The sequence below is a fragment of the Xyrauchen texanus genome, chromosome 5, assembly GCF_025860055.1.
Source record: "Xyrauchen texanus isolate HMW12.3.18 chromosome 5, RBS_HiC_50CHRs, whole genome shotgun sequence".
Classification (NCBI taxonomy): Eukaryota; Metazoa; Chordata; class Actinopteri; order Cypriniformes; family Catostomidae; genus Xyrauchen; species Xyrauchen texanus.
In genome coordinates, this window is record NC_068280.1 from 19,548,050 (window position 1) to 20,063,158 (window position 515,109).

At 40.1% G+C, this 515,109-nt stretch overlaps 4 protein-coding genes across 5 annotated transcripts; 1 reads left to right on the top strand and 3 right to left on the bottom strand.

The window, feature by feature from the left end:
* Positions 1 to 16,073: 16,073 nt before the first annotated feature.
* Positions 16,074 to 76,456, top strand: LOC127644395 (LIM domain only protein 7-like). Its single transcript, XM_052127540.1, has 31 exons — positions 16,074 to 16,211; positions 16,542 to 16,627; positions 18,936 to 19,006; positions 19,129 to 19,198; positions 25,534 to 25,640; positions 27,118 to 27,148; positions 28,082 to 28,195; positions 30,838 to 31,036; positions 32,147 to 32,303; positions 36,014 to 36,313; positions 38,912 to 38,941; positions 39,492 to 39,699; positions 40,816 to 40,952; positions 41,123 to 41,765; positions 46,503 to 46,772; positions 48,711 to 48,825; positions 52,210 to 52,371; positions 53,386 to 53,558; positions 53,742 to 53,805; positions 56,478 to 56,503; positions 56,642 to 56,749; positions 59,571 to 59,660; positions 62,528 to 62,742; positions 62,984 to 63,028; positions 64,019 to 64,074; positions 64,169 to 64,331; positions 64,703 to 64,972; positions 65,102 to 65,134; positions 67,071 to 67,179; positions 68,257 to 68,362; positions 73,959 to 76,456. The coding sequence occupies exons 2-31, from the start codon at positions 16,559 to 16,561 to the stop codon at positions 73,979 to 73,981; spliced, it is 4,164 nt and encodes a 1,387-aa protein (XP_051983500.1). The 5' UTR covers positions 16,074 to 16,211; positions 16,542 to 16,558; the 3' UTR covers positions 73,982 to 76,456.
* Positions 76,457 to 106,294: 29,838 nt separating this feature from the next.
* Positions 106,295 to 107,848, bottom strand: LOC127643726 (BTB/POZ domain-containing protein KCTD12-like). Its single transcript, XM_052126563.1, has one exon. The coding sequence runs from the start codon at positions 107,782 to 107,784 to the stop codon at positions 106,960 to 106,962; it is 825 nt and encodes a 274-aa protein (XP_051982523.1). The 5' UTR covers positions 107,785 to 107,848; the 3' UTR covers positions 106,295 to 106,959.
* Positions 107,849 to 145,453: 37,605 nt separating this feature from the next.
* Positions 145,454 to 150,579, bottom strand: LOC127643724 (high affinity choline transporter 1-like). The gene is made up of 8 exons (XM_052126562.1): positions 150,396 to 150,579; positions 149,788 to 149,901; positions 149,528 to 149,683; positions 149,214 to 149,362; positions 148,739 to 148,888; positions 148,263 to 148,416; positions 146,338 to 146,555; positions 145,454 to 146,107 (listed from the first exon to the last, which is right to left on the bottom strand). Exons 1-8 carry the CDS (start codon positions 150,577 to 150,579, stop codon positions 145,454 to 145,456), a joined length of 1,779 nt encoding a protein of 592 aa, XP_051982522.1.
* Positions 150,580 to 194,748: 44,169 nt separating this feature from the next.
* Positions 194,749 to 479,562, bottom strand: LOC127643722 (ephrin type-A receptor 6-like). 2 transcript variants are annotated; one of them, XM_052126560.1, is made up of 18 exons: positions 479,130 to 479,562; positions 450,432 to 450,496; positions 403,427 to 404,096; positions 306,438 to 306,593; positions 285,314 to 285,649; positions 228,645 to 228,769; positions 228,386 to 228,548; positions 227,799 to 227,907; positions 226,474 to 226,544; positions 226,150 to 226,275; positions 225,478 to 225,663; positions 224,576 to 224,637; positions 224,098 to 224,307; positions 207,795 to 207,944; positions 207,066 to 207,259; positions 205,601 to 205,750; positions 196,184 to 196,292; positions 194,749 to 195,887 (listed from the first exon to the last, which is right to left on the bottom strand). In XM_052126560.1, the coding sequence occupies exons 1-18, from the start codon at positions 479,203 to 479,205 to the stop codon at positions 195,852 to 195,854; spliced, it is 2,994 nt and encodes a 997-aa protein (XP_051982520.1). In that variant the 5' UTR covers positions 479,206 to 479,562; the 3' UTR covers positions 194,749 to 195,851. The 2 variants fall into 2 exon arrangements, with proteins under 2 accessions (XP_051982520.1, XP_051982521.1); XM_052126561.1 differs by lacking the exon at positions 285,314 to 285,649.
* Between the last annotated feature and the right edge of the window lie 35,547 nt (positions 479,563 to 515,109).

Consider the following 515,109-nt stretch of genomic DNA (forward strand, 5'->3'; position numbering starts at 1 on the left):
GGGGAAGACGTACAAGATGTAGAGTTTACATATACATTTACATTTATGCATTTGGCAGACACTTTTTATCCAAAGCGACTTACAGATCCCTTATTATGGGGACAATCCCACCGGAGCAACCTGGAGTTAAGTGCCTTGCTCAAGCACACAATTGTGATGGCTGTGGGGATCGAACCGACAATCTTCTGCTTAACAGTTTAGTGCTTTAGCCCACTACGCCACCACCACTCCTGCCACTTTACTGCTTCCTTCACTCCTGCAATGTTTTATTTCGTGCTGAATGTAGTAAATTACTTTTTGACAAATCATTACTGGATTAAAATAACATAATAACATATAGAGACAAAACATACAGATACATTTTAAAATGTACTCTTTATTTGATCAAACGTGTTTACACTTTATATTAACACACAGTATATATTAAAAATGACAAACAGAATGAAGATTTATTGTATTAATATATAATTTAATGAGAATAACAAATAAAGCCCAAGTATTTTAAAATGTCATATGTGACGTTTCTGTACCAGCCCCAGAGCTCCGACACTCGTCCGTTACTGCAGAGATATAGTGCACTAACTGCCATTCACTATATAGGAAATAGTTAATTAGTGAACGATTGCGGACACAGCCACTCTCGTCGCGACGATTGCCTCGTGCACATCACACGCGCAGAAATGCCAAATCAATCTCATTAATAATTCACGCACAAAAAACTATTCACACATGCGTAGACAATTTCACATGCATGAAACCTAACCTTAATGAGATTGATTTGGCTCCATACTGTTCACGCTCCAGTTGTCGAATGGCAGTAATTTACACTTAACTTGGATGTTTACATGGATTTATAGGCCTACAGTTAATCCGCCTGAAGTAGCTGCGATAGTTTCCAGAACCCCCGTGAGTGTGCGGAGTAAATACATAAATACTGCTTATGACATGCGTGAAAAAGCACACTGATATATTGCTGCACTGATTTAAAAATGTACACATAAAAACTGATGTTATAAGAGCCCAGTTACAGAATCACCCATAAAAATGACCATCTCATTACACAGAAAAGCCCGCGTTAGAATTAGAGACCAAATTTAACCCTGTTTGCTGCCTGAAGTTGGAGCTGTGACTTTAATCTTGAAATATCAGCTTGTCTTGGTGTTAAAGAAGGCATTGCATGACGAAACTATTCTTTTTTCACTGTGTGGAGCGAAAAAAGTGTTTCACTTTAAAGAGTTTGATGCTGCTGCACTGATGACTTGAGTGACAGTCTCATCACTCAAGTAGGAGCATCTCATAGCACACAGATGTGAACTTCCGCTCTAGTGAAAGTCCCATTCAATAATCTCTCAATAAATTACACATTCATTCAAATTAAACCCAGTAATGTAACGACAGTAACACCACACGTTGTAAAGAAGTAAAAGTAAAAAAAAAGAATTAGAAATGTACTTGAGTGAGAGTAAAAAGTACCCACTTTTAAACCTACTCTAAAAGAAATATTTTCCCCAAAATGTTACTCAAGTAAATGTAACAGAGTAAATGTCCCGAGTTACTACCCACCTCTGGAGAGCACTCAGAGGAAACCCACACAAACACTGGGAGAACATGCAAAGTCCACACAGAAAGGCCCTTGGTGAGCCAGGTTTTGATCATTAAGAGGCAACAGTGCTACCCACTGAGCCACCGTGCCGGCCAATAATAAATATTTTGTTAAAATTTTGGAAAATGTATAGTTGTCAAACTTTGTTGAACACGTCCATAGTTAATGTGATGATGAACTACACCTGTGATTACCTGTGGGGAGTAGACTTCATACATCCACTTAAAAATTACATTGAGACCAGTTGGTTAAAAGTAATTGAAAGCATGACTAAGAAAAATGAGCTTAGTTCTGAGTCGGTCATTATTTGTTTGCAGATGCCACTTGGTTTGATATTTTGTATCTAATGCAAAGAAATTCATAAATTTTTAACTTTGACTTAAAATGTCAAAAGTGTCCTAATACATTTTGGAGCCACTGTATGTTGTGTTTTGGATGATGGTGTCCCCAACAGGTTTATTAAGTAGCTTAACTAGCATGTTAACCAGCTTTACCAGAAACACCATGCTGGTGGACAATCTTTGCTGATCAAGTCAAGTCATTTTTATTTGTATAGTGCTTTCATAACTCACATTTTAACTCAGCTTTACAGAAAATTATGCTGTAATGTCTTTAATACCTCAAAGTCCTGTTGAGCAGTTCAAATGAAAACGTGGTTGAAAATCATGCTTTAAAAATGATTTGTCTTTAGACCCCAGTGAGCAAACCAAAGATGACTGTAGCAAGGACCCCAAAACAACATAAGATGTTAGTTAATGGAGAAAACCAGGCTCAGCTGGGGAGCCAGTTCCCCTATGGTTATTCATGAATGTTTAAATTTGAAATTTGTTGTTGATTGGTTGGTCTCTATGGCAATAAGTGTCTACCTTTTTTATGAGGCAAGTCGTACGATATTGTACAATAATGCCATCTAGTACAAATTAGAATTGAGCATGTTTACATGGTTACACCAATAAGCTGATTATTCCCAAAAATCAGTTTATTTAAAACATCTGACAAAGCAAGAAAACCGTGTTTACATGAGATTTGAAATAATCACATTATTCTCTGCTTTTGACATTCCACAGTGAAGAGATATATGCTCAATACGTGCACACATTGGATAAGCCAGTGAGAACACTGGTAAAGGTGTCTACAAGCCACACAAAATCGTGTAATGGGCAAAAATCTACCCGTGTCGACCGGTTTATTCTTCAGCTGTTTATGACCTTACACCAATAAAGGAATGTTGTTTATTGCATTTACATGACCACACACATTGTCGGTTATAGCATAATCGTTATAAGAACATGCATGTAAACGCACTCATTGAAACAAAACTATGTTCATCTTGACCATCACAAAATTTCATGCTGGTACAATCTGGTCTTTCAGCAGGGGATCTACAGTAGGCTAGAGCTTCACAACCATGCTGCATCTTATCTGCATTGGTACCTCAGTATATGCACTGTCTGTTCAGAAAATGAAGGCAACAAACTGGCACTGACATAGGCAGACTGACATAAAACATTTTTTTATTTTTTTTGGATAACTAAGCCACTAACACAACCTCAAAACCTTGAAGTTTCTCTCTGCCTTCAAAATGCCACAGTGAACAGACCGCAATTATTCCTTCTCTGCCTCACCATAATCTGCATTGTCTCACTACTCATAAGTCCTATCAAACGGTCAAAGTGCCCCGTTATGGCTGTATTGACTCATTGCCACTTTACTGCATCACTCCCAAGTGCAATTTCAAATGTTATTCCAAACTGTTCTAAAGTGTCTCTCTTATCACAGACAGTGGAAGTTAATGCATCCGTTGGTGTCTTTGTGAACTCTTTCCATCTGACACACCAGTTTTTCTCACCCCTCTCTGACACCACAAGGCATCACCATAGCAACCTCTCACTCCATCTCTCTCCATGAGTCCTTTTGAGAACACATGATAGTGACAAACACACACACACACACACACACACACACACACACACACACACACACACACACACACACACACACACACACAGACAAATTACCTCACCACAATCAATAATGAGATACCTCAAATTGTGCAGCGTTTTGAGGAAAGGTATACTTTTACTTTTTTAAGCAATTGAACTTGACTTAAAGCAATTTTCCACCATCATGAGCATGGTGAGTAATGGTTCTAGTAGTATTTCTTCTTGAGCATGGTTCGGTATGGTTTGAATTACAAATTTTCCCCACCTAGAGATAGCTAAAGCCAAGCGTACACTACCATGACTTACAGTCTGTAACCTGCGACTCACAGCCCTGTTTTTCATTGTTCTGGTATGAACACTACAGGACTGTAGTTTACCAACTACTTGACCATTGTACATGTATACACTCTTACTAAGATGCATTTTGAATAATCTGATCACAAGGGACACACATCAGTCATTACATCTGTGTTTTACTGAATGATAATAAAGCACAAAAAAATAAAAGATGGGAAAGAAAGTGCTAAAAACTGGTGCACAGTTTCTCTTAATTATTCGCAAAAATTATGTTTACAGCAGAATTCTGAGTTATTATATTGCAGTAACTGAGCATCTGATGTGCATGCTTCTCATATCTGTGTCCTTATTGTGTATGTTTATGCATTCACATTTTGAAAATTTACAATTTTATGCTTCTTTCCCTTTAAATCAACACGTAACTGGTAAACAAAAAAACTCCCATTACAGCTGCCTTTAGCATCGTCCCATTTCAAAAGGATCGCCCAAAATGCATCTTAAAATTAAGATCACGAAATTCATTCACAAACTCATGCAGTTTATTCTTGATACATTTCAACAAACATGAAAGAATAACTCTTGACCATTGTCTTGCTTATTGGCATCATTTTCAATGGAAAAAAATATAATAAAAACAGCTGATATAATAAAGCGATGTTAAAATATGATTAAAAAAAACAGCGAGTAGGGAGATGTGGGTGAGGTTTTATTTTATTCTATTATTATTTTTGTCTCCTGCTACCTAATACCTTGCTCTCCTTTTTCAACAAGCATGAAAGAACGGCTCGTGCCCATTTTGCGATTTGCAAAAGGAAACAGTTAAGAAAAACAGCTGAAAATAATAGACACAGGTAGGGATATGTGGGTGAAGTTTCGTTTTATTTAAAAAATTTTAAAAATTTCAGCTTTATATCTAGACATCTTGTCGTCAGGTGTGTACACCATTCTGATGATCATGAGACCCAAAATGAGCCACAGCCAATAAAATATAGGGAGAGCGCAAGTGAAGGACCAGTCTCAGCCTGTCGCAGGAGTGCACATACCAGACCATTCGTCCAGAGATTCGAAACTTCTCATCACAGACGAGTTGCCATTTTAATTAATGCAAAACTCTAGAAAATCCACCTCCTCTTAGCACATTAAATTAAGTGTTTTGGGAGTTTATTCGCATATCAAGAATTTCCATTCAGAAATTCATCAATTTAAAAATCCTGATTATATTGATATAGCGACTTGAGGTAATTTGCTCAGTCAGTCAGTCCATTCTAATTCTGGTTTTGTAGCACCACAGTGGAAAAAGGAACCGTAACCATGCCAACGAGGATTGTGCAGCCCGATGGTGGAAAGAATCTTTATATTGCAGGAGGGACCCGAGTCATATCTAGGGACCATTTGATGATTTTGGCAAGTAATTACTTAGAACACCCTAGCACTACCCTAGCAACCACTTAGCAATGCACAAGTTACTCTTGTTAGTAACAGTCCATTAATTCTAGATGCTAAAAAACACATTGTGCGTTGTGGTGGCGAGTTTTACCCAGACAAGCACCACTGATTTTATACTCATATATTTTATACTATGTTTTTCAGACAATGTAAAAATGTAGTTTTTCTTACATGATTGGATGCAACTGTTTATTACTACATTAAGGAGCAAAAGGGATGTAACCAATTTTGTTAGTTTTTAATTAAAAGGTTTTGCACTTGTCATCAAATATTTGATAAATGACCTTGCAATGGGTGGGTCTGGACAGTGGTTTTTAGATGTGTGCTAACATAAGTAAAATGTGCCTTTGGCTGGACTAACACATCTGGCTGCACCTTCCCTCCCTTATCCCTCCCTCTTTTCACATGTCTGCTGGCCAAAGCCAGATCAGGACAAAGCTACAGTGTTCGGAGCTCTCTGCTGCTATTCCAGTACTACTCTGAACAGCTGGATAGCTCCAGGTAAAACAGACCACCAGTTTGTGGGCAGGGACAAACGATACATACACAAACACGCACTCCCCGCGGCTCTACAGCAACTCTACGGGTTTGTACCAAAACCTAGTGAGCTGTCTCACCGCCTCCTGCCTACATCGGCAGCTGCCTTCTATGGCTGCATCCAAATCATTCAGTAGGAAGCAACTCTGTACACCACATAAATAGCACTCCTCATTTCAGAGGGAGGATTTAAACAATCTTAAACAATGTTTGCCAAAAAAACTGAAAGAAAATGTCACTGGTGCTTGCCTGTATTCAGGAAGCACCACTAATTACAGTAATATGCATATTTCTACAAGAGAATAATATTTTGATGCAGAGATTATGAGACAGAGAGAGGGGGAGAGAAACATGCTCAATCAAATCCATATAGGCAAACTATAGAAATTATCTCTGAAAGAAGAAAGGGTAAGATAAAAAGACATTCACAATCTGTGTTTATTTTTACCAAACTTCATTGTTTAACGAAAAATGTCCCTTGACACAAACTTGCTATGCCAAATCAACATTCCCTCATCTATTCATTTGTGTTGTTATTATGTATGCGTGTACCAGTGTATATCCATCCACCCATATAAAACCTTGTGCTCAAACAATAGAATAAGAATTTGAACTAGATAGCATCTCCTTTAATATGTGTGGTCAACCTCATAGCCACTCCAAAAATTAAAAATTTTTACTTTGCATTGTTCTCTGGTTATTTAGTTAATTCCATCCAGTGGCTTCACTATCCAACAATCACAATCAAAAACACACAATTTCAAGTTGAGGATTGAATTTAAATTAAGTTTTACAATGCTGTACCAATGGATGCATAAAACATGCAGTCTGTGTCACAAAAAACTCCCTATACTCCCTATAGCCTGTGCAAATTTTGGTTTGCCTGGCCCCTCCCTTTGCCGCATCTGCCGGCAGTCCTTTCTCTTATTTTAGCTTCTGTGCGCCGCTGTGTCTTCCTCCACAAAGGATACTGGGGCACCACGACAGGCACCTCCAAATCAAGCTCACCTGGTCTGGTTGTGACCCGGCAGATGAACAGAAATCATTGTTTGGTTTACATTTTGGTTTTCAATCTTTTGCTGGAATTGTGGTGTGCACCAGTTATCTCCACAGACAGAGACACCACATCCAGCCCAGATAGCACTCCGACACAGTCACACCGATTTCTGGTCATCTGCCGGGTCACAACCAGACCAGGTGAGCTTGATTTGGAGGTGCCTGTCGTGGTGCCCCAGTATCCTTTGTGGAGGAAGATACAGCGGCGCACAGAAGCTTAACCGCTGGTATGCGATTGCCGGCAGCGGGGGAGGAGGGGCCGGGGGGATTAGAGTTGGGGTTGGTGTCTGTGTCGGGCGGGTCTGTTGGATATGCTCGCCGGTGGTGGTGGAGCGGCTCCCAGACCTAGAGAGTTTCATATATCGGCAATTATTTTATTGACTAGTCTACAATTTCATAAAGCTGAGATTATATTATTATTGTCACTACTACTACTGCTATTATTGTTTTTATTATTATTACTGCTACCACTACTACTACTATTATTGTTATTATTATTACTAGTATTATACTAATACTACTACAACTATTAATGTTTTGTTCCATATCAAAGTTTAAATCTATATCTTTCTCTATCTCACCAACATCACCAGATTGTTTTTTTATTAATAATAATAATGAATACTATTATATGACATTAAATTAACCTAGACATTAAACTTATCACAACACATTTAGACACTACTATATCTATACACCTATAATTAAGTTAGTTTTTTTTGTTTTGGTTGTTTTTTTTTTGTTTTCTTCTTTTTTGTGGGTTTTGTTATATGTATATATTTCACTGGTCCCTTACTTTAATTTAATTTGTGTTTTGTTCAATAAAAAAATATATATATTCTGCATATCAGTGGCTCTCAAATGGTTTTGCTTCAGGTCCCAGATGTTTGGACATGAAGTGGCAATCCAACCTGGCCTGGGTTGCATCTTATTTTATATTGCGCAGTTTTATTCATGGTTTTCCAAGTGTAAGGGCTAGGGTTGCAGTGGTATTCTGGTTTCACATTTGCTTATCTATGGTACTGAGAATAAAATGCAACCGGACGGAGAATCTCACGTGCGGACTGGGTCGCAGACAGCAGGGAAAGAACAATGCCATGGTTCTCCCACTGAAGATATTTCAGCAGCCGCCCAAGTGATAGATTATTTAGGACGTCCGACGCATATTTAATGATAATCTTGCAAACAGCTAAAGCAGACATGGGCAACATACTGTCACGATTCCCTTGTTGTCTGCCCCGTGTTTCACCTGTCACCTGTCATGCACTATATTTCCCATAGTTCCCTGCCCTCATCTCTGCCAGCAATCACTCATTGTTTTCACCTGTTTGTCGTTTAGTTCAGTTACCTTGTGTATTTAAACCCTGTTTGTTTTCCATTCCCTTGTCATTCGTTGTTCCCACTGTTTTGATGTTTGTAGTTGTCTAGATCTTCATGTTTTGCCCTGCCCACTCTGTTTTTGCACTCTTGAATGTTTTCGTGTGTTTTGTTCAGTTTTCCCATCGTGGATATTTCATTTGTTCCTGTTCGCCTTGTTTTAAATAAAAGAACCGCTGCAAGTAGATCCTCGTCCCTCGTCTGCCTTCACCTACAGTCATAACAGAACGAACGACCCAAAATGGATCTAGCAGTGTTCCTCAAGGAGCTAACACAGGTGGACTTGTCTGTTCGGGAGTTCACCCACTTCTTCGCCAGCATGGCCAGTTATACCGGCTGGGATGACAATACCCTGAAGGAGGCGTACCGGTTCGGTGTACCCAAACACCGATGGTGGGAGTTACCTGAGACTACACCTGGCAAGAGTATGTGGGACTTGTCGTGGAGGAATTCGCTGCCGGGGAACCACCTCTCTTGATCCCGGCTCCTGCCTCTGGGCTTTCCGCGCCAGCCACGGTGAGTGAGCCAACCCCCACGCCTGCCGTGATCAACGAGCCAGTGCTGCCAACTTCAACGGGCGATTGTCCCTGTAATACGTGCACTGTAAGTCGCTTTGGATAAAAGCATCTTACAAATGCATAAATGTAATGTAAATGTAAAATGTCACCACCACTCCTGGGTCTGCTCCATGCCATGTCACGCCTCAGCTTGCTTCATGCAATGCCACAGCAATGCCTCAGCCTGCCCCATGCCATGTCACAGCAATGCTTCAGCCTGCCCCATGTCATGTCACAGCAACGCCTCAGCCTGCCCCATGTCATGTCACAGCAATGCCTCAGCCTGCCCCATGCCATGTCACAGCAATGCCTCAGCCTGCCCCATGCCATGTCACAGCAATGCCTCAGCCTGCCCCATGCCATGTCCGAGCAATGTCTCAGCCTGCTCCATGTCATGTCTCAGCCATGTCCCAGACTGCTCCATGCCATGTCACAAGCAAGCCTCTGCTCACCGGTCCAGGCCCATCTCTGCTCACCGGTCCAAATCCGCCTTTGCTCACCGGTCCAGGCCCGCCTCTGCTCCACTGTCTACGGTCCAGGCCTGCCCCTCGAGCCTCTCATGACTCCACCCCCAAGGACTCATCCCATGCTCCACGCCCTGTCATACCAGACCACACCCCACGCCTCAAGACCCCCAACCCCCACCAGCTCCCTACATAACGTTGGAATTTATGTCATGTTTAATGTGAGTGTTCATGTTTTGGGGCATCAGGAGCCACCCCTAGTGGGGGGATATTTCATGTCTAGATGTGTTTTTGTACATGTTTTGTGTTCATGTCTTTTATTTTGAAATTCTAGTTCCTGGTTCTTGTCATGTGGTTCCCTTGTCATGTGATGTCATGTTTCCCTCCATGTTAATTTGTCTTGTTTTCATTGGTTCATTGTTTGATACTTTGTTATTAGTTCTAGTTTGTCATTGGTTTTAGGTTATTAGTCTTCTATAGTTCTGTCTGTTCATTGGTTGTCTTGTTACCCATGTCTGTGTATATAAGACCTCATGTTTGCCATTGTCTCTTGTGAAGGATTGTGTGTGTGAGTGTAACCTTGTTGTTTTGTAGCCAAGCCTAGTTTATGTTAAGTTTTAGTCAAGTTCATGTTTATGGTTCAAATTTTTAGTTAGATTTTTGGATCTCACTTTTGTGTTATAAACTGCACTTGGGTTCGTCACACCATCACCACCATCACCACCATCACCATCATCATCATCTTTGTCACTGCCAGCAGCAACATCATTACAGAATACTTCACCGCCATAATTAACCCAGCAGTACAGCTCCTACACCTACGTCAGGGGAATCGTCCCCTGGAGGATTATGTGGAGGATTTCTGCAATCTGGCCTGCCAGGTGGATTTTAATGAGGTGGCTCTCAAGGACTGTTTCCGTTTTGGACTGAAAGAGCCAATCTCCACTTTGATGCGTGGGGACGCAGTTCCCTTAGCCTGGCTCAATATATAATCCTTACCCTGAAGATTACTGGTTCTACATTCACTGTGGGGGAGGCACAGTCCCACATAATGGCCGATGATTCGTCCACGCCTGCCATGGCCGACGACCCAATGCCCACGCCTGCCACGGCCAACGAGCTGGGAGCTTTGTCTATTCCAGGGCCAGCGTTGCAAGCCTCATCCGTTCCAGAGCCTGCACTACCAACTTCGGCCTCCCGGACGAGTTGGACTTGTTTCCAAGTCTCTGCCCATGTTCATGACCACGGATGTCGTTTCCAAGTCTCTGCCTATGTTCATGACTATAGAGGTCATTTCCAAGTCTCTGCCCATGTTCACGACCACGGAGATCATTTCCAAGTCTCCACCCATGTACATGACTAAAGAGGTCGTCTACAATGCTCCATGCCATGTCTCAGCAATGCCTCAGCCTGGTCCATGCCATGTCAAACCAATGTCTCAGCCTGCACCATGCCTTGTCATGGCAACGCCTCAGCCTGCTCCACACATGTACATGACTATAGAGGTCGTCTCCGATTCTCTGCCCTTGTTCACAACCACAGAGTTAGTTCCCAAGTCCCAGTCCATGCCCACGACCACAGAGGTCATTCCCGTGTCTCAGTCTACGCCCATGACCACAGAAGTCGTTCCCGAGTTTCAGCCCTTGCCCCCAACCACAGAAATCATTCCTGAGTCTCTGTCCATGCCCACGACCCCAGAGGTCATTCCCGAGACTCAGTCCATGCCCACGACCACAGAGGTCGCTCCTGAGACTCTGCTCATGTTCCTGACCACTGAAGTATTTTCCCAGTCATCCAGGAGTCTTAGTTTTAAGCCTCCCACAGCTCCACCTTCCACAACTTTGCCCCATGACATGTCTGCCAAGCCTGAGTTTCACGTCATGGCTGCCAAGCCTGAGTTTCACGTCATGGCTGCCAAGCCTGAGTTCCACGTCATGGCTGCCAAGCCTGAGTTCCACGTCATGGCTGCCAAGCCTGAGTTCCACGTCATGGCTGCCAAGCCTGAGTTCCACGTCATGGCCGCCACGCCTGAGTAAGCTCCAGGCCATGTCACAGCCACACCAGAGTAAGCTCCAGGCCATGTCACAGCCACGCCAGAGTCTGTTCCATGCCATGTCAAGCCTGAGTTTGCTCTGTACCATGTCACCACCACACCTGAGTCTGCTCCATGCCATGTCATGCCTCAGCCTGCTCCATGCAATGTCACAGCAATGCCTCAGCCTGCTCCATGACATGTCACAAGCAAGCCTCTGCTCACTGGTCCAGGCTTGTGTTCAAGTCTTTTATTTTGAAATTCTAGTTCCTGGTTCTTGTCATGTGGTTCCCTTGTCAAGTGATTTCATGTTTCCCTCCATGTTAATTTGTCTTGTTTTCATTGGTTCATTGTTTGATACTTTTTTATTAGTTCTAGTTTGTCATTGGTTTTAGGATATTAGTCTTCTATAGTTCTGTCTGTTCATTGGTTGTCTTGTTACCCATGTTTGTGTATATAAGCCCTCATGTTTGCCATTGTCTTTTGTGAAGTATTGTGTGCGAGTGTAACTTTGTTGTTTTGTAGCGAAGTGTAGATTATGTTAAGTTGTAGTCAAGTTCATGTTTATGGCTCACATTTCGATTGAGTCTTTTGGATCTCACTTTTGTTTAATAAACTGCACTTGGATTCGTCACACCATCATCGTCAGCATCGTCTTTGTTTTAGTCAGATTTTTCAGCATTGCAAAAGAAACCGCAAAAGAGATCTGCTATAGATCAACAGCAAAGGACAACTAAACCAACATCCTGTGCAGAGTTTCTAGCCTGATTTGAAACCTTTACTGCTGTCTTTGAGTTCATCAGACAACAGTCTGATAAAGTGTTGGTGTGTGTGTGTCTGACAGCAGACTAGTCACACAGGAAACCAGTGGGCAGACAGGCTTGAACATTGCTCCAGCTTTGGTTAACACTTCCTGTCACTGGAAGAAGCACTTCCTGTTTTAGTTCCAGCTGATGAAAGCACCTATCAATGTATATTATAGCTATGTTAACAGTTAGTTACAATTGCAGCTCGTCCTGTTTAACTGGTATACTTGTAAAATAATAATAAACTGCTAAAACCAGCTGAAACGGATTGGCTGGTGTCAGCTGGTCTCCAAGCCTGGTCAGTTTTAGGCACTTAAACCAGCTAAGACCATCTTTAACCAGCTAAGACCAACCAACGATCATAGCCTGGTTTTGTTTGTTTGTTTGTTTTTTTTTCTCAGCTGGTTTATCATGAGGTCTGACTTAAATCTTCCATAAATAAAAAAACATCAAACTTTAAACAAAAATTAAACAAAAAATGAAGATACAAATATATGTCAAAAGTATAGTTTAACAAACCATCTTCCTCTATTTAATAAGGATACAACGCGTCTTCGACATCTACAGCGTTCTTACAGCGATGTTGCAATGGTTCTCTGGCGACATCTGCTGGTCAACGGGCGAACGTGGCTGCATCCGAAATGCCTTGCTACCTAATCAGTTATTGGGTGGGTGCTTATGGGATCATCATCAAACTTATTTGAAAGTATTGCGGTCACGGAATAATCATAATAATCATGGTGCATCAAAAAATAATAAGTGCAGAAAAAAAAATAAAGAGTGCATAAATAAAAAGCGCAGATAAAAATAATTAGCGCAGATCAAAAAATAACAAGAATGAATAAAAAATAAATAAAAATAAAAAAAGAATTTTTTATATATTTTTTATATGCAGCAAATAACCTACAAACAAGGAAGTCTTAAATGCCTAAACTAAAACTCTGGACAACACATTGTTTCCAAGAGCTGTCAGAAAATACTCAAAACGGACACAAGCAGCGTATCTATCAAACACAAATAATATGCAGCAGCCATCAGAGCAGCATTGAAGTGACGTCACCTCCTCTCTTTGAATGATTGCCTAGAGGAGGAGCTGTCAATCAAGAACTAGTGGATGCAAATGCCCCCTGATTTACATGAAACTCTACTCACAAGTTTTTGAAAACCAAGCGCAGAACTTGTAAAGAAAAGCAAATAAAAATACAGCATAAGCGTTCATTTAAAACAAATCTGCGCTAATTATTTTGAGCTGCACTTTTTATTTATTTTTGCACTTATTATAATTTTTATCTGAACGCATTATTTTTATATTCACGCTTATTATTTTGATTCACGCTTAATACTTTGGATCCGTCACTGCAATTTACGGGATTTTGATCCCATATGTGCTTCTCAAACGGAAGACTGCAGCCTAGTAAACTGCTCCTCCTAGACAAGTCCTTCGGAGGCTGGAATCCTCCTCAGCATGCTAGAATGAGACGGTCTAGTAAGTGCAAATTACGAACCATAAGCTTAGAACCATGTGATATTTTACATTGTTTAGATAAACCATTTAATTCATAAAACGAGAAATATATCCTTAATCCCTTTATTATTTTAGCTGAATGTTATTCACAAAGCTATAGAGTCACTCAAAAAAAGCCTTTATATAATACATTTGCAACAGTGATCTTAGAATTTATATTTAACCCTTTCAAATATGCAAAAAAATGGAACACTAGACTTGTAAAAAATATAGAGGATTAAAGCTTTTCAAACTTATGTAATTGCACTCATATTAATTTTATTTATTTATTTGTGATTTATATCTTCTAATTTTTTGTATTGTCTAAACTACTTGCATTTTTTATTATTCTACATTTTGTCATTGCTGCAAATGTGAATAAAACTTGAAAAGAGAGGGGCAAATTAAGCTGTGTCGTAAATGTTCCGGGGTCACGTGACTCGCGACCTTTTTTAAATAAAAAAATAATTAGGACATGTGCAAAGGATTGTGGTGATTGAATGCCACGAAGGAGGCAACCGATGTATGCAAACGAAGGCTGCAAAACGCTGCAACACTTCCAAGTGTCCTCACAATTGAGACGGCCTTCGACGGAGCTTGATAACGTGGCAGCGGAGGCCCGAGATATCCAGCCTAACGAGGTTGCAGCCTTCTGATTGAGAAGCACCCATTGTTTTTGTATGAACAGACCTCTTAAAGGGTTAGTTAAAAATAAAAATTCTCTCATCATTTACTCACCCTAATGCCACCCTAGATGTGCGTGACTTTCTTTCTTCTGCTGAAAATTCAGCTCTGTTGTTCCATTCAATTCAAATGAATGGTGACCTGAACTTTCAAGCTCCAAAAAGCACATAAAGGCAGCATAAAAGTAATCCACATGACTTAAATTGACTGCTGCATCTGAAACCGCATACTGTCACATTATGTGCACATTGATGATAAACAGTACGTTCTTTTAGGTATGCATGCAAGTAGTAGTATGAATAGATTTCGGACATACTTCATTCTGGGACGTTGGCATTGTCTCATGACCTGAATATGTGATGTACGAAAAACAACTATGAAAATGATCTGCTCTAGCGGTTCTAGCATGTTTGGCACCCTGGGCGAAACCGGCTTCAACACGCACCCAAAGTTGTTGTCCGGGTGGGGGGGCCCCCACCTTGTGCTGCCCATACCCCACCCCCACCCCCCCCGCAAGATGCCACCCTTGGCGACTGACCATGTGGCCCATGCTTAAATCTGCCATTGCTTGATATATATAGCACTTATAGTTGAGAAGAGCCGTTGTGATTCATCACTGTTCCTTTAAATCCAGTGTTTTAAACGTGTCGTCTCCTCAGCTCCCGAGGGATTAAGGGACATTAAGTGTCAAATCGATCCGCAATTGCATCACTTTGGAAGACATATTAAACCTCTGCAGTCATATGGATTACATTTATGCTGTCTTTATGTGCCATATTTGATAGATAAAATGATGTGTGGTGGCGCAGAGGTTGAGGCCATGGGTTACTGATCAGAAGTTTGGGTGTTCAAGCCCTAGCACTGCCAAGATGCCACTGTTGGGCCCTTGAGCAAGGCCTTTGCTGCTCCAGGGGTGCTGTATCATGGCTGACCCTGCACTCTTATGTTTCACTGTATATATGCAAAAATGTATGTATAATGTGTGACCAAAAATAAAGGGTGATAATACTGTGAAGTGTTTGTGTTAAGGAAATGTCCACAAATGGTTGTAAAACTGTGTGTTTCTATATAAATGCCTTCTGATTGAGAAGCACCCATTGGCTGAAACAGCAGTGTTTTTGTATGAATAGACCTCTTAAAGTGTTATTTGAAAATGAAAATTCATTCATTGTTTACTCACCCTAATGTCACCCCAGATGTGCGTGACTTTCTTCTGCTGAACCCAAACGAACATTTTTAGAAAAACATTTCAGCTCTGTTGTTCCATTCAATGCAAATGAATGGTAACCTGATTTTCTATATAAATGTTCAATAAAATCAAACAACGTATGAACACAATCATAAAGACAAGTCACGTGAAGGAAAAAAATAAACAAATAAAATGTTTTAAACCATCCAAAATGTATACATAAATAAGACAAAGAAGACACATAATCGAAAACATTTAAATATATATATATATCTAAAACATGTATATGTCATTGGTCAGGAAAGTTCTAATTTTTAGTATGTAAGAAAGAATATACAATTATTTTAAAACTTCAAAAGTGTTCTGACCACCATTCACTTGCATTTTTGGGTTAACTAACCCTTTAAGGAAATTGATTTCAGAACAGAATTAACTGCACCTTTTTTTACATCGTACTTCCATATACAGCCTCTGAAGGCAGCATTTTCCAGCTTTCGGACGCAGCACTCTGTATAGCACCAGGGGGCGTGTCGTATATTTAAACAACTCATCATCGCCACACATCTTGCACTTGACAAGCTGCTTTTCACTTCGTCTACATTCTTTGCCTCATCACTGCACGGGGACGTTTCTCTTCCTGCCTACGATAACACGCAACAAGTTCGGTGGAAGGAGAGTTATTGGATCTGAATCCAGCAGCTTGCACTGCATTCAAGGTACGAATTTGTTAAAAAGAGTTTTTAAAGTGTGGTTGTGGTGCACGCGCACTGGTAGTTGGAAAAAAAACATTGCTCTTTCGAATCGAGTCTTCTGGGAAGTGAGAACCTAAGAGTTGTTACTGGAAATAAACGTAGCTGAAACAGGGCTTTGCAGGTAAGTTTTGGGTTTTAACAAATGGGGAAGCTTGTGCCTGTCAAAGTGCAACGAGTGTGAAATGTCATGAATCTGTGATATATTTTGAATATTTAATGGAAACATAGTGGTGATGGAAGTTTATATATTTAAAGTTCAAATTTGTTCTGTTTTGGGTGTGAAAATGCACACAGGTGTGAGTGTTGCAGTGATGGAGTGGCGTCAACAGTCTGCCGTCAGCTGTGAGCTCGCGTTCCATGAGGCGCAGAGATGGCTCGAGGTAATGACGTCACTATCAAAAGTTGTCCAACCCTGGCCACACAAATGCATGTCTATTACTTGCCTTTAAAAAAGTATTTAAATGTTGCATGATCACATGCTTGTCAGCAATGAACATGTACAGATTATTTAAGTGAATGTGTGTTCTTTATTAAACAATATAGGCTTCATCGTGTGGTTGCAATACCTGCATCATCCATTTTTAAAGGCTTGTTGTGTTTTCAAAGCAGCTTTAGATAAACCAACCAATTTGTGGCTGTTTTTCTTTATCAGTTCCGAACCATTTGCAAAGCAGCTAAGCTCCAACAGCTCCATAAAATCCTAAATGCCTTGTCTTTTTTTTTTATCTTGCCACCAATTGTTTTGAATAATGATGTAATGCTTTATTTGTTTTTCATTAGTGTGGCTTTTATTGCCATCATCTTGTGGTTCAGCACAAGACATTACTTTATGATCAATAAAATCTTTACCTTAATGCACTTACAATGAAGAACTGTGGCATTACCATGTTACAGTGATGGGATCAGATAGTAATACCATGGTTTTGATGAATGCCATAATCCTGAATGCACAGACATTACATTTATGTGGTATTTACATAGTATCAAGTTTTTATTTTTAACTTTTTGTTGGTGTAGCTCTGCTTGTTGGATTGTTTCACAGTTGAAGCATTTTTTTTATAGAGCTCACAGGCAGTCTAACCACTATTTCCTGAAGACCTGTCACCATCTCATCTGCCACTTAAAAAAAGCATTTCTCTTTTTTTGGCTGTTTGTAAATTGTAATATGCAGATTTAAAGCATATTCAGAAGTATGAATAAATCATTTGTTACACTTTGTCAAAATTGTGCAATGTACTTGCTATTTCCACACATTTCTGAACTCAGATTTGTAAATTATTTAACTCATTTCATGGAATGGTGAGCAGAGCCGTAGAAAGGATTTCTGGGACCCCTGACTGTATTGGTCTGGGCCCCTTTCATATTAAAACTCACACACAACACCATCATTAGTCATGGCCCTGATGGTGAGTTGATGTTAGTTCTTTTGAGTTTTAGGATTTTTAACTTTTAGGATTTAAGATGTTCTCCCGGGTCTCTTTTGAGGTAGACTGTACACAAGCAGTCATTGGTAGAGTAAATTCCCTGTGCCCAAACAAGCTGATGATCAGGATGCTGAATTGTGCAGGCACCAGCCATGGATGCTTCAGTGCCCCTTAATCTGAACACAAAGGACCACCAAGCTGTTTGCCACAATTTGCCTGCCAAATGCCCTCTCCACCACATGACTGGTACAGTCAGGTGCCTGCTTGGTCGGGCACCTCAGACTCCAAACATACCATCCTGTATGGCACAACGAGGAGGGGTGGGCTTGTATGTTCTAGTAATTTGAGGCCCTGTTTGTGATAGTTTGCTCAATTAAAATGCAAGTTTAAGAGCTAACCGTACATAACATTGCATCGCATGATCATTTGAACCATCAATCAAAAGATTACGTTTGTGATTTTATTAATTTGTGACATGTCATCTGAGGTTTTCAAAGGAGATTGTGGTGTACTTTTTTCTTGTGAATTGTGGAGCGATTGTTGATTTGCTCACAATCTCTTGTTCTGCATATTAAAGTAGTTCACCCAAAAATGAAAATTCTCTCATCACACTCGCCCTCTTGCCATTCCATAGGTGTATGACTTCTGCTGAAAACAATTTTGTTTTATTTTTTAGAATATCTAGGTTCTGCAGGTCCATACAATACAAGTGAATGGTGACCTGAAATTTGAAGGTCCAAAAAGCATATAAAGGGTTACTTAACTGTTGCATGTAGAACGAGACCGTGTTTTGAAATATTGTGGAAAGTATTGTAGCACACTATGGTTTTAAGAGGGATTCTCTTGTCTACAGACATCCATTTCATGTAATTACTTATTACTCAATCAACTGTGTGTTTCTGACTGGATGTGCCAGAGTTTGTTGATGTGTGGAGGAGGGGTGCTGTTGCTTTATTTGTTAGAGCTGTTCGGTGTTAAAGTACTTACATCCCTGCTTAATATGTAAAGACAACTACTGTTTAAGGAAAGCCATTTGTATGTTATTTCTCTCAAAACTGTGGCACTTTAAAAATGGCTGTTTGTTTGAGCGGCTTATCTAGCCCATGAGAAAATGATGAGAATTTTTAGGTGAGCAATCCCTTTAAACAAGGATATGGGGGAGAATAAAAAATGTCAGCTTTCAAATAGTGTTGTGACTGGTTTTTGCAATTATATCTCAGTTCCATGTCATGTATGTGATCTGTTGGATTTCTTTCCTGAACAGGAAGTGACCAAAAATCGTTTTGGAAGCAAAACCTTTCGAGTGGCCTTAGAGGATGGGATCCTTCTATGCGAGTAAGTGCTTTTGAAATAACTTTTATTTCTTGGAATATAACACTGGGGCCTCCTCAAAATGTAAAGGATAAATCAATTTTGTATATATATTATTAAAACCTATTTGTTCCATTTGTTTTCAGTCTAATCAACACACTTAAGCCAGGGATCATCAAGCGAGTAAACAGGCTCACCACTCCCATCGCTGGCTTGGTGAGCATATTTTAAATTGAATTAAAGCTAAAGTGTATTATTTCTGCAAAACTAGCTTCACCAATTAAATTGCAAAAGTAATAGTTGTAATACAGGATTCCAAACACTCCCAGGTTTTCCATTGTTTGAACAAACTGATAGCCCTCCCCAAACTTGTGCCATTGTGTCTGTGCTGGACTGGTTGGGATGTGTCCACTTTTCAGGGAAACCAATCTACATATGGATTACATATTGTTGGGATATGCCCAAAGCCGAATACCTTATTCGGAAAGCCATAAATAATGACTTCAAAATAAATAACAAATTCTACTGAATGATAGAAAAAATATTTTTTGGAGTGATTATACAAATGAGCACAGGGATGGAGTAATATATTAAAGAAACTATCTAAATTTACAATTTAATGATTAGTCTGTGAAGACAGTATGACTATAGTGTAAACTTTATGAATGAAAATACGCAGGGTGTGATTTCAAGTTTAAATCGGATGGCTGCGTTACAGTCTCTGCAGAAATCTGAGCTTGTCAAGAGAAATGTTAACTAAGGAACAATATCATATACATTTTCCACTTTTTGAAATGTGTTAATGTTTAAAGGGTCATGAAACCCCAAAACACTATTTTGAGAATTGTTAACAGATATGTACAGGTAGCACATCATTGAAAACAATTGGCTATTTGCCTATGATATCCATGTTTGATTTTTATTTTTTTTTCGTTCATATCCACTTCCAATTTCGCTAGGTGCCGGTCCAGTGACAGATGAAAATGGTATTTTATACAAGGTGTTTACAGAACTGGAATTTAAAATATATTGTAGCATCGCAACAAAGACGCATTAGGCCGATCTTGTAAGTAGAGCCTGACCGATATGGGTTGTTTGAGACTGATACTGGTTTTTAGTGGGGGGGACATTCACAGATTACAGATATGTTTGCCAATATATTTAATTTTGAGCTGGAATGAAAACAGACATTTTCTTTGTGGATTGTTCACCGATTTTGTACCGATATGACTATTCAAAGGTACTCTGATGGCTGCTTTCTTAAAGCATATATTTATCAAAAAATATTTGACATTATGATTATACATTGTCAACAAATTCTAGAAATGAACACAGAGAAAATAAAAATATAATAAATAGCTTAAAAAACAAAAATACAATAAATAGCTTAAACATCATATGTTTAGTATCAGTCAGTTGCTGACCATTAAAATAAAGAATAAATTCTAATAAAATAGCTAAAAAACATTAGTAATGTTTTGTATCAAATGCTGACTATTTTGATACTGCCAGTCAATAAGGGGCAGATTGTAAAACAAGAAGCATTTACACCTGCCGAGACAAGAGATAAACAGCGGCTTGTCTGCTATACAAGTTCAGGGGAAACTTTCAATGGTGAAAAAAAAAGACTTTTAAATATTATATTTTATGAATTCTATGACTAGAATTGTTCGTTGAAGGGGGTACCAAACTGTGAATTCTGAACAAAACGGTTTGGTGAATACATGTTTGCACATTAGCTTCCACTCAGCTGATAAGGAATTCAAGTAGCTACGTGGTTTGCTTTTTAGCTATAAGCTTGTTGTCACAGAGAGTAAAAGATGAACCAGCATTGCATCTCACCAACTAGGTAACAGCATAGCGTGAAATTAACACTTAACAGACACAATCCACCACCGCACTGTTGTCTACTGAGCTGCAAAAAGATGCTCTGATTTTACCTTTCAATCAGTTACATTACTTAATGCACTGACAAACTATAGCTGGCAAACAGACATGAGTGACATGGTTATCAGGGACAGGGTAAATGTTATATTAGTTATATTGAAAAAGGAAAACGATGGGGTCATTGTTTTACTTTCCAGTATATATTTCACAAACTAGTTAACAACTTACCGAGAAGACACCACTCAACTCCGCACTGCTTAACTTCGGCCTGTCTGCAGAACCACCATCAGAGTCAGCTCTGTAAACAATGGAGTCGGAGCGCGCTCTGCTGGACAAACTACATAATGACACTGTCGCACGGAGGAGGGCCGGGCTGAAATGATGCACTCCCGTACCCCAATCAGCCTTTATCCCTCGCTCGCCTCATCAGACTGATTGTGTCGAGGTGTGCGTCATTCCGGTCCAGCCCCACCCTCCTCCACGGTACAGACACCAATACAAAAGCATTATCTTCTGCATTGTATGTTATGAAAGTTTTCATACCTGAGCTTATCGGTATACGGCAATATATAGGTGAAAGGCTAATATCGGCCTATCTTTATATTGGTCAGGCACTACTCATAAGCAGTGTGTTTATTTAAGGCTGTTGTTTGTAAGTCAACTCTGTATCTGGTTGGAGAACAGCAACAAGCATTCAGCAACAGCTCTCAATGCAATATATTTTAACCCAATCAAATACTTAACACAACAGATTTCTTTGAAAATAAGCCATATAAATAAACATCGAAAACAACAGTAACTCAAAAGTTTTTGTGAAAATTTATAATAATGCTAGGCCTGGATACAGATTCAGTAAGATATTATATTTTAAGTTGGACATCAAGGGTCAATAATGTCATAGAAATCCTCTGCTGTACAACAGCCAACAAGTTTTATGAAGTTGCAATTTTTGAGTACGTATGCAACTTTAGATTTTAAGACTTTATAATAAGGTTCAATTCGTAAGTGTGAGTTAATGCATTTAGTATAATCTATTTTTACAGCAATAATGTAGATTAATGTTTCATGTATATATAGTATTGTTCATTGTCAATACATCCATTCGTTTATAATGTATTGCCTAATGTTAATGTATTCAACTTCAAATGTTAAATGTACTAGCAGAAATGAACTAATCAAGATAGTTCTTATTTCACTTTAGCTATTGCATTAACTAATGTTCACGTATAGAAACCTATTTTAAAGTGTTACCCACAATTTTAAAACTATTTACTTCATACTGTTGGCCAGCTCATCACTGCTCATGGTTGCTGATAGACCCCTCTCCTATCTCCTCTCTTTAATTGTAAACACGCTGGTGTTGCATGGTTTACTGGTATTTATGAAGTATCACAATGCCAAAAAAATAATTAAATGGTACGATATCATCTTGTTGCTAATTTCAGTACCCTATTACAGTACGCTATCATAAGCAAAATGATATGTGACCAATTTGAGATTAAATAAATGACAATTTGAAAATAAAAAACCAAGTGTGATTAATTAAACAGCCGAAGGATGTAATTTAATTAAAGAATATACAGTCACATGCACTGCACGCTACAGAATGAACAAGAGGTGCCGCTCTGCTCTGTCATATGATTCCCACACACACATACGTGGGCGCACACAAACGCAACACACACTGCTGGTGCTTAATTTTCATTAATGTTTTCATTTAATACTGTGAAGCTCTGTTGTGCAGTATTTTATTTGACCAAAAATACAATTGCAATTTTTTGTTAAGAATAATATATATATATATATATATATATGTAAAGAAACGCAAACCTCTAAATACACATTATTTCAATATAAATGTTTAGCTTATTAAGGAAGAATTTATTATTAACCAGTATACTGGATAATGTAAAGGCAAAATTAACAGTAATTCCAGTAAGTCATCAGTAGAATTATAATTGTTTTTATTTTTGTGCTAAATTTTGTACTTTCATCTGGACTTTAAAGGATTCAGATCTCTTTTTGTTCAATTTAGTTTTAAGACATAAGTCCAGTTTTCATTCACACAGTTATTTTTTGGAACCCATTCAACTAAAATTATAATATATTATAATAACTTTTTATTAGTAATATTGAGATATTACTAAGCACCTTTAACTTTTAAACCTTCACACTTTTTTGACATTCTGAACTCTCCAGGAAGTCCTGTAAGTGTCTGTTTGTTGGCTAGTTCACATTAGTAAAATGCTCCTCCGGTGCCATTCTAAATGCATATAAGTGAACCAAACTATTGAGCAGCTACATCTTAGATGTTGTTGGTGAGTAGTGCTCAAATATTGCGCACTGCTTGAACGCTAAAAATAGCCTTGAGTGTTTGTGTAAACAGAGCAGCGCCATTCAATAACGCGCTGGAGCTGCGCGTGCATTTGACATATTTACTTCTAAAACACAGCCTTTTGTGATTCACCGAGCTACTGCACATCTTCAAGTTGCTTTGAATACAATGCATGAGTAATATGATCTACTTTAATTGTGTTTTTATGATTCTTTTGTAATTTATTTTGAGCTTGACAGTAACTAATACTATGATTAACACACTGTATCGGATTTGGATTGGGCTTGTCTGACCGATACCCTATCCGTCAAACGCTTCAGCATCGGAGCCGGTACTGATCCAGGTATCGGATCGGCGCGTCCCTAATCAAATTGATTAAACACCATTTGATCATAACATTTAATTAAAACATTTAATATGGAATCCAGAATTATTTTTTTTTTAATGGGGAGCACTTAATTTGTAAGACTATATGCAGTTCTTTTTGTCATCATTTTCGGTGCAATTTCATAAAAATTCTGAGGATTTGTATTTGTTGATTATAGTATCGATACTGAGGTACCAGGGCTGAAAGTATCATAACGAAGCCAAAATTTTGGTATTGAAACAACCCTAAAACATGCTCATGTTGGTTTCAGCCAAGTATCTAACAAGTCTCCTTTGGAAGTCTCCCTTCACAGCAACAATAAAGTCACGATCACACCGTGTGATCTCACTCCGTTTTAATCAGCATTCATTTGACTGGAAGCAAGCACACCCTCGTGTTGTGAACAAAACTTGAAGCAACATCATAAAATATGAGGTAAACTCTAAATGTGATTAGTGGTAGGGCACATTAATATGTCATTTTATTCTGAGCGCTTCTCCACATTGTTCATGTGAAGGAAGGCTTCTATCCAATTGCTGTTCTGCCACATATATGAGCTTGCATTATAGTGGAGAATTCAAAATTACATGCGGATTTGACAGCGGTTCCTGGCCCAGATATGAGAGCACCGTTTTACACTAAACACTTTGGTGAGATCGGAATCACTTGTCAGAATGAGTAACCACAGTCGATAACCAGACTGGAGCGAAAATGTTTGTTAGCTGTGTGTTTACAGCTGCATACAGAGAAGAGACAATGGAATGAATGTCTGATCATAGAGAGGATAACATGGTGGCTTGTTTAAAGATGTCAAGTCTCTTTTTTGGGGTTATTTTACATTGTGTAAATTGCAAAAGTTATTTATTTAGGTCTCCAGGATTTTGGTCAACACGGTTTACCGCCGCTGCGTTGTTGTATCCTCTTCGTTCTTCATATTCAAACATTTTTCCCATGATTGATCCAGCAAAATTCCCCATAACACTCTTAGCTTTTGTTTAATTTTGCATCTTTTCATGATCCTTTTTTAAGTCTAAGGTGTGAACGACTGGTGCTGAATTAGGGGGATTTCATGACACTTTAATGTAAACCTTGTGAGTGAGATATGTTCCTGTGTGCTCGTCAAGCATACGGGCAGGCAGTGTGAGGTGAGGGTGAATTTCCTGATCAGTAAGAGTCACCTGCAGAGAATAAATGCATACTGTGTATAGCTGTCTGTGATATCATCGTAATATGATGTAGATAGGAAATATAAATATAGCAATTATTTTAATGTGCTTTTTATTTGGCTACATGATTTCCTAAAGGGTGAATCATTAGACTAATTTCACTATCCTTCAGAGCAGCATTAGTTAATTAATTAATCAAAATTGTGATATGGTCATATGTGATTTATTAAACTACAAATGGCTGCAATTACACAATCAATAGTCTACATGTTACTGTGCACTTCAGTGTAACCGGGTGATGCACTCTTCTGTGTTCGCATGAAGGCTGATATGCTGGCAGGGTTTAGAATGGCATACTACTCTTACTATTTCTTCCACATAAAGATATAATGTAGTAAGAGTGCATTAACGTACTTAAGATATGTATTAAATATATTGTGACAATCAATAAGCTGAAAAAGAGAGATATAATTTGAGTAAATGATGAAAATTATAATTTTGGGGTTATCTATTCCTTTAATATCAATTGGTTCAGGTATGCATGTATAAACAGTGTACTTATGGTGAAAATGTGAAGGAATGTACACTGAGGATTCCAGTTTAAGTGTTGAGAATTTTGTAAGACAGAATTTGACACCCGTCTTCCTCCGTTCCCACACCTTCTCAGTTCAACCAGCCCATCTGCTCGCCACACAAGCTCGTCTGCCTTGTACCTGTTGCATTATTTCACTGAGTGCTTGAACTTTGAGGATGATGGGGAATTCTGACAAATAAACATCTAACCTGTTATTCACAGGATAATGTGAATGTGTTTCTCAAGGCATGTGAGAAACTAGGTCTCAACGAATCTCAGCTCTTCCATCCTGGAGATCTGCAGGATGTGTCCAACCGCGTGACTGTCAGGTAAGCAGAGAGCAGTGAAAGCGTTGGACATTTTTATTGGTGGTTTGTTTCTGTGTTCATTGTAACATTGAAGTAAATGACTGTAAGACATACAGTATAGTACTATATCTCAGAGAGTGCAGTTTGCCAGCTGAATGTGTTGTCAGCATTTCCCTTTTTATTATTTTTGTGTTCTCCAATAAAGCTTGAATATATCTGATCACATACCCATGTGTTTATATTTATGCAGTATGATCACTGCATATCGTTGTTTGTGCAGGTTTAAAAAAAGTCCTACTTGTCACTACTGGAAGAGGGTTCATTTGAATGGTGTTTGTCATCAGATTTCATTTCTAGGCCGGATGGACCCATCATTGGGTCATGTCACACATTATCTGTCCAACAATAAACTCAAACTCAGAGACATGACCAACCAAGAGCCATGTTTCATTAAAGATGCCCTATGGAAATATTTTGAATGAAATCTGATGGCATTTAAATTGCAGAGCAGTCAGGCATGACACTTTAACTCGTGATCTGTCATCATGCAAATCAGGGCTGGCGAAAATGTGGCACATTCTTGGCATTAAAACATGTCAATGATTGCAACCAACTTCCTTCAGAACATCCAATTACTGAATGGTTTTCTGCTGGTGGATAATGGTTAAACTTGTTCAAAGAGATATATTAGAGACCTATTTCAGGGACAACATACTCAAACTGTGTAAATGTGAAATAGATTATTCATTTTAAATGACACAGGATGCTTAAAGCTGGATAAATGATACCTTGTTTTCTAGATTGTGTTTTAAAAACATTTGTTGTCATTTCATCACATTACCTGATTTGTAGGTTTCCTCGGGTCCTGACTCAACCCTTCTGAACATTAAATCATGTCCCCACCATTGGCCTTGTAGAGGGGCGAGAGGCCACGAGGGTGGAGCTGGGGCACCGTGACTCCTAAATTTAGCCCCATATGGTTGTTACTTTAAACCATATGGGAAAGCTATAGTGGATATGAGAGCTATGTCCTGTTGACATAGGGCTCAACTAGATTATATACACACTAACTTAATAACTTTAAGTGTTGTTTCTTATATCCTGTCTGACTTATTTTTAAGAACTTGATCCTTTGTTGTGTAATCCACTATGTATCATGGTGTTTAAATAGTGGCATTCCTCTGTAAAATTATGTCTGCTAGTCCATGGTTACAAACAGATGGCTCACATGTCCACTGTCAGCAGGCTTTGGGAACAAATCTTTTGTTCTCAGATAGGTTACGGTTTCCTTTTAGCTCTTGTTGATTTGTCTTTTATATGTTACATTAGTGTCTACAAAGTGTTCTTGATGAGTAGTCATCTGTAAAACTTGTATGATTGGTGAGATCCATTTATATCAATAACTAATGTTATTGAGATATAGATTTAGTTACTAGGACTGTTACTGTCTGTCAGTGAATGTTTGTCACATTTAACCAACCTCTCTCTTTTTGCTCAGGCGTGAAGAGACCAGCAGGAGACTGAAAAATGTACGTTTTTCTACTTTTAAAAGCTTTTAGACTTGTTAATGGTAAACCAACTACAAAAAGTTAAAGTTGTGTATGAATTCAGTCTATGCCACAGGGCTTGTCATTGCTTTGGACTGAATTTTGAATTTTACTTTTTAGTTTGCATACCAAACAGTTTAATATGTACTGTTATCTCATCAGTTTTCTTCTGAAGGCATCAATGCTGTGTCCATTTAAAAGTGGATATTTTAAAGCCTGCTTTGCATGCATTCTGTGGTTTAATTGCTGGCTGGAATTTCCAAATAAGAATGGTTTGTTTCATGTAGGAGTGTGTGTTTTGGTGTGGTACCCACAGATTGTTGCTCGATTGTCAAATGTTTCTCCATTGAGCTTGAGATCATCTCTGATGGTTCTCCATGGCACTCATTATTGTCTGCATTTGTATATGGTTATACAAAGAAAATGCATTGCATGTAAATGAGCAGTTTGGGGTACACTGCATCTTCAGGCACAATACATCTTCGTTATTTCTTGGTAATAAAAGCAAGCAAGCAAGCAAACCTGCTAAATGAAAGGAGAGTTATCTTGTTTACAAATACTGATGTCTCCTCTTTTTTTGATTCCTCATACATATTCACTAAAAACCCACTTTGGCATCACCAGACCGTTGTTGTCTTCAGTGTCTCTTGTGTGTAATGTCACAGTTCTGCTCTGCAGAGAGAGAGAGAGAGGAGAAAGAGATTCTAGATGAAAATATGGACAATGCTGGTACACAGCCATTCATAACCGACAGTAGTCGGGCTAGGCTTTGGGCTAATTTTAGAAATAAGATAATTTAATTTCAACTTTACATTTAAGAAAGCCTATTCAGGAAAAGTACAGTTTTACATCTGTTTTAAATAAGATATTGAACCCATTTGTATAAAAATATTTTTCTCATCCATTCATGTACAGGTTTTGATCACCATATACTGGTTGGGGAGGAAGGCCCAGGCTGACCCTTTTTACACTGGACCACAGCTAAACCTGAAAGCCTTTGAAGGTTTGCTGGGCATAGCATTATCCAAGGTATTTCTATTTTGTGTGTGTGTTAGTTGATATAAAGTTTTTAATTGTGATTTTAATCACATAATAATTTGTAGTTAATCGTGATTGATCACAGATTTTGAAAGTGCTAAAATTTGACTATATATATCTACATACATGCATACAAACATACAACCTTGTCAAATGCATCTTAGGAAAGAAAACAAAACAATATGTAGCAATATAATGCTTTATTGACATTTTTCAAACAAAGCCTTCCACAGTATAAATATTGCACAAATTCAAGCAACATTAAATATTTCCTAAAGTCTATGTTGATGTTTGTCTCCTCATAGGTTGTATATTCATTGAAATGAGCAGTTTAATCTCTTAAGCACTCATCCTTCACTAGGGTTGCAATGTATGAGATTTTCATGGTGCGATAACGTCTTGGAAAATATCACAGTTTCATGGTATATGTTATTACACAATTATTATTATTATCAGTTACAATTACCTTTAAAGGAGTGAAAACAGAATGTTTTTATTGTTTTGGTTGAACAAACACTTATTGAAACTTGAAACCATTTATTTTTGTTTTTTTTAAAATGTGTAAAAAAAAAAAAAATGGTTTCAAGTTTCAATAAGTGTTTGTTCAACCAAAACAATAAAAACATTCTGTTTTCACAAAAAAAAGTCTCCCTTTTGAAAATAAATAAGAAAGCTAATATATAATATTAATAAACCAAATTATAAACATGATAAAAAATAGCATGTAACTATAACATGTTATATAACTAAAGCATGTTAGTTTACATGTTAGCATAGCATGTTAAATGACTACTAAATAAAAAATAACATCAGCTGTGTGAGCTTTAATGTCCTATGATTAGTAATCATTAACATATACTGTAGGTGCACGACAGCACAGCCATACTTCTCCTGTCTGTACCTTTTAACTCCGTGGTTTCTCAACTGGTTCCCAATTCTTCAGGACCCAGATTTTACATTAGAAATCAAGTGGCGACCCACCATAATAAAAACGTAACCTGTATATAACGTATCCTGGGTCGCATTTCCTTTTATGTTGCATAGTTTTGTTCATGGTTTTCAAGTACAATTACATGCATCAAGTGACATTATTTTTGTTGTTGACGTCGAAAACAAAAGGAACAGGAAGTTTTCTCTCCCCCCTTTTAAAAAGTGAAGAGCATATTTACTTCTATGAGCCCATTATTATCCCACTTGTTTCCTAATTTCAAACAGAACATAAATATATTACCCAGGAGGAAAGGCTCCTCATTACCATGGTTGGGTCAGTGTAGCTAGTCTTAAATAATAGTAATAATAATAACAAATTATAATATTTATGAAAAAAATAAATACTAGCTAAAACACATCTTGAAACTTTAACTACAACTACCACTGCTGATATAAAATGTGGTCTAATAGTTTCTACCTGTTTATATTATTTAATATGAAACTATTGTCAAATATAACATTTACTCATGTAAAATTGTGAACATTTTTTGTAAAGGTGATGTGTAATGATTTTAGTGAATTGTTTTGGCGCATAAGAGTGTTGCTCTTTTCCTCCTCAGTGCTGTTTGGCATGTCAGAGCCTCCTATTGTTTGAGAGGTTTGTCTTGACTTCCTCCGTAACGCTTTAAACTAGAAAAGTCTCACTAGAATTGAAATTGGTCACATCAGTTTTGAGGTCTGCGCTCCGCAATATCGAGGGAAGCCCCGTTGTTGCATGCATGCATCAGAGAGAAGAGCAGATCATGATCGCGAGCTGGTTCCATTACACTCGTGCAAAAGTGCAGATGAGAAGCCTTTCAGCCATTTACGAGATTATCATTAAATCTGCCTCAGCAGTCCGAAGTAGGCTATCACTTGGGCGGCTGCCAAAATATCTTCAGTGTGAGAACCATACCATTGTTCATTCCCTGCTGTCCGCGGCCCAGTCCGAATAGACCTGCGACCCACTTCACCAGTTGAGAAACCCTGCTTTAATACACACTCACTTATGTCAGACCCCCTCACCTTGCTTCTTTCTGACCTTTTTCTCCGCTGCATGTGTGTGTGTGGCACAGGTTGACGAGTCGAGGAGAAAAAAAACGGACGTTTTGCCATTTTACTGATATTGTTGATCACCGTCTGTCAATGAGTGTCATTAGTCTGGCAATTGTGTGTTTGTTTAGTTTTATTTTTTTGTTTCGAGTTGTTGTATTTTGTTACTGAACTATATCTGAATTCATAGAATTTTGATATTCTTGGATGGCCCATTTAAACTGTTAAATCACCTGAATTAGGTGCTATTGTGTCTTGTAATAGATCCAAAAGATCAACGAGCCACTTTTCAGTCAAATTAAATAAATTATTCAAACTGTTGGCTGTTTAATTTGAGTCCCTTGAGATTTGGACACCCTCTGTGTGTTCTCAGTAAAGACGTTGTGCAAATCCGGAACTCCTCATTAATTTTGGCCGCTGACAAAATGGATCACTCGGGCATAACTTTGGTAATGGTCCTTGAATGGTAATTATCAATGCACTGATCAACATATCCCTCCGTGTGTATGTCAGTTCTAAGTTCAGTGAAATGAAAGACCACTGTAAGAGTCCACTGGAGCTTTTTATTCAATAAAACACGCTCTTTTGCCTCTTTGTTCATCATCTGTTAGGCTCTAGAGGAGTCTGTGCACTGTAAGTCGAGTGTAAGGGACAGTGGCTACGCAGAGGGCTGGTTCTCTGACAGGGAGGATCTGTTCAGTCTGAAGCAGCCAGGCTACAGGAGAGAAGACTCCGTTGAGAGCCTGGACTCAGTGGAGTCTCGCACACTCAGTTTGGCATCAGACAGCACCCTCAGAGCCGGCAGTGAAGGCAAGAGTATATATTTGATTATTTTTATTAATAATTAGTTCAGTGTTTTTTTTTTTTTTAATCTTTTTTTCTTTGGGGATATTTTATTAACAAAATTGTGTCCGGTCCATATTTTTGTACATGTCACATGCTCTACACTGGTAAGTTTTGTGTGAAGGCTGCTTTCTTGTGGCTGATCAATCTGTAGTGGTAATAATCATCAGGGACGTGGCTATATTGATATTTGGATCACCATACAATAATGTTTGTATATTATGTTTATTTTGATGTGTATTGATATAAAAAAAATATTGCTATATTGTGCTTTTTGTATTTTTTATGTTTTTATTATTATTCTCATTTTTATATTAATTTTAATTGGATTTGGTGCTTTACACAACAACTGAAATTCCTGCTTCATCATCGGGCCATAGAAGTAGTGTAAAGCAGTCAAAAGAAAAAGGAAACTATAATAACATGGGAGAATATCATTCCTTTTTGTTACACAACCTAGGTATTTTAGAAGGATCTGTATGGACATTCTAATGAAATGAGTCAGTGTACCTGTATATTTTTGGCTCATTCTAAGTTTGCATTTGGTCAAATAGAAAGTGTTTGTTGACCTAATGTCACATGTTTCATCGTCTTGCTAACTTGAGTTGTGGTCAATCTCTCTTTTTTTTTTTTTTTCCTCCTCTGAAAAATATTAATGGGAAATGTATATGTATAGATGTATATACCTTTATTTTCTTTGTTTCCATTTTATTTCCATACTGTCGCTTGGAAATCACAAAAAAAAAAAAAAAACGCAGTCTTGTTTACTTTCTGACTTCGATATTGCATCTCTCAAATACTTGGTAATGAAGTTCAGCACCCAGTCTTTGTCCCTTTACCCATTCCATACACGTAGGTGTGACATTCCCAATAGTTTCACACCCATTTATTAATGCGCAGAGCTGATGCCATGTGATGTAAGGCATGTACCTAAAGAGGGACTGAAATACTCCATGAAAGGCAAAGCATTTGTTCATAGTAATCAGTAGTTATATATAGTTTCTCTTTGTCTTTTTTTATTTTTTTATTATTTATCCAATTTTCTTCCTCATAACGCTCACATCTCCACACTCCTAGGTTGCTTTAGTGACGCAGAAGCAGAACATTGTTTCAGGATGGCTGATGGCAGTAAGGGTGATTTCCAAAACAGAGAGAGGATGCACATTCCGTCTGCTCTGAGAAAGAAGAGGGTGGAGCACCTGGAGGGCAGGGGTTATACAGGTCCCCTTATTAGGTATGAAACTCTCCCCTTTCTCACTTTGATTTAAAAAATGACTTTGCATAAAAATGTTGGATGATCAGTTTTGCTAAGCTTTTTAAATGGGTCATATCATAAATATCATTTTATAAATTTCCCTGAGGTCCTCCTAATGTTATAGAATTAAACAAGAAGGTTTTTGTGACTTAAACTTGAAAGTCTTCTCTGTAAACACACTTGTTGCGTGTGAACCTAGTAACAAAGGTTACATGTAGGTAGGGCTGCACAATTAATCGAAAAACTTATAGCGATTACGGCTGCCACGATTATGTAATCGTGAAAACCGACGATTACTGCGTTTGATTTTTAGTATGCTCCTGTTGCGTCAGTGGAGTCTATTTACAAATTTTTGCAGCTGTTAAATATTCTAAACAATCACTAACATGTCCGTTGAGCAATGAAACGGCAATGGCCAATCAGAGCCACATCAAATTAGTCCTCCGTACTGTCTGTAATGTTAATTGATCCTAATGCGCAGGTTTTATGTTCTTGCTCTGTTTGCGCAGCACACGTTAGTTAATAATGAAGAAACCTCACCTGACACTTTTTAAAAGTGAATTTATTGCGTATTGCACTGCTCTCTTTGAACGTAGATGTTAAATACACTGCAAATGAGCAACACAACTAAAATAAAATGCTCCCGTTCTAATCAAGGCACAGATGCGGCGGAAATAATTGATTTATTATGCTGATTACACCGCTTTGTTTTTAATGAGCGCATTCGCGAGAATGCAGAACAGTGTGCGGAGCGTCATTGAGCTCGCAACGAAATGCAGATCTCAAACATTGTAATCCTGCAATGAGTGACAGCAGTCATTGTAATGGGAGAGTTTGTCACGTTGCTCGATTTCTATGTTCAATTTATTAAAAATGTAATAACAGTTTTGTTTTATGTTAATAAGTAGGCCAATGTGAATTGGATTTGTACAAAAAAGCAATAGTCATTCAGATTAACTGTTCTAAGTGTGTTTTGGAGGTATAGCCAACATAAAGAATATGGCATGAATAGCATATTTCAGGAATCACCGTCATTGATATCGCGTCTGCTCCTATAAGACCCATTTGCCACGCAGCTGGTATTGGTAGATTTAAAATTATGAATCGCACAAGCTCTGATCGCAAATGACTTTTTAATTTCCAAAGTGCAACCACTGAGGCCAAAAATGATCTAACGATGATTTTACATGAACAAGATCACCATTGAAGATCTAATGGGATGAATGGTGCCCTGTCTAGCCACCAGAGGTCTTACTGATCAGAGTAACTTGGTCGATTTAAATCCGCTGTTAATAAGTTTGAATATTGAATATGCCATATTATTTACTGTATGTGGACTAATAATTTAAGCAGTAATTTAGCAATAATTAAATTGATTCTATAACATGGATATCAATTTACAATAATTTTAATTTGCCTTACCTTAAACATTATTACAATGCAATATCCACCATTGAAATACGCTTCTCTGAAGAACCACACAGTTAGTTACTTTGTGATGTCACGGTAATTAAAATGTATAATCAACATTTAATAATCGCGATTACAATATCAAGAGCAATAATTGACAATTAGGATTGTTGCTATAATCGTGCAGCCCTACTTCTAGGTATTGCTGTCAGGTCTAATGTATTTCTGCTGCTCCTTTCGCTGCCGCAACATCTTCGCAAAGTTTGTATTACATTTTGACATGTTCATTGCTGTAATTAAATGATCAGAAAAGTTTCTTAACTAATATTTTCTAATTTAAGAAAAACATTCAGAATAGTTTGTTTCGGGGACCTGGGTAGCTCAGCGAGAATTGATGCTGACTACCACCCCTGGAGTTGCGAGTTCGAATCCAGGGCGTGCTGAGTGACTCCAGCCAGGTCTCCTAAGCATCCAAATTGGCCCGGTTGCTAGGGAGTGTAGAGTCACAAGGGCTAACCTCCTCGTGGTTGCAATTAGTGATTTCTCACTTTCAATGGGGCACGTGGTAAGTTGTGCATGGATTGTGGAAACTAGCTTGAGCCTCCACATGCTGTGAGTCTCCACAGTGTCATACGCATTGAGCCACGTGATAAGATGCGCAGATTAGTTGTCTCAACTGTCAAGGCAACTGACTTGTCCTCCTCCACCCGGGTTGAGGTGAGTGACTGCGCAACCAAGAGTATCTACTAAGTAGTGATATTGGGCATTCCAAATTGGGAGAAAAGGGGATAAATGTTTCCTGAACATAAATCAAATTTTATATTTATGCATTCTTACGAACTACTTAGTTTATCATAAGAACTTGACCACTAGAAGATTAATGAATTTGTCCCCTGGTGTTTAGGAATACTAATAGTATTTATCTTCTAATCACTTTGCTGTGACTGGGTTGGCCAAGTTGGTAGACACTGAATATGCGTTGTTGATTTTATAGATTTGGGTGGTCAAGTTTTTTTATTCATCTGTGTGACATGACATCAAGACGTTTTGCATTTTAGTTTGTATTCAGGCTGTCAATAATATAAATTAGAAAAAATTACACCGCTAATAACTGCGTATTTATAAGGAATTTTTCTACCAATGTAGCAATTCAAGCTTGAAGTGCCACTTCTGTGTTTCTGTGATTCTCAGTCAGCAGGGGGAAGTAAGTGCCGCTCTAGCACTACAGGTACCGCACAGCTGTACAGACAACAAACCAACAGCTGTTTAAAGAAAACTTGAGTGGTCTCAAGATGCATTTTTTTTTTAAACTATATTTAACTTTACACAGCATCTTAAAAAAATGTGTCAATTATGGCTAGAGGTGATGAAAATCATATCGAAAGACCCCATAACCAGACATTTAGGTTGATGACAAAATGCTGACACATGACTGCTGATAGTAAATGTGATAAAATTAGCTTTATAATGTTTGTTTTCTGATATTTTAGAAATTATTGAAAGAGAAAAAATGTTTCCCTTACATGTTTGTGACACAACAATATCAAAATAGAGGTCCCTGGTGTTTTTATAGCTAGAAGACAAATGCTTTTTTTGTTGTTTTAAGCTTTTTTCTTCATTTTCTTTGTTTATTGTAAATGTTTTTTTTTCTAAAAAAAGTTTACTCTTTTGTTTATTCTGGCTGCCGTGATTCTTTTTTTTAAAAAATAGGCCTATCATTTAAAAATTATAGGCTTATGTTCAATGATTTGTAAATGAACCAAAAAGTGTATTGACTTCAAAAATAACTTTTTTTTGTGTTGTCTAATCAATGCTTTACTCATCTGCCACAATAATGTAATATCTCACATTATTATGTTTTTTATATATATATATATATATATATATATATAAAACAGTTATAATTATTTTTATTATATATTGAATTATCTTTATTTTGAGGACCTTTTTCAGCAATATGTGATAAATTTGATCAATCGGCATATTATGTCATTTAAAAATTTTGTAAAAATAAGTCTGACAGCCCTAGTTTGAAATATTTGTCTGTTTTGGCCTGAGGGTGGAGTTGAGTTGAAATTGGGAGTTTTTTTTATTTATTTTTTACATCAAACACTTATTTCAAAACGGAAAGGTTTTTTCTTTTTCATGATATGACCCTTTATAGGAATACATTATTGTCTTTTAGTCACTTCATTGTTACGATGTCATAGTTTAGTTAGAGCACATCTATAGTGCTATGTTTTTTATTTTAGTCTGTCCACCTCATCTTTTGACTGTAGTGAAACTGGGAGGGGCTTATGCCATGACATCCGTCCTGCTTCTGCCTTACTCCAATGGGCAAGCAGTTACCAGAGTGACAGTGACTCGGACCATCCTGAACCAGACCTCAAGCTGGACGACCTAGCCAGTCGCAGATTTCACTCTGTAAACTGCGTAGCACCCATGAACTTTGCAATCCCTTTAAAACCCAGACGTCCCAAGGAGACCCCAATAGGGATCCCAAGTACTGGGAAGTCATGGCTCACCTTGTCAGATGCCTCAAGGCTGGCTGCAATGCCACCCCAGAGATCAAACCAGAGGTCAGAGTTTAGAGTGTTTCTTGCAGTGAATGTGTCTGCAGTGGTGCCCTAATATTTTAGCTTTTTACAACCAACTGCTAATTAATTGTGTTTCTCAATGGCAACTTCTCTCTTTTGTGATTTAAACCAGCTTATTTATTTTGAAGCTGTGCTTTGGTTTTCCAAAACTGAAGTTCTACTCTGGTAGAACTTAATTGGAATAGTATGGAACTACTTGGATCGATCCTTCGGTTTCAGAATACTTGTCACCCAGTGAGCCTTATAACAGTGGTTGATGTTTCTGTGCATTCCACTAACTTCAACTAACTAAGACAGCGTTTCCTGCAGAATTCTGTTTATGCAGCAGGAGGTGCCCCCAGAATTGGTCTTAAATTCTTTACATGATAAACAATCATTCAGCAGCGGAGCAGTGCAGGAAACGCTAGTACAAGGAGTGCCTAACGGGTTAACACATTTTTGCATGCATGTGCTGCTTCAAGATATAGAGCACAACTGAGCTCATCCTGCTGTTTTGGATGCATTTATTCTCATACGTATGGCTCTCTCTTGGAAAGCAGTGTGTTGTCTTCCCTCTACTCTGAAAATGGACTGAGTTACACCGAAACGGGCACTTTGGAGGAAGAATTTCGTCATCAAGAACTGAATGAAGTTATGAGTGACTCCGATGAGGACAGAGGATATGCTGATCCTGTGCTGGACGACGTTTACGCACGACGGGTGCTTCTATCTGAACATCAGACCACCATCAATTCTTATTCGGGCAAGTTCCTGCCCAAATACTGGACCCCTGAGGAAGATCTACATGTGAGAAAGATCAGGCTAGGGTCCCAGCACAGACCATGGTACAAGAAGCTGCAGGGCTTCAGGTTTGTCTCATCGGGAGAAAGACTCATTTGTTTTACAGAGATTAAATCTATTCTAAAAAAGGAAACAATTGTGGATAATCAAATTTTTTAGTACAATGTTTTTAGTCCAGATCAAACTGTTATTGTTTTAGTGGATATTTCAAAATCTTAAAAATTGTCAAATTTATCTGTGCTTGTTGACCTCAGCATTATACATCAGTACTATAATCTTATATCATTCCTTATACATATTCTTATAAAATGTCCTTGTCTTTCCCTCCTTCTCTGCTTTTGCTTCCTTCTTACTTTATCTCTCCTGTATTTAGCCGAAAGACATCTGATTCGGCTGAGGATAACTCTGTTTTTGACATCACTCCTTGGCTAGTTTCACCTACTCGAACCTTCTCAACTGATCCCAGTTCCCGACACTCCTTTTGAGACTCAGTCCGATACACACTCCACACTAATTTTTGAAACCTTGAAATGTGTGTATATATATATATATATATATATTTATTTGTGATTTTTAAAAGAAGAAATATTTAATTTCCACATCAACCAACACCTTGTTGGGCTGTTCAAACTGTTTGCAATTTAGTTAGTGGCAGAGAAAGTACACTCTTGAAATGTATAGGTCTCATGTTAAAAAGTGAAGAAGGATATTGTATCACCAATAAATGCAGATAATGCTTGTATGAGAAGTTAAGACCATAAATAATCAGTGAAATGGTAAAAGCTCTGTTCTTTTTGTTAAAGCCTTGGTTTGGAACAAATTGATTCATCAGTATTTTAGCAAGTACAAGCAATTTATACAGCATATACTATGCATGTTTGTAATAAAAAAAAAGTTTTTCTTTTTAGTGGAGCTTGATTTAAGCCTAATCTAGCTGTTGTTGCCATCTGGAGGCTATAACATTTTCCTTATATGGGGAACACCCAACCAATCTCAGAGCCTGACCCATTAATTGCAATGTTTGACCCCCTACGGCCCCACCACATTTATGCACACGTTTGAAATGAATTGGCTCAAGCGGTGTATGATTCATGTGAAAATGACCTGAGTTGGTCAACTTCTTTAGTCATTACATTTTATTGTCTACAAGCAAAAGACCTCCATCAATATAACTGGGGTAAGGCCCTTTCTGTGTGCCTTACTGAAACTGATTTTCAGCGACAAAAGAGGATATGGTTTTGTTTCGCTCTTTTTATAAATGTGTAAAGTTTCAAATTCTGATCAAGTTTGCAGTTCCTCATGTTACATTTATTCGTTGTGCTTCTCTGGCATGTCACAGTCTGAAGTCTCTGAAGTTTCATCACTTAAATTTGAACTTGCATTAACTTCTGTGGGTCAATAAATATACCAGCTCAGAAACGCATCATTTGTGTGAATGACTCACCCACTTGCCAGGAGGACTTCTGTATGTCCTGTAAATATTATTACACATGGACATGAAAGTACACTCTGTCTAAAGAGCCATCTCAAACAAGTTTAAAACGTTCTTTTAAACCAGCAAGGGCAGTCCTGAAAAGTTTATTTATTTTTCATGCTGTGAGCATTCGATGTTCTTTTGTTCAAATGTCTATCCTATTTCATTCTTAAAGTAATGCTCTGGGGATATTATATGTATTTTCTTAAAACACTAGACAAAGTGATCTCTATTAGCTTAGTTAATGCTCTCTTCCCCTGTAGGAAATCTATACTTTACTATAAAGACTTTGAATTTTACAATGTAATATTTCTATGGTTTCCTAGATTGCCCATAAGAAGATCCCGTTACATTGGGTGAGTTGAGGGTTTTTGATGTTGCTTCACTGGTGGCCTAGTCATCGTGTGCTAGTGAAAAGCTGCTTCACTTTTGCATTTGCGATTTTCATGATGTGGGCTTAATATCTTAAATATTCCTCAAGATCATCCTAATGAAAATTACAGAATGGAATCTCTATAGACCATCATGTAACATTTTTCAAAGTGCTTGATGCTACATAGCATTGCCTCGTGTCACCTGCTGTGCATAAGCTTATCTATTGGTCTATTAGTCCTACAGCATTTTTCAAAAGGTATTTTCTTTGTGAGCAATGTGTAACCAAATTGGGATTGCTTATCGGACTTGTGTGTTTGAGTTTCTGCTGGTTCAGGCCTATCTCTGTTTGCTTTTTCGCTGCTGGTTGCGGTCTTGGCTTTGTTGCAGCTCAAGCAGAGACAGGTACAGTATCAGGCCTCATTTAACCTCTAGATGTCAGTCAAACACAATTATACACGCAACCGAAAATGGCAATGGTTCAAAGCTTTTGGTCTTTTATATAGTGATGTTCTCTGTTTCACCACTCAACAGGAGCAAATCAATGGGTGACATTACACTAGAGCCCATACCACAGGAATCTGACAACTGCTCCAACTTAGACCTACTGGGGTCACGGCATGTTCACCAGAGATCTGTTGGGGAGCTGACCCTTGAACCCTCAGCCATGCAGAGGGTTCAACAGGAGCAGTTACAGAGCATCCAAGTCAGAATGAGGGAAAGTGAAGCCAAGTGGCACGATGTGAGTTTCACTTGTTCAACACAATTTATCATGGTTGCAGAAATGCATGGTTTTACCCAACAAATTCTGTTTATCATTGGGTTAAAGTCAGCATGAAAAGGAAGTTGTGACCAATTTCCATATTGTGACGAGTTTCTGAGTACAACTGCTTGTCGAATGAGAAAAAACACATCCATGAATTTGCTGTTATTCTCCCTAAATTCAAGCCAGCTGGCCTGCAACCTTTTCATCTCTGCATTAATTGCTTTGACGGCTGGTTTGTTTATACTCTTGAAGGGGCGGGGTTAAAACTGACTACCACTTACATACGTTATCAGAGAGGAGTCAGCCATTGCAACGGGAAGAGTCAAGTTATGACATTTTGATTAAAGATTGATGTAAAAGCAAATTTGCATTGCTGAATAGTTCATAATAAGACCAGTAAAATGCATTAATAAAATAAATAGGGTTGATTTTGATTTCATACTGACTTTAAATGTAATGTGTATAATTTCTGCACCAATAGCAACTCCAAACAAAATTACAAATTTCAAAAACCCTCCCCTGTCTGCCATTTTTGTTTTGGACAAGTAGTCCAGTATGCCATTGGTTTAACCAATGTTGTTAAATCTGATCCAGTTGGCCCACTCAAACAAACTGATTGCAGTTCTGTTTGATGTTACTAATTGTCAGAAATTGCACACTTAAAATGCTCTGTAAGAGATGTTAACTATTTCACTGATTTTGCCAGACTTTTGGCCACTAATGTCAGCAAACCTGAATACTCTAAAATAACGAGTGCCTCAAAGTCTTCTGATTAGCCCAACAGTAGTGTCACACACTCATAGGGACTGTTTTTGTTATTTAGAGAGCCCAGGGCTGTCACCGATACAGTTGTGATTTCTCAGAACACCCATGTAATTTTAACATGTTCTGTGTGTTATTTTATAATACATTTCCCAAAATGTTTGAGTTTGTTGCTATTCCTGAATTGCCACTGTAGGGGGCTCTGAGTTAGAGAAATTATTATTATTTTTTTTTTCCATCTCACACATTACACAAATGCTATATTTTGGAAGATCCTTTTTTCCCCATTCCTGTATTTTATTATCTGTCTATTTTCACTTGTTACTTTAGGACCTGAGTAGGTGGAAGAACCGACGACGGAGCACAAACTCTGACCTCCACAGGAAGCAAGAGGAGGTCAGAGTTACCAGCTGGGGAGGGACCAGTGCCGTCAAAACTGCACCGCTGTTTGGAGTGCCAGAGGAGAGGTAATGTGTTTTCTACCTTGTTCAAATCTACTTTTTTTTTTTTTTTTTTTTGTATTAAGATTGTATAGTGTGTCTGGCACCATCAATACTTTAGTTCATACACTTTTGTGTGTAATAAAGTGACATTTGATCGTTGCACCTGTCTTCCACCCTTTTGTCTCTCGTTGTAGTGCACAGGAGACCACTGGCTGCCACATGCTTGCCACACAGGTGCAGCCTTACACCAGAGCAACAGATCCCTTCTACACCAAGTGCACCTCCAGAAGATCCCTGTCCAGTCTGCAGCCTGCAACCCTGGGAGAGAGAACCCACCTGGGCTCTCTCACATCGGATCAGGCATTCATACCGGTTGCTGGTTCTTCACACTCTTCCAGCTCCAGCATGCCTGGACCCATGAGCAATGCTGGGTACAGAATGACCAGCACAGGTCAAACAAGGTGGTCCACTACCTCTACTTCACCCCTCACAGACAGCATGTCCTCTGGTCTGACCAGTGGCACTCATGTAGAGATGCCTGACACAGCCCAAAGGAGCACCAGTGAATTCTTCATTCCACCAGCAGCTGCTGGGCCAGAGCAAAGTTCACCCACCAGTCTGACCTTCTTGGATCAAGAGCAGCAGGATCCAGACTTGAACCGTTGTGCCAACCAGCTGGAAAACTTTTACGCAGGGGGAACACAGAACAGGATGGCTGCTACTCTTCCTAGAGGTTTCAGAAGGTCAGAAGGTTGTTCACGGCTCTCAACAGGTGTCACACCCAGACCGTTTGGAGCCAAACCTTCCAAAGTGTCCTTATTACCTAGAGTATATGCTGTAAGTTCCATACTTCCTACATTAGTACTTGCTTTCTTCTTCAACTATGTCTGGATTTCCACTACTGCTCAAGTCTTCCTTATCACTTCCTTATCTCTTTTACAATGAGGACTTTTGATTCTGACTTGTGACTTTTTGCTGTTTGTGGCTGTTTCCCATAGTCTGCAGTCTGTCTGTCTGATTTAAAATGCAGTTTCAACTACACTCTTTCTGTGATCTGCTGCTTTGTGTCTTTGTTTTATATTTTGTTTTCTCTTACATCATACTTAAAGGAATAGTTCATACAAAAATGCTAATTCCCTCATTTACTCACCCTTATGCCATCTCAAACTTGTATGACTTTTATTCTTTTGCATAACACACAGATTTCTTTTACTTCACAGAAGTGGCCTTTTTAAAAACGTGTGTAAAAGAGAAACGCATCCTGCAATTTCACATGGTATCATGCGCAGTCAGGCAACGCAGGGGAGACATGATCAGTAGGGAGCAGTCGTGTCTCATTCACACGGAGTTCTTGTTGTTTGCAACCTGATAATGCGAGCTAGAGGTCTGCACATGTCAGTTTTATGTATAGGTTCAGGTTTTAAATTTATGAAAACTTAAATGATTGGGCAGGCAAAGTTCATATGTTTTAATATTGTTAAGGCATTTACTTTGAATTAGCCTTGATTTACTAAGAACTGTAAAGGTAAATATGCGCACAGAACAGTTGGACGTGATCCTGAATCAGTAATTTATCTAGAAATGTATTGTAATTTTTAATGAGAATTCCATAAGACTACAGCAGTGGCAAAACATACGTAACATACTCTATGATGCTTGGAGTGAAACGATACAAGAACCAAATTAATGCGGAAAAGGAAAACAATGTGACCCCTCACCCCATATACTACTAAAAGCTCTGTGCTCTGTGTTTGCCCCTGTGCAAAAAAATAATAATTATAATTTTCCCACCTCTACTTTAAAATGGAAGTGCTTAAGCAGAGTATAGAACCAGAGATACTAGTCTAGATACTGGTTGCTTTTTGTTCCCCCACCTATACAGTAACTATATTGGGTAAAGCAAACATATTTAGTATTACTTTACTTACTACTGCATGCTGGTTCAGTTGATCTTTTTCCTTCCATGTGCTGCCTGGTGGATATTGTGAGAAGTAGGTCTGCACAATTAATCTAAATATTATTGAAATATTGTATGACCTTGTGCGATTATTAAACCGCAAAGGGCTGCAATTTTAAAATAAATAAATAGATAGTGTGGGCACGCTGCTAGCTTTAAAGTTGGTGTTACACTGATCGATATGATTCACAATTTTAGTAACCGATGTACTTTGAGTTTGGTTCCGTTTGCTGACATGCGCTGAGCTTTAATAATCATTTATTATGATTATTAAATGAAATGATTATGCGCTGAGCTCCAGATTCACTGTACTTTCACTTCTGTTGCTCGAGTACTTGTTCAGCTTTAAATATTTGGCTAAGAAAAATCAAACAGCAATATTCGAGTAGTGATTTTACATGTGCCTTTTGCCTTTTGTGGGCAGCAATTAAAACTTCTTCTCTCATCTAAATCTTGCTGTTGCAACTCATTGCATTGGTTGGCACTGTGGATGCATGATGTTAAAGGAATAATTCACCCAAAAATAATATTCTGTCATTAAAGTGATTGTATCGCTTTAAAAGACTTGGAATGTATGTTTCTATGTGTGAGTGCAAATGCTTTGTCATTTTTTATTCTAGATGTTGTTTATGCATGGTACTTGTTGAAAAAGAGATTTGAAGGTTGAACTTGCATTCTAAATTTCATGTTATTGATTACTCATTTTCTTATGCGTTAGAGTACTCTTCTACAAAACTTATTGAAATAACCTTTCCTAATTCCAAATATCTTTGGGTGCTACAAGTTAATCTACAAATAAAAATAATTGCACCTCATGACACCAGGTATTTGTGGGCAAAGGAAGAGAAGATATTACAATTAAGAGCACATTATACCGCTATTGTGAGTGTAAAAATGTCTTCCTGCAGATTTTAGCCAAAATAAACCTTGATTTAACTTAACCCAGTACCACCGTTCCCTATAAGCAGACTGCGCAGTCCGTGTAGGGCTCCAACTCCCTAGTGGGGCACCATCTTACCCTAGGAGGGCACCAGAAAGTCCATCGTCTGCCCTTACTGGCACGTTATATGTTATTCAAGTACCCGAAAGCAGTCGCAGAACACAGATGATCACTTCACGCTCGTATCACCTGGAACTCTGCGTAGGGCATCAATTTGGCCAGCTCTGGCCCTGACTTGACCATATAGCAATGGCCTGTTCAAGTTAAGATTTTATTACAGAAATATATTACTAGTGTATAATTAATAATAATAATAATAATTATTATTATAATCATCATTTAATAAAATTTTCGTTTTATAATATAATCATCACGCAGTGGACCAAAACCTCCAGACCAGATCTGATTTTCCTAATTCAAAATCATATTGCTTATGAGGAGAGGGATTAAACCGCTCAAGATGTATGGATTACCTGCCTTTTTATGTCCTTTTTGGAGCTTGAAAGATTTGGACCCCATTGACTTGAATTGTATGGCCAAAACACCTCCATCAAAATATCTTTGTGTTCTGAAGAGGAAAGAAAATCAAATGAGTTTGAGATGGCATAAAGGTAATAAATTAATGAGAGAATTATCGTTTGGGGTGAACTATTCCTTTTAAAGGCCCAATTAAATTAAAATTGGACTTTTAGGAGTTCTTTTAGCATCTAGATGGCTTCAAAGTTTATAGACGAGGAGTAAAATCCATACTCCATGTCTTTTACACAAGTGGTCTAGCTGTTAGGGTACTCTTAAAAGTTGGAAAAACTGACTAAGCTTGATGTATGCATTTAAAATGTACAGTCTTTATGTACTTGGAAAACCAAAAATAGTGATGACCCACGGATACTACATGGATGTTTGTTCAGTCTGTTGCTCTCTATAATGAGAATGTCCCTCCCCCTACAACCATCTGCAATTGACTAGCAAGTAGCAAATCATGGTTCATGGTTGTGATGTAAATGAAAGCATATTGGATATTTAAAAACATTTAGTGGGGATACAATAGGAAATGCAGCACATCAACACAGGACAGCCATTTCATGGGGTCTCCATAAAGTTTTTTTTTTTAATTGGAACTTTTATAGAGGTTCACCTGAACTATGCTGTGGTTCTCAATGGCTCGTACACTTATCAACTCACCTGAAGACTATTGTGTGTCCTCTAAAGGTTTTAGTGTCTCACTGTCTATGAGGAAAAAGAGGGGCATGAGGAAGAGTGGCAGTTTGTGCAGTTTTCCTTGTGTGAAGTTTAATGTTACTCCTTGTTACCTGATCATCTTGTGGCTTGCTTATTAATAATAGAACAAACCCCTACTACTGCTCTGTACTTTGGTGTCTTGTGAAACCCTAGCTATAACTGTATTTTGGTGTCTGTGTGTGCTTTTCCATGACAAGATTCTGGCACACACAGACTCGCGCACACGCTTGTCCATTATTCTCTAACACAACACAGGTCAGCAATCAGATAAGAGCTTTCCAGATCAAGAAAGTGCTTCCCAGTTTTGTTGTGTAACATGCACCAGATGGTCTTTGAAACACTTCCCACATAACCAGAGTTTGTTCATTGCAATACTAGGGCTGGGTATTGATTTCAATTCACAAGCTCCTGATTCGATTTCAATTAAATATCAATTCATGCGAGTATATTTCAGTTATAATGTCCATTTTGCTTGCGTATGAATTAAATTCTGTTCTCTGCTAATGCGGTGAATTAATGCTGGAACTAGGTGCATAACCTTAATATAATTTGTAAATAAAATTTATATTTTTGTAATCTGTAATATTAGTTTTACATAACTTATCACATTTTAGTGTTTAAAAAAATTACAAATACATTTATTCCATCAATAAGATGCAATTGCATATTATATTTTGTTACATATTTATTGTTTTCATGCAGAATTTGTACTATTTACAAGTATTTATATTGCTTCGTTTAGAACTTATGCTAAAATCCAGTACTGTCTCTTCAAGTGTCTCCATGCTTTGGTTGAGCACATAGGCGAGAGATTATTGGAATTGCTTTTTACAGCATTTGTGATTTAGAATATGTTTATTTGTTGTTTTTGATGTTATTAGACTCATATTAAAAGAGGATAGGATATTAAGGGATATTATTCAGTAGCAAACAGTTTGCTTCGTTTAAGCATACTCTAACACAAAACGAGTCAAACCATAACTAAACTTTTTACACTCTCGACACGCAATGAAAGGATTCTCAATCACTAATGAGTGAAATCTGAACATTTACCAGCCAGTGGCTGATCCCAGGCATTATAGAAATTTGATCACATATACGAGTGATTTACTTGTGTTGTAGAGGGTTGTTGCATGGAGTAAAAGATTGATTTTTGGAATTGAAGATTTGATACAGAGAACATTCAAGTCAAGATCACGATGCATTGGGAAATAATAGTTTATACCCAGCCTTAAGCAATACTGAAATACTCCTAGGAAGGTCTGGTTCCTAGATGTGTAAATTTCTTTTAGGTTCTTTATTATATATTAAATTATAAAACATCAAACATCTGCCTTTTGAGTCCTGATATCTAACAGAGGTATCTCTGCATTGTCAGTGCTGAAGTGTTTGCAGAAGTTGTCTCAATATTTATCTGGTTTTGCCTTTTGGTTTCCAGATGGATGACTCTCATACAAGTCTGATGAGTGGGCAGAGAGACCAGTCCCTGATCCCCTCTTTCCTCAGTGGTCAAGGAAAGCTCACAGCCTCTGCAGACATGGACCACTCTCATTTAAGCAATCATCCAATCCATACTAGGAAAGAGGAGGTTGGGGAAGAAAGAGATGAAAGGTCATCAGGACCTCCCATTCAGTCTTTTGTCTCTAAAGTGACGGTTGCCGCTTCTCTTAAGCAATCTCCTGTTGCCTCAGAAAGCAAGGACGTTAAGGTAGGCTGCCTGGATCTCTGATCCAATCTGAGAATTGATTTCCTGTCTGAGTTTGAAAGTGTTCTTGATAAGTCAGGTATGATGTCCAAAATAGAGGTTGACCGATATTGGATCTTGCCAAGATGGATAACTGAGCTGGTGGATATGATCGTTTTCAAAATCAATGTATTAAAGGTTTTTCTTCCCTGTGATGGGTCAGGGTTTGGTTAGCCCAACTTTAACTTTAATCCCAGATGCATTTTATTGTGCAACAAATCCCAATAATAACTGTAAAAAAATAAATAAAAATAAATAAATAACATTTGGTGCACAACGTGGGACTTTTAAATTTAAAGAACCAGAAATACACTGAAGACTCTTATTTTGAAATGTCTGTGCTCCCAGCCCACACACTCTCACAAAGGAAGCAAAATATGCAGTCTTGAAAACATCTAATAATGTATTGCAATTTAAACCCTATAAAGTAAACATGTCATATAGTCTAAAAAAACTCCTAGAGTGTTAATTCATCAACAGTAGAGCATCATTAGTAGATCATCAATGATTGTTTATCATAATTGTCCAGTATTTTGGTCATCCAGTATCATATAAAAGACTTTCTTTTCTCTAGGGACATGGTCAATCATAATCAACACGTACATTAACGTTATATTTTAATTGTCATATATCTACTTAACCTCTTCTGAGCGCTCATTTTTAAAACCCTACTGTAACAAATCGGAGCCCCCAACCTTCCAAAAAAAAAAAAATTAAAAATGCATCATATCTGCACGAATCATTAGTATGCCAAATTTAGTTGAAAGTTGAGCAGTTTCCATCCTTGATTTTGCAACCTTGTTCTAGCAACCTTGTTCTAGCAATTCAAAAATCTAATGTTTGCATCCTCTCCACCTTGTCGTCAAACATGCAGTTCTCCAAAGCAGCAATTGCAGTAGTTATAAAACCACCTACTATTTAAATTTCTACAATAGCATCAGACCACTGGTGTCAGTGGTGTCAGACCGCTAGGTGTCAGTGTCCAAGATGACACAAAGACAAATGTTGAGTGCACCTTTTTAAATGATTGATTGTTGATTATTTTATATTTTTGTATCAGGACTGTATCTAACAATAAAGTGTACTGCATACATTGCATTGTCATATGGCACAACAAACTCCACATGGAGACAGAGGTTGTTTTTATTTCACCTCTAGATAGCTAGGCTGCTGTTAAACTGAAGAAGCCTTCAGTGCCAGCCACGGAGAAACCGAGGAACAAAAAAACAGACAAAAAAATAAAACCTATCTGCATTGACTTTTGCATATAACCGATAGTTCCAAAAAGCAACACACTGCACTGATTAATTAGTAAAACCGATATATCGGTTGACCTACTCTGATATGTTAGATTCAGTGAATGATAACTGTTAAACATGTATCACTTTTTATATTAGGGTCTGTCAAGAAAGTGTGAGAATCAGCAGGGGCCTGGTGAAATTATGTAACCTATTGATGTCTGGGTTGTGAAAAGATCATATTTTATATACTTTTAAGTAAAAAAAAAACGGTCAGTACTGGGTAGTAACAGATTACACGCAATCTGGATTATGTAATCAGATTACAAAATAAATTACTTGTAATTTGATTAAATTACATTTTAAAACTTGTAATTGGAATAGTTACTTTTTTATTGATTACATGATTACATGTTAATAAGGCAACTGCAATAAATCGTTGATAATTTATTGATTTAAAAAAAAAAATATAATTTTTGGAAATTTAAGAGTGTTCTACTGAGAGCCTTGGCCCTTTAGTGTGTTGATTTATACTTATGTAATAATCAGAATTAGTGGACTGTTTGTGTGGTACTGACTGGAGCCTTCGCCCTTAGATTTCCTGAGGAAACCATGGTGTCATGGGATCCTCAGGTGTCACATTCTTTCTCTCTCTCTCTTTCAGGTGGGTCAAAGTGAAATAAGAGTCTGCTTGAATCAGAAGCCCAATAGTAGGAGAGACTTTGGATTTCAGGCTCACTGGGACTCAACTGGTGCTCGTGTCAAATCTGTCCAAGCAGGTAAGACTCATAGGTTCAATTTAGAGGCATTTATGACTGACATTTCACTTTTAAATGGTTGAGATGAGAACCAATAAGGAGCGAGCGGTGTATCAATCAGATTAGATGTGATTGACTATTTTCACCATATATGGTAGTTAGAATCTTTTTTTTAGAGAAATGTGGTGGAATTATGGAGGTATTGGTATGAAACACCTTTTTATAAGTCTTTACAGAACTCGAGATTTTTATTCTCTTTGCTGCATTGTCATTTTAGATTTTACTTGCTTGAAGACTTTGTGGATATTAATTGTCACACCAGTGTGTCCCTCACAAAGTGTAGTTTGTTGTCTCTTTAGATTTTTGAGAATGAGATCCTTGTATTCTTTGGAAACAGTGTGTGATTCTCTGAAGTCTGCTAAGAGACCGAGATGAATGATTTATAGAGAACAGTGAAGGTGTTTCTTACTGTGCATTAGTCTGATTGTTTAAACTAAGGAAGACTTGGAACCAGTCCTGTTTGCACTTTTGTCGTGAGTGAAGGATTGTCCTTTGAATGAAGAGGAGCTGTTACGTTATATCAGCTTTCATGTATATCATTGTATAGAAGAGATGACTCCACTGATCATTTTTATCAGATGTGCCATGTTGAGTTATTGGAAAGGCTCAGGTTGCTCTCCTTCACCAGAATTTAATTAACTCAACACACTAAACTACATTAAGAACCTTCATTGTATCAATGGCCACATACACACTAGGGTTGTAAAAAAAAAAATTTTATTGTACGATACAACGCTCCCTATACAATACCATATGTATCGTACGATATATAAACGCATCATAGTGTAATTTAAAACCAAGCAGTGCAATATTGAGAGCTGCCGAACAGTCTCCTCCCCAGAGAGGCTGCACGGAGCACTCACAGGTAAACAGAGCAACACAGTACATGGGTGAGAATATCGATGGCAAACAGCAAGTAGATTGTACTGTAGTGGTACAACTTGTCGAATTTGCCAAACAAAGTGGTCATGTCCTGCTCAAACTTATTTCACCTGCTCCCGTTAGAGATTGGCACGGTGGACAATCTATGATCCACATATTTGATTTGGCACAGGTTTTATGCCGGATGCCCTTGCTGACGCAACCCCCAGTGGCTTGGGGACTCTCACTGACACCTATGGGCAATTTAGAGTCTCCAATTCACTTAACCTGCATGTTTTTGGACTTATGGGGGAAATTGGAGCACCCAGAGGAAACCCACGCGAACATGGGAGTTTTTCTCAACAATCAAACAAAATAAATGTGCTGTTATTTAAGTTGCTTAGTGCTCTGCTTTTTGTTTTTCAGTGTCAGACACGTTTGTGGCGTTTATGATTTAAAAGATTATGTTTAATATTTGAATAAGTTTGAGCGAAACTTTTGGCTATGTATCGCAGTTTGAAATGGTGTATCGTTACATGCCTAGTACACACTGCATCTAAATACGTTTATCGGTTCACCTTTTAGTGCTTAATCTTGTTCTGTACACACACAATGTTCAGCAATTTACAGGAGCATTCTACAGCCAAATAAACTCTTGAAAATGTTAAGGTAAACCTTATATCAGTGATTTTGAACAGGTCTGTTTTAATGGCATCACAGACAGCAGGGTAAAAAATGAAACTAACAATATAATGCATAGTTAGAATGGGAAAATAAATATAGGCTCATCAACTTTTAAAAGGGTGGAGAATACGCTTCTCATATCTATTGTTGTTGACTTCAAAGGCTACACTTTCAAAGTCTTCTGTATTTTGACTCCTAATTATCTTTCATTTGGTAATATGGTTAATACTAATATAATATCTGGCCCAGTGATTGTTCTACTGGGTTAGGCTGGTAAACCACACTCCTGTTGTTATTTATCCAGTAAATTGAAACGGTTCCTCAGCCTATGTTGTTAATAATGTTTCATGCTTTTGGGTCTATGGTGTTCATTGTAATACGAATTAAGTTCAATGGTTGACTTACTGACATTTTGGTTAACTTTTTGTATCATCAACAATTTTGGTACTGTATTAGGTCACCACTTGATGTCCAAAGTAAAATCTGAGTTCTGAAGCAAAACCAGTTGAGAACCACTGCCGTACATTACAGACCAGAGAGAGAGATAAACAAAACGCGGTGATTCTGTCAATGGCAGCTAGACTAACTAAACCATGCCAGATACAATACATCGCTGGTGGATCCTCTTTGCTCAAAAATAGCTAACAAAATGGGTTAAACTGATGGCATTGTTGTTTCTTGTTCACAGGTGTGAAGCACTGCCACGTTGCAATGGTTATCACTTGTCAATCATTGCAATTGCAGGAGTAACTCCTGTATTCCATACACACATGGAATAAAAAAATTAGGGGATTCAATTTAAGTGCGGCTGCCACTCTTGAACTTTGTAGTGTGTACATGGCCAATGAAACACGAGCAAATGCTGATTCTTTATTGTATTGTATTCTGTTCTAGAGCATTGTTGGCCACATCCACATTAATAGATGTTTGGTTGAAAACACATACATTTTGATATGTTTGCGCCTATCAACCACACAGGAAAGGCTATACCGAAAACTGAGACTTTAGTAAACATTCTCTAGTACCACATTCGTTTTGAAAATATAATTTCATACTGAAAACATATTACACGCTGTCTAGAAAAGATGTGATCAATGTCGCATCATGTTGCATTGGCTTGAGGCTGTCTACACTGGACGCGTCAACTAATGTTCTAAACCATTTTTTTTTTTCTTGTAGGAATAGCGGCAGCATATGTATGGCAAAATGGCCGCTCGCTGTCGGTGCAACGCGACATGCATCCAGTGTAGACAGCATTATTGATTTATTATGGGAGCGAATTGCTTTTGTCGTGCCGTATCACTTGCTTGTGGTGTAGACGGGGTGTTAGTGTGGAAGTGGCTCTTGAAAGTTGTAAAATGGAACATATTATAAAGGACATTCAATTTCAAAACCATCGGCATTAATAGGGAGTTGCTTCTCCCAATGCTGCTACAATAGCATTGACTCTTCTGGGTGTGGTGTGTGTCCACCTACCTTTGGGCATGTAGTGTACCTTGCTGGATATTGGTAGCATAAAGAACACTTCTGATCGACTCATTGAAATATAGTAATGACTTAAATTTTTCAGTAACCATAATGAGCAGAGGTCAAAAAGTGTATGTCTTTCATTGAGAGGCTTTGAGTGCTTCAGTTTACACCGCATGAGATCGTTATTCATCTAACTGACAACAAGAACTGGATTTGTGTTCAATAAATGTTGTATTGTTTGAGATGTAAACTTGACTTTTTTACAAATTCTCACAACCTCTCAGTCTGGCTTAAAGCACAGCCTTGACTGACTTCCACCCCAATACACAGGAAGCCCAGCAGAGCAGTGTGGTCTGCGGATGGGTGATGAGATCGTGGCGCTGGGCAGATGCAGGGTGGGTGATATGAATTATGAGCAGTTTAAAGACAGTATGGACACAGCCCAACAAAAGGGCTCTTTACTGATGGACATCCGACGCCACGGCCAGAATGGTGAGATTGTGGAGAAAACTGTTTTGTCAAATCAATCCTTTGTGCACAAAGCATAATTTCAGCCACAGCATAGTTTCACTTTTTTTTAATATTTAAAAAAAAAAAAAAAAAAATTATTTTAATGTTATTTGAAATAACTTTGTACTACAATCAAAGGAATAGCTTTAAGACTTTCACCACACATATCAGATATTAATATGATTGGAGTGGGTTTTTGCCTCCCTTTACTGTAAATATTTGGCACTCTTTCTGGCACCACATATTAAGAGATATTGAAAGACATAGAAATGTCTTGAAACCTAGTGGTGCTGTTTGGTTCTTTAGCTGGGTATTTTGCTGTATGAAGCCTTCTGCGTTTGCATGATTGTGGATCAGCTCATTGAAGATAAACGTGCTGAAAAATGTTACAAAATTTGTGCTATTCCAGAATTATGTGCTTTTCCTGTTGCTTTTCTTTCACTGTTGGAAGGTGGTCTGTCTGTCTGTCTGTCTGTCAGTATCACTGTGTGGTCTCAAATGTCTGAGAAAGGCCAGCGGGTTCACTAGTTCTCTCAACTCTACCAACCATCTTTGCTTCACTGTCATCAGAGGTTATAATTTGCGTGTTTTTTGAGCACGCTTTAATTTCATTAACTTCTCAAGCAAAGATTGCAGACTTGCATATATCAAACTGTATGATTTTGTCCGTTAGTTCACTTACGTGTGGGTAAAAAAACCTATTGAAGTGAAGATCGTGTAGAAAATAATTAAATGGTTTCCATTTTTAAGTATAGTTTGTCACGTTATGCAAAACGTCACCACTTGAGTACAATTACTTATCATTCATAGAAAAAAATGAAACCATTGTAACATAAATTTGTGCCTATTGCCCACCCCTAAGTTCACTTAAAATGACCCTGTATTTACAATTGACTTATCAAACTCCGATTGAATCCGCTAAACCACAGACAAGTCTACTAACATGTAACCTGGTGTCTCTGAATTGCTTATGTACTATGTTTTGGGTACTGACAGACTGGGGCATTGGCCACCCTTCCCTCCCATACAAGAGCCATAAGACCATCAATTTGACCAGTGACAATTCAACACTTGTAGGGCGACCAGAGCACTACATGTCTATCAGCACAAACTCAAACTCACCAGCGGAGACTGTGGCGAAGACACCGGTCAATGGACAGCCTGCTAATGTGAGTTTCTTGATAAACTTAGATGATGGGCAGGACAGAAATATGATGAATCTAGTGGATTGTTTGTCAGTCAGTTTTGTTTTTTTTCAATACATACCATTCAATGCTTTATTTGGTAATTAATTTACATAGTTTGTAATTGTTTTATGTAATGTTACACTAAATTCTTTTAAACTTTCACAGGGAGTGCCTTCTAAAATGGTGAATATAAGTTTCCGGGACAATCCTGTTGCTTTAAGAAACAAAGGTGAATGCTTTTAGACTCTTTTTGCAAACACACCTTTCTCCTTCCACATGGTTGAACTTCAGATGTCCTTTGTTACATTACAAAATTTAGAGATTTGACCAACATTGTGAGAATACTCAAAGTTTTGTTGAACTGTTGTTCTCTCCCCACCTATGTTTTAGACTATGAACTTATAGCTTTGAAAAATCATAGGAGGAAGTTAGAATTTTTCAAGAAAAGAGGTAACATCATTTAAAAATGCTCAGGCTGTAGCAATTTAAAGTGAAATGCCTAATTAAGGACTGTGGTTTATTAATTTAAATATGCGGTGGTTTAATTGCATCAAGCACACTCTTAATTTAGCGTATTGGTGAGGGACATGTTGACTGTCTGAATTCACAATGGTAGATGGGTTTTCTTGTTTTGCATTCTAAGGGCCTAAATGATTGAAGCATGTATTTAAATGTGACTTTCACCTGTAATGTTTGAGCATAAATTATTTTTTATTTTTGAAAAAAAAAAATTTTTTTTTTAACATTGATCCTCTCCATGCTGTGAAGTCTGTCTGATTTTGCTGCTACCCTATTTGTCTTTTTTTTTTTTTTAAAGCTTTTAAGCTGCACTAAAGCTAATGCTCTGTCCTTCAGGTGCCAGTGTTAGCTCCTGGGTCTATCTCTGTGGTAAATGAAGACTGTGTTTTCTGTGTGCTGTGATTTACTGTAATACCGCTGATATACACAGATGATTCAAAATATTATGACTACCTGCCTAATATGCTTTTGGTCCTTTTCGTACCACCAAAACAGCGGCGACCCGCTGATACATGGAATTTATAAGACCTTGTTGGTCCAGCCCATCCCACTGATGCTCAGTCGGATTGCAGCCCCATACGCAGCAGGCTGCGATACACAGTGTGTGACACATTCCTCTCCTTACCATAATTACAATTTTCTGTGACTTGGGCCACAGTAGACCTTCTGTCAGTTCAGACCAGACAGGATAGCCTTCATTGCTCTCGTGCATTGATGAGCCTTGTGCATTGACCGAGCCTGTTGCCGGTTTGTGCTTTGTCCCTGGTTTGTGCTTTGTCCCTCCTTGGACCACTGTCGGTAGGTACTCGCCACTGCTGACCTGGAGCGCCCCTCAGGCATTGCTGTTTCAGAGATGCTCGGACCCAGTTGTCTGGCTTTAATAATTTGGCCCTTGTCAAAGTTGCTCAGGTCTTAACTCCTGCACATTTCTCCTGCATTCAGCATGTTGACTACGAGAACTGATTGTTCTCTTGCCATCTAATCAACCCAGAACTTCACTTGTGGCCTTGTTAGGAGATGATCAATGTTATTCGGTGCACCTCTGATTGTTCATAATGTATTGGCTCATCAGTGTATATCTGAGGACTGTTGTTTCGATTAGTTTGTTTCTTATTAGTGCTGTCAGTCGATTTGAAAAATTTGAATCGCATGATTTTTCATAATTATTTTCCAATTTAATCGCATATTTTGAAAGTGCTGAAATTTCACGCTCTCTCTCTCTCTCAAAAGCACAAAAGAATATGTAATTATATTATGCTTTATCTTTTTCTAAACAAAACTTTCCACATTATAAAGATAGAAATGCACTAAAATATTACCAATTAAATTAATGTGAACGTTTCGCTGTCTAAGTGGGAGGTTAACCAATTGAAAGCTAGTCTCACCATAGGTTGTATATTCATTGCAGTGCACATTAAATCTCAAACTCTCATCCTTCACAATATTAATCAGCTGGCAGACTGTGGCTATCCGCTTTGTCACAGCAATAGTAAATCCATGATTCGGGTCAGTGACCGCATCTAGCGACACTTTGAACTCCACGTGAAAAGCGCTTGTAAACAACATCTCATTCTGTATTTTGTGATAGTTAAGACTTGACGTACTTCTGTGGTAATTAAATTGTGCAATACAGTGGCTGCAAAGTGTTTCTATCACAAGTTCCTTCTGGGCTTGCTTTGATCAAACAAAGGGGAAAGGACCTCTTAATCCTTGTTGTACACTGACAAGGCTGTTATGTGTGTTTGTGATGTGTGGGTCAGTGTAATAACTTCAGGCGGACACATCGCAAAGGTTCCACCCTACTCCGTCCAGTATTTATGCTGGTTAATGCTTTATGAACGTAAATGCGTTAATCGCGATTAAGAAAAATGTACATGTCAAACTTGTTAAAATTTATTCCGTGAGGTAAAGCGTTCATTTTGACAGCTCTATTTTATATGTATGTGTAAATGGTTAATTTGTGATCCATGCTAAAAAAAATTATTAAACATTCAGCTTTAATCAGCCTTAAGTGGTTATCTGATTATTCTTGTCTATTCAAACTATCACAGTATTAAAAACACACAGGTTTTTTCTAAATGCTACAGAATGCACTTCTTCTGAGAAGCTTTTTGCACTCTCAGCCTGTTTGTCTCTTGCATTTTGTTTAAAGCCTACATACTAGCATGCGAGTATGAATGTGTCGAGCGCTCACTTGGTCATGGTGGCTTTGGTTACAGTTTAATGTCATATGAGCAGGGAAGGGTGTGTGTGTGTGTGTGTGTGTGTGTGTGTGTGTGTGTCTCTACTGAAATGCATGAGCAGGTTACAGTCTTACAGAAATTTACTATGTGTGCATTATTCTAATGGATTATCTCTGTGTTCACCTCTTATGTTTGTTAGGAGGCTCGGAGTCTGACATCTCTGATGTAAGTATATTATTGCATAAAGTATTGGATGTTGTAATACAAAGGTTTCAAAACACTTATCAAAAATAATTAGTCTTTAACAATTGTTTTCATGATCATTCTTTCACATTATCTTATATTTTCTTTTACTGGTAACAGCTGCAGGTTCCTTCCATCAGTGCCTCCTCCTCTGGCTGGTCATGGGATCATGAAGAGGAGAGGAGGCGGCAGGAGAAATGGCAGATGGAGCAAGAGCTCCTCCTGCAGGTACCACCAAATCACAGTCTTTTCTTTACCATAACAGTGTTTATGTGAACAACATGCATGGAGCATTGAATCTACATTGGCAAGAAAAAGTATGAGAATCCTTTTGGATTTACCTGCATTTATGTATAGATTTATCTTTAAAATCTGGTTTGAACATCATCTAAGTTACAATAATGAACAAACACATTGTTTTAATAAAACAAATTATTTTATTGTTCTTGTACATATTGAATACATTTAAACATTCAAAGTGTAGGTTGGAAAAAGTATGTGAACCACTTGGCTAATGATGTCAACAAAAGCTCAAAGTCTGGAATTGACAAACCTGGCATCCAATTAATGATATTAGATTGGAGGTGTGGGTTAGAGCTACATAGACTTATAAAAAGCACTCAAAAATTTTGAGTTTGCTATTCACAAGCAGCATCTGCTGTCGTGGCCCATGCCTCCATAGAAAAAAAGATTTCACAAGACCTACAATCAAGAGTTGTTGCTTTTGTATAAAGCTGTAAAGGTTTACAGAGTTATCTCAATGAGCTTAGATATGCATCTGTCAACAATTAGATGATTTAACACAAGGAGATGATTTAGATCTGTGGCTACTCTCCCTAGAAGTGGCCGTCCAGCAAAGATGACTCAAAGGGCACGCTGCAAAATGCTCTAGCTGCCACTCTAGGGTTCTTTTTTTACCTTATAAAGAATTGAAGGTATCATTAAAACTGGTTAACATCTCTGTTCATGAGTCTACTATATGGAAAACATTAAACCGGCATGGTGTTCATTGTAGGACGTAATGAAGGAAGCTGCTGCTTTCCTACAAAAACATTTCTGCATGCCTGCAGTTTGACAAAGACCACCTTGACTCTCCACATCGCTACTGTGAAAATGTTTTGTGGACTGATGAATCTAAGGTTGAATTGTTTGGGGAAAAAACATGCAGCACTAAGTATAGCATAAAAAGGGCACAGCATACCAGTATGAAAAACACATCCCAACGGTGAAGTATGATGGAGAGAGCATCATGATTTAGGGCTGCTACAGGGACTGGATTGCTTGCCATCATCCGGGGAAAAATTAATTACCAAATTTATCAAGATTTCCTACAGGATAAAATCTGGTTGGCTGTGTGCCAGCTGAAGCTCAGTAGAAGTTAAGTGGTGCAGCAGGACAATGACCCTAAATATAAAAGTAAATCCACCACAGAATTGCTTCAAAATAAGAAAATCTACCTTTTGGAGTGGCCCAGTCAGAGACCACACCCAATAGAGATTTGATGGAATGACCTCAAGAGAGCCATTCACACCAGACATGCTAAGAATATGACTGAGCTGAAGCAGTCCTGTAAGGAAGAATGGTCCAAAATTCCTTGAGAACCGGAAACGCTTGGTTGAGATTATTGCTGCCAAAGGAGGATTGTGTGTGTGTGTGTGTGTGTGTGTGTGTGTGTGTGTGTGTGTATCAGGGTTCGTCATTAATGCTTGTCCTGGACATATCTATGTGAGGCTGATTAGGGGGAAATACCCTGAAACAAGTTTCACATATTAAAAGTTATTTCAGATAATAGAAACCATTGTATTGATCAAGTCACGGGGGTATGGCTCTATTTGTTGGTCATAACACTAGTGTGTGTGTGTGTGTGTGTGTGCGCGCGGCGTGCGCGTATGTATATATTTGTGTGTGCGGGGGAGACTAGGGAGCATTTCAACCAAAATTTAAATAAATGTAGGATATTATGGACATTGTTTGTTTGATGTTCTTAACCGATTTACTTTAACCAGTGTCTTTGTTTGTTTATTTTGCTGTGGTAGCATGTAGGATTCTTTTGAAATAATTTGGCGAAGTGATATGGAACCGTTATGCGGTCAAAACCTGGAACTACTTTATAGCCGTGTGTTTACTTGGAAGAATAATTGCACTCCTTAGAATGTGTCAACCAATCGGTATCAAGCAGAAAATCCCAGGGGATCAGCAGTTACAGAAATTCTCAAACCAGCCTGTCTGGCACCAACAATCATTCCATGCTCAAAATCACTGAGATCACATTTTTTTCCCCATTCTGATGGTTGATGTGAACATTAACTGAAGCACCTGACCCGTATCTGCATGATTTTATGCACTGCAGTGCTGCCACATGACTGGCTGATTTGATAATTGCATGGGTGCCAGATGGGCTGGTTTTGAGTATTTCTGTAATTGCTGATCTCCTGGGATTTTCACACACACAGGCTCTAGAATTTATACCGAACGGTGCCAAAAACAAGAAAACATCCAGTGAGTGGCAGTTCTGTGGATGGAAATGATTTGTTGATGAGTGGTCAACCGAGAATGGCCAGTCTGGTTTGAACTGACAAAGTCTACGGTAATTCAGCTAACTGCTCTGTACAGATGTGGAGAGAAGAATAGCATCTCTGAATGCTATTCTGAGATGCGGGTTGGCACTACACGATATTAGGCAGGTGGTTTTTAATGTCGTGGCTGATCGGTGTATGCTGGACCTTTTTTGGCTGCTTTTCCTTCTCTATTCAGTCCAACTCACCAATTGCAAATACTATATTTTTTTTTTTTTTTTATTAAGGCAAAAAAAAATATTTTTATATTTTCATAACAAGCATATAAGTAATAAGCCTGTAGATTAAAATTATGAGATAGAAACTTAATCAAGTGTCTAAACTTTTTATCGGCAATGGCACTGCTGGTTTTACGTTCTCTTGTCATTTTGCTGCAAGGTGAAATTAGCCAAAAAGGTGTCTGGATTGGCAATACTGTCAGGGCAAATCTGAGGTGTATGTGTATACTATATTTTTGCTTTGGTGTGTTTCAGGAGAAGTACCGTCGTGATCAGGAGAAGTTGGAGGAGGAGTGGAGGAGAGCTCAGCAGGAAGTCTATGAAGAGGAGCTCAGGGGTCCTGAGGTAAGAAGACTATTATAACTTAAAAGATTTTGGAGCTTTTGAAGCTTACAAATTTTAACATCTCTGGAAATGAGCAAGGAGATAATGTCAAAAGCAAGTGGCAATCAGAATGGTATTGATGTTTAACAAATAAGTTAGATAAAATCAACCCTCATGTTGGAAAAACATTTCTAAATAACCAACGTGACAAAGTCATCTACACTCAATGCTGTGTAGGCCATTCATGACTCACTCACAATTTGTTTTTTTATTATTTATTTAAATTCTTTATTTAACCAGGAAGGGTCCCATTGAGATAATAAAATCTCTTCTTGGTCAAGACGGCAGCGCATATACATTTCGTAATAAAATCCTGAAGATAACAATTACTACAAATACAAATGTTTTAGGCACTTGCAAAAAAAGTTGCATAGTGAGGGTGATTTAAAAAAATAATGCAATTTAATTGTTTATTTATCAACTAACATCATAGTCCAGTAAATGTAAAAAAGCTAAATCAATATTTATTGTGACCACATTTGCCATCAAAACAGCACCAATTCTCAGAGGTACAGCTGGACAGTTTTTCTTGGTTGTTTGCAGATAGGATGTTCAAAGCTTCTTGGATAATTTGCCACAGTTCTTCAATCTATTTATTCTGCCTCATTTGCGTTTGTCTCCATGTAATACCAGACTGACTTTATTTTCAGTTGGGGGCTTTGTGGGGGTCATGCCATCTGTTGCAGGGTGCCCGTTCTTCTATTCTATTTGCAAAAGGAATGTTTGAGTCTAAAATGTATATATCCTACTGATACACTAAAGCTGAAGATATAAATAACCTTCTTAAGACAAATGTTTTTGTGACCTATCTTAAGTACCTAAGTACTGTATTTTATTGGACTGTGTTATTTCTTGTCCATCTTGGCATGTAAATTAAACATTTAACATTTTACTAGGGCTGCCCCCTAATAGTAGACCAAACATCAGTCGATGAGAAGAGTCTTGGTCGACCAAGTTTTGATTGGTCAGTTGGTCACGTTCAAAACGACGAACCCCATTATTTCTGCTGGTTGAATGCTAGGTGGTACTATGGGGTAATTTTTGTTAAGCAGGGTTAGGGTTAAGCCTACACAACAAAGCGAGACGCCTTGATTTCAAACTTTGAACTTAATTTTTTATTTATTTTAACAAAAAATTCTAATGAAACTGGAAGTGAAGGGTAACATCTCTCTGGCAAAGAACCTACTTCATCTGTGCATTCTCTACTATTTATTTAGTTGTCATCATTATATGATAGCCATCATTCCTCAAAACAATGATGACTTTCTAGAGAAAGCGGTTTCTTTTTTTGCCTTTTTAAAAAAACATTTTTACATAATATTGACCTCAAGACTTGCCAGTCTATTGCATACTTTGGTAACTCAAAGACAATGTAAAGCTTTGTTTTAATGAATCAAATAGCTCTGCTGCATTTGACATGGTAAGTGATTTTTCTAGTAACAAATTAGCAATTTAGCATGATTACTCAAGAATAAGGTATTGGAGTAATGGCTGCTGGAAATGGGGTCTGTCTAGATTTGAACAAAAATTACTTTTCAAAAAGTTATGGTGCTGTTTTTTTACATCAGTAATATGCTTACTATACTTTGTGATCAGTTGAATGCAACTTTGGTGAGTACAGCAAAACCTGTACATTTTATTACAAACATTTGGCTGCTAGTGTACAGTATATTGCAATATCCAATTACATCAAGTCCTCGCTGTCTGCTGAGGGATCTGTGAATATTCTTGCTTTAGTGATTTTGCATTGAAAATTTTATTTATTTAAAAAAAAAAAACTTGTATAACAAACCACCTATCCATTTAAACATGCAAGTTGCTGAAAATTGCTTACAAAAACAAAGACAAAAACAATTATAAATGTAAAAATAATAATTATAATGATGATTATGATGATAATCACTGAAATATAAATCCTGGTTTGAGGTGAATGTGTTTTTGTATTTTATGTTTTAATCACATATGTATAGGCTGCAGAGTTGTAGTCACTGAACTGTTCTGTGGCAATAAAGAACTGAACTCAAAGCACCTCCTGAGCTGAGGTGTGAAGTAATTTGCAGCACTCATAGATGATGCTGTTCTTGCAAACAAAGAGTGAGAACCCTTTACATGTGCGTGTTCCACAATACTGCATCCCTTATAACCATTATTTGTAATGGTAATGTGATATTATTATTATTATTATTATTATTATTATTATTATTATTATTATTTAATACATTATTGGGAAAACGAGCCAAATATCGTCTTGATCAAAGGCATCAGCTATTGGCGAACACTCTGACCATCGTCGATCGCCGAGATCATCTTCTGTCGGCACAACCCTAATGTGCATTTCTTTCTATAAATTAACAACATTTTCAGACAGTCTCCTTGCTGGTTTTTCCGACACATTCAGAGTCATTACTGCTTTTGCCAGTGTCGCTGCTTCTCGCTTTGTGTGCGCTTGTAAAATTGATATTTTAAAGGCTCATTATTATGGTTTAGTATTTCTCTGTAATGTAAAACAGTGTTATCAATGTTACTTATTCATTCTTAGTCCTGGAACTCAAACCATTTTCTGAGGCCCCCCAAAAATATATAAGTAATTAAATTAATATAAAAAACATGCAACATCTAGTCAACTAATGCCTTACACTACACTAACGGCTATTAGTCGACTAGAAAAATCTTTGGTCGGGGGCAGACCTACATTTTACACAATATCTAAACTTGGCACGATACGGAAAGTTTCTAACGATGCATAACAGTGGTTCTGTTGCTTTAAATCTCAGCAACCATTATACATGATAAATAGAATAATAACACTTTCCTCCTATGGGCATTAGGAGCAGAAAACCCACAATGTTATGTCAAATGGAAATGCAGCGCCTTATATTCCACCTCCCTTCAACCAATCCACTGCTTCCAATTCAGTGGCACCTAGTCAGCATACAGAGAAGGTGGGGATAACACAGAACAGACAGACCACTCTGCAAATAGCAGCAGGACACCATTCACAGAAGGCAGAAACCGAGTGTGATTCAACAACAAAGAATCAGTGGTAAGAATTGAAATGCATTCAAGTTGAAAAATAAGCTGCAGCTATATGATGCTCTTAATGCAAAGAATACCATCATTATGTAATGTTTATTTCAGAATCTAGACTGAAATAGTATTGTCATTATGTGTGGAGTTGTACTCTATGTGGTCCAAGTACAGTATATGTAAATCTTGCTGCTGCTTTGCTTATTTCTCATATCTGTCTGTCTGCTGCTGCTGTTGCTTACCGTGTGCTGCTTCAGGCCAGAGGAGTCCTATGGGTTTGCCAAGCTTACAGTTTCTGACAGGTCAGTTTGCTTTGTGGGCTATATGTGCTTGTTTTAATTACTTTTTTGTCTTTCCAGTATCTTAAAGGTGAAGTGTTGATCATTTTTTTTATAAAACATTTTTTTTAATGCTAAAGTACTTCTATCCCATTTCAAGAGAAACATATAAGGCAGAATTATGGACACTGAAGCTCTGCTGCTTTCTGAATATTTCTGTTTTTTGTAGGGTGCACTGATATGAAAATTTGTTGCCGATACTGATTTTAACAAAAACTATAGACCGATTACTGATATTTTGCAATTTACCTTATTTTGTCATAAGATCACTGTTTTACTTAGGAATGACTAAAACAATTAGCATCACACAAAACCATATTGCAATTTCAATCTTTATTCAATAAATCATGCAACATTAATGGTTAGTCATACCGATATCTCAGAAGTGAAAGTCTGCTGGTTTCAAAGCAATTTGGATTGTTTTCCTTATGTAGTTTAAAGGTAAGTGCCATTTTCACAACTGTCACATCAAGTATTGGTGTTTTTCCTGCATTAGTGTGAGAACGAGACTGAATAAAAAATTAAATATAGCATGTTCTTAGGAGTGCTTGCCGTTCTACATATTGTGGCTGTTTCTGGATTGTGCATGTGAATTCAGAGTTTTTACAAAAGTGTGTTACATAATTTTTTTCGTATCTGTTTTTGTTCTTATTGCTGATTTGCAGATTGTTTTAATATGGTCAATAATTGGCAGATAAATATCAGCAGCCGAATCATCGGTGCATCCCTAGTTTTTTAACGTGTGAACATTTGGCTCAACCAGCAGCATGATTTTGGTGAGGGACAGCCTGTTTGTCCAAACGGTGGAAGATTGGGCAAGACTGAAGGGGTGGTGGAGTTTTTTGGAAGCATGCGTGCTGCCAGTTGTGGTGCAGAAATACACACTTCACCTTACCAGTGTGGCTTGGAGTGGTGCTAGTTTTTCATTGCTGTTTATTTGTTCATTGTGTATAGGACAAAGTCAAAGTCAACTCCTACACTTGAAAGCCTTCACAAACAAGATGCAAAAGGTCTGATTACTTTTTTTTGTTATTGTAAGTTGAACTCTACCAGGTACCACTATTTATAGTAATTTTTTCTGCCATTTTCCTTCATTGGCTGCAGGAAGCGGTAAGAAGGGGCAGCTGTCGCAGGCAGAAAACGAACGTCTGCAGATTCTGGAAGAGATGAGGAAGAAGACACCGCTCCTCACAGACAGCAGCTGGATCCGTCAGCGCAGTACCGGCATCAACAAAGAGCCCATCACATTGGGAACACCAATCAGAAGGTCCTTGCCTTTTTGGCTTTATCTTTTTTCCATTTATTATGTATTCAGATATTTTCTATGTCCTTCTACTGTTTAGATTCTCGAGTTGAAAGACCACAAAGTGCTATGAGAGATATGAAACTAGTATAGCCTAGGAGATTGATTGCAGGGGACAATTGTCAAATATGCATTTTAGAGGTCATTTTACTAAATTATTTGTCCACATAATGTTGCAGTTGGCCAATAAGAATCAAGTATCCTAGAGAATCACATAAGAACTATTTGACATTTTCCTTGACCGCTCTTTGAAATGACCTAGCAAAACAATTTCCTAGCACTATTTAATTGCAAAGTGAGTGTTTAATATCTGAATCTGTTCCTCCTCATCACAGATTTGAGTCTATGGACAACCTTCACTCAAGTAACTCTTGGTCCAGGCAGTCTTACTCTTCAGGTATCGCAAGCAGACCTCACTCTGCAAGGGGCAGCACTACGATCACTTACAGAAGTGGACGCAGCAGCCTGGGCCCTGGCTCAGCCATCTTTTCTACTGGTCTGAAACAGAGCTCCTTTTTTGCCTCCAATTCTCCCACTCCACCAATCACAGCTTCTACTGAGCCGTTGGTCCCAGAGTCATGCCCCAACTCTCAGCAGCGTGGCAGGTATGGAATGGTTATGGCCTAAACTTAGGGGTAGTTCATAATGATTTTGTGCTTTTTTTTTTTTTATTTTTTTTTATCAAAAACCACTGCCCAATTTAAGAAAACTATGTGCTGCTCTCTTTTCTGAAGAAGGATCTCACTCTACCTGATGTTTAACCCCAGGTATTTTAGCATTTACTGCTTGTGTTCAGAATGGAATAGCATACTGCTTACTGCACAATGCATAGTGTATACTGTAAAATAGTACATTAAATGGTACACATAAGTGTTCGACCGATATGGGTTTTTTAATATGGGATAGCAATATTCTGAGAGAATGGTGGCCGTTAGACAAATATAAAGCTGATATATCATGTAATTTAATATGGTAAATAGCATATACATAAAATTGCTTTAAAAACCCATTTAGCACTATACTTACTCAATTCCACACAAAACTTTAACTTTGTAAAAATAGAAATAAAAAAACTTTAAAAAAATTACTAGTACATTTTAGATAGCAGTTTCTGTATAGTTATACAATTTAAGTTATTTGTTTGCGCATAAAGAAATTGTTATATTAGAAGAAGGAAATAACAATAGTGCACGCAATATTTCAGCAAGCGGTTGGCAATCGCATATTCTCACAAAAATGTATCAATCTAATTGCAAAAAGCACATCGTGAATATTAAACTTTGAATGGTAAATGTTTAGATTTCGCTTGCCAATGTTTGTGTAGTATAGTGGTTGCAGCAGCAAGATCCTTTCACTGCGTGTTGAGAATAAAAGTTGTTACATGCAATGTGTGTTTTTGTCCAAAGACAAGATCCACGCTACCTATTTGTCATTTAATTATCTCCCTTTTAATGCCCTTTCTGTTTTTACATTCAGTAGTTGATCAAAAACAACAACATAGAAACCTTTAATTCTAATCACACATAGGACAGATGAGATGAAGCTGTTCGAGTCTCTCGCTAACATGCGCTCATTAACGGATGCTCTTTACAGAAATGCCAGCTTTATTAAAGAGGCAGTATTGTTTTTTTTTTTAACACATACCTGTAAATGGTACAAATTATGTAAAATATTATCAAATTTATTGATTGAGGACATAGATTTGTTCATTATTATACAGCCAAAATGATAAACTAATAAAATATAATTGGTGAAATTAATATTTTTGTAATGTACCTAGTTAAAAGGTCACCTGTATAATTAACAGCATTAGCTTGGAGGGCATTTCTTTCATATGTAAGCAAAATGGACATTATAACTGAAATATTCCCATATGAATCAGTGTCGAATCAGGAGCTTGTGAATCAGAATTAAATTGGGAAATCTGTATCAATATAATAATCTGTATCAATGACCTTAGTCATATTACGGAACAACAAAACAAACTACGTTTGGTCATTTTAAATTTCTGACAGCTTTTTCACTTGCTAGCAGGCGATTCTCTGTGCCCTCATGGCTTGAAAAACCAATCTGACAAATGTGGAAATGTATCTGCCGATAATGAAAAATTCTGACATCTCGCATTTATCGCATATTGGTCGACTACTGCACAATAGTCAACGGTAAATGTTCCAAACAGTAGTATGGTTCTTTGTTGTTGCATGTTTAATGCAGGAATTGTTGGAGTCCAGATATAATTTTGGAAATCATATGTTGTTTTTGTTTTGTAAAAAAACAAAATATATTCACCTTTTGCTCTCCAATTAAATTAAGTCAATTTAATGCTAAAACTTTTAACACCCTGTAATGTAAAAATTGTAATACTCCTTTTGACACTTTCACAATGTCATGTGGATTTATTATCACAATGCCGAGTGTGGATCCAGCATCCCACACAGTGTGCTCTGGTATGATTTGTATTTGTAAAAATGAATTGGGGCATCAGGGTATTCCCTGTACATAGAAATTTACTTATGCATATTGCAAAAAGTAGTGAAAGAAGTGTAGTATGCTATTCCAATTATTCCCTCTGTTAGGCCCTTAATGTACTGTCATGTCTGCCGCCTGCCTCTCTCGATACATGTAGTAAAATCATGGCAAGGGCAGAGTAATGCTGTCTTCTATCTGACTTTGAAATCTGACACTGGCATGTGGTGACTGTAGGCTTATCAGTGGCAGGCGAATGTGCTCGAGGTGTGAGCAGCCACTGGGGAAGGGAGCTGCCATGGTCATCGACTCCCTGGAGCTCTGTTTTCACATTGGTTGCTTCAAGGTGAGACTGGAGGTCACCTGAAATGGAGCGAGCTGGCCCTCCTGGTTCTGTTGCACCTAGCCTGGGTTTCTAACCTTCATCATTTGGGGACAAAGGAATTATTAACCACCTAATATTAATGAATTCCTTCTATTTTGGTGTAGGCAATCAGAATACAAGTAAATCAAATATGCAGGTCAAATTAGTCTTAAAGAATTAAAACAGGACAATTCCTTTTTGAATTTTTCTTTCTTCCTTGGAACACAAAAGTTGCGGCCTGATAGCCTTTGTTCCCATTCACTTTCATTGTATGGCAAAAAAGAGCAGCGTCAACATTGTTCAGAATTTCTCTTGTGTTCCACAGAAGAAAAAGTAATATGGGTTTGGAAAGTCATGAGGGTGAATAATGTTTTGATTCAAGATTACAATATGCATGAATACACTCTGACTCTGATTTAGAAATGGATTAATTCTAAGTTTAGAACATAGTGTGTTGTTTGCTGTAGGAAATGGAAAATTGTAATGCAAAACAAAAGTCCAGCCTGTTTTCTGATTGCCTTATTGCAAATAAACTCTTATAACTCTACTCCATAAACACACCTTCTTGCTAACCTCAGCACAGCCAATGAAAGTCTTACCTGACCTGTCCATCACAGGGATCCTGCCAGTCACTGATCACACAGCCTCTTTCAATCACAAAACACTTAATTTCTTTGGTCTCTTGCTTTCCTTCCAGTTATTTTTGTCCCTTTAAGACTTCTACCAGGATGGCTACTTTGTGCAGGGGTGGTTTGTTTACTGTAGCTGCTTGTTTCTTAACCGCAGCATAGGACAGTGACATCACTTTCACCAGCCTTCTCTAACAAAATCACATTTTCAAAAGAGCTATGGTGGAGGATCTGCTAATGCTGCACTTGAATCACTTGTCTTTTCTAATGAATTAACTTAATTTTGGCTGATCTTGGAGTTGCTATTTGCCACCCTGCTTGGAAGAATGGGAAGAAACTGTTTATATCCTCTGATATTGAATCCGTGTATTGAGGATTCCATGAGGTTATGACATGTTTGCATACACATTGTTTCTGATTGGTCTTGCAGTGTGTCAGCTGCAGGACTGACCTTGGGAGAGGAGCTGAGTCCGGAGCTCAGGTCAGAGTCCGACACAGACAGCTCCTCTGTAACAACTGCTACTGTAGACTCCGAGGTAAGCAACAACCAGCATCCCATAATTATGCAATATCATATTACCAATAGTGCTGTTGTTCTGAATATTAGCATGGCTGTAATTTGCTCCTTGATATTCATTAATGCAGCATGGATGTGAGTGATATTTTCCTTTTTTTTCAGTTCTGTAATCAAGAAGTTAATATCAAGTAAATCACGGTTTTAAAAAGGGCAGTTATTTTGTCAGTTTTTGCTCTGCACACAAAATAGTACCAAGCAAGACCAAATAATGATAAACCGTTTCATGTCGCCATGCAGCTGATTTGGGCCATGTCCAGACTAATATGGTTGCTTAAAAAATAATCCTTTTTCTCTACGTTTTGGCCTTCTGTCCACACGGAGATGGTGTATTTGACCGCGAAAACTGAGATTTTCAAAAACGCTCTACCAAGCGGATACATTTAAAATGTCATATTCACATTGTAGTGTGGACATGGGACATGGAGATATCTGAAAACGATGTATTTGTTGTCATTTGACAGTCATGTGATCTGTTCCATCCAAAACAATCAAGATGGTGGCCCATGTTTTAGCGGCATTGTTGTGCCTGATATTCATTGTGATAGCATTGGTAAAGGTCAATATTACCTTGTACAACTTTTTATATTGCATTCCTTCAAAGTCAATGGGTAATTTACTTGGAATTGCTGTCCAGTGACTGAACATGAGGACAGTTGTGTTTCAGCCCGTACATGTAACGTACATTTTTCACATGCGCAGTAAGGGGATTTAAGATTTTTCATACATTTCAGTGTGGATGAGAAACCTTTGGAAAACGCTTGAAAATGCCAGTGTCGACGGAGTGTTTCAAAAAACGAAAATGCCATTTTCAAAAGTATCCGGATTAATGCGGATGTAGTCTTAGTGATGTTACACTAAATATTGGCACTATTAAAATGCTATTTACTCTCAGATTAGTGGACTGGATTTAACTGTTGCTTGGTATGATGCAATTCAATACATGTATATTTCTATAGGATTATGGTTAGTACTAGTTGTAGTAGTCTCCAGACTAACCATATGCTTTCATTTCCATATGAAACTTTACCAATAATGATGCTGGTTCCTGATTAAATATAAACATTGGCTCAACCAATAGTTTGAGTTTGGGATGGCGCTATCATATTGCCACACTAGTGGTGGAACTAGTGGCTCAGAAATGATATGCTTCACCTGTAAACCCATCTCAAAGTTCAGTCAAGGGTTAAGCCTCAAAGTATGTCCTAAACACCAGTCTGAAATGTTGAATGTTGCTAAATTATTCTTCCTTTTTAGAAAGTTACAGAGCCGTGCTTTATTCTGTCCTATAGCTCCAAAATCACTTGAGGGACTTGTTTATGAAGTTTGATTTTCTTTAAACTTAGTTTTTTTTTTTATCATGAATACATTGCTCTTGCTTTAAAGGGGTCATTACATACTCTCATATATATATATATATATATATATATATATCTCTATATCTATATATATATATATATATATATATATATATATATATATATAATTTGTTTTCTCTGAGGTCCACCTTATAATGTTAGTTAAAATTCTTTCACAAAAACATATTCCATCATTTTTCACCCCATCGGCCCTTTGTCTGAAATGCTTGGTTTTAGCTTCAGCATCTCCTTTAAACTTCAATGTAATTGGCTAACATCGTGCAGCCCCTCAAATACAGCCATGTACACAGATGAGCCAAAACAGTTTGACCACAAGTGATGCGAGTTGATAATCTCCTAACAAGGCCACATGTTCAGGTCTAGGTAGATTAGAGGGTAAGCGAACAGTCAGTTCTTGTAGTCAACGAGAATGGGCAGGAGTAAAGACCAGAGCAACTTTGACAAAAGAAAATATTTCTGAAACGGCAGGGTTTGTGAGGTGCTCCCATTCAGCAGTGGTGAGTACCTACAGACAGTGGTCCGAGGAGGGACATACCGCTTACCGGCGACAGGGTGTTGGGTGCCCAAGGCTCATTTATGTGCGAGGGTAACAAAGGTTGTCCTGTCTGGTCCAAAACGACAGAAGATCAACTTGGCAAAAGTCACAGAACATTTTAATTATGGTTATGAGAGGAATGTGTCACAATACATAGTGCATCGCACCATGTTGCATATGTGGCTGTCACTGCAGACTGGTCAGAGTGCCCATGATGACTCCGGTCCACAGTCGAAAGCAGCTACAACGAGCACATGAGTGTCGTAACTGGTCCTTTGAGCAGTAGAAGAGGGTCGCCTGGTCCGATGAGTCCTGTTTTCTTTTACATCATGTGGACGGCCGTGTACGTGTGCACTGTTTACCTGGGGAAGGAATGGCACTAGGATGCTCAGTTTTAAGCTGGTGGAGGGAGTGTGATGCTCTGGGCAATGTTCTGCTGGGAAACTCTGGGTCCGTCCATTCATGTGGATGTCAATTTGATGCATGCCATCTACCTAAACATCATTGCAGAAATGGTACAAAGGTATTCCCCGATGGCAGTGGCATCTTTCAGCAGGATAATATGCCCTGCCACACTGCACTTATTGTTTGGGAATGGTTTGACGAACATGTTGAAGAGTTCAAAGTGTTGCCCTGGCCTCCAAATTCCCCAGACCAACAAGTCCGATCTACAGCAGCTCCACCTTGCATCTTACTGGACTTGAAGGATCTGCTGCTAATGTCTTAGGCCAGTTTCACATATCCTCTGTGAGTGGGGCTTGAGCAGTGCATTTTTGTTTCAGCACCCATGTTAACACGCCTTTCACATTGCAAGCATGAGTAGCAAGGTGATGTGTCCCAGAAGCATCCCAGACGTGGCAATGAGTGGATAGTTTCAGCGCTGAGCCTTTTTTCGCCACTCATGCTGAGCTCAGCAGCTCTGGGTGCATTGGAAAACAAAAAAAATCTGGAGATTATAGAAAACACGCAAAAGCAAATAAACATTATTTAAACCTAACCACAATACACTACAATTTATAGATCTGCACACAAACACAAAATAACTAAATAAAGAAAATAATTAATAAATTACATGTCATTGCTTTTGCCTTTTATAGAGAGAGAGAGAGAGACCGTTTAGAAGAGACTGGCCACTGGTATTACACTGACGTAGAAAGCAAGTCCCGCTAGATACAGACTTCACCTTTCAATCAGCTCGAGAATGTGTGTGTGCATTAGCTGAACCAGCCTGAGGTAAAAAGCTAAAGAAGCACAATTGGTGATACTATTGCTGTCAGATTTTACTGCTGATTTTAAATGCGTCTTTGATCGTAATCTACACCAACCATTTTGGAAATGTCAGTCTTTCCCCATTCAATTAGATGGGAACTGTATTTTAATACCGCTTGTTTACAAAGAGAAAGCTGCCAAGCCTGCACGAGAACATTCCAGAAATGACTGCAGAGTGGACTGACTTGCCTTGAAAGAGGCTTTGATATATTAACCTATCACGACCAAGTGCACGTGACTGCCCACCATTGCTGTAGGAACCTTGAAAAGAGACGCAGCCAATGTGAAAGCCCAAACACAATGTGAGATGATTTATGAGGTTACATTTCTGCCTCACTGGGTCACGTAACACAACAGCATGAAGTTAATTTCCTTGAAGTGCTTCTATGGGCGCAGAGCCAACAAAAGGGCTTCTGGTAAGACTTCTAAGTTATGTTGTAAATGGAGTCATTAGTTTCATTTGATATGCTGCTTTTAAAAAAATCCATTAATTTTTCGTGAGTCAGCGTGCTGATAAACGTGAATAACTTTCAACATTAACACATCTGTGGGTCATTTTGCTTTATTTTAAAATAGATTTAAAAAAAAAAAATTATTTTTTTTATCACTGTACAATACGTTCCTATTCGTTAACATTATTAAATGCATTCCTATATCCACTGTGTATTTTCACATTTGAGAATTAATGTGTTCATACACAAGCTGTAAAATGTTGCGTTCAGATGCTTTATATGGAGTTAGGATGAAAATAATGTGCATTTCAAACTGTTCTGAGAAACAGTGCTGACAGATATTACACTGGATGTTAAGTCATTCACTAAATGGGGAGCAAGGGAGCATCCTATAGCTCTCTGTGCTGCCAAGTGCATTCTGTCCTAAAATCTGACCATAAATTCAGTTTCCGGCTGGAGATTATATTTGGAGCATTCAACTTGTTTGGCAGACATGGGACAATGGTAATCAGTATTTGAATTCAGAATTCATAATCTATATTTTTATTTTAACATGGTTGGCAGTGATTGGATGATGCAGGCCATTGAATCAGAATTAATTATGATAATTTCTGATATAATGTCTAACTTTTCATATAGCCAACTCCTGGAAACAAAGAATTAGATTTTTTGCCCTCTATAGCTTTGTATTATTTTACAAATGTGGTCCTAATTTTTTAAGAAAATTATTGACTCTAGAAAAATAAACATATTATTTGCTTATTTATTAAGATCTAATAGTTACAAATTAAAAAGGGAAATGGAAAAAGCACATAGCAGTCACGCTCTGGTCTCTGGAGGATAAATATTAAACAGTCATGGCATATGCAACATATGAAATTGGTTAAGATTTTTCGGTTTGGTCCGATAGTGTTTTATGCTGCCTCATCTTTCAATTTCAACAGTTCTTTCGCAATGCTTGAATCATATTGTGACTGGTTCACAAGCAATCCATGCTGATATGAGCAGAAAACACAACATAATTCATGCTAAAATGTGCTGGACTCACTTAATACAATCCACGGTGAAACATAACGTACTCGCATATCATCTTGCACTTATGCAATCAGTAACTTTGTTTAACTTCAGTCAAAGGCCAAAGCAGAGACTCTGGACATCTCTCATCTTCCATAGTGTTTTTTTTTCTGGAAGAGAGATGGTTCTCCCAGCTTGCGGCAGCAATAGAAAAAGGCAGAACAGATGTGTTTTTAAATGTTGAGCTTTTACAACGCAGTGCACATCTGCAGAAACGCATCTAGAGCATGTTTACGTAGACTCATAATTAAATATAGTGCAGATGGGTGCAAAAATGCATCCAGGAGGTGTTTATGCTCAAAACAGCAAGAGAAAGAATGGGGTCTCCTTTTAAGAGTTATAACTTGACATTGCCTCTTCATGGCATCGGGAGATACACTGTCAAAGCGGGTAGTCTATTGCATGTTTATGTAGATATTTTTTTTTTTAAATAAATAAATAGTCCAGGCACAAATTGTCTTGTGTTAGTCCCCTTTGGAATAGTTGAGTAGAGGGCTGATCTTGTTCACCTTTCTGACTGATCGTCAGTGGGCAGATCAAGGGTGCGATGATTTAAAAGTAGGTGTTGATGTCTTGCTATAGAGGCAGTCATGCGCTGATGCATTCATCTGTTTGACATCACAAAGTAAATCTTAAAATGTAAACGAGCTGACTTTGCAGCCTTGTTTAAATAAATGCTCTTTTGTATTGAGTTGTAAAATGTTTTTTTATAATGATCTCTTACACATCAAAAGATCAAGGGAAATTGTATTCCTCCTGACACAACCCCTATAAAATCTGCTTTAGTTTACAAGAATGACACCTTTCTAACAGAGACATTTCAAATGTGTTTTTATTTTTTTCTCTTAGTCTGTTCCACCATCTCCAAATGACCAAAATGGATTGCATCAAATTGAAGAGGAGTATACCACAGAAAGGCCTGCAGGAATTGCAACTATTACCACAACCTAACCACCGCAACATGCCTTATCCACTGCTTCACTCTCAGCTAGACTTTTCACAATCAATAAATCGAGACTCCTATAGCTGTAATTGTTCTAATACCATGACTTCTACATAGTGAAAAGTTAGAACATGTTATTTTGGCCACCACATCATTGCTGCAACCCCTGAGGTTGTTTCTGTACTGGCTAACACCCATATTGAGATGTAATGTAGAAGAGTTGTGCATTCCATGTGGCATTAGTGGCAAGTAATGGCATGTCTAATGTGTCTCAAGATTCCTAAGATCTGTTTTATATGTTCTTTCTTTCTTAAGTGATTCTATTCTCAGAAATCATTTAAATTTAGCACAAATTATGTTCTCTTATTTCTATAATGCTTTATAAGCTTTGCGCTCTCAGATTTATCATATTTAATAAATGCCTAGCACACTTTGTTTTTCCTCGAACTCTTATTGGTGGTGGGGATGGGAACTACTTTAAAGGTTGAGTCATTGTTTTTATGTAGATTAAGAGGATTTGTAAGTGCTACCTGCTATGGTAGTAATGTGTATTTGATTTAATTGTTGTTCTGTCATGCTCTTAAGGGTGATGAAATGGTCTGTCCAGTAGGTGGTGCTCTGGGTGTAAACTGTGTACAGTTCTGTTTTTCTGTTTTGAAGATACTGGGCTCTGCCAATCAGATGACCTGTACATGGGTACAGCATATCATCATAAAACAAAAATAAGATCAAATTGCCTGAAAAGTTACCACCCAAGCCCCTATGTTAGACATTTGTGTTTGAAGTTGACATGGAATTTAGATCTGCAGACTGCACTGCATGTCATATTGCAGTAAAACTAAATCAAATCATGTTGCTATTTTATTAACCCAGGTTCTCAGTTTAAGCATATGTGAGTGAAATGTCATAATTTACTAATTTCTTTTTTAATCTGTACAACTTTCTAGTTTGACTTGTACATCATGTTCCAAGTCTTCTGTAGGTGTACAAAGCATTTTGATTGGAATCAATGGGGAATTTAAAGGAAGAGGAAACTCAAATAAAAACTATCTTTAATAATTTACTCACATTTATGCTGTCTCAAACGCTCTCATTTTTTAACGTATTTTGATCGAGATGTGATGTGAATGTAGTCATAAAATGGAAGTCAATGGGGGCCAACACTTTAAAGCTCCAACAAGGATATAAAGGCAGCATAAAGGTAATATATATGATTTATGTGGTTTAATCCATGTCTTCTGAAGTGATGCAATCTGTTTTGTGTGAGAACAGACTAAAAATGTAACTCCTGCTGTCTCCCAGGCATGATCATGATTTGAAACTGTATTATGCTTCCTAGCACTTGACACATGCCCAGAGCCAGTGCTTAACATGGGCAAATGGCAAGATTCTTTTTAAAAAGGAGTCTTATTTTGGTCGTATGGATTATCTTTATGCTGGCTTTTATATCCTTTTTGGAGCTTGAAAGTGTTTGACCCCATTGACTTGCATCATATCTAGAGATGGGAATCATAAGGAATTTAACTGTTCTGATTCCTCCTAATTGATTCCTGTTCCTTATGGTTCCAGTAACAATTCCAGTTATGTACATTTGAGGAAGAATTATTTGAAAATGAGAAATGCAATTCTCACAGTTCTCATTTAATTTTGAGTTGGACATTCATAACTTGCACAACAGTGTACTATACCAGACTAGACTGGAAGGGCCTTATGTTTCATGCTGTAGATTCAAAGGAACCAGCTCATAGGAGTCATTCTTTTGGTAGTCGGACTATACCGAAGCGCTGTATGTTTCGCGCTTTAGATTCAACAGATCGCATGGATTGCCTTTGAGTATTTCGCCTGCGGAATTTCAGCATGCAAAGTATACGTGACCATGCCTTAAGGGTCAGTAAATGAGAGATTATACATCTTTTGGGTGAACTATTCCTTTAGGTAATTTTTGTAATTTTTATTTTAAGTAAAAATCTTGCTGAAGCGCTATGATAATTAGGTCCAAAGTGGCAACTTGAGTTCTTTTTAGCACATTTTAGGGTGAGCTGTTCCTTTAAAAATGTTTTACTGCAGCCTGTTTTTTACCTTTGCATGTCATTTTTCTCTTTCTCCTCTGAAATGGAAACATTCCCCAGGCCTAATAGTGGAAATTTAAGAGTGGCTGAAAGGCATGACCAGACATTTCAACTTACTGTCATGTATTTGCTTCACCCGTCTGAAGCACTCATCTCCATTTCCATCATTGTAGCCTCATTCTGAATGTCTGTACATGACATACTTTTACTCATACTCGCCGTTTGGTGTCCATGCTCATGAGTGTTGGTGTAATAACGGTTACCTGCATGCCTTTTTTTCTTCTACTATACTTTCATAACCAAATGACCAAGCAGCTTCCATTTCCCCAATTCTACTTAATTTGCAAATTCAACTGTACAAGTGGGATACTGCTTTATACAAACCACTTAAAGGCTGTTCACTCAAAAATAAAAATTCTGTCGTTATTTACTAAACCTCATGTCATTCCAAGTATGTATGACTTTTCTTGAAACACAAAAGATGTTAGGCAGAATGTTAACCTCAGTCCTTTTATTCACTTTCAGTTTGCAGTATGGAAAGTATATGAATTGAACTTGAATGGTCATGTCTGCTTTCCACAACTAAAAGAACAGTAATTAAGAAGATAGTTCTCTTCCATCCCTTTTCTGTTCATGCAGATACCTCCTCCCTCAGCAGCATATTCTTCCCAGAACTGTACTGAAAGTTGTGACCTTAGTGCACTAAGAGTTCACCCATATCAATCATAAAGCATTCAGTTCATGCCTGCTGCAATGTTTCAGATGTGTCGTCTTGCTTGTGATGTTCAATCATGCAATCTGAGATCTGTATCTGCTGGCTGAGGTCAACAGATCCTCTCTGAGAGACAAAGGGGCAATTGCTATCATTGTTGAACTAATTTAAATATACCCAAATAACCCTGCAGTTGAATTTTGTATGTGGTGCTAAAAAACTCAGCTTGAGTCAGATGATACTGAACACAAGAAGGCCAGTCAAATTTAATAAAGATCAGTCTATGCATGTAGTGGGTGCCTGACACGGTTTGTTTTTGTCTTTGTATAGTGTCAACAAAAGTAGCCCTATTTATATGGAAGTAAATGAAACGCAACCTATTTCAGTCCTTACTTGTTTATCTTATTTATGTTGACATTTAATCGCTCTCTCTGTTGCACTTAAAACCTGAATATTTTTACTGTTCCCTTCAAGGCACATGCTCTTTTAAGGGCATGGTAGCACTTCTCCCTTTATATGGCAATGCAAAGAGTTTATTTTGCTTATTCTTTACCATTATGACAGAACTACTCTAACCCGCAAAAGCAGCATATGGGTTCCCAGCCAAATGTAGGATGTTTTGGTTTCCCTTACAAAGCATATCCACAAACAAGCAGCTCGGCGTAGCTTGGGAAGGGCTTTTGAGAGAATACAGGCTGGTTAGGAAAATACCAGCCGACCCCAGTCATTGCATATTGTGGTTTTTCTGCATTTCCCTCAGATATGCAGAAATCTCTCAGATTGTCTATTACAGGAAAGTGATGTTGTGCTGGACAGTGAAATTGGTCATTGGTCTTGGGGATCACTCTTCCTGTTACTGTTCATGTGACTTACTAATAGTATTCCTGGAAATTCATGTGAACAACAAGTAGCCTAAACTGCATTGTCAATATGTAAAAATACACATAATTAAATTTCCCATGGGTAATGAACGGAAACCCAGAACATTCAATGCTTAAAATAAACAGTGTACAGTTACACAATAATGAACAAAGAAAGGGGTTGGAGTCAAACACCATTTAACAAAATGTAAGGATTTTCTCCATTTCTTATTGCAACTACAGTATGTCAAAATATTTAGAAGTGGAAAGGATTTATGCCATCATACCAGCTTTCCTGTCAGTAAACTGCACAAAGGGTTATTCCTCAAATTTCCCAAATCACTCTCTTTCAGTTTATATGCTAAATGTATTTCTGGAGAGTATGGTTTAGGGATAGACCTGTCATTTTGTGTGTATATTGTGGTTTGGTTCTTAAAAAACAGTCATGACTGGCTTTTAGCCTTGGAGAATTTTTGTGGTCACACTGGAATTTTTGTGGTTCTGTGGTCACCCCAAAGGCCAAGTTTTGATAAAGCTTTGACCACTAACAATCTCTTGCAATACTGCAGTTTTAGATATTTTCTATACTGAATATTGAATTATTTAAAGTTTCGAACAGTTAAAGCTGCACTACCTACGATTTCTTTTTTGTGTATTTCTTTTGTTACAATTAATTAACAAAAGTATATTTATTGAGTACATAAAAAAACCCTGTTTTTTCTTACCCCTATTCACTAATCTAAGCCTTCAATTATAATTTTTATTTAGAGCTGTCAGGTCGAATTTGGCTAAAAATCACTCCATGTCATTCCTCCATGTGTGTTTACGTCATGTCCGTAATCTATGAAAAGAAGGACCATATGTGTCCCGCTCGTGTCTGCTGGGGAAGCTATGGCGGTTCAGTCACTCCCAGTACAGGACGGCAGCGAGAGGACATCAGTCTCGGGATGGGTGTTTAACTGGTATCTTGTTTACAAAGTTGATTACTTGCTATAATATGTGGATATATTTTCTGGTAGGGTTGTTGAATCATAGTTCATTAATATACATATGAATGAAACTGTTATAATATCACTGTTATATTGCATATTTCAGCATTTTATTTTCATATTTACTATAAAGTATACTACATTTACCACACAACCTCAACCCCACCACCGCTCAACAACTTTTGGGCAAACACACCACACCACACAACCTCTACACCCCTCAAACCTCTAACCTGTTTTATTCAGGAGTGTGCTGAATGGGGTGCCAAACATTGACAAGACCCACATCATGACCCATGAGCATATAAACAGGTTGATAATGTTCTGAGAGTAAATCAAATAAAAGGGTCCACTTTGTGGTTTTTTTTACTTTTAAACCAGACTCCTGATATAGAGTGTTAAATTGAATACTAAATTACCATTGTATTGAAGTATGGTGAAATAATCAATTAATAATTTTATTCAGCCTTAATTCAGTTTTATTACCATATGATAGAAAGCAATCGCAGAATGGTCCCATCAGTATTCATCTAAGAAAATTGTGCATCATTCATTGAGTGCATGTCTGGGCTTAAAAATACAGCTATGCAGAAATGTTTATCTTCTCTGTTGCATGTTCTACTTAACAGCTGATGTGGCCCCAGTACCAAAATAATTGCACACCCCTGCTCAATTGAACATGTAAGACTATTACTGTAAATTGGCATTCAGATTTTCTTGAATACCAGCAAACACACAAATGCATCAAAACTTATAAACGTGTATGATTTTGCAAATCAGCATGTTCTAACCTGCAGGCACATAATTTATTTTGTCATTTTCAGCAACAGATCATGGGGGGAAAACCCCCGAAGCAATAAATGTTTTATACATAAAAAATTAAAAAAACGTTTCTTTACGTTAAGTAGCATTTAAACATGATTTCATCAATTTAAAAATGTGTTAATATGATACATCTCCACTTTATACAGAGCACCCCCACTATTTTCAGAAGCACCCTTAGTGATTTTAATCTAGAACTGAGCCTGCAGGTAACTTTTACCTTGATATTCTTCCATGCAGAAGAGCTGTGCTGAAACACAACTCACGTTCCTCTGTAAGTTGCTTGCAATTTGAGATGTCAACCACAGATATTGCGAGTTCCATAGTGCAGCTTTAAAACACTGGTCTTTGTTTGGACCAGTTTGTACACTAAAAACAGACTCAGAGCTTGTTTTTGAGAGGCCTTCTGAAGTAGGCCAGGTTGTGTCTACAAGTAGCCTATTGTCAAATCTGAAATCACTTGTTGTGAGAACCAGCCAGCAGTCCCCACAAGGAAAGTGGCTTAATAAACACTAAATGTCTTTCTGAAAACCTAAAAATACAGAGAGGTTTATGTGAGGGTTAGTTTTAAGCATATAGGGGAAATACATATTCTTAGCTCAGTATAAAAACAATAGAAGTCAATGGAAAGTCCCCACCATGACATGGTGAAATACCATAATGTGTCTTTATGTGAGCATGTGCATATTAAACCATATTTTCTGAGTCTGATCTTAGAGTTTTTAACAGGCTTGTGTTCACTTGTACACAGTGAACAGATGCTTTATTGTACTTTCCACAAGAGACTCATTTTTCTCAATCTGTTTTCAAGGCAATAGTATTGAAACTGCAGAAAGAAAATTCTGACGAAAGTATTGAAATGTGTTATTACATTTAAGAATTTAACAATGCATTTTCAGTATCCAACATGCATGTGCACACACATACATACTATACATACTATTTCATACTTGAGGTGGGGCTGTTTCATTGATTGACTTGATTTACATTTGACTGCTATTTAATGAGTAAGCAACATGGAAGTAAACTATAGCAAGTACACATGAACAGTATGATATGACTTGTCATTTGGGTGTACTACTTAAACTATTTAAAATGTGCATCTATTTAGACTCAATAAGTGCCTGTGTAGTTTATGTATAGATAATGTGTCATTTGTAGCTCAATATGTGTTTGACAGCCAGTTGCGTCTCATGAAATTTCAGTGGGAAAATAATTTATCCTGTTCTAGATTTGTCCTGATTTGTTACATTTTCTCTTTGATATATGAAAAATAAAACATCAAAATATATAAAAATATATTTTGTATTTGTCCTTAAAATATTTATAAAATGTGTGAAATTCCCATGCATTGAAAAGTTCAAGCGAATAATAATGCTCTGCTTAATGTTAAAACTAGATTGAGCCAGGTTATCAGTTGCTTTTAGGACAAACTCTCAATTTTAGAGATCTCAAGTGGACAAGAGGAAAAGCCAGAAACAAAATGAGAAAGTATTGAGAGAGAGAGCGTATGAGCTTGTTCATGAAAACTATTTGCATTCTCAGATTCTGTGGTCTGAACTTAGCATTTAAATTCCCATTAGCATCCAGTAACCTTTTTCCCACAATCCATCTGCTGAATCCTTTTGAATATTTTCCTTTAGAGGATTAATTTAGTGCTTTTGAATCCTTTCATTAAATAATCATGTCTGGACCTTTTCATTTAATGAGAATGCAACTGATTTTAAAATCCATTTCAGAACATGGACTAGTTCATATTTCTGTTCTATGGTACTTAAATATTAATTCTTTACTATGGTTAAACTTAGCATGCCTAAACTTGTATGTTTATTTATGTTTCGATAAACCAATACCATTCTCATCTCAGAGGCTGAAGTTTCACATTCCATTGGTTATCCTAAGTTAAATTGTGAGAGAATTTCAAAAACACTTTCGAGCACACATAATGAAGTGTAGTGCTATTCTGTCTCAAAATATACTGTATTGTGAAATGGCAGTATAATAATAATAGAATGTCAAGAAATTGCAGCTGAACTGCTTTCTGACAGGTGTGTGCTACAGTACAGAACAAATATAGAAAAGATCATGCAAAAGTCTTGGAAATATAAGCTATCAGTCAAAAAGAGTGGGAACCCTGAAGACAAAGAGACTGTTGGCCTTTTTTTCTGTGTGTTTGTGGGTTGGAGTGGTGCAGTGAATAAAAGACACAAAGGCAAATTGCACAAATTGAATGTAAAACATTACAAGGAAAATGCAGTGTGAGCTAGTTTATCTTCTAGTCATTTGAAATGAGGTATGTATTGTACGGTACACACAAAGAAGTGGAGAAAGAGAGTGTGTGGTGGCATGTCCATGTGTTTTAAAATGTAAGTGTGTGTGTGTGTGCATTCAAATTTCTTTGTTAAGCAGGTCAAGTGCACTGCCATTTTCTAAATGTCACAAGGCAGCATTGTGGATCAGTGTTTTCTGTTGACCTGAAATTGTTTTTCTCTCAGGATCACTGATTTTTAGAATAAGAGTGCCACAGCTGTAGCCACAATTGCCTTTCTCATTTACCCAACAATGTATGTGTTCGATTGTTCTGTATCAATCCACACTGAACGCATTTCTCATGATCTTTGAATAAGAAAGGTGCGCAGTGCAGTGGAGGCGCCTTCAGTAGCAGGCAGACATTCAAGCCCTCTCTCTGGTATCTTTAATTGCTCATTTATTTTCTCTCATTGCTCAAAAATGTCTGTGCTATCTTTTGATTGTAGAGGTGACTTTTAATAGAGCTACACTAGGAACCCCATTAATACTTCTCTGCTTATCCATTTCGTGAGAGAAACTAAGAAGGGGAATGCCATGGCTGCAAAAAGAGATAACACTTTTTTTCATTGGCCTCAATTAGAAGGATAATTACGTGGGCCCAGTTCAAGACATTGCAATGGCTTGGGTTGGCTTTATTGACATGAAAAGCAAGAAGTTAGAGACTCACAGCATACAATGCCACACATCCTGAGGTTATGCAATGCACAAGTATGAACTTAACTATTTAGCTTGCACTTTTTTGGACTTATTTACTTTTGCATGGCTTCCACTTGCTGCAATATCAGAATTCCTTTAGATTTAGCCTTTCCCAAACTGACGAAAGTAATTATTTTGGTAACATTACATGAATGGTCCCTTTGTTAAGGATTTATAAATGGGATAATTAATGACTAATATGTAATTTTCAAATGCATTTTCAATAACTGATATGCAGTTATAATAACATGAATACAAAGGTCTTCCTTGCAATAGACTTTCATGCAATACTTGCCAAAAAGCATTTTGACTTACATGTAATGAATGCTTAAATACACTTCTTACTCCTATTTCTCAAAAACATATAATGCCCTAATTCATGATTTGTGTCACTATGCAGTAAAAAAACATTGAAAGTATGTAAAATGATGTGAGAAGAAGATAATTGCTGAACAGCTGAATTCCACCTTCGGTTTGTGTCAGAGTTCTGTTGGTTTATCTTGTAAATAGTGACTGTCTGACTACTCATCATCCAGCTTTATACAAGAATACTTGGCAAATAAATGGACATGAAAAATTGATTTGAGTTGGAATTATTTGATTAGCTTATTTGTAGGATCACACAGTGATCTGCGAAGTAGGACAGATAACTCACAATACAGGATGACCTGTCCGATATGTCTTAATCCCCAGATGTGCGGTTGTTACTCAGAAATATCAGACAGCTAGATCGTGCCATTAAGAATCTGGTGTTCCAGAGACCAGTGTAATAAATGTTTATACTAATTACTGTAATGTCTTGACTCACTTGTGTTGTAATTTTGCTTGTAACATTAATGTCAAAAGAATTGTGCTACTCTGAGTGTTGTCCCAACTTATGCTGCATTCTATTTAACTCAGAAAGTCAGATTTTCAAACTTCCTTCTAGGAAATGTGAAATGGAAAACCACTTGAGGTCGGAATTCCACTTGGAAACTCGTGTGGAAATGTTCAACTCTGATTTCGCCAAGATGAAGGTTTGCGACATCACACAATCATGTTGGCACCCAGGGAGATGAACAAAGTAAGTGATAAACATTTTACTTAAAAAAATAATATAAATAAATGGGTCAAAGTCCATACAGTACAATACACGCTATTAAAGCTTGTTTAACAAATGTTAGCAAAGACAGGTGTTCAAAACATGGTAAATTATACTCTCATTTGACAATCGTACACATGTAGCACAAATTCATCTGGCAATAGAATACCTTTATGGTCAAAGATTGTAGATATCAAGTAGGAATATCCCACATCCGACTTGAATGGAATGCAGAATTAGTCCTATTTCTTGCTCTTCCTGAATTAGCGCATTATACATTTATTCTCCAGTTTGATGTTCGGTTTTCATTAAGCAGTAGTTTTGCTCCCAATTGCTCATTGCTTTCTGTGAATGAAACTGCATGGGGATGTCCTATTGCAGTAAGTCCTCACACTGGTTAACTATTCAGTGCATATATATTAGAGAGGCAGTAATTGTAGAAGCCACATTGTCCTTTTGGACAAATGCAAGGTAGTCTGTCAGGCAGTCTATTGAAGATTGGCTAGAACAAAGTGCTCATTATGTAAGGGATAATGTACATTCAGCTGGTCATTACTGCAAATTCAACCCTGATTTGAAGAGCTAATAATAAATGGCTGACTCATCCCATGGCTACTGTTGGAAACTTGCAGAGAATACCATTTTTTGGTAAACATTTTTACAGTTGAAATTTTTTTTGATTTTACATATCAAAATGTGTAAAATGGATGATGACAGACTTCCAATATTTATCAGTCATTGTAATCTAATAAAAACCAATGCACCAACAACACAACACCTTAAAGCAATGGCATACAATTAATTGAAATGATGAACAGTGCACTTTAACTAATCCAACCAGCAGCACATTAGAAAACATTTCCTTTTAAAACTTACCAATGAAGTTCACTACACAGATTCTTCTGCATCCTGTAACTTCCGATGTTCATGTCAACAGCTTGACAAATATGATCAGCTTTTGATTGGCTAAGGGGAAAAGTCAAACTAACCCCTCAGTCCATGGTTAAACGCTCATTTAACAAATTTCTCCATGAATTTCTCCAGATCTCCGTTGATTGACATTGAGGATGAAGGGCTAGCCCCACTCATAGCAAATGAGAAAGCTTAAATGGCTTTTATGCAACATACCTTAATAATAATAGAATTTCTCAAAAGAATATATACTTTTTCTAGTTTAATGGACATAAAACATGTTTAAGTTGCAAAAATATCTTATTTCTTAAAATAAATGTATGATGATGCCATGCAATTTGCACAACAATGCCACCTCTAGCAGGGCTTAGCCCCACTTGCCCCTAATGTAGAGATCATATTTGTCTCATATAGTGATTGAATCATAAACAATTGAGCCATCAAGAACAATTACACACAAAATGGGATAGACTAGTAAGCATGAGCGATATATTTGTATTCATTTGGGTCATGTGGACAAACAGGATGCAGCCATTGTTGGAGGATCACACAGAATCATGATACCAAAGTTTTTTATGGTGATGTTAAGGGAAAGTCAGTGGATCAACTGATCTTATAGTGACCCTTAACTTTGCAATCCCACACTACATACAAACATGTTGATGTTACACAGGCAAGCCTAATTATTATTTTTTGTCATCTTTTGTTTACAATCCTTCAATAAACCAACCTCTGCCAAAGAAACCCTATACAAGGTCTGCTTATTTTACCATTATTTATATTTTGGACCACTTCTTGATCTCACATCCAGACTTTATTTTCCTTTCTCTCTCCAAATCCCCTGCAACTTGCAAGGCAGAAGAACAACTTGCAATATCAGCCTGTTACAGTCAGACCCTTCTTGTTGTGTCTTGTCCACATGAATAGCTCACTTGCCTGGCCAGGTTCAGAAACTTCTACATCTGATCTTCATGAAAACGTAGTTGGATCATCTTCCTCATCTCATTTGGCCACTTCTTAACAGTTTAAGGTATTTGGTATGAATTAAACAAACTGGAAATTAAAATCACAAAGACCAAGTTGTTTGGGCCACTTCAGATGAAGGATGATCCAATGTACCCATGTTTGTGTATATGACAGTGACATGGACATAGTGGGTTCATACAATTATCTAGCCATTCTACTGTACATCTATAAAATCCAGCAGACCCTGCAACTTCTTGAGGTGGATCATTTCCTGTACTAATTACAAAATAATAAGTTATAGTATTCTAATTACATTGTTTGTCAAAAAGCAGCATAACACCTCTGATTTTGTCTCTGGTTTAAATTATTGTAATCAGATTACAGTTACAGTGACTTTCAATTAATACTATTTATGTAAAACACAAAATTATCTCCCCAGTCCAGTCAGCTCTGTTGACTGAATCCAATAAAAGTGAAGTCACTGCAATTTTGTTTTACAGCCAACAGTTTAACAAGACATTTAATTTAGCTTAACCAGACAATTTAAAGGTAACAACTAGATTTTTAGGTACTGTTAAAAACAGCTAAATACAGGTTTGTTTTACTATTCATGCCAGTGCGACACCAGTCTTTTTGCCACCAATTCCGACTGTGTTGTAGGCAGTGACATTGCCAAAGTATTGGTCTAATGTTGAGCAGAATTGTTTTTCTGTGTAATGTGTTTTAGAAAGTAACCTAAACGTAAAGTAATTAGTAATCTTATTACAACTGTTGAGAAGTAACTGGCCCTGTAGTGTATTATAATGTTTCAAATGCACACATAATGTACGTCTCGAAGATGTGTTCAAAATAGCATATCATCTGTAAAGCATTGTGTTCTACTTCCACATATTCATTTTCTAAAGTAAATACACTTACTGAGCACTATATTAGGAACACTATGGTCGTAATAAAGCACCCTACGTGGTCTTCTGCTGTTGAAGCTCATCCGCCTCAAGGTTGGACGTGTTGTGCCTTCTGAGATGCTATTCTGCTCACTATATTTGTACAGAGTGATTAACTGAGTTTCTGAAGCCTTTCTGTCAGCTAGAACCAGTCTGGCCATTCTCCGTTGACCTCTTTCATCAACAAGGCATTTCCGTCTGCAGAACTGCAACTCACTGGATGTTTTTTCTTTTTGACACCATTCTGAATAAACTCTAGAGACTGTTGTGCATGAAAATCCCAGGAGATCAGCTGTTACAGAAAAACTCAAATCAGCCCGCCTGGCACCAAAAATCATGCCGCAGTCGATGGTTGTGAACATCAACTGAAGCTCCTGACCCATATCTGCATGATTATATGCACTGCTGATTAGATAATCACATGAATAAGTAGGTGTGCAGGTGTTCCTAATAAAGTGCTCAGTGAGTCTATATTCAGATTTTAAAAAGTTAACATGAATACAACTGTTGGAATTCATTCTAACATTTGACAAGGATATCTTGGAAATGTATTGCAGATGAGCAAGTGCTAAAAAAAATTACATTGTCCAGAAAAAAATGTATGCATCCCATAGATTTCTCAGAGATATATGCATGCTATCTGGAGCATACAGAATTTTGTCATTGGGCCTGACCTTCAACCTCTGGAAGTCTTTGCAAGTTTGCCAAGAGGAAATGGTTTCCAAATGAATGAGCAATAATGTGCAGTGAACATCTGTCAAAAGTGTCTGTCACAGTTCTAATCTATCCTTTGTGATGTTTGAGAAATATTAACCCTAATACGTTGCTCTTAGTGGCATTTTCTCAACACAGAAAAACTGTAGCCTTAAACAAAATGGTAATGTCAATTCTTATCATCCACTGAAAATAATATAAAATAAATAGTTAATATTTGACCAAGACACTAGATCTTATTTATCTTATAGATACCATTGAAGAATTATGGGAGCTTGCCTGACAGTATCTTTGATAAAAACCAAAACACATGATTTATTTTCAATTCATATTAAGTCATGATGTCATTTTCTATCTTAAAATAAGAAGTATTTATCAAAATTATATGTTACATTTGATTGGCAAATTAAAGACACAGACTCAACTTTTTGGGAAAAGAACTGGAACAGTCCTCCCATAAGAATGTGAGGGAGTGACACAGTGCTGAACAGACAACTCCAGTACATGGCCTGATCATGGTATGTAACTTCAGTAGTTTAGTGTGTGGTTGGGTGGACTCTGTTGACTTGGGGTTAGTGACAAACCAACCACAGTTTTGGGCAGTTGTCATAGAAACATAAGCACAATAAGGCAGACAGCTGAGGGGAGTCTGGAAAGGTATGTAGATGACTCACCTCTCTGCTTGTGCATATGTGTGGGAGTATTCTTCTGAGATTTTCTATTGACTTTCTCCACTGAAGATTCAGCCTAGTTTCCCCTTGTTTGGTCAAACAAGATGCTTTGTTCAAAGACTGCATACTGCTGATTTACAACAAAATACATGTACAAAAGGAGTTATGTATCAAATACTCACAATTTAGATTTTCATAAGGTCAGTTCTCTGCCTATACCTTGATTAACATCATCATATGACCCTGTACGGTCCGCATGAGGTAAATAATAGCTAGCAAAAATAGAGTTCTTTTGTTCATAAACAGAATGAATTGCTTGTCTCAATGTATTCCAATGCTTTATACAGAAGGAAATAGCTGAGCTTGATTTCATTAGTGTGTAAATTCTGATTAAATCTAATGCCATTCTCTCGTGTCTGTCCATTGCACTGTAATGTTTGTCCCTGGTGTCTCCTGAACAGACAATGGCCTCAGACAATGGTCAACTGAAATTATTATTGTTATAATTTGGCTCAGCTAGGTCCCTTTTTGACACTAGATGCCTTCAGATTTGTTTCCTCACTCTCCGCCATCTAATTGCGGAGAAACTCTCCATGTCTAATTTGGGTTTTTGTGAGTACTTACCAGTGGAACCCAATTTCATCGCAGTCTTACAGGAAATTCACTCATCTGCATAGAGAGTGTGGTTTTCAGGTTCATTATTAAAAGGGTGGCTGGTACTTGGCAAGTATTTGTTAGTGCTTGTTTGTTTTTTTTCTTCAAAATGAGGCCAAAAATATCTCTCTCTCATTATAATGTTATTTCCCCTGCCCTTGCTTAGAGAGAGTGACTGAGAGAGAGAGAGAGAGAGAGAGAGAGAGAGAGAGTTTTTAATTTTTAAATACACATTTTATTCTTTTAACAACCAGAATAAAACGTAATAAAATATTACCATAAATATAATAATACCCAAGGCAATATCTTAACAGATATATATACTAAAAACATTACACCAACAAAAAAGAAAGCATTAACTCCTTTTCTATCACAGAACATACTGTATATGTGTTCATAATCCTTCATCATTCATTTTTTTTTACAAGTAGATGGAAAATTTAGCTTGCCCAAATAATCATTTCAAAAAGTGGCTTTTTGATCTATGAAGTAACTCTCACACACTCTAAAAAACAATGACAACGGTTTTCTCTTATACCACAAAAGTGGCACACATTGCGTACATTTGGATTTATTACATTATCAAAAGAATTATCAGCAACACCATATAAAATTCTCCATTAAAGGTCACCTGCTAATTTCTATAATGGTGGTTTGTGTAAGATTCTTTTTATTTCATCATTTACATCCAATTTTACCTTTCCAATCTATATCGATTCTTCCCTTTAATAATTATTTATTTAACACTTTTACACAACATTTGTACAATAACTTGCTCTTTACTTTTTACAAAAACTAAAATTCTCTAGTCCCTTTAAATAAAATAAAAAAGAACATGATCTGGGGTAAGACATGTTTCTGGAAAAGCGTCTTAGAACATATTTTCCAATACATTAGTATTTCAACAAAGTTTTTTTTTTTTTAAATGAAAAGCGTCTTCAATATTAAGAACATATTTTCCAATACATTAGTATTTCAACAAAGTTTTTTCTTGAAATGTAATTCTGTGTTAGAAAATATTAATTACCTTGCTTACTTAACAAACCTAATTTTAGGTTAGATTTTAAACCTAATTGCTAAGTCACTTTTAAAGTGTTATTAAAATCGGGACCACCAATATCTACCAGTTGCTGGAACTTTAAAGTTTTATTTGTACATAATCATAGGTGAGACCATATGTGACATAACAAGAAACATCAACATCAAATCGAGCCCCACTGACAAGAGGATCTTCCAATAACCTGTACAGTGAAGATGCACCCTCCAACCTTCATTTTTTAAATAGATCCCAAATCTTAAAAATTCCTTTTTAAAAAAGTTGCTGTCCTGCTGGCCAGATGAATTAATACTTTTACTCCTTCTCAAGAGAGAAACAATACACTCTGAGACACCCAGGGAATCCGGTCCCAGAAATAGTTCACCAAATTTGCTTGGATTTTTCCAAAAGTCCATTAGGAGGGTTCAGGCAGGCCAGTCGGTGCCACAGGACTGATGCCACTAAATTATTAAGAGAGAGAAAGAAACTGCAATCCAGACACAGTATTCATCTTAGAAAATACACCAAATGCATAGCCGAGTATAACCCTCCAGTTAAATATATATGAAAAAAAAAAACAGGTATTTATTTCAAACAACTCAGGCTGAACAGAATGTAGTCACTGCTCTTCTTAGTTAACCTTTTTCATTATTGTAGCACTAGGACCTTTTCCAAGCATAGCTAAGCTTTGAAGTTGTAATTATATATTGGTAACACTTTACAATATGTTTCCATTTGTTAACATCAGTTAACAACATTAGTTAGCATGAACTAACAATTAAGTACATTTATTTATTAATCTTTGTTAATGTTAGTTTCAACATATACTAATAAAATATTAAAATCAAAAGTTGTATATGTTTACATGAGTTAATCTTGTATCATATATAATCAATAGTATCTTTATTAATTAACATTAAAACATATGAATTAATGATGTAAAAAATATATTAATTGTTTGTTCATGATACCTTATGCATTAACTAATGTTAATGAATCAAACATTACTGTAAAGTGTTACCAGTTTAAGAAAGCTCTGTCTTGTTGGGGTTTTGGGCTGATCAGCCTGGTATTTATCTTGCCCTGTTTGTCTGTGTGCATTGTGTTTCCTCACATGTCTGTGTTTGTTTACAGTTGCCATGTGGTGAGCCCCAACTGTATCCTCCTGCATCCTATTCCATGGATCTCAAGTCTTGCTTCTCCTGGGCCTGTCTCTTCCTCACCGATGCTGTATCTCTTGAACCGGTGCTGGACAGTGAACCCATTCAAATTTGCCTTGCCGACTGTCCCGGGAAGAGTGCCAACGATGTCTTCTGCGGGGGCTCTCCTTGTATTTTGGCAAGCAGGGACATTTCTCAGTTGTGTGCCTAGTAATAAACCAATGCTCATCAGTAGAAAGGGGCGTACTGGTGAGTGTTACCCACTTGAAAAGCGCCCTTGCACTCCGCACTCTCCTTCTGGCTATCTTGCAATGGCCCATCATGTTTTAGCCCTGGTTGACTCTGGAGCGGAAGGTAACTTCCAGGACCAAGAACTTTCTGGTCCTTCCCTTGGACCCACCTTTCGTGTTCCAAAAACACTCTGATTTGGGCTCCTCTAGCCAAAATCTCCCAGACTACAGTCACGGGGAGTCTCCAGGTGTCAGGCAACCATGTGGAAGAGATTGTGTTTGAATTACTAAGGGTTCCTTTTACGCCTTAGGTTTTAGGTCACCCTTGGCTGATAAAGCACAATCCACACATTGGCTGGGCAGGTAATACTGTTCTGTCTTGGAGCTCATTTTGTCATGCACATTGTCTGGGGTCTGCCTTGTCTCACGCTGTTTCTCTTTCTGTCTTGCAGGTGAAGCCAGTTGATCTGTCTGAGGTATACCATGACCTCAGAATGGTCTTCAGTAAGTCCCGGGTTGCATCTCTACTTCCTCACTGCCCTTATGACCGTGGCATTGAGCTACTGACTGACACATCTCTGCTGAGGGGTGAGTTCAATTCCCTGTCCGTTCCAGACCGGGAGGCCATGGAGAAGTACATTAGGGAGTCTCTGACTGCCAGCCTCATCCACACATCCTCCTCACCAGCCGGGCGGGGTTCTTCTTTGTGGAGAAAAAGGGTATGCTGCATCCCTGCATCGATTATCGGGACTGAATGACAACACTGTTAAGAACAGGTATCTTTTACCGCTGATGTCTTCAGCCTCTGAGTTGTTGCAGGGGGCGACCATCTTTGAGAAGTAGGACCTCCGCAACACCTACTACCTGGTACGTATCAAGGAGGTGGATGAGTTGAAGATGGATTTCAACACCCCTACATGGCATTTTGAGTACTTGGAGATGCCCTTCGTGTTGTCTAATGCCCTAGCCATCTTCCAGGCACTCATCAATGACGTGCTTTGTGACATGGTAAACAGTTTTTTGTTTGTGTACCTGGATGATATACTGATCTTCTCCCAGTCTCTCCAAGAAAATGTCCAGCGTGTCAGGCGAGAGTTCCAGCGGACGCTGGTAAATTGGCTCTTTGTTAACGCAGAGAAGTGTGCCTTTCATGCCAGGTCATTTCTGTTCCTGGGGTTCATCGTCTCACTCGAGGGGGGTCAATCCCAGATTCTCGCAAGGCCCTGCAGAGATTTCTGGGATTTGGCCATTTCTACAAACAATTTGATAAAGACTATAGACTTGCTGCTCTTCTGACTGATCTCACCTCGGTGAGATCAGTTTTCTCTGGTCTAACCAGGCTCAGTTGGCATTTGAATCCCTCAAGACCCATTTTACTCCTGCCCGGTCATTGAGTTTCTGGACCCTACACATCGGTTTGTGGTGGAGGAGGATGCATCAGAGGTGGGTGTGTGTCTGTGTTCCTTGTGTGTCTGTGCTTGTTTACAGGTGCCATGTGGTGGCTGTGAACTGGGGTTTCCTCGCAGGGGCGATTGTTAACGGCTGCTCCCCAATCAGCGCCACCTGATCCCTGATATATATATATATATATATATATATATATATATATATATATATATATATATACACACACCTCATTATTTCTTAAGTTCAGTGCCAGATTGTCCTACGTGTATGATCAGTGCTGTCTCTCTCTTGAGAGTTTCCTCCACTATGAAAAAATGTCATTAAAATGTCAAAAAAATAATAATGTGTTAATAATGGCATTCATTCAATTTTTTACTTCAGCTATAGAGAGCTATATGAGATGGCAGATGTTGGTCACTGAGCATTACATAGTACAAATATACTGCCACATGTGGAGCCAATGACAGATGGGTGGACACAGCTGTTATTCACAAATGCCAGAGGGTCTTCCCATCTCAGACCCAAACATGTCAGATTTCATATCCCTATGCTTATTTAGATAATCCTGTTTTAACCCTGCCAAAGAGCTGATATAGAAAATGTTATTTTTTTTCAAGGCAATGAGTCTTTTTAAACAAAGAATTTTGTTCATTATTTGTCCCTAGCTCTCCCAAAGATAATTTTGTTTTTTACATACACATTTAATATAGTTCTCAAATAGACGTGAAATGGAGCATTGCAAAGGCTAGATGACAGTCGCAATGACTTCACTTTGTGCGCGCGAACCCTTGTGAACAACCGGCTGCATCAAGTATAAACCAGGCTTAAAGGTATAGTTCACTGTGGCAGGGCGGAGGGCGGGGCCGGGTTGTGATCATACACACCCGGTCCCGTATTAGGCTAATCAAGCCTCTGAGGTTTAAAGGTTGACAGCGGAGGATCGTGCAGGAGAGAGAGATCGTTTACGGACATGTCCGTCATGTGTGTGTTTTTGTCTTCTTTTAAGTTTATCATTAAACTATTATTTATATTGAAAAGCTGGTTCTCGCCTCCTCCTTTCCATTGATTCCGTTACACTGGTGCCGAAACCCGGTAAGGAGGAGGGATACGCCGTAGTAGAGTTCTCGCCACTACCATCCACCACAATGGAGCAGCCTTGGCCATCTGCCGGGGGACGAGGAGCCCAGCTGCCTGAAAGAGGACGATGGCCGCCAACCGCGAGGGGAGAAGGGGCTCCTAACCGACCACCTGGAGCGGTCAGGGCCGCTGCCAGGGGCGCAGGAGTTGCCTACCGGCCACTGAAACGCAACAGGGTTTAGGACCGCCGACCGCGAGCGGAGAGGGGCTCACTGGCGACCGCCTGGAGCGAGAGAACCACTGCCAGGGGCGAGGAAGACCCCTTCTGTTCCCCGAGAACGCGGCAGGGCGTTCCGTCCGCCAGGGGCTGGAGGACTGCCTCTGATCCGCCCGGAGAGGCGCGGCTGTATTCCAATAGAGGGTGGAGGAGTGGCCGAGGAACAAGTTGCGGCGTATCGGAGAACTGGTGAGTAAGAGTTTTTTTTTTTCATCTCTCTCTCCTCTCTCTCTCTCTCTCACAGTCGCTCTGCGTTGGCCTTTTCCCTCTTTTAAATTTTACAGTTTTTTGGGGGGGGTACTACACTGTTACAGGAAGTACCCCCCATTTTAATTATTTCTGTTTCCCTCCCCTTGTCCCCTCCCTCATCTAGGTAGATGGGGATGACCTGCCAGCAGACAGCGCAGAAGGCGCGCCCTCCCACAGGGAAAGAGAACGAGGGAGGAATGTGGCAGGGCGGAGGTCAGGGCCGGGTCGTGATCATACACACCTGGTCCCGTATTAAACTAATCAAGCCTCTGAGGTTTCGTGCAGGATCGTGCAGGAGAGAGAGATCGTTTACGGACATGTCCGTCATGTGTGTGTTTGTGTCTTCTTTTAAGTTTATCATTAAACTATTATTTATATTGAAAAGCCTGTTCTCGCCTCCTCCTTTCCATTGATTCCGTTAAATTCACCCAAAGATTTTAATTCTCTCTTCATTTACTCACCCTCATGCCATCCCAGATGTATATGACTTTCTTTCTTCTGCAGAACACAAACGAAGATTTTTGAAGTGGCACAACATGGATCTTATGGGCCCTAGTGCAAAAACCTGTCATTTTTTATTGCCGTTGGGCCCACAGTTGCTTTTATCGTTCTTTTTGGTCAACCTTCGCAGGCCCCCTCTCACCCCGGGCCCTAGGGAGGCTGCCCACCCTGCCCTCCCTAGTTATGCCCTGGTCCATTTTTACCATAAATCTCCACTTACCTCATTCACATTCTTCTTCTTTTGTTTTTTGGCAATATGCATTCTTCATGCATATCGTCAGGGCTGGTCAATGGTGGACATTTATAGAAAACAAAAATACTTAAACATTGATTGGTTTCTCACTCACACATATTGCTGCTGAAGATATAGATTTAACCACTGGAGTCTTATGGATTACTTTAATTCTGGCTTTATGTAATTTCTGAAGATTCAATGTTTTGGTCACCATTCACTTGCATTGCATTGACAGACAGAGCTGAGATATTCTGCTAAAAATCTTTATTTGAGTTATGCAGAAGAAAGAAAGTCATATATGTACATCTGGGATGGCATGAGGTGAGTAAATGAAGAGAGACTTTTCATTACGGGTGAACTCTCCCTTTAATGCATTTTCCTGGTTGTGTAAAAGTTTCATCTGTGCATGTTATTCCAAAGATATTTATTTGTTTCTGTATCTAATCTAATCAAAATGTAATTTCTTTCTCTTAAATGTCTTTCATTTTCTACTGACATTACTTATGCTGCGTGGGCTAATGTTAACCAATATACATTTTTCAGGTCTGGCTCTATTCTGGTATGTAATTTCCTCCTTTCAAAATTCAGTCAATTCCCAATTAATCAAAAATCAATTCCTGCCCAACATTTTTTCTTGTTGAATATCCTGTCTCACTCAGAAACAATACATTACAGGAGTAAAATTGGTTGCAAATGGTAATTAATGTCAATTTTAAACTTAAAAGTTCAAATTTAGATAATGAATGTTGCCTTTTGTTCTGATTAATCTTTTGTAGCACTGTAATATTCGAGACGAGCAAGTGTGGAGATACCACTGAACTGACTGCATTAATTTTAGCCGACATTGAGCTCCAGGAATAAATAATAGAGGCCTTTGTAAGCAGACTGTGATCACATAATGACTTTAAAAGTGAGATTGGGCTATCTCTGATTATCTGCCGCAAAATATGATTTCACACACAAGAACGGCCCTATTCACAGACAAGCAACTAATATAAGCAGCATGGCATGCTAATTAACGTTGACATGAATAGTTTCTGTAATTATGTGGGCAGCCATCATTTTCATCTGAAAATCTTGTGTGTCACAAATCTCGTCGGCACAGCCTCCATGAGAACATCCATATCTCATATGATCAGAATTCTTGAGCTAACCCTACAGCTGAGAAATAAGAAAGCTCTTATAGAGCCGGATATAAACTCCAAGCAGATGTGAGCATCTGCAGAATGTCTTGTGCAGTATTTCCCCCCAGCTAACACTATCCAGACACAGGAACATTTGACATGCTTCTCATGATGGGTAACTGGCTTTGAATGTCTCCATGCTGTATCTCTGCTGTACCACTATGTGACAAGCAGTGTACTTTGGGGATTAATAAATCTTAAACATACTTTGTTTAACTGCTCAAAATCCCTAACTGTTTTTAATATTATTAAAGAACTCCTGTTGAAGCTATATTTTAGTCCAGTACATAAAGACTTGTGAAAATAGACATTAGCCAGGGGTTTCAGCATGGCGTGATACACTAGTTTTTTTGCATTAGAAAGAATGAAGGGAATACATGATTTGATATAACTAGTCTCTGAAGTGTAATTGTTTTCTTTCTCTTTCAAAAAGTATTTCATGGTACAGCAATGGTATTAGATGGTAATACCATGTTTTTTTTTACTGGATAATTAACATTTTCTCATACCATGGTATTTACATTGTACTTTAATAATCTTAACGTATGGTATAACCATGGTATATGTCCAAAAACAAAACAAACCAACAGAAAATATGACTTAAAATATGATTAAAATGGTTCAATGTCAAGAAAACATGGTAATACCATGGTACACTTTATTAATAATTTTTTTCACTATAATATCCAGTATACTTGTGTAAACATCATGATCTAAGTTCTGATTAATTATGCCAATTATGCCTTGTCTCCTATCAAACATTTTTTCATCGCTCCAGTGTTTTTATTTTCAGTGTATTGCGAATGGAAGCATGTTGCGTCAACAGTGTGAGAGATCGGGGTTCGGATCCCATTGAAACTAGCAAGTAATCACAATCGCATAATCAGTAACGAGTGTTATTCGGAGGTTTTCATTTTTCCCCTCTAACTTAACATTTTTACTAAGATTGTTAGGTTTAGGTTAAGGTTTGGGTCGGGGGAGTACAGAGTACAAATATTTCTCTTCACTGTATTACAACCTATGCAGCTCAAAACAACTTGCTTCACACCTCGCTTTTGTTGCCCCACTATGGACATTTCAACCAGAAAATGGAGCTCACAAGTGCTCTTACGCCTAACAACACTTACTGCTTTGGCCACTGGGGGCAGTGTTTCGCTTTTCGGTAAGCACAGGCCGATTTTAGCTAAAGAAAAGTCAACCTTAATTTTCCGATTTCATAGTGAAAGGAGTCTGATGCAAACTAAATTATTACACGTTCACATTTACACCTCTATAAATAAATAGGGTTGACCGAGTACAGTAGTAACACTGAATGATTTCCTTCTCATGCAAGTTCGAACTGTCATTATCAGTGTGTACATCCACATTATCATCCTGTCTCTGTGTGGGAAATGTTAAGGACGTAGTCCACACTGATGCAAAGTTATTGAAGAACATCTGTTTTGTTTTATTTTCACTTAAGTTGATAAGCAGTGGGCAAATGGGATCTAACAATGGTTTTCATGAATGCAATATAAACAAACAGTTTCTGAGTTCACCTTTAACATTTTAGCTGAAGGTGCATCTAAATAAGATCCCTAGATCAGAAGTAGCAATGGTCAGGGAGTCAGCATTTTCTAGGGCTGTCCCAATCTCATAATCGCTCCAGTGCACTGAAATGTTTGCTTCCTAAAAATTCCCAGATTGCACTGTAAAAACCAGGGAGCATCCTTGCTCACCATGTTCCCTTACCGGAAATGTTGTCTTGTCTTCTAAAATCTATCAATTCATTAGAAGATGAGCACAACTGTAAAACTATTCAAAGCCTTATTTTCTCTTTAAAAAAGATGTTGTAGGTAATGTCTCTAATCCTATATTGACCATGAAATGGAAACAATCTTTTAAATATTAGATTTGTTACACTTCTTTATATTTTTATTTCTTTATGTCACTTAGCATGTTATATAGCATGTTATAAATATATACACCAAAAATGCACGTTGATTGATTAATCAATCAGTGTTGTTGAATACCAGATTTTTTTTAATACACAAACTCGTAATCATGTCGCAGGTGATTGAGTCATAAGTGTCCAAATGTTTAGTGGATGAAAATAGTACAATAATACTCAAACCATACTTTGTTGCACCAACAATCATGCCACAGTTCAAATCACTTGAGATCAATTTATTCCCCATTCTGATGGTTGATCTGAACATTAACTGAAGCTCCTGACCAGTATCTGCATTATTTTATGCACTGCACTGCTGTGACACGATTGGCTGATTACATAATCGCATGAATAAGTAGGTTTGCATGTGTATCTAATAAAGTTTTCAGTGAGTGTATTTCTTAATTGTGATCCTAACTCTTGTAAAGTACCTGTGACAGTTAGGGAAAGTGTGCTCTGTTTTAAAATGTTTTTTTTTTTTCATTCTCTAGACAGGCATCTTAGACCACTGTGACATGTCTCACTGCTTTTTTGGCATCTCTTTCCATGTTTCGTTTTTTAAATGCTCTGTAAAATTGAAATAACTTAAACTGAACGGCCCCTTAGGCATGCATATTTTGTCAGTGTATTTCTTGACTGTGTCTATAAGTTGCTAATCATTACTCCCTCAGTTTCTCTGTCAGCTCCCTCTGTGTATTTGAATCATATGTTTTTTTATTTTTATTTTATTTTTTGTCAAAACTCTTGAGTGCTGGGACAGTAGATTTCCTGGCCTTTTTGCCATCGGTAGGGGTTCCTTTTTCTGCAAAAGAACCTTGTTTCAGAGCCAGCGGGGGTGCAGGATGCTGGGAGGTGTGCACTTGAGCTCCTGCTTTTGTTCCCTGCCGTTGATTGATGCTGGCGGCCTTTACCGCACTCAGAAATAGCAGCATGAGACTAACCGGACCTCCACAGAGCGGAAGCCTGACTTGGTAGAAGACACAGTGAGAGGGAAAGTAGCGGCAACATTTACAGAGGACCCCAGCACACACCAGCTAAAAATTCCCATTCAGGACAGGTTTAGAATCAGATAATTTGTCAAAAATTCCAGGGTTAACTAAAAAATGTGCACACCTGGTATAAAACGAGTGGAAACGACTACAACTTGTTTCCATCTTACCTGATACTCTCTGCCTTATTAGGTTTACCCTGAGAGGTGATTTGATACCTGATATTGCTCTTTTACAGCTGATCCTATGTCAGATTTCTTCCACATAATGAATGCCATCTACATACTAAAGAAAAAAGCAAATCTGGTCTCATGTCAGCTTAGAAGACCACCACCTGTCTGTACCGTAAGGAAGAATGTGAAGGAAGAGATCAAATCTGCCCTTTATTAAACCCACAGGGCTATGGAGGATAACAGTGGCTTTATCTGGTATAGATTTTCATTGATGTGCTCAGTCTCATGTAGAGAGATTTTATATCAACATATGCTATTGAACTGTTCCCACCGAATGCGGAATGGTGCATTCATCCACCTCATTTTAACAGTTTGGAATGACAAATTACTCATGTGGATTTAAATGTAGCCTCTGACTATAATTACAAAAAATATTATTAGAATTTATTAGGACATAGAACCATGTACTATGGTAGAACTGTGGTATTCTTGAAAGTACCATGAAAATACCATAGTACAGTACAAGAATTTCATCACATTGGCATAGTATATACCAAAGTACTTTGGTATTACAATCTGATACGATCACTATGCAATAGTACCAGCACAGTACTGTTATGAACAGAGCTAACAGTAGACAGAACTGGTAAACATAATTTCATTCCACCCACCTGCATATAGTTTGCCTAGGGATTATTACACTGGGTTATGAGTATATGGGTTATTATTATGAGTTCCATTCATAAACTAAATGTGTGCATTTAACGTGGTCATCAGTGTATTCTTCTTTGTGTTTGTGGGTGTGACACTGAGGAACAGTGAGCTTACCTTGCTCTAGGATACCTGGTCAGCTCTCTCGTGTAGCTGTCAGGCTGAGTTTTCCTCAGTTTTTGATTGAAAGGGTAAACCAAATCCAACAGGAAATCAATGGCTTAATGTACTGTACGTTGAAAAGTCTGAATGCTGTTCTCTGCTGCAGAACATGTCCAACGTTTCTGTGTCTCTTCATAACTTGCACGCTCTTCCTTTTTTATATGTATTTGGACAGGTAAAATCCACCCTTCCCCTATGTGTAAATGGAAGTGTGGTGTCTAAACTAAAGTGCACCTCATCAGTAATAGTACTTTTTTTTTTAAGGGTATTGCCTTAATTTACTTTGATATTTGTGTTTTAGAATGTGCGGTATAATAAGACAAAATTATCACACAGGAACTTGACATGTTGGTACCTCACATCAACCCCATCCTGCTAAATTTCTGCAGACATTTCCCCATCAGATATAGTTTTGCATCATTTTGTAACATTTCCCTTTAGCATCGCTGATAGCACTCTTTGGAAGCAGCCACTGAGACATGGGTTCTGGTCTCATAGGAGCCAGGAAATAACAATGTAGAGTGTGAATCGGAGGTTGCATTTTCACTCTTCAATTATGGCTAGGTTGAGAGTTGGGGGTTATGGTAAATAAAATGTGCATTCCTGTTGATTGTATTACATCATTTTCAACTAACAATACAACAAATTTTTTGTGACACTCTGTGCACTGTGAAATCAAATTAGTTGACCTTTGATTTTTTAAGGCAATCTGTTAGCATTCTTTTTTAAGTAAATGTACTTATTTGCCTTAAGTACACTGAACTTACTTACCACAATTTTGTACTCGATAATTTTGAGTTAGTTATAGTCAAAGCCAAAGTTTAAAGAACATATATTTGCGTGATCATTCCAAAATGTAACATTCCAAGTAGGCTACTGTTTGATTAGGACCACTCAAACATTTTTATTAATGACAACTTAAGGATTTAGAGAGTAATGTAACTTCATTAAAACTAGTAAGAATAGTAAAAATGTAAGCTTAAATGTGCATTCAGTAATTTTTTCCTCATTATAAAATGTAACTCCTAAAACATGAATTGTAATTTTACAAAATATGTAGGAAAACATGACCACTCACATTAAAATGAAGACTCTAGTCATATCAGTAACTTTTAAAAAGCTGTTTTATTCTACATGGAGAGCATATGCATATGGGGGCTGCCATTTTAGAATCACATTACCAGCCGAATACAATTCGCTTAATCTCAGTAACTGTCCTCACTTTCACTCATTGATTTAAAATAATCATGGCTGACTGTGAATAGTGAATTTCTACAATGGCATCTGAAACAGAAAACTATTCCATTTGAATGATGCTGCATCAGTGCCACTAGATGTTACTGCAAGACCAAGACAACACAAAGACAAAAGTTACTGAGTGCACATTTAAGTTGAGTGAACAAATTTTTTATTTCTTTTTTATTTCTTTTTTAAGATGTTTTCCTACGGAAGCCCTGAACCGCAAGGTGAAAAAACAAACAAACAAAAAAAAATGTTTTCTCTCTTCAAATTTTTTTTTCTCTCTTCAAAGAATTTGTTTTCTACGGAGCCCCTGATGTGACCTGTGCAAACAAAAAAACTCACAGAGACTTTCGCGTGAGCACGAGAAACGTTTCTCATGCGTACGCTTTACAGTTTCCGGTGTGTGTATAGCTCTTTTCCGATTGCGTCATTGCCATCATTAATTTACTCAAAGCTACTGAGCATGGATGCGCATGAATTTATAGAGATATATTTTAAACTTGGCCTTCAATACAAAGACATTACTGTCTATGACATTTGTAATACTGTCATGGCTGAGACATGCTTTGATCTTCCAAAGGACACTAATCAAGCAATAGACTTGTACTTGCATTTTAGAATGCCATTTACTCACCCTCACGTTGTTCCTAAATCACATGAATTTCTTTATTGTGTAGGGCACAAAAGGATATGAAAGGCAGAATGTTATGGACTGAGAGTCTCAGTAACCATTCACATTCATTGTAAAGAATATTGATGCAGTGAATATGAATGGTGACTGGGGGCAGTGATTCGAATTTTGGTAAACAGACCAATTTCAGCAGAAGAATTTTCAATCTACTGTTTCTGAATTCACAGGCCGAGTTCAGATTTGCATGCAACCATACTACTCTTACTTTTTCTGCCATAGACATACGAACATACAGGCAGAAGTAGTAAGAGAAGTATGGGTAGTATGTAATTCAAAAACTCAGCAACATTGTGATCTGAATGAGTCTGAATAACACAAATTGCCGTATTTTAAAGCAAATCTGCTATTTGAAAAAATTACTGACCAATTTTAGCAAAAGGCAATTATCAGTCAGAGGTAAGAGCAAGACAAAAACTCTTCTTCATCGGACTGGTGGATTTAGTGGATTTGTGCACTTTTTCTTATTGTGTTCTCTTTATAAATGAAATTCCTCCAGTGTAAAGACCCCGAGCTATGTTTCTTTCCCAAAGCTCTGGGTTTCCCCCCACACCCACACCAAGTTTCCTTGTGACCACTGTGCTATAGAAATGCTGCCAACAAAATGTTCTTTTAGCTTGCACGCTATCAGGCAATGGGCCTCTAGAGCTGAAAGCCTTATTTTACAGACTTAAAATCAGCTGTTTGAGAGCCTTGGTGGACTTGGGCCGGTCATGTTGTGGTGAAGATCTCCACACATGCACATAATGCAAGTAAAAACAAAATGTAGTTTTAATAATGACAACAATTTATGTCTGATACATAGGCATTTACAGATCCAATTGCTTACTGCACCTGCAGTCATAAAGCGACTTTGTAAACACACTAAAAAGGGTTGTCATGGTGATGATGTGAAGTCTGCCATCCTTCTTATTCTTCTCTGTGTCAGCCTGGAGAGCAGCATTAAAATTACACATATTAAACCTACCAGTCCTTTAGGAATATCTAATGCCTTGTATTTGACAACCCAACCCCACATGCCTCTTTTAGCCACTGACCTATGATAATTAGCAAACAAGCAGTATGAAGGTACGGACCTCTTGTGCATTCACCAGGACATTCGATTGTATTGATCAAGGCTGGTTGCTATGGAGTTGGCTAACATAGAGCCAAAGACTCTCTACAGTTTATGACTAAGGCACACAGAGGGATAATTCTGAGACCATTTAGTGCTGGAAATGTCCTCTCGACCATTCATAACTGTGCACTCAGCTCACTCTCTAAAATGACAGTATGTGCAAATATTTTATATGCAGGAACTTAATAAAAATTGCAATAAAAATTCAAGCTTCTCCACGTTTGGTGAAGCCCTGTATGGTTCAGGTTTTGTCTGTTTGTCTGTCTGTTTGTCCATCAATCTATCTATTTATCTATATCTATATATCTCTATCTGCAGTACAACAACATTGGATTAAACGTTAGTGTGTTTAATTTGGGTAGACAGAATGAATGAATGAATATGTCAAAAAGGATTGAAGAGAACAAAAAGAGTGTCTTCCTCCTAAAGAAAAGACTAACCAGGACATATGCTGTCTCCTCCATAGTTTACATCTCCGGTCTGGCAGAGAGAAACAGTTTTCCACTGAATTATTGTAAGCCAAGAAAGACATCCTCAGACATTTGAAAACTCTGGAAATGAGTTTGGAAGCATCCCTTGATTCATTTTTCTTTTCATTGTCTGCTGACAGGGGAACAAAGGAAATTCTACTTAAGTGTAGCCTTATATGGGTAGCACCTTGTGCATATGAGAGGAAACGTTTGTTGAAACTGAAAGATACAGTGCAAGGTTCTTCCAAAATGTATAGCATGGTAAAATGTGTATGCTTTTACTTGCAGTGCACCACTTGAACTCTGCGGACTCGCCAGCGGGTCCAAAAGGGGGCACTATATCATGAAAAAAGTTTACGATTAAAATTTTCAAGTCTCCAAATACTTAAGTCAGGCATATGTGGTATTGTCTGAAAGCTTAGAATATGAACTTTTCACAAATAACCAGCACTTTTTCCATTTATTACATAAAATAACAAAATAAGATTTGAAAACATTTGCATCGCAAATCAGTGCCACATAGAGGTCATGTGGAAGAACATTAATATGAATGCCCTAATGCCATATTTTGAAAGATTTTAAAAAGAATCACACAGTGAAATATAATTTCATTGCTGCTTATTTCCAGAACAAACTATGCAGTCCAGCAGGTAAAAGCATGATAAACAAATCATTGGAAATATATTTCTATCAGGAAGACTTGCAGACTTGAGTGAGATTTAAGATTACATTTATTTGATGAATATAAAACAGAAAAGTAATGTCTCTCTCTTTGGCGTAGGCATCTGGTGGTCCGAAGAACTTGTACTCGGAAACGTCATATCCTGCTGGAGATAGGAGGCAGGGGCGAGGAGCCTACCCCATGCAGGATGGGACTCAATTGGTGGTGGAGTTTGCCTTGTTAGCACACTGAAACAGCAATGTGATAGATTGTGAGCAGACTTATTAAGCAATGGCTTAAATGTGATTGGCTGGGAATTACCTAGCTAATGGTGCAATGATGTACAGCTGCTAGTCTTCCCGCTAGAACTACGCTGCGCTTACATGTAATACGTTTATTGATGATTAAATGTTGCACATAATCTCTGCTTTCTTATGACACCTAGATTGAGTTTTAGTCCACTCAGATGCCGAGATATTCAATTAAACATTGGGGGTGGTGCATGAACTGAACATTTTACTAAATTTCTATGGACGAGCAATTGTGTGAGCGCCACCTTTCTACATTCATTTTGTGATGGAAAGTGACAGAGGTAAAAAAATAAAAATTATATTACTTGCTGGCATCTAGCGGAATAAAATAAGACTTTTTGGAGGGAGATGGCGTGAACTGTACCAGAATTACATGATTACAAATATAGGACAAAAAAAGTTTTTATTTTTATTGTTCATCATAAGATTGTAAACATATGCAATATTATTTTTAACAATTGGAGTCTTTTTTATTATTATTTATTTGGTGGGGTATCTGAAAAAACGTGACCATTTTTTGTCAGTTAGTCCACAGTATGTGTAAATGGTGAGCTTTTAAATTTGAGTGTGAAAAATCGCAGGCACCAGCCCCAAAATGCCCTAGAATTGAAGAGGTTAATCAACAACCTAAGCATGCTAATCTTTTCTCTGAACACATAAATCTAGGAGCACCAAATATATTGTTAGACCATTATACCAAAACAGACTTCTTTTACTTCTGCGTTTTGAAGGGTAAGATCTATTTTCACTGTAATATAAATTAGTAGGAAGGACTTTTGTGTGTTTTAAGGAACAGATAAAATGTCATGATGGTTTGTCAGTTGCAGCAAGAAGGAACCAATGAAAACAATAAACAGCATCTAAAACAGTTCCATTGTTTAGTAGTACATTGTATGCATTGTCTTGAGTGACAGTTAAAATTTTGCTATACAATGTTATAGTATAAAACTGCAGTGTCTCTTCATACAAACAAACATACAGGTCTAATCTATGCGTAGATCCAAATGATATAATACTGAAAAATATATCAAATGTTTGTTAATTGGTCTAAATAATTTAACAACTGCTGCTGTTCTTTTGTTTACATGATAGCTGAACGTTAAATATGAACAGTATTGCACAAGTGACAATGTAACATTGTATTGTACAATTAACATTGTATTTTAAATGTTAACATTATTGTACAAGTACCGTTGCTGTACTACTCTACATTAATGTACTATTCTCTGATTTTCCATTGTTTTCTCTCTGTATCTGCATTGCCACATATAGGCTATTGTGAAGGCCCTCTGTGTTTTGTCTTTTTTTGCTGGTTATCTGCTTTCTCTCTTCCTCTTGATAAAACTTTCATTTGGGGACTATTTGTTCCTGTCCCTTTGCTAGTGACACTCTCCAGGTGGTCTAGCATTATCAGTAATAGTCAGTACATAATACCTCACATATGTTTAATAAATGCATGGTTACGTGTTCTGTTTCGTATGATATACTGTATATACTTCTAATGGTTGAATATTTTTCTGTTATCTACCTAAAGTTATTAATTGAAATCATCTTTTACAGTAATCGCCTATCTATGGGCTGTCTATGTGTGTGTACAGCAGGCATAGTCACATGACTGCTGGCAGAGACAGGCCTAGTTCCTGTTCTCTGTCTCCTAGTCCTCCATCTGTTTCCTCAGGCCAGACAGAGTTTCTTCTTTCAGAGCCCCCATCCACTAACTCAACTGTTGAATTGCCATCAGAAAGGTGCTCTGTACACATTGCAGTTTCTTGTGCTTATCTTATCTTATCTTAGTTTCTTTATTTCACAATCTGTAACAGAACATCATGTGTGGTTTAGAGGAAGTGTGCCTTAACCTTTCACGCTATAATGTCTCTGCACACAGCTTCTTTGTCCATTTCACATGGCAGGCTTCTACTCAGAAAACTCATAATCTAATGTACCAGCAGTATGTGTGTAATGTGTGTAATTTAGTACAGTGTGCCAGTCAAATAATCTGTTTCACATCAAAATATTATGTGATACAGCTACTGCATTCAGAGTCTCCATTCAAGCATGTATGTCTTTAATGATAAATTTATTCTGTGTGTGAAGCTGACAGACATCATGGCAAAGAGTAAAAGGGTTGATACATAGAAGTGCAAACATATTAAAACACAAATACAGACTCAGTGAAAAGCATATGGTGTTTTTAGTTATTATGAAACAGGTTTATATCTGACTTTGCTGTTGATGATATTGCTACTGGGATTATACATTTAATAAGATGACATATTTTATTATTGTGCATGTGCTCTCAAAAAATGAACTGAATACCATTAAATCTGAGTGAAATTTTAATATCAAAAAGTGATAAGAATTTTAGTTTTATAAAGATTGATTTGTTTCACAAAATGATGTGCTTAATCTTTTCACAATGTAATATATCTCACAATACGTTTTGTGCCTCCAGCCTGTTAGCAGAACACTGATAATTGGCTAAGACGTTTGCATCCTTGTTATTAAATTATTACTCACACACACACCTATGCATAAAACGTCTGCCTGCTTTTAAAGGGTCCCTTATTTGAGTTTACATGTAGGCATTGTGGCACAAATCTAGACATTCATGGTGCGTAACGAATGGATGAGAGGTGTTTAAGAAATATAAAGCAACAGTCTGACATAACAGTTCCAAAAAGAGTCATAGGCTCCACTTCAATCCCTGCAAAACACATATTCGGTGTAACTCGTCCAGATTTTGTCCTCGTTGGGGTCGTTACTCGAGTACGCGCAGGTGCCCGTGGAGCTACACGCAACCATGTGGAAACCCACCTCAGCCAGCCTGTCGAAGGCTTGCTCCAGGAAATTATACTTCAGGTAATAGCGAGACGTGTATCTCTCAGGGGGCCGGTCGGGGTCTCTGCTTTCGTTTAGCGTCTCCCCGAAAACTTCTTTGGCCAGAGACGTTTTGCCACACACGGTGATCCTCGCCACCCTCCGAAATTTGGCATCCTGTTGGATGTCTCGTCCTATGGTGTAGGACCCCCTGTAACCGATTGTTATGTAGCCGATTTTCCTCGCGTCCAGGGATGGTGAGCGAGGGCCAGCGCAGGCGATGCTGGTACCGGCGAGCGCGCCGGAGAACGCAGCCTCCTCCGGGTCGCTCTGGCACACCTCCTCGCTGATAGAGTTCTCCTTACTAACAGCCGGTCTCAGGAGTCTCGCCAGCTCTTGGAGTTGGAAATATTCTGCCTCTTTAAGAAGGCTCGCCTTCTCTTTGAAGTAATTGGGCAAAACCAGAGTCTGGTCCCGCAAGTAATCCAAAATATATCTGAACAGAAAGCCATCCCTGTCCAAAAAGAAGCGTCCTTTGCTGTCTGTGGTAAGTTCCGTGGGTTTTTTCTGACTGAACATGGTCCAAAGTAAAGAATTTGGCACGGAGAGTAAAGTTGAGTGCCGCGTAACGTAAACTTGCCCTCCGACATTGAGCTCAATAATTTCGGTAAAATGGTCTGAAGCGTCGCCGCAACCCTTGTCCATCTCTGCACAGATGGGCAAAACCTCCAGCACAATCACGGAACGGGAGAATAGCGGAAATAAATATTTCACGTTTGTTTTTGTAGACTAAAAAGAGTTGCGTAGGAGGAGGAATCTGACGAACATTAACTCTTTACAACCTCCATGTTACAGAATGAATCTCAGACATTGATTTGGTAATGAAAATGCCTGCATTTGAAAGGGTAGTTTACCCCCCAAATGTAAATTTCTCACAATTTACCACTCCAGTGGAGTGGTAATGTAATAATTGTCTTCATAGGCAATGTAATAATTGTGGGTGAGAAACAGATACATATTTAAGTCCCTTTTTTAACCATAAATCTCCACTTTCACTTTCACATTCTAAAAGTGAAAGTGGAGATTTATAGTAAAAAAGGATTGATCTGTTTCTCACCCAAAGTGATTGTATCGATTCAGAAGACATATATTTAACCACTGGAGTCATTTGGAGAAGAAATACATACACATCTGGGATGGCATGAAAGTGAGTAAATAATGAGATAGTTTTCATTTTTGTGTGAACTAAGTTATCACCTATGTAGTGGAAATGTTCTTTCTTTCTTTTTTTCTTTTTATGTGTCATTGTTTGTGTTCGCTATGTGATAAGACACATACAGTATAATACTATTGGATATACTTCACAACTACACATTAACTGTATTCTATTATTATTTTAGTGTACAACAGCATAGGTTAAATATAGGTTTGACTTATGTACATTTCTGAATTAGTTTGTTGCCTTGCTACCCATAATTGTGGGGGAAAAAAAACATTTTTTTTTTTCTTCCAGAAATGATTAGACATTTGAAGTTGGATTTCCAATGAAGTCTCACTGCGCCCAAAATACAGTTACAAATTGCCAAATTGTGCAACATAACACAAGCCCTTTCTTCCTGTATACATTTTCTCAATACACTTCTAAAGTTGCTTCTCTTTTTAAACAAATCATTAGCAATCCAGAGGCTTTTTAAAAACCTATGATTCAAGACCAGTTGTGCAATCCACTGTACCAAAAACAAACTGAGGGTACAGGTAAATATTAACTTTTTATTCATCATTAACTTTGGTTAATATTATGGTTAATATGGTAAAACTAAGGCACACCTTAAGGAAATGTCTAGATATAATTTGTTATTTTTTTAGGGTGACTTTTTAACGTTCTGTCAAGGGTCTACAGATGCCATTTGGCTAATTCTGGCACATTTACAGTCATGTTCATTAACACCCCCAAACAGGTGTTGGAAAGCACTGTGGTAGATTTTGCTGCTGTTTAGTGCTTTGGGAGAAAATACAATTAAAAGTGCCCTTTAGCCCCGTTATACCCTATAGCTGCTTTTCCTACTGCAACCATTATGCAAAACTTGTGGTCAGTGGAACCGAACAAGCCAGCAGCTCTATTTTTATGACAGGAGTGCATCTAGTGACATCTAGCGGGCAAAAAATTCAAGGTTCTCAATTAAAATGTAAATGAATTGTGGACTAAATGTGGTTATTGCATGCTTGGCAAATAATAAACTTGTTTTAGTAATATTTCAGAATAATCCAAAATTAGTCTAGGGATTAAAGGAATGGTTCTCCCAACGCTATAAATTCTGTCAGAATTTAGACTATTCACCCTTATGTCGTTCCAAATCTGTATGACTTTCTTTCTTAAGGGAATAACAAAAGGGGATGTTTTAATGACTATCAAAACTCGTCTTTTCAATACAATGGCAAAACCTTGAAGTCTGTTGGCATTCACAAATGTGAGATAGCTTGTTTACAGTGACTCACATATTCACACAACAACTTGCACTGTTTGCCTTAAAACAACCCAATTATCAGTTATCTTGTGAACATGCGTGCCACTGTGAATGAGCTTCTCTCATAGTGCTCATGAGGAATGTCCATTTTTACAAAAAAAAAAAAAAAAAAAAAAAAAAGATATATATATTTCAATTTCAAGTTTCTCACCAAAACACATCGTAAACTGTGTGAAAACTATGCAGCATGACTAACATGAGACTGTAATATATATATATATATTCAGCAGACTTACTGGTCAGCCATGGTCTTATTTAAGCAAAACATTTTATAAACAAAATTCATAATGCTGTCTAGAGGATGGTCCACACATCATTGACTCCTAAAGAACCTCTTTGCAGATTTTCCAGTAGGCCCATTTAGTGTGCTGGAGTGTGTGAATAGTCCTCCATCATAAGACCACTGAGACACAGTTATGACTGTGAGCAGATGGGAAACTGCTTTCATTTTGTTTACGAAGCATTTTCTTAATTTCTGTTTGTTACAGTGTATACCTTCAAGCAAAACGAAAATAAATTAAATAAAACAAAAAATTAAAGCATTTTTGTAGTGTTTATAAACAATTCAGTTGGAAACTGATATGTTTAACTATCAATAGTGCAAGTGAGCAATCAAAGAGGAATGTTCTCAAAAATCAAGTAGGAATGTTTGAAAAAAAAAATTATAATAATAAAAATAAAAAGCAAAACTGGGCAAAGTTTTGGAGGGTTTAAAGGCAGAAATATGAAAATATGAAATAATAAAATAATTTTATAAAAGCACATACATTAATTATTCTGTTAAAGCTCTTGTATTATTCGAGCTGTAAAGTTGTTAAATTGTAATTTTTCCTTCATTACATCATCATGGTTACGAAGTTGTAAAATTGGCTATAACTTTATACAGAAAAGGTTATTAAGTGATTTTATCACACCAAAACCACATTTACATGCATATTGTTTATGTCTTGTGGCTATACTTTTGAAACAGTGATTATTTTAATGTTTATGGATTGGCCCCATTCACTTCCATTGTAAGTGCCTCACTGGAACCCAGATTTAAAAATAAATTATAATAATTAAAAGAAAGGAGGAGCAAGTCAAAATATTTTTTTTAAAGTAGTAAACATACAAGTGCTGTCGATTAAGAGTAACTTCAGGATATATCTTTAAGTACTGTGTGGATGTAGATGTGGTGAAAGTCCACCTCCTTGTGGATATTATGGTAAATTACAATGCACATATCAATTATGATGCCCGCTTTTACTGTAGTTACTTTTAGGTTTTTTCAAAAATTGCCACATTTTGCTCATTTGAACGCTTTTGATTCAGCTCAATTCTGAGACACCACACTGTGTCAAAATGTAACCATTGAAGGCTTTTAATAGGGGGCATGACCCTGAGATGTCTGAAGAAAGCACACCTCATTAGACAACTGCCTTTGTCTCAGAAGTGCATGACATCATTCTAGTGAGACTGACACATGAGTGGTGTCATTTTATGCAGCGTGTTACCAGGGCATCTGTGTGAGAGTTGCAGTATTGATCCCATGTCTTTCTGTCTATTAGGAAAGGTCAGGCACTGTTAGGAGAATCAGATAATTGGGCATCAGCGTAGATGAGGACGGTTATCTTTTTGTTCACTTGATGGTGTCCTATAAGGTGGATAGATTGTGCTGGTAGCACTTAAACATGTTACATTTTCTCCTGATCGGCCTCCACATCAGTTCCTGTATTGGAATGGAGAAAAAAAATAAATGAATCTGCCCAGTGAGGTGGAAATAATGAATCTGCTGATTAGTAGTGTGCTGTAGTAGTACATTACTCATCTGATTAAATAAATTTGAGCTTGATGGCTACATTAGTTTTTTTAAACTGCCATAGTCATATAAAATGAAATCTTAACTGATGGTCAGATCTTTTGACACATGTATTATAATGCAATTCCAATGTAATATCGACATGTTGCTGACGTTTAAATTTTTTTTTAAATATATTTTTTGAGAAAATGTGTCTCCTGAGATTTTGACATACAAACATAATTAGGGCAATTTGTCAAATATGCTGCAAGACTCCTGCACTGTTTGCTAATTGATTTAATTTCTCATCAGATGGTTTATTCTGTACAGGCTGACAGTCTCGTTTGCAAGCATAAAATACTTTTTCACACTCCGGGATTTGGAGCGCAGAAGTAAAAGTTTGCAGAGGACATTTCGACAGTGATGAATGTGAGTGAATGGGAGCTCACAGCAAATATTATTTTCACTTACCCATTTGCTGCAGTGACTCGCTGCCATCCAGCGGGGGAGGAGCGAGCAGGCATCCACCAGAGGGCGGAGGAGCCGTTGAGGACCGGGCAACAGCGTGTCCGGGAGCCGGCAAGCAAGCCTCTCTCTCTCTCCTCTCTCTTTCTTGGCTGACAGAATGGCCATAAGGGCAGTGTCTCCCCTCCAGAGATGGAGGGTGGGGGGTTGTTAGTTAGACCGGTGGTGCCCTGGCCTTAATTGGGCGGGGGTGGAGTGTGACGAGGAGGAGGGCATGGCCGGGGCATGATGGATCATGGCTGTGCTGAATCGGGGGATCAGCCAGAGAGCGAGATAAAGGGCAGCCGGAGCACTAAAGCTTAAACACCAGATTGATCTGGTAGACAGTTTTACAGTCCCACTACCTTCTTGAGGAGACTGTAAAGATCTCTGGAATATAACTGTCTATGTAGCCATATTAATTTTGTTAGTCATCAATCACCAGATGTCCTGTGATCTTTATTATATCTTTCTTCCATAGAACACAAGAGAAAAATTATTGAAGTATGTTTACACCGCTCTTTTGTGCACACAACAGAAGTAAATTGTGACTGAGGCAGTCAGACCCTAACATTCTGCCTAACATCTCTTTTTATGTTCCTCAGAAGAAAGACAGACAGATGGTTTTGAGTGAGAGTGAATAAATGATGGCAGTATATTCATATTTGGGTTAACAATTACACATTAAACAATGCTCATTAAAATGTTTATTCTTCATATTTACATTATTTTAGATTTGCCCCGAGAATCAGCTTTTGAGTATATCAGACGCAAGTTATATACAGAATGCTCACTGGTCATCGGCAGCATTGATGAGCAACAATGTAGCCTTTTAAAACTCCCAGAATGCCCTCTCTTTCTAAACTGTCCATCAAACCCTTTTGTCAGGTGACACATTGGACTGTGGGCTGCATTTTAATGTAAATTTTATGCCCTGATATATCAACATGCCAGTCTTTTTTTCTCTGCACGTCACTGTTTGTTTTTCCCAGTCAACCCCTTGTCATTTCATAAATTTGTTTACGGTTTTCCTGTCTAGCCTTGACATGCATAAACAATCATTTCATGGTGTGATTGTGTGCTGATGTTTGCATGTTGTAAGGCTTGAGAATTTACCGATTGTGGCATGTGCATTTTTATATTCATTCAAATATTCTATTTTGTCTTTATCTGCAAGAATTGTTTTTGTATTCAAATGAATTTAAAGAAATTCTATTCTATTCTATTCTATTGTTGCTGCCATAAAATGCTTAGAAGGTCTCAGCTGGATTTTATAGGAAATATTTGAATGTATTCACCATGCCTCTGCTTGTATAAAATATAATCCTTAGATTCTGTCCCCATAAACCAGAGGGCAGCATTGATCAGCTGTACATCCTTTATCAAATACGTCAAATCAAACCTCACTTGAAGCAAGCTCTCAAATGGACTCTGTGCAATGTAGAGAAAACGGAAGTTCTGTAAACCCCTTTGAATTACGACTACCTTGGTTTGCAAATATCATCATACTATTTCACCCTGACAATATATTCAGCCTTTAAATAATATTGACCTCTGCCCTTTGAGAAAATAGCTTTTTCCCCTGATGTCTGCCATTTTGAGGTGCCTTTTAATTTTAGCACAGAGTGTCTCAATCCGAATGGGGCAGTGTGCTGTCCTGCAAAGTGTTACTGCAGACATATGAAAATCTAATCAGTCTTGACATTTTCAGTTCTTTATCTGTCTTTCCTCTTCTGCATCTCCTGCTGCTGCGGCATGGAGGTAAATGAGTCCTCATTAAATCAATAGAGAGAGAGAGAGTGTGTGTATGTTTGTATGTTTGTCAATTGGGTAACTTTATATCTGTTTTGGAGCTTAGAGGTCATGTGCTCTATATGGTTCTATATACCATTTAGTTTTGTTTCTTCTTGTTTAAAGCACAATATAATTGCTTCAAGAGATTAAAAACAGAATTAATGTATAGTCTTATAATTAACAAGCAGGTGTACTCTGCGGTAGGATCGCAGACATCCACACCACATTAAAGGTATAGCTCACAGAAAAATGAAAATCATCTTTACTCATCCTCATACTGGTGTGTCAATACACACCAGTATGACTTTTTCTTCTGTGGAACACAAAAGGAGATGTCAGCGTCAGTCCCCATTTCAATGTATCAAAAAAAAAAAAAAGCAGCATCAACATTCTTTAAAATGTCTTCTCTTGTGTTTTACAGAAGAAGGAAATTATATTCGAATTTTCATTTTTGAGAGCACATGAAATTTGATTATTGATGACATCTCCAAAAATTTGGGGAAAAATGTATTAGTCGTAGAACACAAAAGCAGAAATGTCGAATACTGTGCTGGTTGCTCTTTTCCTTTACAACGCATGAGGACTGGAGTCTTTCATGGCACATTCATGACAGTTTATGTAGTAGTGATGTCCGATTCATGAACGAATCATTTGAGTCAGATGTTTTCAATGAATTTGACTGATCAAGTTTCCATTAACTCTGATCATATCTGGGGAATATTATGAATGAATAACAACTTAATATGTTCCTCTCACAAATTTATTGTATGACTTCAGAAGAACTGGAATATAGCAAGTCATTTGGACAACTTTCATAATACTTTTATGGTTCTTCAACATCCTTGTGGATTATAAGATATTAAGCTCCAATAGGGCTGGGCGATATGGCCAAAAATAATTTCACAAATGTTTTTTGGGGGAGGAAATGCATTCCACATGTTTGTTAGACCTCAAGAATGAATGTAAAAATAACTTGTTTGTTTACAAGTAAACTCCAGTGGGTAAAATACCTTTAAAATCTACCCAGTTTACAATTTAATCCAATGTAAGGTGTGTTTGAATTTTGCCAATTTCATCATCTTTAACTGACATTGGACTCCACTAAAAGGCTTTCTTGTGATGCTCCACACTTCAGCTCAGTAGGTGGCAGTAATGCACCATAAGCTTGCCAAATGCAAATAAACATCACAAGAAGTAGAAACTCTTTTTTTTTTTTTTTTTGCCCGTGATAGCACTATGGATTATTTTAAATTTTTTTAAACTAAATATTAAATAAATAAACAGAAATGTGTTTGATGTCTGATTTGCTGTTGTGTTCTGTCAGTACCTGTATTGCATTGTCAGCGCTGTCCTCTTTGGTATACAATGATATTATATTAGCCGGATAGCTAGCAAGCAGCTACTGAGCCTCATTACCAGGTTGCATGACAGCAGGGCTATGTAGCCCCACCAGCTAATACTTCCTTAAAAACTGATTTCACGACTGTAATTAAGTTAGCTAGTTGTGTGTATAACTTTGCCAAACTGCTTGCGTTTTTAGTGAGATGTACCTTATTTTAACATCTAGATGCAGTGTTGGGGAGTGGCTAACTACATGTAGCGACACTACTAACTTAACTAAATTTTTCAGTAGCTTGTCAGTAGCTCAGCTGCTTTTAAAACAGAGTAGCTTTTCCAGTAGCAAACGACTTTTTCCTGCAAGTAGCGGTATAGTGCGACCAAATGCTACATGTTAGTCAGATTATAACTAATATCCTTCCTTATTGCGAAGGAGCCAAACTTTTACAGGCAAACGTCTGACAATCTGGCAGCATATGTCTGTCTGCTGAACAGAATCAGGCAGCGTTGCCTTCTTTTTTTTTAATGGCAGATCACAAACCAAAATAGTGAATTACTGCCATCTACTGAGAGATTATTACAGCTTACTTGGATAAGAAGAGATTGTCTGATGGTTATGTAAAAACGAGTGTAACCACTGTATGTCCATCACCGATCGTGCATTCTTTTTGTTTGATCATTTGGAAGGGGAAGATCGGGAAGAAATTCGGTATCACCCGAGGATAGAATGGGAGGACCCAGAGAAAGTAATTATTGCACTGCAGGAATTGTACAGATGTTCCTAGTCCTGTGTGGTTTTACAAGAAGCGTTTTTCTCTAGGAGACAGCATGAGGGAGAAAATGTATTGGAATTTTCTCTGGCACTCATGGGTCTGCTGGAGGAGGTTAAACAGTGGTTGCCAAGGGGTCTGTAAAATGCTGATTGTTTATTGCGGGATCAATTCGTAGAACATGTGCATGAGAGCAGTCTTCATCATGAATTGAAGCAGCTGGTTTGTCATCACCCAAACTCCACCTTGCTGGAAGTACAAAGCGAAGCAATGCGATTGGATCAAGAAGGGACTCCAGGAGGCACTAGGGGGCATAGCCATTCTGTCCCGTCAGTTCAGGGCTTCCAGTATAGGGTAGGGGAGGCACGGACACTGCAGTTGGCAGTTTACTTCCACATTCTGAGTTGAGCGAGTTAAGGGAGATGTTTAAGGCACAGCAGGAACAGTTGGAACAGCTCACCCAAAGCTTCGTACTATTGCAAGGCTCTTTGTCACGCACTCCACCTGCTCGTAGCAGCCTGATAAAATGTAGGCGGTGCCATAAACCTGGACATATTGCTAGGGAGTGTGTTGGGGAGCGAGTGGCCCCTTATTCTAGGGACCTGTCCCCTCATGTGGATGGTTTGTCGGCTGAGGGTAGACCACCTCGTTTGGGTCAACAGTCAGAAAAGTAGACCGAGCCACAGTCCGGTTGGGGAGAAATGCGGCTCAGAGGTAGGTTATAGTTTAAGTTCTTTACCACAACTGGTGTTTTCATGTCCACACTTAGACATCCGTATTGGTGGGGTGGCTGTGTCTTGTTTAATAGACACTGGTTCAATGGTGTCTACGATTAAGGAAACCTGTTTTCGTAGACATTTCGAACCTTGGGGGCACGATCATTTGAAGTCCTGCCAGTGGTTGTTTTTGTATGCTGCCAATGGGCTTTCTATTCCATATATTGGTTACTTGAAATTAGATGTTGAATTATGTGGGCACGTGGTCCTGAACTGTGGGATATTGGTGGTTAAGGATCCAACTGGTGGCATGAGTGTTCAAGCTCCCGGTGTAGTGCTGGGGCGGTGCTACCAGGAGTTGTTTGGGCAGCATGGTAGGCACACCTTCTTTTGTTATGCAGGCACTGCAACAGTGCCATCGAGTGAACATTCATCCTCGTTCTGGTTGCTCAGGTTGGGCCAGGGTGCGGTGTCCTCGGGCGCAGCGAGAGGCAGGCGGTACTATTACATTGGTTGCGGTAATCTGTACTGAGCAGTTTGCAGATGGAGTGGTACTCCTCAGAGCCAGAGAGAGAGTTGCGACAACTCCATTGACTCCAATGAAAAATTTTTTTTACAGCAATGGCGGCTCATGGAGCCTCTCAATAGTTCCCGGAAGTAGCAGCAAACACATGCCGCGCCGTAGAGATGCAGCAGAACAAACCGTTTGCGACGCACTTTTAAAAGGTGAGACGTTTAAAGAATAATATTATCTTATTCTGTATATTATCAGTACATCTAAATAAAAATAACTTGTAAATTAAAACCTTATAGTTGAGTATTACTCATTAAATTAGGAGATAAGGGATGTTATCGGATAACTAACAGATTAGGCAAGGATTGGAGCTGGATAAAGTATTGTATTTTAAAATGTAATTTACTCCTGTGATGCCAAGCTGAATTTTCAGCCTCATTAATTTTGAAAGGCAGTTTATATACGAGTATGCTTAAGTTGTTTTAAAGCTGAATATATTGTGTATATGAATAAGTATTGTAAGAATTATACATTAGATATATAATATTTATAATACATAAATAATTATATTACTATATATAGAATTGTAAGAATTGTAAACAATAAGCTTCATTTCACAAAATTTTACATTTACGTAACTGCTGCTAATAGTTAATAGTTCATTGACCCATTGTGCGGTGCGAGCTGGAAATCACCTGTCACCAGCCTGTCTCTGTACTATCTGAAAAGTCATAAATATGACATTAGTTACCATGAGATTAGTGAAAACAATGAACATGAGGTAACATAAAAAGGCAACAGAAACCCTAGCCTGAAATAAGTTGAGGCAAATAACGGTAAGCAAACACTAATCCTCAAATATTAGCTGATTTGATCTTTAAAAAAACAACATCGCTGTAACAACATACTCATGCTACATACATATGTCGGTGTGTTACATAAATATATAAAATAAATGCATTTATTGACTACTAATTACCAGAAATCGCAGTTCTGTAACAGTTTGAAATGCCCGCCAAAGCACATCCTGGAACTATCTAAAGTCTACGTGAATCACATGACGATCAAGCATTTAGAACTTCCGTTGTCGCAACTCTCTCTCTATATGGCTCTGGTACTCCTTGAACCCCCTGAATCTGGGCTACTGGAAAATTTGTTAGTGTCGCCCGCATTGGTTCGTGTCGTTAAGGGCACTGTCTACGTACCAGTAGTTAACGTGGGTACTCTAGACACCTTACTTTTTCCACGTCGGGTTTTGAGCACTTTGAGTAGCGCATACGTGGTTAGCTTACCTGTAGGCGTTACAGAGGTTCGGTCTAACACCATTACAGCAGATTCGCTGGTTGCCCAGGCTGCTTTCCCCGTGGCACGAGTGCAGAACTGTTTCCTGAAGAAGAGTAGAGTAAGATTAGGGTTTTTAATTAGGGAAGTGGAAATTGAGCAAGTTGTTATTTCTCTCCCTGCCATTGACTGTGTGCTCCTATGTGAACTGTATTTGAATATGTGTTATTTCTTTGATTAAGTTACCAGACCCGGTTCTTATGTCAATTACTTGTGTGGGGTTGGTATGTGTGGAGCGGAAGGGGGCGGGGCCGGGCTAGAATGACGCACGGCCGGTCCCCAATCGGCCTGATGGGGCACGCGAGTGAAAAAGGCAGCCGGTGACGACGGTTCGAGAGAGAGAGAAAGAGAATCACGGGCATGTCCGTCATGTGTGTTTATGTTTGTGCTTTTGGTTTAAGTTCTCATTAAATTATTATTTATATTGACAAGCCGGTTCTCGCCTCCTCCTTGCCCATCTTAACCCCCTTACATTGGTGCTGAAACCTGGGAAGGAGGACGGATGCCCGTCGCAGAGTCCTCAACATTGCCGTCCACCCAGGGGAGCGCCGCTGCCATCTGCCGGGTGACGGAGTAGCCTACCGCCCGGATGCGGGGAACGGCCGCTGTCCGCGGGGCGAGTGTGTACTGGATTCCCCAACCTCCTGGAGCGATGGAGCCGCTGCCTGGGGCAGAGGAGTTCTCTGCTGTCCCCCAGAAACACGGAGGGGTTGAGGGAAGACCGCCGTCCGCGAGGGGAGGTGGGAAGTAACTCCCCGATCGCCTGGAGTGGTAGGGCCGCTGCCAGGGGCGGAGGATTGTCCTCAGGTGCCGCCAGAAAAGCGGAGGTGCGTTCTGTCCGCTGGGGGTCGGAGGTTTGACTCCGGTTCACCCAGAGAGGAGCGGCTGTCGTCCGCCGGAGAGTGTGGTGGAGTGTTTGAGGACCACGCGACGGTACATCAGAGAACCGGTGAGTGAGCTTCTACTCTCTCTCCTCTCTCTCTCCTCTCTCTCTCTCTGTCGCACCGTGTTGGCCTTTTCCCTCGCCTATTTTTTTTTTTGTTTTCCCCTCCTGTCTCCTCCCAGGTCGAGGAAGGCGGGGATGACCTGAAAGCACAAGCACGCCCCTCCCTAGGGAAAGGGGGTGTAGGTCATGCCGGTGGCACCCCGGCCTGAGGTAATGCTGGGAGGAGTGTGGAGCGGAGGGGGGCTGGGCCGGGCTAGAATGTTGCACGCCCGGTCCCCAGTCGGCCTGATGGGGCGCGCGGGGGATAAAGGCGGCCGATGATGAAGGTTCGAGAGAGAGAGAGAATTACGGGCATGTCCGTCATGTGTGTGTGTTTATGTTTGTGCTTTTGGTTTAATTCTCATTAAATTATTATTTATATTGACAAGCCTGTTCTCGCCTCCTCTTTGCCCATATTAACCCCCTTACAGTATGTTTTAGATATGGTTAAATCTTAAAAATAAATTATTTTTGTATATTCACGTCTCTGCTCTATCCCTGTGGGAACGGAACTGGGTTGTTATTTCCTTGGGTGAAACTCCCAAGATGGTGTAGTCTGTGTTTAACAAGGTTTTTTGTCTTTATTAATTACTGGGTTATTTGGGTTGGGCCCAGGTCTCCTGACAGTGCTGGGAGACTTTGGCCCTTAACCCTTGTAGCTTTTACTCTCTTTATCATTAATAATATCCCCTCCCCCACTCTGTGGCGCCACATGAGCAACCACAGTTTTTTTACCTTTACAAGATGTACAGGGGCAGGTAAATCTGAAAATGATAAAATAACACCATTTTATTATTCTATGTAACAAATAATGTTTCAGACACTTTGTCCTTTACTATTTTAATTAAAATAATTCAAAAAGTTATTGCCTTTTGAGGGATTTTTTTTCTGTTCAAAATATGTTTATTTTGCTTCAATATAATGAGCATGAACCCAGGTGAGGGGAGAAACAAGCCCAGAGTCTTCATTCACATATTATCCACACTAAATATTATGTGTTAAGAACAAGAAAATGCCAGCCCATGTTGAGTTTATCATATTATTGGTTTGATAGTAACATAAAAAAATGGTGCTTCATTAATTAGCTTCAATGTAGCTAGCTACTTTTTGATAGTAACTTGTAGTGTAGCAAACTACTTTTTCAAAAGAGTAGCTTGATGGTAGCTTAACTAGTTACATTTATGAGTAGCTTGTAGCTTGTCAAACTACAGTTTCAAAGTAGCTTCCCTGACACTGTCTAGATGTAGAACATAGGCTAAATGTTGAAAATTACTCAAAAGTTTATCATCAATATTGAAATAAAAATAAATTGTTTTCCCTCCGATAAATATCTAAATAATTTTATCACCCAACCCTAAGCTTCAGTCCCAATTAATTGTAATTGCATGGAATTGAGCTACCAGCATAGCTTTCAAAATGTCTCCCTTTGTGTACCAGAGAAGCAAGAATGTCAAAGGGGTTTGGAACAATATAAGGATGTGTTAAATGATGATAGAATTTTAGTTTTTAAGTATTCCTTTTAATAAAATGCCCAAATCAATATGTTGTTTTCAGTTATGCAAACTCACAGATTTCAAGACTTCAAAGTGACAACAAATTCCCCCAAGATGCTTCAAATATTTCTTTAAGGTTTTTGTTTGCTTTCCGGCAGTACATGATGGGTGGTATTTTCATAGCTTACCTCCTCTGTCTCTCTCTCTGTGAGATTTAGTCACAGAACATTAGCTCCCATCACTTCTCCTGAGCATCTTGGCATTTTAGAGCCTAAAAAGCTAAAGCAACACATTGATTAAAACATCAACACATGCACCAGCTTATAGTTCCTTCAATGCCCCATCGATAGGTGATATAGCTGCATGGTTTCAAGGTTATTCTGAAATCAACATCAAAATGGGAAGTGCATGGTTAAAGTATGTGTTGAGCCTTGTTTAATTGCACTGTATTTGGAGAATCTAAATATTTGACTCATCCCTCATATCCAAGGAACTTGATCTTGTTGGGTGATGCATATCATTATTTACAATAGATAAAAAGAAAGCTAGAAAAGGCACTTGTATGTGATTGGTCAAAATGTTTGATGTAAAATGTTCAGTAATATTGACCAACAAACATCTGTTCATAAGCCTGCATCTGCTTAGATTATTCCATAGTCCTAAATAGATTCCATAAAGATCAATACTTATCTTATTTAACCTTTCAATTGGTCTTGACCTTTAGCATATTTGAACCCTCGCCTCTCTCTTCCCTGCTTCCTAGAGCTTTTTCCAGGCCCACTGTCTTCATTCTCTTGGTCACTGTTAACGGTCGGGCTGTTCACCTTCTCTCAGGGTTACAGCTTAACCCTTTTGCTTTTTAATCAGTGCTAATGGGTTTGCTGGCCTGCTCACAGCTCAGTAAAAACTTCTCTACACACATACACATTCATACACACACACCAAGACACTTCCTCTGGTCCAAGAGAGTGGGCTAGCATGCCAATGAAGGGAAATAACCCTAAAGATGTTCTCCTTATGTGTTGTATCTGAATGCATCATTTACACTGCAGCTGAAAAAGCTTAAAGGTTTGTTGCCATTTTAGAAATACAGTGCAGTTCAAATTGTCCACATTGCAAATCTGAATAATATTAACTTGGCAATAAAGGTAAGTTAAAGTTTTAGGATCTTGCCAAATTTAAAACAAACAAATGTTATCATGCCAAATTAATAAGAAACATTAAGAGTCTGCATTATTTCTTCACTAATCAAATATAAGCACAATTGTGACATTGTCAAAGTAAACTCCTTGCTTCTAAGCACACTAGATACTCTTTGAAACATTCATGGATCATCAGGTTTTGTGCAAACTTGGTGAGTCCATGCCAGCTTGAGTCAATGCCGTCATTACAATAACAGACTGATCACATCAAAATTCGGCATCAGGAGGTTGAATGTTTTGTATGCTGGTATATTGCTATATGCTTTTCGAATAGGCGAACTGCCCCTTACAGTGACAACAGTTGTGACACACTGCACAAGCACAAGAACTTGATTCTTTGAATAGATGAAAGGTAGAGAGCATTAGATTTTCACAAGCATTTGAGTAGTAATTTCATTAATATACAGAACTACATTCATCCTTTCGCTTACTTCTTTGGAAATTTTGTATCTGGGATGTGACATCAAAGGAGGATTTTTGGGGCATGAACATTTGCTGCATGGAAGCACTTGTCTGAAATTTAGCATGTCAGGTTCAATTATGGGTGGCATATTCAAAACTAAAAGGATGAATTCCCATGTGATAATGTTGAAAAAATAAAGGGGACATACAAAGAAATTCTGAAGTATATGTGTATTTTTAATTGTAACTTTTTACTCAAATTGTTATGATCATAATATAATTTGAGGCAACACTTTACATAATTGTTCCCTATGTTGGTGGTTTAAAAGGGTTTATTAATGAGTAATAAGTAATTTACAAATGCTTTATAAATCATTGATATGTGAGTTATAACAAGCATGAATGAAAAGGATGACTTTCATGCAATTCCTGCCAGATATAAAGCATCACATGTTATAAATGCTTAATGACACTTATATAACATTAGTAAGCTTTTAAAATGTACCTTAATGTAAAGTGGACACATATGAAGAGTGGCCAAAGCTGGCACTACAGTTGTGACACACTGCACAAGAGCATGCTTCCTTGAATGAAAGGCAGAGAGTGTCAGGTTTTGACAAATATTTGAGTAGTAATTACAATAACATACTACATTCACATTTCTACTGCATTAATGTAAATTGATATGCTTTACAGCTTTCCTTCACTTACTTTTTTTCAAATGTAGTAACTGCGATGTAGAGTCAAAGGAGGATTTTTGTGGTATGAACATTCACTGCATGGAAGTGCTTGTCCGGAATTCAACAAGTCGAGTTCAAATATGGGTGGCATATTCAAAATTTAAATATTGTTATTTTTTCAATTAAATGTTTCAGTCATATTCATAATATAATTTGTGGCAACACTTTACATTGCTTCCTTTGATAAGGGTTTATAATAGGGTTCATTAATGACTTATAAATTATCTATGAATGCTTTATAAATAATTTATATGTGGTTTATAAAAGGGTGACTGTAGCCAAATGACAATCTTACAATAATGACATTTTTTTCCTGCATTGTGATCATAATTTTGATTAATAAAAGTATGAATATGTGTATGTATTAAGCATTTATAACATGTCCCTTAAAGTTAAAATGCTCACTATTTGGCAAGTACTGCATGTAAGTCATCCTTTTTATTCATGTTGTTAGAACCACAAATCAATTACTTATAATGCATAAACCCTTAACAAAGGGAACATTAATGTTAAGTGTTACCTAATTTCTATTATGAATAAATTGTTTTGTGAATAAAAAATCTCTGGTAGAACTCTTGATAAGAGCTAGAAACCTTTAACACTGAGCGTTGTACAGAATCAGTAGTATTCAGACAGCACAAAAGCTTTTTAATCATGTTTGACTGGAATATGCTCAAACGCCCAACCCCCTTTCTTTTGAGTGATATGCTACAGTGTGTTGAATAGCAGCACATGGACATTGCTTGTTGCTTTAGGGGCTTTTTCTGTGTTCCCAGATCAGGAATCTCACAAGAGGAGGGCAAGAGCTCCACTAATATTGGATTAAGATATGTGCATGTGTGTGAGTGTGTGTGGGCAGGTTTGGGTGGTTTACGAGGAATTTTGTTTAGGTTACAAACTGATAATTACAAGGGTATTATGCTATAAATGTTGTTTTTTGAGGACATGTCTAATGTCCCCATAATTCAAATACTAACAAAACTAAATTTCTCTATAACTGACTCTATTAGACTCTATTAAAGTGGAAAGCTTGATCTGTTTTTACCAGTCGAGACCTGCACAATTTTAACCTATAATGGACATGTTTTTATTCATTTATTCCTCGATTACAAGGTTGTTACTGAGATAAAGTAAATAATATTAAAAACATTTTGACCCAGGCAGACCATGTGTATCAAAAAGAATGGGACCAATCCTATTGTTTACAAAAATTCAGCGCATGCGCTGTACGTGGTGGCAGAAAGCCGATAGGCTGTTGTGTTCGATTTAACAGATTAGACAATTAAATGGAAGTATGACACAAAAACATCATAAATAAACAAATATTCTTTGCTATACAATTATTATAATGTTATGAGTTAATCTAATGTTGCCTTTATATGTTTGCTGCTAAGCAGTAAGTTGCAATGATCTCCTCATTCCTGTCAGCGCTGTTGATGGCTTGAAACCACAGCCATCTAAGAGAACCCTCGAGAAAAAAAAAAAAGAGATATCACAATAGTCTTGTGGAACGTAAAGAGGCTCGACCATGTGACAAAGAGGGAGAACATTGTTAGACATCTTAAATCACTATTTGCAGACATAATTTTTCTGCAGGAAACCCATATCAAAGTAATATAGCAATGCAGACTGAGATGTAGTTGGATGTTGCAGGTCTACCAGTCACCATTCACTTCTCATACCCATGGCATGGCCATTCTCTTTAGGAAAAACCTTTCATTTCAACTCACCTCTATGATCACTGACCCTCATGGACAGCGGTGACACGCGCCGCATGTGGCAGGGCATCCAGGCCATCACCAACTACAGGACAACATCAGTTTCCTGTGACAAAGATGCCTCCCTTCCAGATGCACTGAATGACTTCTATGCTCGGTTTGAAGTGCAGAATGACATAGTGGGGAGGAAGACCACCCCTCCTCCCAATGACAAGGTGCTCTGTCTTACCACGGCTGATGTGAGGAAAACTCTACGTAGAGTCAACCCACGGAAGGCTGCTGGACCAGACAACATTCCTGGCAGAGTGCTCAGAGGATGTGTAGACCAGCTGGCAGATGTTCTTACCGACATCTTCAACATCTCTCTGAGCAGCGCCGTCGTTCCAACGTGCTTCAAGGCCACCACCATCGTCCCCATGCCAAAGAAGTCTTCAGTGTCCTGCCTCAATGACTAACATCCCGTCGCACTCACACCCAAGTGCTTTGAGAGGCTCATCATGAGGCATATTAAGACCCAGCTGCCCCCCTCACTAGACCCACAGCAGTTTGCGTATCGTTCTAACCGTTCAACAGACGATGCCATCGCCACAACCCTCCATCTGGCCATCACACACCTAAAAGGACTCATACGTTCGAATGCTGTTCATAGACTTCAGCTCAGCATTCAACACAATCATTCCTCAGCACCTGATTGGAAAGCTGAACCTGCTGGGCCTGCACACCTCCCTCTGCAACTGGATCCTGGACTTCCTGACTGGGAGACCTCAGTCAGTCCGGATCAGCAACAGCATCTCCACCACACTGAGCACTGGGGCCCCCTAGGGCTGTGTGCTGAGTCCACTGCTGTTCACTCTGCTGACTCACGACTGTGCAGCAATGCACAGCTCGAATCACATAATCAAGTTTGCCGATGACACGACCGTGGTGGTTCTCATCAGCAAGATCAACGAGTCAGTATACAGAGAGGAGGTGCAGCGGCTAACGGACTGGTGTAGAGCCAACAACCTGTCTCGGAATGTCGACAATACAAAAGAGATGGTTGTTGACTTTAGGAGAGCACAGAGTGACCACTCTGCTGAACATTGACGGCTTCTCTGTGGAGATCGTCAAGAGCACCACATTTCTTGGTGTTCACCTGGCGGAGAACCTCACCTGGTCCCTCAACACCAGCTCTATTACCAAGAAAGCCCAGCAGCATCTCTACTTTCTTCGAAGGCTGAGGAAAGCACATCTCCCACCCCCCATCCTCACTACATTCTATAGAGGGACTATTTAGAGCATCCTGAGCAGCTGCATTACTGCCTGGTTTGGGGCTTGCACCGTTTTGGACCGCAAAGCCCTGCAGAGGATAGTGAGGACAGCTGAGTAGATCATCGGGGTCTCTCTTCCCTCCATCAAAGACATTTACAAAAAACACTGCATCTGTAAAGCAACCAGCATTGTGGACGACCCAACACACCCCTCACACAAACACTTCACCCTCCTGCCGTCTGGCAAGAGTTACCGAAGCATTCGGGCCCTCACGGCCAGACTGTGTAACAGCTTCTTCCCCCAAGCCATCAGACTCCTCAATACTCAGAGACTGGTTTGACACACACACACACACATGTCCTGAGTTGCACTTTAATTTTGTCACTTTATTACTGGCTGCTACCTCAAAAACTGCTATGTGCATAGAACACTATCTCTTATTATGTTATGTTTACATTTGGCATTTTTAGAAACTGTCATCTTTTTGCACTACTGTGTACTGGTCGGCGCTGCACTGTCCCTTGCTGTGTCTATTGTCCTGTTCATTGTTAGTAATTTATTGTACTGTCCCGTACTTTTTGCACACATTTGCACTTTATATAGGTATGTTATTTAGTCTGTGTAGTCTCATGTGGTTCTGGGTTTGTCCTATGTTGTTTTATGTAGCACCATGGTCCTGGAGTAACGATGTCTCGTTTCGCTGTGTACTGTACTAACTGTATATGGCTGAAACGACAATAAAAACCACTTGACTTGACTTGATTCATGGCAGATATATTATCGCCTCTGGAACCATAAATTTGTTTACATTAACCTTCCTCAACATTTGCATCCAAATATTTATGATCCTAATTTTTTTAAGTTTTTGATTTACTTCCAGATGCCAATAATACAAACATAATAATTGGCAGTGATTTTATTTGCTATCTAGACTCCTACTTAAAGATACAGAACATTCTCCCCACCCTTAAAGTGGTATACCAGGCATCAAAATCCCATGAAGGCTATAACAAAATAATGAAGCTCAAATATGAGTACAACTGTTTCTTAAGTGGTCAAATAAACAACCTCCTTCTAAAATTTAGACAACATCATTTTGAAATAGGAGACAAGCCTGATAGGCTTTTGGCGCCGCAGCTTTGGGATGCCCAGGCTTCCAGGTCAGTTCACAGCATTAGGTCGAGGGCAGGCACCCTGTTAACTAACCCCAAGAAAATTAATGACTGCTTTAAAGATTTTTATAGTAAACGCTACACTTCCAAAAGTAGCGCCACCCATTTTGACCTGAATTACTTCTTTGATCCTCTTGTAATGCCTAAACTTAGCGACACTGCCAGGGAGGACCTAGATGCTGACTGCACCATTGAAGAAATAGCCTCTGCCTTTAAATAATTTCCACCTGGCAAGGCAGTGGGGCCAGATGGATTCGGCTGCAATTTTATGAGAGATTCTGTAACATCCTCGCCCTGCTCCTCCTCAGAATGATGATTAGCTCTAAGAGGGATAAAGCTTTGCCTAAAACACTGTACGATGCCAATATCTCCCTCATCCTAAAGAAAGGTAAGGAGGAAAAGATCCGGCCAGCTATAGGCCTGTTGCACTTCAAAACTTTGATTGAAAGTGAAACTAAAGTGTTGGCTATCCATCTAAACAAGCTTTTATCATCTATCATTCATCCTGATCAGACTGGGTTCATCCCGGGCAGACTCTCTTTCTCTTATAATGTAATACACCTCCTTAATAGCATGCAAGCTGATCATATGAAAGCCATGGAGCTGCGATCCTATCCCTGGATACACAGAAAGCCTTCAACCAGGTCGAGTGGCCCTATATGTTTAAGTAACTACATATCATTGGGTTTGGCAAGTCATTTATATCCTTGGTTAGATTGATATATGCTAGCCCAATGTGTTCTATTTTAACCAATGGTGATAATTCAATTAAATTAAATTGTATTTGTATAGCACCTTTCACAACACACATCTTTTCAAAGCAGCTTTACAGAAGATCAGCATTAACAGACGATAAAACTGTAATGTCTATAAAGTCGATGAATCATCATTGTGTAATTTAGATCAAATACGATTCTTAATCGTGTTTAAAAATAATTAAATAAGAATTGTATTAATAACCCCAGTGAGCAAGCTGTAGGCGACTGTGGCAAGGAACACAAAACTCCATAAGATGTAGATTAATGGAGAAAAATAACCTTGGGAGAAACCAGATGCAACGTGGGGGCCAGTTCCCCTCTGGCTAACATCATGAATATAATGTAAATATCACTTATGTATAGTTAAAATCATGGTTTAAAATTATTAAACTAAGTAAGTGTTAAGGGTCAGTGTTTAAACATCGATTGTGTTTGAACTGTAAGATTAATGACCACAGTCTTTGAAGTCCATCTTGATTAATTGCAGAAGTTCACATAGATGCAATTGTCCTTGTTAATTGGCTGATGAAGGCTTTTGTTGGCAATAGTTAGTCTATGTATTCCATTTCAAGATCGTAGTCCATCAATAGACCGAGGTGATGCAGGTTGGAGTTGGCATCAGTAGTCCATCATAATAGACTGAAGTGATATATGGCTGGCAATGGCTGCATTTAGTCATCATCATTCAGCGACATGTAGCAGTGGAGTCCAACATGAAGCAGGAATGGTGCTGGATCCAGCCGGTTCTGGTGACCTCAGGATAGGAGTCCCGAGGTTGAGACAGGGAAACAAATAAAAAGTAAGCATAGATGCCATTACATTTATTGCAGAGTTAGAGATCATGATCACTGTTTCTGGTTTCCAGTTCCGGGAGACCCAACTAAAGCAGCCTAACTGTGGGTTGGAGGATAAATTAGGTGTATGCCTGGCTAAATAGATGAGTATTTAGTCTAGACTTAAACTGAGAGAGTGTGTCTGCATCTCGAACAGTGTTAGGGAGACTATTCCATAGTTTAGGAGCCAAATATGAAAAGGATCTTCCTCCTTTTGTGGATTTTGATATTCTAGGAACTATGAACAGGCCAGAATTTTGCGATCTTAATGAACGTGATGGAATATAGCATGGTAGAAGATCACTTAAGTACTGCGGAGCTAGACCATTCAAAGCTTTGTACGTAGTTTACAGAATTGTAAAATTAATATGGAATTTAACAGGTAGCCAATGTAACGATGATAAAATGGGGCTAATATGATCATATTTCATGGTTCTTGTTAGCAATCTGGCTGCTGCATTTTGAACCAATTGAAGTTTATTTATTGATCTTGCTGGACATCCTCCCAGTAATGCATTACAATAATCTAGTCTCGAGGTCATGAACGCATGACTTAGTTTTTCGGCATCAGCAACAGAGAGCATGTGCCTTAATTTAGCAATATTTCTGAGGTGGAAGAATGCTGTTCTACAAACATTTGTAATTTGATTTTCAAAGGACAGATTGGTATCAAATATAACATCGAAGTTCTTTGCTGTTGAAGATGATGTAACAGTACATCCATCGAGAGTCAAATTATATTTTAGCGGTTTATTTTTAGAGGTTTCAGGTCCAATAATTAGTACCTCTGTTTTGTCAGAATTGAGTAGAAGGAAATTTCTGGCCATCCAATCTTTTATTTCATTGATACACTCTGTTAATTTTAAGAATTGTGAAATCTCATCAGGTTTTGAAGAAATATAAAGTTGTGTATCGTCAGCATAGCAGTGGAAACTTATTCCACGATTCCTGATAATATCTCCCAGGGGAAGCATATGCATGGAGAAAAGCAGAGGCCCTAAAACTGATCCCTGTGGCACTCCATATTTGACTTTTGTTTGGTTTGACAATTCTTCATTTACATAGACAAAATGGTAGCGGTCTGCTAAATATGACCTAAACAATGCTAATGTAACTCCACAAATTCCAACATAATTCTCCCGCCTATTCAAGAGAATGTCCTGATCTATCATGTTGAATGCAGCACTTATATCTAAAAGCACTAGAAGAGAAATGCAGCTGCGATCAGATGATAAGAGCAAGTCATTTGTAACTCTGATAAGTGCAGTCTCTGTACTGTGATGAGGCCTAAATCCTGATTGAAATTCTTCAATAAATCAGTTATGTTCAGAATGGCTTCAGGTGACCTGGCTTCAGAGACCCCCTGTGGTCACGCGTGGAGGCTAACTTGTTCGCCAACTCTTCCCTACCAGCCATGCTGTTCTCTAAGTTAGAGAAACCTGTCTATGATACAGGCCTGCTCTGTTAACAGCCTTAAAGATACTGTGTTTTGTCTTGAAAAACTGTTAGAATTCTAAACCAGGTTAATAGAGTATTTAACCTACCTGAGACCTCTGTCCAAACACCAATCATTCCGTTTTACCCCATGGTCCAACAAAACCTATCATGCCTGGAGGGAGAAGGGTTTAGTTTCCATTGAAGATCTGTATATCGAGGGAAGGTTTGAATCAATTAGTCAGTTGAGAGAGAAATGTGAACTGCCTCACATGCATTTTTTCAGGGTGGCAAAAATTTTTTGGTTATTCTAAAGAACCCTCCTGACTCCTGGCATCTTGTTTCAAAGCTTGTATGTCTGTTTGACGGTTATGTTACAACCGCCACTGTGAGGCTCAAGGAGCACTGGGGAGGGGAACTGGGCACTGAACTATCTGAAGCTGTGTGGTACAAGAGTCTGTCTATGATACAGGCCTGCTTTGTTAACAGCAGACATCAACTGTTCCAGTTCAAATTTGTCCACCTCCTACACTATTCCAAATCCAGATTTTCCCTTCTCTCACCAATGTGTGACAGGTGTCAAATGATGGAGGGCACTGTGTCCCAGGCCTTTTGGTTCTGCCGTTCATTGTCTGGATTCTGGTAAAAATATTTGACTGGTATTCAAAGGTTTATAACAGGTCCCTTCCCTTGGAAGCTGAACTCGCCATCTTTGGCTGCTCGCAGAGCATCCTCTGCTTTTCGGTAGTCATACAACAATCTTTAATGCTGGATATGGTTGTTGCTAAAATACTCATTCTGAAGGAATGGAAATCACCCTCTCCCACCTCCTTCCGAAGATGGATCGCTGGCATGATTAAATGATACAGATGGAAAGACTAAGGTTCTTGAGGACTAATTCAATCAAAAGGTGCTTTGCTATTTGGGACCCATTTCTTGCATATCTAGACAAGGTTGGGGGAGGATGACGAACCCACATAGTTGAACTCTCATAGCCCTTCTGAGGCCTAATGCACAGCACTTTTATGCACTTTATTTGTCTTGCAGTTTTCCAATGCTATGTTATTGTATTCAGATATTAGATGAGGGATTATTTATTTTGTCTGAGCCTATGTTCTTTCATGTTGTTGATTTATGGAAAACCTAAAAATAAAGTATTGAACAAAAACTAAACAACCTAATCAGATAAAAGTTTATTGCTTGCGGATGGTTCTTGCCACCACTTATGTGTGTGACGTAAGTGTGACATTGCCAAAGGATAGGTCTATATGGAACACCCAATATGGCGGGTGCAGACAAGGAAGTCCCGCCTTACAGATAAGACAATCACCTTTCAAATGCAGACATCACCTGTAAGCTAATTCGAGAATGTGAATAAGCATTAGCTGGACCAGCCTGGTAAATAGCATTTTTTAGAGCGATCTGAGCTAAAGAAGCACAATGAATATTACCATTGTTGTCAGATTTTACTGCTGATTTAAAATATGTTATTTGATTGTAATCTTGACCAACCATTTTGGATATATCGGTGAATCCCCATTCAAGTAGATGCCTCTTTTATTCAGAGAAAATAGAAGCCTGGGAGTTTTCCAAGATGCCCGCTGAGTGGACTGACTTGACTTGAAAGGGGCTTTAAATAATATTCAGCTGGTCATTTGATCTCAATATAACGGTGCTCATAAATGTACACCCAGCACTATATGTAAAATAAAGCAGCTTTTCACACCACAGAGGAAAAAGTGAGCAGAGCATATTTTATAATTAAGAGGTTTCAGCATTCACACTGGACATGTGAACCACACTGTGCAGCGTAGCAGGAGCATCCCAGATGCAACATTGAGATGAGCCTATATTTCTGTGTGATGGAATATTGTGAAAATCCATACAAACCTATTTAACCATATAATCCTTTACAATATAGATTTTATGAAGCAATGTGAAATACTGGAGCAAACTACCCACACTTTCTTTGAAACAAGACATCTGTTGGGCTTGATGCATGTTATTATGGCTGTAATTATGGTTAAATTAAGTTATCATGATTAAATTATGGCTCCTATTAAAGGAAATAGTCAATATAGTAACCAAGAAATCACTTTTGTTTTGTATAGAGGTGCAGCTCTGTCATGCAGCAAAATCACAAGCTTGCTTCTATAGTTACGCTGCTGCTTCACTTACACACTGCTTTGCTGTGTTGTGTGAAACAGTTGTATAACTGATATGACTACAATGTAAAAAGTGTTTTTTCAGGTAACCCAAAAATGTTCTTCATGTAGTTACATCTAAATTGACTGGTTTTATTAAATTCAAAAATGTTATATAATCTGACTAAATAAACCAGACAAAGTAGTAGACATGCTCCCGAATCTAATACCTTATTCGATATGAATTGTACCGAACAATAGAAATAAATATTAGTTTAAATGATTATCCAATGAGCACAGGGATAGAGCGATATTTTAAATAAACATATCTAAAATTCCAACTCAGCTGAGAGTCTGTGAAGACAATGTAATAAAAGTGTAAACTTAATGAATGAAAATGTGCAGTGTGATTTCAAGTTCAAATCGGATGGCCGAGTTGCAGTCTCCATTTACTGTGCTCGTCTCAGATATCTGAGCTTGTAAATAGTAACATTAACCAAGATATTATATCATATATATGTTCCACTTTTTGAAGTGTTAATGCTTAAAAGCCTTCTAAGACAAAGTGAAAGAAGTGCAAAGAACTGGCACATACTCTTGTATAGGGCTGTAGAAGGCTGGGATATCACCGCACATATTTTGGTGTAAAAATAGCAATATTGTGAATATCACAATGATTTTAATGCACTTTTTATTTTGCCACTTGATTTTCTAAATGTTTCCTTATTAGTCTAATTTATCTAGTCTTAAATTAGTCTAAAAATTGTGATGTGGTCATATGTGATTATGAAATAACAAAAGGCTGTGAGTACACAAAAAATAAACAGCCTATATGATTTATGTGCACTTCAGAGGGAACGTGTGATGAGCTCTTCTGTGTTAACATGCGTGGCTCGTGAGCAGTTCAAGTGAAATTCCAAACATCTGTTACCACTACAAGTTATTATACAAATCAAAAAGTGACACAGTACCACAGAAAATGAGATGACAGGGCTTCAACAGATTTGTATTGAGGAAAGAATAAATAAATTGAAAAACATAAATAAAAAAAAATTAAAATACTACCGCCTAGGCTAAAACATTTACATTTATGCATTTGGCAGACGCTTTTATCCAAAACAACTTACAGAGCCCTTATTACAGGGACAATCCCCCCTGAGCAACCTGGAGTTAAGTGCCTTGCTCAAGGCCACAATGGTGGTGGTTGTGGGGCTTGAACCAGCATCCTTCTGATTACCAGATTACCAGTTATGTGCTTTAGACCACTACACCACAACCACTCCACAAAACAAATCTAATACTTAAAATAGTACAATAATCTACAGTAATAACAATTTTAAAAAAAATCATTATTTAATATGTCTAATTATAAATATAGTAATAATAATAATAATATTAATAATAATGATATATATATATATATATATATAAAATAGTATTATTATAAAAATAAATAATAATTGTAATAATTTATACAACTCCTGTTTGCTAAATAGAGACTGTATATATGGAATAGAGTTACATTTAAAATTGTCCTTTCATTTAGTTTTGATTCACATTCGGTTATATCCGTATACAGATAATTTTGCCATAGCAACAGATACAGACACAGATACCAATGATGCTTCACTGCACACCCTTACAAATATTTAAAATATTTTTAAATTAAGTAGAAATAGATCCTTGTGTTAACAATTGCAATTTAGCACTTTTTTGTATGTTTGTAAACTCTTCATCTAATGTGAGTGTACATAATTTTAAACACATTTTTCAAAAATAATGTTCTATTATTACTAATTCTTTCTGTTTAAAAGTTTAGCAATTAGCAAAACAATTCTGAGTGCACCTTTCATTTATTCAGTGAGTAAAAGTGTCTATTAACTTTGAGGTTCTTACTGTGCAATAAGGGCTGTGATTGGCTGACATTTAATCAAATATGCCACTTCAATGTCATGTATAAAGAGTTTAAAGAGTACAGAGGACTTTGATATATAAGCCTCATTCAGCTACTAAATAGCTCTTATAGATCTGGTGTCAGATTTTGTTGCTCGGAGGCCACAGCTGAGTATTGTGGAATTGGCCCTGTCTCATTCCTCTGCCATGTACTGCTGGAACTGTATTGTGCTACATGTCTTACGCACTGCAATTATTGGCTTTGCTAAAGGGGATGAGATAAAGGCCCACTCATCTAATCTAGAGCCACTGAGACTTATTGAGAGAAATAGAGCTAGTGCAGTTGTGTGTGTGTATGCGCCTTTATGTTAGTCTCTAACATACTCTCTCTATTTTTCTACATTAGCCTGTCTCTCCCGTATCCCTCCATCTCTGTATCCCTCTTTCTTTTTTTGTTTTCCCTCCCTTCCCCCCATCCTCTTCTCTCTCTTTGGCTGCCTCAATTTTTCAATTAGATGTCCAGCAATTACATTATGGAGGCCATCACTTAAGGAACACATAAATAGTCCTGAGTCACCCTGCTGGCTGAGAGTAAAAGAAAGAAATGAGATAATACACTTTTACGTCAGAGAGAACGAGAGAGAGAGAGTTAGAAAGAACATAAAAAATTATAGCATCACTCTTTGCATTTAAATGACACTTAAAGATTATTATACCTTATAGAGAACTATAAAAATACATGTTCATTTATATACATGTTCAGTGTGTTTGACTTTAATAAATTGCACATCATTATGATGGCTGAGCAAGGTACACACCAGTAAACCCATTGATTAGACTCTACGTCTACTCCTCACAGCCTTATTTTCATTCACATAAAATTAAATATAGTGTCTGAAGTCTGTATAGTTTATACAGCACACAGAAATATCCTGCATGATTTATTTACTGTAAGAATGTTGCTGACAGTGGAAATATATTTATTTGTTTTTTTGGTGCTTCAGGGTATGTGGTTTGTGAAAGAGTGGCTTTTATTGTTGGTGTTTTATACAACACAAGTCATGTGTGACAAATGAATGTGATTGTCAGCTGGCAGGATTGTGGAGAACACTGGAAATACAAAAATTCCTTAAGATCATATTGCTTTACCTTGTTTTAGAAGATAACACTACTTAGATATTATTCTTTTTTTAAATAATGTATTTTTAACAAGTGTATTTTTATTTTACTGTACTGGCAGATTCTTTATAGTCAAAACAAGTGACAAAATCTACCAGTGCTGAGGAAGTAATCCATAGTATTTAGATTACGTTACTGTCATGGTTTGTTGAGGCAGGACTCAAACACAGAGTGCAAAGAAAGGGTTTTATTAATACAAAAAATGTAATAAAATCAAACACATACTACCCCATAGGGGAAAAGCACAGTCCAGGGTGGCAAGCACTAAACATAACAGGCACTAACAAAGAACAGAAAGAACAAAGGAAAGGGAGGAGAAGGAGGGAAACCAGGTAGAAACTGGCAGGGCAGTCCAAGGTGGAACTGGTGGGAGGGACCAGGGAGGAGGTTTAAGGAAGGTAGCAGACCTTCCAGAACCCCAGCACAACGTGAAGATGGATCACGAACCGGATGCGCAGCGCAAAGCGAGCGCTACACAAAGCGTGCCCGAGGTCATGAGAGACAGACACAAACAATTGACGTGCATGCCGCTAAGATGACATAAGAGCAATGCACTCATTGAAAAGACAAGACATGGAGCATGAGTGTCCAGATCTCGACAGCAGACTAGACAGGAGTGTCAGGATCCAGACACTGTGCTCTGAAGATGAAACACAAGACTGACCAAAGAGCACAAGGCAGGGAAACCACAATCTGAAGCCGTACGCTCACACAGAAACAAAAAACAAAACACAACATAGACACAGAACAAGCATGTCAGGATCCAGTCACCACTGACTAAGGCTAATCTGATTTTTTCTCAAATCATATCTTCTCAGGCAGACTGTCCACACTATTAATTGCAAGTGATCAAATCAGATTTGTGCATTCAGACATAACCAACCTATCTGCATTGGTTGCTTTGGTAATGACGTAGGTGTACCCAGGTGACGATGCTTTCAAAACAGATGTGGGAAAAATGGAGTTGCATCATCTCGCTCTTCAAATAAGCGCCCTGTTCAGTTGCAGTGCAGAACTCCTCTGCTGCACAAGAAAAACTCAGCGACAGAGGAGACTGGTAAATATTGTGATGTTCCGTTTTTTGAAGTCATCATTGGGTGTTGCGTTAAGAGTGACGCAAAAGACCATTTGAAATCCGAATTGAGCATCCGGACTCATCTGTAAAAAATCTATTAAATTGTATTTGAAACTACCTCCTGATGTGGTTTGAATCAGATTGGGAATAAACAGATTTCATGTGTTTTTTTGCTGTGCAGACTGTCAATCAGGATATGCAAAAAATCAGTCTGAACAAGGACAAAGTGACAGGATCCTGAGAATTACTGATTACAGTACAGATTACAGAATACTGAATAATGTTATTTGTAACATTAAATATGTTAAAAACAAATATGTTACAAATAACATTATTCAGTATTCTGTAATCTGTACTGGAATACAATTTAAAAGTAACCTTCTCAACTCCGTGCATCGACATGCTTTACTTTTTCGGATTTCCTTTATTTTGGTAGGTATTTCTTTTTATTAAGCACAGGAAGAAATCAATTTTATATAATTTATGTTATTTTTAGTAATTTATGCAATACATTTACATAATTAAGTATTAATGAACCAATGTTTTTTCAAATAGTTGTTTTCATGCTTATAACAGATATGCCAAAGGCTTTGGTCAATAACTGACTGATAAATATCAGTGGCATCAGTGGTATCGGTGGCATTGATGTTGACTTGCTACATAAGAAGCCTATTGGGAAAACAAGCACACCAGCACCCCATGAAGAGGACCAGCATCCAAAACACCACATATTCTGATGACCACCTGTGCTGTGATCTTTTTTCCAGAATGGTTGGTTGGAAGAGATTGAAAGGAGCACATGGGATGGAGAGAGAGGAAGTGTAAGTCAATAAAGTGATCGCTAAGGGGAAATAGAGTTTAATGTCTTTATTCGTCCTCTGGGTCCTTTAAATTCAAAGCTGTTCTTTCAGATATTGATCATTCAAAACAATCCCATACTCTTAAGGACATCAACCTGTTTCAATTTATCTGAATGCAACAGACAACTGATTAATATCAGAATATCAAAATGCTAATTATTGAGACATTCTTTTTACAAGTGCTAACCTACTTGACAAATCAAGCCTCACATGTTGCATATCGATTTTTTGTGCAGTATATGGTAAGCAGGAACCCAGAGCAGATGTCTCTTTTGCTGACAGCCATGTCTGATACTGATGTACCCTTAGGGTAGGGTGTTCTAGTGACCCCATGTCAAAAAAAAGGGTTCCTTGTCACCACAGATAGCTTTGCTGTCAGAAACGAGAAAGAGCGACAGGGAATGTGTGAGAGAGTAGAATGTGATCTGTAGCCAGAATGCACCCATATAACATGTATTATAATGACTCCAGATATTTAGGCACTGAATACTGAGAGGTTATTCTGAAAAATAAATAAATGGTAACCTAAAAAATATAAATAACATGTTATTCAAGGCAATAGTAGCATTTAATCTCCTGAGAACCAAGTGCTACTGCTGTGTGCATTTTCTATTTCCAATTTTGATTCGTAACTAAGAGCACCTAATAAACATGGAAATAAAAAAAGGAAATAAAAATAGATTCTACAAAAATAAATAAATAATGGACATATACTGTATATGGACAGCAGGACTAATCTGTTTATTATGTTTAGTATGTTTCCAGGAGTGTTGGTTATTCATGTTTTTGAGAAGTTACAGACATTATAGCTGGTTTTCTGTAAAGCTGCTTTGGAACAAAGTGTATTGGAAAAAACCCAGCAAACATTATTTGACTAGATTTTACTTTTATGTTAAAATGGTTTTTTAACAAGGACTTTTCAACCTCTGCTGCCATATGCTTCACAGTAACCTGGCTGAGCGAAGCCATTCCGGACAGCGAATTACATCTGCCGGGCTTCCAGCTGTTCAGAGCGGATCGCATTGCGGATTAAATGGGGAAAATGAGAGATGGTGGAACATGCTTTTATATCATTGAAAGTTGGAGTGCAGATGTAATAATGTTAAAGAAGATGTGCTGTCCTAATTTGGAAGCCCCCTTAATAACTGTAAGCCTTTTTACGTGCCGCAGGTGTTTTCTTCGTTTATTCTGGTGAGTGTTTATGTTATGCCAAACGCGTGTGTGAATGAAGCACTGCAACAGCTGGCTGATCAGATCACAGACACGGAACAACAATATGCAGTTACTATTATTCTTGGGGATTTAAATGAAGAAAACCTCACACGTGAACTGCCCAAATACAAACAGCACATTACATGCCCCACCATAGACAGTTAGACTGGATCATTGCTACACAACAATTAAGGATGCATATTGCTCTGTCCCTAGAGCAGCTTTGGGACTCTCTGATCACCGTCTGGTTCATCTTCTTCCAACCTACAGACAGAAACTAAAATCGGCTAAGCCTGTAGTAAAGACTGGAAAGAGTTGTTCAATGAAGCAGAACTGGAACTACAAGCATGCTTTGGCTACACTGTCAAAGTGTAGTGTTTTTGAGGCTACAGCCACCGACCTGGATGAGCTCTCAGATAGTGTGACATCATATATCAGTTTCTGTGAGGATAAATGCATTCCGACTAGGACTTATTTAACGTTCAACAACGACAATCAATTGTTTTCAGCAGAACTCAGGCCAAAGAGGTTGCTTACGGAGTTGGGGATAAAGTATTGTAAAATCAGGCCAATAACTCACTGAATAAGGAAATCAGAGTGGCTAAAAAAAGATACACTGAGAAGCTGAAAAACAAGATTTCATCTAATGACCATGCATCAGTGTGGAGTAAAACAACTTACAAATTACAGCACTCCTGCCCCCAACCCTGTGATGGACAACTGGCTGACAATTTGAATATGTTCTACTGTAGATATGAAAGTCCCAATCTCACAGCCCACACCCTCTCTGACCTTCAATTCACAAAAACACCATCCTCCCCCTCCTGCTACTCAACCTGCACTTAAGATCTGTGAAGAGGAGGTGTGCCATGTCTTCCGAAAGACAAGGAAAAGACAAAGGTACAGGGCCAAGATGGAGTTTCACCCGTGTGTCTTAGATCCTGTGCTAACCACCTGGCCCCCATCTTCACACTGATTTTCAATAGATCACTGGAGCAGTGATCTATTCCCAAGTCCCATGCTGCTACAAATGCTCAATCATCATTCGTGTCCCAATGAAACCAAAATACACAAGACTTAATGAATACAGACCTGTTTCCCTGACGTCTGTGGTCATGAAACCAGAGACTGGCATTGGCCCACTTGAAGAACATCACTGGACCCTTTCTAGATCCCCTTCAATTTGCTTATCGGGCAAACAGGTCTGTGGAGAATGCAGTTAACATGGGATTGCATTATATCCTGCATCATCTGGACAGACCAGGGACATATGCAAGGATTCTTTTTGTGGACTTCAGTTCGGCTTTCAACATCATGATCCCGGCTATCCTCCAGACTAAACTGCACTAGCTGTCGGTTCCCACGTCTGTCTGTCAGTGGATTATCAGCTTTCTGACGGACAGGCAGCAGCTTGTGAGACAGGGGAAATTAACTTCCAGCACATGTACAATCAGCACTGGTGCTCCCCTGGGATGTGTGCTCTCCCCACTTCTCTTCTCCCTCTACACCAATGAATGCATCACCAAGGACACCTCTGTCAATCTCCTGAAGTTTAAAGATGACATAAGTGTCATTGGCCTCATCCGAGATGATGATGAGTCTGCATACAGAAGAGAGGTTGAACAGCTGGCCATCTCGTGCAGTCAAAACATCCTGGAGCTGAACATGCACACATCAGTGGAGATGATTGTGGATTTTAGTAGGAACACTCCAACACTGACCCCCTCACCATTCTGAACAGCACTGTGGCAGCAGTGGATTCATTCAGGTTCCTGGGCACTACCATCTCACAGGACCTGAAGTGGGAGACCTACATTGACTCCATTGTGAAAAAGGCCCAGCAGAGGTTGTACATCCTTCGCCAGTTGAGGAGGTTCAACATGCCACAGGTGCTGCTGATACAATTCTACTCAGTAGTCATTGAGTCTGTCCTCTGCACTTCGATATCTGTCTGGTTTGGTTAAGCTACGAAATCGGTTATTAGAAGACCACAAAGGACAGTTCGGACTGCTGAGTGGATTATTGGTTATCAACAGCCCTCCCTTCAAGAACTATATACTTCCAGATTGAACTGTTTTTTTTAACTGTTGCCTTCTGGCCAATGCTTCAGAGCTCTGAGCACCAGAACCGACAGGGACAGTTTTTTTTCTCATGCTATCCATCTCATGAACAGTTAAAACTGCCCCATTGAGCAATAATTATGTGCAATTCACTGTCTAGTCTTTTTATATTTATCCAACACATCCAACTTCTTCTGTCATTCCATTCCCTTGCACTGTATATAACAGATTTGTATTTAGTTTTCTCTACATATGTGTATGTGTGTATGAATGTATGTATGTATTTGTGTATCTGTGTGTGTATATGTGTATACATATGTATGTTTTTATGTATGCACGTATATGCGTATGTATGTGTACATATGTATATGTATATATATTGTCTTATTGTATATTCTATATATACTTTATTTTCTATTAAATTTCTATTTGTATTTTTTTTACTAAATTTGTTTTTATCATTATCTGTGTCTTGTTGCTATTTTGTATTGTTGTGTACTGGAAGCTCCTGTCACCAAGACAAATTCCATGTATGTGTAAGCATACATGTGTAAATTCTGATTTTGATTCTGATCTACAGCCTGAAACTGAACTATTGATAGAAAGTTTGGATTGAAAGCACTTGGCTTCATAGGAGAGCTATATGATGCTGCCTTGCTCTCTTGTTACCTATTTAGTGAATTACTTTACATCCAGAGTGCTGTCTGACTGCACTGGTTTCAGAACAGTTTGAAATGCACTTTATATTCTTCCTAACTCCATATAAAACCCCTTATATATTTTTTTTCTCAATGTAAAAATGCACAGTAAGTATAGGACTTCTAAAGAAAACCTAGTACTATTGTATTTAGCTGGGAGGTGTTTCACGATAATTGCTCACATTTTAAAAATGATACATTGGATGAAACTAGAGACTCAAACAGGTTTCAATGTAAAAACTTAATTAGGTTTCTTACCAGATTTGTTGGCATTTCTCCCAAAGACAAAGTCTGCTGTGATTGGCACCATGTTGCTTGGTCACATGCGTTGAAAGATGAACCCTTTACGGACAGCCCGGATTTCCCTGAACTGAAATCAGCCAGTTTAAATGAAATGAAATTATGTGTCGTCCATATAGCGAAACCAAAACACAACATCCATGCACGTGGACATGGGGTCACACAAGGTTATCATCACTGAATCAACCTGAATACATAACCAACACTAATTTTAAGGAGTTGGTTCCTTAAACCAAAGCTCCTCCATCACGGGTTATCACTTTTTACAGTGTAAAAATATACAATGCTGGAGTTCTGCAGGACAAGGATTGTGAAACACTGACTTAAATACAGAATCTTTTTCTTTTTCAGTTCTTGGCCTTCTCACTAGAGGTCTTCGTACCCGAACCCAAAGAGACCTGGGAATGTACTACCCAAACCCAAATTGGACCTGTCTATTATTTGAAAGCTTGGACCTGTACCCATGCAGAACCTAGAAATGCTGGACCCTTTGAACTGTAATAATGATTTCTCGTTCATTGACATGTCTGCCAACGTTAGCATTGCTAATTTGCTATTGTGTGCCTTAACTCCACTCTGCCTCTGATGTCACTCAGCTCATTTTGGCTCCGCTCCGTTTTTCACGTTACTTCCCCCCTCACATTCTCATCCTAATTTTACAATGTTGCAACTTTGTTACAACAACACACACAGTACCATCATTAGCAGCACTGATCACGGCCGGGTCTTCTTGGATTGAGTCGGGTATTATACATAATGTTAAACAGACCCTGGACCTGCAGCAATAGAATGCGATCAGACCCGGACCTGGCTGACCATATAAAACATGGATCCGAACCCGTACAGGTCCCGGGTCAGCTCTCGGGTCCTCGGGTTAGGGTGGACCCGTGAAGACCTCTACTTCTCACTGAAACATTTTTTCTTTCACTTTTTAGAAAAGTCATTCAATCTAAGCCATCCGGTTCCACTGCATCTGTAGTTTCTAATCTTTCTCATTACATTATACATACGGACTGCTGGTAAGGCATAAACCTACATTTCCCAGTATATCCAATTATTCACCAAGGTTTAATGAGAGCCAATCTAATTAAACCTGCCTCCTTCTATATAGAGATGATTTCTTGACAGATACATGAAGACTCTAGCCATTAAGAGAGGTACAGCTGAGGCTGCAGAGTAGGCATGTCTAAAGATTGCCTTCTACAACACTGGGGATTATGTAGCCACTTAACAGAATAGAGAAATGAAAGGAAATTGCCTAGTAAAGGAGCATTCCTATCATTCTCTCAAAAGAAATGCAATTAAAAGACAAGAAAACAAACAAACAATCAATCAAAAAATATCCTTTTAAAATTATCTGTATTTGTTGGTGAATTACAGTACACAAAAACAAAATTGTTAAAATCAGAAGGCTGCCACTGGCTAGCCTCCATCACAGGCTCCACTCCTAACTGTTGTTGTTGTGGGAGATTTGATCGTTTGAACTTTGAGAGAGTACAAATGTCCCTTGCGTTTCAATTAGATTAACCATTATTCATCTGAAATTCCTGAACCTCAAGTATTTCATTACTGATTCTTGAGTGGAAATTTGATCTACAAGAAAACCAGAGACCCACCACATATGAAATTAGTTAGCGATTTGAAAATGTACATCTCAGACATATAATGTTATCGGATTTTACCTTCTGAGGCAACCACAGAAAGATGTACATTTAGGTGTCCCAGTGGAACTTATTCCTAATCATTTAAGGTGTTACAACTATATTCTTTGGCGAGTAAATAGCCAATCAGTTGATTCCTGAGACTAGCTTTTAATGGCCGCAAACACCTCCTCATCTGGAAAGGTAAAAATGGCTTGACTTTTGGCAAAGCTAGAGTCCCACCCCCATTGCAGTGATTATTAATCATTGCAAGTGTTCTTTGCTGTTCTTTTGTGAATGGGATCTCTGGCATATCCAGCCTCGAAGATGTAATTGGATTAAATTTTGTACAGCAAGGACAAGATGGAGGACAAGCTTGGGACATGGTTGGGTGGGGCAAAAACAGCATCATCATCCACCCCAGGACACTGATGCAGTGGATGAAAAGACGCATAAAATGCCAAGCCCAACCCTCCCCATTTATTTCCCTCCTTCTTTATTCACTCCACCACACCTGCCCCGCCCCACTTAGCTCAGCAGTGCACTTAGAGTAATGCAAATAATGTACAGGCTATTTTTAGTGTTCCAGCTCTTAACAGTGACATTGAAGAGAGTCATAAATTGTCACATTTTCAGACACACGTTTTTTTTTCGTAACTACCTGCAGAGCCAACAGCAGTCCGCAGACCTGAATGAATGGGTTTTGCATTGCGAAATTACTTTAGACATAGAAAATGAGTTTGTCGTCATGAACGAGTTGAAGAGAGAGCATTTTGCAGAAGAATGCAATATTCAAATTCATTTTGCCAAGTTTTGGGAAGTTAACAATTGTATGTTAGCTAATGTGGGAAAATGAAACTTCTTTTTACTTGATAAATAGTAATAATGAATAACAACAAATAACTTTGAAACTCTTAAACAATAAAATTTATTATCTTTGAATAATCCTATGATTAATTTGTTTTAAGCTACAATTAATAAATAAATATAGATTTATGTTGCTGTTTCCAGCCAAATAAATATATATTAGCATGGTAAAGTGACATTTCACATTTCATTGGAATATAGGACAGTTATATTCATTAGAATATAAATACACATCACACAAAATTCTGTATCACTAAAGCCAACAAAACAACAGCAGCTGGCTCATCCTGGAGCCAGGTAGAATAACTTCTTTTGACATATTAATGACTTTGCAATAATAACACGACACATACCCCGGAGGTTACATCATGTAAATCATTTGCAGCTACATTCATTTTCAAGTACAACAAAATGACGAACCATGTTTGCATAATGTCCAGTCATTCCTATCTAGTCCATGTAGCTAGTTAAGGCGATTACAAGATTAAATATTTTTCATGTTCCTTGTTTACCTGTTCATCTTAATATTGCATTATAAATATGAACAAGAAATTGCCACATGTGCACTTATGTCACAGTTATTAAATATACTGTATTTTGTAGATGGGAAGCACATCAGTTGTTATATTTACGTATATATGGAACAGTTTAGCTTAATCTGACAATAGGACAATCTGTACTAATATCTAAAATGGGATTTGATGCAAGTAATGGCATTATACATGAACTTACACCTATAATCGTATATATTATAATCATTGTGATACATTTTTTAAAATCTGAACCACCCTGTATCCAGGTTCAGAGGAATAAATATTATTACATCAGCTCTTCTCACAGTATTTCAATGTTTTCTTTAGAAGGAAAAGGAAAGTCACTCAGGGCTCGTACATACCAACAGGACGTTGAAGAGCTTCTCAGGGTAATTAACACCAGCAAGTCCATTGTCAGTAGAGTTTAAATTACTGTAACTGTCCCATTATCTTCTGAAAGCAGTGAAGGAATTTCCAACATACAAATGAAGAGGCATGATATAAGAAGGTAGGGTTTTTGTCTGTTATATGTCATTAAAATCTGATGTTTTTTTTTTTACCTATTGGGTGAAGCACTGTCCTTCACACTAAAGAAGAAAGGGGACCTTTAGAAATTGTCTCCGTATTGACCATAAAGCAATGGCCTCTAATTGTTTTCATGACCTGGTGACTCTGGGCTGGAGTCCTCCTCTTCAGTCAGGGTTTCTTTCCTGGTAAAGGTAGCAGCTAAAGTAACACTAAGTCTTGGCTTGACTGTGGTCATTTCATTGAGCCCAATGATATTCCTGTTCACCAAAGTGGTCTTGTCCATTATCTCGGCACTGTGCTTGGACACCACAGCATCCAAGAAATCATATTTAGCCGACAAAGTGCTACTCTCAAACAGGTACTTGAACAGGTACGAGAACGCCACGTTACTTAAGAATGAAGCCAACATCGAAACCGTCTTGAAGGGAAACCTCTGCATCACTAGGTATTCCACCTCATTGGTAACATGATGTACCTTCTCCTCAATAGTCCATCCTGGGTAGTAGATGAATGGAGGAAGTTTGAGATAAGGCTCCCCTCCACCAATGCGCAGGATCATTCCAAAGAAGTATCCAGCAACCGAGCCGTAGGTGTTTGTGCCACGAACAAAGAGCACACTGATGAGTTGGGGGAAGATTATGACATAGACCAGGTCAGAGCTCAGGTACCATAAACCATAGACGGTCCCAGTCAAAAGAGCCATGGCTGTCGCAAGTGCCCCAAACACAAAAATTGAGATTCGCATGACCCACACAATTTCACGATCAGAAGCCTAAAACATAAACAGAGACATGACACTTCGGACACTTAATCATGTATAAAGTCTTCTTTGGAAGTTTATTCAAAGGCAGGTTTTTGCCTTATCATAAGTGTTATATGGTGTACTAAGACCTGTTTAATTAAATACAACAATATCTCCTGATACATCCATTAACTGCTTTATGTACACATCAGACAATTCAGACTGTCCATATACTTTTATTAAATTAGACATGCCCTCACCGTCTGGCGAAAAGCAAGCTGGTAGATGTTCCTAGCAAACATGGAGCTGGCCGATAGGATGGATGAGTCAGCAGATGACATCACTGCAGCAGAAACTGCCCCAAGACCAAAAAAGGAGATGTAGGCTGGACAGAGATGCTGTAACACGATTGGCAAAATCATGTCAGACTGGTCCCTCTGCATGGGAGGTACTGGCCCATAGGATGTCTGATTCCAATCTGTAGAGTAGAACATGTTTACTATATACTCTATGATGTAATTCCCATTTGCCGAAAATCTTTTTTTATTTTTATTTTTATAAAAAATGAAATACATTCATATTAGAAGAATAAATAAAACATCTCTCAAATAATCAGAAGTCTTATTCATCATTTGAAATATTTTTTTATTTGCAACCCAATAGTAACACATTTGTGGTTGATTACACTGTTATTCCCATTAAGTTGAGTAATAAGTGACTGGCTGTGTCTTTGATGCTGAAAGTCTGTTGATTAAATCCGGGTGCTGTGTGCCTCCCTCAGATGTAATATTTACAGGGTTCACATTGTTAAACGGATAATCCATCAATAATGTATGAGGAGACCAGCTGTTGTTATTTACTCATTTCTTTAGTGATCTGACGTGAACATGGTTTCCACCCTTGATATGGCCTGGGGAACACCTCCCTGAACACACCATAGCAAATCAAACAGTTCCCTTAATAAGGAGAAGGTTAGATCATTAGAATTACTGCAAGTATGTACAGTACATGATCAACTGGAATATCTGGGTTACACTTTTGGATGCACTATATAAAAAGGTTTAGACGGATTTACTAAAAATGTGCTTTATGTGGTAACATCTAAATATACTGGTTTAATTCAAATAAAAAATATTATAACATTACTGAATCAATCTGAATACAATAGGTTACACAAACAAAAGTAACTTCTAAGGGTTAGATCAAGTTGAAACAGATCCTTTAAGGGATAGTTCAACCAAGAATGAAAATGATCTCATCATTTACTCACTCTCATGCATCACAAATGTGTATGACTTTCTTTCTTCTGCTGAACACAAATTAAGATTTTTAGAAGAATATCTCAGCATTGTAGGTCCAAACAATGCAAGTGAATGGTACCAACATTTTGAAGGTCCAAAAAGTACATAAAGGCAGCGTGGAAGGAATCTATACGACTCCATTGGTTAAATCCATGTCTTCAGAAGCAATATGATAAGTGTGGGTGAGAAACAGATCAATATTTAACTTAATTTCCATTTTCTCCTGGGCAGGGAGGATAATTTATAGTAAAAAAGGACTTAAATATTGATCTGTTTCTCACCCACACATATCATGTTGCTTCTGAAGACAGATTTGACCACTAGAATCAAATGTTTAACTTTTATGCTGACTGTATTGCTTTTTGGAGCTTCAAAATATTGGTACCCATTCATTTTCATTTGCATTATAGGGACCTACAGAACTGAAATAGTCTTCTAAAAATCTTTGTTTGTGTTCAGCAGAAGAAAGAAAGTCATACACATCTTGGATGGCATGAGGGTGAGTAAATGATGAGATCATTTTAATTTTGGGGGGAACTATCCCTTAAAGTAATAGCTGCATGTTACCACAGTGTAGAGTTTTTTACAATAAGCAATATAAAGAAAAATGCTTACAGGTGCACATCTAAATTTGGCTGAGCTTTGAATAATTATTAGCAATGAGGGTGCATGTAATGTTCTAGAGGGACAGAAACAACATAATAATGTACAACTAAGAGCACTTTCATGTTATCTGTAGGCCAGATCAAAAACGTAGATAATCTGGGTGGCAATAGTGAACTCAGGGCGTAGTAGGGAATAGAGTGCTAAAATGTTAATAAATGGCCCTGCAGTTGTGTGAGGCAAAACAATCAATAGTTGAAAAAAAACATTTGTCACCTCACCTGTGGAAGCTCCTATGGCTCCGATCAGGACGGAAGGAATAGCCATGATAATGCATCCGAAAGCAGCCAGGAAGGAGAGGACTTGAGCATAGGTAGCTGAAGAGGCAGAAAGAACCCGTTGAAAATACACCTGCCAGGGAATCCCCCCCAACATCTAGAAACAGAAATGTTATTGTAAATAGAGACACCAGACAGCATGATACTTGAATAGAATATTTGAATAATGTTTTGTGCATTAGCTCTATAAGGTGCAGTACACTACAGGAGAAGAGTGACACGGTTGTACCAGTTCACTGGGTACACCTTGTTTACACCCAGATTGACTCTTTCCCTATTTTTATCTCTCTTATTTAGTTTTGCTCCCTGCGAATGATTGCATTTCCCAATAAAGTGGGAAATTGTTTTTGCCCCTGCAGAATGGACAAACCGGCATTCGTGTCTCCATCCTATCATGCTACAGTGAGTTGTCCACTCACCAAAAGACAGAAGTTGTCAGCCCACATCCATTTATCAGCGCTTTCTATCTTCCCAAGCCATGCAGTCTGATTAGCATGGAGCTGCTTCACTGCCGTCACTCCGATGTCAGACACAGCTGGGTTTGAGAGTGCAAAGGGTACACTCACCCACTGAGGAAAGAACACATCCCCCTCTATTACATGTAATAGACTATCTATAACATTTTTACACTTACTTGTTCACTTGATGTGTTGAAAGACAATTAGTGTTTTTAATTTGGTGAATGTTTTTATATCAATGTCATAATTAAGGGGATTAATTCAATAAACTTTAAATATTTGTACTTGTACATCTAAAGAAGGGTGGCTGATTTGTCATTGCTGTTCAAACTAGAGAGCAGGGTTGTGTGCTGCTGAAGACATGCAGGCATGAATTAGGTGAAAAGTGGCGTCACTGCATTGATAATTTTCACCATGTGGCACTGCAAAGCCTTACCAGTCCTAAAAAGATGCAGAAGAGCTGGACAACATCAGTGTAGGCCACTGAGTAGAGTCCTCCCACCAGTGTGTAGAAAATGGCAATGAGAGCCGAAATGACCACAGACATATTGATGTTGATGTCAACGATTACACTCAGTGTGGCCCCTGTGCAATACATTTGTATTTCATTAAATTTCAATAAGTTTCATTAAAAAGTGTTTGTATAATATGACCTACTACAATAATAGAACAGCTTACAATCAAAGGTAATGATTGTTTTAGAAAAGGTTGCACTGTCTAAAACATGAATTCCATCTTTGCTCTCCTTACCAAGGGCAGATAAGATGGCGGCAGACCAGAATATTTCCCCCATTAGTGCAGGGATGAACAGCAGTCCACCCATCCTTTTGCCATACAATTGCTGGAAGGGGTCAAGCATGGTGACGTAACCGCGGGAGCGCATTGGTTTGGCAAAGAAAAGGCCACCTTGACATGATAGATTAATAGAAACGAAGTGCATGTCAGCTCGAATATGGTACTTCATCTGAAACAACATTTTTTTATTAAAATTGCACATATATACAACGTACCCAAAACAAGGCTGAGAGCGTATCCAAAGGGAGCCTGTGCCCATGCCAAGCCATACCCAGGAAGATACACGTACTCTGCTGTGCCATTGATATAACCCCCTCCAACCCAAGTTGCTGGAATGAGAGAGGACATTGGAGCTGATGAAGCAGCCATCGTTACCATTAAAATATACATTCTTAAGCTGAGCCATCTATTTTTTTTTCCTCCTTCGGTCACTGACAATGCACAACTGAAAATGACTGGTGTATTTTAACAGCAAAAAACAATGTTTAATTGAGAAAAAAAGACATGCAAATATAGCCAAAGAAAGGCCTTCCACATTTATAATAAATGTTTTATGTCAAATAATATAATTTAAAGCTATATTTTATAATATAATATAATTTAGTGCCACAACCTTGATTTCAGAATGTGTCTAGTTCTAGTTATTGTCCAACGTTTACCACAAAGACATTAATATAGGTATATAAAGGTTTACTTTAATTTAGTCAATAAAGACCTCATTATGACTAAACTTTTTTGTTGTTAGATAGCTGGATCATGTACCATTTATGTTTTATCAAATGCGTATTGCTAATTTTCTTCTGAATTATCCATTGAAACTCACCGGTCATGGTAAATGCACCAACAAATAATCCAATATCCCTTCCGCCGACCATAATGATCTCACTGCGATCAGTTCCATCCAAAACGCCGGAATTCTTGTTCTTCCATGCTGCCCAAATTCCCACAACAAGGATCAGCATGTAGAAGATGATAATCGCCACCAATCCCTCCACATGGATGTTCATTTTCTCTCTGCTAAAGTTGCTGTATCTCTGAAGAACCGAAATTCATTGAGACGTAAAGAAAAGAGACCTAAAGAGGAGTGTAAGAATAGACGTAGATGCCAAATGACAACATTTCAAGTCTTTTATTGTATCTCAACACAAAGATATTTTGCATGTTTATCTTTTGCCTTTTTTATTTTTATTTCCAGCTCACTTCAGGGAGTTTCTTATTTAAAAATGTAACTTGACTACTTCATTATTCAGTATCTTAAGAAAAGTGTCTCACCTTTGTAAAGCAGCTTCGGACGCGCATCTGCCACCAACAGTGCAAAAAATGTTCAATAGTCGCCTCAGGAGTGAGCCAAAGTTACAGTGAATCTTATAAGAGCAGGTTTCGTCAGAGGGTCGGTGAACGTCAGAGAGATGTGAATGGGGGCTGTTTATGAATAAAGATCTCAAATCTGGCAAATGAGTCGCACGTCATTGGAGGATATCAAGCCCACTGAAAAGAGCGAGTCGGGGGACAAAACAGCTCTAAATCAAGAGCAGTCCAATATATCGAGTCCATTATTGCTTTTTTTTGAGTGGAGATTTATGCCAGTCCGTTTATTTTAGTTTAGTTTAGGTCAGGAACAGCAATTGCAGGCGCTGTCCAGAGTTCTGAACACCAAACCAGTTACAATAAAAGCTGTCCTAGACGCCATCAAAATGCCTCTAAGGGGGTTAGAAAACCGAATCCCGTTTTCATTAAAATTAACATGTGGTATCTATTTGGTCATCAGAGGTTTCTTAAAGACTGGACATTTCTTGCAGAGTCAGTTTCCAGCTAAACAGCCATATACAGAGAAGGGGTCTCCTGAACCCTTTTAATGTGTAATTGAGCCTCTAATTTGACAGTTCCGAGTAGCTATAATACGGAGATGTATAAACAGAACGTTTGTATTTCCTGATCAAATGTTACTATTTGTCTTGAGAAAAAAAGAATCTGTTAGATGTCTTATAAGAGAGGATGTAACTCCAAATGAATTTGCCAAAATGAGCCAATTTATTGTGGAAAAAACCCAGTTCTCCAGCCTACACTCAACTCAGAGAAGTCGACTAATTTAATTGGTAACATTTTGACAGCTTGCCAAGTGAGTCCCCAATTATAAACAGCCAGGATTGATTGAGCATACTTGCTATAGGCTACTACATATGTTGCAGTGCTTTGTAGTTTAGAAAAAGCTTGGATGAGATTGCTCTACAAGTTTCAACAGCAAACTTGTTATTTTCTCACTTACCTTTTTGAAAAAAGCAACATCCGTTAAAACTCAGTTTAAGAAAATGTGTGGGGTACAATGGGCCTAAAGGCACACTTGATGGAAAATTTGCTATTTTCTGGTCACAAAGTGTGTCAAGACTGTATTGATGGAGCAACATCATTTGTTTGAAAATAAATTATAATGGAAGTTTCTTTTGATTAATATTAGTTTTTTAGAAGGTGGCAAGTGTGCCTTTTACCCCACACTTGGGGGCCCCTAGTGGGTTAGAGTGATATCATGTATATATAGGGACAAAAGTTATAGGGCAAAATTTGTCAACTTATGCCAATTATTTTGAGACAACAATATGCTTTTTTGAGTAACTATTTAAGATAATGCTAATTCAAAATAACTACTTCAGAAAAGGGTGCACAATTTCATGTTAATGTCAATCACATTTGGCATTTTATGACATCTTAAGGATTCTATAAAAAAAATAATCTAAATTGTTATTGGATCAGTTAATGTGAACCCACTTTGAACATTCTTTACAAATCTATATGCCTAAAAAAAGAAAGTGATTTATGGGGGGTCTTTAGCCTGCAACAGGGCAGCATTTTACTCCAAATAATATCCTTTTACTTATTGGACAGTTATTAAATTTTTTTTGATTTAATCACCTTGAACAAAACTGAAAAAAATAAATACATATTTTGTCTCAAAATAAATTTTCAGGGATTCTCATTAGCTAGATACATGATTAAATAGGCTATTAGATCAAATTACATAAAAATCAAACTTTAGACATTGCACATGATAATCTCATCAGGAATATGTTGAAGTGCATATAGTGACAAACAGGTTTTAAGAAATGCACTGTGGTATTTATTTTTTATAATTTATTTATGTTTATTTTATTTATTTATTTTTGGATAGAGAAAATAATGTCAAAAGTGATTTAGCCCCGTTGTACCATACTTGCAAAAAATAACAAATAAACAAATAAATAAAGCTAGTCAGATAGGATGGTCTATCTGACAAGACGTTTGACCAGATACAGCTTATACATTTCTTAAAAACAATCTGGAATCACTTGAAATAAACCATCTCGCTCGGGTGTTTTCTTTCTTCTAAATCCATCCGGGAATGGTGCATGGAAACAGTCATGGTGCGAGGATTTGCTCAGCTAATGAGAGTGCGCCACATCTGTTTTGTGTTCTTTGAAGTGTGTCGCTGAGAGATGAACAAACAGTTTTTCATGGACAAATAAACAGCGGATTTGACAAAACTGCCACTAATAACAGTATGACAACCAACAGCAAAGCAAAATGTATTAAACGTACAAACGAACACAATGTAGTAGTAAATGTGACCAACATAGGTTACGCGACGCAACTCGTGCAATTCGTTTGTGAGAGGAACATGAAATACACTTTTAAAATCGAACGAAAGAAATAGAATATTGGAATATATAATCCATAATTCAGCTCATTCATATTTGAAATGTTTAGCAATATTAATCACCTGTTGAGGCTTTAAAAAGCGCTGAATTACAGAGTAGGCTCCTGCTACCATCTAGTGGCAGAAGGGGGAACTGACACTCTTAATCGCCATTCTACTTGTCCACAATAGCAGCAGTGTGATAATCTTATATCTTTTATTTCTGTTATAAGGCTCCGCTGCAAAGTTCGACGTAGGCTACAAAAAAGAAAAAAAAAAAACTTCTGGATAGGGGTTGTAGTTTGATCAGCCAAGAAAACAATACATTCTTTACCATGTATTCACAAGGAGAGATGACAAGTGGCAGGCAATGGGAACTTTGATGCTGCAGGGTCCCGCATCCAGCGTCACGTCTGTTACGCATGGCTAAACAAGACAATTCTGACACCTCACGCGATGCCTCGGGGTCAGACTAGAGTCTCCGTGGTGACACTTTGTTTTATAACTGCTGTAACATCTTCTCATGAATCTGCACAATCTGACTGGTGCGGTCCTAACACTTCAATAGCACTAGCACTTCAATAGCAATAGCACTTTCTTCATTTTGCTGTCAGATAAAAGGTTTTAAATTAAGTTAGATAGACTAACGTTAGGTGAACGTTCTTTATTTGTTGGGTGTGGACTCTTTTTGTTTGTGTATGGTTCCCCGTTTAGGCCTAATTATTTATTTGTGAACAAACAAGGAAAGTTAATTTTTAGGTTTTATTTTTTATAACCAATGAAAAGGTCATGCATCAGCAAACTATAACAAGTGATGAGTGCTTTAGAAACACATTACATAAAGCTTTGAAATCTTAATAAAAAATTTGTTCCAATTCCAAAGCATAGGCTTACGTTGGTTAAATTACCGAATCGTTTATCGAATAAATTGATTGGCTTGATTCAGAGCTTCAAAAAAATGTGTTAACCATCATTACATCAAACATTATCACATCTAACTCAAAGGAATCTCAATAATCTCACCCACCATAACCAAAAAACACCCATGTCATAATGTAAAACTACATCATTTACATTAAAAGGAACTTAAAACATAACTATATCCCCTAAGAACTTTTAAATGTTAATTAATAGCATCCCCAAACAGTCCCCAAAACCTGCACAGATGTACCTCATTAATTATGCAATGACAACAGTCAATAACAAGTCTTCAAGCATAACCAACAGCAGAAGTTAAAATCGGCATAACATGAAAATTCACCCTATTTTATTTTCTAAATGCATGTTATTGATCTTATCGATTAATTCCTGCATATTTTTTTTAATAAAAAAATTACAATTCTAGAGTAAAACTTTCTGTTCAGTTAGGGTGGACTAGTGTAATGTGGGACACTGACTAATGTAGGACACCTAAGCTCCAGTGCATTTATCTCTTCTTTTAGAACATTAAAGTGAACATGATTGGTGTTGAATCCAAGCATGGGTGTCAAGTGATTGCAATCACATGATGTCATAAATGTGGGCAATGCTGAACCCTTGTGAAGTCCACTTCAGTGACACAGGATTTAGATACAATTCATATTAAGGATATACATCTGTTATAAATAAAACAATGTTCTAAATTGTTATCAAATTATGTTTGTGATGTATTTGTACATCAAATGTTGCAATAATATTGTGAAAATGTGTTAAAGTATTTTCTATTTGAAGCAATCTTTGCCGTCCCACTTTAGAAAAGGTTGTTTCGAAAGTGAGGCAGCATGATAGGACTAATGTGGGACAGTCATATATACTACGTTATTCAATTGAGAAATTATGCATTAGGAAAGTTAAATGTCCTACATGTATTTTTGTTCCATTTTTGGGCTTATAATGCAGCAATATTATTTGTATTACGCTCAGGATTCAAAACCTTGTCATGATTTGCCAGTTAGCTAGCTTACGGTTTAGTCAAAGAAATAGCTTTTAGTCACACTGACATAAAATATAACATGGCACTTTTCTGTGCATAGAACAAATTCATGTTTTATCCATCTATAAATCGATTCCTAAATGCAATATACTACAGTTTACAATGGCAATGTGGAAAGAGCAGGCAGGAAGACAGTGACAAGGAGAGAGGAAGGAGAGAGGAAACAATAAAGTAAGCCAGGGCAGGAAGTTAAATCAGTGAAATGAGGATAGGATGAAGGGAGCAATATCTGAATACAGGGATATTGTTGATGCTGGTGGGGTCCCTAAGCTGAGGCTATTAGCCAGGGCCTGGACCATCCCTAAGTCGGCACTTCAGCGCAGGGTAAAAGGAACAGGCCATCACAAGCACACGATTGGGAGAAATCCAATCATTTCTTCCAGTAATGAGACAACAGCTGGCAGACATGATAATAGTCCTTAGGAGATAGGGGTTTCCCTTGCAGATGCAATACTTCCAAAAGTTAGCATTCCAGTTTGCACAATAAAAGGGGTTAAAGGGTTTCAGTACAGTGAGTGATATGGCTGGCTACGAATGGTTCCGGGGATTCATGCAGAGGAACACACATCTGGGATCAGGAAACCAGATGGCCTCTCAGCAACAAGGGCAGCAGGGTTCAACTCAACCATCGTAATGGACTGGTTTGACAAGTTCCAATATAAATACCCTGGGGTTAGAGGACACACCATTGCATACATGGAACTGTGATGAAACTGGGCTGCAGAACTATTTCCTCTCTACCAGGGTGCTGGCCGAGGTTGGATCCCCCTGTTTTGAGGTGATTTGCAGGGAGAAAGGGGAGGCAACCACTTGCCTGGCTAGCCTGATTGCTGCTGATGGGTATGGATCCACCATGATTATATTCAAGGGGAAACGTATGAAGACAGAGTGGCTCCTGTTGTCCCCACCCAACACAACAGTAAAGATGTCAGAAAATGGGTGGATCAACAGTGACCTGTTCCAGGAGTGGGGAAAACAGTTTTTGCTGCATCTCCCTAAAGGTGACCCACAAACCCATTTGCTGCTACTGGATGGGCACAGCTCACATGTTGGACTTTCTTAAGTTGATGAACATAACCAATGATCTACGAACACCCCTGTATGGAGTGAAAACAGTCTCGAAACCTCCCACAAATGCATGCAACAGTCCCACACATGCACACAGCAGTCTACAAATGCACGCATCAAATCCACACATGTACAAAGCGATCCACAAATGCATGTTACAGATCCACACACACAGCGATCCACAAATGCATGTTACAGATCCACACACAGCGATCCACAAATGCATGTAACAGATCCACACACAGCCATCCACAAATGCATGTAACAGATCCACACACAGCCATCCACAAATGCATGTAACAGATCCACACACAGCCAGCCACAAATGCATGTAACAGATCCACACACAGCCAGCCACAAATGCACGCAACAGATCCACAATCCAAAAATGCCATGACAATACTACTTTTCTCCATTTGTACAGCTTCATTAACATTTTTAGCTCTGGTTAAGAGGCACTAACACGTCTTGGCAGACGCTTTTATCCAAAGTGACTTACAGTGCACTTATTACAGGGACAATCCCCTCGGAGCAACCAGGAGTTAAGTGCCTTGCTCAAGGACACAATGGTGGTGGCTGTGGGGATCGAACCAGCGACCTTCTGATTACAAGTTATGTGCTTTAGCCCACTACCACCACTAATGCTCTATCATGGGCAAAACACCTGTTAATGGACCTTAATGCAATAATTCACCACGTGTTAAGTGGTGAATTATTGGCCAGAAATAATGTGATAAAAAAAAATACTAGCAGCATAGAATTTAACTTTTAATGACGCAAAACACCAACTGAACTAATCAACATGTTCATATTGTGTAGTCTGACTTTAATCGATTGCCATCTAAATTTATTTTAGTGCCGTAGGCTTATTTACGCATTATAAATTTGCAGATGAAGAAGATCAGTAAATTCAGATTGTTACGTTCCCATGTTGTCTGCCCCGTGTTTTCTGTTTCACATGTCACTTATCCCGTTCCATGTCACATTTTCCTTGTTGTCCGCTCCGTGTTTCACTTGTCTTTGTCTAAGAACTACAATTCCCACAATTCCCGGCCTCCCTCACTGCCTGCACTCATCATTGTTCTCACCCGTGTCTCGTTTAGTCTTCATTGTGTCTGTGTATTTAAACCCTGTTGTTTTCCTTTTCCTTTGTCGTTCGTTGTATGGTTCATGTCGTGCCTATGCCCCTGTTTCCTGCCCTTCGTTTATGTTTTTCCAGCTGTGTGTTCTTTTGTGTTAGAGTTAGTTTTTTCCCATCGTGGACTTTTCTTTGTGTTTACTTATTTGTTTATTGCCAAATAAAAGCTGCGTTTGGATCCAAACCACCCGTCTGCCTTCTCCTGCTTCCCACATACATTACACAGATAGAGGAAAAAAGTGTAGAACATTCTGAGAATGTATTTATTTTTCATTTATTAACTAATTATTAATTAATTATAATTCTAGGGCAAGGTTAATTAAAGAAGTGCAATCATAGAAAATATTAGGCAATAATTAGGCAATAATACATTTTAAGAAGATAATACTTTTTTTTTTTTTGTGCATCTAGCAATTTATTTAATTGATCAATCCCATAGAATGTTGCCGATATGTTTTAAAAGTAAGCTATAAAATTATTTAATTTAGTCTTGGGATAATGCTAGTGTTCTAATAAAGCACATTGTAGCTTTTCTTCAAGTATTGAGTTTTTTTTTTTCATTTAATGCACCTTCTGCATGGAACGTTGTGATATTAAAAAGCATACTGAAATAACTTTACAGTGGAGAGGTAGTTAGGTGGTAATTTTGCCATGTAGCAAGCATGGAGCGGGGTTTCTCTAACCCAGGAGCCAGGAGCGAGTGAGGAGCAGGAAATGGACAACCCGGAGTGGAGCTGGAGTGGAGTGATTAAACAATGCTTTAGTTTTTACCTGATAAATAAAGGTAATTTCTCTGCCATCTGTATCAGTCAGTTTTAAATAATAGTAGGCCATATGTAGCATTAATAATATACATATTAATAATATAAATGATGTAATACATGTATAATATTAAAAATAAAATGTTATTATCTTTTTATATACATATTATTATTCAATTAACATCATAACTTATTTAGCAGTAAGGTTCCCTCCTTTATTTAACATTTTCAGTGCATTTATTTTCTTTTTTTTTATTCTGTCTTAATAAACCCAAGACTTTCTTTTGTGGAACTCAAAAGGAAATGTTAGGCAAAATGTTAGTATCAGTATTCACTTTTATTGTCTGGAAAAAAAAAGATTCAGTGAAAGCAAGGCCATAACCTTGTTTTGAACATAATGGGGACCAAACCATTTTGGGGGTGGGGGGTCACAGGTGTTGAAGTCACAAATATAATGGTCTTTGGTCCTTTAAAGATGCTGAATGCAATAATTTTCTAAATAAAGGCATGTGACTAGGAGGAGGTGGCGGGAACCAGACGAAGCATCAAAGTAATGTTTTTAATAAACTTAAACACAAAGACACACAAACATGAGCGCATACAGGTCAGCTGCCTGTAGCTCTCTCTCTCCCGAACTGCTGCATCCCTTTGCACGTATCCCTCTCCTTGGCTGATTAGCCCAATTGGGGACTGGGCGTGCATAGTCACGGCTCGGCCCCGCCTTCCTCCTTGTCACAATACATGTATTTTCAAAGGTCACACAGTGCAAGACAAAACCTGTGTCTGCATTGCTTGCAATTTGACTGTTTCAGTCATCTTTTCTTTTGTTTTTGTGCTGTCTTAAAGAAAAGATTAATATATTTTGAATTTCTTTTCATCATTGATGTATGTCAGCTGACTAGCAAAAAGAAAATACATAAAATGATTTACTACACTCAAGTTGTCCCTCATTGTTTTTTCCTCCCATTATAATCTTGGACTACTGTTATGATGCCTTTATACTGAACCTTTAATAGTGCTTTATAGTATTTGTCCTTTTTGAAGTTTGACAGCTCCTGCTCACTATAAACTGTAATTCTGTGGAATAGAGCTGCTTAAAATATATATTTTTATTTTCAGAGAAAAAAGACAACAGGTTTTGAACAAAATAAGGGTGAGTAAATGAGTGAGTAAAAGTAATTTTTCCATTTTTAGGTGAACTGGTCCTTTAACTGTGGCAAATTTTTTTGACAGTCCTGAAATAGACATACTCAAAATACAAGTTTCTAATAAAAGAAGACTCTTAGGAGATGCTGTTTAAAATTTAGAATTATTTAAAGTCAAATAAATTATTTAGAAAATCTTAAATTTATTTAAAATTATTACCTAATATTGTTTACATTAAGAAGATATGGCACTGTCCTTGCCAAACCCTAAAAGCACAATACAAGTCGCAAGTCAGGACTTACCATGTTCTAGTTCTAGTTCATGTTTTCCCATTCACAATTATAAATGACATATGAATCACGTAGCACATGAAGAATTTTTAATTCAAAACGCCGAATTTCGCCAAGTGGTGAATAGTTTGCACCCTTAGAAATTAAAGTCTGTCGGTACAACATTTCAATCATAAAATAGTGGGAAAATATTGCATGTTTAGCTATATCTCACATGGTCTCACATTCATGACACGTAAGCCTGTTGATTTTATTAAATTAGTTCAGGAGCAGGCCATGCCTCAATCAATCAGCTACTTCCTGTAAATGCACTTATACTGAACCAACCTCTTCAGCTCTGTTTGTCTTCAGATCAACCCTTCTGACTCAGACAATGATTTATTTTGAATAAATTCTCCTTTACCCAGGTAATCATCTCAACAGTTCTCACACAGCAAAATTTCATTCCGGCTGCATTCTACCGTTCTTATTCCCCAACCTCACAGGCATTCTCATCCAAGCTCACTGTTGGAGAATTCTCCAACCCCGACTCGATAACTGGACCACTCTTCGACGCTCACGAGATCTACCATCTGAGATCGCCACAGTCACTGAAGCAAACGCAATCGATTTCCTCAAAAACAGCATCTCCCTCATGCATCCACCCACAGTCTTCCTCAGCACATTTACGTTCACGGCACATCTCCCAGACCAGAGACCAGCATCAAGGAGTGGACCGTAGCTCGCCTCCAGCAAGCCCTTAAGGATAAAGGCATCCACTGCAGCCACTCCGACAATAAATCAAGATTATTTCAACTTTACACAGCATCCAACAATACGTCAGCATCTATATACTCCAAGCCTTCAATACTTCTGGCATTCTCACACAATCCTAACACCATCATTCATGACATCACCATGCATCCTCAGCCAGCAGCATTTGCGCCACCTAGTGGAGTCCAAGCTCAAATTCCAGCAATATCTGCTCCTTCTACCTCAGATCTATCCCAGATCATTATATCCTTCTTTTCATACCTATGCTGACAAACAGCTCCAAATCCTCACGCACATACATCCTTTCACCCCACCATCCATTCCTCTACCCTTCCTTCAGCTGTTAACAGCAGCATGGCTCCTGTCATTCCCGAATTCCTCTCTATCAATCAACCCAAATCAAGTTCCCTTTGCAGTCAACCCAGGAATTCTACCTCTCAACGGATCATTTCAACCTCATTCTATTTCTTCTTTCTTTCCAACTAATATACCCCTTTTCCCCTCCCTCACCTATCATAACCCCTCCCCTTCCCAATACCATCACATCCTGCCAATAAACAGTAGCCTTTATATCCTGGCTACAGCAGCACCACCTCCTCACACAGTTTCATCAATTCATCGGCCCTCCCATGCTTCTTCATCCATGCTTCATGCAAATACTATCAGATAACTACACCTACTTAGCCCAACTTCTTCAGCCATCCCTCTAAAATTTCAGCCAGCCCAGAGAGCTGAAAACTATCCAAGGCCTAATGCAGGTCAGCCACACAATAAATTCCCACTATAAAGACCTAACCCCTACCAAATTCGCTTTAGCCTTCTAGATTCTCCGCAAAATAATTTGCTCTATCCAGATCGAAGGACCAAGCTAGATGGTTACCTATCAATCATTCTAGACATGGTAGGTTACAGCAGCTCAACCAAGGAACATACTGGGGCACCCTCGATCCTGAATTCGACTGCCATATTTTCGCAGCCTGTACTTCACTCTCCAGCAAGCTATGTGGAGCCCCTCACATCCAGCCTCAGTGTGCACTGTCATCACCCCTTTTCACACTCAACCCTCCTCCTCACTCAAAAACTCCTCGGCATACGTTAAAGTTCCCATACCCAGAAGCATCATCAAAAAAGGATGACAAAAGAGGAGGCCAGGGGAGAGGACGTTGTAAGCGGTGTGCGAGGAAGCAGAAGCACAGCAAGAGGGCGGGGGCTAGGCTAAAAACAAACCCTAGCCGGCCAGCTCTCCTGTCTATCCTGCTCTCAAATGTTTACTCCCTGGACAATAAACTGGACTACATCCGACTCCAGCAGACTACACAGTCTGAGTTTAGAGGCTGCTGCATCATTGTTTTCTCGGAGACGTGGCTCAGCGACAGAGTTCCGGATGCCGATCAGAGAGGCAAAATGCGTACACATCCAGAGAATCCATAGTCACTTCCAGGACAGCGGCGACACGCACATGTGGCATCAGTTGACTGTGACAAAGATGCCTCCCTTCCAGATGTTCTGAACCACTTCTACACTTGGTTTGAGGCGCAGAGCGACGTGGTGGCGAGGAAGACCACCCCTCCTCCCAATGGCCAGGTGCTCTGTCATACCACAGCTGATGTGAGGAAAACACTACGTAGAGTCAACCCTCGGAAAGCTGCTGGACCAGACAACATTCCTGGCAGAGTGCTCAGAGGATGTGCAGACCAGCTGGCAGATGTTCTTACCGACATCTTTAACATCTCTCTGAGCAGCGCCAACGTGCTTCAAGGCCACCACAATCATCCTAGTGCCAAAGAATTCTTCAGTATCCTGCCTCAGTGACTACCGTCCTGATCATCATGAAGTGCTTCGAGAGGCTCGTCATGAGGCACATTAAGACCCAGCTGCTCCCCTCACTAGACCCACTGCAGTTTGCGTATCGTCCAAACCATTCAACAGTTGACGCTATCGCCACCACCCTCCATCTGGCCCTCACCCACCTAGATAAAAAGGACTCATACGTTCAAATGCTGTTCATAGATTTCAGCTCAGCATTCAACATATTCATTCATCAGCACCTGATTGGAAAGCTGAACCTACTGGGCCTGGACACCTCCCTCTGCAACTGGATCCTTGACTTCCTGACTGGGAGACCTCAGTCAGTCCGGATTGGGAACATCATCTCCACCACCACCACCACCACACTGAGCACTGGGGCACCCCATGGCTGTGTACTCAGTCCACTGCTGTTCACTCTGCTGACTCACGACTGTGCAGAAATGCACAGCTCGAACCACATTATCAAGTTCGCTGACGACACGACCGTGGTGGGACTCATCAGCAAGAATGATGAGTCAGCATACAGAGAGGAGGTGCAGCGGCTAACGGACTGGTGTAGAGCAACAACCTGTCTCTAAATGTTTGCAAAACAATTGCCCATTGGCATAGCCACAAAGAAGTATTCCGGAAAAAACAGATAAATCATCGACCTCTCTTCCCCCATGACACTAATGTTCCTAGCATCAATAGCATAAGCCAGGCCCTGACTTCTCTATGCAATAATTAACCATCAACCATGCCATCACTCTCATCACACATATATATATATATAGATAGATAGATAGATAGATAGATAGATAGATAGATAGATAGATAGATAGATAGAAGAATGTTGGAATTTTAGTTAATTGGGTAGTTCACCTATAAAAGAAAATTCTCTCATCATTTACTAACCTTCATGCTATCACCACGTGTATAACTTTCTTCTGCTGAAGACAATTTTTGATTAAAAAAAAAAAAACAGCTATGTGGATGAGAGACAGATCAATATTTAAGTACAATGCTTTTTTTTTTACTATAAATCTCCTCTTTAAATTTAGACACTAAACAGACACAAAATGTGACTTACAGATGTGAAAGGGGTGACTTATAGTAAAAAAACACTTAATTATTTATCTGTTTCTCATCCACACCTATTATATTACTTCTGAAGACATAGATTTAGCCACTGGATATGTATTGATTAATTTGATGCTGCCTGTATGTGCTTTTTGGAGCTTCTAATTTCTGGCCACCATTCACTTGCATTGTATGGACCTACAGAGCTGAGATATTGATGATGAAATATCATCTCTCGTGTCTCCCATAGTGCCCCGCCAGTTTGTGCACATAAAACACGGCAGGAATTTAATGATCTATTTACTATAAATGCAGTTGTTAGAAAATCATCCTCTATTTAGATGCATATTCATATATTTTTTGGCTGTACATCCTATGCTTGTGTGATAGAAAATAACCCCACATCACTATATTCTGTGTTATTTTTCTTATAGTTATTTAATACCTTGAGCCAATTGCACGGGAACTTTCACAGGCAACCATGAAATATGATGGCTTGTTGCAAAATTAGGTGGATAGACCTTTATCATACGTCATCACTTTGCATCAAGTAAATGTAGAGGACGTTCCTCATATATTGGAGATCAGCTTGTTCAGTGTTGAATCCAGGCTTGCATATTTGTGAATCAAGTCTGCGGAAACAAAAGTCTCAAAAGGATCCACAAATGCAAAAGCACATTCACAGACACGTATTCACATCCTCGAGGCACAGCATCAGTAGAAAAAGGCTTGGCATTTAATTTGTGCAGTTGTGGATTATTTTGTGATCATAGGAAACTACCTGTTTTGGTTTTTCAGTTGTGTTTTATTTACTGAAGCACATATATTGTATATAAGTGTGTTAAATGTGTTACTTTACATATACATGTTATAGGCGCAGACAGTCATTAGTCTAGATTCAAGACTTCTAGACACTTTTTAATTTTTAATTTATTTAGTATCAACAAAAGCTTAAATTATGATGACTTTGAGAAAGGCATTTATATATTTTCTTCAGAATGTGTTCTAACATTCATGCAACTATTTACTACAATGCATTTCTATAATACTTGTTCACGGCACTTGAAGTTTCTCAATGTTAACTCTCAAAACATTTGCATCATTGTTGCCAACTTAGCGACTTTGTCGCTATTTTTAGCGACTTTTCAGACCCCTTTACCGACATTTTTTCAAAAAAGCGACTAGCGACAAATCTACCGACTTTTTGGACAAACCTTAGCAACTTTCCAAATTCCAAATATCGCCAGTACTGCAAGCGTGAGGTCTTACTTCCCCGCTGCGTCTGCTCTGTTCAGTGAGCGGCTGAGAGGAGCAGCACATTCCGTTGACTGCACGCCAGCGGACATAGACATGAATGAGCTGCGCATGTGCACGCTGTGTTAGCAGGAACCAATCAGTGATCACATAGCAGCTGCCTTCTCCTTTGTTTTAATTCAAACCATTTAATTTGACCGTTTTTTCTTGGCATGCGCTTATATTCACTACTAATCAGAATTTTAGTTCATTCCGGTTCGGTTTCTGAACTCTCCGACTTCAGATCGTATATTTACAGACTCTATACATTTTACTTATCAAAACACAACAATAAACCTTCTTCAAACTCATAAACATGTAACGTTAGCGAAGTTCTGTTCCGTTCCGTTGTCTAACAGAAAATATGTAATTGACAACCGTTTTACTGGACATTCGGCTATATACTTATATAAAAACAGTATGAGCACGGTTGAGGGGAGATAACCGTTATTATAAACTGAAGTAGGCTACAGTACCGACAAATTAGGCAGAATGCAAATACGACGCGATGACGTCATTAATATGCTAATGACGCATGACGTCATCTGGCGACATTTAGCTACTTTTCAAGCAGGCTTTAGCTACTTTCCATTGAAAATAGTTGGCAACACTGAGTTGCATTTTGTTTCAACTGATTGTTATCCACTTCATTCTGCACTCTCTTTCTTCTCTGATCTAAACTATACCAAAACTGTTGCTGCTTAAGAAACTTTTCTCAACTCTTACATTATTCAGATGGAATTATTTTTTTAAGTGTACAGCCTACATTATGGCTCTTGTCTTCAGTGACTTGTTTTGCATTAAGACCTAATGAAGTCATGTGCTGACTTGTATATTGTTGATCTTAGAAAATACCTTTAGCAAAAACTTAAACAGGTAATTAAAAAGTAGCTCACCCAAACATTTTATTTCTGTCATTCTACTCAACCTCATGCTTTCACTGAATCTTTTTTTCCATACAATAAAAGCGAATATTGATAAAATTTTTGCTAACAGTTCCTTTTGAGTTCCACAAAAGAAAGTCTTGGGTTTGCAAAAACATGAAAAAGTTATGACAGAATGACAGAATATGTTAACAAATGAAATAAAAGAGGGGACTTTACTGCTAAATCAATTATGATGTTTATTGAATAATATGTATATAAAAAAAATCATACACTATTTTGAATATTATTAATGCATACTATTAATATTACAGTATTTATATTATTAATATGTATATTATTAATGCTACATATGGCCTACGTTTATATTTAAAACTTCTTTCACTAAAATTCTCTTCCACTGGCAAACTAACAACTTGATTAATAAAGTTTATTTTATGTTGCCAATAAATAACAAAATACTTTTACTTATTCTCTAACAAAGATGGTTCTTCAAAGGTTCTTTACTGCCCTTAATAGTTATATTTAGAACCATATCTTCCTGAAGAACACTTTTGTGCTGAAAAGGCTCTTTGCGTTGGGAATTAGGGGTTCTGTATTCCCACCCTTTTTGTTTTTGAAGGTAACTGTGAATAACTTCTTTCAAATCCTCTGTGTCAGTGGTTCACTCACAGCACTGGATTCCTGGAAGCTCAGCCGACAAATTTCACATACTGTCAACACTTTCCACAGGTAAACTTAGCATATCCACCCTTTTCCTGACTTCTCCATGGGTGGTGCCATTACGGCGAGCTGGATCCTCTCGGATGCTCGCACTTCCGCTTAGTTGTTGTTATTGTATGCTATAGCTAGACAAACATTACTGGTGATGCCAATCATCGAAGAGGTTCTTGAGGGATATGTGCTGTTAGATGATGTTATAACAACTACAGATGGCTTAAAAATAATTGGAAAATTTATTTTACAACAATAAACCCACCCAAAAGCTGTCAATGCCTGAAACTTTGAGTCGCACAAAATGCAATAAGAGGTTGCATTAACATAATTCTTCGTCATTTGCCTATTTTTTTAAAACACTGACGGATAATTCCAAATGATACGTACCACACACGATTTTTAAATTAAACTTAGGATGACCATACATCCTCTTTTCACGTACGTGTCCTCTTTTTCGTCTTTAAAAAACATCCGGTTGGATTCAGTTTCCCAGATTTTCATATTTAAGTGCTTTTTATTATCATCATCATCATGCATTGTGTGTGCAACAAGAAACCCAGTGAAATCTAGCACATCATAAATGTGAATTCTCTCTGCACGCTGAATGTCTGTGTGTTTCCTCTCTTTACACACACACACACACACACACACACACACACACACACACACACACACACACAGTTTCCATGTTTTATGGGGACTTTCCATAGACATAATGGTTTTTATACTGTACAAACTTTATATTCTATCCCCTAAACCTAACCCTCACAGAAAACTTTCTGCATTTTCACATTTTCAAAAAAAACATAATTTAGTATGATTTATAAGCTGTTTTCCTCATGGGAACCAACAAAATGTCCCCACAAGGTCAAAAAGTTCGGGTTTTACTATCCTTATGGGGACATTTGGTCCCCACAAAGTGATAAATACACACACACACACACACACACACACACAGGGTGTGTGCAGAAAGCATGAGAGCTAGTGATTATTTAAATGTTTGTTAATGTGAATAAGTCGTGAACATAAGTCTTTAGCGTCCGTCTTGTGAAAACGTACTAAGCATAATAGGTAATTTCACCGCCTGTGAAAATAGTGTATATTTGTTAATATTTAACCATTAGTAGTTTTAGCAGGAATGTTATCAGATATACTGTAACAAATCCCATTAATAATCCTGATGAGAATTCATGGAGATAGAACCAAGAGCTCATGACATATGTTTTTCTCTCACTGTAGGGCATGAGACTGATGGACCAAATTTAGTGCTTATAATAACCTCTAAATAATAATCACAGAATGAACCAAACTACACCTGTCATCAGACAATTTTGTCACTGCGTAATAACGACAGCACATGGTTACGTTTTTGCTAAATGTTGAGCAAGTCCATATTAAGCGCTTTAAATTTTAACCTTTACAATGTAAAACTTTATTTTATAGATCTCTACCAGAACATTCAAGTGTGACCAACAGAAGAGGTGAGCTGTCATTTTGTTTCAAATACTGACATTATGTTCTGAAAAAGGAGGTAATTTTGGATTTAATGTATCCATCCCATAGGCTATATATGACTGACTTTAAGTAGTCATTTTTTAGCTTTTTCATTTTTATATCTATTTTCCCATTAATTTATACACATAACTATTTAATACAATGTAATTTCTTTGTCTCATGGTGTAACAAAGACTCAGGTAGGCTGGGATCCATAAGCAGTGTTTTATTGAAACTCACAGATATATGCAGGCAATGGTGAATCAGGGCAAACGTAGGCAGAGCAGGAGCGTTGTGAGGGAAGCAGGATGTCAGGGCAGGCAGCAATGGGCAATCACGAAGAGACAGGCAAGGTTCAGGTAGGCAGGCAGTAATCAATCGTAGTCAACAGGGAAAGCAAGGTCAGTAGGCAGATAATCAAACAGGAATGGTAGTAGAACGCTCAGTAGTGTAGCCAGAACAAACAAGACTTCGCAGTGAGTGTGTCACTGCGTGAAGCTTAAATAGAGGGAGCTGGGATAGGAATCAGCTGTGAATTAAATCAAGCCCGATGTGGGTGCATGGGTGATTAGTACTCAGGTGATTCAGATCTCCGGTGGCCGATCGCGGAGGTGCTTTCAAAAGCGTTTGTGACACATGGGTTTACAGTTAAAACAAAGCTCCACTATGTCTTCCAGCTGTGCTCGGTGAGGATACTTCTCTCCACTTCTCCACTAAGCACATGAGTGATCAAGACTGAATTTGTGAATGTTTCAATTATTTACTTGGGTTTATTCATAAACATTTTGACCAGTCACAAAATAAATAAATAAAAACTTATCACACTTTATTTCACTTTTTCTTTTTCACATTGTGAAGGGCTCACATATATTGTCCACATATACTGAAAGACTGACTCTGAACCATCAGAATAGGGAGCATGGCATGATTGTTGGTGCCAGATAGGCTGGTTTGACTATTTCTGTAACTGCTGATCTCCTGGGATTTTCACGCACAACAGACTCTAGAATTTACTCCGAATGGTGCCAAAAACAAAAAACATCCAGTGAGAGGCAGTTCTGCAGAAACGCCTTGTTGATGAGAGAGGTCAACAGAGAATGGCCACACTGGTTCGAACTGACAAATTCTACGGTAACTCAGATAACCACTTTGTACAATTGTGGTGAGAAGAATATCATCTCAGAATTCTATTCTGAGATGCAGGTTGGCATTCTTTTGGCAGCGCCAATATTAGGAGAACCTACACAATATTAGGCAGGTGGTTTAAATGTTGTAGCTGATCGGTGTATGTACAGTATATATATATATATATATATATATATATATATATATATATATATATATATATTATATTATATTTTATTAATGAGTGATTTATGTATTTGTAATTATTTACAGTTTTTTCTGAATGCTTAAGCGCTAATCGTGATTTTTGTAGCACAATTTCTAAAACTATTAATACGTATAGCAAAACCACTCACTGAGTATGCAAAACTAAAAGCACAAACACTGCTTTGCACTCAGTTTGCAATTTTGTAACACACACTTTGCAAAACTGTAGGGACAATTCACTGCACAACACTCTTTTTGCAGAACTTTAAACACAACTCACTGCTTACACTCAATTACCAAATTTCCAGCACACTCCTAGCAAAATTATACACATGTATGGCTATCATTAACACTATTTTGCCAACTGTCTGGCACACTTTCACATGTGAAAACTGTTTTAGATAATTAGTTCACTTTGCAATCAGCCTATAAGCACTATAAATAAGCCACAGGTAAGCTGTCTGTGTGGAGTACAATGGAAGGAGCAGTAAGAGTGAGAATCAGAGGAGGCTGAGGGAGAGGACGTGGAGGGGAAGGAGGAAGGTTAAGAAGAGTAAGAAATAGAATAACTGATGACATCAGAGCTACAATAGTGGACCATGTCATCAACCATGGGATGACCCTGAGGGAAGCTGGCCAAGGGTTCAGCCTAATTTGAGCCGCTACACTGTGGCAAGCATCATTAGGACATTTCGAAATAAGAATCGGTAAGTACTTTGTAGCACTGCCATACTCTAATGAGAAACACAACAGTACCATACATGCAAAAATACTGAAAAAGTTACTTTACAGAATTGCTAGACGTCCAGATGTTGGGGGCAGAGGAAGAATGTTCACTCCAGAGCAAGAGACCCATATAGTGAACATGGTGATTGCCAATAATGCAATAAGACTGCGTGAAATACAGCAGCGCATAATTGATAATGACACCATCTTTCAAAATATACACAGTGTAAGCATTTCTGCACTAAGTCGTGTACTTGCGCGCCACAGAATAAGAATGAAGCAAATTTACAGAGTTCCTTTCGAGAGAAACACAGAACGTGTAAAGCAACTGCGATATGACTGTGCAGGTAAGCTATAGTGTCATTGGTTCTGAATTTGGAAGTGCATACTGTAGTGCTGTGCATGGGCCTGATGTGTTGCATTGTTTTGTCTTGTCCAGAGAGTGAATGAACTAGAACCAGATGCCATGGGACATGAGCTACTTTTTGTAGATGAGGCCGGTTTTAACCTCAGTAAAACCAGAAGACGTGGCAGGAACATTATTGGACACCGTGCCATCATCAATGTCCCAGGACAACGTGGTGGTAACATAACCATGTGTGCAGCTATAAGCCAAAATGGTGTTGTTCACCATCATGCAACCATAGGCCTATACAACACTGCACACATTATTGCATTCCTGGACACCTTACATGACATGCTCACTGTTCCGAGACCAGAGCATACCCGATATGTCATCATATGGGACAATGTTCGTTTCCATAGGGCTGCTTTGGTCTGCAACTGGTTTACAGACCACCCATTCTTCATGGAACTCAACCTCCCTCCATACTCTCCATTCTTAAATCCCATCGAGGAGTTCTTCTCTGCCTGGCGCTGGAAAGTGTACGACCGTCATCCTCATCAACAGGTAGCCCTTTTACTGGCAATGGAGGAGGCATGTGGAGATATTGACCATGATCATGTCAGGCCTGGATACGGCATTCAAGGAGATATTTTCCCCGGTGCCTTGGACTGGAGGATATCGCATGCGATGTGGATGAAATTTTGTGGCCGGACCCAGAAAGACGACATGATATAGGCTGATTTTTTTTTTTTTTTTTTTTTTGTGAAATTACTATTTTGTGTTCTGACTTTGTCTTGGTTTTGATGAGTGTGAATAAACACCAATACTTGAAGTTTGGATCCTTGTATGTTTACATGACACTATGACAAAAGTATGACCTCAAATTGACATCTGTACACAGAGAAAGCAAAAGCCAGATGTGTTTTGTATTCATACCATCAGTGTGTAGTTGGCACATTGTGTGCTTAGTAGATGATGGCTTGTGTTTACTGTTTGATACGAAAACACCATTTTTACGAAGGTGTGAAGAGTTAATCTAGCTGTGTTCGCTTTTGCAAGAGAACTACAATGTTTTGATAATTGGGTGAAAGGTTTTCTTATTCGTGTGTAGAGTTTTGCAAAAATAGCCAATAGTTACAAAAAATGTGCTTAAGCAATCATAAAAAAACTGTAATCACAAACATTTATTCATGTATTCAGCTAATAATTGCTGTATAGGCATTATTTTGTCTACAATTTAAATAGAAAGTAAAAGTACTTACAGTTTTTACCAACTGCTTACACACAAAATCTTTTCATGTCACATGATTTTTGAAATCTCTCACTCAAAGTGCAAAACTACATGCCAAATCTTCAAAACCATAAGCTATTTCTCAGCCTTTGACTCAGTTTTCAATTGCATAAAACACTTTTTTCAAAACACTACACACAATTCTCTCCCTAAAACACAAAGATCTATCAGGAAGTGACTTGCTTTCCTTTTCCAAACACAACCAATCAAAATGCTACACTTATTCACCAGGTCACACAGACACACTCCTCACATGTGCAAACACTAATTGCTTAACTGATCACTAACCAATCACTGCTTTACTTTAGTATAGATAGGCCTATAAATAGGTCAAAGGTCAGATTACCTGTTTTGAACAATGGATGCTTACAATGAACAGAGAGCAAGAGGAGTAGGAGTAGGAGTAGGAGTAGGAGTAGGAGTAGGAGTAGGAGTAGGAGTAGGAGTAGGAGTAGGAGTAGGAGTAGGAGTAGGAGTAGGAGTAGGACAAATAAGAGAAGGAAGGAGAGCCATCTCTGATGAGATTAGGGCAACACTTATTGGTCATGTAATCAACCACGGTTTGACCATGAGAGAGGCTGGACTGAGAGTCCAGCCCAACTTGAGTCGATTTACAGTGGCGTCCATAATTCGAACCTTCAGAAATGAGAACAGGTATGCAACTATCTAATGACTATTTTAGCATTATAGTAATGTACTGTAAAATACGTATGACTGCATAGTATTACATAAACATTTGTAACTCTAAGCCATCCATTTACTGCATTGAATGAATGAGAGGTTTATTATCATGCTGTACTACCTTTTTTTTTTGTAAATGATTTACAGTTCCTTTGCTGAACGCATACTGTTTGAATTCTGTACAGAGTGGAAAGGCAAAGACATCATGGAGGATGAGGATGCTTGTTTACAGATGTACAAGAGACTGCAATTATAAATATGGTTTTGGCCAACAATGCAATTAGGATTCGAGAGATAAGAGAGCATATCTTGAATAATGACACCATATTCAACAACATCAATGCTGTAAGCCTGTCGACCATACAACGCATCCTCCAACGGCACCAAGTGACGATGAAACAACTTTACAAGGTGCCATTTGAGAGAAACTCTGACAGAGTCAAGAATCTGCGACATGACTTTGTAGAGGTATGTATGCAACACTACTTCCAGTTCTTCAGACACACCATATTTACTCATCTGTATATAATTTTGTCTGTTACAGAGAGTATTGGAGATGGATGCCCATGTAATTCGCCACAAATTTATTTGTGGATGAGGTTGGCTTCAACCTCACCAAAACCAGGCGCCGTGGACGAAATGTAATAGGACAGAGGGCAATTACCAATGTCCCTGGACAGCGTGGGGGTAATATAACCATGTGTGCTGCCATCACTCAAAACGGGGTCCTCCATCACAATGCCACACTGGGTCCATACAACACCAGCCATATACTCACTTTTCTGGATGCAATTCACACAATGCTTATCCCTGATCCAGATCAGGAGCCTGCTAGATTTGTGGTTGTGTGGGACAATGTTAGTTTTCACCGGGCTGTTCTGGTCCAAAACTGATTTGCCACCCTTCCACAATTTGTAGTTTTGTACCTACCTCCATATTCACCTTTTCTAAATCCCATAGAGGAATTCTTCTCAGCCTGGCGCTGGAAAGTGTATGATCGCCAACCCTATGCCCGCATGCCGCTTCTCCAGGCAATGGAGGACGCATGTGGGGACATAGAGGTTGCCTCTGTCCAAGGTTGGATACGCCATGCTAGGAGATACATCCCTCGATGTTTGGCAAGAGAAAACGTATCTTGTGATGTGGACGAAGTATTGTGGCCAGACCCAGCTCGGAGAAGAGATGAAGCTTAGCACTGGGGACTGCACCCCCCCTGCCAATTCCTGGACCGGGACCCCACACACAATTTACTGTATTCTACTGTAAAGAATATACTTTTGGTTTACGTAAATGTTTATATAGTTTATATAGTTTTGTTGTATGCTAATGTATACAACAGTAAAGTTTGGCCTAATAAATATTTTCTGTTTCTACATTGCATTGGCGTTTCCGGTGTACTTGTTACCGCTCTCAGCAGATTACTTTCACTGTAGAACATTTTATTGAAATGTAGATATAAGCCTATGAAAGACCAAAGAGCTTTAGATTTAGAACAGCAGTGTTTACATGGTATATCCAAAAATGTATTATTATGAAAGAAGTGTTTGCCATTTGATGCAAATGCTTCATTCTGACATGTGTTTATGGCATTTTGAATGCAGTGTTGCATTTTGAAGGAGATGTGAGGCATTTTGCATTTGTGTGTGCAGTTTTGAGAATTGTGTGTAGAGTTTTGAAAAAGGAGACTTAGTTTTGAAAATGTAAGCAGTTAGTAAAAACTGTAATTGACACATGCCTTACTTTTATTTATGTGTTTGTTTTTTTGTATAGCTTCAATTATGGTTTTTTATTAGATATAAAGTTTTATAGGAGTATAAATATAGAGCATCAAAAAGGTTCTTTAGAGCACTATTGAGGTTCTATACAGCACTTTCAAAGGAAGGTTTTGGAACCTTTAAAAAAGGGTTCAATTTAGCACCAAAAAGGGTTCTGCTTTGTTAAAAGCTGAATAACCCTTATTTGGTTCTATTTAGAACCATTTTTCTTAAGATTGTACACTACTAAATATAATAATTATAAATAATCATTGTAAGCATAGTTAAAGCAGATGCAACTCCAGCTGAAGCCTAAAATTGAAAGCATAATGCAGTTTTTGCAGCACTGAGGATTTCAGTCAGCGAAAAGACAAACTCACAGCTGTGTGTGTGTGATTTCATAAATGGCAGATGGCCCTGTGATTAGACAGGGCTCTGACATCCTTCATTCTTCAGTATCCTATATGACCATGCTGATATTGTGGTCTTAATGAGCAAGGACGTTTGATTTTTCCACAACTGGGTAATCACTGCCATGATTCAGCCTTCTCGCAGCAGCTGTTCCTGACACAGTTGAAACTAAACAAGCTCTGCACAGACTGAGTATTTAAAAAGAAAGAAATATATGTAGACTGACGTGTGCCACACTCTTCAGGACAACTGAGTATAATGTAGTGTGTATTAAGATAATCCAGTTATTTATGCTTTTATTTGTGTGACTTTAAATGGTTGTAGCATTGACTGGTTAGTTAACAAATGCAAAATGAAACTGATTTATGCAGGATATTCATAACTTAAACTCATTATTCATTCAACATCATATTACAATATCCCTTAAAGGGATAGTTTACCCAAAAATCTAAATTCTCTCTTCATTTACTCACCCTCATGTCATTCCAGTTGTGTATGACTTTCTTTCTTCTGTAGAACACAAATTAAGAATTATAGGAGAATATTTGCAGCTCTGTTTCTACTTACAATGCAAGTGAATGGTGCCCAAAACTTTGAAGCTAAAAACTAAAATCACATAAAGACCATATAAAAGTAATCTTTATGACTCCAGTGGTTTTATATGTTTTCTGAAGCGATGTGATATGTGTGGGTAAGAAAAGTTCAACATTTAAGTCCCTTTTTACTGTAAATCTCACACATTCAGATTGTTTATGGTAAAAAAATATTTTTATCACCCACTCCTATCACATCACATCTGAAGACATGGATTAATCCACTGTAGTCATATGTATTACTTTTGCTGCCTTTGTATGCTTTTGGAGCTTCATAGTTCAGGCCACCATTCACTTGCATTGTATGGACATACAGAGCTGAGATATTTTTTGAAAAATCTTCGTTTGTGTCAGAGGGACACCCCATAAGCACCACCACACTCACTAATGCCTACAGTATGCATCTACATGTAATTGAGATCATTCTGAAAGACTGCTTATGTGTTATCAACATGTCAATTTATTATAAGCAATACAAGACATTTACAGCTGGGGAGACTGGACTGATTTTCTACTGTTTAGTGTAAATCACCATCTAACTCAGCCAGTTAAGAGCTACATTTAGCCTTAGGTGTTATATGAATATGGTCCCTGGAGCACAGGTTTTATCAGCTGGCAATTTTCAATGCACATTTAAGAATGCAAGTTACAACTATTATTAACAATAATAGAAAGTTGAGGCTTACCAGTTAACAATGAACATTTGTGCAGTACAATCACCAAAACTCATTCATTACAGAATATTATTAACTGACTTTTGAGGACACAATAAGTGGTCCACATCTTCTCAAGCACACTTATCTTCCAAAACCATTGTCAAACTTAGGCTATATACTTTATCAGCTTAAATGCATGAGAAAGCATCCAGGAACTGCTACAAGACAAATAAGCTTAAAAAAAAAAAAAGAAAAAACAAACAAGGTTAATTAACAAATAAGCTTCACCCCAACAAATGAAGGCTGAAAAGGCACTTAACGTCGTCAAAGTATCCTTACTGGGTTCAGTGTGTTAGTCCACAGGCCCTGTAAAATGAATTGATCAATTACAGACAACCCAGCTCCTGTTCCAACAAGATTGCTGGCAGTGTCCTAGGGGAGGAATGGGGTCACTAAGTCACTACGGGGGGAGGGTGGGTAGCCTGGTAGTCTACAAAGCTTTCCAAATATGTTTGTACTCAGACATCTGAGGTGTGCATTGCCTCCTTGCTTTCATGGCAGAGCAATGGCTTCTCAACCATGTTGTAATGTACTTCCTTGGCTCAAAGTCTTACAGGGACACATTGATGCTGATCATCATCAAATTACTTAAATTGGACAACAACAGTGTAGATCCTTTGTCCATGCATACATTGTTCATGAGACTGAAGCCCCTTTCACACTCGGCAATGTGGCAAGGGATGGTCTGCATGCATCATATGAGCAGTTTTAGACTTTCTGGCTCACTGTCTCTCAGACTTTGTAGGAACTGCTTTGCAAGTCATTGGTGTGAGCTTTGCATTTGACTCCAGGGGAACCGATCCAAAATATACCAAAGCCTGTGCTGTCAGTGCCTCCTCTGATTTCTGTCCTGGGGTGTCTTTGAATGATGCCAGCACTCTGATGGTGCACTTCAGAAGCCGGTCTGCTCTCAAGAGTGTGATTGAATGGGCCTGAAGTTTGCAAGTTCGGACAGTACATGAGTCCAAGGTCATGCAGGAATTCCTTGCTTTACATACAATGTGCCAGGCTTCTGTAAATTTGTCTCTCTTTGCTGTTTCTTGTTTGGTCTCCCACAGCATTTTCAAAGTGTCTGTTGAGTGCTTCATACAACCTCCATACAGCCTTTACCGAACGGAATCTGCTGGCTACCCATCGTGTAAACTCTGCCAATTTTCAGGACTTCTTAGCCAACTTCTTGTGCTGCTTCCAGAAGCTCCCGTGAATTTTATTGGACTGTCTGTAGAGATTGTTGATCTTCTCTATGAACACTTTGATGTGGTTGAATGCCTGAACCTCATCCACAGCATCAGATACAGCCAGATCCAAATGGTGGTTCATGCAGTGCCATGTTAAGAGGTTAGGGTACCTTGCAGTCAGCCTTGTTGCCACACCAGAGTTCTTGCCTAACATGACACTTCATCATTAATAAATGAGACACAGTTCTTTGAAGCCACTCTTCACTAAAGCCTGCAGTGTCCAAACAGTTAAGTAGAGCTTCTTCTATATCCTCTGCCATTTGGCTCTCCAGCTCAACCAGCTCCACAAATTCAGGATTAGCTTCATCTACTGAGACTTTCACGTTGACAATCATGGCAGATTTGCAGCTGAGAGATGTAGCCTCGTCAATGAGAACAGACAACTTACTTGAAGACAACACAATACTGCAAACTATTTTTTTCTGGATCTCTTTTGCTATGTGTTCCAAAATTGTTGTGGAACTCTACCTTGAGTGCCCATGTTGAAACCATTTCTTTCCTGAATCTCAGTGAGATTGTCATGGTCAGTGAAAAGTCAGTTCATCTCGCAAGATAGTATGCTGTTCTGAATACAGCATCTGTCTCAGCCAACACGTTCTCTGTCACAGTTCTCACCTGTCCACCCTTTTCAGTGAGCTCCTGGGCTATTTTGTTTGCCCTGGATGTCTCATGTCATTGTATCTTGTTCCTCAAAGAGGCCTGAGATGTTGATCTGTTTGCATTTGAGGACTGGATCTTAAAGTACACCCATTCCTCAGATATGGACACTATTTTTTCTGTGAGGATGCCAGTTGATTTTGTTGAACTGCAAAGAGCACAACATAATTAGCATCAACATACAAGTTGAGTATCTATATTAGCAATAACATCTGCTGAACATGACCAAAATTTACTAAAAAGTAATTCATAAACTGTTTACAATCTTTACATCATGGCAACAAATTTTGTTTGCATGTTTTATGGGTACTTTCCTTAGACATAATGGTTTAATACTGTACAAACTATTTATTCTATCCCCTAACCATATCCCTACCCCTAAACCTAACCCTCACAGAAAACTTTCTACATTTTTACATTTTCAAAAAACATAATTTAGTATGATTTATAAGCTGTTTTCCACATGGAGACCGACAAAATGTCCCCACAAGGTCAAAAACGTCGGGTTTTACTATCCTTATGGGGTATTTGGTCCCCACAAAGTGATAAACACACACACGCACACACACACACACACAGTTGTGTTTCCATGTTTTATGGGGACTTTCCATAGACATAATGGTTTTTATACTGTACAAACTTTATATTCTATCCCCTAAACCTAACCCTACCCCTAAACCTAACCCTCACAGAAAACTTTCTGCATTTTTACATTTTCAAAAAACATAATTTAGTATGATTTATAAGCTGTTTTCCTCATGGGGACCGACAAAATGTCCCCACAAGGTCAAACATTTCGGGTTTTACTATCCTTATGGGGACATTTGGTCCCCACAAAGTGATAAATACACGCTCACACACACACACACACACACACACACACACACACACACACACACACACACACACACACACACTTGTTGTGTTTCCATGTTTTATGGGGACTTTCCATAGACATAATGGTTTTTATACTGTACAAACTTTATATTCTATCCCCTAAACCTAACCCTACCCCTAAACCTAACCCTCACAGAAAACTTTCTGCATTTTTATATTTTCAAAAAACATAATTTAGTATGATTTATAAGCTGTTTTCCTCATGGGGACCGAAAAAATGTCCCCACAAGGTCAAACATTTCGGGTTTTACTATCCTTATGGGGACATTTGGTCCCCACAAAGTGATAAATACACGCTCTCTCTCACACACACACACACACACACACACACACACACACACAGTATCTAAGTTATCTCTCCAATTCTCCCACATTCATTGATCCACCACACTAACATAAGTAAAGTTTGCAAGTTCTAGATACAATTCAATATACCAACAATCCTCTGCTGTTACAGTTACGTTAATGATATATGATAATGGGGCTTGGGTAAGTTGTGCATGGATCGTGGTATCATGAGCCTCATGAGTCTCCGCGGTTTCATGCACAATGAGCCATGTGATAAGATGCACAGATTGACTGTCTCAGAAGCAGAAGCAACTGAGACTTGTCCTCCACCACTCAGATTCAGGTGAGTACCCGCGTCACAAGTAGTGGGAAATGGGCATTCCAAATTTGGGAGAAAAGGGGATAAAAAAAATAAATAGCACTACAATTTTACATTTCAGAGTAATGAATGTAATGTTGCCTACCCATTCTCCATAAACAAACATAGCTTGTTATAAGATATGCAAGAATGAATACAGCCCAAAATTTTGTTCTAACAATCAAAGTTTAATGAAACTGTACAATTAAACTGGAGTCAAAACACATCTGGGAATTTCGACTTTAATACTTAGAGTGCAATTTGTTCTATGGATAAAATACAATACAAGAAAAGAAATGGCATTGAAAGTTTTAAATTATACAGTTCTTTTAATGCCCTTTTTAAACAGAATTTCAGCACACATCTGAGTTACAAACAATTCAAAGACAAAAATGGAAAGATGAGGCACAAAACATGGAATGTGTATTTACCATGCAGCCAGTCTACACCCTCCTTAAGACCTTAACTACATCACTAGCACTGAAAGATAATCATGGACAGCTTCTGTATATAATAGTAATGCAATTTAACTAAGTCACCTAAATCACCTTTACTAGTACCTACCAAAGGTTGTGCAAGAAAGGACAACCAGTGAACCGGCAACAGGGTCATGGGCTCCCAAAGCTCACTGATTTGTGTGGGGAGTGAAGGCAAGGCTGTCTGGTCCAATCCCAAAGAAGAGCTACTGTAGCACAAATTGTTGAAAAACTTAATGCTGGCCATGATAGAAAGGTGTCAGAACACACAGTGCATCGCAGCTTGCTGCATATGGGGCTGCATAGACGCAGACCGGTCAGAGTGCTGGGCCAACAATTTCAATCCATGGAGGCCCCACCCTGCAACTTACAGGACTTAAAGGATCTGCTGCTAACGTCTTGGTGCCAGATACCACTGGACACCTTCAGAAGTCTTGTGGAGTCCATGCCTCGATGGGTCAGAGCTGTTTTGGCGGTACGAGTGGGACCTACACAATTTTAAGCATGTGGTTTTAATGTTGTGGCTGATATACCAGCTAGCCACTTTATTAGGTACATCTACTTATTCATCTTTTACTTATTCTGCTGAGGAGCCGAGACAGGGTTCCGGCCTTTTCAGCGTGTAGCTCAGTGTTGTGGCAATAAGGACACAACATCTCTTTCCCTCCATCAGGGAACAGAGGTTACGAAAGTAACCAAGACGTTCCCTATCTATCACTCACTCAACGTTGTGTTGTGCTTCCCCCAATGCCCGATGGGTGTTGTACGGCCCCTCGCATCCTGGGGGCAAGATGAAGTCATAGTGGGGACAGGTTGTGCAAGCCGTGGCCTCTTCTCTTCTTTTCACAAAAAATGGAAAATCAAGGGGGGGGGGGGCTGGGCTTGGTATGCTATAGTGATGGCATCCACGATCTTGTGGGCAAGACCATGTGAGAGTACTCCGGACTGAACTCCAGGCAGGTGACGCTGACAGAGAACACCTGCAATTCACCAACCCTCTTGATGGACGTGAGCGCAGTCAGGAGGGCAGTTTTCAACGAGATAGTCGTTAGCTCAACTGACTCTAGGGGCTCAAACAGGGCTCTCTGCAGGCCCAGCAGGGCCACAGAGAGATCCCACAAGGGAATGAGGCACAGCTTAGGAAGATTCAGTCTCCTCACGCCTCTAAGGTAGTGCTTCCCTTAGGGACTTACCTTCCACCGCATCATGGTGCACCGCTATAGCGTCTGCATACAACTTCAAGGTGGAGGGGATAGGCCGCCCCTCCAAACTCTCCTGCAGGAAGGAATGTACCAACCAGACTGCATATCTCTGGGAGTCTTCCCCTCGGGATCATGTCTACCACTGCCGGTGGTTGGCCACTTAGGTTTTCCATGTCCCATCCAGGGGCTAAACATGGAGATTCCAGAGGTCTGGTCGTGGGTGCCAGATGGTGCCCCGTCCCTGAGAGAGGAGGTTCTCCCTCAGGGGAACTTTCCATGGAGGGGCTGTCATGAAAAGCGTGAGGTCCGAGAACCAAGTCTGGGTGGGACAGAGGGCACCAACAGGATGATCTGTCCCTCGTCCTCCCTGACCTTGCAAAAAATCTGTGCAAGCAGGCTCACTTGTGGAAAAGCATACTTGCGCAGCCCCCGGGGCCAGCTGTGTGCCAGCGCGTCTGTGTCAAGGGGAGCCTTTGTGTCGAGTGGGAGGAATCCTGGGAAGCAAACAGGTCTATGTGTGCTTCGCCAAATCCACTCCAATTGAGCTGGACAACATGGGGACCACTCCACTCTCCCCTGAGTGTAACCTGCCACGAAAGCACATCCACTGAGCTGTTGAGGTCGCCCACGATGTGAGTGGCCCACAACGTCTTCAGTCACTGCTGACTCCAGAGGAGGAGATGGCTGGCAAGTTGCGGCAAAAGTCTAAAAATGCAAGCGTAAGTCATGTTGGTGGTTTATATATGCTACCGTCACCATGTTATCCATCCGGACCAATGCGTGCTTGCCCTGGATCAACAACCAAAGCTTCCGCTGGACCAGTAAAACCACCAGCAACTCAAGGCAGTTGATATGCCAACACAGACTGTTCCATGTCCAGGAGCCTGTGAATGCGTGACCATTGCACACGGTGCCCCAGCATAACTTGGAGACGTCTGTCATAAAAATAACACATCTGGACACTTGCACTAAGGGAACCCCTGCCTGCAGAAAAAAGCCTCTGTGGCATCTTTAAAGACACAAGGTGACAGGGACTGACAGAAGGAGAGGACCTTGTACTGATACACCCAGCCCTCGAAAGCAATCACAGAAAGGGTCTGTACCAAGGTTAAACCGAGATGTGGAAATACACGTCCTTCAGGTCTACTGCCATGAACCAATCCTGATGCTGGGCGCATTTAAGAATACGCTTCTGCAGCGGGCGTGCATCAGGTAAACGGAATGGTATAGCCAAGTCAGATCGCCTGGCCAGCCAGCGAGATGGATTGGAGAGCGCTAGCCATGCCTCCAAGCTCCGAGCAAGGGGCAACAAGGGGACCATCGTTACTGACGTACTTGCGTGTTGGGCACCCCAGCTGGGAGGCGCAGGAGTTGCCACGTTGAGGAGCCTCACATCCCGAGCATGTGGCTGTGCTAAGAGAAAGGTCAAAGCATTAACCTCCCTCCGCGTTCCCACCATAGGACCTGTCAGCGACGGGGGAGGAGGGTGAACATCCTCGTGACTTGTCACAACCGCCTGAGTGTGGGTGTGTTTGTGCTGCAGCTGGGCTTTGGAAGGCTAGGAATATACTTCCATAGCACCGTGCCTAACGTGAATGTTTGGTGTCCAGCTCTCATGATAACAATGGCTGTAAACACCGGCTGTATGACCCAGGAAATGAGGAAACCGCTCTTTCGAAGGTGAAAAGGTGAAATCAAATTCAAAGTAAATTAAAGATTCTCCTCCCGGCACTTCTCCGGGGGATGGATTCGTCTGTCCACCACCTCCAAGCTTACAGCGGGTCTCCTCGTCCCTGGGTCGCACATCTCAGATGCACTACAAAGCCTTCCTAGGGTTCTTGCCGCCGGATCGTGGGACAGTGGCTCTACATCGGGGCCAGGCAGTCAGCCCGGGCTGCGGCGGAGCCGTTGTCGTCACTGCAGGTGGATGCCTTGTCCATCTTCGTCTTGACCGCTAAGAGCTGCTGGGCAAAGTCCTCGATGATGTCATCAAATAGGCCAGCCTGGGAGATGGGGGCATCGAGGAAATGTACCTTGTCAGCATCCTTCATCTCGACCAGGTTTAACCACAGGTGGCGCTCCTGGACAAACAAGGTGGACATTGCCTGCCCGAGAGCCTGCCATGACCTTCATCCTCCAGAGGGCGAGATTGTTCACTGAGTGCAGCTACTGCATCACTCCCGGGTTGGGACTACCCTTGTGCAGCTCTTTCAGCACCTTGGCCTGGTGCACTTGCATGACCTGTAGGGCGGAGGCGGCCTGTCCAGCAGCATTGTAAGCCTTGGTCACCAAGGATGACGTAGACTTACAGGCCTTGGATGGGTGTCTCGGTCAATTCCACCAGGTGGTGGAGTTTAGCGGAAACAGGTGCACCGCAATCGCCTTTTCCACCTGGGGAATCGCAGTGTTCCACCGGCCACCCCACCATCGAGGGTAGTGAGAGCGGAGAGGCTGAGAGGTCGGTTCCGGGCAGTAAAAGGTGTTACCGTGTCAAATTTGGGGTCTGTATGACCCCACCAGACACGATCTACTCTGTTTGACTGTTCTGGGTGTAAAACAAGGGTTTTGGTTGAGAAAAGTCTGTTAGTTAGCTCAGAAGCAATGTTTTTGCTGAGTCATATAGTAAGTGCCCACCTGTAACTTAATTGAAATGCTCCACGTAGGCTGCAAACAGATGTTTTTTTTATACAAAATATAAATGTTTGTGAATTTAAATTGCAAAAGGGTGTGTCCTGAGCATTGTACATGTGGTTTTGTCAATAAATATGAACAAGTTTATTAAATGTCTCTGTTAATGCATTGTCCACGGAATACCTAACTGAGTCCCATTGAATAAGTCACAGATGGGCACATCCTGTGTTATTGCTTAGTCATGCAGGAAGTGCCCTCCTGCAACTTAACGAATGGGCCAAAATAGGTGGCAAGTGGGATGTCTAAAATAAAGATGTTACAGGGCCTTGAAATTCAGAACGGTGGTAGTACAGGGCTCCATCGATCCTGCCACAGATTTCTGAAGCTGTGGTGGAGATTCTAGAATAAAATACTAAGAAATGTTTTTCTTTGTTCTAGAGACCTGTACTCTAGATATGACATTTGGAGGCATCCACACAACCAGCATGTGACGTCTGGGGTCTGTCGGACCTCAGGGTGCGAGACAGGAAGGAGTTACATGTGCAAACTTTTCCATTAATTTCCATAGGCTTTTCATGTACAGCACCTAGAAAGGTCTGCAGTCCTATGAAATTTTTTTAATGCTTAATTGGCCCAAAAAGGGACAGTTTCCACGGTCTTCTTATGGATTTTACATTGTTTAAGTTGCTAGTGGGATGTCTAGAAAAGGGGGTTCCAAAGGTCACAGGGGTCTCTAGAACCTTCCTGAATGTAAATCCCAACCCTGACCCTAGTTGTCTTTAATCTAATTCAAGAGGCTCTGTTAAGCTTTGATTGCAAGAGGCCTGTGTAGGAGAATCTTGCATATACTCTAAAAACATTTTTTACTCTTTTCTAGAGCCTCATGCTCTCGATATGTCTTTCGAGGGACATCAGGCTACCACTGTGTGACATTTGGAGTCCATAGGACCTCTGGGCACCCTGGCAGGGCGCATCCCACGAGCATCTTATCCCATTCATTTCCATAGACTATTCATGTACAGCACCTAGAAATGTCTGATCGTCCCAGAATTTACATATATTTCTCATCATGTTGCCCTGTTTCAGCGTCCATAGCTCTGCAGCTCTGCGACCTTTTTCAATACTTAATTGGCCCAAAATGGGAACGCGTCCACAGTCTACTTATGGACTTTGCATTGCAAGTGGGATGTCTAGAAATAAAGGGGTCGAAAGGTCACATGCACTTGAAATTTGGTACGGTGATAATCCAGGGCCCACTCCATCCTGCCATAGAGATCTGAAGCTCTAGATGCTTTCTAGATATTTTTTCTGCTCAAAACTCTTACCCTTGCCCTGTCTGACAAAGGCTCTGTCTGGCTATGTGAGCAAGCTGTGGGGGAGATTCTAGAATAAAATGCTGGGCAATATTTATTTTTTCTAGAGGACTGTGATCTAGATATGTTATTTGGGGGCATCCAGAAAACCAGCATGTGAAGTCTGGAGTCCGTCGGACCTCAAGTTGCGAGAAGGGAGGGAGTTACACGTGCGACTTATTCCATTCATTTCCATAGGCTTTTTGTGTACAGCACCTAGAAAGGTCCTATCGACCCAAAATTGACATATATGTCTCGACACGGTGCCCTGTGTCAGTGTCCAGGTTTCTGCAGCCCTGCGACATTTCTTAAGGGGCTCTGTTACGCTTGGTGTGCAAGAGGCCTGTGAAGGAGAATCTTGCATAAACTCTAAAAAAGCATTTCCTTTTTTCTAGAACCTCGTGCTCTCTATATATCTGAGATATATCTTTCGAGGGACATCGGGCACTGTGTGAAATTTGGGGTCTGTGGGACCTCTGGGCGCTCTGCCAGGGCGCATCCCACGAGCAACCTATTCCATTCATTTCTATAGGTATTTCATAGACACCCCTCAGAAAGCTCAAAATGACTCAAATTTGAAATCTATATCTTCTCAGGACAGTGTGCAAAGTTTGAAGTCTGAGAGAGTTTGTTAAGTGCTTAATTGGCTGACTTGAGAATGAAAAGTGAAAGTTATTTTTTTTAGAATATATTTCTTTATTTTTTTAAAGTACTTCCCAAACTCTGAGGGACATGGCTTTGAAATATGTTGTTTGTAAGGGACCCCATGATGAAGCATTCAATGCCCCCAGGTCTTAACACCAAAGTTAAGGTTATTCTCACCAGTTCACACAGGAAGTACTCACGGGCAATCTATTTCAAGGCTGCCAAGTAGGTGGTCTGTGGACAGTCATTTTTCATGCCAAATCAACGTTTTAAAGACTTGTGTGTTATATAAATGTGCTCAATGGGAAGCCCTGTGCACCTTGCATATGATACAATCCAAAAACTCATCCTAATAACTATAAATTATCTTAAATTATAAATGCACTGATGCATTTAGGCCTCTCAGGCAGTCTGTCTCATAGACTTCTAGGACAGGCAGAGAGATCTATTGAAAATAATAAAAAATGCTTTTTTGCATCCTAGGCATTAATCCTCTTAATATGTCAATAAGGGCTGCTCGACATGTCAGTATGTGAAATTTGGGTTGCGTGGGACCTCTGGGCGCTCTGCAAGGGTGTATCAATTAGCAACTTATTCAATTAATTTCTATATGTGTTTCGAAAATTTGAAATCTATAGCTTCTCAGGGGCCCCTTTGACAGTGAACAAAGTTTGAAGTCTGCATGAGTCTGTTAAGTGCTTAATTGGCTGACTTGTGCACCTAAAATCTTTCCAGAATATTTTTCCAGATTTTTTAAAGTACTTCCCAATCGATGAGAGACACACATTTTTAATACTTTGTTTATGGGAGCCCAAAGATTATGTAGTCTAAGCCCCTAGGTCTTAGCATCAAATTTAAGGTTATTTTCATCAGGTCATAGAGGAAGTGCCCACCTGCAACTTATTGAGTTGGGCAGATGTTTTATGGGCAGATGTTTTATGGAGAAATATGCATTTTACGAGTTTTAAATTGCATACATATGTTAAATGGTGTGTCCTGAGCATTATAAATGTGGTTTTGTCAATAAATATGAATAAATGAATGTTGTTAATGCATTGTCCATTGAATAAGTTACAGGTGGGCACTTCCTGTGTATTGCTTAGTCATGCCACATGCAATTTTTTTGACCGGCTCCTCATAGGCTGTTTATGGTCAGACGTTTTTCTGCAAAAAATTCATTTTTATGAGTTTTAAATTGCATACACATGTTAAATGGTGTGTCCAGAGTGTTATACAAATGGTTTTATTTAAAAATATGCACATAAATAATAAATATGTCTTGGAAATGGATTGTCCAGAGACCCCCATCTGAGGCCCATCAAATAAGATGACAGTAAAACTGTCCAAAACAGCATCCCACCTGCAACTTATTTGACAGGCTCCACATAGGCTGTCTGTGGACTGATGTTTTTATGCAAGTTGTAGGTGTTTTTGACATTAAAGTTATTGCAAAATGTTCTATGGTGTGTCCAGAGTGTTATACAAATGGTTTTATTTAAATATATGCACCTAAATAATTTATATATCTTTAAAATGGACTGTCCGGAGACCACCTATCTGAGGCCCATCAAATAAATTGCACTTGGGATACCATAGCTAAAAAACTGTCCAAAACAGCATCCCACCTGGAACTTATTTGACAGGCTCCACATGGGCTTTCTGTGGACAGACTTTTTATGCAAGTTGTAGGTGATTTTGACATTAAAGTTATTGCAAAATGTTCTATGGGTGTCATGAGTGTTATACAAATGGGTTTATATAAAAATATGAACATAAATAATACATATGTCTTGAAAATGTATTGTTGTACTTTGGAGACCATAGCTAAAAAAGTCCAAAACAGCATCCCACCTGCAACAGATTGTACAGGCTTCCACGTAGACCGTCCATGGACAGATGTTTTTTATGCTCCATAATCATTTAATCTAATTAAAAAAACTATTTAGGTGGCTCTGCATTTCATCCTGCTGCATGTTCATCTATCATAATTTCACAATTCCGCAAAATTCTTTAAAAGGATAGGTTGTACATGGGATGTCCAAATCTCAGCTTCTGCTTAACAGGAGGCTGTATTTATATGTTTGTCACATCATCCTCTATTCATGTTGCAAATATGAAGAAGATTAGAGAAAGTAAAAACATTTTGACCAAAATAACTCAAAGCTTTGAGTTTTTTTACCTGAATTTTCAAGTTTCTCCAAACTTTTGGAAATTCACACCATTGAATGGGGGCACCAAGACAAGGACCATGAGTTTCAGCTTCCAATGTCATCCAGAAACTGAGATCTGGACATCCTATGCACAACCTATCCCATTCAAATAATTAGGCTGTTCATGGACAGAGGAATTTGGAGGTTACAATGGTTGCATATTGTTCAGGGGGACTCAGGGGATTTTGTACTCACATTGATGACATAATCGGACCGCGTTTCCGACCCAAAAATATGGGCTGTGGACCGTTTCTAAGGCTGTGAGCTAGGTAGGACAAATCCTTTGAAGGCTGCAGTATACCGAGCATCCTCCTTTAAGCAATTCTCGTTTAAACTAGATGACCTTCGTAGGACAAACAGAAATGGAACGTATCATGGTTGCTATGACAGCATGGCACTCTTTAACAAGCGCGAGCCCTCTGAGTGAGACGGTAACAAAGCCCCTTTAGAAGAGAAGGTATGAGGTACATTTTAAAGGAGTTATAATGATGTATAGAGAAAATAAAATAGATTTTACAGGTGTACTTTTAGTCTAATACTTTATTTTAATTATATATTAATATAATTATACATATCATATACCCTGCACACATCTACTGAGGTTCTTCAACTTGGGAATTAACATTACTTGCATTTGAACATAATATTTACAGGCAAACTGGCATAATTGTTTTTAAACATTTCCATTGAAGCAAAGAATTGTGGGTTGTGAGTGCCCACGAAGGAGATATCTCATGCATCCTCAGAATTCCTGTGAAAGAAGGTCGCATTCGAAGGCTGCATTCAAAGTGTCCTACTCGTATTTCTGAAATGAGACAGCCTCGATGACGTATGCAGCCGACAAATGTGACCTCCGGAGGATGCAGCCTTCCAAACAAGACACAGCCATGATGTGAACAGAGACCAGTGGAGGCATGGGGAGGGGGGAGGAAACAAACTGGGGTTCGGTCCAAGCAATCCAACCAAGAGGGAAAGCACCCTTAGTTAAAACGCAAGTTTACTTTCAGAGGTTCCATTAATGTGATGCATGCGATTTATCGTGCAGATGAATAGACGAATCCACGCGTACCTGGCGTCCTGGAAACCGCAACACACACTCACATAACGCTGCTAGGAGACCGATGACGATTTTTGTCACATATTTTAGGTGCGACATCCAATGGACAATAACAAATGCAGCTTTTTGTAGAAGACTATTGAATTCTGATGGAGCAGTTTAATGAGAATTGTTTGAAAAGAAATGTCAAAATAAGTTTGCTTTGATTAAACATTTCAAATTACTAGAAAAGTCCAAAAGGCACCCAGGGTCTGTGTCACTATATGCAAATTTGATATTGTAAGATATTTTTTGTAACAAGTAAATCTAGTACTTAATCATTATTTAATTTTCTGCTAATTTTGGCATTTCATAACCACTCAAATATTCCTGTGTATAATTATGCATCAAAATGTATTGTTCATTGTTTGTTCATGTTAACTAATGTTAATTAATACAAACTTATAGTAAAATGTTTGTTAACAGTTTATTTCACAAATTTTTGGGGGGGGATTGGAAAAGTCAGTGGAAAACAATTTGTTTCACTTCAGGTATTCCACATCTTCATACTTTATCAACCTAACAGTATTTTTAGTTGAGTTTTTGGCCTCCACTTGTCATGGGTGGTCTTCAACCCCTTCAACAAGGGGATTTTTTTACCCGAAATTCTATATTTTCACTTATTTGACAGTTACTGAAAAACATCAAAAATAATAATTACCTTGAACAAAAATGAAACTTATAAACAAATATTTTTTCTCAAATGTAAGTTCAGGGATTTGTCATTAGGTACTCTCGACATTTAAAAAATTCATAATCAACCTAAATTACTCATACAGAAATCTGATAAATGGCAATGTTTGAGAAATACTGTACATACATACACATATATGCATATAAGTATTTCTATAACATATATTTCAAAATACTACATAAATGTCCGTTTTCATGCAACCCCAATTCTGAAAAGTTAGACACTGAAAAATGCTAATAAAAACCAAAAATTGTGATTTGTAAATTATAATCAACATTTGCTATATTGAAAGCTCTACAGCTACACATTATATGATGTTTTACTCTGTGAATTTAATTTTTTTTAACGTATAGTAATTCAAATCAGATGATTGCAACATGCTCAAAAAAGTTTGGACAGTCAAGTGTTGCATAGTTAAGTCTTAACTCTCATCTGTGGATGCAGCGGCGAATGATGTTTACTAACAAATGTTTACTAAAGTAATCCCAAGCTTGTGTTATTTTACTAATAGCTCAGTCATCAGTTTAGGGAGATATAATGTTTCCTAGAGATATAAAGTTTCTAATATCTTCATCAGTAGACGAAGACGTGGAACTATAAAGATTAAGATAGAATTCTTTAAACGCATTATTTATATCAATGGCTGAGGTAAAAATTTCACCACCAGCAGATTTCACTGAGGGAATGATAGAAAAAGACTCTCTGCTTTACATATCTAGCAAAAAGCGTCCCTACTAACTAATTATTAAAATGTATATTTTATTTAAGTCCTTTCATTGGACATAGTGGATATGGAATTTCTACCATTTTCTACCATTACTCTGTTCATTCTTTTAAATAAAAAAGGAAGTTTAGAAGTGTAAACACTTTCCATAAAAAAAATTGTATATCACAATATATGGTTAACCAAAAGTGTTAAGAATTTCACAGTACAATATTTGCTTATATCGCCCACCCTAAAAGTGACAATTACAGACATAAAACTTAACGAGTGCTGTAATGTAACATATGCTGGCAATAACAGGCAGACGATGATGATGTGAAGAACCCAAATGCAGTGTTTATTTACATAAAGAGTGAAATCCAAAAAAACGCAAATACAAAACAAACATAAATGACTTGACTTGACTTGACATAAACAACATTACACCAAACAATACCTGACAAAAGACAATGGCAAACACAAGGGCTTAAATACATGGACATGGGTAACAAGAAAACCAATCAACAGACAAAACTTTAAACAAGATAATCCAACAACGAACCAATGAAAACTAGTAACATGAACAGGGGAAACACATGACAGGATCACATGAGGGAACAGGAAATCACATGACAACAAAAAAGGAACTAAATTTCCAAAATAAAAGAAATGAACACAAAACATGAACAAAAAAACATTAAAACCTGACAAGCAAGTCCAAATGAGTAAGTGGTGTTTTTGCAAACAGACAGAAGCAAGAAGTAGACAGCTGGTGTCTCATCACCCAGCAGTGAGAGTTTGAACAGGTTAGTAAATAGTTTTGTAAGTTAGATGAAGTAAATGTTCAAAACAAGTAAGTTAAATGATGATTAGAATCATTAAACCTTAAAACAAAACACAGCAGACAGTGAAAAAATGTTCCCTTTTATGATCCCCTCAGAAAAAAAAACCAATTAGCCATTCAATTATCTATATTAATATATGACTTTATGTTACTTGCACAAAAAAAAGTTTAAAAATGTAAAAAAAAAAAAAACTTGCCATTAGTATGTGACATGTGATGGCACTCCTGTGTACTATGGCACAATTGCCTTAAAATCCCCTCAGAAAAAAAAAACAATTAGCCATTGAATTATCTATATTAATATATGACTTTATGTTACTTGCACAAAAAAAAGTTAAAAAATTTAAAAAAAAAAAAACTTGCCAATAGTATCTCGCATGTGATGGCACTCCTGAATACTATGACACAATTGCCTGTCTTGCTATTTCAACTCATTAAGTTGTTAATAGTCTTAAATTGCCCCGTCTCAACTCTTCTGTAGCATGTTGCAATCATCTGATCTGAAATTACTGAACATAAAAAAAACAAAAAAACAATACAATTCAGGTAAAACATCATATTATATGTAGTTGTGGTGCTTTCAATATAGCATAGGGTAAATATAATGTAAAAATCACTCCTTTTTGTTTTTATTAGCATTTTTCATAGTCACAATTTATTTGGGAAGCCGGCCTTCTACAAGGCAGCTGTATACCCTGAAGTGGCATGTGTTTGCTAAGTGATGTTCTTACTGATGCTAAGACCCCCAGAGATGCACATTCAGATCAGTGCTTTCCTTCCTGCAGGAGAGGCACCTTGAAGGTGTTTTCTGTGGACAGGAGTCCTCCTACAGCAGGTGTCCAGATGTGTCGTGGTCACCACAGATGCCTCTCAACTGGGTTGGGGCGCCGTGTGCTATGGGCACGCAGCCGCTGGCTCCTGGATGGGGCCCCGCCTGCATTGGCACATCAGATGCCTTGTTGTTGACTGTACTCCTTGCCCTACGGAGGTTTCTCCTGCTGATTTTGGGCAAGCACGTCTTGATCCTTTCAGACAGCACCGCCACAGTAGCTTTCATAAATTGCCAAGGCGGCGTACGCTCCTATCACATGTCACAACTCGCCTGCCATCTCCTCCTTCGGAGTCAGCCGCGACTCAGGTCGCTGCTCGCCACTCACATCCTGGGCAACTGGTACAAGACGGCAGATGTGCTGTCGTGACAGGTCTCGCTCAGCATAGAGTGGAGGCCCCACCCCTAAGTGGTCCAGCTGATCTGGGACCGCTTCGGCAGGGTACATACAGATCTCTTTGCCTCCCAAGACTCCCACTGCCCACTCTGGTACTCCCTAATGGAGGCCACTCTCAGCACAGACACACTGGCACACAGCTGGCCCCGGGGGCTGCGCAAGTACGCATTTCCCCCAGTGAGCCTTCTTGCACTGGTGCTGTGCAAGGTCAGGTAGGATGAGGAAAAGGTCACCTTTGTGGCTCCTTACTGGCCCACTCAGACGTGGTTCTCGGATCTCACGGTCCTTGTGACAGCACCTCCCCGGCAAATTCCCCTGAGGAAGTACCTCCTTTCTCAGGGACGGGACCCTCTGGCACCGCGCCTAGACTTATGGAACCTCCATGTCTAGCTCCTGGACGGGATGCGGAAGATATATGTGGTCTACCACCTGCAGTCATAGAAACAATCACCCATGCTAGAGCTCCCCCAGGCAGCTTTATGACCTCAAGTGGCATCTGTTCGCATATTGGTGCTCTTCCAGATCTGAAGACCCGCAGAGATGCGCAGTTCGGTCAGTGCTTTCATTCCTGCAGGAGAATCCTATCCCTACCACTGTAATGCGCCATAACCTTAGTCTCGGCTCCACAGTGAAAACCTGTCTGACAGACGCTCGCCCGCTCCCCTTTATACCCATATTTCTGGGGGCGGGACATGCACATTCTTTCTGCCAATTTGAAATTGGTCTTTTCTCAAGTTCAGATGTATGTGAGGCTCTCAAAGAGACCTCTTGTGTCACTACAATCGACACAATGGCTTGTTCCTTCCATTGGGGAATGGAGGTTACAACAGTAACCATGATGTTTTCCATGCTTGTTCAATGAACCATAAACAATTAATGAACATGCACCTGTGGAACGGTCGTTAAGATACTAAAAACAGTTATATCACAGTTATAAAAACTTAGGACACAAAAGAGACCTTTCTACTGACTCTGAAAAACATCAGAAGAAAGATGCCCAGGGTCCCTGCTTATCTGCATGAATGTTCCTTAGACAAGCTGCATGGAGGCATGAGGAATGCAGATGTGGCCAGGGCAATAAATTACAATGTCCGTACTATGCTGACAGCTCTACAGGGAGACAGGAAGGACAGCTAGGACAGCTGATCATTTCGCAGTGATCGGTACATCCAAATATCACACCTGCGAGACAGGTACAGGATGGCAACTGCCCGAGTTACACCAGGAATGCACAATCCCTCCATCAGTGCTCACACTATCTGCAATGGGCTGAGATAGGCTGGACTGAGGGCTTGTAGGCCTGTTGTAAGGCAGGCATCATACCAGACATCACCAGCAACAACGTGGCCTATGGGCACAAACCCACCTGGACCAGACAGGACTGGCAAAAAGTGCTCTTCACTGACAAGTCATGGTTTTGTCTCACAAGGGGTGATGGTCATACTCACGTTTATTGTCGAAGGAATAAGTGTTACACCGAGTCCTGTACTCTGGAGCAGGATTGATTTGGCGGTGGAGGGTCCTTCATGGTCTGGGAAGGTGTGTCACAGCATCATCGGACTGAGCTTGTTTACATTGTAGGCAATCTCAATGCTGTGCGTTACAGGGAAGACATCTTCCTCCCTCACGTGGTACCCTTCCTGCAGGCTCATCCTGACATGACCCTCCAGCATGAAAATGCCACCAGCCATACTGCTCATTTTGTGCGTGATTTCCTGCAAGACAGGAATGTCAGTGTTCTGCCATGGCCAGCGAAGAGCCTAAATCTCAATCCCACTGAGCATGTCTGGGACCTGTTGGATTGGAGGATGAGGGCTAGGGCCATTCCCCACAGAAATGTGCCTTGGTGGAAGAGTGGAGTAACATCTCACAGCAGGTACTGGAAAAGCTGGTGCAGTCCATGAGGAGGTGATACACACCAGATACTGACTGTTAATTATGACTCCCCTTTGTTCAGGTACACATTATTCCATTTCTGTTAGTCACATGTGTGTGAAACTTGTTCAGTTTATGTCTTAGTTGATTAAGCTTTTTATGTTCATAAAAATATTTGCATGTTATGTTTGCTGAAAATAAAAGCAGTTGAAAGTGAGAGGGCATTTCTTGTTTTGCTGAGTTTATTATGTTTATGTTTTTTTAAATAATTTTGCTATGGCTAAAGGGGGTAAATGAAAAGCAATTACATTTTACATAAAATACAACACTATCTACTGAAAATCTACATTTCGATTCTAAAATAAATAATTTATCATGAAGAGTCGATTTTGTGGATTTCTAAGATTTTATTTGTGAAGTGTGCTTTAAGAGACACGGGGGAGTGACTTGATTGCGTCAGATATGTGATTTTACTCACAGCTGATTGGATCAGCATCTGTTAGCCATCTGTAATCCATCCGGTGCAGGTTACCCGTGTTGTGTAAATTGCTATGCCGATGAATACCGCTAAAAGCAGACCAACTTTCATGGTGCCTAAAACCTGGGGTTGAGGCAAACTAAACTAAAACTTACCTTGCTAGCCACTGAAACCGCCTTCATGGTACAGGCCACAGGAAGGTTTTTTGCAGTGCATAGTGACAAACGTGTTTCGGAAATTGCTGTGGAGGTTTTTATTGCTATTTAATATTTTTGTGTGTATAATTAAATAGAACATTTACAACCACACTGTAGTCCATATAAAAATAAATCTGTGTTTTTGTTTGTAAAAGGCGCATTAAAAACACAAAGGTATCTATTATCTTTTATTTTTACAAACACTCAGTCTATATCACCTTTATCTCTCTTTACTCTTTATAAATTATAAAAAATAATGTACAATTAGATTACTGTGAACAATACATTATGACCTGATAAACCAGAGTTTTCCTTTTCCCTGCTTGAAGCAAGCACTCTGTTCTCTTTCAATTCTGACATTTGCACATTGCAACTTGAAGTTTGTAATGTGGACTAAATGTCCATGTGAACATGTGTGCAGATACAAAGAACCAATTGGTGGATGGGGCAGATTCTCAGCTAATGAGCATGTGGTAGAGAAGTATGCATTTGTAGGTCTGTGTGGAAGCCAAGGGGACTGCTAATGCATATGTTGACCAGCTACAGAAATCATGTGTGTGTATTAAGGCCCTGCTGTGTTGGAAAAAATACTTGCCAACATTCAGATTGCAATGTTTTCATATTTTCTATACGAGTAAATTTTACAGCAAACTGTTACCACAACAATTCTCCTCTACAGTAGTTTCACACAAGGCAATCTGATAAAATATCAGAGGTGTCTAAGATACTGTACACCATAGCAGACTGAACAAATGTGTGCAGATCTCAAATCTGGGTCTGAGTTGATTTTGATAAAAATTTGTTCAATTTCACTCTGGTGCACAGGAATAAGACAATGGCTTACAGTCTTCTGAAAGTTCAGACTTTTACCACCTAGCTGACAGCCTGAGGAAGTCTGTGGTTTTGTGGAATTTTGTAGTTGTGGTTCTCCCTGCCTTGACTCTTTTCTTGGTTTTCTAAAGACTGCACATATTGCTTAGAAAAACAAGCAAAACCATATGCAACCAAAATGAAACAAACTAACACATACATATAAATATCAGGATTAATATCAGATGTGATATACAATGTATAATAGCCATTTAAATCTGAAGACATTCAACAGATCCATAGTCTCTTGTTTTAGAGGCTCAGGAAGAAGCTCAATGAATAAACCAGAAAAATCTCTTAAGACACATAATCAATTTAATACATTAAAATAGCAAATATACTATTAAAAGTTCTTGGATTTCGAGTCCAGTCAATCACAGAAGTTGCAGGATGATTGACAGATGACATCATAACAATAGAGTGGTGCCATTGTTCCATAGTTCACTGTGGTTCCTCTGGGTAAATCATCCAATTTTCCTGTTACACACAGTTCATCAAGAAGACAAACAATGACATTTAGCATCTTTCTTCAAGGTCTTTGAGGTTGCTTTCTTGTGTTTGTGTTTCAACTGGAAGTCTTCATGGGATTCTGACAGAAACTGAGTCTGTGAAGCACCAATTATGTTAAGTTCATTCAGGCCAATGAACAGGCATTCAAGACCTCAAGGCTCTGTGTTGTGTGCATGTGTTTTTTATGTTTTTTTGGGGCAAGGGGAGGTACAAGAATATGCATTTGTGTGTGCATGTGTATGTGTATATGTGCATTTTCATACATGGAAGCCACTTTGCTGAGCATGGAGAAACTGCAAACGTAGTGCCTGTATGCTGCTCACTATCCTTCTCTGGTGGCCAATCAGAGACACTCCGATTCTTCTCACATCACTGTTGAGAGAAGAATGGCTGTGAGACATCTGAAACTGGTTTATAAAATTGGCCAATTCAAGAGATGAGTTTCATTCACAGAATAAATTCAATATATCACTAAACTTCCGGTTCGAAGCTTCCGGTTCGGAGAGGATGCCGGCGCACGTTAGCTGCCGCTTCTCCACTCTGGTTTTATTGTTTGTTTGTTTTTACTGTTAGTTTTCATTTTGATAAAAAAAAAATTGCAGCCGGGTTTTCTGCAGCTGGGTTGCTTTGTTATACTTTGATTTTATTGTTCAAACCTCACACTTTCTGAGTCGGGATCGGGCTTTCTATTTGGAACATCTGCATCTTCCTTCTATCAGGGACTTGTACAAAGCAGTGGATTAAACAAGTTGATCTCCTTCTCCGTTCGGAGAAGGTACTCCTTCTCCGAACTTCTCTCCCAGTTACATCATAACCGTCCTGACATCAGTGTTAAACAGATTTTGCACTCCATGAAACTATTCCATCAGCTTAGTTATGTACACAGAGGCTCTCGTCAGAAACGCTGCATTACTGGAGCCGACATCACCGTATCCTGGTCGAGTCGTAGGTGCTTGGTTCATCTTTACTCAATCTGCCGGGGCATTTGTCCAAGTAACTTCTGGGTTACTAGTGTAACACACGTTCCCTGATGGAGTGAATGAGATGTTGTGTCGATTGACACAACGGGCTTCTTTCAGGAGCCTCGTATACCTCTGAATATGAAAAAGGCCAATGCCAAATTGGCAAATAAAAGTATATAAAAGGTATAAAAGGCAGGGATCTTGCATCTGTTCAGTCTGGTTCTGCACAGAGGAGCCGAGAATAAGGTTCGGCCATTATAGCGGCTTGGTACAGTGTTGTGGCAAGGGGGACGCAACGTCTAGTTTCCTCCATCAGGGAACGGGGGTTACACTAGTAACATAGATGTTCCCCTTATGTCACTGACTCGACGTTGTGTCGATTGTAGTGACACAAGGGGTCCCTATTCAATAGCGCCAAAGGAGCATGGGCATCAGACTGCACGTAACCTTCCCCAACACCCCACTGAGATGTCATAATGTTTTTATTAGGTTCCCGACATCCGAGCAAGGTTTTCCCTTGATGGGTGGGAACAAGCAACGTGACAAGCATGGGAGCAGCCTTTTCTCTCTCTATGTTTCTCCTCATAGAGTGTTAGATGCGGCTGGGGCCATCTAGCTATAACACTCATCAGGGAAGGCGTTCTTTTCCAGTCCTATTCTTTCAGGGGGAAAAGACCCTGCGGAGACAACATCCTACCCAGCCTGGGGAGGAAGAACATCTAGGGAGCGCGAGTTTGAAGACTCACCTGGGAGTAAAAATGCATGTGTTCACCTCAGTGGAGGGGAAAGGTCCTAGCGCAAGCGGTATACCCAGTCAGTCAAAAACTGACTCAACCCGGAGACTGTAGAATCTCGCAAAGGTATTGGGTGTTACCCAGCCCGCTGCTATACAGATGTCTGCTAGAGAGGTGCCACTGGCTAGTGCCCACGAGGATGCCACACTCCTTGTAGATTGTGCTCGAACCCGCTAGGGGTTGGTCTGATAGGCCAATGCGATGGCTTCGACTACCCAGTGGGTGATCCTCTGTTTGGAGACAGCGTTCCAATTCCGCTGTCCGCCAAAGCAAACAAGGAGATGCTCAGAGAGCCTAAAGCTCTATGCATGGTCCAAAAATGTACGAAAAACACGTACCGGACACAGCAATGATAAGGCCGGGTCTGCCTCCTTCCGGGGCAGCACTTGCAGGTTCACTACCTGGTACCTGAAAGGGTCGTAGGAACCTTGGGCATATAGCCGGTAGAGGTGTTAGGACATGAGCATCTGCCAGACCGAACTCCAAGCAAGTGTCGCTGACAGAGATCGCTTGCAGGTCTCCAACCGTCTTGATGGAAGTGAGCACAATCAGGAGGACCGTCTTCTGGGAGAGGGTACTTAGCTCAACTGACTCTAGCAGATCGAAAGTGGTTCTCTGAAGGCCTGTAAGAACCCCCATCTATCCTGAGGGGACTTGCCTCCGACCTGAGGGAGTACCAGAGCCGGCAATGGGAGTTCTCTTGGGAAGCGAACAGGTCTACCTGTGCTTTGCCATAACGCTTCCAGATCAGCTGCACCACCTGGGGGTGGAGCCTCCACTCCCCGTTGAGCAGAGCCATTGCACGTCCACTGTCATGTTGAGGCTGCCTGGGATATGAGTGGTGTGCAGCAAGCTCAGTCAGTGTTGACTCCATAGGAGGAGGTGGTACGAAGGGGACAATCATTTTTGATATACCCGGTGGGGCTTCGCAGCGGTGGGGAGCAGGTAGTATTGCGTCAGGAGGCAAAGTTGTGTCCTGTGGCATGTGTGCCCTGAGAAAAAACTCAGAGCACTTACCTTGCTCCGCGTACCCAGTAGGGGGTGGTGTTAGTGACTGAGGAGGAAGTCCTAGTGAGGCACCCTCTGTACTTGTCAGAACCGGCTGGCCAGTGTTGTGAACGTTGTACAGTCGTGATTGTGGAGGTAAAGTTTCTATATCCAGAGTGCCAATTTGCCTGTAAGGGTTTATTGCCGGGGCGCCATGAGGACGGCGTTCGTGGTCACCAGCTAGGTTACCCAGGGGATGAGGACATCGCTCTTTTGTTATAAAAGTGGGTAGCGTGGCTTCGAGCGGCACCCTGACCCGAGGAACCAATCATCTAGCCGTGAGGGTTGAAGGGAGGATGGAGAGTTCCAGTCCAGCCCCACGCTCACGACAGCCCGGGCAAGCATATCGGACATCTGGGCGTCAGCCTCAATCTGGGCAGGCAAACCAGAAGGTGGCAGCCCAGCTGAGTCCTCCGCGTCAGACGCCGCGACGCTCTCCAATGCAGCGGTGATGTCATCATCCTGCTCCATGGCGCCCACGGAGACATCAGACTGGCCATGAGGTGAGCTGGTCTCACGTCAAGCCAGGCCGGAAGCAATTGAGTGTGCTGGGGGCGGGTGGTTTGTGGGGATTTACCCGGCGAAACCGCACTTGCTGAACACCATGAGCAATGCGGGGGCGGCTGGAGTACCATTCCCTTAGAGGAAGGAAAGCAGAGACCGCAACGATGCCATGGTCAAGTTCTTGCAATGAGTACATGAACCATCCACAAACACTGCCTCGGTGTGATCGCGACGCAGACACATAAGGCAGCGACTATGACCGTCAGAAGTGGAGAGATATCTGCCGCATCCAGGAACAACGAAAAGGCTGAAGGGCATCTTGACAAAGATGCGTCTTTTAAAAAGACATTTGATGCAAATGCGTTAACTCTTTTAGAAAAAATAATACTCTTTTAGAGGAGTTGTTTGCTCTTTTAGGAAGCTGTCGAATCGCCAAGGGGCGTAGACTGCTCTGTCGGGCAGAGGAGGGAGAAAGCCACTGAAAATGTGCCATAGATCCAACAGCAAAGCTCTCTTAGAGGTGAGTGGAACAGTAGTGAGTTTTTCAGCTCGCTGAACACACAACCGCTCAGCTCCGAAGAAAGAATCTGGTCGAACAGATGCACGATCCCCACCTTTTATACCTGTATGTCCGGGGGCGGGACATGCAAATTCTGTTGAACAATTTGGCATTGGCCTTTTTCATATTCAGAGGTATCCGAGGCTCCCGAAAGAAGCCCCTTGTGTCACTACAATCGACACAACTTTGAGTGAGTGACAGAAGCGGAACCTATGTTATCCTGAAATTCACTCTGACAAGCATGTTGGGATTACACGTCTCAGAACTGTAAGACTCGCACACTTAAATACAAGGTCAATGAATCATAAAACGGCTCTCCTCTCAACTTATTATTACAAACAGAAAATTTATGTTTTCTTTCTCAGTGAAACGTGGCATAAAGACAATGACTACCTCAATCTCAATATGTGTGCCCCATCTGGTTATATGTTTATTGATATGCCACGATTTACTGGTGGTGAACTCGCTGTTATTTATGGATCCAATGTATCAATCACTGAAATCGCTGCTCCCTCTGTTTCGTTATTTGAATGTTTGGTTTTTAAAATCAATGGTGTTTTGTCTTTTCTTGTACTATTCCTCCTAAACCTAGCCCACTCATCTTCTCTGAACTTACTGAACTGTTGACACCTACAAGTCCTATTTGTTCAGCTATGGTATTAACTGGAGGTATTAACATTCATGTTGACAATATGAATTACGTTAATGCTGTCAATTTTTTTTTAAATTATTGATGGTTTTCATTTTACCCAACATGTCAACATTCCTACTGATAGGTTAGGACACATGTTAGATTTGGTTCGCTCCGCTGGTATTTCTATTCAGATGATAGACAGCACTGAAATTAGTGTGACCATAAGCTCATTACTTTTGAACTCAACACTTCAACTTCAAAGTCTTTGATTATTTCTAAATTCACATTTAGAAATATCAAGCACATGGACTATGAATTTTTCTAATTCTGTTCTGTGCTTCCAATTTTTTATTCAGTCGAGGACTATCATTCTGTTTTGGCTACTATGTTGGAGGAGTTTGCACTTCTGAGAGAGCGTGGTCACCTTTAGGAAACCATGCCCCTGGTATACAACTGAGTTACGTTTACTGAAGGCCAGAGGTAGGAAACTAGAGTGGCAATATAATAAGTCTGGACTAACAGTTCATAGGCATATGTTCAACACCAAAATGATTATCATAACTCTCTCAATGCTGCACGTGTTGGATTACTGGTCTAAAATGATTAGTGATGGGGTAGATAATCTGTATGTCTTATTTAAGATAGCTAATAGACCAGCCAATGTTCCTACTTGTTCATCTGTTGACAATTGTAATATGTTTCTCAATTATTTCATTGGTAAGATTGAGAATATAAACAACTCAATAGCATTTGTCCCTCTGTCTGAGTTGCCTCAGATTCTACCAACAAATCATGTGACTCATGCATTTTAAAGTTTTGCAATGGTTGATATTGATTTAATTGTCAGAACCATTATGTCCATGAACTCAACTAACTGTATTCTTGATCCCCTTCCATCATCTGTTCTCAAGGGCTGTCTTCTATCTATTAGTCCTCATATCAAACTCAAAATATTAGCAATCACACCAGTCCCTAAAAAGCCTGTATGTGATGCCTCTCAGTTGTCAAATTATAGGCCCATATCCAATCTTCCTTTTTTGGCAAAGGTTCAGGAGCGTGCTGTTGCAGCACAATTGCATACTTATTTCAAAATCATTTATTGAACAATTTCATTCAGGTTTTAGAAATGAGCATAGCACTGAGGCAGCATTGGTGAGGGTCATGCATGACCTCCTTATTGTAGCTGACACAGGTGCATGCAGTATTTTGGTCTTTTTAGACCTCAGTACTGCATTTGACACTATAACCCACACCATTTTACTGGATAGGCTGCACAGCTGGCTTGGTCTCTCTAGGCAGTGCTGGACTTGTTTAGATCATATCTTTCAAATCGCTTTCAGTTGGTCATCTTGGGTAATCATAATTCTGAGACTGTATCAGTGCATCAGGGTTCCACAGGGGTCAGTGTTGGGCCCCACTCTATTTATATGCTTCCCCACGGGCAGATTATTGGGAAGTATGGCCTTGGCTATCACTGCTATGCTGATGATACACAAATCTACATCAGCACTGGCCCTGATATTAATTGCACTTTAACTGTGCTGACAGAGTATCTGCATGAAATTAGTACCTGGATGCAGCATAATTTTGCTGAACTGTTCCAAAACTGAGCTCATGCTCATTGGTACATTGGCTGCTACACGTAAAGTTGACCTAAATCTCAAATTGATGATTGACAACAACCTAGTGCAACAGCCAAGTGCGGAAACCGGGTGTCATATTTGACGCTCAGTTGAAATTTGATTCACATATTAAAAATATTTCCAAAACAGCCTTTTATCACCTTAGTAACATTGACAGGCTTAGGTCCTTCCTCTCTCTGGCTGATGCAGACAGGCTTATCCATGCCTTTGTCACCTCTAGGTTGGATTACTGCAATGCCCTCTTTTCTGGCCTACCAGCACAAACCATAAATAGGCTTCAGTATATTCAGAACTCTGCTACTCATGTTCTTACATATACCTCACCTTGTCTACACATTACCCCTGTACTCTCGCAGTTGCACTGGCTTCCCATTCATGCTCGTATTGATTTTAAATCTCTCATTTTAACGTACAAAGCAGTTGATGGTATTGCACCAGAGTATCTTTGCAGTCTTGTTGTGCCCTATACTCCCTCCCATTCTCTTCATTCTGCCAATTCATTTGCACTTCAGCAGCCCTCCTGCAAACTTAAATCTATTAGGGAAATACCTTTCGCTTTCAGAGGCCCTAAGCAATGGAATGCTCTCCCTTTTACTGTTAAAAACACCCCAACCTGTTACTGTTTTAAGAAGTTACTTAAGACTCTTTTATTTAAGGTAGTCTTTTAATATTTATTAATAATAGTTTTATGTGTGGTTGCTGCTGTATGTTAGTAATTTTGTATTTGGTCTTTTTAAATTGGTTGGTATGGTGGTTGATGTTGTATATTATGTGTTTATTCAATCTGGTATTGCTTTGAGTGTAAGAAAAGTGCATTATAAATAAAAGGTATTATTATAATTATTATAATTAATATATACTAAAAAATCAAAATTATTTCGGAGTTAAAACTAATATATATATATATATATATATATATATATATATATATATATATATATATATATATAAAGTTTAACTGAAAAGAACTGAAAAGAGTTTTAACCAATTCCTGAGGGTGACTTACAGTAGAACAGTGGTATTCAACTAATTTTGCTTCAGGACCCAAATATACTAGACATCAATTGGCGACCCCACATAGCGGAGACATTCCTTTGATTAATGATGTCCCAGTGAGACAGTACTATAGATGTATTAACCCTTCTGAATGAGGTAGTCAAAACCCACATTAACTCGCTGCTAGAGGCACAGGTCTTCAGGGAGAGTAACAGCCCCTATGCCTCCCCCATTGACTTAGTTAAGAAGAAAAATGTGTGTGGACTATTCAGTTGAACAGCATGAGAAAGGATGCATTCCATATGCCCTGCATTGAGGAGTCTTTAGATGTCCATTCCAATGCCCACCGGTTTTCTGTATTTTATTTGGCCAGTGAGTACAACCATGTCCTTGTCACTGGAAAAGATAAAGCCAAAACGCTGTTCTGTACTCCTTTTAGGTTTTTTGAATGGAATATGGTGACTTTCGTTTTAGCAATGCATCCAGTACCTTACAAATGCAAAGAAGATTTGGAGATCAATACTGTCATTCATTATTGCTTTATCTTGATGATGTTGTCGTTATTTCCTCCTCTCTAACCCTAGCACCTCGAATGGTTGAAGGTGGTTCTTTCTCAGCTTTAGAAGGAGGGACACATGGCCAAGCTGGAAAAGTGTGTCAGCCTGAGGTACATTACTTGGACCATATGATTTCCAGTAGGGGTGTTCCCATGGATCTACAAAAGATATAAGCTGTGGCCAACTGGCAGCACCTTAACAGTGTCTCTGAGCTTTATTCCTTCCTGGGGTTTTGAAGCTACTATTGGCACTTTGTACTGAGGCTTGCCAAGTTGGTGGCCACTCTGCACAAACTGTTGTAAGATCTGGGTGGCACAATGTGATAATGTTTTTGAAGGGTTTTCAGAACAAACTTGTTGCTGCCCCTGTCTTGGCTTTTGCAGATTTTAACATGCCCTTCATTTTAGAGGTGAACACAAGTCATAGTGGCCTAGGGGCTTTCTTGTCCCAGGAACAGGAGAATAAAGTCTGACCAATTGCCTATGCCAGTCATGGTCACAGGCCCACCGAGTGAAATATGGGGCACAAGTGTATTGTTTATACTGACAAAAACTTAGTCACCTCTCTTCTGTTAAGTTGGGAGCCATGGAACAAAGTTGGGGAGCCCAGTTTGGTGCCTTCAATTTTGAAATCAATTATCGGTCAAGTAAATTTATCCGTAACACGGACTTGCTCTCTCACCAATATTGTCTTCATCAGAGTATGCTCTAGGGCCAGGTACAGAAGGACAGTCTACTGGGACATAGCAGTGAGTTGAAGTAAGAGGGTGCTGTTTCATTGGCTGTCCTAAAGGCCAGAGTCGAGGCCTTGAAATAGATATGGGCAGCTACAGGTAGCCAATGGAGTGTAGTCAAAAGTGGGGTGATGTATAAGCCCTCTTTGGCTGATTGAAGATCAGACATGCTGCTGCATTCTGAACCATCTTCAGTGGCTTAATCGTGCTAGCTGGCAGACTGGCCAACAGAGAGTTACAGTAGTCTAGTCTTGAAATTACCAGATATTTGACCAGGAACAGTGCAACATATTCAGTCAAGAAAAGTCAGAATTTCTTGATATTATAAAGCTTGAACCTGCAAGACCAGGAGGTTGATGAGATGTGGGCAGTGAAGTTAAGCTCGTTATCTACCACCACTTCCTGGTTTTGGGCTGTCCTGGTTGGCCTGTTTTGGTTTCTGTTCTTGATTTGTTTTGTTGTCACTGACCAGTGTGTTTTAAACAGTTTGAATGCTGGAGTAAATGCCAGTGTTGCTGGGAATTGCTCTTCACTTCTTGAGTTTATCATATGGTATGTTTTGAATCCACATACATGCTGTATTGTGGTTGGCAACATTTTGTTATGATTTTTAGCATGGCTAGTTTCAACTGGTGGTCTCACTTGGCTCTAAAACCTCTGTTCCACCGTGTGGGTATGCAGTGCCTATATAACTACAATAAACAACACTTTGGGTGGGTTGCACCAATAAGGATTAAATTAAGCATAGTTTAGAGCTAATCAATGGTTTGTTGATTTAAGATTTATTTCAATTTGAGTTGTGATGCACAACTTAATTTTAAAAATGGTTTAACAAACCAGAGATTAAACATTTAACCTGTGATTAAACCATTCAACTGTGATTAATTTTATCCACCTTGATGGATTCTAAAACCTAGCTGTAGATCATTAGTACACGGGGACGACCAAGCATGTTAAGAAACTTAACAGAAGTTAACTTGTATGTAATGTATATTTTCTATTATATTGCATAGATTTGTTCAAAGTTTTTGATGATGAGATCATGTCACACAACCCGTCTGTGTTAGGGTTATGGGTTATGGGAATTTGTGCCAAAATATCATAGAGTTTGATTTGATGCACAGCCTTTGCCATCAACAAACTAAAGATATGAAAATTGCATTTCCTGTGACCAATTTCTGGGTCGCGACCCACCACTGACCTAGAAGATTAATGGTGTTGAAGAAAAAAAGCAGTCTTAACTCCACTCACTCAATACTCATAGTGGAGATGGAATCCAGGGTGGTGTATCCTGATGCTATGAAGTTGTTCTTGTATTGGCTCATTTGAATGGAATCCAGCCAATCACCGATGGATATGAAGAGAGGGTAGTCTGGCATATCCTCAGGGGATTCTGGGAAGCTGTTTAAACATGCAGCACATACTGTACATGAAATAACAAGACACAACAGTTTGGCACACAAGCCAACTGTGAGGTTTACATTCCATTTAATGGTTCTGTAAGAGATATTTTTATTAAATGACATGCATAAAACATGTGGAATATCACACCTGTCCTTGTAATGGGGGAAAGATGACCAGATCGTTTGTTTAACCAATCAGAAGACTTTCTACCTGTCAATTATTGTGTGCATTTACAGGGCAGCCCATATACTTTATGCTCGTATGAGTGCGGTGCGGTGGCCTGCTCCTGTAAAACACTTAGGGTCAGATGGCGAAGGGTTCAGAGGACACTCCCTCCTCCATCTACTCAAATAAAATGGTCTCTAGTGTGTGTGTTTGTGTGTGTGTTTGTGTGTGAGTGAGTGTGCATGTCTTTGGAGTGCGCGGTTTTGGAAAGCAGGGTCGTGGCTAATTGTACGGATAGTCTGGTGGAAGTTCCAGAACAGCTCAAATCGCTTACAGCACCTTTAACCCTTTTGTATGTGAGTTTTTCCTGTACTGATTAATCCCCCAGCGTGAGTTCTTTAATGTGTGCTGTAATTTTAAAAAAAAATGTCACCTTACTCTTCAGAGCAGATGCACTGGAGGACAGATGATATATTATCAAACATATAATGGTATTTTGTACTTTTATAATGATTGACTATGATAGATAAGATGTAATTGTGAATTGTGAATGTGATTACATTACAATTTCCTCTTTTGCAAGTCGCTTTGGATAAAAGTGTCTGCCAAATGAATAAATGTAAATGTAAATTAAATTGCAAGCTATGTGTGCCACTATATTGTTTACACTGCAATGCAGCATGGTATTATGAGTTTGTCAAGCATAGAAGGTTCTAAAAATCTAGCCTGTCCACTTTGTTGCACCGGAAGTGGTGAGAATGACTGATGGATGGAATGGGAGAAGACTTAAGTGGACTAACTAGTTTATACTTGATGTAAGAAAACAGCACCGCATCGCAGCAGAAATGTAGATCTCACCAGCTAGATTGTACACCTCTGAGCCTAGCCTATTGTAATCACACTGTTTTGATCATATGTGTGAAAGAGTTAATAATGTTTCCCACAAGGCAAGTGACAACAGTTCAGTGTTGTTATCTGCCTCGTAATGAACCAGGTTTGAAACCAGCAAGATAATACCAACAATTTCATTTTGAAAGTTTGTTAAATGAATGATGGTTTTGCTATTTAGACTTAGCTGTCAATAATGACATTCAGTTTGATTCCAGGAGTAAGCAACTAAAATGTGATTGTGATCATTCTACAGTACCTGTTTACATCCTCTACCAGCGTGTGCAGGCTGCTGGGATTGCGGATCAGCTTATCTAGAAAGCTGACCACGTCATTAAAATGTGGTCGCCGACTACGTTCCTTCTGCCAGCACAGTAGCATGAGCTGGTGCAGAGCCACGGGGCAGCCCATGGGCGCTGGGAGCCTATAGCCCTCCTCTATTGACAGGATTACCTGTGGGAGGACACACAGAACCTTATTGGCATATAGCTTCTACAAAACCATTTTATTAATGTTTGCATAAGGAATTTTAGGGATGCCATCAGTTGTAGTGGTTGTAGCATATGAAATATTTCAACAAATTACTGGATCTGTTACCCTTTTCAGCAATACAGTTACGCATAAACCCAATGTTTGGGTGTACTGATTAGTTGGTAAGAGCATAATTAATAAACTAAGTTCATAACAAGGGGTGCATGTTATAATGACAGAACCATTTGGCATTTTGCTATGATTTTGTTTTCTCTGACCTAAGTGCAACACTTTGGAGAGTTATTGTAGTAAGTAAAATAACTAATTCTAGGGAACACTGTTTCAGTTCCACATGTCATAAAGTGAACTATAATACCTGGAAGCAAAGCTCTCTAAATCTCTCTTGGGCATTAGAGCAAAGTCTAATTCTGGAAAACACACATTGACAACACAAATCCTGCCTTATAGGGCTTCATTATCCCGAATTTGTAGAATTAGAATAGACAAAGTTACTCACATCTTGATTAGACATCTCCCAGTAGGGCCGCTCCCCATATGACATCACCTCCCACATGACAATGCCATAGCTCCAAGCATCACTGGCTGAGGAGAACTTCCTATATGCAATTGCCTCTGGAGCTGTCCAGCGGATAGGTATCTTACCACCCTGGAGAGAAAAAAACAAACTTCAACAAAAAAAGTTATTGAATATTTCTACCATTATTGCTCAGGGGGGAAAAATAGTTAACTGAACACAGGTTTACTTTTTGTGGGATAGTAATGTATATGGGTTAAGTTGTCATATAGGAACTTGCAACTAAACAGCTAATAAAGCCTTTTAACTATTGGGGCAAGGTTTTACACTTTTATGTCTTTTAAATATTTTAAATGTATACAATTGATTAATTTACTAAATTAATAAATGTTTTATAAAATGTATTTATTACAGAATTTGTTGGCCTTTATCACAGATCATGTGCTGTCACATCCGGCTCCGAATAGTAGTGTAACCAAACATCCCCCCATCAAACTCTCTATGGATGATCACAGTATTTTGAAATAAATTATTCCAACTTGGATGCACTTGGCAGTAAACATCAGACGTTTAATTGTTTCTTTGGATTAACACAGCATTTCACCATGTGGTATCTAGCACTTTGATGTATAATAGTATCTAAGCGAGGCAATTATCAGCACAAAGTTTCCTAGTTCATGAGGAGCTGCACATGCTGTTCAGCTCACTCCCAAAGGGAGAGGTGGTAAAATCTTTCCACCGCTGCAGGCAGCTCTCACTCGACCTGCCACAGCCAATGGCAGCTTTCACTAAATCTGCCATGGCTCTCACCCGTTTCCTGTGCGTCCCTCTCGATCCATCAGCGTCACAGACAGCCCCAACTCGCACCGTCATTGTTACTCTATTGCACCTCTCTTGCAATCCTTAGTCCTGTTTTAAATATTTGTCAAGGGCTTATACATTTCTTAATCTTTAAATGTGTTATGTTTGTCTTTTAAAACTTCCATTCCAAAATGGTTAATCTGCCTAATAGCAGCATAGATCATCTGACAGAAGTCATCTATACAAGCTAAAAAGGACTATTTGCCAGCAAATTATACAATGCTCCTATTGGCTATCGATAGTTGGCATGTTCTCTTTTTACTTAAATTCAATATGTATATATATATATATATATATATATATATATATATATATATATATATATATTGTATACATTAGAGTATTTTTAAGGAGATTTATTAAAGCAAGTGTTGGTTACATACAGCAAAATTTCTAAGCATATTATTTTCTACATAATACTGCTTTTTGTGTTGTTGTTATTATTAGGGGAGATCAGCACAGCATCTTACAGACAAATAAAACAGGGGTGGAGTGGCACACAAACAAACACAAAAAACATGTCAGTGCTTTTGCAAACCACAAAGACTTTGCAAACAAACATATTTAATGTTTTATACGCTGTGATACACAATGACTGTGGTTTTAAAAAATATATGTTTTAAAAAGGAGTGAAAAACATTAGGTTACTGTCATAACAAAAGCTAAATATTTTCACTATACAACACTGTAGAGTTTGTCATATTGCACTGAGCCTCTGTAACTGAATATGAAAACACCATAATGGTTTTAATCCAAAACTTTTCTCAAAACTAGCCAATTGAATGTTAGATTTTGATGTTAAAATATTATATTATGTTATATTAATGAGGATTGTACCTGTTTATCTTCTAACTAGAAATATTTGCATATGGGATACATATAGCCATACCCAATAAGCCAAAAGCAAAAATACTTTTTCTAAACAAAATATTATTGGGAGTACAGATGGAAAAGGGGAAAAAAATCACACACCAGCCTATATAAACTACAACAATTTATAGGGGTTACTGTGGTTCATCGGCAACAGGGGTTGGTTGTCACATAGTAATTATCTGGTAATAAAAATGTTATGGAGAGTGTGTGATTGGGGTCGGTTGCCTTATTGATTTTGTGGTTGTTTGGCACATCAGTATTTTAGCTGAATTGGCTAGCACATCAGATAAAAAAATAATACATAATTCATTACATCATGCAGTATTTACACATAAACTTAATATATCTAAACAGACACACACATACTGTATACACACACACGTGCCTTGTACATATACAGTATATAATGTATGTACTTTATGTATATATTTAAGCCATTATTAATGTGTGTTATTTGGCGTATTGCACACATGATAAAAATTGAAAACACATCTTTTATTTATGGTTTTCATTTTATACATTTCAGTTTATAAATAATGGTTTACATAGTATTTATTCAAATAGATTAATTTTTATTCTTTTAGTGATATGGGGCTCTATTTTAAGAGTGCTAGCGATAAGCTCAGTGCAATGCCATTAGCCAATAATGCAAAGTCAGTGGGCACGGCCAGGATGTTTTGGCATTTTCGTGCAAGATGCGCAAAGTCTAGGCACAAGAGGGTTTGGCAAAATACATGATGGTAGCACTGTGCTGCTGCATGTAGCTCAAAACATCATGTTTGCTTATGTGATGAGCTCATTAAATTGATTTTCACTCTAAAAGAATTACATGCACTTCAATTTAAAAAATTAAGTTTAACAGCTGCCTTAAAGTTGTAAGTTATTGTTACTATTTTACAAATAATAATTTTTACAGAAAATAATTACATTTAGTCTTAAAAACAGTCTAAATGTAAAACAATTAATTGGTTGAAACTTATGAGTTGAAATAGCTTTTAAATCCACATTGATTTAACTTAAAACTTTAAGGCATCAGTTAAACTTAAGTTTTAAGTTAAATTAGATGTACAGTTTAGGAGCAACAGTGTCCTGAATATGTTGTGAGATTTTTGGATATACATTTTTGGGTCATGCACCTGGATTCAAACATTGTTTGGATGTGCATGCTTTCTACAATTTTTGATTCTGAATGAAAGCAGCACAATCATATGTCACTAGTGCCAACGTACTGTTATATTATGAACAAGATAAACAAGATATATGCACACACACATGAATGCACGCACGCACACACACACACACATATACATATATATATATATGTGTGTGTGTGTGTGTGTGTGTCTTAGGTATTGTTGCCCTTGAAATTCATCCTAGGCTGTCAGGGCAAGACATGCTTTTTATATGCGTGACTATATGATGTAACTTTTGAAGTTACACCACTGTTAGTACTAATTGGATATTCGCTATGTTAAATTATACAGAATATAAGTTCAATTAATCACATTTTATTAACTGAGTAAAAAAGTGATGGTATAGGCACGCACTTAATTTCTAATGGTCAATTTGGATTTTTTTAAATGAAATAACTTTTTTGAATACATAACTTTAATCTTTAATATGTGGTATTGCATTCATTTATCTTCTATGTAAAACTTTAGATTTAATTGCACCAGTGTTATTATAGTTCCCTATCTGTCACTCACTTGATGTTGTGTCGATGAAGTGACACTAGGGATCACACTTGGGAGCATTAGACACCTCTGATCTTTGAAAAAAGGCCAATGGGAATTGGCGAGTGGTATTTGCATGCCACTCCCCTGAACATACAGTGGGGAAAACTCAGCTGGCCTTCGCCCTTCGGGTGCGGTCGCTCAGTGGAAATGACGGACATGCTTTCCCAAGCAGCCACGAGCGTTGGGCTAGAGTGGAACCCTCCGCTCTCCCCTGAACCCTCAATGATTGGTCCCTTGGCCCGCGGTGCCGCTCACAGCCACGCCCCGTCCCAGTTCCTTTCTTCCTGGAAATGCATGAGGAGCTGACAAGATCAAGGATGGCGCCTTTTACTGCCCGGTCCCGATCTTTTGACTCCCCTGCCCTCACTACCCTTGATGATGGGGTGGCCAAGGAGTACTCGGTTATGCCCCCAGTGGATAAGGCACTCATGGTTCACCTATGCCCGTAGAGATCCGCCACCTGCCAGAGGTGCCCAAAGCTACCGTCTAGTGCCTTTAGGTTTACGTCGTCCCAGAAGGCCAAAGCCTATGGATACAATGGTTCTCCTGCAAGTCCACCAAGCCAATACGCTAAAAGAACTGCACAAGGGTGGTCCAGGAACGTCAACTGTGGCTGAACATGGCGCTCGGAGACCGAACTCACCCTCCGGGCGGCAAAGTTCACGGCGCAGTCTCTTGGGTGAGCGATGTCCACCTTGTTGGTCAAGGAGCACCACATTTGGCTCAACCTGGTCGAGATGAGAGAGGCCGTCAAGGCACGGTTACTTGACACCCCCATGTCATAGGCTGGCCAACGTCTCGTTCCCTCCATCAGGGAGTGGAGGTCAGGGAAGTAACCAGGATGTTAACAAAATCCAAAATGAAACCAGCTAAAACAATTCTCATGAAGTAAAATACCAATACAATTTAAATTTATCATAACCCCAAAACTAACTAAAATAAAGTAAAAATGAACTAAAATTTTTGTTTTTAATACTTCTGGGTGAATAGTAGAAACTTTTGGAAATGTTATATATTTTGATGCATTTAATTTAATCCAAACAAACATAACCGTCTAGGTTACGTATGAAACCTCCGTTCCCCGATGGAGGGAACGAGACGTTGTGTCAGAGAAGCGACACTAGGGGTCTCCCTTGAGCGCCGATATTCACCTCTGAACTATGAAAAAAGGCCAATGAGAGTTGGCAACCAGTATTTGCATGTCCCGCCCCCGGACATACGGGTATTTAAGCGGCGCAAATACGGGAGTTCATTCAGGATTTTTCTGAGGAGCCGGAAATGGTCCGGCCACAACAGTGGCTCGGCTCAGCGACGTGGCAGGGGAGACACAACGTCTCATTCCCTCCATCGGGGAACGGAGGTTACATACGCAACCTAGACGTTCCCCTTCTGTCGCTCTCTCCATGTTTGTGTAAGAGAAACGACACTAGGGGTCCACTTATAAAAGTGCCATGTGCTGAGCCGTGTACGTGAACTGCTGATACAGGAGCGAGCAGGTATTCTTACGTGCAGGACGACCAACTGTATCAGTCTGCACGTACCCTTCCCCAATGCCCCATTTAAGCCATCACGATTCCTTATCGTTACCCTGGGGGGGAACAAGGTGCTGGCTGCCAATCTGGGAACGGGCCAAGCCTGGCCGGGCCTCTTTTCTCTCTATGTTTCTCGCATAGAGCAACTAAGGCCGGGGCCCTTACACGCATTGAGGGAAGGGGGTCTTAGCCCTTATTCAGGGCGGAGAAGACCCTGCGGAGGCCACGCCTACCCGAGAGGGGAGGCAAGTTTAAGTGGCAAAACCATCAGAGGCCTGACTTAGGGCCTATGTGGAAAAGTTGGTGCGGTGGTGGATCCAGCCTCATAGAGGGGGAACATACAGCACGGCAACCGAGGCAGCCGTGACTGCCTAAGGGAAACACGGGAGTCCGCTCGCCAGAGGGGACAGAACCGTGGTGTTACACACAGGGGGAGTCCGAAGGAGGCCTTACCTGTGGAGCACCTATACCAGTACAGGGTAGCTTGCGGTACCCGCAGTGGCTTGGGTCGGCGAGTTCCTCCGCTGAACTGTGACCCACGAGGGCTAGGGAGGACTCAACCAGTGTCCCAAACCTGAGATCTCCTGGGAATGAAGGCGCACTGTTTCCCTTGGTTACGGGGAAGGGCGCTAGGTGCAAGCGATTCACCCGGTTAGATCGTGGGCGTGCTACTGAGTTCTACAGGCTCGGTACCTGAGAAAACACGGGACGATACTGACTCAACTCGGAGATTGTAGAATCTCGCAAAAGTGTTAGGTGTTGCCCAGCCCGCTGCTCTACAAATGTCTGCTAGGGCAGTGCCCCCTAGCCAGTGCCCATGAGGACGAACACTCCTAGTGGAGTGAGCTCGGACCCGCAAAGGGGGGGGGGGCACGGCCTGGGTGTGATAAGCCAGGGAAATGGCGTTGAAAACCCAGTGGGCGAGTCTCTGCTTGGAGACAGCGTTCCCTTTCTGCTGTCCCCCAAAGCAGACGAAGAGCTGCTCAGAGCGTCTGGTGCTCTGTGTGCGGTCCAGATAAATAAGTAAAGCATGTACTGGACACAGCAGTGAAAGGGCTGGGTCTGCCTCCTCCCGGGGCAGTGCTTGCAGGTTCACCACCTGATCCCTGAAGGGTGTGGTAGGAACCTTGGGCACATAGCCCGGTTGCGGTCTTAGGATCACGAAAGTGTCAGCCGGACCGAACTCCAGGCAAGCGTCACTAACAGAGAACGCATGCAGGTCCCGTCAAGCGGCTCGAAGGGGGGACTCTGGAGTCCCGTAAGGACGACCGAGAGATCCCAGGAGGGGAACAGGTTAGGCTGGGAGGGAGTTATCCTCCGGGCACCTTTTAGGAACCTGACGATTAAGTCTTGCTTACCAAGAGACTTGCCATCTACCGTGTCGTGGTGGGCCGTGACAGCGGCGACATACACCTTGAGGGTGGAGGGGGACGGCCTCCTCTCCAGCCTCTCCTGAAGAAACACGAGCACTGACCTAACTGCGCACTTCTGCGGGTCTTCGGCTCGGGAAGAACACCAGTCCACGAACAGACGCCACTTTAGAGCATAAAGATGCCTGGTAGAGGGGGCTCTGGCTTTATTGATTGTATCTGTGACGGTCGATGGTAGGCCAGCTAGATCTTCCGCATCCCATCCAAGGGCCAGACGTGGAGGTTCCAGAGGTCTGGGTGCGGGTGCCAGAGCGTGCCTCGTCCCTGAGAAAGAAGGTCCTTCCTCAGGGGAATTTGCCAGGGAGGGGCTGTCATGAGGAGCGTGAGGTCCGAAAACCAAGTCCGTGTGGGCCAGTAAGGGTCTACCAGAATGACTTGCTCCTCGTCCTCCCTGACCTTGCATAGCACCTGTGCAAGAAGGCTCACTGGGGGAAATGCGTACTTGCGCAGCCCCGCAGGCTAGCTGTGTGCCAACACGTCTGCCCCGAGGGGAGCCTCTGTCCGGGCATACCAGAGCGGGCTGTGGGAGGTTTCTTGGGAGACAAACAGGTCTACCTGAGCCTTGCCGAACCGGTCCCAAATCAGCTGGACCGACTGGGGGTGGAGCCTCCACTCGCCGCCAGGCAAGCTTTGTCTTGACAGCGTGTCCGCTATCACATTGAGGTTGCCGGGGATGTGAGTGGCGCGCAGTGACTTGAGTCGCTGCTGACTACAAAGGAGGAGACGACGGGCGAGCTGTGACATGTGGAGGGAGCGTACTCCGCCTTGGCGGTTTATGTAGGCGACGACCGTGGTGCTGTCTGTCCTGACTAGGACGTGTTTGTTCCGAATGGCTGTTTTTCTTCAGGGCCAGAAAAACAGCCAGCAGCTCTAGGCAGTTGATATGCCAGCGCAGCGGGCCTCGGTTCCACCGGCCTGCAGCTGCGTGCCCATTGCACACGCCGCCCCAACCCAATTTGGAGGCATCGGTTGTGACCAGAACGCGTCGGGACACCTGCTGCAAGGGTACTCCTGCCCTTAGAAAGCAGAGGTCTGTCCAGGGTTTGAAGGTTTGGCGGCAGGCAGAGGTAACTTTTACGCCGCGGAGGATGCCATATGCCCCAGGAGCTGTTGGGAACGTTTTAGCGAGACCACGGCGCCTGGCTTGAAGGAAGTGAGGCATTTCAGCACTGACTGAGCACGCTCGTTGGAGAGACGTGCTGTCATTGAGACTGAGTCTAACTCCAGACCGAGAAAAGAGATGCTCTGGACCGGGGAGAGCTTGCTCTTTTCCCAGTTGACCTGAAGCCCCAAACGGCTGAGGTGGCTGAGCACCTGGTCTCTGTGTGTGCATAGTAACTCTCGGGAGTGGGCCAGTATGAGCCAGTCGTCGAGGTAATTGAGTATGCGTATGCCGGCTTCTCGGAGCGGGGCAAGAGCTGCCTCTGCGACTTTCGTGAAGACACGAGGGGACAGAGACGGGCCGAAGGGGAGGACTTTGTACTGATACGCCTGGCCGTCGAACGTGAACCGTAGGAAGGGTCGATGTCGAGGGCGAATTGAGACGTGGAAGTATGCGTCCTTCAGGTCTACCGCTGCGAAACAATCTAGATGCCGGACGCCAGATAGAATTTGTTTCTGGGTGAGCATTTTGAAAGGGAGTTTGGACAAGGTCCGATTGAAAACTCGCAGGTCCAAGATCGATCGTAAGCCGCCGCCTTTCTTGGGTACAAGGAAGTAAGGGCTGTAGAAACCCTTCTTCGTTTCGGTTGGAGGGACAGGCTCTATCGCGTCCTTTAATAGAAGGGAGGCGATTTCTTCATGCAGGGAATGGGCATGTTGGCCGTGTACTGCGGAAAAATGTACGCCCATTAAGGGGGGCGGAGACCTGGCAAACTGAATTGCGGAACCGAGTCGAATGGTCCGGTGCAGTCAGCGTGACGGGTTGGGCAGTGAAAGCCACGCCTCTAAAATCCGTGCTAGGGGCACCAAGGCGACGAGTTTTTTGGACATACCCGGCGGGGCTTTGCAGTGGTGCGGAACAGGTAACGCGGCGTCGGGAGGCAACGTAGCGTCCCGAGGCTCTGGTGCTGAGAATAAACTCATAGCACTTACCTTGCTCCGCGCATCCGGCAGGGTGCGGGTTCTTGACTGAGGAGGAGGTCTGATGCTGGCGTCCTCTGGACTCGTCTGAACCAGCCGGCCGGGGAACAGTCGTGGGGCTGAAGGTGGGGACACCGCGTCCATGGAGCCGGGACTGTTGAGGCCTGAAAGCAGAGTGCCGTGAGAACGGCATTTGCGGGCCATGTGCCCCAGAGACAAAGGAAATAGCTCTTTTATTGCGAATTTGGGTACCGCAGCCCTTGTTAGGGGTGCGGCAAATGAAAAAAGGATTCTCCTCCCGGCCCTCCACCAGGGGACGGAGCGGTCTTACCACCTCCGGAGCTAACGTCTTGGGCTCTGGGTGCGTTGTCTCAGGAGCGCCTGGGAGCCTTCCGGGTCCTCGAGGGGGTCCGTGAGACAGGGGGCGTGTGCTTCCCGCGGTTTGCTCGACGCTGGGGCTGAGAGCTGGGTTGAGGCGGAGCAGGAGCTTGTCTTCTGGCCGCGGGAGGATGCCCTCGGCGAGCAGACGGGGCATGGGCCGTGGCGGCAGGCTTGCGGTGAGGCATGATGTGAGAGATGGCCTCCGTCTGCTTCTTTACCGTGGAGAACTGCTGGGCAAATTCCTCGACGGTGTCACCGAAGAGGCCGAACTGGGAGACAGGGGCGTTGAGGAAGCGAGTCTTGACGGCTTCACGCATCTCGACCATGTTCAGACACAGTTGACGTTCCTGGACCACTAGCGTGGCCATCGCCAGCCCGAGCGCTTGCGCTGTGACCTTCGTCGCTCTCAGGGCGAGGTCGGTCGCTGAGCGCAGTTCCTGCAGCGTGTCGGGATCAGGGTCACCCCCGTGCATGTCGCATAGTGCCTTGGCTTGGTGGACCTGCAGGAGAGCCATGGCATGCAGGGCGGAAGCGGCGCGTCCGGTGGCGCTGTAGGCCTTCGCTGTCAGCGAGGAGGTTGCTCTACAGGTCCGGGAAGGGAGTACGGTGCGACCTCGCCAGGTGGTAGGGGTTCCGGGGCATAGATGGATCGCAACCGCCCTATCCACCTGGGGAATCGCCTCGTACCCATGGCGCGCTCCGCCGTCGAGGGTGCCGAGGGCGGACGAGCCTGTGGCGGTGTGACGAGTGGAGAGGGGTGCTCTCCATGAAGACGTCAGCTCGTCATGCACTTGCGGGAAAAACGGAACCGGGGGGGAGGCTGTGAGCGGCGCCCAGACCCCAGGAACCAGTCGTCCAGCCGTGATGGTTGTGGGGAGGATGGAGGGTTCCAATCCAAGCCCACGCTGTTGGCTGCCCGGGAAAGCATGTCGGTCATCTGTGCGTCGGCCTCAGCCTGGGCGTACAGGCCCGAAATCAGCAGCCCAGGGGAGTCCTCAGCATCAGATACCACGCCCTCCGATGCCGCGGCGAGCTCATCTGCTTCCATCGCAAGAGGGTCGGCAGACTGGCTGTGAGACGAGTCGCCGCCGCCTCGAGCACTGACGGGAATCAACGAGCGTGCTGGGGTGCGGGTGCTCCGAGGGGGCATACCCGGCGGAGCTGCACCCGCTGCCATCCCCAAATCGCCTCCATCGCCAGCCGCATCGTCCTCAATCCCGTGGGAAGAAGGAGCAACACCGGGGCGGCTGGAGTGGCTTGCTCACGGTTGTAAGCAAGCCGCGACCGCCAACGTTGTCATGGTCATGTTCTCGCAGTGAGAACATGAACCATCCACAAACGCAGCCTCGGTGTGATCGCTACCCAGACACACGAGACAACGCCTGTGGCCGTCGGAAGCGGAGAGCACTCTACCGCATCCATAAACAACACAGGGGTGGAAAGGCATCTTTATAAAGACGCGTCCTTAAAAGGACGTTCAACGCCGCTGTGTTTTGCTCTTTTAGAGGAAATTACTCTTTTAAATAAAATCACTCTTTTATGAAAAAAACTCTTGAGAGTTCTTTAATCTGCGCTGTCGAAGCGCCCAGGGGCAGGAAGTGCACAGCCGTCCAACAGGAGAAAGCCGCTGTTGTGCGCCGTAGAATCCAACAGCATGCAGCAGAGGATAGCAGGAACTCGGTGTGTATACGCAGCAGTTGCAGACACGACCATCGGCTCCGAAGAAATTTTCTGAATTTTCTTCGGACATGCAAATACTGGTTGCCAACTCTCATTGGCCTTTTTTCATAGTTCAGAGGTGAATATCGGCGCTCAAAAGAGACCCCTAGTGTCGCTTCTCTGACACAACGTGGAGAGAGCGACAGAAGGGGAACTAACATAACACCTTTACAGAAAGCTAAGGATGCCTTCTACCTTAAGTAAAAGCAAAAATGTAGACATTATTAATACTAAATTCCAGAGGAACAATGATTCTCTAGAAAATATCTACAAAGTATCTGAAATACACTGTTACATCATAAATATTTATGTAACATTCAGAAACACCACCTCAAAGTTTAAATATTGCTTTTCCCACCGGTGTTCGTGAAACAAGCTCTGCCACACATCTCAGTGTAAAATTTAAAGAGATAATTTCCCTAAATATGAAAATTATCTACTCACCCTCATGCCATACCAAATGTTTTATTCTTTCCTCTTCTGAACACAAAGGTTTTAGAATAATATCTCAGCTCTGTAGCTTTATACAACACAAGTCAAAAGGGTCCAAAGCTTTGAAGTTTCAAAAAGCACATAAAGAAACCATAAGTAATCCATAAGTGGCTGAATTATTTATTTATATATATATATATATATATATATATATATATATATATATATATATATTTTGGGTGAGAACAGACAAAAATGTAACTCCTTTTTCACAAAAAAATCTTAAAATTGCAGTATACAAGAAAGACAAACAAAGAGACTGCTAATGTCAAGATAAAGGGTGCTGCCTTTATATGCTTTTTGGAGCTTAAAGGTTTTGTACTGTAATTTACAGTACAGTATGTGTTCAGCAGAACAAAGAAAGTCAGACACATCTGGGATGGCATTAGGGTGAGTAAATAATTAACTTTTTTTGTTTAATTTACATAGATTAGTTTAGTAAAAATTTACAATGAGTTCAAAAATATCATATGGATGCAATGGGGTTAAATGATTAGGATAGGGCTAGATTTTTAAATGATACCAGTATTAGTCCTGCTGTCACACACGAACAGTAAATGTCACATCCAGCTCTCATACATGATCCATCGCATCACAGGCCAGCTCTAACACATGATCCATTGCGTCACTGACCAGCTCTAACACATGTTCCGTTGCGTCACTGTCCAGCTCTCACACATGATCCGTCGTGTCACTGTCCAGCTCTCACACATGATCAGTAAATGTCACTGTCCAGCTCTAACACATGATCCGTTGTGTCTTAGTCCAGCTGTAACACATGATCCATCGCGTCTGTCCAGCTCTAACACATGTTCCATTGCGTCTTAGTCCAGCTCTAACACATGATCCGTCTCATCATAGTCCAGCTCTCACACATGATCAGTAAATGTCACTGTCCAGCTCTCACTTATGATCTGTCGCATCACAGTCCATCTCTCACACACGATCAGTACATTTCAAAGTCCAGCTCTAACACATGATCCATCACTTCACTGTCCAGCTCTAATATATGATCCATTGTGTCACAGTCCACCTGATCCGTCAAATCACAGCCAGTTCTCAGATGCGATCAGTAAATGTCACAGCCAGCTCTCACACCTGATCTGAGGCAAAATCAGGAGCTTATGTCTTGCACGTTTTTAAAATGTGTTCGTGACGCAGAGGCAGCTGAACTTTGAGTAATGGTTTCAGTGGAAGTTTGAATCACACTTGAAATGCAATGGACAGGACTTTGTCAAAAGGATATTAAGCCCCTATGAAATCCCCCCAACACCCACATATATTAGAAATATGATAAATATGATACCACATACAGTATCCTCCATATTTTTTAATTGACACAAAGCCTGGAGAACAGTGTATACAGTCTAACATTTTGAATTGATATAAATGGTGAGAGGTTAAGTAGCTGAATTCAGCCTTGTGTGATGGTGGGAGGTTGAGTGTTATCCAAGTGAGAGACGAGACTGGTCGAGTGAGAGCCGAGTCAGGTTGAGTGAGAGCCAAGGTAGGTTGAGTGAGAGCCAAGGTAGGTTGAGCGAGAGCTCTCCCTGCCATGGAAAGATTTTATCCCTACTGCCCAGAGGATTATTGTGCTAAACTCAAGTCCGAAGAGACAGTGTTTAACTGTTTTAATGTCATTGTTTTCACTATTGCAGCATGGTCATCTTCCGTTTGTGAATATAATACAGTTGTACTCAACTCAACTCAACTCAACTTTATTTATAGAGCACTTTCAAAACCACAAGTGGAACCAAAGTGCTGTACAGAAGGTATAAAAGTAAAAACAAAAACATAAAAACAATGCAAACATATGACAAAAAAACTTACAAAGCATTGTCAAAAGCTAAAGTGAACAAGTAAGTTTTAAGCGCACTCTGAAAAGCTCCCAATGAAGGACAAGTTTTTACAGACAGAGGAAGGTCATTCCAGAGCCTAGGAGCTGCAACAGAGAATGCCCGATCACCTTTACATCTTAAACATGATCGCGGAACCATGAGAAGCAATTGATCATTAGAGCACAGAGATCTACTTGATTGACAGCGGCTGATTAAATCAGTAACATACTCAGGTGCTAGGCCATGCAGAGACGTAAAAACATACAACAAAGCTTTGTATTGGATTCTGTATCGTATGGGTAACCAATGTAATTTAATTAAAACCGGAGTAATGTGCTCTCTCTTCTTAGTGCCCGTTAAAGACACTGGGACATTTTCATTTGTATGCTATTTTACATTGCATTCGGTTGCGACTCGCTTTAATCATCGTACTCAAGCCCACGAGGATATAACTCCATGTTTACATCGATTAAACCAGTTAATTTCAGTAATTGGTCTCTGGGATGGAAACGTTTCTTTATTTGAAAAGTTTTAAATGGATCTTCTATCATACATATAGATTATATAAAGTAATAATACACTACCAGTCAAATGTTTTGAAACACTTGAATGAAATGTTTCTCGTGATCTTAAAAATCTTTTGATCTGAAGGTGTATGCTTAAATTTTTGTATGCTTAAAGTTTTGTTGACAAAAATACAATTGTGCCACTATATACATTTATTTCATTATAAAATTATAAATAATTGATAACTTGGACCAAATAATAAAGAAAAGCAGCCAATAAGTGCCCAGCATAGATGGGAACTCCTTCAATACTGTTTAAAAAGCATTCCAGGGTGCATCACCCAAGAAGTTGGTTGAGAAAATTCCAAGAGCACATGTCTGCAAATTCTAGGCAAAGGGTGACTACTTCAAAGATGCAAAAATATTGCATTCCCATAGTTCCATTTATGTTATTCCATAGTTATGATGACTTTACTATTATTCTAAAATGTGAAGAAAAAAAATTATAATAAAGAATGTGTAAGTGTTTCAAAACTATTGACCGGTAATGTGTGTCAGTTGTCGATCACGCGAATGGCAGTAATTTAAACTTTCACTTGGATGTTTACATGGATTTATACAGTTACTACACCTGAAGTAGCTGCGATAGTTTCCAGTACCCCCGTGAGGGCGTGGAGTAAATGCATAATACTGCTTGTGACACACAGAACAAAGCACACTGATATATTGATGCACTGATTTAAAAATTTACACTTAAAACTGATGTCATAAGAGCCCAGTTACAGAATCACCCTGAAAGTGACCATCTCATTATACAGAAAAGACCGCATTACAATTAGAGACAATTCTAACACAGCGTGCTGCCTGAAGTTGGAGCTGTGACTTTAATCTTGAAATATCAGCTTGTCTTGGTGTTAAAAGAAGGCATTACATTACATTCTTTTTTCAATGTGTGGAGCGAAGTGTTTCACTTTGAAGAGTTTGATGCTGCTGCACTGATGACTTGAGTGACAGTCTCATCACTCAAGTGGGAGCGTCTCATCGTGCATAGCTGTGAAATTCCGCTCTTGTAAATGTCCCATTCAATAATCTCTCAATAAATTACACATTAATTCAAATTAAACCCAGTAATGTAACGACGGTAACGCCACACATTGTAAAGAAGTAAAAAAAAATTATTAGAAATTTACTTGAGTGATAGTAAAAAGTATTCACTTTTAAAGCTACTCTAAAAGTAAAATTTTCCCCAAAATGTTACTCAGGTAAATGTATCGGAGTAAATGTAACGAGTTACTAACCACCTCTGTGTATATATATATATATATATATATATATATATATATATATATATATATATATATATATATATATATATATATATATATATATACACACACACACCAATCAGCTACAACATTAAAACCACCTTCCTAATATTTTGTAGGTCCCCTTGTGCCGCCAAAAAAGTGCCAACCCGCATCTCAGAATAGTATTCTCAGATGCTATTCTTCTCCCCAAAATTGTACAGAGTGGCTAACTGAATTACAGTAGAATTTGTCAGTTCGAACCAGCCTGGCCATTCTCTGTTGAACACTCAATTATATATATATATATATATAATTTTTTATACTTAAAGATAACTATGTATAATTATATCCATCCATCCATCCATCCATCGATCCAACCGCTTATCCTGTGTACAGGGTCGCGGGGGGCTGGAGCCTATCCCAGCTAACATTGGGCGAAAGGCGGGGGACACCCTGGACAGGTCGCCAGTCCATCACAGTGTATAATTATATATTGATATAAATATGTATATATGTATATATCATTATATATTGAATTATTGTTATATAAGGGGCTTTCTGTATGTATCGCGATTAATTAATCGGGACACCATGTAATTAATTAGATAAAAAATGTTAATCGATTGACAGCACTAAATGAAAGAGCGAGCGGAGACATAGAGAGATAGAGGAGAGAGAGAGAAGAACTTGCTCGCTGGCTCCCGGACGCACTGTCACACGGTCCTCAACCATTATTTACAAAATAAATTAACTGTGTGGTAACTATGGTTTAACTAAATACCATGGTTAAAGTATAGTTACTGTAGTGAAACCGTGTTTCATTTTTGTACAGGTAAACAAAACAGAAGTCTAATCATTTTCTTTTTAAGCTCACAAATGTAGAAAACATTTCTTGAATTATGACCAAATCTAATATTTTAAATTTTCTTTTCTTTTTCAAAGAAATTGCAAAACAAATCATTTTAATAGAAGTATCAGTATTGGTATCGGTATGGACAATATTGGATTTGAAATTGTTGGTATCAGATCGAAAAGAAAATAAGTGGTATCACCCTTCCCTACAGTTTAGAATAAGTATTAGAGATGAATTGTACATAGAATTGGCTATAATAATTCTGCGCTGTGGGCACTGCCATTGACAAAGACTGCAGCGGTTGTTTAATGATCTTAAGCAAAGCTTCTGCTCTGCTAATGCATAAGAGTGATAAAGGCCTTTAGTTTGATCTTTTCATGAGTTTCATAAGACTCCTGAAAAAAAATTTCAGATTAAGAGTATACCTTCAGATACAGTGTGCATCTTATTATAAATCAAATTACACAATCACTCCTCAGAATAAACCCCTTAATCTCATGTTATACTGCTTGGTTACACTCAGCCAGATTCAATAGCCCACAATAAGCAGAGAAATTCTACACTCAAGAGACAGTGGATTAGACTACCTAAGTAGCCAGATTGTTATTAACTCCCTGAATGTATTATGCCCTGAATTTAAATGAACCAAAATTGCATTGTGTATATATGGCTTACGGTGGTGGTGTATGCTGCCTCTGGGTCTTCCTCCAGCACCCTGGACAAACCGAAGTCCGACACCTTACACACCAGGTTGTCATCCACCAAAATATTCCGGGCTGCTAGGTCCCGATGGACAAAGCCGATGTCAGACAGATACATCATACCTGAGGCAATACCACGCAGCATACCAACCAGCTGGATCACGGTGAAGTGCCCGTCATGCTTCTACAAAAGAAAAGAGAAGAGGAGAGGCAAGATGAAGAGCAAAAGGAAAGAAATGAAGAGGCGGAAAAGTTTTTCCATTTAAACACAATGACCAATAAGAATGTCCAGTTGTAAACTAGACACATCTAGACAACTAGACATCATTTACCATAAAAGTAATTTTCTTTTTGTGTGCATTACAAAATAAGATAGCTGTTTAGATAGGTGCTCTTAGAATGTGTTTATCAGGAATGGAGGGTCACACTAATGTTGAATGGTGTTTTTGTACCCTCAGAAAAGAGTCCAAAGAGCCGTTCTCCATGTATTCCACCACTATCATCACAGGCCGACCTACAAAGAGAAAAACAGGGCACCTGTTAGTGATGAAAAATTATTCCGGGAGAAAAACGAGAGAGAAATGGGACAGAGACTGACATATTACTCATAGTGTCTTTTAATGTGTTTCATAATTAAGAAAGCATATTAAGAAAAAGGCCAGTTGACCCTAAAGGCCGGACAGCTGTCTGGTTTAATAGGGGATTTTTGTACTTTTTTAGCTGGTTAATCAGTGAGACCAAATTAAACCAGCTTAAATTAGCGTAAACCAGCAACAAACAACAAAACAACAAAACAGCTTAGGCTGCTTTAAGCTGTTCTTTTCAGTAGGGTAATGCTGCTTCATTAAAAAAATAAATTCTCTCCACTGCCCCCCCCCCAACAACTCGAAACAGCCTGAATGATTAGTTAATCCCTAATGTAATGTGGATGGTGGGTAGGATGAAAGAAATTGGATAAAAGTATAAACAACCACAGAGAGAGTTCTTTGCTGGGGTTATAATGGAGACTGGATGCGGTCTGTTGTGTAGCATGAAATCAGAGATTGTTCTCGTGTCAGACCGAAGCTGTGGGTGCATCAAACCTATCAAAGAAACATGTTTGTTTCGTGCAGAGAGAAAACATCTTTTTGATGAGGGTGATCCAAGTTACTTGGGAATCAATTTCTTATTTGTATCCTCCAAGGTAAATATAAATATTCTATAATTTCATTCTCTGTTTCATTGATGAATTTATTTATTTATTGCCTGCCATGCTATTCAGACCCAGTAATGTAGTGGGCTTTCTGTAGTTGCATAATACTTCAAACAGCTGTTTGCACATTCAAAATGACAATCAAGGCAAAAAGTTTCTTACTTTTTGTGACCACCCCTTCCAGCCTGATGATGTTAGGGTTATCAAACTGTCCCATGATGCTCGCCTCTCGCAGGAAGTCCCGTCTCTGACGTTCTGTGTATCCTCCCTTCAGAGTCTTTATCGCCACAGGAATTTCTTTTTTTCCCAGTATACGGAGACGCCCACTGCAAACCTCCCCAAACTCACCTTCAGAACACATTCAAGTCCATGTTTATTGTCATTGACTTTAGGGTCACTGTTTGCACTTGCATATATTAAACAGTAGGTGGCAGTCAAGCTATATAAAAATGTTTTATCACAAGGCACTTTACAAGGGTTCTCCATGTGACAATTATTTCTGAATTATGTCCTACTTATGCCACTGATCATTTTGTCTTCTATGAATTACAAAGCAATTTTTCAGTGAGACAGATAAGAACTTAACTGTGGAAATTATCTGAAATATATTTTAATTAGACACACAAGAGAAACCAAAACTTGAGATTAAAGAGTTTAAGACTAAAGGTGACAGAGAGATAAATGAAGAAATCTTAAGCATTTTTATATATATATATATTACATTTTATCTTCTAACTACTAACTCATGAAACTTTCAAACTTTATATCAGACAGGCTTGAGAGGATTTTGAATACTGAAACACTGACTGGAGTAAGCTGTTAGAAAGCTCTGACCTGCTCCAATGACCCTTTCAATTCGAATACGAGAAGGATCGATTTCCTTGGCAAACTCATGTATGGCCTGTGAGGGGTCCTCGTAAGTATCCGGGTCAATGTAAGTTTTTATTCCTGGGAACGGCACTGGAATAAAAGATGTCAAGGGTTAAAACTTTCAGTCAACTTTGCTAATGTAATCAGTAAATGTTATGTCTGAACAGTAATGATAAGTATACTGCTGCAGATACTTCATCATTATCAATGTTAAGTAAATTGGCATTGACACACTGAATTATGCAGTAAGTGAATATAGGTGTGTGAGTGTGTAATTGGTTCCCATACCATGTCCGTTTTGATAATGTGTTCTTTTTTTGTCTTCTGACTTTATCTTAGATTTGATGTACCACTGACACCTGTGGAATCAAAGAGAAATATAATTTATCAGCACTACCAGTTAAATGTTTGGACACCCTTGACTATGTTTCTCATGATCCTAAAAACCTTTACATCTAAAGGTTTATGCTAAAATGACCATAATTCGTTTTGTGGACAAATATAAATTGTGCTTATGTAATTAAAATTGTAATAAAAAAAATTAAATAAATAACAATAATATATATATATTATTAGATAATGAAGGAAAATCAGCCAACAAGTGCCCAGCATATATGGAAATTACTTTCTTGCAATACTGTTTAAAAAGCATTACAGGTCATTCCACCTTAATTCCATTTCAGGAATTCCACCATTCTACCTTGGTTGAGAGAATGCTGACAGCTAGCCGTCATTTAGACAAAGGGAGGCTACTTTGAAGAAGCTAAAATATAATACAGTTTTGATTTGTTTAACATTTTTGTCACTGCATAATTATCATCCTTCCAATTTCATATTATTATATTATATATGGTAGTGTATAAGCATACGGCCTAACATTAAAATAATTCAGCCACGTCCAAGGTTCTGGACATAGAGTTTTTCTCTGTGGTCTGAAAATACAGCAATCAGGATCAGTACCCAGATCTGTGGCTGAAAGGCTCCTCAGAAACTTCAGATGGTAAAAGTTTTTTTCTGACAAATGTGGACACTGATTCTGTCCTTCATCAAGAGCTCTTGATTTATTTGTGAGTTGCTTACAACAACCTCACTGCCAATATGCAAAAGCAGCCGAACAAAGTCTCATCAACCCCTGCGGCTGTGTGCGGATGCGATGGCACAGGGGCTGCTGACTGAGGTTTCACACAGTGCACTCCACATGCTGATACTGCGAAACACAGGACTGTGTGGCATGTTTAAGCTTGCTGTCAGTCTCACAGCAGGCAATTTCATGGCAGCAGACACGGCCACTGCTGGGAAGCTGCAGCATTCCAACTAATTAGGCAGCGACATGGCTCAGCCAATCGGAAAATAGGAAGATGCTCCGTGGCCAACTGGCCTATTAGGAGATGGCTGGATAAGCAAGGAGCTAAATTAAGGGTAAATGAGATAATAATAAGAAAAGACAAAAACATAGACATATATAAATTTAGTCAGACAGATAGACAGACGATGGATGGATGGATGGATGAATGGATGGATAGATAGATAGAAAAAGGAAAATCTAGAAAGACAGTATCTGTCTTATCCTGAAGTGTATTTACCTGCCCTCTCATTATTTGCTCCCTCATTACCTGCCAGTGATGAGAAGGAAAAGGGTGAGAATGATGAGAAGAGAGAAGCCCCCCACTGTGGCTGTAACAATCACCAACACCTGGCCCTGATCAGCTGCTTCTTCAGAGTCTGACCGTGAAAGAGAGAAGCACAAAACAATCAGTCACTCACACAATATAATGAGTTTTGTTGTTTGTGGTGATTGGTTGGTGACCGGGCCTGTCTAACAGTTGTACATTGGCGTTCATGTGAGGGTCACAAGCTCAGATCCATCAGGCTCATCTTAATGTCTCTCAGACTTCTATAGAGAAATACACTTAATGCCATGAGACAGGTGGGTGGAGAAAAGGTGGGTGTTTTACATACTGTGCACTGAAATAACCTTAACGGCAGCTGAATTATATGACAACTGAAATGGAAGAACATAGGTCATTCACATTAAACAGAAAGAAAAGCTGATCACAAAATGTTCCCACTGAACATTTGTTTAAAACTCTGCTCACACAGCAGACATGATATGACCACAATCTCAAGATAATTGGACTTAACTACATCATTTTAGGTTAAGGGCTGTTGAAATGAGGAAATTGTATAGAGAAAAGCTTACTCTCATCTCCTGTGGCAAACTCAAACTTTGGACTGTAACTGCTGTAGCCAGCGAGAGTGCGGGCACGCACGTTGAACATGTAAACTGTGGAGGGCTTTAGTCCTGTGACTATCACACTTGGAGACTTAGTGCGTGTAGAGGAGTAACTTAACTGTTCCTGTTCCTAAACAGAAAGAAATAAAACATATTTTTAATTTAACATACTGTTTACTGTTTAACTGAGATTTTTAGTCTTAGAGTAAGAAAGGTGGTGAGATACCTTTTCATAATATTTGATCTCATAGTCCATGATGGCTGCATGTGGTTGTTCGGTTTCCTGCCAAGAGAGGGCGATACTAGTTTGAGATACCCAGTCTTTTCTCACCACACCTACTAGAGATGGACCTGAAATGTGAAGAACAGTTAGTTAGTGATGCTGAAATTAAGCTTTCTTAAGCAATGAGGCGTTAAATACAAATGTGTTGAAAATGGGTTCATTACTTGAAGCTTTTATACATGATTTACTTCAGCCGCTGTGTCCCATTACAGTTACTGGGTTTTAACCCTATAAGGCTTGCTGTATCATATTTGACACATGATTTACAAAAGCCTCTAAATAATTAACATGATCAATCATTTGCTGCAAAAGTTCTTGCAAGAATAAAAGTTACACTGTAACCAATATTAAAAATAAACATTTACTGGATGCAAGCAACTTATGCTTGATATTTTGCATATTATTTTATAGAAAAAAATAATGTTGCAAAAGTATCAATAATGATGCACTACCGCAGGTATCAATCATCATTGTATTGTACTGTATTTCATGATTTATTATGTCCACAATACAACAAATACAGAGATTTTATGAATTAAACAACTAAAAAATAAAATAAAAAAGATGTATATGTACATGATATGTATATATATATATATATATATATATATATATATATATATATATATATATATGATCAATACATTTCCATTAAAGCTGGTGTTTGAAATGTGGCATTTACAATTAGTGCAATTTGTGAAATCTATAAGCCTCTCTACTTAAGATGAAGGTATGTGCAATCCAAACACAAACAAACAATGATATGCACCCCTCACTAATACTGTATACTATAAATAAAGCCATTTTGTATCTATTTTCCCCTCTCACCTGAATGGCTGAAGTGTCACCCACAGGTAGGTGGGGCAGATCTCTAATTGAATCCTGGAGCAGATTAAAGTAGTGGGTAAATGGCATTAGCTAGCCTGATTGAATTTCTCCCAGGTAAATATTCACTCTGGAAGCCCACAGAGGCTGCCTGCACGGTAATCACTACCTATGTCAAAGTAATCAATCTCTGCTGTTAAAAAAACATCTGACTACTTTAGACTTGTGTGAGGAGACTTGTAGGTTTGCACAGAAATATTGAAGACAGAGTGGCAGTGCAGAATAGGCAGCACCTTAATAAATAATGAAGTCTCATCATGTCCCTATTTACAGAGCTAGAGATTGATTTCAGAAAGGAAGCGTATACAAGAGCGCTGAGGGTGTAAAAGTCTTATTCTGATTCTGCCTGACCTTAGTTAGAGCTGTCAGAAAGTTAAAGGGCAGATGGTATGAACCTGGCTAGAACAAAAAAATTACACTATAACTCAAGGAAGAGCTAGTTGACACTTAATCAGCAATTCAATTTCAATAATTTTTACTTTATCAATGGCCCTTGAATATTAAATGTGCAATACAATTTTTGTTTATGTTGGACTGACCGATATGACAGTTTTCTTTAACTTATACTGGCACCTAGAGCCATGGATGCAAAATAAATGTATTTTTTTGGTTACTGATTGCTATTGTAGAAAAGCGCTATTCACTGACAGCCATCATTCATTTATAGTACTAAGTTAATAGGGGGTTATTAAGATCAAATGAGTAGTATTTGATTAGTCATATGATCTCAACACAGTGGCCTCCATGAGGCAGCCCAGCATCCCAAAGCCAAAAATAAATTAGCTTTAATTAGCTTTTATTATGACCAGTCTTCACATTTCAAATGAGTGTACATGATTTTTTTAAAAAACTAATCAAAAGTAAGCTGCTATTAACTAGCCATATGGCAACAATTTATTTTATTTCACTTTATTTCCTTGCAGAAAAAAAAAAATGCATTGTTGGATAATGCATTAAAGGGCAGCCTTTAAAGTGACCAATGATATGCTGTTTTGACGTGATGGCGAGGAAGTCCACCCCTCCTCCCAACGACCAGGTGCTCTGTCTTACCACGGCACATGTGAGGAAAACTCTACGTAGAGTCAACCCACGGAAGGCTGCTGGACCAGACAACATTCCTGGCAGAGTGCTCAGAGGATGTGCAGACCAGCTAGCAGATGTTCTTACCGACATCTTCAACATCTCTCTGAGCAGCGCCGTCGTTCCAACGTGCTTCAAGGCCACCACCATCATCCCCATGCCAAAGAAGTCTTCAGTGTCCTGCCTCAACGACTACCGTCCCGTCGCACTTACACCCATCATCATGAAGTGCTTCGAGAGGCTCGTCATGAGGCAGATTAAGACCCAGCTGCCCCCTCACTAGACCCACTGCAGTTTGCGTATCGTTCAAACCGTTCAATGGACGATGCCATCACCACAACCCTCCATCTGGCCCTCACCCACCTAGACAATAAGGACTCATACGTTCGAATGCTGTTCATAGATTTCAGCTCAGCATTCAACACAATCATTCCCCAGCACCTGATTGGAAAGCTGAACCTGCTGGGCCTGGACACCTCCCTCTGCAACTGGATCCTGGACTTCCTGACTGGGAGACCTCAGTCAGTCCGGATCGGGAACAGCATCTCCACCACCACCACACTGAGCACTGGGGCCCCCAGGGCTGTGTGCTCAGTCCACTGCTGTTCACTCTGCTGACTCACGACTGTGCAGCAATGCACAGCTCGAATCACATCATCAAGTTCGCCGATGACACGACCGTGGTGGGTCTCATCAGCAAGAACAACGAGTCAGCATACAGAGAGGAGGTGCAGCGGCTGATGAACTGGTGTAGAGCCAACAACCTGTCCCTGAATGTCGACAAAACAAAAGAGATGGTTGTTGACTTTAGGAGAGCACAAGGTGAACACACTCCGCTGAACATCGACGGCTCCTCTGTGGAGATCGTCAAAAGCACCAAATTCCTTGGTGTTCACTTGGCAGAGAACCTCACCTGGTCCCTCAACACCAGCTCTATCACCAAGAAAGCCCAGCAGCATCTCTACTTTCTTCGAAGGCTGAGGAAAGCACATCTCCCAACCCCCATCCTCACTACATTCTATAGAGGGACTATTGAGAGCATCCTGAGCAGCTGCATCACTGCCTGGTTTGGGACTTGCACCGTTTCGGACTGCAAAGCCCTGCAGAGGATAGTGAGGACAGCTGAGAAGATCATTGGGGTCTCTCTTCCCTCCATCAAAGACATTTACAAAAAACACTGTATCCGCAAAGCAACCAGCATTGTGGACGACCCCACACACCCCTCACACAAACTCTTTACCCTCCTCCTGTCTGGCAAGAGGTACCGAAGCATTCGGGCCCTCACGGCCAGACTGTGTAACAGCTTCTTCCCCCAAGCCATCAGACTCCTCAATACTCAGAGACTGGTTTGACACACACACACACACACGTGTCCTGAGTTGTACTTTAATTACTGTCACTTTATAACTGTCTGCTACCTCAATAACTGCTATGTGCATAGAACATTATCTCATAGTATGTTATGTTTACATTTTTAGAAACTGTTATCTTTTTGCACTACTGAGTACTGGTCGGCGCTGCACTGTCTATTGTCCTGTTCATTGTCAGTAATTTGTTGTACTGTCCTGTACTTTTTGCACATGTTTGCACGTGCACTTTATATAGGTATATATAGGTAGTTTATATAGGTATTTTATTTCGTTGTGTTGTCTCATGTGGTCCTATGTTGGTCCTTTGTTGTTTTTATGTAGCACCATGGTCCTGGAGGAACGTTGTCTCGTTTTGCTGTGTACTGTACTAACTGTATATGGTTGAAATGACAATAAAAACCACTTGACTTGACTTGACTTTTAAGTCACATGACATTGAATTTTGTCTCCCAGCCTGTTTCTTGTGGGGTTGCCCTTTGATGAACCTGCTGAAGTGCTCCACAAATTGCTCTTTAAACACATTTTGTATGTTTCTTCTACATCATTATTTTTTAATTTGATACATTAATTAGATGCTGTTGCTAAATTATCAGCTTTATCTAACAGTTTTATAGAACATTTTGAAAATATGCACCACAATGGAAAAATTGCTATGTTGCCATATGGAAACTATGCATTTTCTCACTGAGAAATGTTATAGCTAGTGGCATCTATTATATTACTGCCCTTATTCATTTATTTTGAAATGTTAATCATCATATAATTGCTTTTATGCATTAATAACACAATCATGATTTGTATTTCTTCTTTTCAGATAAAAATGAACGCAACAATGTTTTATGAAAAAGGGCAAGAGGAGTGCACAGTGCTCGCTTCTGGTTGACAACAGTGAGGATGAGCTACTGTAGGCTTTAGTGACAGTAAAAAAAATTAAAAAAAGACAAAATTAACCTGTTGATATGCAAACGCCTGCACGCGGTAGTGACGTCACTGCCTATATTTAATATATAATTTTCGTCTATAAATGTAATGAATGTTAACAAATTACACATCTTTTCTAAGGTCTAAGGGTTCAACATTGATATCCGATCTCTGTTTCACCATAGCAATACTCCATAAACAGCAATTTAGTTATTAGTGCCAGGAGTACAAATGAAAACAGGCAATATCAAAACGGGACTTCATACCTTTGTTATGAAAATGTGATCGCCAGATGAATCCAGTTCAACACACTTGTGTCAATTGTCCATGACAAGCGTCCATTGAAAAACATCCAATAGCACTTTTTGTCCATAAAAGTGATAAATCTGGGAAATATTGATATATTCTCCATTATTTACATGAGATCTCACCTAAAAGAATTACCCTTCATCATCGTTCTTCAACAAACTATGCAATCTGACCAGCATTCATGTTGTAAATCTATATTATATTATATATTAGAGTCTCATAAACAAAATGAGCCTATCACCAAAGTCTATTTTTAAAAATGCGGCATAGTTTTGTTTTGTAATAGACAAGCAGTGCAGTCAGATTTTGTGTCGTCTTGAAAGGCGGAGCCTTAATTTTACTCTGTACACCACCAGCGATTTTACAGAGAAAAAAACTCATTTTTTGTTAGACCATCTTCAAATTTGAAACATAACTTCTTTAGACTTGTGGCTTTGAGGACATTGTATTTCTGGGTTGTCTTGGTACTTATATTATTGTTTTTTTAGATTATAAAAACATGTTTAGCACAAAAAATGTCCAATACTATAAACTTCAGCTTCTCAAACTTAACAACATATATTAATTCTGAAACTTGGGTAATAAATCCCAAAGTGTCTTCTTTCAAAATATACTACAACTGTGTCCATACTCCAAAGGGTCCAGTAAATACAACCATTTAAGTTCAGGTATGTCATTTTCATGGTATGTGCTCAAAAAGGGGGTGCATATCAACAGGTTAAAGAATGAATGATTCACAAAATTCCAAGTGTATAAATACATAAATTCATTAATGCTGAAGTATGTAACTTTTCCTGTATTAAAATATTTTCTCCTATCCCAGCTTTATATGCAGAGACAACTATTTGTAAGCCATTCATAAGTTAACTTTCTCAAAAACCATAAGCACTGTACTCGCACTATGATAATTACTTTAGTTTGTTTTGAGCGACCCGCTTAGACCCACCCTAGCAACGTTACTCAATCAAAGGCACAAGTTAGCGATGGGACAATCTCTTTGGTTGACCAACAGCAGAATTCAGAAAGCTGTTTTGAAAACAAAATTTATTTTTGCAATTCAGTTTGGTGTTGCTGAAATTATATACTTCAGCTATAAATAAATATTTAAATAAATAACTTAATTCAAGAAGAAATGTATCACTTTTTAGAATATTTTGTTTTTGCCATCAGAGCTATTTGATATAAATAAAAATTCTAATGGAAAAACAAGTATTTCATTATTAGAACATAATGTGTTCCATACTTTCTTTAGTGGTTAAAGCTTTTTAATGAGGAACACATTAACCCTTTAAGTGGGCCTGTAGATAAAAAAAAAGAATTATCAAAATATGAATAACTACAGTCTTGACTAACACAAAGAGGTGTTGTTTTAAAGCTTAGAAGCTTTACTTTACAATGTATGTAGGCATTTTAAACAAAACTAGTGCTTTGACATTTGCAGACAAATCAGAAGTTTTCTGTTTCGATAATTTACTAATAATTTTGCATTGTACAAATTACTGTAATCGGTAAACCGAATTGTTGGAAAGCTCTCAAAGAGTAGAATAAATCCAGCCTATTTATTTTACTCAAAGTCAACAATTTAGTGATTAATAGATAAGTATATGTCATTGATAAACATGTTACATGTAAACAGGTGTTAGGTCTAAAACAAGATAAATCAAATTAAACTTGTTTTAAGGATTTTTTTTTAATTTGTCGATATTAAAACAATACAAAAAATATGATCAAGAATACGATTTTTGCCCTAATTTTAAAGGTCTTACTAGAAGAAAAAAAAAATTATGATCTAACGTGAATTTTCTTGATAAACAAAATATGATCGTGCCTGGTAACGTGCATGTAAAATGGCTAGAAATAGCATTTTAGCTTAGCTTAAAGCTCACAATTTACACAAGGTTTATTTCTATTTCTTCTGCTCCAAACTTACTTCAAACGTACTTCTCTGTCTGCTCGTATGAATATAACACAACATAATAAAATGTTTCATCACTGTTCAAATGCACTTTGGATTGAATCATTATATGTATAAATGTTTTCAATCTGAAAGGACTAAATATTAATTGAAACAAATGACAATAAAATGCAAAGTAATCTCTTCAGTAATCAAAATACTTTTTGAATGTAACTATTCTAATTACCAGTGATTTAAATTGTAACTGTAGTGGAATACAGTTACTTATATTTTGTATTTTAAATACGTAATCCCATTACATTTATTCCGTTACTCGCCAACCCTGTTTATAAGCCACATTTTTGCTTATAACTTCATGAAAAATAAACAGAACATAAAATGTCAAATACCATTACTTAAAGGAGTTGATTTCTGTAAAAATGAGCCCCCACACAATGTAATCAGATGAATACAGTAGATTATAAAATAATCCACACAAAGCTCAATGTGCACACAGCACATAATGTGATATCTGTCTAAAAACATGTTAGCTTTCCTGGATCAGATGACTTCATTGGAAATTATGTAGTATATTGCCCAGCATCGTGGAACACTGAATTAAACGTATAAGGATTCAGATTGTTGCAACAAGAGGAGGAAGTCATGCAAATATGGGCAGAGAGGTTTCATCACTCTAACTACAAATGGCCAACAGGAGATGATGGCTCAAATGACACAGAATGGAACTGAATGTGATCTCGTTACTCATGGCTGCATGCTTTGAGAGAGAGTATAACTTTAGTCATTGTACTGTATTTGCATGTGTAATAAGTTTGTATGTTAAAATAATTTTGTTTTATTTGTTTGTAGATGTTTTTGGACACTAAGATAAATTATTTTTGTAATGCTATAACTTTTGATAGCTTTGTTGTATCAACACATATTTTACTCAGTTACAGGCAGGGCTGGACTGGTAATATGGCCATTTTCCCAGTGGGCCGACACACTTTGGGGCGGACTTGCCATTGGGAGAACGGAGCAGGCTGGTAGGTCGGCAGCGAAACGGGACGAATGGGCCACGATGAGCTAAAATGAGCCTCCGTATTAAGTGCAGGATGGACCACAAAACGGCGCAGCGATATGAAGAAAAGCCCCATGCTCAACAACTTTTGGGGCAGTTGCTATGTAAAATCCTGGGCTGATTTCTCTTCCCAGTCCAGCCCTGGTTACATGACATGATTGAGAACAAAACAAAACAAAAAAAGGTTTTCAGAGCTGCTGTACCTTATTTTACCCTGAGATATATAATGTCTTATCAGAAGATTAAGATAAAAAGTACATTTTTGGTTGAGTCACATAATTCATCATAATACACTGTATATCATAAAAAAAATTGAAACATTTTCATTATTATTGTGTGTCAAGTGGGCTCTTAATACTCAGAAAAAACAAAACAAAAAACATCATACATATTTTTGGGCTACTTGTCAATTTGTATTGAGTGAGTGAATTATTTAGAAGAAAGGGTGATTGGGATCCAGACATGATGTAGACCGAGTTGAAATCTTGGTGTCCCACTTGTGCACCACAGCTTAATATGTATGAAGTATGTGTGCTAAACCCTAGGCCATGGTTCCGATGAGCTTGATTTTTTGGATGACATCTAAATGTAACTCTTTCTGACAAAAACATAATTAATTCATTTGTTTCAACACAAATTAATTACAAGATGTTTCTCCATTTGCTTGTTAGCAGTTGCACGACTACTTATGACTAGTCAAGCCCACTATTAAAGCTTAATTGTACTTGTTGAGACATCATTCCAGTTCATTATGAATTGTTCATAACATGTGTATTCTGCATTAGTTGGTAATTAGCATGTGCTTAGATATAATGAACACAAAATACCAATGATCTCAACCAGCATCACACTTCAGCCGAACCTAATGAGAGCTGAAAGGAGAAACGTTTGGTTACGTTTGTAACCTCCGTTCCCCGAAGGAGGGAACGACACGTTGTGTCAGAGAAGCGACACTAGGGGTCTCTCTTGAGCGCCGATATTCACCTCTGACCTATTGAAAAGGGCCAATGAGAGTTGGCAGTCAGTATTTGCATACCCCGCCCCTGCATACGGGTATTTAAGCGGGGCAAATACGGAAGTTTAGTCAGGATTTTTCTGAGGAGCCGGAAATGGTCCGGCCACAACTGTGGCTCGGTTCAGCGACATGGCGGAGGAAAGACACAACATGTCATTCCCTCCCTCGGGGAACGGAGGTTACATACCTAACCAAACGTTCCCCTTCTGTCGCTCTCTCCATGTTGTGTCGGAGAAGCGACACTAGGGGACCCATTCCAATCTTACCATGTGCTGAACCGTGTATGTGAACTGCCGATACAGAGGCGGGCAGGGATTCATCCAGTGCCGTGCATCGTCTGTACCTGGCTGCACGTACTCTTCCCCAATGCCCCATACGAACATCGGGATCCTTCTAGTTACCCTGAGAGGGGAACAAGGCGATGTTTGCCAACATGGGAACGGGCCAGCCTGGCTGGGCCTCTTTTCTCTCTATGTTTCTCGCATAGAGCAATCACGGCCGGGGCCCTTACACGCATATAGGGATGGGGGTCTTACCCAGACCCTGCGGAGACCACACCTGCCCTTTTTCTTGGGGAGGAAAAGTGGTAGACACGTCACACGGCCGTCTTAGGGCTCGTGTGGAAAGTATGGTGCGGTGGTAGATCCAGCCTCGAAAGGGGGGAGTTGCTACAGCACGGCGACCGGGGCAGCTGTAACTGCCTAAGGGAGACAGGGGGTCCGCTCGTAAGGGGACAGAACCGTGGAAATACACACAGGGGGAGTCCGAGCAGGAGGCCTTACCTGTGGAGCACCTATACCAGAACAAGGTACCTGTACAGGGTAGCCATCAGGGTACCCGCAGTGGCTTGGGTCGGCGAAGTTCCTCCGCTGAACCGCGGACCCAGTCCGAGTCGGCTGTCTCAGTCCGAGTGGGCCAGTAGGGGGCCACTAGCGTGACTTGCTCCTCGTCCTCCCTGACCTTGCACAGCACCGGTGCAAGAAGGCTCACTGGGGGAAATGCGTACTTGCGCAGCCCCGAGGGCCAGCTGTGTGCCAGCGCGTCTGTCCCGAGGGGAGCCTCTGTTACGGCGTACCAGAGCGGGCAGTGGGAGGTTTCCTGGGAGGCAAGTAGGTCTACCTGGGCCTTGCCAAACCGTTCCCAAATCAGCTGGACCGACTGGGGGTGAAGCCTCCACTCCCCGCCGGGCAGGCGTTGTCGTGATAGTGCGTCCGCTACGACATTGAGCTTGCCGGGGATGTGAGTGGCACGCAGCGACTTGAGACGGTGGGCGAGTTGTGACATGTGGCGGAAGCGTACGCCGCCTTGGCGATTTATGTACGCCACCACCGTGGTGCTGTCCGATCTCACGAGGACGTGTTTGTCCCGAACTAACTGGAGGAACTTCCTGAGAGAAAGAAGGACGGTCAGCAACTCCAGGCAGTTGATGTTCCAACGCAGCGGGGCCCCTTTCCAACGGCCCGCTGCTGCGTGCCCGCTGCACACGGCACCCCACCCAGACCGGGAGGCGTTGGTTGTGACCAGAAGGCGTCGGGACACCTGCTGCAGGGGCACTCCTGCCTGTAAAAAGCAGAGGTCTGTCCAGGGTCGGAGTGTTTTGAGGCAGGCGGGGGTGATCCTTACCCGATGCGTGTCGTGGTGCCATGCTTGTCTCGGGACTCGAGTCTGGAGCCAGTGCTGGAGTGGTCTCATATGCATCAACCCCAGCGGCGCGACCACCGCGGAGGACGCCATATGCCCCAGGAGTCTCTGGAAAAGTTTTAGAGGGACCACTGTGCCTGGCTTGAAGGAAGCGAGGCAATCCAGCACCGACTGAGCATGCTCATTGAGACTGAGTCTAACTCCAGCCCGAGAAAAGAGATGCTCTGAACCGGAGTGAGCTTGCTCTTTTCCCAGTTGACCTGAAGCCCCAAGCGGCTGAGGTGCCGGAGCACCTGGTCTCTGTGTGTGCATAGTAACTCTCGAGAGTGTGCTAGGATGAGCCAGTCGTTGAGGTAGTTGAGAATGCGGATGCCGGCTACTCGTAGGGGGGCAAGGGCCGCCTCTGCGAACTTCGTGAAGGCGCGAGGGGACAGAGACAGGCTGAAGGGGAGGACTTTGTACTGAAACGCCTGGCCGTCAAACGCGAACCGTAAGAAGGGCCGGTGTCGTGGCAGAATTGAGACGTGGAAGTACGCGTCCTTCAGGTCTACCGCTGCGAACCAATCTAGATGCTGAACGCCAGCCAGAATATTTCTCTGCGTGAGCATTTTGAACGGGAGTTTTAACAAGGCCCGATTGAAAACTCGCAGGTACAGGATTGGTCGTAAGCCGCCGCCTTTCTTGGGTAAAATGAAGTAAGGGCTGTAGAAACCCTTCCTCATTTCGGTTGGTGGGACGGGCTCTACCGCGCCCTTGGCTAAGAGGGTCGCGATTTCTGTGCGCAGGGAACTGGCATGCTTGCCGTGTACTGCGGAAAAGCGGACGCCCCTGAAGGGGGTGGGAGCCGGGCAAACTGAATTGCGTAACCGAGTCAAATGGTCCGGTGCAGCCAGCGTGATGCATTGGGAAGCACAAGCCACGCTTCCCAGGACGAGTATTTAGGACGTACACGGCGGGGCCTCGCAGCGGGGCGGAACAGGTAATGCAGCGTCGGGCGGCTTCGTCGCGGCCTGAGGCTGAGGTGCTGAGAATAGACTCAAAGCACTTACCTTGCTCCGCACACCCGGCAGGGGGCGGGTTCATGACCGAGGAGGAGGTCTGATGCTGGCATCCTCTGGACTCGTCTGAACCGGCCGGCCGGGGGACAGTCGTGGGCAGGCGGAAGGCGGGATCGCAGCGTCCGGTGTACCGGGGCTGTCGTAATCTGAAAGCAGATTGCCGTGAGAACGGGATTTGTGGGCCAGGTGACCCAGAGGCAAAGGAAATAGCTCTTACTGAGAATGTGGGTACCACAGCCCCCGTCAGGGGGTGTGGCAATTGAAAAAACAAAGGATTCTCCTCCCGGCCCTCCACCGGGGGACGGAGCGGTCTTACCACCTCCGGAGCTAACGTCTTCGGCTCTGGGTCGGCTGTCTTAGGAACGCTTGGGAGCCTTCCGGGTCCTAGAGGGGGTTCGTGAGACAGGGGGCGTGCGCCGCCTGCGGGGTGCTCGACGCTGGGGCTGAGAGCTGGGCCCGGGTTGAGGCAGAGTAGGAGCTTGTTTTTTCACAGGGGGACGCCCTCGGCAGGCAGACGGGGCAGGGCCCGTAACGGCAGGTCTGCGGCGGGGCATTTACTTGAGAGATGGCCTCCGTCTGCTTCTTCACCGCGGAGAACTGTTGGGCAAAGTCCTCGACGGTGTCGCCGAAAAGGACAGTCTGAGAGACAGGTGCGTCCAGGAGGCGGTTCTTTTCGGCCTCACGCATCTCGACCAGACTGAGCCAAAGAAGGCGTTCCTGGACCACTAGGGTGGCCATCGCCTGTCCGAGTGCCTGCGCTGTGGCCTTCGTCGCTCTCGGGGTGAGGTCGGTCGCTGAGCGCAGTTCCTGCAGCACATCAGGATCAGGTCCACCCCCGTGCATGTTTCTGAGTGCTTTGGCCTGGTTGACTTGCAGGAGGGCCATCGCATGCAGGGCGGAGGCAGCGCGTCCAGCCACACTGTAGGCCTTCGCGTTGAGCGAGGATGTTGTCCTACAGGGCTTGGATGGGAGTACGGGGCGGCCACGCCAGGAGGTAGGGCTACCGGGGCATAGATGGTACGCAACTGCCCTATCGACCTGGGGAATCGCCCCGTATCCGTGGCGCTCTCCGCCGTCGAGGGTGGTGAGAGTGGAGCGGGTGGCACCTAGACGAGCGGAGAGAGGGGCTCTCCACGTAGACGTCAGCTCGGCATGCACCTCCGGGAAAAATAGGACCGGGGGGATGCGAGGCCGCGAACGGCGCGCCGCCCCCAGGAACCAGTCATCCAACTGTAAAGGCTGTGGGGATGATGGAGGGTTCCAATCCAACCCCACGCTTACGGCGGCCCGGGAAAGCATGTCAGACATCTGAGCGTCGGCCTCAGCCTGGGCTTGCTGGCCCGAAGGCGGCAGTCCAGGGGAGTCCTCGGCATCAGACATCACACTCTCCGATGGAGCAGCGAGCTCATCTGCTTCGGGCTCGGGAGGATAGACAGCCGGGCCGTGAGGCGAGCCGCTATCGCCGCGAGCGTGGACGGGGACCAGCGAGCGTGTCGGGGAACGGGAGGTTCGCGGGGGGCTACCTGGCGAAACTGCACCCGCTGCCGCCCCCAAATCGCCCTCAGCGCCAACCGCATCATCCTCAATCCCGTGGGAAGAAGGAGCAATGCGGGGTGCAGCTAGGGTGGCTTGCTTTCGGTTGAAAGCAAGCCGCGACCGCAATGTGGTCATGTTCTCGCAGTGAGAACATGAACCATCCACAAATGCCGTCTCGGTGTGATCGCGGCCCAAACAAACAAGACAGCGCCTGTGGCCGTCTGAAGCGGAGAGCACTCTACCGCATCCAGGAACAACACAGGGGCGGAAGGGCATCTTGAAAAAGACGCGTTCTGAAAAGAACGTTCAACGCCGCTGTGTTTTGCTCTTTCAGAGAAATTACTCTTTTAATAGGAATTTACTCTTTTAATACACAGTGTGTGTGTGTGTGTCTGCGCTGTCGAAGCGCTCAGTGGCAACAATGCATGCCGTGCAATGTAAAGGAGAAAGCCGCTGTTGTGCGCCGTCAAGATCCAACAGCATGCAGATCGACAGAGGAAACAGGAACGTTTTAATGTGGTGTGTAACTCGCAGCAAACTGCAGACAGACCATCGGCTCCGAAGAAATTTTCTGACTAAACTTCCGTATTTGCCCCGCTTAAATACCCGTATGCAGGGGCGGGGTATGCAAATACTGACTGCCAACTCTCATTGGCCCTTTTCAATAGGTCAGAGGTGAATATCGGCGCTCAAGAGAGACCCCTAGTGTCGCTTCTCCGACACAACGTGGAGAGAGCGACAGAAGGGGAACTACAAACACACATCCAAACATACTGTATACAGTCGTAAAGAATAAAATCAAGGCACTAATATAGAGTCATTACACTGAGCTGACCTGCATTTGAATTTGAAATAGCTGTCCTGCTCCGCTGAATAGGGTCTTCCATTGAATCTTCCACCCAAATCATTCCAGACTCTTTATATGGATGCTGCACAATGCCTAAATGATGAGTTTCCTCCATAATCAGCAATCATATCACACTGAGTGAAGTAATCACTAAAGCCAGATTAAGGATAATTGGATGTTGCTTGTTGTTTGAGGCTGCATTTTTACATGCCATTCACAGAGAGAGTTTACTGAAATGACTATCAAGTGGAACTCTGTGCACTTTAATAAAAGAGGCACATAAAAAATACACATGCAAACACTCGCAGGCACACACAGTGAACATGCAAGTGAAGTTCTTGTATTATCATCAAGTGTGTTTCATATAGTTCTGTTAGAATAAGTGGAAACACTTCCCTGAGAGTGCTAAATTTGAGTTCCCCACAGATAAGCATTAGACATGTTTGGAAAAGTGATTCTAGTTGGAGATGTGGCATAGCGGTTGGTGCATTTGTTTCAAACATGTTGTGGAGCTTATGCAGGGGACACAGGTTTGAATCTGAGCTGCTTCGTGTCCTGATCCCCCCAGCTGAATGACTGTCTCCTCTCTAATTTGTCTATTTTAAAAAGTGGTAAAAACATAAATAAATAAATGTGTGACTACCCAACAAACAGCTCAATCCTCATTATAGTGGTTTGCACATTCAGGCACCTTATTCGTGTATACTGGCTCAAAAAATGATTTGGAAATTTAAGCCACATTTTAATATGTTTGAATGTCAACACTTTAGAGATACAAGAATACTAAACCAAGTGGCATTTATATTAAATAGAGATAGCACAAACATTTTCAAAGATCTTAACCAACACAATTCTAGAACATTTTGTCACAACTTGATTTCATTGCATTCTATCTAATTACATTTGTACAATTTAAGTTTGCTAAATCCATTTTAATTTGAACTACATGATTATTTTTTATGGTTGTAGCATTGATGAAACTGGGCAGGGGAATGTCACTTCCCAGCATGCTTTGCATGGGACTGGATGAGGTGAATATTTAAATTTTTTTTAATTAAATTATATTTTTATGCATTTTTGAGCAAGATGAGAATAGGAGGAGATTTGTTTGTTTAATGTTCTGTTATATTAGTATTTAAAAAGAATGTCTGTTGAAGTTTTGGGGGTTACCATTGTGGTAAAGAATGGCGCTTGTGTTTATGTTGAGGATGGACTTTCATGTTCAATTTCTGTTTGAGTTTAGTGCTGCTTAGTTTCTATAAGCAGTTGCTATCACATTGGCAGCAAAACAATTTCACTGTATAACTGTTGGTTTAGAAAAGTGACATTAGTTCTGAAAAAAGGTCTGTTAACCCAAATATTTTTGGGGCCACTGCATGTCTTAGTATTAAGAGCTTGTATCTTGCTAGAAATATGGTAAAGAAGAACAAGTATGAAGTTTGCTGAAGTTCTCCAGTAAAGTTTTCCATTAAACTTCTGGGTTAACTTGAGTAATTAAGTGTTAAAGTATAAAGAAAATATTTAAACACATGGCATTTGAACATTATTGTGAATAAGTGTACCAGGTGCTCTGAGAGAGAATATCTGACACAGTCTGAGTTTGACGAGACCATGCTTGATTTGTTCTCAGAAATGAAAACAGCTCATATTCAGATGGAGAGATGAATGACGAGAGATGATAGAGTATTTGTCTAAACACACTCAAAAAAATCCACCCCCAGATACACACGCGGGGCTCTCAAAAGCACACAAACAGCAGTAATTAACTGGAGAATGAAGCAGCTGCAGTAAATATGCAGTCGATATGGCAGAATTTGAACAGCACAGATGAACCAATATGTGTAATTACAAATGTTTGTGAGAACTGCACACAATGTGTGCATTGAGGCATGGCTCGTTACATGTTTATGGAGTGTGTATGGCCAGTATATGAGCATGTGTGTGTATGTGTTTGAATAATTTAAGACCTTAAGGACCTTTGCGCCAGTCAGTACTTGTTTCAATTAAACTGGCTTTTTGGTAAACATAGTAGGGCATCACAGTATCGAACACAAGCAATTTGAGCAAAGGGGAGTCGAGTCATCATAATCAATACTAATTCTCCCTTTTGTAGTTCAGGTAATCAACAAGCTACAGTGATTTAGCTCCCTGCCTGTGTCTCAACAAGCTGCATCTCTAAACTGAGTTTGCTCTACACTGCGCTTTGGCACTAATAGGTTTTAGTGGAAATGCTTTATATGTTTCCAATAGTAGCATGGAGAAGACAAAATTGAGGCAGTCCTGCGTAAAACAATGTGCTTCATAACGGGAGAGCCGATCAAAATATCAGTTTAACTCATCTTCTAAGCCTGGTGTAACAAGCGAAAAAACAAGATGAAAACAGCGAGAGAGAGAGAGAGAGAGAGAGAAAGGTTGGAACTGAGTGAGAAAGCAATAAAAATATATAATAGATTGTCTCTATGACTAATTGTTACTTTTCTGTGGAGTGCAAAAAAAATAGATGGCATTCTTTTTGCCTTTCCCTGTCCAACCAGATCTTAATTACTGCACCTATATGGGCCATTATGTGCCAACACCTGGACTCACAGGAGCTATTTGTATATTCCATCATTTTTGTCTTTGGGCTGTTCTCACTGCCAGGAAAAATAAATAGATAAATAAATAAATAAAATCAGAGAGAGAGAGAGAGAGAGAGAGATGCATGAAGGAGGCGGTAAAAATAACAGACAAAGGCTCTCTAATCCCCCTTTTACTCTGCTCTGGGTAAAGACAAGACAACAAAGATTAGAAGAAAATTGCCAAATTTGAGTACACTCACAATGCTAGATGTCTAGAGAAGGGAGGAAAAATGCTTAGAACACCATCCTTAGTGAACTCAGAGCTGAAAACTGTGGCTTGAAAAAACATTTGCTCTCTATCACAAAAAAAGAAGTAGAGCTGTCTTAAACTACTGTGGAAGCAAAAAGAATGAAAGAAAGAAAGAAAATAATTCAAGGAGGTTGTTTAGGGAGTAATGCTCCTTTTGGCACATGGGGAAGATGTATTGTTGCAATTAAACGGAGGGGTTCACAATTTGCCAGAATTAAAAAAAAAAAAGCACCAAAACATCCAGTGAAAAGATCTTAGTGCAAGTCCGTATTACAAGCTATAAAACACAGAACCATATTCTGGTCTGCTGACAAGCTTAAAACCTCCATCTACTGAAAACAACTTACACAATGAAAACAAAAATATCGTATTCATTCAGTACAGTTCAAAGTTCAAATGCAAAGTTTAGAGTTAAAAAAAGGAACATCTAAATAGTCACTGAGCAGGTAGTTTTCTGAAAAGTCTCACATTTTGACAGAACTAAATCAGATTTATTTTTTATTGACTCATTAAGTTTATAAATGCATAAATGTGTCAAATTGACCTGTTAGGGTGTGATTTTTGGAACATTTTGTCAATAAAAACATTGAATTCCTTGATATCCCATGGTAGCATAATTTGTATATTTATTGGTCATAGGGTCAGAAATATTTTTATTTTTGTATCACTACCCAAAGTCTCCGTAAATGGGGTCAACATTAACCCTATCCATTTCCTATGGAATTCTGACTCAGCATGGTATTTATTTATTTTGTTATAAATTTTGTAAATAAGAATATTTTATTCCCTAATATTTTAAATCTGGTTTCTGACTATGCAAATGTAATATATATATATATATATATATATATATATATATATATATATATATATATATATATATATATATATATATATTTTTTTTGTCCTGTCAGTTACCATAGCAACAGTTCTGTGAACTGTCAGCTTACTGCTAACATAGACATATGTTTTGCAAATATCTTATTTTTTTTAACTTAAAAAAATTTATGTCAAACTTTGAAACACAAGGTGCATCCCAAACCGCACTATTCTATGTCATTTTATAGTGTAAGTAGTGCAAGTAGAATGTTCACTTCGTAAACTGTCAAACTGACCATGGAATGTCGGACACTCACAGCTTTATTTACGCAGCAGAATGTTGCTGATCTGAAAAAAAAAACAACAACTGCAAATAATGGAGAATGTAGTACACTAGTGAAACTTCAGTAAAGACAGCACCTTATAAATGTAAGTTGAATGCTTTACCATCACCACACTCTGGGTGAATATGTATGCTGTTAATATATAAGTGATGAACTGAGGTTGACTAACGAGCTAAAGCTAGCGGCACTGCATGGCATGCATTTGAAACGTCATTTCCGTCAGCTGTTAAATGGTGAATGCTTCCATGTAGTGAGAAGCTGTTTAGGAGTGTTCCATTTGGAAGAGTTCAACCTTTTGGAAAATCATAAACTACACTGTGGAGTGCATAGTGTATGTTGTAAGTGTACAGCAGTCAAGTCAAGTCAATTTTATTTGTATAGCGCCTTTCACAACACACATCGTTTCAAAGCAGCTTTACAGAATATCAGCATTAACAGACGATAAAACTGTAATGTCTATAAAGTCGATTAATCATCATTGTGTAATTTAGATAAAATACGATTTTTAATAGTGTTTAAAAATAATTAAATGATAATTGTATTAATAACCCCAGTGAGCAAGCTGTAGGCGACTGTGGCAAGGAACACAAAAATCCATAAGATGTAGATTAATGGAGAAAAATAACCTTGGGAGAAACCAGACTCACTGTGGGGGCCAGTTCCCCTCTGGCTAACATTATGAATGTAATGTAAATATTAATTATATATAGGTAAAATCATGGTTTAAAATTATTAAACTAAGTGTTAAGGGTCAGTGATTAAACATCGATTTTGTTTGAACTGTAAGATTAATGACCAAAATCTTTGAAGTCCATCTTGATTAATTGCAGAAGTTCACATAGATGCAATTGTCCTTGTTAATTGGCTGATGAAGGCTTTTGGTGGCAATAGTTAGTCTAAGCATTTCATTTCAAGATCGTAGTCCATAAATAGACCGAGGTGATGCAGGTTGGAGTTGGAATCATTTCATCCTCTGAAGTCCGTCATAATACATTGAAGTGATGTTTAGCTGGCACCGGCTGCATTTAGTCATCATCATTCTGCAGCAGTGCTCTTTAACTACTCTCTTTGCACAGAGAGCGCTCTGGTATTTCAGATGGCAAGACAATTTTATAAAAATCAGACGGAGGGCAAGAAAAAGATGATTGGCGGGCCGGATTTGGCCTGTGGGCTTCCAGTTGACAAGCCCTGGTGTATAGTGTATAGTATATAATTTGGCACACAGAGACGTTCAGTTATTCTAAATCAGTAGTTAGCAAACTACAAGTGCTAAAACTTAGGTGGCTAGCACATTTTAGCAAACTGGTGAGTTTTATGTGGAAATACTGAATTAAAAAAAAATATATAATAATATTCTAAATCAGCTAGCTAGCAAACTTTTAGAGTTAATACTTGCTAACATTTTAACAAGTTAGCTAGCCTTCTGAGGGTTGTCCTACACTATTACTATTATAAATGTTACAGTAACTGATTTATGCAATAAATAAATACAATTATGGTAAATCATGGTCTTGGCTCATGATGGAAAATATGAAGGCATATTCAGCAGAAGAGACTGTGGAAATGTTGGATGAGACACTCATAACAGCTTTGGAGTCAAAATCAGAGTACTCCGATGATAATGATTCAGGTTGTGCAGAACATGAACGTCATTGTCAAAATGTATTGTGCAGTTTTTTGTTGTTTTAATCCTAAACAGATGAGGTTGAAAACATCCAGTGGAAAAAAGCTGTCTGAACTAATGTTTTGAATGTGTTTGTGATGAAGGCTTAGAAAGAGATGGTTCAGGAAAAATATAAAATGTTATCTTTTAATTTTAAAACATTAAAAGTGAACACATCAACATGAATTAATCATTAAAAAGGTTGTGTATGACCTAATTCTTAAATTATTGAAGATAAAAATATAAACAGGATTCTTTTACTTAGAAGAAAATCACAATGATGAATGGAATACTTTTAGGAAGTTCAGTGTGAAATGCTATACTATACTATACTATACTATACTATACTATACTATACTATACTATACTATATTATACTATACTATACTATACTATACTATACTATATTATACTATACTATACTAATGTACAATACAACTCAATCTTAGACAGTATTTAGCTAATTATTTATTGTTATTATTGATTCAGATTTCATATCCATATTAATTGAGATAATACATGGAATATTTGTACTTTTAAATTAAAATTCTGTCATCATTTTCCTCATGTTGTTACAAACCCATATGGCATTGGTAATAATGCAGATCACAATGAATATCTCATCTTTAAGGATTATCTTGACTTGACTTTCCAATAAAATGGCAGTGGAAAGTGCCTAACTTTAAAGCATAAAAAAAGGAACAAAAAATATCATAAACACAGACAATGCGACTTGTGCATCATATTTAAAGTCTTCTCGAGGTTTTGTAAGAAAAATTTTTTTTCAAGCTCCAAATAGCACATCAAGGCAGCATTAAGGTAATCCATAAGACCCCAGTGGTTTAGTCCATGTCTTTTATTAACATGGTAAATGAACATGCTAAATTGACAGTCCTAAAATAAATAAAACTTTTATAGTTTTGCTATGCATAAACTACCTACATGCTGTGTGCCTGCTCATGCACACAAACACACACACACACACACACACACACACACACACACACACACACACACACACACACACACACACACACACACACACACACACACACACATACAGACAGCTCAACCCTCTTTCATTTATGTCTCTCCCCTGCCGCTGGTCTGAGGTGCTCCCAGCCTCCCAGCTCTGTCTAAAATTGACAGTGAAGGGCTCCACCAAGGCCACTGTGGCCAAAAGCCCCAACACACTCTGGGATGTAATATTAAATAAATGACACATGGTTAAAGGATGAGGGTCTTAGTTCAATACTCATGGACTATGTTGTCTCAGTGAGCACAGCATGAGGAAGTACTGTAAACATCACACATTTTAGGATATCTAAATGATTAAGCATTGAAATAACTTAAGTTACAAGGAATCGTTGTGAATTGCTGCAATGCAAAACACAACCATTTTCTGTTTGTTATGTATTTCCTTTTCTTTATTAAAACATGTATTACATTGTGTGATATGAATTACAGTATTATTGTGCATTATATGTCATTTGTTCATTCACAGTCACATTGGTAAATTAGATTCTGTCTGACTGAGTCATTATATAAAATGAGATTTGGCCAGCTAGTTTCATATCACAGATTGCCATTTTATTAGTGTGGGTCTTATTGGAAAACCTCAAAGCTTGAATTATTTAAGAATTTTTTAAAATGTCGTTATAAGAAAAGCCTTTCATTGAATAACCTCTATGTTTCAGTGCATTGGACGTTTTTATATCAAAGCGTCTGAGAGTAGGACTTTCATCAAAATAACAGACGCCGCTTGAAATTGATTTGCTCTGAAATTCTATGGATAAGTATAAAAATACAAAATTGAGGAGGCTATGAATGCGGATGAACAATCACACAAAAGAAAAAAATCTATTTGTAGATTCTACAGAACTGTCACAGCACATGTGAAATGAGATGTTCTCAACCAAACTATTGCTGTGCTTTAATTATCCATGGGAATCTAGCGCAGAGTTAGCACAGCTAGGCAATTCCCTTTACAAACATTTACCATGGTAAACATCCATACTGAAAAGACTAGAGCAGACCATCACTAATTTACATGCTGGTCTAGACAAGGGAGGAAAAAAAGGGCAAAAGATCCATCATGCATTATGACCAGCCATGCTAGTCTTTTCAGCAGGGATTTCCACCAAAATATCAAAGTTACTACAGTTATTTAACAGTAACTACTGTAAAGCAGTAAATTAAAATGGCATCTTCATGCAGTGTAATGTTTTTCATTTTCATTAACTTTTTTGATTACAGTGTTGGCTGGGTTAACAGTTAAACAGTTTTAATGCTGCCTTCAAGTGCACCAGGGAAGCTTTTACATCTGAGTTGGGCACTGGTTCATACGGCATATCAAACATTCTAGATGGAAACAAAATACGGAAGAAGCCAAATTAAAATAAATTCACAATGAACGTCGGCTAAAGCACTTTTATTCTGTTGTGCCAGTGAATACACATGCATCACTTTTACACAACTTACATTATTTATTAATGAATGGTATCAAACAATTTATCAATTAATTTGCATTCAACAAACTGTAAAGAATGAGCCATTAACGTTACATTAGTGGACTGCATGATCTTTAATACTGTACATAACAAATTAATATTACTGAAATAAAGTACTTTTTATCATCATGCATGTAGACATGCCCCTTCAAATGTCACACGTCAGTATCATCAAGAATTAAGAGTTTCCGACAAGTAAAAAATACTTTCCTAAATGTGTTCAGAACTTGTAATTATGATATTTCTAATTACGTAATTACAACTACAAAAGATATTGGGCAACGGCCACCCACGAGGATGCCACACTTCTTGTCGAGTGTGCTCGAACCCGCAAGGGGGCGGGCACGGCCTGGGTGTGATAGGCCAATGCGATGGCATCAAAAACCCAATGGGAAAGCCTCTGTTTGGAGACAGCGTTCCCATTCCAGACAAAGCAGACAAAGAGCTGGTCAGAACATCTAAAGCTCTGTGTGCGGTCCACATAGGTACGCAAAGCACTAAAGGGGCTCAGCAACGATAAGGCTGGGTCTGCCTCCTCCGTGGTTGCAGGTTCACTACTTGGTCCCTGAAGGGGGTCGTATGAACCTTGGGCACGTAGCCCGGTCGTGGTCTTAGGACGACATGGGTGTCTGCCGGACCGAACTCCAGGCAGGTGTCGCTGCTTACAGGTCCCCAACCCTCTTGATGGAAGCGAGCACGATCTGGAGGGCCGTCTTCAAGGAGAGGGCATTGAGCTCGACTGATTATGAGCTTGACACCAATTCGCATACAAATGCCATTTTAGGGCGTAAAGTTGCCTGGTAGAGGGAGCTCTGGCTTGGTTGATCGTGTCTACGACAGCAGGTGGTAGATGACTTAGTTCTTCCACATCCCATCCAGGGGCCAGACGTGGAGGTTACAGAGGTCTGGGCGCAGATGCCAGAGGGTGCCCCGTCCCTGAGAAAGGAGGTCCATCCTCAGGGGAATTTGCCAGAGAGGTGCTGTCGCGAGGTGCGTGAGATCTGAGAAACAAATCCGTTTGGAACAGTAGGGGCCATGTACCCGTGGTTGCCTGCGATCAACAGGGATGGGAATTTTCCAATAATTTTGTAATATTCTAACCCACAAAAACTCGATTAGTACTCGATTTCTGGTAAATTAAAAATAACACATATGATCCATACATGAATCTTACTATTTTGTTTTATTCACAAACATTTCCAAGAACGGTTTCAAAATAAGATAACTTAAAAAAATTGCTTTTCATTTGGGAAAAAAAATGAATTAACAAAATGCATTCCAAAAAATGGAAAATATATAACCGTAAAAAAATAACCGTAAAAAAAACATTGGCACTCACCTGGCGCTTACAGTTGAAGTCAGAAGTTTAAATACTCTTTAGCCAAATACATTTAAACTTAGGTTTTTTTTCATAATTCCTGACATTTGATCATATAAAACATTCTTAGGACAGTTAGTATCACTGCTTTATTTTAAGAATGTGAAATGACAGAATAGTAGAGAGAATGATTTATATCAGCTTTTATTTATTTCATCACATTCCCAGTAGGTCAGAAGTTTACAGTACATAGACTTTGTTAGCATTTAGTAGCATTGCCTTTAAATTGTTTAATTTGGGTCAAACGTTTTGGGTAGCCTTCCACAAGCTTCTCAAAATAAGTTGCTGGAATTCTGGCCCAATCCTAAAGACAGAACTGCTTAAACTGAACAAGGTTTGTAGGCCTCCTTGCTCGCACACACTGTTTCAGTTCTGCCCACAAATTTTCTATCGAATTGAGGTCAGGGCATTGTGATGGCCACTCCAATACCTTGACTTTGTTGTCCTTAAGCCATTTTGTCACAATTTTGGAGGTATGCTTGTGGTCATGTTCCATTTGGAAGACCCATTTCCTACCAAGCTTTAACTTCCTGGCTGATGTCTTGAGATGTTGCTTGAATATATCCACATAATTGTCCTTCTTCATAATGGCATCTATTGTGTTAAGTGCACCTGTGCCTCGTGCAGCAATGCACACCCACAACATGATGCTGCCACCCCCATGCTTCACGGTTGCTTCACGGTGTTCTTCAGCTGGCAAGCCTCACCCTTTAACCTTCAAACAACAATAGTCGTTATGGCCAAACAGTTAAATTTTTGTTTCAACAGACCAGAGGACATTTCTCCAAATAGATCTTTGTCCCCATGTGCACATGCAAACTGTAGTCTGGCTTTTATATGGTAGTTTTGGAGCATGGCTTCTTCCTTGCTGAGCAGCCTTTCAGGTTATGTCGATATAGGACTCATTTTACTGTAGATATATATATATATATATATATATATATATATATATATATATATATATACTTGTCTAGCTGTTTCCTCCAGCATCTTCACAAGGTCCTTTGATATTGTTCTGGGATTGATTTGCACATTTCGCACAAAAACTACATTCATCTCTAGGAGAAAGAATGTGTCTCCGTCCTGAGAAGTATGATGGCTATGTGGCCCCATGGTGTTTATACTTGCATACTATTGTTTGCACGGACGAACATGGTCCCTTCAGGAATTTGTAAATTGCTCCCAAAGATGAACCAGGCTTGTTGAGGTCCACAATTGTTTTTCTGAGGTCTTGGCTGATCTCTTTTGATTTTCCCATGATGTCAAGCAAAGAGGCACTGAGTTTGAAGGTAAGCCTTAAAATACATACACAGGTACACTTCAAGTTGACTCCAATTAGCCTATCAGAAGCTAAATTAGGCTTGACATAATTTTCTTGAATTTTCCAAGCTGCTTAAAGGCACAGTTAACTTAGTGTATGTAATATTCTGACCCAATGGAATTGTGAATACAGTCAATTAAAAGTGAAACAATCTATCTGTAAACAATTGTTGGAAAAGTTACTTGTGTCATGCACAAAGCAGATGTTCTAAACAACTTGCCAAAACTATAGTTTACTAATATGAAATCTGTGGAGTGGTTAATAAAACCTAGGTTACTGCTGTAACCCCCATTCCCTGATGGAGGGAATGAGATGTTGTGTCAATGTAGTGACACTAGGGGTCTCTCTTGAGAGCCTCGGTTGCCTCTGAACTTGAGAAATTGCCAATAAAAAATTGGTGAACAGAATTTGCATGCCCCTCTACCAGACATACAGGTATAAAGGAGGGCACAACATGGCTGTTCATTCGGGTTTTGCACTGCAGAACCGAGAATAAGGTTCTGCCATTACAGCGGTTGGTACAGTGTTGTGGCAAGAGGGACACAATGTCTTGTTCCCTCCATCAGGGAACGGGGGTTACAACAGTAACCTAGACGTTCCCCTTCTGTCACTCACTTGACGTTGTGTTGATGTAGTAACACTAGGAGTCCCTATCCAATAATGCCACGACACTGAACAGTGTTACATGAACTGCTGATGCAGGTGCAAGCAAGCTGTTGCGTTCCAAAGGAGCAGAACGCATCAAGCTGCAGGTAACCTTCCCCAACAACCCATAAGACATCATATACATTTTAGGTTTCCGGCATCCCTGAGGGGGGAAACAAGCGACTTGACAAGCATGGGAGTAGGCTGTGCCAGCCGTGGCCTTTCCACTCTCTATGATTTCTCTCCATAGTGTGTTAGATCGGCTGGGCCATCTAACGCTATAACAAGCATCGGGGAAGGTGTTCTTTTCCAAACCTAATTTTTCAGGGGGAAAGACCCTGCGGAGACCACATCCTGCCCAGGCTGGGGAGGTCATCATGTGGCAAATACGTCACATGGACTTACAAGCCACACATGGAAGTGACGCGGTGGTAGTTCATACCTGGTGAGGAAGGAGCTCTAAAACACAGCGACCAGGGGCAAACGGAACTGCCCAAGGGAGACGGGGGTCCGCCGACAGGGGCACAATACCATGGAAAATAAGACTCAGGGGGTTACTGTGATAACTGACACCTGTGGAGAACCTATTCCAGTACAGCGTAATTAGTACCCGTAGTGGGTCTGGTCGGGAATTCCTCCACCGAATTCGCGAACCAGAGGGCTAGCGAGGAAGGTCATCCAGGGAGTGTGAGTTTGTGGGCTCGCCTGGGAGTAGGAGCGCACTTGTTCACCTCTGTGGAGGGGAAAGGTGCTATGCGCAAGCTGTACACTCGGTCAGCTGTTCCGTGTTACCGAGTTCTACGTGCTAGGACCTGACAAAGCACGGGACCTGACAAAACATGGGACATGACCGACTCAACCCGGAGATTATAGAATCTCGCAAAGGTATTGGGTGTTGCCCAGCCCGCCGCTCTGCAGATGTCTGCTAGGGAGGTGCCATTGACCAGTGCCCACAAGGATGCCACACTCCTCGTAGAGTGTGCTCGAACCCGCCAAGGGGCGGGCATGGCCTGGGTCTGATAGGCCAATGCAATGGAGTCAATGACCCAGTGGGCAAACCTCTGTTTGGAGACAGCGTTCCCATTCTGCTGTCAACCAAAGCAAACATAGAGCTACTCGGAAAATCTAAAGCTCCATGTGCGGTCCAAATGGTGGGCAAAGCATGCACTGGACACAGCAATGATAAGGCTGGGTCTGCCTTCTCCTGGGGCAGCACTTGCAGGTTCACTACCTGGTCCCTGAAGGGGGTCGCAGGAACATTGGGCACATAGCCCGGTCGGAATCTTAGGATGATATGAGCATCTGCCGGACCGAACTCCAGGCAAGTGTCGCTGACAGAGAACACTTGCATGTCCCCAACCCTCTTGATGGATATGATCGCAATCAGGTGGGCCATCTTAAGGGAGAGGGCTTTTAGCTCAACTGAATCTAGCAGCTCAAAGGAGGTTCTCTGAAGGCCAGAAAGGACCGCTGAGAGATCCCATGAGGGGAACATACATGGACTGGGATGATTCAACCTCCTGGCACCTCTAAGGAACCTGATGATCAGGTCATGCTTCCCTAAGGACTTACCATCCAATGCATCGTGGTGGACTGATATAGCGGCTACATAAACCTTCAAGGGGGAGGGGGACAGCTCTGACTCAACTGCGCACCTCTGCGGGTCTTCAGATCGGGAAGAACACCAATTTGCGAATAGATGCCACTTTAGGGCGTAAAGCTGCCTGTTAGAGGGAGTTCTGGCTTGGGTGATCGTGTCTAAGACAGCTGATGGTAGGCCACTTAGATCTTCCGCATCCCAACCAAGGGCCAGACATGGAGGTTCCAGATGCCATAGGGTTCCCTGTCCCTAAGAGAGAAGGTCCTTCCTCAGAGGAATCTGCCAGAGAGGTACTGTCGTGATGAGCGTGAGATCCAAGCACTAAGTCTGAGTGGGCCAACAAGGGGCTACAAGAGTGACTTGCTCCTCGCCCTCCCTGGCCTTGCACAGGGCTTGTGCAAGTAGGCTCACTGGGGAAAAAGAGTACTCGCGCAGCCCCCGGTGTCAGCTGTGTGCCAGCGCGCCTGTTCCGAGGGGGGCTCCCATCAGGGAGTATCAGAGCGGACAGCGGGAGGATTCCCGAGAGGAAAACAGGTCTACCTGTGCTTCGCCCCATCGATTCTAAATCAGCTGGACCACCTGGTGGTGGAGACTCCACTCTCCACTGAGCGTGGCCTGTTGTGACAGCACATCCGCTATCGTGTTGAGGATGCCGGGGATGTGATTGACTCCGAAGAAGAAATCTGAATGAACAGCGGTATTGCGCCCTCCTTTATACCCGTATATCCGGGGGAGGGACATGCAAATTCTGTTTGCCAATTTTTCATTGGCCTTTTCTCAAGTTCAGAGGCAACCGAGGTTCTCAAGAGAGAGACCCCTAGTGTCACTACATCGACACAACGTTGAGTGAGTGACAGAAGGGGAATGAGTTTTAATGACTTCAACCTAAGTGTGTGTAAACTTCTGACTTCAACTGTACATGGAAACCAATATGGCATGAGGATAATGCACAGGTATAAACTACAGTAAACTACAGAGTCTACATTAAGGCTATCACATTTTTATCATTTCACATTAGGGCTGCACGATTTGGACAAAAATTAATATTGCCATTATTTTGAAAAATATTGCATTCGCGATTTGAAATGCGATTATGATTGACAAAAAATTATGGTAATGTTTTTCCACGTTTAACAGCTTAAAGGCTGCTGGGGTTTTCACAGTTGAGTCTTCTTAAATAGAACCAATCTGAGACCTTTTTTTCAATTCACCCGCAAATAAATACAGTATATATACAGTGAAACAAAGAAAAAACACTGTCTTCTTCATTTTCAAATTGTACCCATCCAAGTGTACCTGTTTTTGTCCATTTTGTGAGTCTCAGCCCACTGATTATAATCATTCATTTTTGAAACCCAGTCAACTTGAATATTAGGGATGCTCCGATCAGGATTTTACCATCATACCAATCTCTAATTTTCTTTTCATTTCATCCAATCCAATCTTTTAACTTTTTATCAGCAGCTCAGTCAAAACTGGTTATATGTAAGCTAGCTGCTCAATGATAACTGAATTTCCCTGTTGCTAATACCATAGTTGTTGCCTTTTTGCTGTCAATAATACTGTTGATTGGTTAAATAATTAAATAAACACAAAATATTAAATTTGACACTTTTCTTTAGGCCTTAAAAACAAGTTGGCTTTTACAAACTATTCTCTACTGTATATAAGATCAAACTGAAGTTGAACTGATAACCCAGTGGTGTAATTAAACTTAAAAACTAAAGTTTTGGTTAGATTGTCACCATTTCATTTAATAATTTGTATTTGTTATTTTATTATATATAATTTAACAATGCATTATATTATAGTATCTAAATATTTTATATCGATTTATTACATGTACAATACTTCCTTTTAATTTTGTTGTAAGTTGGTAAAATTAGTTCTACATCCACTTGTTGCTGCTAGGAGTGTCATAAGGGCGAAACGCTCTTCGAGAATGGAGAATACATGTGCTACTGTTAATGCTGTTCCCTTTACAAAAGGCTTCACTACGATGTTGCGCTGCTAAGCGCTACGGGGGAACAGCTTTTGCTGTGAGCCGAGCTGATTAATGTGTGGAACACGTCAATGGACATTGACCGGAATTTATAGCCTCGGCTGATGTAATCATTAGATGCACCTGAGGCCAGGCTATAAATGGATACGTCACCAGGTGTCGTCAGAAACTCTTTTTTTCAGCGCGATTCTGTTTCTGTGTGTTTCACACACCCTGTCAAAACTTTCTTTCCTCAGTTAGGAGTTAGAATCAGTTAAACAGTGTGCAGTGAACTTTGTTCTTTGTTCTCTTTTCTCTTCTGTTTAGAAAATATTATATATATATATTTCTAAAAAGAGAGAATGACTGAAAGCCGCAAACGGTGCGTGTTCCCCCCTTCTCGCTCTTTAGCTGAAGACGACACACATCAGTTTTTGCTGTTTGTTTGGGAGCACGCTGCTCTCGCGTTGCAGCAGGGCGGGTGCGAGCACTGCGATTTGCTTCAACAGGCAGAGTGCATCGTGCTCGCCTCGTTTGCTTCCGGGAGTCAGCACTCTCGAAAAGAAGATCGTTCGTGGGGCTCTTGCATGGTTTTGGCTGAGGAGCAAGAGACGGGTTGATCCCTTTCTCTCACTCTCTCCCCAAACCCAGCTGTTTCTTCACATGATCTCGACGCTTCTCGGATCATGAGGTGGATCGCTATTCTCTTCCCGCCTCCGAGCTTTCCGTCCGCGATAAAAAATCTACGGAGGAATTGCTCGATATTGTTACTCGTGCGGTTGCCAGATTGGTCTGGCCACGCGAAAAAGAGACCCCCAAATGCTCCAAATTAGGGGATAGATTTTATCTTCCAGTCTAAGAAAGAGAACGCCTCATGGGTTCCTTCCCTTCTTTGATAAACCTCCATTAAGAGCTTTTTCGCTCATGGAGAACCCCTAAAAAACAAACAAACAAAAAAAAAATATATGTATATATATATATATTTTCTTCCCGTGTTCACATACCCTCGACGTCATTATATTCGACTGTCGTGGGTGCTGAGGCACGGCGGTATTCAGTGATGCCGCCAGTCGAAGAGACGCTTGCGGGCTATCTCTCACCGGGCTCGGCATCGTCACTTAAGTAGCCCTCTCTCCCCTCAAAGCCTTGTAGGACAACCTCCACTTTAGTGGGAAGGGCTTATCAAGCAGCAGGTCAGGCTGGTGCTGCTCTGCACACTATGCTGTTTTACAGGCGTACCAGGCTGACCCCCTGGGAGACCTGAGTGTGAGTTCTATGCTTGACGAGCAAGCCGCAGACCCGCCTCGGTCCTGACTGAAGGGAGGCTCAAAAACAAAGCGTGGCGAGTCGTGCTCCTCCTCCCATGGATTGGGGACAGTCTCGCCGCCCTCGCCAGCCCCGAAGCAAGACCCAAGAGAAAACCCTGACGGTCTTGCACCTAGATTAGGGGGTAGCTCCCCTCGGGACGGGTCGCGTGTTTCACTTCACCCCTCCCGGTACCCCCTCGAAGCCCCCCATTCCCGCCACCTCTTGGTGTTTCGGGTTGCAGAGGCTTCCACCAAAATTGGGTGTTTTCGCTGTTCCTGCATCTTATTCAGGACGCGAAGCACCCGACAACCTCTCAACAGGAAGTGTTAAAATATAATACCCATCTCAGAGATCCTGGCAGCGTGGAAACTCCTGCCGGATATATTCTTTTTGTGGGTCTTATAAGGGCGTCAGGATTTAATTTTTCCGTGTTTCAACGGCGTGTTCTCACTACCGTAAACTGGATTTCTTTTTTTTTGTAAAAACAAAAACTCATTCTCCTGGTTAAAGGGGCCACGGTATGTGTTCCCCTTCTAGAGAGAGAGAGTTAGGTTATTACACTAAATACTTCCCATTACCCATGGAGGGTGAGGGGTGGCATCTGGCTTAGATCTTAAAGCTTGAACTACCCGTGGGTGTTCAAGTCCAAGATGATGCCTGTCAAGACGGTCGTGTCTCAAGCCCTACAACTCGTTTGGCTGGTCACCATCAATCTTATGACGCACTTCTATACTTCATTTAGAAGTTCTGCCACAACATGGAAAGTTCCTGAGGTTCACTTCCAGGGGCGAAGTCTTCCAGGGTCAGGTTCTTTCACTCAGCCTAGCCATTTCTACCCGCACATTCACAATGCATGATGTAGCGCTGGCTCCTTGCGACTCTGGGGCATCTGCATTCTGAATTATGTAGACGACTGGCTGATCCTAGCACAGTTCCAGGAACTGGCAGTTCAGCACAGGGACATCGTCTTAGCTCATCTGTTTCTCTGGGGTTGAGGCTCAACGCCAAGAAAAGCGTCCTCTCTCCCACTCAGAACACTGTCTATCGGGGCATCGTATGGAGTTCAATCTCAATGCGGGCACAACTGTCTCCCGCTAGGATTAAGTCCATTTAGATCACCCTGAGCAAAGTCAGGCTAGGTCAAGGTTGCACTGTTATCAGTATCAATGATTTCCAGGTCTCAGTGCGAATGCGTCCACAGTGATCCCTCTGGACCTTCTGCTCATGAGACCGTTTTTGTTGTGGCCAAAAGCCAGGGGATTCTTCCAAGGGCCAAAACCCCTAGGCTAAATAGGGTTACGCGCCTCAGGCTTCGTTCCCTTTCTATGTGGTTCAGACCCCAGTTTTCTGCCTTGGGTCCCACTCTAGGTGCGTCATGTTGTCGCAGGCTGCTAACGACAGACGCCTCCCTGATGGGCGGGGTAGCGGCCTTAAGTGGTCGTCCAGCTTAAGGGGATAGGAGGGTCGTCAGCTCGGTTGTCACAGTCACTGTCTCGGGTTGATGGCTGTATTTCTGGCCCTGAAATATCTCCTCCTGAGGCTGCCATGTCTTGGTGCGGGTGGACAATGCAGCGGTAGCCTCTTACATAAATCATCAAGGAGACCCACGTTCTTGTCAGCTGTATTTCTGACACGTTGGGTTCTCTTTTATGCGTCTGTATTCTTTCCCCGGTTTCTCTGCTCCCGGGAGTCTTGGCAATGTTCACCAGCAAGGGTCTTGCCTCCTATTAATGGCGCTGCGCTGGCTGAACAGGATATGGTTCTCGGAGTTAATATCTCTCCTCGACGGCTCGCCTTGGGCGATTCCGAACAGGTAGGACCTTCTTTCTCAGGCTCGGGGGACATATTCATCCCCGGCCCGAATTGTGAAACCTTTCATGCTTGGCCCCTGTAGGGTACCAACTGAGGTTCACAGGGCTTTCTCCTGAAGTTATCGAGACCATTTCAAGTGCTAGGGCTCCCTCCCTTGGAACTGATCTGGGTAGATTTTACAGGGCAGAAGAGGACCTCTTCGCCTCTGTTGATAGCGCAATGTCTCCCCTACTTCTCCCCGAGTCACCCAGTCCCCTCCCTCGGGGGTGCTGATCGTGGTGGCGCATACATGGCACAAATGCTCCTGCATGCGTTTCCTTCTAATAAGTTCAAATTACAGAACCAGCTAACTGCCAGTTTGCATCAGTTCTGGATTTTCTGTGGAAAGAACTGTCAGCGGGCACTTGCCTCGCCACTGCCAGGTGCTATGTGGCTCCCACTTCGGCTTGCCATGCCTTGGTGGGCGGGGTGCCCTCTAAGAGGCATCCTTGCTAGGACCTCTTCATAGGGTAAGACCCCCCTTTTTAAAACCTCTAGAGTCAGCGTTTGGTAGACTTCTGACTCTCAAGATGGTTTTTCATATGGCAATTACGTCTCTAAGGAGACTTGGGTACCTACAGGCTCTGTCTCTTTTGCCGGCCTGTTTTGAGTTGCCCCAGGTAGGACCAAGAGCATTCTTTGCACCCTCACCCTGACTACCTGCCCAAGGTGCCTTTCTCGACCCTTGGCCAGTCATTCTCTAAGCCTTCTGCTCCCTGCCGTTTGTAATGCCGGAGCAGCTAAAGACTACTCAGACTTTGTCCAGTCTGTGCCCTTCAGAATTATGTCCACCGCATTTGCTAGTGGTGTAAAGCCAGGGCAGCAGTTCCTCACTTTGAAGCCGTGACCGGGTTGTCACTTTGGGTGAGGGACCTTACTGCCTGGGCCTACGAGGCATGCGTTCAAGCTTCGCCAGTAGGTTTTAGGGCGCACTCTTCCAGAGGGCTCTCCTCCTCTAAAGCCTTGGCTAGAGGTCTCCCTCTGCAGCAAGTTTGTGGTGCGGCAGGTTGGTCCTCTCCGCGCACATTCATTAAACTTTTATAGTTTGGATGTTCTTGCCACTCTTGGCTCTTACGCCCTTGAGTTGACACCGAACAAGTTTGTGGTGCGGCAGGTTGGCACTCTCCGCACACACTAATCACATTTTATGGTTCAGATGCTTTGCTACTCCGGACTCTTATGTCCTTGAGTCGACATCTCAGCCCATGCCTAAACAAGTTTGTGATGCGGCAGGCTGGTCCTCTCCACTCACATTCATCAGTTTTTATGACAAGTTTGTGTTGCGATAGAGTTCTCTTCGCACACATTCATCGAACTTTATGGGTTAGATGCTTTGCTACTCTGGGCTCTTATGCCCTTGAGTCGACATCTCAGCTCATGCCTGAACAAGTTTGTGATGCGGCAGGCTGGTCCTCTCCGCTCACATTCATCAGTTTTTATGACAAGTTTGTGTTGCGATAGGGTTCTCTTCGCACACATTCATCGAACTTTGTGGGTTAGATGCTTTGCTACTCTGGGCTCTTATGCCCTTGAGTCGACATCTCAGCTCATGCCTGAACAAGTTTGTGATGCGGCAGGCTGGTCCTCTCCGCTCACATTCATCAGTTTTTATGACAAGTTTGTGTTGCGATAGGGTTCTCTTCGCACACATTCATCGAACTTTATGGGTTAGATGCTTTGCTACTCTGGGCTCTTATGCCCTTGAGTCGACATCTCAGCTCATGCCTGAACAAGTTTGTGATGCGGCAGGCTGGTCCTCTCACATTCATCAGTTTTTATGACAAGTTTGTGTTGCGATAGGGTTCTTTTCGCACACATTCATCGAACTTTGTGGGTTAGATGCTTTGCTACTCTGGGCTCTTATGCCCTTGAGTCGACATCTCAGCTCATGCCTGAACAGGTTTGTGATGCGGAAGACTGGTCCTCTCCGCACACATTCATCAAAAAATTAATGGTTTTGATGTTTATGCTACTCCGGGCTCTTATGCCCTTGAGTCGACATCTCAAGCTCATGTCTGAGACCTCTCGCGTTTTTGTGAGTACACTGCACAACCGTAGGGGTCCGGACAGCCCCAAGTGCAGCGGCGTGGGTATTGCGTTCCCCGTAGCGCTTAGCAGCGCAACATCGTAGTGAAGCCTTTTGTAAAGGGAACGTCTCGGGTTACATGTGTAACCCTTGTTCCCTGAAAAAGGCGGAACGAGATGTTGCGCTGCTTTGCCGCACTGGGACGTCCCAGGACTGCTCTTCAAAAAGAAGTATCTGACGACACCTGGTGACATATCCATTTATAGCCTGGCCTCAGGTGCATCTAATGATTACATCAGCCGAGGCTATAAATTCTGGTCAATGTCCATTGACGTGTTCCACACATTATTCAGCTCGGCTCACAGCGAAAGCTGTTCCCCCGTAGCGCTTAGCAGCGCAACATCTCGTTCCGCCTTTTTCAGGGAACAAGGGTTACACATGTAACCCGAGACGTTTTCTCTGCAATCATTTAGATGTTTGAATTATACCCTATCTGTATTCTGCGTTATTTTTATGAAACCTGTGTCTGGCAAAGACTGAGATGCTACTACTGCAGATGAAGATAAAAAATTATTCATGGAAGATGCGCCAGTTTAATGTAAATAAAGCGCTTAACGCATGTAAGCAAACAGAACCGAACTCTGAGCACTTCTGGTACTCATGAGATGGAGTTGTGGAGCACAAAATCGCACTGAAAACACTGTAATAATGCTCAACTTAATATAGACTGGACAGAGCAGAGTAAATAAACTTTGAAGCAAGCAGAATATTTATTTATTATATTAAATCACAGCCCTTTGCTATTTAAGGATTCCGTCATTAAATCATGTTATTTTGATTAATTGTGCAACCCTTTTTCACGTTATTATTCAGAAAAACAAGTTGTGAAAGTTAGCTTTTTATAAAATGCGCTGGAGGCCTGGGTCCGAATCCATGGTGTTCTGAGTAACTCCAGTCAAGCTTCCAAGCAACCAATTGGCCCGGTTGCAGGGTAGCTAGAGTCATGTAATCTACCTTCCTTGTGGTCACTATAAGGTGGTTCTTGCTCTCGGTGGGGGATGTGGCGAGTTGTGCGTGGATGCTGCGGTGAATAGCATGAGCTTCAACACACACTTGGTCTCTGTGGTAACGCGCTCAGCAAACCACATATTAAGATGCATGGGCTGTGTTACATATGCAGACGAGGAGTGAGGATCTAGGTGCAGCTCTTTATTAAATAAACAAGAAAACATGGAATAAATCAAAACACAGGGAACAAACAAAACATCCATGAGGGGATAACAAAAATGTAAACACTAAAAATAAACCACGGCAAATCAAAACACAGGGAACAAACAAAACATCCACAAGGGGATAACAAAATGTAAACACTAGAAATAACCACGGCAGGAACACAGTCAAAGACACCATAACATACATTTGACATTCAACAAAGCAGTGAAACCGTCTCAGGTTACGACTGTAACCCTAGTTCCCTGAGAAGGGAACGAGACGATGCGTCGATGATGCTTTGGGAACGCCTTTGCGTGAACGCCCCTGAAGCACGTATGTCAACTAGTCCAAATGGAATGAATGAACGCCACGGGCGGGTGACGTCATGACCAGGAAAGGATATAAGCACATCCGGTGCGTTACTCGCGTTAGCTTTTAGAGCCGAAGCAAAGTCGATCGCAGGGATGCAGGAAGTATGGCAGGGCGACGCATCGTCCCGTTCCCTTCTCAGGGAACTAGAGTTACAGTCGTAACCTGAGACGTTCCCTTACGAGGGAACTCGCGATGCGTCGATGACGCTTTGGGAACGATAATACTCAATACGCCATAATTACAAAATGCCAGATGATAAAAACTGTCGGCAAATCAGTAAAAAGCACCTGGGATCCTGGGGCAGCTTCCAGGTCCAGGCTATAAAACCTCACAAAAGTTAGCGGCGAGGACCAACCTGCCGCATCAGAAACCTCCTGAAGGGAAACTCCTGATACGAGGGCTTTAGAGGCCGCCATACTTCGAGTAGAGTGAGCTCTGACCACCGAAGGGCACGGCTGGCCAGAGGACTCATATGCAAGCGAAATAGCCTCAGCTATCCACTTACTGATTAGATCTTCTCCACGGGGCAGCCCTGTGGACATAAGTGTCCAGTGCTCGCACTGGACACAAGAGATTCAGTTTTTCCTGGTCTGAAGATGTAAACAGAGGAGGACAGAATGCCTGCAGTACAATAACCACAGGCCTCAGCCTCAAGGTGCCACGAAGGAAACAAATAATCAGGGGGTCTCGACCCAAAGATGTCCTACCCACAGGGGCATGGAAAGCCGCAATGGCCGCCACGTAAACCTTTAAGGTAGAAGGACATGAACCTGATGTAAAACGATACTGGAGAAACTCAAGTACTGTGTTGACTGAACAGTTAACTGGATCTCACTGATGCTGGTGACACCAAGACGTGAAAACTTTCCACTTAAGTGTATATAATTTCCTCGTGGCTGGAGCTCTGGAGCTAAGAATGGTCTCACCGACCTCAGTTGAGAGACCACTCTCTAAAAGTTGGGCCCCCTCAGAGGACAAACTCATAGGTTCCAAATCTCCAGTCGGGGGTGAAATGTTGTGCCCCCTGCCTGAGACAGAAGGTCTCTCCTGACGGGTACCTCGAAAAGAGGGCCGTCGAGGAGATGAATTAGGTCCGCAAACCAAATTCGACTCGGCCAGCGTGGAGCTATTAATAATAGACTTACTCCGTCCTGGCGGACTCTCTCCAGAACTCCTGGGAGCAGAGCAACAGGGGGAAATGCGTACAGACGTAGCCTCGGCCACGTCTGTGCCATAGCGTCCAACCCCAAGGGGGCTGGTTGCGTGAGGGAGAACCAAAGTTGACAGTGCGTCGTAAGCTGAGACGCAAACAGACGCTTGGCCGTAAAATTCCCAAATGAGCTCCACCGCCTTGGGGTGGAGTCTCCATTCCCCTGGCCTCAGCACCTGCCTCAACAGGGTGTCTGCTCCTATATTCTGGTACCCTGGGATATATACTGTCCTCAGGGAGAGTATTTTACCCAGGGACCACAAGAGGATCTGGTGCGCCAGTTTGCAGAGTGGACGTGAGCACAGACCCCCCTGTCGATTTAAATAAGAGACCACCGATGTGTTGTCTGTACGGACAAGCACATGATGGCCCCTCAGATCTGGGAGGAAATGTCTCAACGCATTGAAGACGGCCATCATCTCCAGGCAATTTATGTGCCAAGAGAGATGATGGTTCCTCCACAGACCATGAGCTGAGTGGCCTTCCATTACCGCTCCCCAGCCGGTGAGAGAAGCGTCTGTCGAGACAGCAACTCGATGGCAAAGAGCTCCCAGCACCGGCCCCTGGGACAGGAACCAATGTTTCCTCCATATAATCAGGGCGTGGATGCACCGCCACGTGATCTTGATCATACGAAGTGGGTTCCCCCTCGGGGAGAACCCTCTGGTCCTGAGCCACCACTGCAAAGGTCTCATGTACAGCAGGCCAAAGGGGATCACACTGGACGCTGCTGCCGTGAGGCCTAACAGTCTCTCGAACTGTTTCACAGTGCGTGACTGGCCTAGCTTCAACTCTTTTGTGGCTGTGATAGCAGCTACACGAACAGGTGATAGTGTGGCCCGCATCGTGACTGAATCCCATACCACACCAAGGAAAGTGGTTCTCTGTAATGGAGAAAGCACACTCTTCTTGGCATTGAGTCTCAACCCCAATTTCTTCTTATGAGCGAGAACGACATCTCAATGCTGAACCGCTGACTGCTCTGATTCTGCCAGAATCAGCCAGTCATTGATGTAGTTCAGAATGCGTATGCCCTGCAGCCTGAGCGGGGCCAGAGCTGCATCTACGCACTTCGTGAACGTGCGGGGTGACAGAGCTAGACTGTACTAAGGGTACCAGTCTCTCGAGACTGGCCTCTGGTGTTAAAGGAACAGCCACTCCGGCGACCTGAAGCATATTGGCAGGAAACAACCGAACTGACTGTTTTTGAACCCCCCTCAGAGGGCTCACGTCTGACGCAACGTTGAGTCGACATTGCGCCAAACTTCCGCTGGATACCACTGCGCCCCGAAGCACCAAGGGTGGCGGGGTTGGCAGACTGGTCCCATGAGGACCCTGAAGTGGAGCGGGCACCGTATTCTGAGGTGTACACCGCTCCACCCTGTTAAAGGAACAGCCACTTCGGTGACCTGAAGCATATTGGCAGGAAACAACCGAACTGACTGTTTTTGGACCCCCCTCAGAGGGCTCACGTCCGACGCAACATCGAGTCGACATTGCGCCGAACTTCCGCTGAATACCACTGCGCCCCGAAGCACCAAGGGTGGCGGGGTTGGGAGACTGGTCCCATGAGGACCCCGAAGTGGAGCGGGCACCGTATTCTGAGGTGTACACCGCTCCACCTCAGTTGGGCTGTCCTCGATGGTCTGACGTGCATAGCATCAGGACCCTTTTTTTTTTTTTTTTGAGCCGAAGCTTTCTTAGCCGTAAGTATAGTCCTCAGATCCGGCTTAGACTTAGCCGACTTCGGCTGAGAGTGTTGGCTCGGTCCCCAAGATTTCGGGGGAGCACGAGACGCAACACTTATTTTCTGTTGCACACGGTGCGAGGAGCTTGGCTGGGGATGCTCACGCCCAGCATCCCCAGGGGGATGGACTCGGCGAGGAAGGAATTTTTTAAAAGCCTCCCATAGACCGCCCAATAGCACGGGCGGTCTCCTTCGTAGCTCTGAGAGAAAGATCTGTAGCCCGACAAAGTTCTCGAATTTCGTCGGGACTAACTCCCTCCACTCCTATCGATATCCCCCAGCAGATCTGCTTGATAGGCTTGGAGCACTGCCATCGAGTGCAGACAGGCTCCAGCTTGACCTGCTGCCGTATAAGCCTTACCCACTAAATTGGATGTGGTTTTTAGTGGTTTATTCTGCAACACGGGATCCTTCAGGGATGATGCTGACCCAGGAGACAGATAGCTAGCGAGCGTCTATTCAGCTGGGGGCATCGACCCATAACCAAAATCTTTCAGCCCCTTAATATTTGAATATGTGTGAACATGGGGGTTAAAAAGACGAATATGGTTTATTCCATGATCTACATAGCTCACTATGTAGATCCGGAAAAATGAGATGAAACATTAGATGTGAGAAAACGCTCGTCTAAATTGCTTTTAGGATGAGTATCTCTTTTCTGCTGGCCAGTCAACATTTAATTTATTAACAGCATGAGTTATCACCTCAATAAGCTCCTCATATGCTGGGGAGAGGAAGGCGAATCCTCTCCCCCTTGTGTTAGTGTTTGTGTCACTCTCATAAACGCTCAGTAACTCCACCTCCTCAGAGCTAGAGCACCGAAGCATCGGGCTCTCTTCCTGGGCGGAAGAAGCCGCAGCGCAGGCTTCCGACACCGGCAAGAGAGCAATGGATCCCTCGACGAGATCCATTTGCGAACCCCCAGTGAGCCTTCTCCGAGCTGCCTCGACAGCCGCGGGTCCAGAACCCTGAGGTTCGCGAGCCTGTCCATCATCCTCAAATGCGGACAGACGGGAGCGGAGCATGCGGAGCGGCAGACACTCACAATGGTGACAGTCAGCCCCCCTCGAAAGCTGACATCGCATGCTCCACTCCCAAACAAACTACACAAAGCTCATGTGTATCTCCACCCATGATATAACGAGGGCAAGGAGAAGCACAGGCTTTAAATAGTTATTTCGCCATAATATCAATATAAAGAGAGACAGACAACAATAAATAAGACAGACAGTTTTGACACAGAGCGCTTTGCTGAGGCACAAAAGTCTAACGCGAGTAACGCACCGGATGTGCTTATATCCTTTCCTGGTCATGACGTCACCCGCCCGTGGTGTTCATTCATTCCATTTGGACTAGTTGACATACGTGCTTCAGGGGCATTCACGCAAAGGTGTTCCCAAAGCATCATCGACGCATCGCGAGTTCCCTCGTAAGGGAAATACAACGATCGACAGGGAGTGGTGATTAGGACCGGGAATTGTGGGAAGTGTAGTTTTAGACAAAAACTGGTGAAACACAGGGTAGACAACGAGGGAATCGTGACAGGCTTATTGTCTCAGAAGTGGATATAACTGAGATTTGTCCTCCGCCACCCGGATCGAGGTGAGTCATTGCACAACCACGAGGAATTAGAGCGTATTGGGAATAGGACATGCCATATTTGAGGAGAAATGGGATATAAAAAAAAAATCTAAAATAATGCACTCTGTCAGTGTTCAGAGATTTGACACATACACACATACTGGCCTGATTAGCTTTTGAGGTCGCTTCGCATTTTCTTTCAACCCATAAAAACTGATCCTCGTTGGTTGGTTTGCATGACTCCAACAAGAACCAAATACAAATAAGTACAATTAAATAACAATCAAAATATTACATGTATTGCCACACTTTGCTTTCAAAATTACACACGCCATCATATCTTCTTCTCTCATCCAAAACCTTGAATGCATGAGCGCCCCCCAGAGGACTCAATTGTAACTGTGAGATTTGGTGAGAGAACTAGAGGGAAAACAGTGTAATCCACCGCATCTCACAGCAGGCAAACGTGTAAAGGAAAATTAATTTCCCATATTCAAGTATTGTTTTTAATACTTGAGTAGCTGGTGAAGAACGAGTACTCAATTACACTTGCACATCCATGGTTATCACCATTTCAAAGCGAATCTGACTATCTACTTCATGTGTTGCTGACAGTTAAGGAATGTCCTACAAGAATACTCTGAAAAATATGTCGCCTTGAGCAAGTATGTAGCATTTGCCACTGTACTTTTTTATTTTGGTTACAGAAATCACATACACATGCAAAGATTAATGAAGGAAGCCTGAAATTTCTCACCACATCGCTTCAAAATCATTTAAAATCATTATTGTTGGCTTACCATAGTGATACAATTTTTTAACACAGATATTTTATGCGGTGGCTAAATAATAGTATTTTGTTAATCCTTAATGAAAAATTAAACGCAAAATCCTCTATAGTGTATATTTAAAGTTTCATTTATACAACAGCATATAAGCAGAAAAACCTTGACATCTTGAGTTACTTCTGAGTTAATATGGTGTTCCAATAACCAGATAAAGAGGTTTCAAATCAATTAAGCATGATTCAATCTTTCTGTGTGGAGCTAAGGGACTGTTTTGGCCTTTCTATATTTTTGATGAAATATGAATGTCTTGGAGAGGCAGTGAGGGTTCTTTAGATCTCTTCAATCACATTCGATTCCTTAGCTCAGTTCACTGCATGGCAACAACCTCTGCTCTAGCTTTCTCTCTGCTCATTAATGGAGCACTGATTCTGGTTAGATGGGTGGGGGAACTGGAGTGTTTGTGGCCCCTTGCCCCATCATAACCCTGTAGGGTTCTCTGGAGAACCCACCCTGTCCCAGGGTCACTCCCCTCAATCTGACTTCCATTAACATTTAATAAAGGGCTAAATGGTCACAAACACGTGCTGTGTAACACATCTGACTGTGGCTTTGCTTCACTGAGTAATATCGTAATGAGTTCTGCTTTTTAATATTGGCTTCAAAGAAGCAGTTTTCTCCAGTAAAGAATACTATATTTGTTTAAATGCAGGATAACTGTAGTACATACATTTATTTTGAGCATTGCCATTATTAATGCTATTTTAAACATGTAATTGAGAATTAAAATAAATAATTATGGGAGACTTTGTGTCTTGCTATCGATATGTATGTCGGGTACTGGTTACATATTACATGATAAAAATTGCAATCAGTAAATTAATTTAGCAGATTAAACGTTTTATGTAATCTAATTTGATTACTTTTGGATTATTTATGGATTACTTCTAACCTTACTCTTTTATTTACGTTTCTTATGGGAGTTTCTAGAAATAATGTCTGGTTTCGGGGTGCATTACACATAGTAGGCATCCATCAGGAATGGATTTTGACTTGCAAAGGCCCTGGGGCCAATTATCTCAAAGGGCCCCCCCTCCACCCAAATGTTGTTTTTGTTCATGCCCAAAAGAGTGTTCAAGTGGGGGGGATCACCAATTACAAGTATTTTGTTATGTAATATGGATTACATGTAATACATATCAGTATGGGGTATCATGACGGCAGCATGTTTATTGTGTTTATTTATCCCACAGACACACTACACCAACCCCTAAATCTAACAATAACCTTCCCTTACAGTTTTTTTTTACTTTTACTACAGTAACAATAGTATCACCATGGAATTGTTTTGTAAAATAATTGCAACCACAAAATGGTTACTATATTATTATATATTACTATAGTAACAACATTGGTAATTACATCAAATCTATGGTTCCCCTTCTGTCGCTCTCTCCACGTTGTGTCAGAGAAGCGACACTAGGGGTCTCTCTTGAGCGCCGATATTCACCTCTGACCTATTGAAAAGGGCCAATGAGAGTTGGCAGTCAGTATTTGCATACCCCGCCCCGCATACGGGTATTTAAGCGGGGCAAATACGGAAGTTTAGTCAGAAAATTTCTTCGGAGCCGATGGTCTATTTGCAGTCTGCTGCGAGAATACACACCCTGAACTCCTGTATCTCTGATGATCTGCTTGCTGTTGGATTTGACGGCGCACAACAGTGGCTTTCTCCTGCTTTGCACGGCGTGCATTGTTGCCCCTGAGCGCTTTGACAGCGCAGACACACACACACACACTGTGTATTAAAAGAGCAATTTCCTTTAAAAGAGTAAATTCCTCTAAAAGAGCAAACACAGCGGGTTGAACGTCCTTTTAAGGACGCGTCTTTTTCAAGATGCCCTTCCGCCCCTGTGTCGTTCCTGGATGCGGTAGAAGCCTCTCCGCTTCAGACAGCAACAGGCGCTGTCTCGTGTGTTTGGGCCGTGATCACACCGAGGCGGCGTTTGTGGATGGTTCATGTTCTCATTGCGAGAACATGACCATGACCACGTTGCGGTCGCGGCTTGCTTTCAACAGAAAGCAAGCCACCCCAGCTGCACCCCGCATTGCTCCTTCTTCCCACGGGATTGAGGATGATGCGGTTGGCGCTGGGGGCGATTTGGGGGCGGCAGCGGGTGCAGTTTCGCCGGGTAGCCCCCCGCGAACCTCCCATTCCCCAACACGCTCGATGGTCCCCGTCCACGCTCGCGGCGATAGCGGCTCACCTCACGGCCTGGCTGTCTATCCTCCCGAGCCCGAAGCAGATGAGCTCGCCGCTGCATCGGAGAGTGTGATGTCTGATGCCGAGGACTCCCCTGGACTGCCGCCTTCGGGCCAGCAGGCCCAGGCTGAGGCCGACGCTCAGATGTCTGACATGCTTTCCCGGGCCACCGTGAGCGTGGGGTTGGATTGGAACCCTCCATCCTCCCCACAGCCTTCACGGTTGGATGACTGGTTCCTGGGGGCAGCGCGCCCTTCGCGGCCTCGCATCCCCCCGGTCCCTCGCCTCGCACGGGGGTGGACCTGATCCTGATGTGCTGCAGGAACTGCGCTCAGCGACCGACCTCACCCTGAGAGCGACGAAGGCCACAGCGCAGGCACTCGAACAGGCGATGTCCAGCCTAGTGGTCCAGGAACGCCATCTCTGGCTCAATCTGGTCGAGATGCGTGAGGCCGACAAGAACTGCTTCCTGGACGCACCTGTCTCCCAGATTGGCCTCGCCCAACAGTTCTCCGTGGTGAAGAAGCAGACAGAGGCCATCTCTCACATAATGCCCCGCCGCACACCTGCCGCTACGGGCCCTGCCCCGTCTGCTCGCCGAAGGCGTCCCCCTGCGGCGAAGAAACCAGCTCCTGCTCCGCCCCAACCCAGCTCTCAGCCCCAGCGTCGAGCACCCCACAGGCGGCGTACGCCCCCTGTCTCACGAACCCCCTCTAGGACCCGGAAGGCTCCCAAGCGTTCCTGAGACAGTCGACCCAGAGCTGAAGACGTTAGCTCCGGAGGTAGTAAGACCGCTCTGTCCCCCGGTGGAGGGCCGGGTGGAGAATCCTTTGTTTTTTCATTTGCCACACCCCCTGATGGGGGCTGTGGTACCCACATTCTCAATAAAAGAGCTATTTCCTTTGCCTCTGGGTCACCTGGCCCGCAAATGCTGTTCTCACGGCAATGTGCTTTCAGATTACGACAGTCCCGGTACACCGGACGCGGCGAGCCTGCCTTCCGCCTGCCCTCGACTGTCCCTCGGCCGGCCGGTTCAGACGAGTCCAGAGGACGGCGACATCAGACCTCCTCCTCAGTCACGAACCCGCCCCCTGCCGGGCGTCCGCTTTTCCGCAGTACACGGCGAGCATGCCAGTTCCCTGCGCATGGAAATCGCGACCCTCTTAGTCAAGGGCGCGGTAGAGCCCGTCCCTCCAACCGAAATGAGGAAGGGTTTCTACAGCCCTTACGTCATTGTACCCAAGAAAGGCGGCAGCTTACGACCAATCCTGGACCTGCGAGTTTTCAATCGGGCCTTGTTAAAACTCCCGTTCAAAATGCTCACACAGAGAAATATTCTGGCTGGCATTCAGCATCTAGATTGGTTCGCAGCGGTAGACCTGAAGGACGCGTACTTCCACGTCTCAATTCTGCCATGACACTGACCCTTCTTACGGTTCGCGCTTGACGGCCAGGCGTTTCAATACAAAGTCCTCCCCTTCGGCCTGTCTCTGTCCCCTCGCGTCTTCACGAAGGTCGCAGGGGCGGCCCTTGCCCTGCTACGAGTAGCCGGCATCCGCATTCTCAACTACCTCGACGACTGGCTCATCCTAGCACACTCTCGAGAGTTACTATGCACACACAGAGACCAGGTGCTCCGGCACCTCAGCCGCTTGGGGCTTCAGGTCAACTGGGAAAAGAGCAAGCTCACTCCGGTTCAGAGCATCTCTTTTCTCGTGTTGGAGTTAGACTCAGTCTCAATGACAGCATGTCTCACGAGCGAGCGTGCTCAGTCGGTGCTGGACTGCCTCGCTTCCTTCAAGCCAGGCACAGTGGTACCTCTAAAACTTTTCCAGAGGCTCCTCGGGCATATGGCGTTGTCCGCGGCGGTCGCGCCGCTGGGGTTGATGCATATGAGACCACTCCAGCACTGGCTCCAGACTCGAGTCCCGAGACAAGCATGGCACCACGGCACGCATCGGGTAAGGATCATCCCCGCCTGCCTCAAAACACTCCGACCCTGGACAGACCTCTGCTTTTTACGGGCAGGTGTGCCCCTGCAGCAGGTGTCCTGACGCGTTCTGGTCACAACCGACGCCTCCCGGTCCAGGTGGGGTGCCGTGTGCAGCGGGCACGCAGCAGCGGGCCGTTGGAAAGGGGCCCCGCTGCGTTGGCACATCAATTGCCTGGAGTTGCTGCCGTCCTTCTTGCTCTCAGGAAGTTCCTCCCGTTAGTTCGGGACAAACATGTCCTCGTGAGATCGGACAGCACCACGGTGGTGGCGTACATAAATCGCCAAGGCGGTGTACGCTCCTGCCACATGTCACAACTCGCCCACCGTCTCAAGTCGCTGTGTGCAACTCACATCCCCGGCAAGCTCAATGTCGTAGCGGACGCGCTATCACGACAACGCCTGCCCGGCAGGGAGTGGAGGCTTCACCCCCAGTCGGTCCAGCTGATTTGGGAACGGTTTGGCAAGGCCCAGGTTGACCTGTTTGCCTCCCAGGAAACCTCCCACTGCCCGCTCTGGTACGCCCTAACAGAGGCTCCCCTCGGGACAGACGCACTGGCACACAGCTGGCCCTCGGGGCTGCGCAAGTACGCATTTCCCCCAGTGAGCCTTCTTGCACCGGTGCTGTGCAAGGTCAGGGAGGACGAGGAGCAAGTCACGTTAGTGGCCCCCTACTGGCCCACTCGGACTTGGAACTCAGGCTTCTCGCGACAGGTCCTCCCTGGCGAATTCCCCTGAGAAAGGACCTCCTCTCTCAGGGACGGGGCACGCTCTGGCACCCGCGCCCAGACCTCTGGAACCTCCACATCTGGTCCCTGGACGGGATGCGGAAGAGCTAGCCGACTTACCGGCGACCGTTGTGAATACAATCAACCAAGCCAGAGCCCCCTCTACCAGGCACCTTTACGCCCTAAAGTGGCGTTTGTTCGCAGATTGGTGTTCTTCCCGAACTGAAGACCCCCAGAGATGCGCGATCGAGTCAGTGCTCCTGTTCCTACAGGAGAGGCTGGACAGGAGGCTGTCCCCGTCCACCCTCAAGGTGTATGTTGCCGCCATTGCCGCCCACCACGATCCTGTAGACGGCAAGTCTTTGGGTAAGCACGACCTGATCCTCAGGTTCCTGAGAGGCGCCCGGAGGTTGAATCCCTCCTGGCCAGGCCTAGTTCCCTCCTGGGATCTCTCGGTAGTCTTGGCAGGACTCCAGAGAACTCCCTTCGAGCCGATTGAATCAATTGGACTCAGGGCCCTCTCTCTTAAGACGGCCCTGCTGATCGCGCTCGCCTCTATCAAGAGGGTGGGGACCTGCAAGCGTTCTCTGTCATCGACACTTGCCTGGAGTTCGGTCCGGCAGATACGTCTGTGATCCTAAGACCGCGACCAGGCTATGTGCCCAAGGTTCCTACCACACCCTTCCGAGATCAGGTAGTGAACCTGCAAGCGCTGCCCCGGGAGGAGACAGACCCAGCCCTTTCGTTGCTATGTCCAGTGCACGCCCTGCGCATTTACCTGGACCGCACACAGAGCACCAGACGCTCTGAGCAGCTCTTTGTCTGCTTTGGGGGACGGCAGAAAGGGAATGCCGTCTCCAAACAGAGGCTCGCCCACTGGGTTGTCGACGCCATCACACTGGCTTATCACACCCAGGCCGTGCCCCTACCCTTGCGGGTCCGAGCTCACTCAACAAGGGGTGTTGCATCCTCGTGGGCACTGGCCAAGGGCACCTCCCTAGCAGACATCTGTAGAGCCGCGGGTTGGGAAACACCCAACACCTTCGCGAGGTTTTACAACCTCCGCATTGAGTCGGTTGCGTCTCGTGTTTTGTCAGGTCCGAGCCTGTAGAACTCGGTAACACGTAGACCGACCGGCCGGGTGTATCGCTTGCGCCCAGCGCCCTTTTCCTGACGTCAAGGTAAAGTAGTGCGCCTTCTTCCCAGGGCTCCCCACTCCGAGTCGGGACCCTGGTCGATTCCTCCCCAGCCCTCCGGGTCCGCGGTTCAGCGGAGGAACTCGCCGACCCAAGCCACTGCGGGTACCCTGATGGCTACCCTGTACTGGTATAGGTGCTCCACAGGTAAGGCCTCCTGCTCGGACTCCCCCTGTGTGTAATTCCACGGTTCTGTCCCCTTACGAGCGGACCCCCGTGTCTCCCTTAGGCAGTTACAGCTGCCCCTGTCGCCGTGCTGTAGCAACTCAACCCTTTCGAGGCTGGATCTACCACTGCACCATACTTTCCACACGAGCCCTAAGACGGCCGTGTGACATGTCTACCACTTTTCCTCCCCAAGAAAAAGGGCAGGTGTGGTCTCTGCAGGGTCTGGGTAAGACCCCCTTCCCTATATGCGTGTAAGGGCCCCGGCCGTGATTGCTCTATGCGAGAAACATAGAGAGAAAAGAGGCCCAGCCAGGCTGGCCCATTCCCATGTTGGCAAACATCGCCTTGTTCCCCTCCCAGGGTAACTAGAAGGATTCCGATGTTCTTATGGGGCATTGGGGAAGGGTACGTGCAGCCAGGTACAGACGATGCGCGGCACTGGATGAAATCCCTGCCCGCCTCTGTATCGGCGGTTCACGTACACGGTTCAGGGCATGGCAAGATTGGAATGGGTCCCCCTAGTGTCGCTTCTCCGACACAACGTGGAGAGAGCGACAGAAGGGGAACGTTTGGTTATGTATGTAACCTCCGTTCCCCGAGGGAGGGAACGACACATTGTGTCGTAGAAGCATCACTGAACCGAGCCACTGTTGTGGCCGGACCATTCCGGCTCCTCAGAAAAATCCTGACTAAACTTCCGTATTTGCCCCGCTTAAATACCCGTATGCGGGGCGGTGTATGCAAATACTGACTGCCAACTCTCATTGGCCCTTTTCAATAGGTCAGAGGTGAATATCGGCGCTCAAGAGAGACCCCTAGTGTCGCTTCTCCGACACAACGTGTCGTTCCCTCCCTCGGGGAACGGAGGTTACATACGTAACCAAACGTTTCCTCCAAAAAAACAACAACACATAGTTACTATAATATTACTATAGTAAAACTACTTTTAGATTGATTTTGATGTGGTATTATAAGTAGTATTAAATTAACTACAAAGAGTGAAGTCAGGAAATATAATAGGAAGAAAAGTGTGACAAATGCGGAATCAAACCCATGTCGAAAAGGCACATTCACACTGGTGTTACGCCCCACGGTAACACCTAGGACGCAGTTTGTTGTATTTCTGTGTTTCAAAAAGATGATTGGGGTGCAAATAGCTGTGGCAGGTGGCAGGTTTTATTTACACTTGGGAGCAAAAAGTCAACCAAAATTTATTTTTACGTGTCTCGACATATGATTCGCTTCAGTTTTCTGATCAAATAAACACTAGAGGTGCTACAAAAATTATGACTTTTATCATCTTTCAAAGAAACCATGAGTAAAATGGCAGATGAACAGTTTATAAACACTTTTGTCCAGTCCCTTACACAATGCTATATTATGACATCAAAACACTTTTGCTATATGTCAATACATTTAATTTTGAATTACATAACCAGCTACATTTACAAGCTGCACACTGCTGACAAAACACACTTCCGGTCACACCACAGGAGAAGGCAATCACGCATGAACCAGCGCAAAGATGTAGGATGGGAGCTGCCACTTGTCAGTTAAAACAGCATAACTCGGAAGCAACTTTGTGTGTGATCATGTTAAATCGTCTGCCTATATGATTGCCTTGTTTTGGAAAGAAACTGTTCAGTCAGATGTAAAGCGCCTGTCCCTGAATTGCAAATATTTGTCTCAAAATAATATAATATAGCTTCTTAATATAGCCTATATTTACAACCCTGATTTCCAGAAATGTCAGGACAGTATGTAAAATGCTAAAAAAAAAAGAAATAATTGGTAAATATATTTTTTTTATATTTTATCTTATCAACTTTTTGCTTTTTGCAGATACTGTATGTGTTTAGATTAGGCAGATTAGGACTAATAACAATTGGATGAGTGGAAATAACATGGTGATGTGAAAAAGTTGAGGCAATCATGCTATAGTATACAAGCAGCCTCCCAAAAAAAGCCTAGTACTTTAAGAGCAAGAATGGGTCAAGACTTGCCAATTTGCTATCAGAAGCATCAGCAAATAATTCAGTGCCTTGAGACCAATGTTCCCCAAAGACAAACTGGAAGGATTTCAGTTATTTCACACTCTACAGTGCACAATATAATTAAAAGACTCAAATTTCGTTGCATAAAGGGCAAGACTGAAATTTATTTCTTAATGCGTGTGATCTCCTATCCTTCAGACGTCACTGTCTTAAAAACTATCATGCGTCTAGGGCTGGGTATCGAGTTCGATACATTTTAGGCACTGACCAAATTGCGTCTAAACAATCGAGTATCGAAAAATGTCGTTCGGTACCAAATTCCGATACCTAAGGGGTTAATCTTGTCAATGTCAGTGATAAGCACGTAGCATGCTAGATGTGCCCAAATCTAAAAGTGCCAATGATTGGCTGTGTTTAGGCTGTGTTTAGAAAAACAATAGTTTACGCTGGTTACGCCCAGAGACACGGCTCATACGTGAGGCTGTAGTGTGTATGCATACCAACCCCCATAGATGTAAAAGAAAAGATACAAAATGTGGCTACATTTCACCAGGCGTGATGCCAACAGTGCGCGATGCAATATTAATGATAAGATAATTGCTGTCAAGACCAGCAAACTGACAAATATGATGACGCACTTGACAGTGCACGGAATAAACTTAAGAGCAGAAAGTTGCTCCCTCTTCGACTGCAAGAAGACCGAGCCAGTGCAGTCATCCTCTCTGCGTCCTCCTGCCACAGAGTTTCATTTAACATGCCCACCACACGAGTCCTCCTTCAAAACTACTGATGAATGCAGCGGCGCTATGACTGGGACACCGACAGGTAAGGTTAACTTTTAGCAAACAAACCAACAAACAAAATTGTATAACTTGTAGTAGTACATGCTTGTGTACTTGTTAAATTAAAGTTTCTGTGCACGGTGACATAGTCTTATAAACTGGGACCTACGTAAAGTTAGATATTGTTTGGGTGTATGGCTATAGATAGCTTGCTAAATTGATGCTAAAAATGCTTTAAGGTTGACAGTAACTGATCAAGTTTAATGTACATTAAACTAGTTATTTGGCTTTCTTTTTTTTTTTTTTCTCCTCTTCACATTAATGTTACAACCGCTGCCCCTGCTGAGGAGACAAGAAGGCTCAGGAGATGAGTCTTTGAGTCTGAAAAAAAGTAAGCAAACTGAAAAAAGTTTTATTTAGGTAATGTGCAATGTTTGTAATCTTGTTAAAATGGATTACATAACATTGGTATTGAAAAAAATACAGTTTAGGAACCGGTATTGAAGTATCGATATCAAAAAAATTTTAACGATACCCAGCTCTACATGCTTCTATATGGATATCATGACATGGGCTTTACCTCTGTAAACATTTGTCAGTCAACACCATTCGCCGCTGCATCTACAGATGCAAGTTTAGGCTTTACTATGCAAAGCAGAAGCCATACATCAAGTCTGTCCAGAAGTGTTGCCAATTTCTCTGGGCTTAGTCTCATTTGAGATGGAATCATGTTTTGTTGTCCTAAGAGTCCACATTTCAAATAGCTTTTTGAAAAAACAGCCATCGTGTTCTCCGCCCCAAAAATGAAAAAGACCATCCAAGCTCCAAAAGTCAGTGTATGTCATGCTATTAGTACCCATGGCATGGGTAACTTGCACATCTGTGAGGGCATCTTTAAGAAAGATATGTAAAAACTTTGGAGCAACATATGCTATCATCCAGACACCGTCTTTTCCAGGGACATCCCTGCATTTTCCAGCTGGAAAATGCCAAACCAAATACTGCCTTGATTAGTATTTGGAAAAGACCTGCATAATGGATAAATGGGGGAAAATTCTGCTTGCTAAACTTAAACTTGTGTCTTCAGTGCCCAAACGCTTAATAAGTGTTATTAGAAGAAATGGTTATGTTACACAGTTGTAAACACTCGACTGTCTCAACTTTTTGGAGCATGTTGCAATCATCTGATTTGAAATAAGTGTTTTTAAAAATAAATAAATACAAATAATAATAATAAAATATTTAAATCACAAGGTAAAACTTCAAATAATGTGGTGTTGTTGTAGAGCTTTGAATATAACACAGGGTGAATGGAATTTACAAATAAATCCTTTTTGTTTTTATTTGCATTTTCCAAACTTTTTTGGAATAGGGGTTGTATTTCTTAAAAAAAAACATTTCTTAATCCTTCTAGTCCCTCTCTTGAAATCACAACAGGAAATATTGTTTAAATGTCAAATTAAGTAACTGCATTAACAACGTAAAAAAAACTTTGGAAGTCCTAATATAAAGCTTCGCTATTGGGTATGCATAATTCAAATCCACATTCTTTACATGTAGGCCTATGATAAGAAATGCTATATCTTCTTTATTGTCACAAAATATAACATTACTTGTCAGTATGGTATAGCATGCCATCTTAAGAAATAGCTTTACAGCTCTCAAAAGACAAAATCTACAAAACTGCTCAACCATGTCTTAACCAAATGTTATTTTTACATAAGGCAATATAATCAGAAAAATATTTGAAAATATTTGTCCATATGGTCATGCTGATGTGGTTGAGGATATAAGCTCCAAAAACCTAAACCTGCGCGTATCTAAACACCGCACATGTGTTGCAGCAGCAAGTACGTGATTGGCTGCTGCTGTAACCCATCATGCCATTGTCCACTTCTTTAACCTATCGTGGGATTGACCACTGATATACTTCCACATGATTGGCTGTCTGTGTAGTCATTTGTGCATCCGGTGAGAGTTGAGGCATTTCAACGTTAATAAACCCCTACTCAATGTCAGAATCTTACATTTATATTTTATACATTTGCACACTTATACTGGGGTGCAAATAGGGTGGCGATGCCTATTCTTAGCATGGCTTTTGCCACTGTTTGCCACCCTTGTAGTCCCTGGTTCTATGACTTTAAAATATGTATTTCTGATGGTCTCGTATTTTCTGCACTCAGTGAGGAAGTGAAGTTCATCCTCTATGACTCCTTGAGTGCAGTGTGAACACAGTCTGTTCTCTCTGGGTCTCCAGCTCTGTCTGTGCCAACCCATCTCTACAGCCAGACTGTGCTCATCCACATGATACTTCGTCAGAAGTTTCCTGTGATGGTGGTCTTTAAATTTTATCAGATATGATGCTAATTTATATTCTGTCTTAATTTTTGAAAATAGGTTAATTTGTTTATTTCTTTGAGTTTTCTTTTTATTTTATTTTATTTTGCCAGCTTGAATTGAATTTATACATTTAGCTAGTGCTTGTCCACTAAGTAATATAAATGGTCACTCTCTGGGTGTGCTGCTCTGTGAATAAATGCACAGTGATGGTGATTTTCTGGGGAAGAGTCTGATAGATGGAACCAGAATATACTGGCACTCTTTTGAATGTCAGTCAGGAGAGGACATCTGCCAGTTCTGCCATACAGCTCAGGTTAGAAGCACTTGTGTGAACTCCCAGAATGTTTTTACAAAATTCAAGGTGGAAAGTTTCAATTTAACTGTTTTGTCCCAGGATACATAATTTAGTTTATATTTGGGTCCCCAGAATTCACTGATTTACAGTAGGAATTGTTTGATGACACTGTCATATATTTTCAGCCACAGTTTGATTGGATGATTAAATTAGAGCCATATCAAATTGTTCAGAAGCTGAGATTGTTAGACCTAAATAATTTTAACATGGCTAAGAATTTCTCCCCCAAATGTCTTTAAGATGATTTTTCTTTTAAAAATGTATTACTTTAGACTTATCCATGTTTATTGATAAGTCCAAGTTACTGCAGTAATTTTTCTAGAATTGAGAGGCTTTCACGTAATGAGAGCAGCAGTAGGTCATCTGCGTATAGAAGACATTTGATTTTTCTGTCCTCTAGACTGAGTCCAGGGCTAGAAGAAATTGGTAGCAATGTGGCCAATTAATTTATATAAATATTAAATAAAGCTTAGGTTGCAGCCTTGACAAACTCCCTTTTTCTGGCTGAACTAATCAGTTCTTTTATTGTTTACTTTAATGCAACATTTGTTGTCTTTGTACATATCCCTAATTAAATAATAGGGCTGTAAATTTAACGCGTTAATTCAATGTGATTAATTTGACTAAAAATAACGCATTAAAAAAATTAATGCCATTAATCGCAATGCCCCCGGACCATAATATGGAAGATTCCTGAGAAATGCAAGATTGTAGTACCACCTGTTTACTCCAGAGTGCAGTAAGTGAAACTTCAGCTGCATGGTAAGGCGCAGTTTATACAGTGAAGAAAACATAGCAGAACAACATAGATATGTGTTACGTTCTTGCGTTCTAAATGCTTGATGGGGCGCAAATCCAAACTAAGGATCTCAATATGTGTTCTAAGTATTAAACTATATTTAACTTGACACAGTGACCTAAACATTTTATGTTTATGATGCAAAGCATCCAACACGCTACACAAGCATGTCTGATGCAGATGTTCATTGACGAGTCCTTAAACAAGCCCTCATAATAAATCTCCAACTGATTGACAAATTCACTTGTGTAATGGATTGCTGTGAACTGTATGCCAATGATTGACTTATGATCAATAATATGGTAGTAAACAGTACATTGTATTCTAAAGCCGATTTTGTATTGTCTTATTAATGATTAACTCTTCTGCCACAAGAATGTAATGCATTTTAATTATCTGAATATTTGTAATTTTATATATATATATAATTGTATATGTTTAAAGATTACTATGTACCATTATTTCATCATTATATATTGAATTATATTTATATGAGGGGCTTTCTTAGCAAATATTTGTATATGCGATTAGTCGCGATTAATTAATCGGGACACCGTGTAATTAATTAGATTAAACATTTTAATCGATTGACAGCCCTATTAAATAATAAACCTTTCCTCCTATTCCACTATGAATCAGTTTTAGGAAGAGTCTATTATGCCAAACTGAATCAAAGGTTTTTTTTTTTTAAATCAATGAAGCAACCAAATGTTTTTCCTTGTTTTGTTTGGTGGACATGTTTGTCTATAACAGTGTGCCTTGTGTATATATGATCAGTTGTTTTCTGATTTGGCATGAATCCAATTTGACAGTTGTTTAAAGTCTTGTGTTCTTGGAGATATTGGACTAATCTGTAATTCGTAATGCAGCAGAATAGTTTGCTGTTCACTGAAATGCCCCTGTAGTTCTTTGGGTAAAATCTGTCAACTTGTTTGAAGATTGGGGTGATTTGATTTTCTTTCCAATTCTTAGGAAAGTGTCTTGATTTTAAGAGCAAATTTAATATTTGAGAATGGCCTCATTCAGTTTGGGGATGACATGTTTCAACATCTCATTGCAAATTCCATCTGATTTGCAAGATTTTTTTAATTTTGAGGGATCTCTCTCTCTCTCTCTCTCTCTCTCTCTCTCTCTCTCTCTTTCTCTGCCTCTCATTCTCTCTTCTCAGGTGGTAGATTGAAGGCTTGGTCGAAGAGGGTGAAGATCTTCACTGTGATTACAGCTCATGAGGCAGACTGATCATATCAATCAATCTCTCTACCTCACTAACAGTGATGTTGAATAGCTTCCATCTTTACAAGGAAAAGAAAGATCGCACCAACAGAGTTTATGATCGCCTGGTCCAATTGTGACTTCTGACCTCACACTTCATAACATAAAAAAATATTTGTCACATTGCCTTACTTCATGTGAAAAATTGTACTTCACACTGTTTGTTTTTTAGGAGACAGTTAGATCAAGTAGTTCTAAAATACCCGGACAGATCTATCTGTTAGCATTCTCATTGATCTCAATGACAGTTACTTGGCTGGAAGTTCCAGATACAGGTTTTCAGCCAATCACCTGAGGCATCAATGTCATGTGTCTAATCACTCTGGAGTCGAGGGAAAATACCTCTCCGAAATGTTAATTTGCTGAGTCAATTTCCATTTCAAGTTAATTTCACTCTTTTACAAGCCTCCTCCTCCTCCACAACTAATAATAATCTTAACATTAGACAGACAGACAGACAGACAGACAGACAGATAGAGAGAGAGAGAGAGAGAGAGAGAGAGAGAGACAGACAGACAGACAGACAGATATATAGATTTTTGCCACCACAATTGTGTCGTTATGGAACCTACTAGTAGGGGCATGCTAAACAGCTAAATCTTGATATACCAAAAGATAATGAAACAGTTGACTATGATTTGTCAAAACACTAACCAATAAAGTTGAAGCAAATTCCAGCCAAGTAAGCAATGAATATCTGCAGATGCTGTCAGCAGTCAGAGCAGCCAGATAGAGAGAAAGCAGTCTTTTAGATAAAGCCGTGTCTATATTAGTGTGAAACTGAGCTTAGGACAGAAGACATCCAGAACACTTCTTAGGCCAGAAGACAGATGATGGCTAGCTGTGCATGCTAGTATGTCTATGGTTTAGAAGATCCACAGATTAAGGCGTGAATGAGAGACTGAGGCCCCATTTACACCTTGTATTAACATGCGTTTCATATCCGGATAGTATCTGGATATTCTTTAGCTGGATTGCATTTAAACCTTGCAGTCAAATACATGTCCACTGTGCAACTCTGATCAGAGTTAACTGCACAAAATGGAAAACACTACTTGCATAGTACATCAGAGGCTGTAGCAACTAAACTTTCTCTGTCTTTTAGCGAGTTTTAAAAAACACTGATGTATAATTCAAATGTTTTCTATTACTTTCACAGTCAGGATTTTTCATTCAATTAACATTTCTTGGTGGCCGTCAAAGCTACATTGCGGGTTGCCGAAGCAAATTGAATGATATTCAGCTTGCGTTCGGCACTTTGCATAAGCTTCTCATCTGAAATGTGCGAGTGATTTACTTTTGATACCAGTGGATGATATATTGTGTATATTCATCTTTCATATAGCCTGCACAATGTATTTTCAGTTACAAGTATGTCTTTTTGTGGTTCGACTGCTTGAATGAAACCTCTTCAAAGCTACATCCAGAGAAATTGCTTAATAATTTCTAATAGTTCAGTTTACACAGTTAAACCAGTTTCATACACTAACTTGCAAAGTCATCAATGTCACTTTAATTCTTGAAGAAGTAGAAAAACATTTGTAACTTTTGTATGTATGCATCCTGTGGAAGGAACTCTAAATACCTGTTCTATGTTGTGATACCTGTGCCTTGCAACCTGTAATAATGTTATATCACCCCCTTGTGGTCTCCCAACGCTATTACGCCAGACATTTAACAGTAGCACAACTCAATGAAAAGGAAAGCATGCAAATTCGGCTTCTAATTTAAATATTGGCTAATGTTAATATATTGATGCCTCAAAAATAAATTGCTAAATAGTGTGCCAAACAATAACTTATAAATCGATATTTTATGACATGCCTACTTTACACACATATTATCGACTGCAGTCACTACTCACCAGCCTGCTCCGTGCTGACGGTGATATTGGCCTGCTGTCTAATGGATCTGCCCATCCCAGACACTCCATTCAGAGCTTCGATCTGGAATGTGTAGTTGTCATGTGGCACAAAGTCTTGGACCACCACAGAGGTGCTAGTGAGGCCCAAAGGTCTTGGTATGAAGCGCATGTTACTGTTGCATGGTTCGCAGGGCTGCCCGTCAGCTCCGCATTGGAGACATAAGACATTATAGGTTATATCCTTCCGACCACCTGTGTCACTGGGCGGAGTCCACTCCAGAAAAAGGGCGGTCTCATTGATGTTAAAGACCAAGTTTCTAGGAGGGGAGGGCGGTCCTGAAAAAAGAGACACCTGATTCATTAGCAGCCATAATCATCATCCGGACAGAAAATAATTTGTGAGAGCAAAAAATGCTTATTTGTGAAAAATAGAATGCATATTAATAACTTTATTTTCTGCTAATGAATCCTACTAATGACTTAAATATCACATGAGAGCTCTTGCTGTCTCTTTCTCCCACCCTCCCTCTGGTTTAGCTGATATACAAATGTCTCTGCTCAAATACCTTAGTTTTGCTTCCTATATTATGCTAGCTACGAGGTAGATACAGGGAAGTATGCATTTATCTACTGTTTCCCAGACTCAGTTAATGATGATAATGAGAATATGTCCTAGACATGATTATCATAGTTAATGATAATTGCATCCACTCATGAATAACAAGGAACTAATTATTTCTCCTCTCCTGTTTTTAATGTAGATTGCTGCTAGTGTTGAAAAGATTGAGTTTGGTGAATCATTTGTGTAAGCACAATGGGGGTGGGGGTGGGGCTTGAAGGAGTGAAAGAGAAGAGGATGATGCAGCAGAAGACTGAAAACAGGAATTGTGACCGATAAGAATGGTAGAAGAAGGTACACTGGTGGCCAAAGGTTTGGAATAATGTACAAATGTTGCTGTTTCAGTGGGAAATTGGTACTTTTGTTTACAAAAGTGGCATTCAACTGATCACAAAGTATAGTCAGGACTTTACTTATGCAAAAAACATCACCATAACTATTTGAAAAAAATAAATATATATAATTTATCTAATCTAGACAGGCCCCATTTCCAGCAGCCATCACTCCAACACCTTATCCTTGAGTAATCATGCAAAATTGTTAATTTGTTACTAAAAAATAACTTATATCAAACAGAGTTAAAAGCTATTTATTTTGTTAAATTAAGCTTAACATTGTCTTTGTGTTTGTTTTTGAGTTTCCACAATATGCAATAGACTAGCATGTCTTAAGATCAATATTAGTTAAAAAATTGCAAAAAAGAAACCACTTTCTCTAGAAACTCATCAGTCAATCATTGTTTTGAGGAATGAAGGCTATAAAATGCTTGAAATTGCAAAAAAAAAAAAAAAAAGAAAAAGGCTCCAACAAGGACAGAAAGAGATGTGGAAGGCCAAATGTACAACACAAAAATAGGATAAGTACATCAGAGTCTATAGTTTGAGAAATAGATGCATCGATCAACACCAGTTTCATGTACAAAAGTAAAGAGAAGACTCAGGAGTGCAGGCTTTATGGGAAGAATTGCAAAGGAAAAGACACTTTTGAAACAGAAAAACAAAAAGAAAATGTTAGATTGGGCACAGAAACAGACACTGGGCAACAGATAATTGGAAAAGAGTGTTATAAATCTTAACCCCATTGAGCTTTTGTGGGATCAGCTAGACTGTAAGGTGCATGAAAAGTGGCGGACAAGACATTTCTGGCAAGTGCAAAAAGAAGCGTGAGGTGAAATGTCACCTGAGTATCTGGACAAACTGACAGCTGGAATGCCAAGGATCTGCAAAGCTGTCATTAATGCACGTGGACTGTTCTGAATTAAAAAAAAAATGTAATAGTAATTTTTCATATAATGTAAGTCCTGACTATACATCGTGATTACTTAAATGCCACTTTGGTGATTAAAAGTACCAATTTTATTCCATAACAGCAAAATCTGTACAATATTCCAAACTTTTGGCCACCAGTGTATACACTCAGGACCAGTCTGGCCTTTATCCTCTGACCTCTGTCATTAACAAGTCGTTTTTACCCACAGAACTGCAGCTTGCTAGATGTTTTTTGTTTTTCACACCATTCTCTTTACACTCTAGAGACTGTTGTGCATGAAAATCCCAGGATATCAGCAGTTACAGAAATACTCAACTAGCATGTCTGGCAACAACAATCATGCCACTGTCTAAATCACTGAGATAAAATTTTTCCACATTCTGATGGTCGATGTGAACATTAACTGAAGCTCCTGACCCATATCTGCATGATTGTATACATTACAAGGCTGCCACACCATTGGCTGATTAGATAATTGTACGAATAAGTAGATGTACAGGAGTACATAATAAACTGGTAAATGTTCTGCATTTATATAGTGCCTTTTTAACGATAGCGGTATTCAAAGCGCTTTACACTCAGTCTCATTCACCCATCCACACACACATTCACAAACCAATGATGGCAGAGAGGCCATGCAAGGCAATAGCCTGACATTGGGAGCAACTTGGTGTTCAGTGTCTTGCTAAAGGACACTTCGTCATGTGGAGTCATGTGGGCCGGGAATCGAACCGTCTACCCTTCGACTAGTAGACAACCCGCTCTAACACCTGAGCCATAGCCACTAACCCTACTACACAAAAAAAAAAAAAAAAGAAAAGATTCATTTTGTTTTTAGCTACAAATTTGATATAAATAAGAAAAATGTAACTTAATATCTAAAATAAAAGAGGTTAAGACTAAGTTTTCTTGTAAAACAATGCAAAAAAATACAAAGCAATATATACATAGTGTTAAAGCATACAACTTCTGATCTTTGAGCGTATCTAAAGCTGAGACAAAAGTTAGTGAGACTTTTTAGTTTCTTTCATATTTTAAGATTTACTCTATAAATTATACTCCAAAGATCTAGCATTAATTTTATTTATTTATTTTATCAAATGATTCCCCATATCCTCTTACACTCTGGCCCGTTTTTTTGGATTTCCACCTTAATCTAAACCCAATTTTAAACACTCACCTTACATACATACAATGGAGAAAATACAAAAGATTGGTCTCTTTGTAAAGACAACCCCTCAATTTAAAAAATGTATATGTGTAATAAAAATAAATGTTATTGTCAAAACAGGAAAAAATCAGTTCCTGATTGAGGGAACGAGACGTTGTGCCGATGTAGTGACAACAGAGGTCGCTCTTGGGAGCCCCAAAAACCTCTGATCTTTGAGAAAAGGCCAATGGGAGTTGGCGAGTGGAATTTGCATGCAACTCCCCGGACATATGGGTATAAAACGAGCTGGCTTGAAACCACTCATTCAGGTTTTGCGCTGAAGAGCCGAGACAGGGTCCCGGACATTTCAGCTGGTAGTACAGCGTTGTGGCAAGAGGGACCAGAGGTGGGTAGAGTAGCCAAAAACTGTACTCAAGTAAAAGTACGATTACTTCAAAAACAAACAAAGTACTAACATAAATAATTTCTTGAGTAAGAGAAAGAAAGTATCCAAATAAAAGAGTACTCAAATAGTAAATTGTTACTTTCACAAAATTACATAATATACTTTAACTCCCCTATATTCCATTACATAATACACATTGAAAATGTACTACAGAATTATGATTATTATTAATGGAAATTCTGTCATCATTCACAATCATGTTGTTTCAAACCTGTATGACTTTCTTCCATGCAACACAATAAGAAGATATTAGACAGAATGTTTGCCTGAGTCACTATTTACTTTCAGTGAATGTTTTTTTTATATATATATATATATATATATATATATATATATATATATATATATATATATATATATATATTGAAAGTGAATGGTGACCGAGACTGTCATTCCCTAACATTCTGTTTAACATATTTTGTGTTCCACATAATTCAAAGCATCACACTGGTTTAGAACAAAATGAGGGTAGAGAAATGATGACAGAATATTAAATTATGACTGAGCTTTCACTTTAAAGAGATTCTCTAATCATTTACTCACCCTCATGCCATCCCAGATGAGTATGAGTTCCTTTCTTCAGCAGAACACAAATTCAGATTTTTAAAAGATTATTTTAGCTCTGTAGGCAACATTTTTGATGTCCCAAAAAAGCACATAAAGGCAGTATAAAAGTAATACATAAGACTCCAGTAGTTAAATCCATGTCTTAAGAAGTGATTTGATAGATGTGGGTGAGAAACGTCTCGGGTTACTTAACTGTAACCCCTGTTCCCTGATAAAAGCAGAATGAGATGCTGCGCTGAGTTAGCGCTTTGGGAACAACTTTAGGTGTGAAAAGCTGTGAATATGTGTGAAACATGTCAATGAAAATTGACCGGAATTTATAGCCTCTGCTGGTGACATCATTGGATGCACCTGTAGCAGGGCTATAAATAGATGTGTCACAGGAGCAGTCCTGGGGCATCCCAGTGTGGCAATGAAGCACAGCATCTTGTTCCGCTTTTATCAGGGAACAGGGGTTACAGTTAAGTAACCCGAGACGTTCCCTGGCAAAAAGCTACACTTATGATGCAGCGCTGAGTTAGCGCTTTGGGAACGAGAATACCCACGCTGCCGCACTGTGGATGTCCGGACCCCTTACGGTTGTGTAGTGTTTTCACAAGAGCGTGAGAGCGTGAGGGGTCTCCGACATGAGCTTGTGATGTTGTCTCAAGGACATAAGAGCCCGGAGTGGCATGAACATCGAAACTATAAAATGTTATGAATGTGTGCGGAGAGGATCAGCCTGCCGCATCACAAATATGCTGCAGAGGGACACCTCTAGCCAAGGCTTTAGAGGAGGTGACCCCTCTGGTAGAGTGAGCCCTGATACCTACTAACGAAGCTTGGGCCAGGGTAATAGCATCCCTCACCCAATGCAACATAGTCTGTTTGGTGGCGGCCGCCCCACTGTTGCGGCTCCCATGGCAAACGAATAGTTTCCCTGACTTATGCCACTGCTAGTGTGGTGGACATAAGTCTGAAGGGAACGGACTGGACAAAGTCTGTGAAGTCTTTCCTGCTCCGGCGTCAAAATTGCTTTAGCCATTCCTGGGGCAAAATCTAAGCAGGCTTACAAGACAGAAAGACCCTGTAGATGCCCAATTCTTTTTAGAGAGATGATTGCCATAAGAAAAACCGTCTTGAGAGTCAGAAGTTTATCAGACGCTGACTCTAGTGGTTCAAAGGGGGTCTCAACCAGACCCTCAAGGACTATTGCTAAGTCCCATGAAGGGGTCCTCATCCTAGCAGGAGGCCTCAGTCACATAGCTCCACGAATGAAGCGAGCGAGTAGAGGATATCTCCCCAATGGCACCCCGTCAATCAAGGTGTGGCAAGCTGAAATGGCGGCCACGTAGACCCTGAGAGTGGCGGGGCATGTGCCTGATGACAATTTTTCCTGCAGAAAGTGCACTGCACCATCTTTCAAAGACACCCCATTTATTGGCATAACATCTTCTAGTAGAGGGAGCCCTAGCACTTAGAATGGTCTCGATAACTTCAGGTGAAAACCCAGTGTCCCTCACTTGGTACCCTTCAGGGGCCAAACATGAAAAATCCACAGCTCGGGGCGGGGATGAAATATTGTTCCCTGCGCCTGAGACAGAAGGTCCCTCCTGTCCAAAATCGCCCAAGGCGAGCTGTCGAGGAGAGACATTATCTCCGAGAACCATACCCTGTTCGGCCAGCGTGGCACTATCAGTAAGAGGAAGGAACCTTGCTGGTGAACTCTGGCCAAGACTCCCAGGAGCAGAGAAACTGGGGAAAATGCATACAGGCGCATTCTGGGCCATGTATGCGCCATCGCGTCCAGACCCAGGGCGGCTGAAGTAGAGGGGACATTGCGCTGTCTGTTGAGAGGCAAAGAGCTGCTCTTCTGCCATGTAAGCTCTCACCCAGATTTGTTCCACTACCTTGGGGTGGAGTTTCCACTCCCCCGTCTGTATTTTCTGTCTGGACAATAAATCTGTTCCCACATTCAGACATCCAGGGACAGGAGCTTGCCCTGGGCCCAAATGAGAATCTGACGTGCCAGAGTATTCAGCTGACGTGAACGTAGACCTCCTTGATGATTTATGTAAGAGACTGCTGCTGTGTTGTCCACCCGCACCAGGACATGGCAGCCTCTCAAATGCTGGAGGAAGTATTTCAGGGCCAGATATACCGCCATCAACTCGAGGTAGATCCTCTTGAGCTGGATGACCACTTAAGTCCGCTCCCCAGCCCGTCAGGAAGAAGTCCGTCGTTAGCAACCTGCGACGACAAGACGCACCTAGATTGGGACACAGAGTAAGAAACCGGGGTCTGAACCACATAGAAAGGGAACGAAGCACACGGCGCGTAACCCTTATTAGCCTTAGGGGACTGGCCCTTGGATGAAATCCCCTGGCTTTTAGCCACTACTGAAACGGTCCCATGTGCAGAAGGCCCAAAGGGATCACCGAGGATGCAGACACCATGAGACCTAGTATTCATTGATACTGACGAACAGTGCAACCTTGGCCTAGCCTGACTTTGCTCAGGGTGTTCTGAATGGACATTATTTGAGCGGGAGACAATTGTGCCCGAATCGTGATTGAATTCCATATAACTCCCAGATAGGTAATTCCCTGAGTGGGAGTGAGAACTCTCTTTTTGACGTTGAGTCTCTGACCCAGAGAAACCTGATGAGCTAAGATAATATACCTGTGCTGAACTACCAGTTCTTGAGACTGTGCTAGTATCAGCCAGTCGTCTATGTAATTCAGAATGCGGATGCCCCGGAGTCACAAAGGAGCCAGTGCTGCATCCATCCATTTCGTGAATGTGCGAGGTGATAGGCCTAGGCCGAATGGAAAAACCCGATATTGGAAGGCTTCGCCCCCGAAAGTGAACCTCAGGAACTTCCTGTGCTATGGTAAAATTTCTATATGAAAGTATGCGTCCATGAGATCGATCGTGACCAGCCAATTGTGATGTTGGATTTGTGACACGACCGTCTTGATAGTTAGCATCTTTAACTTGAACGCCCTGACTGAGGGATTCAAGCCTCAAAGATCTAAGATCGGATGCAACCGCCCACCCTTCTTGGGAACCAGGAAGTATTTGCTGTAATAACCTTACTCTTTCTCTGGAAGGGGAACACATGGCCCCTTTGACCAAGAGATTTTGCCGTTCTGTCCACAGTAGACATGCCTGCTCTGGTTTCACCGGTAGTGGAAACCATGCCGTTGAAACGCAGAGGGCGGCAAGCAAATTTAATTCTGTAGCCTTTTTCTACTGTTCTTAGGACCCACATAGAAATACCTGGCAGAGGTTTCCACGCTGCCAGGTTCTCTGAGATAGGTATTCATTTTGACAATTCCTGTTGAGGGGATGTCGAGTGTTCCGCGTCCTGGAATAAGGCAGAAAGAAACGGAACACACAAGATTTCACTGGAAGCCTCTAACAACCGAAACACCAGAGGCGGCGGGAACGGAGAGGTTTCGTGGGGGTACCGGGAGGGTCGAAGTGGATGATACATGCGCCCAGTCTCGAGGGGGCTACCCCACAAGGCTGGGTGCAAAACCGTCATGGTTTTTTCCTCTTAGAAATTATTCCCCTGAGGTCTTGCTTTGGGGGCTGCTGAGGGTGACAAGCCTGTCCCCAGTCTTTACGAGGGGGAGCACGACTCGCCATGCTTTGTTTCTGAGAGTCCCTTCTAGAAGAACCGCCCCCTGAGTGCGGCGAGGAAGGAACTGCTTGAATGCCTCTTGGTGATTTTTTGCCTCCTGGAACCTGGTGATAACTATATTCATAGCGTCACCAAATAAGCCAGAAGGCAAAACCGGGGCATCAAGAAGGAAAACTATGTCTTTATCTCTGATGCCCGACAGGTTGAGCCATAAGTGTCTCTCCGTGCTGACTAAAGCAGACATAGACCGGCCAATGGCATGGGCTGTCTGCTTGGTCGCACGGGGAGATAGATCCGTGGCTCGACGAAGCTCGGAGAAAGCCTCCTCATCGAGCGTGGTGCCCGCACTCAGGTCCTTCAGCAGATCAGCCTGGTATGCCTGTAACACTGCCATAGTGTGCAAGGCAGCACCAGCCTGACCCACTGCCTGATAAGCCTTCCCTACTAGCCTGCCGTCCTGCACGGCTTAGTGGGGAGAGAGGGTCTTTGTAACGATGATGCAGAACCCGGCGAGAGATAACCCGCAAGTGTCTATTCAACCGGCGGCATCACTGAATACCCCCCGTGTCTCAGCACCCATGATAGTCAAATATATGGACGTCGAGGGCACGTAGACACGGGAAGTATAGGGTTTCCGAGTAATCACCTCGAGTAATTCCTCCGATGATTTATTATCATGCCTGGAATGCTCAGCGGTGGGTCAATCAAAGTCCACAGACTCAAGAGATTCAAGGTCCCCCTCATGAACCGAAGAGGTGCCGGAGCGTGCTTCAGGATCACGGGAAGGACCAGCTGGATCTGGGGAGAGAGTGAGCGATAGGGATGGACCTGTCTCTTGCGTCTCAGCGAGAGCCCCACGATTGAAGTGTGGGCGCTGACTCTTGGAAGTAAACAAGACGAGCGCGAAGCATTTTGACTGAGAGCAGATCGCAATGCTCGCACCGCCCCAATGCGAGTGCAGCATGCTCTTCCCCCAAACAAACAAAGCAAATCTGATGTGTGTCCCTCTCAGCCATAGAGCGTAGACTAGGGAACACACACCGCTTAATCTGTCTTTCAGTCATTTTCTTTTTCTTTTTCTTTTTAGAGAAAGGCATCTGCGCACTGTCTAACAAAATCTAACTCCTAGCAGAGGAACGTAGAAAGTTTCTGACAGGCAAATGAAGCACACACAAACAGAGTGATCTGAAGACAAAAGATCTGACGATGCACCTGTGACGTGTCTATTTATAGCCCTGCAACAGGTGCATCCAATGATGTCACCGACAGAGGCTATAAATTCCGGTCAATTTTCATTGACGTGTTGCACACATATTCACAGCTGGTCACACCTAAATTTGTTCCCAAAGTGCTAACTCAGCACAGCATCATAAGTGTAGATTTTTGACAGGGAAAAGCTCAATATTTGTCATTTTTTGCTAGACTATAGGGGGTGATATGTAGAGAAGAATATGAATCACCAAAAACTCAAGAAGAATGTGAAAGTGATCTGTTTCTCTGTTTCTCATCCACACCTATCACATGACTTTTGAAGATACTGGTTTAACCACTAGAGTCTTTTGGATTATTTGTATGCTGACTTGTGTTTGTTTGTTTAGCTTTAAAATGCTGCCTTGCCACCCATTCACTTGCATTGTATGGACCTAAAGAGCTGAGAAATTCTTCTAAAAATCTTCATTTAAGTTCAGCAGAAAAAAGAAAGTCATACACATCTGGGGTTGCATGAGGGTGAGTAAATAATGTGAATTGTAATTCACATTATAAGGGCTCTTGTCAGATCTGGATGAATTTATCAATAAGAAGAGAGGTTTGGAAACATTTCTAATAATTATAACAGTGAAAATGTGAAAATGTCCAAGGATGTTTTATATAATGCTGAAATATAATGCCTTCTTTTGCTATTTTATAGCTTTTAATGTCCAGTGTAGATTCTTATTTCAGTGCAGTTACAGTTTTCAGTGTCGTAAGTATTTAGATTGTTAGTTCTGTACAGAGTACCGCCACTCTCTAAATGTAGAGCATGCAGCCTACGTAGGGCACCAACCCTGATCATGGAACACTCGCTGTGTCTGAAACAACCCACTATCCAGTGTCTGAATTCTGAGTGAGCCACTCAATCCCTACTTTTGTTCACTCATTTTACCCACAATGCACTCTAATTTCAAGCGTACATTTCAAGTACACTCAATGATGTTTAATTTCCCACAATCCAACACGGGGAAGACGTACGAGCTGGGAGTTTACTGCTTTCTTCACTCCTGCAATGTTTTATTTCATGCTGAATGTAGTAAATTACTTTTTGACAAATCATTACTGGATTAAAATAACATAATAACATATATAAAGACAAAACATACATCTTTATTTGATCAAATGTGTTTACTCTTTATATTAACACACAGTATATATAAAAAATTACAAACAGAATTAAGATTTATTGTATTAATATATTATTTAATAAGAATAACAAAAAAGGCCCAAGTTATTTAAAATGTAATATGTGACGTTTCTGCACCAGTTCCAGAGCTCCGACACTCTCATCCGAATTCACTCATTTCGTTCACTTACTTCTGAGATATAGTGCACTAACTGCCATTCACTATATAGGAAAAAGTGAATGAGTGAACGATTGTGGACACAGCCACTCTCGTTGTGACGATTGCCTCGTGCACATCACACACGTATGCCATGCGCACCTCGCTGTCCACACACTGAAATGCTGTCTATTCGCGCTCCAGTTGTCGATCAGGAAAATGGCAGTAATTTACACTTAACTTGGATGTTTACACAGATACAGTTAATCCACCTGAAGTAGCTGCGATAGTTTCTAGTACCCCGCAAGGGCGCGGAGTAAATGCATACTGCTCATGACATGCGGGACAAAGCATATATATATATATTGGTGCACTGATTTAAAAATGTATACTTAAAAACTGATGTCATAAGAGCCCAGTTACAGAATTACCCTGAAAATGACCATCTCATTACACAGCAAAGCCCACGTTAGAATTAGAGCCAAAATTTACCTCAGCGTGCTGCCTGAAGTTGGAGCTATGACTTTAATCTTGAAATATCAGCTTGTATTGGTGTTAAAAGAAGGCATTGCACGATGAAAGTATTCTTTTTGCACTGTTTGGAGTGAAAAAAGTGTTTAATTTTGAACAGTTTGATGCTGATGCACTGATGACTTAAGTGACAGTCTCATCACTCGAGTAGGAGAGTCTCATCGCGCGCAGCTGTGAACTTCCGCTCTCGTAAAAGTCCCATTCAATAATCTCTCAATAAATTACACATTAATTCAAATTAAAACCAGTAATGTAACAACAGAAACACCACACATTGTAAAGAAGTAAAAGTAAAAAAAAAGATTAGAAATATTCTTGAGTGAGTGTAAAAAGTACCCACTTTTATACCTACTCTAAAAGTAAATTTTATCCCAAAATGTTACTCAAGTAAATGTAATGGAGTAAATGTAACCTGTTACTAACCACCTCAGAGAGGGACATAACATTTCATTCCCTCCATCAGGGATCGGAGGTTACAACAGTAACCGAGACGCTTATCTACACCCTGGGCCTGGTATTCCAATGCAATGCCATCCACAGTCCAGTGGGCAAGCCTCTGTTTGGAGACAGCGTTTCGTTTCTGCTTTCCGCCAAAGCAGACAAAGAGCTGCTCAGAGCATCTAAAGTTCTGCGTGAGATCCAAGTAGATGCGCAAAGCACGCACAGGCTTGCAAGCTCACCACCTGATCCCTAAAAGGGGTCGTGGGACCCTTAGGCACATAGCCTGGTCGGGGTCTCAAGACCATGTGAGAGTAATCTGAACAGAACTCCAGGCAGTCACTGCCAAAGAACGCCTGTAGGTCCCCAAACCTCTTGATAGATGTGATCCTTCAATAAGACCACCTTTAGCTCAACTGACTCTAAGGGCCCAAACGGGTCCTGCCTCAGGGGAACTCGCCAGGGAGGGGCTGTCTCAAAGAGCGTGAGTTCCTAGAACCAAGTCTGGGCGGGCCAGAATGGCGCCACGAGGGTGACCTGTTCCTCATCCTCCCTGACCTTGCACAAAGTCTGTGCAAGCAGGCTCACTGGGGGAACGCATACTTGCACAGCCGGGCGGGTGACTGGCGAACTGAATCGCATAGCTGAGTTGGATGGTCCTGGCCAGCCATTGCGACGGGTTGTAGAGTGCTAGCAATGCCTCCAAGCTCCGGACGAGGGGCACTAAAGGGACAATCATGTCTGATGTACTTGTGGGTGGGGCATCGCAGCGGGGCGGAGCAGAAAATGCCACATCGAGGAGCCATGCATCCTGAACTTGTGGCTGTGCTGATGGGAACCTTGAAGCACTTACCTTATCAGCGACAGGAGAGGAGGGAGACCTTCCTCGTGAATCGTCACAACCACCTGGCCGTGGGTGTGAGTATGCCGCAGCCAGGTGCGTGAATGCGGGAGGCCCGTGTCCGAAGCACCCTTGCCGCGAGTGTTCGGTATCCTGCTGTCGAGATAATGACAGCCGTAAACACAAGCTGTGTGAACCAGGGAGTGACGAAACCACTCTTTTTTTATGAAGGTACCGCAGCCCCTTGGGCATGTGGTGCAAACAAAACAAAAAGAAACACAGGATTCTCCTCCTGGCCCTACACCGGGGGATGGAGTGGTCTAGATTCAGGGTTCCAGCGGACGTCTTCCTCCCTGGGTCGTCCATCTCAGGGGCGCTTGGGGGCTTCCTAGAGCTCTTAGTGCTGGATCGTGAATGAGGGATGTCAGCTTCCAGCAGGGGGCTCTACTGAGTAGCAGCCGCAGGGGGACGCCCTAGGCTGTGAGCAGATGGGGTGCGGTACCTTGAACCGCGCTGGGGCAGGATATGTTGTATGGCCTCCGTCTGCTTCAACACCACTGAGAACTGATGGGCAAAGTCCTCAACAGTGACACAGAGCATTGAAAAATCATCCTTCATCTTGATCAGATTCAGCCATAGGTGGCTACTCCGAGTGCAGCTCTTGCATCACTTCGGGATCAGGACTACACACTTGCAGCTCTTTCAATGCCTTTGCCTGGAGTATTTGCAGGAGGGTCATGGAATGCTGGGAGCAGCACTGAAAGATTTGGTCGCCAGAGATGACGTAGATCTACAGGCCCTGGACATGAGTCCCTGGCAATTCTGCCAGGTGGTGGCGTTTTGCGGGCACAACTGCACCAGAACCGCCTTACCACCTCCGCCCCGCCATCAAGGGTAGTGAGAGCAGATGTACCCAGAAGTCAGGTCCGGGCAGTAAAAGGTGTCCTCCATGATTTTGTGAGTTCTTCGTGCACCTCCAGGAAGAATGGGACCGGTGCAGGGTGCGGCCATGAGTGGCGCTCCGAACCGAGGAACCAATAATCAAGTCGCGAGGACTCAAGGCAGGGTGGAGGGTCCACTCCAGCTCGACACTCGCAGCAGCCCGGGCAAGCATGGCAGTCAGCTCTGTGTCAGCCTCAGACTGGGTGGCCACACCCGAAGGTGGAAGCTCAATCGAGTCCCCGACTACGCCAACCCGCTCTCCAATGCTGCGACCGAGAGCTCATCCTGCTCACTAGCTCTGAAAGAGACATTAAACTCGCCCTGAGGTGAGCTGCTTGTCTCATCCCAGAGCTCGACTGGGGCAAACGAGCATGTTTGGGAATGGGAGGTCCGTGGGGGATTGTCCGGCGGAACCACTCCCATAGGAGTCCCAAGTGCCCCCACCGCTAACCGACCCGGCCTTGTACCCGTAGGTAGAAGGCCTGGGGAGTGGCTGGAGTAGGGAAAGCCGCGACCGCAACGTTGCCATGGTCATGTTCTCGTGTTGAGAAAACAAACCATCCACAAACGCTGCCTCAATGTGACTATGGCCTAGACACGTGTGGTAGCGCTCGTGGCTGTCACAGGCGGAGAGATAGCGACCGCTTCCAGGAACTACACACAGACGGAAAGGCATCTTTAAAAAGATGCTGTCCATCAGTGACACTCTTTTAGAGGAAATATACTCTTTTTCTGCAAGAATATATATAGACTCTCGTAGCTGTCGAAGCACCCAGGGGCGTACTCTGCATCAATCGCGCTGATGGGGAGAAAGCTGCTGAAATGCGGCGTAAATCCAACAGCATACACTTCTCATCAGTGAAGTGAATAAAATGGCAGTGGAACATGCTGCTCAACACTACTCGGTTCCGAAGAAAAAAATCTAAAAGAGTGGTTGCGAGCCAGCTCCTTTTATATCCATATGTCCGTGGGAGTGGCATGCAAATTCCACTCGTCAACACCCATTGGCCTTTTCTCTTCAGAGGTGTTTGGGGTTCTCAAGAGCACCCCCTAGTGTCACTACATCGACACAACTTCGAGTGAGTGATAGATAGGGAACGCACAATAAATAGGGGCTTTTTTATTTTTTTTTGCTAAATGTAAATAAAAAGGGTGTTATTCAGGACCTACTTGGTGTAGCTCAGATCAAAAAGTTTTGTTTTATTCCATTAAGGGGCAGCAAATACTAGAAAAATTTATGTTTCCTCTATCACTTTCTAAACAGAAGCTATAGAACTGCAACTAAAGAGAGACAAAGGGTCCTTTTTTGTGTCTCCAAGTGACCTATTGGAGACTCCAAGTATCCAAATGCAAAAGCAGGTTAAAACTAAATACATCACCCCAAGATTTCAACTTTTATTGTAAGTTACACATGGCTGGAGCACTTTTCTGGATTTTCTTCTAGGTGTCATCACCTTTGTCTCTGTGACACACCCAAGTAATAGGCAAAATCGCAGAAAAGGAATGAGACAGAGCAGCAGTTTTTGTATAACAGCATAAGTTATGGTCTACTTGTACCACATCTTGCACTATGTACTGGTTAATACTTGAAGTGCAAATATAGACTGTAAAGAGCTAAATAGGAGAGAAACATGTGCAGAAATGCAAAATAAATAAATGACCAATCCCACCTGCTGACACAAGACATAAAAAAGAACTTGTAAATACATGGTCAGCATTAAAGAACATTTGGGAATTCTGAAAACAATGAGAATAAAACACCAAGAACTTTCAGTTCATTTTAAGTTCATTTATGTTTGTGTCCTTCATTGTGCCACTTACTGAAGCAGTTTCTCTTTGACACACAGCACAGAGGCACCTGGCATTTTGTGCAGTACATAGGAGTTTTCAATTTATTTCCTGAGAGCTTGCGCAGAGCACACACACTTCTGTCACTTGTGCCATCTGCTTCCAAAAATACTGGATAATATTCCTAATATTCTCGAGAAGAGGATGACTCTGTGGCACCAGATGTGCTGGGTGGTGTGGCAGCACTTACCAGCTGTGACACAAGCATCTCTCTGAATGTTTTTTGGCTGAGAAGGTTCTTGGTCTGAGCCTTTGCCAGGTGCTGGTGTAGAATAAAGCTGTTCACTACAGCTATGTCCAGGAAATGGAAGAAAAACATCTTGTACCCTCATTTTGTCTTGTGCAAGATGTTATAATAATCATTGAGAGCATCAGAAATATTGACGCCTCACATGTGTATTGGTTGTATTGGCTGGTTGTATTCCTTGATGGCTCGGGGAACTGGGACTCCTTGCACACTCCATTGACCATTGGTATTCTTCACACGCCTGGAGACAGTATCTCGCTATAGGCTTTGTGGATTGTTGAACACATTACAACCTCCCTTGTGTCAATCCACTTGATGAAGAGGAGCTCACCATCTCTGAGCCAACCTATAGTTCCCCTTTCAGCCTTCTTGCCGAGTTCATTTTCTTTGGTCTTTGGAAAGCCTTGACAGTTTGGACGTATTGTGACACTGTTTTTTCCCAACAAGTCTGCAAAAAGGCTTGGGTAGTGTAAAAGTTGTCAACAAAAACTTGGTAGCCTCTGCCTAACAATAGAGTGTTCAGCAGACTCATCGCTAAATCATAGCTAAGGCATTTGACTGCGGGAACTGAATTTTTACCCTCGTAAACAAAAATGTTCCAGTTGTACCCACAGGCAGAATATGCAAGAACAAAGAGTTTTTAGCACCACTTAGTGGGCTTGTCCTTCATGAACTGTTTGAGGTCTATGCATGCTTTTGAAGCCACCATCCTCTCATCCACTGAAACTTGTTGGCCTGGCTGGAAATATGTAGTACATGCTGCCAAGATGTCGTGGTACAGAGGCTTGATTTTGTTCAGCTTGTCGTATTCCTTTTTTACATGTGTTCTACCAGTCCTATTCCAGGTCGCAGAGATGGCGACTCCAGGAGATGGATGGTCCTGGATCTTGACAACACAGATTGTGGGTAGGGGAAGTTATAAAGGTCTTTCTTCACCCAGTAGTCTTCAGCACCTTTCGCATTCACAAGACCCATGTAGATAATCATGGCCAAATATGCATGAAAATCACACTCTGTCAGAGGAGTCCAGGAGAATTTCTTCCCAGCTTCAGCTCTCATATTTGCATAGTCAGTTGTGTTTTTAACAATGGAGTTTGTAAAAAAGAGCTGGATCAATTAAATTGGTGAATACACCCTGTCTATTGCAAGCTGTGGTCCTGGGTTTCTCCTTGGAAGGAAAGCTGGCAGCACAGGCTCCTTATCCTCATCCTCTATGTCATGCTATCATGTCTCAGCACATCCCATTATCCCCCATGTTGAATAAGACATTCCTTGCTTCTGCCTCCTTGCTGTGCTAGACTACTCTGTTTCAGCTGGAGGCTCATCATCAGCTGAATTTGTGCTGTAAAACAAAAAAACAGCAAAAAACAGTTTTATATATACAAACTTGGGTTAATTTGCACTGAAATATATATTACATACAATACAAAATATACTCATGATCAACAAAATATTCTTCATGTCTGAATACTTGCAGAATGTAAAACTTAAACTTGTTGTGGTTTTTCACAAACATTTATAAACGTACTCAAAATCAGGGTCTTCTACCACAAGAAATTAATTTATAGATCTCTTGGAACCCTGTGCAGAATAAGGTGGTCCTCAAATCTGCCTTTCAATGAAACATGGAGATTTTGCAGTGGGTGTGGATGTCCTAGAGGTTTGAGGTGCTATGTCTTGACCTGGAAAATAAAGCATACCCCTCATTATAAGCACACACTTGGTTATTGGCTGAAATACTGAAATAATATATATTACACAAAATCATAATGATATATTAAAAATCAACACATTATTCATGTCTGAATAATTGCAGCCTAGATGGGACAGATATCAGAATATAAAAGTGTAAAGGGATATAGAAGGGCAAGGAGGAGGCGAGAACCGGCTTGACAATATAAATAATAGTTTAAGTGAGAAACTTAAACAAACGACACAAAACACACATGACGGTCATGTCACGATTCCCTTGTTGTCTGCCCTGTGTTTCACTAGTCTTTGTCAAAAACTACACTTCCCACAATTCCCGGCCTCATCACTGCCAGCCCTGTGTCATTGCTCTAACCTGATCGTCGTTTGTTATCATCATGTCTCCTGTGTATTTAAACCCTGTTGTTTCTCCACTCCTTGTCGATCGTTGTATGTTTCACTGTTTTGAATGTTTCAGATGTTTTTATGTTACCTTTGCCCGTCGTGGATGTTTCCCCAGCCTGTTTATTCTTTTGATGTTTTTTTCGTGTTTTGGTTTTGTTTTCCCACCGTGGATGTTTAATTTGTTCCTGTTTGTTTGTCTTCACTCTGATTAATAATAAAGAACCCGCAATTAGATCCCCACTCCTCGTCTGCATACATAACAGGTCAGCTGACCGTAAACTATCTCTCTCTCGTCACACCACCTTCCACAGTTGGCCCTTATCCCTCTCGGAGGCTTAATTAGCCTGATAAGGGACCGGGTGTGTATAATCACGACCCGGCCTGCCCTCCGCACTGTCACAAAAAGTTATTAAAAATAAAACAACTACTTGGCCCTGCAAACATAAACAGTAATATGCTCAGTAAATATACATAATCTACAATAAAAAAAAGGATACATTCATTGCAGTAATATTCATGTATGAATATTCACAGCCCAGATGGGCTATGGCAGTAGCAAAGTAAACCTTATAAACGCCATCCTGCCATGCACATGTAAAAGAAGTTACTACGCACTCAAAAAATAATCTGTTTGCTAATTTGTTGCATTTTGTCCTTTGGAGAACACGCTGCATGGGGTTAGGGTGATCAAACTTATGAATGCTCATTACAAAATCACAATTTTCTCTATCTAAAAAAAAATTACGATTCAAGCACTATTATAAGTGTAAAAACGTATACTTACACATGAAAATCAGGGTCTTCTCCCTCAAGAAAAGTAGCTTCTCTCACCGAGTCGTAACTTCTGTCGCTGCATGAATCCTCCTCACTTTGGTGATCAAGTTATCCAAGACTGCTTGTACACCAAAGTAGAACTTTTGCAGTGCCTTTCTCTTCCCAGATGCCATTTTTTAAATAAAAACCATGCGCTCTTGGTGGTTTTCTCCCTCCACCTTTTGTCACATATCTCAGCCTATGTGTGGTCAAGAAGCTTGATTAACATGTCGCTGAAAACTTGGACACTCAGCTTTAAAGACTTGTACGATATACGATTTGTATATCATCATTAGAAGACGCCACCATAGTTTGCAGATAATGTGGAGATCATGTTTTTTCCTGTCGCACCACTTTTTTGCTCTGGACTTCAGCGACATAATGGTTGATTATTTACACATGTAAACTCACATAAAGCTGTAAATAGGATCATTTGAAAGAAAACAAACTATGGTAAGAATTGATTTCACGTTTTTGCCTAATTAGGGCAGTGATTGGAGCTGAAACGAGACGTTTTATTTTTTTTTCTGAATTTTCATGACTCTTTTGACAATTATTCACATTTTGAAAGTATAGCAACAAAAACATTTGTGAGAATGAGACATTTTATATATGATTTGCCTTTTTTTGTGCAATATTCATTTTCATGTTCATATTAATTCATATCACAGATGGGGAGGGGCTTGTTTGGGATAAGGATGTTTTATGCTTTATCCTCTTTCTTTGTATAATATAAAAGCAAAAGCGATTATGCTCTTTGGAAATTAGAAATTCTAAGCTTTCAAATGGTACCACACATCACTATTTATTTATCCAGGATGCTTTGAAATATTAACTGCACAACCATAATTCACTTCTGATACTCGCCAGCGGGTCCACTGAGTGTAAGAGGTTGTATCAACAGAGGTCTGGGCTAAGCCTCAAATTTCCACTGAGCCTAGGATGTTAGCCAGCTAGATGACATTACATTTGTTAAATATTTAACTTTACAACATCAATCTTCAAATATAGCCGCAAGCAGTGATAACAGACCCAAGCACCATGGGTCCATTTCCAGCCAGTGGCTTTTGAAAAACAATGCAAGGAGGACACATGCATTTGGCATTTGACATTATTCTAAACAATTTTGGTAATATAAGAGGACTATTTTACTATTTTTAAATGTATCCCCTTTAAAGAGCCACTCTTCCTGCTGCCAGGTGGTGGTGCTATGACCATGACCCGAAATAGTCTCATCCATGTGATTAGCCCCAAAGACTAAACATACATCTCAATTTTGATCTAAATCACACATTGCACACAGAAGATTTGAGACACTTCCTGTTTCCCATTGTTCGCCATTAATTGAATGCATCGCCATGGCAACACCGTTCGATATATCACAAATCTGTTCGCAATTTAGTACCTTCAATGTCTTGTCACAATGTTATCTAAATGTGGTGACAGTCTCATGAATCCCCTAGGAGGAGTATTTAAAAGTTCAGAGACTGCAATTTAAAAAAATGACTGACATACTGTTGGGCAGTGCTAATAACTATAATTATGAAAGTTGCCCAGCTTCATAATAACTATATATGTACCAAATTTGGCTGTTTTACAAGCCATTTTAAAGGGAGCAGTACAGAGCCCCCCTACATTCCCATGTGTGAACTTTTGCTGAGCCTTAATTGCTAACGAATCTGATGTGTGAGCCAAATTTTCTTGAAAATGTAAGCATGCCAAGTGCCTCAAAAATATAGGAAGAAATGAATACAAACAATGAATGCAATGCCATGGCAACAGTATTTAAGTTATCAAATATTTCTTTACAATTTTACATAAACAGAGTCTTGATATCATTCTAAAGAATTTTGAAGCAATTCATTTAAAAACAAGAGGGCTATTTCAAATTCTGTTAAAAGTGCTATCCTTCCTGCTGCCAGTTGGTGGTGTTATGACCACGAACCATAATAGCCATATCAATATGATCAGTCCCCATTACCAAACATACAGCTGAATTTTAATCAAAATCACACAATACACAAACAAGATAAGGCACTTCCTGTTCCCCATTTTTTGCCATAAATTCATTGCTTCCCCATAGCGACACCATTCAAAATATCAAAAATCAGTTCGCAATTTAGAATCTTAAATGTCTTGGCATGATGCTACACAAATTTGGTGCTGGTCAAAAAAAAAAATCCATTAGGAGGAGTATTTACAAGTTCAGAGCCTGCAAATTTCAGAAAATTCAAAATGGCTGTCTTCCTGTTGTGCGGAGCTATTAACTGTGAAAATGAAAGTTGTTCGGCATGATGAGAATTATGTATACCAATTTTAGTAACTGTATGTGTAAATGGGGGTGCAAAAGACACCCCTTACATGCCCATTTACATTTGCCCTGCACAACCCTCCCCCCACCCCGCAAATTTTCCCAGCCCTAGTTGACAATGACTCTGATGTGTGTAACAAATTTCAAGAGTTTCAAACATGCTTAGTACCCCAAAAGTACCGAAAACCTTGAAAAGAATAATCATAATAATAATAATAAATATAGCTGCAAGTAGCGATGACAAGCCAAAGCATCATGGGTCCATTTCCACCCAGTGGCTTTCGGAAAACAATGCTAGGTGGACATATTCATTTGGCATTTAACATTATTCTAAACAATTTTGAAGCAATTTGGGTAATATATAAGAGGACTATATATCAAGAGCTTTCATGCATGTTAAGTACCCTAAAAGTACCGAAATCCTTGAAAAGAATAATAATAATAATTCTTAGAAGAACAATATGGCCTCCGCACTTTCAATGCTTGGGCACTAATAATCCTTAGAAGAACAATAGGGTCTTCACACTTTCAGTGCTTGGGCCCTAATAATAATACTTAGAAGAACAATAGGGCCTCTGCACTTTCAGTGCTTGCACCCTAATAAATCACACAAGACTAAGTGTTTAACCTTACAAGACATAAAAAAACAGAATGTACATGATCAATGAAGTGACAACACAGCTTTGGTCCTATAGGGCAAAAGACAGCTGCGTCTGTTACTGGACCGAAACATTCACACTAGCATCAGGCCACCTTTATCGTTAAGCCCTGAGTATAAAAGAGAGTTTAGGAAAAGTGTGAATAAAGAAAGAAGAGGCTGACTAACGTGTACAAGCCATGGTAGAAGGGTCCTTGCTGGCTCTGTAGTAGCCTTTCTCGCAGTGACACAGTGCCGAACCCTCAGTGTGGCTGGAACTGTGAGGTGGACACTTTGAACATTTGATGTTTCCTGCAAAGGCTTTATAGAACCCGGATCTGCAGGCTGTGGAGAAAACAAAGGAGAATGTTTAAAGCTGTGACTTCCTGGAGTTAGTGAAAATACAAGCCGCTAATTACTATTTATGAATTAGCAATAGATCAGGATGGTTGATAATTCAATGAGTCGGCCACCAACTGACAATTTGATTTTGATTTTTTCAGAGTCGCTGCAGCTGCTCCACCCACCGCCTAGGTGGCTGGCAAACACCGGCATAGTACGTGCTGCTGATAAAAACAATAATTCTATACTTAAAAATAAATAGTTGCAGTTCATTAACACTTCCACTGCAAAAAATTACTGCTATTAAATATAGCAGTTAGGCTCTATAGATCATTTTGACTAAACTCGTAGTAAAATATCCCTTTAAAAGAGATTTACATGCAATATTTTACTGTAGACAAACGAATTGCAGAACCCCACTATTTTTTTAATGCAAGGATAATACAAAAAGTATTGCAATAATATTATTGCTTGGTGTGAATAGACATTCCATTGGAAGTTCGTCTTGCAAATTCATCACGGATTTGGTGTGAAAAGGCCTTTAGATGAGTTTGGGGTGGGATAATCTGCTTGTTGATTACCATTACAATTAATTGTTGATTGTATGTTGATTGATGGGGGAAGTAATCATAAACCTGTTTGAAAAAAAAAAAAAAGGAAATTTTTTAGTTCAATTTGGTGACGTTAGTGCCACAGAAATTATACAATTAAGTTTAAATCCAACTTGTCCATTAGTCATTCATAATCAGCATTAGCTGATTACGAAAATATATAATTTTGCTTATCCATATTATGAATATGGACAAATAAGTAGGGATGCACCGATGCATCGGCTGAACATCGGTAACGGGCGATATTTGTCTCGTTAACTGCCATCGGCCATCGGGAAATAAAAATGACATTCGCCGATGATTATATGTGTCATGAACGCTGTGCTCAGGAGAAACTTTTTTTCCCTCTTTTTATTTGGGCGGGGGGAGATACCGAGACGGGCGCCCTCTCCTCAGTAACTTAGATTAAACAAAGAAGATGGCGGTCGTGTGGCAATATTTTACAGTTTCAGAGAAAGATCAGCGTTTTGCAGTTTGCAATACGTGTTCCATTGAAATTTCAAGAGGGGGGGGCTGTTAGAAAGTCATTTAACACAACAAATCTCATTGGACATTTGAGAAGCAGGCACGAGGCGGTGTACGGCGATTACCTGCAAGCTGACCAAAAACGGAAAAATGAAGCCGCCAAGAAAGCGCAAACCCCCGGTAAGACTCAGACTTCAATTGATACGCCATTTGAGAAAGCCAAACAGCTGCCTCCAGACAGCGCCAAAGCGAAACAAATAACAAACAAGGTGATGGAGTTCATCGCTTTAGATGACCAGCCTTTCTCTGTAGTGGAGGACGTGGGTTTTCGGAGTCTGATGAAGTTTATGGAGCCACGCTACACGCTGCCGAGCCGGCGTCACTTTGCCGAGGTCTGTCTCCCCGAAATCCACAACATTGTGGCCACGCACATTCATGAGCTACTGGCTTGCGACATCGCTGCAATCAGTTTCACCACAGATATATGGAGTTCAGATGTAAGCCCTGTGAGCATGCTTAGCCTCACGGCACAGTGGATTGATAAGGAGTTCAACCTGGTGAAGGCAGTGTTGCACTCCCAGGAGTTCGCAGGTACCCACTCAGCATCTGCCATCTCGGAGGCATTTGAGAAAATGTTCCAGACGTGGAAAATCGACAAAACTAGAGTGCATGCTGTCGTGAGAGATAATGCTAGGAATATGACGAAAGCTATGATGGACAGTGGTCTGGCTAGTTTTGGCTGCATGGCGCACACACTGCAACTGGCAATTCATGACGGTGTTTTTAGCCAGCGCAGCCTCACGGATGTTGTGGCTATTTGCCGAAAAATCGTCGGCCACTTTAAACACTCACCCCTCGCCTATTCACGTCTCCAGGCTGTGCAGATCCAGTTGGGAATGAAACCAAAAAGGCTACAGCAAGATGTTTCCACTCGCTGGAATAGTACATTTTATATGATGGAGAGCTTGCTGGAACAAAAGCGCGCACTTGCTACATATGCCGCAGACTACGACCTCCCGGCCACTCTCAGTGCGCACCAGTGGCAATTAATTGAAAACTTTATAACACTCCTCTCCCCATTTGAACAATTGATGAGAGAAGTTAGCTCATCAGAAGCATCAGCTGCAGATGTCATCCCCTCTGTGACAGCCCTGAGACGTCTTCTGAGTAAGCAGGCTGACACAGACCACGGTGTTAAAACAACAAAGACCTCATTATTAGAGGCTGTAAATAGACGCTTCGATCAAATCCAGTACGATCCCATGTTCTGCATTGCCACCTATTTGGATCCCAGATACAAGGATCGTTACTTTGATGAGGATGTTAAACAACTCGCTCGAAAAATACTTGAGGCACACCTGTTGCCTGCTGCCGGTGCAGAGGATGGGACGCGCGATGGAGAGCGCGCACATCACATAGAGCGCAAGAGGCAACGATCCGACAGAGCAGGGCCCTGCCTGCATGATGTGTTTGAGGAGATTCTGGAAGAAAATGGACCAGAGAGGACAAGTACCTCTGTATCCCAACAACTGGGTATTTTCCTGGCAGAGACCACTATTCCCAGAGGTGAGAGTGCACTCTGCTATTGGAGAAATAACCACCTGCGTTTTCCAGAACTCGCACAAATGGCACGCAAATACCTTAGTGCGCCATGCACCAGCACCGAGAGTGAGCGGTTATTCAGCTCTGTGTCTCATGTCTTGGATGAAAAGCGAAATAGGCTTTGCTGTGACAAGGCAGAGATGCTTATCTTTGTAAAGAAAAACATGCATCTTATTAAGAAGTAGGCCAGAGATACAGCAGGTGACTTATGTCATTAATGATCAGAAGTGGAGGTACTGTTTTTGTTTTATAAGATGCCCCATGTTCCAGCCTGTGAGTTCTGAAACACTAATGTTTTATTCTGTATGAGAAATACACAAGGTGAAAGATAGCCCTATTTATGTTTGTATTTATTTTAATAACATAATTTATTTATTTCACTTGTTTTTGCATTTACACTTTTTATTTATCAGAAAAATATTTTTATTGGGCCATGAAAATAATCTCATTGAGTAAGTTTTTGTTTATCAGGCTAAAACCACTCAAATAATTATGTTGGGCAATGTACTGAAACAATCTTTTCATTGATTAGTTAGCAGTCAAAGGTTTTTGAAAGTTATTTTTCAGAAAATAACTTGTTATAACTAATGTCAACCAGAAAGTGACATTAAAGGTTGTTTTTGTTTCATAAATTGCTCTGATTGAATTTGTGCTCATTCTAGGATAGTGTGATCAAGAGCCGAAAGACTTGTATGTTTCCGTGGCACAAAAGAAGGAATAAATAACAAAAAGAAAAAACATCGGCATCGGCCATTGGCCAAGTTGTTATGTTAAACATCGGTATCGGTATCGGCCCAGAATTTCCCAATCGGTGCATCCCTACAAATAAGATAAGGCGATAAGGTGCGAGGTGTTTTCAATATTTTACAGTCCCTTTCTTCACCAGTGGAACTGACAGCTTAAGAGATACATTAAAAGCTTTACTTTCTGTCTCTCCCCCATTTTCATTCTCACTCTCCAGTGTGCAGCCTAGCTCATTTGATCTTCTGTATGCTTCAAACCATAGTAGCTCTTAAATTCTCCCTGTCTTGGGCTTCAACTCCACATTGAAAAACTTGCCAAGGCCCTGGAGAGCAGCCAGACGAGACTGAGTTAAGTGGTTCACACACACACACACACACACACACACACACACACACACACACACACACACACACACACACACATTTGTATCATATATAGCGGATCTCATCTCTGTAGTATCTCTCTCAGTATCTCTCTCAGTCTCTCTCTCTCTCTTTCTCTCTCTCACTAACACACACACACACACATTCATTTTACTCTTATTTAAATCTGCTCCTCGAGAGGTTGGTAATTCTCTACAGCCACAACATAACAGACATTGATCTGAATCCAGACATCTTCTCCTGTAACAGGGCTGTTTCCAGAGAGCTTCAGAACTTCAGCAGCCTTTTGTCCTTATTGTGATGCAGATAAATAACTTCTGTGTGCAGGACTTTAGCTAGTATCTTTTAGAGTCAGTATAGACATTAGGCAGCATTCCTAGCAGGGAAATGAACTTCAATGTAAATTATTAATGTGGGCTCTCATTTTATTTAGATCTGCTGTAAACAATGTTTTATGGAAATGTAAAGCATATATTATTGAAGCACAAATATGACAAGCAGTCAAATAAATTGGCTGCCATTCCAGGGCTTAGCACTTCTATGAGAGATTCATTCAGTTTTCTTTTATGATTTACATATTAATGTGTAAAAATGCTGTGTGAAATGCTGTTCACAACCCAATCTACTTCAAAAATATGTTGTATTTCTTAATTTTATCTATCAAGACATTTTTTTCATTGTGAAATGGGAGCATTATTATCAGAATAAAGTAAGCTGGTTGGATGGGAGGGGTTAAAAAGGAAAGGGATTTGAGACATCTAAAGGCCTGTGTATAGTTTGTTTTTCTGTATTCCGGATTGCATTGTGCCTGTTCGACCATGCTGCCTTTCAAAGTATACTCTATTGACCGTGAGTGAATAAGAACATTTTTAACGCATGCCCACTCCAACTGATTTTTGATACTCTTTTAGTAAAATCAGTGGTAGTCAACGTCTCGAGAAATTCTGGGCCGCATGCAAACAGACCGCGCATACTGTGCTGATGACAACATTTGCGTCATGCATACTTTGCACGTTAGGAGGTCTATAATACCTGAGGAGAGCTATCCGTTAGCATTCCCATTCATATCAGCGCAACCATTTTATTAAGTCAATCATCTGAATTGTAAATGCCATGTGACTAATCATCCTAAGGACACAGGAATGAGTTCATAACATGCTGACAACACTGATTCTCTGATGGCACCACAAGAACGCACACAGAGACTATCCTGCCAGTGCATGGGTTATGACAAAAAAGGCAGCAGACTGAAAAAATAAACAAAAAAACAAACATATAAATACTTTTAAGAACCCTCCAATAAATTTGTCAGTGCAAAACATTTAGGGGAGATTGGGGTAAGATGAGCCAATTTTTACATACTTTGTCTCATACAAGGAAAAGCTCGACAGAGGTAAAATGAATAGAGCTAACTTTATTCGAAGGTGTCTGCTATCACTTATATGATATTATAAAAATGAGTCTGTGATAGGCAGTTACAACTGGCCTTTTAAAAAAAATTTGATCCTTTGGTCAACTTGCCACAGGTTAGCGGTAAGCTGCTCCTGGTTTGTGGTTAAGATGAGCGATCTGGGAGTAAGTTGACCAATTGAATTTATACAACATAACATTGAATATAATTCCACAAATATTCATTTTATCTATATTTACTTATCTATAATCAATTTATTTATTAATTATAATCTCCTACTTTATTCTTGTTTCTTTTAATACTGAGGATTCTTATTGGATGTAAATGATGGACCGATTTTGATCAATGACTTAGCATATCCTACAGTAAATTTATTTCTTCGCACACACAAAAAAAATCTCACTCCTTTAGGTCTTCTTTTAACTTCAAACATTATAAACAGAAGAGATATTGGAGCAATATTTTTTATACAAACTTATAGCCAGACTAAAAATCTTTGGTGAAAATATAAAAATAAAAAAAAAAACCACTCCTTTAGGTAATCTTTTAATTGTAAACATTATAAACAGAACAGTTATTTATTAGAACAAATTTGTTTCAGTAAAAACCAGTGGCTCAGCTTTTCCAAGACTGCACCGTTTCACAGGTGGCGCGTCAAGAAAAGTCCCAGTTCTCCCAATGGTCAGTCCCTGCCCATAATAGTCTAGTAGTCTGACTTGGTGACATCTACCTCACATTTTGATTAAAAAAAATGACAAAGACAAAAATTATTTATTTGGAAAAACATGCACCAATTATACAATATGAACACGAACATGAATTGAGAAAGTATAAATATAAATACATTTTGATTTCATGTTGACTTAAAATGTTGTTCCCTTTACAAAAAGCTTCACTACGATGTTGCGCTGCTAAGCGCTACGGGGAACAGCTTTAGCTGTGAGCCGAGCTGAATAATGTGCGGAACACGTCAATGAACATTGACCGGAATTTATAGCCTCGGCTGATGTAATCATTAGATGCACCTGAGGCCAGGCTATAAATGGATACGTCACCAGGTGTAGTCAGAAACTCTTTTTTCAGAGCGATTCTGTTTCTGTGTGTTTCACACACCCTGTCAAAACTTTATTTCCTCTGTTAGGAGATAGAATCAGTTAGGCAGTGTGCAGTGAACGTTGTTCTATTTTTCTCTTCTGTTTAGAAAATATATATATATATATATATATATATATATATTTCTAAAAAAAAAAAAAAAAAAAAGAGAGAATGACTGAAAGCCGCAAACGGTGCGTGTTCCCCTCTTCTCGCTCTATAGCTGAAGATGGCACACATCAGTTTTTGCTGTTTGTTTGGGGGTAAGAGCACGCTGCTCTCGCGTTGCAGCAGGGTGGGTGCGAGCAGTGCGATTTGCTTTAACAGGCAGAGTGCGTCGTGCTTTCCTCGCTTGCTTCCGGGAGTCAGCACACACAAAAAGATCGTTTGTGGGGCTCGTGCATGGATTTGGCTGAGGAGCAAGAGACGGGTTGACCCCTTTCTCTCACTCTCTCCCCAAACCCAGCTGGTCCTTCACATGATCTCGAAGCGCGTTCCGACGCTTCTTCGGATCATGAGGTGGATCGCGATTCTCTTCCCGCCTCCGAGCTTTCCATCCGCGATAAAATCTACAGAGGAATTGCTCGATGTTGTTACTCGTGTGGTTGCCAGATTGGACTGGCCACGCGAAAAAGAGACCCCCAAACGCTCCAAATTAGGGGATAGATTTTATCTTCCAGTCTAAGAAAGGGAACGCCTCATGGGTCCCTGTAGTTGATAACTTCCATGAAGAGCTTTTTCTCTCATGGAGAACCCCTAAAAAAAAAAAAAAAAAAAAAAAATATATATATATATATATAAAAAATATATATGTATTTTCTTCCCGTGTTCACATGCCCTCGACGTCATTATATTCGACTATCGTGGGTGCTGAGGCACGGGGGTATTCAATGATGCCGCCAGTCGAAGAGACGCTTGCGGGCTATCTCTCGCCGGGCTCGGCATCGTCACTTAAGAAGCCCTCTCTCCCCTCAAAGCCTTGTAGGACAACCTCCACTTTAGTGGGAAGGGCTTATTAAGCAGCAGGTCAGGCTGGTGCTGCTCTGCACACTATGCTGTTTTTCAGGCGTACCAGGCTGACCTCCTGGACGACCTGAGTGTGGGTTCTGCGCTTGATGAGCAAGCCTCAGACCCACCTCGGTCCTGACTGAAGGGAGGCTCAAAAGCAAAGCGTGGCGAGTCGTGCTCCTCCTCCCAGGGATTGGGGACAGTCTCGCCGCCCTCGCCAGCCCCCGAAGCAAGACCTCAGGACTATAAATGCTATTAAGAGAAAACCCTGACGGTCTTGTGCCTAGATTAGGGGGTAGCTCCCCTCGGGACGGGGCGCGTGCTTCACTTCACCCCTCCCGGTACCCCCTTGAAGCCCCTCCATTCCCGCCACCTCTTGGTGTTTCGGGTTGCAGAGGCTTCCGTCAAAATTGGGTGTTTTCGCTGTTCCTGCATTTTATTCAGGACGCGAAACACCCGACAACCCCTCAACAGGAAGTGTTAAAATATAATACCCATCTCAGAGATCCTGGCAGCGTGGAAACTTCTGCCGGATATATTCTTTTCTGTGGGTCTTATAAGGGCATCAGGATTTAATTCTCTATTCCGTGTTTCAACGGCGTGTTCTCACTACCGTAAACCGGATTTCTTTTTTTGTAAAAAAAAAACAAAAAAAACTCAATCTCCTGGTTAAAGGGGCCATGGTATGTGTTCCCCTTCCAGAGAGAGAGTTAGGTTATTACACTAAATACTTCCCGTTTCCCATGGAGGGTGAGGGGTGGCGTCTGGCTTAGATCTTAAAGCTTGAACTACCCGTGGGTGTTCAAGTCCAAGATGATGCCTGTCAAGACGGTCGTGTCTCAAGCCCTACAACTCGTTTGGCTGGTCACATCGATCTTATGATGCACTTCTATACTTCATTTAGAAGTTCTGCCACAACATGGAAAGTTCCTGAGGTTCACTTCCGGGGGCGAAGTCTTCCAGGGTCAGGTTCTTTCACTCAGCCTAGCCCTTTTTACCCGCACATTCACAATGCATGATGTAGCGCTGGCTCCTTGCGACTCCGGGGCAACTGCATGCTGAATTACATAGATGACTGGCTGATCCTAGCGCAGTTCCAGGAACTGGCAGTTCAGCACAGGGACATCGTCTTAGCTCATCTGTTTCTCTGGGGTTGAGGCTCAACGCCAAGAAAAGCGTCCTCTCTCCCACTCAGAACACTGTCTATCGGGGCATCGTATGGAGTTCAATCACAATGCGGGCACAACTGTCTCCCGCTAGGATTGAGTCCATTCAGATCACCCTGAGCAAAGTCAGGCTAGGTCAAGGTTGCACTGTTATCAGTATCAACGATTTCCAGGTCTCAGGGCGAACGCCTCCACGGTGATCCCTCTGGACCTTCTGCTCATGAGACCGTTTTTGTTGTGGCCAAAAGCCAGCGGATTTCTTCCAAGGGCCAAAACCCCTGGGCTAAATAGGGTTACGCGCCTCAGGCTTCATTCCCTTTCTATGTGGTTCAGACCCCGGTTTTCTGCCTTGGGTCCCACTCTAGGTGCATCTTGTTGTCGCAGACTGCTAACAACAGACGCCTCCCTGACGGGCGGGGTAGCGGCCTTAAGTGGTCGTCCAGCTTAAGGGGATAGGAGGGTCGTCAGCTCGGTTGTCACAGTCACTGTCTCTGGTTGATGGCTGTATTTCTGGCCCTGAAATACCTCCTCCTGAGGCTGCCATGTCTTGGTGCGGGTGGACAATACAGCGGTAGCCTCTTACATAAATCTTCAAGGAGACCCACGTTCTTGTCAGCTGTATTTCTGACACGTCGGATTCTCCTTAGGGCCCAGGGTAAGCTCCTGTCACTCAGGTCAGTTATATCCCTGGATGCCCGTGATACGGGAGCAGATTTATGGTCCAGACAGGAAATACCAACGGGGGAGTTAAGAACTCCACCCTAAGGTAGTAGTTGCCCAGAGTTCGCCAGCAAGGGTTTTTGCCTCTTACTGATAGCACCGCGCTGGCCGAACAGGGCTTGGTTCTCAGAGCTAATCTCTTCCCTCGACGACTTGCCTTGGGCGATTCCGAACAGGAAGGATCTTCTATCTCAGGCACAGGGCAATATTTCATCCCTGCCCCGAACTGTGGAATCTTTCATGTTTGGCCCCTAAGGGTACCAACTGTGGGACACAGGGCTTTCTCCTGAGGTTATCGAGACCTTTTTAAATGCCAGGCTTTTTCCACTTGGAACAAGTTTGGGTGAGATCTTAGGGCAGAAGAGGACCTCTTCGCCTCTATGGATAGTGCAATGTCTCCTCTACTTCTCCCTGAAATCACCCAGCCCCCTTGGGTCTGGACGTTAAGACCCAGAATGCGTCTGTATGCATTTCTTTCCCCAGTTTCTCTGCTCCCGGGAGTCTTGGCGATGTTCACCAGCAAGGGTCTTGCCTCGTATTAATGGCGCTGCGCTGGCCGAACAGGATATGTTTCTCGGAGCTAATTCCTCTCCTCGACGGCTCGCCTTGGGCGATTCCGAACAGGGAGGACCTTGTCATCCTTGGCCCGAATTGTGAAACCTTTCATTCTGGCCCCTAAGGGTACCAAATGGGGTTCACTGGGTTTTCTCTTGGGGTTATCAAGACCATTTCTAGTGCTAGGGCTCCCTCCACTTGGAACTGATCTGGGTAGATTTTACAGGGCAGAAGAGGACCTCTTCGCCTCTGTTGATAGCGCAATGTCTCCTCTACTTCTCCCTGAGTCGCCCAGCCCCCCCCTCCCCCTCGGGAGGGCCTGAACGTAGTAACGCAAATGCGCCTGCATGCGTTTCCTTCTACTAAAGTTCTTATTACAGAACCAGCTAACTGTCAGTTTGCTTCAGTTCTGGATTTTCTGTGGAAAGACCTGTCAGCGGGCACTTGCCTTGCCACTGCCAGGTTCTATGTGGCCACTGCGGTTTGCCACGGCTTGGTGGGCGGGGTGCCCTCAAAGAGGCATCCTCATTATTGCCCGGGCCTACGAGGCGCGCGGTCAAGCTTCACCAGTAGGTTTCAGGGTGCACTCTACCAGAGGGCTCTCCTCCTCTAAAACCTTGTCTAGAGGTCTCGCTCTGCAGCAAGTTTGTGATGCGGCAGGTTGTCCTCTCCGCACACATTCATTAGATTTTTATAGTTTGGATGTTTTGCCACTCCGGGCTCTTATGCCCTTGAGTCGACATCTCAAGCTCATGTCTGGACAAGTTTGTGATGCGGCAGGCTGGTCCTCTCCGCTCACATTCATCAGTTTTTATGACAAGTTTGTGTTGCGATAGGGTTCTCTTCGCACACATTCATCGAACTTTATGGGCTAGATGCTTTGCTACTCCGGACTCTTATGTCCTTGAGTCGACATCTCAGCCCATGCCTAAACAAGTTTGTGATGCGGCAGGTTGTCCTCTCCGCACACATTCATTGGACTTTTTAGTTTGGATGTTCTGCACTCCGGGCTCTTATGCCCTTGAGTCGACATCTCAGCTCATACCTGAACAAGTTTGTGATGCGGCAGGCTGGTCCTCTCCGCTCACATTCATCAGTTTTTATGACAAGTTTGTGGTGCGATAGGGTTCTCTTCGCACACATTCATTGAACTTTATGGGTTAGATGCTTTGCTACTCTGGGCTCTTATGCCCTTGAGTCGACATCTCAGCTCATGCCTGAAGAAGTTTGTGATGCGGCAGGCTGGTCCTCTCCGCTCACATTCATCAGTTTTTATGACAAGTTTGTGGTGCGATAGGGTTCTCTTCACACACATTCATTGAACTTTATGGGTTAGATGCTTTGCTACTCCGGGCTCTTATGCCCTTGAGTCGACATCTCAGCTCATGCCTGAACAAGTTTGTGATGCGGCAGGCTGGTCCTCTCTGCACACATTCATCAAAATTGAATGGTTTAGATGTTTATGCTACTCCGGGCTCTTATGCCCTTGAGTCGACATCTGAAGCTCATGTCTGAGACCTCTCGCGTTTTTGTGAGTACACTGCACAACTGTAGGGGTCCGGACAGCCCCAAGTGCAGCGGCGTGGGTATTGCGTTCCCCGTAGCGCTTAGCAGCGCAACATCGTAGTGAAGCTTTTTGTAAAGGGAACGTCTCGGGTTACATGTGTAACCCTTGTTCCCTGAAAAAAGCAGAACAAGATGTTGCGCTGCTTTGCCGCACTGGGACGTCCCAGGACTGCTCTTCAAAAAGAAGTATCTGACGACACCTGGTGACGTATCCATTTATAGCCTGGCCTCAGGTGCATCTAATGATTACATCAGCCGAGGCTATAAATTCCGGTCAATGTTCATTGACGTGTTCCACACATTATTCAGCTCGGCTCACAGCTAAAGCTGTTCCCCGTAGCGCTTAGCAGCGCAACATCTCGTTCCGCTTTTTTCAGGGAACAAGGGTTACACATGTAACCCGAGACGTTTTACTATATTAATGAGCAAACACAGTCCATTAATAAAATCTATACACAGGATTTAACAAATATTGTACTGTCTCCATAATGTTGATACATATCCTACAACAATAGGGAATAAGACTACCAGCTAGTATAAATAAAATCATTTATTTAACTACCACTTTTACTGCTATTAATGTTCTAAGTGCTATTGCTTCTGATTTTACCACTAGTAATGTCAGTATTACTGCTATTAATTAAATCATCTAATGAAAATAAATAAATAAATAAATACAAATGGTAAAATAGAGAAAGATAGAGAAAGATCCGTTTTGCTCCTATGACATAGTTACGGTGTCTAACCCCTCGCTGACATCAATAGGAAAGTTATTCAGAAGTGAAGCAAGTGACTACATTTTGAAAAAAGATTACAGAGATAAAAAAAATTCACTTGGAATAACATTAACAATGGAGAAAAGAGGAACATGCAGTTATTTGTAATTAGTGTTGACTTTAAATGTTGTTTACTTCATTAATAGGCATTCACATTCCATTTACAAAATCCATACATATACTCTATACATAACTGTTGCTGCTATTATACCTTTTATTAGTGCTTTTGCTTCTGATATTACCACTATTAGCCTATTGTTACTAGTATTACTGCTATTGTGATTAACTTGAACCATAACTATTTGTTAAATTAGTAAGCCAATATCTGCTCTAATTCTCCCAACAGAAGAAGTAGTGGATGTGCCTCCATGAATTGAAGACCAGTGATATCAAGAACGGTACGATTCTGCAGCATTTACCTTTCCCCAGAGGATCCACAGGCAGCCATGCTGCAGAATGGTTCAGCTCTCAATATCAAAGGATGCAAAGCAGGATGAGGCAGCGCTGGAGGCTGGCATGATAACAAAGTGGTCGTTTGGATCTAGGAAATTAGTTCAATTTTAATTTGCTCACATTGCAAAATGACTCCCAGTATGGCTCTTTGCAAGGCTTGCAATTGCACCCAGGAAAAAAATGAAATAAATAAACATTGTGAGTGCATTGGGAAAATAAATGCAAAAAAGAAAAAGAAAAAACATAAAAACAATACTACATTCACCTTTAATTAAGCTATGTTTCCAGTTATGTTCATTGGCTTTGTTTTTTTTATGATTTTCTTTGTTTTTATGTGAGGCTACCTTTACATAGAGCCTGCAGCATGTTAAATGCTAAAACAGTACTTTCTGCTACTTTCACAGCAACACAGCTGCTAGACCCAACAATGGCCACCATTCATGCCTATACCTTCTAAAAAGCTAATTAAATACAACACTCAGTGATAGTTAATGGACTTCGTAATGGCTATGTCAATATGAATATATATATTTTTCCCCTCAGACAGACAATTATTGAGTATCAGTTGACATAATGTCTGAGCAGGGTGTTAGAACAGCAGGCAGATGATACAGGAGACAGTAATTTACAAAATCGATCCAATTCCCTGTAACAGTGCTTTGAACCTTTCAAGAAAATGCTTGCAGATTCTGCAACAGACCTCAAGAAAGTTGAGTCACGTCACCTTAAGTTCAGTTTTGGTTTAATGGTCATGGTAATGGATAATAATGGCAAAAAAAACATGTAATCAATTCTGAAGAAATTATAGGACTTTATTATTCTAAATGTGCTTGCATTGTTACACTGACAGACAGCATAGGCAGTATGTCTCTCTCTCTCTCCCTCCCTCTCTCACTTCTGGTGTGTTTGAGCATGAGCGGACAGAGAGGTGTGAGTGCGAATGGAGTGTTGTGAGTAAAACATTTTCTTTCCTTTTTTTCCTTACTGTTTCTATCCTTAGTTACCTTGTGTGCCTCTAGTTACTAGACTAGTAGGCTACTTTTTGTTTTTTGTCGTTTTCTTTTTTTAGGCCACGTGCTGTCCGCTTTTATGAGGAAGTATGACAGCTGCACACGCGCAAGGTTTGAGTGCACTTACGCGACGCCGCACTGTTAAGGTGGCGTCCGATGTGAGCGAGGAAAAATTTTGTTTGGCCATTGGAGAGGTTGTTGGTCATAGGAGTGGTTGTTGGTCATAGGAGTGTGTTATCCACCTCCAGAATGATTAGTGCCACTGTAGTGTTCCTGGACAGTGTAGATAAAGCTAACGAAGTAGTGCAGCATGGTATAGTTATTAATGGTGAACTTGTCCCTGTTCTTCCTCTGTCACTTCCAGCTAAGAAAGTTACGCTGTCACTTTTTGTGAGTGATGAAATTTTAACACAGAAACATATAGTTTCTTTCAGGCATTTCATTTACATGATTATTAAAGATGACATCGAGCTTGATATTTCACTCAATTTTTGGGTGGACGATTTTATTATGTTGTTTTCGTCACTTCTGTGAGGTTGAAATGTTTCGGCTGTGGTAAATTCGGCCATCTTATTCGCAAATGCCCAGATAAATACTCAGCAGGTGAGGCAAAAGTTGTGAATGTGGTCTCTGAGAGTGGCGATGCTGTTGACAGTGCGGCAGCAGTTTTTTTCAATTCACAGTTACTCCCAGTGAGATTGTGGCTAGGTCATCAGCGTCGCTCCAGCACCTGCGTTTGGCATACACCGAAACATTTTCTGTGGCTGGTGTAACGCAACAAATGTGTGTGGTGGATTGCGTTATTATGGAGGAAGCACAAACTGTTTTTAAACCGCCCCCAAAAAAGAAAGAAAAGCAATAAAGTACTTGATGCCAAAATAAGTAAAAATTGTGAAATGCAAGAGGATAAGGTTCTGGATACAGAGAGTGATGGTGAATCTTCTTACTCCAGTGTCACACTATCTCAGAGTGAGTTTTTTGTTCGGAGTTATGAGCTTGACGATATTAAGTTGTTTCTTAGATCGACTAAAAATAAAATAGGTGTGCACATGCAGGAGTATTTTCCTGACCAAAAACAATTTGTGGATAAAGCAAGAGGTCTAATGGCAGAGGGCTCCTTTACTAATAAAAAGTCTGTCGATTAAAGAAAATTGTGAGAACTCTCAGCAATGCAATGAATGATGAGTGAAGTGCATTTAGCTTCTTTAAATGTTAATGGTGCTAGAGATTCTGGTAAAACAGCAACAATATTTGAAGTAATTAAACAGAAGAATATTGATGTTGCTCTTTTACTGGAAACACACAGTGATTTGAAAAATGCTGTTGACTGGACAAGAGAGTTTGAGCATACCTGTGTTGAGTCATAACACTTCAGTCAGCGGGGGAGACTGCAAAGAATTGTAATACTGTCTCTAATGAGGTAGATGAAATGGTGAAAGGTAGACTTTTAAAAGTTAGAGCTGTTTTTGAAAACTATGTGTTCATTTTTATTTGTGTGTATGCCCCAACTGCACAAATTGAGAGATAATTTGTTTAGACACTCTTTGTTCAACTTTGCAGAATTGTTGCCCTGATAAGTTTTTGTTCTTAGATGTCGATTTCAATTGCACAGAGGCTAATCTAGATAGGAATTACATTGAGCCTCACTTAGCTTCACGTAGCCGACTCACTCATATCATTTAAAAATATGAATTGTGTGACATTTGGAGATCTTTAAATGGTAATAATAGACAGTACACTTGGGTTCACACACATGGTAATGTTATATCTTTATCAAGACTGGATAGATTTTATAGCTTATCATCTTAACATCTTTAAGAAGTGTTATATTATGCCAGTTAGCTTTTCACACCACAGTATGGTGCACTGTAATTTTTTTTTTAAAGTTTGGTAAAACCCAAGAGTGCATACTGGCACTTTAATACTAACTTGTTAAATGACAATTTTTTTAAAGATTCTTTTAAAAAGCATTGAAGGTTACTGTTCACTCATTAAAACAGTGGTGGGATTATGGTTCAAATTAGGCAGTTTACTCAACAGTACACTCACAATGTCACGAAAGAGTTAACTAGATCTCTAGAGCTTTTGGAAAAAGAGATAATTTAATCTCAACAATTGGCTCAATATACCATTGAATCTCGCCATTTGGAAGCCTGCTCTAAGAAGAAGGCTCAGTTAGCAGATCTACTGGGTTACAAGTTGCAGGGGGCCCTGATCCATTCACGCTTTCAGAATATTGATCAGATGGATGCACCGTCCAAATACTTTTTCAGTATGGAAAGAAAGGGCAGAAACGTTTTATTCATGCACTGAACTCCGAAGATGGAGTGTTGCTGACAGATCCTGCTGATGTTCGAAGGAGAGCAGTTATTTTGTACTAAGAGAAGTGAGATTAAGCCAGGGTGTTGTGTGGAAAGCATCTTTTTTAACAATTTATCAAAGGTTACTGAGGAGGTTAATAAGCTTCTTGCAGGAGCGTTGACCCTGGGAGAGCTTTATAAGGCCCTACAGAGCATGGAGTCTGGGAGGGCACCAGGAGTGGATGACCTACCAGTTGACTTCTTTAAAGCTTTTTGGTTGGATTTGGGAGCGGATCTGATGGAGGTACTCAATGACAGCTTGTCAGAGGGCAGGTTGCCGTTGAGCTGCTGTAGAGCGGTCATCACTCTTATTCCAAAGAAGGGGGACCTTATTGACATAAAGAACTGGCGTCCTGTCTCACTTCTTTGTAGCGACTACAAACTGCTCTCTAAGGTGTTGGATAAGGTCATCCATCCGGACCAGACTTTTTGTGTCCCTGGTAGATCTATTATTGACAATGTCTCTGTAATTCGGGATCTTTTTCTAGTTTTCAATAAAGTGACAATTAAAAATCAAATCTCCCTCCCTCTCTCCTTCTCCCCCAGCAATCATCCCATCTCAACAGCACTTTGCTTGCCCCTGAGGACAAGACCTCTATGACAGGAGGACAAGAGAGTGTCTGTGTGGAAAATATAGCTCTAGATATACTTTTTCTCCCCTTCTCTCTGTCTCTCCCCCCTCTCAATGACAGTTTTGGGCCATTTTTTCGGTGCTTGTATGTTTATGTGTATGAGGTGTAAGTATAGGGTTATGAATCCTGCAGAGGAGACAGCAACTAAGATAATTTTTTTAGAAAACTGAGAGGAAGAAAAAGAGGGAAAGAGATGTAAAGTCTCCCAGGTAAACATTTTCATAGTTAACATGGGAGAAAATGCAAATATGATTTTGTATGCGGTTTAAAATTCTCATTCGTCTTTAATTAATGAACTCCGAGCTAGTGACCCGACAGTGCAATGCAGTCCAGTCTTCATCATCACGCTTCTCTCTCTCCTTCTCTCGACCTCTTTATCTCTCTCCTTCATTCTCTCTCTTTGTCCCTCCATCCACTCCCCCCACTCTGTATCTCACTACTCTCTGTTGACAGTCTATCTGGGTATGGAAATAGGCAATGGAGATTGCCTCCAGCAGTATGTCAGTCCCCAGAGGAGGAAATAGACCCATGATAGCACAATTACTTAATACGCTAAAACGCTGGAAACAATAGCTTTGGCGTGCATTGGAAAACAAGTCAGGGAGCTTTGATATGCAAAAAACTGAAGACATTTTTTTGAGTAATCCAGGATCCTGCTAATTTAATTAATTTGCGGTATTTTTCACCCTCAGCATTTATATACAAATCCTGCTGAATGGTTTTCCTGAATGCTAGTCGTATATATATTTTATCAGTTAGCAAACAAAAGGTAGAACAGATTGCTGGAATCTACTTCATGCTTCCACACATTATTAACCATCATTGTTCAATTTGGAAGGGCAGTCTATACTGACATTTGTAACAGAGAGTTAAATGTGTTCAGGGTGCTTTGCATTCCTCTAATTCACTGCCCTGAAGCAAGTTTAGAAAAAAATATTATAAACATTTTTAGGATGAATGATTCATTTCTAATGGATTTAATACATTTTTCTCCAGTTGGTATTTAAAAGTTATGAATGTGGTTTTCTACCTCTGCACAATATGTTGCTTGGAATGGAGCTTGTGGATATTCAGCCTTATGCAGAACAATAGGCCCTCATTAAACATTAATTCATCTGTGCTATTCCGATGTGCATTTAACTGTTGCAAGGGAAATAAGGGGTAGTGTTGCTTTATAGTCTAATTGTCTGGGCTACTAATGCAAAGGTTGCAGTTCTAAGAAATGGTGACTCTGGAACTGTTTATAATAAATTTTAGCTCTATTACCATTGTACCAAGAGCAAGATACTGTACTTGACCCTAGGTTGCTCCAGTGGGGCTATGCCTGTTACTTGTACTCATAGTGTTCCAATATGGGCTTTGGACAAAAAAAGCACATCTAAAAACTAAAATAACCAAGTCATTAAGTCCCTAAAACTTGGATGCCTTGGACAGATGCTAATTGGTTGATTGATCATCATCTTAGGGGTCTAATACTTACTTTATGCTCTGTCCTTTTTACAATGCTATCTTATTACTTAAAAACACTTTTACTACAGCACATGACTTGTAAGGCGATACATTTTCATGTTTGCATTACATAACCAAATATGTCATCAAGCTGCACAATAGTTCAGCTGATAGAACGTTGTACTTGCCACGATACAAGTCCAGAAGAATATGTAAACTGACATGGTTGCTTCAGTTTCGTTTTTCATCTCACATTTGCCTTTATGACACTGTCAGTTGGGATTAGGTTTATGGTTTTGGGTAGGGATGTAGGTTTTGTTTTTCATTCAAACTGGACAGAGAATTAACCTTAAAAAAACTGCCACAATATGTGTAATAAACTATGTAATGTCATTTTGCCAAAAAATTGCACAGTCAAGTAATTTTCATGAGATCAAGCTGTCAATAACAGCTTGCTGATGTGTTATCCACCCAAAAGTTGAGAACCTTCAGTAACATCACCCTCAATTAACTAAATGGGACATAATCAACAGCTGCAGACAGGATGGCTACGGTGACCAGAAGTAAACTGATCAACTGCTGTAGCCAGGAAATGCAAAAATCACTAAGAAATAATATAGAGGATGGCGGCACAGAGCAATCATTCTTTCTAGTACAAAAAAACTTGAAAAAAGTACAAAAAGCGTGAGAAAGGTTGCTTTTAGTCTTAAATGACAACAGTGTCAGAAGAAGTTTTTGCATAATGTCAATAAGTCTAAAAATCTAGATATTATTATTAATGTGTATATATATATATATAATTTAATTCAGTCTATTCTAACTAACAAAGGGTAATATATTTAATACATGATGATGGTTACTTATTGTGTTTACTTTGTGCTGGGTAGATTATTTTAGGTACTGATTAAAAATTACACAATTTTAATTATATTCTAATGTTAGGTAATCTAATGATTATTTTTTGTAATTATTTTTGGATTACTCAATGCATATTTCGATGAAAATGTATTCATTCATTTTAAGTGTATTATGTCCTAATTAACACTACTTTCATGAAACATTAGTTCAAAATCTGAAAACTTGGTAATTGTCTGTTGCTGAGTCAAACAAAGGTGCTTAAAGGGTCATGAAAATAAAAAAAATAAAAAAAACATAAAAAATGCTGTTACACAAAATAGAATGCAACAAGAACATGCATGCAACATTAGTATTATTTTTCTGTTTATATTTGCAGCAGCACAAGCCAAACCTCTTTAAATGCATCTGTGACTGTCTAAATTAAGATAGGAATAATTGACAATGGACAGGGATGAAGTACATTATTCTGCTTATACCACAGTTACCACACCTTAAGATATCGTTCAGGATTTTATCTCGAGACATTTTAAAGTTTTTTGTCCATAAAACACTTGTATTGTTAGCAGAAACATTGCTTGAAATTGCCAAGTTGTAAGTTTAATTATACTACTTTTCAGTGTCACCATTCTTGTATATAGCTTTTCTGTTGCTACACAACTGTTTTATTAAGCCGCAGGGGTCCATTGACATGAAAGCGTCTCTGTGTCCAGCATGGAAATCAGGAATTAGTGAGTTCCAAGTCATGCTCAAGAGGAAACAGAAGATCATAGCTGTACTGTCTGATGCTGCTGCATAAAGTCCCTATGATAAAAACTATGCTACGCATAGTATAAACGCAAGCTTCGTTTGCCTAATGTGCTTGAAGTTCAGGAAAAAAACAATTGGCACAACTAATCTCTATTTTGTTTACTGTCATTCAATTATTTTCTATTTTCCTCCATCCCTCCTCCTTTCATCACTATTTTCCCTGGCTCTCCCTTTATATTCTCACCCACTCCCTACCCTCAACCATTTTTTTCTTTCATCCTCCTGCTCCCTCAATCATTAGACTTGAAGCGCTCAGTCTTTTTTTTTCTTTGGACCATAAGTCAATTTTTTTTGCTTGGTGAAATTAAAGAGAAGCAAAACAAAGTTAATGAATTCTTAATGAGGAGCGCCAAGGCTGGAGGTGACACAGGGAATCCCCCCCCCCTGATTGATGATCATCAGAGCACATTCAAATAAACCAAACAAAGTGATTTATTTCCCACTGCGCAAGACCTCAGCCAGTGGTGTACAGGAAACACATCTGACGGAAGCTGAGAGACAAAGTGTTTGACTGCAGCGATCAGTTAAGGCTTAACTGCAGGGTCCTTAGGTTGCTGTGCTTGGACATTTGCTTTTGACAGTTCAAGGAAGTGCGTCGGTGATATGGTAGATCTAAAACAGCTTCAGGGGTCTGAGAAGACGGATACATGCAAGTCAAGTTAATATAAGCGATCTAAATGTGCGTGTAAGTAGGCATGGCAGGGAAAACGCTGACCTGATGGAAACCCTAGGTAGTCTACATTGCCTGGTAGTCACCACCAATTAGTTTAATTATCTAAGTTACTAACCTCTGGTCTTGCTGTAAGAGTGCCACAGAAAACACACTACAGCACATAGTTCACCCATCTGACAAGCTTAATGAACATCTAACAGGCATAACGAGCTCTTCTACACATACTGGCATTCAATCGATTTGGATTCAATTATCGTTTATGGCGCAATCAAATCTTGGCCTTCTCACAGGGTGTAATAGGATTCTAATTGTGAATGATAATAATATGCTTTGGGCATGTGAACTTTGTGCTGTTAAGAAGTTTAAAAGCAACATTAGGCATGTAAAATTAGCAAAATACAAATTAGAATAGCATGAATGTGAATGTGTGTTATTAAAATTAGATGGTCATCACTGAATCTTTTTTTCTATTCTATCTCAGAAGTTTGTCCAGAAACCATATTGCAGCTTAATGTGAGCTTTTCTAGGGTCTGTGAATAATAACTTAAGGAAATAATAATTTAAGGATTTGAATATATCTGTTTTTATTTACATAAAAAGAAGTTGTTTTGTCAAATGTTATCATTGCTGTGATATATGTTGCTGTTCTCTCAACAGAATATGTACTCCCCAGTATATTGAACTCTGCATCAAAATGCATTTTTGGAGAGGTGAAACCTTACAGTGGATTGTAGAAATATTGTATCAGCCTTAACATTTCTGAAGCAAAAGATTACACTCCCTGAAGTGCAGAAACGTCTGAATGGTCCCAGTCTATTCAGGCCCTGAGCTCAGTGTCTTACTCAGTTTCTTTCTGCAGTGCTCAAGAGAAAGAGGAGAGAATCAAGATGAGTTTATGGTATAAAAGAAAAGAGGTTATATTTGGGAGATGCAATGTCTACAATGTGAATCCCATTGGAGAAAGAAGAAGAGAGATTGGAATATAGAGAGTCACAGAGACATACAAGATATGCATACAAAAATAAGCATGCACTCATAAACACACAAACATATCCATCTGTCACGATCCCCTGTTGTCTGCCCCGTGTTTCACTTGTGAATTGTCATGCACTACACTTCCCATGATTCCCGGCCCTCATCACTGTGTTATTGTGCTCACCTGATTGTCGTTTTGTCATCACCATGTCTTTGTATTTAAACCCTGCTGTTTCTCCATTCCTCTGTCGATCGTTGTTGGATGTAGATGTTGGTAAATGTTAAGGTATATGTTAGTTTTGATTTGTGTTCATATGTTAGTTTTGATTTGTGTTCATATGTTAGTTTTGATTTGTGTTCTCCTGCTCTCCGTGGATGTTTCTCGTGTTTATGTTTAGTTTTTTCCCCACGTGGATGTTTTGTTTGTTCCCCGTATTGTTTCATTCATTAAAGGGGTCATGACATGGTTTTTTTTATTGTATTATTATGTTCCCTTAGGTGCAATTATAGTATTAATATATTTTTTTTTAAGAAAAACTTTTAAAATCTAGTGATTTATGACCTTTTCACACCCTGTTTCTCATCCTCTGATTCAAACAGTCTGTTTTGGGGGCGTTTTCCATTTAAGACTTCAGTGTTAACGCCCACTGTTATGATTGGCTAACGTCAGTGCCTATGTATCAATTATTGACGCCCCAGCCAGAACAATATGCAAGTAAACTAAGTAAAAACACTGTGATTATTCATAATGAATGAAATTGCGCTTTAAAAAGTAGTTTAAAGTTTAAAATAGATTACTTACAGTTTGCGTCGTCGTTGTTCCCAGAATAGTCGACACGGACTTATCTTTGAGCAACAGTTTTCTGGCAAAGCCAGCATCATATTGAGATTTGTTCTCAAAACAGTCATCCTTAAAATGTACAGAACAAGCGCTTAAGTTAACACTGCCGTGACTGGGTCAGATCCGCAAAAAATAAACTGCATCCATTTTTCCCTGGCGTCTGGATCTTTCGGCAGCTTATTCAGAGGTTTTGTTTGACCACAGCCAGGAACAGCACATCTGTGTGGCATCGTAATTTTCCTGTGCACAAGTAGTCTCTGTCAGAGCTCGCTGTCCATCGACTGAACACTTGTGAGGCGACGGCGATACTGAAATGAGCGTAGTCTTGCGCTTAAAGCGTAGTTATCTTGTGCTGGAGGCGGTCATATGCAAACGCTGTTACGTCACTTCTAACCGACACGTCACTTCTAACCATGAATCCAGAGCGAGATGTATTTTGAGCTTGATTAAATAAATGATTCGTTTAGAATGGGGAGGCCGTCTTAAAATATTAAACTTGCAGGACGTTTTAATGATACAAAGACCTCTTATATACCAAAAGATCAAGGCAAATTTGGTTTCTCATGTCATGACCCCTTTAAAGAAGCTGCTCTTAGATCCCCACTCCTCATCTGGATCTAGCAGCTTTCTTCACGGAACTGGCCCAGGCGGATTTGTCAATCCGCGAGTACTCCTACTACTACTCCACTGTGGCCATCCACACCGTGTTCGATGACTCTTCCTTGAAAACCATCTACCGACTCGGACTACCAAAACGCCTGCATTGGGAATTGCCGGAGACCGGAGACTACACCTGGCAGGAGTATGTAAGTCTCGTCGTGAAGGAACTCGCTGCCGGGAACCACCTTTCTCGATCCCGGCTCTCGCCCCTGGGCTCTCCGCGCCTGCCACGGCCAGCGAGCCAACGCCCATGCCTGAGCCTTCCAAGGCTCCGCCCATTGAGCCTTCCTCGGCTCCACCCCTCGAGCCTCCCATGGCTTCAATTCCTGAGTCTTCCACGGCTCTGCCTTCCACAGCTCCGCCTCCTGAGCCTTCCATGGCTCCGCCTCCCTCAGCTCCGCCTCCTGAGCCTTCTACGACGTCGCCTCCTGAGCAGTCCACGGCTCCGCTACCAGAAACTTCCATGGCTCGCCTACCTCGGCTCTGCCCTCGGAGTTCCCCATGGCTGTGGTCCTGAGGCCAACTCCCAGACCTCCCAAACCTGTCCTGTGGCCGACTCCCAGGCCTCCTGACCCTGTCCTTGCCCTGTGGCCAGCTCCCAGGACTCCTGAACCTGTCCCTGTTCTGTGGCCGCCTCCCAGGCCTCCTGAACCTGTCCCTGTCCTGTGGCCGCCTCCCAGGCCTCCTGAACCTGTCCCTGACCTGTGGCCGCCTCCCAGGCCTCCTGAACCTGTCCCTGTCCTGTGGCTGCCTCCCAGGCCTCCTGAACCTTTTCCTGTCCTGTGGCCGCCTCCCAGGCCTCCTGAACCTGTCCCTGTCCGGTGGCCGCCTCCCTGAACCTGTCCCTGTCCGGTGGCCGCCTCCCAGGCCTCCTGAACCTGTCCCTGTCCTGTGGCCAGCTCCCAGGCCACCTGACCCAATCCCTGTCTTGTGCTCCCCTTGGACTGCCTTCTTGCCCTCTGTGCCCCCTTGGACTTCCTGTCTGCCCCCTGTGGCCCCTTGGACTGCCTTCTTGTCCCCTGTGCCCCCTTGGACTGACTTCTTGCCCTCTGTGCCCCCTTGGACTTCCTGTCTGCCCCCCATGCCCCCTTGGACTGCCTTCTTGCCCTCTGTGCCCCCTTGGACTGCCTGTCTGCCCCTTGTGCCCCCTTGGACTATCTGTTTGCCCCTTGTGCCCTCTTTGGTCTGCCTGCCCCCCCTCACTCCTTGGACGATTTATTTATTTTTTCTCGGGTATTCCTTTTTCTTGTTTTCTGAGGAGCGTCTGGAAGCCGCTCCTTTGAGGGGGGGTTATGTCACTATCCCCTGTTGTCTGCCCCATGTTTCACTTGTCAATTGTCATGCACTACACTTCCCATGATTCCCGGCCCTCATCACTGTGTTATTGTGCTCACCTGATTGTCGTTTTGTCATCACCATGTCTGTGTATTTAAACCCTGCTGTTTCTCCATTCCTCTGTCGATCGTTGTTGGATGTAGATGTTGGTATATGTTAGTTTTGATTTGTGTTCATATGTTAGTTTTGATTTGTGTTCTCCTGCTCTCTGTGGATGTTTCTCGTGTTTATGTTTTGTTTTTTCCCCCATTTCCCCACAAAAAAGAATATAAAGATGATTATAGACACACATAAATTAAAAGATATATATATATATATATATATATATGCAATATCACACGAGCAAGAATGCGATATGGTCCTACATCAGCACTGCTGTGATTTGGCCGCAGGCACGATTTAGGGCCATATAGCACGATTGTGAGTGTGATTTTGCTTATATACAATAGTTCAATGAACAAGTCAATTGTAAAAATTAGGAAAGTACGGTCATAAAAACGCATTTGTGCATGGAACTACTTGCTTACATGACGGATCATAAACTGCCGTTGCTGGTACAAAACAAATGATGCATCCAAGCCTCCATTAGTAATTAAAAAATGTCACTTAAGAAATCATGGATTGTGCTGTTTCTATCAAGTTATTGGATAAACAAGGATGTGTGTGTGTGTGTGTGTGTGTGTGTGTGTGTGAGAGAGAGAGAGAGAGAGAGAGATGGAGTGTGTGCAATTACCTGTTGCCACACCCAAGCAGAGATGCTATCAGCTTTCTGAAGATCAGCTTTCTCAGTAGAAAAATAGTGTCCAAGCTGGGGTATTTCTCCCTATTTCGCTGTAGCCTTGCACAAGTGTCACTAGAGAAACCGCAATGTCCCCTGCCATTTTAAACAGCACCCATTGTGTAATTAATCAGTATGTTGTGTCTCTCAGCTGTGATGAGCCGTATTGCTGAAGTTGTTCATTTAAAGCCATTTAAAGCTATAGACTAGCTTTAGTAGTAGTAATATAAGCGATCACGAAGAGCTGTTTTATGTAAACACTAGCTGATCTGGATTCACTTCACGTCACCTAACTGGCTCATATTACACCTGCTGGCAACATATATAATGTACAAAAAAAGACAAACATAAGCTCTTAACACATATGCACTGCTCTTACACTTAAGTTTAGAAAGGCACGAACACAATCAAGAGAGATAGACAGTGAAGCGTTGGAGTGCTGATGGTGTCAGACCATCAGTGCTCATGGAAAGTATCTCGTCCAATCAGATCCAAGGACCGGAACTAACTGTTGTATATATAATAATATTTACAAGTCAAGTAATGTCAGGTATCCACCCCAATTCTCAATAAACAAATCCAATATTCCTAGCCTTCTAAACAACCCTTCTTCAAAGGCCGCCACCCTCCCGCTCTCTGAGCACCACTCATGAAATGAGGGCGCTCCAGCCGACCTAAAACCCCTTAAACGTACCTGACTGGTGTTAGGACCCAACTCTTTTTGTGCCTATTCTCATCATCGATGACCGCCCCATCGCCAAAATACAGAGTCTGGGGCAAAATGAAAGCCAAATGCCCAATGCATCACATACAAGACTATGAGCCTGCAAAAAAAAACTCCTGGATCTTAACACTCCTCCATAAGACATGGGTTATGTCTTCATCATCTGACTGGCATCGCCAGCAGGTGGGTGTATCTTTAAGACTAAGCCTATACAGTCTAGAGGTGGTTCAATAAAATTGATGTAAAATCTTGAATTGCATAAGGCGTACCATTGCATCTCTAGATGCAGACTTGTTGTTTTTTAGAATCCTAGCCCACTCATCCTCCTCCAATACTAAGTTGAAATCTTTCTCCATAATCTCTTGAGAGAGGTTTAAGATCCGTCCCCCAGACTCTGAATTAGCAGGGAGTAATACACTGATGCCTCATGACCTTTTCCAAAAGCAGCAATCACAATATCTGCTGCTTTAGGGGGGTGTATGCTACTCCCAAAAATGGGGATCCCAAAATGTTGAACTAGATTTTCAAAGGATCTCAACACTCCACTCTCATATAGGTCACATAGTGTAGTAACCCTCCTCACAATCCACTCTGCTCAGCAAAAAGAGGATTTATTAATACATATTTGGGGTTAATCCATAAGCTCGAGGCAACATTTAAATAAATGTCTGAATTAAATACTCTGGACACTTTTGTCCATACCGAGTGTAAATGCGAGATAACGGGGTGTAACTTAACTTCACAGATTAGTTCGATAGAAAGACTTTGCAATGGCAAAATAGGGGCAAGAAATTCCTGTCCAATACAAAACCAGGGAGGTGCTCTCGCAGGTGGAAGCAACCAATGAGCCAGATGTCTGAGACCGAAAACAAATTAATAAAACAAAATCTTAGGTAGGCCTAACCCACATTTATCAGTCAGCCTATGCAGTTTACTGAAATGTAATCTGGGACATTTCTTATTCCAAATGGAGGGCTTTGATATGCTATCAAATTGCTTGAAATAAGAGAGGGGGGTATCTATAGGGAGTGACTGTAGCAGGTAGTTGAATTTTGGAATACAATTCAGATCATAATTAACATTAACCTTCCCAATCATCGATAAATGTAATGAAGCCCATCTGTCCACATCACTTGAAAACATTTTTATTAAGGGGTCAAAATTAACTAACTAAATCACATAGATTTGTTGAAAATAAAATACCCAAATATTCAATGCCCTCGTTGGGACACTTGAAGAAGCCTGGCTGAAAAGATATCAGGCAGTAGGCTGTCAGAGCGAAAGCTTCGGATTTAGACCAAATAACATAAAGCACCTAGAAAAGGAATTAAAAATACTGTGGAGACAATGCATAGATCTAGTAGGGTCAGAGACAAATAATAAATTATAATCTGCGTAAAGCTGAAGCTTTTGTGCCACACCTCCCGCCATCACCCCTGGAAAATCATCCTCCTTTCTTTTCGCAGCTGCTAATGGTACCAGGGCAAGACAGAACAATAATGGGAAAAGAGGGCAACCCTGCCGGGTGCCCCTATCAAGAATAAAATAATCTGAAATGAATCCATTTGTTTTGTACTGCCGCTAATGTGTGTCTATAAAGTAACTTAATCCATCCAATAAACATACTCCCAAACCCATACATTTCCAAAATCTTAAAAAGATAATCCCATTCTACCATATCAAACGCCTTTTTGGCATCAAGTGAGATGGCCGCGACTGGAGTCTGATCATTCGTCACTGACCACATGATATTGATGAAATGCCTAATGTTATCAGAAGAGCTGCAGCCCCAAATAAACCCCACCCGATTTGTATGTATAAGAGATGTCATAAATTTACTTAATCGGTTACGTCTAGCTTGTACAACACATTCCACAGATCAGAGAGATCCCCCACCGAGCCATTAGAGAGTCATAAAACTCATCCATTGTACCTAAACTGCTATTAAGACCATCTCTGCAAAAAGGCCCCTGGGGCAGAGGTCACATGCAATAAAAGACAGAGATCACACTCCCAGGAATTCCCAAGAAAGACTCAGAACACACTCTGTTTTGTTCTCCGATATAAACCAATTTGCTACACTTAGACTCATCAGATCATGAGACATCGTGATTAGTATCCTGCAAACAGCAGCTAAAAGGGAATCCATGGATCCAGTACTTGTGATTGAACCCTATAAAATATACACCAAACCTAGCCTTGATAGATAATTCTGAAAATGACTCTATGACCTGTGATCACTTGTAAAACTGACAAATTAATGATTATAGCCAATGTACCTTTTAAAATATGTGTAGTGATAGGTAATTACTTCTAACTAACAAATCAACGTTTCAAATTTTTAATTCTTACGCCAGGCAGCTTTTATGACCGTCGGAGGTGGGGAGAAATCAACCGCATCCAGAAACTACACAGAGGCGGAAACACGTCTTTAAAAAGACGCGTCCTGAAAAGGACTTTCAACGCCACTGTGTATTGCTCTTTTAAACAACTCTCTTAGAGTTTGGGTTTCTGCACTGTCGAAGTGCCCAGGGACAATTGCACTGCCGTGCAAGAAGGAGAAATCACCGCTGTAATTCGCCATCAATCCAACAGCATGCAGAGCGTCAGAGGAATACTGGAACTGGTCTCACGCGAACAGCATGCACAACCATCGGCTCCAAAGAAAATTTCTGAATGAACTCTAGTATTTGCCTCACCTTTGTACCCGTATGTCCGGGGCGGGGTATGCTCATTTGCCTTTTTTCATAGATCAGAGGTATATTCGGTGCTCAAGAGAGACCCCTAGTGTCGCTTCTCCGACACAACGTGGAGAGAGCGACAGAAGGGGAACTTAAGATTTCTAATTTTAAATAAAAAAATTCAAATTTAAAACAAATATTCTCCTGCAATGTAATCTGTATGAAACAAAGTGATGTGCAGTTTTTACTGGTTCATCTAATTATAGCTAATGTGATCCCACCCACCAGCAGAGCACGCCATTCATACGCTAATGTGCTGAGACGATCAAGGCAAATGGTAAACGCCCCTGACAGTGAGGTTTGATGTAAACACAATTCATTCACTTTAAAGCGCATTTGTAACGATACACAGGTGAGGAAACTCCTGGATAGTAAGGAAGAGAGACTTGATCCAGCCAAGGATACAATTTTAGTCATTTAGTTTTCTTTAGTTGACATGTTATTTTATATAAACATGTACATATTTTACTAGTGGGACAGTTTCCAGACTTGCCAGCCAGGATTCAGAGTGATGACATTTGAAATATTACTCCTAATAAGCAAGTTTTAGTTACATTTAAATGCTGTTTCGGCTAAAGCAGGTATTTAAATTGTATGCTGTATGATATAAATATGATATTTAATATGATATAAAATTATATGAATGTTTAGAATATTGTAAAGCAGTCAATGGAAAGGAGGAGGCGAGAACAGGCTTGATAATATAAACAATATTTTAATTCTAATCTTAAAAGACAACAACACACATATGCCCTCCGCCCTGCCAAAAATATATTTTATCTAGTGTTTATGCTGCATCATTATCATCAATGCTTGTGCTTGCAAATATCTGTTCAGGTCTAAATGAGTAAAATGCACTTTAAATATGCCCATATTAGAAAATCACCATCTTATAATGATTTCTGAAGGATCATGTGACACTGAAGACTGCAGTAATGATGCTGAAAATTCAGCTTTGATCACAAATTGCATTTTACAATATATTCAAATAGAAAACTCTTCTTTTCAATTGTAAAATTAGTTCACACAATGTTTTTACTGTATTTTGGATCAAATAAATGCAGTCTTGGTGAGCAGAAGAGACTTCATCTAAAACTTTTATACGGTAGTGTAGGTATACAATTAAGTAAGTCTTTATGTAAAGAAAACATATAGTCAGATTACTTCTTTTAACTTAAAACTTGATTTTGATCATTAAGTCTTCTCACATTCATTCTCTTTCTGTCACATTCCTCAGTGATAGGCCAAGGGAGGGTTCTTTTGTCTCCTCAGGTGTGAATTACCTCAGTATTCATGATCATTCATGCCTCCTCGCATATGACCTTTCTAACACTAAAATTGTCTTACAAAAGTTAAATTAGTATATTGTTTTGTATGAATGAGTGATCCGGATGGTTTTCACAACATTTTGTAGCAAAAACTCTAGGCTACAAGATCCAGTTCTCAAAAGTCTTGTGGACAAATGTTTAGTATGTGTTATATGGCCTTATTTCAATGACTTACAAATTTAGTTTTTTCCAAAAACCACGCATAAACGTTATTTTCTCAAAAATACAAACCTGTACAAACATGTTGCTCACATATTATTGTAGCCCAGTTTGTGCTAAATACAGTGTTATCAGACTTTAGCCATTAATAAGTTTTTAAGAAACTGAAAAAAAGCACAAATGTCAAGGCATGTCAAAACTTCTCCAGGGCCCAAAACTTAACTCTCCAGCTGGCCATTACGAGCATCAGGTGATGCCCTTTGGCCTGGTCTTTGCACCAGCTCTCTTCCAGCCATTCATTAATGATGTCCTGCAGGACATGCTAAACAGGTTCATATTTGTTTACCTCGATGATATTTTCATTTTCTCCGATGGTTACCAAGAGCATTTTTAGCACATTCGGCTTGTGTTATATCAATTACTGAAAATCAATCTCTTTGTGAAGCTGAAGAAGAGTGAATTCCTTGTATGTACTGTCTCTTTTCTTGGGGTTATTGTTTCCAGTGGCAGAGTTCAGATGGATCCTGTCAAGGTCCGTGCAGTCCTGGACTGGCCCCAGCCCTGCTCCGTCAAATAGTTCCAGCACTTCATGGGGTTTGCCAAATTTTACAGGAGGTTTATCAGGAACTTCAGTTCAATTGCATTAAATTTTCTTGCATAACTTATACCTTTGTTTCCAGTAGCAAGTGGACTGGGAGGGCTATGGACCAGAAGAGCGGTTCTGGGTGCCAGCATAGGACATCCTGTATCCAGGACTCATCTGAGATTTTGATCAGTGCAAAAGCGATCCTCCGTTGATGTAAGAGTTTCTTGCATTCCTTGAATCGATCATGTTTTTCTCTTGTCAAATTCACAAAGTCTAGGGATAAGATAATGCTGTGGTTTTTCCAAGAAAGCCTTCCTTTACTCCTCCCCACTTGTAACACAAGATCTTTATCGGATTATATCAGAAATTTGGCCAGTATTCATTGGGCCCTGTCGCCCTCAGCAGATCTTCGAGCCTGGACTCTGTGAGCTCGCTTGATTTCCAGAATATGGCCTCTTATGTCGAGCAGACTCAGGAAGAGCTCATCTAGGAACTTCACCAGATCTCTGCCTTTCTCAGAAATTCCATCAATTCGGACATTGTTTTGCCGATTACGATTCTCAAGTTCTTCCAGCTTTTCCCAAAGGCGTTCCAAATGTACTTTGGTCACTAGCAGATTAGTAGCTAATTCCCTCTCCCTATGGCACATTCCTCCTCCTTCCCGAGTTTTGGCACCAGTGTAACAAAGTTCAATGGAAAGGAGGAGGTAAGAACCAGCTTAACAATATAAATAATATTTTAATGATAAACTGAACCAAAAGGTCACACAAACACAGGTGTTGGACAGCTGCCCGTAACTCTTTCTCTGTCGCACTCCAATCTCTGGTCACCTTTATCCCTCTCAGGCTTCGTCGGCCTAATTAGGGGAAACACAACCCGGCCCCGCACTCCGCTCTGCCACACAGTATAAGCCACTTGCAGCCATTTTAATGATACAAAGATACTAAATTATGCTGATTTATATTACAGGCTGGCAATTAGGGCTGCCCCCTGATAGTCAACCAAACATTAGTGGATGAGAGGAGTTTTGGTTGACCAAGTTATGAATGGTTGGTTGGTCGCAAGAAAAAAAAAATCTCAGCCAAAAAACTATGCACACCGCTGGTTGGAGGCTAGGTGGTACTATGGGGTAATTTTCGTTAAGCAGATTTTGGGTTAAGCCTACACAATAAAGCAAGACAAGTTGATTTAAAACTTTGAAATTTATTTATTATTTATTTTAACTAAAAGTTTAAATGAAACTAGAAAAAAATAAGTGCATTTAAAATGTGTGTTGTTCTGTTTGAAAGATGGTTTTACAACAGTTGTCAACATCTCTCTTGCAAAGAATGTAACCACCTTTCCATTTACCGTCAAACAAGTCTCCGTCTAAACATGTAGGCGGTAAATTACTTACACAAATGAATACATAAATACAATAATAAATGTAAAAATATTAATTATAATAATGAAAATAATCACTGAAATATAAATCATGGTTCGAGGTGAAGGTGTTTTTGTATTATTTTATATATTCTGTATTAATTTACAGGCTGCAGATTTGTGGTCACAACGAACTGCTCTTTGGAAATTAAGTGAACTGAACACAAAACACCTTCTTAGCTGAGATGTCTGAGGTCATTTGAAGCACTCATAAATTATACTGTTCATGCAAAAAAAAGAAAAAAATTTAAGAAGACAGAAACAAAGAGTGAGCATGTTTCACGAGACTGCACGCCTCCGAACAAACATACATGCACATAGACCCTTTTCTTCATCTGTTCTTAATAATATATATAGAGAAAGAGTGTATTCAGTAATCAAACAGCTATTTCAGAAGGAACAAAAACAGTAATAAAAAGAAGAGTAAACACTAATGCGCATTGATTTTATTATTTCTCGTGGTTGGTTTATCTTCCACTTTCATTTTAGTTAGGGTACGTTGTCCTTAATTACGGAAATGTAAATGAAAAATTGTAAACAAATGTTTTCCATTCAAGTAGAAAACAGAGCTACTGTAGGCCTGTGCTGAGAGAGAGAAACCTCTCAACACCAAATTCATATCCACAGAATAGTTCACCTAGAATTTAAAATCCTAACATTATTTACTCACCCTAATATCGCTCCAAACCCCTGTGAAATGCTATCTTCAGTGGAACACAAAAGGAGACATTTTAAAAAGTCTTTACCATCTTTATTTTCATTATAACGAAAGTGAATAATGAATCTGGTCAGTTAAAGGTCTCTGATGCTTTCTGCCTGTCAATCAATTTTCACGTTCTCATAGTGTTATAGCTGCAGAGAATTATTGAGGCTTAATGCCATTTTTATTCCCTGATCCTCGTAAAAGTTGTCAGTTGAGGGCGCTATTTTGCTGCTGTTGATTTTGAAAATGGCTCCTACTCAATGTGGGTCACAATAAAGTTAATTTAGTATCTTTGGAGTGTGGGATTTTAGAAAAAAGAGGTGTGGTTATATACGCGTAGTGTCTTGTGAAATGCCGATAGCTGAAAATTGCCCATTTGTAGAGTCCTGATCATTAGCTTCATAGCTAACCTGGCTTAGTGTATGAGTTTGCTATTTTAATTTTAACCAAGTTTATTGACTGAAATGTGTCATCAAAATCTTTACTGTTAATGTTAGACGGCAGATCCAAACAGACACACTACTAGACACAGCAAAAGATCAGTAGTACAGATAGTGACTTTATAAAACATGAATCATATTAGATGATCTTAGGAGCACAAACCATAATTTAATACCCTATATTACACAGTCTACAAGATCTGCTATGACATTAATTTGGTTTCACATTATGTTAACATATTTAAAAAATAATAATAATTGAAGTATTATTTAAAATAATTCATATTAATATAACACTTAGTTTTATGGCAGACTAGTCCAATGTTACTCACAAGAAATTATAATGTTAACCCAGTAAAACAATAAGTTTCACTTCTTTACTCAGAAAGTATTTGGGCTGTGAGATACAGGAGGACAATATTATTATTATTATTATTAATAATAATAATAATAATAATAATAGTATTAAAAGAGTTGCAATGATACTGAATAACTGATGCTCTCTGCTCCACATCACAAAAAGATTGAAACAGTGCTACTGGTGGTAATACATCAAAAAGATCCATGGCCCAATCTTGTTTGTGCAACATGTTCTCTTCTATACAGTAATGGACTTGTTTATAACGTGTGATATTTCAATATTTTTTCCAATCATTGAATGCTACAAATATATTACCCAGACTAGGAGTATCCGTCCCAGACAACTGATACAACACCATGATGTAACAATGAGGATGCTCATGTACAACAAAATCAAGCAAAATGCAAGTACTACAATTGTAATGTTCAATTCAAGTGTTTGTGTGTGTAAATACATGTACTCAAATGTATTGTCTTCTGTAGTTACATGCATGACAACCTGTCATTTGTAACCAAAAAAATCATACCTTTTAGCCAACTGACTTGCTTTAAAGTGTTAAAAACAGATACTCTTTAAACCCCATTTACCTCAAAATGCCTGATAGAACTCAATAAATGATTTGTAAACTAAATGACAAAAATATTTAGTAAAATGAGATGAGTCAACATTTATACTCATATTCAAATAGTTCCAAACCCAAACGACAGACTTTCTTCTGTAGGAGGAACTCATTTCAGCCTCATTAGCAGCATCTACATTTTAAATATAATATCTAATATCTAAATAAAAATATGGTTTGTGCTCCTAAGATCATCTAATATGATTCATGTTTTATAAAGACACTATCCGTACTACCAAGGGCGAAAATTTCATCAAAATGTTGGGGGGGACAATAAACATAACAATTCTCAAGAGCAATTTTTGAAGGGGACACCAAGGGGTTTTTTGTTGTTGCCCCATTTGCATTTGTATTATTTTATTTCTTAAACAATTATTTAAGAATATATCATTATATTATTTACAATACACATATTTTAATGATATTTTAGGGGGGGGACAACCCTCAGATAGGGGGTCCTGACCCCCCGCCTAGGCGTACTACTGATCTTTTGCTGTGTATAGTAGTGTGTCTATTTGAATCTGCCATGTAACATTAAGAGTAAAGGATTTGATGACACATTTCAGTCAATAAACTTGGTTTAAATTAAAATAGTAGACTGATACAGTCAGCCAGTTAGCTATAAAGCTAATGATCAGGACACTCTACAAATGGGCAATTTTCACATTCGACATTTTAAAAAACACTACACATGTTTATAACCGGGAGAAAATTATACAAACCTTAATGCGTGTAGCAATCAACAAATGCACAGAAAGCAATCCACAAATGTGTGCAATTCACAAATGAATGCACACATTTCACAAATGATTGGTGGACAGATTTGTGCTTGTGAGTTAAAAAGTATATTTGTAAATATTTTTTTTTTATTTGCAAATCTCATTTTATTTATTTGTGAATTCACTTTATTTGTGTGTAACTCCTAACACATATTTATAAATCTCATTATTTTTATTTGTGAATTAATTTAATTTTTGTGAAAATACTTACATTTATTTTTGGACCTGATTCAATTTATTTGTGAACTAACTTTTTATTTGTAAATATCATTCCATTTGCATGTTAACCCCAAAGAGCTTGTTAGCCGAAGCAGCGCGTAAGTCTGAGCTCCACCCCCATAAGCCTTCAGAATTACCAATGAATCCCTCAACAGTGTGAATGAATGGGCATCTAATGTCAGAGTGTCAGATTCATCAGCCAATCTGATTGATTTATTTGTTCTTGGTGGGTGTGGCCTTTTAAATATGTCCTGGTCAAGGCATTCTAGCTGGCCTTGAGTGACGCCATCACACATTGAGTGATGGACGTAATTCGATGATGAGCGCGATACTAATAGAGTTCGCTGTCATTATTTCTGTTATCACCATTGGCAAAGAGATCCTTATGGATTTAAAAACCCAAGTTGTTCTGCATGATCGTGTGATTGATGATTTTAACTTCAAGTAAATTGCTAAGTGCTTTTTGCATTGATATATCAACATCAGGAGTTTTCTTAAGTTAGGCTGCTTGAGCTTTCAGTGTCTTTTCAAGTTTTGTAAAAAAAAAATAATCAAGTACCGTGACAAAAAATTGATTGCAAGCGACATTTAAATTTATACAAATTATTAGATTTTTCCAGGTATTGTAGAACTCCTTGTTACTAGAACTCCTTATTTAATCATGTATTTCACAAAACAATCATGCTACAGTTAAAATTAAACTGGCTTGAGCATTCAGCATATTTTCAACTTTTGGCTTTTGTGAATGGATGTGTCTTTAAAATGTCAATTGGTGATGTTAGGTGGCTGCGATATAATGTATTATGTCCATAGGGTGTATTGTTAATTGTGAAACTGTGTTTTATTAATGGCATAAATTGCACTGAAGGCCTAGACTTAAAATGCAAGGCTCGCCACTACACTATAGTAAAAATATTTTGATGTCGTAAGATGAAGTCACTATTCACTTTCATTATATGGCAAATAAAAATTCACTTTTGCATTCCAAGAAAGAAAGAACATTTAATGTGTTTGAAGCGACATTAAGGTGAGTAAATATTTTTTATAAATTAACATTTTGAGTGAACTATTCCTTTAACAGGCTTTTGTGAAAGGCCAGTCTTGTGGATGGACTTCATACAGTGGGGTAAAAACTGTTTCAATTAGGCAGCAGGTATTAATAATACAGTCTTCATATCAATTATGAATTGGAGTAAGGGAGAGAGACTGGAGGACTATTAAATTTGCCAATGCTGTGTGTGAGAGAGAGAACTGGAGTGATTCTGCCATTTCCAGCCTGTTTTAAGGTATATGAGAAAAGAAGCGAGAAATTGGTTGGATTAGACAGGGAGACGGGAAAGCTTCTAAATGTAATCTTTTCAAATTATGAATAGCCACTCAAAGGAGAGTAATTTGCTAAAGGTGTGAATTCAAACACATGCAGATTGTCTCATTAACAATTGTCAATAGAAGTGAAAAACCTATTGATTCAGCATTGTGTGTGTGTGTGTGTGTGTGTGTGTGTGTGTACAGGTTTAAGTGGTTTACTAGGACTTTTATTAGGTCAAAAACTGGTAATTATAAGGATAATATGCTATACATGTGGTTTGTGAGGACATTTTTAGTGTCCCCATAATTCAAATCGCTTAAAAAACATCCTATTTATTGAAAATTAAAAAATGCAGAACGTTTTTTGTGAGTGTAGAATCTACAGTTCGTACTATATAAAAATCACTATGTCTGTGGAGAGTCCTCATTATGATAGCTGCACCAACATGTGTGAGAGTGAATGTGTGTGCCTAAGTGAATGTTTTAGATATTATAAGCATGATCTAAGAGCCCCCAGCAATGCTAACGCTAAAGAAGTAATAAAGTGTTTTCTCACCTCAACTCCCTAAAGTGGCATGTACAGAATCCTTTTAATTATAAATGTCTCTTCAGGCAAAATGGCTCTCCATTTACCATGCGGTATGAGCGTGTAAAAAAATTTATGAATCAATGAATAAACTTAAAAAAAAAGATATATTAAAACTGACCAAGGTGGAATTATTCCTACTACATGTGTATCATTTCATATTTATTATATTTTTAGATACTGTCTTGATGTTTCCATTGTCAAATTCTAAATATGTAGGCACCACAAAGAAGTCTTTTAAATTCCATGTGCTGGTCCTTTCTTCATGGGTCCAGGCTGTTTATGTAAATAATGATGATCCCCCCCCCCCCACAACAACACATGGATGCATGCACAGGGCCTAATTTCAGCTTCCTTCTGCCTTTAGTGCTGCAATATGAATTCAAAATATTGGCTGGCCAGGAACAATAGGGGGTGTCATCCTTATTTACATAAACAGCCTGGACCCATCACATTTCACAACCCAGCTATATATTTTACAGAAAGCAATTGTATTTATTCTGAGAATGGCATTAAGGAAAAAACTCATACAAAACCCCACATTTTTAGAAAACACATTTTTTCACTTAACAATTTTGAGAGGAAGAGAGGTAACAGATATCACATGATAACCCCTGTGTATTGAAAGTTCTACATTTAGAAATCGCAGTTGTTCTTTTATTTTTTCCACCTGAAACTCACAATCATCAGTTTGAAATATGGGAAAGTGAGTGAGGGCTGAAGCAAAGCCAAGGCTTCCATCCAGAAAACAAAGAGAACATATGGGATTAGAGGGATCAAATCATTCATCAAGAAAACCTGATGTATTCTGAGGAATATCCATCACACCCTTAGGGCAACTGCTGGAAAGAAAGAAATTGTCATATTTTCCTATTTCGTAGAGGAGACCTCCCAAGGACATACATATGATGTCTCTTAATTTATAGATCTCTGAGTCTTATGACAGCTGGATGATAGGACAGAGAAAAAGGAAAAATCTACAATGCTGTTATGCTATGGAATGTGATTTTCAGCACATCATCCGTGATGAACCATTCTTCCTATCAAGAGTGTTGGGAGAACATTGATCTAATCATATGATCATTTGTGGGTGTCTTTGTCCGTATAGACATGAGTGAGTGCATTGCTCAAAAATCACAAAGAACAACAGGCAGACATAGTAACAAATCACAAATCCATTTCAGATAAACAGCTTAAGCTGCATAGCAGAAAATCCTTTGTTTCCATCTGGGGTTGAAGAACAAAAAAATTCTCAGGTACATTATCCACAATAAAAGTATTTCTTCACTTCCTAATGATGCCACTTTGTCATATCTAATTTGTCACTCTGTCATTAGAGCTTTGTGGATTAAAACTATGCTCAAGCATCACATCTATTCACAGGATACATGGATTCTGCTGCATAATCAAATGTTTTTAGTGAAAATGTGACAAAGTTACAGTTAATTATAAATATATAAAGTTAATTATCTTCTGATCTGAGGATGGTGAGAAGCTGTGAGAAAAAATTGTCAAAAGGATTATCTAAATGGGCCATCACCAAAATCAGGCTATAATACCCCTATAAACCATCTGGCAAGGGAGGTAATGAACAGCAAAACCGCGAATGTCAGTGATGTTTCTGGCTCTCCATCTTGAAAAACAACAAATCTCCCTACTGGTTTTTCTTCAACAGCTTGAAGGCAGTTGTGAGCCAATGTTCAGAAGCTTCAGGTTGATAGTGGATTTTGCAGATACCGCTAACTAAGGTGGTGGAAAAGGCTGATAACTTATTAATCAGCTGATAGATTATTTTAGATCAATTTATAGAATGATAAAAATAATACTATGAAGGGCACAGACATTGAGGATACAAGAGTCCAAAATTAATAAAATCCCAAAAGCAGTTTATTGTGCAACCAAGATCTCAATAATAAAATTATGATTTGATGCATTACGGGGGAATTTCAACTTTAAACAAGTCTGAAAAACACTGGGGACTCTTATTTTGGAATTACAATTACAGAATGCTCTATATAGAAGTATTTACAAGATTATGCCTTATATAGCCTGTATATGCACCAGATGAAGAATTTATACTGTGTGTATGTTTCATCAAGATTTTTATTTATTTTTGCATTGATTCATTTAACGGACACTTTTTGCACAAAGAACACAATTATGATGTTGGGGCATGACTCACAAGACATACAAGAACAAATGAGGTTTGAGGTTAACACGTTGCCACCACATTGATTCAGTGCAGTTTACATAGTTTATAAATTGTTTTATTTGAGAGTGAAAACTTAAGTCACGTTCTGTTGATAATACAAAATGATTGTATGCCTTAAGAAGACTCTGAATTTGGCAAACAGACTACTTTATGACACTTTTGGATGATCTCTTAAATGCGTTAAAGTGAGTCTACTTTTGTTTTATTGTTTTAAATTCAGCCACAGGGCTACATTAAATTTGCATTAAATTATCTCCTTTAGTGTTCCACAGAAGAAAGAAAGTCATACTTGGAACAACATTGGGGTGAGTAAATGATAACTTAATATTAAGTTAGGTGTGAACTATGCCTTTAAGGACATGGAGTTGTACATAATGGCCAGTGTATTTTCAAAATGGGACATTAAGTCCTCAGTGGTGATTAGCCTGTCCATGACTTTATGGTACACTACTTGCAAATTGCTGATCCTAAATAGGAACTCTTATTTGGAAAATGACTCCTATCAACTTTGCCAAAATGTTGGAATACTGCGACCTAAGCGCTATATACATTGCTCTTCAAGGCGCAGTTCTATTCACTCATGATCTGATGCCATCCTTGTTCCTATATTTCAGCATAAAGCTCATAGATTATGCTGTGCACAACCTTGTCCTTCACAGAACGTGCATTAAAAGCTGGCCATTTCACCAGATGTGATGGCACACACACAGAAAACTAAGGCATGTTGTTAAAATCAACACCTTCACAGAACTCTCCTTTAAGTTGTTTTTGTCCATCTGACCCTCAGGAGGACAACATTTCTCTGTTAAATACTGTTCTCTTGTCTGGCTTGGACTCTTGCTCCTACAGTATATGAAATCATGGTCTGTCTCCTTTGTACATTTGCTGGTATAATGATGAGTTGCGCTCTATGAAGGCAGCTTGTCGCAAAATGGACCGAAGGTAGTGTCTCTCTGGCCTGAACATACATCACCAAGCTTGGAAAGATCACTTGCATGAATATAAGGCAGACATTTTATCTGCCAGGTCCCATTATTCTTCTCAGATAATTGTAAATAATCAAAGAAATCCCAGACTGTTTCATGCCATTAACAAATTGCTCAAATGTAATATCTTGTGCCTGCTTCAACTGACCTTTGTAATAGATTTCTTGATTTTTTTTCAGCACCAAGATTGACAATGCTCTTAAATGCATTCTTAATACTCCTGTATCATCTGCTTCTCCTTTAAGTATTTCTTATTTCTCTGGCACCTCTTTCTGAAATCTCTCCTGACTTGACATGGTTTCTCTTGGTAATGAGTTATCATAAATGAAAGCTGCCACTTCCAAAGTTGATCCTATTCCAATTTTTTGCTTAAATCATGTTTCACCTCTTTGTGTCCTGTTGTCTTGAGTATAATACATGACTCATTGTGCACTAGTGTTGTGCCAGCAGCATTTAAAACTGCTGCTGTAACCCCTGTACCTAAAAAGACTAAATTGGACTTGGATAATCTTCACAACTTTCACCCCATTTCTAATCTACCCTTCCTTACAAATATTTTAGACTGAATTGTGGCTTCTCAATTATACACTCATCTCACTGTAAACAATCTTTTTGAGTTTCTTCAATCTGGCTTTCGCAGACTCCACAGCACTAAACAGCATTAGTTAAGGTCAGAAATGACTTGTTAATAGCTTCGGACTCTGGCTGTCTTTCAATTATGATCCTTCTTGATCTCAGTGCCAATTTTGACACTGTAGATCATTCTCATTTGCTCACTCGTTTTGAGATAGTTTTTGGTGTTACTGATACTGTATTAAACTGCTTCAAGTCTTATCTCTCTGATCATCGGCAGTTTGTTTCCTTGTGTGGATGTACGTCCAAAGTTGGTTTGGTTAAATGTGGTGTTCCTCAGGGATTGTTTTTGGGCTCCTTACTTTTTAGCATTTACATGTTTCCCCTTGGTTAACTCTTAAGATCTCTTGGTCTTAATTATAATTTGTATACAGATGACACCCAGATTTACATCAAAGCCTGGCGATTGTATGGCTGTCGCCTTTCTTGCACAATGTATTAATGATTAATGAGTCTCTAAATTTTCTTTGAGTTATGCTCATTGGTTCACCCCACCAGCTTCGTAAATCTGGTTCTTTAACCTTAAATGTGGATTACTCTGCTCTGGATTTTCAAACAAAATTGAAACATTTGGGGGTGATATTTGATGCAAATTTAACATTTGATCCTCATGTCAAGAATACTGTTAAAACATAATTCTTCCATCTTAGAAACATTGCAAGACTGCACCCCATGTTATCTTTCTCAGTGGTTGAAAAACTGATCAATACTTTTGAATTTCCTCATATTGTTTATTGCAATGCTTTACTTGTTGGGGTCTCTAAATCTACCTTAAATAAGTTGCAGTATGTGCAAAACTCAGCTGCTAGACTCTTGACTAGGACCACAACAAGTGATCACATCACTCCTAAGTTGGAGTCCTTGCACTAGCTCCCTGTCAAGTTTCGTGTAGATTTTAAAATTATCATGCTAACCTACAAGGCTTTGCATGGTTTGGCCCCTCAATAATTTTTAACCCCCTACACTCCAATGCGTAATCTCCGCTCATCCGTATCTGTTTTATTAACTGTTCCTCCTACTCGTCTACATTCTATGGGTAACAGGTTCTTACAGCTCTTCTTTTGCTCAAAACTCAGAGGGAACTCTCTTCCCTCTGAGGTTAGACATGCTGAATCTATTAGTATTTTAAAATCTCTTTTAATCTCTTAAAACTCACTATTTTAGTGTTGCTCTTCTGTGATTATTATGTGATTATTATTGTATTCTTTTTAAACTGTTCTGATTGCATGTTTTCTTTTTGTATTTCAATGTATTTTTATTTTTCTCTTGTAAAGCGCTTTAAGATGCAACATTTAATTGTGCTATAGAAAATAAAGTTTTATTATTTTATTTATATGTGGTGGAGAAAGTGGGGAGAAATAGATAAGAACTTGGAAAATATTGCAGAACAGAGTGTCTTAGAGAACCACAGTCTGCATAGTTTTGAGGCTTCAAGCTAAAGTATCAAGTTTTAATGTAGTTGTGGATTTCAGGGTTGATGCAACAGTATCAACTAGTAGTATCAACTAGTAGTATCAAAAAAAAACACGAAATTCGATGAAGAGAGAGGTAAGCAATGCAGAGGTGAAGAAGAGGTTGAGAGGGTCCAAATGTGCATCTTGAACATGAATATCAGAAGGTAAAGACGCTGACTACCACTTCTGGAGTCACAAGTTCGAATCCAGGGAGTGCTGAGTGACTTCAGCCAGGTCTCCTAAGCAAGCAAATTGGCCCGGTTGCCAAGGAGGGTAGTCACATGGGGTAACCTCCTCGTGGTCGCTATAATGTGGTTTGCTCTTGGTGGGGCGCGTGGTGAGTTGCGTGTGGATGCCGCGGAGAATAGCTTGAAGCCTTCATACGCGCTATGACTCCGCGGTAACGTGCTCAACAAGCCACATGATAAGATGTGTAGATTGACAGTCTCAGAAGCAGAGGCAACTGAGATTAATCCTCTGCGAGTCACTACGCCACCACAAAGACTTAGAGCGCATTGGGAATTGGGCATTCCAAATTGGGGAGAAAAAGGGGAGAATATAAAAAAATAAAAAGAATTGGTCAGACACATTAAGGGGGACTAATATTGAAGGCGTGAGGCATTTATTTATTTTTTTGTGATGAAAAGATTAGATTGCTGTCCTGTGAGTTGTGAGCAGGTGAGTTTAAGAGAGCAAGCTTGACAGACATGAGATGTGCTCAAGTACGAGCTAGGATGTAGAAGCTATGCCGAGAGTATTAAGTTAATATTTAGTGAAAACTGAGTTGCGCAGGGTATTCTAGGAAGATGCTGAGAAGAATATCGAGGTCATTGTGTCCAATGTGGTTTTGGATACAAGGTCACACATTCACACAATTTTACATTTCAATAGCAGTGACTATATATAAAAAAGAATGTTTGAAAGAATGCTAATGTGACATTTTTCAAATTTATAAAATATTTATTCTCAGTTACTGTGTCCAAATGTCAGTACTATATGTCACTCCAATATTTTATATTAAATGAATACTAAATTGTAACACAGTTAAGGATGGGCAAGGAGGAGGCGAGAACCGGCTTGTCAACATAAATCATAATTTAATGCAAACTTAAACCAAAACACACACATGACGGACATGCCCGTAATTCTCTCTCTCTCGAACCATCGTCACCGGCCGCCTTTATCTCTCGCGCACCTCATCAGGCCGATTGGGGACCGGGCGCGCGATATTCCGACCCGACCCAGCCCCGCCCCCCTCCGCTCCCCATAAATATATATTTTTTTAAACAGCTAACCATTTAGTTTCAAAAACTGTCATCAAACCTTTTATATTAAGCACCAAGCCAGTTTTGTGTGCTGTTCCAACATGATCACATGGGAAGTCGGCATGTTGTTTACAAGAGTTCCAGTACCCTAGAATCGGACACATTATGATAACTCACTGACAAATGGCATCTTCCATCAGACATTACAGCCAGTGTTGAAACCAGGAAGTAATCGCGTTTGCATTACCCGATGTGACCCGCAATTCAGAGGTTGCATTTTTCCCTCTAACATAATTTTTTCTCCACTGACAATTAGGTTTAGGTTTGGGGGGTTTAGTTTATAAAGTTTGCATTCCTCTTTACTGTAGTAACATCTGTCTTCTCAATTCGCTTTTGGCACCTGTCTGGGGACATTTCTCTCAGAAAAAGGAGCTAACACATGCTAATACACCCAACAACACTTATAGCTTCGGTCACTGGAGGGAGATTTTTGAATTTCGGTAAGCACAGATCAAATTTAAGACAAGTCAACCTACTGTTTCCAAATTCACTGTGAAATCAGTCTGGCTGTACATAGCTACATCTGGTACATTATTACAGACATGAAAAAAAATTGGTAACCAGCGCTGGGTGTAATTTGATTAAAAGTAATCTAATTAATTTTATTTCTATTTTTTTAGTTAAAAACTAGAGTTGTCGAAATTAACGCGTTAATATACATGATTCATTTATAACGTTTAACACGTTCATTTAGCTTATTCGTGATTATCGCATTTACCAATCTGACATTTCATTCAGCTCTGTGTAAGTACTGAACACTGGTTGGAATACTGGTTCATACTACAAGCGCTTTTCATGTGGAATTCAAAACAGCGCAATGTCAATGTGACTTCACGATTGCTGTAGCAAAGTGGACAGCCACAATTGATATTGTGGAGGATGAGCGTTAAAGAGATTAAATGCCCATTGCAATGAACACAAATTTTGTTCAATTAGTTAACCCTCTAGGATCTGAGGGTATTTTGGGCTCTGGAGAAGTTTTGACATGCCTTGACATTTGTGATTTTTTCAGTTGCTTAAAAAAATATTAAAGGCTAAAGTCTGATAACACTGTATTCAGCACAAACTGGGCTACAATAACATGTGAGCAACGTGTGTACAGGTTTGTATTTTTGAGAAAATAAGGTTTATGCATGGTTTTTGAAAAAACTACAATTTTAAGTCATTGAAATAAGGCCATATAACACATACTAAACATTTGTCCACAACACTTTTGAGAACTGGATCTTGTAGCCTAGAGTTTTTGCTACAAAATGATGTGAAAACCATCCGGATCACTCATGCACACAAAACAATATAGTAATTTAACTTTTGTAAGACATGCGAGGAGGCATGAATGATCGTGAATATTCATTGTAATTCACACATGAGAGACAAAGACCCTCCCCTGGGCCTATCAATGAGGGATAGAGAATGAATGTGAGGAGACTTAATGAGATCAAGTTTTTAGTTAAAAGAAGAAATCTGACTATATATTTTCTTTACATAAAGACTTTATTTTATTTTAGACCTACGCTACCATTAAAAGAATCTCTTCTGCTCACCAAGACTGGATTTATTTGATCCAAAATACAGAAACAACATTGATATTCTGAACTCTTTTTACAATTTAAAAGAACAGTTTTCTATTTAAATATATTGTAAAATGCAATTTGTGATCAAAGCTGAATTTTCAGCATCATTACTGCAGTCTTCAGTGTCACATGATCCTTCAGAAATCATTATAAGATGGTGATTTTCTAATATGGGCATATTTAAAGTGCATTTTACTCATTTAACCTAAACAGATATTTGCAAGCACAAGCTTTGTTGATGATAATGAGGCATTATAAACACTATATATTATAAAATATAATCTAAGCATTCATATAATTTTTATATCATATTACATACCATATTAATATTATACAGCGTACAATTTAAATCATGCTTTAGCCAAAACAGCATTTAAATGTAACTAAAACTTGCTTATTAGGACATATTTAAAATGTCAATACTCTGAATCCTGGTTGGCAAGTCTGGAAACAGTCCCACTAGTAAAATATGTACATGTTTATATAAAATAGCATGTCAGCTAATGAAAACTAATTGACTTACTCGTCCGAAATTGTATCCTCGGCTGGATCAAGTCTCTCTTCAAAATACAAACATTCAGCGGAGTCCCGATCTTCTTCTGAGGAAAATGTTAACTCTTCCATAATATCCTGGAGCTTTCTCGCCTGTGTATCATTGCAAACACGCAGTAAAATTAATAAATTGTTTACATCAATCCTCTGAACACAGTCGGGGGCGTTTACCATTTGCATTGATCGTCTCAGCACATTCGAGTATGAACCAGCTCTGCTGGTGGGTGGGATCACATTACAGATAATTAGATAGACCTATAAAAAATGTACAGCGCTTTGTTTCAAACAGATTGCATTGCAGGAGAATATTTGTTTTAAATTTGAATTGTTTTATTTTAAAGTAGAAATCTTAAGCTTTCTTTAGACATATGTTTCATGTTAGTGTGATAAGTATTCACAGAGTTTTAGTTCATTTTTGTGACGTGTTTCTGAAATATGTTCGTGAACACAGAGACTGCTGAAAGCTCACCCTTTTTATTTTCTTTATTTTACAAAAGCACAAGATTTTGTTAATATTGTGAGTGTACACAAATAAAAGTAGACCCTTTACAGTCTATAATGATGTCTTACACTTATCTGTATACCCAAAAATGACGGAGTATTTTAAGTTGTTTCTGCTGTAATGACGAAAATATCCAGAAGGACACGCCGGCACGTCCGTCGACCCCAGAGGGTTAACCTCCCACTTATACTTTGGAAAATGTTTAATGTTATTTAAACTTGTGCTATTTTAGTGCATTTCTGTCTTTATATTGTGAAATACTTTGTTTGGAAAATGCTAAAACATTATTGCTACATATTGTTTTCTTTTCAATGAAGGACTAAATGTATTTTGATAGGGGGAAAAGTACACAGTGCATTCAGAAAATATTCAGACCCCTTCATTTTTTTCACATTTTGCAATGTTGCAGCCTTGTGCTAAAATGCTTTCAATTGTTATTTTTTCACATCAATTTACACACCATACACCAAAATGACAAAGCAAAATAATAATTTTTGATAACTTTGCAAATGTATTCAAAAGAAAAATCTGAAATATCACATTGACATAGGTATTCAGACCCTTTGCTATGATACTTGAAATATGGCTCAGGTGAATCCCATTTCTCTGTTTCATATATGACATGTTTCTATACTTTGACTGGACTCCATCTGCGGCAAATTTTATTGATTGGACATTATTTGGAAAGACACACACCTCTCTATACAAGGTCTCACAGCTGAAAATGCATATCAGAGCAAAACCATATCCATAAGGTCAAAGGAACTGCCTGCAGAGCTCAGAGACATGATTGTATCGATCGAGGCACAGACCTGGGGAAGTCTACAAAATGTTTTGGCTGCATTGAAGGTTCCCAAGAGCACAGTGGCATCCATAATTCTTAAATGGAAGAAGTTTGGAACATCCAGGACACTTTCTAGAGCTATCCACCCAGCCAAACTGAGCAATCAGGGTAGAAGGGCCTTGGTAAGAGAGGTGACCAAGAACCAAATGGTCACTCTGGTTGAGCTCCAGAGATCATGTGTGAAGATGGGAGAAACTTGCAGAAAGACAACCATCACTGCAAAACTCCACCAACCTTTTCTTTATGGCGGAGTGGCCAGACGGAAGCCTCTCCTCATTGCAAGACAAATAATAAAGCACCTAAAATACTCTCAGATTCTCTGGTCTGATGAAATGTAGATTGATCTGTTTGGCCTTAATTCCAAGCGTTATGTCTGGAGGAAACCATGCACCGCTTATCACCTGTACAATACCATCCCAACGGTGAAGCATGGCAGTGCTGTGGGATGTTTATCAGTGGCACGGACTGGTCAAGGTTGAAGGAAAGCTGAATGCAGAAAAATACAGAGATATACTTAATGAAAACCTGATCGCTTAGAATCTCAGACTGGCCCAAAATTTCACCTTCCAACAGGACAATGATCCTAAGCACACAGCCAAGACAGTCCAGACTTGAACCCAATTGAACATCTCTGGAAAGACCTGAAAATGGCTATCCAAACAGCCCCATTCAACCTGACAGAACTTGAGAGGATCTGCAGAGAAGAATGGCAGAAAATCTCCAAATCCAGGTGTGCAAAGATTGTCGCATCATACCAAATACCCAGCTGTAATCGCTGCTGAAGGTGCTTCAACTAAGTACCGAGTTGAGGGTTTGAATACTTATGTCAATGTGATTTTAAATAATTGTTTTGCTTTGTCATTATGGGGTATGGAGTATAGATTGATGTGGAAAAAACCCCCAAATTTAAAGCATTTTAGAATAAGGCTGCAACATAGTAAAATATGAAAAAAAAAAAACAATCAAAAACACATGACACAAAAACATATTATTGTAATCAGATTAAAGTTACTGATTTAGACTCAAATTCAGTCTGATCTTACTGTAATTCAATGACAGTTCTTCAGCTGAAATTGGTCTGTGCCTACTAAAATTAAAATGTGCTTGTGTAAGCTCCAGTTTCTTGGTGAAATGTCCACAGAGTTGTGCCAATAAGTATTTGTTGTAGATAATGTAATACAGTTAACATGAATGCATATTTTTACACCCTCACCCAAACCACAACCCTAAACGTAACCATCAGTTGACTAAAATGCAGCCATGGAGAGAAAAATGCAACCTCCGAATTATGCTCATCATTGATTATGTAAATTAAGTTACTTCCTAGTTTTCACATGACCAGAACCCATGTCTCTGTTGCTACTTATGCAACATGATATCAGTACCAGTATGCTATTACATGACAAGGTAAGAATGCTTCAATCATTGCAAAAATGTCTAATGGGAGATGGCGCTTGTCAGTAACTCAGCATAATGGGGTCGATGGGTGGGGACTAGAACATTTGGTAGCAACATGTTGACTTTATGATGGTTAGATTAACAAAAATATAAACTACTGTAGCTGCACACTTGCCATAAATTTGCCACTTGTAATTTTCTCATGCAAATGAGCTTTTGATTCACCACAAATATTTGCCAGAAGTTTGCAGCGGCGGTAGTGGTGAATCTCCGGAAAACCTTTGTCAACAATGGACAATTTGCTGCAATTTTGCCACTAATGTAATTTGCATGTGAAAATTAACAGTGGCAAATTTGAGACAGGTTTGTGGCATACAGTATTTGCATGAACGCTCGATTTACGTAAGGGTACTTTTAAGTACATCACTTAAGGACACATATTTCTAAAATAATATTATTTGTGTAGAATACATGTAAAATATGAATTATGTTCATAGTTTACATTTCTGTGACAAGTGAAGGGCATGCAACCCCTAAAATATAATTTTAAGGAAGAAACAAGAGCTACAATGAACAAGGAGGAAATATAGACATTATTTTGAAATCTTTGAATGTAAAAAAAAAAAAAAAAAAAAATTACAGCTAAAGTAATTACTAATGTGATTACATTTTTTAATGACTTTTTTATATTTTAGAAACGGAATGTCTAATTTGTAGTGAATTACTTAACTTACCCAACAATGTTAGTAACACAGATAAGCAAACATTTCAATAACTGTGGGTTACAAAAGCATCATGTCACAAGTTATTCACCTTCATCTTAGATCTGGTACAGAGCTGACATAACACTCTGTTCATGACTTATAATGTCTCTAAACTTTGCCCTCTGGCACAAGATAATTTCAATGTGTAATTTATTCCAGATTCAACTTAATGTTCTAGTTGATCGAAGACTGAATTAAGAGTTGCTGTTAATGTTGTTTTTCATGATGCTGCTACTATGTTGGCATGGGGCATAGGTCTCACAGCCAGATAAGGGAGGGAAGGATGTGAAGAAAATGGGAGAGAACAGGTGTGCGTCAACACACCAGGAGTCTACATTTTCATCGCTGTCACCCCTTAGGGAAAGCTGATGATTGGGGGGCTTTCACCCACTTCTTATCTTTGACAGGTAATGAAGGAGCTACGGATGATTCTTTCTTTCTTTTTCTTACAGCTTGCAATGTGTAGCGTTTAATCCTAAGTCACCTCACAGCCAATTTCATTTTTTCCTACCTGCCTCAGCTGTTTTTACTTCACAATCACTCACAAGCTAATTCTGCTAAGGCTGCATGGGAGCAGAAAACAATCCACAAATATCAATTACTGGATATAGAGATGGAGAGGGAGAAAAAGAGAGAGATGGAAAAAGGGAAATGGAATCTATGTGTTCAGGGTTAAAAGGTCTCCAGTATTCTATGAGAATGATACAGATTTATTGGGTTTAATTGTCAGCTTTGAGTAAGGAGGCAATAGTGGAATTATTAGTGCATTAGTGTTAATGGAACAGGAGTCTGAAAGGAGCTGAACTTGAAAAGGTTGAAATAACCTCTACATCGAAAGAGGAGGCAGTTATCACCTGGTTATGGAGTCAGTGTATTTCTTGATTATACAGTCAGTGTCCCATTACATTCTTCAAGTGTATCACAATGTATCTTTGCTTTATAGTGGCTTTCCTTTTCATCTCTCTATATCCTTTATGTGTCAGTCTTATATATATATATATATATATATATATATATATATATATATATATAAGACTGACACATATATATATATATATATATAAGACTGTCATATATATATATATATATATATATCTCCTGCCTCACTCTATCTCTCTGACACTAGGGTAGAGGAAAAGCTAGCAGGGTAGAAAATTAAGAAATTGCACACAATCCCCATTCACACATGGTCTCATTTTTTTCTCTCTCTCCATCAAGTTTTCCAAAATAAATCCTTGTATAATAAAAATGGTCAAGTTGCCCCTTTTACTCTCCTCAAGGACAAAGAGAAAGAGAGAGACCCAAAACCACTGCATCTAGCGATCAATACCATAGCAAATGAGAAACACATGTTCCCAACAGGCTTATTGGTCAGGTTTGTGTGTGTGAGACCCATGTTTAGTTATTCTCCAATACAGAAACTCTCATTCTAGGCCTTGCTTTCCTCTCCAGGGGCCCGTAAGGCTTAATCAAAATCCCTGTAGACACAGATCTCTCTGTGTAGCTGACCCAGAGGGAAAATAAAAGCTGTGTTGGAGCTTTTTATTTTAGGCTTTCTATAGCTGTAGTCTTAGTTCCCCTTGTATCACTCACTCGACATTGTGTCGATTGTAGTGACACAAGGGGTCTCTTCTGAGAGCCTTGCGTACCTCTGAACTTGAGAAAAGGCCAATGTCAAGTTGGCAGACAGAATTTGCATGTCCCGCCCCAGGACATACGGGTATAAAGGGGCTCGGGCGAGAGAACGTCAAGCGGTTGTGCAACAGCAAAGCGGAGTTCACCACTGTTCCACTCACCTCTATGGGCGATACGCACTGCTGTTGGATCTACGGCGCATTCCAGCGGCTTTCTCCTATTTGAACGCTGTGCAGTCCACACCCCTGGGCGCTTCGACAGCACTTTCATTGCCTGAAAGAGTGTTTCTCCTCTTAAAAGTGTTTATGTCCTCTAAAAGAGTTTCCACTCATAAAAGAGCAATACACAGCAGGCGTTGAATGTCCTTTTCAGGACACGTATTTTTCAAGATGCCCTTCCGCCTCTGTGTAGTTTCTGGATGCGGTCCATTTCTCTCTACTTCTGATGGTCATAAAAGCTGCCTTGTGTGCCTGGGCTGCGAACACACACATGTATTCTCACAAGAGAAAGCCACTTCTGCTCAGTCTGAGCTCGGAATGAGTGCGGCTCTCCTCGCGGCCAGCTGGCATTCTCCTTCGACCCCCCGGAATTGGATGACGATTTCGCCGCTGCATCATAGAGCATCACAGCGGCATCTGATGCTGATAACTCGTCCGGGCTGGCAATTTCGGGTCTGCTCACCCATTCTGAGCCTGACACACGGATGTCTGCTATGCTTTCCCGGGCCGCCGTGAGCATGAGTGTAGGTGGTGTAAGACCTCCTTTGTCAGGGACGGGGCACCCTCTGGCACTGCACCAAGACCTCTGGATCCTCCATGTCTGGCCCCTGGATGGGACGTGGAAGACTTAAGTGGTCTACCACCTGCAGTCGTAGACACGATTAACCAAGCCAGAGCTCCCTCAGGCAGCTTTATGCCCTGAAGTTGCATCTGTTCGCAAATTGGTGCTCTTCCAGATACGAAGACCCGCAGAGATGAGCAGTTCAGTCAGTGCTTTCATTCCTGCAGAAGAGGTTGGTGGGGAGGCTGTCCCCCACCACCTAGAAGGTGTATGTTGCTGCTATCGCAGCCCGCCACAATGCATTGGACATCAAGTTCCTTGGTAAGCACGACTTTATTATCAGGTTCCTTAAGAGGCGACCGGAGGTTGAACCCTTCCCGCCCAAGCCTGTTCCCCTCCCGTGATCTCTTAGTGGTCCTCTCAGGCCTTCAGAGACCCCCCTTTGAGCCACTTGATTCAGTCAAGCTCAAAGCCCTCTCCTTGAAGACGGCCCTCCTGATCGCACTCACTTCCATCAAGAGGGTTGGGGATGCTTACCTCATCCTAAGACTGTGATCGGGCTAGGTGCCCTAGGTTCCTACGACCACCTTCAGGGTTTATGTCATGAACCTGCAAGCGAAGATGCCCCTGGAGGACACAGACCCAGCCTCTTCTTTGCTGTGTCCGGTATCCATGTGGACTGCATGCTGGGATCTAGATGGTCTGAGCAGCTCTGTGTCTGCTTTGGCAGAGAGTGGAAAGGGAATGCCGTCTCCAAACAGAGGTAGTTCATTGGCTTTTTGATGCTATCCCCTAGCCTATTACACCCAGGCCGTGCCCCACCCTTGTGGGTTTGAGCACACTCTATGAGAAGTGTGGCATCCTTGTGGGCACTGGCCCACGGCACCTCCCTAGCAAACATCTGCAGAGCAGGGGGCTGGACAACACCCAACACCTTTGCTAGATTCTCAGACCTCAGCGTTGAGTCGGTCTCGTTCCATGTTTTGTCAGGTCCAAGCCAGTAGAACTCAGTAATGCGGAACAGCCAACCAGGTGTCCCGCTTGCACCTTGCGCCCTTCACCAGGTTGATACAGTTTGCGTTCTTTTCCAGGTTAGCCACTAAGCTCTCGCTTCCTGGATGCACTTCATCCCTAGCCCTCTGGCCGGTGAATTCAGCAGAGGAATTCACCGCCAGACCCACCACGAGTCGAGTGCTCTGTGTTGGGCTTGGGCTCCACAGGCATAGTTCCCACTTCAGGCAACTCCCTGTGATGTATTTTCCGTGATACGGCCCCCCTGTTGGCAGGACCCGCGTCTCCCTTGGGCAGTCCTCGCTGCCCCCGGTTGCCGAGTCTGTAGCAACTCCTCCCTTGTCAGGCAGGATTTACCACCGCACTATGTCCATGGGTGGCTTGACAACACCCTGTGTGTTTTAGCCACAAGTTAGCTCCCCCCAGTCTGGGCAGGTTGTGGTCTCCACAGGGCCTTTTCCCCCTGAAAGAATAGGAACAGAAAAGGATGCCTTTCCCGACGCGTCTATAGCGTTAAGATAGCCCCAGCCGCTTTTTAACTCTATGACGAGTTGGCCGGCTGGCTCCCATTCAAGTCATGTTGCCTGTTCCCGTACTTGTGCTCCGAACCTAAGAGCGGTATATGAAAAATTTTATTGGCAGCGTTGGGGAGGGTTACATGCAGCCGACCCATCTGCTTCTAGCAGCAGCTTCACACAGCAGCCTGCTTGCACCTGGCTCGGCAGTCAAATACCCTTTGTGTCACTACAATCGACACAAAGTCGGGTGAGTGACAGAAGGGGAATGTCATGGTTACTGTTGTAACCTCCATTCCCCGATGGAAGGAACGAGACGTTGTGTTCCCCTTGCCACGTCACTATCCCTACCACTTTAATGCGCCGTAACCTGTCTGACATTTGCCTGCCCGCTCCCCTTAATACCCGTATTAAGTATTTCGGTCAGTTTGGGGAATGTATGACCGATATTACTGATAGTAATCAATGATCAATCATACGATGTGACCCGGACACCAATACATGTAAAAACGTCCCAAAAAGGGCTTATATAGTCCAAGAGTCTGCTTCAAAAATATATAGCTAATTAAACACAACGAATTATAATTAATTAGGAATATAGATTTTATGCAGACAGGCTATATTAATTTTAATAACCCCGTGATGGAATTGACCCGTAGGCTACCGCAACCAGTCAGTTCGTCCAGCGAACAGCTTTGCTAAATATTCCTGATCAGTTCCCTTGAAGGTTTATTCTTAGTTATAAGCTTACTCATCAAAGCACGTTAACTTACCTTGATAATATCAGCTCATACCTTAAAATCGCACATTAAAGAGGCTTTGTTTTATGATCAACAAACACAAACAATCAAGCATATAATTGGGTTTAATACAAGGAACTAGAATATATCGCTACACTTGACAAACAGACACTTAACATGTAACATAAAATAAACATAAAATAAACAGAGTAGAAGCAATAAGGAAAATAAAGATATTATTAAGGATAGCAACTTATTACAACAGTTAACCCTTAAGAGCCAGCAAATGGAATTACACACTTTAACGCGTTTGAATTTCAGATGAAATAATACTTGCGCAAGGGACTTTTGTGTGCAGCTGAGCAAGATTGAAGAGAGAGTTGAAGGGTTGTTCCGAGAAGTTCGAAGCGTCTTTGAGGGTGACTGTTGAATAGTTGACGAGGGTTCCGGAGGGTTGCAGAAGATCGGGAGGAGAAGTGAGAGATGTAAGATGGCTTGAAGAGGTCCGGGAGAAGTCCAAGGGAGGTCCAGAAGTGAAGTGGGGAAGTTGGGAGCAGCCAAGAAGACGAGAAGATAAGAGAGAAGAGAGGAAGAGAGGAAGAGATCGAAAGGACAGTGTTGATGCAAGTTATACCCTTCGAAAACGGGTCCCACCTCTCATTGGCTCGACCAATAAGAAGAGTGGAAGTTCCAGGCGGGAATTTGGTTTATTGCCCTTTGTCCTAAGAGTGTTCCTCTTAGAACTAGGAAATATTCTTGTAATACTAATATGATGTTTTTATCGACATATCATGTACACAGTCATTTCAATCTTCAAAATACCCAGTTATAGAGACCAAATATGACACACATATGATTTCGGTTAACCATAGTATGCAAAGTCTGAAACATTAACCCATTAGAGTTTGCAAGAAAACATAGATCAAACAACATTTAGGAAAATCCTGAGATGGAACATTAGATACACGTTAATATATTTATCACAGGGATATATATATATATAGGATATATAGGATTAAAAAGGGTTCATTTCTCCTTCTCAGTAAGGATTGAGTGAGCGTCAGCCCTCTCTAACATTCCTTTGGAGGTCGTAAAATTCTCCTTTCTTTGGGCAGGAGAATGATTCCTTTGTCCCGTCAAGGCTCATTTGCATGTTTATGACCGGGTTTATGATGGTAAGAGATTTTGGGCTGAATGACTCAAAAGATGGTAAACATATCCGAAATACCATTCTAAGGTGATCTTATATTTATATTCAGCTAGGACAAGTCGTAAGGTTTAATTTGATACCAAGAAAAGTATATTTGGTACCCTTAAAAGTGGATATACACTGTTAGGCTATTACATATAAGGCCTCTTATTAACTATAACAGGTTTTACTACACTACTAAACTAATTTCAACTAGTTTTGATCTATCATCAGACAAATAAACACCCAGGGATTAAAACATATTTCATTAGACATACATTTCTAAGTTTAAAACTGAAAGACACACATATTCTCTGTTGCCAACTTCTCACGTGCCCTTTTCTCATGTGGTGAAAAACAGGGTGTCACATGTGCGGGGGTTTTTAGAAAGCACCAAGAGGATCCTCTGTCAATAGCGGGAGTGTCTCTCTGTCAATCGTTCATTGTCCTATCACAGACCATTTATTGTGCTCGTGGAGACTAGTTGGCGCTATTGCAGTAATTAGGGGAGTTGGAACAGTAAGTTCTTGTTTTCATGAGCCTGCTGAGTTAATGATTATCCTTCATTGATTCCTCCAGACGCTACATCCCCTTTACACTGAAAAAATATTTGAGCCTATTTGCAAGATGTATCCATTTCAATTGAATAACAAATTTCCATCTAATTTAATTGCCTAATCTTTAACAAAATAAAACGTATAAATCTTACAAAATGCAAGTTTTATTAATTACATTTTCTTCAAGACTATTCAATTAAATTAGATGGAAATGTGTTATGCATGTAATCCAAAATGGATACATCTTAAAAATAGGCTAAAATATTTTTTTGAGTGTATACATTCACCGCTGCTGAATTATGTGCACCGCTGTTAAATTTCACAAGGTTCCTTTAATGTTCTTGACACAACATAAAAATTGCCAGCCAGAGTCAGCTGTGTACTTTCTACACAACAAAAGAGACCCAGCCGCATATAGTACACAAACACACGCATGCACTCACAGTGAGGTCACACCATAGGATTTTTCAAATTCACTGAAATGTACAGTAGGATGGCTTGGGAATGCAATGTTTCACTTACCAATTAGTAAGCGCTTTTCTCGTGAATATTATCTGTCATCCTAACCATTTGTTTTGGTGTGCATTTTGCTCACTTTAAAAAAGGTCAAGAATAACATGTCCAACCTGTTATTGGAAGATATATGGGAAACAATGTCATTTTAAAATTTCAAAACAACATAAGTTTACAAATATGTCTGCTAGATATTAATAACAGTCCATGAAGAGACTTAATTTATCCACTGAATTCCAACCCTGTTATCATCCACCCTGACAGTGCCCATTCAATTTTATGGACATCTGAATTTTTTCAGATGTCCAATTCATTTATCTTGACCAGCGTGACTACAATCTTTAACTTGTCCCTGTAATGATGAAACATGAAGTTGCTTGTAAAAGTATGTTTTATTTTTCAAAAATGTCTAAGTCGGAATGTCATCAAATTGTAGAAATGACCCCACAACAGCACTGACAAAGAAAACAGGAGAAAACTTAAATTACTGAAGAAGGCTTTTCAATTCTCAGATCACAATGCTTAAAAAAAACAACAACAAAAAACATGGATTTACTGTAGTAACACTAACTGTTTTTAACTATGGTAGTTAAAAGTTTCTAAGTGTATTTAGACTGCTCTTTTTCATTTAAAAAAATGCCATAGTTCTCTTGTAATTCTCTCTGATTGTAGGAAAATGTAAGTCGTTTTGTTTGCCTTTGGAATTTCCAAGAGATGACTGGAGTTTAATCAGCAGGAGTCTGATGAAAGGATTTTTTTCCCCCACACATTACTGTTGTTAATATTATAATTTACACCTGCATCCCAACCTCAAAGTCAGTGCTATACTATCAAATGTGCATCTCAATGCACAAAATATGTAATATTATTGGTAATTACATGGGTGCTACCAAAGCAAGTGCTGGCGCCACATTTTCAACCAGCCTTTTGAGGGTACAAATAAACCCTGATGAGGCCCATGCTAAAATTAAGTTTGACACCCCTGCTTTAAGCTATTTCTCGACTGACACATGTTAATACGGGTCCAGTGTTTCAGGTGTGTGGACGCTTGCATAACAGCACCACTGCTGAAAAAAATCCAAGGGGAAACACTGAATGTACATTATATTGCATGTCTACATTTAATTTTAGGGGGAATTCACTCAAAATTAATTGTGCTCACTAAAGAGGCTATTATTTCCACATGCTGTGTGCTCTCTTTTAGTGGCCTATTAACTTTAGAAATTATGAAAATTATGAAATGGCGCAAACACGCACAAAATCTATACTGAACGCAATTTGCAGGTTGCACTGTGCAACCCGATCTTGGTCGGTTATGAGTGCTATAGTTTCTAAAGGATGCTACAGACTACTGTAATTGGGCATACTCTGCTGTACTGTGCAGCATCACTCCACCACCATGATGCCATTACCAGAATCCGCTCTTTAAAATTATGAAAGTGTGCTTAAGTACACAGCACATCTGGATATAGGCCAGGGTATAGTGGTTTTTTTGATCTCTTCCATGATATAATAATCATTTGATATATTGCTGCTGCTATGATTACCCAGATTCCTTTTACCACCAACAGAAAATGTATAATAATAGTGCTTCATAAATTGCTGCAGGCAAATTGGGTTGAGTTTAGTAAATGAAGCACTATCTATAAGCCAAAGGTACATAGAATGTAAGCATGTTTGCACTGAAGAAAAATACTTATTGATTTAAATACACTGAATGTGCCTATTTAAACTGGATTGCAGGTCAGTTTCATAAATTAACTTTACAATGAATAGTTCATCCAAAATTTAAAATTATCCCATCTCACAGCATACAATTTATCCATAAGACTCCAGTGGTTTAATTAATGTCTTCTGAAGCGATCCAATCGGTTGTAGGTGGGAACAGACTAAAATGTAACTCCTGTAACACTGAGGGCATGTTTTTTTCAAACTAATGAAATAATAAATAAAAATTCTGAAGATTGAAAATGTAGTACTTACATCAACAGTAATTCATATTTTATGCCATAATATGCACCATTTGGAAGTTCCATTTTTCCTTACATTTTTACTCCACTGACGGTTGGGTTTAGGGTTTGGGAGTAGAGTTAATAAAATATGCATTCCACTATTACATCATTTACAGCTAATAACAACTCCCTTTACAACTCGCTTTTGGCACCCTTCTGTGGGCATTTCACCTGAAAACTTGAGCTAACATGTACGAATTCATTGTGTGATCAGTCTGATCAGATGGAGGCTGAAAGCTCGGTCCACCAGAGAGAAACAGAGAGAGTGAAGGTTCTAGAAAGCAACATTGTGCATCATTATGATGGGGCCACCAGGCACGTCTCACTCATTGACCACAGAGGAGGGGAGGGAAAATGTGTTTACTCACATGTAATACTTGCTTTTTTATTATTTTTCATCTTTGTAGAACACAATCTGAGGGGACAAGCTGTGTAAACAGAATTGAATAGATACTGTACAGGCAGTCCTTAATTTGTATATTATGAGTCCGTGGAAGGTTTGGGGAGGAGGGGGTCATTTTACATACATGGAAAAGAGTCGGTTTAACACCAAATCAACACTTCAAAAGAGCGCCAAAACACTTCAAAACCACATAGCTCATATCAAAATAAATTATATTGCACATTTGCTGTGTAGACAGAGACTGACTCTTGTGAGGAACACAAACAAAAGTTGTATATCCTGTAGTGTATGTGGACTGATAAGACATGACATTGACTACATATTAAGCTTGAGATCAATATCTTTTACATGCATTGATAATTGGAAGATTATTCCGATGATTATTAATACACTGTATATCAGGATTTAATTATTTGTATTTTTTTTTTTCAGATATATATAGGGCTGCTCATTGCACAATAAGCTTTGTATTTTCAAAAATCTCGACACAACTTTGGTAAAGTGTATACGGCAGGGTTATTAAAAATGGGTCGCACACTGGACGTGTCTGGTGGATGACATGGTGCATTCTAAAATTTAACCAAAATAATTATAAAAGGACAAAGATTGTTAACTTTATATATTGTGTATATGTATATTTAATATAGCCTACACAATGCATTATCAGTTAAAAGTATGTCATTTTGTGATTTGCCAGCTTGACTGAAAGACCTATTCAAGGCTACTGTTACGATCCCTGGTTGTCTGCCCCATGTTTTCCATGTCACCGTCACCATGTTCCAGTCTGTCATTGTTCGCACCTGTTTATCGTTTGTAATCATCCTGTCCTTGTGTATTTAAACCCGGCTGTTCCTCCATTCCCTTGTCGTTCGTTGTTCCCACTGTTTTGATGTTTCTGGAAGGTCTACTTTGTCTCAACTGTTGTGATGTCGCTGATGTTTCCCGTGTTCTGATGTTCGCTCCCGTGCCTGTCTTCCCGTGTTCATTCCTGCCGTGTTTTCCCAGTTCGTGTGCCCATGAATGTTTTCGTGTTTTAGTTTCTGTTTGCCCATCGTGGTAGTTTCATTTGTTCCTGTCTGTTTATTTTTCACTCTGTTCAATAAACCCGCACATAGATCCAAACTCCCTTGTCTGCCTCATCCTGCAATCATTACAGCTACATATGGAGAAATTGCATACTTTTTTGTTGCCAATTCTAATTGTTCAGTTTGCGCAGTTACACCAGTTTCATACACTAACCTGCAAACTCATCAAACTCATTTCACTTTACCATCGTAACTTTGGACTGCCATCTGCTCCGCCGGATCAGCTTTTCCTGTGTGTGTGTGTGATACCTGTCCCTTTACTGACCACGACCAGCTTCAGTAAATGTAAACCCTCTAAACCCTCTTGTGGTCTCCCAGCACTATTATGCCATACTGTAAAACAGAGGCCAACTGAGTAAATTGGAAAGCATGCAAATTATGCTTCTAATTTACATTTCGGCTCATTTTAATAAATCGATGCCTCAAAAATATATCAATATAATAATGTGCAGTTCAATAATTACTCAATCTCTTAAAATAAATAAATAATTTATGAAAACTGGATTGGTTTGCTGAGAAGTCGGCTCCAGATTAGTTTTGTTCCATCACAAATTAAGTCCTCAAAACTAGTTCAGAAAATAAGTTCAGAGCAGAGCAGACAATTCTGGATCAGTCAAATTTTAAGGAATTAGAAGGCTAATGCCAAATAGCTTTGCTATCCTTCAAATCCTATAGATGAAATTACTGTTTTCAAATAAACACTACATGCCCTGCCACTTTTGAGTTCTTTTGATAGCAGAGAAAACAATTGCGGTCAAAGGGAGCTTCACTCAAATTGAACTGAAACTCCCAAAAAAGTTGTGGGGTTGAAACACAAAGATTATTGTAGATTATGGCTTTTTAAAATTTCCACCAGATCACTGCATATGAAAAAAAAAACAGTAACTCAGGATTTTACATAAATTATGATATTTCATGGGTATCCATCATTGTTATCGCATCTGCTCTATTAAACAAAATTTAACTGCAGCAGCTGTTGTTGGATATTAATTTTTTTTACGAAGAAAAAACTCAGATCACAAACCACTTGTCTTATATGGTCAAGCACACCCTATCAGATATAACAAGAGGAACAGGACCTGTGTTCACTACTGCAGAGCATGGACTACTGTTTGTGAAACGATAAGTGAATAAAAATAATGTCATATTGCTAAAATGATGTCTTTGCATTTATATTGAATGCTGTAAATAATATTGTTGAATCGAAAATGGCTGTTAAGTTTGATTTGGAATATGATATACTGAAGTAAAACATTATTATTTATTTTATGTGGGTTCATAATTTCAGCAGTTAAGACACATATTGTATGCCTAATGGTAAGTAACATTTCTAAGTACCCAAATTCTTAGGTTTAGAAATGTGTTAAATGTGAGATGATGTGTATTCATCAACCTGTTACATGTCCGACATAATCAAACAGGCTCATTGAACTAAGTTTAAACTTGTTTTGCTGATATTTCTGAAAAGTACCCACATAATGTCTTGACTGTAAACCATAGATATTCCATTATAATAACTGAATTCTATAAAGCTTAAAAGATTATTAAAACATCTCGGTTACTGCCGTAACCTCCGTTCCCTGATGGAGGGAACGAGACATTGTGTCGATGAGTTGACACTAGGGGTCACTCCTGTGGAGCCCGGACATCTCTGATTTTGAGAAAAGGCCAATGAGAATTGGTGTGTGGAATTTGCATGCCACTCCCCCGGACATACGGGTATAAAAGGAGTGACGCTGCAAAGACACATCAGGTATCGCACTGAGGAGCCTAGCCAAAGACCCTGCACTTTCAGCGGATGGTTCAGTATTGTGGCTGGCGGGACACAACGTCTCTCCCTCCATCGGGAAGGCGGAGGGTTCCACTCCAGCCCGACACTCGCGGCTGCCCGGGCAAGCATGGCTGTCAGCTCCGCGTCAGCCTGCGACTGTGCCGCCGCACCTGAGGGTGGGAGTTCAGTCCTCAGCGCCAGACATGACGAACCCGCTCTCCGATGCCGCGATCGAGATCTCATCGTCGTCAGGCTTTCCGAACGAGATCACGGGTCCGCTGTGAAGCAAACTGGCAACCACGCCCCAGCGCTCAGTTGGAGCATACGAGCGTGGCGGGGAGTGGGATTGTACCTGGCGGAGAGGCTCTCACTGAGGTCCCCATATCGCCCACAGCGTTAGACACTGCCTCATACCCGTAGGTAGAAGGAGTCGGGGAGCAGCTGGGGTGGCTCTCTTACGAGTGCGAGCCGCGACCGCAACGTAGTCATGGCCATGCTCTCGCAGTGAAGGCATGAACCATAAACAAACGCTGGGTAGCACCCAGACACAAGAGGCAGCGATCATGGCCATCAGACAGGGAGAGAGAACGACCAGGAAACACACACAAACGGAAAGACATCTTGAAAAAGACGCTTCACCGTTTGCGCCACTCTTTTAGAGAAATGTACTCTTTTATTGGTGTTTATATATATATATATATATATATATATATATATATATATATATATGTGTGTGTAAATGGAAATATAAATAAATATATATATATAAACGAAGTTATTCACTCCGTGAGCTCTTTTTCAGCCGCTGAAGCTCCCAGGGGTGTGTGCTCAGCACAACATAGTATACAAGGGGGAGGACCGCTGGAAAGCGCCGTAAAACCAACAGCTTGTAGAGATGAATGGACAACAGAGGAATTCAGCTCTGTGACTGCTCTCTCGGCTCCTAAGAAGATATCTGATGTGTATTTGCAGCGTCACTCCTTTTATACCCGTATGTCCGGGGGAGTGGCATGCAAATTCCACACGCCAATTCTCATTGGCATTTTCTCAAAATCAGAGATGTCCGGGATCCGCAGGAGCGACCCCTAGTGTCAACTCATCGACACAACGTCGAGCGAGTGACAGACGGGGAACTGCAGCACTGCCTATATCCACCATTGAAATCTGCTGCTCAACAGAAACAGAAAGAATGGTTTATGTGACATCAGAGAAATTTCATCTATAGAATCTATAATCCTTTAGGTTAAAGAAAGTTCAAAAGAAACATCATGGTACAGTGTACAGACATACAAATTATCCAGGTGGCTTGCAGTTGTGGAATTGTTCAATTGCAATAATGACAAAGATGCAATCTTCCACCAACCGATTTGCCAGGATTCAGACCTGATGTTAGAAATATGTTTTGTTTAATAATTTTTTTATTATTATTATTTTTTATTTATTTTTTGCTGCAGTTTTGTCCATGGTGTCTGCATTCACACAAAAGCCTGAGGCGTTACAGTAGTAAGAGGAGTTAAGAAAAAATACAAAAACTTGATAAGATTCAAAAGATTATGGCAGGGTATAAGTCACCCTTTAGATTCAACAGAACACTCTTTTTTTTTTTTTTCAAGTTTACCTTGTTCCTCTCAATATTTAAACACGATAGAGCTCACAGCCAGATCCATATAAGAGTACACCAGTGTCTTGGTTTCCATGTTAATTGGCAGTAATTTAGTTCCTGCCATCTCACATGGCAATGCAATTGTCACACATTAGTATTCAAAGCTGTTGGCAGCCTTTCTCACCTTCTGAGAATGAAAATGAAAGACTTCATGACTGCTCACAACTTACTTTGTGTGTTCAAGAGGGCTGAAAATAACCAAGTGATTCTGTTTGCAAGCACCAACTGTCTTATTAGTTTAAAAAACAGAATTTACATTTAAATAAATCTGCACTTTTCTGTGCTGTTTCTGACTTGAAGAAACGAAAGCTCCCTAAATTTCTCATTTTTAAACATCACCATGTCAAGTTAAACTCTAATGCGTCACAGATGACATGATGTCTTATTTAGGTCATGATAGAGCTGCTATATTATGCACTCGAGCTTGGGGGTCTGAAATCGGAAAACGACAGGGAGAGAGAGCATCAATTGAGATGTTGAGTCTGTCTGACAGAAATTTTGCTCTGAAGAGAAAAAAGAATAAGGCAATTTGTGGTGTGCTGCTTTTGTTTGTGTAGACAGCCCTGTTTGCGCATTCTTCTATTCGTTTGGGAGTTTTCATTCGTTTTTTCTTTCCATGCAACTGCCTCCCTTCCTTTCTCTTGCTCAGACTGCTTTGATCACTCTGGCCTTTGAAGCGGCGCTTGGGAAAAAAGGGGGGAAAAAGAGGGGGAAGCAGAAGTCATCGTAAGTTCAGCCCTCAACTTGGTGCAACGCAACTACTGGCAAACTGTGAATCTGCATAACCTGAATATTTTTACATATTCTCACCTGTGTGAAAGAGAGAAAAACAATTAACTCTTAATAAACACCTTAAAATTAAACATATTACTCACAATTTTGTCACATCAATCAGGTGTGTCAAGATTTCGGTACCTCAATGATGCTGAGTGGCTCAGTTTAGTCTTGTTTTAGCATTTCTCTCTAGTGATAAAGGACATGGATTATTCTGCTCTCTTGCATATTCACCTGTCATAAGTTTTTAAGATCATTTGCAGAAAAGCACTGCAGGAATTTAACTGCTTGCTGAGTAATTCCTCCACTTTATATGCTAAAACCAGACTTAACAATCTACAACCTAGCTCAATTAGAGCTGTAGTGTTCTCTCATTCCTTTGAGTCTGCCTGACATGTTTACAAGGAAACTTGAATCATTGAATTATTCTCCATAGCTACAATAGAATAGAACATTCCTTAATGTAACATTTTCAATATTCCATTCCTAGACTGCACTAATGGCAAACCAGATGGTCTTTCTGTACATCCTATCCATTTTGTTGCTTCCTCCTGGTTCCAATAAGTGTAAACCATTATAGCATGAATCACCCTAAAACTTCCACAACATCCCCCTCCATTTATCCCTTCACCTCTGTCAATGTCATCTCCTTGGCAGAGCAATGCCTGCAGTGTGCAATTATCACATTGGAAAGTTCTCTAGCTCTGCATCTTTATTCACAGCTCTGAACAGTTTGGTTGAGCTTAACAAGTGAGTAAGATGAAGTGCGAGGATTCTTCCACCCCCATACTGCCTGAAGGAAACAGGTGCCTTGTAAACTGAGAGATTACTCAGTTAAAAAGGGTTTGGGTTCTGTCAGGCGGAGGGAGGATCTAGAGCTGGCACGGTGGTTTGAATACTATACGGAAGCTGAAGGGTCGAGTGGGGAGTGCAGATTCACTCGCAGGCATGAAAGCTCTGCAGGGGTAGGATGGAGCAGCACTCCAGCTTGTTTGAGCAATGCAGAGCTGTCTGTGATGGATGGCCATACAACAAAGAGTGCAGAACAGGTACAAATGGCATGAGAGGAGAGGAGAGGAGAGGAGAGGAGATGACTTACAGCCAGATGGTGCAAGGCAATCCAAGAAACATCTTTGATGCTGAATCGATCCATACAAGGTTAAATTCACTCCCACAGTTTTATTCAGTTACATTCTACTCCAAAGGAGTTAATTTAACAGTAGTACATTTTAGTATGTAGACTCAACTGATCTAAAGCCTTATGTTCCTCACTCAAAGGTACTCCACAGCCAGACTGATTAAATGCAGGATCACGTCAATTGGACATGTGGCTGAAGCCATGGTGCAGAGGTTAGTGCATGTTCTCCACACATAAGCCGTGTTGCTTCTGCAACTCAATCCTCCAGGTCTATGTCCAAACTCACTCTCTGTGGCCAATGAATGAGCAGCGCCTGGTGGTCCTGTCGCATAGAGGCACAGTCTATTACAAGATCGTTCACATTCTCTGTGCCTCTGTGGTGGAATGAGCTTGCAAACTCAACACAATCTGCTGATATCAAATCAGCATTTAAAACCCAACTGAAAACACATCTTTTCTGCAAGCACTTAAACAATCCACACTAATTACACTTATTATTTATAGGTGTACTAATTAAGTTTTTGCTTATTAAAAAAGTTTTACACATAATTACTTGAATAGCATTTTTTAGAAATATGTTGAAAATTATGTACATGAAGACTCCAGAAACCTAATAAAAGCTGTTTAATTTTACATGGAGAGAGTCGCCCCCACAGGTTGCGAACGAGTCGCAGCTGCACTTTCACAATCCAACATGCAACAACAAAAGTTTGTTTGGATTCAGTCTAAGAATGTCTATAATAGGGATTTGTGTAGTTTAAGATGGGGAAAAACACAGAAAAGTAACAACAGATGAAAAACACACATCTTCGGTGTGAAGCAGCAGCATGCAAACTTCCGGTATCCAGGACAATGGGTGTCAGTATAGAGTCCAAAACAACTGATGGGACAAGTAAGAGCCAGCTAAAATCTTACTGAGTGCACCTTTAATTAAAATTAAGAAAGAAAAAAATTATTGTCTGTCTCATTCTTCTGATTTTTGTCATTGTATGTTTCCCTGAGCTCCACGTATCATGTTAGTGTAATTTTGTTATTAATGACCATTTTCAAATTTCAAATTTTTTTTTAACTGCACAATAATGCACTACAATAATAGTCTCTTTACAAAGCCCAAATTACACTGTGACAAACAATACGAACTGAAAAGTGAAGCAAAACTCTGTAGGTCAGACTTAAATGTTCAGGCAACTAAAATTCTACTTTTCTAACATTGCAGGATCCTTCAAGAAGATATGCAGAGTTGCGGGTGCTACACACAGCCAGCACAAGGTTCAAAAGATTTTACCATATTTTACTCCTTTCATTAGTTTCTCAATGTAGTTTTTTACTGTATATCTGGCAAAATGTCTGATATCCAAGTTAAGAGATGTTAAAGTGTAAATATGGGCAGTCATGTGTTCAAATGTATTTTTCAGTCTGAAGTTGAATCCTCAAGTTGTAAAACAAGTTGTCAAACAAGCCATGTTTGCAGCATTTTATTAAATGATAATAAATAATCTGTTGAGAGAGATTTGAATTCTAAAAGTTGCAGTATGCTAATGTATTAATTAATAAATAAGTAAATAAAAATCAAGGACAATGCTATTCTAAAAAATATCCTCTCTTGCTTCTCAGAATGGAAAATCTGATTTCCCGAAATCAAATGAGCCTTGACAAACATTATATCAAGTGAACCATAATTCATCACCGGAACCAGAATCTGTAGTTCATTACTGAGTAGCTGCAACAGACAAACAAACAGATCACCAAGTTCAGCATCTCCTGACAGGTCAGAACACTTTGTTGCTTTGCATCTTGTGCTTGTCGTTCTTTGTGTTTCTCTCTCCCTCCTGATGTTACTCATCGCCACAGCTCCATCCCTAAACACTGCTGCTAATATTTACACCTCAGATCAGCATGATGAATGATGTGAGTCTGAAAGGGTAATAATGGATGGGGGAGTTATGATGGCCTATGGCCAGCAGTTTATCACTCTGAGGGCCCTGACTGGGTCTCTTGAATATCAACACGAGCAGCTTTGAAAGAGAACGGAACTGCTTCCAAATCTACACCAGGTGACTATATGGATTTATTCAGGCTAAATAAGTGTGACTTCACCAGGATTTGGTGAAACAATGTGTTGCAATCCAATAGAGGATGTGTCAAATTGGAGTGTACATGGTGAGGGTGTTTGTGTGTGTCGCATCAGTACATCTCTGATTTCCTGCTGAGGTGTTAGATACATTAGTTGAGAATAAAAAAACAAGTTATTCTGTAGCTACTCTGTCTGGTTAAATACAAATACACATGCATATAGAAATAAATGCTTGTGGGTAAATGATGTACTCACATTTCCTTTTATACTCATCACTACTTGCTGATAATTAAAGAGTCTGGGTATTAAACAGACAGACTACCTACGGCAATGATTTCACGGTTCCTGCATTCGTGCCAGCTCATACCGTTGTTTGTTATTTATTTTTTACTTATTCCATGTGTTTCCCCTCTTTCAATGTCATGTTTATCTGTTCTCTCTTGTGTAGTTGCAGCAAGCTTGTGTATCTGTTGGTTGCCTGTAGAGGTTCAGTTACCTGCCTATTTGCTGTCACTCTTACCAGTTTGTTGCCCAGTTCATGTGGAGGATTTCTCGGTATCTGCCCAAGTCTTGGAAGAATCGTCTGGGCTTTACTTAGCACCACACCAGCTTCAACTGACTTTCTACAGATTGCTCCAGACTGCCACAACCCACACACTCGTCTTACGAACACACTCCTCACTAGCCCGTAGCGGGTCGTTGGATCTGACATTAGCAGCCGGCACCAGGGGGGCCTTATATTGACTAATTCCTTTGTTAATTAATCCAACTGAACTGTCATCTCTGCTTTTGGGTCCTTTGTCTTCCCCCACCACCTCCCTAACAAATGGCTGTTCCATTAAAGGTAATCAACATATTTTTTTTTTAAACAATAGGCCAGAGTGTACATTTACTATCACCTATCAAACATGACAATATATCCTCTCCTCCCTGCTATGTGCTATGCAGTACAACATTGATAAAGTTCAGCCTTTATCAAAATGAATGATTATGTAATAAGCATTTCCATACATAATGGGTCTCATTACAGGAAATTAAAGCTGTGATTTCTGATATCTCTGTTTATATGGACACCCCATGAAATAACTGTCATTTATGTAAGTGGATTTTTATGCCACATTTTGCATTATTATGTAGTTTTATATTTGCAGATGGTTTTAAAGGCATCTTAATAGAACGAACGGGTGTAAAGTCTTTTGAACAAAATTTGTCCAAAAAGACTATTTACCGGCTGCCAAACACCTTATACAAAGACACTGTCATTGGTCCATGTCATCGGTAGGTGTTACCTGAAGCTCTACCCATCTTAAGGCCTGCAGATAATTCCCATTCACTGCATTTAGTCAGTTAAGATCAGTCAACATGAACACATCAGCGTGCAGAGTTATGAGCAAGCTGGAGCAAATTTACCTCTATCTGTACGATCGTTCACATTGTGACATTTTCCAAGAACATGTCGTGCATTTTTTGTTGTTTTGATTAATTAGTCTACAAAAGGAATCAAGGAATCTACTCAAATACTCTTAAGTGCCCATTCACTATTTTGTTGTATATGCTGCTTTACTCATGTGCCTTCAGCAGTGAAAGCCATTCATACATCTGCATATAACAAAGTATGCCTCTCAGTGCTGCATCTATGCACTTTGTGAATGTGTGGGGTGATAATGCCAAGCCGAATGGAAGAACCCAATATTGGAAAGCTTCGCCCCCGAAAACGAACCTCAGGAACTTCCTGAGCTGTGGCAGAATTTCTACATGAAAGTAAGCGTCCATGAGATTGATCGTGACCAACCAATCTTTATGTTGGATTTGAGACACTACCATCTTGACGGTTAGCATCTTGAACTTGAACGCCTTGACTGAACGATTCAAGCCTCGAAGGTCTAAAATCGGACAAAAACCCCCATCCTTCTTGGGAACCAAGAATTATCTGCTGTAGTAACCTGACTCTCTCTCTGGAAGGGGATCATGTTCTATTGCCCCTTTGACCAAGAGATTTTGCAGTTTTTTCCACAGTAGACATGCTTTTTCCATTTTTACGGTATTGGGAACAAGCCGTTGAAATGCGGAGGATGGTGAAATTATTTAATTCTGTAGCCTTTTCCTACTGTTCTTAGGACCCAAATAGATACACCTGGCAGTAGCTTCCATGCTGCCAGGTTCTCTGAGATGGGTATCAATTTTGACACTTCCTGTTGAGGGGATGTCGAGTGTTCTGCGTCCTGGACTACAGCAGGAGGCAACGGAACACCCAACATTTAGCTGTAAACCGCTAGCTCCCGCAACACCAGAGGAAGCGGGAATGGCAAGGTTTCATGGGGGTATCGGGAAGGTGCAGGTGAATGTCTCACGTGACCCGTCCACAAGACTGGGCACAAGACCATCAGGACTTTTTCTTCCTTGAGATAACGGGCCTGAGGTCTTGCTTTTGGGGCTGCTGAGGGTGACTAGCCGGTCCCCAGTTTCTACTAGGGGGAGCACGATTCGCCACGCTCTGTTTTGAGCCTCCCTTCTAGAAGGACTGGGGCAGGGCTGGGTGACCGGTGGCTCCTCCCCATGAGTGCGGCGAGGAAGGAATTTCCCAAAGGCTTACTCATGACTTTTTGCCTCCTGGAACCTGGTGATGACTGTGTTCATAGAGTCACCGAACAAGCCAGAAGGTGAAATCGAGGCATCAAGAAGGTAGACTTTGTCCTTGTCTCTGATGACTGAAAGGTTCAGCCATAAGTGCCTCTTCGTGCTGACCAAAGCAGCCATAGACCGGCCAATGGCGTGAGGCGTCTGTTTGGTCGCCCGGAGAGACAGATCTGTGCCTTGACTAAGCTCTGAAAATGCCTCCTCGTTGATCGTACTGCCCGCACTAAGGTCCTTCAACAGGCCAGCCTGACCTGCTGCCTGATAAGCTTTCCCCACAAGTGTAGAGGTGGTCTTGCATGGCTTTGTGGGGAGTTTGGGTCACTTTAGAGATGATTCCGAGCCAGGCGAGAGATAACCCGCAAGTGTTTCTTCTACCCGCGGCATCATCGATTACCGCCGTGTCTCAGCACCCACAATAGTCGAATATGATGACGCCGAAGGCACAAAGACACGGAAAGTATAAGGTTTCCTTCATGAACGAGAAAACTCATCATGGAGGTTATCAAAAAAGGAAGGGACTGATGTAGCATTCCCTTACCTTGGCCACCAGACAGAAATCTGTATTCCAGCTTGGAGTGTTTGGGGGTCTCTTGTTCGTGTGGCCATTCTAGCTGTAGTCTGGCCACCGCCCGAGTAACCACCTTGAGCAATTCCTCAGCCAATGTATTATCGTGCGAGGAACGCTCAGAGGTGGGTAGCTCAAAGTCCGCAGACTCAAGAGATTCAGCGTCCCCCTCATGAACCTAAGAGGTGCCGGAGCAAGCTTCAAGATCACGAGAAGGACCGGCTGGATCTGGGGAGAGAGCGAGCGATAGGGAAGAACCCGTCTCTCGCTCCTCGGCGAGATCCATACGAGAGCCCCACGATGGAAGAGTGGGTGCTGACTCTCGGAAGCGAGATGAGTGCGAAGCATTTTGACTGAAAGCAGATCACAGTGCTCGCACCCGCCCCGCCCCAATGCAAGAGCAGCATGCTCTTCCCCCAAACACACAAAACAAAACTGGTGTGTGTCTGTTTCAGCCATAGAGCATAAACACGGGAACACACACCATTTGCTTTGTTTCTCAGTCATTTTTTTTTTCTTTTTAAAGAGAATGGTTTCTGTGCACTGCTTAACAAATTCTAACTCCTAACAGAGGAAAATAGAAAGTTTTTGACAAGGTTGAGAAGCACAACACACACAGAATGGTATGAAGACAAAAGACCTGATGATGCACCTGTGGCGCATCTATTTATAGCCCCTGTACCTGATAATTTCGCCAGCGGAGGTTATAAATTCTAGTAAATTTCATTGACGTATTGCACAAATATTCACAGCTGGTCATTCCTAAAGACGTTCCCAAAGAGCTAAATCAGCACAGCATCAAAGTGTAGCTTGGGAACAACGTTTACTCTCAACATGCAGTGAAAGAACCTAGCTGCTGAATACTCCCCCAATATACTACACAATAACTGATATATGAAATATAAACCTTTTCCAGCCAGTTGCCAAAATACATTTTAGTCGCATAGCGTGAAATTTGGTCGCTAATGCAAGCAATTTCCTCTCAGTTTAGTGGAGAGTTAAGTATAGTGTAGAAGATCGATCTTGAGATTTAAGAATAGATATTGAGATAAAATGACTATAACTTGTAGCTATTAGCTTGAGAACACAGTGGGAACACAGCATGAAGCCTTACCTTGTCCAAGTTCAAATTTTATAACAATACCATAAAAAATGAATATTTTACACATGTTTTTCTAAGGGTACACCCAGGCGTTTTACAAAAGTGCCTTTTGGATACTCCAAAAGGACCCTTTGGTAACCATGGACATATATCTAGGACAAAAAGGCTACTACTTTTGAAAGCTTCAACGTACAGTCATAATTTTTGGCTCTAATGAAAGATGACACTTAGAGCTATCATATTCCATATCCAGATCCACTATTAGTTTTGCTGACACAGAGTAACTGATGCATAAACACATTAGAGTGCCTTTTCCCTTCTTGAAACTAAACGTTGTGTAAACATATAAAAGAGTCAAAACTAGTGCTATGGTGGAAAATTTGTTTATATAATAAATACACAACAAACTATTTACATGAATTTTTACACAAAGTATTTACAAACAATTATAAAATGTTACATGTTTCTAGCAACATGCCAGTCATTGTAGCAGTCACTTTGGGTACAAAGCACTAAGGCACATCACAGGAGTGTCTTTGCATGACACTGCCTGCACTTCAGACGACCAGCGGTGCAAGATTTGGTGATGTGCACCGGCCTGTGATGTGCTCTTCATGGAGCAGGAGATACAGGTCTGGCTGTGGAGTGAGCCAGCTCCTCAGCAAGGGTCTCTCTGAAAGCCTTCTTGTTCATAGGGACCTCTCCTTTACATGGGGCTCCCCTCTTGATGAGGTGCTGTCCTGCTGCTCCACCCCTTGTTGAGTGGGGTAGAAGTATCTACATTTACATTTACATTTATGCATTTGGCAGACGCTTTTATCCAAAGCGACTTACAGTGCAATTATTACAGGGACAATCCCCCCAGAGCAACCTGGAGTTAAGTGCCTTGCTCAAGGACACAATGGTGGTGGCCGTGGGGTTAGAACCAGCGACCATCTGATTAACAGCCCTGTGCTTTTCTTTTCGAGTGTGTAAATATGTATTATTGTATGTATATTTACTGTAAATACTGTATACTTTGCCAATGTACTATGGAACAAATTGATACACACCTCCCCCAAAAATTCAGCATTGTAACAAAGAGACTGTCAAACACAACATATATTCTTATTTTCAACTTATATTTATTGATTTATTTATATATATATATATATATATATATATATATATATATATATAAAATATTTACAGTAAATATACAAAACATCTATATAGCATGTCAATAGATCTGAAACAAACAATGAACTAAAACAAATACAAAAAAATCCCACAAACAGTTCAAACACTCACTGAGGAAACACACGACATAGGGTAATTACAAAATGTGTATTCATTATTCAAACTAAAACTTATTTATGCGGAAAAATACAGTAATATATGTTATAAAACACAAGAAAACACTTACTTGTCCAGAGCAATGTCTCATTCCTCCATAAACATTTCCTCTGCCTCTGAATCATCCGTATTGTTTTCAGAAATTTCATCTTCAGACTCATCGTTTTCACAACGAGTGCCTTCTTATATCACATCCTGGGGCGAAAATCCTCTTTTTCACGTCCATTTCACCATATTTAAATCTCCAAATGTGTAAACAGTTCCAAAACAACACTCTTCAGCTTTTACGCACAGACGCACAAAACCCTCGGTAATGGCAAGACAACTTTGCGCACCTATTACAGAACCATGCTCTAATCTTCCCACTAAAGCAGCATCACTGTTTTCAGAATTTCATTGGCTATACGATACGCCAGTCATCTGCAAACTAGGCTGTAATTGGCTTGATCTTTACACAAAGGAAAGGGGGGAGGCCCTTACATTCGACACAGACTGTGGTTGGCTATTGAAGGCTTTGGACAGGACATGGAAGCTCCTATTGGGTCAAATGAGGTGTCAATCAAATGTTCAGAGTGCAGCATCCATTTTGATACCGGATATAAGAAATGTTTACATCTGAACTGAAGTTATTACCGATAATATGTGAAAGATTAGGCACTGCAGCAGGGTACTTTGGAATGATGCAACAAGAGTCCGTGGGTATTTATTGATGTAATAATGTGATTTGGACTAAAAATCTCTGATTTGGTCGTTTGGACATTTGGCAATGTAACAACACCGTTTTTGTCGGGAAGTTATGGATCAGTGGACTACTATGAGGCTTCATAGGTGAGTTGCCTAAATTTTGTTATTGTTTGTTTATATGGTGGTGGTCTGACAAAGATATAGATTGTACATGCTGTTGTGATTGTATCTTAAAATGGTTTATATCAATAGAAAATCAAGAAATGGAGATTTCCAAAGATATGTGACATGTGTACCAATGTTGTTGTGCAGCGAAGGCAGACGAGGAGACTGGATCTAAGCGCAAGCTTACTTTATTTAACAAAATCAAACAAACACAAAGGAAAACACTCAATGGGGAAATAAACACAACACTGGGAAAACGGAGAGGGAAACCAGGCAGGGAAACCACACCGGGCTAACAACGTTCAACGAAAGACAAGGACTGAAACAAAAACCAGGATATAAATACATGAACACAGGAACAAGGGACCAATGAACAGACAGAACTCCAACAAGATGACGATGGAATAAACAGAGGCAAAGGGCAAGTTAACGAGGGACAGGTGAAAACAATGACAGAGAACACCAACGCTGACAAGGAGACTATGGAACAAAACAAGGGACAAAAGTGAAAACTATGGAATGAAAAAAGGGACAAAAAAGGTAAACAAAGGGGCAACGGTAAAACAAGACAAGGTATATGTAACAAATGTACACACAGCAGTTGTGTACATTGCATAGTTTTATTTTTTACATTTACAGGCCCGTCCGTGGGCTGTATGATTCCATTAAGTGAAGTCGCATTTTAAAGTCATATTATATTACATGTAATCTTGGTCCTCGTATTTAAATGTACCTCTAAACGTCTCTCACAGCAGTGTGGCAGGTGTTCACAAACAGTAAATCATTGCTCAGCTGTTTTGTACTTATTTTTGTCTCTAAGCGAAGAATGAAGAAGAACTTCTACGTGAGTGTGCTAGGGCCATAATGCAGTTTTCATGATGAAACAAACACCACTGTAAAATGGCTATATATCATTTGTCACAATCAAAGTTCTGTGGTGAGTTTTCTCATTGTATATTGGCAGATTGTGGTGGTAAAATTCTCAGAATATTTATGTCTATTTTTATTTAATTTTTTTATTGCTTTCTAACACAAAATGTCTTCTTCAGATCTTTGGAGTGATAATGCTAAGCGGTGAGCTTTTCCTCATTCCCCTTCACCTTGGCTGCACTGCTTAAAGAATAAAGTTTAGAAGAATATTTGAAAAGAAAGCATCCCACCTTCAGATTCAGAGCACTGTTTGAAGCTTTATGTGCCTGATATGACTAAGCAAAATGAGAGGAGTTGGAAGGAAAGGAGAGAAACACTCATATGGCATCTCCTGCTGTGCTGGTGTCCACTCAGCTGCTGTTTGAGTTACAGAGAATGTGAGAAAAAACCTCAGAGGGGGACAAAAAGAAGAAATATTGGAGGTCTGTGCACTCTAAGTTTCTCTCTGAGTGACATGAGTTGGGGGGATTTTGAGTTGTTTCTGTAATTGGGCTAAAACGGCAAGGGACATAGAGATTAGAGTTTCTGCTTTGTGTCTGTTCTGCTGCATAATGTTGGTACTGTCCATAATTCAGTAAGGGGGTATGACTGTTCAGAAACAAAGGAGAAAAAAGAGTGATGCAGTGAAAAGAACACGAAAACACGATTGTAAAAATTAAGCACGCACCAGATGACTGCGACTTAATTAGGCGTGCATTCCGATCTATTCATCATGTCTTTACCCTCAGCGACCTAACAGAGAGGGAAGAGACATACAGGTGAAACTCGAAAAATTAGAATATCGTGCAAAAGTTCATTAATTTCAGTAATTCAACTTAAAAGATGAAACTAATATATTATATAGACTCATTACAAGCAAAGTAAGATATTTCAAGCCTTTATTTGATATAATTTTGATGATTATGGCTTACAGCTTATGAAAACCCCAAATTCAGAATCTCAGAAAATTAGAATATTACATGAAATCAATAAAAAAAAGGATTTTAAATACAGAAATGTCGGCCCTCTGAAAAGTATAATCATGCATATGTACTCAGTACTTGGTTTGAGCCCCTTTTGCATTAATTACTGCCTCAATGCGGCGTGGCATGGATGCTATCAGCCTGTGGCACTGCTGAGGTGTTATGGAAGACCAAGATGCTTCAATAGCGGCCTTCAGCTCTTCTGCATTGTTTGGTCTCATGTCTCTCATCTTTCTCTTGGCAATGCCCCATAGATTCGCTATGGGGTTCAGGTCAGGCGAGTTTGCTGGCCAATCAAGCACAGTAATACCATGGTCATTGAACCAGGTTTTGGTACTTTTGGCAGTGTGGGCAGGTGCCAAGTCCTGCTGGAAAATGAAGTCAGCATCTCCATAAAGCTTGTCTGCTGAAGGAAGCATGTAGTGCTCTAAAATGTCCCGGTAGACGGCTGCGTTGACTCTGGACTTAATAAAGCACAGTGGACCAACACCAGCCGATGACATGGCTCCCCAAACCAACACAGACTGTGGAAACTTCACACTGGACTTCAAGCATCTTGGATTGTGTGCCTCTCCATTCTTCATCCAGACTCTGGGACCTTGGTTTCCAAATGAGATGCAAAATTTGCTCTCATCAGAAAAGAGGACTTTGGACCACTGAGCAACAGACCAGTTCTTTTTTTCTTTAGCCCAGGTAAGACGTTTGACATTTGAAGCCCATGTCCAGGACCCGTCTGTGTGTGGTGGCTCTTGATGCAGTAACTCCAGCCTCAGTCCACTCCTTGTGAAGCTCCCCCACACATTTGAATGGCCTTTTCCTGACAATCCTCTCCAGGCTACGGTCATCCCTGATGCTTGTGCACCTTTTCCTTCCACACTTTTCCCTTCCACTTAACTTTCTATTAATGTGCTTTGATACAGCACTTTGAGAACATCCAACTTCTTTTGCAATTACCTTTTGAGGCTTTCCCTCCTTGTGGAGGGTGTCAATGATGGTTTTCTGCACAACTGTCAGGTCAGCAGTCTTCCCCATAATTGTGAATTCAACTGAACCAGACTGAGAGACCATTTAAAGGCTCAGGAACCCTTTGCAGGTGTTTAGCTGATTAGAGTGTGACACTTTGAGCCTACAATACTGAACCTTTTCACAATATTCTAATTTTCTGAGATTCTGAATTTGGGGTTTTCATAAGCTGTAAGCCATAATCATCAAAATTATATCAAATAAAGGCTTGAAATATCTTACTTTGCTTGTAATGAGTCTATATAATATATTAGTTTCACCTTTTAAGTTGAATTACTGAAATTAATGAACTTTTGCATGATATTCTAATTTTTCGAGTTTCACCTGTACGTTTTTCATGCTGTGAAAACTGCACTAGAAAACAAACAGAAAAGTTTCGGAGATCAGCTCACTGCTGCAGAAACTATTCAGAGCAGAAAGGGTCAGACTAGTGTGCCTGATTGCCAGGAATGGCTTTATTTAGCAGATGGTTTAAATAAAATGCACAAAGAGGGGAAGAGAGGAGGAAAGAGAGAGAGGGATGGAGACAGACTGGCAGAGAAAGAAAGTTACAGGGAGAGAGAGAGAAAGAAAGAAGTAAATTAGCTGTGAATCTAACAAATGACTGTAATTAGAGAGGTAGCTACATGCAGAGATGTTGAAATGGGGCCAGTCACAACTGCAACTTCACAGGAACACAACGATTTTAAAGTCAATATTGAAAACAAACAGCTTAAACCTTTCTAAACAGTTGGATCTCTGAGTTATATAGTTCCATACATTACAGAATATATGAAACTATTTGTCCTATAGTTCAAATATTCAGCTGCCTGGCAAAATGTTCCTGGTAAAAAAAAGATCCAAAGCCATATTTTTTGCTATTGGCATTGGACATATTGTCTATTTAAAGGTGATTTGGTGAGACCAACTGTGCTGCATGTTGAAATAAGAGATGCTATGAAGCTAATGCAGGAGAAGAGTCCAGTGCTCTGCAGCAGCATTGAATAAGCTAACTTGAATTTACTGGATCTGCTCAAAGTCTCTTTTTCTTCTCCTTCAATCCTGGGGCTAAGTAAACTTAAAGTCAAAACACATTGATGCAACACAACGGAAACTCAGATAATGTCAAAAAAGAGAGGAAAAAAACAGATAGGTGTTGATATTACTGATAAATTACAGGTGTACATAGGCTAGAGATGGCAGAGGAAACAAAAATAAATATATGCTACATGAGCCTCTTGTCATTGTGATTAGAAGCATTGGTACAGAGACAGGACACCGTACTATTAATGCAATAGAGTTAAAACAATATTTGACTTGCTTACCGGTTTCAGTCAGCACTGATTAGGATCAAGACTGAAGAATATGGCAGTGAAAGCTGCTTTCAAGGCCCAAGTAAACAACAGTCGTTGAGGTGTGGGAGAGAAAGTACCTATTGCAGGCTTGACAATCAGCACAGCTTGTGCTTTCCATCACCCATCTCAAAATATATAAATACTAAAGCTCCCTATTATGTTTCCCAGACACATTTACAATCTTGTATAATCTTGAAAGGAGATTTATGTGAAAAATCTGATAACTACAGCTAAATAAGTATATCTGACAAATACAGCTAAATAAGAATTTGGCTTTCTTTTACAGGAAGAACAGACAATTCTTGGTTCACTGGTGCAAAACTATTAGTAGAACCTCAAATTATGATCAAGGTATATGTCACACACTCAAACCAGTGACTGAACTGTAATGATGTTAAAAAACTTTAGTAACTTTGTAAATGTGTTAATTTTGTGTTCTATTTGTGTGAATTACGTTTTTATTTATTTATTTTTATTAAAGGTAATGTATCCTCCTGAGACCAGAGCATGTCTGCTGCGTGTTTTTTCCATTTCACTTTTTGATTTGTAACAAGTAGCACCTAATAAACATGTAAAAAAAGAAAGAAAGAAAGAAAGAATAGAAAACATTCTGGCGCAAATAGTTTTCTTAAAAGTTGTAAAATGTTAAATAATACCAAGATATAGAAAGTAGATTTAAAAAAACATTATTGTTTATTATGTTTCCAGTATTGTTTGATATTCCTGTTTTTGAGACAGACATTACATCTGATTTTCTGTAAAGCTGCTTTGTAACAATGTGTATTGGGAAAAGCACAAATACAAAAAACTATTAAATAAAAATAATTTGACTTGATTTGACTTTTATTTTTCACAGTTTTATCTACTTTTGCAAAAAATCTCAATGTTTTCACTTCGCACTGTCAAACAAACTTGTGATAGCTAGGTAAACCATTTTACCCATTTAAAAATATGCATAATTAATTCTGATACAAGTAATGGCCAGCATCATCCAATCATTTCCAACCATGTTAAAATAAACATTATAAATATTGAATCTAAGCACTAATTACCATTGTCCCAAGTCTGCCAAATATGTTGAGGGGTTCAAACATAATCTGCAGCCTGAAACTGAACTTTTGAAAGGAAATTTGGATTAAATGCACTTGACTTCATAGGAAAGCTATACGATGTTCCCTTGCTCCATATTTAGTGAATTAATAAACCTTCAGTGTGTTATCTGTCTGCACTGGTCTCAGAACAGTTCAAAATGCACCGTATCTTTATCCTAACTCCATATGGAGCCTCTGAAAGCAATTTATTTTCTTAATGATAAAATGCACAATAAAGATAGGATTTCTAAAGAAAACCTAGTGCTATCATACACATTAGTGTGCATTGTGTATATTGGATATCAAACATATCTGATGAAACTACAGACTCTAATATTTTGACTCAAACAGGTTTCCATGTAAAAACTTTTACATTTTGTTGGCATTTCTCCCAAAGACCAACACTGTTGTGATCGGCACCATGTTGTTTGTCACATGACTCCATACGTCAAAAGTTTAACCCTTTACAAACATCCCAGAGTCTCCTGAACTGAGATCAGGTGGTTTAAATTAAATTAAATTATTATGTGTTGTGTCAAAGATGCCACAAAACAATGTTCACGCATGTGTACGTGGGGTCGCATGAGGGTATGTATGGTAATTCCTATCTATGATCTATGATTGACTATGTTTGGAAAAAAGATACTATTAATTTTTCTAATATGAAAATGTACATTTTCTGTATGCACAGAATACAGAATAAGGTCACGTCAAGTAGAACAATACTGTTTAAAACATGAATCATTAAATATTGCATAAAGTTTCACAAAACTTTTTTAATGTAAATATCATAAGCAGTATACAATATATACTGCACAGTATGCAGCAAGCAGTAAGCTAGCACTCTTTTCCAAATGTAGCCATTGTTTACAAAAAATGTCTGCCCCTTTCGCTCTGCCTCCCTCTTCTATTGTTCATAATACAGGTAGTCTCAGCCCGAACTCACACCATTGGTTGAGCTAGAAATTGACATGTCAGACTGCCCAATAAACAGAGCAATGTTTCAAAAGCACCACAGACTTTTGGGAAATTAACCCTCCAATGGCATACTTATAATTGACTTTGCACGTTAAACTGGGATAGGAGAAAGTCTTTTTTCATGTAAAAAAATGACACCACTCATCTTTAACCAATGTGCAGGTATGATTAAACCAGTGTGATCATTTGTCCAGGAGGCATGCAATCAAAGTGGTTTGTTCTGCATTCGCACCATTGCTTGCGCTGCATGCCATTGACCTGGAGAGAGACACTGAAGTGGTTGTCATAATAAAAAGCGCTGCTCAAACAGACTTTTCAACCACACAATATCCTTGTATTTTTGTTACCAACATTAAAATAATAACAGAGGTGATAAAAGTTTATAGTTAGTTTGAGCAGGCTGTTTTGATGCTGCAATGTTTTTTACCTAAAACTAAAAATATATTAGGCAGTGGCAAATTCTCAGGGCCAGCAAAGCCTTATCTTATGTGACATGCCTAAGAAATAACTAAATCATTATTTATCTTTTTGCCTATATATTTGCAATTGATTTCCATTCCTAATTCTGTCTATTAGCATACTTTTTCCATGTAGAAACAAATAGGGGCGGAAAGTTGATCTAATCATAATTTATTTCTTGACGCTTATAAGCAAAGCATGAGACAGAGTTTCACCCCTAAAAGGGATAGTTCACCCAAAATGTTTTATTCTCGCATCATTTATGCACCCTTATGCCATCACAGACATGTATGACTTTCTTACCTCTGCTAAACACAAATTCAATTTTAAGAATATCTCAGCTCTGTGGTCCTCACTAGTGTTGTCAAAAATACCGGTACCCCGGTACCAAGTCGGTACTCAAACAAAAAATTATTTACGATACCAGAATTTCTGAAGGTACCGTGTACCGGTCTACCCGGTACCCATGCAGAGGCGGGAACTTTCAAACGCTCACAACAAGCAAAAGATGACGACAAGCAAAGCTGATGCGGAGCCTCAACTGAATCATGTCGAAATGAAAAGTGGAAAAAGCCAGGTAATTTGAGGCTGATGAAAAGGGAAACATCACAGATCAGCAAAAACCTATTTGTAAACGCTGCTTTCGTAATTTTCTGACGATAGGAGGGAACACATCAAACTTAATAAAGACAGACACCCGGATTTATTCAAGCAAATAAAGCATGTGAGTTTAAAAGCATATTATCATTTGCATTAGGACTGAAACGTTTAGTCAACATTATCGACATCATCAAAAATACAAAATTCATGAGAAAATCTCAAATTGTTTGATCTCATTTAACGTAACATGAAATCACATTAAACTGTAACGATATCGCATGAGAGCAGCATTTCACGCCTAATGGAGGAAGAATTACACAGATCAGTCCAGATGCACTCGAAACTTTCACAGTTTATTTTATGTAGATCCCAAAGTATTAGGGAATTATTAAAAAAAAGTACATTCAAAAGCATGTACCTTTGTGGATTAAGTGGATGCGGAGCTCTTTAAAGGAAACATCCCGACGTAACAGCTTAAATGCAGTAAAATTGCTTTATTAAAGTTAATATTTATATAACTTTATTAAAGTTAATATTATTTAAATATGATATATTTAAATTAAAGTGTTGCTCAATGGCATATTTCTGTTCTTAGTTCTGCTGCTAAAGTTTTGTAGACTTAATAAAAGAGTGTTGTTTAGTAACCTGTTTTTGCTTTGGAACTGAAAATGGTATCGAGTAGGCTACCGTGAATTTCACTGGTATTGGTACCGACTACTGAAATTTTGGTACCGTGACAACACTCACAATGCAAGTGAATGGATACTTAACATTTTGAGCTCAAAATGGACATAAAGGCAGCATGAATGTTATTCATAAGACTCCAGTGGTTAAATCAATATCTTCAGAAGCAATATGATATGTGTGGGTAAGAAACAGATCAATATTTAAGTCCTTTTTTAATATCTATCTTCCTTTTCACTTGTTTTTGGCAATTCGCATTCTTTGTGCATATCACCACCTACTGGGCAGGGATGATAATTTAAAGTGAAAAAGGACTTAAACCACTGTAGTTGTATGGATTACTTTTATGCTGCCTTTAAGTTCTTAATGGAGCTTAAACATTCTGGTACCCATTCACTGGTATAGTGAAATATTATTCTAAAAATCTTTGTTTGTGTTCAGCAGAAGAAATAAAGTCATACATGTCTGGGATGTCATGAGGATGAGAAAATGATGAGAATTCATTTGTTTTGGTGAATTATCCCTTTACAAATGAATAGGCATGTAATGTCAGATTGTCATATTCTCCAGGCAATCAGATTATTTGTACTTAGTAGGTGTAGTCTTTTAGATATGTAATTGATGAGGCCTTCTAGCAGGCCTTGAGTGACACAATCATGCACTAAGTGGTGTACGTAATTAGAAAGTGAAGAGCATGAGAGTAAGCATTGATTGCCAAGCAAAAAGATAATTGCAAAACATTCATAATACAGTAAAAAAATTAAGGCAGAAGGAAACTTTCCTAACATAAGCTTCTCTGATTTACGAGAAAGCCACAGGCCACTCTTCACCATGCTGAAAACTGAACTTACCTTTATGTAAGCCATGGTTGATTTCCACTGAAAGAGCCCCTCTGACATTCTGAGTTTTCTTTAGTATGCATCAAATTTACAAACTGGTACAAACTGCTTCAGCAGAGAGATACTTTTTGTCTTGTTGTTCATATTGCAGTGTAGCCAGTAGCGGTTTTAACTACAATTGTGTGCTTGAAGTGACATGTTATTCTGGGTACATGCGCAAACACGCCATTGTCAGCACTCTCAGAGCGGTTCACGTTGGAAGCTGCCAGGTTCCGGTCAGTAGGACTTTGGGTTTGTAATTTATGAAAAAATATATAGGCCTTCCAAACTTGTTTCACTCACACGCACAGATACATGTGAACGGATGAATTAGGGGACGTTCACACCAAACTTATTATTGTGTGTGCCTGCTCTATTTTTTGTAGAGTGTAAACGTGCTGGACGAATGTCCTTGACCGCTGTTTATTCAGTATCTCACGTAGTGAACGGCACATTTTTAGACACTGTTTGAAGTTAATAAGAAATTCAGGTTTCAAAAACACATGTCATTTTATTTGTTATGCTGCATCTAGACACAAAGATTCAACGTTCAGATTGCAAAGAGGTGACCAGGGGCGGACTGGCCATCGGGAGCCAAATGGGCCACGATAAGCTGAAATGGGCCGCTGTGTTATGCAGAATGGGCCACAAAACTGCGGAGATATGTGGCCGATTTCTCTTCCCAGTCCGCCCCTGGAGGTGACTGTTGCAATGTTTAACATTATTCCAGATTGTTCTGCACACAACAAATTTTCAGCACTTGATAAATGGTAATGTTTTTTCCCCTTCTCTAGTGTCCTGAGGGGCCACCTTGCTTGTGTGTTTACTGTTGCTGTTATGAATGTTGCCTACGATGCTAACAAAAAATACAGCCTTTTGCAACATGGTGAAAAATACAAGGAAGCATCAGAATATAAGATCAAGGAGAAAGTAAATAAGACAGGAATATTCTACTAATGTATAAATCATCAAAGTAATGATAATAATACTGTATCATGTTAAAATGACAAACTGGACAACAACAAATACTGTAATTGATGGGTTATAATATTAATAAATACCAACTAAATTCCAAAATGTTACTGGGTGAAGTAGGTTTTTGCACGCCCTGTTCACCAAAAAAATAACAAAATAAACAAAAAATGTTTTGTAAAAATATATATAGGTAAACATTGCTTTCCCTATCTGTCACTCACTCGTCGTTGTGTCGATGTAGTGACACTAGGGGTCACTCTTGGGAACCTGAGACACCTTCTGATCTTTTAAAAAAGGCCAATGTGTAATTGATGATATTGCGCCTGTGAAAGTCAGGAAGAAGAGTGGCAGACAAAAAGCACCTTGGAGAAACTCAACAGCAGTGCAAAATATGAAAAGACAATGCAGAAAAGCAGAGCGCATGTGGCGGAAGACAAAACTTGTAGTCCATTATAACATCTACAAAGACAGCATCCATGCTTTTAATATGGAACTAGGCAAAGCTAGACAGACTTTCTTCTTGAATATTAAAAACAGCAACTTAAACAACACACGCACTCTTTTTGCGACTGTAGAGAGTCTGACAAACCCCCCAAGCCAGATTCCCAGTGAAATGCTCTCAGACAGCAAGTGCAATGAGTTTGTTTCTTTCTTCTCTGAAAAAATCAATAATATCAGAAAGGTGATCAGCACATCCTTGAGTTGTGCTGGGGTCAGACAAATCAAACCACAACCTGAGAAAGTAGTTACTATGTCTGATTTCAAAGAAATTGATGGCAAAATTTTGGAAGAAACCGTACAGCACCTTAAAACATCAACCTGCGCCCTTGATGCACTTCCCACATCTTTTTTCAAAAGTGTGTTCAACTGTTTAGAAGCAGATCTCCTAGAAGTGATAAACTCTTCACTTCTCTCTGGGAGTTTTCCAAACTCCCTGAAAACTGCAGTTGTCAAGCCCCTCTTGAAAAAGAGCAATCTGGATAAGACCATATTAAGCAACTACAGACCGATCTCAAATCTTCCTTTCATAGGCAAGATCATTGAAAAAGTTGTCTTCAATCAGCTGAACAAATTCTTGAACTCAAATGGATACATTGACAATTTTCAATCTGGTTTCCGATCGCATCACAGCACAGAGACAGCGTCATAAAGATAATAAACGATATTCAGCTTAAATACTGATACAGGCAAATTATCAGTACTGGTACTACTCGACCTCAGTGCTGCATTTGACACTGTTGATCACAACATACTTCTTGACAGGCTGGAAACTGGGTGGGGCTTTCTGGGATGGTCCTAAAATGGTTCAGGTCATACTTAGAAGGGAGAGGTTATTATGTGAGTATAGGAGACCATAAGTCTGAGTGGACGTCCATGACATGCGGAGTCCCTCAAGGCTCAATTCTTGCGCCACTCCTGTTCAACCTGTATATGCTCCCAATGAGCCAAATAATGAGAAAGAACCAAATTGCTTACCACAGCTATGCAGACGACACACAGATCTACTTAGCCCTATCACCTAATGATTACAGCCCCATTGACTCCCTGTGCCAATGCATTGATGAAGTTAACAGTTGGATGTGCCAAAACTTTCTTCAGTTAAACAAAGACAAAACTGAAGTCATTGTGTTTGGAAACAAAGATGACGTTCTCAAGGTGAATGCATACCTTGACGCTAGGGGTCAAACAACTAAAAATCAAGTCAGGAATCTTGGTGTGTCTCTACAGTCAGACCTTAGTTTCAGTAGTCATGTCAAAGCAATAACTAAATCAGCATACTATCATCTGAAAAATATTGCAAGAATTAGATGCTTTGTTTCCAGTCAAGACCTAGAGAAACTTGTGCATGCTTTCATCACCAGCAGGGTGGATTATTGTAATGGACTCCTCACTGGCCTTCCCAAAAAGACCATAAGACAGTTGCAGCTCATACAGAACGCTGCTGCCAGGATTCTGAGCAGAACCAGAAAATATGAACATATCACACCAGTCCTCAGGTCTTTACACTGGCTCCCAGTTACATTTAGGATTGATTTTAAAGTATTATTACTGGTATATAAATCACTCAATGGGCTAGGACCTCAATATATTGCAGATATGCTCACTGAATATAAACCCAATAGATCACTCAGATCATTAGGATCACATCAGCCAGAAATACCAAGGGTTCACTCTAAGCAAGGAGAGTCTGCTTTTAGCTTTTATGCCAGCCGCAGCTGGAACCAGCTTCCAGAAGAGATCAGATGTGCTCCTACAATAGTCACATTCAAATCCAGACTCAAAACACATCTGTTTAGCTGTGCATTTACTGAATGAGCACTGTGCCACTGTGTGTCCGACTGTTTGTACTGTATTTTATTTTATTTTATTCTAAACTGTTTCAATTATTCTTATTTTAATCTATTCTATGTACAGCACTTTGAATTACCATTGTGTATGAAATGTGCTATATAAATAAACTTGCCTTGCCTTGCCAATTAATTGGCGAGTGGTATTTGCATGCCACTCCCCGGACATATGGCTATAAAGGAGGGGGTGTGCATACCGCTCCTTTAGATTTTCTCTTCGGAGCCGAGCGGTCTATATTTTATTGAGAAATAAGTGAGCTGAATTCCCACAGTTTCCATTCAATGGAACCATTCAAGTTCCATTCATGTCCTCATTGCGAGGACATGACCATGGTAATGTAGTGGTTGCAGCTCGCTTTTGTAAGAAAACAAGCCCCCAGAATCCCCCCTCTACCTTGGAGGTGTACGTAGCTGCTAGAGCGGCATACCATGGCACAGTGGGCGGTAAGTCCTTAGGAAAACACAAATTGAGCATCAGGTTCCTGAGAGTTGGAGGAGGTTGAATCCCACCAGACTGCTCCTCGTTCCCTCGTGGGACCTCTCTGTAGGGGACCGCGCTGTCTCCAAGCAGGGGATCGCCCATTGGGTCATTGACGCCATAGCTATTACTTACCAAGCTCCGCATGTGCCGACCATGGAAGGGCTATGAGCCCATTCAACCAGGAGTGTGGCAGCCTCTCTAACAGACATTTGCAGAGCAGCGGGCTGGGCTACACCCAACATCTTTGCGAGGTTCTATAATCTCCGGGTCGAGCCGGTTTCGTCCTGTGTCTCGGCAGGAACGAACAGGTAAGTCTGGGTCATCTGGCCGGGTATATTGCTTGCACATAGCACCTTTCACCTTCCTCCGGAGAAACTCGCTGCTAGCCCAGTACTTGTGCTAACTAAGCCCCATACTGGGACAGGTGCTCCATATGTGCTGGTTCCACGTAGGTAACCCCTTGCGACGTATATTACGCTGAATAACGTTTCCCTGTTGGCAAACTGCATCTTCCTTGGGCAGAGGCCCCTCTGGGGGAAAAAAGAAAAAAAGAGAGAAAAGAGGCACAACTGGCTAGCCTCCATCAGGGAACGAGACGTTGTATCCCCTCTGCCACAATGCTGAACTACCCGCTGAAATGGCCAGGACCTTATTCTCGGCTCCTCAGCACAAAACCTGAATGAGCGGTATGCTCGCCCCCTCCTGTATTCCCATTGGCCTTTTATCAAAGATCAGAAGGTGTATTGGGCTCCCAAGAGTGACCCCTAATGTCACTACATTGACACAATGTCTTGTTCCCTCCATCAAGGAACAGAGGTTACGGAAATATCCAGGAGCTTCACTAGGATGCTGCGGTGAGAAAAGCTCTTTGGGAACAATCCTACATTGTGACCAGCTGTGAATATGTGTGTAACACATCAATGAATATTGACCGGAATTTATAGCCTCGGCTGGTGAGATCAATGGATGCACCTGTGGCCAGGCTATAAATAGACGTGTCACCAGCATGTTGTCAGATCCATTTTTTTCAGAGCCCATTCTGTGTGTGTGTGTCTCACAAGCCTGTCACAAATTTACTTTCCTCTGCTAGGAGTTAGAATTTGGTTAGGCAGTGCGCAGTGAACCTTTTCTCCTTTCTCTGCTTTCTATATATATATATATATATATATATATATATATATATATATATATATATATATATATAAATAGAGAGAGAATGACTGAGAATCAGAGCAAACAATGGGTGTTACCTTGTTTATGTTCTATTGCCGAGAGGGACACGCATCAATTTTGCTTTGTTTGTTTGGGGGAAGAGCATGCTGCCCTCGCGTTGGAGCGGGGCGGGTGCGAGCATTGCGATCTGCTTTATGGCGAAATGCTTCGCGCTCGCCTCGCTTACTTCCGGGAGTCAGCGCCCACTCTTTCATCGTGGGGCTCTCGCATATATCTGGCTGAGGAGCGAGAGACGGGTCCGTCCCTATCGCTCGCTCTCTCCCCAGCTCCAGCTGATCCTTCTCGTAAGCCTGAAGCGCGCCTCGGCGCCTCTTCGTTTGACGTGGGGGGGTGGCTAAAAAAAAAAAGGAAGGGAACGCTATATTAGTCCCTTCCTTTCTTTGATGACCTTCAATGATGCCGCCGGTCGAAGAGACACTTGCGGGCTATCTCTCACCGGGCTCAGCATCGTCATTTAAAAAGCCCTCTCTCCCCACAAAGCCTTGCAGGATGACCTCCACTTTAGTGGGGAGGGCTTATCAAGCAGCATGTCAGGCTGGTGCTGCTCTGCACACAATGGCTGTATTACAGGCTTACCAGGCTGACCTGCTGGATGACCTGAGTGTGGGTGCTGAGCTCGACGAGCAAGTTTTTTCTGAGCTTCGTCGAGCCACAGATCTTTCTCTCTACACGACCAAGCAAACAGCCCTTGCTATTGGCCAGTCTATGTCTGCCTTGGTCAGCGTGGAGAGGCACCTTTGGCTCAACCTTTCGGCCATCAGGGACAAGGATAAAGTTTTCCTCCCGGTTTCGTCTACTAGCCTATTCAGAGATGCCATGAGCACGGTTATCTCCAGGTTCCAAGAGGCGAAAAGCCACGAGGAGGCTTTCGGGCAGTTCCTCCCTCGCCGCACTTAGGGGGCGGGTCCGTCGGCCACCCAGACCCGCCTCGGTCCTGTTAGAAGGGAGGCTCAAAAGCAAAGCGTGGCGAGTCGTGTTCCCCCTCGCGGTGACTGGGGACAGTCTCGTCGCCCTCAACAGCCGCCCAAGCAGGACCTCAGGGTCGTGATTTCTAAAAGAAAGAAGCCCTGACGGTCTTATACCCAGCCTTGTGGGGGTAGTTCCCCTCGGGACAGGGCGCGTGTACCATCCACTTCGGCCCTCCCGATACCCTCACAAACCTCTTCACTCCCGCCGCCTTTGGTGCTTCGGGTGATAGTGGCTTCCAACAAAGAATCGGGTGTACCGTTTCTTCCTGCCTTAATCCAGGATGCAGAACACCCCCTCAATAGGAAGTCTTAAATTTATACCCATCTCAGAGTACCTGGCAGCATGGAAACTTCTGCCAGATATTTTTATGTTGGTCCTAAGAACAGAAGAGAAGGGCTACAAAATTCAATTCGCTCGCCTCCCACCGTGTTTCAATGGCGTGGTCCCCACTACCGTAAACCGGAGCAGGCATTTCTACTGTAAACAACTGCAAAATCTCTCGGTCTAAGGGGCCATAGAAAATGTCCCCTTCCAGAGAAAGAGTCAGGTTATTACAGCGAATACTTCCTGGTTTCCAAAAAGGGTGGGGGGTTGCGTCCGACCAGGGTGTTCAAGTCCAAGATGCTAACCATCAAGGCGATCGTGTCACAAGCCCAACAACACGTTTGGCTGGTCAACATCGATCTCATGGATGGTTATCTTCATATAGAAATTCTTCCACAGCACAGGAAGTTCCTGAGGTTCGCTTTCGGGGGCGAAGGTACAGGGATATCGTCTTAGCTCATCTGGTTTCTCTGGGTCTGAGACTTAACTTCAGAGAGCATTCTTTCTCCCACCCGGGGAATCACTCAGCTGGGGGTCATATGGAATTCTATCATGATGCAGGCACAATTGTCTCCCGCATGAATCATTTCCATTCAGAACACCCGTAGCAAGGTCAGGCTAGGTCAAGGTTGCACTACTCGTCAGTATCAACGAATACTAGGTCTCATGGCATCTGCGTCCGCGGTGATCCCTTCGGGCCTTCTGCACATGAGACCGTTCCAGCTGTGGCTAAAAACCAGGGGGTTTCATCCAAGGGCCGGTCCCCTAAGGCAACAAAGGGTTACCCGCCGCAGGCTTCGTTCCCTTTCTATGTGGTTCAGACCTTGGTTTCTTACCTTCGGTCCCACTCTAGGTGCGTCTCATCATCGCAGGTTGCTTACGACAGGGTAGCAGTCTTAAGTGGTCGTCCAGCTCAAGGGGAATGGGAGGGTCATCAGCTCGGTTGTCACAGTAACTGTCTCGAGTTGATGGCTGTATTTCTGGCCCTGAAATACTTCCTCCAGAGGCTGCCATGTCTTGGTGCGGGTGGGCAATACAGCGATAGTCTCTTACATAAACCATCAAGGAGGTCCAGGTTCACGTCAGCTAAATTTCTGGCACGTCAGATTTTCCTTGGGGCCCAAGGCAAGCCCCTGTTACTCAGGGCAGTTTATATCCCTGGATGCCCTTATGTGGGAGCAGAGTTACTGTCCAGACAGAAAATACCGACGGGGGAGTGGAAACTCCACCCCTAGGTAGTGGAACAAATCTGGGTGAGATTTTACAGGGCAGAAGAGGAACTCTTTGCCTCTATGAACAGCGCAATGTCTCCTCTACTTCTCCCTGAGCCCCCCTGGGTCTGGACGCGATGGCGCATACATGTCCCTGAATGCGTCTGTATGCGTTTTTTGCCGGTTTCTCTGCTTCCGGGAGTCTTGGCCAGAGTTCCCCAGCAAGGGTCTTGCCTCTTACTGATAGCGCCGCGCTGGCCGAACAGGGTATGGTTCTCGGGGTTAATATCTCTCCTCTACAGCTCGCCTTGGGCGATTCTGAACAGGAAGGACCTTCTTTCTCAGGCACACGGGACAACATTTCATCCCCGGCCCAAATTGTGGAACCTTTCACACTTGGCCCCTTGATGGACGAGGTGCCCTTTGAGAGGCATCCCCTGCTAGGACCAAGACCTCTTCATAGGACTTAGCAATAGTCCTTGAGGGTCTGGTTGAGACCCCTTTTGAACCTCTAGAGTCAGCGTCTGACAGACTTCTTACTCTCAAGATGTTTTTTCTTATGGTGATTACCTCTCTAAAGAGAATTGGGGACCTACAGGCTCTGTCTGTTTTGCCAGCCTGTTTAGAGTTTGCCCCAGGAATGACCAAAGAAATTTTGCACCCTCATCCTGACTACCTGCCTAAGGTGCCTTTCTCGACTCTAGATCAGGTCACTCTCTAAGCCTTCTTCTCACAGCCGTTTGCAATGCCGGAGCAACAAGGACTTCACAGACTGTGTCCAGTCTGTGCCCTTTAGACTTATGTCCACCGCACTAGCCAGTGGCATAAGTCAGGGCAACTATTTGTTTGCCATGGAAGCCGCAACCGGGGGTGGCCACCTCTAAGCAGACTATGTCGCATTGGGTGAGGGATGTTATTGCCCTGGCCTACGAGGCGCGTGGTCAAGCTTCGCCAGTAGGTATCAGGGCTCACTCCACCAGAGGGTTCGCCTCCTCTAAAGCCTTGGCTAGAGGGGTACTTTAACGTTAAGAATACCGTTAAAGTACCGGATCGATATGCAGTATCGGTAAGAGTAGTAATACCATTAAAACCTTAACGAAACCCATCCCTAGTTATGCCTGTGCTTCTCTTGGATGCTCTGAATATTGGATTACGTGTCTGGATTGCCCCTTAATTAAAGCTGCATTTGGATCTCAACCTTCGTGTCTCGGAGCAGTTCGTAACACCTGCTTTGTTTATTTAATATATTTGTTATACATTATTTATACAATATGTTTTTACATTATACATTTTTAATTTTAAGTGTACAAGTGCAGATTGGTCAAGTGTTCAATAAATGTATTTGTTGAGAAATGTTGACTACCTGCCTAAGGTGCCTTTCTCGACTCTAGATCAGGTCACTCTCTAAGCCTTCTTCTCACAGCCGTTTGCAATGCCGGAGCAACAAGGACTTCACAGACTGTGTCCAGTCTGTGCCCTTTAGACTTATGTCCACCGCACTAGCCAGTGGCATAAGTCAGGGCAACTATTTGTTTGCCATGGAAGCAGCAACCGGGGGTGGCCACCTCTAAGCAGACTATGTCGCATTGGGTGAGGGATGTTATTGCCCTGGCCTACGAGGCGCGTGGTCAAGCTTCGCCAGTAGGTATCAGGGCTCACTCCACCAGAGGGTTCGCCTCCTCTAAAGCCTTGGCTAGAGGGGTCCCTCTGCAACAATTTTGTGATGCGGCAGCTGGTCCTATCCGCACACATTCGTCAAATTTTATAGTTTGGATGTTCATGCTACTCCGGGCTCCTTGAGACGACATCTTAAGCTCACGTCTGAGACCTCATGCGTTCTTGTGAGCACACTTCACAACCGTAGGAGTCCAGACAGCCTCAGTGCGGCGGCGTTTGTATTCTCGTTCCCAAAGCGCTTTTCTCAGCGCAGCATCCTAGTGAAGCTTTTTGTAAAGGGAACGTCTCAGGTTACGTAGTGTAACCCTTGTTCCCTGAAAAAAAGCAGAACAAGATGCTGCGCTTCTTTGCCGCACTGGGATGTCCCAGGACTGCTCTTCAGAAAAAAATATATCTGACGACACGTTGGTGACACGTCTAATATAGCCTGGCCACAGGTGCATCCAATGATCTCACCAGCCGAGGCTATAAATTCCGGTCAATGTTCATTGACGTGTTACACACATATTCTCACAGCTCGTTCCACTTTTTTCAGGGAACAAGGGTTACACTATGTAACCCGAGATGTTTTTCCACTTCAGAAAATTGGAAAAAATGCATTTATTTTAGGTAACTCTTTATTTAATTAAACATTTTGAATGTACTTGGTTACAACGGCTGATAGCATGAATTTTAAATTATCATTTAAAATTAATTGTATGTAATTGTTTAAGCAAACATTTTCAAAATGGGGCCCCAGGTTGGTCGGTTGCTTGGGGCCTCAGAAATCGTAAAACCCTGAGTGTATTGGGTTCTCAGTTAGTCAAGTATAGAAGGATCTAACATCATTGCCCTTTCGGATGATGCATTGGAAGTAGTGAGAATATATGACGGATGGAATGGGAGAAGGCTCAAGTGGACTAACCAGTTTGTACATTCTTTGTTTGACATCAGAAAACATGGCCGCATCACTGAATCCAAAAAGGTCAGGTATGACTGTAAGAGCTTTAAACTTTTATTTTGTGATTATAAAGATCTTGTGACACTGAAAACTATTTGAGCAGCTACTTCATAATGACAACTGCTTCAGGCCCTATAAACAGCAGGTAAACAGCAGCACAAATGCAGATCACGCCGGTTTGATCATACACTTCTGAGTAGAGGTCAACCGATTAATCGGCCGGCCGATTAATCGGCCGTTTTTTTTGCATTTTTTACATAATCGGCATCGGCCAATATCCATGCATATCAAGCCGATTATTAGGCAGGCGCATCTGTGGGCAGTCTAGTGTTGTTGTGGAACACGTGTTCAACGCACGCTGCCCCTAGAGTCATTTTCCAGCAGAGTGAGCTGACCTCATCCAGTGCCTAAGGAAGGAGCTAAGTTCCTTGGAGAAAACAGTAAGGGTTAAATTTGCATAACTTCTTTACATTTAATTAAAAACTTTTGATATGTTACTGCCAACTTCAAGAAAAAACGTGACAAACGCGATAGTTGACATGACGTTCGGCTACTTTGGATATTGATAGCGTAGTTGAAGTTGCATTATCACAGCAGAAGGGTTGCTATCATGTCACAATAAGTAAGCAAGAATTTTGCAATTACAGACAGTGAATCTGAGACTTTTATTGTTCTGTTTGTGTGTCTTATATTTGAGAGGGTTGTCACTCAATGCAGATAAATAAGTAATACAAATATACCAACGCAGTATAGGCTATTGAAGGACTGGCTTTGGTAAGCTCGGACGTTATCGGTTCTGCTGTCGGTACTGGAGAAATTAAGAAAATACATTCTTTATTGCTATAAAGAGAAAGTTATTTTATCTCGCCAGCATTTCTATGTATAATAATAATATGAAACCATTTGTCTGTGATGCAATTTAGCTATTCGCAGTCAGAGAGAGAGAGAGAGAGAGAACTCGCTCACGCGGTGCCACAGCGAGCACAACACGAGCCCAGCTTAATGAGTGACAGAACTAAACATTCAAACGTAGCCTGGTTTAGATCTGTGATTATTAGTCTGATTTTATTTTAGATTTCGCCTTCCAAAGATTATAAAAAGAATATTTATACATAAGCCGCATTCTGTCTAGCACAACTTCCTTCCCTTCACAGCGGTGCACTGACATTTCTCCCTAAAACTCAAACTTAACGTCAGAATCAGCACGATCGGTGATTGTTGTAAAATGCTACTGTTGCTAAATTGCGGGACTCGTTTAATAATAAAAAGAGCGCAAGAGATAGCCTACCGTTCCCAAGGCGGCGCGCGCTCCGAAACACACCGCAAAGAGACAAGCAAAGTATAGGTTACTTTGGGTTTCATGCGTCTAAACGATCAACTATACACAAAATTATGTCAAAACGACCGGCTTGGAGATTCACTTAAACACAGTTTATGTCTAAAATGGACGTAGTTATGGAAATAGTTGGGAGAAAATATGCTGCATCAGGAGTCTATTAGATCTGAACTCGGTCTTAAAGGGGAAGCGGTCTAATGAAAATGTTGACGATTGAGCCATTACTGCGAATCAAACAACAAAAGGCAAAGAGAAAATCACTTACAGCTCTTGAATGAATAACTTCTGCATTAATCTATCTATGATAAACTATGCAGTGTTATTTTACAATTGATTACTTTATTAGATTTCTTTTTAGACCACACCTGAACAGTAATGTTAGTAGACCTTCCTGAAATTAAATCACTGTGCCTATATAACGTTTATATTTGTGTATATATATATATATATATATATATATATATATATATATATATATATATAAAACAAAAAGAACCGTTAAGAATACCGTTAAAGTACCGGATCGATAAGCAGTATCGGTAAGAGTAGTAATACCATTAAAACCTTAACGAAACCCATCCCTAGTTATGCCTGTGCTTCTCTTGGATGCTCTGAATATTGGATTACGTGTCTGGATTGCCCCTTAATTAAAGCTGCATTTGGATCTCAACCTTCGTGTCTCGGAGCAGTTCGTAACACCTGCTTTGTTTATTTAATATATTTGTTATACATTATTTATACAATATGTTTTTACATTATACATTTTTAATTTTAAGTGTACAAGTGCAGATTGGTCAAGTGTTCAATAAATGTATTTGTTGAGAAATGTTGTCTATCTTAAGTAATTATTTGTGTTACATTTTATCTTTCAAATAAAAGGTTCAAATAAGAGGTTAAAAACAAGCACATATCGGCCAAATATCGGCCAAAATAAATCGGCAGCATTAATCAGCCATCGGCCGACCCGGATTTCAAAAGATCGGCATCGGCATCGGCCTGAAAAAACCAATATCGGTCGACCTCTACTTCTGAGCCCAGCCTAATGTAATCACACTGGTTTGATCCTGAGTACAAAAGTAGTATGTGCTTTTTGCATTGTTGTCACATATTCCCTGTTATCCTTTGTTTTTGTGCTTTTATGTTGAAGTTCTTGTTTAGTTACTGTTTCCTTTTAGGTTTTTGTAGTCCTTTGTAGATTAATTTTATGATTGGTTTTCCCCTGATTGTTTCTCATTCCCTGATTGTTTCCCCATGTGTTCCTTGTTTTCCCTTGTGTATTTAAGCCCTTGTTTCCCCCAGTTAATTTGTCAGTTCTTGCATGTTTTGTTATGCTCTGTGCTAGGTTCCCTGTGTTTTTCTTTATTCTGAGTTTTTGTGTTTATTTTAATAAAGCTGCACGTAGATTCTCTTTATTTGCCTCCCTTGTCACAATTGTTACAGCAACATCAGGAGTTCTCATTTGTTGATCACTTACAATGGGTTTTTTGAAGTGTAAACTAGGCTGACTTCAGAATTTAGAGTCAAGTTTATGTTGGCAGTTTTGTGTGGGAATTTTTTAAAATGTCAATTGGTACTATTTGTTGGCTGCAACTTTATGCATCATTTCCAGAGGTTGTCTGAGAAACAGTGATTTCTGAATGGCAAGAATCACATTTAAAGCCAAGACTTAAAATGCATGTGCCACCACTGGTATTATTAAAAAGTTAGTACACTTGAGCCTTCTCCCAGTTCGTCTGTCACACATTTTCATGACAAACTCAGAATCTCATGCAGCACTGCAATGCAAACAACTGTGTTTATTAATTAACTGTGAAGTATAGGGTGACATTTGTAAGATAAAATGTGCATTAAATCATTCATTCTGGGGGGATAAGTCAGTACAGTTTGAACGTATTTGCAAACAAGGTTAGGAGGTAAGGACCATCCAAACTAGACTTAAGCTTTTAGGTTTAAAAACTTCAGAACATTCTCAGCAAAAAGAAAGACACAGAAAGAGAGCGTGCCAAACATTCTAAACCCTTAAGGCCAAAAATGTCCCCTAGAAGATCTGCGAATCACAGGGCGGCATTGGGTGGTGAGATTCCAAAGTGCCACAGAAGTAGGAGGCGCCCCAGAGCATTACCTCAGCAGCAGTAAAGATGTCTGTCTTCCTTTTACTCTAACTCTGTCCATGACACACACACAGAAAGAGGTTCAACCATGCTGAGCAACTGGCCTCTAATGGGCAGGGGAGAGCTTATTATGGATTCAGTTTTCAGCAATGCCACCCTAACGCTGGGAATTTGATTAGGGCTTTGACAGGTGCCAGTGCGATTACAGGCCTAATCTGAAGAGTGATCTGCTTAGAAAATGGGCAGAGAGAATAAAAGAGACAGATGTGGCAGGAAGTAGAGAGCACTGAAAGGCATCATGACAACATAGCTTTACATTTATGTACTCACTAAGTCTAAATTATATCACAGACAGTGTGCTATTGTAGGGGTGATACTTTAGCAAGTGCATTCAACAAATACTGAGAGAGACTGAGCATAGAAGAAGAGTGCCTCTCTCACTACAGAATCTTTAAAGACTTGGGGAATGATAGAAAGGCTCAGTTATGATAATGAAGGGAATGTAATGATGCCTCTGACTCCCAATGCCATCTCCTATTCTCTCACATGTAGAGAGAACCTCCCCACAGGCTGCTGCAGCCTGAACCAGGTCAGTCACTGATGTCTCTATCAGCATTGTCCCTTCTCCTTTCCAAACAGGAGATATACTTGGATCACAGGATCACCGCTTAATTCACTCATCTCCTTTCACCAGCTGCCAGAAATGGGGCTTTTCTCAGTCAATAAAAAGCACAAAAAATAGCAGAGAGAGAGAAAGAGATCGAGAATGAAGCAGGATTTCCTGAAATAACTCACCAAGACATAGGCCATCACTCTCTTCATAGCCTATGCTGCAGACACAACGCCCCAGTGGCACCAGCCAATCACCATCAGCTCCACAGTACAGCTTGGGTGTGTCCCGTTCCTCAGCGTTCTCAACACATGCCCCCCTGACCTCCACCAATGACGAGGAATCCACCCGTGGTACAGTGTCCGGGAAGGCGGCTAGATTTCTCAGGGTGGATGGGCACTTTTTGTAATAGACTCTCACGGACACAAGGGCTATACATGCACCCACATCCTGGAAGGCTAAGTAGAAACCCTTTCGAACTATTGGTCCCACTTCCCGCACCTCGGTATTGAGCCTTAGAACACGATCACCCAAGTCTGTCTGTGTGAAACTTTCATCGGCGGCAATTGTATCGATTTTGGCATAGTCGTTGGGATGAAAATGAGCTGTGGCACCATGCGGCTCATCTGTCTCAAAGTAGAGGAGGTTAAAAGTCTCCTTACAGGTGCCAGAGACCCAGGGGATACTGTTGCAGTCCCGCAGGGTGAAGCGAAGCTCCACGTAGACCTTCTGTGCAGCCTGACGGGATATCCAGTTGGTTCGGAGCCAGTTGTTCTGGTTGGGTTCCATTACGTGGCACACCTGGAAGGTGTGGATGGGCCGGTTCTGCTCATCCATCTCTGTGATGGCATCCCACTGTGGAGAACAAAGGAGTGTGCATATAAATGTCAGGAATCAAACTAAAGGTATCTTCATTAAATCAAGATAAAAAATACTCTCATTTCATTACAATAGGAAACACAATTTAGTATTATATGCAGAATAATAATAGTTCAATCAGTGGCAAAAGCCTTTTTAAATTCAGTTGAAAAAAAAAAAACTCCAATTGAGCTTGATACAAATAAAATTTCTGTCCAACTATTCATATATTTTATTTCTTGAAATTTACGGCAGTATGGGATTTTTTAATGCTTTCTTCATATTATGTCCTGTGTCCAATGCACCTGTCGGCAACCATTCAAGTCTGAAAGAGGTGTATATTTGTTGTTCTGTATGACAATTTCCTCACAAAACTGCCATATGTACTGCATATACTGTATGCAAAGGCCTATACAGCATGTCTGATTAATTAACACTCCCCCATAAATCTTTACTACATACTATTATTCAAAGTTGTTACTAGAGGAGGACATGGCATTTAAAACACTGTTTCTAATTCTAAAGTTTTTTTAAATCATGTTGGCAACATAAGTCTGCTTTTTTTGTATTATTATTTACAGTAAATCACTTTTTTCCCCTTTTCTTCCCAATTTGGCATGCCCAATTCCTAATATGTTCTAAATCCTTGTGGTCACGAAGTGCATGGATGCAGCATTGTTCAAACACAGTAGTTCCCTTTTCAAAAAGCTACACTTCTGATGCTGCGCTGGAAAGCGCTTTGGGAACAGCTTTAGGTGTGACCAGCTATGAATATGTGTGCAACACGTCAATGAACATTGACCGGAATTTATAGCCTCTGCCGGTGTAATCATTGGATGCACCTGCGGCAGGGCTATAAATAGATGCGTCACAGGCGCGTCGTCAGATATTTTGTCTTCAGATCACGAGCTTGTCAGAACTTTCTTTCCTCTGTTAGGAGTTAGAATTTTTTAGGCAGTGCGCATAAACCTTTCTCTTTCTCTTTTTTTTTTTTTTTTTTAAAAATAAGAAAAATAATGATTGATAAACAAAGCAAGCGGTGTGTGTTCCCATGTTTACGCTCTGGCTGAAATGGACACACACCAGTTTTTTTTTTGTGTGTTTGGGGGAAGAGCATGCTGCTCTTGCGTTGGGGCGGGGCAGGTGCGAGCATTGCAGTCTGTTTACAGTCAAAATGCTTTGCACTTGTCTCGCTTCCAAGAGCCAGCGCCCACTCTTTCATCTTGGGGCTCTCGCATATATCTGGCTGAGGAGCGAGAGACGGGTCCGTCCCTATTGCTCGCTCTCTCCCTTATCAAGCTGATCCTTCTCGTGAGCCTGAAACGCACAACGGCGCCTCTTCGTTTCACGAGGGGGTCGCTGATCCTCCGTACATTCCACGCATAATAATAAAGCGGCTGAGAAATTACTCAAGGTGGTCACTCGGGCTGTGGCCAGACTACAGCTAGACTACAGCTTTGAAAGACCAAAAATGTCAGGTGGTGTGACCGTCCAAACGTACAAGCAGAGAACAAAACTGAGATATAAATGTTCATTTCCTCAATAAAATTCTTAATCAAATATTTTTGCATGATTTTATGTTAAATTCCTTATAAATGAGGGGAAACAGTGTATCGGACCTATTTCAAAACCATTCTATTACTTAAAAAACTTTTGTCCGAAAAATTGACTTCTACTAATGTCAGGGAGGGCGACCGACATAAAAATGTAATTTTATGCAACGTTCCTTTAAGAAAACCATGTGATGGCATTTGACATCACACAGAAGACTCCAGAGGACCCCTTTGATGCAGTAACAAGATTAGTCACCCACCCATAAATATTAGATAATTTGACATTTTTGAGTAATGATGAGGTTGATTCAACTTATCATGTCAGGTGGTATGACCCCTGGAAAACTTTGAAAATGTGTTGTTATTATAAAAATGTGTATTTGATTTAAAAAATTGATGTATAACCTTGAGCACATGGTCAAACATTTGTATAGGCGTCCAAGTTAATGCCTGTTAGATTCTAATTGAGTTTGAAATGTCAGGTGGTGCGACCAATATGTCAGGTGTCGCGACCAGAGTTACAGTTAAACCAACTAAAAAAAGTCATGTTAATTCATGTTTTTGAATATATTAAATACATTTTAATAAATATATAAAGATTTTAAGTTGTTTAAAGGTGCAATCTACATATGTATATATATTTTTATTTTATTTTATTATGGTATGTGTGACAATTTAAAGAGCACATTGTCCATCTTAAAGTCCTATTCTTCAAGAATATAGGACTGTATAATCAACAATTGATACTAAAACAATTGCATCTTTAAATTAATCTATTTTAATTTGTTTTTGTAGATGCAAAACATTGAGAATGAAAATATACTTATGCTTTCTCTATGAAGAACGCTTTCTATTTTTTGTCTGTATATAGTTACAATAAGTGAAGGTAGTGAAATATAAAACTATGACATACTCTCTGCAGAAATGCAATGTACATCTGAGTTATAAATTCACAAAAACTGCAGAAAATACTGATATGGTCCTTTCAAGCCCTTTATAAACAGCTTGAAACACATCAGAATCAGAATCAGAAAAAGCTTTATTGCCAAGTACGTTTTTTACGCATACAAGGAATTTGTTGTGGTGTTGTAGGTGCGTTCACACAGTCTCTAAATATATGAACAAGAATAAAAATATAAGCAATATAAATATAAATATAAATATGTTTATACAGTCTGCCCTTGTCCTTGGCAGTAGTAGCAGCGTACCAGATAGTGATGGAGGAAGTGAGGATGGACTCGATGATGGCTATGTAGAAGTGCACCATCATTGGCTTTGGCAGGTTGAATTTCTTCAGCTGCCGCAGGAAGTACATCCTCTGTTGTGCTTTCTTGATGAGGGCGCTGATGTTCAGCTCCCACTTGAGATCCTGGGAGATGATAGTTCCCAGGAAGCAGAAAGAATCCACAGTGTCAATTGTGGAGTGGCAGAGGGTGATGGGGGCAGGTGCAGGTGAGGCTGAGTTCTTCCTGAAGTCCACAACCATCTCCACTGTCTTTAGAGCGTTGAGCTCTAGGTTGTTTTGGTTGCACCAGGTCACCAGGTGGTCGACCTCCCACCTGTAGACGGACTCGTCACTATCAGAGATGAGTCCGATGAGGGAGGTGTCGTCCGCAAATTTCAGAAGCTTGACGGACTGGTGACTGGAGGTGCAACTGTTAGTGTACAGGGAGAAGAGCAGAGGAGAAAGAACGCAGCCCTGAGGGGATCCAGTGCAAATGGACTGTGAGTCGGAGACGTGTTTCCCAGCCTCACATGCTTCTTCCTGTCAGACAGGAAGTCAGTGATCCACCTACAGGTGGAGTCAGGCACACTTAGCTGGGAGAGCTTCTCCTGGAGCAGAGCCAGGATGATGGTGTTAAAGGCAGAGCTGAAATCAACAAACAGAATCCTGGCGTAGGTTCCTGCGGAGTCCAGGTGCTGGAGGATGTAGTGGAGGGCCAAGTTGACTGCATCGTCTACAGACCTGTTGGCTCTGTATGCAAACTACAGGGGGTCCAGGAGGGGGTCGGTGATGACTTTGAGGTGAGAAAGCACAAGGCGCTCAAAGGACTTCATCACCACAGATCTCAGGACGACGGGTGAAACCTGAATAAAATTCATTGACATTTCTTTCTTTTTATTTTGTGAATATCAATCATTATTGATCACAATGTCAGGTGGTGCGACCGGTCATGGTCAGGTGGTGCAACCAGCAAATTTACATTTAAATGTATCATTTCCCACTGCAATTGCAAAATTAAGTAAGAAATATAACTGTAAACCTTCATATAATGTATACAAATAATTTTTACAGTTAAAAACAAAACATAAAAAGTCCTTATGGAAAAATGGGTGTTTGAACACACAGAAAAGCAGCCGTTTATATGATTTGGAATAAAAGGGCAATAAATAACACGACAATAAAGAAATAGAAATGGAATTTACCATGTAATATGCATTTTAGACACTACAATTATTCATATTTACAAGTCTCAGTAGTGCTAAGCATATTATTTTAAATTAATATATGGTCGCACCACCTGACATTTTCTGGGTGGTAAAATCAGAAATCTTGTTTAATAATGAATTAATGCTGCCTAAAATGCTGTAAAACCAATATGAATCAACACCATAATTTTTTTTTGGACATAAAAATGCTTTTTAAAACTGTTTTGCTTAAAATATTTATTTTTTTTCATCTTGAAAATCTTATTTGTCATTGACCCGCTTACATTTTTACATAAGCTTACACTTTCTATAAATAAAATGCAACTTGGTTAAATATTTGGTTTTATAATAAAAAGACGTTAATACATTTTTAATTGTACCACAAGTGGCCAACAACTTTTTAGAGACACTTTATTTTAGAAAGGCAAACACTGCAATTATACAATGGGGTGACTTGATGAAATCTTTTTTTTTTCTTTTTTGACATTTTAATCAGCTCGGTTGCTTTCTCTGACAGGATTACTTCTCACAATTACCTCACTGTTATTGTAATCACTGCTCAAGAAGTTTTTTTTGGGATGCATGTAATGCACAGGTAAATAGACTTTTTCTATTTCCATTGCATTGCAGAGTGTAGGGTACATGTATTGCCACTATATTCAAAATCTTGAAATCAATTGAATTGATTTGTATTGACAAAACTCGGTGTATGTCAATGACAACAACTTTAAGATCTCTAAACAGCAAAATATTGCCTAAATATCAAGCACATTTTTTTGAAATTATCTGTCAATATATGGTACTACCCCCTACAGTGAACCACTTATCTATTACATAAGTTGATTACACCATTCCCCCCAAAAAAGCAAAACGTCATGACAAATACAATATAGTATTAACAGTAGCTTTGAATAATACATTTTTCCTCACTACTGATAGCAAATATGACTGCCTATATATTTCATTGTCACATCTAGGTACTGCGAGACTCCTTACTACCATTTTTAAGAGTCTTAAATAATTTTTAGCTGTTACCTCTAGGCTCTGATGTGCCGTGCTTTTGCTAGGTAATGCCAAGTCTATGAACACAGCAGGGAATAACAGGCTAATAGATTTACCAAAGCCACTAGCTACAGCTGAAAAAAGCAGTAATGACATGATGTCTGGCCATGATATTGTTGCTTCCCTTTTGAGAGACTTTTTAAATCTTTCTCTCTTTTACACTCACTTTCCACACACGTTCTATTCCACATGATACGTTTTCGCACATTCCAGCCATCTTTTCCACATGCTTTCATTCGGCCTTCAACACAATCTCTTTCCCACATGTTCTCACTCACTTTCCCACACACTGTCACTATGCACCCTACCCATCTCTAGCTTTCTTATTATCAACCCATTCCCTCATTCTGTCTTCTACATGACCTTTTACTTCTTCCAACTTTTAACTTTTCTTATCACATCCTCTCTCTCTCTCTCTCTCTCTCTCTCTCGTACACACTTTTTTTACAAATCCTCTAAATATCTTTCCTCCCATCATCTCTCTTTCCTCTTCTTGTTCTTTTATTTCTTATCTCCCTAATCTCTCTCTGTCTGATAATTAATTAAGAAGGACGCACTCCATTAGCACTAAAGCCTCTACTTATTCACTTTCATAATTGCAGTGATAAGCACAGCCTTCCCTAATAGCCTCTCAATCAGAAACTTGCTGTATTATAGTCCTGATGTGTCTTGATAGCTCTTCACAACAGGCTGCTGTTTGCCTCCATAAGTTTCAAATTCCCAAACAATATATAGACATTTGATTAACTTTGAAACTATTGACTATTTGCCCTTATTTGTCATTCATTTCACTACAGTAGATTCTTAATGAGATCACTTCTAGTGTACAGTAAGATATTATCTAGGGAACTAAAACTCTTAATTTTTATGAAAACGAAGCAGCTTTCTCCACAGCAATGTAATTTCCCGCGACACTTGTCTAAATGACAAACATGGTATCTGAGGAAGACTTCACTGTTTTATTTCATGTTTCTTTGCTTTAATTTCAGATATTACAGAGTTGTTGCTGTGTTTGTTTCCTTAACTTTCTATCGTGACCTGCAGCGGAATTGCACAGCAATATTGGGGCTTCCCTAGTACCTTAAACTTGGTATTCTCCCAATGTACAAGTGCATTTATGTGAATGTGAGGGACCATTAATATTTTACATTGGTGTGCATAAATGGACATAGTGTACAGTGAATTTGCTTTTCCTACTGTACTCACAGAAATGTTGAATTCTTTCTGCTGTGTTGACTTGTTGTTGGGCTCCACCCTATTATGTTAGTTATCTGGTCTGTTAATGCACATGTACATGCGCACTCTTCAAAAACCTGTAACAATGATGCATATGCGTTTGCATGACCACATAAGCCACATTCACCAGGAGAAACCTGGGTGTATTTAACATCTTTCTCTTACAGTTTTTCTCAACTGCTTAAACACAAAAACTGCTTCCTGAAGCACAAGAAAAACACATACATATGACCATAGTTGTACACACTATTCACCTGTTTCCACACATTTCAATATTCAAAACTCTTTCTGCAAAAATGTACACAAAAGTGGCCAAATAAATCATTCATTGCATTATATGTTCATTCAGCATGCTCTCAATATAATTAACTAAATTCATTACAACCTAAACTCAAAGAGCACAACTTTCTCCCGGTGCAAACACAAAGACTCAAAATTGTTGACAGGCATGTCCATGTGCTGTGTAACAATGGATTCTAACAATGCCGAAGTTGCAAGATGTGGAAGTGGAATTGAACAAGGACAACAACAACTGCAAAGCTCTCAGTAACATCAGATGATATCCGTGCCACCCTAGTTCATCATGTGCTCATACATGGGAGAACTATGTGAGAAGCTGGACAGCTAGTCAATCCAAACTAAGCTGTTACACGGTTGCATCCATTGTCTGTATTTTCAGAAGGGAAAACAGGTAATTTGCCTTGTCACTGTGATACATGTAATGTTGTAGTGCATATAGACTGAGGGGCCGTTTACACGACAACATTTAAACTAAAAACGAAAAACTTTTTATGCGTTTTGCCTGTTCGTTTACACGACAGCAGTGTTTTGGGGCCTGAAAATGCAAACTTTTTAAAATAGGTTTCAAAGTGTACGTTTTTGAAAACTATGCCGTTATTATCTCTGTGTAAACATACAAAAACGTGAATTTGTGAAAACGATGATGTCATGTGCACGCGTATTACGTCTATAGTATACTATATGTGTATTTCAAAACAACACGCGAGACATTCAAAACTAAAATGGTGGACTACAGGACTGTGTTTGTGCTGCTCAAGATTTTGAATTTATTGATGCTTCTCCAGCAAAGTAATTGTAGTTAAACAACTTCGTTGTCCGTCCAGATAAAATTGCTCGACGCTTTCGCCATCTGCATAGTTTGTATCATCGCTCTGTAGAAGAATGCTTATTTGCGCTGGCGTGTAGTGTTTCTTTACAAAATGATATCTACCAACTACTGGCCTGGCATTCATAATACAGCGTGTTTAGTTGTTTTCGTGGATCAGTGTAAACAGGGATCGTTTTGACAAGGTTGTCTGTACGTGAAACTTTTCAAAAACGCAAAGGAAAACTTTTCTGTTTTTTGTACATCGTTGTCGTGTAAACGTACCCTGAATCTCCACTTTTATCTCAGTGTAGCACTTTTATCTCTCCAGCATATAAATACAGAACTGTATAGTAATTTTGCAGTAACTGCAGTACACAATCTTTCATTCCAGTACCGTAGTACACTACAGTACTGTAATTGTAGTACAGTAAAATGTGTTTTCTGTAGAGAATCTTTGAGCTGGATGCCATGGCTGACCCACATGAGTACATTTTTATTGAGGCAGGGTTGAACCTAACAAAAAGGTACAAAAGGGGGTGCAGCATCCTTGGACACTGTGCCATCATACAAGTTCTATCGGGAAGACACGCAGGCTTGAGTGAAGTTTAAGATGCCATTTATTTGATAAATGTAAGACAGAAAGTAATGTCTCTCTCTTTGGCGTAGGCCCCGTCCGGCGGTCCGAGGGAGTTGTGCCCGGAACCGTCATATCCTGCCGGAGATAGGAGGCAGGGGCGAGGAGCCTACCCCCGTGCGGGACAGGGCTCAGCTGGTGGTGGTGGGGTGGCGGAGGTTGCCTGTGTTTTAGCGCACTGAAACAGTAATGTGATAGATTGTGAGCAGACTAATAAAGCAATGGCTTACATGCGATTGGCTAGGAATTACCTCGCTAATGAGTGATGATGTACAGCTGCTAGTCTTCCCACTAGAACTACGCTGCACTATGTTGCACTTCCATTTCTATCGGGAAGACACGCAGGCTTGAGTGAAGTTTAAGATGCCATTTATTTGATAAATTTAAGACAGAAATTAATGAGTGCATTGGAAATTAGAAAATTAGAAAATGGGAGACATTCCAAAAAAAAAAGTTATTCAGAGGCTAAACATCTGTTTTTTATTTTTATTTTTTTTACCTGTACAGTATCCAAACTTTTTTATTTTTGCTGCAAACATTTGTTTGCATATGTTTCAGACTTTGTTCTTATATAGTTTGGGTGTGCCCAGGTCTTTATGCACACACAGTATATTCATTTATTGAGGTAGATTTATTAGCATCGCCTTTGCCTTTAAAAATGCACAGTATAAACCACCATGGAAGGTGTACCAACACCTGATTCTGTCCTTGTAAAAAATAATTATTCTGATGATATTGTTCAGCAAAAATGTCATTATCACCAGCCTGTTCATATCCAAGCATTTATTAAAGACATAAACTGACCCAACCTTAGACCAGCACAAAGACTCTGATAAGCTTAATACATGCACCAATCCTGCAATATCCTCACTCTGCCACTGCCTTTCACTTTAGTAATTTTCATCGGCTTTCTAATTAGTGGTAAAATTAGGATTTTAAAAGAATGGGGTGGCAGCAGCGGGCTTTCAATTTCCAGCTAGAAAGTGACCGGATATATCTATGAGCACTGCGGTGGGGATGAGATTTCAGCTTGCGGTTTAAGATGCTACACACACTGATAAAAGTGGCTGAGATGGATGAACCTAAAATCGGTGGCTACATATCACATTAAGTTGGCAGGGGTCCACGAGGACCATTCAAAACCAGCAGAAATTTGTGTGATAGAGACAACATAGTGGAAATGCATCTCAGGACTTGGGGAGAGGAAGTCATCGCTTTTAAAATGGTTTAAAAAAAAAAATCTATCAGCAGATGTCTAGATGCCTGACTCTCCTTTGATATCTGTCATCATTTCTCCACTTGGAAAGTGACTGTGAAAAAGGCAGATTGCTGGTACAGTTGGTGGCAAACACATGCTATAGGATATTTTAGATAATGGTGGTGCATTGCAATGCATATGAAAAGCAGTACACTTAAAAAACCAACCTGGTCTCATACTGAAAACGTGACTCTATATACATTTTTGCAAAACTTGTTATGCATGTTTCCAGGTACACTTCCCTGCAGTTTCCAGGAGAAATTAACACTAGAGGCGTTACAACAACTGTATGTTTTATTTACTTTCACTCAAATCTTAAATGGCTAATTATGACTTTAGAAATACTTATATTTCTCTCTATAATCAGAACCTGCTTTTTTATTATATCGACACACTTTTACTCAAACACATCTTATGAAAAACATTACATTTTAAAACGTATTACTTGCTCACCTAGAGTAGAGTCGTAGGGCCATGGTTCAAGTCCAGCCATGAACTCAAGCTGACACATGACATTACGGAGTCTTAGAAGTAGCACAAAATGAGGTGGTTAGTTCAGAAAATGTGCTTTTTCATTTTGCTTTTGCATTTTAAAACACTAATGGTTAAGTTTAGGCATTGGTTTGGTAAGGATGTCTTTTTTAAATTTCTCCTTTACATTTCAAAACACTATTGGTTAGGTTCAGGCAAATGTTCTAGTTTAGGCCAGTATGTTTTTAAACAATTATCTAAAATTCATCTTAAAACCCTGTCTGAAAACAACACCATTTTACTTGTATTTGGGGCCCCCAGCTGGACATTTCACTGGAAACCAGCAGCCAAACGTGATATACAGCACGTTAATTTTGAATTGCAAAAATATTGTCATGGTTACATACATTTCATGCGACCAGGCTGTACAAAATACACCCAAACACTCTTGAATCAGCCAGTCATTCTTTTCAGTTCCTCTGTTTGGAATACAGTCTTTTTCAGGTTGTATTTAGCCTCCCTGACTGTAAATGAGCCTTTTCGGCAAGCGTCTCTAAACCGACTAGCATGTAAATACACACGCTCAATACCCTAAAAGCATCTATAATCACCATTGATTTCTGTTTGTCAGATTCAGCTTAGGATTGATCTTTAAAACTTTGATTTTTTTCCCCCTTCTTTTTGCACTGAAAGTGCACACTTTTAAACTCCATAATAGAATTTACACAACCCAAACAAAGGTCTTCTACCAGGGGAGTTGAGGGGGTCTATCAATTGCAAATGAGCCCTAGGAAAATGGAAATACAATTAGGGTTGAGTGTGAGTTTAATTATCTTTTAATTATTAAATACACATTAACCTTGGGTAATGGAAGTGCTTTGTGAGTGAGATACTGGCACTACATTTGACTCGATAATTGATTGACTTCCACTTCAAATAGCATCAATAATAAAAAATTATTAAACAGTGAATCACAAACATGGCTACTCTTCAACTTTGTGGATGAATGCAGACATTTTATTTATTAATGTACTTGCTTGTATGTTTATTTTTGCAGAGGCAAATTTATGGCTCAGGCAAAATTCCAGAGAAAAACAAATCCCCTGTTGGCGATATTAAATCAATCAAATCTTCAATTTAGCTAATGGTAATAATTATAATCATAATACATTTAATTAATATAACATCAACAAACATAATTTATATAATGTTTACCATCTGTAGATTACATACATTTAATAAATAGAAAGGAGTGTCATAAATTGTTCTTTCAAATACTTTCATATATTGCACATGTAATACTAATCTTCACCTCGTTTCCCAGTAACAACTGATCTTAGTTGTTAAAAGTATTTTCATCAAGCAAGTTTACGAAAATATTTTTCACTTGTCTTTCCCAAAATGACACTTAACATGAATATGCGAGAACATGCTTTAAGTACTACTTAAGAGAGTAGCTATCCGTGTGTGACGTGCTGAAATGTGACTGTATGGTTTTGCTCATTGTTGTAACTTAACAATATTTGCATGTAACTTTATAAAGCCTTGTATTTTACCTTTTTGGAAATGTTTAAAGTTATTTTCTTACCTAATAAACTACATAAATACATATTGTTTTATAATAATTTTGTGCAAAACGATTTATAACTTTGCACAGTTCATCATGTGCATTTGGAATATTTTGTTTTTCAAATGTTTTTCTTCACTCTCTCTGATTTAGATTTATACAGTTATCAATTGCCATGCCACAACTTTACCGATAAAAATTATGTGGCTATTCACACAAATAAGTGTACTTTCATTTGTTTACTATTTATCTATGCATCCATTTAAAAAGACAAGACTTTAGAATTATGCATTTATTATTATTAATGCTGTCATTTGATTCAGATTTGTAATTGAGATGAATCACATAATTTCTTGTAGTTAATTGTGATTAATCAAAAATCAGAAATTTTACTCTGAATATACTAATTTTACTCTCAAAATGCATTTATTTCCTTCTTAGGAAAGAAAACAAAACAATATGTTAGAATATAATGCTTTATTATGTCTTCCAAACCAAGCATCCCACAGTATAAAAACAGAAATGCACTACATTTGAACCAATTCAAGTAACATTAAAAGTTTCCCAAAGCTGGGAGGTTGACTAATCGAAAGAACTAGGTTACATATTAATTGCAATAGACATTAAATATCTTAAACCTTCATCGTCCAAAATAATAATCAGCTGGAAGACTGTGGCTATCCACTTTGTAACAGCAGTCATGAAGCCGTATTCGTGATTTGTGTCAGGGCGTCAATGCAAGCGTCAAGCAGCACTTATGACTCCACATGAAAAGCGCTTGCAGACAAAAATGTCTCATTCTGAATTTTGGTGATATTTACTACTTACTGTGGTAATTAAAATGCACCTTACTTAGGCTGAAAACTACTTGATTACTGACACAAGTTCTATCTAGGCTTGTTTTGTTCAACAAATAGCATCAAGAGTTCCTTTCCCCATCATTTTATCTCTAGACACTCAATCACTATGTGAGTTTGTGGTGTGTCCGTCAGTGTAATGACTCTGGGTGGACACATTGCAAAGGTTCCAACCTTCTAACCACTGTTTATTCTGGTTTATGCTTTATTAACAGTGAATGCCTTAAATAGTGATTAAAAAATTAATGCGTTAACGTTTTTTAAATTAATCACATTTGTTGATGTGTTAAATTTGACAGTTCTAACTATTATTATTATCATTATTAGCCTTGTCTATAAAAAATAAAAATAGATAAAACATAAGTATACTGATATAAAATTATCAGCATAAAGTGTAGCTAAGAATAGGCATTTAGGCAAAATTGTTTTATGTGTAATTTTGTGATTTTACTGCAGGTGACTGCAAAAGTATGTCTCCTTTAAGACGCTCTTAGCGCTATGAGATTACTTTAAGAGCACTCATAAATTCGTGACCATTTTCAAGTACTACTTAAGATACGATGCTTTTGGGAAACAAGCCGCAAAACTTTTACAGTCTACTTAGGCATATAATGCTTTTGGGAAACGAAGCCTTGTTAAGAATTGAATAACATTTGTTAAATATTTATGATTGAAAGTTATTAAAAAGTTTTATAAATATGTAAGCTGAATCAAATATGCTTAAAACTGTTCACTTTTTCAGAGAGAAAAAATAAATAAATAGAAAAGAAAAATGAATAAATGGTGCATGGAAAATAGAATGAAGCAGCAACTCATAAATATATCTGAAATAAGAAATATCATAAAGGTCGATATCCCATGGTGTACTGTAATTTTAGAATCTCACCAACTCCCATAATAAGTTTTTTTTTTTCAATCTCAGTAATAATATTGATTATTTTGCAAGATATCTCAGGGTGTTGAAATCTAATTTTGATCATGCAGTCTAGATTACAAAAAAAGAACATGAATAATGTCTAATGTAGCTCTAGATAGAGTCAGACATACATTAATATCCTTTTAGGACATCTGCTTTATTTCTCTTTTGTCTAATTTTGCTTTCATTATCCCAGACTGTTTCACAACATAGACGCAGACACAATTTCTATTCTGAGTCTTTACTTCCACATGAGAAAAGAGAAAGAAAATTAAAACCTTGTTTCTTGTAAGAGAACCCAAGACAGAGAGAGAGAGAGAGAGAGAGAGAGAGAGAGAGAGAGAGAGAGAGAGAGAGAGAGAATGATACAGACAGAGATAAATGTCATCTATTCTCAACAAAGAAAGCAAGTAAAAGGGAGAGTGGATAAAGATGGAGAAAGATACAGCTCTAACAAATCTAACATCAGCAACATAAAAGGAGGATAGCGATGAAAGACTGCATTTACGGGCTGTGTCATTTCTTTCTATAATTCACCAGCAAAGGACAGAGGAACAAGAGCAGGAGAGGCAAATAGGACCTAAAGTATGACATTAGGGTCACTCTGTACAGTACTACGAACAACACTACATTGTAACCTAATTCCACACTGAACTTTTCTGCACCATGACATCTCTGCATTATTTTGTCATAATAACTCATGCTGGCAGTAAAAGATCTATCGCTCAAAAGAAAACAACAAAGGGACACTTTTGACATTCCATTTGGTCTCTTATCAAGGTTCTTGTCCCTATTGGCAACCTTATTGGTCACAGCAATAGCAGGGCCTAGAAGAGTCATAGCAGGGATTTAAGGGTGTGATTGCTTCCTTTGCTGATACACAACATAATATGTATCTAAAATAATTTTATTTGGGTAATTCATAATTTAGGGCAATTTTACACAGCACAAATCAAATGGATTAATCGTAAAATGTCCAGTGTGTTACCTGAAGAGCACAGCTGCTTTTCTGGAAAGCAAGAACAGGATACAGCATGTGTCAAGGTCGACCGAGCAAGTAAATGAGAATCAACAGCAATTTGTCACTACCTGTAAAGCAGAGGCTGATGTGATGTATTGGGCTCAGACCAGGTTCCCATGCTCACCTTCAATCGGGCAAGTTATGAAAACAAATCTTTCACAATCATAGGTTCCCATGCTCACCTTCAATCGGGCAAGTTATGAAAACAAATCTTTCACAATCATGAAAATAGATACAAGACAAAGAAATGGAGGGACAAAAAGTTAAATGGATACTTTGAGAGAATATATGTGGATGTTAGGGCTGTCGATTTAACGCTGTCATTAATCTCCAAATGATTGAAAAATTCACTTGTGAAATGGATTGCTGTGAACTCTATACCAATGATTGACTTATGATCAATAATATGGTAGTAAACAATACATTTTATTCTAAAGCCGCTTTTTGTATTGTCTTATCAATGATGAACTCTTCTGCCACAAGGATGTAATGCATTTACAACAGTTTGTATATGTGCCTCACACTTTTTAAGGGACCAAAAGTAATGGGACAGATTAACAATCATAAATCAAACTTTCACTTTTTAATACTTGGTTGCAAATCCTTTGCAGTCAATTACAGCCTGAAGTCTGGAACGCATAGACATCACCAGACGCTGTTTTTCATCTCTGGTGATGCTCTGCCAGGCCTCTACTGCAACTGTCTTCAGTTCCTGCTTGTTCTTGGGGCATTTTCCCTTCAGTTTTGTCTTCAGCAAGTGAAATGCATGCTCAATCAGATTCAGGTCAGGTGATTGACTTGGCCATTGCATAAAATTCCACTTCTTTCCCTTAAAAAACTCTTTGGTTGCTTTCGCAGTATGCTTCGGGTCATTGTCAATCTGTACTGTGAAGCACCGTCCAATGAGTTCTGAAGCGTTTGGCTGAATATGAGCAGATAATATTGCCCGAAACACTTAAGAATTCATCCTGCTGCTTTTGTCAGCATTCACATCATCAATAAATACAAGAGAACCAGTTCCATTGGCAGCCATACTTGCCCACGCCATGACACTACCACCACCATGCTTCACTGATGAGGTGGTATGCTTTGGATCATGAGCAGTTCCTTTCCTTCTCCATACTCTTCTCTTCCATCACTCTGGTACAAGTTGATCTATGTCTCATCTCTCCATAGGATGCTGTTCCAGAACTGTGAAGGCTTTTTTAGATGTTGTTTGGCAAACTCTAATCTGGCCTTCCTGTTTTTGAGGCTCACCAATGGTTTACATCTTGTGGTGAACCCTCTGTATTCACTCTGGTGAAGTCTTCTCTTGATTGTTGACTTTGACACACATACACCTACCTCCTGGAGAGTGTTCTTGATCTGACCAACTGTTGTGAAGGGTGTTTTCTTCACCAGGGAAATAATTCTTCGGTCATCCACCACAGTTGTTTTCCATGGTCTTCCGGGTCTTTTGGTGTTGCTGAGCTCACCGGTGCGTTCTTTCTTTTTAAGAATGTTCCAAACAGTTGATTTGGCCACACCTAATGTTTTTGCTATCTCTCTGATGGGTTTGTTTTGATTTTTCAGCTTAATGATGGCTTGCTTCACTGATAGTGACAGCTCTTTGGATCTCACATTGAGAGTTGACAGCAACAGATTCCAAATGCAAATAGCACACTTGAAATGAACTCTGGACCTTTTATCTGCTCCTTGTAAATGGGATAATGAGGGAATAACACACACCTGGCCATGGAACAGCTGAGCAGCCAATTGTCCCATTACTTTTGGTCCCTTAAAAAGTGGGAGGCACATATACAAACTGTTGTAATTCCTACACCGTTCACCTTTCATTTCAAATCCATTGTGGTGATGTATAGATCCAAAAAGATTAGAATTGTGTCAATGTCCCAATATTATGACTGTATATATATATATATATATATATATACAGTATCTCACAAAAGTGAGTACACCTCTCACATTTTTGTAAATATTTGATTATATCTTTTCATGTGACAACACTGAAGAAATGACACTTTGCTGCAATGTAAAGTAGTGAGTGTACAGCTTGTATAACTGTGTAAATTTGCTATCCCCCCAAAATAACTCAACACACAGCCATTAATGTCTAAACCGCTGGCAACAAAAGTGAGTAAACCCCTAAGTGAAAATGTCCAAATTGGGCCCAAAGTGTCAATATTTTGTGTGGCCACCATTATCCACCATTATTCACCATTCATTACACCATTCCAGCACTGTAGGCAAGACACACTTGTCTTTGTACTCCTCACCTGGTTGCTGCCACACACGCTTGACACCATCTGAACCAAATATGTTTATCTTGGTCTCATCAGACCACAGGACATGGTTCCATTAATCCATGTCCTTAGTCTGCTTGTCTTCAGCAAACTGTTTGCAGGCTTTCTTGCGCATCATCTTTAGAAGAGTCTTCCTTCTAGGACGAATTTTTGATGCAGTGTGCGGCGTATGGTCGGAGCACTGACAGGCTGACCCCCAACCCCTTCAACCTCTGCAGCAATGCTGGCAGCACTCATACGTCTATTTCCCAAAGATAACCTCTGGATATGAAGCCGAGCACGTGCACTCAACTTCTTTGGTCGACCATGGCGAGGTGTAGGCTTCACGCCATCCACCACGGCAACCATGCACAACTCACCACGCATCCCACCGAGAGCGAGAACCACATTATAGCAACCATGAGGACGTTACCCCCTATGACTATACCCTCCTTAGCAACCAGGCCAATTTGTTTGCTAAGGAAACCTGGCTGGAGTCACTCAGCACGCTGTGGCAGTGCAGAAAATCTGTGCCACATTCAGCGGTTACGTTTTACTTTCACTTTCTATTGCGGTGAATAGGTGGAGTAATTCAATTAAAGGCGGAGGAAAAAATTTATAAGGAAGTGTGACGCACCTGGAAGAGGGGTCATCGGTTGGTTTGGATGCAAGATTTGCCAGTAGAGAGAGGTTGGGTGTTTATGGAAAGACGGTAGCTTGTCAATCGGATGCTTCCTGTGTGTGATGTTTGGTGCAGCGCGAGGTTCGACCTCGCGTTGCACTTCCAGATCGACTGTTTTTCTAGGAGAGCTGTCCTGAAGACAAGTCAAGGCTACTTATCCACATATCTTGATGTCTGACGATGACCCTCTACACTCTCTTTAGCGGCCATCCTGACAGCAAATTGGTCAGTACCTCTACGCCGACATTACACTCGCACCCACACACTTAACTTCCACTTTCGCACATTCCGTGCGCTTAGGGTATTTTCATGGTTATTGCTGCTCTTTAAGATTGTTGTTGGATGGTGTTTTTTCTATTACAATTTTTTCCAATGAAGTGTTTATCCAATGTTTGATTTTGTTTCTCTTTTCCCTTTTTTGTTTGTTGTTTTGAGCAATTTATGAATGAAAGTGGACACGAATCTGCAAGCGTGGATTAACGGACATTATGGAATAATTTCCCCCTGTGAACTTTTTTGCTATCCTGGGTTAATCAAATTTTTAATGGAAATAATCCTGTCTGGTGCCCGAAGAGCTCTTTAAAATAATTTATTTATGTTAGGGCGGCCACCACCGTTACAACGCCCTGGGATTCGAACTCGCGAACTCCAGGTGTGGTAGTCAGCATCTTTACTCAAACTGTTACACAGTATTAAACACTTGTGTTATCTGTCAGTGTTGTTCAAAATGGTGTATCATTAAAATCATTGCGAGAATCTGCTACTGTAAACCTGCTACTTGGGCACTGTAAACATGTAAAACAGCTCTCCACGAATGCTCATATGTTCTCTTATCTAAATACCCCACCCGAAGTGGGCAACTGCTTGAAGCTACTTCCGCAAACTGGCTGCTTCAGCTCTGTACGCATCTGAAACAGCTCCCTATGACCGCTCGTATGTTCCACCAAGTGAGGTTCATTGCATAAACCTGCCTCCGTGAATGGGTGCTGCTCAGACTCATGCCATTCAAGTTCTATTACAGCTTCATTTGAATGCGAGGGAAACAAAAGATTAATTAAAGCTGCGAGCAGCGATGACGGGCCCAAGCCGGTGGCACCGCCACCCCTGGGCCTTTAGGGTCGCCGCGCACGACGGGCAATAACGTAAGCTCGCTTCGACCGTCGAGAAGATGTGTGCAAATTCCAAGAAATCCACATTCAAACCAAAATATCTGACTTTCTGTTGGTCTGTTTGTTCACTTGAGACATAAGGGGGTGATTTAAAAGCATTTTGAAAGTGACACACTTCCTTCTGCCAGTTGGTGGCGCTATAACTGACTCACAATAGCAACATCCATGCGATCGGCCTCTTACAGCTGAACACACTGCTGAAGTTTCGTCGAGATCAATTAATGTATGCAGAAGTTATAACAGACTTCCTGTTTCTCTTACTGCCTTCTGCCAGTTATTATAGGCTTTGTACTTTACTCACGCTCCAATACCGACGTAGAAAATCATCCTCTTTGCATGCGTAAAAATATGCTTGGAAACATCACAGTGGAGCGGTGCTTACTGTGAATGATACTGAATTGTACTACTGACTATTTAAACAGAGTAATTTTTATATGGTAGGTTTACTATTTTATTATTATATTTTATTGCGGCTATAATGAACAGGCTGCAATGTCAAGATTGCAATGATGGAGTGTGTGTGTGTGTGTGTATTTGTAACCTTAAAGGGGTCATATAAGCCATTTTTGTACAAGTTAATATGAATCTTTAGGGTCTAAATGAAAACTTTGTAATATACTTTTATTAAAAATTCTCATTAGTGTTTTAAGAAAACACAAATTTTAACTGCTCAAAAACAGCTCCGTTTTCAGCACGCCGTTTCAGTGCATATGACTTTAAATGATAATGAGGTTTGGTCACCCCGCCCCTCCCTCCGTTCTGGGGGAATTGTAGTCTTGAATCATATGCATTTGCAAGATGTAAACAGTATTTTGCCAGTATTGTGTTACCATTCATCTTCATGCAGTTATAACTGTTTTTTTTACATTACTTCTTAATCAGTAACATACAAGTAAACCAGGTGTAACTTAGTGTTACCATGTTAACTGTAACACCTGCGTACACAGTTTTTAATAACACAATAACCATAACGCGTTGTTCATTATAAACGTGTGATTATGAATTATATTGAGAACGTCGTAACGTTATGGAAAACATGCCGTAATGTACCCTGAGTGTAAACATTAGCCACATGCAGTTTAGCGTTGTTTTGGTTGAACTCACCTCTGAGTGCTGCTTTACCTGCAGTTGAGCGTTGTTAAACTCACCGATGAATGGTGTTGTACACCACAATGAGCGTTGTTAAACGCACCGATGAATGCGGTTGCCTATGAACGCGCTAAACCTTTGCTGAGAGGGCACTTTGATATCAGATTGTGAGGGTTTTTAAAAATAAAAAAACTGTTGGAGGGTCAGATAAAGATGATCTGGGGCCACCATTATACTAGCCCTGCCATAGATCATTCATTGTAGCCTATTCCTTTTTATTTTTATTTATTGCAGTCTCGACCCATTCGCAGCAGACGAAAAACGTACGTGCAGGTCCAGCTGTTTCGTTTTGGTGGTGCGATGAAGACTTTCGTCGAACATCAGCACGAACGGTCCCGTGATTTTGGAAATTAGTCATCATCCGCTATTCCAAAGCGCGTAATGGCTGATGGCTGTAGTTTGCTGGAGACCCTTGACAGCAGTTAGATATTTTTCACTTTTTGAATGAGACTCCAGCGCCCGTACACCCAACATTCCCAATTTAATAGCTTTCTTGCATAAGCAGTAGGCTTCAAATGCGTTATTTGCAACTGGCTTTAACCAAGCACGAAATTCAGATTTTTCAAGCCAAGTATCGCTAAACTTGCACTTCCTCATAGCTGAATAAAATCCGTTTAACGTCTTTCTGTTGTATCCGAGAGACTCGCGCCAATAACACGAAAGCTCAAAGCTGGCTGTTGCATGTTGGTCTATTTTGTAGTCATAATACAGCGAATTATATTTGGACTAGCGAAATAAGAAACTACAACACCACGGAAGTAAAAAAAGAAACATTCCAAAGCTGCGGGAGCATTTAAATGAGATTTACATGGACGTAGGAAAATTAAGACCTGTTAAAAATTATTTAAGACCTAGAACACAATACTTCAGCAAATTTAAGACTTTTAAGGCCTTAAATTGTGATTTTGAAATTTTAGACTTTTTAAGACTTTTTAAGACCCCGTGGAAACCCTGTTTTTTTTTTTTTTTTTTTTTTTTTTGTAGAGTATTTTTTTATTGTATCACCAAAGCAATGACGCTCACGACTCCCGTTGAAGTATCCAGCATCTCTAAGGTCTGCAAATAACTCCATCCAGAACTGAGACCTATATACATTTTGAAGAGTCCTCAAGCTGATGCTTACACCGTGTACAGCGTACGAGTGGCCCTCGTTAAAATATTGAACGCAATGATGCAGTATGTCTTGTTTTTCCGTCTGGTCCGCGTCTTTTAAAATCTCCAAACACCGTTCTCAACAGTCAACACGTACAAGTGTTCTTCTTACGTTAAAACAACGAGAATACAGAAAATGTGCTTAGACCTCCATCTAGTGGTTATATTATAGAATTAAAGGAGAAATTACATATGAGACAGCTTTATAACTGAAATAGACAAGTTTAATATAACTATACTGATAAGTGTATATTTCCAACGTCATGTTTGTGTTATCTGTTTCTGTAAGCTTTTGTGACGTGTTTCAGAAAGATAATCGCTTAGACAGAGTAATAGTTTATTTTCATCTTAACCGGACATCACAGTTGATCAGTGAAATAATTCATAATTCAATATATTGATACCGATTTCTTTATCAACTGTTTGTTCAATTGAGACATAAGGGGGTGAATTCAAAGCATTTTGAAAGTGACACACTTCCTTCTGCCAGTTGGTGGCGCTATAACTTTGACTCACAATAGTCACATCCACGCGACCGGCCTCTTCAAGTGAAGAAACTGCTTAAGTTTCATCGAGATCAAGTAATGTATGCAGAAGTTATAACACACTTCCTTGCTGTTTAAGCTTCATTTATGTGCTTTTTGAGCTTCAAAGTTCTTGTGCAATGTGTTCCACATTCAAACCAAAATATCTGACTGTAGGTCAAAGTATGAAACCAATACCCCACTTTTGTCTGAAGGTGGCGCTACTGAGCCCCTGCACCAGGCATCAAAAAGAAAATTCAAGTTTGAAGAGCTGCCGCGACAGCAGTATTTAAGATATCAATAATTCTTTCACACGTCTACATCTGCCGTGTGTTTACATTATACACCTAAAGTTTGAAGTAAATCGTGTAACAATAAGTGGGTGATTTTAAAGCATTTTGAAAGTGACACACTTCCTTCTGCCAGTTGGTGGCGCTATAACTTTGACTCACAATAGTCACATCCATGCGATCGGCCTCTTACAGCGAACACACCGCTGAAGTTTCATCGAGATCAATTAATGTATGTAGAAGTTATAACACTCTGACTGTTTCTCGTCTCGCCATCATTTCGTTTCCTTGCCACGGCCAAACCGTTGGAGATATCAATAATCTGCCGGCAATTTTTCATGGTCAATGTCTTGACATCATGCTGACCGAGTTTGGTGGCGATTGGTGGAGTTCTCTGGGAGGAGTATTCCAAATTCCATTGCGTGCGTTTTCAAACAACCCTAAATAGACGGTTTCCTGTTGGTCTGGGGTAAAAAGTGAAAGTATGAAGGATATATGAAATGATGAGATCTATATGTGTACCGAGTTTCATATTATTACATGCAAGCGTGTTTGAGTTATAGACCAAGTTTTCGGCCCCTGTTCCAGGGGGCGCTGTCGAGCCCCCCTGCCACGCCCGGGTACCAGCTTCAGGCCGGCCCTAATGACCGCAGGTTCTGACCCGTGTGCAAAGTTTCAAGAGTTTTTGAGCATGTTAAGAGCCCCAAAAGTGCCCCGTAAGTCGTAAAAATAATAATAATAATAATAATAATAATAATAATAATAATAATAATAATAATCCTAACGAAAACAATAGGGTCCTACGCACTTTGTGCTTGGGCCCTAACTATTTAATTAAATCATCATTCCAACGCTCCCCAGCATTTCAATCTGTTTCTCACACACAGGTGATTCAAGTCAGCCTCATTACCTCCCCGCACAGCTCGTTTAGAGCATGATCCATTCAGTGACTCCGTTAACTTTAATATCAAGATTGTTCTCCCTTCAAAGTGCCCTTCAGTGCACGATTTATTCCATCTGGAAAACAGGGGCAATCATGCAACAGCGAACTCCTTCCAATCAACCGATACTCTAATTACAACTTCTTTTCAAACCAACGTAGAAATTTTAATGTGAGCTCGCTGCCACGGAGAATTTGTTCTGACCAATACACAGCACACTGCAGTTATACACAGCATCTGTCCAAACAGACACAAGCTGAATTTGGCTCTGCAAGAGCTCTACATCACGCGCCGAGTCCTAACTCTTTCATAACACCGTGTAAAAAAAAAAATTGTTCCTGGTTAGTGTGTTTCTTCCTAATTGCTTATGCCTCAAAAGCATAACCCAGATAGCAAAAAATGTCAGCACGGCTTCTTTTTGCCGCCGACCCTAAGCTGTCGGCTATAGGTGCATCCCACTGGCGGGGATGAAACGTTTGCCGGCAAATTCGTCACTCCCATTTCTTGCGAGATGCCACCCGCGAAAAGCTGGCGGGCCGCCTGCTTCATTTTCTCTGGCGGTTGCCTCGGGCTAATCGACCGAGGCCGGCTGGTGGCAAGCCGCTTTGAAATACAAGGACAGCTTAGACTCTCAAAATCGACCAGCCATGTTGGCTATTATTATTTTTTGCTCCAAAGCTATTAGGGTTTATAACATAGTCTTGACTCTTGATTCCATGATAAGGAAAGGTTTAGGAGATGACATTTAAATTACTTTGAAACTCTGAAGCGATTATACAGTAATATATGTAAAATATATTGAATTATTTTATGCACTTAGGTGAAAATTGTTTACATTTCTTTGATTGATGCACATTTGAGACATGCACCAATAAACCAAAAATAATTCCTTTTGTAAAACTTACTTGGCAATAAATATCTTTCTGATTCTGATTAGGTTTCAAAATAGATATTTAATTCATGGTATGAACAATTTAGCAGAATAAATTGATGAAGTTCATGCAACCATGGTGATATCTATCATAAACATGAAAATCCCCATTTTGACGTGAAGGATAAACTCGATGAAAAAGCTAAATTATCCTCTGGTTTCACAGTTGCGCAGAAATTTCGTTTATGTCTTTACATTTTTTCCAACCTAGATTTTTTTTTGTTATTTTACCTTTTGTAGGTAAGGGATTCATTTGCAATTATGACCCGTACAAATGTTTAAGAAAGTGTTAAAGTCCCTGTAAAGGCAATAAAAAAAAAATCTTAAAAAGGGGATAAAAATTGCTAAAACACATTACAAAGACTGTGAACTGTGGAGTACTGAATAGCCTATGTGCACAAGCGTAGTGACGAACTTCCGCTGTCGCCAGAAGTCGGCATATCTTTTTACGGTTTACTTGCGCGTCGCCCAAAATGTCTGTTTTTACTCGATGTCTCCATGATCTTCCGAAAATTAGCGTCAGCGATGTTCATCGCATTGTTGATGCCTGGTCCCCTGCTCCGACAAGCAAGAGGGACAAGGGCTTTAAACTGTACATATCGAGTTATCTGCACAACTACAAGGGTAAGTATTTTAATCTAATGTGGTGTGCCGACAGATAGCGGCTAAGCTAGTTCGCCACGTGTTCATTTTTAATGTAACGTTAGTATAGAAGCATGTTTTTTCTTAGTTTTAAAGCAAACTGTTTGTTAATTTTTGTGATAATTGTAATATCAATTATATTAACTTGCTCTCCTCTCAGTTTCTAATAAAGATCAGGGCACAGGTGAAGTCACTGTCAGGGCATTGTGTTACAGGTCCATTAGGAAAACGGAGAAACCTCACAGTTTGAGTGTATGGTGAAGCTAGAATTGATAAGACCGCAGTTATAGGTTTGTTACTTTAATAGCCCGATGGCTAAGGTTATTCATGTTTAATGTAACTCAAATGAAAACAGTTATTGTAGGCAGGTAAGTTTCCCTAGCTGGTCCCCTCCGGGTAAAATTAGTTCTTATTCAAGTTTTCAACTCAGTCATTCGTTTAAGATGCAATCTTGTATTATAAGTATTAGGCTATCATGATTATACAGTGAGCAAGCTATATAAATAAGTATTTAATATAATAAAAGTGTAGAGAAACAACCTAGGGTGTAAGGTAAAGGCTGAATATTGTAGATGTATTACAATATGTTGCATGTTTGAATTAAAATACATGTGGATATGCAACTTCCCACTCATGAAAGTTTTATGTTATTCAAAGGAGCACACTCTACAAAGGCCTGACTGGAGATTTGCCTGATCTATCCGTCCTTCAGGTGAGTAGGGATATAACAATAGCAAATTTCACTGTACAGTATGATATATCAACCAAAATCTGTATACCACTATTTCATTATTTTCTTTTTCCTCCCCTTTTACAAACAAATATTCTGCTTCAAAGAAAAAAAATTAAATTGATGTTATCATAAGGGTTCTTCATTATGAACTTGTATGCCATGCATAACATACTGTGGATAGAAATTACAGGGAAAGTTACTGGTATGATAATCGTGGTTATATTATATTACTATTATATTTAGTGTATTGCTAATCAATATATTGTTACTTCCCAGGTGACAGCGGCTCACTTATAGAGCAGGTGAAGCAAGTTGGGACAATGTTGAAGACGTTTGCTCGCGACTGGGCAATCAGGTACAACTTGCAAACAACACCTGTGGTTGTTGGTTTAATTCCCACTGGGGCCACCTGTACATGTAGTAGACCTAGATATAAATGTCATAGTTTAGTAGTTGAAGGACCAGGACTGACTACTTTATTCTTTTATTCTGGGAACCCCTGTAGGTGCAGATCAGACCCTAATGCTGCGACGTCTTGGAGAGTTTGGCGATGTTGTGCGTAGCATGGACAACAAAATGGATGCTATGCTGCAACATTTCAGTGCCAATGTGTCTGTTGGAGAGTTATCTCTGCCAGGGGATCTGTTACTCCCCCCTAGACACCCAGGAAGATTTGGCGTTGCTTGACAACAGTTTGAGGCAGGATAAAGAGCTCCAGCAACGATTTGTAAGTGTGCCGATTTCGTTTATAACGCCATAGGGTAATCTAAAAAGTAAAATTAAGATTGTACACTGCATATTCTACAATCTGAATCCACAGCCTGTCACATTTTAAATTTATGAGAAGCTTCAGAGAAATGTAATTTGTAACACATTTTTTTTTTGTATTTTCTGCTTCGGTTTTTGGCAATCAAATGTGGGAGGGACCTAAAGACAACCGTGTGGCGAATGCTTCAGAGTATCTTCTCTAATCACCTTTCCATCAATACAACCTGGACTGGTGTAGGGGATAAAGCATGTTTTAGAGACATGTTCCTGAAGACCATTGTTCAAAGTAAGTTGGATATTTTTTTTTATATTTAAGTAGATGTGTATGACCTTATGCCATTCAAATGGAATGACAGATCTTTATTTTCTACAGGAGCCATCTGGAAGAACCCGGCAACCCAGGATGCCACTGATGAGGCGATCCAGGTTAATGTTACGCGTTACCTGAAAGGAGCATCTGAACGTGAAGGTGGAAAAAGGTGCCCCACAGCTTAGAGGGACCCACAGCCGACCCCTTAAACCTAGGCTGACTACTGACACCCCAGAATCACTGACAACTGGAACCCTTTCTTTATCCTGCAGTCAGTAACATCAAGACCCCTAAAAAAGCCTGCTAAAAGTGTCAGACTACACTCACCCAATCCACACTGTTCACTGTGGAAAGTGCTCTTTTATTTATTTATTTTTTTTTATTTTCTCTCGTGACCCTGCTTTGAGGGCAGCTCCTTGGATGAATATGGGATGGTTTGTCCTTTTATACCTGTTATACTGCACATTCTTTGATACCAAAGATCCCAATTATTTAATATACAATTTGCTGCTTATTTCATTGTTACAGTGCTTAACTATTCTATTTTTAAATATAGCTTGTACATCCTAGATTATACATCTAATACTTGATATCTGCACATTATCTGGTATCAAATATTCTACTTACCGTGACTTTAGTATTGGCTTATTTCATTCCGTCAGTGCTTAACAATTCTATTATAGTTTGTAAATCCTATTTCATACCTCTGATACTTGATATTGCACATTAACTAGTACCAAAAATTCTATTTTCATTCCGTCACAATGCTTAACTGTTATTCTATTGTTAAATATAGCTTGTAAATCCTTGTGCCACAGGTCAGCATTGCAGTTATAATGGTATATTCTACTCCAGAGCTTTACTCTAAATTATTACCACTTATCCTATTGTTAGAAATGACTTGTAAATATGATGTTATACCTCAATTTATTTGGTATCCTGCTGTTAGGGTTACCTTGTCTTGTTTTACCGTTGCCCCTTTGGTTTCCATTTTTGTCCCTTTTGTTTTCCGTAGTTTTCACTTTTGTCCCTTGTTTAGCTCCACTGTCTCATTAGTCTATTGTTTAATAGAACTACACTTCCCAGTTGCCAGCTTCGTCCGCCCGGCGGAGAGGAGAAGAGGAAAGGCTTCTGCTCCCCAGTCTCCGCCTGCCACGGCCAGCGAGCCAGAGCCCACGCCTGCCACGGCCAGCGAGCTAGAGCCCACGCCTGCCACGGCCAGCGAGCCAGTAGCCTCCGACGTCAGTGAGCCAGCGCCAGTAGCCTCCGACGTCAGTGAGCCAGTGCCTGTAGCCTTCGAAGTCAGTGAGCCAGCGCCTGTCGTCTCAGATGTCAGTGAGCCAGCGCCTGTAGCCTCCGACGTCAGTGAGCCAGCGCCTGTAGCCTCCGACGTCAGTGAGCCAACGCCTGTAGCCTCGACCGCTCCTGAGCCAGCGCCTGTAGCCTCGACCGTCCCTGAGTCAGCGCCTGTGGTTTGTCCGTCCCAGCTGCCAGTAGCCATGACCGTCCAAGAGCCAGCGCCAGTAGCCATGACCGTCCAAGAGCCAGCGCCAGTAGCCATGACCGTCCAAAAGCCAGCGCCAGTTGTCGTGCCCGTCCAAGAGTCAGCTCCTTCCGAGCCTCCCGAGCTTTCCAGAGCTCCGCCTTCCAAGCTTTCCAGAGCTCCGCCTCCCGAGCTTTCCAGAGCTCCGCCTCCCGAGCTCCGCCTCCCGAGCTCCGCCTCACGAGTTTTCCAGAGCTCCACCTCCCGAGCTTTCCAGAGCTCCGCCTTCCGAGCTTCCTACAGCAACACCTTCCGAGCCTCCCGAGCTTTCCAGAGCTCCGCCTTCCGAGCTTCCTAGAGCTCCGCCTTCCGAGCCTCCCGAGCTTTCCAGAGCTCCGCCTTCTGAGCCTCCTACGGCTCTGCTCCCAGAGACTCCCGAGCCTTCTAGGACTCCGCCTCTAGAGCGTCCTACGGCTCCGCCTCCTGAGCCTTCCTCGGCTCCGCCTCCTGAGCCTTCCTAGGCTCCGCCTCCTGAGCCTTCCTCAGTTCCGTCTCCTGAGCCTTCCTCAGCTCCGTCCTCAGAGCCATCCAGGCCTCCTGACCTGGCCCCTATCCTGTGGCCTCCTCCCAGGCCCCCTGACCCAGTTCCCTTCCTGTGGCCTCCTCCCAGGCCTCCTGACCCGGCCCCTGTCCTGTGGCCTCCTCCTGGGCCCCCTGACCCAGTCCCTGTCCTGTGGCCTCCTCCCAGGCCTCCTGACCTGGCCCCTGTCCTGTGGCCTCTTCCCAGGCCCCCTGACCCTGTTCCTGTGCAGTGGCCTCCTCCCCGGTCCCCCAAACCTATTCTTGCCCGGTGGCCAGCTCCCAGACCTCCTGAACCCATCCTTGCCCGGTGGCCAGCTCCCAGGCCTCCTGAACCTATCCTTGCCCTGTGCCCAGCTCCCAGGCCTCCTGAACCTATCCTTGCCCGGTGGCCAGCTCCCAGACCACCTGAACCTGTCCTTGCCCTTTGTGTCCCCCAGGACTTCCTGCTTGCCCTCTGTGCCCCTTGGACTTCCTGCCTGCCCTCTGTGCCCCCCTGGACTGCCTGTCTGCCCCTCGTTGCCCCCTGGACTGCCTGTCTGCCCCTTTGTGCCCCCTTGGACTTCCTGCCTGTCCTCTGTGCCCCTTGGACTTCCTGCCTGTCCTCTGTGCCCCCTAGGACTTCCTGCCTGCCCTCTGTGCCCCCTTGGACTTCCTGCCTGCCCTCTGTGCCCCCTTGGACTTCCTGCCTGCCCTCTGTGCCCACTTGGACTTCCTTCCTGCCTGCCCTCTGTGCCCCCGGTGCCATCATTTTGTTTTCTGTGGGTTCCTTTTTGTCTTTTGGTGTTTTTTCTTTTAGGATCGTCTGGGATCCGATCCTTGGGGGGGGCTATGTTAGGGTTACCTTGTCTTGTTTTACCGTTGCCCCTTTGTTTCCATTTTTGTCCCTTTTGTTTTCACTTTTGTCCCTTGTTTAGCTCCACTGTCTCACTAGTCTATTGTTTAATAGAACTACACTTCCCAGTATCCACCTGTCATCATCACTGCCATTTTGTTCATTGTTCTCACCTGTGTATCATTTGTAATCATCCTGTCCTTGTGTATTTATATCCTGGTTTTTGGTTCAGTCCTTGTCTTTCGTTGAATGTTGTTAGCCCGGTGTGTGTTCCCTGCCTGTGTTTTCTGTGTTATGTTTATTTCCCCATTGAGGGGAAATAGCTTGCACTTAGATCCGCTCTCCTCGTCTGCCTTCGCTGTCTGCATTCGTAACACCTGCACTTTATTTGGTACCAAATATCCTCATTGCTTATTTTTACTGGTAATTCTTCATCCCAGAGCTGACCTCTTTATTTTATTAACAATTATTGTAAGTGTTTTTTATTTATTTATTTTTTTACCAAAATTTAATTGGAAACGTGTGTGTGTGTGTGTGTGTGTGTGTGTGTGTGTGTGTGTGTGTGCGTGATGTTTGTTATTTTCTGTTATTTATATTTCAGTGATCTGACATCTTGTTTCAATGACAGTTACTGTACTTTGAAATGTGGAATTAAAATGCCAAATGGAAATTTGTCTGGTTTGATCAATCATTATTCTTGATAAACTGCATGCTATAAATATTTAAAAAAAAAAATATATATATATATATTTATACACACACACAATAAGCGGCGGCAGATCGCTCGGAAATAGCGTTTGCCTCCGACGCCCTGCGGAAGGTCCGCCTTCGATATAACGGCGGCAGAACGGCGGATGGCCAGGGGTCTGGCCGCGGAACGAAGGCGGTAGGAAGGCGGCTGCCACTTTTAAAAAGCGGCTGCCGCTGGCGGTGCGCCGTCAAATGTGTTTGCGATATCGCCATTCTGCTGCTTCTACTGCCTCCGGAGCACCGCCAGCAGCCCGCCGACTCACTGCTATCTGGGAAGATGTGTGAGGCTTACAAGGCATATTTTGGTATGCCTCCCAGGCTCAATACAAACCCTGGGCACCTTATTTCACCTGCGAACACTGCAAAAAAACTCTGGAAGGTAAGATGGACAATTGTTGTTCGGAATTTTATGTTATATTTATATTTTTAATTTTAAAATGTTTTGCAATTTTCAATGTTATTGAAAAAATATATCATATATTAAAAATGTTGCGAGAATCTCTTACATATTAGTCATGAGTAAAATAAATGTATTTTTGTAGGATGGTACAGAGGGTAAAAGAGAGCCATGAAGTTCACTATCCCAAGAATTTGGCAGGAACCTACTGACAACTCAAGTAACTGCTACTTCTGCATGGTGGACCCTTCCAAATGTCAGAATGGCAAGAATGCACCTGCTATCACATATCTGGATCTTCCTTCATCTATCGCCCCGGTGACACACTGCTATGAGCTCCCTGTACCCACTCCTCTGGAGAGAAAGCAGCCGTCTTTAGAAGAGAGCAGCAAGTCAGAGAGCGAGGAAGAGGTTGTAGATCCAGATGACAATTTCAGAGGTGAAGCTGAGGAGAGAAACCCATACTACCCCAACGCCGAGCTTTTGACATCTAGGCTCAAGCAGTGAAACTTGTTGAATGAAAATGTGCAAGTCGCAGATCAGAGGAAGCGTCACCAATCTTTTTCCAGCTTCTTCACCCATCAAGATGGGCTCTTTTTCTGCCACAATGTGACCAGTCTGTTCGAGGCAATCGGAATCACCTGTAACCAGAATGAGTGACACCTCTTCATTGACAGCTCATCCAGAAGCCTCAAAGCCGTTCTTCTCCATAATGGTAACAAGTACCCGTCTCTTCCCCTGACTCACTCAGTGCACCTCAAAGAGGTTTACATCTGCATCAAGACCTTGCTGGATGCCTTGAAGTATAATGAGTACATTTGGGGTCTGCTTCGTGAAAGTGATTTACAGTATAATCATAAATCTTGAAAAACGACTCGCTTATAAATCATTTGTAGGCATTTTTGTATTACTTTAGTATAAATGCATGTTAATTTGGATTCATATGTGGTTTTTTTCTTACTTTATGTGAACGAAAAGACACAAATTTGCCCGATGGAAATAGGTCTCATTGGAAATAGGTCATTTTCAAAATATCACTGTCCTGGTCACAAAAGCAAAGTTTGTGGAGAATAATAGCCATTTTCTATACTTTTGAGGCAAAAGCAATTAGGAAATAACACTTACTACCCAGGAAAAAAAATTGTTTTAAATAAGTGTAATCATTCCGCAAACTCGCCTCAACTCCTCTCAGCATTCGAGCTCGCCGCACAGCCCCGATAACATGAAGCAAGCGCTGCTACAAACTTCCACTCATCTCTACACTATAACATAACTTTCCCTCTTCCCATCAGAACAAACGCTTCATGCAAATATAATCAAAATATCATTTAATTATTTTTATTTTTTTAATTGCTGCATGATTTTAATCTGTCATAATTTTAAGCTCCACCCAAGTTTAATATAACCAGTTTAAATCGACGCAGAACATTTCAGCTTGGCACATTACTTTATATACAATATTTCAACAAGTCATCAATATAAACAAATCGTTTTATTCACCACACTGCAAACGGTGCCCTTATATTATCTATTAAATCCAACTCTCAGGCACAAACTCCTATGATTTCATACGTCATCGTAAAATGAGACGAGTCACCCCATGCCAATAACATAGAGTTATGAAATGACTCTCATTATGTTAGAAAATAATATACAAAGGTCCAAAACATTCGCATAAATTAATAAACATCAGACTATGGCATTCATCTGGGCACTCAGTTTCAGGTGCCTTCTAATTTCATGACAAACCAACTTTAAATTACGTTATTCATATGCTCAAACAAGTTTCCTGACATTGTCTTACACATGTTCCCGATATTTAATCTAGCAACAATTATGTTCAGGCATCCGCAGATGGTCTGTTTACCACATTACCATGTTTTCCTATTGGCTCAACACATTGGCTAAATCCTTAAGCAGCACAAATGTCCTTTCCAGGTGCCTCAACTGCGGCATCTTTCGAGCTGTGTGATTAAACCGCCCACTACACCACAAACAGTGCAATGTGTTGTCCAAGCGCCGCAACTGTGGCATCTTTAGGACCATACAATTAACTCCCACTACATGGCAAACGGTGCAAACGTACCATCCAAGCTCCACTGTTCACCTGCCACAACAGCAGCATGTCTTTCAGACCATGCATCTCAGCCTCCATGGCACCGTAACCCATATTATGCCACTCATACCAAATTAACCATCACCCACCAAACAACTGACAACAATCTGCCTGTTTCAGGTCTTCCCTAAACAGTTCACCATAAGCCTACATCTCTGCATCAATCAATTTAATTCTAACATAGCCTAGTAGACGCCCTCACATCAAATGCCATGCCGTAGAGTGCTTGCTCATTTGCAGTGTAAACTTTTCACATGAAAAAATTTGCTCTTCCTGTTAAACTCCATGTGAGTTTGTGCTCAAGGTTTCATCCCGATCATCCTACCATAGAATGCTGTGCAGGCCCATACCTGTGGATCCAGCCACTCGCAGCTTCGAGCGAGCTCGGTAAAATTCAGCATAAACCTTCTCACACGAATCATATGCTCTCCTATTGAACGCTGTGCAGTCCCGCACCCGAGGACTCAGCCGTTCATATCACAAATGCCCACACAAGCTTGTATCCTGACATTGCCTCAGATACATTCCAGGTGCCTATCCACGGGCCTCTGGAGTGGATACCCATGTGAGGCTGCCTCCACTGGAGAACCTATTCCAGACCTAATCACCTCATCACTTTATCCCCCTCCCTTCTACCATTTTAATCTCTCCTACGCTGCAATCATTCCCGGCACGAGCTGTCTCCGCAAGCCAACTTCGTCCCAAATCCCTCCTCAAAAACAAAACAGACTTCCACTACACTGCAAACAGTGCACACACTGTCCAAGTGGCGTAACTGCGGTATCTTTCAGGCTGTGCAAGCAAACCTACTACTACACAGTAAATAGCACAAATACGCTGTTCAAGCACCTCAATCGTGGCATCATTAGGGAAATGCGACAAACTCCAACAACACGGCAAACAGTACAAATGCACTGTCTAAGTGCCACAACTGTTCACGTGCCACAACCTCGGCACATCTTTCAGACCATGCGTCTCAGCCCCCATGGCTCCGTAATCCATAATATGCCACTCATACTAAACGAACCATCACCACCTAGTGATTGACAATCAGGCTGCTTTACGTCTTCCCTAAACAGTCTACCACAAGCCGGCATCTCCACATCAATCAATTTCAGTCAAATATCGCCTACTAATCACCCTCACGTAGAACGCATTTCAGTGCAACTGGTCTCATTCCCTTTCAGCAAAGTCAAATCACAAGTAAGATTAAAGAACTTAATAAAATACTGTATTCTATCAGGGACATGCCCATCCCAAATCTCTCACAGGGACCAGATGCTGTATGCAGATTAGGTGCATTCTTTGTAAACATCAAATTACCTACTCAATCACAAGTTTCAAAGGTCTACTTACAACTCCCTAAATTGTAAACCAAATCCTGGATAACATCAAACAAACACATCTGAAACAATAATAGAATTGTTGGTACTTAAGGAGAGATGGCAGAAGAGCTCAGTATGTCTGTTGTCATATGTCCCACACAATTACTGTGTGTAGTTTGCTCTAGCAGGTATGCAATTCTTATTTCTTATGTTTTGATAAATGTCTAATTGGAATTTATGAATGTATTATTTTAACTAAATGAATTGTTACATTTGAGTTTATTCTGAAATTATTGTCTTTAGGAAATTACATCCAAGTTTCTGCAAATCTATGACCAGGTTAGTAGCGGACTAAAGCTCAGTTCTGAGTGGAGCATGGGACACACTGACTGAGAATTTAGAGCTCCAACTAAAAAATTGCTATTAGTTCAAGTGTACATTAAAGTGTACATGCTGAATATAGAATTTCTGTTTAAGACAACATGAAGTTGTTGACGAAGCCTAAATAAGGTGAAGTCTAAACCTCTGGTTATTGTAATATTTTTGGGTATTGTTATTAAACTCAAGAGATTCGTCTTATTCCTTCCAAAGCATCACTTCCACACCTCATGAGGCTATGACACCAGCGACCAGGGAAATGCATCTGTTTCATTCAGAAATTTTCTTCGGAGCCGATCGGTTGTGTATGCAGCGAGCTGTGAGTCACAGTCTGTTTTCTTCCCATCTCTGAGCGATTGCTGTTGGATCTATGGCGCATATCAGCGGCTTTCTCCTTCTCTGCATAGCAGTGCAGCTTTGCCAATGGGCGCTTCGACAGCGCTAGTAAAAGAGACATTTTCACTAAAAGAGTATTTTCTCTAAAAGAGCAATACACAGTGGCGTTGAACGTCTTTTTCAGGAAGCGTCTTTATAAAGATGCCTTTCTGCCTCGGTGTAGTTCCTGGATGCGGTCGAGTGCTCTCTGCTCCTGACAGTCACAGGCGCTGCCTCGTGTGTCTGGGCCATGATCACACCGAGGAAGCATTTGTGGATGGTTCATGTTCTCACTGCGAGAATCTTACCAAGGCAATGTTGCAGTCGCGGCTTTCCTTCCTATGATGGAACACCACTCCAGCCACTCCAGCCACCCCCCGCGTCGCTCCTTCTTCCCACGGGATTGAGGACAACCCGACTGGAGATGGAGGCGATTTTGGGTTGGCAGCGGGCTCGGTTTCTCCAGGTATGTCCCCACAAACCACCTGCCCCCCTGACACGACTGTTGACTTCCGTCCGGGCTCGAGGCAACTGCGGCTCGCCTCACAGCCAGCCTGCCTATCCTCTTGAGCCCCCCGAGAAGGATGAGCTCGCCGCTGCATCGGAGAGTGGTCCGGCGTCTGACGTGGATGACTCGACTGGGCTGCCGCCGTCGGGACAGCACGCCCTGTCTAAGGCTGACGCCCAGATGCATGTGGAAATTGCGACTCTCTTAATCAAAGACACGATAGAGCCTGTCCCTCCAACCGAGATGAAGAAGGCCCTTACTTCATCGTACCCAAGAAAGGCGCCAGCTTAAGACCGATCTTGGACTTGCGATTTTCAACTGGGCCTTGTACAACAGCACCACCATGGTAGCGTACATAAATCGCCAAGGCAGCGTAATTTCTCAGGGATGGGGCACGCTAAGGCATCCGCACCCAGACCTCTGGAACCTCCACTTCTGACCCCTGGATGGGATGCGGAAGATCTAGCTAGATCAACCACCTGCTGTTGTAGACACGATCAATAAAGCCAGAGCTCCCTCTACCAGGCAACTTTACGCCCTGAAGTGGTGCTTGTTCACAAATTGGTGTTCTTCATGGGCTGAAGACCCAGAGAGGTACGCAGTTACGTCAGTGCTTTCATTGCTGCAGGAGAGGTTGGAGGGGAGGCTGTCCCCCTCCACCTTGAAGGTGTATGCAGGCCCAGCCCATTCGTTGCTGTGTCCGGTACGTGCTTTGCGTATCTACTTGGACTGCACGCAGATTTTTATACGTTCTGAGCAGCTCTTTGTCTGCTTTGGTGGACAGCGGAAAGGGAACGCTGTCTCCAAACAGAGGCTTTCCCACTGGGTAGTGGATGCCATTACGTTGGCCTATCACACCCAGGCCGCCCCCCCACCCCCCTTGCGAGTCCGAGCACATTCAACAAGAAGTGTTGCGTCCTCATGGGCAATGGCCAGGGGCACCTCCCTAGCATATGCAGTGCAGCGGGTTGGGCAACACCCAATAACTTTGCGAGATTTTACAATCTCAGGGTTGAGTCAGTTTCATCCCGTGTTTTCTCAGGTCTGAGCCGGTAGAACTCGGTACACACTGACAAACTGACCAGGTAGACCGCTTGCACCTAGCGCCCTTTCCCTCCATTGAGGTAATACCATGCGCTTTTACCCCAGGAGATCCCGAACTCGGCTCCCTTGATGACTCCTCCCTGGCCCTCTGGTCTGCGAATTCAGCGGAGGAATTCGCCGACCAAGACCAATGCGGGTACTCAATTAACCTTGTACTGGAATAGGTGCTCCACAGGACGGGCTCCCACATGGACTTTTCCCCCTGTGTGTATTTTCCGCAGCACGGGCCCCTTGCGAGTGGCCCCACGTCTCCCTTGGGCAGTCCTCACGGACACCCGGTCGCCATGTTTGTAGCAACTCAGGATCTACCACCGCGCCATTCTCCACATGTGACCTAAAAGCCCAAGTGATGTATTTCACCACTCTTTACCTCCCCCAGTCTGGGCAGGTGTGGTGTCCGCAGGGTCTTTCCCCCCTGAAAGAATAGGAAAACTGTGAAAGAACGCCTTCCCCGATGCATGTGATAGCGTTAAGATGGCCACAGCCGCTTTTACTCTATGCGAGAAACTTAGAGAGAGAAAAGGCGCGGCCTGCTCCCATGCTTGGCACGTCGCCTTGTTCCCCCCATCGGGGTGTAAAGAACCAGAAGGTTTTGCCGATTTTATGGGGCATTGGGGAAGGGTAAGTGCAGCCTGGCACAGCCTGTTGTTTTGGCACGCAAGCTACCTGCCCGTACCTGTGTCAGCGGTGCACGTACACGGTTCAGCGCATGGCGTGATTTAAATTGGACCCCTAGTGTCACTTCTTTGACACAACGTCGTAGTGAGCGACAGACAGGGAACATCTAGGTTACGGATATAACCTCTGTTCCCTGATAGAGGGAACAAGACTTTGTGTCCTCCCGGCCACGTCGCTGAACCGAGCCACTGTTGCGGCCGAACCTCACTGTCGGCTCCATCCTGAATGAAACAGATGCATTTCCCTCCGTTTATACCCGTATGTCTGGGGGCAGGACATGCAAATTCTGTCTGCCAACTTCTCTGGCCTTTTTTCATAAGTCAGAGGCATATTTCGGTGCTCAAGAGAGACCCCTAGTGTCGCTTCTTCGACACAACGTCTCGTTCCCTCCATCAGGGAATGGAGGTTACATCCTTAACCTACGTTTCTGGTCATCTTTTGGGGGGCATTCAAGCTCAGGTCAAGTCTCAAGCCCTCTGCCAGGGACACCAAGCCACATATGTTTATGTTATCCACACTGCAGGATTACATTAACTACTGAAATGGTGTTTCATTAACAAAGTTCGGGAGGAGCAAGTTAATTTAATCCAACCAATCACAGTGTATATAAACAGCTGCTTACCGCTACATAGCATTAAGAGTTTTCGGCTTCCCACCACCTCCCCATCTCTTCTTATCTATTCCATCAATAATAATCCAGTTTGCGAGGCATTCTAGCTCAGTTCAAGTCTCGAGCCACAAGCCCTCCACCAGAGACAGCAAGCCACATAGGTTTACGCTATCCTCACTGCAGCATTACATTAATTTGCAAACTACTGAAGTCCATTTAGTCTGGCTATAGTCCATAAATTTAACTTTGTAGTTTTCAGTCTCTTTACCCAAACACCAAAAGAGCAATACTTTGATGCCTCTCATTAACATCTATCCAAAAACCTAAATTGCTGTCATACTTGTTTGATAATGTGCTGTCCCAATATATATATATATATATATATATTGAAAAGATTAAACTGTTTCAAGATCTCTGTCAAAACTGCCCTATTCCACAGAGTTATGTACTTCTCCACTAAAAATAAACATCAATTAATCACATAATAAAAACTGAGATTTGTATAGAGAGCATCAGTCACTTTTAGAAAATGACTGTGAGTAAGAAATGAATGCTGCAGTTTTAAATAGTAAAGACTGAGTAAAACATGAGGAGAACTTCTCCCCAGTGATGAGCAGCATTAGGTGTTAAAATGAGCATCATGTTTAGTGTCAGTTGCAATGATAAAAAACTAAATCTGCAGCTGTTCTCTGTGAACTAGAAGCAATGCTCCCTGGAGTCAATCAATAAAAAACCACACATAAGCAACCTCATATATCTGAGAACACATACTGTATTTAGATTATCAGATTAATACTATGATGTTAACATGTGTCTTTCTCAATTCCAAGGAGTCAAATAATGCCACTTGTGCAAGAGCCCTGTGCCTCACTATGTAGACAACTCGGCTTCTTAATTGGGATGCAGCTGGTAAGCCTACTGCGCTCAATAAGAAACCTTTGGCGTCAATAACCCAAGGGTTTCAGAACATGATCATCATTAAATAATAGGTTGGGGTATAATCTTGTCATCATGACATGATATGTTTTGGGCAATATATTCGATATAAACTCAACAACATTTATTAGTTGCTGTGATTAATGTTTAATCAGCTATTGTTTGTACACATTCTGCTGTTACGGTTTTCTTTTTTAGTTGGCCATTTAAAACAGAACCCCAAGTTGTGCTTCCAGTTTAACAGTAACGACAGAAGTATCTTTGATGAAAGTTGATGCAGATGAGGTTCACAAACATTATGACACATAAACTTCTACAGAAAACAAAAGATTAAAACATGATTTGCTGTGAACTCAAAAAATTGTAATGATGAGTTCAAAATTAAAAATTAAACTCCAAAGTATCATCTCACCTTCTAATTTAATATATAGAATTAAATGTGCAATTAATAAAAAATTGCAGCTTTCTTCAAAAGTAAACATACAGAATTACAAATTGGACATATTTTAGCCAGCAAAATGATCAAGATATTTAGAAAAATCTATATCTATATGTTATATTGATGGCCTACAAGTAAGTCTATTCATGCTTTTCTCGTTGACAAAAGGAATGAAAACTATATAATGCTAAAAAGACACAGAGATGCGCAGGGCTCTTGCACAAGTGCAGTATTTGATACCTTGGGAGTGAGAACGGATTGGTAGTATTGACTGGATTCAAGTGTAGAATCTGACAAGCAGGAGACAGACCAGTATGCAGTGCATACCTACGATGATAAAGGGATTCAAAAACCTTTGTTTGATCATGTTAGCATTATATTGCATCAGCACCTTGCAGGGAGGTCATGACCCACATATTGAAAAAAGTGTTGTTAGGTTTGTTTCTATGAAAACTATAATAAATAAATAAATAAATGGATCTGCACTGTTGTTGTTTTTAGGGATGTGCAAAAACAAGTGAACAACCTGAAACAGAAGAGGTTGATTCAAAATATGCATTTTTATATAGCTACTGTATATGTGTTATGATTTGTGTGAAGCAGGACAAGGCAGACGGGTGTTTAGGATCCAAACGCAGTTTTATTTGAGACTACACAAAGTAAACAAACTCAGGAACAAAAGAAAGGGTCCACGATGGGAAAAAGAAACTAAAACATGAGATGACATACAAGGGTGAACAGGGAGCGAACATCCACGAAGGGCGGGGTAACCTCGAACGAACAAACAACAGGAAAACATAAACAGCAGGGTTATCCTGAACGAACCAGGGTTATCCTCGAGCGGACCAGCTAACTGCAGGGAACAAGAACGAAGAACACACAAGAGCTTTAATAACGTAAGAACGAACATGCAACGCCAACGAACGACAAAGGGAAGGGAAGAAAGCAGGGTTTAAATAAACAGACAAGGTAATGACAAAATAACAGACAGGTGCGGACAATAACACAGTGATCAGGGCTGGGAGTGTGATCCGGGAATTGTGGGAAGTGCAGTTTCACACACGGACAGTGAGACTCAGGGCGGACAACAGGGAAAACGTGACATGGAACGGGATCGGTGACGGGTGAAACGGAAAACACGGAGCAGACAACAAGGAAATGTGACATAAACGTGACTAGTGAGACAGAGAACACAGGGCAGACAACAGGGGATCGTAACAATATGATTGTATATTTTAGATATTTGACAATTTCACAGTACATAACATCAGCCAGCTAAGCTTTGGTGGTAAAAGTCCAGACTTTGTTGTGATCTCTCAGTAAATACCAGTCTGTTCTGCTGAAGGTTGTGTGACTTTCAGTCTCATCTTGACACAACCAATCCTAAAACAGCATGTATTAATCATTCACATCCAAGTGCTATTCTCCCTTTGAAAAAAGAAGGACAGGCCTTTTTTAGAAAAGGTCAACCTTTCAAATAGCCGACAGGGAATGAGAAAGTGTTAAGAGATCATTTATCACCCTTTGATTGGCACAAAAGTCTTAGTATCTTAACTATAGCAATGTTCTCAAACTGTGTGCAGTGTTTCCCCATATGCATTTTGCAGCCACTGCTGAATTATGAGCGCCACTGTTGGGTTTTCACGTGTTCATTTAATATTCTTGATGCAACATAATGCTTGCCAGCCCCAGTCAGCTGTGCATTTTGTACACTGTGAAAGAGACCCCATCACACACACACAAATACACACACTTACTCACAGTGACGTCACTGCATAACAAGTGTCAAACTTGCCTCATTTCAAGTGGCCCGCGAGCTCATTTCTGAAATGTAGGATGGCAGGGGATCACAATGTTTCACTGAACAATCAGCTAGTGCCTTGTGAATATAAATGAGCCTTCCACTGTCATCTGTATGTTTTGGAGTGCATTTTCTCTCTTCAAAAGCAGAATGAAACAGTGCTACACATGTCAATTATCAACACAGCTTAATCATAGCAGCACGAGGGTAGAGCAGGTGCGGTAATTCACGGACAGGTCTAAACTGCACAGACTATTTTAAATGTGCTTGTGAACCAGTGAGATTTGCGGCGGGGATTGTGAAACCCCTTTAAAATGTGGTAAAACATTTTGTAAAACATCCTAGGGGAAACACTGAGATGTTTTTAATTTGGCTGATTTACATTTATGCATTTGGTAGATGCTTTTACCAAAGCGACTTACAGTGCACTTATTACAGGGACAATCCCCCTGGAGCAACCTGGAGTTAAGTGCACAATGGTGGTGACCGTGGGGATCGAACCAGCAACCTTCTGATTAACAGTTATGTGCTTTAGCCCACTACGCCACCACCACTCCTATTCATTTGCAATCAATTGCAATGAATTGACCATCTATGAATAATTTTGTCACAGCCATTTCATCCTGGAAAGGACATGGATGCCAATTGCCAGCAGTTGTTTTTTTTTTTACATTTTTTTAAGCAGAGCATCTTAGAGCAAAACATTTTCCACCAGTAGAGATTTGTATTAAGGATGTGGATGGATAGTCATGAAAAAAATGACTTCTGTTATTCTACACGTGCAGTAGAGGTCTCCAACCTAGCAAATTGAAGGAGTTCAGGTCGGGTTCAGGTCAGTTTTTAAGCATAAGGTTATAGAGTTCAGTCATATGAACTCACTTAAAGATTTAGCATGTTAATGTGGGTATGAAATACTGATAGGATATTGATCTTAGTGGACTAGATCTGATACTCTCTGCTGCCTGTTCTGTACGGATACTTGGTACTGCTAGAACATACACAGACAGACTGAGTTAAGCAAATGGACATGCCACTGCGGCTGCACAATTAGACAAACTCAAGACACGCTGCATTGAGCATGTAGGACATGCTGCTGCACAAATAGACTTACATACTATTACACAAAAAAAGCAAGGAGGCTGCACAAACGTATACCACATAAACATGAAACATGGCACCCCAACCAAGTAGATCTATCACCAAGAATTGTGACTCTGAAGAGCCATGAGCACCAAGTGTATGCTAGCTACTGTACAGTATGTGTGCCATGGCCACTGGACAAATTTTGTAACACTAACAAACTACATTTCTGAGTGCCTTGGTCTGCTTGGCAGAAAGGCTTGAATGGCTAGTGACCTGACTCAATGTGTACCTGGACCTGGAAAGCCCAGAGCTTTTTAACTAATGACTTATTCTAGCTATAAGTTGATTTATTTAAACTAATAACCTACAAGAGCGATGGGTGCCAGATCAGATTTGGCTAAGGCTTAAGGTTTAATGTGTCATGTCATAAGCAGACCTTACTGTCCAAGCTGAAAGAAGAAAAAGCCCCAGCAACCACCTGAGCATTTTCAGTGAAAAATATCAAAGCACGTTGCAGTGAAACCGGCTTTAACTGTGTTAATTACATTTTCAACAATGAGAGAGACAAAAGTCGATTGGCTACCCGATTAGATTTCAAAGGACCAATCAGCTTACACCATGTGAGCTGATTGGATTAACATGTCACAAATGAGCGAGCTGATTCGCTAACAGATAACAAGTCCAAAGAACCTATCAGCATGCATAGAGTTACAAGGATGAACTTCAGTCATTTATGGCAGTGGTTCTCAACCCTGTTCCTGGAGGCCCCCCAACACTGCTAATTTTGTAAATCTCCTTTTTCTGACACACCCAATTCAGGTATTGGAGTCTCCACTAACAAGCTTATGAGTTGAATCAGAAGTGTTTGAGTAAGGACATTTCCAATGTGTTCATCCTCTCACCTTGCTGTCAGCTGGATCTACAGTGCATTACAGTGGTCACCCTCGCACGGACGAGTGTTGTACTTCCCCTGGGCACTTCGGCGACTGAGTACACAGGTGAAAAGAGAAAGAGTATATAAAAAAAAAAAAAATAGGCTGGCATCTTTTTAAAGATTTTCTTTCATCTTGGTGCTACTGAATGTGGCCATTATCTCTCCCCACCGGATGGCCACAAAATCTGCCTCGACTGTTTGGGTCATCAGCACACTGAGGGGCTTTTGTGGAGGGGCCATGTTCTCATTGCGAAAACATGCATGTTGCGGCTCTATTCATTCTGGGAACCCAAGCGGAAGGGTCAGTGAGCACCACGGGCGATTTGGATGTAGAGATGGGAGTGCTTCTGCCGGGTCAATCCTCTCGATCGTCCCACCCTCCAACACGCTTGTTCTGCCTGGTAGAGTTGAACCTGCAAGCACTCCCCTCAGAGGAGGAAGACCCGGCCTTGTCGTTGCTATGTCCAGTGCGCACCCATTTGCATATATCTGGATCGTATACAGAGCATTAGATGCTCTGAGCAGCTCTTTGTCTGCTTTTGAGGTCAGCAGAAGGGGAAAGCTGTCTCCAAACAGAGGCTGGCCCATTGAATTGTGGATGACATTTCCTTGGTTTACCAATCCCAAGACTTGATGTGCCCCTTGGGAGTCCAGGCACACTCCACAAGAGGTGTTGCGTCCTCCTCATATGCAGAGTTGCGGGTTGAGCTACACCCAAAACATTTGCAAGATTTTACAACCTCTGCATAGAACAGGTTAAGAGGTAACAGCAAGTAGGCCGGTCGGCCGTTCGGGTGTATCGCTTTTCCCCTATCCAGGTGATAATGTGCGCTATTTTGGATGCCTCTTTAATATCTTAAGCACTATTTGGTGGCGAACTTGGCGGAGGAGTGACACCGTCTGGTCCAGTACTCGTGGTATGCCCCTTTTCAGGTGTGCCCACATACTTCGGCTCAGTGCCCCATACATGGTGATTCCCCTTTGGTAATCCTGTATGATGCTTTTCCACTGTTCGGTTTCCTCGATAGAGTTCAGCTCGGCCTCGGCCACTGTTGCTGTGTACCCTCTCCGTAGATAGGGTCCTCCCAGTGGCTTCATTTCATATGTGAACTTCCCCATCGGTGAGTCCATGTGAGGTGTTCTCTACATGTTAACCTCCCTCCGGTAGGATGGGCCACCGCCTATATCCTCCTCGGGTAAGAGCCACCACCCACCCTTAACAGGATCAGAGAGATGCGTGGTCTAAATTCGTGTTCGAGCGCTCGCTGTGAGGCATGCAGCAGATTGCCTGTGTCCGCTCCTCTGTACTTCGTGACACGGCTCAGCGCCTGCGTCGTTTCGTAAAGGTATCCTCTAGTGTCACCTCATCAACACAATGCAGAGTGAGTGACAGACAGGGATTGTTTGGTTACAGATTTGGTTACAGATAATCCACGGTAACAGACTGAATTTGGAATTTACTTATATCGTAACTTTGCTCTGTGTATGTGTAGTTGTGCATTTCTCCCATCAGGTTTGCCGTACAAAGTGTATCCACATATGCAGCTTCAGTGGGAGAATAAGTTCAATACACATACTGTTCCATCTGAGATTGCTCTGATTTCTACATTTTATTGTCATTTATCCCCATTTTAGTGAATGAATACACGGTGTCTCATCACGTCAGACAGATAGCTTGTCACTGGAATCTTATCACGTTGCATCTGATTAGGATGAGGTATAATAAACCACAGCAGTGTAACTCCACACACAACAATCCTAGTGTCCATTTCACTTAAATTACGTATTTTTAATCTTTTAGTTTTATTATTTTTGTTTGACTTTAGTGTCAGTGTTCCAACTCCTGATAAATAAGCTAATAACTGTTTATGAACCCACGTGGTTAAGTGAATATTACAAACTGTTATGTGCAGATCCCTAATTTGCATCTGTGACATTTGTTTGCAAAATGAAACTTTTTTTTATTCTAATAATTAAACTTTTGCCATTTTTATTCACATTAGAGTGGAGAGAGAACGGAAAATTATAAGAAGAATAGAGGGGAATTGCAAGCTGGATTTGAACCAAAGTTGTCCCTCAAAGGAGATGGAGCACATATGATAACTGCAAAGCCACAAGTATAAATAGTAAAATAATTTATATTTGTCTTAATATGTTGTTATAACATCTTTCCATAGGATTACATTATTAAGTTAAATATGATAATGGATCATTGACAAATAAGGTTGTCTGAGATGATAAATATGAGAAATCTTTATTAAATCTAGTTTAAAACATGTGTCAAATATTTGTGTCCATGTTGGTCTCATAAAAAATAAAAAACAAACATTGTGCGCATTTTCCAAACAATTCAATAATAATAAAACATTTAAGAGTTAATAACTTTAAAAATGTCAATTGGCATATCAATCAACTAAACACTACTTTCAATGAACCTTGAATACCTGTACGTGCACACAACGTAATGTAATAATGTAATATTATTATTATTTTTCATTTTTGAGTCACAAATAACAAGAAGTTTTCTTAGGGTTACTCCATTTGACCTGAACAAAATGTGCCTTTTCACATGTCAAAATATTTGATACTTAAAAAAAAAAAAAAAAGAAAGAAAAAACACATTTATATATATATATATATATATAAAATATTTTTTCACATGACAACAACATTGCTACCTGCATGTTGGTTACACAACCTGACTTTGATTTGGTGGCAACAATTTTCCAATATTACAAATATTTTAAAACAAAATTTCACTGCAAAACACACCACTTTTTGTTAACTATGCAACAGATATATCAAAAATAAATTGAATTCAGATATTGAAAACATGTTAATAAAAGAGGTGTATTGAAGTAGTTGTTTTGTGTTTGCATTTTAATTAATATATTTTTTTAAATTACTAAATAAATACAGACCAGAAAACGAGCATCACATCATTGACCATTTAAGTCACAGCTTCAGTCAAAGCCTTTCCCTGTATCCTAAAATTGAGTTCTTTGTACTATATATGAGGGTTACCATGTGAACCTTTGCCAGAGCCTCTTTCTCTCTTTTAAATGTAGAGAAGTATGTACACTGTGAGAGGACACTAGGGCTCTATGACATAATTGGTCATTACACCACAGATCTAAGGGGCTTACAGTGGAGTGGAGCTGGGAGAATAGTCAACGGAACAATAGAACAGCACAAACAAACCTTCCCCTCCAAACAGAGAGAGAGAGAGAGAGAGAGAGAGAGAGAGAGAGAGAAAGAAAGAGAAATCTCCATAGGATATGTCTGTGCCAGAGTAAACAAAACACACACTCTGGTCTCCACTTGCTTGGAAAACAAATTAAATAGCAGGGAAAGTCTCCCAAGGCTAGAAAAGGTGTGTTCCATCTGGCTCTGGGAGAAGAACAGGGGCTTTGATTAACATGAAATACTCTGACCTATAAAGAAGCCTAGAACGACATTGTGGTAAATATAAATAGGAGAGTTATCTGATCCAGGATTTATCATGTGAATTATTGATTCGATCAGATACTGGTCTGTTGCTGCACCAAAAATTAAACCCAAGTGGTGTTTACTGTTGAGATTAACTCTCTTTCCTTGACATCATAGGCATTGCGTAAGAGCAGAACTAATATGAAGATGTGCACAGCAGCTCAAGTGGGAAATCATTTTACAGGGTATAGGTCATTTTACACACCCTCAAATGAAAACTCTGTGGGCTCACTCTGGTTCCTACTCTACCACACTTCTACTCTAGATCAGCTCAAGACCACAGCTGGTGCTTATAGTTGATCTCAGAAAAGGGGCACTGATCAAGCATCCATCATAATGTTCTTTATCATGAGAGGAAGAAAGAAAAAAATGATTTAATAATAGAAGCTCTAGTATAAATATCTCTTCTGGGTTGCGAGGTCACACTTGGTTGCTTCATTCAAATTGCTTCTAAACCTTTGGAAGCTTTTAATGTCTTTGAAATTCTCTCTATAGTATTCAGGAAAATGAAAGGAGGTGAAATTAAATTATTGAGGCCTGTGTTAATAATTACAATTTAAGAAGCTCTCTGTGTACATTCTGGATCACTAATGCTGTCTCAGTGACCTGCTCTGATTAAATTTCATTATAACACACTATTTTTTCACACTTAATTCCATGGTTTGGATTAACCTGATGTAAGAAATGCTTCAACTGGTATATTTTGGTTGGAATGAATTCAAAGAAGCTTCATGGGAATTGATTTTTAATAACTGTAGAGCATATTTGCACTTTGTACATTCTGCAAGGGAAATTATGTACAAAGTTCATGGGAAATATTACTTACCCCATTTACTGGGTAGGTCTTCCAGCTTAGTTCTCCCAGCACAGATGTGGTGTCCAAGAGAATCACTACAGAGAAAAGGGAGGGGGAGAGGAAGATGACAGAAAAATAAATATTGTTAACTGTTAAAGTCTCCAAAAGCACAATAAATCAATTACAACATCACTAAGACAGTATGCAAAACTAACACAATTTCACTATTATTCAAAAATACTCGTACTTAGGATAAGGATCAAGAGGAATTGGACATGTTGATTAGAAATGTTCATGGACCCTGAAATCAAATTAATTACTGACAGATGTCATGCCTCACAATTTTTTTTTGCATCAGTTTAAATATGTATACCTTTCCTGTTGCGTGAGCAACCTCTGATGCACCAGTCCAGACCTCTAGTGCTACTGATAGCATTGTATTAGCAACTGGAAACGTCTAGGTTACATATGTAACCTCCGTTCCCGATGGAGGGAACGAGACATTGTGTCGGAGAAGCGACACTAGGGGTCTCTCTTGAGCGCCGAAATATGCCTCTGACTTATGAAAAAAGGCCAATGAGAAGTTGGCAGACAGTATTTGCATACCTCGCCCCCGGATATATGGGTATTTAAGCGGGCAAATACAGTGAGTTCATTCAGGATTTTTCTGAGGAGCCGGAAATGCGAAAATGGCGAGCGCTATCAGCAGGGCCGTTTTGAGAGAGAGGGCCCTGAGTCCAGCTGAGTCTAGCGGCTCGAAGGGGGGTCTCTGGTGGACCGTGAGGACCACTGAGAGATCCCAAGACGGGAACAGGCTTGGCCGGAAGGGATTTAGCCTCCGGGCACCTCTTGGGTACCTGATAATTAAGTCGTGCTTACCCAGAGACTTGCCGTCTACTGTATCGTGATGAGCCGCGATGGCGGCGACATACACCTTGAGGGTGGAAGGGGACAGCCTCCCCTCCAGCCTCTCCTGCAGAAACAAAAGCACTGACCTAACTGCGCACCTCTGTGGGTCTGCAGCCCGGGAAGAACACCAATTTGCGAACAGGCGCCATTTTAGGGTGTAAAGATGCTTGGTAGAAGGGGCTCTGGCTTGGTTGATCGTGTCTACAACGGTAGATCTAGATCTTCCATGTCCCATCCAAGGGCCAGACGTGGAGGTTCCAGAGGTCTGGGTGCGGATGCCAGAGCTTGCCCCGTCCCTGAGAAAGCAGGTCCTTCCTCAGGGGAATTCGCCAGGGAGGAGCTTTCGGGAGAAGCGTGAGGTCCGAGAACCAAGTCTGAGTGGGCCAGTACGGGGCCACTAAGGTGACTTGCTCCTTGTCCTCCCTGACTTTGCACAGCACCTGTGCAAGAAGGCTCACTGGGGGAATGCGTACTTGTGCATCCCCATGGGCCAGCTGTGTGCCAGTGCGTCTGCCCCGAAGGGAGCCTCTGTTCGGGCATACCAGAGCTGGCAGTGGGAGGTTTCTCGGAAGGCAAACAGGTCTACCTAGGCCTTGCCGAACCATTCCCAAATCAGCTGGACCGACTGGGGGTGAAGCCTCCACTCTTCACTGAGCAAGCGTTGTCGTGACTATCATATTGAGGTTGCCGGGGATGTGAGTGGCACGCAGGGACTTGAGTCTTGGCGATTTATGTACGCTACCACTGCGGTGCTGTCTGACCTGACTAGAACATGTTTATCCCGAACTAAGGGGAGAAACTACCTCAGGGTAAACAAAACATTTCTTACAAAATTTCATCATTACAAATTAAATAATAAATATTCACCTTGCAAAGTTTAGTTGAAAAATATTAAATGTATTATTCAACTAAGTTAGATTAAATTTATATTTATATTTAAATTAGTATATTTACATTTATAAAAACTGACTACAATCATTGACAACAAGGCAGGTGAAACTTCGATAACGTTACTAATTGGAGCTGAATGTGATGACATACAGATTGTGATAAAGTTTTATTTGGTGAGGACCTTTTTATCATGAAAAAAAAAACTTCTAAGTGGCTCTTCAGCATAAAACCAATCTAAACGGTGCACTATCATTTGTGAATTGCACTGTGTCACTGGCATGAAAGTTTCAACACAAAAAAAACTATATAGGATTGTGGCAGGGCGGAGGGCGGGGCCGGGTCGCGATCATACACACCCGGTCCTGTATTAGGTTAATCAAGCCTCTGAGGTTTAAAGGTCGACTGCAGAGGATCGTGCGGGAGAGAGAGATCGTTAGCGGACATGTCCGTCATGTGTGTGTTTGTGTCTTCTTTTAAGTTTATCATTAAACTATTATTTATACTGAAAAGCCGGTTCTCGCCTCCTCCTTTCCATTGATCACTTTACAAGGATATTAATGAATATATGATAAAAATTTCTATTTTTCCACTCTGTCATATCAGCATTTATGTATTGTGCCTTATTAATTTGAGATATAATCACAAATTATTATTTACATATTAAAATATATTTATTATATTTATCCTACTTTTAAAAAAATAACATTTCAATGGAAATGTAATTTTTTACAGCTGAAAGTGAAACTAAAAGTTTGAACATCATCCGAAACAAGAAAACTTAAATGCATGGCTTTTTAACACTTCCGTTAACAAATTTGAAGGCTGCTTTTTAGATAAAAAAGGTAAACATTATATTATGCAGCAAGACATAGAGCTTATGGCCTACTAGCTAAGCATTGCCTTAGTTGTGCAACCAAAGTAAGCACTAACTTACAAACTAACTAGTACTGTAGTTACAAAGCCCTTTATTTAAATATTATGTCCCAACTTACATAAGTCAGACCTTTGCATTTTACATTCAAATACCTATGAATGCTAATGAGATAATATACTGTATATATATATATATATATATATATATATACATATACATTCTTGCAAAAGCCATGTAACAAAGATACATCAGGCTTCAGTACCAGCTATGATACTCTTAATGGAGCCTTTTGTTTGACATAATTTATAGACAAGATCCAATGACAAAAACCATAGTGAAAGAATAAATTAATTAAACTGTTCACTGACAATCAAAAATGAGCACATACCATTTAGCCAGCATGCTAATAACATTTCCTAATTGAAGCTAGTCACATCAACTCTCCCCAGCAGGTGATTAGAGTTGGTACTCAAAATAAAAAACAGAGTCATTAGCACCCACATACGCCAATTTGATATGATGAATGTGTAATTTCCCTTTTCTCTACACCAGGTTTCAATTAAAATATCTATCAATAAAGTGTGTCACAGGCATAATATACTCGAGATACAAATCCTGGCTATGTGTCATTTTGTTCCCTACTCATAAGTCCATGTTTCAAAGTTAAAATCAACAATTTGTGAAAAATAGTCTATGTGTAATAATAGTCTACTGGTGCAATACAAACCTTAAATCCTACATTAACTAAGTTATTTTAATTATTAGTGTTTATGATGTATGAATATGTGTTTTGATACTGCGCTGTAATCTGCTTATCTGTACATGTTTTGTCAAAGAGTTAAAGTAATGGTCCAAAATGAGTGCCCGTCTATAGAGAACCTGCAGACAGGCTGAGCATTACTGTTCACCCTAATCAAATCTACTTTACAATACCTGATAATTGTGCCTGGAAGTGATGGATCTGTGTTACTAACACACCCAAACAGAAAAATGTGAATTAGATGGTTGAGCACTTTGGTCACTCACCTAAATCACATTACACCTCTGTCTAGACCCAGTGTCTCTGTCTCAAGCCATATTATCCCTAAATTTCCGAACTCACTTTCTTCCTGACAGTGAAGGGGATTAAACATGTTTTTGACCATACCGGGACAGGGTAATCAATTAGTAATAACTAGAGTAAGAGATATTTACAAGCCAGATTAGCTCTAAAACCAGAAGTTGGGTCTCCATCCCTGAAAGTAAATTATACCGAAAGGACATAAGGAATTTTTGTCAAAACTACTTGTCTAATAACTGCAAGTGTCAAAGAAACAAGTCTAGTATGTTTGACAGTGAAAAAAGTGGGGAGAAAACTGTCATGTGATGCTCTTTTGTCACATAATTAAATAGATAGACTGATGACTAATATTGTTAATTTAATGATTATTATTTAGTATTACTAATTTACATTGTCATATTTTCGAGCACAAGTTGCTTCTATTGCTACATATAGTAAATTATTCTATCAATATTGGCAGACATTTAAATACATTGAATGTTGTAACTGGAAAAAGAGGCTAGGTCTATTTTTATGGGTCAAAACACAATGCCCTCATACACAATAACATTATCCTAACTGGGGTATCCTAACTGGGGATGGATTGACCATAAGCAGCAGACTTGTGGACTGACAAAATCAAATATATGTAAGAGACCTTGAAAATACATAAACTGTATAACTTAAGTACACAAATATATAAAGAGAGATATATTTTTGGACAGGATGGTCCATTTGTCGCAGATTCCAGTGTACACAAGCAATACAGGCAAAAACATTCTATAGAACAGCATTGGGTATAGCCCACGTAGCTCTCCAACATGCATTTCACTTATCTATTGCATATTCACTGCAGTTTTATAGGATTGTGCAACTCTCAGTTTAGTGACCATCTGCCACTCTCGTTGAAAATAAATTGTGTCCTATTTAAATTTAAAATAATAATAAATAAAATAAAAAAAAAACAAGTGAAATGTTATCATCCGAGATTGGAATCCTGGGGCCTATACCATGAAGCTGGTTTAGGTGGCAAGCTAGGTAAGTTTCAGTTCAGTTTGCGTCAACCCTGGGTTTTAGGTATCATGAAGGTGGATCAGGTTTTTCCAGTGTTCATCGCCATAGTAACTGACGCTCCACTGCTAACCTGCTCCGTAGCAGGTTTTGTTCCGGGTAACAGATTGGCAACAGGCACTGAACTAATCAGCTGTGAGTCATCACTGACGCAATGAAGTCACTCCCCTGTCTCTCTTAAGGCATACTTTACAGAGAAGAATAAAATCTTAGAAATTCACAAAATCAACTCATAATGATAAATGATTTAAATGTAGATTTTTGGTCTTTTATTTTATTTAAATAGGCTGCACTTTATTTGTTTTTCATTTGCCTACTATAGCCATAGCATATATGTTATGAATCAGATGAGGGCAGACGAGGAGTGAGGATCTAAATGCAGTTCTTTAATGAAGGAACAAAAGGGTGAACAGGGTAACTCAAAATAATTGAACAACACAGGGAACAAAACATCCACGAGGGGAAAACAAAGTATAAACATGAAAAACATCCACGGAGGGCACGGGCAGGAACACAGTCAAGGACAACCATAACATACAACGACCGACAACGAATGAACAAACAACAGGGCTTAAATACACAGGGATGATAATTAAATTACAAACAGGTGAGAACAATGACACTGGCAGTGATGAGGGCAGGGAATTATGTGAAGTGTAGTTCGGGACAGGTGACGGGAGAAACACTGAGCAGACAACGGGGAATCGTGACAATATAAAATATCTATAAGCAGAATATAATATTAGTTTATATATTATAATCTATAAACAGCTAGTAAAATGGATTATAATTCCTGCCAGTAATGATCGATTTTACAATATTAAAAGATGAATCACTCAAAAAGAAAGCTACACCCTAAAGAAAGGGATGAATGACCCACCCCTTTGTTTCATGGACTAGAGACGAACATTATTTCACTTGAAAATCAATATAAGCAGTAAACAAAATACATAATATAAACAAGAAAAAAATTATTATTATTGCACACCAATTATTGCATACAGTATTCCCATTGCTCACTTTTTAACTATTCTAAAGTTGGCTACATTAATTTGTAATTATATTACATTATATTAAGCTTTAAATGTATATTAATTAAAAAGCTTTTATATTTTAAATAAAGTATTTAAGCTTTTAAAATTAATAAGCCTGTGTGTTCTTGTTGTGGACCTTTATGAATTCACTTATGCATTGATATAACAGCTGTTTTATATTTTTGTCACATTCAGAATTTCTTTCAAGCAGTTCTGTTGAGCTCTCGCATCAGCTGTTGTGTTTCTTCCTACCGTGCAAATGTCTTTAATTTCTTCATAATTGTACTGTGATCCCTAGTGCTCTGTAAATCATGTTTTTTTTATTCTTTATGAGGTCATTGCTTCTCTTGCAGTGTAAAGGTGTTTTAATTTTTTTATACTTATCCTCCTGAGATCCCTGCATGACTGCTGTGTCAATTTTCTATACCCCCTTTTTTTTAATAAATTTTAATAAACTGTACCCCTAAGAAACATGCAATATTAGACCAAATAGTTTTTTTAAATTTATGTTAACATATGTGGGCAGTGGGACTAAACTGTGAAATTTTAAATAATATCAAGCAATAAAAAGTAATATTATTTAAATCAAATTTTTATTATGTTTCCAGGAGTGTTGGTTATTTCAGTTTTTGAAACATTACAGACATTACATCAGATAAAGGCATAAATAATTCTGATTCACAGTTATGGCCAGCTTCATCCAATCACTGCCGACCATGTTAAATTAAAATTATACATTATAAATTCTGAACCTATGTACTGATTACCATAGCCCTATGTCTGCCAATCATGTTGAGTGGTCCAAACATCATCTGCTGCCTGAAAGTTTGGATTGAATGGATTTAGCTGCATAGAGAGCTATATGATGCTCTCTTGCTCCCTATTGAGTGAATGACTTATCCTCCTGTGAGCTGTCTGTCTGCATTGGTCTCAGAACAGTTTTAAATTTAATAAAAACTCCAAATAAAGCCTCTGAAAGCAAATTCCAGATTTTGGATGCTTCCTTTGATTCTCAATGTGATACTGCACAGCGAATATAGGATATTTTAACTGAAACTGAGCAAACAGTAAAATAGGTTTCAATGTAAAAACTTAATTACTGTAGTTTTCTTACCAGATGTAATTTGGTGGTGTTTCTCCCAAACACAAACTCATCTGATTGCCGCCATATTGTTTGATCACATACATCGAAAGTTTAACTATTTACTGACAGCCCAGAATCTCCCGAACTGAGATCAGTCGGTTTAAATTAAATTATGTGTTGCATTTAGCTAAGCCAAAGCATAATGCCCATGCAGGTGGACGTGGGGTCTCTGGAGGTTAAATAACAATCTCTTGTTGTGCTGTTAAGATGTATTCAAATTCTTCATACTTTTTATAATGTTCGGCCTTCAGCAGAGAGTTAATTCCCGCTGACTCTTGCGAGAAGAGAATCTCTCTCTCTCCATGTTTCATGCGATTGGCTGTTTGCTGCAAACATCACTCATTAATGTAATCGTGCACGTGAACTAATATTACACACAGGATCAAAGACTGAGTTGACAGAGCACGTTGATAAGCATCATCACGGTACCAATTAAGCCTTAGATTAAATTGGTTTTGTCTAATGTAAACCAATACTGCAACCCTGAGTTTGTTCATCTTGCTTGATGGTATCTACCTTTTTCCTGACTTCTCCATGGGTGGTGCCATTACGCTGAGAGACTTCTTCTGGGATGCTCTGCACTACTGCTTACTAGTTGTTGACATCTGCTAGACAAACTTTACTGGTGATGGTGAGCAGCGGAGGCTATGGATGAATATGTGCTGTTAGAGGGCGTTATAACAACTACAGGTTAAAAGGCTGCCAGTTCTGAAACATTTTGAATCAAAACAGATGAAATAAGCAGAGGTTGCATTTACCTAATTATCTGTAATTTGCCTATTATTTAAAACATTGATGGAAAATTCCAAATATTGTCTGTTATTTTGGCAGATGAAAATATGAAAAACTTTTTAACCAAGCTGCTAATTTCTTTTATTAATCATCTTTACAACGTTCACATTTAATATCGTGCTGTGAGTGTATGTGAATGAGGGAGAGACAGAGTTTTTCTCGGCAGAATCTGAGTGAGGCGGCAGAACTTGTTAATGCAGAAATAATGCAAAGGTATGTCACTCAAATCTGAAGATTTTTAAATGGAACCTATGGTGACAATACAGTCTCTTTTCAGGGACATGTCCTCTTTTTCTAACCTTAAAATCATTCAGTAAAGATTTCTAGATTCCTTTTCCGTGAAGTGCTCAACAAGAAACCAGACGAGATCTAGCCTGAATTTCTGTATGCTATATCTGTATGCTGCAGGTCTGGCTCCCACTCACTATCTCTCTCTCTTTCACACACACACACACACACACACACCACGCACACGCACACACATACTGGGAGAGGCAGACAGTGCTATAGCTCAGTGGAGTAACTTTACCATGTAAATGTATTTGATTGCATACTTATCTATTAAGGGATTGCCTTCGAAACCGAATGTCCACATGCAGACTTTAGTGAAAAATAGATTAACATTAAGTAAACACAGACGTTTGAACCGTTTTTGCCTATTGTTAATGATATTTCAGTGCTTGGTAATGGGAATAACTGCAAAACGGAAGTCTGTAGCCTTTGCATTGGAAGAGCGTGCTAAGCATAAATGGTAATTTCACTACCTGTGAAAAAGATGGATAGGCCTCTGGTGTCACAAATTTTATTTTGATAATCTTACTTTTCGGCTACCTACTGAAATTATTTCATGTTATATTGATGTTTTGTTTTTGTTTGTTTCTTATGCTGTAACATAAAAACAGCAATAAAACACATGCAAGTACAATGAAAATCAATAGATATATGGATTACGTAATACTGCAGTTAACAACCTTTAACATTATTAGAATAGTTTGTATTATATGCATACTGTTTGTCAGGGTTCCCCAATTTGTTTTCACCAAGGGACAAATTCTGTCAACAATAAAATGCAAGGGCCACCACCCTCTATATAATGACAAAGTGTTAGTGCTGCTGCTATTATTATTACCTATAATTATATACTAATATTATTCTAATTATTATTATTATTACTGTTGTTGTTTTGTATTGTTTTTGTTCTTAAAATAGATTTTTTTTATTGGTTATTTTTCTCAGTAGTAGCCTGTTTTATTTATTCAAACAATTCTGAACATTTTGTTTGTATACAGATACACAAAACTACACAACTTTGCCTGTTGAAAATTAAAAACAAACAAACAAACAAACAAACAAACCTTAATGAACAATCTGGATCTCCATGTCCTCCATGCAAGTCAACTGTCCCTGCTCATCTCCAAATGGGATCTAATCCCTGCACTCTCCCTAATTGCCAATTCAATTATTAAAACAATTATTATTAATATTGTTAATGTTTGTAAGGATAATATAACAAAGTATTGCAATCATTTCAATAAAATAGACTGTATTTATTTTAATTACTGTGCACCATATTTTATACTGTACTGCACGTTATTCTAAAAGTGCTCTATTCCACGTGTATTTGTATCACAGTACCTTGTGTTATATTATCCAGGCATTAAAGAGTAGTTGGCTTTAGGAGTCCATTTGGAAAATAATCATATCAAAATACATGTCAAAATATAAATAGGATGTTACAGTTTTTTACGATTGCTTACACACAAACATTTAACTTTTCCCACAATTAGCAAAACCTTACACTCAAGGAGCAAAACACAAGCCTAGATTTGCACAACTGTAAGCACATTGTCAGCTTCACACTATTTGCAAAACATTACACAGTGATTTGCAAAACACTAAACACACTTGTATACATCAGACACAGAAGTATATCATGATGTCACTTCCTTGCAATTCCAAAGCACTGACTGTCAAATTACGACACCTATGAGCCAATCTGTTAAACACAGCCATCAGGTGCTCAAACACATGATTGCTAAATTGTAGACACACCAATCAGGTTTAAGCACTATACAAATGCAGCAGGTAGGTTCACCTGCCTTCAACCAAAATGGAAGGAGTCAGAAGAAGAGTGAGGGTGAGAGGAGGAGTACACAGAGGAGGAGGAGGAGGAGGAAGAGGCAGAGGAAGAGGCAGAGGTTGAGGAAGACCTGAAGCAGGAGGAGAACATGCACAAAGAAGAAGAGGACCAAACTTATCAAATGACATTCGTGCAACACTAGTGTACCATGTTGTGAACCACGGATTGACGCTGAGGGAGGCTGGACTGAGAGTTCAGCCAAATCTTAGCAGATATACAGTGGCATCTGTCATAAGGACTTTTCGACAGGAAAACAGGTAAAAGAAGATATGTCTACAGTTACAGTAATCAGCCGCTTATTGTATGCACCATATCAGCACTTGTGATACCCCTTCCTGTGACATTGTACAGTAAATTACATTTATTATTCTCTACATAGGATTGAGGGTCGGAAACGACAAGGAGGAAGGGGGCCCATATTCACGCTAGAACAAGAGAGAGATATAATAAACATGGTTTTGGCCAATAATGCTATCAGGCTCAGAGAACTACAAGCCAACATTATCGGTGACCATGCCATTTTCAATAATGTCCATCAGGTCTCTCAGTCAACACTGGCACGCATCCTGAAAAGACATCAGGTTCAAATGAAACAACTTATCGAGTGCCTTTTGAGCGGAATTCAGAGAGGGTCAAACGGCTGCGGCATGAGAATGTGGAGGTTTGTATTGTTTACTTTAGCACTGTGATGTTGCATACTGCACACATGACTTTTTTACATTGACTGTATACTAGACCTATCCAGAACTACACAATCTTGTCTTTCACTGTATTTCAGGGAGTTTTGCAGATGGATGCTGAGGAAATCCTGCATGAATTCATATATATTGATGAGGCAGGGTTCAACCTCACAAAAGCAAGAAGGAGAGGCCGAAATATCATTGGCCACAGGGCTATAATCAATGTCCCAGGGCAACGTGGGGGTAACATCACCCTTTGCGCTGCCATTTCACAGCATGGGGTTGTCCTCCGTCATGCCAAAATGGGCCCTTACAACACACCTCACATTCTCACATTTTTGGACCGATTGCACCACATCGTCACAGCAGGTAATGAAATGCACCTGATGCAATACACGGTCATCTGGGACAATGTGTCATTCCACCGCTCTGCTTTGGTCCAGAACTGGTTTCAACACCATCCACAGTTGACAGTACTATACCTTCCACCATACTCTCCATTTCTAAACCCTATCGAAGAGTTTTTCTCTGCATGGCGGTGGAAGGTTTACGATCTCCAGCCCCAGGCTCAGGTACCCCTCATTCAGGCCATGGAGGATGCCTGTGACCAAGTCGACGCCGCAGCTGTGCAAGGATGGATTCGACCTTCAAGACGGTTCTTCCCGCGTTGTCTTGCTAATGACGATATTGCTTGTGATGTTGATGAAATTCTCTGGCCAGATCCAGCTAGGCGAAGAGATAATGTATAGTATGTTTACTGTAGTATTTTCTGTACAATACTGTCAGTTTTTTTTCAGATTATTTTTTATGGTTGTTGTTGTTTTTGTTTACTGTAATTGTAACCTGTACTGGATACAGTATTTTACGTTTGTCTGTTGTTTGCTGAGCTAACAGTGTTATGCACACTACTGTAGTAGCATGAAAACTGGGACATGTTTTGTTGTGATTCTCCATGTTGACTGATTTGGGTATATGGAGAGAAATAAATGATATTTTCCTCAGTCTGCAGCATTGGTCTTGTGTAGTGTTTGTATAGTTGCACTTTCTCTGTGTACTTCATTTACAGTACTCTAATCACTGACAATTAGACTTGCTAAAAGTGTTTTAGGTTAGCAACAGCAGTGTGTAACTGGTTCAAAAAGATTGAAGTCATATGAAATGTGTGTGTTTCGTATGGTAACAAAATATTATTTTTATGAAATCGTGTATAGTTTTGACAAGTGTTCCATTTTGCAAATGATCTGAAATGTTGTGCTACTTTGGTGTAGGGTTGTGCTAATTGTGTGTAGTGTTTTGAAAACCGGGCCCTGTTTTCAAAATTGTGCTTAAAAAATTGAAAAAAACTGTAATTTATGAAACAGCGCTCTTTACTAACCTCACTCGCATATAAAAACAAAACATATACTCCTCAGACGGCATCAACATGATGGAAAGAACATAATGAAACAGTTATATAAAATTTGGTAAATAAATGCATTAACAGCATTTAATATATAACTCTCTAGTATTGACGGCAGGGCAGGGCAGGAGATTGATATAAATGTTTTTAGAACAGCAACAGCACCGCCTACTGTACAGGGGGTGAAATTGGTTTACAGACTCTGTGTGACCATTAATCAGAAGTTCGTCTCGCATAATCGTCACAGATTTGGTTTGAACAGGCCTTTAGCGTTTGCCAAACATTTGTCTAGCGTGGGCCAGATGTGGCCTGTGGGCAACTATTAAGGAACCCTGCTGTATGTGATACATGATGGGGGATTTTTTGCTGTGGTTTGTGAGCAAGTGGAATGCATTTGAATTTGAAATGCATTATGACCATTTAATATCAGAGTGACTCAAAGTTATTTAAAAAAGCTAGAACAACTGCAAACTGTAAAACTTCAAGCAAACTGTCAAACAACTTGAAGACAGTATGGAACATTCAAATCACCTAGAGGTAGATTACAGTGCTGGCATGTTTAATGCTGCCATTGGCAAGGGGCTTTCCAGATGGGACGATTATTGATGGTCTTATTAGAAAAGGCAGAGTAGGTTGTCTTGTTGCAGCCAAATCTTTATAACTAGTGTTGACAAGATCCGCAAGCTTCATTTCAAACCAAATCAACTGCTGAATGTTTGTTGTCTCTCTTCCTCTACCTCAGCGAGGAGAGTGAGACATCAACAGAGACACATCAGAAGTGGCAGCTAGCGCCTATGTCTGTCTGTAAAAATCCGGAGTCCCTAAAGTAGGCCACTTGGAATGGAGGAAATGATACAAAAAAAGAGAACAGATGCTGAAAAATCATGAGTATCCGGGCTGCCTCTATTGCTCAGATGTTTCTTTGATGTGTCATATCTAAAGATCTAGATCTGGGGTTAACCTTATGTTTTTAACCTCTACAAGGTAAATCTGCAATGACTGAATCATTGTAGAACATGCTATTATGTGATATATTTAAAAGGTTAAATCCAAATCTAGACCCCTTCAGCATGAACACAGCTTTAAGGTATGCATGTAGTAAAGTGCCTTGAGGAGTGCAGTTCTATTTGGTGTTTTGACATTTGTCCTACAGAAATATGAAGTGAGGGTGGGACATGTTGAATGAATCCTCCCTTTAAAAAAAATATACATCAACTGTATACATTCAAATACATTGGATCATGTCAGAACTGATCTCAATGCCAGTCTGCTTTTCCACTTACTAGAGAATCGAACGATGATCTAACTGACAACATTAATACATAACCAGCCCACAAATGCACACAGCACATCACAGTCTTTGCTTACACGACAGGGAACATGGTTTTCGGAGGGAAACGCTGTGAAATTCGGTGTATTTCACCATCTCTGTGTTTGCTGCTTCGATGCCAGGTTTGTGTACATGACACATATGTCAGCAGAGAAATAAATCAGTCATATAAGTGAAAGAGAAATTTATGATATTTTGATTAAAGTTTATGAGGTCATTTTTTTATATAAAAAAAAATATGCATTGGTGAATCAATCATTATAAGACCAGAAAATAAGGTCGATTTTAATTTAATTGCAAATAAGGCCTTTTCCCAATCTATATTTTTTACAGAGAGAAGCAGATCAGTAGGATTTACATAAAAAATAAGTGGGGCCTTCTTTATATGTCACAGTCTCAGCTTTAATGGAAGCTAATTTTTGCAAGTGCGCAAATGCACCAACATTCAGGGCAACCGATACCTATAAATGGATTCCGCAGTCTGCGTATAGGGCACCAAAGCCTTCACACATTATACATTATTGAAGGACCCGGTAGCAGCCTTGGAACACTCCACCCATGTGATAATTGCCTTGCGCCGTCTGACAATTGCCTCAAGCTCACAATCACAATCACCCAAACATCTACAACAGTTTGTTCCGGTTCTCAAATCTGGTTGGACGAAAAGTGTTCCAAGAGTGCTGATAGCTCACATCTTCAGCAATGGGACGCTTTACTGTTTGTATCACTCTGCTTGTGTTTGTGGCGTTCCAAATGTGTATGAGCAGTGCATATGTGTAAGAGCTGCTAAATGTGTGAATTTTCATTCATCCGTGTGACTTTAAAGATTTGAGCCAGCAGGTGATGACAAAACACCGTCCTGTGTGTGCTATGAGCGATTTGAGCTGAGGTTGACAAATTGTTTTGTCATTATTTAGCAAATTTTCTTTGAAGTAATTTAAAATAGTGGCACTCCATGATCACTCCAGCATTACTGCCAATCATAGCTGAAAGTTCCGACAGACGGAATAATCAAACAAGCGCAAGGTGCCTACCTGATAAGTTTCCGAGTTGGGAGAAGACAAGAAATTTCAACCTGGCTTTCAACTTTCCATGTTGGTGACAATATAATGGGGCTTTTCCACTGCACGGTACAACTCGACTAAACTCGACTCGCTTTTTTGGGGTTTTCCATTGCGGATAGTACCTGGTACCTGATACTTTTTTTAGTACCACCTCGGTCAAGGTTCCAAGCGAGCCGAGCTGATACTAAATGTGATGTCAAAATCCTGCAGATAACTGAAAGGTCAGGGAGAATCGTCACTACCAGCGTCACTGGATTTCCGACACGCGACATCAACCCGCTAGTTTTAAAGTTAGCAACAGCATTAACAGTATCATTTGTTCACGCAATTTTCGAATTGTGATAAAGAAATGGCTGTGCGCAAAACCACGACATGATCAATAAACAAGGTGCAGATGGTTCACTCGTTAGCGATGAGCGAAACAATAAAGTCTCTCAGGAAGTGTATCAGCTGTTGGCAGCACACGGCTACCACCAGACCTACTATCAGTGTAGGTAAAAGTAAAAAAAAAACTTAAAAGTGACTACAGAACTACCAAGGAAAAGTGGAAGTGGTTTGACCAAATGGACGCTATCTAAACCGGCGAGCAATGGGAGGGAGAGTAACCTGGACTGGCGTTGAGCCACGATGGAGGATGGTATGTTTTGTTATGTTAACTGTATACTCTTCTTGAAAGCTTCACTTTATTTAGTTGACCAGCTACTGGAAGCTTGCTTCTAAAACAACCAGGCCAATTTAACAGTTACACTTGTGTAAAATCACCATGCGACAACTGCTTTATGCAGCACAATGAGCTAGTAGCTAACAGCTAGCGGTCGTGTTATTGTTTTGGTCAGTTTGTGTCGTGTTTAAGATGATGCCACGGCAGTAGAGGTGGCACAACTATGACGCCTATAAGCCTATAATCCCACCCACATTGAGGTGGCACTAAACTGCAATGGAAATCCAAGCTCAAAAAAGTAAAGCGAGTAGAGTTGAGGCGAGTCGAACCGTAACATGCAGTGGAAATGTGCCTTAATTGTTCCACAAGAAATATACAAAAATAAAACTGGCATCCTACATATTTTCTCTCCAACAACAAAACACTAGAAACGTGAGTGAAATATACAGTACATATTGTATAATTGTAACAGCACGTATGGCAGCATAACTTCATGATCGGAGCGGATTTCTATCACACTACAGATACAGAGTAATAAGAGTTAAACTAACAGCTGCAGCATTACTGTTCATCACTGCAAGATAATCACACACTCAGTCTCTCCCCTCACCTCTCTCTCTCTCATACACACACACACACGTCCTTGTTTCTCTAATAACTTGCCCAAGCTGTTGTTACTTTTTATTCATTTATATTTATTTATTTATTTTATTATTATCTTCTAGCGAACATGAAGAAGGTAGACCATGTGACTCAACCGGACCATTTGGTTGCTTTGGAACCCTGACTGAAGTCACTCAGCACACCCTGGATTCGAAGTTGCGATTCCAGAGGTGGTAGTCAGCATCTTTGCTTGTTGAGCTACCCATGCAGGCCCCCAAACTCTCATTACTAGTTCAAAAGTGTGGTTTTCAAATTAATAACAGAGGCCTGGGTGCATCTTTCGATCTAGCAAATGGCAGATCCTGTGGAGTAAGAGAGAAGTTCCACACACAAGAGCACTTTTTGGGACAATCCATATTTTCTCCCTGATATTTATTGACTTGTTTTTGTAGAACTCTCAATCGTGAGAGTGTGATATTGCATGCTGAATCACAACTGTGCTGATAGTTGGACATACAGCACTCTCTCTCATGTGATATTGTTTTAATATAGAGTTTATATACACCAATCAGCCACAACATTAAAACCTCCTGCCTAATATTGTGTAGGCCCCCTCGTGCCGCCAAAACAGCACCAACCCACACCCTATAGTGGTTATCTGATTTGCCGTAGACTTTTTCAGTTCGAACCAGCCTTGCCATTCACTGTTGACCTCTCTCATCAACAAGTCATTTCTGTCCACAGAGCTGCCACACACTGGATGTTTTTTGTTTTTGGCACCATTCTGAGTAAATTCTAGAGACTGTTGTGTGTGAAAATCCCAGATCAGCAGTTACAGAAATACTCAAACCAGCCTGTCTGGCACCAACAGTCATCCATGCAATTATCTAATCAGCCATAAAACCATGCAGATACAGGTCATGTTCACATAAACCATCAGAATGGGGAGAAAATGTGATCTCAGTGATTTCGACCGTGGTATGATTGTTGGTGCCAGACGGGCTGGTTTAAATATTTCTGTAACTGCTGATCTCCTGGGATTTTCACACATAGTAGTCTCTAGATTTTAATCAGAATGGTGCCAAAAACAGTTATGTGGATGGAAACACCTTGTTGGTTAGAGTGGATAACAGAGAATGGCCAGACTGGTTTGAACAGACAAAGTCTACGGTAGTTCAGATAACCGCTCTGTACAATTGTGGTGAGAAGAATATAATCTCAGAATGCTATATATATATATATATATATATATAGAGAGAGAGAGAGAGAGAGAGAGAGATAGCTATAGATATATACAGTATATACAGGGTTGGGGAGTAACGGAAAACATGTAACGGGATTACGTATTTAAAATACAAAATATAAGTAACTGTATTCCACTACAGTTACAAATTAAATCATTGGTAATTAGAATACATTTACTTTAAAAAAGTATTTTGATTACTGAAGAGATTACTTTACATTTTATTGTAATTTCTTTCATTTAATATATGGTCCATTAAGACGGAAAATATTTATACATATAAATGATAGGACCCAAAGTGCCTTTGATCAGCGGAGAAACTATTTCTTATGATGTGTTATATTCATACGAGCAGACAGAAAATATGTTTGAAGTAAGTTTGGAGCAGAAGAAATAGAAATAAACCTTGTGTAAATTGTGACCAGGCAAAATCATTTTTCTTTTATTAAGAAAATTCACGTTGGATCAGAATTTTATTTTTCTATTAAGACCTTTGATATTAGGGCAAAAATGTTATTCTTGATAACAATTTTTGTATTGTTTTCCTGTAAAAATATACAAAAAATCCTTAAAATAAGATCAATTTGGATTTTTCAGAGAATGCCTTTTTAACATGTGTATTTTGTCTTACTGTACTGGCAGAGTTTTTATAGTCAAAACAAGTGAAAAAATCTACTAGTGTTGAAGTAGTAATCCAAATTATTAAGAATATGTTACAGACCTTGAGTAATCTAACGGAATACGTTACAAATTACATTTTACAGCATGTATTCTGTAATCTTTAGTGGAATACATTTCAAAAGTAACCCTCCCAACCCTGTATATATATATATATATATATATATATATATATATATATATATATATATATATACACTCAATAAATTCGACAGTTTATCTACTTGGCAACATAGCTTTTTTTATAGCTAGCTAGCTTTTTCATATAAAAAACACATACATTTCTATATCAAAAGCATTCCACTAGCTGATGAATAATTTATCAGGCTATATAAACTAAAGCTATTTCTGCCACTAATAGTTTGTGAGAGTGTATGTGTATTTCTGTATTTGCTCACTTTATGTTGAACAATAAATATATACTGTGGAATTTTATAGACACAGCATATGCTATATTGATATTTAAATGTGTTTCATCAAATGGAAATTTACAGGAAAAAACAGCAATATCAAACACAGAGTGAACAATGTTAGCAGAAATGTCATTACTGTTGTGAGTCTCAGCTGGATGGCTTTCATGTTGATAGAGACGATGGCTTCCTCAGCCTACTGTGGCACAGATGAGAAAAACATTCTGTGATATGAATAGATTGGAAAACTTGTCAATTTCTGCTTTGGTAGTAAAGCCGTACCATTGATTAGCCATTGATCTTCTTTCAAGGGGAAATTAATCCAGATAGCATGGTTTAGCTACTGCCATTTTTCCTTTAATAATCAGGCAACTAATTAAATATATACAGTATACTAGCCAGTATTGACAAGACTAAAAAAATTCAGCCATTTCAATACTTGACATACATTTTTGGTTAATAAGCTTAGATGTTCAATAGATTCTGACAACATATTTGACATTTTCAGTCTTGGTACTCCATACAATAATTATATAAACACAAATCCAACCACTGAACTAGCCATGATTATTAGTTCCTTTAGTTTGGGAGCTGTGAAGGCTTGTGACAAGTCATAAATGAAAAATGTCAGTAGTTTCAGAAATTAAAGATGAAGTGTTTAATTTCTCCAACAATAGTGGCACCAAACGGAATTGCAAAAATAATAACTATTTTTAGACTTTCCCTAACACATTGAACTCACACCATTGGTTAAGACAGTGTCCCTACATTGGGCTGGTCATTATTCTCAAATAAACTGATCAAAGATTTCAGCCACAGTATTTACGTACACACTTCTAAGGCAACAGAATCTTACTGTTGTCTGGGCATTTTCAGCTGGGAAAGGAGCAAGTATTTTACTATCTAAAAGATAAGACATCACCTGTATGTATTTAAAAATATATCAATTACTGTATATTAAGTGTATGGAAAAATTTGAGAACAAAGATGTTAAATAATTGCCATTAAGCTGTATTTATTCAATGCTACGGACTGTACAATTTTTGAAACATTTTCTTTGAATACCTGGTGTGAGAAATATAGATTTGCTCTCAGTTTCTGGCATACTTTTTCATTTTGGGCCTCCATTGGCACTACATTTACATGTATGCATTTGGCAGACGCTTTTATCCAAAGCAACTTACAGTGCATTTAGTACAGGGACAATCCCCCCGTAGCAACCTGGAGTTAAGTGACTTGCTCAAGGACACAATGGTGGTGGCCGTGAGGCTCGAACCAGCAACCTTCTGATTAACAGATATGTGCTTTAGCCCACTACACAACCATCACTCCACTAGTCTTTACTGACATGTAGCAAGGATTTCTTAAGCTCGTCCTTTAGTACACACTGGTATAAACGTGTATTCTGATAGCACTGGTATTCTGAGATCGCTGTTTATGCACACAGATAAAGATGTCTGTTATCCTTGACTCATGGTATAAATATGTTTGATTGTCAATAAACTTTTGAAGATGCTTTGATATAAATTTTGTGTCTCTTCCCATGCAAGCACAACTGAGATTTTTGGGGGCAAAAACTATGAACTACATAGATTATAGGATAAATAATCTAACAACTTTAGTGACCAGTACTGGTATTCCTCCAGACAGGTCGGAGAAACATATTTTTGTTTTCACTCTTGTCTGCAGAGAAATACATTATTTTCACCCAAAAGATTTGTAACTTATTTCAGTATATATGTTATTATAACAGATCGGATCTTCCGTTGGGAAATGGGAGCCTCACAACCTATAGACGTGGGAAGAGGAATAGATGAAATCATTTTCTGAAACTTTTCAGTAGGATCCTTCACTCACTAATTCATTTTTAACCCCCTTATACCAAAAAGAGTGGTCAGAGCAAAAGTAAAGCCTAAACATATTTTTGCAGAATATTTGGTCATAAAATTGATTGCGTTTATTGCATCACTGATGAGGAAACATCTTTGTTGAGTTGTGAGAATGGGGAACAAGATAAGTCACCCAATGCCGGGGGAAACACCCAGAGACTGGATGTTCAGAAATTATAAAGGCTTTAACACAGAACCGTTTTTGAGTAATCTTGCAGGATGGTTAGAGGGTAAAACTCAAATAGATCCTTATCCAAGGGAAGGTTCATTTAAAACCTCAGACATGGCTAGCATGAAATCTATGGTCATGGGAGGCTGGGGAGACCCAGTATGGGATTATAATTACATGAAAACTTAATTTTCTACATGGAAAGACATGAATCCATTTTGGGAGAAGGGCCCAGAGAAAAAAAAGGACAGTAGTCTGAATCAACCTCTGGGTCATGTGCCCAGCACGCTTCTGCTGCGCAAGTTGCTCTAGGTCTAACCTCTCCGGCGAGTGCCCCTCCTTGTTTAAGTGCTTTGCTCAAAGGTATATCAAACTTGAAACCTGACATTTTTGCATTAAAGGACATTGAGCTCTGGACTCTTCCAGAGGCAAATCAAGGTGTGCAATGATTATGTGTTCACTTATTACATTTGTATAACTTTACAGTAGTCTAAACAATTTCAGAGTTTTTTGAGCATAAGCATCATAATTGCATTTTATATTTCATGGAAAGATAAGACATGTAGATTTGTTTTTATGGTATTAAGTCCAAATATCAGCCATAATACATTAATAGAACCAACAGCATGCACTGCTTTACTAATCTCTGGCATTTAGCCAAACCGTCTAAACAGATTCCTTTAAATCTTGGCTCAGGGACATATTAATTGTTTTGTAAAAGTAAAAGAGGTTTGTATGTGAGTGTGACAAGAAGGCTGAGATCCATGAAAACTCATGTCCTCTTTTTTCCTCAGAGCTGAGGGATGAAGAAGAGAAAGGTGACATTTGGAATTTGAATGTCACAACCGGAGAAAAATGGCCCTTTGTCAAATGCTTGAGATAAATTGATCTGATAAGGACAGCGCTGTATGCATTAGTGGTCTTTAGCCAGGCATTTAGTGTGTCTGAAACGATGTGGAGGAGCAGGAGGTTATTTTGCATTTACAAAATTGACAGAAGGTGCTAGGGTTAAGGCTAAGATCACTTTGCACAGAAAAGGCCTGGAAATGTCAAAGTGCAATTTACAAATTGATTCCAGCAACAATAGAAAGTCAATGGAGAGGAGCAAGCAGGTTGGCATGTCTAAATGCACAAAAGGAGCTCGTCTTTTTAATGACTTAATTACAGTATAATAAATCTTACATTTTTATTCAGCTTTAGTGAATATAATCTTTGCAATAACTGTGCAAGAGTGCTGGATGGAGTGTGTCCTACGTTTCAATGATGTGTAGGTGAATTGATCAGACTTGTATAAAACCAAAGCAAAAATTACTAAATTAATACTAAATTAATTGACACTGACTTTTCCATGACCTTGATCTGATGTACAGAAAAAGAGAGATATAGGCAGACACATATACACACACATACTGTAAATACACTCAGCTGGCAGTACAAAGCTCATCCAACTTTTTACTTTTCTTTGAAAAGCCACTGAATTGTTGAAGGTAAAAATTGATAAACCTCAGAGGTTCGGCTCCACTGTGTCTATAAAATCAATAAGAGCATGATAGCAGTACAGCACACATTTACTGTTTACATAGTACTTTCATGACAGACACCCGTGAAGCATCAGAGCCACGGTTACATACTTTAAACAGCAAAGCTCCCTTGACAAAGGAGTGACAATGTCTAAACACTTAAGTCATATTTCATTAAAGTGCTGGAAAATGTGAAGTTTTGTAGAAAAAACTCTGGTCAAGAAGAGCCACTTGAGAAAGGAAGACACACACATACACACAGAAACACACACATGGTGTTAGGCAGAATGTTAGGGACTGACAGCCTCTGTCCCCATTCACTTTTAAGGTATGGGAAAAAAAAGAGTGGCATAAACAGTCTGCATAAACAAAATTTCACTTATTGTGTTCCACGGAAGAAAGAAAGACATACAGGTTTGAAACATCATTAGGGTGAGTAAATGATGACATAATTGTAATTTTGGGATGAATTAAACATTAAATCCATTTTCCTTGTGGAGCCTGGCCCCCACAACATAAGTGGTTTCAGGTTTTTTATCCTTGTGGGACATTTGGGCCTCACAATCACACCTATTTCACATCACAAATGTGAGCAAGGTGTGAGCAGTTTGAAATTGTTTTGGCATCCATTATAACAAGTTAGAGCATTCACATCAAAAGTGCCAGAGTGTAGCGTGAGCTGCAGTCCAGCGGGTGTTTCAGCGTTGGCTCCATTTTAGCTGCAATGCTCATGATGAATTAAAGTGACAGTGCACTGTTACATGAATGTAATTTGACACAAAAAAGTAAAAAATAAAATAAACATATAGTTGTAGTCTAGTGTGTGTTTAATATGAATTAGAGCCAATCTGATTAACATGTATACATGCTGGATAAGGCTAAGCTACTGTGGTAAATCGGACTGCTACAATTTCAGTTGAATTAACATGTTTAATTAACATGACATTTTAAGAAAATTTATATTTGTTTTAGTCCAATTGAAATCAAACTTTTAAAGTACACTTGCTTTACTGAATGTAGGCAAAACATTATCCACACTGAAAGATCTGTAAAGGTAGTTGATATGAAATAATTTTGGAACACTCCATCTGAAATTATTGTAACAGTATTTTTCAAATTCTTTAAAAAAAAATTTGCATGCCTATTTTAATGACAAGAGAGACTACATGTAATAATTTGTACTTTAAGAAATGTGTTTGCCACAGCAGAACAATTTAAAATGACTTAATGAAGGCAAAAATGTGATGAAAAATTAAATAAATGTCATGCAGTCACAGCACCTACAGTAAAAAATAAACATTTTGCTAACACTTTACAATAAGATTGTTTTTGTTAACATTATATATTGCATTGGGTATCATGAACAAACAATGAACAATATGTTTTTTAGAGCATTTATTAATATTTTTTTAATGATAGTTAATATTAATACAATTGTTTATTGTTAGTTTATTTATGTTAGTTCATAGTGCTTTAATTAATGTTAACATTTCCAACGTTTGATTTTAAAAATGAACCTCATTATTATATGTTGAAAGTAACATTAACTAAGCTTTATAAGTATTGTTTATTGTTAGTTCATGTTAACTAATGTTGTTAACTAATATTAACAAATGGAACCTTATTTTAAAGTGTTACTCACTTTTCTGTTGCATTCATATAAATTTGAAATTAAGAGCTAAACTCTCTCTCTCTCACTCTCTCTCAAAGACATGCTATGCGTCAACTAACTATAAATATAAATAGCTTCTTTTTCTTGTGTCATATAGTGGTTCATTCGTTTCTTTTACTCTTTACCCTCCCAACAGTCTAAGCTCTCAGCTGTTAGGTGACGTTGACCTGAAGTGTTTGTTCCATGTGTTAGGCTGGTAAATCACACTACTTCTGTTGTTTATGCATTTACAAAATTGACAAATTTAATATTCAGCCTACACTGAGAAATGTTAACATGTGCTTCATGTGGTAATGTCTTCATTATGTACATACATGTTGTTGCATTGCAGTTACATTTAAAGTACTTGCATTTAATTACATTTGTAGTTACACTGTTAATTTTACCCCTAACCCTAATCCAACCCTTACCCCAAAACATAACTCTAACACCTTATCCTAACCCTAACTCTACACTAAAGCTACCCGTACATCAACATCAGTAGCAGTAAATGTGTGAATTTTGCAGAACAAAATGTAGTTACACAGTAAATATATTGTCTTGTTTGTATTTAATGTTAGTGCATAGTAGTTAATGTCATCTAATATTAAGTGTGACCAACATCACTTAATCAATTTGAATACATTGCTACCTTTAGGTCAGGTAGAAAAAGCTTAAAGTAACAATTGCAACTTTTTACAGCGTAGACCTGTATGTCATATTAACATTTATGCATATCGTTTGACATCTGCAGTTAATGGTGATATTAATAACAATTTCAAAGCGTTCACAGAACCACTGATTGAAGTCATGTGTAAAATCTGTGTCCTGAAACAACCACAGTTGTGAAACATTGGTCTAAACCAAAAGAAGCATACTCATTTTAGACTTTACTTTCTCTGAATGGATTAGCCAAATTTACCCACTCTCACTCTGACCAGTGACAGGCAGTCAGATAAAGCACCAACCTATATTCGAAGACGAGGAGCTAAAAAGCCCTTGTAGAACACTTACGAGTTCCACTCAAATCTGATTAGAGGAGGGCTGGAGAACTCTGCTATCTAACACAGATCTAATACCCATATTGAAGTTTATTTTGGTCCTGAGATAAGATGATTTGCAAGGGAAGCCAGTCAATCCTCAGCGCAAAAAGTTTATTTTAGCCAGACCTGTTAAAGACTGGCATTTTAATGGTGTGTGATTTTAATGAGCAAGTCAGAGATTCATAATGGTACAAGGAGGTGAGAAGACAGATTGCATGGTGATCCCATTGAAAATACAGTTCTCTTTTAAATGGAATTCTGTGGGACTTTCAAATGTTCTACAATAAATGCGCTGCAAAATGTCCTTCCCTATTAAAGGTGCAGTATGTAAGGTTCAGAAACCCTTGTTATTAATGACACCTGTGGCCATTAAGTGAACTGCAGCCAGCTACCTGTTGCTCGTGCGAGCATCGACCAAAACAATGACTTAACTTACAATGAGACTGAACGTGATTCAACGACATCATGATGACAGATGAGGTAGCATAATTAAAATTACACAGTTATGATTGTTTTACTACAAACTTTGAGACTGCATATTATATTTGACTCTCCAGTGCTGGAAGTGTGGGTATAGGTCTGACTATGCAAGTCTGTAGTTTGAAGTAATCACATTTCTTTGCATGATTCTTCGACTGCATTTATATGATAGCCTATGTTTGCGTTAGCTAGCTAGCCAGATTTATCAATAGCTGTTAGCTAAATTTAGTGGATGATGACAGTAGCTCTTGATAAAATAGACTGTACATTATAAATTAGTTGACACAATTCAGTATTGATGTGATTACATCAAAACTGTCATTTTGATATATAGATGCGCTATTGTTTTATAATAATAGAATGTATATATATATATATATATATATATATATATATATATATATATATATATATATTTGTATAACCAAGTTATGTTACACTAATGCATTATCTTGAACATTGTCTAGCATACATTTCATGTGTTATTGTAGTTTAACTTGTTGAATAATTACAAATTATCGTTGACATTAACCTGACATTTAGTATAAAGAGACGATTGTTGAAATTGTTTGAAAGATATGAAGCAAGGTAGCTTGCAATTCGTCAACTTTAGCAGGCAAGATTAAGTTAGCTAAAATTACATAGATCAATCCTTATGAATAGGGCTGGGTATCGTTCAAAAAAATTAGATATCGATACCGATACTGATATCTTGACTTCGATACCGGTTCCTAAACAATACTTTTTTCGATACCAATTTAATGAAATCCATTTTAACAAGATTACAAACAATACACGTTACCTCAAAAAAACGTTGGTTTTATTTTTTCAGTTTGTTTAATTTTTCAAAAGACTCAAAGACTCCTTAGCCACTGCAGCTCCAACAAAGGAACAAAAAAGCACAAAGGAACAAAATGTAACCAACACCATAAATCAGTGCAAATAGAATTAATAAAGTTCAAATTGTATAACATTAACGTAAAGAGGAAAATAAACAAGAAAGCAAAACTGTTAATTCAGCCAACCCTAAGAATAAGCACGGTTAAACAAGATAACTAGTTTAATGTGAGATAAACTTGATCAGTTACTGTCAACACTATAGCATTGTTAACATCGATTTAGTAGCTATCTATAGCCACATCCAAACAATATCTAACGTTACGTAGGTCCCATAGGTCCCAGTTTATAGGACTATGTCACCGTGCACAGCAACGTTAATTTAGTACACAAGCATGTACCACTACAAGTTAGCCGATTTTGTTTGTTGGTTTGTTTGCTAAACGTTAACCTACCTGTAGGAGGCCGAGTCATAGCGGCGCTGCATTCATCAGTAGTTTCGGAGGTGGACTCGTGTGGTGGGCATGTTCAAGGAAGCTCTGTGGCAGGAGGACGCGGAGAGGATGACTGCACCGGCTCGGCCTTCTTGCAGTCGAAGACGGAGCAACTTTCTGCTCTTAAGTTTATTTCATGCACTGTCAAGTGCTTCATCAGATTTGTCATGTTGCTGGTCTTGGCAGCAATTATCTTGTCACAAATATTGCATTGCGCACTGTTGGCATCAAGCCTGGTGAAATGTAGACACACTTTTGATCTTTTCCACATCTTTTACATCTATGGGGGTTGAGACGCATACACACTACAGCCTCACTCTGGGCACAACCGGCGTAAACTAGTATTTTTCTTGATGCCTAACCACAGCCAATCACCGGCACCTTTAGATTTGGGCACATCTAGCATGCTATATGCTTATTACTGGCATCGATGAGATTAACCCCTTAGGTATCGAAATTTGGTACAGAATGATGAGAAATTTTTTGATACTCGAATGCTTAGAGGCAATTCAGTCAGTGCCTAAAATGTATCGAACTCGATACCCAGCCCTACTTATGACACATTATTTCACATAATGTTTACTCTAGTTTTCGCTTGACCGTGATCACGTTTTCCACTTAGCCAGACGGGATTCAGCAGATATATATATATTTTTTTTTTTTGGCTTACTCAGAGTTTGTGTTGTGCTGGGAGCTGGACGTTTGCTGGATTCCATCTCTAAAATAATGTTACCTAGTTTTGCAATTTGTTGTTGCTGTTGAATAGTGAAAGAGAAGCTACTGTCTGAGGCAAGGCTCTAGAGAGTGTGCATACTTTGGATTTCACATCCTTTGGATTTTCCTGGCAAAAGCGATCCGCTCCCTTCCCATGAAAATCAGGCAACCTAGGAAGTCCGGGAAGGGCTCATTTTTTTAAGTTGCGTTACAAGCCGTTCACACATTGGCAAATAAAAGGCGAATATTACATGAAAAATGTTACATCTTGCACCTTTAAGGCAAATTAAATCATTTGAAAAACAAATGAGAGCAGGGCTAATTGTAACACATGGTTTACATATTTCCACACACACTGGAAAGATGATAGATGATGATGTTTGAAGTGTCAGTGCCCTAACTGGAAAAAAAACTATATGAAATTCCATGCAGTCAGATATGTAATTTACATAATTCTCTATTATGCACGCCCTTGTGTGTGTGTTCATCTATCCATGCATTATTTCGGCCAATGCTGTGGCTTAGAAGTGTTTTCATTGTCAAGTGTCAAAATTAACCTATTGCTAATTTGTATGACTTAGTTTATAACATATTTTAGTTTATCTTCTATTTATTTTAATGAAATCAGATCAAGTTGTTAGAAGGGGATTTTAAGCTGTCATGTGGTCATGTTACAATGGTAAAATGTCAATATCCACGCCTATGCTGAACATTGTAACATTTCACTTTCCTTCTTTCCAGGTAGATGATGAAATAAGTATACGCTGTATTATTGAAACAAGGCTAAATATTTGTTCCAGACATGTGTAAAATTCATATGAAAAAATGAAAAATACTTTGAACCTCAAGTCCATTGACACAAACTTAAGAAAGCCAAAAAGTATTAGTTTGTGCCCCGCTCTACCCTATAACAGACTTTTAGAAAAAAGATGTATCCGGTGCATCTTGAAAGTGCAACCTCATACAGGTATGCATGTGGAAATAGAATAGATATATATTCTGTGAGATCATGTTAGGCTAAGTTCATCTCTGCAAGCAAACTAATTGGCCATTACAAAACAGTGTTAATAATAAGGAGTGATTTAGCTGTCTTACAGAGGCACTGTACTTGTGTTCAAGTGAACTGAAAACTTTCAGTTTCCATTCTGTTCTAGTTTAATATTAGAATTGACTGGTAGTGTATTGCCTATTTTTGATGGTTTAAACTGAGAGGACATAGGCTTAGAAAGTACTTAGTACTTTGAAATAAGTATGACTCATCACATAAAGTTTTAAAATGCCATGCAAGCCAACTCAACGATGGTTTGAGTGTTATATCCCTCTATTTTCTGCGCATCCCACACAAAGATTCTCTCTCTCTCTCTCTCTCTCTCTCTCTCTCTCTCTCTCTCTCTCTCTCTCTCTCTCTCTCTCTCTCTCTCTCTCTCTCTCTTTCTCTCTCTTCACACACATAATACAAGAGTCATTTGTTCTTGTAATGTTCGTACTCAAAATACTGCCATTTCCACAACAATTTGTTTTGTGAATAGCCACTGCCTATTGCGAGGATATAGAAGGGGAAGTTATGGGTAAAAATAGGGGACACAGGTGCGGCGAAAAAACGGACTCACTGTGTCTGCTGCAATAGTCCTTTAGATACCTTAGTGTTATGTATACAGGACCACATCTAGCTATATGATGAGCAGAAGCATGCAGAACTGCACAACGATAGTAAACATTGCGTCTATAACCTTTCCTGTGCTAAGTTGCCAATCAAAACAATGTGCAATAGTCGAAATAACGTGTATAGTCGAAATGTCCTTGCCAAATAAAAGAAGCAAATGTATAATATTTTAACTAAATTGAATGGCTGAATGTTTTAATATCATGTCCGCACAATATAGCCTACATTGTACACATACACACTTTGACGGTGAGTATTAAATATGTTATGATATTATTAACCAATTCAATACAATTGATAACTCACCTTGGTTTGGATGGCCGGGGTCCGACAACATCAATCCCGGTAAAGTAAACACGAAGAAAAATCTTTCAAAAGTCATTTTTAGTATCCAGTTGTGCAAGCAAGTCGGTGTTAGTGACTAAAGCGAATAATCCTCCTCAAAATATCAAGTAATTAAATTCCTTTAACTACTGTAAACGATTTTTGCGCCATCAACCACCTCGTTCCCCGCACCGCGAAAACGCGGATACAGAGCGATAGAAATGCCAGCCCATTACGAACAACTCTTGAAAAACATACTGAATTTACCCCATAAAGAGGGTAAAGACTGTTAGATAAGTTATCGCTTAAGCTCTCTGGTTGTCAGCACCTCATATAATAAACTGGAATAAGAGTGTTCTCCAATCTTCAATATCCATAAACGGGCTCTCCCCCCTCGCTTCGTGACACTGCTATGTGCTGCCGTTACGAGCCTGGCGAGTAATACGCGCACTGATATTCAGCCACGCGCACGCAGACAGATCTGGCTCGAGAGCTTCCACGACTCTTTCAGTCTCTGAAGCGCAAAACGCGTTCTTGAGGTGAAAAGCCCAAGTTAGCTTTCAGAATCTCGACGGACAACCAGTTCAGCACTAGATGGTGTTCGTCTCCACTCTGTGCTGTTTTGTCCCGCGGTTCTGTCAAGACTAGGGAAGTCCAGCTTGCGTATTTAAAGCGGGACACATAAACAAGTCATTGCATAATCTATGCTTTGACGCCGGGTCATTATCCGAACATTTTGACTTTCCCATTTACAAATTATAGACATTTTAAATTAATTGCAGTTCAGTTTTTGCCCATAAAAGCAGAGGGTAAAACATTTTTTGTTTTTTTGTAACATCTTGACATTATTTTTACCCATACAGGACAACTTGGCTATTGTTATTTATTTTATTTAACCATAAAAAGGCAAGAACATAAAGAAACCTCAGTAAATTAATGTATTGCTATTTTCTGACACATTAGGACCCACATCTGTGGATGTGCTTCTTAACAGATTTAAACCCATTCAAAAACAATTTTAAAACAATTATTTGGTGTCAGAGCCTTTTATAATGATTACAAAAAGTACTTTGTTTCTTGTAAATGGTACCATGGTATTACTATTATGTATGCACCTATACCACTTTTTCTCTTCTGATCCGATTCCGATATCAGAAATCTCAGTGTCCGATCCCGATCCGATACCAGTATTGTTTTTTTGCATAATCAGTTTAGAATATCTTTACATTATTGTGTGGAGCTAATTGGGAGTACTCTTTAATATGTAAAGAAACAAAACCTCTAACTACACATAATTTCAAAATAAATGTATAGCTTATTAAGAAACAGTTATTATTAACTAGTATACTATATAATGTAGCAGCAAAATTAACAGTAATTCCAGTAAAAGTCATCAGTACGAAGTAAAGAAACAAGTAAAGAAGACGTTTTTGTTTTGGTTTTTTGCAAACATTTTTCAACTTGTATCAGGACTTCGAAGGATACATATTTCTTTTTTGTTCAATTTAGTTGTAAGATATCAGCTCACTTTTCATTCACACAGTTATTTTTTGGAACCCATTCAGCTTAAATATTATCATTTGAAAAACAAATAATAATATCTTATAGTAATATATTGTAAAATATCTCGTGCATCTTTAACTTTTAAACCATCACGCTTTTATTTTGACATTCTGAACTCGCGAGGAAGTGTCTGTTTGTAGGCAAGTTCACAGTAGTTTAATTAGCTTCTTATTCAAATTCTGGTAAAATGCACCTCCAGTGCCATTCTAAATGCATATTATAAGGGAACTGAACTATTGAGCATCTACAAATTAGATATTGTTCGTGAGTAGTGCTCAAATATTGCGCACTGTGTGAAGGCTAAAAATAGCCATGAGTGATTGTGTGTAAACGGAGCAGCGCCATTCACTGACATACTGGAGCTGCAAGTGCATTTTATACTTATAAAATACAGCCTTTTGTGATTCACAGAGCTATCGCACATCTTCAGGTGGCTTTGAATAAAATGCATGAGTCATATGAACTACTTTAATTGTGTTTTTATGGTTCTTTTATGTTATTTTTTGAGCTGGACAGTAAAATTCTTGACTGACACACACAGTATCGGATTTGTTCGGGCTCGTCGGACCGATACCCGATATGTCTAAAAGCTTTAGTATCTGAGCCGATACCGATCCAGGTATCATCCCTAATTACTATGTTTTTTAGTTTTTTTGGGCATGGTAGCATGGTAATACCATGATTTTGGACAGGTGCCATGGTAATACCATGTTTTAAGGACATGTGCTGGATGATGGCAATAATACATAATTTCCTTTGAAGGAACTTGAAGTACCTTGTAAATACTATGGTATAAGATGATGATTATTATTTAATATCACAGTACATTTTAAAGTGCTACGGTACTAACAGTTGATGCAATTACTATACCATGGTACTTATCAAGATCAAAACTGAGGCAAGTGCCTTAAGGCTTCTAACTACCGATGCTTTAGGACTGCCATAGGAAGAATCCTTAGAATAGATAAGTGTAAGTTGACCACTAGAATTCCCAAACCTTTTGGTGAAAAAAATTATCAGATTGCTAGAGCCCTTTGATGATACACAATAACGGGATCATCTGGGCTCGACCCTTTTGTGCATTTAGAATAGCTTGATCCAGAAAGCATTTTTTTTATATATCTAATTCATACATTTTCAACAATAAAAATTCCTAGCAACAATATTTTAAGCAGAGAATGTAAAATATATCTACTTTTAACTCAAGGTTAGCAGTTCTCTCACATATTACTGCCATGTCACCCTTTTCAATAATTTGAATTAACTGTCCACTCGGTCAGTGCTCCTTGCCCCAACCTCTCAAATGTTTGTATATCCTAGGATACAAAAATCTTTCAAGGATTGAGTTTCACAAATTCTCTTAAAAGATGAATTTAAGGTGTGTCAATAGCATCACAAATACACCACTGATCAGACTAAAATCATTAAATCTGTTAAGAGTATGTCCAGGGAAGAGGCCAGGGATCCAATTTTAATGTAACTTAATAATGAACAAAAGAAGAATGTACAATGTACAAATGTAACTTAAACTCCACAACAGTATGCTGGATAGTAACACTTCATACAGACATACGAGCAATAACCAATGAAGACTGAGGGAAACGTGGGAGGGACACATGCACACAAAGTCTAATGACTAAATGAGAGACAGCTGAATACAATGAAGGATGAAATCAGGATCACAGGCTTGACAAGGAAGACCACCATACACTTCAAAATAAGAGTCCTTGGACACAGAAAGACGACAAAAAGTGGTTCATGTTGTGATGGATCCACAAGGGTCTGAGAAACAGGTGGCAGAGCAGCTGGTGGTGAAGACCCAGGGGGCTGAGCCACAGTTGGTTTAGGGAGTTGAATCTCAGGAGGCATAGCCGAAGGCATAGCAGGGACTTGAGACTCATGAGGAGCCTGAGGTGGAGCGGGTAGAGCCGCAGCATGAGCAGGGATTTGAGTTTCAGTAGGAGGAGCCAGAGGTGGAACGGGCAGAGCTGAAGGAAAATCAGGGAATTGAGTCTCTGGAGGCACAGCCAGAAGGGGCAGAGCCACAGGATGTGTTGGTGGAAGAGTATCAGAAGAAGCAGCAGGCATAGCCGCTGGAGGAGGAGTATCTGAAGAGGAAGCAGGCAGAACCACTGGAGGGGGAGTATCAGAAGAGGAAGTGGCAGAACCACTGGAGGAGGAATATCAGAAGAGGAAGCGGGCGGAGCCACTGGAGGAGGAGGAGTATCAGAAGGGGAAGCAGGTGGAGCCGCTGGAAGAAGAGTCTCAGGGGTAGAGCCATGGAAGTCTCTGAGGGCAGAGCCACGGAGGTCAGGAGTGCTGGCAGTGACAGGGAAACAACCTCTGATGTAGTAAATACAGGCAGTGACAGGGGAACGGCCTCTGTGGCCTCGGGCACTGGCAGAGACAGGGGAACGGCCTCCGTGGCCGTGAACACAGGCAGTGACTAGGGAGTAGGAGCCCTTCTCCTCTTATGGACTGCCGTTAGCACTGCTGTGGGAGGCTCGATGAAAAAAGGAGAGACTTGGGAAAGGAGACTTGAGAAAGGAAGATGGAGCTGTGGAAGGCTCGAGGGGCTGAACCATGGGAGGCTTGATGACGGAGATCTCCAGGACCACTGAGGCTGGGGAGAATGTGGTCTCTGTTAATGGGAGCTCAGAGACCACTGACCACTTTTGCACAAGGCATAAGGGACTTCACTGGTTCATTCAAACCAATTCAGAAAATGGCTTTACAGGCCACATCATTAAAGTTCACCTCGTTATCCACCTCACAGAATTTGCTCAAGAAGAGTTTTCCTGCTGGATCCTTGTTGTGGTTCTTCTGTTAGAAGTTTGCGCAGGGAATTGGCAAAAGTGTGAGGATCTAATTTCAGTAATTTAAAAATGAACAAAAGAAGAATAAACAATGAAGGCGGTGGACATACAAAGACGGCAACTTAAACTCCACACCAGTATGCTGGCTTGTAACACTACATACAGAGATACAAACAAGAACCAACAAAGATTAAAGGAAACATGAGGGCTATATATACACACGAAGACTAATGACTAAATGAGAGGCAGCTGGAAACAATGAGTGATGAAATCAGGAAAACAGGCTTGAAGAGGAAGACCAAAATACATTTCAAAATAAGAGTCATTGGACACAGAAAGATGACAAAAAGGGGTTCACACTGTGACAAAATCATACCATTAAATTGTTTTTTTTCCCCTTCAATTAAAGATATTTCACATGAAAATTAAAAAGTGTAACACCAATGGCACATTTAAATGAACCAAGGGGGGAAAAATGCAGTTAAAATGTTTATTTTATAAGGTTTTTAATATGGTGGCAAAATCATGAACATTTGAGCAGCCTTTTCTTCTTCTGATTCGTCTTTTCCACAACTTTTTGTATTTTCGAAAACACACCAATGACATGACATCAAGGGGCAAATATTATTTCAACTTATTTAAATAAACAATTACTCTTTATTACTTTTTATATTTTTTTTCTTTGCTTTTGTGCACACTTGATGAATAGCTGAGCAAACTTACAAATTCAAAGCAAGTAGGATTTTTGTGTTCTCTCAATGATGGTCTTAATAATTGTTCAGTAACATTGATTTGTTTAGTCAATGTGATTTTTTTTTTGCTCACTAAATGCAAAAACTCTTGTTGAGAGAACTACTAATATCTTTTTCAGCCAACTATAAATCCACAATATGAGAACTTTTATTTTGTCACCATTTCAATTACTTTTAAATGAAGTTAACTGCAATTTTACATCTGCAGAGACAGATATGTCTTGCAAGGCAAGGCATGTATGTACAATAGGGATGGGTCTAATGTATCAATACTTCCGATACTGATGTGGTATCAAGAATATCAATCTAGTGGTCTTGTTATTTAGATAACATGCATGTTAATGCATCTCATTAGCTTCGAAGTGTAACATAATAATTATATGAGCAAATTGTTGCATGGCACCAGAAATCTTTTTTTCTTCCGCTCATCTTGATGCAGAGAAATGCTAAAATACACCAGCAGACATTGCTCACTCTTTCAGTCATAGCGCCTGTTCAAAGAGAGAGCAGTGTTTTCCTGAGCTAATGACAGAAAAACAGCATCTGGAGTTATAATAATTTAAGTAATAATTTAAGTTACTAATTTTATCCAAATAATTATTAATAAATAAATGTATTAGAGGTATCTATATTGGCATCGATATCAGCAATTCTGGCATAAAAGTACTTGTATCAGATCGAAAAGAAAATATGTGGTATTGCCCATCCCTAATGTATAATTCATGTAGACACACAATAGACCTTAACACACAAACCTCAATAACGGTGAAATTTAACAAACCATATTAAGAATAAAAAAGCTTTTAAAAAATCACCACACAACAATTGTCTAACAGTGGCAAAAAAAATAAAGTGACCTAAAAATAAGCCTTTAACACTAACCACATAATTTATTCATGTAGCAATACATGCTGGGAACTTGCAAATCAGCAATATTGTTCAATATGACATTGATAACTCAGATAGTTCAGTAGGAAATATCTCCCCACATTCCCCCACATAAGTTGAATCAAATGCTTTTTTAGTTTTTTGCAGTGGCCTACCACTATCGATTTACACATTTGCTGGGAGTCATTCCATTCTATTGTTAAGATGCTGAAACATTTCTTCAAACATTTGAACCATTTCTTCTTGCCCTTTGAACCTGTCCTATTTATCAATAAGCTAAACTAATTACCTGCTAATCACCCTTAAACTGTAAGGAGCCTGAGTAGGTCTTCCGAAATAATATCTGAAAGATATGTACCAGCTCACCTCTGAAAACTGCAAACTGGTAATATTATAATTTAAATTTAGGGGAACTGAGCAAAGATGCTCTGGTTTATCTATGGTGAGCTAAACACTATTAATTGCTTACTGATTCCCTGCTTGTCAGAATCCACAGTATATCTGTGGCCATGCCTGTGTAATTTAGACATCTAACTGGCGTCGAATGGTCTCAGATGTGAAAATAACTCCCTCCTTCCCCTACAAATCCCCTAGTACAAACCATTCAGGAAGGCTATTATATGCAGCCACCCAATAAAGGTCACCCAATAATATCATGCATTTGCAATATGCTGAATGTAATTTATTGATTGACTGGAGACAATGAGGAAAACAGATTTTGAAATATAGCTAAGAGCTCAGTATTTGAATCCAGTTATGCTGGCTAAGCAGTAGTAATGCAAAGAGTTTGTGAACATAGGATTTGTAGGCAAGGAAACAGATGTTGCCAATGTAAACTAGAGAAGTCATTATTCCCCAAATGTTTTTAACCTCATATTCACTTGTCATTCACCTTTTAATAAACTGAACTGATCAAAAAACTATTAATCTAACACATCCTAGAGAAGCTCATGAATTCAGTCTTCTGGTTGTTCATGGACTGCATTCTAATTTGGGATTCTGTTACAGTTTCTCAATAAATATGTAAAGAGGCTTTCCACAATCTAATTGGCATGATGACTGCATGATAAACACTGTAATTACCCTCCATTGATACAATGTTTTGAAATGAGATATTTTTTAACTGGATTTGACGAAGGCCAGATTTTCTATTTGCATTCACTACTAAAGCAGAGCTGTCTTTGTGGTTGTGTTAAATAATTTTGCAAGCTGTGTTTCCATTTATTGTGTGTAAAAGAACAGAGAAATCACAAATGTATAGATTTGAATCTCCTCAGCATGAAACAAAATGATGTATACAGTAAATGTCTCTCAATAGTCTGCACCATTTAAAGAGAGAGAGAGAGAGAGAGAGAGAGAGAGACAGGTGAGGTCGAGATAGAGGTGCACTTTCTCCTTCACTGCCCAAAATTTCAAGATAAAAGGGACATCTATATAGATAAACTAACAAGCACCATAGACACATTTATAACCATGACAGAACAAGAAAAAATGAATATAATACTTGGAGAGGGACACACAGCAGCACTGGCTGCAAGATACGTTTTAACGTGTCACAGCCTGAGAGACAGTGGGTGAATATGTGTTATGTGTTTTACTGCTGTGTGTCACCCTAATGTTCACCACAGTGACCCTCAGTTTATGTGTATATATTCATTTACATGTAAGTATATGTCAGTTCTCTTCAGCTTTTTAAACACTTTGGTCTTCAGAAATTCTGATCTTGTTTTTGTATTTATTTTTATATTTTGTTCAATTTGTTAAACTAAATTTAATTATTTATTAAGTTCTGTTTTTACGCAACCTCTGCTTTGGCAATATTGTATTGTTTACATTCATGCCAATAAAGCCCCATTGAATTTAATTGAATTGAGAGAGAGTGTTTGTGTGTGTGTGTGTGTGTGTGTGTGTGTGAGCGTGTAGTTATCACTTTGTGGGGACCAAATGTCCCCATAAGGATAGTAAAACCCGAAATAATTGACCTTGTGGGGACATTTTGTCGGTCCCCATGAGGAAAACAGCTTATAAATCATACTAAATTATTTTTTTTGAAAATGTAAAAATGCAGAAAGTTTTCTGTGAGGGTTAGGTTTAGGGGTAGGGTTAGGTTTAGGGGATAGAATATAAAGTTTGTACAGTATAAAAACCATTATGTCTATGGAAAGTCCCCATAAAACATGGAAACACAACATGTGTGTGTGTGTGTGTGTGTGTGTGTGTGTGTGTGTGTGTGTGTGTGTGTGTGTGTGCGTGTGCAGCAGGTAATAAAACCTGTTTGTGTTGTTGATTTCAAGAATATCATACCTAACACAGAGAAGATTATAAGATGTGTCTCCTAGTCTAGATGAAACATGAATGATTGGCTGGGAAAAGAAAACATCAAATGATGGTTAAAAGAAGCACAGCTGTTTGGTTTTCTTCACACCACAAGACTCCTGGACTCTCGTCTATGAAGCTGTCACTAGCAAGATTGATAATGTACTTGCACTGGCAGTCTCTTTAAACCTGCCAGAGTTTTCAACCTCTTACAAAAAGATGAAAGCCTCTACACTTTGTCTTTTCACTGGCTGCCAAAAGAGCATCATAAAGCTTTTAGACTTTAAGTTCTCTAAAAGAGATATTTGTGTTTGTTTTAGAGGTCAATATTGGATATTGATTAGTGCTAAAATATATATATATATTAAATATATAAATGGCTTTTATACATAGCTTTGACCAAATGTAGATTCTAAGTAAGTACTTTTTCGATTTACAGTGCATTTGTGCACTTATTTTACACACTCACTGAAAGAGACTATTGTGAAAAGGTCTCTTGGTATTTAGGTCTAGCATGGGTCACACCACTGAAGTTTGACCACATTCTTCTATAAGATAGGCACCGGTGCGAGCTTAATTATGTCTGATTACCTTCTTTAAGTCTCTCTGCGCGGCCCCCTGCTCTCGTAATGAACCGGCATGAAATCGTTAAAATGTAATTGTGCGTTCGTCCCGGAGATAAGCCGCCGCGGCAGGACAAAACGATTCTGACACAAAGAAGATTTCTCGGCGCGGGATACGCGCGCAACACCCCACCGTGACTAATGGCGTGTGAACTCTAATCTGCCGCCACAAAAGAGCGAGAAGGGAGAAAGTGCAAATAAATGGGAAGAGCGTGTGCTAGGGACCATTGGACCAATTCAGACACTAAACCAAAATCAGTCCACTTCTATGAAAAGTCCATCGTTGAATTATTAGAACTTTTATAAACAGGTCGATAAACAATCATCTGAACGCGATGCTTACTTTTCACTTGCTTCCTGACCTATGTCATGTTTTCTACTGCTCAACGTATTGGCTTCAGCACCAAGGACAGCGAAACTGCGATTCCTCACTGGTTCTCTCAAGTCACTCTTTTAATGGTCATTGACAAATAAGGATGTCTAAGGGGACAAAAATCTGATGCAATCTAGTTTACACGTTTCGGTAACACTTAACACTTAGGTTCCATTTGTTAAAATTATTTAACAACATTAGTTAACACGAACTAACAATGAACAATCCTTAATAAGCATTTATTAATATTAATTAATGTTAATTAATGTTAACTTCAACATATAATTATTGGCTATGTTTTTTAAATCAAAAGTTGTATATGTTAACATTAGTGCACTATGAAACAACATGAACTAACTAAACAATTTAATTTGTATTAACTAACATTAACACAGATTGATAAATAATGTAAAACATAGGCCTATATTGTTAATTGTTTGTTCATGATACCTAATGCATTAACTAATGTTAACAAATGGAACCTTATTGTAAAGTATTACCAATCTTTCTTTGTGTTCATGTTGGTTTCATACCTTTTTGCAAAAACAACAATAGCATTTTCTACAAACAAATGTATTTATTAACTTTAAAAATGTCAGGTTGTGTATCCATCAAGTAAAAGGTATCAGTTCTTTCCTTGCACATAGAATAGACGTCTACACAACTTTATACAACTTAATAAATAAGGGAAAAAAGTTTTCAAACATTATTTCAAAGTAAAATAAATTAATAAATAATCTAAAAAAAAAAAGTCACAAATATCAATATTTTTTCTTATTTTGTAAAACTTCACACACAATCATGGTGGTATGACAGGGTCCTCTCTTTTTTTTTTTTTTTTTTAGCAAAATGGCTACCTTTACATTGGTTACACCACCTGACATTGATCTGGTGGACAAAAAGTTTTCAGATATTAACAATATTTCAAATATTAACTGGAAAATTATTTTACTGCTTATTTTTTAAAGAAATAATAATAAAATATTATTTTAGAACAATGTATGTCAAACATTTATTTTATTAAGAGTTACACCACTTTGAAATTGCTTTAATTCCAAGAAGAAGAAAAAATATCTAAATGACTTTGAACTCAGAAATTGAAAACACATTCATCATAGTTGAGATGTATTCAAGTTAATATCTTGTGTGAATTGCATTTTTTAATGTATTTTTGAATAAATTATTAGATTAGGACAAAAAAATAAAGTACATTTGCGTCACATAATTTACCCATTTATTGTTATATTCGCAGTTGCAGACTAAATGTTTCTGCCTTGTTGTTAATTGAGCTGTTAATTCTTCCCTGAAATATTTTTAATTTTTTTCTATAGACATCCCACCCATGCAATCGACAACGGTTGTCAGGTGAATGAGAATAATCTATTTTCTGAGTCACAAATTTTCACACAATGTTACATGGAGATAAAACAAAGCTTTTAACTTCCCCCATGGTTCCCAGCTCCAGACAGAACACCTGCCGTGTTTGCATTAATTACCGTACTGATTGATTTTGTGGCCTGTTGAAGTGTGGCTGGAGGGGATGATTCACTAGAAAAGGTGATACACTGCTTAAGGGGCGAAGGGAGGATTTGACACACTTAATGAAACAGACACTAGCAGGGAATTCATAGTGTTACGTGTTCCTACTCATATTTTTTTAGTTTTTTTTATTGTTACTTTTAGTGTTTAGATAGCGTGTTGAAAAGGGGATCCACCCCTATTTCTGAGCTCTCTGACATCACCGAAGGATTCGGTATAAAACCACAAGGTTAATGGCAGACACGCTCCCCACTTCTCATTCTCGAAAGAAGAATGGGAGTGTGAGGACGAATGACAGTAAGAACGTGAGACTGAAAAAGATCAAAATTGAACAAACTTGTCAATTTAAAGAGCTGGAATTGAAAGCTCAAGAAAGGGATGTACAAGGCTCTCTTTATTTTAATATGAGTATTGTGCCTCCTTTTAAAGAACAAGAGGTTGACAATTATTTTGCTCTTTTTGAACATGTTTCAATTCATTTGAAGTGGACAAAAGAGGTTTAACCTATGCTATTGCAGTGGGTCTTTACAGGTAAGGCTCTGGAAGCGTATTCTGCCCTATTGATGAGGACTCTCTAGATTACAAACAAGTGATGGTGGCCATTCTTTGAGTTGGATGAATTGGTTCCCGAAGCTTACCTCCAAAAAATTCATAATCATCACAAGATCGAGAATGATACATACGTTAAGTTTGTTAGAGAGAAAGAGTTGATGTTTGATCGGTGGTGTGCTTCATTAAAAGTAAAAACTTTTGAAGAGCCACGTGAATTTATTATTTTAGAAGAATTTAAAAACTGATTACCTGAATGTGTTTCGACGTATTTAAATTATGAAAAAGTTTTTAAATGTGATGCTGCGGCTACTTTAGCTGAAGAATATGTTCTTACACATAAGAACGTCTTTACCTTGACTCAAAAGTCTACATCTTGTTGTAGCAGTCGCAAGTTTTCAAAATGTAGTCCTGATTGGGGTTTTACTGCTGAGAAGCTGGTAGAAAATTCAGATAATTCCTTGTCCTCACCCGTTTGTTTCTATTGTAAGAAACATGGACACATTATTGCGGATTGCAATGCACTCAAGAGAAAAAATGGTGTCCCAAACCCAGTAGATTTGCATATGACATCTTCGCCATAGTTGGCTAGACTGGAGATGTTGGCTTTCAAAGCTGACACTAGTGAAGATCAGGGATATGTGCCATTCATAATGGACAGGTTTGTATCTTTGGGTGGTGATTTTAGCTCTCGGAGACCAGTCAAAATACTTTTGGATACAGGTGCTGCTCAGAGTTTTTTACTGGAATGTATATTACGTTTGTCCGAGAAAACCTCCATTGGTTTGAGTATCTTAGTACAGGGATTCGAGATGGGCATTGTGAATGTGCCTTTGCACAAAATTGAACTTGATTCCTCCATTGTTAAGGACCATGTTACAGTGGGTGTGACATTACATTTATTTAGGGGGATAACTTAGTGGAAGGGAGAGTATTTTCTAGTCCTGAGGAAACTGATGCTCCTCTACCTTGTTCTAGTCAAGTCAAGTCAAGTCAATTTTATTTGTATAGCGCCTTTCACAACACACATCGTTTCAAAGCAGCTTTACAGAATATCAGCATTAACAGACGATAAAACTGTAATGTCTATAAAGTCGATTAATCATCATTGTGTAATTTCGATAAAATACGATTTTTAATAGTGTTTAAAAATAATTAAATGATAATTGTATTAATAACCCCAGTGAGCAAGCTGTAGGCGACTGTGGCAAGGAACACAAAACTCCATAAGATGTTGATTAATGGAGAAAAATAACCTTGGGAGAAACCAGATGCAATGTGGGGGCCAGTTCCCCTCTGGCTAACATTTTGAATGTAATGTAAATATTAATTATGTATAGTTAAAATCATTGTTTAAAATTATTAAACTAAGTGTTAAGGGTCAGTGATTAAACATCGATTGTGTTAGAACTGTAAGATTAATGACCAAAGTCTTTGAAGGCCATCTCGATTAATTGCAGAAGTTCACATAGATGCAATTGTCCTTGTTAATTGGCTGATGAAGGCTTTTGTTGGCAATAGTTAGTCTATGCATTCCATTTCAAGATCGTAGTCCATCTATAGACCGAGGTGATGCAGGTTGGAGTTGGCATCATTTCATCCTCTGAAGTCCGTCATAATAGATTGAAGTGATGTTTGGCTGGCACCGGCTGCATTTAGTCATCATCATTCTGCGACATGTAGCAGTGGAGTCCAACATGAAGCAGGAATGGTGCTGGATCCAGCCGGTTCTGGTGACCTCAGGATAGGAGTCCCGAGGTTGAGACAGGGAAACAAATAAAAAGATGTAAGCATAGATGCCATTTAATTTATTGCAGAGTAAGAGATCATGCTCAATGTTTCTGGTTTCTGGTTCCGGCAGACCCAACTAAAGCAGCCTAATTGTGAGTTGGAGGATAAATTAGGTGTATGCCTGGCTAAATAGATGAGTCTTTAGTCTAGACTTAAACTGAGAGAGTGTGTCTGCATCTCGAACAGTGTTTGGGAGACTATTCCATAGTTTAGGAGCCAAATATGAAAAGGATCTTCCTCCTTTAGTGGATTTTGATATTCTAGGAACTATTAATAGGCCAGAATTTTGCGATCTTAATGAACGTGTTGGAATATAGCGTGGTAGAAGATCACTTAAGTACTGCGGAGCTAGACCATTCAAAGCTTTGTACGTAGTTAACAGAATTTTAAAATCAATACGGAATTTAACAGGTAGCCAATGTAACGATGATAAAATGGGGCTAATATGCTAATATTTCTTGGTTCTCGTCAGCACTCTGGCTGCTGCATTTTGAACCAATTGAAGTTTATTTATTGATCTTGCTGGACATCCTCCCAGTAATGCATTACAATAATCTAGTCTTGAGGTCATGAACGCATGAATTAGTTTTTCGGCATCAGCAACCGAGAGCATATGCCTTAATTTAGCAATATTTCTTAGGTGGAAGAATGCTGTTCTACAAACATTTGTAATTTGAATTTCAAAGGACAGATTGGTATCAAATATAACACCTAAGTTCTTCGCTGTTGAAGATGATGTAACAGTACATCCATCTAGAGACAAATTATATTTTAGTGGCTTATTTTTAGAGTTTTTTGGTCCAATAATTAGAACCTCTGTTTTGTCAGAATTGAGTAGAAGGAAATTTCTGGCCATCCAATCTTTTATTTCATTAATACACTCTGCTAATTTTGAGAATTGTGAAATCTCATCAGGTTTTGAAGAAATATAAAGTTGTGTATCGTCAGCATAGCAGTGGAAACTTATTCCACGATTCCTGATAATATCTCCCAGGGGAAGCATATACATGGAGAAAAGCAGAGGCCCTAAAACTGATCCCTGTGGCACTCCATATTTTACTTTTGTTTGGTTTGACAATTCCTCATTTACATAGACAATGTGGTAGCGGTCTGCTAAATATGACCTAAACCATGCTAATGCCACTCCACAAATTCCAACATAATTCTCTAGCCTATTCAAGAGAATGTCGTGATCTATCGTGTCGAATGCAGCACTAAGATCTAAAATCACTAGAAGAGAAATGCAGCCGCGATCAGATGATAAGAGCAAGTCATTTGTAATTCTGATAAGTGCAGTCTCTGTACTGTGATGAGGCCTAAATCCTGATTGAAATTCTTCATATATACTAGTTCTCTGTAGAAATGAACATATTTGGGAGGATACTTTTTCTAGTATTTTTGACATAAACGGGAGATTTGAAATCGGTCTATAATTAGCAAGTTCTCCAGGATTAAGTTGTGGCTTCTTAATTAGCGGTTTGATAATTGCCATTTTAAAGTTTCTTGGGACATGTCCTAAGCACAGCGAGGAGTTAATGATATTAAGAAGAGGTTCTGATATTACAGGAGATACCTCTTTTAAGAGCTTAGTTGGTATAGGATCTAACAAACAAGTTGTGGCTTTTGATGTTTCGATAAGTTTTGTTAGCTCTTCATGACCTATGATAGCGAAGGATTGAAGTTGCACATGAGGGAAATTATTTGACATTGTTTTCTGGGGTGCTATGACAGATGATTGCATAATTCCAATTTTATTTCTGATTATTTCAATTTTATCTGTGAAGAAATTCATGAAGTCATTACTCTTGAACTGTGACGTAATATCTGGTTCGGTTGAGGCTTTATTCCTAACCAATTTAGCCACAGTACTGAATAAACATCTAGGATTGTTGTGGTTATTTTCTATGAGTTTACTAAAATATGCTGACCTGGCAGCTTTGAGTGCGTGTTTGTAGCTACAGACACTATCCTTCCATGCACCCTGAAATACTTCTAATTTTGTATTTTTCCACATGCGCTCCATTTTCCGAGCTGCTCTCTTGAGAGCATGTGTGTGATCATTGTACCATGGTGCAGGGCTTATTTCTTTAATTTTCTTTAATCGAAGTGGGGCGACAACATCAAGGGTGCTAGAGAAGACTGCATTTAAATTTTTTGTTATTTCATCAAGTTCTTCTGGGCTTTGGGGTTTATTGTGTATATGAGATAGATCTGGAAGAGTATTAGTGAAGCTACCTTTAGTGGTTGAAAGAATGGTTCTACCTGAACGATAGCGTGGTGTAGATTGAGTAACATTAGCTGATTGCAGCATACAAGAGACGAGGTAATGATCCGAGATGTCATCGCTCTGTTGCAGAATTTCTATATTATCAACATCAACTCCATATGAAAGAATTAAATCTAGCGTATGATTATGGCGATGAGTTGGTCCTGTTACATTTTGTCTGACTCCAAGAGAGTTGAGAATATCGATAAATGCTAATCCCAATGTATCATTTTCATTATCTATGTGAATGTTGAAGTCACCAACAATTAAGGCTCTATCTACAGTAAATGCAAGATCTGATAAAAAATCTGCAAATTCACTAAGGAAATCTGAATAAGGCCCAGGTGATCTATACACTGTAGCAAGGGTAAAGGACGACAGAGATTTTTTATTTATATTTGTATTTGACGGTGTCACCTTAAGCATTATTAGTTCAAAAGACTTACATTTATATCCTGTCCTCTGAGTAACACCAAAAACTTCACTGTAAATTGTAGCAACACCTCCTCCTCGACCCTTCAGACGAGGCTCATGTTTATAACAATAACCTGGGGGAGTAGATTCATTTAAACTAATATATTCATCCAGTTTAAGCCAGGTTTCAGTCAAACAGAGCGCATCCAATCTATGATCTGTAATCATTTCATTGACAATTAGTGCTTTGGTAGAAAGAGATCTAATGTTTAGTAGCCCTATTTTTATATGATGTACATTTTTAATTTGTTTGTTTTGTTCAAGTTTGACCTTAATCAAATTTTTTCTAAACGATTTAGTGAGGGTTTTGTGTTTGGTAGTTCGGGGAACAGAAACAGCCTCTATGAGATATCTAGGTGATAAAGTCTCTATGTGTTGTAGTTTATGTGACCTGTGTGACGTCTCAAGGCAGCTAGCAGACGTTCGGATTAACCAGTTTGTCTGCTTCCTGACCGTATTAACCAGTTTGTCTGCTTCCTGACCTGGGCCCCATTTAGTCAATTAATATCATTATTCTACTCCTGATGTGTTGGCTCAGATGTACCCAAAGGGTTTTTCCTTTGTGTGCAGTTACTCCCGCAATGTCTCAGAAACTGAAGGGACAGAACCATGATAAGGCAGATGTTCAGTGGAATTTTGATTTGAGCGATAGCTTTTTCTTCTCTGATTTTAGAAAGAAATAGGGCATTCGGTGGGGCTTGACACATTTCCTTTGTCTCACGAGCAACTTGTTATTGAGCAGAGGAAATATTTGACCGTTTCTTCCCGCTTTGAGAGTGCTGTTCTTGTAGAGGAACTTGGAAAATGTACCCCAAGGGTTCTTTATTGATGGTGGTGTGTTAAGTGGAGACCCCTAACTACATCTGCTGAAGATGACTGGCAGGTTGTTAAACAGATAGTTGTTCCGACTATACTTTGCACTGAAATTCTAAGTGTTGCTCATGAAAATCCGTTTGCAGGTAATTTAGGGGTTAATAAAATTTATGATCGTGTAATCTGGCTTGGCATGAAGGGCGATGTAGTGAATTTTTGAAGAAGCTGTCATATTTGTCAGGTAATAGGAAAGCCGGATCAGAGTATATTTCCAGCGCTTTATATACAATTCCAGCAATCTGTGATCTGTTTGAACATGTAATCATTGATTGTGTAGGTCCTTTACATTGCACATCAAGAAATCAGTATTTGTTGACAATTATGTGTACATCCACACAATATCCTGAGTCAATTCCTCTGAGGATAATTACTGCGGCAGTTTTTGTTAAGTCTCTTATCAGTTTCTTTTCCTTTTTTGGCTTACCACATACTATTCAAACTGATTAGGGCACAAAATTCATGTCACATGTGTTCAGACAGGCTCTAGATCAGTTTCCCATCCAACACCTTCCATCTAGTTGTTATCATCCAGAAAGCCAAGGAGCACTCGTGAGGTTTCACCAGACTTTGAAGTCGATGCTGCAAGAATACTGTCTGGAATTCCAAAAAGATTGGGACAATGGAGTGCCCATGGTAATGTTTGCAGTAAGAGAGGTCCTGCAAGAATCTTTAGGTTTTAGTCCTGCTGAGCTGGTGTTCAGACATACAGTCTGTGGTTCATTGAAATTGCTCAAAAACCATTGGACCATTGATCTGACACAAACTAATATTCTTTATTTTGTCTCAGAGTTTTGGTTCAAGTTGCACCAAGCATGCATAGCAATGACACAACAACGTATAAAGAAACGTTTTGATCACAATGCATGACTTCGAAGCTTTGTTCATGGTTATGAAGTACTCATTTTGATGTACGTGTCTGGATCGTCCCTGCAGGCCAATTACTATGGTCCTTATCTTGTGGAGAGAAAGGTAAGTGAGCTTGTCTATGTGATAGGTACACCTGACAGAAAGAAAAAGTCCAGGCTTTGTCATGTTAACATGCTTAAACCATATTTTGAGAGAGTGCCAGATAGTATTGAACAGAAGTCAGCATCTTTAATTGCTCCCCAGACCGATTTGACCTCTCTTGTCAAAAAGGAGCTGTCTAGTGCTGATCTCTCTGCTGATGTGAGAGATAGACAGAGGATGTCACTGTCCAGTGCTGAAACTTTGACTCCTATACCTTGCTCTGTTGTTCCCGTTACCTGTGTTGTTCCATCAATTCCTGAGGGGGAAAATGAAGATGTTTATGTGCCCGCTAGGTAATTGGTAGAGGGATGGCTGAACATGTTTAAATAATGTAAAATCTTGATTTCTATCTTTCTCATTTGGCAGTTGAAGAACGTGCTGACCTAATTAATGTAATTCGGTCTCATAATAACTTGTTATCTGATGTTCCTTCTCAGGCGTCCCTAGTAGAGCATGATTTTGATGTCGGTGATGGCCGATTAAACAACATGTCTACAGGGTAAGTGCTGAGAAAAGAACTTGCTTGCAGAAAGAGGTGGCCTTCATGCTTGAAAATAAAATTCAAAATAGTCCAGCTCTAGTGCCTTAAGTTCACCCTCCCCGCTTCTAAAAAAAGCAGATAATACATTTAGTTTTTGCACAGATTTTCATCATGTTAATGCCATTACGTAACCTGACCCTGCATGGAAGATTGTGTGGATCGTGTTGGAAATGCTGGTTTTGTTACCAAGATCGATCTTTTAAAAGGGTATTGGCAGGTACCTCTGTCAGCGAGTGCAAAAGAAATTTCCGCGTTCGTAATGCCTGAAAATTTACTCCAGTATACTTTGATGGTTTTCACTTTACATAACGCACCTGCCACCTTTCAGAAGTTGGTTAACCGAGTCATCGCAGGGTTGCATAAGTGTGAGGCATATCAAGATGATCTTGTGGTGTCCTGGTCAGAACATTTAGAGCAAATTGGTGCTCTATTTGATATGTTGTCCAGTGCCTACCGTACCGTGAATCTGGCCAAATGTGAATTTGGTCAAGCCACGGTAACCTACCAGGAAAAAATCGTAGGTCGTGGGCAAGTTCGGCCTGTTGAGTCTAAGGTAGAGTCCATCAGTCAGTTCCCTGTGCCCAGTTTGCAGAAATTTGTTACAATTTCTGTAACAACTTTTCTGCAGTTGCCTCACCTCTGACTGATCTTCTTAGTCCAAAGGTCATGTTCAAGTGGACTGATAACTGTCAATTGAGTTTTGAGAAGGTTAAAGCGCTTCTCATTAATTTCCCCGTTCTTTCCGCTCCCGATTTCACTACTCCAGTTCACCTCGCAGTAGATGCTAGTGACACAGGTGCTGGTGTTGTCCTACTGCAGTTAGATTAAATTGGCGTTGAGCACCCCGTCTATTATTTCTCAAAGTAATTTAATAAATATCAGAGGGTTTACTTCACATTAGAAAAGGAAGCACTCACCCTTGTTCGTGCACTACTGCACTTTGAGGTTTATATTTGTTCTGTTTCATATCCAGTGGTGGTTTATACAGATCATAACCCCTTGGTCTTTTTACATCGAATGAGAAATAACAATCAACGTTTAATGCGCTGAAGCTTGTTTTTACAACCCTTTGGTTTGGACATTCGTCACATATGAGGTAAGGAAAATGTCTTTGCTGATGCCCTATTAAGGTGAGTTATCCAAATATACCTGCAATTTATTCACATAAGGGTGAGGGTGTTATGAGTACCTACTAGTATTTCTGTTGTTTGAAATGTTTTTGTTGGTTATTTCTTTTACTTTCTAGGTGGCGTGGTGAAAAGGAGATCAGCCCCTGTTTCTGAGCTCTCTGACATCACAGAGGGATTTGGTATAAAACCACAAGTTTAATGGCAGACGTGCTTCTCATTTGGCTCTCGTCTCTCTCTGGCATCCTCCTGCATTCCCTCTTGGTGATATCATTCACTTTGTTCCTAGGACTGGGTCCTAATAGCTTACCTGTTTCTTTACTTTCATTTATGTGAGCAGATAGGGATTTATATTTATTTATTTTGAGCATGTTTGTTTAATCAGTGGAGAAAGGCAGAGTAACAGTGTGTGATTCTCGTCATTTGAGCTGTTGTATAAAGCATACTTGAGCTGAATAGAAATGGTCTGTCGAGAATGGTATTTGTGTTGTCTCTTTTAATGGGATAATACAGGGTATTGTAAGATAATGTAAAATAAACAACTGGAACTGTAAGCATATTGTAGCAGAATGTAATCACTGTAAAATGTAGTTTTATAAAATTCTTCCATCCTTATTTTCTTCACTGGATATGGAATAACCCTTTTCCTCAGTCCTCTCTAACCAAATCAAGTAATACAAATCTTCCTATCATCATTAAAGCAAGGTAGGTGTTTTATGCTATTTTTGTCTGTCAGTCTGCTGTCTTTTTGTCTGTATATTTATACTTCACCTATCAGTCCACCCACGTACCTCCCCTTAAAAACAGATTGTTGCAAATGTGGCTTTTTCCCTTACAATACTTACAACAATTTAAATACTGTAGATTTGAGATTGACTAGCTCTTGAAATCCACACTCATCATAATGTGCACACACTCACGCTATAATAAAACAAGCACTCCACAACATAATGAACTCAGTACAAAGGATTTAAATTGCTTCCCCCTCACTGTCCCCTAGGACTACTGTACAATGTGCTTCTGCAAACCTTGGTACTCTTCAATGCAATTTATTCATGCACACTTACACATGCATGTTTCCTCAAATTTACATTTCTGTGTAATATAATTTTCACACATTTTCACACACACAGTTAAATCCACAGACATATGTGCACTCACATTGTCACATTCCATTTCCACATGCTTGACTCTTTTTGATCCGCATGATGTAACTCCCAATATGGTATTGTGGCCATAACAGCTGGACCCACAGCTGCGAAAGCGACTAGCCACAACATCAGTAACAAGAGGAATGGCTGACTCATTTGGACATATTATCCCGTGATGCACAAGTGAATAAAGGAAGAGCAGGTCTGACTAATGTACACACTTTGTTAGGCAATGCAGAGATGCTGCTGTGTTATACACTCATTGAGCACTTTATTAGGTACACCTGCACACCTACATATTTATGTGATTATCTAACCAGCCAAAAGTGTGGCAGCAGTGCAATATCATGTAGATAAATATTTCTGATGAGAGAGGTCAATGGAGAATGTCCAGACTGGTTCAAGCTGACAGAAAGGCTATGGTAACTTGGACAACCACGCTGTACAACTTCAGTGAGCAGAATAGCATCTTAGAATGCACAACACATTAAACCCTGAGGCAGATGGGCTACAACAGCAGAAGAAAATATCAGGCACTTTATTAGCACCATAGTGTTTCTGATAAAGTGCTCAGTGAGTGTATGCATTAGTTTTAGTCAAGATGTGTGATCAGTAATGCACTGGTATTTCCAAGTTGCATGAATTGCACAAACGTAAATGTTGATTAAAACACAAATGCATTTCACAAAGGTGAACAAAGTTACAAGTTTTTCAAACAGATGTGCTACAGTATCTCAAGGTCAAGTGATGGTGCATGAGAGAGTAGAGAGGGATGACAGGTTTACATCAGTGTATTTATGAAAATATTTAAGTATATTTGTGTATGTTTAATGTGGAATCCATAATTTTTATGTATGTCTTGCTGTGGGTGTGCTTCTTGAAGCCTGTGCAGTTAAAACACCCTATAGATACTTACATATCTATCAATACTAAAACAGCGACAAAATACATCAGCCCATGAACCCCTAGTAAACACCTAATCTGGCAGAAGCCTTCCTGAAACTAATCGAACTTAATGTAACAGACATACCACCATAGCTAAAATTGCCATCCGGGGAAAGATTTAGATGCACAAAGGCCATTAGAATTTTCTGGAGATAAATTCTATATTGGAGAGCTGTCTCATAGCCCCCTTACTGTCTATACCTGACAGTCTGGTCGACTTTATTGATGGGGAAACAAAATCTAAGCAATGATGATCAAAACGCATAGGGATGCAACATATCAAGACTATAGACATTCAAATCCAGAGAGGGCCTGAAATATATGGATTTCCTGTCACTATGACCTCTACATGAAACGACTGCAGACTTACTTGAAAATAAATGGCTGGAATGAATTGGGGCATTGTGTTTCTGTCTCTTTGAGATGTATTTCATGCAGTTATGCCTTCAGTAAGGGCGTTCCACAAATTCAATGTCATTCAGAAATATCTGTCCACATGACCCTGCACCACAACAAGGCAAAGAGGCTTGAGTCTAGCCATGTTGTCACAGTAAAGCCTCAATGTCAATGCACACACATATATCAGAAAGCTAAACAGTGTGAGAGTGGTTGTGTATTTCATTCTTTTCCCCCCCATCCATCATTAGAGGCTGTATCAGGTTCATGGCTACTCTCACGGCATCTGGCTCCAAATGTTCCTCTAATTGTCCCATTAGAAACATGATGCACGCTCTGCATCTGCGCTGCTATTACTGCAGCAGAGTTGTATGTGCTTATCATTACTGTTCCATCTTTCTCGACCAGACAGGACAAACAGTGTAGCATTTACCAACTGACTGGAATTAATGCACTACTACACAGTTACAAATCAACAGTGTTGGGTTACTCAAAAAAGTAATCTGTTACAAATTACTAATTACTTGTCTAAAATGTAATCAGATTACTTAGCTGATTGCTTAATTGAAAAAGAAATCACACGTTATTTTATAAAACACAGCAATTTTCTGCTCACCAAATTCAAAATAATGTCTATATTTCTTCTTTGTTCATTGTTGCACACAATTCATTCACTCAGCACTGCACGTTTCTTCCTACATTGGTGCGCATAATCTTAAAATGTCACATAATATCACAGAAATGCAATATAAATATGAACATAATTCAAGTTTCAAACGTATTTTACATAAATAATATTCCTTTAGAAATATGTGGAACCCTAGCAGTGTTGGGTGATTGCAAAATATTTAGTAATTGTAATATAAGCAGAATTTTTAAATATTGTAATTAGATTACAGATTATTAAGTACATTTTAGTTTTATGCATTTTTCTAATATATTATTTATGTAGAATACATGAATTATGTATTCTACATAAAATAATATATGAATAATAATATTATGTAATCAGTTATTGTGAAGGAGAAATGTGAGGTGCTCAATGTATGACTTGTGTGTAACAATAAACATGGAAGAAATTATTTGGGAGACATTAGTTTGAATTTGAGTGCACAAGTATTTTAGAAAGTAACTTAAAAGTAAAATAATTAGTAATGTGATTACTTTTTCAATGCAGTAATTAGTAATGTAATCTCATCAAATATTAAGAGAATTATTAGTAATTTGCTGTGAATTACTCTTTTTGAGTAACTTACTCAACAATAAACCCTATGAATATACTTAAAAGTAATTCAATTCATTTAAAGTCATATACTGTGAACTGATTACAAGAATTTAAAATGTTTTTTTTTTTACTAAAATTAGTAATTGAAATACAGTAAATAATTAATTTGTAATCGAATTACAACCAACACCGCAAATCAAAAGATTTGTGATAAAGTGCAAAATGGAAGATCATAGCTTGTTAAGAGCTAATTGGTGCAAAGTTTTAGTTTAAATCAGTTGTAGATCTGAGGGCGTTTAAAGAGGACAAACTGCAAACAAGTTGCTGAAAAACTTCAAAGGTTTGATAACCGAGAGATGTTTACTTTTAGTGATGACAATAAAAGCATCATTAGTGTTTTTGCAGGGGTGTACAGTCAATAGTATTGATCGGAAACAGAGACACAAACATTCAGAGACAGACACGGACATACAACCCAGCAGTGGACATTTCATTCTCAGACATGGCCAGTGCTGAAGCCATCAAATACTCTTATGATCAGTGCTGAGTAGATTACTGATTAAATGTAACCCAGTACTGATAACAAGTTATACAGTTAAAATTGCAATTAGTAACGTAATCTCTTGGATTATATTTTTGGATAATATAATATGATTACTTTTGGATTACCTTTTACATAACTCTTGTCTATTTGATATAACATGGATTTGAGTACGATAATCTATACCTTTTTTAAACAATTTTGCTTTAAAGCTGTGGAGCGGAGGGGGGCGGGGCCGGGTCAGAATATCAAGCGCCCGGTCCCCAATTGGCCTGACGAGGCGCGCGAGGGATAAAGGCGGCCTGTGACGATGGTTCGAGAGAGAGAGAATTACGGGCATGTCCGTCATGTGTGTTTTTATGTGTTTTGGTTTTGAGTTTAATTAAATATTATTTATATTGACAAGCCGGTTCTCAACCTCCTCCTTACCCATTCTTTAACAGTGTTACATTGGTGCCGAAAGCCCGGGAAGGAGGAGGGATGCCCGTTGCAGAGTCCTCGACACTGCCGTCCACCCAGGGGAGCGCCGCTGCCATCTGCCGGGTGACGGAGTAGCCCGAATGGCCAGATGCGGAGAATGGCCGCCGTCCGCAGGGCAAGTGGGGACTGGATACCCTGACCGCCTGGAGCGAGGGAGCCGCTGCCGGGGGCGGAGGAGTGCCCTGCCGTCCCCAGAGACGCGGAGGGGTTGAGGGAGACCGCCGTCCGCGAGGGGAGGAGGGAAGAGACAAGATATACCCCGCCCCAGGGATAGGGGGGGATTTACGTCATGCCGGTGGCACCCCGGCCTGAGATAACGCCGGGAGGAGTGTGGAGCGGAGGGGGGCGGGGCCGGGTCGGAATATCGCACGCCCGGTCCCCAATCGGCCTGATGAGGCGCGTGAGGGATAAAGGCGGCTGGTGACGATGGTTCGAGAGAGAGAGAATTACGGGCATGTCCGTCATGTGTGTGTTTATGTTTGTGTGTTTTGGTTTTAAGTTTAATTAAATATTATTTATATTGACAAGCCGGTTCTCAACCTCCTCCTTACCCATTCTTTAACAGTGTTACAAAAGCTTTTAAGAAAACGTTATGAATCAGTATATATGAATTGAAGATATTTTGTATGTTTCTCTATTTCTCTGTTACTGAGTTATATATAGAGCACTTAAAGGTGCTGTAAGTGATTTTATCATGGAAAGGTACGCAAACAATTTTCTTACTCCCTGAGAGATATTACTGAAATATGTGTTGTAAGATATCTCACCTGTCTCTGTGACAACTCTTGACTCTGTTAAAAGGAAACAAAAATGTGTCATAATTATTTGTCATGAGAAGGCATTGTTTAATCATTTGAGTGGTGCTTTTGGCACAAATACATTAGCATGGATTGCAAATGTATTATACATGGTATAAAAATAAGAAGTTGCATGGTTTCCCCTATGATGCTGATTGAGATTTAGTCCCTCCATAAATGAAAGAATTTCTTTTGAGAGTTTCTAGAATCATTGACAGGAACCCCAAGGTGCATTTAACAAACTTGGTCTTACTTCGGCAATTTCTGCATTACAAAAACATCTATCAGTGACATGCACAGAGCTTAACAGGGGCGAAAGGAAATGGAGTGTGACGAGAAATCGAGAAAAAACATAGAAAGCAGCAACTAAAACTCAGTTTTACTTATATTAATGTACATTCTATGAGACTAAGTTGGTCTCAAACGTTATCAAAAGCGAAAGTGCATTAATTAGCATTTATTTAAGCATTTTGCGAAACTAAATCTGACTAATGCAGTCGTTTTGATGGACAAACCCCTTTCAAAGACAAAGCAGAACATAGTTATATGATAATTAAAATAATTATTAAAATGTGTCATCAGGAATTGGTTAGATCTGCAATGTAAATTTGAAAAAAACATGCTATCACACTGAGATTTGACGTGGAATATGTTTTTTGGGATATTAACAGGATTTAACAGGATAATAGCTTTTGGAATGCAGAGTTTACAATGCACATAATGTTTTTTTCCCTGAGTCTCCTAAAAAAGTTAAATAATGTTTTTGTAAATCTAGTGGTCAAATGCGGAGTATACTCTTAATCTAAAAAGTGTAATTATAGTCACCAGACTAGTGTCTAGTTTCAGGTCTGTGTGTGCAATTCCACAACCCATTTCTCCCGAAAACACTCAAAGACTCATTGAATTTAATTTACAGTATGTCAGTGGTCAGCTGATTTAGAATGAACAATTAAAAATATATAAAAAAGAAGAATTAGGGGAGGATCGATAAATTATTAACAAATTACTGTCATTGTCTGATTAATATGTCATCATGTAATCCATGAAGAAGTAACTGTAATCTGACTATGAGTATTTTAACATGTAATGTAATCTAATTACAAGTACTGTAAACCCTAAAAAGTTAGCAGAATTCAAAACATCAGACAATATTTTTAAGTTAATAAACTTAATTTTTAAGTTAACAGAACATTTAGATTTTGATTACAAAATCTAGTACAATACATGCATGATAATTGTTCATAACTTGAAATATTGATTAAGCTAACTCATACATTTCAATGACACAACTTTAAATTGTTACTCTTTTAACTTAAATACTAAATAAAAGGAACCTAACTAGCTAGAGCTAGCAAGTTATGCTAAAATGCTAAATGCATGCTTATTGGAAACACTATGCTTCGATTAGCATCACAATTGCTCAACGATATATACTGTATATCAATCTAAAATTGTACATGTCTTCAAGCCCCCCAAACTTTATGATAACTGAAACATGAGCATTATATAACATTTAATTTTAACATGACTCTCCCTGTCGAGTGACATGCTGTTAAATAAAAAAACCCTGCCCAGTTTCAGTTAAATGTAAGTTCCTGTAAATTTAAATAGATAAGTTTGTTAAGCTTAAAACAATAAAACTATTCAGGTTATTTAAAAGGTATCAGTTTCGTGAACTCAAAAGAAAGTGAAAGTTCTAACTACTTATCAAGGTTATGAATGAATTTTTGAATGAATTGTTTTGAGTAGTTTGAAAAACTATGTTCTGGAATCTAATTACATAATCCAGACTACATGTAATCCGTTACTACCCAGCACTAATTATTATCTTGCTGGAACCCTGTGTCTGCCACCCTGTGTCCCATAGCTGGCTGTACACCCCGCCTCAGTTTCCCATACACAGCATGACACTAAGCTCCAATCTGCTGCTTTAGCCCTGACCACTTAAGCACAAGTTTTCCTCCTCACCTGAACTCAAGCTGGAAGAGAGAGAGGCAGGAAAAAGGGCAGAACGAAGAGAAAGCAGTGGAGGGAAAGGGAGTTGAGGAGTATATTTTTTCTGTTCAGTTTTAATTATATGCAGCCAGCCTGGTGGGGAGGATACAGCCACTCAACATTCAGAGGGATCCTTAAAACAACACCTGTTCTGGGTGAGAAGTGGTTTTAATGACCTTCTCTACCTCTCTAGCACCTCTCTGATCTCGTCGCTCTTTCATCATCCTGGTCTTAACAATGCTTCCCCCCACGGTTCTTCATTTCCAGTTTCGTGTGTTGTGTTCACAGTTGAGTTCTGTAAATGGTCACACTTTGGAATGAACTCATCGAACTCCTATGCATATGTCGAATATGTTTTCAAAAGATAAGCACTGAACTTTTGTTTCTTTCCTTTTGTATACTTTTTGTGGAGTATCCATGTAGACAGACAAATTTGTTCAAAAGTCTGCCATCTGGAGCAACTCAAAGAAAAATAATTTAAATGAGCTATTCCTCTGACAACAATGCATTCAAAAAATTATTAGATATAATCAGAAACAAACTAAGTCAGCTATAACCCTATCATAAGAATGCATAATCGGATAATCTTAATATGGCAATAATGTGAATTCTCATGTGAATTTAATGCCATAAGCTCTGCTAAATAAAACTTGCAAAATTGTTTTTACATTCTGATCTAGACACAGTTGAAGATATTTTGGATGTACACCTAGCCAGTCTGTGCCAAAGACCAGACTTCAGCATAACAATACTCATTAACAGTGAAATGCCATTACACCCATCAGCTCACATGCTGCTGACAGATAACCACTGGCCGAATAAATAATCCTCAAAACATTTAATATTGAATTGGCTTTAAAAATTCACTGCCCATAACTAACAGCAATGGAATACTGATTAAGATTAATGTCCAGTGACAGTGTGTGTGTCTGTGTGTGTTTGTGTGTGTGTGCAGGTTTGGGTGGTTTATGAGGAAATAGTTTTTAGGTTACAAACAAGTAATTACAAGGGTATTATGCTGTTGATGTGGTTTATGAGGACATTACTAGTGTCCCCATAATTCAAATCGCTTAAAAACTGCAGAAAGTTTTTTGTGAGGGTTAGGTTTAGGGGATAGAATCTATGGTTCGTACAGTATAAAAATCACTATGGAGAGTCCTCGTAAGGATAGCCGCACCAATGCATGTGTGTGTGTGTGTGTGTGTGAGTGAGACAGAGAGAGAGAGATGAACCAGCCTAAATATAATTTATTTATCCTATATTTCTTTTATCAGCCTTTTTCTTAGTGCTTTGTGACGAGTGTCAGCTTTTACATTAAATATTAAACCAAATATAAAATATTGAGCCATTAAACTTTACAAATTTAAGTTAGTTGGAACAAAGTACTATATACGTAAGTTAGTTCAATGTTTAGACATTTTAAACTCAGTATTCACCTTTTGGATGAATCAACAGCTATACAGTAATGTGACTGATTTGTCTGACCCTTTCTTCCAAAGAGACTTACAGTACATTCATTACAGGTGCAGCTCCCCGAATCTACTTGTGGTAAAGTAACTTGCTGAAAACTACTGAAAAGACCATCTAGACCATCAGCAAACTAGTAAAAAGCTGAGGAATTGTATGCTTACCAATGCTGTTCTTTTCAGCAAGGAACAAAATGGTGAATAAAGGATTGTGATCACCAAGTTGAAGGATCACCACTTGTGGGGTTTTAACCTACAACTTTTTGTTAACTAGCCCAGATATTTAACAACTATAGGTTTACCACACCATATTAACTGTAAAAGTGAAATGGTCTTTCGAATTATCTGTCATCTCACAGTAATCTGAAATGGTAATCTAAAATGCAATCCAAAATGTGAGCTGTGCTTCATTAAAATTCTTGTAATAAAGAAAATCTATTAAACAATTAAAACAAAGCATATTTTCATGTCTTTATTGAAAACATTGGTCCAACACACCACCTAGATTTGAAAAAAATGTGTGAGCTTTTAGATCTGAACTGGTGGCACCTGCTTCAGCAGCAATAACTTTAGCCAAGCGTTTATAAAACTATTGATCAATCCTACACATTGACACAATGAATTTCATGCCCATTCAACTTTACAAAAATGCTTTAAGTCATTTATATTCTTTGGCTGTCTTGCATCAAATGCTCACTTCAGTTTAGGTTATGGTCAAGACTTTAACTTTTCTGTTTGAAAACAAAACAATATAAATAAAAATTCTGCTTCAGCTTGTTTCATTAGATTTTAAACCACACATTTTCCACCATAATATACTTTTAATATAATCATAACCCCTAATTCTCTTAAGATCTACTGTTTTTTTTATGTTTGGAGTCCTAGTGACCCCAATGATGTACATGTACAAATATAAAATACTAGTTGTAATTTGAAAAATCAACCTCTTATTTTCTCTTAACATTATTTTATAATGTTCCTCTAACTAAATCAAAACCCAATAGACCCAATATTATTGAAGCTGTACCCCTCTTGTATCACAAAAAAAAAAAAAAAAAAAAAAATGTGAAATGTGAATGCATCCATTCTAGTAATGTTGATATACCAGTCAGTAAATCAAAACTTGTGTTTAGGCTTCAGACAATTTTTCTCATACAGAACAGCTAAAGTATTATGTAAAATGTTGTTTATAAACAGATTTAAAAAGATTAAGAAAAGTCATGAAGTATCAACCTGAGACTGATACCTATTTATTTAGGCTAAAATGGCCTTGGTGTATCTCACACCCCAAAAAGAACATGAGTTTTTTTTATGTCAAGGATCCCAGAATAAGATGAGGCCCTCACAAGAGATTCCCCTACCTAAAATGTAAATGCAGCTTTATATTTTCAAGACCAATTTGTTTTTTACTGTATGAGAAAAATAGTAAATAATATTATAAAGACATCTTGTTAGCCAAATTAAATTATTGGCTTTTATAATTTCATTGTACTAAAGCCAAATACTGTATACATACATAAATATATATATAGTACTGTGCAAAAGAGAAATCCCCGACCTGAGTTCGGCAATGGGGGTAAGCAGGGCGGAGCGTAGTGGCATCTGGGTAGAGCAAGTCCGGGATGATAAGTGGCAAATGACTTCCACCTGCACTTCACACCTGCCTTGCGTTCCAGCGAGGGGAGGCGGGAGTATTTAAGGAGAAGGGACAGTGGAAGATGGGAGAGAGATGTACGAAGCTTGTCCGTGTGTTTGAGTGCTTATGATTTGACGAAGCTGGCTGAAAAGCAGTGTGTGATTTTGTATCTTTGTACGCTGAAGTGTCATTAAATGTATATGTGTTTGTCAAACCGGTCCTATCTTCCTCCTTTACCTTCTTAATTGTTACAGTGCCAAAAACAAAAAAAAATATCTATTAGCAGCAGTTCTGTGGATGGAAATGCCTTGTTGATGAGAGAGGTCAACAGAGAATGGCCAGACTGGTTAAAACTGACAAAGTCTACAGTAACTAAGATAACCACTCTGTACAATTGTGTGGAGAAGAATATAATCTCAGAATGCTATTCTGAGATGCGGATTGATGCTGTTTTGGCGGCACGTGGGGGACCTACACAATATTAAGCAGGTGGTTTTAAATATGTTGCTGATCAGTGTGTGTGTGTGTGTGTGTGTATATGATCTGTAAAATATTATCTTTAAATGTATTTACATTTTCATTTAGAATTACATCATCTTATTCTCTCTATTATTCTTAGATGTACATAAATGATTTTAAATCATTTATGTACTGAAATAAATATTTTCAATTAAATTCTTTTTTTTTTTTTTTACCATAAATATTTACAGAACATTTACAGAGAATATGACCTTAAAACCCCTCATAAGTAAGCTAAAGGTGATAGCTAAATGTTCCAGAAATATTTGTATCTATCCTTCTGAGACCAGAGTGTGACTGCTGTGTGCATTTTCCATTTTTATATTTTTAACTTGTACCACCTAATAAACATGAAAGAAAAGAAATATAGAGCAAATTGTTTTCCTAAAAAACATCAGTGTACATTGTGTTTAGCAGTAAGGTGTATGTGTATATATATATATATATATATATATATATATATATATATATATATATATATATATATATATATATATATATATATCTATATATATATATATATATATACATATATAATTACAAATTATTTGTTTCTTTGGAATATCATGTGGACCACTAGCACCCTTTACAGCCCCCTCGATGTCCTCAGACCTCAGTTTGAAAACCCCTGTGTTAAGGTGTTCACAATCTTTCTGTCGCAACTCTAGCACTGATTAAACTGGAAATGATCAAAGCTTAACAGAGACTAAAACTGTGTTGCATCTATCTGGCACATACACACACACATGTTCTACTCTGTCTCTTTGCCAGTCACTGACACATGGCTATAGACTGTGTCTCCCTCTCAATCATTGCAAACCCACTTACTCTACAGAGATGAGCACAGGCACATTTCTCCACATCAGCGCTGACTTCTTTATTTTTCATCACCAAAGCAAGGTCATTCAGGCTCATCTAATAAAAAAAGAACATGATGCAAAGATCTGTCTTTTCATACACTGCACGCAGATGACGATGATGTCAATTGCTCTGTCATCACTTACGTCCCTGTCAGGTGGAAAGGACAAATTCGTGAACTGAGGCCTAGTGATGTGAAAGCATTGGAATTGCAAATAGGATTGAGGGGATCTTTTGTATAATCAGGCCTGTGAATGACTATTGATTTCTGCTTGAGGTTTCTGGAGAGGAACCAGAGGCCTGATTGTACATTCATGCCATATACTGTAGATATTCTGGCAAGTTTTGAACTGGGTTGACTGTCTGGTCCGGGCATGTCACAAAATTCTGGGCTGGGCCTCAGGTGTAGTTAAAGAAGAAAACACATGCATGCACACACAGGTAGACCAGCACACATGTCATCATCACGCACAAGCAAAATACTCTCTGATGCATATTTTCTCCTCCAGCAACAACTGTGGATTTGAAAAAAACTCATCAAGTAGTAGATGCCTGTAACTGTGAATTGTGCTTCCACCTGTCTATATTAGTGCCAGGTCTATTGTCTCCACAAGGACAGAACCTTAAATGGTTGTATTAATGCCGCAGGACAGAGGAATAAAGGACTTTGTAGAGATTGATTTGGTTGAAAAGGTGACTCGATCATGACAGCTCTGAACCGAATGTTGAGTTAAGTGACGTGTGCAAATATGTGTAAGCACAGAGAGGAAAGGTCAGGTGTGTGCACACATACCTGCTGCTGTTTCTCTGTGTGTGTCTGTGTATGAAAGGAGATGTATTCAAATCCATAACTCTCTCCCTAGTGATTCTTCCTCCTCCACAGCCATCCTCACGCTACCGTACAGGTAATGCGAGATAATGACGCTTGAGAGCACTCAGCTATACTCATACGCACACACATTAATACATAACGGCAGATGGATGAAGTGTCCTGCTTAGCATTGACAAGAGCTCTCTGCTAACTCTTTTGCATAACACAGCTAAACATACACCTGCCTGCATACCCTAGTGTGTTTTCCATCTCACCAGCTTCCCTTGAGAGCCTTTATGTGGATGTGTTTGTGCGTAAGTGCGTATGTGTGCATATGTGTGTATTTGTGTGGGTGGTTGGATGATAGCGCAGGCACTAAAACCCAAACTGTGGTACTTGAACTCAGCTCACTGTGGATGAAATAAGAGGCTATAAGCATTTAATCCTCCGAAGAACATGAAGAGAGTTATTTCTGATGAAACTGAGTACATACCTTAGCTTCAAAAGCATCTTAGAAACATGAGCAGTAGTGCAACTCCACAAAGTGTATATGAGATACATATCAAAGTGGAGATTATTCTGATGTTCCCCTTTTTTGTTCACCCAGGCCTGGTAACAGGTGGTCTCAGCAGCCACAGAGAAATGGTGGGTCGATTGCATGTGGATGGTTCTGTTGCCAGCAATTAAACAGCAGTGGTTCAAAACCAGACTGATTTCTGAATTTCTGACCTGCTCCTAGTGGTTGAAGACAGAAATACAGTTGATCTCATGCACAACATTTAATTAACAATTATTTGTTTTTATTTAAGACCCATATCAAACATATTGTATCAAACAAATACATGTATAAAATATATTAATGTTAGGTAAATTTTAGGTTAGATATAAATAAAAGCATGTGGGCCATTTGGGTCTGTTGGCCAGGCCCACCCAATCATTAGTCCGGCCCACTCTGGCAGACCGGACCCCGAATAGGTTTTATCCAGCCCATACCGTGATAAATACTGACAGAGTGCACTGGAAGTGAACTGGGCTGCTGACATGGCTATGCACCACAAGCTGTAACAGGTAGAATTTGGTACTGCCTCTTTAAGAGCAGTGCGTTCTTTACTGTTTCCTTTGCTGTTGAGCGCTCAGTCTAAGTAGTGATCACAAGCTGTGCACACAGCAAGTCTGCGGGGCACAAGACATTTTCACTGAATAAACGTTGCTCAGAATAACTGAGTTATTTTGTTTATTAAGTAACACTTTTGGCAGTGGAGTGTTTACTAACTGCAAATTTCATGTAAGGCTGCAAATAAATGCCACCTGTGGAATGCCAGTCACGTTGTGAGTCTTTGTCAAACTCTGCTGCAACTAATTGGCCGAGCTATCCCCAGGGGCAGAATGGGAAGAGAAACTGGCCATGAATTTGAAATAAAAGCTGTTAGGGGGGGTGTTGTAGTTGTCATTCAGCCTCATTTTCTACAGGGAAAAGCTTCCCTCTTCCCATGGCCAGTCCGCCCCTGGCTATCCCCATTAAAAAGAATGTTACAAAGCTCTCAGGTGCTTAGATAGATCAGGGCTTTCAGGGCTACAGCCTATCCTGGAATGTCTTTTTTTTTATCACCAAACCTGATTTATTTATGCCCTTTTTCACTCACTGTGCTACAGTTGCCCCATACCCTCATATCAATTTGAGTAGAGAGATGCCAACGCAGTTATTTTAACAAAAATAGATTGTGGCAGAGACACAACAAGCAGCAGTATAGATAATACTTTGGCTAAAAATACACCGAACACACACTAAAGGTGAACCAGAGCACCTTTAGATTAATATAAAAAAAAGGTCCTTGTAAATTTTGCATTACTAAATGACACGTTAACAAACTTGTATAATAAAAAATCTGAAAGCTAGTAAAATTGGTTAAAATCTGGCATGACATGACAAGAAAACAAACACTTTAAAAGTAATAGGCCTTTACAGTTAGAATAGAGTTCTCAGCTGTTTAAAACAAGCAGCATGCTGCACTGTTGTGTTGTAAAATTGTGCTTTTGTTTATTGTTCAGATTCAGATTTTCTAATTTTTCTCTCCAGGGATGTGCCAGACAGTTGTAACAGTTCAGCCTGACACTCCCTAAGGTTGCATTCATCATCACTCTTCTAACAGGACAAGCATTACAATGGGCTCAACCTCTCTGGGACTCCAATAGCCCTGTAACCCAATCCTTTGACAGCTTCACCCAACACTTTCGGGAAGTTTTTGGTTTCCCTGCAGGGGATACTTCGCAAGGTGAACAACTGTATAATCTCCGCCAAGGAATGAGTTCCATCAACGATTACGCCCTGAAATTTCACACACTCGCAGCCTCCAGCGGATGTAATGAGTCGTCACTCCTCACCGTTTACCGCTTGGGGTTGGAACCACGGCTACGACTACATCTCTCCTCATTTGATGATGCTATGGGTCTAGAGCGCTTCATACTACTTTCTATTTGGGTGGCTAATCGTATGAGGTCTTGTCTTGCCGTGCTGCCTGCGTTACCACATCCTCCAGCTGTAGCCCAACCACCCTCTAGCTATTCACATGTTGTCACTGAAGGTGACAACATGCAGCTGGACTCCTACCGCCTGTCCCCTGCTGAGCGCCAGTGCCGGTTGACCCAGAAGTTATGCCTGTACTGTGGAAAGGAGGGACACGTAATCTCTTCGTGTCCCATTCGGCCACCTCGCCCTTTGGTGAGTTATTTACACTCTCCAAGAATCTGCTCCTCCCCACTCTTAACTAAGGTCTCACTTACTGCCTCTGATTCCTCTCTCTCAGTACCAGCACTCCTCGACTCTGGGTCAGCCGGAAATTTCATCTCTGACACTCTCTGCAAATGTCTCCTTCTCCAGAAACACACCTGTGAACCCTGTCTCCAGATCCAAACCATAACTGGCAAACCTTTGGGCAGGGGGCATATCCGTCACTGGGTCGGCCCCATCAAGCTTCAAGTAGGATGCCTGCACTCAGAGGATATCACCCTACTGGTACTCGATAACACCACTACCATCGAAAGCCCGACCAGCTCACAGTCCAGAGAGTTTCCATCCTGCTACTCCCACTTTCAGGACGTTTTCTGTCCCCTTCAGGCATCACAGCTACCACCTCACCGACCCTGGGACTGCTCTATCGACCTCCTGCCGGGTGAACCTGTACCCAGAGGTAAGATCTACCCTCACTCTATTCCAGAACAGACCACCATGGAGGAGTACATCACGGAGGCTCTCTCCCAGGGATACATTCGCCCATCCACCTCTCCAGCTGCCTCTAGCTTCTTCTTTGTGGCCAAGAAGGACGGAGGTCTCCGCCCCTGTATTGATTATCGCGCCCTCAACAAGATAACTGTGAAGTTCCGGTACCCTCTTCCCCTAGTTCCTGCTGCCCTGGAGTTGTTGAGAGGAGCGGCAATCTTTACCAAGCTTGACCTACGCAGCGCCTATAATCTTATTCGCATTCGGAAGGGAGACGAATGGAAGACTGCATTCGTTACCCCAACTGGCCATTATGAATAGCGGGTGATGCCGTATGGTCTGGTCAATGCCCCATCTGTGTTCCAGGGTTTCATGAATGAGGTTTTCCGGGAGTACCTCAATCAGTTCGTCATCGCTTACATCGAC

What these genes read in the sequence shown, in the direction of transcription:
- LOC127644395 (XM_052127540.1), top strand. Translation starts at nt 16,559, where the DNA reads ATGGAGTGGCGTCAACAGTCTGCCGTCAGCTGTGAGCTCGCGTTCCAT. An exon ending in CCCCAGAGATCAAACCAGAG is followed by an intron (nt 36,314 to 38,911) that starts GTCAGAGTTTAG and finishes ATGGTTTCCTAG; the next exon opens with ATTGCCCATAAGAAGATCCC. An exon ending in TATTACCTAGAGTATATGCT is followed by an intron (nt 41,766 to 46,502) that starts GTAAGTTCCATA and finishes TTTGGTTTCCAG; the next exon opens with ATGGATGACTCTCATACAAG.
- LOC127643726 (XM_052126563.1), bottom strand. Translation starts at nt 107,784, where the DNA reads ATGGACAAGGGTTGCGGCGACGCTTCAGACCATTTTACCGAAATTATT.
- LOC127643724 (XM_052126562.1), bottom strand. Translation starts at nt 150,579, where the DNA reads ATGAACATCCATGTGGAGGGATTGGTGGCGATTATCATCTTCTACATG. An exon ending in CGCCATCTTATCTGCCCTTG is followed by an intron (nt 149,363 to 149,527) that starts GTAAGGAGAGCA and finishes TGTATTGCACAG; the next exon opens with GGGCCACACTGAGTGTAATC. An exon ending in AGCCATAGGAGCTTCCACAG is followed by an intron (nt 146,556 to 148,262) that starts GTGAGGTGACAA and finishes TCTACTCTACAG; the next exon opens with ATTGGAATCAGACATCCTAT.
- LOC127643722 (XM_052126560.1), bottom strand. Translation starts at nt 479,205, where the DNA reads ATGACTTTTGAAAGATTTTTCTTCGTGTTTACTTTACCGGGATTGATG. An exon ending in TTCTACCATGGCTTGTACAC is followed by an intron (nt 285,650 to 306,437) that starts GTTAGTCAGCCT and finishes CTCTTTTTTCAG; the next exon opens with GACCGCCCTCCCCTCCTAGA. An exon ending in AGATCAAATATTATGAAAAG is followed by an intron (nt 228,549 to 228,644) that starts GTATCTCACCAC and finishes CTTTCTGTTTAG; the next exon opens with GAACAGGAACAGTTAAGTTA.